Raw genomic sequence first — 531,729 nt, forward strand, 5'->3', positions numbered from 1 at the left:
TAAAAGATGTAGAATAGTAGGCAACAGGACAAAGTTGGCACAAAGACATCTAAATGTTTGGTTAAAATGGACAATAATACACTTAAAACAGAAAGTACTACTAACTATCAATTTTATCATTTATATATGATAAAATAGATATAGATATATGTATATATGCAAAATAATAAACTACATATCTTTAAATTATATAGCCAAGATTCCTGTACAATATGACAAGAAGACCTGTGCTTTGTTCAGTGTCCACCCAGAAATCCGCATCACCGGAAACGAGTCATAAGTGTAAAGCGGAAGTCATAAAGGGTGGTGTAGCTCAGTCTGGAAAGCAAAGTGTCTTATTTTACGACTTGAACGTAACGGGTGAAAGGTGAGTGTATTTTAAGTTTAAACATGTAACATAAAACTTTATTTTACAAGTTAGTAATTACCTCGAGTCTGCGGGGGGTAACATAAAGTTTAGGTGTCTTGCATTCGCCTGGATGCTAACCAACTAGCCAACCAAGAAAAACATTCACGGATAGAGTGAATATTTAAAGCGGCGTTTTTGATAAATAAACGTTTAAGTATTTTGACCATGAACCTGTATAATCCACTAAGTACACAATCGTCTGGCGTTGTAATTTGATTGTGTTTGTTTATATAAGAGGGGGGTGGCTAAAGCGCTAAATGTCATTAGCTCTTTGTTACTAAGCAACCAGGTATTCGGAAAATGTGATTATAAACAATTGTCGTGATTGCGGACGCTAATAGAGTTTGGTTTTATAAATGCCACATGTATTTCTGCATTTACATCACATGTATTTAATGAGGGACATTGCGTTCAAACCTTAAATTAGAGTAACCAAATCTAATTGGTGATGTTTAATTGCTTGTAAATAAGTTATGTGATATTAGTTAACGCGAATTTACTGCATGGTAAATTGTTCAGCTGAACTTTTAACAAGTCAAAACAACTGCAACAACTCGGCAACATGAAATTCAATAAGTAGATCAGGAGTGGAGAGCTGGCATCACCTTGGCTGTATTGAATTTTAAAACCCAGCGGGGTGTATGGAATGTCCTGATATACTGTTTCCCTGCCGTCGTTTTTATGACATGGACATTTTTCCTTTTTGGTGTGGTCAGATGCGGCGTTCTAAACGGATGCGGTCGCCGGATGGCTGGATCGCGGAGTACAGCTGGGAAGAGAGAGTGGAAGTGCACAAGAGACCGAAGCGTAGCTCACGTAGCGGGGAAAGAGAGCGGCAGCCCGGGCGAACTCATCACTATAAGACATACGAAAGGTAAGTAAGACCTAATCCACTTTTAAGTTGTAAAATTGCATTTTTATTATTATTATTATTTTAGATTATTTTAGATTATTATTTAGATTATTTTAGATTATTTTTAGTTCGAGTGGTCTTGGATTGTTAGACGTGTTGGCAGTGAGCCCTGTCAGCATGTCCTGCGTGTTTGCCAGCATGTCCTGCGTGTTTGCAGTGCCTTAAAATGATATAGTGTAGCATGTTCTTGGATTCAGAAACAAACAGTCAGGGTGACAACAAGTGCTGTAATCTGGCCTGTCAGAGAGTCCTGGTCAGTGCTTGCAATTCAGAGAATCCCACTGATGTAAAAATCCTTCTGACATTAAATTGCCAGTGTTAACTTGTTCCAAAATTTTTGTAATGTTAGTGAGATTATTAAGTTTTCAATATCTGTAAATATTTCAATATCTGCTGCCACAGTTGTGGTGGTGTTGTTTTTCTTTTTTCTTTTTTCTTTTCTTTTTTTTTTTTGTTAACAGTCATTTCATTAGTTTTCATTTGACCCTCCCAGGCATTTTGAAATGCAAACTGAGAGCTTGTAAAGATCTGTTCACTCCAAGAATGAGAATTTTATTAGTTCACACCAAGAAAGGTAACTATTTTTATAAGTGTGTGTTGCAGTTATATCTTCCTACCTTTTAGAGTTGCGATGCAATGAAATTCCATTTCAAAATAATCTTTTATCTTATTGTGAATCATTCACTCATCCATGTTTTCTTTTTATTTGTACAGTTTTGTTTGACCTTGTTGTTTTTGAGTGCAACATCTTAAAGGGATAGTTCACCCAAAAATTAAAATTGAGATGCTTTTGATGAAATCCTAGAGCACTGTGACCCTCCATAGATAGCAAGGGCCTACCAAGCAGTGTTGGGCACGTTACTTTAAATTAAAAGTAATTAGTTACTAACCAAGTTACATCATTATAAAATCAACTGATTACCAGGAAAAAATAACTATTGTGTTTAAAAAAAAAAAGTTTAGAATATGAGCGTGATATGATAAAAAGCTGATATGAAAGTGATGAATATGATTTAAAAAAAATAATAAAGTTCAAATATGTCAAATAACTTGGATGCCCCCAATATTAAATATGGTAAATGAATAAAACATTGTTCACAAATCTACACTATTTTAATGTTGCTGTGGGACAGTGTGAGAGACAGAAGCTGAATATCACACGTTATTGGGGTCGTTTCAGTATGCAGGCATGAAAAACATCCTGATGGGTCATTACTGAAAAAAAGTAATACCGTTAGTAACGCTGTTCATTTATAACGCTGTTATTCCCATAACTGCTGCCAAGGCACAGAAATGTAGTAAGGATGTCATTTATATAGCCCATGGAACATCAGTGCTTCAACCTCAATTTTATGAAGCTACGAGAATAATTGTGCGCAAAGAAAACAAAAATAACTTTATTCAACAATTTTTCACTTGTGTGGTGCTGCAGACATAGACGAGCTGTGCCTTGTTTACGAGCAGAGGAATGCACACAGATGCATCGTGGTACTCTCGATAATGGCAGCGGACTGTCCCGGGAGATAAGAAAACGTTGAATAAAATCTTTTTTTTTTTTTTTTTCTTTATGCACAAAAAGTACTCTCATAGCTTCATAAAATTCAGGTTGAACCACTAATGTCACATGGACTATTTTAACGACATTCTTACTATCTTTCTGTGGCTTGACCATGGTAGGAACCTTGCTGTCTATGGAGGGTTAGTGAGCTCTCAGATTTCTTCAAAAATATCTTAATTTGTGTTCTGAAAGTAAAAAGGTTTTGCGTGTTTGGAACGACATGAGGGTTAGTAATTAATTTGTGGATAAACTATCCCTTTTTCGGAAAACTATCCCTAAGATCCAACAACAGATAAACTGAACAAAATTGCATTTTTTCCAGTAAGCTGTTACACTTGTATGTATGACAAAACACTGAAAAAAGCTTTAAAAGCTCAATCTCTTTGAAGTTGGGTAGATTCAAATTGGTGATCAGTGTTTTTAGCATTCATCATATGGTGAAAAAAAAATTCCATATGCCTTAACTCTGCTGTGTAAAGATGCCTATAGTTAACTTTAAATCTGCATTTATTTTTCTAAAGTGGAAACTATGCTGAGTGCATCTGATTTAAAGTTGATTTGTCGTAATATGAATCAGGATGGTTTCCAGTTGCCGCAATACAGAATGTTCTGATTCTGTAATATAGGCTGACAGCTGGAATTTAAACACAACGCTCCAGCATCTTCATAACAGATTTACTGCTGCAACATTGACAGGTTAAAGCATCACTTTCACACATAACCGCTCTCTCAGAGCTTGTTTCTGTGGCTCTTTCTAAGAATAGCTTGCTCGTGGACACTTCCCTTTCGAGAAGACACTTGATGCTTTCAGCACCCAGGAGATCACGATTCAGCATTCCCTATCCCCTGCTGAAAGGGTTGATAAATTGCAGCAAAGTGAAAGCCACCTATAAATTTAACTGTCAAAGCTTTCATTGTCATCATATGCACAAGTGTGCCGTCTTCCTCAGTGTCTGATGTGTCTTATTGACAGGTGTCACATTAGCTCAAAGAGGCTGGAGTGCCGAGAGCGCAGGGCCAGAGAGGCCAGTGTGGAACATGGCGGGTATAAGGGTCGGGTGGACCCGGTCCGGGAGACGGAGAAGGAGAAAGACAGGAACCATTACAGCCAGTCGTCTGCACATAGAGAACGTAGTCGACGCAGCAGCAGAGAGCGTCAGCGTTCACGCCACCGGAGTCCCTGCTCAGACTCGGTAAACGATTTGTCAATATGTTGATTTTTACTTGAACTGATGTATTTGGTAATGTCCAGATTTACCATAGAAACCATCCGCTGTAAACTTGCAGTAAGGTGGTCAAGGGATCAGTTGACTGATTTACTTGAACTTCACTCATTGGTTGCAGAAATGGCTATTTGTTGATTGGTTGAGGGTCTTGAACAGAATTAGCTGTTCTTAAGTGCACTTCAAAAAAAGTTGTTTCCTGTCTGAAAATGTGTTGCCATGTCTTTCTTCTGTAACACACACTATGGTGGCCCTGTGCCGTTGTTGGCGATGAATTTGAATTTGCTGCTGCCGCCGTGGCCTGGCGCGGGGGTCCGAATCACTCCCTCCCCTTCATCAACCCCCCCTCGCTGAATGAATGAATGATGCGTACGGGCCTGATTCTGACTGGTGTTTGATGGTGGTGATGATGGTGATGATGATTCCCCCTACTCCAGAGAAGTCATCGCAGGAAAAGAACCAAGAGTATTGAGGATGATGAGGAGGGTCACCTGGTCTATCACAATGGAGACATGCTAAGAGCAAGATGTATAGAACACAAACCTTTCTCTATATAACTGTCTGTTCTGTGTCTATTAGTGGGACAATTCTGCCTACACTTGGGGGATATAAGGGGACCTTTGAAGACTTCTAATTTTAACCACTTTGAATTTAATGATTATGTTTGAAACTTTAATTTGGCACAAAATTTATATTCTATGAATATGATTTAAATGGAATGAACTTGTCAAGTCCCCTTTAGTACTGTAAAATATGTGCTTTTGTATGTTTTGTTCTGTCACAAAGCTTTACTTATGGCAGCCTCTTTGTCCCATTTATAGATGAGATTATAGGGACTCTTGGCGAGGGAGCCTTTGGAAAAGTGGTGGAGTGCCTCGACCATTCAAAGTAAGCCAGGTTTTGTGACTTCTTTGTCAAACAGGAAATGTTTATTGTGTTTCTTCTAGGGATCATTCACCCAAAAAGGAAAATTCTGTCATTAATTACTCACCGTCACGTCATTCCAAACAAGACGCAGCGAATCAGATTCTATGTCAGAATGCTGGGTCCTGCATCAGCAGCACCAGCACACATATTCGTGGTACTGTAGTGTTCCTGTTGCGTTGAAGACTGGTAAGGGAAGAGAAGAAATTAAAATCATTAGGGCCCGAGCACGGCTGGTGGAACATACTCAAACGTATGAAACTTTCCACACATGCCTAAAGTTGTGAAGGGTGTGGGTTTTCTTTGAAGGGTGTGTCCATGGCAGCGTGACAAAGTTTGATGTTTTGCCATGGGAATAGAAGCTGTTGCAAGCCATACAGTGTCCAATCTGCCCCAAACTTCACACGTTCAATTACAGTCCTGGCTTGAACACATCTGAAGGCCAATATTTTGTTATAATCATAGTGCCACCTGCTGGCAACAGGAAATGACTTGTTTTACACCAACTTAAACATGCAATGTCCAATCTGCACCAAACTTTACATATTTGATAAAAGTCCTGGCCTGAAGACATCTACATGCCAATATTCAGTTATAATCATAGCACCACCAGCTGGAAGAAGGAAGTTTGGCACATATAAATGACTGTGTGTATTCCTCCTATTATTTTCTTTTTGTTTGCGCACAAAAAGTATTCTTGTAGCGTCATAAAGTTAAGGTTGAACCACTGTCATCTGGACTATTTTAATGATGATCTTACTACATTTCTGAATATGGTAGTTCTGTTGCTGTCTATGCAAGGTCATTTGGATTTCATCCAAAATATCTTAATTTGTGTTCTGAAGAAGAATGAAGGTCTTATGGATTTGGAATGACAATAGGGTGAGTAATTAATGACAGAATTTTCATTTTTGAGTGAACTATCCCTTTTAAATCTTACAAACTGGCTAGAATAGACTAAATATGGCCAAAATATAGCCAAAAATGACAGTTACACTTTTGGTAGCTTGGTGGTTTTCTCCAGTTCTGAACACAACAATTGGGCAATGTTTATGTGCCGAAGTTTTGTTTGGAACACATAAATATGCATTTAAATAAAAACGTGAATTGGAAAATGTAATGCATAGGGTTCATGAAAGAGAACAATCAGAATCTGAAATTGGATTGTGTTGTATTCATTCGAATTGATGTAAACATACCTAGTGTGATTTTGTCTGCAGAAGTAATGTAAGAGTGGCGCTGAAGATCATCAAAAATATTGAGCGCTACCGTGAGGCAGCCATGTCAGAAGTTGACGTGCTTGAGCGGATAAACTCGCTTGATGAGGATAAGAGATTGTGAGTGTTTGACTTCAATGAAGAAATACACTGTAAATACACTTGTAAAGGCTTTTGGCTGTAATAAGTTACCTCAATGTCTTTGCAGTGCTTGTGTCCGAATGCTAGACTGGTTTGATCACCATGGCCACATCTGTATAGTGTTTGAGCTGCTGGGACTGAGCACATATGACTTCCTAAAGGAGAATGGATTCATGCCCTTCTCACTGAACCAGATCAGATGCATGGCAGACCAGATATTTAGAGCTGTGTACTGTGAGTATAGATGTATAAACTGTTACTAAGAAAGCAGCAATGCTACAGATCGCTGTTCTAAATATAGATAAATCCCTTTTTTGCCACCAGTTTTACATCGTAATAAGTTGACGCACACCGATCTTAAGCCTGAAAACATTCTGTTTGTGGACTCCAAGTACGACATGAAATACAACTCCAAGATGGTAAGAAAGAGCATAATGAAATGTCATAAACTGTAGTTCAAAAAGTTTGGGGTCAGTAAGATGAATGAAGAATGAATACTATAAGCAAGGAGGCATTAAAAATGATAAAATATATATTTGTAGATGTATGTATGTGTGTGTGTGTGTGTGTGTGTATATATATATATATATATATATATATATATATATATATATATATATATATATATATATATATATATATATATATATTACAAAAGCTTTATATTTCAAAATTATTATTATTATTTTTAAATTCTCATTTGTTTTTTTTTTTATTCAGGGAATCCTAAAAAAACATTCTGATTTCCACACGTATCAAGCAACATCGACCCCAAACCGTTGAACAGTAGTATATGTCTGTAAAAACAGAAGATGATGACAATTAATGTTTAATATATTACAGAAGCGAGATGAGAGGACCTTGAAGAGGTTGGATGTTAAAGTTGTGGACTTTGGCAATGCTACCTATGACCACGAGCATCACACCTCCGTGGTGTCAACCCGCCACTACAGAGCTCCGGAAGTTATATTAGGTGAACTATTTTCACTATTATTTATGCTGTTGTTTAATCCACTAAAATGTAGTCATGATTCTGAACATTGCATGTTGATCTCTGCTGGCAGAACTGGGCTGGAACCAGTCATGTGATGTGTGGAGTTTGGGCTGTATCCTGATTGAGTTCTACCTGGGGTTAACATTATTTCAGGTGCGAAGTCATGTGTACAGGCTTTATTATTCTACTGAATGTCTTGAGGCTTTATTTTAAATTTAAAATACTTACAGAAACTCCCTCTTTTCAGACTCACGACAGTAAGGAGCATCTGGCAATGATGGAGAGGGTTTTAGGCCCCATACCTGCACACCTACTCCAGAAAACCAGGTGCAGTATTATAACTTGAGACTAGGAGTTTGTGTCGGTTGCTTATAAATACAAGTTTCTTACATGATCAAAGATTATGTTCAGCAGAGACGTTTTTGGATTATTCATGATCTGTCTTTGACTGAAATATGACTGTGTTTCATTGTCAGGAAACGCCGTTATGTGCATCATGACAAATTGGACTGGGATGAGCACAGCTCTGCAGGGCGATATGTGAGGAAACACTGTAAACCTCTAAAGGTAAATATTATGATAAACTGATGGCTAAACATTGAACTACTTGTTTCCAAGTCCCCAAATCTTTATTACATTATGCTGCTCCTATTGCCTAAGAGTTGTTTTGATCACTTTGTACCATTTATGTGCACAAGTACAGAATGTTAAAGATTTGTAATGAAAACACTGAATGTTTTTCTCTAAAATGATGGTTGTTTTCTGGTTATAAATTCCAGTGGTCTTTTATTTTGCCTTCAGTAACTGCTTTGTATGTTTAATTCTTAAATTAAAAGTCTTGTGAACTACTACTTTTGGACATGTACTGATGCCAGTATGTTACTGAGACATACTGTTTGGATTGCCTAGATGAAAATAATATAGTTGAATTTTTGCTCCTTACTCAGCAATACATGTCCTCTAAAACCCCGGAGCATGAGCTGCTTTTTGACCTGCTGCAGAAGATGATGGAGTATGATTCATCCAAACGAATCACCCTGGAGCAGGCCATTGGGCATCCCTTTTTCAATCCGTTAAGAAAATAAAGAAAGTGACTTGGAGGCGACACAAAATGAACATTACTGCTCCCAGGGAGACTTCTGCTGACTGTATCAGTCTGCTTTAAGACTGCCTGTTTCATTACCTCTGTCCATATTTATTGTCAATTTGATTATATGGGAAAAAATTCCTCTGTACTTTTGACTAATTAAACTTGAATGCTTTGAATGCACACCATTTATGGCTTTTTGTCATTATTTTTAATAACAGTGAACTGACATTCAGAGAAATTAGTGTATCCACCTTATTTTTCCTGTAAGAGCAGGCGCAACCATTTGTAAATTTTGTGCGAGGCTTCCAGTCTCATCCGCTTCCAACTACTTTTAGCTGTACAAAACAGCTCATTTGCTGTTTGATATTGCAAACTGGTGTGTCTTACCATATTGATGCATTATCTTAATTATGAACACAGTGGTTTGTAGTACAATCAAAATTTTTACCGTTTACTGCACTTTTCGTATTTCGTATTTCCCTATGGCGGCTAATGAACCGGTGGTCTTGCACATTCACAGAAGACGGTTTGCTTCCTGCATTCCACTATTTGTGGATAGCAGATAGTGGAATGCAGAATTTTAGTCTTTTTTTTTTTCTCTTTAATTACTGCTATTACAGTATATGTCCTACAGATGGCACCAAAAGGCCTGTTCTTCACAAATGCTCTTCTAGAGCTGTAGTCGTCTTTGGTTCTGATGACTCCTTTTTTTTTTTTTTTTTTTTTTTTTTTTTTTTACAGACCACATGGACATCATGTGAAGAAAGTCTTGAGATTTTGCAGGATCGATGAAATAATCTTTGATGTAACTAAATTATGTGTGTTTTATTACAGGCAGACACAAACATTTCCTGTAATAAAGCACTAATAATAAGACACTCGGAGGATTATGTAATGTACATTGCACAAAAAAGTCATCCTTGGCCCCTAAGTGAGTTTAATGGGAGTTTATTTTGGACACACCATGTTCAATTTGCGCAATCCAAATTGTATTTTGTCGCAAATAGTGCAGCGCGGTTAAACAACAGTTATCTTTTGGACATCTAGTGGTTAAAGCATGAAACTACAAATTACTTGCAAAGGATCAATTGGTTTGGCATTTACTTGAGTTTGGTTTGGCTACATTTTTGCGTGACATCACAAACAAACAAATAGAGAAAAATTAAAGGGAAGGGGAAAAACATGTTCTCTCAACCAAGCCTTCTCCTTCCCATACGTCCCCTATCGTAGGCGAGTCTTTCATTTGCAATGCATCAAAATATGTGACACTGGACCACAAAACTGGTGATAAGGGTCAGTTTTTAAAATAGAGATGTATACATCATCTGAACGCTGAATAAATAAGCTTTCCACTGATGCATGGTTTGTTAGGATATAGGGCAATATTTGGTTGAGATACCACTATATAAAAATCTGTAATCTGAGGGTGCCAAAAAAAACAAAAAAACAAAATATCGCCTTTAAAATTGTTCAAATGAAGTTCTTAGCAATGTTACTAATCAAAAATTAAGTTTTTATATATTTACGGTAGGAAATTTACTAAATGTATTCATTGAATATGATATTTAATTAAAATCCTAATGATTTTGGCATAAAATAAAAATCGATCATTTTGACCCATACAATATATTTTTGGCTATTGCTACAAATATGCCCGTGTTACTCAAGTCTGGTTTTGTGGTCCAGGGTCACATATTAAATTATACTGTGTATTTCTGTGTATGATTAATAAAAATGTAGTCTTACCTTCTTTATTTGCGGAAATGATGTAAAGTCTTAAGGCAAGTATGCAGTTCTGTATGCAAATCCGTCACGACAGTTTATAGAGAATAATGGTATAGGAAACACTCTGGTTTTTGATGTGCTCACTCATTTATGAAATTTTGTTTAACAACAAAAGTTTTGTTTGTGTTTTTGTTTATATTTATAATGTGTATAATAATAAAGTGAAAGCACTAGAAACAGCTGTACTTAATTTCAGACGCGCAACTTTTGTTCATTAGTCTGTCCTAGTATCTCATGTGTTTACTAACGTTTGAAAACTCTGTTGAAACATACAGTAAGAGAACAGATACTCTTAAGACCCCCGTCAACCTTTTGTTTTTACTTTTGACCTTTGGGTCGAGAATTGGGGAAGACTGCGCGCACACACACAAATTCACACACTGTCGTTTACATAGTTTTGTTGACGGCGGTTCAGCAGCGAAAAAAGGGGGCAGACTGGATTCTCTGAAACACTTCAGAGGGAAACAATTTAACCTGCGTTCGAGACGCAGAGAGGCGCGCGACCGTCAGCTTGTCTCACGCAACAGACTTTCAGTAGTACACGCTCTCTTGTAGTGTGCGTCACATCGTTGCGTCTCCCGTCAGCCGCAGTTACGCTGAAGCCACAAACGCCGCTTTACCGAAATAAAGGTCTACCTGAGTCTCAAAAGAGGATTCAAGGAAAAGAGGATAATATTTTAACCATAATGCCAAAAATGGTTTCGACTGGGGATTCAAAAGATGTGTCAAAGACATCACGGTGCAGTGGACATCACACATCACAAATATTCCATTGTTTAACAACCCTCGTTTGTTTTATGCTGTCGGCGTCTTCGGTGGCAGTTTGTCTGTTTATGAACGTCAAAACATCTCATCTTGAGCGTAAAATTGAACTTCTGGAGATGGAGCGACTGTCTGTGATTCAACCTGTGCACTCCACACTGGATGCGCACTCGACTCTTCGGGATGCGATAGACAAACTTGTGCAAGAGGTGAGGTGTCTCTATTTTCAGTATTTCTTTGCTACTTTTATAAACATGAATACTAAATATTAGTCAGTTGATCTGGCTTTCAGTTTGGTTGTGTGTTGCTTATATAAAACATTTGTTATATTAACGTATTTATTATGTAACTTACAGTTGCAGAATAACTGTTCGTACTGTAGAGTATGAAATAATAATTCTCCGTACTGATTTTTCGTAGATGTTTCCCCTGTATTTTGAATTACGCTTTGCATTGTGTACTGTTTTAACATCCTCGAACTTAATAAAACATATTCTGGCGAAAATTGTACGGTTTTCTCCGGTTCCCCCTTACAGTATAATATTAAAGCACCAATGTGTGTGTGTATGTATCTATATATATATTATATAAATATATTCTGTTTTCTCAGAGACTTAAAGAGGGGGTGTCGAAAATTCGCACAGCTCGAGAAGCAGCGCAAGAGTGCTCGTGTCCTCCAGGTTTGTTCCTCTGCATGAGTCTGAGATGTTTTTATCTTCTCTTCCCTCCTAAAACTATCAGCTGAGGCATATTCACTGTATTTTTATCCCAAAATCTAAACTATGCCTTAAATTGGGTCAATAAATGATACAGGGGGTGACATGTTAGCATGTGATGTTGATAAGAATGTTCAGCTCAATAGGGACTTGTCTTGTGAAGCTATTGCATTTTATCCCACCAAAGCATTTTGTGTAGCCTATAATTTTATATTTAGTGAGGATTCTGAAAGACTTTTTCAATTAAGCTCTTGGAAAGATGGAATTAATCGTGGTTGCATCCCATCATTGCAAAGTCTTTCAAACGTAAGTTTAATGCCAAAGTTATAACCTGAAATATGAATTCCAGATGAAAAGAAAACTCGTAAAATCGAGACAAAGCGACAGAAATGATTATGACAAGGTAAATAGATGGACACAGAGAAGTTGTAATGATGAAAACAATTTTTTTACAGCCTGGATAAGTGACAGTCTTCTGACAAGTCAGTGTGACCACATGCAGAACCACAGCTTATATACTTCATGCTGAATTAAATAACTCACATGTGGAAGTTATAAAGATGAGAGTGGTGCTCCTCTGTCCGCAGAGGCCGGTGGATGCCACAGATTTATTGTGTAAGCTCAGCTACGAGACATTAAAATTCATTGCCAGCTATCGGTGCAAAGTAGGGGATAGACAGAGCATACTTAACCTTGCATGAATTTGTTGTTCTGTTCGTATGTTTTACTCCTTGGAAATTTGGCTTTTGCCTGAGAGAAAATGACAGGTTTACTCCTGCTCTGTTAAAGAGACATACCCTCTCAGGGCATTGTGGAATTATGCATGGAGAAATTTACTAGCCTATGAAGATTTCATGGTAGTGGTGCCTACCAAAAGAGGGCCTCCCATATACCCTCTGATGTTGTTGCTAAAATGTGGGTATAATTTAACTTGTAGCCCTGTCCCATAGGACACTACAGTTTCAATTAAACTCAACTCAACTCTAAAGCTCTTTTATCTTTTTACTCTGTATTCTTTTTCAAAGACTGGTTTCGCATCTATTCATATATAACCTTATCATGCACATTGTTCCTTTCCATGCTTAAAACTTTGCCATGAGCAAAGAGTGTATTAGAAATTCAGTTTATAGAGTTTTACTTCTCATACTGTTATCCTGAGGTGCTGTAGCTAGAAATGAAATCCAGTATTTTCCATCCCTGATATTGAAATATCAAAGAGGATAAAAGAATAGAAGAAAGAACAGGAAAGGCATCAAAAGTCATCTTGTAAGATCAGTAAACCTTGATAACATAAAAATGTACATTATATCATATCTGAATCTAAGATATCGTTTTAGCTCCTATGGCAGACTTTTTGAAGAAACATAAGATGTACACTGCTAGTCAAAAGTTTTTGTCAAAGATATTTTGTTTTTTTAAAGACATCTCTTCTGCTCACCAAGCCTGCATTTATTTGATCCAAAGTACAGAAAAACAGTACCATTTTGAAACATTTTTACTATTTAAAATAACTGTTTTCTATTTGAATATATTTCAAAATGTAATTTATTCCTGTGATTTCAGAGCTAAATTTTTAACATCATTACTCCAGTCACATGATCCTTCTGAAATCATTCTAATATTCTGATTTGCTGCTCAAAAAAAAAAAAAAAAAAATTATTATTATTATTATTATGTTCAAAACAGCTGAGTAGTTTTTTTTTTTTTTTTCAAATTTCTTTGATGAATAGAAAGTTTAAACAGCATTTATCTGAAAAAGAAGTGCTTTGTTACATTCTAAATGTCTTTATCATCTATTGTGTTCAATTTAAAGCATCCTTGCTAAATAAAAGTGTTAATTTCTGTAACTGTCTTAATTTTTTTTTTTTTTTTTACAGCAAATCAGCATATTAGAATGATTTCTAAAGGATCATGTGACACTGAAGACTGTAGTAATGATGCTGAAAATTTAGCTTTGATCACAGGAATAAATTACATTTTAAAATATATTTAAATAGAAAAAAGTTACTTTAAATAGTAAAAATATTTCAAAAATTTACTGCTTTTGCTGTATTTTGGATCAAATAAATACAGGCTTGGTGAGCAGAAGAGAAGTCTTTAAAAATTAAAAATCTTTTGACTGGTAGTGTATTTAAGGTAAATATGTTTTACTGGCTTTGTCAGCATTACTTTCGGATTGTTGCTTATCAATTTGTTTTTAGAGGAACCATTTCTCCATGAGTTTTGTGTATTTCACATTAACATCTCAGATACCTGATACTAGTTGATACTAATAAAGGCAACCATCAAAATATGATTTACACCTGGACAGTTATATCACAGGCAGTGAGCTTTATGATATTTTTGTGCTTGAGCTTTATGATGTCTTTAATAGTTAACATTTGATCATTTATATTTGATAATTTACTGTTTTACATCAAAATAGTAAATAGTGCTATATAAGTAAAATGCAGGCCTTTTTATGATGCTCATGGGAGTTTTTTATTGGCAGTCTCACAAATTATTTAATGAAAAATCATTTACAGGCTGGCTACTAGTATAATATGAACATTTAAGCATGTTATTTACTGTGATAAAATGCTATTCTGCTCTAAATATACTTTTTTAGTTGAGTGGTATTTGTTATCATCGTAATAAAAGGTAAGAGGCTTGTAAACAAAACATGCGTTGACTTTATTTTAAAGAGTGTAATTGAAGTTTGTTGGAAATAAGAATTGTGTCTTGGAAGTAAGACGTGTTTCTTAGTTCTTTACAGTGAATAGACCTTTTGTCTTTCTCACTTATGTTGCGCTTCCTGTCTCCAATTGAAGGCTCAGGTGCTTTTAGTGAATTGGACTGTTTTCTTGAGCTGAATGGTAAACCTGAGTCATCCATCTGTACAATTTGCTGTTCCTTCCTTTGCTTTTAATAGGCTTCCTTTCAAGGCTGACATCAGAAAACACACTTGAACCACAGACACAAAAGGACCAAAACCTGCAGACCATGAACTAATGAGCTCAACAAAGCAGTTAATTGATTCATGCCTTGTCAAAGCTGAAGTCTCTTAGACTTTGGCTTCCTCTGAACCTGAAATGACAACACACTGGTCACTTAGGGCTCAAATTGAAGGAGATACTGAAACAATTAGCTGCTCAGACACTTCCCTATGACATTTGAATTCAGCCTTTCTGCGAATCTAAGCAGAAATACATTTAAATAACTTTCATGATTCACAAATTATACCACTGAAGCACACAAGCATTAATAATGGGGCTTTCAGAGCAGTGCCACTGAAGAACTGTCCACTCTGTTTTTTCCAGTGTAAAGAACATTTAAATAATAACCCTTTTTCCAATAAAAAGTGAACCTTTTGTGAAATGGAAAGCTTCCAAGGATGTTAAAGGTTCTTCTTGGAAACACAGATGCCAGTAAACTTTTATTTTCAAGAGTGTACTTAAATGCAAGTTTTCAGTCTCTTCTATACAGTGGCATGCGAACGTTCGGGAATCCCTTGCAGAATCTATGAAAATGTGACTAATTTTAACAAAATAAGAGAGATCATGCAAAATGCATGTTATTTTTTATTTAGTACTGTCCTGAGTAAGCTATTTTACATAAAAGATTTTTACATAAAAAAAAAAAAATAGCTGAAATTATTAAAATAACCCCCTTCAAAAATTTGGGAACCCTAGGTTCTTAATACTGTGTGTGTTCACTTGGATGATCTACAACTGTTTGTTTTGTTTTGTAATGGTTGTTGATGAGTTCCTTGTTTGTTCTGAACCATTACACTGAGCACTGTTCTTTAGAAAAATCCTCCAGGTCTCGCAGATTCTTTAGGTTTCCAGCGTCTTTTGCATATTTAAGCCCTTTCCAGCAGTGCTTGTATGATTTTGAGATCCATCTTTTCACACTGAGGACAACTGAGGGACTCAAACACAAGTATTAAAAAAGGTTCAAATATTCACTGATGCTCCAAAATGAAACACGATGCATTAAGAGCAGAATGAAACAGAATGGAACAGAATGGAAATGTCCAAATTTGTCTTAGTTTGTTGAAATATATTTTTTTCCATTTAGTACTGTCCTTTGGAAGCAACTGAAGATCCTTGCATGTTTCCCCGGAAGACAAATTAAGTTCAATTTACCTTGATCTTTAAATTGAAAAAGTTTTCAACCCCTGGCTCTTAATGCATCGTGTTTCCTTCTGGAGCATCAGTAAATGTTTGAACCCTTTTTAATAGTTGTGTCTGACCCCCTTAATTGTCTGTGAAAAGATGTAAGGGGTTCCCAAACTTTTGCATACCACTGTATGTATATATAGTTTCAAACCCTCCTCTTTTGGTTGCACATGAATCTCTGTGATGCTGAAAGCAGTTGACATTCATCTCTAGCATTTGTGACCTTGTCGTAATCGTTATTGGTGCCTTTTTTGTCCTATTGTCTTAAGGTTGGAAAATAGCAAATTGTCATTTTAAAGCGCCATACTCTACATATTGCAACAGAGCAGAATCCCAGCCAGATCAGCAGAATACAGATGTTTGCATTCATTGTGAGTCTCTATTGATACCACATTCATAACAGATTTCAATAATACAGCTGCGTTTGTTTCACAAGTAAGCCTACGGCTATACTAGCCAGTGCTCAGAAAACCTGTTACTGCCACTACGGACAAACACATTATTTTAAAACCGAAATCTGAGCGTGACTGTGAAAAACGACAGTAGGAAAAATCCAAATGTTTCACATAACTCTGTGACCCCATACCCGAGCCTCAGGGTGATGTAGATCCCAACCTGTCACGGATCCGGACACCTTGTCTCCTCTCTCAGGTTGGGAGGTTGTTCTGGAAACGGCGCGACGTGCTTGGATAAACGTGCCTCTTAAGAATGTAATCCGCCCTTGTTTTATTGGCCTACCCATTGAGAAGGCTGTAAGCTTTAATGCTTCCTCCAAAAGCCGTCTAGGGCTCTAAGGGTTTCGCTGTGGGTGAGATGGAGGGGTACAGATTATCTGTTGGCCTCTGTGTTGGTTTTGAACTTTTTCATGTCTGATCTACGTTAAGCTTTCCCCTCTGTGCATAAGTGTAGTCATATGCTATACCTTCATGTTGATTTAAGTAGGCATGAAGCAGGGTAACGTGAAAATCTAGCCCTTTCCGTGCACACTGGGTGCTTATGTGTTTCTCCACACCAAGGTTTTTTACTTTGCTGAGAAAAAGCGGATCTCTCAAAATCTGCGGCTGAGGAGATGCACTGGAAAATGAATAAATATTTTTCTCCAGAAATAACTGGCTAACTTTAGCGATCGAATCTCCAGCACACATATTGTGTTGCTTTCTCAGGGCGACTTGAAAAATAATATTGCAGATATTTTTTTAAAAGGACAGTTCAAAATTCTTGTCATAATTTGTTGTTTCCAATAACTTTTTATCTGTGGAACATACTTTTTTCATCCATATAATGGAAGTCAATGGTAACAGTTTGGCAACCAATATTTTTCAAAATATCTTCTTTAATGTTCCACAGAAGAAAGAAAGTCATACAGGTTTGAAATGACATGAGGGTGATAAAATAATTTTCATTTTTGGGTGAACAATCCTTTGTGGGTAAGTGCAGCCTGCGAGCACATACGCGGCACAAACTTTTCTTATTACTTTCAATTGACATGAGTCTGTAGCTGCATGGCTTTGCGAAATAGGCGGTCAGAATGTATCTCCATCAGGATCTAGCTAAATAAATACAAAATAAAGGCAATAGCGGTATGGGTTCTGTACTCTGCTTATTAAAAGCATCTGTCTGTAGTTTGTGGGAGGGCATTCTGGCATACTCTCAACATCACTGTAAAAACTCCCTCCCTGTTTGGCTGCAACATTTCCCAATTTCATTTGAATGAAATGGGAGGCCATGTACCCGCTGAAAATAGAGAGTAGATATGGAAGCAATTATGGTATGTTAGGTCTGATTATCAGAAAAAATAGGTGATTTGTTGATCATATGGTAGGCTTGCACTTTTTCTCTCCCTCTCATCTCACACCTCACAAGAATTTATACATTTGGAGAACATTTATACCTTCTTGCTCAATCCTAGATGGTTTTAAACATCTCCAATTACAGTAAAATAAAACCAGGGTTCTTTTCTAACTATTTGATAACTGCAATGAAAACACGTTCTGCATTTTTCATCTTTGTCAGATGTAATCATCATAATCTTTTCTCTTTAATCTCAAAGTTGATGTCAATTTATAAACGATAAGAGCGTTGTTGCACAGCCCTTATTTTTATGCATGTGAAGACCTCTTTTTTTAGTGGTTAAAAGTTGTTCTTACTCATCCGATCTTGGCTCAGCCTTTTGTTTGTTTCGGTCTGCATGCATGGAAAAGTTGGCAGGGCTGTTGCTGTTTTAATTTGTTTCCTAATTCCTTAAACAAGTGTTAAAATGCTCGTTAAGCACTTGTGGTTGACAGAACATGGTCGTTCTCAGACTATTTGAAATACAAGTACGCCATTAATTGAGTGTTCTCATAACAGCTTACTGGAACCTGTCATTGTTCATTCATCTTCACGTCGGCCCAAATCTGTATCATATAAATCAGATTCTTGAACAAATGGCTCTTGTGAACCGGTTCTCTTTGAACCAAAAACAGCAGTAGTTCAATTCTCGAAACAAATGACTCATTCAAGCTTGTTCTATAAATAGACAAGTTTCTAATTTCAGTAACTTTGAAACACTGCCATGTACACTACCAGTCAAAAGTTTTTGAACTACTAGTGTCAGGTATCTGAGAAATGTTAACGTAAAATACAGCTCATGGAGAAATGGTTCCTCTAAAGACAAATTGATAAGCAACACTCTGAAAATAATGCTGACATAGCCAGTAAAACATATTTACCTTAAATACACTGCCAGTCAAATGTTTTTGAACAGTAATTTTTTTTAACCACTTCTCTTCTGCTCACAAGCCTGATTTTTTATATCCAAAATACCTCAAAAACAGCACAATTTTGAAATATTTTTACTATTTAAAATAACATTTTTCTATTTGAATATATTTTAAAATGTAATTTATTCCTATGATCAAAGCAAAATTTTCAGCATCATTACCCCAGTCTTCAGTGTCACAAGATCCTTCAGAAATCATTCTAATATGCTGATTTGCTGTTACAGAAAAAATTATTATTGTTATTATTATTCTTATTATTACTATTATTATTATTATTAATATTAGTATTAGTATTATTATTATTATCAATATTTAAAACAGTTGAGTACATTTTTTGATTCTTTGATGAATATAAAGATCCAAAGATCAGGAAAAAGTTATAGAAATTAATACTTTTATTTAGCAAGGATGCTTTAAATTGATCAAAAGTGATGATAAACACATTTATAATGTTATGACATATGACATATGATGATAATGATGTTTTCTATTTCAGATAAATGATGTTCTTCTAAACCTTCTATTCATCAAAGAAACCTGAAAAAAAAAATCTACTTAGCTGTTTTCAACATTATAATAATATTAAATGTTTTTTGAGCAGCAAATCAGAATTTTAGAATGATTTCTGAGGGATCATGTGACTGAAGTAATGATGCTAAAAATTAATTAAATTACATTTTAAAATACATCAAAATAGAAATCAGTTATTTTAAGTATTAAAAATATTTCCGAATTTTTCTGTTTTTGCTGTACTTCGGATCAAAAAAAAAAAAAAAAAAACACAGAAAAGAAGAATTCTTTAATATGTAAGAAAAATGGACAGTGAAATGTAGCTAAATGATATGAATGTAATCAAATTGAACCAAGAGCTTGTGAATCAGAATCGAATTGAGAAATTTGTATGGCTTGAAATCCGCTCTTTATTTTGCTTTAGTCTCTCCACTGAACCTTTCATTATAAGCTCATTCACATATCCATTTCCCATCAGTCATTCCTGTTCTTTCAATTGGGTCTCGTAGCCGGTTGAGTTGCACATGCCGGACATCATGCTGTCTGTTTGCATGATTATGTGTATTGAAAGAGCCTGATTCTTGTCCTTGCGTTGTCAGGCCTAATCTTAATTGCAAATCTCCCAAATGCCTCCAGCAAGCCAGAGAATTTATTTTCTCCCTCTGTTGTATCCCCCATCTGTGTGGCAGCATGCCACGTCTTTTCACATTATAAACTTCTCCCCTAACTGTACTTTTGGGTTGCATGGTCCATGGCAGATCCTTGGAGCTGTGGAGCCTTGTTTCCTAGACTGAGATTTTGAACAGGGTTGCACTTTTTTTTGGTGCCACGGGGAGATCTTGCTGCAACATTTTTCACTGTCAAGCTGTGAGGTTTGTTTTGCATCGTTTTCACCTCAGGCTTTTCTGGAAACTGGTCTTGAGTGATTAAAAAAAGAAAAAAGAATTCCTAACCGCTTTCAGCTTGGACTATTTAGACTTGATGTTGCTTAACTCAATGTCAAACCATGGAAAGACAGTAACGGTTCCTCATCATTCCCAGCCTGGTAGTAACTCAAACTAGATTTTTATCGGAATGTTGAAATATCCAGTTATTCACTGTCAATTATTAGATGTCTCTTGATTTGTCCTTTCAAAATCTGTATGTTTAATTACAACTGAAATACCATGGCAGCCTACAAATCAAAAAGGTTGAGAAACGCTGCTGAAGTGAATCTTGAGTGACACGTGCTGCTTCTTAGTAGTACATGTGGACCTCCGTTGATTCGTCATGCTCACTCAGTTCTGTACACTGCTGATTCATTTTTGGGCGTCTTATGAACAAACCTCAAGCGGGTTGGCCTTTGAGCAGCTGCGTTCAGTTATCTAAAAAGAAAGAATTCAAATCCGTGTGAAGACTATTTTGCAGACTAAGTCAGAGTTGCGTGCAGTTGGTTTCGGACGATTGTAATCTCCTAATTATGTGTGTTATTGTAGCCTGTTTTGATTGGCTGAGAGATAAGATGCCTTCCTTCTTCAACCAGGCTCTATTGAAGAGCAATTCAACAGATGTCACTTATACTGTTTTACTCTAGGAAAGAAAAAACACCCTCCATATTTTACAAGTGTACTGTGCTGACCTGTTGAAATTTAGGATAAATTCTCCCAGGATAGACAGATGCTTGTTTGGGAAAGTTTTTCCTGTATTTTCTATTAAGCGTACACAGCTTGTTTATATGTGTGTTTTGGCTCTGACAGGCTGTGTGTTTATATGTGTGTTTGTGGTTTTTGAGTCTGAGTGAATGTGTAGGCCTCCAGCACTTGGTGGGGGGTTGTGTACTGAACGTCTGGCAACCCTCTGATAGTTTAAGTCAGACTTTGTCCACTGCTAGCAAGCTTCAGCTGTGCCAGATAAACATTTTCCTGCTTTGGACAACAAGTGTTGATTACACACAGTGGTAAAGTAGATTTTAAACATTCTATTAAACAAATAATGTGTTTAAGTGCTAATAAATTGCATTGTGGCATCTTAAAATAAATCAATTCAGTACACTGTAAAAAATAAACAACACAATTTGTTGAGTCAGTTTAAAATAATTTGTTACCCTGCTGCCTTAAAATGTTAAATTCAGTCAACTAAAATAAGTTTATTCAACTTGAAATGTTAAGTTGTACTAAGTAACAACTTAGATATTTGTGTTTGCTAAATTTAACAGATGGGTAAGTAACCCAGCTGCCTTAAAATTTTAAGTTGATTCAACACAAATATCTAAGTTGTCAGTTAGTATAATTTAACATTTCAAGTTGAATAAACTGTTTTTGAGTTGACTGAACTTAAAATTTTAAGGCAGCCAGATTACAAATTATTTTGACTCAACTAATTGTTTTTTACAGTGTATACACTTAAATATTTTCAGTATCTTTAATGTTTTTGAAAAAGTATGGTAATATTGTGACATAATTTAAAATTCTGTTTGAATATGTTTTAAAATGTAATTTTGTAAATTTCCTGTGATGGCAAAGCTGAATTTTCAAATAATGGTAATTTTAGAATGGTCTTTTCTGGATATATTTTATTACAAACCCCTTTATAACCCTTTCCTTTTTTTCATATTTTGCCATAAACCATCTTAAATATTCAGACAGGCACCTGCAATTCTGGCCAAAAAAAAAAAAAAATAGTAATTGTCTCTCATTGGCTTGATTAGCTAAGCCCTCAGAGCACTTCTTATTTAGTGATACTGCATGATTTGTAGATTATATGTAATAGTTTACACTTTTTAAAAGGTAAATTACATTCTTAAGGACTCTACGCTTACATTTCTAGCAGTAGTGCTCCTACTTAAAAAAAAAAAAAAAAATAGGAACATGGTTGATCTGATCAATGACAGAAATTAACCTTATAGGGCGATGTTTGACTCCTTAAAGGGTTTTTTAAACCTTTGTAATGCTATTGTTGTTTATTAAACTTTATTAAATGTATGTCATTTTTTTGTACCAAAAAAGTTAGATTTATAAAGCTTTATCAAAAATGTAATTAATCAATAAATTCAGTTAAAATAATAAGACACAATCAAGAAGACAGAAGAAGTCAAATGAAATCAGCATCAACAATTCATCCTTGCATGGCACAGAATTTCATAGCATTTCATAATAACAATTTCATGAGATTAATGTTTTAAATAATGAAGTTTTGAATTTAGAAATTTAAATGATTTAAATGACTCGATTTATACTTAAGTTAGATTAGGTTATCAAGACATCTGGGTGTGCGCTTTAAAAATTATAAGTGTTTATTGTGATATAACTTGCTATATTTATGTACCAAAAAATGCAGATGAGTTGAAGGCCACTGTCAAAGAAACCTGGGCTTCCATACCACCTCACACCATACCACACAAACGTTTTTAGTGAATAGTTTGCCTTCTGGAAAGTATGTTCATTTACTGTATATGTACTCAATACTTGGTAGGGGCTCCTTTTGCTTTAATTACTGCCTCAATTCGGCATGGCATGGAGGTGATCAGTCTGTGGCACTGCTGAGGTGGTATGGAAGCCCAGCTTTCTTTGACAGTGGCCTTCAGCTCATCTGCATTTTTTGGTCTCTCGTTTCTCATTTTCCTTTTGACAATACCCCATAGATAGAGAATCTATAGGGTTCAGGTCTGGTGAGTTTGCTGGCCAGTCAAGCACACCAACACCATGGTCATTTAACCAACTTTTGGTGCCTTTGGCAGTGTGGGCAGATGCCAGATCCTGCTGGAAAATGAAATCAGCATCTTTAAAAAGCTGAAGCAGAAGGAAGCATGAAGTGCTCTAAAATTTCTTGGTAAACAGGTGCAGTGACTTTGGTTTTCAAAAAACACAGTGGACCAACACCAGCAGATGACATTGCACCCCAAATCATCACAGACTGTGGAAACTTAACACTGGACTTCAAGCAACTTGGGCTATGAGCTTCTCCACCCTTCCTCCAGACTCTAGGACCTTGGTTTCCAAATGAAATACAAAACTTGCTCTCATCTGAAAAGAGAACTTTGGCAACAGTCCATTTCTTCTTCTCCTTAACCTAGGTAAGACGCCTCTGACGTTGTCTGTGGTTTAGGAGTGGCTTAGCAAGAGGAGTACGACAACTGTAGCCAAATTCCTTGACACGTCTGTGTGTGGTGGCTCTTGATGCCTTGACCCCAGCCTCAGTCCATTCCATTCCTTGTGAAGTTCACCCAAATTCTTGAATCGATTTGGCTTGACAAGCCTCTCAAGACTGCGGTTCTCTCGGTTGGTTGTGCATCTTTTTCTTCCACACTTTTTCCTTCCACTCAACTTTCTGTTAACATGCTTGGATACAGCACTCTGTGAACAGCCAGCTTCTTTGGCAATGAATGTTTGTGGCTTACCCTCCTTGTGTAGGGTGTCAAATGATTGTCTTCTGGACAACTGTCGGATCAGCAGTCTTCCCCATGATTGTGTAGCCTAGTGAACCAAACTAAGAGACCATTTTGAAGGCTGAGGAAATTTGTTTTAAATTGATTAGCTGATTGGCATGTGACCATATTCTAATTTGTTGAGGTAGTAAATTGGTGGGTTTTGTTAAATGTGAGCCAAAATCATCACAATTAAAAGAACCAAAGACTTAAACTACATCAGTCTGTGCGCATTGAATTTATTTAATACGCAAGTTTCACAATTTGAGTTGAAGTGCTGAAATAAATGAACTTTTCCATGACATTGTAATTTATTGAGGTGCACCTGTAGAAGCACATGGATGAAACACTAGAAGTTAGGTTCTCTCTCTTTCCCCTAATATTGGTTAAAAAACCAAGCGAACCTGTGTCAAGAGAGTAATAACTGTCAACAGTGTTACACAAGTATTAGTGCTGCACATTTTAACAACAATTGAACTAAAACGTATGTTTTGTTTATGAATATATATTTCTAAACATAGCATGTGCTCAGTAGTTCTAGGCTTCCATGTTGACTATAGGCCCAAAACTCTAAAAGTGTCAACTAAGTTACCTGTCAACTACAGGGTGGGCCATTTATATGGATACACCTTAATAAAATGGGAATGGTTGGTGATATTAACGTCCTGTTTGTGGCACATTAGTATATGTAAGGGGGCAAACTTTTCAAGATGGGTGGTGACCATGGTGGCCATTTTGAAGTCGGCCATCTTGGATCCAACTTTTGTTTTTTCAATAGGAAGAGGGTCATGTAACACATCAAACTTATTGGGAATTTCACAAGAAAAACAATGGTGTGCTTGGTTTTAACTTAACTTTATTCTTTCATGAGTTATTTACAAGTTTCTGACCACTTATAAAATGTGTTCAATGTGCTGCCCATTGTGTTGGATTGTCAATGCAACCCTCTTCTCCCACTCTTCACACACTGATAGCAACACCGCAGGAGAAATGCCAGCACAGGCTTCCAGTATCCATAGTTTCAGGTGCTGCACATCTCGTATCTTCACACCATAGACAATTGCCTTCAGATGACCCCAAAGATAAAAGTCTAAGGGGGTCAGATCGGGAGACCTTGGGGGTCCCAAGGCTCCCAAATCATCCTCGTTGAGATGCTGCAGTAGCTGGAGTTTGTAAGGGTGCCATTTGTGAGTAGCTAATATCCGCCGAAGGGATGTTCGACTAATGCCACTCTCCAGTGACATGCGGCGAGTGCTACGCTGTGGGCTCTTGCTGAATGAAGCTAGGACAGCCACTGATGTTTCTTCATTAGTGACGGTTTTCATGCGTCCACATTTTGGCAAATCCAACACTGAACCAGTTTCACGAAACTTAGCAAGCAGTTTGCTAACTGTAGCATGGGAGATGGGTGGTCTCGTAGGGTGTCTTGCATTGAAATCTGCTGCAATGACCCGGTTACTGCGTTCACCAGATATCAACACAGTTTTGATCCGCTCCTCACGTGTTAACCTCTTCGACATGTCAATGGCTGTGAACAAAGAGAAACTTGTAAATAACTCATGAAAGAATAAAGTTAAGTTAAAACCAAGCACACCATTGTTTTTCTTGTGAAATTCCCAATAAGTTTGATGTGTCACATGACCCTCTTCCTATTGAAAAAACAAAAGTTGGATCCAAGATGGCCGACTTCAAAATGGCCACCATGGTCACCACCCATCTTGAAAAGTTTGCCCCCTCACATATACTAATGTGCCACAAACAGGACGTTAATATCACCAACCATTCCCATTTTATTAAGGTGTATCCATATAAATGGCCCACCCTGTATGTTAACCAGTAAAGGTAACATGGTGGACAGTAGCAAACATAGATGGTATTTTATGCACATATTCCCACAGATCACCTTTGTTTATAGCACTTTATACAATATAGATTGTTTCAAAGCAGCTATGGAAGGACATGTTTGAGTTATTGGGAAAAAGGGAAAACTTTTTTCTTCACATTGTCAAATGCTAAAAAATTCAAAATTCACTCGAAATTCACTTTTATTTAAACAAAACATGTATATGAGAATTTCTGGGTCCTGATTATGTTTAAACATTCATATGCAGAATCTTCTTGTTAAGGCTGTATTTTCATTTAAGTGTAAGTAGTTAATGCAGTGTCCTGTGCATGTTTGTGTTTTTATATCTATGTAGACATAGACATATACAGTGACTCATATCACAGACTGTCTGAATCCCTCTCATCCTTCACTGAGAAAAACGAACTTCCGGAATTTCCCCCTAGCGTTCACGTCCTGGTGAGAGTGTGTCAGTGTGTGTTAGAGAACAGTGGTGGGTCTGTTTCTCCCACCTACTTAGAAAATGTAAGCGCTCGTTATTGTTTTCCTCTGTTTGTTTATGTTACTCTATTGTGGAACAACAAGACAGATTACGCAAAACTGAGAAATGAGCCGGAATAAATACCACCTCATTTTTTCCACTTTCTCGCACATGGCATTTGTCGAACATTAAAAATGTTGAGGTCTGGTTTATAGAAGAACATCCCGTGCTTGAGAGGTCATTGAAGTGTTAGGATGGATTAGAGGTTTGCCTAAACAATGTGAGTCTGGTTTTCTGTCATGGCCTGGAATGAGCACTTTAAGTGAGTGATGGAAATCAATAGGTTAAGCATAACAATGTGAAGGGAGTAATGTTTATTACACTGTGTTAAACCAGGATAGCTTGTGTCAATGAGACCGTCGACTGTTATCTAGACCGACCACTCCCCTGTCAGCCTGGACACAGTCCACACCAAGTCAACTGAAGGTCAGAAAACAACCAAAAGAATGTGATGTCATCCAAACAACATGTAGTAGTGGGATGCACTTTAATTTTTTCCAGAATTTTATTTTTATTTTATTTTATTTTATTTTATTTTATTTTATTTTATTTTATTTTATTTTATTTTATTTCATTTTACTTTACTTTATTTTATTTTATTATTATTATTTTTTAAATAATTAATTAATGTATCAGTGGGATGGATTTCCATTTTTTGCAATTACAGAATTGTTTTATTTGTTTTATGTTATTTTTAAAATAATTCATTAATTTTTTTTTTTTTTTTTTATTATTATTTTTTTTTAAATTCATTAATGTATGAGTGGGAAGCATTTCCATTTTTGCAATTTCTGAATTTTATTTTATTTTATTTTTAAAATAATTAATTAATGCATCAGTGGGATGCATTTACATTCTTTGTAATTACATATTACATTATTTTATTTTTTTATTTTATTTTATTTTATTTTATTTTTAAAGTAATTTATTAATGTATCAGTGGGATGCGTTTACATTCTTCGCAGTTCCTTTATTTTATTTTATTTTATTTTATTTTATTTGTAAAATAATTAATAATTGTGTGAGTGGAATGCATTTACATTCTTTGAAGATACATTATTTTATTTTATTTCATTTTTTAAAAATTAATTTATTTAAATTAATTTTATTTAAATATTTAAATTATTAAAATATTTAATTTTATTTTATTTTATTTTAAAAAATAATTCATTATTGTTTCAGTGGGATGGATTTCCATTCTTTGCTATTACAGAATTATTTTATTTTATTTCATTGCATTCAATTGCATTGCATTGCAGTTTTACAACCTAAAACTAGATGAGCATGTAATAAAGGTATGCCAAAAAGAAATTAATGTTGGCTAAAGAATGATGTTTTTAAAAATATTTTGAGTGTTAAAAATCCAACCTTTTATCAGTGTGTACAGATAGTCTGTATAAATTGTCTGCTGCTTCCATTTGCTCACAGGGCACAGATATTATAGTGCTTACTGGCAGGTAAGAGAAAAATGGTTATGAATATACAGTATTATTATTATTTTTTTTTTCTTTATGTGTGCCCTGGTTTTATTGATCTCTGAGGTATGACATCAGTTTGACATCAATTCTTGCCATTCACTCGATAGCACATCTGCTTCTGTCAGTACACACACACACACACACACACACACACACAACCACACATTACATACCAGACAGAGATAGTGACTCATCTGCAACTAAACACACAAACTGTCTGTTAATCCACTGCCCAGGAAATGATTCTTGCTGAACCTGCTTTCACTTTTGATTATTCTGTCTTCTCTACTCAGTAATACAGCGCATCTGTCCTAGTTTGGCTCAGCTTTCTATTAATGCTCATCCAAGACCGGCAGCATTTAATTTAGCCATCTGCAGATGTGATTATAGTAATTCCAGTGAATCTTCATTGAGTTTACTGAGCCTTATTTTATATTACTTCTGTGGAAGCTAAAGTTCAGTTAACCGTATCTGATCTGCATCAGTTATATCATGGAACTCTAAAGTTCACGACATTGAACAGTTGCAAAATTAGGCAATATGACATGAGAGAGTGCTGTTGTACTTAATTTCAGCATGACTGTAATTTGGCTGTAAACTGTGAAATGTTCAGTATAATCAGAGATACTTAACAATAAGCTAAAAGTTGAAATTTAAGTTAAAATGTACAGACTTTTTCATTATTGCTGTTTTATTCTGCCTTCTAAAGCCTGGCTGGAAATCATGAGATTGATTCTAATTATTTTATTTAAGTTTATAGTCATAGGTTTATGTTTTTCTTTATGTTTATACATCTAACAGTAATGGTGGGTAGAAAAAAAGATATGTAAATAATATTTTATTATAGCTTTTTATTCTGTTTTTTTTTTTTTTTTTTTTTTTTTTAATAATTAATGAATGTATCAGTGGGATGCATTTTATTTCTATGCAATTCCTTTTTTATTTTATTTTATTTTATTTTTTATTTTATTTTTTAAATAATGTATCAGAAGGATGCGTTTACATTCTTTGCAGTTCCAGAATTATTTATTTTATTTTATTTTATTATTTATTTAGTTATTTTATTTTATTTTATTTTATTTGTAAAATAAGTAATAGTAATTATTAATTAGGAATTAACTAAGCTGCTTAGTTAAGTTAAAAGTTGAAATTTAAGTTCAAATATACATTTTTTATATATGGTTATACATATAACAGTAATGGTGGTAGAAAAAAAATATATAATTAATATTTTATTGTACCTTTTTATTTTATTTTTGAAAATAATTAATTAATGTATCAGTAGGTTGCATTTCCATTCTTTGCAACTCCAGAATTATTTATTTTATTAAAATAAGTAATTATAAATATTAATTAGATATTCATTCAAGCTGCTTAACAATAAGTTAAAAATTTTAAGTTAAAATGTATAGACTTTTCATTACTACTGTTTCATTCTGCTTTCTAAAGCCTGGTTAGAAATCATGAGATCATTATTTTAATCAGTTTATAGTCACATTTTTGTTTTTCTTTATGTTTATACATCTAACAATAATGGTGGGTAGAAAAAAATAATTTTGTATTGTAGCTTTTTATTTTTAAAATAATTATTTAATGTATCTTTTTGTTTTAGTTATAAATGTATTGTTTATATATTTTTTAATCATTTGTAAAGCTAGTTAAAACAAAGTTCAGCTAAATATTTTTTCTCTCCCACATTAAAAAGTATTAAATGAAACAATGTAATGTCAAATTGATGTAATGTCAAATATCCATCTGTCCATCCATCCATCCATCTATCCATCCATCCATCCATCCATCCATTTTCCAATCTGCTTGTCCTGTTTTGGGCCACAGGCAGTTTAAAATGAATTGCTTGTTTATATAAGCATCATTGAGACAATGTAAGCATCACAACAAAGTATGTAAATGCATGTTTTAAAAAAAATGTCCCTGATCTATCTGTTTATCCAGTAAGGAGCCGTTGGCCTGAAAAAGGTTGAAGACCCCTGGTTCAAATGTAAGAGATTTTAAATATATATGTCTTGTGTTTGGGTTTGCTTGGCGCATGAGAACCGAGCGTAGCCCCGTAAGCGTTGCTCCTCTGTGTATTATTATTCCTTCTTGTTTGCAACAGCCTGTTAGGATGACCGACCTCTTTAAAAGGGTTGAAGGCTTGTATTCACCATTAATCTAAACAGATACTTAGCACCCAGCTTTCCCAGAGCCTCAAAGATCACTGGCAGTGCAGGTGTACAGCAGTAGCAAAGCTCTTCTGATGAAATATAGTCCAGACTTCAGACCTGTGTTTCTCATTACCACGCGTCAAGATTTAAGCTTTCTGGAGTGGCGTCTTCCCTCCCTCGCTTCTAATGGAAAGAGTGTGAGATCTGGGCACAGCAGAGATACAGGAGGAAACTTAGGAGACCGACGAGGCTTCTGGCCTACATATGTTAATGTCATTACTCCGTTCAGTTAACGAGGACAGACTGGGAGAACAGGTAGTAAAAGTAAACCCAGTAGAACCGAATCCTTCCTGTGTGTTTTACGTTGAACCTTAACATCAGGTGGAGCTGGACACGCTCCATTAGCAGCTCTGGCCCACCTTTGAAGATCAGGTCAGGGATATTGACACTCATTGATCCGTTGTCAGTGTGTTTCTTTTTATAATAGACACCTGCCCTGAACCCCACACAAGATGAACTGGCATCACCTTTAAAATCTTGAGGGTTTTAAAGGCTTCTGTTGCAAGTTGTAATTTAGCTCAGACTAACTTTTTGAGTCTGCTTTACATTGTATAAATTGTTTGACATATTTATAGACTTTAGAGTAAACATCATATTTAAAGGCTGAGAAATTTGACGGGGAAACATTTGAAGTACTCAAAAAACTCAAAGTAGTTTGTGAAATTAGATGTGACCTATGACTTTAAAGTCAACATGACACAGTAGCCCCTTATTTTACCTCCACAGTAGTTATAAGTTAAAAGTTCAACAAGATTTTCAGTGAGGTAAAAATGTAGGACTGAGTTTCTGCACAATACAACCAGGAACATGTACTGTGCCTTGCAAAAGTATTCATACCCCTTCATTTTTTGCATGTTTTATGTTGCAGCCGTATGTTAAACTGCTTTAAATTAAATTTAAATAAATTTCCACATCATTCTACACTCCATACACCATAATGACAAAGCACAAAACAGATTTGTGACAACTTTGCAAATTTATTAGAAATAAACCATTGCATAAGTATTCATACCCTTAACTCAGTACTTAGTTGAAGCACCTTTACAGCCTCAAGTCTTTTTGGGTATGATGTAACAAGTTTTGCATCTGCATTTGGCAGCTATCTGCCATTCTTCACCTCATCTCTTCACCTCTCAAGCTCTGTCAGCTTGGATGGAGGCTGGCAGACATTTTCAGGTTTCTCCATAAATGTTTAATTGTGTTCAAGCCCAGACTGTGGCTGGGCCACTCAGGGACATTCAGTTGTCTATAAGCCACTCTTGCTGTGTGCTTAGCGTTATTGCCCTGTTGAAATGTAAATCTTCTGTCCAGTCTGAGGTTCTGAATGCTATGGACTGGGTTTTAATTAAGGTTAAATCATTTTTTTGGTGCATTGAGCCTTCCTTCTCCACTGACGAGTCATTCAGTCCCTGCGTCTATAAAAAAAAAAAAAAAAAAAAAAAGCCCCACAGCATGAGACTGATACCACCACACTTTACTTTTGGGATGGTACTTTGCAGGTGATGAGCGGTGCCTGGTTTCCTCCATACATGATGCTTGGAATAGAGGTTCATCAGACTGGAGAATCTTGTTTCTTCAGGCGCTTTGTTGCAAATTCTAAGGCCACACCACCATAAAGACCAGATTGGTGCAGTGTTGCAGTGATGTTTGTTTTTTTGTAGATTTCTCCCATCTGCATACATGATCATGGAGCTCAACTAGAGCGACCATCAGCTTCTTGGTCACCACTCTAACCAAGGCTCTTCTCCATCAATTGCTCAGTTTGGCCAGGAGTCCAGCTCTAGGAAGAGTCCTACTTGCTCCAAACTTCTTCCATTATGGATACTGGAGGCTACATGATTCTGTGAACCTTCAATGCAGCATTTTTTTTTTCTGAACTCCTCGCTAGATCTTTGCCTTGACGCAAGCCTGTTACTGAGCTAACTACATGCTGTTCTTTTGACCTCAGGGCTTGGTTTTTGCTCTGATATGCATTTTCAGCGGTTAGACCTTTTATTGAGAGGTGTGTGTCTTTCCAAATCATATTCATATAAATGAAGCTGTCACAGGTTAACTTCACTCGAAGTGTAGTAAAGTCTACAAGCAATATGAATGCTTAGATCTCAATTTCAAGTTTCCCAGGTATGAATACTTATGCAATGGAATCATTTCAATTTTTTATTTCTAATAAATTTGCGAAGTTGTTACAAACCTGTTTTGTGCTTTGTCATTGTGGTGTATAGAGTGTAGATTGATGTGGAAAAATAAGTAATATAAAGCATTTTAACATAAGGCTGCAACACAACTAAATGTGAAAAAAGATGAATTAATACTTTGAATACTTTAGGCAGTGTATTAAAAGGATGGTAAATTATGACAACATAATTGATGGATATTGATACAGATTTCCAGATTTGATTCAATTCTGACTCACAGAGTCTTTAATTGATTACAGGTTTGATTAAGTTTGATTTGATTCTGATTCATTCGAACTCCCAACTCCATTTCAAATCTGTTCTCACAGAAATATCAGCATATCTTTATTGAAGGATCATGTGAAACTAAAGACTGGAGTAATAATAGTAACTGTTTTTAATTTAAAACAGTTGCTTTTGAGCTAATTTGACACTACACTATTTCAGAGCTGTGTTACAGCAGAATCTGAGCTGTCTCCATAGTTAAGTTTCCATAACTGATTCTGTGAATTTCTTGTTTATCTCAGTGAAGCTGCTTTAAATACACAATCTGTATTTAATAAATTAATATAGAAATAAAGAAGACCTGACTTACTTAAAACTGTAATATAATATAATAATAATAATATTTCACAACATTACTGTTTACTGCATTTTTAATCAAATAACTACAGCTTTGGTGAGCATATAGAGATTTCTATAACACTTAACAATAACATTCCATTCGTTAATCAGTTATAATAAACTAACAATGAAAAATACTTGTAAAACATTTATTAATCTTGGTTCGTGTTAACTGCAACATTTACTAATACATTATTAAAATCCAAAATTTTATCTTTTAATATTAATTAATGGGCCTGAGCTAACAACTATGAAATAACAATGAACAGTTGTATTTTTATTGATTAGTGGTAACAAAGATTAATAAATACTGTAACAGTTGTATTGTTTATTGTTAGTTAATATTAATTAATGCATTAATTGATGTTAACTAATGAACCTTATTGTAAAGTGTTACCAAGATTTAAAAAAAAAAAAAAAAAAAAAAAAACTACATCAAACATTTGGTTGGTATTGTATTTAAATTCCAAAATATTTTGATTAAAATATAACCGAAAGTCATGATAACTTGAAGATGTTGACTCATTAATTGATCTGACTGACATATTGAATGGATTCACTTGTGAAAGATTCATCAGACTGTTTCAAACAATGAGTTTGTAACTACTCATTTTGTAACTATTGAGTCTTTTTGAATGATTCATGATGTAGACCGACTCATAAGAGTCATTTGATCATCAATCAAACTGCACTGCTGTGCTGTCAATTAGACAGTACTATAAAAAGTCTTGTTTTTTTTGGTTGTCTGCTGTGTTGCACTCCTTAAAAGGAACTTACTCACTGAGTAATTGCAACATAGATTTAAAAAGCATCAATGGAAAGTAGTCTTCTATAGCTTTTGCCTGTGTCCGCTGTTTTAGGTTTCACGGTAAAGAATTCAATTCCAGTTAAAGAGCACAAGCGCCTGTAAGCTGAGTCCAGAAATGCATGATGGCTTGAAGACAGAGCGTAGAAGAGAAGAATTGTCACCCTTTGAGTGATGGCTTAGATGAGTGGTCTGGTTACGCCACCCCGCTGACAGAGGTTGGTCCGGTGTCGGCGCCCCTGATGTGAGGAGTGCGTCAAACTGGGGTGGAAGAGGACCTTGTATTTGTAATGTATACAGGGATAGGCACATGGAACATGGTTGCAGACAGGACACTTAAATTAGCTTTAAATATGCCGAAGTCAGTCACGGTCACACACACCTCAGCTACACACTTCATGTAACGTACATAATCTGTCATTGTGAATGTGAATAACTCCTCCTGTACATCACATTCAAGAGCAGTGACAGCTGTGTGAAAGCACGCACATGTTTCAGTCTGAGTTTTTGAAGTTTAGTAGACTCTCACTTCATAAAGCTGAAGCAATTAGATGCAATGATTGCTGTCTTCCTGCAGATAGTCTTTATAAGTATGCTGTGTCTAAGTGCCATTTCATAATTATTTTAACTTTAAAATGACAGCATCAATTTAGAATATGTATTTATTTTTCATGTCAAAAAGAAGGTGAAAAGACAGCAGAATAGTGTGTTGTAAGCGTGAAAGGAGATTTACTGTTAGAAGGTTTTGTTGGTTTTTATAGATGCTAGTGATCTTGGGATGTGTTCCTGACACAACTCATACACTTAGCATGATTTACTCAAGAAGGACATGTTCCTAGATCAACATCTTTGTTGTTCTTTACATACCATTCCTATCATCCAGTCAGTCCAACCAATTTTAGAAGTATGATAAGTATTAAGTTTAGGGGCCTGAGTAACATTCTTACTGACTATAATTTCCATCTGATTTTAACAGTATGTTAAAGGTTTTTTTTTTTTATTTGATAGGAATCAAGGATAGGTCATCTCAGATGTATTTATTTATGTATTTATTTATTTATTAATTTAATGACTGTGTTTAAAGAGAAACTTAGTTTAGAAACTTAGTTTTATTATCAGATTCGAACTGGGGTTTGCTGAAAATTATACTGGTTGGATATCATGAGATCTTGATTATTTTATTCTGTTGCATCCCTAGTTAGTCATCCCTAGTTTATTGACATTACTTACATACTCAAGTATTTGTTTGAAACCGGTCCAACCCATGTCCCAACTTTCCAAATGTAGTTATTACAACAAAGAGTTAAATATATTTATGTTTTGCAGCTTGAAATACTTGTGTGGTGATTATTATTAAAATGGTCATTGCTTTACATTTTACTGGCTTAATTTAATGGCATACTGGCATATGTAAACTACCAGTTAAAAGTTTTTTAATGTTTTTTTTTTTTAAAGTCTTTTATTTGATCCGAAAACAGCAAGAGCAGTAATATTGAAAAAAAAATATTTTAACTGTTTAAAATAACTGCTTTCTATTTAATTATATATTAAAATGTAATTTATTCCTGTAATCAAAGCTAAATTTTCAGCATCGTTACTCCAGTCTTCAGTGTTACACAATCCTTCAGAAATCATTCTAATATGCTGATTTGCTGCTCAAGAAATATGTATTATTATTATTATTATTATTATTATTATTATTATTATTAGCTATTATAAATATTTAGCAGCTGAGTACATTTTTTTCAGGATTCTTTGATTGGCATTTATCTGAAATAAAAAGCTTTTGTAACAGTATACACTTTACCATTTAAAAGCTTGGAGTCAGTATAAATTATTTATTTATTTATTTATGTATGTATGTATGTATGTATTATTATTATTTTTTAAAGAAATTATAAATATTAATACTTTTATTTATCAGGGTGATTATTGATCGAAAGTGATAAAGACATTTACAATGACATTTACAAAAGATTTTTGTTTCAGATAAATGCTGTTCTTCTGAGCTTTCTATTGATCAATGAAACCTGAAATTAATCTATTCAGCTGTTTTCAACATAATAGTAATAAATGTTTTTTGATCAGCGAATCAGAATATTAGAATGTTTTTTTTTTGAATGATCAAGTGACAGGAGTAATGATGCTAAAAATTCAGCTTTGAAATCGCAGGAATAAATTACATTTTAAAATATATACAAATAGAAAACAGTTATTTTAAATAGTTAAAATCCTACTGTTCAAAAACTTTTGACTGATAGTGTATTTGTGCATCTTATTGCATCTTTGGGGCTTAATATATTTATTTATCAGGGTAATGTGACAAGACATTTTTGCATGCGGTACATTTGCTTTAGTGCAAACATGTTTTTTCACAGTATAAAGTTTTCTACAGCATAAAGGTTTTTTTGTTTTTGTTTTTGTTTTTTTGCAGCAGGATCATCCTTTTTAAGGGTCCTTGGCATAACAAAGTTTGAAATCCTCTAAGTGGTACTGTCAGCACACTAAAACCCTCTCCAGAAAGTTACGTCTCTAATTTCATTCCCTTGAAAGCACCATTGCTACAGCCATCAAAGCAGCACTTTTCTAACAAATCCACTGCCTCAGCAATCAATTTCAAGACAATTACTGTCAGACTTCAAATCGTCCTTCAAATGTTCCTGTTATTACATGTAATCCATAGGTCACCATTTTTGTAGAAGGACTATGATAGTTCTGTGCAATCAGCAGTTAGTTATTTCGAATATTTTTTGGTGAATATGTGTCATAGATCCTAAAGCTGCACAAAACATGCGTCTAATCCAGTCTAGTGGACGTGAGCCGAAAACCAACCCAATTATATAGGATTTGAAATTGCAATTCCAGTTTTGAAGTAAATGTTAGAAGAGAGAAGTGCCGTGACCTTTCCTGAAGAAATAGAGAATGAAGGAGGAATGCGGCCCTCCACCTGCATGACGAAAGCCAAACCTACCAACCGCAGTATGTCTGGAATGTAGGCCGTTTGCTTTGGACAGCTGCAACTGGGCAGTTTAGGTATGAAGTCCTGGCATGGCCAATAGATCATCGCCCCGCCCAATTTAATGTTTTCCTTCACTGCAGGAGAGCAACGCAGCACCTGCTGCACCATCACTACATTGCTAGGGGCGCAACATTAAAGAATCTCGCTCTCACTTTCTCACTCTGAATCTCCAAGCAAAACAAATGACCTTAACTGCACAAATAAAAATAATTAGAGAGTTTTAATTGCTGTAAACGTCCCAAAATACCTTCAAACATGATGATGCCATTAAGTCATTTTAAGAAGCTGTTTGTTTCTCATTTCCTGATGGTAAATGTAATTCATGAATTTTTTTTTGCCCACAAAGTGCACATGGTTTAGATGAGAAACACCTGTTATCCATTAGGCAGCATCGGTGAACTGTTTTTGCATATATTTTGGTAGCACCGAATATGAATTCAGTACTAATTTGGATTGTTCTATTTTAGAGTGATAATCTGATAATCATTTTATAAAACTGACCAGATCTGTTGCACATCTGTTGTGTTCAGCTTCTCCACTTCGCTTGGAAGATGTAACCTACTGAGAATGTCAGTTTGTATGATGATCTTAGGGCCATGTTTAATACAGATCTTGTGTAATTCTCTCTTTGAGGCTTTGTGGGACTTTGGTCTTCAAGCTTTTGAGTCTAGAGGATCTTTTTTTGTATTAAACACAGTGCTTCCTGGGAAATACTGACACATAAATAGATATTGTTGCACAGCTGGGACATAGACTGATCCTTTTGTTCTCATCTGTTTGGCAAATTACAAAAGACAGAACAAAGCTTCTTAGAGAATAAAAAAAAAATAGGCATTTTAAATGCGTGGAGTGCAGGAACTGCAGTGTCTTGCATCTCAGATATGTCCTTGGATTGGTGAGGTGTCCAAATCACAACAGCTAGCTAATGGGGTGCCTCAGGGCTCAGTTCTTGGACCACTTCTCTTCTCTGTCTATATGGCATTACTAGGTTCTGTCATTCATAAACATGGCTTTTCATATCACTGCTATGCTGATGACACTCAACTCTACCTCTCATTCCATGCTGATGATCTGACGATAGCTGCTCACATCTCAGCATGTCAAACAGGCATTTCTTGCTGGATAAAGGACCTTCACCTTTAGCTCATCTGTTTGTGGTTTCAGCAAACCCATCACTCCATCACAATTTCTTCATCCAGCTAGGTGCTTTAACCATAACTCCTTCAAAGACAGCCAGGAACTTTGGAGTTGTGATTGATGATCAGCTGAATTTCACAGACCACATTGCTTAAACTGCCTGGTCCTACGGATTTATACAACATAATAAAGCTCTTTCTATCAGAACATGTTATACAACCTTTACAGTTCCAGAATGTGGCTGCAAGATTAGTCTTTATCAAGCCATAAAGACTGCATGGTCATCAGTTTGCAGTGGCTACCAATAGCTGCTCATATAAAACTGAAGGCGTTGATGTTTGCCTACAAAACAACCACTGGCTCTGCACCTCTTTACCTAAATTCACTATTTCAGACTTATGTGCCCTCCAGACGCTTGCATTCTGCAAATGAACGGCGCATTGTAGTGCCATCCCAAAGGGGCACAGAATCACTTTTACTGTTCCCTCGTGGTGGAATGACCCGCCCAACTCAATCCGAGCAGTCCTGAGGCATCTACAAGAAACGGATAAAAACACAACTCTTCCATCTACACTTGACCCTCTAACATTAGCACTCTTTATTTTATTTCCATCTTTATTTGACCTATTATGCCCCTTTTCACTAGATAAGTCTCTGATGTCCCCAGAATATGTATGTAAAGTTTTAGCTCAAATTACCTGACAGATAATATCTTTTTAAAATTGCCACTTCTGGGGTTTGAGCCAAAATGCGCCGTTTTTGTGTTTGTCCCTTTAAATGCAGATGAGCTGGTCCTCCCAGCCTCCTTTTCAGAAGAGCGAGCAAAAATAAAACAAATCAGAAAATCTCAGTAGCGGTGTTCGGCCTTGTATGCGTGAACCGGAATCGGTTTAAAAGTCAGTCGTCTCATTGTACTGTGCAAAAAAAATAACGACATTGCTGGTCTCATGTTGCCATCTTGTGCTATCACAAGTTTTATAAGTCCCACTTGTGATTATGATCTCAACAAATTCAAGCGGTCGACTTCACATTGCTTTCAATGCAATTTTTAACTACCACATTCCTATTTACGATCATTCTGATAGCATGTGAAGAGTGCATCAGTGAAAACAGGCAGAGACAATGGTAGCTTTAGCAATATTAGCCTTACAAAGTGACAAGAAGCACTTTTAGAAAGGCAATTTGGAAAACAAACGTGTGTTACTTACTTTGTCTGGAGCTGATTGATCCCTAAACATATAGGGGACTTTACTGATTTTGTCTGGGACATTTTCTTTAAAAATTAAATTTAACCACAGTGTCCTCAGCAGATCAGATGAATGGAGTCTATGGACACTTCTGTGCTCGTTGGTGCACACTGTTATGTTGCGTAATGCCTCTTTGGCACTGACATTGTATGTCTCCAGCAGCTACAGCAAGAAACAGTAATGGCGGACTGCTGCGTCTCACGACGATGTGTATGTAGGGAGAAATCTGGAATGGCTTGTTCTGAGAGACTGCTTATAATTTATTGGGATTATAAAAAAAATGAGTGGGTGGATTTTTACCAGAATAGTCTGGTTGTTTTCACACACTGCAGCCACACAACTATGTTTAAACACCTTATAAAAGTGGTTTTTGTTTAATAGGTCCCCTTTAAACAAGTCAAAATACTTTTTATTAGAAAAAAAAACAGGGTAAAATATAATTGTATATTTCCCGTGAAGTTGGTTTGAGCTGAATTGTTATTAATGGCATCAGGGGAACATCATGGGTCACGGTTTGGACCCCTTCCTGCCTCAGAACAGGGCACTGAACCCTCTGACCTCAGCCGTCCCCCAGCCTGGCTTGCCCAATTGGATCAAAGCATTTAGCAGCACTCTCTCTGAATCATTACCACTGCTGATTACTCCACAAAGACTTTAAGGTCCAAGTCCACTGAGTTTACTTGTGTTTATACGCAACGCGTGTCCAGTTTCCGTCTTTGGTTGCAAAAGATCTAAATAAGACAGCTGTGGTGGGGAATAAACACAATTTCATTACTGAGTGGGCTTTTCAGCAGCTGCACACTCTTGCTAGCGTTCATTAATTAGCACTCATTCATTGTGATTACAGAGGCGAATGATGCTGGTGGAGTCGGGTTGGGAAGTACAGCACAATTATGGGAAGCATTTCCTCCGTGTCTAATGGGACTCTAATAGCTGTGGATTACCGTAGGTTTGGAACTGGTAAAACGGCAGTGGTTTTCTAACACGGCCCCAGAGGGACGTCTGCCTGGGCACACAGGGCTCGGCCCAGCCTTAAGAGGCGGTCGGAAGGTTACCTCACAATCTACTGATGCTGATTGGTCATTCTTGAGAAGGTGGGATGGACTTAGGATTCTGAAAGTGGTGGCTCAGGATTTACGGTGCACTGCGTTTGCGCTGACCTTCGCTGTAATGGATTTTCACTCTGTGTTTAGGAAGCATTAGGAGACAACAGATGCAAAAAATCCTGACGAAGAGCCTCAATTTGAGTTCCGGCCTTATTTCGGTGTTGATCGTGTGTGTGTGCTATCCTGTATGCGTCTGTGCCTCATTATAGACATCCACACCCACAGCAGCCACAGCCCAAATGTTTTCTTTGTTAAGAGAACTCAGGCAAAATAAACATTAACACAGTGGCTTTCTGCCCATCAGAGGATAAAGAGAAAGAAAGAAAACAAATAACTATCGCCATATGCGCCCTTCCCGCACATATCCACCATAAACCCTCGCTGAGAAGGTTAAATGTTTAACTGAGCAATGGAAGCCAACAAACCCATAAGATATTCATAATGAGTGTAAACAGCATACAAACCTTGAATAAACAAACCAAAATACATACTTTATTATATAAAAAAGCAGGAAATTTTATTTCTCAAGTATGCTACATATTTTCATTTCTGAGCAATTCTTTTGCAGTTCTTTTTGAAAAAGAAGTACCTCCGTTTTTTTATTATTATTATTATTGTTTGGCTCATTGTTTCATTGTTTTGAAAAACTTTTAAAGGCCTACTATTTACAAGAAAGTTTAATTTTAATGATTTAAAATATAATGTAGTATAAATGTCACCTTATTTTCCTTATGACTTGAATGCATTTGAGTGTACACATATTATGTGTCGTTTTTTTTAGTTTTCTTAAGTTAAAGTTAAAAGTTTAAAAAATTTCATTTTGGTAACACTTTACAATAAGGTGTAATTTGTTAACATTAGTTAAAGGAGAAGTCCATTTCCAAAACAAAGATTCACATATAATGTACTCACCCCCTTGTCATCCAAGATGTTCATGTCTTTCTTTCTTCAGTCATAAAGAAATTATGTTTTTTGGAGGAAAATATTTCAGGATTTTTCTCCATATAATGGACTGATATGGTGCCCCGATTTTGAATCTCCAAAATGCAGTTTAAATGTGCCTTCAAACGATCCCAGCCGAGAAAGAAGGGTCTTATCTAGCAAACCGATATGTATTTTCATAAAAATAATACAATTTCTATACTTTTTAATGTCAAACGCTCGTCTTGTCTTACTCTCCCATCTCATGTTCACCCTCAACTTCGAAATCGTCCTATATCGCTGTTTTACCTTTTTTGTTAAGGGTGTTTGATCTTCTTTGCATGTTCACTTCGCAGACTGGGTCGGTACTTCTGCAGCGATGTGGGATGATTTTAAAATGATTTTTGAAGTTGAGGGAGAAAATACGATTGGAGTTTTTCGACATACCCTAACTGTCTTGAGCCAGAATACACAAAGTTCAGGGAGAGCAAGTTTTTTAATGACAATAACCAGTTGTTTTGCTAGATAAGACCCTTCTTCCTCGGCTGGACTAGTTTACAGCCGCATTTGGGATCGTTTGAAGCCACATTTAATCTGCATTTTGGAAGTTCAAAATCAGGGTATCAAATCAGGAGATATGGAGAAAAATCCTGTAATGTTTTCCTCAAAAAACATAATTTCTTTACGACTGAAGAAAGAAAGACGAACATCTTAGATCACAAGGGGGTGAGTACATTATATGTGAATCTTTGTTTTGGAAGTGGACTTCTTCTTTAATGTATTTACATACATGAAGAACACATTTATTACACTATTTATTAATCTTAGTTAATGTTATTTAATAAAAATACAGTCAATCATTGTTTGTTCATGTTAGTACACAAGTGCATTAACAAACACAACTTGTGATTTTAGTAATGCATTTGTAAATGCTGAAATTAACATTAAGATAAATGCTGTAGAAGTATTGTTCATTCTTAGTTAAGTAATATTAACTAATGAACCTTATTGTAAAGTGTTATCTTTATGTTTTTGTAGCGTAGTTACAAAAAAATGGTGACCTATATATTCAGAACTTTTTTTTTGTTATTTTGTTTTGTTGTTTCACTGACACTTTTGCTTTATATTATGCATTTTAATATACAAATAAAAACATTATAAAAGAGGTGTATTTAGTTTTGCATTTTTAATAAGTTTTATTTAATAATAAAACAAAAAGAGCTTTACATCATTTCAGCACTGTATGAATTTAATTTGACTTCCCTCCTGATTCCTGCATGGATGCTCAGTGGAGCATGTGTTTTTAATTTATTCTCTTACAGGTCAGGGCTATATCTGTCCTCAGGGTTAATCAGGTATGATTTGAGTATGTTTTGTGTGTGTGTGCGTGTGTGTGTGTGATTGGATTAAAGAACAATTTACACATTGCATCTCAGAATCATTGTAGTGCATATCTCTCATTCACATGCATGAAGAAGGAAATAGGAAGAGTGTGAAGGATGACAAGACTGTCTATCTAAGAGAGAGATGTAGACAGACAGATAGGAATGCCCCTCGCTGTGTTAGTGATGCAGAATTGTCTATACTTTTCAGGTGAAGTCTATAGTGTCCATTCATATATCACTGGATATGGCAGCATCAGTCCAGATGGATGTGATTAGACGTCTGTAAAACTTCTGACCTTTCACATTTCTTGACAGGTCACAGAAGGGGGAAAAGGTGAAATGAGGTGTTGTCATCTGAGAAGGAATTTGAAAAATTATGGCACTTTTTGTAATGTGCTTTTAGTTTTAGTGCTTTTAGTTTTTAAACAATTCTACATGCAATACTTATTGTTTTTAATTAGCTCTGCATTCAAAGCTACACTGAAGGCATTTCACTTGTGCACAAATTTTGCGAAGCAACATAATTCATCTTTTTGAAGTGTCAGTTACATATATAAACTTGGCAGGAGACCAGACTTTTATCTGCGTTTGACATGTCAAATAGAGATGTCCGACATTGAAAAGTTGGAGGGCAGAAGGTCCCGTAGATGCTAACTCTTATCCTCCACTGCTGTCTTTTCCCTGGGAGACATGTGGTAAGAATCAGTGTGAGAGGAAACAAAGCGGTATGATGCACTAGGGGTCCTTGTCTGTAATAATTCAAAACTTATAAAAGATCATGGGTAAAGCATTGATTGCATGGGAAAGGCAGGAGGACGGACTATTAGCATGGCTTGGATCTTCTTTGAAGCTCAGCAGATTGTTTTTAGTTTTAGTCTTGAGGGTAAATATCAAAGCATAAAGAGGATTGCTTTCTACCCGTCAAAACCAAAAGTCATTTTTGACCGCAACTTTAATTGTGAAAATATTTACCACCAGATTTGTCAGTGGAGAACTTTAAGGCATTAAAGAGGGCTTTCAAAAAAGGATTTAACCAGTCAGGTCTGATGTCAAGGTAGGGCCTACATTTTTAACATTTCTAAACAAAAGGGTCTCAGTAAAATCCTTCACAATGATAACATATATATAAAATACATATATTTAATACATATATAAAAATACATATGTTTAATGTTTTTTTATTTTTTTATTTAACACTCATTAGATGATTTATCCATTTTACACTATATTTATAGGGGTCATCGGATGCAAAGTTCACTTTTACATGTTGTTTGAACATAAATGTGTGTTGGCAGTGTGTGTACACAACCACCCTATAATGATACAACTCCATCCAGTGATATTTTTAATTCCTATTATTTTAATTAAATAATATCCCCGTCTATTCTCTGATTCTTGGCTATTTAATGTGACACAGACCAAGGCTGATCCCATGATAGTTGATTGACACAACTGTCTTACCTTAGAACCATCCTGAGTGAGCTGTAAACTGTTCGACCTCCATTGTTTCGGCGCTGGAGCAGGGACTTTCGTCTATTTCGTCATAAATGCGTTTGTTCGTGCGACTCATTCGTGATCCAGCTTCACCTACAGCAGAAGTGAACATAAGGGTTTTTTATGCATCTTTCTAAATCACCTTTCCTAATAATGTGCTAGTTATTAAGTTTCGTGGCTAAATGCGGTTAAAGTAAACAGGGTGGGTCAGGGTAAGCAGAGCTCATTAGCATTTAAAGCAACATGCAACATGTGAAACGAGCTAATTTTGTCAAGGTAAAAAGGGTGTTGTTTTACACTACCACTGAGAAATTATAACCGAAGTATGTTATAGAGTTTCATTAAGATCCTAAAGAATCGTATCGAAAATGGGCATCCGATGAGCCCTTAAAAAGGACATGTTCAAACATGTTGTTTGAACATTAATGTGTGTTGGCAGTGTATGTAAACATCTACCCTATAATGATAAAAATCCATGCAGTGGTTTTTAATTAATCTGTAAAAATAATATCCCCTTTTTCAAATCGAGCCATTCTCAGATGCCTGTCGGTGTGGCGTCAGACCGACAGAGGCCACTCCCACGATAGTTGATTGACATGAGCGTCTTACCTTAGACCAGCCCTAAATCAGCTGTAACAGTCCAACCTCTATTGTTTCGATGCTGGAGCAGGGATGTAAATTAGACAAGAATATCTCCGATTGAGGTGTTGTGTTGCTGGATGTAATAATGAACATAGTGGTCGTCATTTACTCCCGACATCTGAACCGCTGAAGATGCAGTTGATTACGTTTGTTTGTGAAGGGAATGCGCCTCCCAATCTACATAAACGTGTCTATGTTTGCGCAAATCATTTGCGATTCAGCTTCACTTACAGCAGAAGTGAGTGTAAGGTTTTTGTTTAATGAATCTCTGCAATCACCTTTCCTAATAACATGCTAGTTAGCAAGTAAACAAACTCTCAGGGCACAGCTCGTCACTCCACAGAGAGAAGAGAGAGAGGTGGCGAGCAGAGCTCATTTGCATTTAAAGGAGCAATCCATCAGAATGGGTTGATTTTTGCAGAGGTCATTTGACAAGGTAAAAAGGGTGTTGTTTTGTACTAACATTGAGAATTTTTTACCAAAGTATATTATAGACTTTTCATTAAGACCCTAAAGAATTATATCAACTTGTGGAAAATGGGCATCCGATGACCCCTTTAAGCTGTTAAATGTATAAATGGTTTTGGTGCATTTTTTTAAAATACCAAATTCATTCTAATATGCCAATTTGGTGTTTAAGAAACATTTCTTCTTATTATTTATATTGAAAACAGTTTTGCTGCCTAATACAGGATTCATGGATGAATAAAAAAGTTCAAAAGAACAGCATTTATTTGAAACAGAAATAACAATATAAAAGTCTTATCTGTCACTTTTGATCACTTAAAGGGATAGTTCACCAAAAAATGACAATTCTGTCATTAATTATTCACCCTCATGTCGTTCCAAAGCTGTAAGACTTTCGTTCATTTTAAGAACACAAATTAAGATATTTTTGATGAAATCCAAAATCTTTCTGATCCTGCATAGACAGCGTGTTGCTTACATGCAGAGGAAGATGCATGCTGCACATAAAACTCTCTTCGTACACATATCCAAAGATTTCGACAGAGTGGATGACTTGGAATTTTTTGCCCAGCCTTACTGTACTTATTTGAACCAGAATTTACAGACAGTGAACTAAGAGAGATGTACGTTCTACATCAGAACGCCGGCTCCTGTATCAGCTGCATGACACACATGCATTGTGGTACTCGTCATACGGGCTTGGAATGATATGAGGGTGAGTAATTATTGACAATTTTCATTTTTGGGTAAACTATTCCTTTACATGCATCCTTGTAGAATAAAACTATTAATTTCTTTAAAAAAATCATACTGACCTCAAACATTGGAACAGTAGTGTATATATTACACTCTACTGAGTGTGGTTGAACCAAAATTACAGGTTACTTGTGGAGGGACATTGTTTGGGTCCATTTGTTGTAAGGAAATTACACTTATAATTGTTTTTATAGGCAGAAACATGGACAGCTTCTCTTGTTGTGATAAAAAATGTACCTTTAACAGAACGTTAATAACCAGAAAGTCAGTCGGTACATGTTTGTGTCTCTACGTTCACAACACATTAAACGGCCCATGAATGTTGTCATAGTCAGCGCAAACATGTCGTTCTGGTCATATTTCATTTGCTTTTAGGAAAACAGTTTGGCAGGGATGTTACAACATGGCCTTGATCTTGTTCTAATTAATCACACATCCTGTCACAGAGCGTCAGTGAGTCAAACAACACTTTTATTTAGGAGATGGCTTCTTGGCTCGACTTGCTAAACAAGGGCATACCTAAATAAGAGCAGCGCTCCATCTGTGAAAGTTCCTCTTTAAATGATGTCACTGCACACTGTGGGAAAGTATCTGATGAGAAGACACACCAGAGGCTTTTACTGTCCCCCTCTAGCACCAGCTAGTGCTGCTGACTAACAGCATACTGTGGAATAAAATCATTTTTATTAGCAAGTAATTGGTACTTGACATTGGACATTGTTGGGGTGCAGACTAAATATGTTTATTTCTCCAAATATCCAAACAGTTTCTTGATACTTTCTCCATAACTCATTTTAGCAGGCATATCCTTTTTTTCATGCTTTTCAAGGCTGAACATATGCTTTTGTTGTTCAGTGCTTTGTTTTATGAATTTCCTTAGAAATAAGTCAGTGTAGTTTAGCTGAGTTTTCTGACCATTTATGAAGGCGTTCACATACACAGCTGATATTTTTTCCCTATCAGAAAAGCAATAATGTGTAAAAATGTGTGAGAAATGTATTTTCAAGCATCAAGTCATGATTACCTTATTTATTATATTTAGTGGTGGAAACATGCTTCTATAGAAAACAGTTATTCTACTGTAGTAATATTTCACAATATTACTGTTTTTATTTTTGATTAAATTAGACTTATTTTAAAAAAAAAAGCTATAGAGTTCACTCACACAAACTGATCTTCTACACCCTTGTTTGTATAAACAGTGAACTGTAGAAAATATTGACTAATGCATACACAAGAAGGTCATCCCAGTTAGAAACATTTATGTGAGAAAATCTCAATGGAGAGCCTGTATTAACACAACATTCAACACTCCATTACACATAATGACCATTGTTGACAATCAATGTCTAAACAGTACTTAGGTTATCCAACGGCTCATAGGAGATGAAAAATGATACACTAAACAGAGTGGAGAAGTGTGCTGAGACTACACTGGAAATGAATTGCCCACTAAACAGCCTGATCGTGCATGCACCACATTGAAGCTCTGAAGAAACTCAGTAGTTTGACCCTAAAGTTTACAAAAGATACACTACAACACTAAAACAGTTTGGTTTAGATTAAACTGTCTTTGCTTTAGACTGATCTTACAATGGATATTAATACATACCAGTAAGCTAATAAATATTTTCATGTTCTGCCTAGCTATAAATGGCTGATATTAAAGTTCCACTAACAATATATATGTATGTATATATATATATATATATATATATATATATTAACATTATTGAATAGTTCAGGTTATTAAAAAATGAAAAGATTAACTTGTTAAGTGTGTGAGGTTTGTGTGATATTTGTGTGATAAGTGTGTGATGTTTATAAGTGATGACTGCATATTATATATAATGGGATGATTGGTGTATATATATAGTGCCCTCCACTAATATTGGCACCCTTGGTAAATATCAGCAAATGTGGCTGTGAAATTAAATCTGAATTGTTTACCTTTTTAATCTTTCATTCAAAAAATGTACAAAATTCTTGAAGTATCATTGAATCACTGAAGTAAAACAATTGAAATTGGCAGGAAACTCACATTATGAAATAAATGTTTTTCTCCAACATTGGTCACAATTATTGGCACCCCTAGAAATAATTATGAGTAAAATATATCTAAAGTATATTTAGATTCATATTTCCATTTTTTAGCACATCAGGGTGACTAGGAGCATGACATTATCCAGCCATTACTTCCTGTTCCACAGGATTATAACCAAAGAATATAGCTCTTATGTGCAGAACAAGATCGTTGAGCTTCACAAAATGGAAAGTGGCTGTAAGAAAATAGCTAAACCATTGAAAATTTCCAACATCAGAGTAATAATTAAGAAGTTCCGATTAACTAAAGATGTTACAAATCTGCTTGGAAGAGAATGTGTGTCTATATCATCCTAGTGTACAATGAGGAGGAAAGTTTGAGTGTGCAAAGCCTCTCCAAGGATCACAGCTGGAAAATTGCAGAGATTAGTTAAGGTCCTGAGGTCAGAAAGAAAAATAAAAAAACAAACAAACAAACAAACAAACAAAAACAACAACCCTATATCACTACATGTTGTTCGAGAGGGTTTAAAGAAAAATTCTCCTCACTCATCCAGAAACTCCAGCATATTCAGTTGTCAGACACATCTGGAACTTCAAACAGCACAGGCTTTAATGGTCAGATGAAACTAAAAAAGAGCTTTTTGACAGCAAACCCATCTGCCGGGGATAAAAAGTACCCCATGCCCATGGTTAAATATACTGTTGCATCTTTATTGTTGTGGGCCTATTTTTTCTGCCAGAGACCATGGGCATCTTGTTCAGATACATGGCATCATGGATTCTATCAAAAACCAACAGATAAAAAAACTAAACCTGACTGTCTCTGTTAGAAATGTTACAATGGCCTGTGGTTGGGTCTTCCATCAGGACACTGATTCAACATTAAAATCACAAAAATGTGTCACAGCACAAAATGAAACTTCTGCCATGGCCATCCTAGTTCCATGACCTGAACCCTATAGAAAAAGAGTGGGGTGAACTGAATGATGGTGAATCATAATGAATAATGAACCCATAATGAAGTGGGGTGAATCATAATGAATCTCTAATATTTGATGACAACCAATGTGATACTGAGCAAAATATTACAATGTTCACTTAAGAAAATGCGTTAACAACAGCAGAACTGTAATTTACCAGCCTCACACTTGAACAACCTCAACTCAACAACTAAAGACATAGGACACATTTTCTCAGAACTCCAAGACATATTTGGTGTTGCAACCTACCAGTGCAATAGATTACAGTATGAGGTTGTATTTTCTGTTGTGAATAACTTCACAGGAAATGCTAGTGCTTGAGCCATGATCTAGGACTGTATGTTGTATATAATAACATTAAACCTTGTTCTTGTGAAACTGAGAATGTCCTGTACTTCATCTCTCCACAGTTTCCCAATGCACAGAAGTGTTCTCTGCTGTGATGTAAATGGAGAAAGGAGAGAGTAAGCACACGACAGATAAAAACGAGTCAGAGGTCACAAACCAGGGCCAAGCACTGTGTAATCCTTGAGATTTATAGCCCTGTCCTGTTGTATTTGGTGTAAAAAGTCTGTTTTTATGGGAAAGAAGGCAGGACAAACATGATCAAACATCAACTCCGACAATCCTCACGGTTTACGTGATAAGACACATTACATGAGAAAACAGGTGACCCGGGGAGCCAATGTCAGCTGAGCTGACTGATGTGGAAAGCTTCATTTATACACTGTCATGTCCATTTTTCATATAGCGTGTTTTTCCAACTGGAAGGCTGTGACACGGCTCTTCTCCAGGACTCCTGGAGACTGAGCGTGAGTTAATCTCACAGGGATTCACTGTAATTTCCTCCACGGACCCCGTGGCATCAGGCCTGGCTGCTTTCTCTGTCAACATTGACTTGGTCTAGTGGGAAATCAAGAAATCCACAATAAAAAAGACAATCCTTTATTACATGTCCAAACCAGTAAGCGAGGCTCTTCCTTTTTCCCGGCCTGTCGAGGATGAGAGATGATATCTGGCATGCCTCTTGACCGAATGAGTGATAAGGGTTACTTAGTCTTTTTCCCATTAGATCTCATTCCAGTGAAGACGGGATACACACGGCCATTACTTAAAACAGCTCATGTGTTATTGCTATACAAAAATATGCAAGCTGTTTTTTAAGAAGAATGGATCCCCTGAGGTGCAGCCGTTGAATGAGGAGTTGATGCTTACAGTTGTTGGTCCACAGCCATTCATCGAGAGGGGAGAACATTGTTTTCCTGACTTCTGACTCCTCTTCCCCTTTTGAGACTCGGTGGAGTGCGGTCGAGAGCAAACACTGAGTCCCCGTGGTCTCTTAACCGAACTGGAACTGCGAAACATGGGTCATAGCACGAGCATGAATTCTCGATCGTCGCACCCATTAAAAGAAGCCTCATCCAGGCTTCAAATGCTTCCTGAGCTAGTAAAAGAAACAGGTTTTATCTGAATTATGAGCTGGAAGTCCAGAATGAATGTGATGAGATACCCTGAAACAAAACGGAAGAAAACAGTGACCTTCTTAATCGGCCTAACAACTCAATAAACACTCTTAAAAATAAGTTTGGTAACACTTTAGTATAGGGAACAATTCTCACTATTAACTAGTTGCTTATTAGCATGCCTATTCATAACATATTGGCTATTTATTAGTATTTATAAAGCACATGTTCTGCATGACCATATTTTACATCCATAATCCTACCCCATACCTAAACTCAACAACTACCTTATTAACTACTAATAAGCAGAAAATTAGTAGTTTATTGTGGCAAAAGTCATAGTTAATTGTTTGTTAATAGCAGGAATTGGACCTTAAAATAAAGTGTGACCAAATGTTCTATTGGCGTTAATAATTCCAGAACTTTTAACATCTGTGGAACCTTTCCGTTCCACAAAATGTTCTTTATAGTTCTTTTTAGATTATTAAAATGTGACCCTGGACCACAAAACCAGTCTTAAGTAGCACGGGTATATTTGTAGCAATAGCCAAAAATACATTGTATGGGTCAAAATTATATTTTTTTCTTTTATAGCAAAAAACATTAGGATACTAAGTAAAGATCATGTTCAATGAAAATATTTTATAAATTTCATACTGTAAATATATCAAAAATTAATTTTAAATAGTAATATGCATTGCCAAAAACTTCATTTGGACAACTTTAAAGGCGACTATTTAGATTTTTTTCACCCTCAGATTCCAGATTTTCAAATAGTTGTATCTCGACCAATTATTGTCATATCCTAACAAAAAAATGGACTCTTATGACTGGTTTGTGGTCCAGGGTCTCAAATATTCTTCAAACTTAGAACAAAAATGGTTCTTTTAAGAAATGATCACTGAAACCAAAAATGTTTCTTCTGTGGCATTGTTGCAAAACCCCTTTAAAACCTTTATTTTTAAGAATGAGTCAGCCAGAGTGCTAAAAAATGAGAGATTCCCCAATTTGGTTCTGATTTAGAAGCTTTCAGTTCAGTTAGATTTGATTCTCTTCCATTTTATTTTGATTCAATTAATTTATGTAAAATGTAGTTGTAATGCCCATTTTGCTAACATATAAAATTGATTCTCTCTCTGCTAATTCTGTAGTGTTTCTGACCTGATTTAAACCTCTGATAAACACCTTTAAATGCGGAAATTTTCATGTGTCCATTGTGTTTTGTCAATAGTGTTGCAATGTATGATGCACACCTCATGCAAAAGTCACTTTTAAAACAAGCAAATTTCTGTTTGTCACTGTGGCAAATCCAAATGACCAACTTGAACCCGTTGCGAAATCTGTGTAGGAAAATCTTTTGCGCGCACGCGACATTCCCATTTGCGTGTATTGCTTTAAAAAAGACTTGTTTTCACCCACACACATTTGCTGAACAACGTAATTGTCACCGTACCTTAACTCATCTTTTTGAACTAGCCATTAGAAGAACTGACTCATAAAAGTCATTTGGTTCAGGAATCAGGCCACACTGGTCGCTTTGTATGTTTTTGATTCACCCAAAAACAACTGTTTCATAAGAGTCATTTATGCATAAATCGGACCATATGCCTGCCTTTGTTTTTGCTTACTTTAAGGACTATTACTTTTATATTTAATAAACAAACATGCAAAGGGCAAAGGATTTGTAGAATTGAATGACTTACAGGAGTTTGCTGAGGTTTTTGCAATCGCACACTCCATGTGGGGTCTATTCATGACTCACTTCTTTGCAGAGATCAAGCCAGCATCTATTATATCCATTACAACTATGAGTTCTAACCACTACACCACATTGTCTGTTTGATATCAGACTCATTGTATGGTTTCTTTCTCTTACTTAGAGTGACTTGTACGAAACACTCAGGCTTTTTTAGAAACTTTGACCTTTTCAGAAAGCAACATGAAAAATAGCAGTGAAGAATGCATCTATTATTGCCTGGCCAAACTCTTTATAGCTTTCCTCTCTCACTGCAGTCAACCCCAAATGATGAACGCTCGAAGATAAATATATGCTGTTAGTCACAAAGACTTATTATTTTCAATGGTTTTTTACCAGTAAGTCGCCTTGTCAGGATTCATCACTGACCACAGGCACCACAAGAGTCATCTCTTCTAATAGTCTGACCATGGGCTTATGTAATAATGATATGCTGTAAAGAAAAATGCGCCCTGCTTTCTGTTATGATAAGCAATCTGGGGAACAGACCGTTTTAGTTGTGATCTCCAATTCAATGGACTCTGAGAAACCAAACAAATCTATTTTTAATCTTGAATTCCCCACTTCAGAATGTGCTGATTTTTCTCCCCGTGTTTGAGACCCTGCTGGAGCCCAGCACAATCTGGCTAGTTGGGGAATGTGTGTGAAAGTGCACTTTCTGCTAATGGCGAAGCATCATAGATGAGCATGCAGTGTCTCATGTGTGGCCGGCTGTTAGGGTGGTGAGTAAAGCCAGTGGAGCGTTTTTTGGGCTGGAGGTAGAACTAGAGAGCAGAGGTCAGCCATGAATGACCCTGATGAAGACCAGCACTGAACGTTTTGCTACTAAATTCTGGCCGTATAAATCACCTGCACTTTCTGGACACTTAATGTCACTGAAGATGGCAGGCCTGGGTTTCACCCCTGACATGAATATTTACGGGAAAGTTTTGAGGAGGGAAACTAACTTACTGTACAAAGACTTGTTTTTAGTTTGACTCAACTCAAGTTTTAGTGAATGCCTTGTTGATAAATGTGACTTTATATTGCGTACCTATTTAGTACATTATGTGTTAAACTAGAGGTAATAAATATTAAAATTAGGAATAATTAATATTAACATCAGGGATATTAAATATTACATTTTTGCTGATAATTATTGTTATGATTAATGGTAAAGTATATTAAAATTGTCTATATCTATTATGTTACAATCACTTATTAATTGGTACAAGTCACAACATTATAATATACACAACTGATCGAAAGTTTGGGGTCAGTACGATTTTCTTTTTTTTTAAAGAAATTGGTATTTTTATTCAACAAGGAGGCATTATATTGAAATAAAATGAAGACAGTAATGAATTTATAAAATGTTCTGCTTTCTACTTTCTACTCATCAAAGAATACTGGAAAAAAAATGGATCACGTTTTCCACAAAAATATTAAGCAGCACAGCTGTTTTCAGCATTGATAGTATTAAAAAATGTTTCTTCCACATATTACAATGATTTCTGAAGGATCATGTGACACTGAATATCGTATGTATGTGGGAAAAAACTGGGCTACGTACAACCGTTTACGTTTACCCGTTAACCTTGAAAAATGCAATATCGCACCCCAGTGGCCGATTTCTTTCAAATTTCTCCCTGAGTTTTGGTGCCATAATTAGAACAGGCCCACCAAATTTTGTTCTGATCGGCTTCCGTTAACCTTGTCTAACAGGTGCTCAAATTTCGTAGGCCAATGAGGGCCATGTTTTTTGAGATATGTAAATGTCCTTATAGTCACTTGTGGCACTTTGGACCAAGACTGTGCACGCCGATTTCCATGACGATTTTTATGTTTCTTATTTCATTGTTATGTTTCTTCACTCTTATATTGCCACCAAGTGGCCAAGCTCTGCGATTTTTTTCGTGTGACCTCAGATTGGGCTCTTATACAAGTGTTCTGAGTTTGGCATAGATATCTCATTCTGTTCAACAGTTATAGTCATTATACTAAAAGTGGCCTACCCCTTTCGTTTTGGCGATGATGAGTCAAAAGTTCAACTTTTTTTTGATAAGAATTGATATTCACCCTCTAGAGAATCTTTCTGCACTGGTTTGGTTCCCATTGGGCGAAAAACCTAAGACTAATTCGCAAAATGAGTTTTGCAAAATACTCGAAAATTTCGCCAGGCTCCTGCCAGGCAGGCATTTTGTCTGCCGAGAGCCAAGGATTCCAACATAAGACACTTTAGCCTGTGACTAACGGTTTAGGAGTGTTAGGAGTTTAGGAGTGTTCACTGTAGCACTCCAGTTAGGCCAACTGGGACGAGCCTTGGTCATGTTGTAGGTGGTGTGCGTACTACGCTCCCTCAAAGTTTCATGTCTCTGCGACTTACGGTTTGGTTTGCACAATCAGTTTTACGTGGAGATCGCTGATCTGATCTGTCCATTCTAACAATTACAATAGGGTTTCAGCGCTACACGCTTGAACCCCTAAAAGCAGGGGAAATCAGCATGATCAACTGGCTAATAACCAATATACATATAGTATATATGCACATTTATGACATCAAATAGATATAGGCACTGCTTTGAATGATTTGCTATGGCTTGTTAGTGGAGCACCAGTGATCTTATTGCTCTCCCAAGCAGCTTCTCTGTCATTCAACCTCAGATCTCCGGTCAGGAGGTACAGAGGTCATGACCCTGCCAGGAATGGATGCTGGGAGAAGGTCTTTGTGTCGACAGAGGTGAGAGGATATCAGAGCCGTTGACTGACAGACTTATCCAGAGCCTTACAGCTCTGACACGTACAAATACAAACAGGAAGAGCTTGATGTATATTCACAGAAGTAAGTTGTAACTAATTAGAAGAAGACCTAAGATAATAGTACTGCACATTTTGACATATTACCAACATAAAAAGGCATAGACACAGATGATTTGTCTTTTATTGTATAAATTATTAAAAAGTGTTGAATATTTAATTCTTTGTGTCATTCAAATGCAAGCATATTGTATGCACATGTCCTCAGAGCCATTTAAAGAGGGTTGGAAATCAGATACATAATTGCTGGTAATTCTCAGAGGAATCTGTTCATTTTAGCCACACTGAGTCCTGCTTTGACACAATCTGCTCTCAATTACTCTGCCCAGAGTTTAATAGACGCTTCAAAAACTCTCCCCTCTCAGCTTGTTAACATCTACCACAACATCTTTGGTTCAGAAAGAAGGGGCAAACCAATGAGGATTTTTTGTTTGAATAATGTGAAGTTCATTCTATGACTTTTATGCAGTGTCAGACATTATCACTGAATCTATATTTGCATTAATTTAAAGAGGCCCTTAGTGTGGAATGTTGCTGTTTAAGCATACAAAAGATCTGAAAGGTTACAAAGCTCAAAGGTAAACTAAAATACACTTTGATTTCTGTCACATATTTGTAATGTCACATTTGTAATGAAGTTGAAATTCAGTACATTTAAATTCAATCAAATTTAAGTGTAATACTGAATAACAGACTACAGTTAATATTATAACCAAGGACTTTAGTTAAAATGTACTTTAAAGTAAAAATTAGGATTAGTTCACTTCCAGAATAAAAATTTCCTGATAATTTACACACCCCCATGTCATCCAAGATGTTCATGTCTTTCTTTTTTTTCAGTTGAAAAGAAATTAAAGGAGAAGTCCACTTCCAGAACAAAAATTTACAGATAATTGACTCACCCCCTTGTCATCCAAGATGTTCGTGTCTTTCTTTCTTCAGTCATAAAGAAATTATGTTTCTTGAGGAAAACATTCCTGAATTTTTCTCCATATAGTGGACTTCAGTGGTGCCCCAAGTTTGAACTTCCAAAATGAAGTTTAAATGAAGCTTCAAATGGCTGTAAATTGTCAATTGATTTACTTTTTAACCTCAAACGTTTGTCTTGTCTCGTCTCTGCAATGCGCATGCGTAGTCTGTGTAATCCTGGTCAATATAGTTAAGGTATGTCGAAAAACTCCCGTCTCGTTTTCTTCTTCAACGTTAAAATAGTCCTACATCACTGTTTTACCTTTTTTTGTAAAGGGTGTTTGATTTTCTCGGCATGTTCACTTTGTAAACACTGGGTTGGTACTTTGCAGCAATGTAGGACAATTTTGAAGTTGGGAAAGAAAACGAGATGGGAGTTTTTCTACATACCCTAACTGTATTGACTGTATTAAACTTGAAAAAAAAAAAAAAAAAAACAGTTCACACAGACTTAGACGAGCGTTTAAGGTTAAAAGTATATACATTGTCAATTTAAGACCCTTCCTCCTTGTAAGACCCTTTCTCCTTGTAATTTAAAAAAATACACAATAAATAAACAAAAAAACAAATAAATAAAAATGTATGTACTTTACAAATGCTCATCTTGCACTAGCTCTGTGATGCGCATGTCCAACTTGATGCATTACGTAATCACGTTGGAAACGTCATGCGCAGTTAGTTCTTCATCTGTGTACTTTGGTTCAAAAAGGTCAGGTAGGGCGAAAAAAAACTTCTCGTTTTCTCCTCCAACTTCAAAAACTATGTTTTACCCTTTTTTCGGAAAGGGCATTTGACTTTCTTTGCACGTTAGCAGTGTTGTAAACACTGGGTCGGTACTTCCGCTTACGTCACGAATGACCTTGGGCTGGTGCAAGATGAGCATTTGTGGAATTCTGTAACTCAAAAACCTTAATTTCTTTTCAACTGAAGAAAAAAAAATCTGAACTGTCAACTAAAGCAAATGTAGACCAGATCGTTGTGTTACGTGGTCAGACTGCAGTGGGTCGAATACATGCTGTTGACATACAGTCAGATGGAAGGGCTGCAGGCAGAGTGTTCATGACCTACTTGTAAAGTCTTCCTGGATTAAAGCTGGATAAAAGGGCTGTAAGAGCTGTTTTCGGGTGATTTATTTGCACAAGCTGGTGCAGGTTATTCAGTTACGATGCTGTTAGCAGTGTTATATCAGTGTAGGCTGGAATGTATACAGTTCACTGGTGCTACAGCACATCTGCACAGAGATCCCATGGAGCCGTAAGGCTTTACCACTGTGAGTAGAGCACAAAGATAAATAAGAGGCTTTCGCACAAATGCTTACTTACTAAGGGGTAAGTCAAAAGAGCCCACCCCGAAAGCTCTATGATATTCTGTTTCCTACACTGTGAAAAATATCATATTAAATTTATAGTAAAAACTAGCTGCTGTGAATACCAGAATGTCACTCTAAATATTTGGTGACAGTGATTCATTTTCATTTAGTCAGTTTTTTTACAAATACACTACCAGTCAAAAGTTTTTGAATAGTAAGATTTTTTTTTTTTTTTATGTTTTTAAAGAAGTCTCTTCTGCTCACAAAGCCTGCATTTATTTGATCCAAAGTACAACAAAAACAGTAACATCTTAAAGTATTTTTACTATTTAAAATAACTGTTTTCTATTTGAATATATTTTAAAATGAAATTTATTATTAAGCTGAATTTTTAGCATCATTACTCAAGTCGCACGATCCTTCCGAAATCATTCTAATAGAGTATTCTGATTTGCTGCTCAAAAAAACATTTATTATAGTTATTATGTTAAAAACAGCTGAGCATTTTTTTTTAGGTTTCTTTGATAAATAGAAGAACAGAATTTAAAGCAAAATGTAACAAAAATGTTGCAAAAGCTTTTTATTTCAGATAAATGCTAATCTTTGGATCTTTCTATTCATCAAAGAATCCTGAAAAAAATTACTGAGCTGTTTTAAATATTGAAGATAATAATAATAATAATAATAATAATAATAATAATAAATGTTTCTTGAACAGAAAATCTGCATATTAGAATGATTTCTGAAGGATCATGTGACTGGAGTAATGATGCTGAAAATTTAGCTTTGATCACGGGAATACATTACATTTTAAAATATATTCGAACAGAAAACAGTTATTTTAAATATTAAAAATATTTCAAAATCGTACTGTTTTTTCTGTACTTTAAAACAAATAAATGCAGGCTTGGTGAGCAAGAGACTTCTTAAAAAAACATTTAAAAACGGTTCAAAAACTTGTTTTACGAAAGAGATTTCATGCAATTATAATGCAATATATATTTTTTTTTTCACTGTATATGGTAGGGTAACTTAGAGTTCACAATTTACATGTTTTTACTTACAGTAAAAAAAATTTACAGTATAAATATGTTTTGGATTCCTCCGCCAGTGTAAGTCAGTGTCCTGTTGCCAAACCAACATTATTACTTATCATGTAGAAAAGTAGTAGCACATCTCCTCAACAAGCCACATGATTTGAGGAATTATTCATAGCATTAGAGTTTTTCTGATTCTTGTCATTTGTTTTCCAAAAGTTTTATTGATTTACTGCACCTCCTGACCTTCCACTTGGCCTGTATGGAAGTATCTACCAGAATTACGCCTCTAAAGCATTCTCTAGAGTATCTTACCATAATCAGCCACAGATATGAGCAATTTTATATGGATCATAGCAGCATTCGCAGAGCTCCACTCACAGCGATAAAGCCTTGACTCTGGAGAGCTTTATCACAGAGAGAAAATTACCACAGGACCTGCGTGGTTGGACCGGCTCAGCATTTCACAGATATTTTGTAAGCAGAGTGATGGATGCATGTTGTTTTCATTTCAATATTTCCATATTAAAGTGCTTCTCAGATGTAGCCCATCAAATGGATCATCAAACACATGTTTTTCATCTTTTAGTCGATCATTTCGACTCAATTGGAATGGTTAGATTGTCTTAATCCACACAGATCCCCATGTGAGTTAGTAAACTACTTTTCTGACCGCATCATTATCGCTACAGTAAGCACAAAATGCTGTTCCTTGTTACACCAGCGGAGATCTGCCGCACCCCTTGCTGAGCTGAACCATGGGCTTCCTCCATGCTGCGTTTCCTCTCAAGTTGTGTGAATGATACTGGAGCCCAGTAGGCTGGGGTGATGACTGCTCTGTTAGCCAGTGACCAGGTGAAGACAGATGCTTATTAAAAACCTGTGCGCTCTCTTACTGAGAGAGTCAACCTGGGCCACCCTCGTGAGAATTGTCGAAATCAGAAAACTCAATGATCAGAGAAAGACTTACACTATTGTGACATACTGTTAATAGGGCTAGTTTTAAAGGAATGTTACGGGTTACTGCATAAAGTATTTTGACTCGTGTCTTTTATGGTGGCCAGTATGTCCAAAACATTCAATCTAGACCTCGGTGAGAAGTGCCATTAGATGTCAGTTCAAAGATGGTGGCAATTAACAAGCATAGACATTAGATAGGATAGACGCCATACTGAATTTAATGCAGATGAAAACAGGTTTGTGAGGGATTGACTTACTGGCACTCACTTTATAAAGGTCCTAGATCACATATTTTTTACAAACTTTCAGAGCTGTTTTATGGAGTTTTGTCTTCTAATTTTTTTTTTGTTTTTAAACATTTTGTCAGCTGAACAATCCATACACAGCATACGTACAAACCATTGAATGCACTGTTATTCTATCCATCCCAGCCTCGTTTGCATTTATGTCAAAAATGAAATACAGCACTAGCCTGACGAAGGTCTATAGCGTGACATTAAGTTTATAATTGTGGAATTGTTTGTTTTACGATGCTGTTTTTAATGTGAACGCGCTTGTTTATGTTTTTTGGTAATTGGCTTAAGAACACAAAATGAGTCTTGATGGCATTTTGTGGTACACGTGTGTACAAATGCAAGATTCACCGGAGCATACTAAAGTCAGAAATTGTAAATTCAATTCTAATTCCTTAGACTTAGAAGTATTTCTATATTATGGTAGTCTCAACCTCAGACATCACACCCTTGGAACGTTGGCTAAATGTCTGATGCATTAGGCACACTTGACTGGAAACACTTAAGGAGTTTCGAAGTCATCATCGGATTGCTTAGATTATACAGGATTTCCGGGAGACGTGTGTCGCTTTTTTTAACGTTCTGCCGTGGCAACAAACCCCTTCACGAACACAATGAGTACTTATCAGGACCAACTAAATGCTGGATTTTCAAAATTATGTGAAAATATTAAAGTTTGCGGCATAGAATCTTAAAAATAGGTCTATTTTACTGTTATTGTGGCAATATTTCCACCCCCTTAAACATGACACGGCACAAAACAAAACGTGATTGGTTCCTGTACCTGTCAATCATATGGCCTCTTGGGCGGACGTTGGCCATTTAAAGTGGCCAAAGTTCCCGGACCTTCTGCCGTCAGTCTGAAGATCTGGCTACGCGGGACTACACTGTAAAAAATGCTGTGCCCATTTTACTCAATAAAATTGAGGCAACTGTTTGCATCAGACTTTTACGTACTTTTAGCTTATTTTATTCTTATTTGTTCTATAAAAAAACTCTTAAGTAATGGCAACTCAATTTTTTCAATTGGCAACAGTTTACAAAATATAGTTGTAAGTTCGTAAATTAAGCCATATTTTTGTATTTTATAGATGTATTCAATTTGTATTTAAATATTTCTAAATTTTTCCGCAATAGTGTAATGAAACAGTAAACAGGCATCTCAAAACAAACCATTTATTTACTTTACAATGTTACAACAGTGCAAAAATGCAAATTACAGAGCATCATTAACACTACTGGTAACACTTTAGTTTAGAGACCAACTCTCACTAATAACTTGCTTATTAGCATGCATATTCCTTACATTTTGACTGTTTATCAGTACTTATAAAGCACATATTAATGAATCAACACTTTAATTCTAAAGTGTTACCACACATTCTTTTCAGATGAATGCATTCACATAATATTATAATATTATGGTAACAGTATACAGCAGTGCTGCAGAGTTTAGTTCCTTTACACACCTGTCTGTGATTTCCAAGTAATCCTAATGTCTTTGGGTCCAGTTGCATAAACATAGCTAAACATGTTAAGAACTATTTTGACTTAGCAGTCAGCCAAGTCTCGATCAGTTTTACTTATGGAATTCAAACTAGATCAATCTACCTTTTTATGTAACTGACTTTAAGTTATGACCAGACTTGAAGAAGCAGTTTATGCAACCGGCCCCTGATTAGTTGATTCAGGTGTGTTTGATTAAGGTTGGAGTTAAATTCACAGAACAGCAGCCCTCAAGGGCCAGAGTTAAATAGCCCTGATATACAGCATTCCTCTAGTTTGGTATATCTATATTTTTCTTATTTATCATGAACAAAGACAGTTCTAATCAACATTCATTCATTCATCCATTCCCCCAAACACTTATCCTCTGTATGGTTGAAGGTATCATCAACATGTGATGAGACCTGCTGTCATTCCACCCAGACTAGATGTTAGTTTGTAAAAAGAAGCGAAATGTGTTGCCAATTATGCACTTACAATGGAAGTCTATGGTGCAAATCATTCTATAAACACTTTTTTGTTTGCCTTTACAAGCTGAGGTGAACATTTCTGCTGTAATCAATGGCATGTCACAGATTTGTGTTAAACACATAATATTGCTCTAAACAGTAGTAGAGTGTATTATAGTTTAAAATAAACATGTTTATCTTTACACATCATCCAGCACCCAAATCTAAGTGTGTCTGGATTGTATTAAGTTTAATTCTGTTGCTATAGCATAGCTGATTATAATTTGACTTCTGGGAAATCCACTTAGTAGTCTCGTGCTATTCTGTTTACCCATTTTCTTTCTTTGGGGACCATTTTTCTTTGCTCACTGATGAGGGCAGAACTTCTGGACTGATTTTTCTACTTGTATCTACATTTTTTGGTCACAACCTGTTGTTCCTCACAAGAAGGTTTCTTTGTCAGGTCAATTTTAGAGTAACAAGGAGTAATGAGTTTTAATTAATCATTTGCAATGGCTATATGTTTCATTTCCGGTTACTTCCTGAATATATCATGTTGATATAGTAATTCTGGAAGCAATTCATTGTGCCACAATATACGCAAGTTGCCCCTCTGATCAGCCTTACAGGCTCAGTATGGTTAAAGTTAGGAACAGATTTGTGATTAGGCTTATATGTCAGTCTGGCAGGGACAGAGTGGGACAACTTCCAGGAATGTGCATGTTACATTTACAACATACACATTTTACTTCATATCTGTAACAAATCAATGTTTGTGCTCTACTATGAAAAAGATGCTTGTTTCATATTTATTTTGGATGATGTTCGTCCTCACCCTGCCTCTGTTCTTTTGGTCTTGGATCTCTTAAGTTTTGCCAGAAAGCAGTCCTTTATTCTTGTGAAGTATGTTGTTTTTCCCAAAAGCTAACTACAAGTGCTTTAAATGTTTTGATTGTCAGATTATCTGTAAGATGGATCTGTTGGATCACAGATGTTGTCCAGTTGTGTAAAATACTAAATCATTAAACAAACAGTTTCTTTTTGTATTCATGTTTACTATCTTAATTCTGGCCCTTATCTGGGCAGGTAAATCTTTGGATTTCAGGAAGAATGTCTTCTTGGGTGTGAAAACTACACTTAGAAAACTGACAAACATGTCAAAAAGTTTTTGTTGAGTCACTATTTGACTATTTGCGAAATACAGTTGAGGTCAAAAGTTTACATACACCTTGCAAAATCTGCAAAATCTGCAAAATGTTAATTATTTAACCAAAACAAGAGGGATCATACAAAATGCATGCTATTTTTTATTTAGTACTGACCTGAATAAGCTATACCTTCACCAATAGTCCACCAGAGAAAATAATAGTTGAATTTATAAAAATTGCCCCATTCACAAGTTTACATACACTTGATTCTTTACAGTGTTGTTACCTGAATGATCCACCGCTGTGTTTTCTGTTTAGTCATAGTTGTTCATGAGTCCCTTGTTTGTCCTGAACAGTTAAACTGCCCGCTGTTCTTCAGAAAAATCCTTCAGGTCTCACAAATTCAAACAAACAAACAATCAAAAAACAGTTGTGGATCATTCAGGTAACAACAGTAATAAGAATCAAGCGTATGTAAACTTTTGAATGGGATCATTTTTATAAATTCAACTATTATTTTCTTATTTTGTGGACTATATTTAAACATATTTTATGTGAAATATCTTATTCAGGTCAGTACTAATTAAAAAATAATATGCATTTTGTATGATCCCTCCTATTCTGGTAAAATAATTAACATTTTACAGATTCCGCAAGGTGTATGTAAACTTTTGATTAACTGTATCTTCTGTTCATGAGAAAATATGTCCTTCATCCTCCAAATTATTCATATTTTAGTCTTTGACAAGACACAATAAAGGTTTTATTTTTTTACCTGACTTTTTGTTTTTCTAAGTGTTGATTTTTGGCACATTGTGATCACTACGCCGTGGCGACCCCTGATCAAGGGAGCAAGCCGAAGGGGAGAGAGAGAGAGAGAGATTTTTGGCAAATTGTATGAAAACCAATGGAGTTCATTTAGATTCCTTACACCATCATAGTCACAGAATTTGTACATGATTTCCAAAACACATTTATGTGTCAAAGCTTTACAATCATGACCATAAATAGAAAAAAGTCACAAAAGAAGAGAAGTGTTTAACCAGTGTTCCAAGCAGTTTAAATATGGATCAAATTAACCCGAACACAAAAGGAACAGTTACCCAAACATGAAAATTGCACTTTGTGTGAGGAATAGACTGAAATTAAAATTGTTGCTTTTATTGCTTTAAAATATTTGAAATATAATACACACTGACTACTTTACGGTGCTTTTTAGTTCGTTCTGTGACTTGACTGCTTCTGGTCACTATGAACTATTGTTGTATGGCAAGAATGGAATGAATGGGAGTGACTGAATGACAGAAATCACCCCCATAACAACACTTTTTTTTCTCTCATGTGAAATTAAAACGTTTGTTTGCTAGCATATCTACAATACTGAGTGCTGTGGTCTTCTGAATGGTTCAGATGTTTGTTCTCTTTGCACTGGTCTGTCATACCTACCGCAGACACTCACATACTAAACAGGTGGATGAATCATTTCACACGCACGGCTACCACACTGAACTTTCAGGGTGTATATTTTAGGTTCTGCAATTATGCAATTAAAAATAAACCAATGGTAAGATTGATAGCACAAACTGCGGCAATAAGATCCTACTCTCATAACTCGAATGTGTGTAATTTCTGCTGTAGTGTGTGTATTACATATTTTTGTTGGTCCATCTGGAGTCCAGAATAGCTTCCCTTTTACAGGGGCCTCTTCATAGCAATTCTGTTGATGCCACAGTCATCGACAGTCAGTTCAAAGCCTGCTATATTTTCAAAAGTATTTTCTGTACAATTTCAGACTGGATTTGTCTGATGTTATCAGTGCACATGGACCGTCTTCTTTTGATATGCATGTAAATACCCCAGTCGCTCTAAACCCTTCAGTCTGATGAAGGAGTCGACTTTACAGCCCATCATTTCTCCAGAACAGTTTGATGCGAACCAATGATAGGTGCAGACCCCATTGTCCCCCATCTGGAAGCACAGAGGACTGAAATCAATTATGTGCTCATAGACGAAAACATACTTTACAATTATACGCAGTATTCTCAAGTATGTTTTTGAGGACACAATAGATGGCATTGTTCAGAAAGATAAACATACCTCTAAAACTTCATTATGTGGCTTCATTCATGCTTTGCTGGATGTCAGAGATCCAAATAAATCAAAAGACGGAGAAAACGCTTGGGTCTTTTATGGGGCGTTCAGTATTTGTTGTTGAATTATAAAGCCTGTCATTTCTTAGCGGGGAGTCTGAAAGAGACAGGAAGATCAGATGGCCGTCTTGGAATCTGTGGACAACTCATCCCAGATCTAGTTTGCATATGGTCAGACATATTTTTCCACTGCTGTATTTGTGTTTGTGTGCACAAGAAAGAGAGTGAGAAAGAAAAGAAAAGAGGTACTAGCTAATCCAAAGAAAACATTGTTGTGGTATATAGCAAATTTCCTGTGTAGTACCGCTTTACAGAAAACATCACACTATTTACTGTATGTCGTCATATTCTCCACAAGACGTGATGGTGCATTTTGATGTGTCTTGGCAGCTTATGTGAATCCTGATATACTTAAGTCTTTTTATTTCAAGCCTCTACCTAAAAAAAGACAAAGGCCTCTTCACAGTTTCATATGTTGTGTCAGTAGATTTGTGGGTTTTCCATCCGTATGACCTCACTTAAACAGGTCATACCACGAGGAATCAAGTTTTCATTGATTTTCTTTTAGATAAAAGAGTTCATTGTACAATGAAAATGGTTCCTTGCCATACTCAAAACCCCCTCAGTAACAAAAGACCATTTATTTTAAAAAGCCTTCTTGTTCTGCACTTCTCCAACAATCTGACGCCAGACAGATATCAATACATAACTGCCCACAATTACATGTCATCATTTTAACCCCCTTCCATTAAAATGGCAAATCATACTCAATTACAGTTATCTGAGGCAGTGTGAGACAGTGGGAAAAGTTTCTAGCATAAAAATATTAGAATCATTGGGAAAAGTGTCACGCTTTCCACAAAAATATTAAAGGGGTCATGACATGGATTTTTTTAAATTATTATTTTAATATGTTCTTTGAGTTTTACTCAGAATGTTAAGAAAGTTTTTTTGCACAAACAACAAAAAAAAATGGAAAATGATTATTTTTAACCCTCATTCTGACCGTCTGCCTGAAACGACCTGTTTTTAAGGGAGGTGTCCTTTAAAGGAACGCTCCACTTTTTTTGAAAATAGGCTCATTTTCCAACTCCTCTAGAGTTAAACGTAGAGTTTTATTGTTTTCGAATCCATTCAGCGGATCTCCGGGTCTGGCAGTAGCTCCGGGTCTGGCAGTAGTACTTTTAGCATAGCTTAGCATAGATCATTGAATCTGATTAGGCCGTTAGCATCTCACTCAGAAATGACCAAAGAGTTTTGATATTTTTCCTGTTTAAAACTTGAGTCTTACATTGTGTACTAAGACCGACGGAAAAAGAAAAGTTGCGATTTTCTAGGCCGATATTCTGGGCCTATTCTAAAAATAGTCTGAAAATAGTCTCCCTGTGCAAGCAGGTGGTCACGTTGGTTATGTAGATGGAAGTTAGCCTATTTTTAGGTGCTACGTAATGTCATTGCTCCTGCTTCACCTATTGTGCGGCAGCAAAGTTCCTTGATTATTACGCCGAAATGAGAGTATAGTTCTTGGCCATATCGGCCTAGAAAATCCAACTTTTCATTTTCCGTCGGTCTTAGTACATGGTGTAACTCCTAAGAGTCGAGTTTTAAATAGGAAAAATATCGAAACTCTTTGGTAATTTTTGAGCGAGATGCTAACTGTCTAATCCAATTCAATGATCTATGCTAAGCTATGCTAAAAGTGCTACCGCCAGACCCGGAGATTGGCTAAATGGATTTGAAAACGGTAAAACTCAACTGTTTAACTCTAGGGGACTTGGAAAATGAGCCTATTTTCAAAAAAAGTGGAGTGTTCCTTTAAGTTTTCTTAGTAATCGGCCACTAATATGTTTGGCTAACGTCACTGGATAGGAAACAATATCAACGTCCCTTCGCTATTGAATGTGAGTGTTTTGACAACATGATAAAAAAACTGTCATTTCCAGACAAAGCATTACGAAATAATTTACTGTTTGTGATGCAGCTGCAGTTAGATCTAGTACGATGACACTGCCTCATTTACAAAACAAAATGCTCCGATCAATCCTCAGACATGATCCAGGATGCCATTAAAATAAACTATGCACTTGTTCCTTATGATGGGATCCTTCTGATATCTGTAAAAATATGCGAGTGAGCTGTTTAAACCAAACACGTCAAAGTAATAATTCTTTCACTCCATTTATTCTATTGACAACAGACTCAAGCGTGCAGACTGTGTCAGAAGGCGAACGCACATCTGTATACTGCATCCAGAGTAGACAAGATAGCATCAGTAAAAGTAATTTCTATTTGCTTTTGATGCAATGCGACACTCACATTCAGAGTGTCAGCCGTTAAGTGAATGAACGCCAGTGGCCGGGGCCTATGGTGAGAAGATGATTATTTGTCAATGTGTTGCTCTGAAGTCAGTGTTTATGCAAATGATTGTGCCTGGTTGATATCACTTTGCACACCAGAAACAAAAGAGACATTTTTGGAGCTCGATTAAATAAATACTTTGTTTCTAATAAGGAGAACATTTTAAACTATGAAACATGCAGGATGATGTAATGGTACAAAAGACCTCTTATATGCCAAAAGATCAAGGCAAATTTGATTTCTCACATCATTACCCCTTTAAGCAGCACAAATGTTTCTTGAGCACCAATTCAGCATATTAGAATGATTTCTGAAGGATCATGTGACACTGAAAACTTACAGGTTTAAAATATGTTTTAATATACATTAAAATATAAAACAGTTGTTTTCGATTGTAACAATATGTCAGAATAGTTACCTTTTTTTTTCAGTATTTCACAATACCTTTTTTATCTGGCCTTAACTTTCCTTCTAAATAAAAAACAATAATAATAATAAAAAAAATAAATCAAATCTGTAGTTCAATATCAGTCCCAGAATCATTTTTAAGTATACAGCACAAGTATACAGGAAAGATGCCAACACCCCATGCCTTTATTAACTGAGTAACTCATACAGATCAAATTTTTCTCTAATACTATAATGATGCACTTCCAAACTTAACTGTGCTCTATCATGCCAAAGGAAACATGCTGCGGTACATGGCCAAACACAGGAGAAGAGAATAAGAACACTTCTATTGAAAGTGGCTGTTTTACTGTTGACTAATAGAAGGGTGCTCTCACTTACTGTTTGAGTTACTTTCTGATGGCTGACGTGCTTGAACAAAATGTTCTTAAAACAGAGATGAATCACAAACATGGATTTTATTAAAAACAGAGCAGCATAAATTATGTGAATGGGGTTTAGGTTTAAGAAAAGTCTTTTTTTTTTTTAATATACAAGAAGTAAATATATCTAAATATCCTTAAATAAATGTATTGAGAATGAAAACTGCACAAGTTATTACATTTTATTTTCAGATAATATACAGGTGCATCTCAATAAATTAGAATGTCGTGGAAAAGTTCATTTATTTCAGTAATTCAACTCAAGTTGTGAAACTCATGTATTAAATAAATTCATTGCACACAGACTGAAGTAGTTTAAGTCTTTGGTTCTTTTAATTGTGATGATTTTGGCTCACATTTAACAAAAACCCACCAATTCACTCTCTCAACAAATTAGAATACTTCATAAGACCAATAAAAAAAAAAAACATTTTTATTGAATTGTTGGCCTTCTGGAAAGTATGTTCATTTACTGTATATGTACTCAGTACTTGGTAGGGGCTCCTTTTGCTTTAATTACTGCCTCAATTCGGCGTGGCATGGAGGTGATCAGTCTGTGGCACTGCTGAGGTGGTATGGAAGCCCAGGTTTCTTTGACAGTGGCCTTCAGCTCATCTGCATTTTTTTTTTGGTCTCTTGTTTCTTATTTTCCTCTTGACAATACCCCATAGATTCTCTATGGGGTTCAGGTCTGGTGAGTTTGCTGGCCAGTCAAGCACACCAACACCATGGTCATTTAACCAACTTTTAGTGCTTTTGGCAGTGGGGGCAGGTGCCAAATTCTTCTGGAAAATGAAATCAACATCTTTAAAAAGCTGGTCAGCAGAAGGAAGCATGAAGTGCTCTAAAATGTCTTGGTAAACAGGTACAGTGACTTTGGTTTTCAAAAAACACAGTGGACCAACACCAGCAGATGACATTGCACCCCAAATCATCACAGACTGTGGAAACTTAACACTGGACTTCAAGCAACTTGGGCTATGAGCTTCTCCCTTCCTCCAGACTCTAGGACCTTGGTTTCCAAATTAAATACAAAACTTGCTCTCATCTGAAAAGAGGACTTTGGACCACTGGGCAACAGTCCATTTCTTCTTCTCCTTAGCCCAGGTAAGACGCCTCTGACGCTGTCTGTGGTTCAGGAGTGGCTTAACAAGAGGAATACAACAACTGTAGCCAAATTCCTTGACACGTCTGTGTGTGGTGGCTTTTGATGCCTTGACCCCAGCCTCAGTCCATTCCTTGTGAAGTTCACCCAAATTCTTGAATCGATTTTGCTTGACAAACCTCTCAAGGCTGCGGTTCTCTCGGTTGGTTGTGCATCTTTTTCTTCTACAGTTTTCCTTCCACTTAACTTTCTGTTAACATGCTTGGATACAGCACTCTGTGAACAGTCAGCTTTTTTGGCAATGAATGTTTGTGGCTTACCCTCCTTGTGAAGGGTGTCAATGATTGTCTTCTGGACAACTGTCAGATCAGCAGTCTTCCCCATGATTGTGTAGCCTAGTGAACCAAACTGAGAGACCATTTTGAAGGCTCAGGAAACCTTTGCAGGTGTTTTGAGTTGATTAGCTGATTGGCATGTCACCATATTCTAATTTGTTGAGAAAGTGAATTGGTGGGTTTTTGTTAAATGTGAGCCAAAATTATCACAATTAAAAGAACCAAAGACTTAAACTACTTCAGTCTGTGTGTATTGAATTTATTTAATACACAAGTTTCACAATTTGAGTTGAATTACTAAAATAAATGAACTTTTCCACGACGTTCTAATTTATTGAGATGCACCTGTGTATGTGTTGTACAATACAGTTATCTCCAAGACTATTAAATACAGTTGTGCTCTAATTAGGGATGCAACAATAGTATTACTCAGAGTGATAATATTATGGCCAATAACTGATTAAAATTGTATAAATAATTAGTAATGCAGGTTTGAAATGACATGAACGTGAGTGAATGATCTATTTCTGCTTATTTCTATATTATTTTATAAGTTGCTCAAATGTTTATGTTTCCTTTATATCCTTTCGTCCTCCTGTTGCTTAATATCATCTTCATTTAAAGATTTATAACCTTGTCATATACAAACCCTCTTTATAGTGCCATAACAATAACAATCTTTCATTCCTAATGGAAGGGGAAGAAATATTGAGCTGTCAGCGGGTATTATTCTCAAAGTTATGAGCACTTGGGTTCTTTTGACCTCTTAAGGACAGTCTTTGAAAACACAAAACATATGCCCACATCGCATAAGATATTTATGTGTGCACATTCACTTCCCTGCATGCATCAAACACACAAGAAGCCGTATACTATAACCTTCTTCTATACTGTATATCATCATGTGTCCACTTGAAATAATCCACAGAAGAAGAAGTATTTATATGACATGTATCGCGTGGAGTCTCGATATTGTCTAGAACTCTAGGGGTGCTAAGGCAGAAGACCACAGAAACAGGATATGTAGCTTTAATTTTCCTCTGTGGGCCAGAGATCTGTCTTCACCGGCTCATTCTCCACCGTCTTCGCTCTTCTAAACAATGACACCCTCCCTGCTGAGATCCCCTCTGGGCAGCTTTCATATCAGCGTTAGCTGTGTCTGTTCAGCTGGGTGACAGAAATGTCTCAGACTCTGGGGCCGTCCAATGGGAGTGCTGTTTACAGCCTGTGAAAACACCAGGTCGCCACATCTGGAGCCATCTGGAACCTCCCAACCTGGAGATCTCCCCCAGTCTGTCTACATATGCACAGCGTCTGTCTTCTCTAGAGGTCAGGAGGATACACGCAGACCTTACAGTTGTTCCCCAACCTTTTTTGTCTTATGTACTCCCACAGTCCTATCAGTTAGCATTTAAAGGGATAGTTCACCCACAATTAAACTTCTGTCATCATGAACTCAGCCTCATGTCGCCTGGATGACTTGGATTCTTTTGTGGAACACAAAAGAAGTTTCTAATCCAATGAAAATGCAGTTTTGTTTTGGACCCTGTAGCGATGATCCAATGGTCAAAGGAAATTATTTTGAACGAGGTGGACAGCGGTTAACTGAATCCCATTAGGTGGTTTATTAAAGTGAAAAAAAAAATTACAGGGTCAAATCCAAAGTTTAAATAAACAAAAACTGTACTGTATGGACAAAAACAGTTAAAAACATTCTTTAAAATATCTTCTTTTGTGCTTCTTTTGCATGAAACAACTTAAGGGTGAGTAATCGATGACTTTTCCTCTTTCAGTGAACTGTCCCTTTAGCAACATCAAAGTGACCATTTTGAGAGTTAGGGCCAATCATAAGGTTTTTGAGGAAAACATTCCAGGATTTTTCTCCATATAATGGACATTGATGGGGATCAGCAGGCTGAAGATCCAAATTGCAGTTTCAGTGCAGCTTCAAATGGTTTTACACGATCCTAGACGAGGAATAAGACTCTTATCTAGCGAAACAACTGTCATTTTCTAAAAACAAACAAACAAAAAAAAAATGTTATATACTTTATAACCACAAATGCTCTTCATGCACTAGCTCTGCATCCACAACTTCATGCATTATGTAACCACATTGAAAAGGTCACTTGTGACGTAGGCAGAAGTACCGACCCAATGTTTACAAAGCGAATGTGAAAAGAAAGTCAAACGCCCTTAACAAAAAAAGGTAAAACAACATTAGATTATTTTGAGGTTGGAGGAGAAAATGAGATGGGAGTTTTTCTCCCTACTCGACCATTTTGAACCGAAGGACAAAGACAAGGAACTGTGTGTGACCTTTCCAACCTGATGCGTGAAGTTGTAGACACACATCGCAGAGCTAGTGCAAGATGTGTATTTGTGGTTAAAAAGCATATAATTTTTTTTTAAAAATTACCGATTGTTTCACTAGACAAGACCTTATTCCTCGGATGGGACTGTGTAGAGCTCTTTGAAGCGGCACTGAAACTGCAATTTTGACCTTCAACCCACTGATCCCCACTGAAGTGCACTTTATGGAGAAAAATCCTGGAATGTTTTCCTCAAAAACCTTAATTTCCTTCTGATTGAAAAAAGAAAGATATGAACATCTTGGGTGACACCTTTCAGCCAGTAAATTACAAGTCTGTCATGCTTTATTCTGCAGTAACAACCAGTTGGATGTACATTATCCACTACAGTACATAACCAGTTTATTGGTTAATAAAGCAAATTTAAATTCTATCCAAATACTCCCATTAATCTGCTTTGAGACTCACTGGTTTAGGTGAGCAGAGGCCTGATGTTGTCGTCTTTCTTTTTCCTCTTCAAGCTTGGAGCCCAGGGTTGCAGGAAAGCCTTTCGGCCGGTGGCCAGCATAATGAACAGAGGGAATGTTTTTACAACTGGTGTGCATTTTCCCTTCACTAGAGGTTTTCTTATATACAATAGCATTATTTTCAGAATAACAAGCCGCCTCCAAGGACCTCATGAACCACGTTAGTAAATACAAACGCTGTCGGTGCATTTCCTCGGCTCTGTCATTTCCCGTTTCTTGTGCCGTTAAAGCTGGCTTTTAGAAAGAATGCAGCCTTTATGGAGGACTAGAAACGATTGGTAAGATAAAGGCTATACGATATCATGTTCAGCGTCTTTACGGTGTCATGCTGCAGGGGACTGAATTGTTAAGAAAAAGCAGAGAACTGTGGGAGATTTACAGGGTAGTCAAACAAAAAGAGGTCCTTATGATAATGAACAGATAAATCAGGTGGGAGTATGGGGTACCAGCATGCAGTTGCCACTGGTATAGGATACTAACCATCTTTTCTAACTGCTGTTGGCCTCTCGATGAATTGCATTTCATTCTTAAAGGGATACTGCTTAGTATAACATGTGATAACATGATACATTGGTTTATTCTTGTAGCTCAAACAGATGCTTTTATCCAAAACAACTTCCATTTTATTTAAGATATCTTTATCATTTTATAAATAAAAATCAAACCCATGGTATTGCTAGCACATATGTTTGAGCTAAAGTAATTCTACAAGACACAGCACTAGCAATGGTAAAGTCATGGGTTCAGTTCCCAGGCAATACATGAACTGATAAACCGAGTTGCTTCAGATAAAAACGTCTGCCAAATCCATAAATGTTAATGGTGTGTTAACATTCATTGATTCCCTCATTAATTAGCTCATTAGTGACAGGAGAGGCCAGAGGTAAATATTATTACTCCATATATAAACTCAGTGGATTTGCCTCCCGTATGTGCGTCTGTATAAATTTATGAGAACATTTGGCCAAGCTGTGCTCGTTCATCATAGGTCTGCTTTTCATGATATCAAGCTCAACAAAAGTTTGCACTCTCCTGTTCAAAAGATGTGCCGTTCGTAATTTATTTAAGGGTATGATCCTCTGTCTCACAGAAGAAAAAGGGGTGAAAAAGAGCAGTATATTTTCCCCCACTTATATCTCTCTCATTTTATTTGACAGCTTGTTTTGATGCCTTCAGCCAATAAGCCAAAAAACTGCAAGCCAAAAAAGACTTGGAGTTTCATTAGTGAACTTCTGAAATATAATTTGATGCATAATGACTTATCAGACTTTCCAGTAAATGTATCCATAATAAGGAAAAAAAAATTGGCTTATTCTCTAATTGTAAACCCTACAGCTGTGGATATATCTACTATACAAACCTGCACATTCACTAAAAGACCACAAAATATGCCTTTGATTTAAATAATCTCAAAGTATACCAATGCTGTCATGGATTGCTTTTGTAAATGGATATTACATATAATTTTCTCAAAGGCCTAGGTCATGCTTTTCTCAGAAGTCTAATTATTACCTCCTTTGGTTTGAATCTAAATAACGAAACAATCAATTCAGTGTGCACTGACTTCAACCTCTTTCCAATGCAGTGCATTTAATTATATTTTGCACATCTGTTCACCTGTTGATCTCAAACTTGTTTTCCCTTATTGTAGTTCACTCTTGATCCATAATGGAGTTTTCACCCCATCAGAGCTTCATGGTCACTAAATCAAGAGCATTTACTGTAAACCCAGAGCCACTCATACCTTCCTACTCAACCTTTGCAGGGGCTCTTTGAAGTGAAACACCAGGGTGTCAAAATCAAATCCTGTTGCTCATCAGCTCAAATGAGCTGTTTATTCCAATCCAATGCCATAAAGCTTAATTTGTATCCAACCTTGGTCCAAATCAGTTATTATAGCCAAACATAATGTATTCTGTAATACAGATACCATTGTGCAGTTTTGGCAATGTATTATAAACAGACTCTGTGCCAGGAACTGACACATTTCAGTGCGTGCCGTACACATTACTAAGTACTTTGACACTCAGGTTACATTATTAGTACTAAAGTAAGGCCAGACTTGTAAATATCGAAGCAGATTTTGTGGTATGATCCTGTCTGTGGATGATTATTTTATATCAGACGTCATATTCCGTCTGTGAGTTGCAAAGCAAACATCTTTTTACACAGAATAAGTCAGGTTGTTTGTTCCAGCCTGTAATTAGAATTTTCTAGCAAAGCGTGACTCAAAAGATCAGGCTATAAAACCGCTTGCCGCTCACCTCTTGAGGCCATACGCTAACGATTATGATAAGATTATAGCAACCCGGACTCGTTCCAAACACACTGGTTATTTGAAACAATGAGCAGAGAATAAAAGCATGCTGTTTTTCTGTAGCTGGATATTCTGCACTGCAATTTATCTAGGTTTAACTAAGACAGCTATTGTTAGAGACAGCTGTTAAGGATGAGGCAGCCTGCGTCCATTTTTTTATGATAAATTGCTTCGAAATAATGCGGTTTTTGGAAAGAAAACTGATATGAAGTATTGTTTTTTGTGTGTTTTACATAGGCTGGTGAAGACTGTAGACTTGTGCTAGCATTCTAATGTATAATCTTTATAAGACAAACTATAAAAAAAAGAAAAGAAAGTACAAGCCAGACACTTGGGCCCTTTTGACTAGAAAACAAAAAGGTGCCACAGCTGTTAGATGTTCACAGACAAGTGCAACTGACAATGTCTTTATAACATGCATAAATCTAGCGGTGAACCTAATTGAGCTTGATTAGATTTGCTTGGAGTTGTTTAAAAGTATCAGTTCATCTGTTCTGCGGTTTGTTTCTTCATATGTTCTTAAAGGAGCTCAAGAAAGACTGCGCACTATAATCGCTTGACTGATTCATTGTTGCAGTTCTTTAACCACGTGTAACTGCAGCTGAAAAGCTTATATGGATCATATTAAATCAAAATCAGGACCATGGCTGTTTTGTTATAATGGTTCTCTAGAACGTGCTTCATGCAAAATGTCGGAGCATTTGATATCCATTTATAACATCCATAAATAAGAGTCTAGACAGAGACTTGATTTATTGTCTTTTATCTATCGTGAGAGATGCCTGTAGACAGTAGCAGGAAGAGAGGGCCGTGGAGACAGATATCTGCACTAAAGTACTTCCAAGGAGAGAGATACATTAGATCACTGGGGTACAGGGGTTCAACATGAGGTTAAAGGTTTCAAGATCACTTCAGAAATGCATCATAACAGCTTTAGCTAATGCAGCACATCACAGTCAGTATTTTTTCTTAGTGCCAAAACCAACATTTTTGTTTCTGTAACAAATATTTCACTGTTTTTTTCTTAATTCCCATATTGAGCTTGATAAGACCATTATAAGTGTAAACAATGACATACTGATAAAGACAGTATAATCAAAATATCTGGTCAAATATGTCAGAAAGATTATTTTTAGAGAACTTTATTTTTAAAGGGTAAAATGTCAGGTTTTATAGAAAAACACTGAATGCAGGATATTTTGTAAGTAGGTCCTTTGGTGGTTAATGAACGAGGCATGCACACTAAATAATATTCTAATGAAATACATTACAAATAAAACAAAAAAATATATATATTTAAAAAAAAAAATTCTAGTTAATGCAAATTTGTGAAACAGAAAGGTTATTCAGATGTTAAAGATTCATTATGGAACCATTTAGACAAAAAAAGATTCTTCTATGGCATCGTGAAGCATCTTTATTTTTTTTTAAGAGTGTATTTCCAATTAAAAACCAAACCACACTCACTATTTCAGGGGTGTACAAACCTGTTCCTGGAGAGCCACTGTCCTGTAGAGTTTATCTCCAACCATTAACACACTTGAACCAACTAATCAAGATCTTCAGACTCATTAGAAAGTTCCGAAGCGCGTTGGAGCTAAACTCTACAGGACACTGGCCCTACAGGAACAGCTTTGGACACCCCTGCTCTATATATTCCATAGGCAGGTCTTCTGAAAGAGGTGCTTTGAACATCTGCCATCACTGTTGTATAAATCTTAAGTCTTCTATTCTTTGCAGATAGGCCTAACGGGTTAATTTAGTCATGGTTTTCATCAGTCTTTGATCTTTGTTTAACTTTATTTTTTTTAACAGTATGCTTTATGAATCATATGCTGTGATCTTTATTCCCAGTAGAACAAGCATAGAATGTTTTGAAAAGCGTATTACCAATATGCTACCACTGGTGCACTCTCACTCACAAATACTTATAATTTCCCTTATTGTAAACTCCATTATGGATCAAGAGTGAAATTCTTCATTAAATAGTAAAAAATAGTTTCATATTCAGTAGTTAAAAGTACAAATGTGGTTCAAGGAGAGAACATATTCTGTTGTTGCAATTGAGACAGTTGGTTGGTGTTGGCGGCAGTGGTCTGCAGCGGAGCCTTGATATCTTAAGATGTGGATCAGCCGTCTTCATCTCAGTCTGGTCTGAATTTGATCTTGGGTGGGTGGGTGGATAACGAGGGGCAATTAACGGCTTTTCCTCCCTCTTTTCACACCCTTACTGCCAAATGAGCCTGTTCTCTGGTGTTAAAAATTAACGTCTTAACATATAACACCTGTTCAATTAATGCCCAAGGAATTCAGAATAAAAGACCCCATTAATTACACACTCTAAGGCCGCTCCTAATACAACACTGATGGAAGGCCGAAGCCCTTATCCAAGCACCTGACAATACTTTGCAATCAAAGTGTTAAGGAATTAATTAACGTTAAGTCTTTTTGAAAGCTAGGTGTAAATGTTATCAAGGGCTGGTTCCTTTTTAAGTACACTCATGTTGGTCTCAAAGCATTTGCGAAGGAAATGTCTTGCATGAACGTGCCGGATTTCATTAACTTGCTTTATTTAAAGTTACTGGCTGCAGCTGCAGGATATGTGAATGAACAAATTCTTGAATATGTGTTTCAATTTCTTTTAATGAAACAGATTTAGCTTTAAATTTTTTCTATCGTTTTACATTGTTGCGCTACTAGGTGGCTGTCTTTGAGTCAGTGATTTCTTCAAAAAACTGATTCATTTAGAACAAACCACTTTCATGAGTGAGTCTTTGAATCATTCACTCAACCAAAGAAGAAACAATAAACCATCTTTATGAGTGAGTCTTTAGATATATTGAAAATTTTGACCCTTACACACCCACTAATATAGTCTACCAGATAAGTGAATGAAAACGAGAGTGAAACAAAGTGCACTGGAGGTACTGGGGATGCCATCTTCTGATGAGATGCAGAATTCATTTGATGCAGTGCTCACAGTGAATAGTGAGTATTTACTAGTGCAAGAGTTTTCAAACCTGTTCTGGAGGTCCTCCAACTCTGGACATTTTGTATGTCTCCCTCATCTAACACACCTGATTTATATCATCAGTTCATCAGTATGAGACATATGAGACTGCCTTGGTAAAGAAGACCAGAACTAGGTGTGTCTCATAAGGGATACAAAACATGCAGTGCTGGGGGGCCTCCAGGACAGATTTGAAAACCTCTGCACTAGCGGATAGTTGTTATGTGTACATCATTGTACACTTGTTATCCACCTTATTTTTCCCATTTGAGCGGACACTGTTGTTTGTAAATGTAATGTCTGGCTTCTGTTGTCATTCATTTCCAACTACTTTTAGCTATACAAAACAGCTCATTTTACTGCTTGATATTGCAAGCTTGTGTTTCTTACCATACTATTTTAATGTATTGCCTTAATTATTAACGCAGCTAGCACACGTACGTCTGCAAGATGTCTGTTAAAGATCACTTGATATGGAAAGCAACTGCTGTGTACAAACATCTAACAGATGTCTGTAAGATGTCAGTTTTACATACATTCTAAATCGTAAACATCTTAAAGTCATCTAATAGACGTCTGTTTGACACCTGATAGGAAATGTCTTATAAATATGTCTTGCAGATGTAAATGCAGACGTCAAATATTTGACATCTGTTTGACGTCTATTTGTATTTTTCAGTGTTTGTTCATCTGCAATATGTCTAGGACGTTTTCTATCAGATGTCAAATAGACATCTATTAGATGTCTTTAAGATGTTTAGGATTTAGAATGTATGTAAAAGTAATATCTGAAAGACGTCTTTCAGACGTTTGCAGATCAAGTGACATCTTTCAGATGTTTCCAGATCAAGTGACCTTTAACAGACATCTTGCAGACGTACATGTGCTATCTGGGTCTTCTCTACCGTGCCTAATGAAACGTAAGTCTCGCACATTTACAGAAAACAGCTTACTTTTGCAAACAGAGTCTTTGAGTCATTTACTCAACCAATTTACTCAACCGACAAGAGATTCTGCTTTGTTTGGACTGCTTTTGCTGGCGAAGCAAAAACAGACCTGATTATATTTGAGTATAAAATGTAAATATCTTAATATTTATTTCTTTGTTTGTTGAAATGTTTTATAAAAGCACTATAATCGTTCATGCTGCTGGTATCAGTTTGTAACATCTGCACGCACTATGCGTGTTATTGCTTAGATAAAAGTGCAGAAGAGCACACAATTAAGTCTGGATTTTGATGTAGCCTTTGATTAGATAAAGCACCACTAGTTGCTAATATAGGGGCCTTAGCGATTGCGAAACCTGTCACACAGACACAAGTTTATGTTTGTGACTGATGCATAAGGAGGCTTTTTTCAGAAGCATGCTGGAGGTTAGAGGATGAACCAGCGCATTTGTAGTTCATCTCTGAAGAGCTGTTAATAGTATCAAAAGGGCTTAACAGACAGTCTTTTGGATCAGACATCAGGGTTTACACTAAAATCTCTCTTCCATTTTTTCTTGTACTAAAAGAATTATTTTGTATACTTTTATTGATGCAGTTCTTTACATAAGAGTGTACTACAAATGATCAAGCACAAGTGCACTGGATTAGAGTAAGCTATAATTGTCCACAACCATGTTTATTCATCATTGCTTAATTGTTTATTTTGAGAAGTTTAAATTCTTCCTTTGTTTTGTAGACCAGCATGTTTTGGTCAATGGAGTTTGGGTTTTAATCTAAACTTGTTGATAAGCATTATTGTGGTTGCAATTAGGAGAACAGGAAGTTAGCTCTACCTCCAAGCATATTTGGCAAGGGTAATTTCAACAGTTAAAGATGCATAAGCTAAAAAACGCCTGACCCAGCTTTTCCCTGTGATAAATCTCCCACGCCCAGCTCATGCCCTGTGGAGGGGAGCCGGTCTTTATGCGAGACATTATAAGGGTGTTGGTATAGATTACCACAGATCATAGAGCAGAGTGTGCGAAATGTCTTCCATATGACACTCACATATTCAAAACCAGACATTACGGCTGTCAGTCATTCAGTTCATGAAGCATATTCACACAGACCGTCATTTCCATTTTCGTGTGAATCACCACTAAATATTTTGTTTGCAATAGTTTGCATGATATGATGACAAATATCTTACTCACCATGGCTGCAAACCTTGAGACTTCATAATATATTCAAGGTTTAGTTGAGTAATAAAATATATAAACTAATCTCATATGCCTCACCTTTTAACACAGGGCCTACAAAGGTTTGGTGTCGAGGTATGACTTTTTCCTACAAATAAAAGCTTGTGTGCATTAGAATGATTTAATTTCATCAAAGGAACAATGTGTACAGTATTATCTAAGGGAAAAACATCTTTATTGCACCCAGTTGTTTGGCAAATTGAGAAATGCCGTACTTTACTTACCAACAACTTGATCAATTTAATGCATAACATCCCAGTGGAGAAAATGAATCCAGAAGGTCTCAAGAGCTCTGCTCGTATAGATGAGACACAGAGCATCTATGAAAATGTCAGAAACAACTCACACACAGCTGAAAAATGAACACTTTTGGTCCACTATAGTTTATAGTTTGTCCATACTGTATGCTGCAAAGAAATGGAAAATACATGTGTTATCTTTAGGTCAGTGTACACCTAAATGTTGGGAGAAAAAAAAAAACTGTTCTTGGAGCATCACTGAAAGCAGAATTTAGCTCCAACCCTAATTAAACACAATTAAACCATCTAATAAAGGTCTTCAGACTCGCTAGTAACTTCCAGGCAAATGTGTTGGAGCTGGTTGAGACAAACTTCTCAGGATGTTGGCCTTCCAGGAGCTGGATTGGAGACCCTGGTCTAAACCTTTTAGAATTCAAATTGTAGTTCAATTATTCCAATGCACACAACCTTTGTAGCATTTTCCTGTAGCTCAAACAGTAGAGCATGGTCCAAATGCCTAAGTGTAATTCAACTTTTCTCAAAGCTTCCTTTTTTAGGATCTGCTAAATCCAGCCTTCCTCTGTTTTCTCTTGTTTCTGTTACTCTACTTTGTGAGAAGTCATTGTGTTTGTTTGGCTGGACCTATATGATGTCATTCTTGGCTACTATTATGCTGCAGAAAGGGGACTGCAAAGATTGTCTTTCCTCGTGTCTATCACAAGGCGTCTTTTCCCAGCTTTCTTATCTGGGAGGTGGATGCTCCCGGGGAAGTTTCCACCAGAACTATCAACCCAGCTTGTGGAAAAGGATGTGTTCCTCTCACATTAAGGAAGGGATCAGTGATAACTGCACAACCTGTTGCTAAAGACAAGAGTTTATATCACATACACAACTTAATAGGTCATATTTACCACTGCATGAAGGATTTTCAGAGTTCCCCACACAGATTTCGCTCATGTTCAAGTTGGTTAGATGCTTGGTTTGACAGTGGCCTCTGTGTATTGACAATAGATGGATGGATTTTCTTGCATGTGAAATTTCACTGAAATTTCTATCATTTGACCACAGCTGTAGTGGTAATCGACCAATCAAAATCAGGAAGTATTATTAAATATATACAATTCACACTCTGACCTCTGTTCACAGGTCCTCCAGGAAAACGGGGAAGAAAAGGCAACCCTGGTGAGTACCTGTACACGACAAACACATTTATACACATCCCAGAGTTAAAAAATGACCTGGGCCTAAATTACAGCAAAACAAATGCAAAGTGATTTTTAGCTGTTCTCCAGGATAAAGACTAAAGACTGTCTCTCATGTGTTCCAGACCTTTTATTTTTCATGTCATGTTTGATTTGTGTTTCTTTGAGGAGCTATTGCACAGATGGAAATGTCCGTTTACATTATGCGGTTGGGAAAAGCCTTTTCTCCGTGGTAGACACGTGGTGACGTTTCTATCACATTGATCAGGGGGGGGTTGAATAGAGGTGTTCTCCTTGTCTTCAGTCATTTTCCCAGCATGCTGTTTGTTTTACTGCTGATCTTCTAACCTCAGAAACCTGAGAGAGCTTTGAAGTTGACGACATCATGATCCAACAGGCAAAAATGATCAGAATTATGATGTAGCTGCATAAGTAGAGTGCTTAACCCAGACAGAATCAATGCCTCAGAAGTCATTTTAAGGGAGATGTACTTTGTCCACTCGCATTTGTGGACATATTATGCACTGCACATCATCTTATTGTACATTCTGTAGCTCATTTGAGTATTAGTATAGGCAAGGCCTTGCCCCCTGTGCCAAACTTGCCAGACAGAATTTTTTATATTTGACTAAAGTATTTTAAATCAACGCTGTTCTTGTACAGAGATTACCCACATTTGCAGTGGACACGGGTTCTGATTTATTTCTTCCATAGACATTTATAAAATAAATTATAAGTTTTAGACATTGAAACAAGCCAACAAGCTGTGTCTTCCCAGAAGTATTATCATATGCAGCAAATTTCACCTTGTCATTGAAAATAAATTGTAGTCTAGTGAGTATGTTTTCTGTGCAGCTTTCCCTATTTGGCTTTTTGTCTTGTGGAAAAATAAGTGGTCTGCCCACGATAATGGAACTATAAAATCAGATGCAGTTCCACACTATATATAATGTACTGTGCAAAAGTCTTAGGCCATTAGTATTTTCACCACCAAAAAATGGTCCATCTGGGATGACATGAAGAAATAGAAAAAACTGAGACTGATTAAATCCAGAAGAACTGTGGCAACGACTCCAAGACACTTAAAGAAACCTTCCTACAAAGCTACAGTACTGTGAACAGTTTTAGGCATTTGTGTAAAAATGCTGTAAAATAAGGATGCTTTTAAAAAAAATGTCATAAATAGATTTTATCTATTAACTTTTATTAGCTTTTGTCCTCGGTACACTTGCGCATACTTTATCATGTAGCTTTGTAGGTTGGTTTCTTCAAGCTTCTTGGAGATGTTGCCACATTTCTTCTGGATTAGTCTGTTTGTGTTATATACAGTATATAACGCAAATATCTAATCAGCCAATCGCTCAATGCATTTAAGCATGTAGACTTGGTCAAGACAATCTGCTGAAGCCTAACCGAGCATCAGAATGGAGAAGAAAGGTGATTTAGGTGACTTTGAACGTGGCATGTTTATTGGTGCCAGATTGGGAAAATGCCTGGTCTAATGAGTCAATATTTCTGCTGTGACATTTGAATAGTGGAGTCATAATTTAGTATAAACAACATGAAAGCATGGATACATCCTGTCTTGTATCAACGGTTTAGACTACACAGCCTACCTGAGTATATCCTTCCCTTTTTGACCACGATGTACCCATCTTGTGATGGCTACTTCCAGTAGGATAACATGTCACAAAGCGCAGATCATGTCATACTGGTTTCTCGAACATGACAATGAGTTCACTATACTCAAATGGCCTCCACATTCTCCAGATCTCAATCCAGTAGACCACCTTTGGTGGAATGGGAGATTTGCATCATGCAAAATCTATGAGGAATGTTTCCAAGTTTACCTTTCTGAATCTATGCCACGAGAAATGAAGGTTCTGAAGGCAAAAGGGGATTCGACCTGGTAGTAGCACATACCTAATAAAATAGTTTGTTATTAGACTGGTGCCTTATCTAATATAATATGTCCTCTTACGTAATATATTTATCCTATCTGTGAAATCTATTTTAAGAATATCTTCACCCATTTGAATACTTCTTGTCAGCTATGCCCGCGCTCATACCCCCGTCCTTAATGATCAGCCACTGCTTAAAGAAGTCAATTACTTTACGTACCTCAGCAGTGTCATAGACTCTGAATACCTTAGATAAGAACATCTCGTGTCAGACTGGAAAAGCATCTGCAACGATGCGATGGCTAATACCCATCTGGAGGTCAACGACCATCACTTTGCACAAGAATATCCGCCTCCTAAACTCAATTGCTATCCCGACAACCATCTACGCTAGTGAGACAAGGAAGTCATCTGCAAGGATCACTACACGGCTGAATGTTTTCAAAAAAGATGCTATTGTCGGATCTTAAAAATGTAATATCATGACTGAATCTCCAAGGAAGATGTTCATCACCTCATCACCATGTGGCCTTTGGCCGACACCGTCACCGGACGCCGCTTCTATTCGTAGGACCATCACGGGACTGCTTACTAAAGGACATCATACTATGTTGGCCTATCATGGGACGAAGCAGAAGCTGCGGCTGCCAATCAAGTCTGTTGGAAAACGCTTTGCGCCAATGCTCCAGCCAGCATGACAGAATCTCCAAAGAAGATGTTCATCACCTCCCCGCCATGTGGCCTTTGGTTTGCAGGACCATCACCGGACCACATACTAAAGACCACCACCATACTATCATTGATTCTATTGATGATCTACGGGCCTATCATGGGACGAAGCAGAACATGCAGCTGCCAATCAAGTCTGTTGAACATCCCTTGGCACCAATGTTGCAGCCAGCACAGGAGGAACTAAGTGCTAAGTATCACACATTAGTAGTATTAGTAGCAGTAGTATTCCCTGTAAACAAGCCTGCCCTGGCCCATTACGGGCCCACTTAAAACTAGCCTAAGGGTCCCCAGCAGGCTGCCAGCACAGGGCCACTGAGACTTTGCTCACTGCCTCACTTAGCCGCCAGGAAGCCCTCACTAGGCCCACACAGGGCCCACACTATTAATCTACAACAATAAATCTGTTTCACTATAAATAATTTTCAGCTACTATGACTTACGTCTTTGGGAAAAACAGTTATTATACATCTGAAATAGATGCAGTCACCACATAACTACTGTCTGTAATGTCAAAAATGTACAGTAGTCAAAGGGATTTCAAATCAATGGATTTATGAAAAACATGCATTCAGCTCAATACTGCTAATTTAACACTCTGAAAGGGGCTAGAAATTATCATAAAAATATAAAAAATAAAACAAATTAACATAAAAATAAAAAATACCAAATTATTACATTGACCTCTGCTGAAAATATGTTTTGGTGTGCTAAAGTATTCATTGGCAAAGCTCACTTCTTCCCCAAGGTCTCTCAACTAGTCAGCAGAAGGTGGTAGCGGTCCTTCGTCACCCCAGCTCACTTGCGCAACCACACCTTTATCTTACGCACAACTTCAGAATCACTTGGCTGAAACGAGCATTTTCAATCAGCTTCTGAAAAGCAAATAGGCCTATATCAGGGATCCTCATGAGATCCACTTTCCTGCAAAGTTTAGCTCCAGCTTTGATCAAACTCACCCACCTGTGATTTTCTAATGATCCTGAAGACATTGATTAGCATGCTCAGGTGTGTTTGATTAAGGTTAGAACTAAACTCTGCAGGAAAGTGGATCTCGCAAGCCAGATTTGAGGATCTCTAGCCTATAAGAAACAACAGATTTTGAAAAGGTCCCTTTTGGTTTGAACCATTCCAGTTCAATTGAGTGGCTAAAGAATGGCCAGTCAGTGTTGTTAGTATTTTCCTAGTTGCCTACACAAAACCTGCATGAGAACAAAGGTACAAAAGTTGCTCTGGGCTCGAACAGGCTGGCCCACACTGAGCCATCATGAGATTAATGTAGGCAGTCCGCTAGTGTTGGCTGCTCACAGAGAGCCCACGGTGAGCCTGTGGGCCTGTTTAGGTTTGGTGTGGGCTGGCCCTAGCCCACTGTGTCCACAAAAAGCCAGCATGGGCCTTGCAGTAAGATGTTTGCAGGGTTGTTGCATGCTACCTGCTAGGCAAAAGAACTGCCTTGTTAAAATTATATGGGGCTAGTTTATCTACTTCAAAGATATATAACCAGTCTTGTTTTATGAAATAGGCAAGCAGGGCCTAAAATTAACACTCACCAAGCGCCAAATGCGAGTAAAAATCGGAGCTGGTGAGTGTAACGGGGTCAGTGGCCAGTTGGTGGGTAAAACTTTTACGAAATATAACAATGCAAGGTAGTGACAACAGTCAGTTTTTAAAGAGATTCGCTGTTTCTGACGTAAGCGAATAACATAATCTTTTCCAAACACAAGATCATTGTGATTAGCTGTTCTGTGATAAGCGACAAGAGCGAATCAAATAATGGAATACAAACGGGCTGATAAGGTCAGAGCAGTGTGATGGCCAGCCTGTCCCTAGCCACGGTTCTAATAACTTTTACCTGAGAAAATATTGTTGCTTCTTTTTGGAGGATTAACTTTTTCCTTCTTTATTCTGTATTACCCGAGAATGTGGTGGCACAGTAGTAAAAACTGCCTGTTTTTGCAAAAAGAGTTTCATCGCCGGTAAAAACTAAATTTGGCTGGTAAACTTTATCACGTCACCGGCCATTGGCAGGTGTGGCAAAAAGTTAGTTTTAGGCCCTGTAGGCAAGTATGAACAGCCATCCAAGAACAGCTTCCCAACAGCTTCCTAAAGTTCTTTCCTTCTGGGAGGTCCATCTCTGCTTTTACCTGGAGTTGTGAACATATCATCATATTCAGAACATGTAATTGTCTTGCAAACCAGGCTTGAATGCAATCTTTTACACTTGCAAAATGTATTGTGCAGCTCTGTTTACTGACATCTCTGGTCTATTAAACCGCTTTTATAGTCCCTCTGATGCAATATAAAGTGGATTGTTCTGTATCTGGAAACCTTATGCGTAACGCAACAGCCTATTTCTGATTAATTATTGGGTGGGTGGTGGCAGTAAATAAGGGAGATGTTTTTCTCTGCCATAGAGCTGCTGCTCTGGTGGTCTAGTACATTCAGTGGCAGACTCACTATATTCATCTTCAGATTTACTGTCGTGTTCATGCATTTTATCATGCAAGATAAGTACTAATGGACCAAATTCATCAAATCATGCTCGGCATGCAGAGACTGGAAGTAATCCCAAAGCAGATATGACGCGCTAACTGCATGACAACAAGAACAGACTCCATGTACGCTCTATATATACACCGATTTTCAAACACATTGTCAGAATAGAAAAACTGTCTTTGTTCTGTGTGTGATGACTTTGGCTGGTTAATCGGAGGACTGACAACCTCCAAAACACACAGTCTGCTGTCCATAAAAAGCTACTCTCCTGCCACAGGGCTCTGGGTGACCTGAACTTGACACAGTGGGAACCTCCTTTCCTCTATTCACCATGACAGAGATGGATCAAATCTCCCTCATGGATGTGTGATTGACAAAAATGCACTCTTATCACCACAGCCATTTGTAGGAGTATCACTTTTTTATTTGGCTCTCTGATCCTGGACGGGGAAGATCTGGATCCTCCCAGCACCGCTTGTGTCTCCAGATCCATTCAATGTCACATTCCACTCCTACTATAACATCCCTTAGGCATCAGTACGGAAAGACGGAAATGGCTGTCTTGTGCATTAGGTTCATTGCGCTGATCAAGAGCTGTGTGGCACAGGAAATAACAACCCAGATGTCTACTTGTGATGCTTTTGACACTCCATAAAGGCTTACTGTAGAAGCTTGACCTTACCATGAACTTCTGCGTTTTCCATCAAGAGCACGATTCGGCTTTGTCAGTATATACCGCATGGTTTTGTATAGCAGAAATCACTTGCCAGTAAATCAAAACTGATCATGGTAGATTGCAGACCACCACATAAATAAGAGCAACTTATTTCACAAGAATGTTCTTTTGGACACCAGCATCGTTCCCACACTACTGAAATGTTTTGGATTTCACTCTTGCTTGAATTCATTAAGGATTCTCTAGATTCACAGACTGTTGAATCTGTTGAGTCAGCACCAAATAAGCTTGTTAAGATGTATTTCTGTAGAGTTTGTAAACATTTTGGCCTTCTAAGTGCAAATATCTTCAACACAGAGCCTCCCACTATGTGTAAAGCTCAACTAGAGAACACACTGTTGTTATTTTTATAACTCAGAAGACTTAAAGGGATAGTCCACCCAAAAATTAAAATGACCCCCTGATTTACTTACCCTTAAGCCATCCTAGGTTTTTACGACTTCCTTGTTTTAGACGAATCCAGTTGGAGTTACATTAAAAATGGCAGTAGATTTTGGTTGAGATTTTTAAGTAAAATGAAGTGCATCCATCCATCATAGAAAGCTCAGGGGGGTTAATAAAGGCCTTCTAAAGCAAAGTGATGCATTTAAGTAAGAAAAATATCCATGCTTCAAATTTTATAAACTGCTAGCTTCAGCTAACTGTCATATGTGTGTTCATGAGAGAATGGCGTTCCTGTGGATGGTGTAGGATGTAGGCGTGGCATAAGCTAAACACGGAAGCACAAACGGAGAGAGCAAAACAAATCACCAGTTACGAATTAGAACTACAAAACAAGGATTTGTAACGGAAATTGTTGGAGGATTTTCGATATAAGCCAAGACAAGACTTATATATTATTCTCACTGCCTGCGTTCTGTCATCCACTGGAACGCCACTCTCTTGTGAATGTGTGTATAACAGTTACAGTGCCTTGCAAAAAGTATTCATACCCCTTCATTTTTTTTCACACTTCGTTATATTGCTGCCTTATGTTAAACTGCTTCAAATTACTTTTTTCCGCACCAGTCTACACTCCATACACCGTTATAACAAAGCAAAATCAGATTTGTCACAACTTCTGAAATAAGTATACGTTTTCACACCCTTAACTCAGTACTTAGCTGAGGCATCTTTACAGTCTCAAGTCTTTTTTGGGTATGATGCGACAAGCTTCATACTTCTGCATTTGGCAATTATCTGCTATTCTTCTCCTTACCTCTTCACCTCGCCCTGTCAGCTTGAATGGGGGCAGACACACATTTTCAGGTTTCTCCAGGAATTTTTTTATTGGGTTCAAGTCCAGGCTGTGGCTGGGCAACTCAGAGACATTCACAGAGTTGTCTATAAGCCACTCTTGCTGTGTGCTTAGGGTCATTGTCCTATTGGAAGGTGAACCTTCTGAGCTTTCCATTAAAGTCCCTCAGTCCCTGTCGCTGTAAAAACAGGATGAGGCTGCTACCAGCACACTTTACTTTTGGGATGGTACTTTCCAGGTGATGAGCAGTGCCTGGTTTACTTCATACAAAATGTTTGGAATTAAGGTTCATCAGACCAGAAAATCTTGCTTCTCATTTTTTTTTTTTTTTTTTTTGCAAATTCCAAGTGTATTTTCATGTCTTCACAGGGGAGAGGATTGAGTCTTGCCACACCATCATAAAGCCCAGATGGAGTGTTGTAGTGATATTTGTCCTTCTGTAGGTTTCTATTTCCATATATGATCATGGAGCTCAATTAGTGACTATCAGGATCTTTTTCACTACTCTAACCAAAGCCCTTCTCCATCAATTGCTCAGTTTGTCCAGGAGGCCAGCTTTAGAAAGAGTCCTGGTTGTTTCAAACTTCTATTAAGGGTAACAGAAACTACATGGTTCTGTGAACCTACAATGCAGCGGATTTTTTTCTGAACTCCTCCTCAGATCTGTGCCTTGACACAATCCTGTCTCTGAGTGCTACAGGCACTTTCTTTTTTCCTCAGGGCTTGGTTTTTGCCACAAGTTAACTTCACTCGAAGTGTAGTAACATCTACCAGCAATATGAACGCTCCTAAGCTAAATTTCAACTGTCCCAGATAAGGGTATGAATACTTATGCGATGGAATCTTAAATTTGCAAACATGTTAAAAACCTGTTTTTTGCTTTGCCATTATGGTGTATGGAGTGTAGATTGATGTGGGACAAAAAAAAAAAATTAAAGCAGTTTAACATAAGGCAGCAATGTAACAAAATGGGATATGAATACTTTCCCAAGTCACTGTAGCTCTCGTTTCATATATTTTAAAATTTTAATGGAATTTTCAAAGCTAAATTTTCATGATCCTTCAGAAATCATTGTCATATGTAGTTTTGGTGTTTAGGAACTTATCATTTTCAATGTTGAAAACAGATGTGATGCTTTATATTTTTGTGCAAAACATGATACATTTTAACAATATATATGTCTTTACTGTAATTTTTGATCAGTTTTTGCATCCACGTTTTTTCCTGATGCCTTTTTGGGTCAAGGCAAGTAAATATCTGAACTGCTGATCCATTCAAATACCTAAAATTAATCCCTGCACTTCTGGTTGTTCATTCCAGTTGGCGCTGCTCGGAGGTGTTCCACCTATTCACTTCTTTTAATCACACACAGACCTTTGCCAAATCTGGAAAAGTAGAAAAGTAAAAAAGTGGAAAAGAAACAAGGGTCAAAAAGAAAGTAGAAAGTAGAAAAGAAACAAGGCTCCATTTTAATCTGTGCTGCCATCTTTTGATTGAGCAATACTATGAGCCAGAACCAGGTTTCTTCTTGTGCAGATACAGCATAGAATGCTGTTTATATGTACACACTGACCTCATCAATTCTGGCATCTAAACAGATATGCATGGACATGATTTTACTTCATGTTAACAGACAGTAATGAGACTGCAGATTAATCATTGTATTATTTATTATTATATCATTAATGTCTTGCACATGATTACTCTTCAGTGCAACAAATAGTTGTGACTGTTACATACAATTGTTTGTTTTTCTTTGTGTTTCAGGAATTCCAGTAAGTGCTCCGTTATCACTAAGGCTTTAATTCAGAACAAATGTGAGTTGGTCTGGAGGTGGGCAGATACAGCATGGCATGAATCCGTGTTGGCTTTGCAACCTTGATATAGACGGCAAAATGAGGTGAGATAAGAAGGAATGGAGGATATATGCTCCAGGAGACAGTTTCTGAATTGATCGCACTCCATTTTTCACTGTCTGGCATCCACCCTGACCGCCTGTATCCTAATAACCAGGCATGCCTTTAAAAAAAATCCAGCAGCTGATTCAAATCTCTTCGTGCCTTCACACAGAATGCATAGTAAACACAAGTACATGTTGAAATGTATGTGTACAATCCTCCTTATCATAGTAACAACGCAGCAGCAAAACAGCTTTAATTGCTGTGGTTGCGTAACATTTCTAAACATGAGCAGAAAGCCACAATAATAAAGGAGAAGAGTGTGTAAACATGTATGGTTGCCCCAAACACGTTCCATTTTTATGAGCTGTTTGTCTTTTAAGCCGTGTTTATCTATTGCAAATGTTTTTATGTTTTGTACTGTTGTAATGTTTGTTTTTTTTTCTTTATTAAATCCTAACAGGGCACTCCAGGACGAGATGGCTACCCGGTAATTGTCACTCCAGTTATACACTCACTAATCAACTGATCACATCTGCTCTAACATCAAGCTCACACAGGACTTGGGGTCTCATGTAGACCTCAGCTGATAGGCAGTGTTAAGTGTCATAGTGCGCCACCTGCTGGAAATATTAGAAATTATAATTAAAAAATTAAATAACCAAACAAGGTTTTTGGGTTTAAAGAACAATAGCATTAAGTCAACTGACATTAAAACTCATTTAATTTATTCATAAACCTGCTGATGCCATTTGGATTAGGCTTAAACTACCAGATGAGACCTTGGGTGAAAGTACCGTTAGCCAACTATGGTTGCAAGTTACCAACATCGTTCAACGATTTGGCATTTCCTGAAATAGTTCCAACAAACATTTGCAGACAGCATCGCAAATTTGTGTGGTTGGATGCTGTGCTTAAGCAAAATAAGTAAGCTAACATGTAGTACAATCTATATACTTCATTCCATACATATGCAATATATATAATACATATATTAGTTTAAGAGAATTACAGTAATATGACATTTTAATTCATCAGATGCCCATTTTCCATAAGCTGGTATGATTCTATAGCAGTGGTTCCCAACCACGTTCCTGGAGGCCCCCTAACACTGCATATTTTGTATCTCTCCTTTGTCTGACACACCCATTTCAGGTTATGGAGTCTCTACTAATGAGCTGATGATCTGAATCAGGTGTGTTTGATTAAGGAGACATGGAAAACATGCAGTGTTGGGGGGCCTCCAGGAACATGGTTGGGAACCACTGTTCTATAGGGTATTCATGAAATGTCTGTTTACTTTGGGTAAAAGGAAACAAAGGGGAACGCCTGGGTGAGATAAGCAAACCTGCAAAATAGCAGAATATAGCAAATGAGTCCTCAGATGTTATGTTTGTTATTTACAGCAATAATCTATCTTTAACAGTATTTCTAACCCATGGTGTATGAATGCCGGATGTGCAACAAAGCAGTAACTTGGTAGTTTGTTTCTCCAATGCTACATTGTACTATAGTGGTTAATTAGCAAGTTACATTGTTGTATGGGAAACACAATCCAGATCTCTTATTTCTTTTAATCAAGCTTGTCTTTTACTTTGTGCTTAAAGTTTGAGTAAATCAAGTGTTAAACTGATTCTGTTGAGGTTAGACAGGTCAAGATCCATCAATATAATTTTTTCCCACAAAGGTTTTCATATGGTATATACACCGATCAGGCATAGCATTATGACCACTGACAGGTGAAATGAATAGCATTGATTATCTCTTCATCACAGCACCTGTTAGTGGGTGGGATACATTAGGCAGCAAGTAAACATTTTGTCCTCAAAAGTGATGCGTTAGGCTTTAAGCGTAAGGATTTGAGCAAGTTTGACAAGGGCCAAATTGTTATGGCTAGACGACTGGGTAAGAGTATCTCCAAAACTGCAGCTCTCGTGGGGTGTTCCCAGTCTGCGATGGTCAGTATCTATCAAAAGTGTTCCAAGGAAGGAACAGTGGTGAACCAGCAACAGGGTCATGGCTCATTGTTGGGAAGTGAAGGCTAGTCCGTTTTGTCTGAGCTAATGTAGCTCAAATTACTCAAGAAGTTGCTCAAGAAGTTAATGCTGGTTCTGATGGAAAGATGTCAGAATACACAGTGCATCACAGTTTGTTGTGTATGAGGCTGCATAGTCACAGATCAGTCTGGGTGCCCATGCTGACCCCTGTCCAGTGCAGAAAGTGCCAACAGTGGGCACGTGAGCATCAGAACTTGACCACGGACCAATGGAAGAAGGTTGCTTGGTCTGATGAATCACGTTTTCTTTTACATCACGTGGATGGCCGGGTGCGTGTGCGTCGCTTACCTGGGAAACACATGGCACCAGGATGCACTATGGGGAGAAGGCAATCTGGCGAAGACAGTGTGATGGTTTGGGCAATGTTCTCCTGGGAAACCTTGGGTCCTGGCATCCATGTGGATGTTACTTTGACACGTACCAGCTTCCTAAGCATTGTTGCAGACCATGTACACCCTTTCATGAAAACAGTATTCCTTGGTGGCTTTGGCCTCTTTCAGCAGTATAATGCGGCCTGTCACAAAGCAAAAGTGGTTCAGGAATGGTTTGAGGAGCACCACAACGAGTTTGAGGTGTTGCTTCCAAATTCCCCAGATCTCAGTCCAGTCAAGCATCTTTGGGATGTGTTGATCAAACAAGTATAATCCATGGAGGCCCCACCTCACACGACTGCACACATACCTTCACACTTTCAGGGGTCTAGTGGAGTCCATGCCTCCTGTTTTGGCAGCAAAAGGGGGACCAACAGAATATTATGAAGGTGGTCATAATGTTATGCCTGGTCGGTGTATGATGGGACATATAATTGTATGCATATATAATGTATTACACAGGTATCTGTATGCATATCCTATTTATTAAACCTCAAACCTCAGATTAGCTCAACGTAGATAAGTTAATCACATCAAATCTTCTTGTAAATAGAGTTATATTCTCATTTGTTTTTAAAAACAATAGTTATTCTCAACATTTTTAACCTCTACACCTACACAGCTCTTACAGAACAGAGAGTTATTGTTCTTTCCAATAGCTTTGCTTTTAAAAGAGGCATTAGTTGCGTGAAGCCTCCCTGACAGGCCATTGCGATCCAGATGCGATCAGTTGCATGCGTTGGCAGCCTCCGCTCCGCATAAAGATCAACTGGGAAATATAGCCCTGTGTGAAGTCTCTCCAAGCATAACAAGAGTGCTGTTCCAAACTGAACCGTGTGCTGGACTGCACCACATGTGGCTCTTACCGGATTTCCAACTGCACTCAGAACCATCACCATACAAGTCATCCATTTCATCTACATCATGCTGAATAGACTGACATGTGCAGCCCCTGCAAGCTCTCCTGTCACTTGTCCATTATGAAAGTACAAGCACACCATACCAGACTAAGACAGACAGCTCTATAGTCTGCATTTTCTGACTGTGTTGGTTTTATATTGCGTAATTTTTTTTTAGATCTACACTGTTTTTCATTTATTATGACCTTTTGGTCTAAAGGTTTTCCAATTAGAAAGCGTTCACATTTTTTTATTTTAGTTAAGTACACTGGCTTATATTTTTCACAGGTCAGCGACTTCAAGTGCACAGACCCCTTTCAGCACCTTCAGTGCTGTGGACAGCGACTTCCTGTCCTTTAGTCTGAGCTTACTGAAGCCAGTGATGACAGACTAAACTTTTTCTGCAGGGGTCCACTAATTAATATTACAGAAATATAATATTTTAAGAATCCATCAAAGCTATTTTCATCAAAACGTCTAAACTCAATCTTACAGTGACATGACAGACTTCTCTCTGGTGTTGTATGCCAGACATCTCTAGTCATTTAGTCTGCTTAAACTCCGCTCCCCTTCTTCTGTCACAATGTACAAGCATATGATTGTCCTGAAATAACCATTAAAACTCTTTTTCTGTCTCCTTTAGGGTCCAATGGGTATGGATGGTAAGCCTGTAAGTACAACACCAATCGTTTAATTCTAGTCATTTGTAGGGATGTATATTTATTGCTGCGCAGCAACACGCTGCTCACTCTAATTTCTCTTTTTTTATAGGGACCTCCAGGTCCAAACGGCAGTCAGGTAGGTTTTTTCCATCACTTCAGTCTGAAAGAGACTGTATTATTGTGTTTTGTGTAATTCTGTCATGAACTCATAGGCCAGTTTGTAATAAATCTTAGATTTTAAACAAAGCCATAACTGAAACATCTGGTATAAACCAACCCAACTCCTGGTTTGAACAACACAGGTAAACTTCAGTCCATCACCTCATTCATAAGAGAGTGATGCTGGAAAGTAGTGTTTAGATCTTATTCCTCGGGTTACTTCAGGGGCCAGTTGCGCAAGCTGTGCGCAAGATAAAAAGCATAGCTGTGGTGCAGTCGGTGCCAAGTTACAATTTATGCACTACTAAATAATACATTTAGCTGAAATGTAACTCTATGTATAAAATAATCATTTACAAAAACCACATTAAAGATTTCAACTTTCATTATAAAATGTTTTCATGTTAGTATTTATTATTTATTTATTACATATACAGATTACATAGTTAAAGACACAAATCAATGTATTTCATAATTATGTATTGTTTTTTAAGTATTTATTACTATTAAAAATTACAACAATAACAAGAAAGGCTTAAATGCATAGCACTGTATGCAAATTTGAAGGCTGCTCATTGGATTAATGAAGGTAAACATATTTTTATTTTAATCATATAATACTACATATTACAAAGAACTTGCAACTTACTAGGGTTCTGCCTTAAGAATAAATGGTACAACCAAAATCAAAGGGATACTTCACCCAAAAATGAAAATTGTCATCATTTACTCACCCTCATGTTGTTCCAAACCAGTATGGTGAACTTTAAAAGACTTGTTAAACCAAACAAGATGGAAACTATTGACTTCAAATGTATTTAACTCCTTCCCCACCATTAACAGAATTTTCTGTCATTTATGAGACAAGACTTCCCCGCTAATTAACAGAATTTTCTGGCTTTGCATCTTTTCATTGGTGTACGGTAGGACTATTATGCATCTTCTGAAAGAATATTAAAAGTCTGGATCAAAACACGACGAAGAAGCAGAAACAAGCAATATGTAAAACGTAAAATAACGTGATCATCAAGCATTAAACAGTATATAAATCAAATCTGCCCATTGTTAACAAATGAAATGTTGATCTAGGAAGTTGTATAGGACCATGCAAGCTTTGGAAGTGTTGATGGAAGCAATCTATTCCATCAATGTTTTGATCATTGTTCTGTAACTGATTTAAACATAGTCATTTACAAAAACACAAATTTCTCAGCTTTTTGTTCAAAATGTTGCCTTTTTCATGAAACTTACCCACATTTAAGTGTTTTTAAAAAAAGACTGCATGAAGGAATTTTGTTAAAGTGGTCATATGATGCGATTTCATGTTTTCCTTTGTCTTTGGAGTTTTACAAGCTGTTCATGCATATATAAGGTCTGTAAAGTTGCAAAGATTAAAGTCTCAAACCCAAAGAGATATTCTTTATAAAAGTTAAGACTCAGCCACACCCTCCTAAAACGGTTCATTCAAACACACCCCCACATGTCTACATCACAGTGTGGGAAGATTTGCATAACACCGCCCAAATGTATACGCAAACAAAGAAGGCATAACGTTTATTCTGGCTGCAGTATTGTTGCAGCCGTCGCCATGTTGTGGAGACGCTGTGCGTTTCGTTGAGAAAGCGAAAGTAACTTTGTTTGGCATTCCAAATGAGTACACAACTAGAAATCAGTGGTTAAGTTACATTAACAACACTGTTCCAGAACAGTACAACGCAAATATTCAAGTAGGTGCAGCGCAATTTACGAAGTACTGTTTCCTGAACCTGGGAGAGTAGCCTACAATGCCCGCTGTGCACACTATAAAGTGGGGCAATGCCAACTTTGCAAAAACAGTCTGGCGCTTCTGACTCACAGCCTGTAAGTACATTTTCATATTTAAAGAATTTGCTACTGGCTATTCAAACCCGAGTTTTGAGCAGTGCTTGTTTGTTGTTTTTGCGATCACAAATCCAGACATGGTGTTATGTTTACACAGCGCTACACAACACAACGCGTAAAAAGACATTTTGCGTCATTATATTCAGTAATTATGTCTTCACTGGTTGCAACAAATGCCTTATTTATAATGGGTTTTGTTGTTTTTGTCTTGTTGTGCTGGGACACAGCATCACAACATGGTTAGGGGCGTAACATTTCCGTCACATGATTGGAGGTATTCGGCCAATCACAACGCACTGAATAACTGGCTAATCAGAGCATGCAGCACTTTTCAGAACGATGAGCTTTGTAAAAATTGACGTATTTTCTGAAAGGTGGGGCAGAGAGGAGCAACAATAATGTTCAGTAGTACATGGAAAACAATGTGTTTTTTGAACCTCAAACTGTGTAAACACATTGTATTACACAAAATAATGTTCTTTTTAGCAACATCATATGACACCTTTAAACTTCTGTGAAAATGCTCAAATATGCTGTTTGGAACAACATGAAGATAAACAAAATGATGAGATAATTTTAATTTTTGGTTTTAGTTTGAGTTGGTTACAAACTTACTAGCAGTTACTAAAAACTCTGCACTATGGCTGGTGCAACCCTATCCATGTCTTTGGCCCTCCTCTTATACCCGTGTATGTGTTTACATGGGGGAGGCCAGCAGGGCCTCAGTGTCACTGTGTGGGACAAATGAAGTGGTCAATGCCTCTTTTAAAACCCATTTGAAGGGTAAACATTGGAGCAATTAATTGCTCAGAACTGCACACGAGTCGGGAGAAGCACATCATCGAAAGACCAACAGCTTTTGCCAATTACGTTAAAGTTTAGAGTCACTGGTTGTTTTCTTGCTGAAAGTGGAAGGGCACTTAAGTTGAGTGTTTACTTGAAGGACCACTGGAGATTAAAGAAAGAGGGGCGAGTTTTTGACTGGGCACAGATGAAACAAGAAGATCTGCATAAACAACTTTACATAACAGGAGAGATGTACATCTCAACTTTATGTAAATGTTCTCCATCTGTGTGTTGAAATCAGTATCATCTAATGTAGCTTCTCCATCACAATCAATGCATCAGAGGATGAAATCAAATGATTGGGTCCAACAATAACACCCTCCAATCTATTCCATATTTTACGGCATACCGTGGCAATCTATAACAATAAAACTCCAATCCGCCTTTGAAATATAAACATGACAAAAACTCGTCCAAGATTCCTGCTATACTGTAACATTTTGTTATACCCACAAATCCATGTTTTGATCTCAAGTCAACATTAAGTGCACTTGGGGAAAGACTCTCATGTTTAACATACTTTAAAAAATACCACAACTCCACTGTACTGCTTTCGGTGATGAAGCTCACACTTATGAAACAGCACACAAAATTACAGCGTTTGAAAAGCTGCAGTGAACACAACACCGCAGAGTACGATGGAACTGTGATAATCAGAATGTGTCTTGTTGCTTTTGCGGTCTTAAGCGAAGTTTCCTGCATGGACAGCAGAGCTGAGTAAAACCAGAATAATATGATCTGTTCCCTCAAACCAGCTGTCCACTCATGAAATAAGAGCTCTTGTGTAAAATTATATGCAGGAATCTTTGTTGTCGTCAGGAATGGAATGTCATAACATTGTTTTATCTTTATTTTTCTATATCTTTCTTTTCTTATTTTGTGATATATTGGTTTTCATTTACTCAACCATTCATTCAAACACTCAGATTTAACCACTAAAACATCTGCCAGTCATTTTTGAGGGTGTAAGAGGTGTGACTTGTGGTTTGAAATGGAAATAGCATGGGTTGTTAAGAACAATTTTTAATCTGTCACTTTGAATCTCTCTCTTCTTCTGCCAGGGAATGCCAGGGCTGAAAGGAGATAAGGTATATTCGCCCCACAATACATTCCAACATGATAAATGTGCAATTTCTGAAGCCATCAAGGCATAAGAATGATAGTTTTGCTCTAACAGAAGCATGCCAAGCTTGTTACTCTATTAGATTCAAAGAATCTTATTCATAAGTAAGAGCTAAGAGTTGCTTTCTCCACAGGGTGACCAGGGAGACATGGGTCCCAGGGTGAGTGTCACAAATATCTAAAATAGTACTTAGTCTCTACAGAAGTCTTGCATTGATCTGAGGATGCCCCTTGACCTAGAAGTCAATTAAAGCCATTTCCTTCCAGATGGCAGGGCTTGGTTGCTAGCAGTTTTACATTTCGCTGTTAATAGAAGTAAAATCTTTATCTGTTAAACTAATTCAAATTACAATCTCAATGTGGTATCCATCACTGTACCCCTGCCTCCACCAAGCCTGTTTTCTCCTCATCCACGGGGAAAAACCGTGAGCCTTGACAAATCAGGAATCCGCCAGCGAAGATCGCACCACTTTTCTATCTATATCTACTTGAACTATCATTTAAATCATTTGGCTCCCTATGCTTCTTTTCCACCATACCTCATGACCATTCAGCACAATTAGAAACATGTGCTTTGGCTGCTCTCTTTCTTTATGTTAAGAACATGTGTTGTATGCGCTACACTGTTTTTGCTTTACGCCATCAGTCTGACAGTAGAAAAATGAACCAAATCACTGAGAGTGGTGACATGAGCAGTCAGGAAAAGGAAAACAGCCTCTCCCATGGGCCGTGTTCCTCTTTTCGTGTGGATGTAAGAGCCAAATTAGCGCTTTTTCAACTGCAGTTAAGCAGGAGGACTATGACCCCTTGGAATCCATTAAAGCTCTCGTGGGACAAGGGCCCCTTGACCTGGAAGTCGATTAAAGCTGTGTTTCCTTCCAGATGGCATGACTTGGGTTTGTAGTGCAGGTGGATAGTTGACCTTACGCTTACTCCTGACTTGTGACTTTTGCCCTTTGCCCAGACACAGAAGAGGCAGATCAGACTCACAAAGTAGTCTTTGTGGCATCTGAGAAGAATATTTTGCAAAGTCCTGTGCAGAGTTGTGCCCAGTTCAGAATTTAATTGCGAATGCTGTTTAAATTCCAGTTTGATTCCTGATTTTGGATTGAAGAATTTTGGCAAGAGAAACTTTGAAAGTTGACTTGACAAAGTCTTGTGTAAAGTTCTGGGAAAACACCAGAACAGCAAACTAAAAAATAGCATGGCAATATCTTAGGAACCATGAAGAGCCGTTTTCTGCTGACGAGGCAGAAATGTAGCTTAACCATTCTGTGGTTGTTGTCTGCGGGATTTCAGTACAGTCCCTGCAGAGCAAGTTTTTGTGCACAAACACATAAAACCCTTGACAATCTGTGAGAAAGGAAAATCGTGAAAAATTTTCTCTTGGGAGAAAGTAGCCTTTCTCTGTGAATCCGTTGCAGACCTATCTAACCACAACTCTAAACATAAACCTCATCTCCATGTGCTCCCATTGAAAGTTAATCATATCCAGAAGGTGTATTTGGGCTTGGTTTCTTAAAACAGAAGAATAGCCAGAATAATTCAAACAGGATTCGATTTCAAGTTAAAGTTCAGTTCTGCACAGAAGTACAATATAAGATGTCATCACCCTCCATATGTATGGTAACAGTGTCATTCTCCGAATCATCTCCTCTTTCTCCCTTATGTCATTTCCTGCCTCCGTTTTTCTTCTTTATGACCTCTGACCTCCCAGGGACCACCGGCCTACGCTGCCTCTGCAGGCCTGCTCAGTAATCAGATTCTCACGGTTAAGGTTTGTCCTTCCCAGCCTATCATCCCTTGTCCATGTTCACAAACATCTGTGGCTTCATACCTTACTTCATTTCACTTGGTTTTTTCCACGTCTGGTTTGTTCCCACAACCCTTTGCGCTGAGGGAAGATGCTGAGTATCTGTTTCTCCAGCTGTGATCACTGGCATCCCTGCTTTCTTTCTTATTCACTCTGTTCATCTTTCTCATTATCTGTTCTCTGCTGTCAGATGGTCTTCCCTCGCTATGAGCATGGCTTTCTCTCAGCTACAGCTGACCACTACACTTTTCACAGGCGCCTTCTAAAGGTAGAGCCGAACTTGTGCATGCCTTGCTGGTTTTCTCATTTTCTCCATTTCTTCTGTGTGTCTCCATTAGCTCATCTGGCAGTTTACAATGTTGTGTTGCTTGCCTGTTTTAAATTTCAAAGAAAGGATAATTGTTGTGTTTATTGACAAAAAAGACAAAAACATGTTTGCCAGACCACAGCAAATAATCAAGCCAAAATAACTTATGCCTTTTTTGGCCGTGTCTTGAATTTTCTTAGTATGTTAATCGAGAATCGTTTTTTGTGAGGAACAGGCATTTCTACATAGATAGCTAATCCCTGAAGCTGTGGCCCTAGAAGAATTTTAGCATTTGCCACAACCAAATCTGAGATCAGAAGCAACAGTAAGACTCTTTTCAAGGACAATATTCAAAAACTTATTTTCTCTCTGTCTGTAGGGTGATCAAGGTCAGGCTGGGCCCCCGGGTCCCCCAGGACCTCCAGGAACACCTGGTCCCAGAGGGCCTCCAGGAAACACAGGCAGAGATGGGCCGCAGGGCCACCCAGGAGAGCCGGTGAGACACTCACTGTCTATCTCACATGGTCTCTTGTGCCTGTGTCTGTACTGAGCTCACTCACTCTACAGCTGTTGTGACTCATACATGAGTCACACTGTGCTGAAGACCCCACTCAGAAGACCAGGTGCAGCTTCTCACTGAGCTGAACCCTGTGCTCCGTGTTGGGTTCAGACATACTGCATTTGTTTCTACATTTGCATTCTTGGCAGATGCCCCCATATCACAGTCGCTAAGGTGTATTGAGTAGTGCTTTAGTGCATTGCTTTATAGTGGTGTTCTTCTAGGGTGAAAAGGCTGTGAAACACCAAGCCAGCGGTAAGCCTTCACCTAATATTGATGCTGTTTTTTCATTTGATCCGCACCGCTGGCACTAGTTGGACCACTGCTGGCAGCTCTTCGGCTGATTGAGCGTGTTGAATTGGCAAGGAAAACAACTCTGATTGGCTGTTCAGATTAGCAAACAAGTACACAAGAAAGAAAGTGGTGAAAACAAGCAAACAACAAAGTAAAGAGGGCACATACAGAAGGCTCTTCTAATTTTATATCATCTTATCTTAGCATTCCAATACACACATGTTTTCACGATTACGTGACTGTCTACTTCAGGGGTGTCCAAAGTCAGTCCTGGATGGCCAGTGTCCTGCAGAGTTTAGCTCCAACCCTAATTAAACACACCTGAACCAGCTAATCAGATCTTACTAGGCATACTTGAAACTTCCAGGCAGGTGTGTTGAAACTCTGCAGGACACCAGCCCTCCAGGACTGAGTTTGGACACCCCGGTCTAGTTTGTTGCTGTCTTCTTGGTGTGTCATGACCAAAGTCCAAAAAGCTTATCTCCAAGTTTCTTTGACATTCCTTAGAGTAGGGATAGGCAACGTCTTGGCAGATGCTTTCATATCACAGTCGCTAAGGTGTATTGAGTAGGGTTTTAGTGCATTGCTTTATAGTGGTGTTCTTCTAGGGTGAAAAAGCTGTGAAGCACCAAGCCGGCAGTTAGGCTTCAGCTAATACTGACGCTGTTTTTTCATTTGATCTGCACTGCTGGCACTAGTTGGACCACTGCTGGCAGCTCTTTGGCTGATTGAGCGTGTTGAATTGGCAAGAAAAACAACTCTGATTGGCTGTTCAGATTAGCAAACGAGTACACAAGAAAGAAAGTGGTGAAAACAAGCAAACAACAAAGTAAAAAGGGCACATACAGAAGGCTCTTCTAATTTTACATCATCTTATCTTAGCATTCCAATACACAAATGTTTTCATAATTACATGACTGTCTAGTTCAGGGGTGTCCAAAGTCTGTCCTGGATGGCCAGTGTCCTGCAGAGTTTAGCTCCAATCCTAATTAAACACACCTAAACCAGGTAATCAAGGTCTTACTAGGCATACTAGAAACTTCCAGGCAGGTGTGTTTAGGCAAGTTAGAGCTAAACTCTGCAGGACCAAAGTCCAAAAAGCTCATCTCCAAGTTTCTTTGGCATTCCTTAGAGCAGGGATAGGCAATGTCGGTCCTGGAATGCCACTGTCCTCGTGCAGGGTTTAGCTCCAACCCTAATCAAACACACCTGAACAAGCTAATCAAGGTCTTCAGAATTACCAGGACTACAGGCAGATGAGTTTTTTTTTTTCAGGGTGGAGCTAAACTCTGCAGGACATCGGCACTCCAGGACTGACATTGCCTATGCCTGCCTTAGAGCCTAGTCTGGATTTCCAGTTACGGCCACCTTAAACTCCTCATCTTTGAATAGGCTTGCTTTAATAATATAGATTTAAAATTGTTTCACCTTCAATAACCTCAAAAATCATACGAAGCTTCAACATGCTGTTGTCAGTAATGCATTATATAACAGTCCGTGAGGTGGGATAATTGAACTTCCAGAGCTCCAGAGTATGTAACTCTGATGGTTTATGCATTTGTTGTAACTTCCTAATGTTTACTTTAGCCAGTTTATCCCGACATATGTTCTGCACTTTATTTCCTTTTCAGGCTCCCATCTAAACCAAACAAAGAATGGTGCAATGATGAAGGGCAAAAATTCTCACCCTGCTCTTTCCCTCATATTGGGAGCAGATGTTCTGGGGTCAAGAAGCTCAAAGGCCATTTCCTGTTATTGTATCCCAAATTGTGTTTATATATGCCTAAGTGAAACCACCTCATTAGGCCTGATGCCTTGCCTTTGTCCTTCTCAGAAGTGCAGAGGAACATGACAAACAGACACGGCACTGCGGTACATATCAAGGCAGTAGATGTTTCCGTTGTGTGTCTGTAGGAATACACAAAGATGTAGAAATTAATTTGATTTTAGGAAAGTGTTACGCAGTATTTCTTCAGTGTTGAATCCATAGCTGGCTTGAATACATTCTTGGAAGCTTACAGGACGTCTGCCAGAACAGTCTGAAATAGATGTTTAAATGGCCATTGTGTGGTTGTTTACTGTTGTTGTGGTGTGTTCCAAAGTTACACTCCCATCAGCTGAATTACGTTGTCTGTGTTTAGAGAAAGAACCTGCCTGAATTCAAAGAATTTAGACACATTTGGATCACTGGATTTGATTGATAAAATATAAATGGTATAAATAAAAGATTAGATTTAAGTAGTTACATCACAGATCTAAAAAGGTCTGGCATTTAGTGGACGGTCAACTGTTCCTTTAAATGGGACTAATTTCTTGTATTTTCTCTCTAACAGGGTCCTCCTGGAAAAGATGGAAATGAGGTAGAACTTTATACATATATTTTCATGTTGACTTTTTATATGAACTCATTTTATTATTGATCTACAACTTGAATGAGAGTGACTTGTGTCATATCTTAATTACATACTGGCTTATGTAAAATACAATTTCTCCTACAGGGGCCGAGAGGGCCACCTGGCATGCAGGTAATATATAATGTCTATATGTGTGTCTACGACCATATGTGAATCCCAAACGGTGGTATCTGTATTTAAACACTGAAGTCAAAATTAAAAAAAAAATGCATGAATGTTGCATTAATATCGAAACAACATAATATCAAACTAAGTGGTATTTGCAAGATAGTACAATTAACTGCAAAGCAAAACACAAAATAGAAGTTTCTTTCAAATACTAAAATGACAAATATGTCATTCAAAAATAAGAAAAAAATATTTTGGAACATCAAATCACCTTTGCCAGTTTGATGAATGTAGATATAGTCAACAGTAGTAAATGTAGTAAAGAAAAAAAAAAACAAAAGGAAAGAATTTTAATTGTTCATCTCAGGACTAGCAATATGTGCTAACAAAGTAAATAATGTCAATTTTGATATCATGCAGATTTAAGTATTCAGAATTGTCCAAACACTGCATGCATTTTTCATTACATAATATTTGCCAACAAAATTAATTTCCATTGTTTTCTAATTAAGGGTATGAATGGTGTCAATGGCATGCCTGGCCCACAGGGCCCTGTTGGGCAAAAGGTTAGATTTTTCACCTTTTTTCTGTTTTCATACATTTAAAGACAGCCTTAATGCAATTTTTTTTATGCAACTGTTTGGCATATAGGGCGATAAGGGCGCTCCAGGTACTGAGGGGAAGAGAGGGATTGATGGATCCCCAGGCATGAAGGTGAGCTATCTGTAAAAAGCCGGTAATTAGACATAGTTATAGTGTTTATGAGATGTAATTGCATTCTGAGTAAGTGCACATACTGAAACAATACAATAATCCTGATTCCTTAGGGTGAAAAGGGGGATGTTGGAGATCCAGGACCCCAGGTTAATATTTAACACAGTCTTTACTTCATTGTATATTTCTTTTTGAACATATTAGATGCTTAACAGTCATTTCCATCTTTCTCTCTCAGGGTTTGCCTGGAGAGAAAGGAGCTACTGACTTTACAGAAAATGCTGATCTGGCTGTTAGACTCAAAACTCTACAGGTACATTTGAGTTAGAAAATTGGTAATTGCGTAAAGACCCGTCTGTTATCTCCAGTAATTACTTTTTGTGTTAATATCTTCTTTGTACCAATAGGGGCCTCCAGGCCCTCCAGGACCTCCAGGGGAGCAAGGGCCAAAAGTGAGTAATATATTTGTATTGAACTGCATTGTAATGCAGCAGTTACAATTGTTGGGATGTTCAGATATATCTCAAATATGTTTGTGCAACAGGGAGAAATGGGCTTACATGGACCACCAGGACCTGAAGGAAAGCAGGTATGTTCATACCTGATTAAGTCTGATTATACTTATTATACGCAAGTGTAAATAGCTTGATGTCTCATTCAGGGCCATAAGGGAGAGAGAGGTGATACAGGAGAGCCTGGAGCAGCAGGAGCAAAAGGGGAAAAGGGGGACATTGGGCTGACAGGGCCTTCAGTGAGTATTACCAACATACAGTGTAACATACGGTTTACTGCAACTTTGTAGGATTGTGATATATGTTGATTTGTCATGGAATTTTAGGGGGAAACAGGGCAAAAGGGCGATAAAGGAGACTCTAGGCTTGAGGACAATCTGGTGAGTTTAAAGCACACACTTATATGAAGATCCTATGTAATCCAGATGTGACTTAATTTGATTCATCTTGATAACTTGCTTGTAGGCACAGATTATCTCTTTGCCTGGCCCACCAGGGCCACCTGGACCCCCTGGACCTGCAGTAAGGAATACAGTTTAATACTTCCTAATTTGATTTTTGATCAGATAAAAAAAGCTCAGAAGCTTTTTGTTAAAGAAAGCTAAGCATACTTTTTCCCCCCTAATTCATTTCTTTCAGGGATTTCATGGATTGCCTGGACACAAGGTGAGACTGTGAAGCACTGTTGAAATGTTCATGGGAGATGAAATATTTAACGTAAATCTAACATAAATTGAAACATAACACAGGGAGAGCCTGGTGAGGCAGTCAAAGGCGAAAAAGGTGAAGCTGGAGAGAAAGGTCCACCTGGGCAGCGGGTAAGTTTTGCTGCAAAAACCAATATGCCGTAACCAAGAGTTGTAGAGATGTGAAAAGATTGGTTTGATGCAATTCTGCTTGTTGTGCTTAGGGTCTTCAAGGCTTTCCAGGGTCAAATGGCTTGGTAGGCTTGCCAGGTGCAAAAGGTGAAAAGGTCAGTGTTTTGTACACTTTTAAAAGACAGAACAACTAAAACAACAAGGCCTACAAATAACCTTTTACTGTTGTTTCTTTTGCCATTTGTTGTTTGTTTTCAAGGGGAAACAAGGTGAACCAGGTTTAGATGTAAGTAACTATTATGCTGTTAGTTATGCAAGTATATGAAGTCATTTCTTACTGAACATGGCTCTCCTGTTATAGGGTTTCCCAGGGCTTCAAGGAGAAAAGGGGGACAGAGGAGACAAGGGGGAGAAGGTTAATGATTTTTTTCCAGTGATAACTTTTTTGTATGTGTGTAACAGTAGATGTGTGGTATTGGGGCTGTCAAGATGCCTCGATTAAATTTGAGTACTCGATTACAAAAAATCCTCAGTTTAATTTTGCCCATATTGATTAATCGACAAAATACCAGAAGTGGCGCATTCCACAGACAAGAACAAATGAAATGCTTTATTAGACCTTTTTTTTTCCCAGGCTGAACGAAATATTAAAACCATTCGAAAATCATAATAAAGCATAGTGCTATTGTGAATTCACAAAGGCTGCAATTCAGTTAAATATATGCAGGTTTAATATGCACTTGCCTTTGAACCAATTATTATTACCTCATTGCTATTATGTATGTATTTTAAGTCATTTTAAAATCTATTGTTTGCTTAGGTCTCTTTCAAACACCACAAAGAACTAAACAAAACAAAAAAAAAGATCTGATTACTCAATCATCAGAATAATCTTCTGATTACTCGATTACCAAAATAATCATTAGTGACAGCCCTATATAGTATATTATTTTAAAATCAATTCTTAATGCTGAGTACAGTCTGACCACCTTTATTCAAAACAGTTTCCTTTTTACCATACCTCTCCTTTACGCTCTTCTTTACTTCTACATGCAGGGTGAGAGAGGCACAATAGGAAAAAAAGGTCTGAAAGGACAGAAGGGAGAGCAGGGACCTCCAGGGCTTGATCAGCCTTGTCCTGTGGTATGTCATGAAACCATGTCAATGTTTTTGCAATGTTCTCTTTTTTTTTAATATCTTCAATGCAAGTGTATGGTAAAGTTAGCTCCTCAGTCAACGTGTACTGAAAGAATTCACTACAGATAAAATATGACATGGATGGGTTTCACTAACAGGACACCAATGGGTTTAGAGAACATGGTGGGGAGGCTCCATCAGATGCCCCCTGCCCTTTGGTACAGTATTTGTTTTTTATTGTGTGTGTGCCCACATTATTTTGATGTTTCCATCCTGGTGTTTGGGTTCTCTTATCCACAACCATGAGATCTGACTCTCAGTATGGCTTGGCATAGACCAGAACTTCTGAAATTCTTTATGTTTGTAATTTATAACAATGTGAAGATTAGCCCCATACACAAATGAATGCTAACCAGGGACATGCATCATATTTTAAAAACTGTGCTAAGGAAGCATGTTGTTAACCAGACACCAATTCAACAAAAAAAGGTGATCACTGTTTACAAAGAGCTAATTGGTCTATTTACCAATCACATGACACACCAAGGAAGAGGCTATTACAAGTGGTGCTGGTTTTGTTTTTGAGTTATGCTGCATTTACACCATGTCGTAATTCCGCGATGAAAACATGTGAAATTCTACCTGAGCTGAATTGTGTTTCAATGGCAAAACTATCAACAGCAAAGCTCTCACACGCTCCTGAACTCGTAATTACAACTTGTAAACTTGGAATGTTCTGAGAGTTACGACTTGGACCAGTGACAGCTGTACCACGTGATGGCCGTCAGGTTCTTTTTGGCCCAGTTAGGCGCTACCTATGAGATTGAGAACATGGAAAGCTATGACTAAAATGTCATGTGTTGTCATCTCGGAATTACGGTAATTACGCAGCATTATTTTGGTCTTTTCCCCACACCTTGCTGGTTTCATGAATTTGCAGACATGGGTCAGTATTACCATAGAGTGCCTTTCAACCCTCACAATACTCAAAATTTTGGTATTAATTTCCCATTCGCTTTATGTCATGTCATAAATAGTAGACACTCAAGTACTACAGAAACATATTAGCTGAGCTCACACACATTTTTTTTTGATAATTCTGGGCCATTATTCAAAGCATAAACCATAAGATATGTCCACCCTGTCATAGATATATATATTACTGTTAAATATGTTTTCACAGCAATATTAAGATGCAAATGATATTTTCTGAAAGATATAATGTCCCTTTCCTAAACAGAGTTATTTGTTTGCTTTCAAATGATAAATACATAAAAGATTATGTAAACCATGTGTTTCTAAAGGAACTCATACAATTAGCACATGTATTTTTTCTTATTTGCAAAAAACTGTTATATTTGGATGCAGTTTTTTGTTTGCATGTTATTGCCCCCACACCTAGCTATAAAATATTATTTTAAAATATTAAGATGATAGGGTGGACCAGCACATGACGGGGTGGACACATAAAGAACACACAACGCATGACAAAATATGACAATGAAACGTATTCAACTTCAATAAAAATAATATTATAATAAATAATATAATTACATTCTCAATCACATTTATATACCCCCCCTCCCCCATTCATTTTAGTTTTTAGCAATATTAACTACAAATAAATGCTATGTCCACCGTGTCATGTGTATGTCCACCCTATCAAGTCTAAGTGGCCGACGGGGTGGACATTTTGGAACAACGACAGGGTTGACATTTTGAGCATATTAGCTTACAACAAACTGTGACTAGCTAAATAGTTAGTCTGGTTGTTGAAGAGAATTCGATATATTTAAATTTACATTTTGAAAATACTGTATTCTAATAATGTCCAGCATATTTTATACCGACAGGGTGGACATGTTAAAGGAGAGCTCCACTTCCAGAACAACAATTTACAAATAATTTACTCACCCCCTTGTCGTCCAAGATGTTTACGTCTTTCTGTCTTCAGTCGTAAAGAAATTATGGTTTTTGAGGAAAGCATTTCAGGATTTTTCTCTATATAGTGGATTTCATTGGTGTCCCAATTTTGAACGTCCAAAATGTAGTTTAAATGCAGTTTCAAAGGGCTCTAAACGATCCCGGCCGAGGAAGAAGGGTCTTATCTAGCGAAACGATCTGTCATTTTTTTCAGTAAATAACAATTTGTATACTTTGTAAGCACAAAAGCTTGTGTAGCACACTCTCTGGGATGCGCGTCCACGATGCTACGAATTACGAATGGGTCGTTCTTGAACGATTCTTTCATTTTGAACAAATCTTTAATGTGACTCGGGAAGAACGAGTTGTCTTGGAGAGTGATTCATTCAGTCATGCATGCGCAACATCCTATTAGGTTCTGTACTGAAATTAGTTCAAATGTTTCGGGTCTTCGGGTTTTTCGAGTCGTTCGTTCATCTTATGGGGCTGTCACGTGATGAACGAATGACTCAAACCCAAAAAACTTGTCAGATAAGAGGTGAGGTGAGCTAATCATAGACTAAAAACCCAGGTAAACACTGAATTAATATTTTCTGTTTCTTATAGCATTATAGTTTTGTCTTGTTTGTAGTGTGATCAGAGTTTGTGTAAGCAGTAGATGTGTTAGGGAAGTAACACGTAACATTTTCATTATATTTTGCTAAAATGAACGAAATGACTCGAAAAAAGATTTGTTCATTTTGCTGAACGAGACTCAAAGGTCTGAGTTGGTAAAATGATCCGAACTTCCCATCACTACTACGAATCACGTGTAAGTTCATCGTCTGTGTACTGAGTATGGCAAAAAACTCCATCTTATTTTCTCCTACAACTTGAGAAGAGGACATAGTGGTACCTTTTTGTTTGTAAACAGCGTTTACAAACTTACTTGCACTTTCTTAGTCTCTGCAGTTCGCTTTGTAAACACTGGGTCTGGTTCCGCATGACCTTTCGACGTGATTCAATAGTATGTAGCATTGTGAATGCACATCCTAGAGCCTGTGCTACACAAGCTTTTGTGCTTAAAAAGTATCAAAAATTTTATTTTCTAAAAAAAATGGCCAATCGTTTCGCTTGATAAGACCCTTCTTCCTCGGCTGGGATCGTTTAGAGTCCTTTGAAGCTGCATTTAAACTACATTTTGGAAGTTCAAATTCGGAGCACCAATGAAGTCCATTATATGGAGAAAAATCCTGAAATGCTTTCCTCAAAAACCATAATTTCTTCATGACTGAAGACAGAAAGACATGGACATCTTGAGTAAATTATTTGTGAATTGTTGTTCTGGAAGTGGACTTCTCCTTTAAGCTTAGGAAAAGCAAGAGACTCATGCGAAGAAAATTTGTCAGTTTAAAAGTCACCAACTTACTCACCTCAGCCGTTGAAATTCCGGCCACTGAAGAACAAAAAAAATCTGTTGTCCAGATGTCACTAAAGGGGATGGCCTTTTCTTAAAGGGGCGGATTCCCCAGTACGACAGGGTGGACAACCAGTTAGAGGACATTAACAAACTCTTCTTTTTTATTAAATAAAAATATTGTTTTTAATACCAAATGGTCAGTACACTCAAGTTGAGTAGTCTCTTATTTAAAAAAATATTAATAAGGGAACAAAATTTAAAAATGTTATGATTTGACTATATTTTACTCTGTCAAATTTAATGAGCAGTGCATGGGACATAGCAAAATAACATTCATCCTCCTACCCAATACTTAAAAAAATCTAGAAAATGTATCTAAAGAGCCAAGTAATGTGTTTGTTATGAATATAAAAACTTAGCCTAATATAACACACCCTTTCATAGTCATTTTTATGTTATCATGGCAAATGAGTTATTTAGTTATTTAGTGATACTGACCAACATAAATCCTGAATTACGACGAAAAAAAGTAATATAAAAACATTAATAGTTGTATTAATACTAATTGTAACAATAATTTGAATTGCCTTAATCTCACCACTTTGTCCTAAATGTTAAAGAATAAAATCAAGATAAACAGATTTTTCTACAGAAGCCCTAAGGGGCCATTGATTATTATTATTTTTTTATTCTTGTTTTCTTGTGATCACGACTTAATTAATATTCTCATTAGCATGACTTAAATTTATTGTTATCTCAACATAACAAAAGTTGTTTTCTAAGTTACACACCTGCACCAACAGGTGGCAGTATTGAACTGTTGGTTCATATTGGCCCAGATTACATGCATTTGGTAAAAGAGTGAAGACCTTATGTCTTCAGTAGACTCCAGGTGCATTGTTTCAGAATCAAACAATGAATGTAAAAAAAAACAAACAAACAAAAAAGGTCGAAATCATGAGAAAATTAATATGTAATCACAAAAAAGAAAAAAATAATCAATAATCATTAATCACCAACTAGTTGGTTCATTGACAACTAGTTGACCATCCAGAAAACATACAATCCCTTATTCAATCTATGCCTTGCCCAATGAGAATATAGGTCACATGAAAAAAATAATCATACCCACCTGGCTTTGTGATCTTGTTCCTCTGAGCTATAGTGATAATGTGAACGTGTGTGCTGCGGTTCACATTTAGACTTGCTGCTAAAGGTGTTCCTCTGTGGGTTAAGCCCAATGTATACTTCGGTTTTACACATACAGTGGGCGTGAAGCAATGTTCTTTACCAGAATAGAACAAAAGTACTGGACACACACCACACAATTTTTGTAACCATGTGTGCTATGGTCGCACATGCCCACTGAATTTGTTTTGCACTAATCAGTTAAGCCGTTAGTTTACAGTAGAAAGCAAAACAATAACAAAATACAGGAGACCACAACAACAACAGGCACCAGCACTGACAAGCGCTTGTTTGAGAGTTATGACATAGTTGCAACTTTAGTTTAAAAGAGCACAAAAATGCTTTTATGGGTAATAACTACTTTGAAATGCTATGCATTTAACTGCATGTATACGCTAGTATACACATACAAAAATGAAGTATACTTTGGGCTTTAGTGTTCTTCTTTTAGTCTCACATAATCATTGGTGGCAGGTTTCATGTGTCATCCTCTCATTTATCCCCACTTCATCAGTAAAAGCTGTTTGAAATCATGGATTTCCTTCTCTTTATTTACAGGGGCGCGATGGGCTGCCCATACCAGGATGCTGGCATAAGGTATAATTATATATGTGATGTGGAGAAACTATGAATCCCGCGAAGTTTCCCACCGTAATAGTGAGGATAATGCATTATGACTGCAGTGAGCGCTTCCTTTTTGTCTTCTAACAGTTTTCTCCTATTGCTCTCTTGCAGTAATGACTAACCTGGAGCATGGAGTTTGTACATATTGATATATATTTTGCAAGTAACATTTGCTTTATCTCCCAATTTTTTTATCATCTCTTATTTAATAAATTGGGTTTTCATATGGGAACCCCTGCAAAAATAATGTCTGTATCGCTGCATTAACAAATGAGAGAGGCTCTCCACTGCCACAATAACAAGTGTAGAAAAGCAATGAAGCGAGCGTCGTAGGTGCTAAGACTGTACTGATATTGAGAAGAGACATGAACTCAATGCTTGTGGATGCACAGAGAATGCTGCTGCTGCTGTCCTTAAGGAAAGAACATAACCCTGAACTTTCTAACAGACTGACCAATGTGTCTGCAAATGATTGCTACTTCACTGGCTGTCTATCTTTCCTGGGCTCCATTTGAAACAAGCAACCCCATCCATTCTTCAATATATGTTTGCTTTGAAAGGAAGAGGCTTCAGGGCAGGGTGACAAAGCCAAGCACCCATCTCAGCCCTAAAGGACACTGAATGCGCTACATGGAGGGAGTATGCTTTGCCAGTTCAACTGGATGTTTTTAATGAAAGGGCTCACCTGTACTACAGGGAGGAACGCAATGTGGACGTTGCACTGGATTTGTACTGGTGTACATATGGACAAATCTGTACTCAGGAAACTCTTTCACTTGGTCAATAAGAAACGTCTTTCTGTCTTTTGTTCCATTTCTTACCAGTGGAGTGGTGGAAAAAGGTAACTGATATCATGTAAAATTGTTGTAAGTCTTGTCTGTTTATAAGATTCCTCATAAACTAAAACAACGTTGGTATTTTATTCATTGTTTTTGTGAAGGGTTGTCTGCATCCTCAATGAGCATTATATGAAGTTTGTGTAAATAAAATTGATCATTTTTACTTTTAAAGGCTAGTATGACTTATTGTCTGAATAACTCTGTACCGTTTTATGTTCAGCTATGTTTTGTTTAATTTGGCAAAAGATGGAAATGTTTAATTACAGCAGTTTGTTTCGGAGAAAGATTTATCACTCTCGTGCTCTAAATATACTGTAAGTGTATCAATGCAAATATTTCTGGGTACACCAGTCATTTTCATGTGTTAAACAAATATTTGAAGGTAACTCTACCGCCCTCTTGAGTACTGAGGTGTGTTGAACAAATATTTGAAGGTAACTATACTGCCCCCTTGAGTACTGAAGGGTGTTACTGCCACAAAAACGCACATTAAGTATGCTAAGATGTCAAACATTACTAATGGAGTTAAGCTATATAGCCAGATATTCCCAATTGTATTCACATGTAAAGTATCTTTATGGCCTTAGTGTGATAAATTCCCAGTAGAATGGATATTAGTTCTATTTATATCAGTTCTTACTATAATACTAACACTCAATTACGTGCAGCTACAAATCAAAATACACAAGCAAATTAGTTTTTTCCTTATTAGAAGTAATACTGAATAATATGCTGTAGTTCATTCTCACCTATGAATATCAGACCACATGCAAGCCAACATACGCATGTAGTTTCCGTAGTGTAGTGGTTATCACGTTCGCCTCACACGCGAAAGGTCCCCGGTTCGAAACCGGGCGGAAACAACTTTTTCTTTTTCTCAGAATAAAGCATATTGACATGTTTTGACTACATTTTTGTTTTACTGTCTACCTTTACTGATATATTTCATAGTACATTACCTGTCAAAAGTTTGAAAACATTATGACCTAGAAATGTTTGTAATTAAGTCTCTTATGTGGACCAAGGTTGCTTTTGTGTACTCAAAAATACAGAAACTTCAAATAAATGTTTACTATTGTAATACATTTTAATATACAATTTATTCCTGTGATGCAAAGCTGAATATTCAGCAGTCATTACTCCTTCTTTGTCTTTGGTGTCACGTGATTCTTCAGAAATCATTCTATTGCTGCCATTGTTATTATTTTTAAGCTGCATTTTTAAGAAACATTTCTTATTATTACCAATGTTACTATTTATGCAGAAACCATGACATATTATCATTCAAATGTTTGGGTTATGTGTCTGTGTGTTTTTTAATATAAATGAATGCTTTTATTCAGCAAATATGCATTAAACCGAACAATAGTCTCAGTAAAACATTCATATACTTACGAAAGATTCTATTTGAAATAAATGCTGTTTTTTGGAACGTTTGAGCCATTTTAGAATTCTGAAAATATTGTTTCCACAAAATATAAAAGAAGGAATAAGACCAAACAAAATGTGCAGAACTCCGCGCAACTTTCCAAGCGGTAAAGCATAATTGGATGAAATAGTGTACTACAGTGTATTGCTATATAGATTTGTTGGACCGGTGTTCTGACAATTTGTGCTACCCTGTCAGATTTTGCTACCTCCCATTAAATCAGATGGTAGCATAATTCGACAGCGAAAAATGCTACCTATCAGATTTTGCTTCCAGCATGATATTAATACTGTGTGAGGCTTTATTAACGTGTACACCTACCCCAACCCTAAACATAACATTACAGTATGAAAAACACAGTGCTGGTAGCACAATCTGACAGGTAGCATTATTTGTTAAAACACCGGACACTCAGAAAACAAACATTACCGAAAACCCCAACGTAGGGTTTCCGTAGTGTAGTGGTTATCACGTTCGCCTAACACGCGAAAGGTCCCCGGTTCGAAACCGGGCGGAAACAGCTTTTTTTTTTTCTTTCCCCCTTCTCATAATAACAATCACACTAAGAAAGCCCAGTTAAATACACGGGCAAGACACATCTTATCATGCAAACATAACGTAAACCAGTATAACAGTAACACCAGTAACAGTATTTGTTACCCCTTCCCACCCTATCCCTAACAAAGCAACAAACAAACAAACAAAAAACTACGAAAAAGTAAATATCAATTTGTGTTAATGACTTAATTTAACTACGATAACATCAAGTCTTCTCTTCAAAAGAAACAACAACAACAACAAAAAAAAAAAAGAATATAAATAAATAAATACAAATTGGGACTTCTTTATTATCACGGACCAAGACTTTTATTCTGAAATCACCACTGTAGCTGCAGAACAAGGACTTGAAATAACATTTCATGCTAAAGGCTTTACTCTACACCTGCATATAATCCAAATATGCCTGGTTTTAACTACGGGGATGATCAGGTAAATTTTAAACGGATTTAAATGGCATTTGTGTGATTAAATGTAGCCTCAGTATAGCCTATGTTCTTCAGAGATTTCAGCTACGTCTCTGTTTAAAGCTAATAAAGCAGTTAATTATATTCTTTGGTAAATGGTTTATTCAAACAACGTTTATATTATAGAAATCTGCGTTTCAGAGTGAAAACGAAATATGGAGGATTTTAGGCTGTTTGGAAATGTTTCATGGCTATTAGCTTTGTATAAGCTTTTGGTCTATTTTGAGGAACTCATTTTCATTCTGCCGTTAATCTATTTTAAAGTTTTACTCCTATAGAGTGTTTCAGTATTTCGTCATTCCTATTTAATATTCGCTTGCGAATATGCAGACATATGATACTGATGACACTCTTATATACTGGAAGACTTCAGCAGATAAAACAGCTGACGTGAACTAAAGCGAAACTCACCCGCATAAGAACTGCGCAAAACTGCGCAGCTATGATGCGCTGGAACACTTGTCTTTGTTTTGTTCAAAAGCTGCTGTTTACACTGCAAGGATGGCATAGAGATCCACTAATCTGCAGAACATAAACAGACGTCAGCGTTACGTGTGTATGTTCTATAGATCACACCGGACGCGGGCCTAATTTGACAGCACGATCCAGCCGTTCCAAGAGGGTTTAAGGATTGAGTGGCGCATTACAAATAGAGGTCTCTCCTCCAGGATATGATAACTGTAGCCACACTGAAATGAGTATCAGAGATAAAGAGCTTAAAATACATTTCAAACCCGGGCACGTTGAGCTTGTTCAGGTAAGAGTGTTGCTCCATTTCTACGGAAGCACCTCCATGGTATACAAGCCAATGCAACTTTATTTCAAAATGAATGCCTTATAATCAAAGGCGACCCATTTTGTAAAAATGTCTTGTTTAATACGAAAAGAAATACAAAATCGCTTGTTAGTATGGCATAGTTTAGTTACAGTTGTGACGGAAGAGCAGATGAACGCAACTGATCATGTTTGAATTGATTACCAGTACTTTAAACTAATATGAATATGAAATGCTACCTGAAAAATTAGACAGATAGTGATTATTATGATATTTTTCATTTTTGGCATATTAAAACTACTGTGTGATACAGATAGGTATGCAGTGCAATTCAAACCCTCTGTATGTTAACTCCATTAGCCAGTTTCCTTTTAAAGTGTCTACGTGCAAGTCGCTTGATTTCGAGTTGCAGTACAATGTGCTTGGGAGCAGATATAAAGCAATGGAAAACCAAATTTCATGTCTACAAATTCAACTTAAAGTCAGTAAAATGTAATTAAAAATATTAAGACCAAATATATCAACTACGCCAATGACGTGTAAATGGACTGTGAACATCTATAATGAGAGAACTTTCTACAACCAAACAACCAAAATCCAACCCAGCTGTAGTTCCACTAAATGTCCTGAGGGTGACGCAGCGCTTCAGCGACTAATAAACACCTGAGCCCTACAGCTTCAGCATCCACTGCACAACAGCATCGAGAAATTTCTAGTGTCAGCTTGTGAGGCTGCAGCTTTCAAACGTTTGCAAATCATATAATTAATAAATGTAAAAAAGGTGGTTTCCTGTTTGTTTTAGAGGGTTAGCTGGCTGAGGAAGGCCAGGGGCGTGTGCTCACGCATGAGGCCGAAAGCGATGCTAGTTTAACACCAATGTAATGTAATTTTCCTAGGCAGTTTCCAAGTGTTTATATCACCATACGCGCAGGGAATAACTATTTAACAATAGTTAGTACTGTAACTATCGTATAATACAAACGAAAGATCCTCACTGTTGCAAATATAAATCCCTTAATGTACATCCACTACTTGGACTGAAAAGTGGAATTTCTTCTAACAATAACAACCAAAACGGCTAATTTCAATTACCAAAGTCTTTAAAAATTAAAATATTACGTTTATATTACCTCACACAATAAAACAAATGACTATTCCAACATCTGAGGTAAATAATGTCGTCCAGTGTCACGTACTCCACTCCTAAACTTTACCTTCAGTAGTACAGTTCATCAACACGACGATAACTAGGTAACTCTAAACTTATCAGGAACCTTGTAATATCTTACCTTTCTTCACTCGTCATGCTGTTTGAAGAAGAGTCACAATATACAATTACACAGAATTACTCATCGACATCAGTTGACATTAGACCCCGCAAATTGATATCATCGGCCAATGATATTGTAGGGAATGTCCAGATTCTGTGAGGAACGACTCTCATTGGTTCTTGGATTGTCAATCACATTTCGGACTTGATATCGTTATATTCAGTATTTAAAGTAAATAAAATAAAATAACGTATTTCATAGACACAACGATTGTGTATTAACGATTGTGACTTTTCCAACGATTATCAATTATTAATAAAAAACATCACCCAGATTGCATCTGTTATCTGCCACAAACATCTAACAGATACAGGAACCACGTGTTATAAAATGTGTTTCATGGATTGATTTATCCAACAATTTAACATTAAGAAACATGTCACTCACCCAGTTTGCTTCATCTGAGAAGCATCTGTTTGTGTATTACAAACATTTAATAAACATCTTTTTGCATAGATTCTGAACCATAAACATTTTAAAGACTTTACCCGAAAATGTGCACAACATATCTCAGCTACACATGCATACTATTAGGGTATATTTACTTGGTTCTGTCATTTAGGATGAAGTCTACACTCCATACCGGCGTGTGCTTGTGACTGGTGCAACAGGGCTACTGGGCCGTGCTGTTTACAAAGAGTTCAAGAACAATGACTGGGATACTTTAGGAAGTGGCTACAACCGTGCCCGACCTAGTTTCCTGAAGTGTAATCTCCTGGATGAAGATGCAGTGCGAGGAGTCATTCATGAGTTTCAGGTAACTTGTTACCATAAGATCACTCACTACTATTCTCCTATAACCAACACATGTTCTTTTGTTCACAGTACATGTTTAATGTGTCAAAAGTATCTTTATTTATTTTGTGAATGTTAGCCTCATGTCATTGTGCACTGTGCTGCTGAGAGGAGGCCAGATGTGGTGGAGCGTCATACTGAAGCAGCCATGAACCTGAATGTGCATGCATGCTCTACCTTGGCCAAAGAAGCAGGTTAGTAAAGTGACAAATCTGTGTTAGATATGGTTAAAATAAATGCAAAATTGCTCAAAGTTAATCATTTCCCACAGGTGGCATCTTCCTCATCTACATCAGCACAGATTATGTTTTTGATGGACGTAATCCTCCCTATGGAGAAAACGATGCCCCCAATCCTTTGAATTTGTATGGGAAGTCCAAGCTAGAGGGTGAAAGGGAGATTCTCAGACACTGCCCAGGTATGTTGTTTTTCAATAACATCTGGAAAAAAAAAAATATATATATATATATATATATATATATATATATATATATATTTTATTTTATTTTATTTTATTTTTTTTTTCTGGGGGAAAAAAAACAAAACAAAAAAAAATTATATATATATATATATATATATATATATATATATATAAATAAATGTAACCATGTAAAGCCTGACATATAAATTAATAGTAAGAAAACTATTTTTAAGGTTTATACAAAACATTAAAAAAAAAGTTTGCTTATGTATTTTTATATATATTATGATATAAAACAATGCAAAGCTGATACTTGAGGAAAAATGCCTTAATTTTATTCAGAGGTCCAAACAAAAGTATGCGGTTTTGTGCAGATATTATTTATATGACCAAAAAGTGAGATGGAATTCTTATAGCTTGTAATGTAAATCAGAGTGATCTTTATAACAGCATAACTGACTACTTGGATATCATTGCATATCAGTTGTCACTCTGTGTATGATAATATTTACATTTTGACAGCAGCTATCTGCACCTCAGTATTGTAGTACACCTACCCTAACCCTACCCAATAGTTTATTTTTAACTTTTTGATAAAGTCCTTAATTTTTATTAAAAATAAATGTGTCAAGAATAACTACGCCACACATTTTACCATCTACACCACTGGTACTGTTGTTGAGCTCTCGTCTTTTGTAGTGTTGACTAACCCAATCACACGTTGGTGGGCGGAGTTAGTATAAAAAGCCTCTGCCAACAAGGCACACTATTTGCACTTAGTGTAAATAGACACTCCATTAAATTTTTTGTTTTATGATCAAATCTCTTTAGTTTTTATTGTCGGGACAAAACGTAATGCAATGCAATACAAATATGATTGAGAGATATACAAATAAACATTTCTCGGTAGCCTTTTGGTGAATGGATATGTATAGATAATCAAGTAAACTATTTCTAACAATATAAAAGAATTCTTACATTCACTTTATATATAGTAAAGATTTCACACCAGAAAGACACATGTACTACAACCTAAGGGGGACATTTATTAGAATTATACTAAAACGCCCTTTACTTTCAAAAAAGCATAAACAATCAATCAGACGACAAAGGGCATGAAGTAGATTGTGTACAACAGGTTTTTCAGTGACGTTTTGATTATGTTGATCATTTAGAGGCCTTAGAAATTTGCAAATCAAATAAGATACAGTATAGGCTTTATTTTTATTTATAGAGGCAAGCCTGCTAATTTACAGTAGTCAACATTTGAAGTGGATCAAAAAAGTTACGGGTATTGTTTTGGTTTTAGGACAAATTTGATTTGATTAGGACAACTTTTGATCCGCTTCAAATTTTGACTACTGTATTATTAGGAGAGCATAAAAACAAATTTCTGTTCTTTGTCAGGCGCAGCTGTACTACGAGTGCCCATTTTGTTTGGAGAGGTGGAGAAGGTTGAAGAGAGCGCAGTGACTGTGCTGTGGGACCGTGTTCAGGAGGGAGCCGAGAGCTGCACCATAGACCACTGTCAGCAACGCTTCCCCACTTACACTAATGATGTGGCACGTGTCTGTCGGAACATGGCTGAGAGAGCCCTTCAGGTGTGCCGCTTGTTGTATACTTCATAGCAAGCTCAGTTTAGGTCAAGAGCTGGATTAAACTTTGTCGTCCCTGTGTAGAAAATGCATGCACTTTATATGATCTACTGGAGCTGTTAAACCATTCATTTCAATACAGCATATTTCTGTTGCCCTCAGGACCCGTCACTGCGTGGAATCTTCCATTATTCTGCTAAAGAGCAGATGACCAAATATGAAATAGCCTGTGCAATTGCAGATGCTTTCAACCTGCCCAGCAGTCATCTAATACCAGTGAGTAAACAAAAAGCTGAAAAGTCCTTCCTACAGTCTGTATTTACAGTGCCTAAAACCACATGCATATTATAGCTATGCAGAATGTGGTCTGTTCATGTGAAAATGCTTTCTGGTTGAATAAATCTTTTCTCCCTACTTTGGTTTTGCTATGATTCATTTTGATATGTTTATATGCGTAGATGACAGAGCAGCCTGCTGGAGCAGGGGCCCAAAGGCCGCAAAACGCCCAGTTAGAATGCTCACGTTTGGAGCTCCTCGGCCTGAGTGTAGAAGCCACCCCTTTCAAGACTGCCATACGGGACAGCCTCTGGCCCTTCCAGCATGATAAACGATGGAGGCAGACTGTCTTTCATTAAGGCAACAACTATATCCCAAACTCCAGAAGAAGTCAGAGTTTTATGTGTTCAGCATTTTAATATTTCACAGTCCTGAAACAGATCCATGCTTTTTACCAGTCCAGCCGCTTTGTTTGATGTAGAAGTATACATTTATTATAGCCAACAGGTATTTCACCTTTGTGTTTTTGTGCGAATTGCACTGCGGGTTACTGAGTCTGGCCTTGACTTTGTGTTTCTTTCCTAAAGTATTACTTTATGTAAATGACAAGTTGAAGACATTAATGTTTGATAAAGGAATAGATGATATCCCCAGTGTCTGCTGTTCTCTCTTTTTCCTGTTAAGAAAATAAATAACTCACATTTATTTGAGGATGAAAGAATGCGATATGAATATGACAGGAAGTTTGCGAAAATCTTTTTTTTATTATTACAGTTTTTACTGTTATATAATAAACTGGAAACTTTATATAAGTGTCATTTAAGGATAGATAAGGATACAAACACTTGGAGACAAAGCAGCTGTTATAACATTATATTACTTTGTTCCACAAGCACAGAGTCAAGATATTGTGGTTTAAACGGTATGTAATGTTAATGTTAACGGTTGTTTTGTTCCTCTTAAATTTAATCATCACAAATGATGAAATGAATAAATTTCCCTCAGTCCTGCTGGTTTTTGTAAGATTCCTTTACCTAACAAAAACAGTTCCTTAATTAAAACCAGTTATCCTTTTTTTTAATTACTACCAAATACAGATTATACATTCTGTAAGGTTTTGTTTATTACTTGGTTTATCACATATTTGTTTATTACATAAAATTACAGTAATAGGTAATTAAAATGTGAAAAGATGTTTAAAAACATGTTAATTACCTTGCCACTGTGTAATCAAGGTAAAATGAGTAACGTTTAAGTGCCTGAGAGTAACCAGAGCAATTCTGAAAGTCGGGCATATTATCTTATCCTATATTATCATTAGTAATAGAGGAAACGGTCTGTTAGCAAACCTCGTGACAACCAAATGACCATGCTATTTCTTGTGTGGTAGTGACGCATGCTTACAGAGGCGGGGTCACTTGGTTCCGCTCCACGCTTTGCTGTATAGCAGTCAGCTGATCCGCGCACCGCTGTCGACGTGACATCACCGCGTTCGTTCTGACCTAATCGAGAAGCGTTATTTTGTTCGTGGTTGCGGCTTCAGCTGTTTACGGCCGACATTGGCGAGGAAATAATAAAACAACAAAACACTGAAATACAAACGAGGAAGTATCAGAGAAATTCGCTGAAAAGAATCTCCTTTTTCTTTCAAAGGTAAAAAAGAACAATTTCTCTGGCTTTTCTTGTGAAAATGTACGTTAGCTAATTAATTATTTAATTCTTTCTTTCTATGTATTATTTAGTCTCTTTGCTAGCGAATATATTTGTTTGTTGGTCCTGTGAAACATTGACTACTAAATGGTAGGGTTGGTCTTCAGGGTCTTATCGCCCCTCCATTTCCTCTAAACATAGTATGGCGCACCAAAATTGAAATGTTTTTTTTTGTCTTTATCCATTATGATATGATGTTGTTCTATTATTGTGAGTCGTGGAAGATTAAACGTATTTCATGATTACTGAAGTTTTGTGTTTGTAGTGTAAACTACTGTTTTCTCATAATGTGTCGCACATTTATTCGCGTCGGCGAATAAGATCCTGACCTTTGTTTGGTAGCAGGTGAACAATGTCTTCTTGTTGTGAATGAGTCCGATCCAGAGCAGTCCCCTGATTCTCATTATTACTGCAGTTTCTGTAACACTACTGCATTCACTGTCATAGACAAGTGAGGTTTGTAAATGTATAACTTGCATGTATACGTCAAAAACAATGTATTGGAGTTTTTCCTCTTTTTTTAAAATCATTAGTTCAGTTCTTCTGTCAGAGTCACCTGATTTCAGTTGGTGTCTCTTAGTTATCAGAGTGTACTGTGACGATATTTTGATTAGTCATTTGCCCTTTAATTATCAGAGGGTGTTAGTGCAATGTTTTGAATAACTTTATACTCACGAAATTGTGTGAATAATTCATTTATTTATAAAAACATCAGTCTGCTATGTGTTGGACCCATGGCCTCTATTCTGGAGGTACCTAAAACATACTTTAATATTTACTTAAGTGTAATACATGTAAGTGAATATGTCCCTGTTAAATTTTACTTTTTTGCGATTTCAGAGCATAATTAATGAATTATGATTCTCTGAAAATATTGTCCAGATTAACGCCAATCATTTTTTTAAGAAAGCACGCACTGTTTAAAATCAGTTTGCTCAGTGTGTATCAGTCATTTCATTCATCATTGTCTCAGTGTTGTTTGAGCAATGCATTGCCAGTTTGTTCCATTAAGAGCCATTAAGTTAATAATTTACCATCGCTGAGTCAAGAGAGCCCTGTTTGACTTCAGCTCGATCAAATACTCTCATTTCACTCACTGCTGTTGTAAGTGTTGAAGCCATTTCCGTTGACAGAATATTCCTGTTCATGAGGCTTGATATTCACTGATCATATATAATGAGGTGTTTTTGGCCCATATACTACTAGGTGATGTTTACAAATGATGACAATATGATGCATCCACTGATTCAGATCAATGTATCATATTGAATCTAGTAAAGAGACTGCCTCTTTTTTCCAACATTGTTTTTTCTCTAAATGCAATTCTTAATTTGATGTGAATGAAGTATCTGTATGACTGTACTATATTCATTGTATTCTGTCAAACTGAATCATGCCGTTCAGGTCTACTTGTTAAAATGTTTATTTCTTGAAAACTGCATATCAATACTGTTTAGAAAGAGAAACAGTGTTGGGAAGGTTACTTTGGAAGTGTAATAGGTTACAGATTACAAGTTACTCTATTTAAAATGTAATAAGTAGTGTAACTTTTCAATTACTTTAAGTATTGTAACTTATTTAACTTATGTAACTTACTTTTGATTACTTTTCTAAATTTCTAATATTTTCAACTGTTAATCATTTTAAAACATTTAAACCAGGCAGAGTTAACCTTACAGTAGCACTCAACACTGATTACTGTCAAACTTTATCACTTGAATTAAGATTATAATAAGTAAGGGATAATATACATCTTTATTTTGCAATAACAACTGGCTGGATGTATTACACAGCTGCTTGCCGCAAAAGTAAATAATTAGACAAAAAACACTGATCTGAGTTGAAATATTTGAACACAAAGCTTCCATGAAGAAATCAGTTGCTAGCAAGTGGCAGGGTGACAGAATTAAGAAATTGTACACATAATATTGAATTGAGTTTCAGTATTTTATTAGCTAACCAAACGCAAAGTTTCCATCAAGAAAAACTATCAAGCGTATAACGCCGACTTAAGTTGCCCGGTTGAGTCTGTGTTATTAGCTTTTACCAGTTGTTATTGGGGAATAACATACCTTGGAATGTCATGACTGACCAATCAGAATCAAGCATTGCACAGAGCCGTGTAATAATTTAATTTGAAGCACAGCCACACAAATTCAGAACACCTCTTATTTACTTTGAGATCATTCTGAGGTTAAATACGGATTTGAAATCATAACACAAAATAGTTAAATAGCTATGATACTGGTTTTGAAATCAAATGCTTGCATAGTTATGACAGGAAACACTGGCATCTAACAATGCCTTGGAAACCCAAATAGGAAATAAAACAGTTAAGAACAGGCATCTGTCCTATTCTGTGTCCTAAACTCCTGAAACATTGGTGTCTCATTTTAGAGCAATCAATGCAGTTTTGGAAAAGTCAATTAAATCTGTATGTTGGTGTGTGTGAAAAAAAAAAAATCAACCCCCTTTGTAATCATTAACATTTAACTGTAATTTAATTACACATTTTTCTGTAACTAATTACAGTTACATTTATTTCCTAATTAAATTACGTAATTCTGTTACATGTAACTAGTTACTTCCCAACACTGAAAGCTCATTAAAAAAATAAAATAAAATAGCTGCTTACTATTTGAATATATTTTAAAATGTAATTTATTCCTGTGATCAAAGTTAAATTTTCAGCATCATTACTCCAGTCTTCAGAAATCATTCTAATGTGCTGATTTTCTGTTCAAGAATCATGAAAACAGAGAAACAGTTGAGTACATTAGTTCAGGACTCTTTAGTGAATAGAAAGATCCAAAGATCAGCTTTATCTGAAATAAAAAGCTTTTGTAACATTATACACTATACCATCCAAAAGCTTGGAGTCAGTCTAATGGAGTCAGGGAAGAAATGATAGAAATTAATACTTTTAATTAGTGAGGATGCTTTAAATTGATCAGAAGTGATGATAAAGACATTTATAATGTTCTATATTTTCTATTTCAGATAAATGCTGTTCTTCTGGAATTTGTATTCATCAAAGAAACCTGAAATATTCTACTATAGAATTATAAATGATACTATATAGAATACTGTATAGAATTATAAATAATAATAATAATAATAATAATCATCATCATAAATGTTTTTTGAGCAGCAAATCTGAATATTAGAATGATTTCAGAAGGATCATGTGACTGGAGTAATGATGCTAAAAAGTCAGCTTTGAAATCACAGGAATAAATTACATTTTAAAATACATTCAAATAGACAACAGTTCTTTTAAATAGTAAAAATATTTAAAAAATGTTACTGTTGTTGCTGTATTTTGGATCAAATAAATGCAGGCTTGGTGAGCAGAAGAGATATCTTAAAAAAATACTAAAAAAAATTGAATGAGTGCACTTTTGAATTAACTTTTCTTAATTCATTTTAAAGATTTTGTAATAACTCTTAACTGCTAAGTAATATATTTTGTAAGTTTAAAAATGTGCACTTGACTTGGCACTTGATACGTCTTAAACATGTTGTATATTTTATTTTTTTTCATTGCTCTCATCCAGTAGCCCCTCATCTGCAGTGTGCAGATGAATTACGAGCAGCCTCCCCCCTACACAGGGCCTGGTCCCACCGCTCCAGGATACCCACCTCCCACCGCTCCTGGATACCCTCCTCAAGGATATCCTCCTCAGGGATACCCTGCACAGCCATACCAAGGATATCCAGTCCAAACTGACCAACCCAACCCTGGTTACCCAAACTACCCTCCTGGCCCCCCTGGGTCATACCCAGTCCAGCCTGGATACCAGGGGTACCCACAACCACAGTATGGAGGCCCAGCGTATGGGGAACCGCCTAAAAACACTGGTAAGATCATTTACACATTATCTTAACCTAGTCTAACTTCCTCATAAACATCCTCATTTGTCACAGTGAGGTCAACAGATTTACACAACACAGCTAGCATAGTTAGTGGAAATGTTTGTTGCTCATAGTTTCTGCGACAGTTAGTTGTACGTACGTTATTGTCTTTCTTGGTGTTCTTCATTTTAAAAAGTTTAATAAGAGGTTAACACAAGTCAGAAGATTACAGTACATTATGTTTTTAGCTGTTTAAATTACATAATTAAATTGTTTAGCTTCTGTGACCTGCTTGGTTTTTAAATTACATGTTAATTAAATATTCAGCTAGATTTTAATTAGGTGTAAATGAAAAGTCTAATGAACATTAGCATACAGCGAAAACCCTCTGAGACCAATTTGAAAACATGTAATTTATAATCTGCTTTGCAATAAACTTGCAAAGTTCATACTGCTGCAGTGTTTTTCTCCATCTCTGCGTTTTTTCTTTAGTGTACGTCGTGGAGCAGGGAAGGCGGGATGATTCTGGAGAGCAGGCATGTCTAACTGCATGCTGGACGGCTCTGTGTTGCTGCTGTCTTTGGGACATGTTGACCTAGAATAATGAGGAAACCACTGTGAGCCACTCCTTTATCTGTAAAGATCTTTCACTCCATGTTTCAATCCTAATTTGTCTCACTACTGAAAAAGTAATTGAGAAACAAATAGAGCAATGTTTTTGTTGTAGCGTCCATTTCCACTAGTCCAGCTTGGAGCACCTCTTTTTATTCCTTCAATGGCGCACGATACGCACTGAGAGACTGATTACATGCTTTGATCTTATTTGTAGAGGCATATTAAACAGAATGTTTTTATTATTTGTCTTTTGAAAATAATACAGATGTCATCTTTATTAATGAATGCAAAAATTTACATTTTGCTTGTTTATAGATTTGATAATCATATATGGCCTTGAATGTTCGATCTGTCTTAATATGAGTCAGTCACAGAAAAAGTTTGTTTCTATTAAATAAAAATAATGGAAATAAGACATGGCATCACTTTTGTTTACTCAAAATGTGCTTTCCGTGTAGTTTCTGCTCTAATAACGCACACCAAAAGGGTGTCCCAAAATAATAATGACTTTGCAAACTAATTTTCTGGACAGTCCTCAAGTGATGTGTTGAGTCAGTGTGGCTCAACGTGATGGTTTGGGTGCTCAAATAAAATAATGTTTTGAAAGCACTACAGAGCCACAGTGTTTACACTTTTTGAGGAAACCAACTTATAGTTTCAGCATATTAAACTGATAGGAAGCTGTATTACTTTTTTACAAACACAAACAAAATGTAACATTTAACGAAAAATGTTATCTCTTACGTCCCTTTGAAGCATTTGGTAAAAATCCCACTCTGAAAATGTAATTGCACATCTTGTGAACATTTTAAACACAATATGAGGCAACAGACCTGAACCTTTGCTGCAAAGTATAAAATATTCAACTGATTATTGGCCAATTTATTATCTGCCCTTTTTGTATTCCAGGTAATGTGGAATTGCAACTAAATGAGATGGTATTGACTGAGAATCCTTTAAGGAATTGTTTGCTGAGCTGCAAATGCATTATTAATGATCACACCTCGCTGGCTTTTCATTGTGCTCTGCTAAAGCTCTCCACCCCTCAAATACTACAGATGACATGCTTTTGTCTACTAATATTTCAGCAAGACAAAAATCATCACTAGATTGGAATCTAGGATAGGTTGCTGTATGCATGTTCATAAATAATGAACCTCTAAAGATCTGAAATAATGCAAACCCTGTTGAAATAAACAGCATATGCTGGTTAGGTATGTTTTGAAGCAGATGCTGGTTTGAGCTGGTTAAAGCTGGTCCTTAGCTGGTCATGTGCTTGTCCTAAGCTGGTCCTAAGCAACTAGCTTAGGACTTTAAAATCTCCAACTTTAAAATCGTCCTACATCGCTGTTTTACCCTTTTTTGTACCTTTCTTTGCATGGTCACTTTGTAAACACTGGGTCGGTACAAAGTGAGATGGGAGTTTTCAACATACCCTAACTGTCATGAACCGAAATACAAAGACTTCACGCAGAGCTAGTCTAGGGTGACCACCTGCCAATATATCTGTTGCAGGACAATAGATGTGATTTTGCGGGACAATGCCGGACATGTGTGAGACAGATACATTTACTACTCTTATGCTATGTAAATACAGATTTACATCCGTTGTCATATACAATTATTTATGTTTTTGAGCGCGCATAATTAAGCGATAGAAAGCACGTCCATTTTGTGTGAGAGTGAAGAGAATCCACCTGCAAGAGAAGAGATTTGTGTTCGTGCATTTTGACAAGCAGGGATAATTTTGAATCATTTTGATGTACCCTCGCATTACAATAATGCACTCTGGACATTTGTCATTAACATTACACCACAAAAACCGCCTCAAACAAACTATTAAAATAAGAAAAATATTTTGTATATTTTTGTATAAAATATATTGTGTCTGAAAGCTGCATTTTTTTTTTTTTTTTTAATTGGTTAAAGGAGAAGTTCACTTCCAGAACAAAAAATTACAGATAATGTACTCACCCCCCGTCATCCAAGATATTCATGTCTTTCTTTCTTCAGTCGTAAAGAAATAGTTTTTTTGAGGAAGACATTTCAGGGTTTTTCTTCATATACAGTAGTCAACATTTGAAGTGGATCAAAACCTTTCATCAAAGTTGTCCAAAAACAACCAAAACAATACCCATTCTTGTCTTAGGACAACTTTGATGAACTTTTTTGATCCACTTCAAATGTTGACTACTGTAGTGGACTTCAATGGTGCCCCGAGGTTGAACTTCCAAAATGTAGTTTAAATGCGGCTTCAAACGATCCCAAATGTGTTTGTAAATGATCCCAGCCAAGGAAGAAGTGTCTTATCTAGCGAAACGATCGGTTACAATTTCTATACTTTATAATGTCAAACTTTTATCATCCTACATCACTGTTTTACCTTTTTTGTTAAGGGTGTTTGATCTTCTTTGCACGTTTACTTTGCAAAAACTGGGTCGGTACTTACTACAGTGATGTAGGATGATTTTGAAATGATTTCTGAAGTTGAGGGAGAAAATACCCCTAACTGTCTTGATCCAGAATACATAGAGTTCAGGCAGAGCAAGACAAGACAAGCGTTTGAGGTTAAAAAGTATTTAAATTGTATTTTTTAAAATGAAATTAACCGATCGTTTCGCTAGATAAGACTCGGCTGGGATCGTTTACAACCGCATTTCGGATCGTTTGAAGCCGCATTTTAACTGCATTTTGGAAGTTCAAACTCGGGGCACTATAGAAGTCCATTATATGGAGAAAAATCCTGAAATGTCTTTATGAGACTGAAGAAAGAAAGACATTAACATCTTGGATGACAAGGGGCTGAGTACATTATCTGTACATTTTTTTTTTTTTTTTTTTTTTGCAGCCATGCTTCCAAAACATACCTAACCAGCGCATGCTGGATTTTTCAACAGGGAATTTGGTGTTTCAGATACATTAACCACTTGGCTTTGCTGGAGTTTTTTTTTTTTATTATTTATTTATTTTTTTACTTATGTAGGTGTGTGTTGAAATACACCAGGCTACCAAATGTCAAGACACAACAAGTTCCTTGTAAGCAGCTTTTATGAACTGATGACAACCCTTGTTTGTTTTGAGTTTTTCAACATGTACTTAGCAGATTCTCGAGAGAAAAGTGCAACACTCTTGAGTGAGCCCTTCCCCCAGCACCAGTGTGCATCAGTTCACTGGAAGTGGTTCCCATGAGTGTCAACTTAACACCTGCACTGCAACAGGCTATTTAAAGCAAAGCTGTGTTCACCATTTTCACACTGACAGAAGTGACAGCTACAGCCAGTCTGATCATTGGCCATTCAGTCTGAAACCTCACTGAAATAACCGCAAAACTGTTACTGTGTTTTCAATTCATTCGTAGAAATGTTTACAAAAGTTCATAATTTGGAAACTTTATGTCAGTCCTTGTCGTCCACAGAAATCTTCACAAAACACTTTCTGATGTTCTCAACTGACTGTCATGCCACTGCTCTAGCCACAGACAATCAGAGTTTTGACTTCTAGTTCTCTGGCATTTAAACCATTCTGGATAAGGGAATAACAGGACAAGTCGTTGTTCTCTGCATTCACAATGTAGCAGTGTTATGGAACTGCTGAGTTTAGTAAATTACTATATAGACTTAATTGTAGAGCATTATGCTAGTATTTTTAGACTGAGAATTATCTGTTAGACAGAAAAATACAGTTTTCATGAAACTCCAGACTCTATGTTGGCTCATCTTTAAATGAGAAGTTCACTTCCAGGACAAAAATTTACAGGTAGTATACTCAGCCCCTTATCATCTAAGATATTCATGTCTTTCTTTCTTCAGTCCTGAAGAAATTATGTTTTTTGAGGAAAACCATATAGTGGACTTAAGTGGTGCCCATGAGTTTGAACTTCCAAAATGCAGTTTAAATGCAGCTTCAAATGGCTCTAATGGTCTTATCTAGTGAAACGGTCGGTTATTTTCTAATAAAATAGACAATCTATATACTTTTTAACCTCAAATGCTTTTCTCGTCTAGCTCTGCGTGAACTCCGTATTCCGGTTCAAGACTGTTAGGGTAGGTTGAAAATTTCATTTTCTTTTTCAACTTCAAAATCGTCCTACATCACTGTTTTACCTTTTTTTTTGTAAAGGGTGTTTGACCTTCTTCGCACGTTCACTTTGTAAACACTGGGTCTGTACTTACACAGCGATGTAGGATGATTTTGAGGTTGGAGGAGAAAATGAGATGGGAGTTTTTCGACAAACCCTAACTGTCTTGAACCAGAATACACAGTATTCATGCAGAGCTAGACAAGACTAGCATTTGTGGTTGAAAAGTAGATAAATTATCAATTTTTTAAAAAAAAAAAAATAACTGATCGTTTTGCTAGATAAGACCCTTCTTCCTTGGCTGGGATCATTTAGAGCCCTATGAAGCTGCATTTAAACTGCATTTCGGAAGTTCAAACTCACAAGCACCAAATAAGGCCACAATATGGAGAGAAATCCTGAAATGTTTTCCTTAAAAAACATAATTTCTTTATGACAGAAAAAAGAAAGATATGAACATCTTGGTTGACAAGGGGGTGAGTAAATTATCTGTATATTTTGGTTCTGGAAGTGAACTTCTCCTTTAAGTCACAAGTACAAACAAAAACAGAACAAGTCACAAAAAAGTTTTCCCAAAACAAAAAATGAATCAACAACACTTCAGTAACCTTTTTTCTGTTGGACAGAAAGATCTGTTGGGATTGAGTTTGGCCTACTGACTAGATGTTTAGAAGTTAGACATTTACCTGTAAACAGTGAAAGAACTTCAAAAAGTAATTCAAACTCAAAAAGTACAAATGCAAATGTTTTATTTTCATAGACTTTCCGACGAACCTCCTTCCACAGGTGTCTGAGTGTGTCTTTGCTAGTTGAAGCTCACATCCACACTGACTTACCAAAGTCAGAAGAGTTTCTACACCACGAAAAAGGTCAACGGCTGCATTAGCTTTCATAATATTCAAAGAAAACGACCTCTGCGATGAGTCTTGCAATGGATTTTCACACAACGTATTGATGAAACCACTTCCTTGAAGAAATGTTCTTGATTTGATACACCCAAACGGTTGAGTCAATGAGAATATTTTACATGTGTAGTATGTTTCACAGTTTTAAAAGACTTAAAAAAACAATATATATTACGCTTTCATCTGTTATCACTTGCCAAGTTGAATTTAAATTAATAAAATAATAATAAAAAACCCAGACAATCAATAATCTCTTACATATTATACAAAACGGTTGGCTCATGTACAGTTTATCGATCGATGGATCAGCCCCTGTGATTGTCATATATTGCAAACAGAAGAGGACAGACGGTGTGAGCTGATGATTAACACATCCAACGAAGGCCAATCAGAAAGCTCAGCCTCACACGGCGCGATTAAAATCTTAATACCGAACACTGCGTTGACGTATACCGAGAAAATTCATGAGGAACAAGACTGAAAGTGTCGAGATGCTGACGTTCCTTTTGAATATGTTCCAGTGTAGTTTCACAAACACGTATGGGAGCAGGTTTTATTGAGTACTGCGGCATGACAGTGCGGTGAACTGATTGTGATTTTCTGTGATGGTTTGATATGCGGTCATGAAAAACCAAAGCAGTGAGCCATCACACTATCATCACGTAAATGTCCGCCACTCACAACCAGTCCGAAATGACTAAAAAATATTTACCACTTTCTATAAAGTCAAAGGATCACTACAAAATCATTGTTCACAAGTGCTTTTTTCCAATATTGGGTCATAGTGTTCTTGCTGCTGGCTGTTGGTTCTCCACTTTTGGGAAACGTCTCTGCAGCGCTCTGTTGTTTCTCTCCGTAGGAGATGATGTGGCATCAGCAACTGTAACTCTGTTACCTCCTGCCCATCTCATTCTGTTTGAGAAACTGGATGTTAGCACTGCTGTCCGCCAGTTCAGGATACTGCTCTACCGGGAGCACGTAGTAGCCCTCGTAGCCCGCGACCTTCCCCATGGCTAACAGTTGCTGCTTCTCATTTTCAGCCCACACGCGTCCTCCTTCCCTGCCCTCGCGCACCTGCTGTTGCTCCCTAGCCCAGGCTCCGGACAGCGCCCTCTGGTGGGCTTGTTCAAGCAGCCGGCTCCGCTCTTTTTCCAGAACCTCCGCTGACAACCCGTACCGGACGCTGTATGTGAGTTTGGCGGAGTGAATTTCTAGAGTGACGCCCCGGCGGGAGCGTCCGCTGACTGTTACGTTGATTCCGCTCTCCAGTGTCTTGTGCCCACTGCTGATACCCAGCGCCAACAGGTCGCTGTCAGCTAGTCCGAGCTTCACGAAGAAGTGGCAGTCCCGTCCATCGATGGTGTAATGAGTGCCGTCCAGGTAGATGGCGTTGCTGAGGATCTGTGATATTTTGCGACTGTCTTCGCTAGCTGAGCTGGACAGGTCTGTTAATACGTGGCCATCCCTGATAGCAAGCATCATGCCTTTGCCTACGATGGGTGTGGTGGTTCCAAACCAGTAGCCGGGCTTGTCGCGCTTGATGCGCCGCTGTTTGTTGAGCCGCCTCCCCTCAAGGACCATGAAGGCCTGGTTGTGTCTGTCCACTGAATGCTGAACTCCAGTGAATAGCTGTTGAATGGATGTGCAGTTAGTGACATCTGAGAGCACTTCATGCAGTTTGACAGACACTGACCAGTATAATGTTTACACTAAAAATGTTACATTTGTTGATTTTTTAATCCATTTTGTCCAGTAGTTTTTTTTTGTCATGTAAGTACACTGTAGTTACAAATACAGGATAATGTTATTTAACTGGCTAACATAAAAGTGGTTTTGTCAAAATTGCAAACATAACTTTAAATTTCTTAAAACAATTACTGCTGTTCAAAAGTTTAAGGTTGGTGAGGCTATTTTTTAAAAATGTTGGTGAGGCTATTTTTGAAAGTGTTGATGAGGTCTTCACCAGGGCTGCATTTATTTGGTCAAAATGCAGTGAAACTGTAATGAAATATAATCCTTTTTTATTATTTTTTAAAATTATTTTAGTCAAAGCTGAATCAAAGCCATTAGTCCAGTCTTCAGTGTCAAGTGATGGTTTAGAAATTATTCTAATATGCTAATTTGGTGCTCAAGAAACGTACCTTCTTATTATCACAGTTGCACATGCTTAAAGGAACCGTATGTAGGATTGTGGCCAAAACTGGTACTGCAATCACTTTCAAAATACTGTAGAACGGCGTATCCCCTCCCCCTCCCCCCCTGACTCGAGGTTGCCAGCTAAGCTGCAGGATTCCGCAGGAACTTAGGCTGCTACAAGGAGCTTCCAATGGCAAGTGACCAGTCCTACACAATAAGTTTTTTTTTCTTCTGTTACTTATGTTTATACTTCACGAGAGATGTTTTGCGAAGTAATTATGTGTCGCAAAAATTTACTAAAGGCGATTAGCCAAATATTTCGTAAAGATGTACTGTAATACCACATTTCAGTCGGAACATAGATTGTTTTCATACCGTGCTAGTGGTGCGATATAAAGCTTTTTATGAACGCATTTAGCACGGGCGACCGTGGAAAATCCACTGTGTACGGAAGCACGGGGCTTTTAGCCTATACCAACAAACATTACCTGTCCAGGAGAAAATTAGCAACGTTGGCATCTGTCTTAACACTAGAATCGCCACGGGGTCAATATCCTACCTGTTATTCAAATGTACATACCTTAATTTCCATAAAACACTCAACCCTCCCAGTCACTGACTTTTACTGGGTCAAATTTACCCACTATATAATGCGTGTATTTTCGCACTGTCATAATCTTGCCGGTTATGTTTTTACAGTGTACATTGCTAGGCAGCGCCTTTTACTCACTGAATTAGTGGTTATCAGTTTCACAAATAAAGTCAATATGAGTAAAAGAAGGCAGTTTATTGATGCCGAAGAGGTATTAGAAGCACTAAATACATGATTATTGGAGAGTCTGTTATGCGTCCTGGGTCGCTCGGCGTCTGACGGCTCATCTGACAGCGATCTTATATTTAGATGTTTTAGCCTAACGTTACACATATTGTTAAAACTTTGAATTGTTTATTTAATTTTTGTTTTGCAATTTCTATTGTTTTTTGTTCGCTACTGTGTTGCTATTTATTCTAGTCTGTCCGTTTCCTGAAAAAAAATCCGATCTGTGTAATGAATACCTTTCTTTTTTTCTTTCTTTTTTTTTGATTACCCTAAGTTTATTTGTGTTGTTCTCTTATTCAAATTATAAATGATATAAGTAAACAAATTAATCATTCCTTAGGTGAAGCTGTGCACTTGAATTTGACATCGCATCATCCTATGCAGTGTGCGCGAGTTATTATTACACGTTGTCTATGGGCTATTTTAGTAATTTAAATAACATGAATTCTCTTAATTTATTGAATAATGACAACGAATTCTTATATTGTACCACACAATTATGTAGTTACTTCCTTTTAATTCCCTTTGTCAGAGCAGTCTTGTTTATGTTAAATTGACTATTATGAAAACGGACTGTAGCCTGCACAAAAATCTATAAACAAAAAAAAACAGGGCAAAAATATAAGTTGATGACTAGACAATCATTTTTTTATGACACTAGACACTTCTTTATCAAGACAGTGGCATAATACAGTGAAATAAAATCTTCTTTAGCCATATCAAAACACTTGTTTGTGCGTGGGTAAAATTTACCCGCATGGCGGTTTTAGGTATACAGCGACCTCTGGCGGTTCTAGTGTTAAAATTCTTCTCCGTTTTCAGCCGTCTCCATCTGTCAAAGGCATCTCCTATACAAATCCTTGTTTTATTTCGGACTTTGTCATAACGAGGTCTTTTAGGTTTCGTAACTTTATACATGTTTTATCCGACACGTTTGTAGCTGCAGCTGTAACTACAGCAGAGCTGGCAACCGGATGACGAAACTCTACTGACTTCGTGATTGGTAGATAGCTGGAGGGTGGCGCCTCAGACCAAAACACAACATGACAACATCAACATCAGTTGAGGGCTGCAACTTTCACTTTTAAATGACAATATCCTGGCCGGACCACTGTTGTCAGTGATATTAGTATTTGAAATGAACATGATTTCTTAATGTCTAGTGACATGTCAGGGCCATTTTATGATTAACTGAAATAAATTTCTTACGTACGGTTCCTTTAATATTTTTTATGTAAACCACTTTTTTTTTTTTTTTGGAGTAGAAACAGCAGTTTTGAACAGTAGTGAACAGAAAGTTTTGAAAAGTAGTAAACATATTTGTAATAAAAACATTTTGCAAATTGTCTTCAGAAATTTGCGTAAAAACTATTTTTGTGAAGAATTTTTTATTTTTTTGTAAAGAAAACATTAAATGAAAAATATAAATACTGATAGCATATACACAACCAGTCAAAAGTTTCTGAACAGTAAGAATTTTCATGTATATTAGAATGATTTTTCAATCAGCATATTAGAATGATTTCTGAAGGATCATGTGACTGAAGACTGGAGTAATGATGCTAAAAAAATCAGCTTTGTAATCACAGGAATACAATTTAAACTATTTTCAAATAGAAAACAGTTATTTTAAATAGTAAGATTATTTTAAAATGTTGTTTCTGCTGTACTTTGGATCAAATAAATACAGACCTGATGAGCAGAAGAGACTTCTTTAAAAAAACATGAAAAATTTTACTGTTCAAAAACTTTTGACTGGTAGTGTATCTATAAAAAATACATGGAATATAATCAGATAATTCTAAACACTGTGGTCAGTGAAAATATTGGGCCTCATTCATGAAAAACGAGCAGAACAAATTTTTGTGTATATCGTTCGGAAAGCCGCCATGACATAAACTTTCGAATTAATGGAAATATCTGTATTTTCAAAATGTTAGTTGGTACGAAAGAAATTAGTCACTTTTTACCCCGCCGTCCAATCAGTGGAGAAGGGGCGAGACAAATACTACATCGACCAACCATACTACTTGTACAATGACTGAAAAACAATGAAAAACATAATATTGCTGGTTACTACACTATTATATTCAGAAGGCTCTTCAAAAATGAGATACGAGTAAAATGTTTTCGCTGCCCTGGATATTCTAAATTATGGCAACTAAAGTGTCTCAGCTGGAAAAACAAGGTGCCACCAAAGCGTTCTCAAGCACCACCAGCTGGCTGTTTTTAGAAGAGCCTCTGGCATTTGTGAATGAAACGAACCATTTGTGAATCCAGAGGAAATTTTTCAGAAATGTCTGTTTTATGTGCAAATTACTCTGAATTCAGCCATATCTTTATGCAAATTTTATGAATGAGGCCCATTGAAGGTAAAATGATTTAAAAAAAAAAAAAACATTTGCTTGGCAAATGCTGACAAATGATTTTAATTAAAAAAAAGATCGCCAAACCAAACTGACCTGAATGTTATCAGAGTCCTGACTGGCAAGTATCTCATAAGGAGGGTCAACAAAATAAAGTGAGTGTCTAGGAAACCCGGGAATGATGTTGCTGAGCTGGAAGCCAAACATAACCAGCCAACTTTTCACATCTGCAAGACAAAACAGAGAAAAAATGTCATGTTTTTTACAAGCTGTCATAGTAATCAGTTACAGTCCTTTATACATGACTTCTGAGCTCAGCCCATAAATACAAAGCAGAACATTTTATCACCCTCTCACCTGTCACATAGTTTTTTACATCAATCATATCACTGAGTGGATTATTGTTCTTGAACATATACAGGTTGAACGGAGCTGGCTCTTTGCCTATCTTCGGCCACAAAGTATGGTCAGGTGCAATCCATCTTCCTGCCAGCACGTCATAGTCTCTCTGGGCAAAGTGCACTAGCTTTGTGAGAGGATCATAAAGCCCTCCATGAAAGCCCAATATGAGCTGGAAATCTGGGTTGGAATCATGGTAGATCTCTCCGTATGCCGTGTACTGCATCTGCTTGACCATCTGCCCATTGCTACTGAAGATGGCCAGTGGAGTGCCTACGTTGTCAGAGGCGATGTAATATTCCTCGCCACCACTGACCTCCATAGCAAACAGATGACCCTGCAGGTCATAGTAGAAGGAAGTGATTTCAGCTCTTGAGTGGTTGTAAACATGGGTGACCCGAGTGGGATAGTTCAAATCGGCATAGAAGTACTGCTGATGCTCGCCTTCGCTAGTTCTGCGGGAGACACGACGACCCAAGCCATCATAGCGGTAACGGACACTCCAACCTCCTGTTGTGCGGCTGTAGGCTCGCTCGAGAAGACCTTTGGAATTGTACTCAAAGATGTCTGAGCCCCTCTGTGCAAGCACACCATCCTCATCAAGCTGATACTGCATATCGCCGAGCCTTGTGATTCGGTCGCGGAGATCGTAGCGTAGTGGCAGCAGACGGGCGCTGTTACCGGGGTTAAGCAAATGGAGATTTCCATTTAGGTCATAGCTGTAGCGCCAAGTGGACCAGTCGTCAACCTTGACACCAACAAGCTGGCCGTCACCGTCATATTCGTAGCGGTACTGTGTGGTATTAGCATATGGACCGATCTTCAGTTCACGTTTAATTACACGGCCCATACTGTCATACTGCACCGTCATCCAATACATCAACGAGCGGAAGATCTCATACTGGACTTCCTTGATGCGGCCATGTGCGTCAAAATGCTTACTAAGCGTCATCACAGCCGTAGTGATGATTTGGTTGATGTCGTAGTATATGATGCCAAACTTGCCGAAGTGTTCAACCTTACCGGAAATCTCATCGTAGCGGTACAGGTCCACAGGAAGTGGGGTTTCCCCTATTACTGGCTTTATACTGGCCACCCTGAAGCTGTTGTCATGATAAGTGTAGTCAAAACGAGCATTGACCATTCCTTCCTCTGAGAAGCGGTACATCTGTTTGTCCACTAGGGGGCCGAGCTTACGATAGCGAATGGTGCAAGAGAAGCCTCCGCTTTGTAAGTTGACCATTTTAAGCACTCCAGTCGTCTCATCGTAGCCAAAGGTGACCGCAGTGGCGTCATACAGCACCTCTGAGAGCTTTCCAAGCTTTCCGTACTTGTAGAGCACACGCCGACCCGTTCCGAGGTAGAACGTAGCGCGTGGGCGCCCATCCTCGCTGAAGTCGTGGATTATGGTGGCATTGCTCTCAGGGGGGTTGTAGGTGTTACGAATGTAACCAACAGACACGTGGGTGGCCATAGTGTGTCTGGCCATGCTCGGCATAGTGACCGCCGTGAGCCGGCCCGCTGTGTCAAAATCAAAGACGTACTGTTTCTGACTCTGCTGAAGGAGCAACACCATGGACTGCAGAGTGAAAAATGAAAAGGTAAACAAAATCAGTTCACACATGAACACTTTAGAAAAAAACAAAGCCCTAAGTGTGGTTCAAAAGAGTCAACTCACTTTGTCCATGTAGCTGAAGCTCCAAATTTTCCCATCGACAAAGGTTCTAGACAGGATGCGTCCAAATGTGTCAAACTCACTTTTCTCGCTCATGCTTCCTCTCTGCAAACCCACCAATCGGCCGGTGGGTGAGTAAGACACATTGACCAGAGCTAAGCTGCTGCTGGGGAGCCAGGTGGCCGGTCGACCCTGGGCATCGTAGATGATGCGCAAAGTGAACTTGCGGTGGTCATCGTAGATCTTCTCTGTTCTGGTGTTACGGTCATAGTCAATGGACAGAAGGTTTCTGCTGTGGACCTGCGGGAAAACATTTAAGGTTTTTAGAAGTTCTAAACTTTAAATTCAAACATGTAGGCCTGGTTTCACAGACAGGGTTTAGACTAAGCCAGTATTAGACCATATTTCAGACCAAAAACATTACTGGTGTGCATCTTGAGACAAAACAAAACAAAGCTGCTTTGAAAAGTGCTATGCAAATAAAATTGACTTTACTAGACTTCAGAACTAACTTCAGTGGCAAAAAGAAAAGCTTACGCGCAACTTCCTGCCAAACACTGTGACCTTGCCCTTGGTCAGCTCTTTTCTCATGCGCCATTCGATAGAGTTGAGTCCGCTGTCAGTGGGTAGGGTGATGTTGCGTCTCCCAATGGTCGGACTCACTGATCCTGCAATAATGTGCGGTTCAGTGTGAAAGCTGATGCCCATCCCATTAGCATAGGACACTCGCAGTGTGCCGTTGTGGTACAACTGATAGGTATTCCTCACTTGGTCTGTGAAAAGGCAAAAAGAATATAGTTTGGCAAGGATTATATAATCAGATTGTATTCAAACAGTACATTATGAACAAACATGTAATATTTCACACATCATTATGAATGTACACATATACATATATAAGTGAATTTCTCCTTTAAAATAGTTGTTTAATATTTTAAAAAATGATGCAAAGCATTCTAATATGCTGATTTGGTGCCTAATAAACATATTATCAATGTTAAAACATGTTCTGCTGTTGAATTTTTTTTTGTGGAAGTGTGATACATTTTTTTTTTTTTTTAAATCAACTTAATGCATCCACTTCATCTTCAAAAAAGTGACTGACTACAAGCTTTTGAATGGTTTAAATAGTCAAATAAGATGTTAAAGTAAAACAGAATCCATCAGTCAATCCTAACGTCCAGATGGATAAAATCATGCTGACACCAAACTGGTAGTGAAATGCATATGGAAATATATAAATACCGTTTCGTGGCATTTATGTACACTAACTATTATTTATCTATAAATTATTTAATGCTCGTGTTAAGGCGAGTAATATGTGTTCCCTAAAACCATCCACATTTAATTTACTATTAAGCATTAGTTCTGATCTGACAGTCTATTGTGCATTAGGGGAAACGCAGCACTGTGGGACGCACGTGTATAATGCAGCTTTTGGTTATAAAGAAGAATTAGCTCTGGCTAAAAGCAGCACAAACATCTTCAGTTCCATTTACAAGCTATAATTGGATCAGACGCTGCTTTCCACAGAAATGTACCTGGGAAACACAATCATGTACAATTTCAAAGTCATAAAAAAAATCCAAGTGCATTTTGGTACACTGCTAACAAGCAGAAGGCACCCAAAGGGTTGGTTTTCATGTAATTTGTCTTGAGTAAACAGCAAAAGCATACTCTTTACAGGAAGTAACAAGTAAGTTGCTTGAGAGAATCCATCAACACATAATCCGCTGGATATAAAGAGAAGAGTTTAAGCCTTCAAGCTTTTGCCTTCTGAAAGAACCCCTAAAGGCAGCCTATGGTAAATTGTAAAATGATGATTTCTCTGCTCTGCTGGACTCCACACATTCAAACAATGTGGCCTCCCTGTAGGTAGTAAAGAGAAACATCAGTCTACCTGCCTGCTCTGTGTTGTGGTCTTAATGGATGTGATTTAGAGGGGAAACGGGGGGCATCAGCATGGGATCTGGACAGAGATATGTTCTTTGTGTGTTGTGGGCGTCTACCTTGAACCACAGTGTAAGACGCCTCTACAGACGATAGATTAGTGATGACCGTGACATCATCATCTCTATTTGAGCTCTCCATGTCAATATTGATGGTCTCCTCCATCTCACGGTGCAGACTGGTCACCACACCAGTGGGATATGTGACGTTGGTTAGACGACCCTCACTGTCATAGCTGAGAAGAAGAGATGCAAGACAAAACTCAATTATATTAATATAATAAATAGCCAGTAGTGTCTGCAGAAATATGTTTAATGAATTTGTAATGTTTTTGTAGTACTATTTATATACTATTCTATTTTAATCTTTTTTATTTTAGTTTAGGTTTTAGTAATTGATGTTTTTGTTTATGTGCATTTTTTAGTTTTTTATATTTCTATATAGGTTTTTTTATTTCAGTTTAATTTCAGTAATTGTAGTATTTCAGCTATTCAACAAGGCAGATTTTTAAATTTTACGTTTTTCATTTAATATTTTTATGTCAGCTTTTTTCAGTTGAAAAATTGAAACTGAAAAATTCAAATATATAAAAAATGCTAAAATATTAATATTATTTTAAAAATACAATATTAAAATATTAATAATAAAATATAAAAATTCTAGTTTTAGATAACAACTAAACACTGTTTGAAACAACCACAACTGTTTATCTATTTAAATGTCTAGAGCAGTTCTAGCATACAGACACTAGATGGCTGCAGGACCAAAGCAGTGCTATGAAAACCTCTGCTCTGTCACTAGATGAAGATACCAGTCAGAAAATAACCAATATTTATTGTCTATAAAACATCCATGAGACACTAGGGGGCAAATTTTGAACAGTACCACTTTTGCACTCAAAATTTCAGCACAAAATCCTTTATTATATTCTCTATGAAGCTTAACAAAATTAAATGAGGTAAATATCAATCACTTTCTGTGCAAACAAGCCACGTTTAATGTAAATTAGGCTTAATGTAGATTACCTTATTAACATTGCCCAATAAACATTGTGTTATTACTACCCACGGAAAGCAGATGTAAACAGAATTTCACTGAAAAGAGATTTTACTGCATATTGCAGCAGTTATTCATCAGACGATAACCAAACACGTCTAGAGATGCAGTGCAGTTATTAGCCTTTTTGGCTTTTTAAAAAGTAAGTTATTCTCATTGATTTCCGCCTGAAACTTTTTGACTTGTGAGTGTAAATTATTTTCTTTACGATGTCCAGGTTTGCCATTATCTCAATGTTCTATTGTCACACTGCACATTTCATACTCACTTGTAAAAGTTTGTCCATCCGGTCTCATCTGACTTGGAGGCTAAAAGTTCTGTGTTCGTGTAATAACTGAGCTGTGCCACTTCCTGGCTGAGGGCGGAGACTGAGCGAAGGCTGCCGGCTGGGTCCATTCCCAATGTAACCACCTGGTTCTCTGGCAACAGCACAAGCCTGATAGAGCCAGACGCCTCCCTCCTCACCCGAAGTGTATTGTTAGAGGCATCGGTAACTGCTGCCAATTCTCCGTCCAGCCCGTAGGTAAAGTTATACAGGGCCAAGCCTGTAATCAGGCTAACCGTTTGCCTGTGAAGGCCGTCAGGACCAAACACATACAGCTCCTGCTCCAGAGATGAACCCACTTCATATTGCCCGGTTGCTGTGGCGTTGGGGCGGTTGCTGCGGACTGAACGTACACGGATATTGTTCAGGTCAGCGATGTACAGGGTACCATCTGGTGACACAGCCAGCGAAGCGGGACAATTGAGGTTGGCGTCCGCAGCATATCCCTCATCTCCTGAGAAACAGTTGCAGTTGACGTCATTCTTGCAGTCGCATTCGGAGGCAGCGCCGGCAAGCAGGGAGATCTCACCGCTGGTGCTGACTTGCCGTATACGGTTGATGCGCTTCTCGTCGGTTTCGGCAATATAGAGCACACCTGTGTGGGAGATGGCGATGGCTGTGGCGCTCTCCAAGGCAGAATGGATGGCTAGTTTGCTGAGCGAGTAATCAATGCCAGGGACCTGGCAGTGCATGGGCCGTCCTGCAATAATGCTGACCTGGTGGTTCTCAGAGATACGCAGGATAACGTTATTCTCCAGCACGTACAGAGAGTTGTCCATAGGGTTGATGGCTAGGTCAGTAGGCCACTCCAGACGTACCTAACACAAAAAAGGACAATAATTGGGCATGTTGAGCAGCTGTGGTCTGTGAGTTTAAATTCATCTTTGGCCAATGGGTTTTCCCTGCCTCTGCTTTTGATATCCCTTTCTGTTCATTTGATTCTCCAGAGGGGATATGTTTTATCCTTGCTCCTGGTCAAACTGAATGCATTTCCCATTTCTGACAGTAGATTTCCTGCTGGCATTTTAAAAAGTAATGTGTTACAGATTCCTCCGAGTGGAACGAATCAGCAGGCCTATGAATTTATTACAGTGATAGACAAATGACGACAGCTGCTTGATTGATAATCCAGTTCCATTGTTTGTCACTGTCATTGTCAAACAGTAATACCCAAGGAGACACTCTGACAAGCCAATATTGGCTAGCGCAAGCTCGAAGGCTTGCAAGGATGAAACATGAAGAAAAACGTATTTCACTGCGCAAACTGAAATAAATGGGCTAAAATGTGTTTACACAACTGTTTGACAGTTTATTTAAATAATCTGGAATGCTTTAATGACTGTAAATTGTTTGAAAAATTAGTAGTCAGTAAGTAACTAGTTTAAACAGCTATTTTTTTTTGTCTTTGTATGTTTTTTTTTTATAAATAAACTGTATTTTCTTAGGCATTGTCAAAACATCTACATTTTAAATCTCATTAAAACATCAAGGGCCAGATTTACTAAACAGGGCATATTAGTGTTAGAGCGCAATTGATCCCTTTGCAAAAACCTGCCCTCCTTAGTTACTGTTGCTATGACAAACAATGCCACTCTCACACTACACATCATGTTTTTATGGTGCATTCACAAGGGGCGAATGTCATAGTGACAACAGCCAATCACATTACTTTTCTGGTGTTGCATGAATGTGTTTGGTTAGCATCTGGACAAGTATATTTGAATAAGCCGATCTGATTGGCTGATGCCCGTATTGCCGTTTGAAAAGTTGAAAAGTGTTCAACTTCTGCTGTGAGCAACGCCAGTGATGCGACTCAGCGGGCCTTGGCAATGCTTCCCTGATAGCACACATACATCATGGAGACGTCTATTTGACATTGCTTTTACATCTGCAAGACATATTTTTTTAGAGTGTTCGCTCATCTACAATACATATGTAGGACATTTCCTATCAGATGTCAAACAGACGTAGATTAGATGTCTTTAAGATGTTTATGATTTAGAATGTATGTAAAACTGAACGTATGTAAAAAGACGTCTGTTAAATGTCTGTACACAGCAGATGCTTTCCAGATCAAGCGATCATTAACAAGCATCTTGTAGACGTATGTGTGCTATCTGTGTTGATGTCACTCCATTCAAAGTAAATGAGAGGTGATGACGCCCCGTGTGAATGCACCGTAATGGTACATTCACACGAGGCGTCGGAGTCAGCGCTTGACGGAAGGCATGGCTGAAGCTTGGTGCTGACGTCATTGTGACCTCGGCAACGCTTGACATCACTTCATTCAAAGTAAAGAGTAAGAGGCGCTGACGCCCCGTGTTAAAACATCGGAAATATTGAAAAATACATCGCAGAGCAAAGAGGAAACTGACAACACACCAACAGACAAGACAAAGCAGGTTACTACTGGTATGAAACTAGGTCTCAGCTTTAACATGCTGTCATTTTTAAGAAATTCAAACAATAAATTCTATTACATACATACACACACACATATATATATATATATATATATATATATGAAGAGTTCAAAACCAGCTAAAAGCCATCTCAGTCAAAAATGAGATAATGACACTGAGTGAATGCTCCTGACACATATTATACGCTCATCAAATACTTCAAACTCGCTAAATTCCAGTCTCAGCCCAATCAGAAGTACAAAGTAGCCAGAAAGAAATGCTAATTTTAAAGAAATACATCTGATGGATGTAGAGGCTTTTGCATTTGAACTCTTCATATATATATATATATACACATCCATAAATTAATCCACATTATTAAAATAAATCCACCAAAGTTTATCGACTCCTTGTCTGATTTGTTTGTTTGACAGAATGGCGGATTCGGCATTATGGCTGGTCAAGATTGCCTGTCAACCAAGCTGTTTGCGAAGGGTCAAATCCATAAAAGTGCCAATGGGAGGGGAAAAATCTGTGTATGATTTACTGACAATGACTTTTTTTGGGGCGTTAAATAATGGTGCAAATACCAGTAAATTGACAAGTGCAAACGTTAGTAAATCACATTGTGTGATTCATTTTAATACTCTCTTCCCATAAATTTTGCATCTGAAAAGGAAACTCCTACAAATGCATATTCATTAAGGTCAGGTGCAAAAATAAGCCTTTTCAGGCTAATTTCAGTGAAGAATTTCAGGCTAATTCTTCACTGCGCATCTTTAGTAAATTCTATTTTAACGCCAAAAGATGGTTTGTGCTGGTGCAAGCCATTAGTAAATCTGGACCTAAAACATCTATACACATTATAGGGCATCTGAATTACACACATTAGTACAGATTTCAGGAACTGTTAATTTATTTTTAGGAGCCTGAACCTCTCTTGATAGACCGACGACTGAGTGCAAGTGCAAGAGAGTTGAGGAAAGTAATTACAACCTGGCTGACATCCATGCTGGAGTCACAGCTGAGGGGCCTGACTGCAGTTAGGTCATTGGTCTTTATCAGAGTGGAGATAATGCCATTCTGATCCACTTTTCGTATCATGGTAGCATCCACAAAGTACATCAGGACCGTTCTTGTCCAATGCAACCCCTATATAAAAGAACCGACAGTGAACAATGATGATGGCAACAATGTAGAAAACATTCATCTGGTATTAAAAGAACAGCTGAGTTGGAATTATCTATTGTCTAATAATTAAGGTAAGTTTCTTCTTAAACTTCTTGTTAATGTCACTGCAGACTCTCCTAAAGAATTTCACTGTTCCACAAGTATCTGATTGATTTCCTTCCCATTCCGATATTCCAGAGAGCAAAGGTGTTTTTAAAGGCAAAATAATTAGTAGTCTGTGCGTGTAGGTGCAATGACCTGGAAAAGAGTCGGGCGCTGTGCCGCTCGACTGCTACAGTTTGATTCACGCTGTCACGGTGATCATGTCAGAGTGCGTTTTATTCTGAGATAAGAAGGCAGAGTCGGTCTCTGAGTGCAGTCTGCTAACCTTACGGTCTCTCTTTACTTTCTGTGTCATTTATTTTCCTCACATCAGTGGCCATGCTGGGCTTTAAGGATGATGTCTGGAGTCTAGAGAATTACAGGTTACCAAGGTTTGTGATAGCATAGAAAATGACAGCACCTGGTAACTGTCTAAGGGATTAAATGTTGATGCTTTCTAGGTTCATGGAAAATAAAAATGTGTCTCAGTCGTAATTGTAAAGCATCACCACGTTGAAATGCTGCCTTGTCTTGTGTAAAAGCTGAAGAAGTTCAGGATGTAGTGTATGGTACAGTGTAGTATTGTGTGTGTCATTTCTGCCCCTCCCAACTTACAAAATGGAATATTTCTTTAAAAACATCACCTCTTGGGCTCATTAGTGTGGCTTCCACTGCCTTGCCTCCATCACCACAGCGAGCCTCATCGAACGGGACGCACTGCTCTCCTGTCCCTGCCACTACCTGAGCATTATCCAGCAGCGGTCGTGCCCCATTCAGAGAGCGAACGCGGTAGATCTGCCGGGAGTTGGTGTCTGACAGGAATAAAGAACCCGACACCGGATCCACTGCCAAGTAGTACTTATGGCTTGGACTGTTGCTATGGAAATAGGGCAAATGGGAGAATGTCTCTTAATAAAATCCTCTGACAAACAGCATGGTTACCTTGGTGAACATGATGAAATGTGAATAGTTCATTGCTGGTAAAGTAATTGGAGCTCAAAAAAGAAACCACTTTGATAGAAGAGGAAAAAAGAGTGAAATTCTGCTACATAAAATGAACTGCAGAAAAAGAGTAGGGCTCAAGTACAAAAAATGAGTTTTCAGACAAATTAGCATGCTATTTAGACATGCACATGATGAATATTTTTACATTATGCATTTATTTTAATTACCTGTGTCTCAAATCTTTATTTCTTCATGGAGCAGGGGAAGAGAAGAGAACAATAAAGCAACAGTTAAAATTAATGCTGTCAATTGATGTACGTTGTAAAATGTACATTTTTTCAAATTAATTACAATTAATCCCACTTTTAAATAAACTTTCATGTTGCAATAATTTCACATTCAATCTTCAAATTAATGTAGAAACAACATAAAGACACATACAGCTGAGGTAAAATGTTTACATCCCCCTTTCAGAATCTGCAAAATGTTAATTATTTTTCCAAAATAAGATGGATCATACAAAATGCATGTTACTGTTTATTTAGTACTGACCTGAATAAGATATTCACATAAAAGACATTCACATATAGTCCACAAGACAAAATTATAGTTGAATTAAAAATGACCCTGTTCACAATTTTACATCCCCTTAATTCTAAATACTGTGTTGTTAAATGAATGATCCACATCTCTGTTTTTTGTTAAGTGCATTATTTTGGTAAAACAATGAACATCTGCAGATTCTGAAAAGGGGGGATGTAAACTTTTGACAGCATTAGTTAGAATAAAATCTATTATTGTAAAAGTTATTCCAGTTGTTAAAAACAGCAGTACATCAAAACTTATTTCCATAATATAAGTACTTGGTGTAGTAGTGCATGATTCATCAATGCATGTCAAGTGTTTATTATTGTCTTTCATCAAACTGCAATAACTGTTGACTTTGTGGTCAGTGCAAGAGCTCTGACATATTGAGCTGTGGTGCTCATGGGATACCCTTGATTTCACAGAACAATATCAAATGACAAGTTTGAATTATTGTTTATCTTCTTCTGACAGCCTTTCCTGTCAGTGGCTCATGGAATTTAAGCTTCATTCATTTTTTATTGAAAAAAAAATGTACTTTATAATGTCTTACAATGCTGTTTTTATGTTGTCAGATGTGCATCCTATCAACTTTACCTGAGCTCTAGTACAGCTGTGGTATTGAGGGACGGATAGACTCTCCGCACAAAGTTAAGGTCGCCCACATACAGGTTTCCTTCTCCGTCACAGGCTACGGCCATCGGCGCCAGCAGCTTGTTGCCCTCAGCCATCCCACTGCAGCTGGGGCACGAGATGCTGCGTCTTCGGCCGTTACCCATAATGCTGTTGATGATGGGTGGCTGCTGCTGGGAGAGGAAGATATTCTCGCCGCTGCCCTTATGAAGAATGCCTGTGTGAAATAAATCAAACACTGTCACTAAGCGCAACTGAGTGAGATTTCAAACATGGCATATTTCTAATGATCTTTACACGCACAAATGTGATGCTTAAATGAAAGCATCAATTTCTACACTGTGACATATTTATTGCATTTCATGATCAATAGTGTGAAACCAGCAGTCATTAAAGACCTCATAATCATCAATAACGACCAAAAAAATGTGCTGGTCCCTCAAACACACAGAATTTTACCCTAATAAAGTGATGAAATTATGAGCACTGACAAATGTGCATAAAAACAGCAATATTAGGCAGAGTGCAAGTTAGTTTATAGTCTGGCATGCTCTCCATCGCAGTGTCCTTATTTGACTTTCCACTGCCCGATCTCCAATCACAACAAATTGTTTTTCTTTTAACACGAACCTCCCTATCTCCTAAAGCAGGGGAATAAGTCTTCGGGAAGGAGAAATTTAGTTGCTGCAAAGGCCTGCAGATAAACAGGTGTGAAAAAGCATGCAGTATCTTCTGTTCTATAATAGTGCTTAAAACCAACACATTTCACAGTGTGAATCAGTAATGGACATTTTGTCTTAGAGAAGCTTGTTTAACCATCAGCTGCTGGGATGACCTGTCCCCTCTGCACTGTCAAGTGTATTTCATAAAACAAGTGCCTCATAGGAAATACATCTTGGCTCATTGTAATTAGAATGATTGAGGCTGGTTTATCCATTTCCCAATTCAGTGATGGCCAATTCTGGTCTTTGAAGACCACTGGACTGCAGAATTTAGCTACATCCATATTTAGAATCAGAATATGTCTCCAGGATTACTTCAAACTTACAAAAAGGTGTGTTTGAATAGAGATGGAGCTAAAATCTAGAAGAACAGAGCTTCTAGTCCCATAACAAATCCAACATGAACAGGTGTTTCTATAGCATACCGCTGCGGACGTTTAGCATGTGGTGTTTGTCTAGAGACCAGCCCCCCAAGTTTGAGGGGTTGAGCTCGTATCCCTGCAGCACAGCTGTCCTCTTCTCCCACAGGATCTGACTGGGACACGTCTCATACTCGTACCCCACAGAAACTATACAGAAAGATTGACAGATGGAAAGAGAGATAGGAAAGAAATGTGAGGAATGAAGGAAAAAATGACAGAGAGAGAAGACACTTAGTGGAAGAGCAAAGCTGTGCTATCTTAATTAAACACTCCATCACCGAGCAGGGACATAACAATTCATTAGCTCACAGGAGGAAGTTGCCGTTGGCACACACCATAATGGATGAGAGACAGACAGTCTCATTAAACTACGAAACTATCTGTGTTTTGGAGCTCAAATTAAGAGAAGACACTGGGAAACAGACAATAGCATAGACAAGAAACAAGATAACAGTTAAAATACACCTGTTTCGTGACTCCACATCCCACTTACCCAAAGCCTCGGTCAGGCCGTGGACCCTCTGCCTGTAAGCATCAGTCTTGTCCCAGATATAAGAGTAAGCCAGGTTAGGAGATGCATGGAACCATTTCTGAAGGAGATGACCCTCTACGGCCACCATCAGGTGCACTTTGGCCAGGCTGAGAGGCACTAGAGCTGGGGTCATGATCACCTTGAGCAGTGAGAGGTAGCCTGAGGTCCTGGAGCTCAAATAGCAGAGTTTAAGACTGGTGCCGGGAATCTCCACCTGCTCGTGAAGCACCTGGACAGTGAGTGGAAGTGAAAAGTGGGTTAATGGCTTCTCAAAGTGCTAAAAATCAGCTGCTGTCAGTCTTTAAAAACTACCTTGAAGAGGAGATAAAAGAGATGAATTGTGAGCAGCACAGAGAAACCGTGATTGCGAGAAGGTATAAGGATGTGAATGAGTCAAAAGCAGTTCAAGAGCGAAAATGAAGATTAACAACAAAAGATCAGCCAAGAGTGAAGAAGGAGCGTAATAGAGCATATAAATCGCAAATAAAAAGCCAACGGAAGAGTGGAATGACCTACGTGAACATGAATGAAATGAGAGTTAGTGGTTGAATGTGGCACCTGGCTCTCAGGGAGGATGTGTTTCTCTGAAGGGTTAGAGCTGAAGAAGGAGGACAGTGGGGAGGGAAGAACCACAGGATCAGGCCTGACAAAACCGCTCAGGTCACATCTGGCCATGGTTTTCTCCTCCGTTTGTAGCACCACAGTGTCCATGGCGTAGAAACGGTTCCAGGGCAGCCACACGGTTCGATCCTGACTCAGAAACGGAGCCCGCTCAAACCGCAAAGTCAGGGAGCCTCCTCCATTGGCCACCAGATCAAAACTAGGGAGAACCAGCACAGGAGATATACTTCATTACACTCTTAAAAATAAATGCTCCAAAGGGTTGTTTTTGCAGTGATGCCACAGAACAGTGGTTCTCAACTCCAGTCCTCGAGGCCCACTGCTCTGCACATTTTGTATGTCTCTCTCATTTAACCCACCTGATTCAGATGGTTACGAGAAAGATCCATAAACTGAACTGAGTGTGTCAGATTCAGAAACATACAAAATGTGCAGAGCAGTGGTCCCCAAGGATTGGAGTTAAGAATCACTGCCATAGAAGAACCCTTTTTGGTTCGCCAAAGAACCTTTCAGTGAACGGTTCTTAAAAGAACATTTTAAAAAAATATATAAAGAACCTTTTCTGCATTTTAAAGGTTCCATGGATGTTTAATAAATGCCACTGATGCCAAAAGAACCTTTTATTTTTAAGAGTGTACTTGCATGTGGAGGTATTAAAAGGGTTTAAATAATGTGAAGTTACTCACGTGCCATCCTGGCGGGTCATGGTGTGACCAAAGTGAGGGTACTTCACAAATGTCACGTTGACACCCACCAAAGGAGTGCCGTCTGTGGTCAAAACCTGACCTCGAATCAGAGATGCCAGGCTGCACACATGCAAAAATACAATATTAGAATATGATAAATTTAGTAATTTATTCCATCACAGCACAGGGCAGATGGCAGAGGTACCTAGCATTGAACGGGTTGATTCCTGGGATGATGTGAGTGCTGTCTTTTCCCACAAGCATCTTGATTCTGTCATAAAAGGAAGGGACTTTCTGGACCTCTGATTGGCTCTGCTGAATGACTTGGAGTGGGTCACGTGATCCACGACACAGAGGATTGGTCACACAAGAGCTCTGCGTGCAGCAGTCCGGATCCATGCAGTCAACCAGACCATCTGAGTGGAAAAGATGTCACCACATGTCATAAGCTTTAGGTCTGTAACATGCATTAGCAATGTGACACATGAATTTTGTATGAAAGTAAACCCACACTAGGGTTGTCACGATACCAAAAATTTAGTACTTGATGATAGAAATGCCAGGGTGTATCTAATATATCCCACTGAACATACTAATTTATTTTACATAAAATATTTAAATATTTATACAAACATTTAAAAATAAATATTAGGAATGGAATAAATCCTTCATATATTTCTCAGTCCTTTTTAACAGCAATTTTAAGTAATTTTTAAAAATTAATTAATGTTTTTATTCAGCAGAATAGATTAATTAAATTAAATTAAAAATGTTTTGAAATGAATAAATGCTGTTTTTTCGAACTTCTATTCATTAAAGAATCTTAAAATCAACGTTGTTCATTAATAATATTTCTTGAGCAGCAAATCAACATATTAAAATGTTTTCTGATTATGTGACACCGAAGACTAGAGTAATGGCTGCTGAAAATTCAGCTTTCCCATCACAGGAATACATTAAATTTTCAAATATATATAAAAATTAGTTTAAATTGTAATATCTCACAATATCACTGCTTTTACACTATTTTGATCTTTTGAATGAACATGAGACACTTTTTTTCAAAACAATAAAAAAACATTACTGACCCCCAAATCTTTGAACAGTATATATTTAGTATATATATAAGTATGGATATTTTGATATTTATGTCATATTAACCTTGCATGTTATAATTTACATTTATTTTTTCATGTTTTTAGCTGTATTTTACTAAAGTACTGACCTAAGAAATTTTATCAATACTATACAAAGTGATTTTTATTTTTTTTTTTTTGGTATTGTTTGGTTTCAGAAGTACCAGCACATTTGACATCCCTAACACACACAGATTCATGGTTTCAGAGTGACAGATGGTTTAAAGAGACTTCTGAAGTCTCTCTGTTCATCTGCCATTTTATTCTCAGAATGTGCACTTTTGATGAACCCTTCTCAGCTCAAACCCCTGCGCTGCTTTGATGTCAAGAGAGAGAGAGACAAATAATATGATTAAAAAACCCCATAATAAGCTCAAATGTAGAACTTCTCATCATTATGGAAATGAAAATGAACAAATCAATTTATTTATCCCCATTGGGGTAATGAGCTCAACTGATGGAAGTGATCACTGAATTGAATGATGCTCTAGTTTCTCTCTCATTCTCTCTCTCTTGATTTCACTTTTAGAGAACTTACATCAAAGTCACGGAGGGCATCGCTCACACCCCTGAGAGGTTCCCTTTCTTTTTCATCTTTCTCTCTCTCTTCCCGTCTCTCATTTTGCTGCGTATCGCAGTTCACTGTACATGCACACCCTTTCAACCATTCTCCCTAAATGGGTCTTTCTTGATCCGGAACAAACTCACAACAAGCGCCTGTTGCTAGAGACTTTTGCTCCATGTTGTTTTGCTTGGTGCTCTCTGATCTCTGAGCTTTCTGTGAAGTAACCCCCCAAACGAAGAGTAAACAAAAGTGAGAGAGAAGAAAGAAGCAAGAAGTTGTGTATGTCTGGGGAACACTTGTTTGTGTGGGTCAGGTTGAGCAGTAAGTTCAAACGCCTGCTTTAACAAGCATTTTGCGATCATCCTTCAAATTTAATCCACAAGAAGTATAATTAAGATAAGCAAATTGAGATCACTTCCCAATCCCCTTTACCCTTCTATATATAATTTCCTGTCCTCTCTGTATTCTAATGATAAACATTCTAAAGAAGGGTTTGAAAAACTTTGAACTACTAATTTTGGCAACAGTTTATTTTACAGTTTCTTAACTAGCCGTTATTAGCATGCATATTACTAGAATATTAACCATTTAATACACTGTTAAAAATAAAAAACACAATTTGTTGAGTCAGCTTAAAATAATTTGTTAACCTGCTGCCTTAAAATTTTAAGTTCAGTCAACTAAAATAAGTTTAGTCAACTTGAAATGTTAAGTTGTACTAAGTAACAACTTAGATATTTGTGTTTGCTAAACTTAACAGATGGGTAAGTAACCCAGCTGCCTTAAAATTTTAAGTTGATTCAAATCAAATATCTAAGTTGTCACTTAGTATAATTTAACATTTCAAGTTGAATAAACTTTTTTTGAGTTGACTGAACTTAAAATTGTAAGGCAGCCAGGTTACAAATTATTTTAAGTTGACTCAACAAATTGTTTTTTACAGTGTAGTACTAATTAAGCACATATTAATGCATTATTCTACATGACCTTATTCTACATCCCTAATCCCACCAAATACTTAAAATGAACAAATACCTTACTAAGCACCTTACTAAACTATTAGTAAGCAGCAAATTAGGAATTTATTGAAAAAAAAAAAAAAAAAAAAAAAAAAAAAAAAAACTAACACTAATACTACTAGTACTACTAATAATACTAATAAATATAGCTGCAAGCAGCAATAACCAGGGTTCAAGCATTTTAAAGCATTCAAGCACATAAAAAAAGACATTTTTTGGCAAATACAGGTAATTTACCATAGAATTTTTTAAACGTTTTAAATGTTTTTAAATGTTTTTTAAACGTTTATGACTGTTATAGCACCATACAGATCTCCCTAAAACTTTGCATGCTAGTTTAGAATCACCTGTTGCATATGCTCGCCAGGTTTTGTGAAGTTTTCGTTCAGGCTTTATAGGCTTCTGGGTATATTTGGACAGGCCCTTTTTTAAACAACCCTGTTACAGATTCCCAAAGGGGAAATTTCAATTTTTTTTTGATCATTATTGACCTAGACAGACCAGAGAATTGCACTGCAGTGTGTGTGTGTGTGTGTGTTTTATTACCCAGACTAGGACCAGATTAGAACTTAGGACTAGTTTGCAAAAGTAGGTTTTTTATATTTTCTCAATCATTTAACAAATGGTTTGACTGACAGCAATGTTTCTAGAGGCAAAGTTGTTCGGAATGAGGAGGTCAAAAAAGAAAAAAAAATCATGCAATCGTGCAATATACAATTGTTTACACCCTTGAAAAATGCAATATTGCCCCCCAGTGGGCAATTTCTTTCAAATGTCTCACAGACCTTTAAGGCCATGAGTCAAACATGCCCACCAAGTTTCATTCAGACCCTTGTCTAATAGGTGTTCAAAGTTCATCGACCTATGGTGGCCATTTTTTTTTAGATACGCGAATGTCCTTATAGCCGAGTGTGCGACTTCCATGTCGATAGGACAAACAGTTGCGTCGTTATGGCCATTTTTATGTTTTTTTTTTCTCTTATAGTGCTTCATGTGACCTCAGATTCAGCTGTTACATATGCGTTGTGAGTTTGACGAAGATATCTCATTTCGTTCAAAAGTTATAGTTGTTTTAGTTGCTGCCCTGCCTCTTTCAAACATTTTGGTGTCCCTTTGTGATGCAGAGTCAAAAGTAATTTTTTTTTTATTGATATTCACTCTTCTGCACAGGTTTGGTTCCAATCTGGCGAAAAATCTTGGACCACTTTGCAAAAGTAGGTTTTTTCAAAAAATGCAAAATACCCAAAAACGTCAGGGCGATTGGGGCGAGCCTTGGTGATGTTGTAGACAGTGTGAGTACTACCATCACTCCAAGTTTCAAATCTCTACGACTTACGGTTTGGTCTGCCTGATCAGTTTTACGTGAAGATTGTTGATCCTTGGCCATTCTAACAATTACAATAGGGTTTCAGCACTACGTGCTTGAACCTCTAATAATAATTCTCTCTACTTTTAAACTTCCTACAGTAGATGAGATAACTTCAGTTATTCTGAAATCTAAATCAGTCACCTGTCAAGTAGACCCACTTCCAACTCAATTAGTTGTCTGTCTGTCAGTACTTTCGCCTTTTATCACTGATATCATTCATTCTTCTCTTACTTCTGGCACTGCTCCCTATTCATCCCTGTTCCTGTATTCAAGAAGCCACGTGCAGATCCAAATAACTTTGATAATTTCCGTCCAATTTCCAATTTGACATTTTTATCTAAAATCCTTCAAAAGGCTGTTGCAGCTCAGGTACACGATCATCTCTTAGTGAAAAATCTATATGAACAATTTAAATAAGGTTTTCATTCCTATCGTAGTACTAAGAATGCCCTTGTCAAAATTTCTGAATGATTTATTGGTTGCGGGTGACTCAGGACTCTTATCTATATTAATTATTCTTGATTTAACTTCAGTGTTCAACACAATTTCCCATAAAATTTTATTAGACAAACTTTGGTCCATTGTAGGTACTTCTCTGGCTTGGTCGACATCTTATCTCTCGGGTCATACTCAGTTTGTTCATTTAGGCCAGTTTAAATCTAGGTCAACACGTATTACTAGAGGCGTCCCACAGGGTTTAGTTCTGGGACCTTTGTTATTTATCATTTATGTACTGCCACTTGGAAGCATTTTCAGGGAATATGGTATTCATTTCGACTGTTAAGCCGATAACACCCAGCTCTATCTGTCTTCAAAACTTACTTACTTACTGTTTGCCTGAAGTTAAAGTTTGGTTTTCAAGCAATTTTCTTAAACTTAACAGTAGTAAAACAGAAATACTTCTAGGTCCAAAAATAATTTGTCAAAGACCAGTGTGTATTGACGGTTCTACAATTGCAGGTTAAGATCTTGGGTGTTATGGTTGACAATACTTTTGAAGCACATAATAACAAGGTTACTCAGGCAGCTTATTATCACATACGTAACATTAACTGCCTCTGCCCAACCCTCTCAATGGGGAGCATTGCCATTATGGTTCATGCTCTTGTTACTTCACATATTGACCACTGTAATGCTCTTTTTTATGGCCTTCCTCTTAAAATTTTACACAATTACATTTACAGTGCAGTATGAATAATTAGAACTCCTACTATGGAACACATATCTCCTGTTCTGCAACTGATGCACTGGCTTCCTGTTAAACAGCATATTGAATTCAGAATTTTGCTTCTTGTTTACAAGGTATTACATAGCCTAGCTTCTTCTTATTTAGCTGACCTACTTTTAATACATACTCCCTCAAACTCAGCATTTCTCAAATTATCGTCTACATTTCTATAGGATCTCAACATTTTATCTTTATTTGCATGCAAGGTGTCCTTGAGTGTCACGCTGGTCCTCTTAGCAGCAAGAAAAACAAAACTTTTACTCAAATTCTGAATGGATTATATGTAGCCTAGAAAGCATGCAAATAGCGCTTCCTTTACAATCACTAAAAAGCTGTCACTCACTTCAGTTCATTGTGATCTCACAATGTTCCATTATATATAAATTAAGACTGCAGTAAGTGAATTCTGACTAACATGAACAGAATACCCAATCAGAGGTGTTCTAAAAATCAACTGTGATTGGCTACATTGCTCAATAAAAGAGTGTCTGAGTACAGTCAATTATCAGTCTCATGCTGAATGCGTGAGAGCTGGCAGCCGTGCATCTAAACATCACAGATTAACCACATTGTTATATTGAAACGACACAAAATTTAAATTTCTATGGTTTGCATGGTTTTACATCACAGGACCTAAAGTATTTTTCTTACAATACTCTGTGAAAAGCCTGGTCTTGTATATAACAGAGTGAGAAACCACAAAAGAGAAGACAAAGTGGGGAAAATGAAAACATTTTAAAACGAGATAAAACCAATAGTTTTTTCTAAAAGCCTCTCTGTGCTCTTTACTGGTCTAGGGGAGACGCTCAGTGCTTAGGGCTGACTCTAAACATCCACCAGTTACATAATCATTCTGCCTTGGGGTACTTTCAAATCCCTCACTCTGCCAGCCAACAGACACATCACCTTTTCATACAGATGACTGGAGCTGCTCTATTCATCCGTTTATATGGGCAAATCTCAATCTTTAAATGCCTAAAAACAATTTATAGTTTTTATTGAATAACATATCCAATGTGTAAGTAAGCCTATGGGTGAGAATTTCCAGTTCACTATCTGCTATAGGGAAATAATGAGAAGAATAACAGCATGCAGTAAACGGTAAAACTGTTTGCTCTACAAACCAGTGTGCTCATAATTAGGATAATACATTGCAATAATATGGTTAGACACACCTATTTGCAATATCAAGCAGCAAAACAAGCTGTTTTGTACAGCTAGATGGGATGAGACCAGAAGCCAGACCCATACGCCCATTCTTACAGGAAGAAAAAGGTGGATAGGTTCTTCAACTTCTGGGATTGCAAAATTAATTGTGGTTAATTTGAAAATAAGAAAGAAAAAGAAAGAAAGAAATTACACAGTTATCCCTTACCAAAAAGAAGTATACTTCAAGTTTGTTTTATTAAGTATACTTTATGTAGCAAATATACAAATATCAGTGTACTAGTAGTATACTTTTAAGTGTACTATTTCAGTACTCCTTGGAAATAAACTGGCCCACTTTCTAGTATACTTTTAAGTATACTTTAAGTATAACAGTAGTAAACTTTGAGTACACAACTAGTTAACATCTGTGTTTTTAGTTTGTATTGCAACTAACTCCGAAAAACAGTCAGTATCTGGTGTGACCACCATTTGCCTCACGCAGTGCAACACATCTCCTTCACATAGTTGATCAGGTTGTTGATTGTGGCCTGTGGAATGTTGGTCAACTCCTCTTCAATGGCTGTGCGAAGTTGCTGGATATTGGCAGGAACTGGAACACGCTGTCATATACACCGATCCAGAGCATCCCAAACATGCTCAATAGGAGACATGTCCTGGGATGTTTTCAGCTTCCAGGAATTGTGTACAGATCCTTGCAACAAGGGGCCGTGCAATATCATGCTGCAACATGAGGTGATGGTCGTGGATAAATGGCACAACAATGGGCCTCAGGATCTCGTCACGGTATCTCTGTGCATTCAAAATGCCATCAATAAAATGCGGCTGTGTTCATTGCCCATACCATAACCCCACCGCCACCATGGGCCACTCGACCCACAATGCTGACATCAGCAAACCGCTCACCCACACAATGCCATACATGCTGTCTGCCATCTCCCGTGTACAGTGAAAACCGGGATTCATCTGTGAAGAGAACATCTCTCCAAAGTGCCAGACGCCATCGAATGTGAGCATTTGCCCACTCAAATCGGTTACAGCGATGAACTACAGTCAGGTCGAGACCCCAATGAGGACGACGAGCATGCAGATGAGGCTCCCTGAGACGGTTTCTAACAGTTTGTGCAGAAATTCTTTGGATATTCAAACCGATTGTTGCAGCAGCTGTCTGGGTGGCTGGTCTCAGATGATCTTGGAGATGAAGATGCTGGATGTGGAGGTCCTGGGCTGGTGTGGTTACACGTGGTCTGTGGTTGTGAGGCCGGTTGGATGTACTGCCAAATTCTCTGAAACACCTTTGGAGACGACTTATGGTAGAGAAATGAACATTCAATTCACGGGCAACAGCTCTGGTGGACGTTCCTGCAGTCAGCATGACAACTGCACACTCTCTCAAAACTTGCGACATCCGTGGCATTGTGCTGTGTGATAAAACTGCACATTTTAAAGTGGCCTTGTATTGTGGCCAGCCTAAGGCACACCTGTGCAATAATCATGCTGTCTAATCAGCATCTTGATATGCCACACCTGTGAGGTGGATGGATTATCTCAGCAAAGGAGAAGTGCTCACTAACACAGATTTAGACAGATTTGTAAACAATATTTGAGAGAAATAGGCCTTTTGTGTACATAGAAAAAGTCAAATTTTTGAGTTCAGCTCATGAAAAATGGGGGCAAAAACTAAAAGTGTTGCATTTATAATTTTGGTCAGTGTATGTCCCTATTTAGGTATTAATTTGTATATATTTTGTTATATGAATATCTGAACATGTACAGCATCAAAAGAAAGCACAAGGGTATCTGCTTGTAAACAAAAACATTTTATGCTAGCTCCATGCATTCTTTTTTTGTAATTCATAAATTCAAAAAAGTTTCATAAATAAGGGAAAAAAAGCAATATTTTGAACAAAAAGCTGAAAAAAGATTGGATCCAGAGTGATAATCACAACAAAGATGGGGTCGATCAATACTCTAAAGCTTGATAGACATTATTACCTCTTCATGGGTCGACATTTTATTCCACAACGTTACAAAGTTTTGATGCTGTTTTATGTCTGATGATCCTGTTAGATTACATGTTGTTTCGGTTTCTTCTTCGCTTGTGTTTTGGAAATTCTGTACAGAAGATGTGTAATAGCACCCCCTACCGTACAACAATGAAAACATGAATTCTCGGAGCACAAGACTAGCTCAAATAGTTTTTCAAGTATATTTCTAAGAAGTACATAAAGCTCATTTCTGAGAAGTGCATAAAAAGTAGACTGAAAGTATACTTTCCTATTTTTTTAGTTTAAAACTAGTATAGTAATAGCACACTTGAATAAACTTCTCTTTCAAAAGGATCGATTTTTGCATGCGCTTCAACCCGATCTCATGGCAATTCATACATATTTACAAAGTGGCTAATTTGTATGAATTCATACAACTTTGAAAAAGCGTACACATTTCATGAGGTAGGATTTGTAGGAATTCATACAAAGGACCACCCCTAAACCTACCCCTCACACGAATCATACAAAATCATTCAACTGAATTTGTACGAATTTGTACAAATTAGCCACCTCGTAAAATACCTACAAACTGGTCATGAGATACCGTTGACTCGTCAGTTTAGACCAAAGTATAAAACAAAATGGTAATGAGATTAAAACACCTCTCTGTATATAAAACCGGTCACAATCGTTTATCGCACCAAATATTAATTTTCGTGTAGCCTTAACAAACAGCTATCCTAACCAAAAGTTCTGCATCTCATCAGTTTAGCTTGTTTTTCAAGACTGGACAGATGTGAGGCATACAAGGCCAAAGGGGACAGAAACATTTTTGCATTCAACAAGCGTTTCTCACCTCCTTCATTGTCCTTGTTGTCATTGCAGGAGGTCTCCATGGCAACACTGCAGCCCGGCCCTCTCCAGCCAGTGTGGCACTCACAGTGCCAGCTGTTCTGACCCATGATGCATTGCCCGTTCCCATTACACAGCCCCGGACAGCCATCTGCAAGAGAGGAGGGAGAGATTGATCAACTGTGTGATTATTTTGGATTTAGTTTGGTGCTCATACGAAATTCAAGGAGAAATGTTATTCGCCACTTAAATCTCTAACTGCATGCATGTCATAGACCACTAAGAAAACCTGTCAGACAAACTCTTGATGGACATCTATTATCAGTGAACCCAAACGAAACCATTATGGATGACTTTTGGTTGACTGCTGCATTCAGCGTTAAGAAGTGTTGTGTGCAGAATCCATCAGCTGTAATTGTCTGAAAACAATGATGTGAAAACAGTGGTGGAGAGGGAGAATTGTACTCATTAGCATTAAAACAAGCATCCTAACACATGCAACCAAAGCAGCATCTATTAGTATTCCTCTTCCAGCTGGACTCCAGAGCTCAAAAAGTCATTTAATATTCTTATAGATGCGGATCACACAGTGAAGACCATGTCCTTTGCTCTGAATGTGATTATAAAATAATGACAACACACACAAATATGCACATCCACACAAATATGTTTTTGTACTTCATGTGTGCTGATGCAAACAGGAGCAAATCAATCTAGACCAAACAACAAAACAGAAGTCTTTGAAAAGCATTGGTGTAAAAGAAGTCACAGAACCGAGGGAAATGCCTTTGACTAGCTCAAAGCTTCAAAGCAGGATAGGAGCATGTGTGTTTGTGTGTGTGTGTGTTTACCGATGGTGCAGTGTTCGCCGTTCCAGCCCTGTTCACACTGGCACTTGCCGTCCCTGCAGGTCCCATGTTTCACACACTGTGGGTTACACAGTCTCTGGTCACAGCTTGTGCCTGTCCAGCCCTCCTCACAGTGGCAAACGCCCCCGACACACACGCCATGGCTCCCACAATCTGCTGAACACACCTCTGGAGAAAGAGAGCGAGAGAGTTGCTTTTACTCTTATTTCTTTTGTTCAAAATCAAATATATCTTTATTTTATTCTCCTTAACTACTTTATGTTTCTTTTTAATATGTTATTATTGTTTCTTTTTATTCTGTTATTTACCTAAATGCTATCTGCCTTTGCACTGTTTTAATGATTTATCTGCAGCAAAGCTGTAAAAGCTTTGGTAATGTAAATAATTACATTTCTAAAAAATAATACTAATTATTGTACCGCATTTTGTTTGTTATGCCATTCTCAGTAGCACACTAAAATATCTGTATTATCTACATTACTTTTCAAAAGAAATTTATCCAGCAAGGATGCATTAAATAAATCAAAAGTGGCAGTAAAGACTTTTACATTCTTAAAAAAGATTTCTGTCACATCAATGCAGCTCCTTTGAACAATGAATTAACTGAATATACCCAAAAAAAAAGTAAAATGACATAAAACATATTAAATAAAAATGTTTAATTTCACAATATTATAAATATTACATCAAATCTTATTCACTAATCACCCACAATCCATTTTAATTAAGTCACTGTCATTATTTTTAGTTCAAACCGGTCTCCTAAATTGTATTTTTTTTTAAATATATATATTTAGATTATTATTATAATATTTTATTTATGAAGATTATTTTGGCTTGCACCTTATCTGCCGAAGTTGTAACCGTGTCCACTAAATTTTCCAGGGTGTGTTTGTGCCGTTACCTGATTTGCATATGAATCGGGTGCTAAAACAGCACATGCAGCGAGTGCAAATAAACAACGCTATCAGCGGGCGCAATTCATGCTTAGTGAATCCCCCCGAGAGTGTAGATGGATGAAAATGAAAGATTAGAATATATTGCAGCACAGCTTGAGAAGACAGCAAGTGAGAAGGTGAAAATGGCTGATGGGAACACACCCGTGGAGCAGTCGGGGCCCATCCAGTTTGGGTCACAGCTGCAGAGGCCCGTGTCAGGGCTGTAGGCTCCGTGACCGTTGCACTGATCTGGGCACTGGGCTCTGGACATGTCACATAGAGGCCCGGACCAACCTGGCTTACAGTGGCACTGACCGGACACGCAGCTGCCATGTCCTGAACACGTGGGGTCAAGACAATCCACTGGAGAGAGAGACAGAAACAAGACTTTTTCATTCTATTTCATTTCTTTTTCCTCCTCATCTTTCACCTCTCTCTCTTAAACTCACCTCTGGGATCTCTCCACTTTCAAAAACCAGCTGCAGCTCATATGAACATGCGCTCAGAGACTCCATTTCTGGGCAATTTCTTAAAAGCCAGATCAATAGACTGAATTTCATCACTTTAATAAAGTTTATTATGCTTGTACCGGCATGCTTTTATAGCAGACATTTGAAAACCGAGATTCTCAGAGGAAGAGGTTTTTCGGAGTTGTGAAAAGAGTTTTGAAAATGAGACGGCTGGAAAAGCCTTCATTACCTTCCTCGCAGGACTCGCCACGATAACCTGCTTCGCAGGTGCAGCTGCCCTGGGTGCAGGTCCCGTGACCGCCACAGATGGGGTCGATGCACTGGCCCTGCGGCACGTCGCACTCCAGTCCCTTCCAGCCGCTGTAGCACATGCACACACCCTTGCTGTACTGTCCGTTCCCACTGCACAGCACGGGACAAGCCACTGCAACGGAGACGGAACGAAAGGATGCAGGAGGGAAAACAAATGAGGGAGTGAGGGAAGGACAGAAGACGAGGATGTTTGAGAGGAATTAGTGAAAACCAGCTTCTTTGAGAGAAGTTCAGGTATGAAATGTAAGATAAGATAAGAGAAAAATGAAGCACAGAGTTAATCCAAACAAATACACTGAACTGTACGAAATCACCTCAAACTGTGTGTCAAGGGAATCAGAGTAATTAACTAAAACTTTCTTTTTAGCTGTTTTCAGACAGTGTAACTACATCACAATTATTTTATGTCCTTGTGCTCTCGCAATAATCAAATGTGCCCTCATTAACTGTTCTGTCATATACAGTATTTAGCTTTGGAATGTCTGACATGTTTTAGCAAACTGGTTAATTTGGATGAACCAGATAAAAAGTTACAGTCTCTGCTTATAATTATCTCTTTGGTGAAATGTTACATCTTTCATATCAAAATAGAAATACATAAACTTTTTCTCTTCAAGTTTAACCCTCGATTAAAAACCCTCATTGTTTTTACTGTTATGATTAAATGATGAATTACATAATCTAAATACAGTGGTTCTCAACTCCAGTCCTCGGGTCCCACCTCATTTAACGCACCTGATTCAGATCATCAGCTCATTGGAAGAAAGATGCATGAACTGAACTGAGTGTGTCAGATTCAGAAACATACAAAATGTGTAGAACCACTGACTTAATACAGTACATACATTGCACTGCCGTTTAAATGTTTTTAAATCTTACATTAAATATATTCTGCAATTCTGCAAAACTGAAAAAAAAAAAAAACGTACCTATATGTACGAATCACTGCAGTTTCCAGTTGAAATGAACACTAGAGGCAGTTAAACTGACAACCATTATTCCTTTTTGCACAAAGTGTGATTTACATACAGTTTTGATTAATAAAGCCTAATTTTCACACAGTTACTTGCAGAATATTATATTATGGCTTCAAAACAATTTTAACATCCTGCACGGTTTGAAAACTGATACTTCTGAATGTTGTTGGCATATATACAGCTTCATATGCATGAGTTTTGTAATTCAGTAGGTTTGCGTTGCACTTGAGTGATGAAGAGCTCCGATATGAACCCTGTGAAACTATGGTTTGACAAAACAGCTCAAATTCACATAAGAAAGTAAAAGTAGTACGGCTGCATCAACAAATGTGTTTTTATATCACTTTTGCATTTGTTAACACTGTTGGTTAGGTTTAGGGTTGGGTTTGGTCCAACACGATAGAGCATTAATCTTTAGTGACACTCCCCGGATATTTAAATTCTGAACAGCCGCCATACGTACCTCAAGCAGGGTAATAAAAACGCAGCAATACGTGCCTGTACAAACGTAATAAAAACATGCCATGGTCACGTATTGAATGTGTGTTTTAGCGTCACTCTCTGGACATTTCACTTTAAAACCGCTGCGATACGTGCAGTAAGGGAAGTAATTACGGTGTTGAAGAAATATATACAGGGGCACATATTTCCAATGAGCCTTGGTTTGTTTTTAAGTCATTTATGCTAACCAAGCTGCATTTATTTGATTAAAAATACAGTAAAACTGTCATTTACAGTAAAAAATATTACAATTTAAAATAAACATTTTCTATTTTAATGTTTTGAAATGTAATTTATTCCTATAAGCAGAAGTTACTTCAGTCACCAGTGTCACATGATCCTTCGGAAAGAAATATGTTGATTTGGTGCTCAAGAACTATTAATTTCTTAAATAATATTAATAATAAATAATAATAATAGAAATCTTACTGACACCAAAGTACACATGTGTCTGATTGTTGTAGTAAATATGTTTATTTGAGTGAACCAGAAGCTATTTACCACTTCTAGTCTCAGTGTAGAATAAACTGTGGTGGAATTTTGTATTAAAAAAAAAAATAAATAAAAAAAAAATAAATAAATAAACTTTTTTTTTTTAATTAATCCCGATTAATCGTGATTAATCCCTCCTGACATTAAAGTTTTTAAATATACTATTACAATAATTTCACATTCAATCTTGAAACAACATAAAGACAATACATTTTTAATATCTGTTAAATGGCATCTTTTTTATGACTGAAGGCCAGTATTACTGACACCATCCATTGACTATAGCCCTTTAACATTACAGTATAATATCAATTTTAATTAGATTTAAATTTAATTTATTAGATGTTAAAAAAAAATAACTTCTAATTTAAGTGAACTTAAAACAATCTTCACATAAACCCACTATAATAAATGACATATTTAGCTACCTGTGCCCTTAAGCAGAAATATACATAAAATTGAATAAAGTTATCAAATACTAGATTCTAAATCCTTAAAGCTATAAAAGTTCCTTTTTTTTTTTTCTTTTGTTCTTTGATTAACAGACATCACAGCAGCTGGGTTATTAGGTTATTTGGCTGCTGTTACTTTAAAAGCAGCTGCTGCCCCTGTGTTAATTGCGTTAAATATTTTTAACGTGTTAATTTGAAAAAATGAATCACCTGTGTTAACTCGCTATTTTGGACACCACTAATAAAAATCTAAAAGTTTAATCTCATCCTAATCAAGAGTCATATATTTAAAAACCCTCGTTGTTTTTAAGCTAAAATTTACAGTTTTTGATGAAAAGTCTAGAAAATGCCTAGAATGAATGAATAAATGTAGGAAAAGAAGAAAAGAATCATATCTCACATTTTTCCAGTAGAGTGTTCGCTATTCAGCCTCAAAGGCAGCATAAACACTGCCAAAGCTCTCTGAATATGGCGATAAAGCAGACTATGCCTTGTGTAATTAAGGTAAGAGATTCAGAGGCAATATCAACGGCGCTCTCTGCTACTCACAGGAGACGCCATTCGACAGTAATAAACTAGCTGTCTATAGCCTCAGGTGAGCTCACACACACACACATATTTCTCTTACGAAGCCTCCACTGAGAGCATTTCATCACTCAAAAAGATTGGTCTGGCACAGTAAAGCCAACAAACCCATCAGACATTTTGGCATAACTGAGATGGGATTAATCAGTGACGCTGTATTTCATCCGTCTGGATCTCAGAGTGATGTGACAGTGTCATAGAGCCGCCACGACGAATGGCCAGAGCTTATGTACACTGATGATCTGATGACAAATGCCGAGCTTGCGGGCAAATTCTGACATATGCTTCACACATCTATAATGCAGTAAGTCAACTATAAAACTTACAGCAAATTATAAATAAAAACTACTTAAAATAAATCCACTGGCTCACAAAGTTTATTTGTAAGTCACAGTAAATAAAATTAAATATAAAACTACATAAATTACTTGAAATCAATTACTGATTTTAATTAGCTTACAAAAATGACAGCATGACAGGTCATGTTCATCTTTATATAAATGAATTATTAGTTATTGTATAGCAATTTAACTGGGTGGATGTGTTTGTTTTCACCACAGAATAAAAAAAACATTTTAATAAATGAGAAAAAAAGGCAGAACTGCAAGATGTAAAGTCGCAATTGCAAGAAAATATGTTAGAATTGTGAGATAAAACCTTAAAAATTACCTTTTTTTGTACATATTTTTTTAGAATTGCTATATATGTTTATATCTGGCAATTTTGACTTCATTTCTCCGAATTGTGGGTTTATATCTCACAATTCTGACTTTATAATTCGCAATTGCAAGTTTATATCTCACAGTTGAGAAAAAAAGTCAGAATTGTGAGATAAAAACTTGAAATGAGCTTTTTCATATATTTTTTTAGATTGGCTAGATTATCTTGCAATTTTGACTTTATTTTTCAGAATTGAGGTTACATCTCACAAGTCTGACTTTATTTCTCAGAATTGCAAGTTTATATCTCACAGTTCTAAATGTATAACTCGTAATTGCAAGTTTATATCTCACAATTCTGACTTAATAATTCGTAATTGCAAGTTTATATCTCACAGTTGAGAAAAAAAGTCTGAATTGCAAGATGTAAACTCACAATTTTGTTAGTTTTTGCTTAAAACAAGGTAGCACTTTATTTTACAGTCCTGTTCATCATGTACAAACTATGTAATTACAATAACTGGGTAATAACTAGGTACTAATCCTGAACCTACCCCTAAACCTAAACTTACCATGTAGTTACTTTATCTTACCGGAACTTTCTTATGGAAGGTACATTGTAAGTATATAACTCTTTGTTTTGCTTTTGAATTGTTGAATAATTATTTTTGACTATTTGTGAGAAGAATCACAAAAAAAAAAAAAAATCCAGCAAGATGCAGGTAAATCTCTTTGCAATTAGAAATGTGAAATTGAGGAGTTATGATTTAGTGAGCAAAATGTTCTTATACAGCACAGATATTTTGTATGACTGTTTTGACAAATGCTGCAAAGTGTAACGTCATTTTATAACGTAAACATTCTGGCAGTGTGACAGTAAACGGTACCTTTGGAGCAGTCCGTGCCGTGGAACCCTGGGAAGCAATGACATGCTCCTGACATGCACTCTCCGTTGCCATGGCAATTCTGGGGGCACTCTTCCACCGAGTCTGAGACGACACATAAGAGACACATTCATTTCACAACCCTCAGTTATTAATGGGGGACAGTGGAATGTAACGTTCACAAATGCAGAAGACCTTTAAACACTGCTGTCTGACAAAAACAAGTCATAGCGCTATGAATTGTCTTGCATTTTGTGAAATAATCTGCGAACTTTCAGCCAGCGTTATTGATTCAGTGACAAAGTGTGAATTACTGTGACACATTTCAAAGCCTTATGGGAAATATAACACTATGACTGTGGTAAATGCTAAAATACACAGTGCTTTTTAAATCAACAGTAGCCATTAACCAAATAAGATCCATTCATACAGATACTGTATGTGATCAGATTTAAGAGGCCCAAAGAGCACAATGTGTGAGAGTGTGCAACTAAATCGTTAATCATACATAGCGTTAAGAAATTAGTGGACAGAAAATATCTGGACACACTTAAGCTACACTTAAATATGTATCAGTGCCGTTGCATTAGATAAATATCAAAGTGGTATCTGCAAACAACTATTGCTAGAGCTCTCTAAACCAATTTCACTTTTCTAAATCATTTTTGCAGTGAATTGCGAACAACTGATGTCAAGGTGATTTTGAGTGGATGTATAAAACTGGTTCTTCTCAAGTTCACACAGGTGTTCTATGAGAGCAACTGCAGGTGCATTTCTTCAAATGTTCGACTGATGCTTGACAACCAGAAAATGTGCAAATACATGGAACTCTTTTTTATTTTTTAAATTAAACACACTTCTTTTGTGAAATGTTTTGAAAAGCGTGCTTGTGCTGTCTTTCTTTAAAATAAATGCCACTTGGTTTGATACTCTGTTATCTATTGCAATGACATTCATTCATTTTAAGTGGCTTGAGTGCCCAAACATTTTGTAGCACTTGATCTCTATGGATTTATTCAGGCAGCAGACAGGCAGCAAAAATCCATTTTTGTGACATATGCTACTCGAATAGTTTAGCTGTTTGTAGTCTCAACAGCCAAAAAAACTAAACCAAACCAAAACAAATAAAAAAAAAACATAGAGTTTAAAACTTTAAAAAAAAAAGTTTCTTGTGCTCACCAAAGCTGCATTTATTTGAACAAAAATACAATAAAAAATAACTATTTATAACAATTGTTATCTACTTCAATATATTAAATTAATAGCATATTAAAATATATGTTAATATACAAAAGTAATTTATTCTTGTTAAAGCACAGATGAATGCCTTACTACATTTTTGTTTAATTGTTACATAATTTTTAACAATATCAATGTTGAAAGCAGTTGTTTTGTTTTAATTGTTTAAGAAACTGACACATCTTTTCTTTTTAGAATTCATAGATTAATAGAAAGTTTAAAAACAGCATTTAACTGAATAGAATTTGTCTTTAATAATGTAAAAGTCTTAATTGTTTCATTTGATCATTTACAATCATTTAATTGTTGTCTATGAAATGTCTAAATATGTATTTACAAACCTAATTCAAACCATATTTGTGACCCTGGACCACAAAACCAGTCATAAGTGTAATTTTTGAGATTTATACATCATCTCTAAATAGGTTTTTCTGGTGTATAGTTTGTTAGGACAGACAATATTTGGCCGAGATACAATTATTTGAAAATCTGGTATCTGAGGGTGCAAAAAAATCTAAATATTGAGAAAATTTTCTTTAAAGTTGTCCAAATGAAGTTCTTAGCAATGCATATTACTAATCAAGAATTAAAATGTGATATATTTACGGTAGGAAATTTACAAAATATCTTCATAGAACATGATCTTTACTTATTATCCTAATGATTTTTGGCATAAAAGAAAAATCAATCATTTTGACCAATACAATGTGTTTTTGGCTATTGCTACTAATATCCCCTTGCTACCGAAAGGGGTCATCGGATGCCTATTTTCCACAAGTTGATATGATTCTTTAGGGTCTTAATAAAAAGTCTACAATATACTTTGGTTAAAAATTCTCAATGGATGTGTAAAACAACACCCTTTTACCTTGCCAAAACCAGCTCTGCAAAAATCATCCTGTTCTCGTCAAGGCTGCTTTAAATGTTAATGAGCTCTGCTCGCCCCACCCCTCTCTTCTCTCTGTGGAGTGACGAGCCTGTTTACTTTAGCCGCATTTAGCCGTGTTTAGCCATTAAACTCGCTACCTAGGATGTTATTAGGAAAGGTGATTGCAGAGATTCATAAAAAAACCCTTATACTCACTTCTGCTGTAAGTGGAGCTGGATCACGAATGATTTGCGCGAACATAGACACATTTATGTAGATCGGGAGGCGCATTCCCTTCACAACCAAACGTAATCCACTGCATCTTCAGCGGCTCAGATGTCGGGACGACTGCTATACACATTATTACATCCAGCAACACAACACCTCCATCGGAGATATTCTTGTCTAACTTACATCCCTGCTCCAGCATCAAAACAATGGAGGTCTGACTGTGACAGCTGATCTGAGGTAAGACGCTCATGTCAATCAACTATTGTGGGAGCGGCCTCTGTCGGTGTGACACCACATTATTTTTACAGATTAATTAAAAACCACAGCATGGATTTTTATCATTATAGGGTAGATGTGTACATACACTGCCAACACACATTAATGTTCAAACAACATCTTGCATCCGATGACTCCTTTAAGACTGGTTTTGTGGTCCAGGGTCACATTTGTATTTGGTTTTAAATCTGAGTTTATAAATATATAAAATTTCTATGTTTTGTACTCATTCTTAGTTCATAAACTGAAGTATATGCTAGTTGCTACAGTATGTTCTCAATATTGAATGAGTGAACAAGTGAGCGGTTTTTGCATGTATATTTAAACACGCAACATATAAAGTACTTGAACATGTAAAATACAACAAGGCCTCCCATATGCTTCATAAGTTCTGCGTCACTGCCTGATGTCATGACAGACATGAAGGCAAATTTCCACTTTTCCATCCCTCACTGACAGCTCTTCTCAAATGTTGTAGAAGAAAGTCCCCAAGGTGGCACTGTGCTTGTGTTAAGTCATCACTATAGCAACCGTTGTAGAGAAACTGCCTGAACAAACATATTTTGGTGTTTACTTTTATTTTATAAATCCAGCTATTCCTTCTGTGACCTAAAGAGTAAGTGAAAGCAATAACAACAGCTCCCCCAGTTCAACTGCTCACATTCAAACTGAAATATAAAATGAGGTTAAGGGGAGATCAGATGTACAGTGTAAGCTGCTTGCAGAGAAACACATCTTCTAAACAGCAGGTCTCCAAACAACCAAGTTTCTATTTTACCATCCTCCTTTTAAATATTGACCTTAGTGTGTAAATAAAAGCTGGAGGTGTCTACCTAGAGCCACAGTACTGAATGAGACGGGTTCTTTCTCTTTGCCGTCATTGTAGAAGGCCAGATGCCAGGTGCCAGGGTCCAGATACTGCACGAAGATCGCCTCGTTCTGGACAACGGTCTGAATACTGCGCCGCTCGCGAGGAGACTCGATAACGCTCCACTTCTCTTTGCCGTCTAGCCTTTCCATGTAGTCATACTGAAGAGACACGGAGAGAAAGAGAGGTGAGGATAGAGGGAGAAAACAATCAGCTGCGGGACATCATCTTCACTAAAAACAGTAATGACAATCAAAATAGTCAAATTAAATCAAAATGTAGACGAGATAACAACTCTGGAATGTGACAAGACAAGTGTAAGAATTCTGCAGACAAATATGCAGTGATAATTTGGAAATCATTTACAATTCATTAAAAAAAGTTGCAAACAAAAAAGCCAGTCTGCACAGATGGTCTCTGCATGGTAATTAACAAAAACCTGTCTTTTTAAGGGGGGAACATCATAGAGAACCAGATTTCCTTGCTCTATAAAGGCTAGCTCCCATACTGTCCCAACAAATGGCAACCAGCCCCCATTTTTAAAGGGTGTTGTGGTTTGTCAGATCAGTGTGTTGACCATGTTGGCATTTGCCTGGTTAGTCTGAACATAACGGTGTCAATCACTAGATTTAGATATCAACATAGTCATGAAAAACAAATTAGGACTACACTGTAGAAAAAAAACATTCCTTAGAAAGACAGATAATGTCCTGGCAGCAAATTACCAGTACCTTTTGCGTTAAGTTTGCAGACATTTCCTTCAACCCTAAAACTTAACATAATGCAACTTCCTAATATTGACATGGAACATTGGGCTGTATTTTCACAGTCAATTCTTAGAATCTATTTAAGCCACAAACAATAATGACTTACATTAATAAGAATGGAAATCATCAGGATTTTAATGTTTCTGATTTAGATTCCGATTCCTTAAAAAGTCCATTAAGAACAGTACTTAGGAGGATGCACCAAATGAGTGATTCTTCCTGTATTATACAATTTACTCCTATTTATTTAAATATTTTGACAAAAATGTTAGCATAATGACAAATAATAAATCATGCTCAACAGCTCTGTCATAATGAAAGTATGTCAGTAACTAGAAGTCAGGTCAAACACAGTAACAGTTAAAAAATAAAAAATACTGACTACTGAAGGTATCAATTCAGTAACCAACTGACTCATTCAGTGAGTAAGCTGTGACAAATGAGCTGGCTCATAAGAGTCATTCAATTTAAATGTAAAGCTTATGAGCATTAAAAGGATAGTTCATTCCAAAATGAAAATTTTGTCAACATTTACTCACCCTCATGTCGATGCAAACCCATATTTTTTAGAACAAAAATGAAGATATCTTTAATGAAACCTGAGAAATTTCCTACCTGGTCTCATGGCAGAAACATACCTGGAGGAAGTACATATCACTCCAGTTTCCAAAAGAAATGAACACTAGAGGCGTTAAAACAGCGAGCACTTGTAATCATTTCCGTACACAGTTATGATTACAGCTCCATATGTTTAGCTTTCTGATGTTCTGACAAATAATGCTACCTATCAGATTATGCTACCAACACTGTATTTTTATACAGTAAGGATAGGTTTAGGGTTGTGTAGGTGTACACGACAGCACAAATGGACACACGGATCATGGATCCATCATGAACATGGATAGCAACAAGTTTGCTCGGTAGCTCAGGTGGCACGGAGTTGGAGCGGTATGTGGAGGAATTCTTCGAGCTTGGGCCAGGCCAGGATTCCTAACGAGTGAAGTTTGGCTGAGCTACAACATCTTCCATTCCCATGGCGAAACATCAAACATTAATCATCATAAGATCATCTTAAAAGACTTTGTTGCAGCATGGAATTGAACTGCCAGAGGAGAAAGATGGAGTTTTGGTTCCTTCAACACTCAGTTTGCCAGTTTAACACTGTAAAGCTGCTTTGACACAGTTTGCATTGTAAAAAGCGCTATATAAATAATGGTGACTTGACTTGACAAGTCTTACAGTTTTAGAACAACATAAGGGTGAGTAAATGATAACAGAATTTTCATTTTTTTGTGAAGTAGCCCCCCAAAAAAAAAAAAAAAAAAAAAAAAAACTGAAAGTCATTCAGAATCATGCTTTTTAGTATTTAAAAACTGGATTCTAAATCCTAATTATAAGTGAACCTGGCTCCTTTAAAAAAAGAAACAAGACATAGGCGATTTGCTCACCTGAGCATGTGAAGGAGGCAGGCCTTTCCGCATGTAGACCCCAAACAGCGCGTCCTTGCCGAGGGAGATGTTGAACTTGAGGAAGTGTGGCTGACGCAGGTGAAGCAGAGACCTCCAGAAGACGCCTGGAGGAACATCCTGACTGACACGCTGACCCAGCTCCAGCTCCCCGCTGTTTATACTGCTGTTCTTCAACACCCACGGCCCTGAGATGGACGCCAAGAGAAGAAACAAGATTTGTTTGAGGGGAAAGAACACATAAAAAAAGAAAATCTTTCAAAGACATGGAGAACGGGGAATATCCTCCGCTCCGTGTGAAAATATTTGCAGTGTGTACAAAGAAAAATCAACATACATTATTCCACTGAGACACAGCTCTGTGCTAATGAGTGTGCGGTGTGGGCTGCCAAAGTCATCAACCCTAAATCAAACCCTGTCTTCTCCCATGAGATCATAATACCTCTGGATGACAGCACTGGCCACACATGCACACTTCCCTTCCCAAAACACCTGCTAAGTCCTGTCCTCTAGAGAGAAAACTGTTGCGGTGTTGACAGCGCAGATAGATCGCAGCAACTCCAATCAGAAAATAACCCAGTAAACGGGCCTTGATAGTATCAGAAGCAACACACACACACAAACACACTCTTTTGTGTCTGAGGGGCCGGTGCAACACGAGTGGGCTTAGTGTTAGCTGTCAGTCTAGTCTGCTTTCTCGATGTTTGATGTGCCCTGATAAGCAGAGACAATCTGTTTCCCTGCCTGCTAAAACCTCTGGCTGCATTTAAACGAGTTATGGAGAGAGAGGAATTGAATTGAGCAAGCACGAACGAGCTCTTTTCCTAAAAGGAGAACATGTACACGCACACGCAGTGTCAGGTCTGAGTGACAGGTCGGTTAAAGCGGCCCGGGCTGGTAACCAGTGGGAGTCCACACCATCCTCCCTCATTAACACGGAGCATGGATGGATGGCTCTGCGCTGAACGAGAGCACCACACTGAGAGAGCAAGAGAGAGAGATGGAAAAAGTGAGAGAGAAATTGGGAAGCAGAAAAAAGCAGGAGAGAAAGTACCCTGGAGAGAGTGCATGAGAAGAGTCTTGTACTCAGGAGCTGAAGTTCACACTCCTCACGCTCTCAACCAGCCAGAACTACTAACATCAGAGCCACTGAAAAAGGCACTTTTCCCTCATGAACGAACACTCACACGCAAGTCTTGGTATAGATATATAGTTATATATTAGTTTTGATACGAGGTCAGTCACCACAGATCCTGTACTTTATAAACCTACATTAAGACTTATGAATTTCTAAAATAACATAATACATCATAACCTAGCCTACAGAAAATGACTGACTGTGGCCATTTTTACACTAGGATGTTTTGATTTTATCCACCTTTTTCTTCTTGTAAGAGCGGGTGCGGCCTTTCGCAAATTTTATGGGTCCGGCTTCTGGTCTTATCCACGTCCAGCTATTTTTAGCTATACAAAACAGCTTGTTTTGCTGCTTGATATTGCAAAATGGAGTGTCTTACAATATATTTAATGTATTATCTGGTTTGTAGTGCAAACTGTTTAAAAGTATACTGCACATTGTTATTCTTCGTTATTTCCCTATAGCAGCTAATGTACGGGAAGTTTCGACCATAGGCTTAATTCCAAGTTAAAGAAAAAGGTGGATACAACTGAAAACACATGTCACATGACCATTTATAATGAGCACAGCTAATGTGGGCAGCCATTCTATTGTTTTCAAAAGTCTCCGCTTTGGTCAGTTTACACAGAATCCCATTTTCAAACTAAAACAAGGGCTGCAGCGTTTTCAAAAGTCTTCGTTTTCGAGAGTCGAAAATGCCAGAGTAAACGGCAGGCGTAACCGCAGTAAAGGTTATGCATTTTAAAACAAAAACACACTAGTGTACACACTAGTTGAAAATTACCCCATGAATTATTTACCCTCAAGCTATCCTAGGTGTATACGACTTTCTTCTTTCAGATTAATACAGTCGGAGTTACATGAAAGAATTGTTACAAAATAAGGATTTGTAAAGAAAAATTTCTTTGGATTTCAATATAAGCCAAGAGGAGACTGGTTTTCCTTTTTTGCAATAAACAAAACTTCTTGCAAGACTAGCATATTCTTGCCAGAGCTAACACTACGCCTACATCCTACGTCATCCGCTGGAATGCCACTCTCTCATGAACACGTGTGAAATTATGGTTTATACAGTTTTAAATATGGATATTTTTCTTTCACAAATGCTTCGCTTTATACCCACCGGAGCCCTGTGAAGTACTTTTTATGATAGATGGATGCATTTTATTTTGCTTCAAAATCTCAACACCCATTCACTGGCATTATAAAGCTTGGTAGAGGCATAACATCTTACAAAATAAAGTAATATTCACCTAGGATGGCTTGAGGGGTAAATCATGGGGTAATTTTATATTTTTGGGTGAACGATCCCTTTAAAGGGTTAATTCACCCCAAAATGAAAATTAGCCCATAATTTACTCACCCTTCAGACATGCTAGGTGTATATGACTTCCTTCTTTCAGACAAATCCAATTGGAGTTACATTAAAAATTATCCATGCAGCTTTATCATTGCATGGGCGGGTGTTTCTTTTCATCAGTCCTTTTATGGATGCGGTCTGTAGAGCATTATAACCAATCACACACGTTTCTGTTGAGTTTATGAATGCAATATCCAATCAGAGGCGTTTTGATTCGTCACCGCGGAGAACTCCAGAGTTGTTCAGTGTGCGCTCACTGACTGAATTCTGATAAGTATACTTTCGAAAATCAGCATAAACAACAAACTGCCACTGCATGACTGCAGCTTTAACCTTTAATGAGTTAAATGAGTTAAGGTGTTTATAAAATTGCCTTCAAGAAATGAAGAAATGCCCCTGTGGAAATCAGTTAATTTCTGATGCTGATTTATATATCCAAAGGAACTAACTTGCTACTTGAGTAGATTTTTTTAGTGGATACTTTTTTTACTCTTACTCAAGTAACTATTAGGATTGTTACTTTTACTCTTACTTGAGTAATTATTTATATAAGTAAGTAGTTTTTGGATACTCTACCCACCTCTGCCCATTAAAATATAAGCACCCAATTAGGTCTACTTCAATTAAATAGGTCTAACTAAATTAAAATAGAATTGTAACATTTTAATTAGTCAGTAAAATATTTCATTTTAAAGAGTCTTTAAAACAGTCACAGTGGAGTTGAATGGAAATCCCCATATCGACGCCTGAGGAACAAATACTCTGAAAACTTCCTGTGGAGTGTGCAGCATGTAACTGTATAAAAGCCATATAAAGATGACAGCCACAGAGAATTATATAGGTAAGGTCAAAGGTAATCAATTTTTTTGCATGTAGCATCACATCCTGAATTATTAAATTGACTTTTATTGGATGACATCTATAAAAGTGTTAAATGTAGCATAAATAACTCCATGATTTTCACTAAAAGTCCTTATGAAGCTAATTCTAGTATGTAATGTCCACTTTTCACAATCCAATTGATTCCCAAAGTAATGCACTATATTTTTTAGCTCAATAACTTGTTTCACTCACAAGTATGTCACATTACAGAAGTCAAATGGCCTGCAAATGTTGCTTCATGTAGAAAACGTAGGTGAAAAATCAATCACCTCAAAGCAAGCGCATAGGCTTAGCAGCATCAAAGGTCCCTCTAGGTTTCAGCCATGTATTTTTTCAGTCATGAGCTCAAATACATGTTAGCTCTCTTGCTTGCTTTCAATATTTTCTATGTCAAGCTATATACATACATAAAACTGGTGTTCTGTGATGCTATCAGAAGCTCTTTTCATGTGAAGGTCAAAAAGCAACTTATGCCTGTGTTAAGAGGTTCGCTGAAGTCCTGGCATGAATCATGTGAAAGGGCCTTGTAGATCCACATAACAACCACATTCAAACAGAGAACGGTGTGAGTCTAGAATCAAGCTTCTCCTCCCCCACTGACAGCACACTATAACACACATGTCTGTGCGCCTGTGTGTCTGTAGGACAGCTAGCTTTTCTTCAAAAACTCTCTATCAAAGTGAAGGGGAAAAACACTTCAGAAAAATAGAGAAAGAGATAGAGTGAGAGAGCAAATGCAGTCTAAAACCTTTGCACACGATGTTCTTCCTTTCACATTTTGTCCATCCAGTATCAGACAGTGGCCCTTTCAAAGACTCAATGGAAAAATGTGCCTGTTGTGACATTTCTGCAAAATGATATTACGTTGCTTATTGCACATTTCGCAACATTTAAAAGTAAAATATACAGTGAGTGATTCTGAAAGTGAGTACAGTTTTATCTGAAACAGATGCATGTGTCATTGCTTTATTACATTGGTTTCTGTACATAGGCTATGTTCGAAAAATTAAATGTCTGGTCAGTGGTGCCAAATCTCATTTGAAAATATTGTACCACCTACAAACAATGCAAATGCTGAATTTCTTTTATTCAGCATTGCGACTCCTGTTTCACAGGACTCGTTCTCTAAGTACATACCAGGTGAGGTACCAAGCAAGTTTACTACATCATAAAAGCCATGCATATGGAGCTGGTAAAGTGATGCAAATGCAAAAATGTATTAGGAAAATGTGTTTTGAGTTCATAACATTGAATTCTGCAAATTATCTGCAGTGAATTGTATGTATATGTATGTTTTGGAGTTTTGGAGGTATGTTTTTTCCAGTGAGCCTATGTTGTCTATTACACTCCAAAACAAATAGGATTGTGCACACACTAGTTAAACCCATATTTGCACCTATGTGTCCTCTCCCATAAAGACCCACTCTTTTAGACCCATCTGAAGCAAGAAGAAGCTGTACTGTGTGTGTAGAACGTCAATACGGGCACTCTTTAAAGGTCAGCGGCAGTCGTTATCATCTGAACGTGTTGACACTGATAATGATAAATCATTTGAGGTGAACGCACAACAAACGGGGAGATTCTTTGTGTCGGAGCCACTGAGAGTTAGCCAGTGCTTTGAACCATTAACTAAAGTCCACTGAGATCCAAAACGTCTAATCTAAATAACCTTCTTTATCAAAGATTGCTGTGAGAAAAAAGACTGTGATTTCACACTAATGTACTCTCTCAATATACAGTACAGGACAATCATTGGTTGGGCTCAGATGATTCTTGCAAAGCCTCAGGCTGACAGAGACTAACATGTGTTATAACAAGCCAGCAGTGACTAAATCTAGTCATCATTTAAAATGAATGCATTAGCATTTCTCATGCAGAACTGCAGAAGAAGCATTGAAAAGAGTTGAAGACAGCAAACACAACACATTTAACTTTCATGATTGTGACATATTTCTAACTAAAATAAAACATTCTTCTTAAAAAAATGGGTTAGACTTAGTAAACGTATGATGTTGCTGTTAGGTTATTACAAAACTAAATCTCTTTTCAAAGAGGGAAAACATACCTAGCGGCAAAAATGTAGGGTGGGAGTTAACAAGAATAGTCTAGAATGTAATTGATTAATTTATTACAGTTTTATTATTCTGTTATTACACAGTTATTACATTACAAACCTAAAATTGTAATTTTTAATTATTTAATAATAATTTTTACGTTATTAATATATTACTTTGCAGTGTCAGAAATTAATGAAGACTTGTGGCAAAAATGCCACCAAAATGAACCTTAATACCCCATAAATTCAAGAAAAAGGGGCAAAAAATGCCCCTGCACAATTAAACAAAGTATTATGGCTGTCACAATTAAAATTAAATGTGAAAATGAAAAGTGTCAGTTCGCAGAATTACATTTAGATTCGTTCCCACTACATTAGATTCCTTTTATGCACTGCTTTGTGCAGTGTTGAGCCTTATAACCAATCAAACGCATTTCTGTTGAACTTAGGAATGCATTGGCCAATCAGAGATGCTTAGATTAGTCAGTGCTGAAAATGCGCCAATCAGAGACAATCAGAGAAAATGAAAAGTGTCAATTCGCGGAATTACATTTAGATTTGCTCCCACTACATCAGATTGCTTTTATGCGCTGTTTTGTGCAGCATTGAGCCTAATAACCAATCAAACGCATTTCTGTTACTTAGGAATGCATTGGCCAATCAGAGACGCTTAGATTAGTCAGTGCTGAAAATGCGCCAATCAGAGACAATCAGTGAAAATGAAAAGTGTCAATTCGCGGAATTACACTTAGATTCGCTCACACTACATCAGATTGTTTTTATGCGCTGTTTTGTGCAGCATTGAGCCTTAAAACCAATCAAACGCATTTCTGATAAAGTTAGGAATGCATTGGCCAATCAGAGACACTTAGATAAGTCAGTGCTGAAAACACCGGAGCTGTTGATGAGTGCGCAAGCTCATGAATTCCCTCATAATTTCGTAGTGATTATAACGGGAGTTTTTGCATAACTTGTGCTAGACTTGGCTAACGTCATGGACCAACATTTTCATCTATGAAGCCAGAATGTGATGTGCCTAAAGCGAGACAAAAACATTTTATATTGTTATATTATATTGTTATCTTTTTGTTTATATTATTTTATATCGATATTAATAATCATTATTACAATATAAAGATCAATAATCTACAATAATGATTTTTGTCATAATATTGCAGCCCTATGAGCTTCTGTTTTAACATGTATAATTTAGAAACAATTTTAAACAGTCTATTGTTATTGTCAACAGTGAAATTATTGTGTAAAGTATTTGGGTAAATTTAAGTATTTGACATTTGACAACATATTTTTATAATAATAAGGTGATTTCACAAATGTAAAAACTCCCACATATTGTCCCTTAATGGAAAAGTTAATTTCTGACCCTGTTACATAGTTATTAAAACTTCTCCCACTAGAATAACATGCGCTCATGAATTGTGCATAATAAAATGACTGACAGGTGTAAACATAAGGCAGTTTGGGTTTTATGTCATCAGGGGGTTTGCATTTCATGTCATCAGGTCATTTGGATTTCATGTTGATCATATTTCAGGGTTTTTTGGCACGGGTTTTTTGCTTTTACCTCTGCCTCCGGAGGGCACTGTTGCCACGTCGCCAATGCCAGGAATACTCATGCTGAGGCCAGTGTTCACTAGATGCCCTTCAGTGGGCTTCAGTCGCCAATTCAAGCCAAGCAGATTAAGAGCTGTGAGGGAGAGAAAGCGAGAATTAAAAAAATAGAACATGACACTACATTACACCTCCCAACCACTTTATGTATACACGGATGACACGTCCTGACAGCTGAAAGCCTGCGACACCCATGCAACTATAACTCTTGCTGACAGAGGAGACTTTAGCATACAAATACACTCATTATAGCCAATGACACTTTGACTACAGTCTGTGCTTTGTTTGGGCTCCGTGCCCAGACAGGTTTAGTTGGACCAGGTTTAATCCAAACTGCTACAGGAATACTAAACTTGCCATAGATATGAATATGTCATACAGAAGCTGGTGGCAACACAAAATGTCAAATACAACACATTTGCAACGGTGTCAGGAAGTAAGTGAAACTTGTCTTGATATTGCAAAGTGAGAGGACAAGAAAATTGTCTTGGAAAAAAATAAACTGAAGACAGTTTAAAGTTGGTGACAGATGCCAAATATTCGCAACACTTTCTTGTTTTTGTGTGTGTGTGCTAGAGAAATTTTTGGCTAGCCGCCCGCTTCTCTCTGCACCCCATATGTACTATAATCAGTGCTTCAGCGCTTCCAAGACTTTGTAGAGACTGATTAGCTCCACTGGAGATCACTCGATATGCAATATTCAAATATGTCAAGTCGTGTTTAAGAAATATGATAATGATCAGAGAAAGTTAGTTTTGTGATGTGCTGGTCTAAATTACGAACGAGATGCCCCAAGGGAAAATATGTGGAGTCATACACGCACACAAAATCTTGCGGGAAACCGCTGACGTTCGCAGTATCAACCATAACACCTCACCTCCGCCCCCTAGTTCTTCTATCCCTCCTTCAATCTCATTCACGCAAAATCAATGCCAGCTCAGTCTTTCCCTAACTCCTGACTGTACATCTAAGGGCGCGTTATCACTCTCGTGTAGAAGGGTCAAAAGAAAATGCTGACTCCTCAGGCTGTCAGCTGCTCTGATGTCATCTAGTCATTGTCCCACACGCATTATTCCTCATCTTATCTCTCTATACTCTAATCAGCCTTATCTCTCGCTCATTCATTGTTCTTTTCACCTTTCTTGTGTCCTCCATCCCTCCTGCTTTCTCTTTGTTCATTTCATTGCAGCACTCAAAGACAAAGATGACCTGATTTTTTTTTCTCTGCATGCTACTTATTGCATCCAAAGGTGATATTGCAACACTAAAGATCATGTTTCCAACTTAAAGTTAAAAAAAAAGTAATAAAAAGTTACAGTCATACAATTCCAAGATTGTTGGAGTATGTTTTACAAGAAAATACTGTTTAAGTCTACATCACATGTAAAATTGAGGTCAAAAGTTTACATCCTCCTTTCAGAACCATTAAAAATGTTAATTAAATGTTAATTGTTTTACCAAAATAAAAAGGATCATACAAAATGCATGCTATTGTTTATTTAGTACTGACCTGAATAAAATATTTCACATAAAAAAATGTTTACATATAGTCCACAAGAGAAAATGATAGCTGAATTTATAAAAACGACCCGGTTCAAAAGTTTACAATCCCTTAATACTTAATACTGTGTTCTTACCTAAATGATCCACAACTGTGTTTTTTTGTTTAGTGATAGTTGTTCATGAGTCCCTTGTTTGTCCTGAACAGTTAAACTGCCTGCTGTTCTTCAGAAAAATCCTTCAGGTCCCACAGTTTTTTTTTCTTCCTTTTTTTTTTTTTTTTTCCAGCATTTTTGTGTATTTGAACCCTTTCCAACAATTACTGAATGATTTTGTGGACAGCTGTGGATTATTCAGGTATTAGGAATCAAGGGGATGTAAACTTTTGAACCGGGTCATTTTTTTTTAAATTCAACTATTATTTTCTATTTTGGACTATATGTAAACATCTTTCATGTGAAATATCTTATTCAGGTCAGTATTAAATAAACAATAACATGCATTTGCATGATCCTGCTAATTTTGGTAAAATAATGAACATTTTTAATGATTCTGAAAGGGGGACCTTTTGACCTCAACTGTAATTCAATGTGCTACTTGTTATTTCTTCATTATAGTTTGTGAAATGTACTAGCAAACATTCAGAATCAGATCAGATTCTGTGTGACTTCGTGAACAAGAATTGTCTAGAATGTAATTGATTACTTTATTACACTGTTATTATACTGTTATTACATAGTTATTACATCAAATAAAATGTTTATTTTTATTTAGCAAAATGTTCAGCTAGAAAAAATATGTGGGGTGGGACTTCAACTGTGATTTTTTTTATGTTATTAATATGTAATAACAACAAAAAGTTGTTTCAAAGGCAATCGTTTACCATTGTTTTCAATGTAATTAAAATGAAATATAAATAATAAAATAAAATAACAGGTGACTTTTCTCTATTACAATACTGCCATGTGACTACATCTCAAAATATTACTTTATATTCTTCAGTGACTTCGTATCTCACGACTTGACTTTGTGACTTTCATGTAAAACAGATGTATGTTTTCCCTCATAACACAAAGTTTTCAGTCATATGGCATTCATGGCTCACATAATCTGCCATGAAAATATGTTTCTGGAGTTATTTTTAAGAAAGATGCCCATGTCCGTACACTTACAGGGCGGCAAGTACAGGTGAGCAACAGTCATTGAAATGAAATGAAAGGCTAATGGATTGCCCTGCTCACATTTATTAATCCTTTCTGAATTCAATCACAAAAAAAAAAAAAGCGCTCAACCTTTAAATATCACTGAATAGCATTTTAGCATCGTTTTTCTTTTAGTGGAGCACATATGGCCAACATAAAGAGATTAAAGCACTGTTTCAATACAAAATGGGAAAAGGAAGCGAAAAAAACAAACATTAAAATCCATATTTTAGTTCAGATTAACTACTCTTCAAATCTCTGATCTAATTAGTTTCAAAGGTATTGAACAATATGTTACAAATGAATTCATGTAAGGTATGACACTACCTCATAAATTTAAATATGTTTAGCCATTTCAACAGCATGTTTACAAGTTTTCATTTGCTGCAAATGTGTTAACAAGGCAACTATTTGTCAACAGAGGATATTCAATTAACAGTAACAACAGTAACCACAGTAACAGTGGAATAAATAAATACAATTAAAATAATTAAAACATTAATTTACATATTGTAGATTCATTCAGCATCCATCTGGAGAATAACACTCTGACAGCACAGGACCTTGATATTTTGTGGAAGAACAGTATGGTTGTGGGTCAGGTAAGGGCTGCACACTGGTCTCATGACTGGCTGCATTAGCATTACCATTAGTGTCAGTTTGCACTTTTTTTTGCTAATCAAATCTGGAGGAGATCTTCAACAAACTCATTTTCGGTCTGTGCAATAAGCATTAATTATTAAGAGGAAATGTGTTAGATGTGAAATTCATGAGATGCTGCATCTGACTTTATGTAATCTCTATGTATAATTCACCTCTTCAAAGTGATGAATAATATTACCTATCTAAAGCATGGAGAGAGAAACAGGAAGAAAGAGAAAGGGTGAGAGAACAGACTGGGATACAGATGACAAAAGTATTCCCCTGTCTTGCCTCCGAAGTCTTCGTCTTCAGACTGGAGTTCTTCTCGGATTTAAAAGCACACTGAGAAAATGAAAACTATAAGCGACATGAGCTGCAAAACTTATTTCACTGAGCTGTACCAGCTGAGTTGGTGCTGACAGCAGCACTGCAAAAGTGGAACTCTTTCTTCAGCAATCCATTTTGAAAATAGAACCGAAATGCATTTTTGACCTAATGCCGATAAGCATCACATGTTCAGTTTAGGGTTAGAGATGTGGCTTTAATCTGACTCTGTCTTTCAAAATTATTGAAAAACCTTTGTTGTTTAACATATTTTAAAAAAAAATATCTAAAAATGTTTTTTAATTTAAGCAAAATGATAAATTTATGCACAAAAATGGATTTTAAGATTCGTCAAAGTTGATACACCCCAGAGAATCAGCCTGGTCTCATTGTTTATACGTAGGTATTTATATGTAACATTTAGAGACACAAAACATACATTATTAATGCTAAAATGTACAGTTTAGATGTATTTTCAACAAGTACAAATTGCTACGTATTTTTAGCTAAAAAACGTAAAATATTTACGAATCTTTTATGTAATTATAATATTCGTATCAATGCAATTTTTAGCTTTTTATTAACAAGCGATTTAGATTTTTAGCCCCCTTAACCTACCCCCAAACCTAAACCTACCCATTTTATAGCGAATATGCATTGTTATCATTTTATCATTTTGTTTTATAGCGAATATAAAAGGATATAAAATGTAACTGACCAAAATATGCAGGGAAATTACTATTTTAGTAACAATATAGAATAAAAACATTTTTTATAGTCGCTAATCCCACTCCTACCTCTAAACCTAACCATAACTCTCTCTGTACAGTAATAAAGAAAAACATGACAGAAAAATAAGTGCATTCGCTCATTTATTTATTGCAAAAATGTCAAACGCAGTACCAAAATGACGTTACGTTGCAGCCGCAGTCCTCTCTGTTTTGTGTGAGGTGAAGAAGTTGTTAATCGCTAAAAATATTATCCAGATTATTTTCCCAATCCACTCCGTGAAGGCGCGTGCATCATTCAAAACACACCTCACCAGAAACACGGCATGTCGTAATCTGTGACGAATGCTGGCGAGAGCTAATGAACGTTCGATTTTCCTGCCGTAAAACCTGTCGTTTCTTGATGCGGCACTATTTGAATTTGTAAAATGCACTTCAGCGCGGGTTTATTTCTGTTGCTGCTGGACTCGTTGCTTGGGATGGAGATGAAGATCACCAGATAAAGGCTTGAATTTGGGTCAGTTCCTCGCAATCATATGGATTCTCAAGATCTGGATTACAGCGCACAAATAAAATAGCTTCATTTTGTAATGATGTTTGTTCGGTGTATTTTATGGTTCTATTGTTAGTCACAGCATCTCAGAGAAAACGCCTTTTGTGTCCCATCACGTTAATATTACAGGAATGGTTAAACAATTGCAGAAATGTTATTTATTTTAAGGGTTTAAAGTGTAGTCCTGTTTAGCATTATATGATGTTTTATTAACAAGGTTCGGGAGGAGCGCGTCAGATACCTAGCCTAATTAACACAACAGGAGTCCACTCAAGTCAATCAACGCTATGCATTCAAATACAGCTGACTTACCTCTATCCTTTTGACGGTTTATCAGCATCCCTCCACCACCCCATCTCCTCACTCCGAGTTCTCACTACACCTAAGGGGGGTTCTCTGGGTTCGGGCCATTCCCGAGCTCGGAGCCCTTCCCCGGACAGCACGCCAAACATGCATTACTATACTCCGGCTAATTATATGTAAGCGTGAACTCGTGAAGTAGGCCTATTCTTAGAAACGAGCGGGCAGCAGAAATCACACAGAACAGAATGAAATGTTATAATTTCATATTAAATAAACGAATAACAATTTAATAATGCATTTGAAAACATAAGGCCATTGGTATGACAAATAAAAATAACACTAATGAAATTAATGCCGTGATTTCAATAATCATAAGGATTCGTTTTTAGGTGTCATCAATACGTCAGTATTGTACCTTTAAATACTGAAAATATGTAAGTATTTGTACGTTTAGATGCTGTAAAAACATCAGTATTGTACATTTTAGTGTCTGGAAAAATGTAAGTAAAAGTAGGTTTTGTAGAACCACATTTTATGTTAAATGCATATGAATTATCATGAGATCACATTGGCAAAAATGATAACCTTCCATTACACTCTTAAAAATAAAGGTTCTTTATTGGCATTGATGGTTCCACAAAGAACCTTAAACATTCATTGAATCTTTTTAAGTGCAGAAAAGGTTCTTTAGATTTTTAAATGTTCTTTAAAAATGGTTCAGTAACTGCTCACTGCATGCTTCTTTGGGAAACCAAAAATGGTTCTTCTATGGCATCACTGCAAAAACACTACTTTGGAACCTTTATTATTTTCTCATTACACAAACACATCCCAACCCATAATTAAGTGCTTTTACAAGATATGTGTGCTGTTTAAAACCAATGGCGGTCCATGAGTGGCCTTTCAGAGATCTGGTGCGTGTACAGTATATGAAGGTGCTGCTGATGTGATGCACGAGAAGCGCTGACCTCAGGCACGGCCCTGAACATCAAGCCACGAGTAAGTCAGCTGATCTGCTTCGTGAGCTCACGCTTGCAGAATGACTGCAGAAGAGAGCTGACTCACCTCTGACAGCATGAGAGATGCTTGGAAATTGAGGACGACACTAAACAGATAGTGCTGTCAGCTTTATGAAACAACCATACGTGGCCGATGAGCTGCTGAGGTGCTCTGCTGAAAGTCTCTGGAGGCTTCATGGCATGTGTGAAAGTCTGTTTGACTGCATTACTGTATTATGATTTTACACAGACTATTTGATGCTGCATAGAGGCTAAAAGTATTTACACAGAATACAAATCGATGGAGACAGTAGATCATGTGCTTGAATGGTAATAATTGGTCAAGTGCACAAGATACAGAAAACATGATGACATGACATAACTGACATGATGAAGCAGCTGTCCGTCACCTCTCTTACACTAATGTGAAGGAAGGTTTGTAGACAAGAGCTCCATTCTGGAATAAGTTACAGTGAAATGTTTACTGCATAGATTCAAATTTATACCTCCATCACTAATCTACTACTGCTACTAATTAAGGCTGGGTGATGAAACGATAATGGTAATTAACGCAATAAAATTTTCCTTTAATCATAAGAGTTGAAAAATGTTCACTAAATGTTTATGTGGCGAAGGTGCAGACCATTTATCAACTCGGCTCAAAGTTTAAATGGCAGTGCGGTGCAAGCTTACTAGAGCAGATGCATTCACTCGCTGATTTACTGTAGTAACACTAACCGCACCATGGCATTGTGTCAAAAATGTGGGTATTCGGATTGAATGAATTGAAGGAGTAATAGAATATAATTACAGTATTTCTGTGATTAAGCTATAGCGTTTATGCATTTATACTAAATGTATTTAGACTACTATTTTGCATACAAATACCTAGAAATCATATTACACTTTTACTATGGTATTTAGGTGCTATATTTGTAGTTTTAACTGTGGTTATCATGATCTAAATGTATGCTACATTGAAAGACCAATGATGAAGACCAATGAAGACCAATGAAAAAAAACAACAAAACAAAACAAAAACAAAACATCAAATAGTCAGAATAATTCAGTTTCACCATATAAAAATTAGGTTGCTACAATTTTTCCAGATATTACTGATTTTGATAATGAACTTAAATTTACACAAAAAAAGAAAAGAAAAAAAAAGTAATATTGTTATTAACATTATCAGGCAACACAAACCTGTTCTTGATTTGAAACAACATTACTCATTAATACATGCACAACTAAGAAATTATTTTTTCTATTAAGATGATTTTTTTGTTAAAGGATTAGTTCACTTCCACATCAAAAATGTACAGATAATGTTCTCACCCCGTTGTCATCCAAGATGTTCATGCTTTTCTTTCTTCAGTCGTAAAGAAATTATGTTTTTTTGAGGAAAACATTTCAGGAATTATCTCCATATAGTGGACTTCAATGGTGCCTGTGAGTTTGAACGTCCAACATGCAGTTTAAATGCAGCTTCAAATGGCTCTAAACGATCCCGGCCGAGGAACAAGGGTCTTATCTAGCGAAACGATCGGTTATTTTCTTTAAAAAAAATAAAAAAATAAAAAACTTTTTAACCTCAAATGCTTGTCTAGCTCTGCCATGTGCATAGATATTCTGTGTAATCCAGGTCAATACAGTTAGGGTATGTTGAAAAACTCCCATCTCATTTTCTCCTCCAACTTTAAAATAGTCCCATATCGCTGCAGAAGCACCGACCCAGTGTTTACAAAGTGAAAATGCAAAGAAGGTCAAACAGCCTTTACAAAAAAAGGTAAAACAGCGATGTAGGATGATTTTGAAGTTGGAGGAGAAAATGAGATGGGAGATTTCCGACCTACCCTAACTGTACTGACCCAGAGTACACAAGAGTACACATGCACATCGCAGAGCTAGACGAGACGAGCATTTAACGTTAAAAAGTATATACATTTATATTTTGTTTAGAAAATGACCGATCGTTTCGCTAGATAAGACCCTTCTTCCACGGCTGGGATCATTTAGAGCACTCTGAAGCTGCATTTAAACTGCATTTTGGATGTTCAGGCTCACGGGCACCATTGAAGTCCACTACATGGAAATAATTCCCGAAATGTTTTCCTCAAGAAACCTAATTAAAACATAATTAAACCAGAATTAACCATCTGGTTTCTACAACTTTCACTTTGGAGCAAAAATCTTTTGGAGCAAACTTGAAAGAAATAAAAATTTGACATTTACTGTTATAATTAACATTAGGGTTGGGTACTGTATGGTAAAATTCTCATGAAGTGACACTCATGAGAAGTTTATGTGTTCATGTCGTCATATAGTGAGACCGAAAATCGCAGAGACCGAAAATCACTGCGAGTGTCACACATGCTTCAGTATTTGTGTAGTAAACAAAACCGTGTCTCCACCATTTATACATACAGTAGCAAACGGAACATGCAGGATTAATTTTTAAATCGTCTTTTTACCTTTTAATATTCACAGACACTTAGTCCATATCGTGAGTCGATATGTGTTGATATGTCACAGGCCTTCAGGTCTTATTCATCCAAAAATTGTTTTATTCTGAGTCTATCTATCATTCAGTTTTTTTCTTGCTTTGTGTAATAACAAAAACCCCTCCCCACCTCTATTTTAAATAGGACTTAGGTAGAGACTTTAAAAAGTTTTTATAAAATCTTTTTAACTTTGCTCTTCAGGGTTAAAACAACAGAAAAAAAAACAACTATGTGTCCCTGAATTATCAAAGTTGGCAGTACATGCAATGTTTTTTTTTTTAACCTTGAGTAATAAAGGAAAGAAATCCTCCTGAAAAGTAACTGTAAAATATGAAAAATGAAGGAAGGCACTGTGCCTGTGGAAGAAGAACAAGCTAAACAAACAAATATCTCTATCAGCAATACTGTTCCACCCCCAAAACAAATGCTTGTGTGGGTAATTCAGGAGACACCAGGATATGTGGTCAACCAATGCTTCAAAAAGTCAAAAACACACTTGTCCATTTTACACAGCCAGCAAATTCAAATCAGAAACGACTGATAGTTGCCCACCGTTCTATTATTTATTAAGCCTTGTGTTGCGTTTATACCCATGAGAGATATGTATGGAGGAAACAGGCTTCTCCCTATGGGCACCATTCCTGCAAAAAGCAAATAAACCGCACAATCAGAAGCAGCTTTGAAGTCCAGCTACAAAGGATTGGGAGGCCCAGAAAACAGTAAGACGGTCAGTGAGGTTAGTGAGAGGAAAGCTCACCAGAGGGTAAGAACCCCCAGAGCTTCATCGTTCCCTCTCTTTGTCCGGGAACAGTTGCTACCTGAATGAGCTGTGTGAATGAAAACAGTCATGTAAGTAAGTCCCCAGGGAGCTCACCTGCATGCACACACACAGTTGTACCTCAATCAACCTGACGCAACTCATCCTGACTTCACAGCAATCTTCACCTGTTGTTACAGAAGGCTTGTTTAATGTCTACACAAGGGCTGCACAATTAATTACAATACAATTAAAATCACATTGCAAGGTAGTGCAGTTTAATTAAGCAAATCTATAGTCAGCATGAATTATGTGCTTTAAATTGAAAGGGCAGAACTCTGTTCTGTCTGTCGTGTACTACGCACTACCAACATGCATGAAGCTCATGTGTCTTTAGAGCCACTGTGAGTTTGTGACATCTCCAAACAAGTGGTTTGTCTGGGAGTCAACCAACAAAATGTGGCAAGAAAGGTAGAAAGGTAAACAAACAAACAAACAAACATACAGATCATATAAAAAAATCAAATATTATATAATATTAACAAAATAAGTAATTAAATAATCTGAAAATGTAGTATTCAATACAATAATAATAATAATAATAATAATAATAATGTATATAAAAAAATCATAGCAATAGAAATGCTGATGATAATGATTATTATTATTATTATTATTATATAAGTGGTTTGTTAGAAAAAAATATAAAGACTTAGATGTTCAACTGAAGTGGTGTGGCATGTAAGTAAAAAATATTTAGCAGTAATTAATAGTAATAATAATAATAATAATGACAAAAATATATGATATTATTATTATTATTATTACTATTTTTATTATTATCATCACCATACAAGTGGTCTGAAAAAAATATATAAACAAACATATAAATCATATAAAAAAATCAAATATTATATAATATAAACAAAACAAGTAGTGAGATAATCTGAAAATGTAGTATTCAGTATAATAATAATAATAATAATAATAATAATGTATATAAAATAATCATAGCAATAGAAATGTATGATGATGATGATGATGTTGATGGTGATTATTATTATTATAATTATTAATATTATTATTATACAAGTGGTTTGTTAGAAAAACTTTAAAGATAATAGAAGTTCAACCAAAGCTGTGTGGCATTAAAAAGTAAAGAATATTTAATAATAATAATAATAATAATAATAATAATGATGATGATGATGATGATGCATATGATTATTATTATTATACAAGTGGTTTGTAAGATAAAAATATAAAGACGTAGAGATTTAACCAAAAAGGGTGTGGCATGAAAGGATATTTAATAAGAAGAATATATATAAAATAATAATAATAATAATAATAATAACAATAATATTATTATTATTATTGTTATTATTATTATTATTAAGTGAGAGCGGATTGCTGAGTTCGACACATGCACAGTACAATTGTTTGGACACTTACGTGCACCATCCGCGTGGTCTCAAAAAACTGCACACGGACAACCCTCCTGATGGCGAAAATTATATAATGCAGATGGTGCACGGATGCAGACAGCTGAAGTACACTTTGGCCTTAAGAGTAAATGTAACAAAAAATTGAGTTTGTTTAAATAGTGTAGAAGCAGTTCTGATTAGGTGGAATGGTATATTCGCAGGTGGTATGAATCCAAATCAATTTTACTTGTCATTTTTGCACCCCGAGACAATTCCTATAATTCACTGCTGCAAAATAACTATAAAATGATTTGTCACTGTAGTCCTATGCTCCGCCTGTCTTCCTAAAAACTGACCAAGAAAGAAGCAAAATCACCCCCCAGCCTCGCATATCACCTTTAAAACCAGACACACACACACACAATCAGCCTCTGGTTGAAGGTGAAACTGTTGTTTTCATTCCTGCTGATCTCCTTGGAGTGTGTGTGTTTGATGTGTGTTTTGATTCGAGGTGCACGAGTCCTGCTGCTATGAATATAAATGAAAGGCTACAGTGAACCGCCACACCCCGAGGACCCGCTCCATCTGATTACATCAGCTCACTCAGTCTTGACTGTTGACCAAAAAACTCTCAAAGCACCCTGGGAAAACTTCAAATCCCTAGATAAAACTAGTCCCAAAATGCCACACACACATATGTGCTCAAAAAATAAAAAAAATAAAACAAAAATCAAGAATATTGCTTCAGGCATGCAAGGTCTATGAGTTTACCACACACACCTCCCTGAACCTCCTGCGTGGGCATGACGAGATGGATCCAATCTATTCCACTCGGCTTGTCAAATACTCAGAGCACAACAATCACTCCCCACGGTATAAACGCACACACACGCGCAAGCAAATTCACCTCTTCTCCCTCTCTCAGTCCTATGCGCGAGCGGAAAGCCTGATGCTTTGACTGACAGCATTTTTTATCGCAGGTATAGAATGACGATGGGGATCCCACGATCTCCGTCCCGCGATCCGAGCGCATACGCACGCGAAGCTCTAATCAAACTATTTCGCTCTCCTGTCACTCAGTGGCTTTAATATTAAGCAGATGTCAGAAAAAACATGGAATAAAGGAGAAAGTAAATATAACAGTGAAAGTAAAAAATGAAAAGTGTCATTTTAATCAGCTTCGGGCATGTACGCTGGAGTGTGTCAGTTTGAGTCAGGCAGACGGCACAGGGCTGCGAGTTAGAGATTGGATGGCGAACATATTATCTCTACGAGACAGAATCTCCAACATCTCAGGGTGTGTAGGTGTGTGACTGATTGTTGTGTTTGTTTGCGGGCCCGTATGGGCAGAGGAGCGCGCCACGAGGGTGCCAGGGTGCGCGTGAGGACAAATATAAAATGGGCAGGTGACAGTATAAGTCCCTGCTGACAGAGAGTGCTGGTAAGTGGACACATAATGACTCATTCTGACTGACATACAGCATGTTACCGTAGACCTGACGGTGACTTGACCTGTTTTCATAAACAAGTCGCTGTTTTATTGGCAGGAGCTGGAACGGTGAGTCATTACCCTTCCTGCTCACGTCGCTCTGGAACTCAACAGATGATTAAGAGTCAACATGAAATCAAAGCTAAGTACTTTATTAATTCACAATCCTGATCTTAATATACATGATTCATCAGTAGGCATGGGAATCTTTAGGCTCCTCACAAGTGATTCTGATTCAGAGAATCACGATTCTGGAACGATTTTTAAATCATCTAAATTATTCGGCAATAGCCTAGGGGCACAAGTCTTTACTGACTTAAAATGCACGAAAACCACACTAAAATATGATTTTGATAAATATGCAGTGCCAGTCAAAAGTTTTTGAACAGCAATATAAGTTTTTTTTAAATAAGCCCTCACCAAGCCTGCATTTATTTGATCCAAAGTACATCAAAAACAGTACAATCTTAAAATATCATTACAATTTAAAATAACTGTTTTCCATTTGAATGTATTTTAAAATATCATTTATTCCTGTGATTTCAAAGCTGAATTTTTAGCATCACTACTCCAGTCACATGATCCTTCAGAAATCATTCTAATAGTCTGATTTGCTGCTAAAAAAACAAAACAAAACAAAACAAAAAAAAAAACAAACAAACAAAAACGGCAATTTTCATCATTATGTTGAAAACAGCCGAGTGGAAAAAAGAATAAAATGATATCAAATGAAAATGAATAAAATGTACTCAACTGTTTTAAGTACTGATACTACTACTAATAAAAAAAATTTCTTGAACAGCAAATCAGCACAATAGAATGATTTCTGAAGAATCATGTGACACTGAAGACTGAAGTAATGATGCTGAAATTTTAGCTTTGATCTAAATTACTTTGAATAAATTACATAAATTACATTTTAAAAAAAAAAAATATATATATATATATACAGTACTGTGCAAAAGTCTTAGGCCACTAGTATTTTCATCAGCTAAAAAATGGTTTAAAGTCAAAGTCGGTCTTTTGCTGTAGTGTGTCAGTAGGAAATATCAGATTACATTTCCAAACATTCATTTTGTTATTAATCGTAATAATCCAGTGAGATTTTTGTTTGCACAAGGAGTCTGACAACAGCGAGTGCTCTGCACAGAGATCTGATCTCATCATCATCCAGTCTGTCTGGAATGACATGAAGAAACAGAACAAACTCAGACAGACTAAATCCAGAAGAACTGTGACAAAGTCTCCAGGATGCTTCAAGAAACCTACCTGCAAAGCTGCAGCACTGTTAAAAGTTTTAGGCACTTGTGTAAAAATGCTGTAAAATGAGGATGCTGTCATTTACCTTCTATTAACTAAATGAAATCAACATTGGTGTGACCATTCTTTGCTTTTACAGCAGCTTTTGCCCTAGGTGCATTTGCGCAAAATTTTTCAGGTAGCTTTGCAGGTAGGTCTCTTGAAGCATCTTGGAGACATTGCCACAGTTCTTCTGGATTTACTCTGTTTCAGTTTGTTCTGTGTTTTCATGTCATTCCGGGAAGACTGGATGATGATGAGATTAGATCAGTGTGGAGCACTGGCTGTTGTCAGACTCCTTGTGCAAACAAAAATCTCACTAGATTATTACAATTAATGGCAAACAGAATGTTTGGAAATGTAAACCGATATTTTTTACTGACACACTACAGCAAAAGATAGAAATAACTTACTTTAAACCATTTTTTAGCTGGTGAAAATACTAGTGGCCTAAAACTTTTGCACAGTACTGTGTATATATATATATATATATATATATATATATATATTCAAATAGATAGCAGTTTTTTTAAACAGTAAAAATATTTCAAAATCGTACTGTTTTTGCTGTATTTTGGATCAAATAAATGTAGGTTTGGTGAGCACAAGAGAATTCTTTAAAACACATTACAAATCTGTTCAAAAAATGACCCAAAACTTTGGCATTGTCAATCAGTTTATTTTCTGTAGATGTGAAAACGTCAATGTACTGGTCCATTATCCATTAATTTTACAGACATTCCGTTCAACCTAAAACACAACGCAATGAAGTGTAAAATTCAACATACGAGTAAAACACCTGTTAAAAATCAGTACTGAATTCCTTCATATTAATACAAACATTGCGCCCTTTTAACGATTTTTCCTTACAGAGCATGGCCTATTTATGGAAAATAAATTATTATAAAGTATATGTTATAAAGTAAATAAACAAATAAATTAAATAAAATAGTTGTTTGGTACAATACTGTGGACTTACAGAAATTAATTACAGATGCGTTTTCATGCAAGTTTTCCATTAAAGTAGGTGCACTGTATGAAATGATTAGCATATAGTGGTTAAAGACACCTAATAAAAAGTGAGTATTTTGTTTTCTTTAAAGGGATAGTTCACCCAAAATTGAAAATTCTATCTTTAATTACTCACCCTCATGTTGTTCCAAAGCTGTTAGACCTTTGATCATTTTCTGAACACAAATTAAGATATTTCGGATTAAATACGAGAGCTTTCTGACCCGAGACAGCAATGCAACTTACACGTTCAAGGCTCAGAAAGGTAGTAAGGACATAGACAAAATAGTTCATGTGACATCAGTGGTTCAACCTTAATTTTATGAAGTTACAACAAATACTTTTTGTGCACAAAGAAAACAAAACTTTATTCAACATGGAACAGAAAAACGGAAGAGAAGAAATTGTTCAATAAAGTAATTGTTTTTGTTTTCAGTGCACACACAAAGTATTCTTGTAGCTTTGTAACATTATGGTTGAAGCACTGATGTCACATGGACTATTTTAAAAATGTCCTTATTACATTTCTGGGTCTTGAATGTGTTAGTTGACTTGCTGTTTATGCAGCATCAGAAAGCTCTTGGATTTCATCCAAAAATATCTTAATTTGCGTTCCAAAGATGAGCGAAGGTATTGCAGGTTTGGAACGACATTAGAGTGAGTAATTAATGAGAGAATTTTCATTTTTGGGTGAACTATCACTTTAAATGTAGAGGTCATGATTCAGAATGTTGCTTGATCCATTATAAACTAAAACATAAATAATTAATTTAGATTATTAGATTATTAATATTAACCTGGTGGCCTTATGGTAGTACCGATACTAACAGTAAATCCAAAAAGAAAAAAAAAATCCACTAGATAAATCCATGCCTCACCTACATCATTTCCCTTTTAACATTTACTTTCACTCAAAAACAGAAATGCATTGTGAATGTCATTTCATATTGTCCTTAAGTGTTTCTAACCAAGCGGTCAGATCCCTCACTATCTCCTGAGGGATCCAGGTCATCCAGACCGCGGCTCTCACTTAACTCTTCATTACGACTGATGTTCGTATGCACAGAACACAACACACTCTATCCGCCGCATCAACGTTAGCGAGGAGGTGGTGGGGGGCAGAATACTTCACTTAGCCTTTAGACATCCATCATTTATCTCTCCTTCTTTCATCTGCTTCTTTCATCATCTTTCACCAATTAGTCCAGATTAGTCACAGTGGCCTTATGGCAGCCAGACGCGGCCGCCGTGCCCCGTGCTGAACCCCACCTCCCCACTCCCTCCTGCATCAGGACCGCAACACCTGTCTCCTAGCAACCTGCATCCAGATCTCAGGCAAGGGATGCTGCCTCTGACACAAGAATGACAAGACAAACATTCTCTGGAACAGCCAGCCAAAAGATTGACGATGTAATGATGCCTCGGGTGAGCAGAGGACAAAGCACTGGAATGCTGGATGTTTAATAGGAGCGCACTTGGAATTTTGGGACTGGATGCTATGCTCAAAAGTGCATGTCACTTCTATTAATAATGCAAATGTGTTTTGAAGCTAGCTCATATTAATGACAAAGGCAATTGTGAATGGAATAAGTCTCTGCCAACTGCTAGTTGGTCAGTATATGAGGGTTCAGAATAAATAAAAGGAAAAATATTTTATGTATTTTATGTAGTTTAAAATGTACATTCTTAAAAATAAAAAGTTTTCATGTGGTTTGGAAAATCCTTTATGAAATATTTTTAACCAGTAATTATTATTATTATTATTTATTTATTTATTTATTTTAAAGAAAGTAATACATTTTTTAATCAATAATGCAATAAATTGATCAAAAGGGACAGAAATTTGCATTGTGAATATAAATGAATATAATGATGTAAATGAATATATCATTACAAATATACTTACTATTTCTATTTTGTTACTTTTAGAAACTCTTAAAAAGTATCATGGTTTACACAAAAATAATAAAATATGAATTATTATATACTATTAATTATATACATTGCTGTTCAAAAGTTTGGGAAAAGTCTCGTATGCTCATCAAAGTTCCATTTATTGGATCAAAAATTAAAATTGAAAATAACGCAAATTAAAATAACTGTTTTCAATTTTAATATACTTTATAATATAATTTATTTCTGTGATGCAAAGCTGAATTTTCATCAGCCATTACTCCGGTCTTCAGTGTCACATCCTTCAAAAATCATTGTAATATGCAAATTTATTATCAATGTTTAAAACAGTTGTGTTGCTTAATATATTTTTGGAACCTGTGATAGTTTTTTCAGGATTCTTTGATGAATAAAAAGTTAAAAAGACTGCATTTATTATTCTTTTTTTTAAATCAATTTAACACATCCTTGCTGAATAAAAGTATTAATTTATTTCAAATACATAAATAAATAAATCAATCAATTCTATTTAAAATTAAATTAAAATAGAAAAACATTTTAATTTGCAATAATATTTCACAACTGTAATTTTAATCAAATAAAAACAGCACTGACGAGCAGACTTATTAAAAAAACCTTAAAAATCTTACTGATCCCAAACTTTGAATGGCAGTGTATATATATTAAATATATAAATATTACCTGTTTCTAACATTGTTGATTTCTGAAGGATCATGTAAAATTGAAGACTGGAGTACTGGATATTTACAATATACTAAGATTAAATATATTAAGATTAACTGACTTTATAATATTTCTGTTTTTGTAATTTTGAATTAAGTAAATGCAGCCTTGGTAAGCATTAAAAAAAATCGTACAGACCCCAGACTTCTATTATAAACATTTCTTTTGAAAGTGGCAACATTAATTAACAAACCTGTGGAAAAAAAGGTGTGTTCAAATCTAAAATGCTGTGTGAAGTGCGGTGAAAACTTTTTAAGAACCTGTGCGATTCAGGCAATAAACAGTGTTGCTCAGTGGGTGGTTACAGCTCAGTGGACCAGCCACACATATGCATTAAGAGTCCCATTGTACCGGCAAAAAGTCCCGGAGGTTTTGGAATAGTTTACAGAACACTTTACAGGCCACTGCACACAAGACACACACAAATACAGTCTCATTTAAAAACACACTCACATCAAAAGTACCTTGAGCACATACTGAGAGTGTTTGTATTGTGTGTGTATTTTTAAAAGTCTGACGGCATTGAGGCAAAAACTGGCTCTGCAATGAGCACAAAAACTAAAAATAAGACAGAAGCCAAGTACGCCTGAAAAAATAAACAAAGAAAAACAAATGAGATAGTGAAATTGTAAATGCGCGGATTATTCGAGCAGAAAAGACAGTCTGTTGTTTTTCTCACTGCTTTGTAAAGGTGCAACTCTCTCGCAGACTGGCGCAGACTCGAGGTGCTTGGTGACATTTACCGTCTACGGTGTTTCTGGAAGGGATCCGACTCTTATCGGACTCTACATGCAGTCTCTCTCGCTTTCAGTGCCACCTTTTCTTACCATTCAAGTGCAACTCTCAGCCACGAAAATACACCAAAACGAAAATTCACTTGAGGATGTATCAGAAGAGCTTTACAACTTTTTGCTACTCAGTTACTAAGAACTAAACCTAATTTTTTTAAAAAAAACAAAGAACTTCAGATTTTGAAACTAAGCAGCACTCCCTGCAGAGAGGCGCCTTGATAAGACCAAACGCTCCTTCCCAAATACACCCGAATCACAGCCCATATCAAACGGCAGATGAATCACACGTTGCCGTCTGAAGTAAACGTCCACACGCTGAGGCTCCTTCCGCCCCTCTGCGTGGGTATTTGCTTTGCTGCAATTGTGCCACAACAATAACACACATCAATGGTTTATCAAAGACGCTTTGAAGCTCTTCGTTCTTCGTGATAAATGTCATTCTTCTGAGTGACTCATCTCAGGGTCATTCTTTGAGCTTTGAAAGGCCATGACGTGCTAGAGGACACTGAACGCTGCCCGGCAAACCCTCTGCTAACTACACTAACTCATGCTCATGACATTTAAGGAGCGTCTAATTCAATTAATTGATTTATCATGCCGTGGTTGTTGACTTATTGTTTAGACAGCAATAAATGATCCATCAAGGATCCATGAATTCAGTTCAGGACCTAATTATGCATGACTGAATTAGTAAATGTGAATTAAATATCACAGTTTGCATCATGATAAATTGCCTAAAAGTTTCTTTTATGCTTTCAAGGTTTTCTTTTGGCCTCAAGGACATCACAGCGCAAAGATTATGGACACACATTTAATACACATTTGTGCTCAGCAAAACAAATTCAATGCCAGATTCACTGTAAAACGTTTTTTTTACCAGTATCAACTTAAAAACTTACGTTTAGCAGCTGCCTTAAAATTTTAAGTTAAATCAACTTAAAAGTACAAGTCATTTCAACTTATTTCATTGTAGTGAGTTGAAATGACTTGTACTTTTAAGTTGATTTAACTACATTTTAAGGCAGCTGCTGAACTTTCACAGTGTTGCAATCCAAAATATCTACCAATGAAATGAACTACTGGAGCTTCCGCTGTACACTCTTAAAAATAAAGGTGCTTTAAAAAGTTCTTCAGAGCAATGCCATAGAAGAACCATTCAGTCAAGGGTTCTTTAAAGAACCACCTCTTTCTTACCATTTTATAACCTGAAGAACCTCCTTTCGCCGCAAAGAACATTTTGTGAAACAGAAACAGTTCGTCAGATGTTAAAGGTTCTTTATGGAACCATTTAAGCAAAAAGGGTTCTTCTAAATTGTGAAGCACCTTTATTTTTAAGACTGTAGCAGATCCCAGTTGGATATTATTTGGCAATGAATCCATCCATGGCAACAATGATGGCGGTGATTTGAAAAACATACCTATGACATAAGAGAGCAGGATGGCCAGCAGCACAGCGGCTGCGATCGCAGACACGGCAGCGCATTTCCAGCTGCAGTACTTGGAGGGCTTCTTCAGCTTGAAGGAGCTCCTGGAGAATGTGTTTCTGGGTAAGAGCCGGGGTGGTGGGGAGTAGACGGTACCGCCGGTCAAGGGATAACCTGGTGAAGAGCTGCTGAACAGAGGAGTGCTCCCAGATGGTGTCTTGAAAAGAAAGTGCCTACAAGCACAAAGAAAAAAGAAAGATAACACAGCACTCGTCAACACCTTTTAACCAACAGAAGAAAAATCTTTCTTATCTTATCTCCAGACTAAACATTCTGAAATTTGTCAATATGCCCACGGCTTTGATAAATCTCATAAAAATCTTCTTTAATGAGCTGAACGACTACAAAAAGCCTGTTTAAGCTTATTTAATGGCTAACTCTGGGGAGTAGGCTATTTGTTTCATTCACATTTTTCAGAAGCCAAGTTGTTCATTTTGTTCTCATGCTGTAGTTTTTCTAACAACCAGTTCAATTTGTACAATAATGGCTTTAAATGAGGCTCATTTAACACAGCTCTGGTCATTTAAAAAGTATTAGGCATTAGACTTCTACTTTGTGTACTAGCAGTGAAGACTGAATGCATCATAAAGACAACTCCAATCGAATGGTCAGCAGAGAGAATTGATTTTTGTTGTTGTTAAATCTCTGTGCTTGCTAAGACTCAGTAGGACACTGAATAACAATTCTAAGCACCCTGGACCGCATCAAACCTTTATAACTCAAAATATTACCACCATTAGACATAACATTAAAGGTCATGGTGATGATAAAGTGGTCAACACAGTACCAGTTTGCTGTGATGTGGAGGGCAATGTTATTGCAAATAATGCCAGTATCCATGGTGCACAGAGTCAAAGGTGGGCTAAAAGGGGGAACGGGTGTGTGCGTGTTTGGGGATGGGGGCAGATGGGAAGGGGATGAAAGCAGACGACAGTTGACCAGGAAGCTTTGATGAGCACTAGGTTTGGCTCAGGCTGAGGTCCTATGCTAAACCAGTCTCAGATCTTTGTCCATGTGTCTTGTTCGGGACAGGCGGTCCACTCTGACTCCAACAGGCCACTCTGTCGCCCCCCTGCTAGGCATCCAACTGCTCCCTGCTGCCCACAGCCAGAACAACCCATGAGCACTGGCCAGAAACTCTACTACAAATCTATAGCTAGCATGCAGATCTGAAATTAACTTGCTTGAAGGAGTAGTTCACTTCCAGAGCAAAAATTTACAGATAATGTACTCACCCCCTTGTCGTCCAAGATGTTCATGTCTTTCTATCTTCTATCGTAAAGAAATTATGTTTTTTTGAGGAAAACATCAGGATTTTTCTCCATATAATGGATATCTATGGTGCCCCCGAGGTTGAATTTCCAAAATGCAGTTTAAATTCAGCTTCACAGGGCTCTAAACAATCCCAGCCGCAAATGCTCATCTTGGTCTAGCTCTGCATGAACTGTGTGTATTCCTGTTTATGACAGTTAGGGTATGTCGAAAAACTACTATCTTATTTTCTTCTTCAACTTCAAAATCATCCTACATCGCTGTTTTACCTTTTTTTTTGTAAAGGGCGTTTGATCTTCTTTACATGTTCACTTTGTAAACAATGGGTCGGTACTTCTGCAGCGATGCAGGATGATTTTGAAGTACCCTAACTGTCATGAACAGGAATACAGAGTTCATGCAGAGCTAGACCAAGACTAGCATTTGCGGTAAAAAGTATATAAATTGTCATTTTTTTCTAGAAAATAACCAATTGTTTCGCTAAGTGAGACCCTTCTTCCTCAGCTGAGATCGTTTAGAGCCCTTTGAAGCTGCATTTAAACTGCATTTTGGAAGCACAAACTCATGGGCACCATAAAAGTCCATTATATGGAAAGAAATCCTGAAATGTTTTCCTCAAAAAACATAATTTCTTTACGAATGAAGAAGTAGAGTAAAAAACAGTAATCCTTTTATTGGAACCCAAAAGTTTAAAGATTTAACTGATGGGCTTTCAAGCATAGCTCACTTTAAATATACTATGAAAGTTCTAAAATTTTATTAATTAATTATTCTCAAATCAATATATTAATTGCACTGGTTCTTGCGTGCCACATGACCAACTGGCAGTGGAAATGATGTGATTTGGAAGTGTGAATGAGATTTGACAGCTACTGAGAATTTCTAACCATTTCTCGCACAAATCTATTGTATGGATTCAAAAGATTGTAGATTATTGTATTTCAAAAGTGTATTTTTTTCTTTTCTTTGTTTAAGTTTATCAGGCCCTGGTTCTTTATATGTAGGGGGAAAAATCCAACTTTTGAACTGTTCTTTGGAACTTCTTTTCAGTTCCAAAGAAGAAAGAAAGCCTTTAGAGTTTGGAAAAACATGATGGTGAGAAAAATGATAGAATTTTCGTTTTAGTTTGAATTGTTCTCTTTTCTGCGTTTGGTTGCTGCTGCTCATTTCAGCGCTGGAGAGGAGTAACAGGTTGTGAAATGGCACTGTCAGGTTCCTGCACAGCTGTGGGTCAAATTCACAGCAGAATAAGTGGGTGAGTTTGAACTGTGGTTTTTATACGAACTGGATGAGAGCAGTGAAGTGGGTAGAGAGAAAATCTGTCATTCCCTACTCCGCTGCCTTTACTTTGTGCGTGTGGCCTCGCACTAAACAGTGCAATCTTGCTGTGCAGTCACGGTCATCTATGGACAAGCTCTGGCTCAAGGTAACTCATTCAAGCCTTTACCATTCGTCTGAAAGCAGACAGACAATCTTTTTTTTTCATTCTAGCATAACACAAAGCACAGAATATGAAACATTGTTTTTCCATATGGTTGCAAGCTATGTCTCATCATAATAGTATACAAGAAGAAACCCTAAAAATAAATAATGCAGTTCAAAATCTATATTTAAAGAGCAGATAATATCCGGGAAATGCTTTAAAGTCCAAACATATTTCATCATATGGCTTGACAGACGTGTTAGATAAATCAACTTAAGAGATGCGTTAAAGCCAGACATCGGGGGCCATGTGAATAATCGACCCTCTAGGCCAAATTACATTACACTGAAGAGGAGAGATGTGTGAAAGGGAGACGGGGATGGATAAATGGAGAAAGTCTGAAAAGGAAGGAGAACTAAGCGGCCCATAAAAGCGTTAGAGTAGCAATATATTCATACTGTGACCCACAGTCATTAACCCCAGAGCTACATCTACAAGGTAATGGAAACAACACTTAGGTTCAGTTTACACACATACACACAGTGATTAATGAGCACACATACAAAGACAGACAGGACAGACCCTGTGGCTATCAGGCGTGTGACTCAAAGCTGCATCATATCTGACGGACACTAATTGCAAAATGGCATGCAGAAGGAAAATTAATTGATACTCCATCTTATTCTTTCTTAGTGTTACTGTGCTTTTCACAAGAAGGGTTAAAGATCATATAGCACTAAAGAGACAGACAGACAGATAGACGGATAGACAGATAGATAGATAGATAGATGGTCTTCCCATTAACACCATTATATTGTTCATTTAGACTGATTTGTGCATGTGGAATGCGTACGAACACAAGAGGTGGGATTTATCACATAAACCAATCACAGCCGAACATAACCAGTCATATCCAATCATATCGCGATGGAGGCATTGCCTCCTTTTATATGAATTTCCCCCATTTTTTCTCAATTATTGGTGCTGTTTTTTCTAGTGCAATGAATTTTTGCTCATCTAATATTTTGAGGAGTATATTTTAAACTTGCGAAAGTATTCATACCTCTACATTTTTTCATGTTTTATGTTGCTGCCTTATGTTAAACAGCTTGAAATTACTTTTCCCCACATCAATCTACACTGCATATACCATAATGGCAAAGCAAAAAAACAAAACAAAACAAAACAAAAACCACTGAAATAAATACATTGCATAAGTATTCATACCCTTAACTCAGTACTTAGCTGAAGCACTTGTAAACCTTCAAGTCTTTTTGGGTATGATGTGGCAAATCTTGCACATCAGCATTTGACAGTTATCTCACATTCCTTTCCTCTCCTCTTCACCTCTCAAGCTCTGTCAGCTTGGATGGGGCCAGACACACATTTTCAGGTTTCTCCAGAAATGTTTGATTGTGTTCATGCACAGGCTATTGCTGGGCCACTCAAGGACATTCACAGAGTTTATAAGCCACTCTTGCGGTGTGCTTAGGGTTATGGTCCTGTTGGAAGGTGAACCTTCTGCCCAGTCTGAGATTCTGAATGCTCTGGACTGGGTTTTCATTAAGGCTATTTCAATATTTTGCATTAAGATTTTTTTCTTCTCTGATGAGTCCTTTAGTCTCTGCTACTGAAAAACAGCCCCACAGCATAAGGCTGCTACCAGCACACTTCACTGTTGGGATGGTACTCTGCAGGTGATGAGCAGTGCCTGGTTTCCTTTAAACATGATGCTTGGAATAGAGGTTCATCAGACCAAAGACTCTTGTTTCTCTCGGTTTGAGGGTCCTTTAGGTGTTGTTTTTTTTTTTTTTTTCAAATTCCAAGTGTGTTTTCATGTGTATTTACTGAGTAGAGAATTGAGTTTGGCCACAACGCCATAAAGTCCAGACTGGTGGAGTGTTGCAGTGATGTTTGTCCTTCTGTAGGTTTCTCCTATCTCCATATATGATTGTGGAGCTCAGCTAGAGTGGCCATCACGTTCTTTGTCATCAGTCCAACCAAAGCCCTTCTCCATCAATTGCTCAGTTTGGCCAGGAGGCCAGCTCTAGGAAGAATTCTGGTTATTTCAAACTTCTACCTTTAAGGGTAACGGAAAACTACATGCTTCTGTGAACCTTCAATGCAATAGATTTTTTTTCTTAACTCTTCCCCAGACATGTGATGTCATGACTTGATGCAATCCTTTTTTTTTTTTTTTTGACATCAGGGCTTGGTTTTTGCTCTGATATGCATTTTCAGCTGTTAGACCTTTTATTAAGATGTGTGTGTCTTTCCAAATCATACTTATTCAAATGAATTTGTCACAGGTTAACTCCACTCGAAGTATAGTAACATCTACAATAAAAATGTTCCTGAGCTAAATGATCAAGAACAAGAACTTTCCTGTAATAAATGTTCACTTTTTTTTGTTTGTTTGTTTTGTTTTGCCATTATGGTATATGAAGTGTAGATTGATAGTAATAGTAATTTAAAGTAATTTAACATAGGGCAGCAACATAATAAAACTAAGGGGTATGAATACTTTTGCAAGGCACTGTATATCACTAAGTTTAAGGTGGTGTACACAATTTCTATCAAAGCTGCTTTGTGCTTTTTTCAACTTCTACTGTAAAAATCAAAATAATTCCTCAAGATGATAACCGTATGTTTGTTTATCACAGTTTATGCCAGAATATGAATTAGTAGAGCTTCTTCATCACAGTGAATTTAAATTTTGAAACATCCCTGTTGCATGTACTGTATGGTGCTTCTAATCTCTTTTGAAAATGGTTTTGTACATTTTTATTTGTTAAAAAAATTGATAACTTGTCTTAGCAAATAAACAGCAGCAAACCAATCAGAAAATGCTCACCCTACTGGGACATCTCACCAGCAAGCCATCCACACCATCCAGCGCAAACAGAGCACGACCGAGAAAAATGGCAATAAGCAAAAACAAGGCAAAGCCGCAAAAAATCTCACTTTCACAGTAAACACCTTTTCTCTCCTCCTGTGGGAGAGGCGTAAAGGTCCAGAGCAATTAACAAGCAAACATGAGATTTAACAGAGAATGCAAACACAAACATCTCTCAAGGTGAATTAGTATTCTGCACAAATATATAAACAGTCCGAACTGTCCAAAACATTCAGCCTAATTGGGATTTCCGATTCGTAACAAAGCCTCTGGTTTGGTGTTCAACATCGTTTACAGGGCCAAGGTCCTTTGCTGTTTGCATGTAATGACCAAAATATATGGTCACTTCATAGATGCAAGTCTGCTGTTTATTTCCACAAACTCAAAATATGATAAATGTCCACAGGAAGCCCAGCCAACCAAAAATGGTTTTATGTTGAGGTCCATTGATAGGGCTCACTAGAGACTTTCTCTCTTTCTCATACAGCACATCGATCTACTGCCGTCCTCAATATAAGACGCAGTGGCAGCATTCAGAAACCTCAAACTGAGCCTGTTACATTCTGTCCACTTTATTCTCATCCGTCTCCAGCTAGTGAAGTGTCTAGATAAGAGCTATTCTCATCCACTTAAGAAAATAATGTCGCACAACATGTCTCCATTTTGTACCATCTGGGAATTGAAGCATCCACACTTTGGCCATTGAGAGTGAGGAAAAAAACAGCAGTTCAAGTGAGTCTAAAAATGCATTCTGAATACTCAACAATGTCAAAAAATACATACTCCGCTAAGTTCAGATGAAATGTAAACCCATGTAAATGTAAATAATGCATGCACAGAGGTATTAAAAGATCAGTATATTTTACAGTATAATTGCCTGATTTATAAACATTATAGTCAGACCTATATATAGCAGGATCTGCGCAAGCTGAAATCTTAAAGTGAGGTAATATTTTAAGTTCAGATTTTTACTTGTCTATAAATGTAAATATATTTTAAAAAAGTACAAAATTTACAAACAATGTACTCACCTCTTTGTCATCTAAGATGTTCATGTCTTTCTTTCTTCGGTCGTAAAGAAATTATGTTTTTTGAGTAAAACTTATTTATAAAACTTATATATCAGGATTTCTCTCCATATAATGGACTTCCATGGTGCCCCCGAGTTTGAACTTCCAAAATGCAGTTTAAATGCAGCTTCAAAGGGCTCTAAATGATCCCAGCTGAGGAGGAAGGGTCTTATCTAGCAAAACGATTAGTTATTTTCTAAAAGAATGTACAATTTATATACTTTTTAACCTCAAACGCTCGTCTTGTATATAGTAGCTCTGCGTGAACTCTTGTGTATTCCGGTTCATTACAGTTAAGGTATTTCGGAAAAAAAAAAATAAATAAATAAAATTTAATTTAGTTTTCTCCTCCAACTTCAACATTGTCCTACATCGCTGCTAGATAAGACCCTTCTTCCTCAGCTGGGATCATTTAGAATCCTTTGAAACTGCATTTTGGAAGTTCAAACTCGGGGGCACCATAGAAGTCCATTATATATAGAGAAATCTGAAATATTTTCCTCAAAAAACATAATTTCTTTACGACTGAAGAAAGAAAGACATGAACATTTTTACAGGTCAGAAAGAAAATTACCTTTTTAATTTAACATATTAACAGAAAAATAATAATAAAAAATGTTTTGGTAAAATCATTTTTAAAGAAATTGATGTATTTATTTATCAAGGATGCATTTTTATGTGACAGTAAAACATGTTTAGTACTACAGATTTCCATTTCAAATAAATGCAATTCTTTTAAACTTTACATTCATGAGATGACCCTGAAAAAAGGGCTTGCATAAATATATTAAGCAGCACAACAGTTTTCAACTATAATAACAATAAAAAATATAGCGGACTTCAGTCGGTATCAGAAGGTTGACGATCCAAATTGTAGTTTCAGTGGAGCTTCAAAGTGCTGATCCCAGCCGAGGAATAAGGGTCTTGTCTAACAAAATGATCAGTCATTTTCTAAAAAAAAAAAAAAAAAGTGTAATTCAGGACAAAACGGTAGGGTAGGCAAAAAAGCCTTTCTCACTTTCTTCTTCAACTTCAAAATCACCTTTTTTTGCAAAGAGCGTTTGACTTTCTTTGCATGTTCGCTTTGTAAACATTGCCACACACGGCCTTTCCAATGTTACTATATTTAATGTGCAACGCCATAGATGCAGAGTTAGTGCAAGATGAGCATTTCTGGTTAAAAAGTATATAAATTTGTATATATATTTTTAGAAAATGACAGATCGTTTCACTAGATAAGAGCTATATTCCTCAGCTGGGATCATGTAGAGCTCTTTGAAGCTGTGTTGAAACTGCAGTTTGGACCTTCAACCCGTTGGTCCCCATTGATATCCACTATATAGAGAAAAATCCTGGACTGTTTTCCTCAAAAACCTCAATTCCTTTTCAACCGAAGAAAGACACATCTTGGATGACATAGGGGTGAGTATATTATGAGGAAATTTTAATTCTGGAGTGAACTAATCCTTTAAATTACCACAAATATTCAAAAATATTTAAAAATCATTCCGACCTTTGAACAGGTCTTTGAACACTTTTGAACAGTGTATATAGTTTCCACTTCTACTGAACTTGTTGTACTCTCAGCTTAACACATTTTACCATGTTTGATCCTTTCCACAGATTTCCCCCCTAAAGTCTGTGCATGAAAGTGTGCAGATTCCACCTGGGCCATTTATATATCTGGCGACGAACAAAAGCAGTTAGCGATAGCTGCGATTCAGAGCAAGAATGGCAAGTATTTCTTCTCTGTATTTTTCTGCGGTGAAGTTAGAGGCCTGTTAGGGAATGACAAGTCATGTGCAGAACAAGTGAGAGAAATGACACCGGTGTTTCAAACAAGCCCACGGGGAGAGCGATAGAAGGGAAAACGAAAAGAAAAAGACAGCAGGCAGACACACAAGCTCTTCCCTGACGCCTAATAGAGAATCTTCTCCCATTTCCGTCCACTAAGATGGAGCACACCGTCATTAGCTCCAGCTCAGGGGGGCACTGCAGGAGTTTTAGCCCAAGTAAACCACCTCTAATTGGGCTCCATCTCTATGGCAGTGGATAAATACAGTTTCCTGAACGAGAGGCTGAAAACTCACGACAGTGGAGGAGAGCTCCCAAAGCTCAAGTGTTCAGCGCACTCTGATACTGCGCTATTACCACACACTCATGCTAACACTCTGTTGAGATTTTGATGGTGGTGTGACGTCCCGGAGGAAAACAGTTTGAATAAAAAAAGTTTCTTCTCTCTGCTGCTCCTCAGAACTGGGCCATTTCTTATGCACTGACGGGAGATAACGATGGAGATCATATTTCATAAGATAATTAGTCTTGCATAGCTAGACACTGTAAGCCTGCATTTTTTCAAACCTTCGAGCATCTGGAGTTTCCCTCTCTGCGGCAGAAACTCAGCAGTTAAAGCACTGAACAAGTCTGTTCATGTAGACCAGTAAGCTTGGGAAAATGTGCCTATTAAGGTTCACTTGTGACAATGGCCAGAACAACGAAATGGTTTATTTTTATCTGTCACCAAGAGATTTAAGATATAATTACAACAAAAATCCTAGCAACTAAATTAAACTACATCTAAAAGAAGTGATGCTTCTAATCTAACTAGCATTTTTTTAGTCCAGTAGTTTTTGCTTGACAGTAGTTCAGCTGTTTTCAAACCAGAAAACAGCTTTTCCAGAAGCTACTTTTTTCATCAAGTGATGGCATAGCATGACAACCGATGCTGCAGTATGAGTAATGAAACACGCTCTCCTATCTATCTGTAATATGGTTGGGAAATCTAATATTTGTTTTATTGAATCAGTTCATTCCCATGGCTTATTGAATAGCCCCTCCTCAATAATATGATCACAAAAATACAATTTATTTTATTTTATTATATATATACTTTTTGATGAATAAATATATAAATACTGCTGTTTAGTAGATATTACGCAACAAATAGTTACATACCTTGTTTGTCCTGAACAGTTAAACTGCCCGCTGTTCGTCAGAAAAATCCTTCAGGTCCCACAAATTCTTTGGCTTTTCAGCAATTTTGTGTATTTGAACCCTTTCCAGCAAAGACTGTATGGTTTTGAGATCCATCTTTTCACAACAGGACAACTGAGGGACTCATACGCAACTGTTACAAAAGATTCAAATGGTCACTGATGCTCCAGAAGAAAACAAACGATGCATTAAGAGCCAGGGGTGTAAACTTTTGAACAGAATGAAGATGTATACTTTTTTCCTATTTTACCTATTTTTTATATATATTTTTCATTTAGGACTGCCCTTCAGAAGCTGCAGAAAATACTTACATGTTTCCCAGAAGACTAAATGAGCAAAATTTACCCCGATCTTCAAATTCAAAAAGCTTTCACCCCCCAGCTCTTAATGCACTGTTTCTCTTTCTGGAGCATCAGAGAGCATTTGAACCTTCTGTAATAGTTGCATATGAGTTCCTCAGTTGTCCTCAGTGCGAAAAGATGGATCTCAAATCATACAGTCTTTGTTGGAAAAGGTTCAAATACACAAAAATGCTGAAAAACCGAAGAATTTGTGGGAGTTTTTTTCTGAAAAACAGCAGAAAGTTTAACTGTTCAGGACAAACAAGGGACTCATGAACAACTATCACTAAGCAAACAAACAAACAAAAACCTCTTATTTTGGTCAAATAATTGACATTTTGCAGATTCTGCAAGGTGTGTGTAAACTTTTGACTTCAACAGTAAATGCAGTTCAGTGAATAAAATCCCTGTTAAAAAAGTAATATATTTAAAATAAATGTATTTCATACTAAGCATAGTTCAAATCTATTAACATATTTGCTGACATATCACTCAAGACTTACTGATATAAAAATGATAATTAAACTTGGAGTTTAGAGTACTTGCACACAATGCACATTTCTTAATATTAAGTCTAAAATGTGTTTTAATGTCACTACTGATGAGAATTGTATGATCTTTGAATAATATTGGTCTTTAAATGCAAAATATTTAAAGTATACTTGCAATAGATACACTTTAACACAATAAAATATACTTCAGTACATCTTTAGTTGGACTTCAGCACTACTTTCACACAATTAAAGTGCTTTAAATACAAAATTAGTTGTTCCAGTTTAGCATACTTTAGGTATACCAGTTTAGTATACTAAAAGTACAATTGCAGGGTATTTTTAGTTGTATTAAGTACATAGATATGTTAATGTATTTGTAGTATACTTAGGATGAAATTTATTTTTCAGAAGTGTTTTTAGTAGTTAGTGTTTTCAAGTATTTTTTATTTTATTTTAATATTTTAGTTTATACATGATGCTACCACCCTAAACATTCTTTCTAAACCAAATATTTCAGATGAAAAAAATATATAAATGTTACATTTTTATATATTTTATATATATTTTTTAAAACATTTTTGATCATTTGATAACTTTCTATACAAAAGATTAGATTCACACGTTCTAATAGCCACAGGCCTGACAGCCGTATCAAATAGTGGGTCAAATCACCCCACCGACCCCACTACAAAAACACGGCAGAGCTGAGAGTAGCTGTAAATTGCCTCTGTAAATACCCGATGGTATTTATCTCACGAAAACGTCGTGAGAAGTGCTGGGTTTGCACTTTGTGGCAGACCGGGCTGTCTAACAGACAAAGCAATATGAAGTAGAGGGTGTTTAAGGTCATGTCCATATGCCCTGAAAGAAGTCATTCTAATCTGCCAGCCAAGGGTAGAGCTTTGAAGTGTCAGGGGATTGTGGGTAGTCCGTCCAGCGTCTGGAGGCAGCTTGATACGTTTGAAGGATCTGAGAGTGCATTTGCGTGCGAGTGCGTAGAGAATATTGAAGAAGCAAACCTGCGGCCGCTCAAAACCGGGATGCAGCTGCGTTCGCCGGTGGTAAAAACTCCCTCCGAACTCCTGCCTGCTCCACCTGCGGTCCCCTCGGCTCCAGACTCCCGACCACTGAGACACTTCATCTAATGTGACAGCTGCACATTCCTCACTTTCTGCGACTCTCAACCAATCTGTCACCATATGGCCCTATTCCTCTCTTGCTAGTACTCCAGCATTCAAAGCAGAACTTTTCGTATCCCGTGCACGCCGTTGCAGCCCTGCTTTGCATGCGTGCCATCGCATGACCTATTTTTCAGGCGGCGCTTGCTTCATCTGAAAGTGAGTGTCAATTTTTTTATCGGAGAGAGCGACGGAGACACAGAAAGAGAGGGGAAGGGATCTGTGTGGAGATGGATGGTGACTGGCGCTGATGGACGTGAAGTGTGTGTGAATGTTTATGCGTGTGTGGCCTGGCTCTTCATGGATTCTGCGGCATGACGTATGTGTCGACACGGTATTGGACTCGCGGCATGGTGCTGGGTGGGGTGGTAAAGGAACTGGTTGTGGTGTGTATCGGAGAACCTGGTGAATAAAACATCTGAACGATAGGGGGATGGGAACCAAAGAGAGAGAGAGAGAGAGAGAGAGAGAAAGAGAACAAGAAATAGACACAAAAAGAGCGTGTGTCTCATAAATAGTGCATACGGCAATAGAGGACAGTATTGTTGAGTCAAGGGGAGCAACCCTCCAGTCCTGCAAGAAGAGATACACTATACTAGACAATAAACAAACAAAAAATACAACCCACAGAGACCCAGCAGACACAATCCAGTGTGTGTGAGTGTGACAGGCTGTGACTAAGTATTTGGTGAGGGTCTCTGGGTGGGTGGGTGATATGGGTTTGTGTCTTTTGTGTCTGTGCACAGTAGACTGGGGTATAATTAGATGCAGCGACTGCCAAAATTCAAAATAATAATATATTTATATAAATACTCAAGTATATATACATATACACTGCCATTCAAAAGTCTGGGATAAGTAAGATTTGTATTGTTTGTTTTTTTTTAAGTCTCTTGTGCTCACCAAGGCTGTTTATTTGATCAAAAACGGCAATACTGTGAAATGTTATTACAATTTAAAATAATTTATTTATTCTATTTTAATATATTTTAAAATATAATTTATTCCTGTGATGCAAAGCCTGATTTTCAGCATCATTACTACGGTGTTACATGATCCTTCAGAAATCATTCTAATATGCTCATTATGATCACAATGATGTTGGAAACTTTTGTGCTGCTTAATATTTTTTGGAACCTGTGACACCTTTTTCAGGATTCTTTGATGAATAAAAAAATCTAAAAGAATAGCATTTATTCAAAAAAGTATAACAATGTAACAATGTAAGTCTTTGCTATCACTTTTTTTTTAAAATCAATTTAACATCCTTGCTGAATAAAAATATTAATTTCTTTAAAAAAATAAATAAATAAATACTGACCCCATAATTTTGCACAGTAGTGTATTGTTGCAAAACATTTCTATTTCTGATAAATGCTGTTCTTTGTAACTTTTTATTTATTTTATTAACCATGAAAAATGTATCACAGATTCCAAAAAATAATAAAATAAAATAAATAAATAAATAAATTTAGTACAACAGTTTCTGACAAAAAAATTATTCAGTAGAAGAGTTTTCAACATTGATAATAAATTAGCATATTAGAATGATTTCTAAAGGATCATATGACATTGAAGACTGAAGTAATGATGCTGAAAATTCAGCTTTGTATCATAAATTATAGTTTAAAATATATTAAAATAGAAAACCGTTATTTTAAATTTTACAAGTGTTTTCAGTTTTTTTGATCAAATAAATGCAAAAACATTAAAAATCTTACTGACCCAAACATTTGAATGGCATATAAACCAATAATTTAGTAAATAAAAGTCTGGAAGTGTTCGCTTTTAGTTTACTTTGTTCCATATATATTTATAGATATGTATCTAGAGATTTGAAATTTTATAATTTTATTTAGAACAATTACTGTATAATTACTCACAAAACATATATATATTATATTATTTTATATAATAAAATCTGAATATAACTGAATGACATTTAAATGAAAATTAATAATGCAATACAAATATAAGATATAAAAACATACATTATATACTGTAAAACAATTTTTATAGTATAATTAGTCATCAAACAAATAGATGATATTATTTTATGAAATAATTATTAATATTGTAATGCAATATGAATAAAATTAATTAATTCATTTTAATAATTAACATGATTTCGTATTTAGGCTCTTTCACGAAACTCTTTGAATTACTATGATCTGACAATACAGTCCCTTTTATTAGGACATAACACAAGGATCATTAAAAGATCATTAATGCTTATAATATCAAGGAGAATGTATGTTTATTGACGTCCCACACCATAATATGCAGTCCATAAAAATATACAATAGCACTATAATTTTCCAAAAAAGAAATCTGCAGCCCTAGCAGGTGCCTTTTGGTGTGTTTGTGAAACTTACCGTGTCTCCAGCGGGACACTGCTGTTAAGAGCCCAACTGTCCTGGAGCTGGACGGATTCAGGGGTGGAGGGTCCATCTGGCGGGGCGGCAGTAGGTGCGTGGCTCTGCGGGTTCCGCCGGCTGGCCTGGTTGCTGCGATTGAGGGAATTAGCCGATGACTGGTGGTGGTTGTGCGGGGGAGGCAAAGGAGGTCGAAGGGAGGTCTGACTGTGATGACTGGACGCACCTGAAAGAGAGAGGGAAAAAGGAGACTAAACACAGAACATCTCTTCCTTTATGTTCCCTTATAGGATGCTGTCAGTAAAATGTTTTTTAGACCACAAATTCAGAACATCAAGTTGTTCAGGTTACTTTAATTCAATGGAGCTGTAATCTGTTTACTGTTCAGTAGTCATGCGTGAAATGCTTGCAACTAAAAGGAGTAGAGGTAAAATGCTAGACATTTTGCAACAGAAAGAGGGATCAATTATGGATAATAAGATCTGAGCAGACACAAAAAGAAGACTGTGATAAAATCTATTGCTAGGTGGAGAAATAAAACATGGCTGGATTTTAGATTAGACTGAAGTCTCTATAAGTATGAAAACAAAATTAAAGTTGTATTGCCTTCTAGCTCCTGACATGCTTGCTACATCTCGAAAAGTCATCAAACATTTGTATTACTTGCATTGAAAATTTTTTTTAAGAAACAGGTGTAATATAATATAATATAATATAATATAATAGACTAAATGAAGTCTGTATGAGTATAAAAAAGTAATCAAACAATTGTATTACTTACATTGAAAAAACGATTATACTAAAGTTAATTTTCAAAAAAAACAAACAAAAAAAAACTGGTGAAAATAATCAATATATATAAATAATCAATAATCAATTTTATATAAATGTAAAAATATAACAATCTTTAAGTATAATAATATAATATAATACAATGTAAATATAATATAATATAGCATAATATAATATAATAGACTGAATGAAATCTGAATGAGTATAAAAAAGTCATCAAACAATTGTATTACTTGCACTGAAAAAAATAATATACTAAAGTTAATTTTCAAGAAACAAGTGAAATCAATATAATTTTTAAAACTATATTTTATATAAAACAAAAATACATTTGTATCACCTTCTAGCTATATATATATCGAAAATAATTGTAAAAGAAACCCAAAAACGTAATTTTCAAGAAACAGGTGAAACTATCAATATCATTTTTAAAACAATATTTTATATAAACTTAAAAATAGAAATATAACAATGTTTTAATATAATAACATAATATAATATAATTTAATATAGTATATAAATTCATAATTCTATTACATTCTAATATATCATATGAATTCTAAATATAATATAATATAATATAATATAATATAATATAATATAATATAATATAATATAATATAATATAATATAATATAATAAACAAAACCTTCATAATTTTGAAAATGTGCAATAATAAGAGAAATAACCCAGTTCTAGTCCTAGTGTTTAATGTTCATTTTATAAACTTTCAATGACAGCATCTAGTGTTTTATTGTTCGATCATCTCTGAGATGCATAGGAACTAGGTACTGTTTTTTACAGCACATAATAAAGGAAAATATTTGCCCCACCTGACGGTCTCTGAACAAATAGTGTTTTCAAGCATGTCTAGAGGTTTAACAGATGTGTCTACGTTCCTGAGTGTCTAATGTAAAAATTCAATTATCCACACGAACTAGCACAAAGGCCTAGGTTTATTTCTGTCATATATTCCACCTTTTATTAGTTTTTCTTCAACGTAGCGGTTGCAAACAACCCAGCGAATATGATAATACACGTTTCACACCCTCCGCCGCACCTCCCAACATCGGCGCATGAGGTCAAACGGAAGCAAATTCTTCCAGGAGCCTGTGAAAAGAGGTAAAAGCAAGGGATTCAAAAGTGCCTTTGTGTCCCTTAAGAAGAGGTTCCGAGATGAAAGAGGATTTCAGACCAACGGGAGATCGGCTACGGTCTGAGGGCCAGGGCTGTGTAATCTCTCTACATGCAGTGTGTCAGAGCGCTCTAAAAACGGAGCGCGACAAAACCCGGCCGGGCACAAAGCCCTGCTCTCTCAGCTTACAGCGCCAGAGGAACTCTGGAGGAACTCTTCGGCTCCAACAATGGTGCTCAAAACACTGGATTATCGCCCAATGACATGCCCATCAAAACCAGCCCGGCCATTTTCCACATTCTGGAACAAAGGCAGGGAGGAACTTGTGCTTTTAAGGGTTTAAAGCGCTGCCACGGCCGAGGCGTCGTCTTTGTTTTTTCAAGGGGACCTGGCGTAGTCGGCCGAAATTGATGCGACAGGCGCAGAAGAAGCGTCTACTGAATGGGCTGCTGTGACAGTGGCCTTCAATGGACGAATAAAGGATGGCGCTTGTGGGATTCTCTTCTCGTTCGCATGCGAGAACGGCACGCCAGGGGTCTCAGTGTGAAGCGCTGGAATCACAGAGGGACAATGGGCCGCTCCTGCGCTTCCATTATACGGGACGTGGAGCTCACAGCCAGAGAACGGAGCTAAAGTCAGTACAGTAATGCAGAGATTACAGGCGACTACTGTTACTAGCACAGAGTTACGTGAAAGAGACTAAATACGAAATCTCTCACTGTAATGTGCACATCTTACCCAAGCAGGAGGTAGAAGACAGGGGGTCATTTAAGACGCCTGTGGAAAGAGATATTGATTGCCAGGGTGTGTAGCTATGAATCTGCTGTCTGGAACATTCCTCCGACGGATGATACGGCAACTTAATTCAACAGAAAAGAGTGGACTAAAGGTCAACCAATAGTGGATTTTGCCACTATTTTTTTTGCCAATAACAATAACTAAGAAGAGGAAATAGGCTGATAACAGATTAATCTGATTTTAAAATTAATATAAAGTTTTCCATTCAATATAAAATAGTTTTTTATTCTTTATAACTATTGACAAACTAAAAAACTGTAATATTTTATTGTCATACGGCATATATAAATGATGCACAAGAATACATATAAATAGTAAAAAAGTAATAGATTTAAAATACATTTATTTTATTCGAAGTATAGTTCAAGTCTATCAACATATTTGCTGACATATCGCTGGAGACTTACTGGTTTAAAAATTGTAAATAAACTTTATTTGGAGTACTACTTGTACACAATGAACATTTCTTAATATTAAGACTAAAATATATTTTAATGTCATTATTGATGAAAATTGTATGATCGTTAAATAATATTGGTCTTTAAATGAAAAATATTTAAAGTATACTTGCAGTAGTTCCACTTTTAAAGCACACTAAACATAAAGATGCTTCACGGTGCCATAGAAGAACCTTTTTTGTCTAAATGGTTCCATTAAACAACTTTAACATCTGAAGAACCTTTTTGTTTCAAAAAAGGTTCTTTGTGGCGAAAGAAGGTTCTTCAGATTATTAAAAGGTAAGAAAGAGTTGGTTCTTTAAAGAATCTTTGAATGAATAATTTTTGTGGAACCAAAAATGGTTCTTCTATGGCATCGCTGAGAAGAACTGTTTAAAGCACCTTTATTTTTAAGTGTGTATATCTTTAGTTGGACTTCAGCACTAAAGTACATAATACGTAAATGAATTTGTACTACTTAGCATGCATTTGCACTTAGCATGAAATAAATGTATTTAAATACATTTCAGTATATTTATTTTTCACTAGGACAGCTTTTTAAACATTATTGTAAATCGCATTGTGTATATTATATAAAGTTATACCATACTCATGGTTAAGATTCATATAATTTATCATGCTTATGCTATTTTGAAATATAAAAATATAGTCAAAAGGTGTGTGTTGTGCTTTCTTTTTGAAATTGTTGTTATACTGTAAAACCCTTAAATGCACAGAAAAACATGGCAGTTTAAAAATAAAAATAAAATAAAATAAAATAAAATAAAATAAAATAAAAATAAAATAAAACAAAAAAATAAAATAAAAAAAAACAAAACAAAACAAAACAAAACAAAAAAATAAAATAAAATGCTCTTTTGAACTTTATTAATCAAATGTATCTCAGTTTCAGAATATTATTAAGCAGAACTGATTTCAGCAATGACAATACTAACAAACCAGCATTGTAAAATGATTTCTGAAGGATCATGTGACAGTAAATAAAAATTAAAATAAAATAAAATAAAATAAAATAAAATAAAATAAATATAAAACAAATCTGTTCTTTTGAACTTGTTTTTTCATCAAATTTATCTCAGTTTCAGCATAACGTTAAGCAGAACAACTGATTTCAACATTGACGATAATAACACACCAGCACTGTACAATGATTTCTGAAGTATCATGTTACATTGAAGACAAACAAATAAATAAAATAAAATAAAATAAAATAAAATAAAATAAAATAAAATAAAATAAAAAATAAAATAAAATAAAATAAAATAAAATAAAATAAAATAAATAACATTGGTTCTTTTGAACTTTTATTCATCAAATGTATCTCAGTTTCATCATAATACTAACAGCTGAGTTCAACACTTATAAGAACAAACCAGCACTGTACAATGATTTCTAAAGGATCATGTGACAGTGAATAAAATAAAATAAAATAAAATAAAATAAAATAAAATAAGCATAATCAGAAACTGCCATCACTCATTTTTGCACATAAAAATAGTTCTTGTAAGTGCCAATTATTATTATTATTTTTAGAATTGATACATCAGCCTACCCTACAGGGTAAAAAATCAAATAATAAATAAACTGTAAAAGCCACAACAGAAGGACATTCAGAATCCTAGACAGTACTACACAAAAGCAGCCAAGGTGGGTGTTCTTCACTTGCAATACAGACAATAACAAAATTTCACCCTGGTGTGGTTTATGATCGAGTTCTGTAAAACGAACTAAAGACGCTTTATTTTGTGCAGGGAAAGAAACTCTTTCATGACACAAGGTCACAGATTGTGCGCTCCTGCAGCTCGTTCCCTCTCCAAACTTCCGCTTACAAAACGGGCTTCATAACGCTCGATTTATTGGGACACGAAACAGCTGTGAAGCTATTCTGTCCTCCGTTACTGACATTCATTTATTTCCCACCAGCCTCCATCACTTTCTCTTTTCACAAGGCTGTGTTTCTTTCTCCCTCAGCTTTCCGTTCTTCACCATTTAGCAGTGTTTATGAATAATTGAGTTTTGATTCAGCGAGCGAGCGGCGGAGGCAGACAAAATAGTCGACAAGCAACACAGGGAAAGCGACACTATGTGGGTTCAGAAAAGGCCTTTTTGCCTAAATCGAAACTTCCTGCTCTTCCTGCCAGCATGTCCTTCGTAAAAAATCAAAACAAAAAGACACACTTACATAAAGACATATCAATGAGAAACTGCTGTAAAGATATAGTGGAAGATATCATTTATTCGGCTTCCTCTGTCTGGTTACACAACCAACAGAGGAAGCCGCGAGCATGCATATATCAAAAGGAATAACGTAGAAGGTGTGTCTCTTGCCCCGCCCCCATACACACACACACACACACACAGATTATCCAGTTATTTTCGGTTACTTTTACATTAAAGTAAATAAATACATAAATTACATTGTAACAATCAGATTTAGACCATTTTCAAAATAGTTTTGGGTCTGCTATTGTTTATTTTATTATTTTATTTAGTTTATTATTATCATTTATTTGCCCACAATTTATTATTATTTTTATTATAATTTTTATTTATTTATTTATTTATTATTTTAATTTATATTTTATATTTGGGATGCACCAAAATGAAAATTCTGGGCCAAAATTGGAACCGAAAATTCTGGATGCACCAAAATCGAAAATGATTTTAATAATTATTGTTATTTTAATAATATAAAATCATTTTTGTGAAACGTCTTAACTCTAATTAAATAATTTTAATAATACTACATTTAAAAAATACAAGCCAATAAAAAAACCACACTTTTACTAAAAGTCAACCATAAAATTGGACAGAAAATATATTAATATTAAATATCAATATATTATTTTTATTTAATTCAATTATATTTTATCCAGCGTTGACTGTGCAGTTAAAAAAATACACCAGCTTTAACTCAAGCTACAGTATTAGTAAAAATAATGTAAAATAGAAACAGAAAGAGCAAAACAAATACGACAAAGAGTGCATTAAGTACACAATTAGTTGTTCCAGTTTAGCAGACTTTAAATATACCAGTTAAGTATACTAAAAGTACAATTGCAGGGTATTTTTAAGAACATAATATGTAAATGTAAATATTGTGCATGAAATAAATGTATTTAAATGCATTTTCGTATATGCATTTTGCACTAGGGCAGCTTTTTAAACATTTTTTTAAATAGTATTGTGTATATTATAGAAAGATATACCATACTCATGTTTTAGATTCATATAATTTACCATGTTTATGGTTTTTAAAATATACAGATATAGTCAAAAGGTGTACAGAACCAGGAACAAAAGAAATATCTACATAATCTGCAAATTATATTGTAACAATCAGATCTTTTTAAACTTGTTTTTTAAGTAGCACTGTGTATATTATAGAAAGATATACCATACTCATGTCTGAGATTCATATAATTTACCAGGCTTATGTTTATATATATATATATATATATATATATATACAAATACATTCAAAAGTAAAAAGCCACAATTAAATTAAATTAAATTAAAAAATTAAAATAAAATAAAATAAAATAAAATAAAATAAAATAAAATAAAATAAAATAAAATCTATCAGCAACTGCCATCACTTGTTTTTGCAAATAAAAACAGTTCCTGTAAGAGACAATTTTTTTTTTTTTTAGAACTGATATATCAATCTACCCTAGAGGGTAAAAAAAATCAAATAATAAATACATTGTACAAGCCACAATAGCAGAACATTCAGAATCCTAATCTCAAAGAACTAGGACAAAAGCAGCCAAGGTGGGTCTTTTTTGCTTGCAATACAGACAATAAGTTGAACAGTTACACCAGCTTTAACTTGAGCTACATTATTAGTAAAAATAGTGTAAAATAGGAAAAGAAAGACAGATGCGACAAAGAGTGAATGGGCCAGAAAAAATGAGCTGGTGCTGGTGAGACAGGCGGAGGAATGGAGGAAGAGACGTGGGACAACAGCTCTGCGTGGCGGCTTCTTGTTTCCAGCGCATGGCAATGGTGAAATTACTGCAGCCAAGCTTTGCTAGGCTATAGGCCATGCCATGACAGGGATTAAAATAAATTGCCCAACATGAGCGGTGGGAACGGTGGAAAAACAATAGGAGTAAAAGCATAAATGTCAATTTGGAATGATAAAAGACACAATCTAAATGTGGCAGGAGGAGCCTGGAGACAGAGCGGGGGTAATTGAGCTCCGTGCTATAGAGTTGAGTGTTTACAGAAAGAGAGGGAAAGAGAAAGAGAAGAAGAGAGCAATGAGGTGTCATGATTGGTGGCCAAACACCTTCTGTCTTTCATCCATCCTCAGACTAATTCTTCACACACCAACCGCCATTTTTTTTTTTTCTTTTCTGCCTCGCTCGACAGATCTGGCTAGACGTATATGACAACCAACAATATTTCAGAGCTTCACTGAGTGGGAGTTTGGGAACCTTGTCAACAACATGTTCACACTGTCATGCGAAGGTATGAACACAGAACACGTGACCACAGAGCATATTCAAAAATATCTGAAAGTAATTAAAAAAACACATAAAAATGTGCAACCGCAATGCAAAGTTATGAGACACACTGCTTTCAGAGCTGAGCCAGAAACATTGCCCAACGGGTGGGCAGTACAACCAAAATTTTACAGCATGTCATGATATGAGTAATGAATTTCCTGGAAATTCAACCACAAATGGTTTATACACTAAACTCGCTTGTGGTCAGTAAGGTTTTCTTTTTTTTCTAAAAGGACGCGTTAAACTGATCAGATGTGACAGTTTATAATGTTACAAAAGATTTCTGTTTCAAATAAATGTTGTTCTTTTGAACTTTCTAGTCATCAAAGAATCCAAAAACGTATTAAAAATATTATGTTGATAATAATAAGACTTCAGAACACTGAAGACTCAGCTTTGCCATCACAGGAATAAATTACATTTTAAAATATAATCACAAAGGAAAGTACAGATACCTTTACATATTTTATGTACTTCATAAAAATACCCTGCAATTGTACTTTTATTATACTAAACTGTTATATTTAACATCTGCTAAATTGGAATAACTAATTTTGTACTTAATGCACTTTAATTGTGCGGAAGTAGTGCTGAAGTCCAACTAAAGATGTGCTTAAGTATATTTGATTGTGCTAAAATGAAACGACTGCAAGTATACTTTAGGTACACTTTAAATGCTATGCGTTTAAAAAGCAATATTATTTAAAATCATGCAATCCTCATCCATAGTGACATTAAAACATATTTTAGACTTAATATTAAGAAATGTGCATTGGGCATAGGTAGTACTTTAAATAAATTTTAATTACAATTTTAATATCAGTAAGTCTTGGGTGATATGTCAGTAAATACGTTAATAGATTTGAACTATATTTAGAATGAAATAAATGCATTTTCAATCTATTACTTTTTTACTAGGGCAGCTTTGCCGTCACAGGAATCACATTACATCTTAAATAATAAAATAACAGTTCTTTTTCATTTTAATTATAATAGTATTTCACAATATTACAGGTAACAGAGTATTTTTTATTAAATAAATGCAGCCTTGGTGAGCTTAAGATGTTAAAATGTCAAAAACAATTAAAAAAAAAGCTTTTGAATGTTACTGTGTATTATCATGTGGTAATGCTTCTGTTCTTTTCTTTTTTCTTTTCTTTCTTTTTTTTTGACTGGAACATGATCACATTTAATTATTTTTCTTTCTATATTTGGAACTCAATGAACATCAGTGGCATCAGTGCAAAACAGAACGTTCAATTATTGAACACAACTAAAGTAAAACTGTAAAACTACTAGTTATGGTGATAAATTGTGACTCGATAAGCCTTACAGGCTTATTATTATAGACACAAACACATACACACATGACGTACATCAGTTTGGCAAGCACTAACAGCTATTCTGATATTGTGCTTATTAACACCCTTTGATAACAACTTCTCAAGCTTTCACATGTTAAGTGTAACGTCATTCCCTACTGTAGCCGGGTTCCCACACTTTCTGACCAATTAATTTCACTGTTTTTTTCCACCTTTTTTATTGTTTGTGATAGCTTAATAAGTTTTCTTCATTTTTTAACAGAACAAACTCACTAAGAGTATTTCAAAATTAAAACTAAGAAAATAGTAATTATTTTTCCTGAAATCACACTTTTAAAGTAAATTTTTCTAAGACAGCAAGAACCACAACGCAGTACAAACTGCATAGCAAAATTGCAAAATGAAAACGAAATGACACACAGTGAAACCACGCATCCATATTTCCTACAATAGAGTGCCTTGACATATGAAGCGGTTTTATTCTCAGTAAAAGTCAGATCTGCATGCCGAGAGATACAGTGAGATCAGCTGACGTCTTCCTCCTGTGCTATTGAAGAACTGAAGATCCAGAATAGACAAAAATAGCTCAGTGCTGGACACCAGCTGGCCTTTCCTTCTTCTTCATCTTAGTTCTAGGACTTAAAGCTGAAGTGTGTCATATTTAAACATGTTTTCCTATTCCAGTTTTATATATCAGATAATATACAACATACAGTCAAACCAAAAATTATTCAGACGCCAGATATTTTTTATTATTAATATTATTAATATATTTTTTTTTACTAGTGGGTGCAGGACACTATAGTTCATTTATCTAAGTGAGGATAGCAAAATAAACGGTGATATATTCGACCTAAAAATTCTTCATACAGTGGACTACCAGTAAAATCGATAAAAATTTGAGACCAAAAATTATTCAGACTCTTTGACCTGACCTTGTTTTGCTTAAGTGTTTTTTCTTGAGTTGCTAATGAACCTTTCTACACCACAGACGGACAAAATTAAGCATTGCTTGGTAATTGGTCAACAAAGCATTGATAGTTGTGTAAATATTTTCATACTAACAGTTGTCTGAATTTTTGGTTGATTGTAATTCATTACAATCCTTTTTTTTATCAAAGTTATCTGACATTATCAAGAAGATTTTGAGTTTTTGTCATATTTTATTACCATTTTCTAACCTATAGCGAATAAACAGTGATAATGTGAGAAATGTTGAAGGTGTCTAAATCAATTTTGGTTTGACTGCATACTTTGTAGATTTAAAAGATCGTTCACTTAAACATTACAATTTTGCCCACACTTAGTCGTTTTAAATCTTTATGGATTTCTTTCTTGTGTGGAACATAAAAGAAAATATTTTGAGAAACAAATTGTGTCCCAACACAATTTGTTCAGTTACCAACATTCTTCAAAATATCTTTATTTATCTTTATTTTTGGGTAAACTGTCCTTCTGAAAACTGTTATATTCATTATCGCCATCCAAACGACTCTAACAACTGCAGTTCAGCCAATGGTGTGAGTTTGGGGCGGGGTTATCTATCAGCCTGACCAATGGCTGATGGGGGAACTGTCATTCTTTTTACTAATTTGTAAAATATGCTATATTATAAAAGTGAGTGAAAAATAAAACCTTCATCGATATTCGGAACACACAGTTTGGTCAGTCACTTGCCTCCACTAATTAGAGAGTAATGACATCCTACTCTGATTACAGATGCCACCCAAACAATTCACAAATCACAATTACATTCATTAGACTGCTAATGTTTAGGTCGCCTAATATATCATTTATTCAGACACTTGACTGACACAAATGAAACCATTTTATTCGCCTCACGGCTGAAAACATAGAGCTCAAACATTCAAGGCATAACACAAACTTCCACCGATTTCCTTATTACCATTTTTTTCCCACAGTCAAGACAGAAATAGCGAAAAGAACAACACAGAAACTAGATATGAATAATTTATCTGCGGCATTAGCACGCTAAGAGCGAAGCTCTTTCCAGGAGCGGTGTGCGTCGAGCCGCACAGAGGGCTGAAAACTGGGTGAACAGGATGACTCGACAGGGAGAGGATGACAGAGGAAGGAGGGACGGAGAGGAAAGTACGAAAGCACCACTGAAACTCTGATGGGAAGGGCGATTGAGGGAATGGCTGAGGGAGAGAGGGACGGGAAAAAGAGCGAGTGAACTGACAAGACAGGTCTCCCAGACGCACGTTAAGCTCTGGTTCCCGAGCACACCTCGCCTGCGTGGATGACACCTCTGAGACTGAGAGGCTCGAGCACGACCCGTCTCACTGCAGAATAATCACACACACATGCACGCCGAGGAGAAGAACATCAGTGCATACCAATTACTCTCGCTTCAGGGGTGGGAGGAACGGGCCGCAGTGAGCATTGCTGCCACCTCAGACCTGTGATGTATGTTGAACAGCTTGTCTGTTATAGCCATGTTTATAACATATCAGTATCAACTATTATTATCATTATTACTATTATTATTATTTCAGTATTAGTAAGAGAATTTCATAGCTTATAATATGTATTTATGTATGCATTTTTCAGTGTTTTTTACAGTGATTTTCAGTATAAAAATTACAATATGTTTAATCACAATCGCATGTTATGCATCATAATAGAGATTTTGGCAGATACGACAGCTGATCTTATTTTAAAGTGTTAGCCATAACTGTTTATGTTTCAAACTTTTTTTTTCATGCATGCCTTCAAGCAAATATATAAAATATAGGCATGATTCAAATTCCTTTAATGTTTTTTTAATATATATATATATATATATATAAATGTTGTCCAAATGAAGTTCTGTAATGCATCTGAAGTTCTGTAATGAATGTTCTGTTAGCAATGCATATTACTAATAAAAACATTAAGTTATGACATATTCACGGTAGGAAATGTACACAATATTTTCATGGAACATGATCTTTATTTAATATCCTAATGATTTTTAGCATAAAAGAAAAAATGGATCATTTTGACCCATACAACGTATTGTTGGCTATTGCTACAAATATACCCGTGCTACCTAAGACTGATTTTGTGGTCCAGGGTCACGTATATAATTACACATATTTGTTTTGAGTTTCATTTATACATAAAAAGTTGTTTTAATGTGCAGCCATCATTTTAGCTGATATTAATAATTACATAATAATAAACAGCTATTGTGTTTGCAGAAACATACAAGAATTGTGATTTTTAATTTTTTTTCATACTCCTAGACATCATCTAAAACAATAAAATAATAATAATAATCAGCTATCATATCTGCCTAATTATGAGCATTAAGCATGAACAGCCTGCGCAGGGATGATGCTGTTGATACTGATGGCGAACCATGATAATTCACGCATGCTTAGAGCTGACCGTGAAATAAATTTTCAAAGGAATAACAGTTCTGCATGATCACCCGTATATTAAATATCTGCAAGTGTTTCACATGCACAGAGGAGTAATATGACTGCCTGGTGTCATGTAATAAACCTTCATTATGACAGGATTACTCAATATAAAAGGCAAACATCGCGGTATATAATCATGTCTTTCTTAAACAAAGATAGGCCTATAATTCCACTTCTTTAAAATTATGACCCATTTCACAAAGGAACAGCACATGCTGTATGACTCGTCTTATATCTGCTATGCTGACTGATAAAAACACGGCTGGTGTAAATATCAAAGGTTTTTCTCATTCTGCATGTTTTCAAAGAGTGTTGAAAGACTCCTAGTTAATTAACACTCTTAACTTAAAAAGGTGTCGGAGCTTAATGTTAACATATTTTAACTGGAATCACCACAGCCTTCATAATTTAACTAAACAGACTGTTTGTGTGGTAGGTTGTGCAAAGCACAATATATCGTTCCCATGATCCTAAACAAGAGAAAGCAGTGTTTTTTTTTTTGTTTTTTTTTAATAGTATACAATAAAGTATACTAATAATAAATTATTTTCTGTGTAGAAATAAATAAAAAATGGCCTAGCATTATCATATTCATGTGGTAAATAATTACAATCTCAAGCTCTTTGATTAATTGCCCAGTTGTAACAATGATTTGAATATAATTATAAAGAACTATTCTAAAAATCCAGTTGCTCCAGCCGTGCCAGTGAAGCATCTACTTAAAGTATTACAACAGATTAGCATACACTTGATTAAGCACACACAAAAACGTTTTACGTTTTGAACGTAAAATATGTATATGCTGCTAAAACCGAGCAAAAAGCATATTTAATCAAAACTCATAAGTTACAAACACACACATAGACAGAAATTAAATACATTTGTTAATGACACCTATGTCATATAAGAATATAAAAATACATGTATGTATATATGCACTAAAAATATAAAATATGGCATATGAATATAAAAAAAAATGTAAAACAACAAGATTGACTGCATTAGTGTGAAATGATGTGCCATTTCTCACACATGCATGCACAAAAAACACTGGGTTTAAAAACACTGGGTTTTACAACCAGGTTTTACAAGACAAAAAGCTTCAGAAAACTACAATACTAAATCTATTCTTGGTGTCTTTAAAGTGTGAATTACGTTGTATTATATTCTAAACTAATTACTTTTCACAGGCAAATAAGAAAAATATAATTATGATACTCTGAACTATAGAATTGTATTGGGAAAAAAACAGCAGATAGATTGAAAAATTAGTCTTGTCAATCACGCTCTGTTTACATACACGCACAAATGAAAAAATTAATTTACCATCCAATCCAATTTACACTAAATAAAATAAGCGTGATTATATATATTTCACATAATACCTATGATGTACAAGGGTATCAACATATCTTTTTTAAGCATTTAAGTGGTGCAAAGTAAAAGCTTTCAGATTTAATTTAAAAAAACATATTTTACATTTTCCACACAAAGCTAGTAACAAAAAGATAATTTAGATTAACAGCAACAACACTAAGTTTTTATAATAATAATAATGAGCACATATTAATACAAGAGGGAGTATTTTAGGTAAAAAAGGTTATCGGTGTAATCAATAGGATCTGTTTCATCTAAGTTTAACAGTAGAAGCAGCATTACATTTAGTTCAAAACGGTTATGGAGAACAGGAGTCTGTCAATGCAAGCGTAAGGAGAGAAAGAAAGAGTGCGCAAGAGAGACAGACGGGGGGAAGCACACAAAAAGCGCAGCGGCGGGCCGAGGGTGTCAGGCTGGAATCGTCTCAGATCTCTTTCCCGTGACAGACTATTAACTGCACACAAACTCAACACCCACCCAAACAGTCATTTTTATAATATAGCACCTTTTTACAAAATTTCAAATCTTGACGTATTTATGATTTACATTTTTAAAGCTGTCGAGTGGGTGCAATTAATGATATTAACTGAGCGCTTAAATATTTGTGATCAAAGTCAGCAAAAAGTTCACTTAGGCGTGGTTCTCAGCTAAATAAAGGGTTGCGATCAGGGGAAAACAATGCTGAATGCAAATGCAAATGCAAACACAGACAGGTTGTATGACATGCCCTTATGCTTACAAAAAAAAGCAAAAATTATGTAAAGTTAGAAAAGAAACGACCCAGACTTTACTTAAAACGAGAATAAACATTGTGCTGAACACAACGTGTTTGTGCAATTAATTATCCACTGAATGGAGAATGAAATCGTTAAAATGAAAGAAAACATTTTACAAAATGTATTTGTAAAATTGTGAAAAAAAAAAAAAAAAAAAACATCAAGACTTGGTCATATTAATCATTTTGTGCACAGCAATTTTATTTTATTTTGTTATTTTAGTTTAGTTTAGTTTAGTTTAGTTTAGAAAAAAAAAAAAAAAAAAAAATTGATACTGTGTTGGGTTCCCACATGGCTTCCAATCTGTAAGCACAGAAATTTAGAAATTTATACCATTTAATTAATACATCCAATATGCTGGACTCTCACTAAATAAACGAAAAGTAAATAAATACTGGATGCTATTTTTCCAACTACCAAAATATTCAATGCATATAATTTGTCTAATTCAAAGGTGGAAAATACATAAAATTGCTTGTTGCAACACAAGAAATCCTAAATTGAACTTATGTTTTTTAAACATAAAGGCTGTGCATGATTAATCATTTTATTTTAAAAGGAAAATATTTTTCATATTTTCCCAACCTTTAAAATGACTGCTTTTATGTAACCAAAATTAATATTAAGCAATAATATAATTGTTCGCTTTTCATGATCCAATACAATCCCTTTAAATAAATTCATTTTTTTTTTTAATTGGAAATTCATCCCATAATAGTTGCTAAAAGTATTATGAACAGTTTTATGCAATTTTCAAAGAAAATCTAATCTAATTTACATCTTATTCCTAAAATCTAGGTTATGGCGACGGGACAGCGCGCACATGCAGGACAGACGGTTCAGTGTTGGTGAAGGGAGGGGCTGAGAGAGATGACGGCAGGGTGCTGGTTATGATGGAGAATGCGGCAGTTCAGTGAGACGCTCTTACCGGTGGTGGGGGGCTGTGCGCGGAGCAGGTAGGAGTTGGGGGAGAACTCGTCGTCGGGAGGGGGGTCCAGTATGGCATGGGATGAGCCGCTGTCCAAAAGGGGCATCTGACACTCCCTGATGGAGGTGGCGGCCTGGTGCAGGGGGGCGGAAGGGGGAGGAGGGGCTGGGGGGAGCAGACTGGATGAAGGCGTGGGAGGGAGGGGGCGACCTGAAGGACACACACATACAAACACACACACACACACACACACAGTGGGAAAAGTGTTACTTTATGGAGTGAAACCGTGATGAAATTCCAACAAACTAAAGTGAATCACAACCATCGTATTCAGTTCACAGTTGCTCATACATTCTCTTTATAGAATCTGTAAGATGGTTAGCATTTATATTCTGCAAGACAAAATAATTCAGTTTACACAAATGATCCTGTTCAAAAATACTCTTGATACCTTGCAGCCTTTTGTAACAGCTTAGTATGAGTATTGCTGCAAGATGTTGCAGTCACAGATATGCGATTTGAATGCGATTTTTATGATTCCTCTTGTATTATTATTATTATTTAAAAGGGGGTGGGGGTGTATGAGAGCTAATGAACAGTATTGTATGAGCAGCTGTAGCATAAACCCGCAGCACTTATTTTAACAGACGGCAACACCCTCTGCCTCCGAACTATGTTTGTCACCAAAGACACTTTCTTTCACATCTGTTTGTGTTCTGGATTTTCAATCTCTGCACAAAGTAAACTCTGACATGAGTCGTACAAAAGCGAGACGAGCACACAAAAGAAAACATAAATGAAAACTCAGAAATGGAGCATTGAAATACAAGGTAGAGATACATCGAAACCAGAAGCTTGTAGAATAAATACCACATTGAAAAGAGAAAAATGTGAAGCTTTGAGATGCTCTAAAAACCTTCAACTCTAAAAGCCGTGGCTGAAAAGAGGTCAGCTTTGATGTGGCTTTCAAATTAATGAATAGGCTATGTATAGATAGAATATACTGACAGTCTATATGCAGCAGGTATGCATTGTAGTGTGAGAAACAATATTCTATATCTTGAAATATACCTCAGTTTATGTGTGCTATTCAACAGCATTTTAACCAAACAAGCATTATAGATAAGTAGTTGTTACATGTGATAATACATTAGTTAAAGGAGAAGTCCACTTCCAAAAGATTCACATGTAATGTACTCACCCCCTTGTCATTCAAGATGATCATGTCTTTCTTTCTTCAGTCGTAAAGAAATTATATTTTTTGAGGAAAACATTTCTGTATTTTTCTCCATATAATGGACTAATATGGTGCCCGAGTTTGAACTTCCAAAATGCAGTTTAAATGTGGCTTGAAACAATCCCAGATGCGGTTGTAAACGATCCCAGTTGTGGAAGAAGGGTCTTACCTAGCAAAATGATTGGTTATTTTCATTCATTTAAATACTTTTTAATCTCAGACACTCGTCTTGCCTTGCTCTCATTGAACTCTGTGTATTCTGGTTCAAGACAGTTAGGGTATGTCGAAAAAACTCCAATCATATTTTCTATCTTAACTTCAAAAATCATTTCAAAATCATCCCACATCGCTGCAGAAGTACCGACCCAGTCTTTGCAAAGTGAACATGCAAAGAAGATCAAACACCCTTAACAAAAAAGGTAAAACAGCGATATGACGATTTCGAAGTTGAGAAAGAACATGAGATGGGAGTTTTTTGACATACCCTAACTGTCATGAACCGTAACAAAACAGTCCAGGCCGAGTAAGACAAGATGAGCGTTTGGCATTAAAAATTGTATATAAATTAAAAATTTAAATATATATATATATATATATATATATATAAAAATTGTATTATTTTTATTAAAATAACCGATCGTTACACTAAATAAGACCCTTCTTTCTTGGCTGGGATTGTTTACAACCGCATCTGGGATCATTTGAAGCCGCACCTAAACTGCATTTTGGAAGTTCAAAATCGGGGCACCATTGACGTCCATTATATGGAGAAAAATGCTGAATTGTTTTCCTCAAAAAACATAATTTCTTTACGACTGAAGAAAGGAAGACATGAAAATCTTGGATGACAAGGGGGTGAGCACATTATTTGTAAATTGTTGTTCTGGAAGTGGACTTTTCCTTTAAAAATATGTTTAAAAAAGTAAAATGCCAAGACTTTGCACATTTTCTAGCACTAAATGAACACAAAAATCTTTATTTAATCATTTCAATATTTCAGTATAATAAATATATAATATAAATATTTTCCACTGATGAAGCTAACACTGTTTTCACCAATGACGTTTAAAGCTGAGATGTTATTAATATCCATCTCATCTAGACTGTGAAACTAGACTACACTAAGTTTACTACAAAATAAAAGCCCTATAAACTATAAAATCATCATGAAATTGAAGATTTTGTTAATTTTATATAGCTAGTGATGTCATTGTTTATATATTATGAATATAATGTATACAACATCGAGCTGCAGTGTTTTTCTCTTCATTTGGCTGACCGTGGTGATGACACAACAAGCAGAGAAAGGGATTCAGATACATGATCAACCTATCAAGCACATGCTGGGTTTGTGATTGGGAGCAAGGCCAGCTGATATATTCTGGACATTTTACCACCCCATGCCATCCGCACTCGTGTGCAGCCAACAGTCAAAGGAACTGCTGTGCCGGAGTGGAACTGTGTCATCGGGGCTCTCCATGTCATGTCTACAGTGACTAATTTAATCAATTCCTCTTTCTGTGTCTATGATACCATCCAGCCCTGCTATGTAAAACACACACACATATACACACATACACACACATACACTCCAGATGTAATGGCTCTCTTTCACTAATTATTATGAACAAGTGCTCATTCTTACAGCTGGGTAAAATGTCCTCAAACAGGCACATTTATTCATATCCTCTTTTTAATAATGATGAATGTTAATTGCTTAAAATTCAAGGATAAGCCTAAAACATTTTCTTGAAGTACGACATGAGAATTCAAAATTTATTTGAATAATTTAACAGCACCTTCGCATGTTCATTGCTTTGTTTCCAGTTAATTTTCAGTCACATGACATGCTGGGAAACAAATATTTAATCTTTTTTTAGTAAGTGCTTTATTTTGATGTGTAAGTATTTATTTTAATTTTATATTGTTAAATTATCTTTTCATCAACTGTGAACCCGAATTTGGGAAAGCCTGGCTTTACAAGACTTTCATTCTGTAATGAGGATTTTTCTTCATAATATCAGAACAGTTAAATCAACCTGACATTTTGACTTTCTTATTATCTTTTCATCAACTGTGGACCTGAATATGCCTGGTTTAATAAAAAAAATATTTTTGAGAAATAATAATAAACAATTATGTCAAACTACATTATCATGTTTTCTTTTCAAGAATTTCATTCTTTAATAAGGATGTTTTTTTTTTTCTTCTTCATAATGTCAGAGCAATTAAATAATCCTGACATTTTTGACTTTCTTATTATGTTTTCACCAACTGCGAACTTAAATTTGGAAAGGCCTGGTTTAATAAAAATTAAATATTTTTGAGAAATAATAATAAGCAATTATGTCAAACTACACAATCATGTTGTCTTTTCAAGAATTTCATTCTTGTAATAAGGATGTTTTTTTTTTCTTCATAATGTCAGAGCATTTAAAGAAACCTGACATTTTTGACTTTCTTATTATGTTTTCACCAACTGCGAACCTGAATTTGGAAAGGCCTGGTTTAATAAAAATGAAATATTTTTGAGAAATAATAATAAGCAATTATGTCAAACTACACAATTATGTTGTCTTTTCAGGAATTTCATTCTTGTAATAAGGTTTTTCTTCATAATATCAAAACCGTTGAATCAATCTGACATTTTTGACTTTATCCCCACAAAAATTTTAAAGTAATTAAAATAATTCAAACATTCTCTTAAATTACTCTACCAGTCAAAAGTTTTTGAACAGTAAGATTTGTAAATTTTTTTAAAGAAGTATTTTCTGCTCACCAAGCCTGCATTTATTAGATCCAAAATACAGCAAAAGCAGTAATATTGTGAAATATTTTTACTATTTAAAGTAACTACTTTATATTTGAATATATTTTAAAAAAAAATGTAATTTACTCCAGTCATCAAAGCTAAATTTTTTGAATCATTACTCCAGTCTTCAGTGTCACATGATCCTTCAGAAATCATTCTAATATGCTGATTCGCTGTTCGGTAAGCGTTTATTATTATTATTATTATTATTATTATTATTATTATTATTATTATTTAAAACAGTTGAGTACATTTTCAGGATTCTTTGATAAATAAAAAGATCCAAAGATCAGCATTTATCTGATATAAAAAGCTCTTTGTAACATTATACACTATACCATTCAAAAGCCAGTATAAGTATAATTTTCTATTTATCAAAGAAACCTGAAAAAAAAAATCTACTAATCTGTTTCCAACATAATAATAATAAATGGTTTTGAGCAGCAAATCAGAATATTGGAATGATTTCTGAAGGATCATGTGACTGGAGTAATGATCCTAAAAATTTAGCTTCGTAATCACAGGAAAAAATTAAATGTTAAAATATATTCAAATAGAAAACGGTTATTTTAAATAGTAAACATATTTCAAATTTTTACTGTTTTTGCTGTACTTAATCAATAAATGCAGGCTTGGTGAATTATATTATATTATATTATATTATATTATATTATATTATATTATATTATATTATATTATAATATATTATATTATCATGGAACCATAATAGAGTTATATTTAAGCAATGGTGCGTATAAATGGCATTATTCTATGTATATTTAAATGAACAGATGCAGACAAAAAAAAATGACAAGTGTTAACAAGTGTTAGCTCAGTCATGAATCATGATTTCTGTGAGAAAACGTTTTAACACGCACAAATATATGCACGCACACAGCTACTCATACTGCGATTATGATTTCACATCCTTTTTCAGATGAGTGAATGAGAAAGAGAAAATCTGCAGTGGCACTTTATTGTCCACCATCAAAGGTGGAAAGACGGGAGAGGACGCAGTCAGACTGTGGGAAAAAGAGTGACAAATCACCCCGTAACAAGCGCAATTTATCACTCACCACACTCGCCCTTTCTCCTTTATCTGCCGTGTACACAGAGCAGACACCTGTGGCAGGCCAGCAGACAAGAGCGCACACAAACAAGAACTGCAAACCACACACTCACACGCACAAGCGATCCTGTTGCCTTTCTCTGTCCTCTGCGAGTGCGAGTTGGCAGGTCTTCGGGCTGGAGGGCAGCAGTTAGCTCTGTTTCAGGACTGATCCACTCAGGCAAACAGTGCAACTCCTGCACAATCCCTCATTCAAGCTCCTCTCACTCATTCTCATTTTTCATCTTTCTTTCTACTCATCCCTTTCCTCTGTTACGCTCTCTCTCATCTTCCCTCTTGATCTCCTGCATCTGCGTTCACAATGGGTTGGTCAGTGACATTTGCGAAGATTTATCATATCGGTGTCCAACATAACAAACAAAGCAAAGGAGGGTTGTGAGCACAGAAGGGGGGAGACAGTGAGCGGGGAAAATGGGGGAATCATAAGTCACACATCATCCGAGCGACACACAAGGCCGCCAAACAAAACAAAAGTTATTTCCAAGATCTTCAAAGCCTTCAAACTTCCAAAATAACTGCAATAATCAACTCTAGCATGATGAACCACATTGTTGTGTTTAATCGCTCAGGTTAAATAACCTCAGTAAAGCCATTTTGCTTATAGACTTTAACTGCAGCTCCAAATTTGCAGAAAGAAACAGTTACGAGTTATGGAGGAAAAGGTTGCTGTTTTTTTTTTAGCTCAAAATGCTTAATTGAATTCTCCTTTATGTTTCATTTAAGCAAATGTGTAAATGTGTAGAGATAAAAAATCTGATCTTGAGAGAATTTGAGAAATTTGAGTTCATATTGGAATCTTAGATGTTTGATTGTAGACTTGATGGTGTCTTGATCAAACTAAACAGTTAAGATCTCTTGTGAAACTCTAGAGGAGACAACTGTGAAATTACTAGTAGAGACAGAATATTTAGCTTGAATATTTGTGTAGCAGTGGTGGTTTAAAGGGAATTTTGGAGACATCTTCTTGGAGTGGATTTTAGCATGCTGTGCTTTAGTGTGCAGTACTCTCAGCGTGGCAAGGCCCCTGTCTGAGAAGTTGTGTCTCTAAATTCATCCCTTTTAAACCACCACCGCTACAGCCATCAAGTCACAGCTTGTTGGGCTGCAACTAATGATTATTTTGATAATAGATTAAATGAAGATTAGATTAAATATTATATATAAGACTTCGCAAACAGAATAAATTGTCAGACCCCATCTGAACATCCCTTGAGGCTTGACACACAGTGATAATTTACTAACACAAAACGCCGAAAGCCTATTGGTTGCTAATACACTTATTATATATACAAATTTTTTATTTATTTTTTTTAAAGAAGTCTCTTCTGCTCACCAAGCCTGCATTTATTTGATTCAAAGTACAGCAAAAACAGTAAAAATGTGAAATATTTTTACTATTTAAAATAACAGTTTTCTATTCGTATATATTTTAAAATGTCATTTATTCCTGTGATTTCAAAGCTGAATTTTTAGCATCATCTAAAAATACTCCAGGCACATGATCCTTGAGAAATCATTGTAATATTCTGATTTGCTGCTCAAAAAAACATTTATTATTATAATTATGTTGAAAACAGCTGAGTAGAATTTTTTCAGGTTTCTTTGACGGGTTCAGAAGAACAGCATTTATCTGAAATAGACATCTTTTGTAACATTATAAATGTCTTTATCTTCACTTTTAATCTTTTATTTAGCATCCTTGCTAAATAAAAGTATTAATTTCTATAAAAAAAAAAATATATATATATATATATAAAATAAAATAAATAATAATAATAATTACACTGATTCCATGCTTTCGAATAGTGTATAATGTGTGTAAAAAGCTTTTTTATTTCAGATAAATGCTGATCTCTGGATCTATTCATCAAAGAATCCTGAAAAAAAATATTCACCTGTTTTGAAAATTGATAATAAAAATAATAAAAATGCTTCTTGAACAGCAAATCGGCATATTAGAATGATTTCAAATGTGACACTGAAGACTGGAGTAATGATACTGAAAATTTAGTTTTGATCATAGGAATAAATTACATTTTAAAATATATTCAAATATAAAACAGTTATTTTAAATAGTAAAAATATTTCACAATTTTACTGCTTTTGCTGTATTTTGGATTAAATAAATGCAGGCTTGGTGAGCAGAAGAGATGTCTTTAAAAAAAATATTAAAAATCTTAATGTTCAAAAACTTTTGACTGGTATAGTTAAAAGCTATAGTCATATAACTTGTCATAGACTGGTATAGTCATATCGACACACACGCTGTGTGAAAGCATTCCTTCTTATCAGAATATGTAAACAAATTCATCTTACAAATACAATTTCCATTGCAACACGTTAGAGCCATAACTAACGAAAGGAGGTTTTCTGATTTTTTTCTGAAATATGTATGTGTAAGTTTAATATTAAATATTAAAATATTTTTGAATTCGAAGATGAAAGAATGGGGTTTGATATTAGTCTTGTGACCGTTTCTTAAAACCATATTGAATTTGAAGCTTGGAAAAGTTGTTCTGGTGGACCAAGTCTCTTAAAAAAGAATAGTTCATCCAAAAATAAAAATTCTATCTTCGTTTACTCACCCTCATGTGTTCCAAAGATGAAAGAAAGTCAAGTATAGAGCAACCTTTTCTTTTTAGGTGAACTATCCTTTTGAAACTGACTTGTTGCTGAAACTTTCAGAAAACTCAATGACTATTGGATTTTGAACATCTCTATAAATGAATAGGCTGTCTTTCTCAGGTGAGGTGAAAAATATGAGCAAAAGTCTGAAGAAAAGTCTTTATTTGCTCTCCATTTAATCTCACATTGCTGTCTAGGCAAATCAGTTGAGACGCTCTATTAAACGATCTAATTTCTGATTTTTTATGTAGGAGAGCTATAAAGAGCAAGTGGAATTGCATGGTGAAGGAGCACATGGGAATTATGGTGGAAAGCAAATTTGGCCTTGAGCGTACACAAAGACAGTGATTGAGCACCAAAACTATAAGCGTTAAAATAACGCAGGTAACGCAGAAGAACACATGCTGTGAGTCCTCTCAAAATCTCTATGAGAGTGACCATCTGAAAGTCAGTAGTAGCAAGCACACACCGGCCAGCTGGAGAATCACAGTCGGCTGGGTTTTCAGCTGGACTGAATCATTTTTGGGTAACCTCTTTAGAAGTGCAGTAGTTCCCATGGTGACTGGGCACCTGTGGTTTGCAGATAAATCGGAGCGAAATGGAGTGGGCCGCAGTACGTTCCCTTGATAACACCTGTAAGCGATAAGTTCAAAGCAGCGCGCTGCTTCAGCCTCCTGGATCGCTTTGTGAAGTTGCGTGTGGGGGTAATTATGGAGTCGTTAAACTTGAAGAATATCTAGGGAAAAATGAACTGCTTATGCCAAACGCATGCAGGAAAATATCAAGAGCCGTGCAGGTGTATGTGAGGATTTCTCTTCTCTTTTCTTGTCTAGCTTGGTGAAAAACAGGTGTGGGAGCTACCTTTTCATCTCACCGTCTGTCTCGGCCCATCTGTGTGTTTCCTCGTCTCTCTCTCAGTCTGTTTGCTTACAGCGAGTCTCCATTTCAGTGTCGTGAGATGCGGTACAGCTCTTGACTGCCCAGTGTCTGTTTTCTGTAATAAATCTCAGCCTTGAACAATACCTGAGTATGTGCTGTTGAAATGGCTCGTTTGTATGGTAACCTTAGCATTACTAAACCCCTGGACATCCATAAAAGACTCTTATCAATCAACAGTCAAATCAAAGTCTTAAACTGTCCATCTTAAACTGATCAAATATGACAAATGATTTAAAATGTCAAAACAAATGCTCAGGTCTAAAAGTCAGGCCCAACTCTTTCTGTCTTTCTTTGCTTTCTTTCTTTTCATTTCAGTGATGAAAGAAGTAAAATATAAACTTCTTTAAAAAAGCCGGATTCAAACTCTGGTCTTCACATTAACACTGCACAATATGTCTCTGCTTGTGCATGACCCACCAAGCTACATCTCCGACGGTTCTTTGCTTCTTACGAGATCTAATGCACTCTAACAGGACGCGTTAGTTGGCAATAATGTGATATGACACTGGTGTCACTGAGATTTGACCCTTTCTTTTTAAAGCCCCTGGGGGAAGTTTGCTGCATGGGATGAGCTCGCTATTTTTGGGAAAAGCGCAACAGTTTGGGGGCACAGGAATATGACATTATGGCTCTGTTCCAAAACCTAGAGAGCTGCCTACAGAGGCAATATTTTAAGACATCATAGCCAAGAACTCTTGTTCTTGTTTATTTTTTGTTGTGTTGAGGACATTAGGGTATGGTGCTCTCACTTTACCCAACCACTTGCAGACTACACTACCTTTCAAAAGTTTGGGGTCTTTAATATTTTTCCACCCATCCATTGTAATTGTTTTACGTTTTTACAAAGTTTCATTCAAAAAAACTAAACAAAACAAAACTAAACAAAACAAAAAACAGCAACATTGTGAAATATTAAAATTTGAAAACACTTTTTTGCTATGTGATTACAGTTGAGGTCAAAAGTTTACATCCCCCTTTCTGAATCCGCAAAATGTGATTTTAACAAAATAAAAGACATCATACAAAATGCATGTTATTGTTTATTTAGTACTGACCTGAATACAATATTTCACATAAAATATGTTTACATATAGTCCATAAGATAAAATTATAGACATAGTTGCATTTCTAAAAATGACCCTGTGATTGTGATAGTTGTTCAAGTCCCTTGTTTGTCCTGAACAGTTAAACTGCCTGCTGTTCTTCAGAAAAATCCTTCAGGTCCCACAAATTCTTTGGTTTTACAGCATTTTTGTGCATTTGAACTCTTTCCAACAATGACTGTATGATTTTGACTTCCATCTTTTCACATTGAGGACAACTGAGGGACTCATATGCAACTATTACAGAAGGTTCAAACACTCACTGATGCTTTACAAGAAACAAAAACAATGCCTTAAGAGCTGGGGGTGAAAACTTTTGAACAGAAAGGAGATGTGTACATTTTTCTTATTTTGCCTAAATATCATATTTTTTAAATTTAGTACTGCCCTTCAGAGGCTACAGAAAATACTTACATGTTTCCCAGAAGACAAAATAAGTTAAAATTACCCTGATCTTTAAATTCAAAAAGTTTTTACCCTGGCACTTAATGCATTAGTTTTTCCCTTTTGGAGCATCAGTGAGTGTTTGAACCTTTTGTAACAGTTGCATATGAGTCCCTCAGTTGTCCTCAATGGGCAGTTTAACTGTTCAGGATAAACAAGGGACTCATGAACAACTATCACTAAACAAAAAAACAGCTGTGGATCATTCAGGTAACAACTCAGTATTAAGAATCAAGGGGATGTACATTTTTGAATGGGGTTATTTTTATAAATTCAACTACAATTTTCTCTTGTGGACTATATTTAAACATTTTTTTTTATGTGAAATATCTCATTCAGGTCAGTACTAAATAAACAATAACATGCATTTTGTATGATCCCTTTTATTTTGGTAAAATAATTAACATTTTGCAGATTCTGAAAGAGGGATGTAAACTTTTGACCTTCTAAATATCTAAATATTTAAATATTCTAAATATCAACTGTATATTTTAGAATGTAATTTATTCCTGTAACAGCAGAGCTGAATTTTTAGTTGAAATGACTGTTTTAAAAGTCATTTCAACTGAAAATGTCTTTATGACTGCTGAAAACAGTTGTGCTGATTAATATTTTGGTAAAAACCGTGACACATTTCATGATTCAGGATTCAACAAACAGCATAGCTTGTTGTTTATGCACTTATCATCAAAAAGATTATTAAAAATATGGATAAGATAGTGTTTGGGGAAACACGCTTTGATTTTGGTTTAGTTCCCTTTTGCCATTACTCCATCTTCATCTTTTACTTTTTCCTCTCACATTTTTATTGGCTGCCATTCATCGTTGCTCTCCAGTTTATTTGAGGTGCTCACCTGAAGGCAGGTCAATTAGATTTCAAGCATATCAAACTGACTGAGATCCGGGGCTTTGCATCTATATGCGGTCTTCGTCTCTTGGTGAGACTAGTCGCAAACATGAAAGAACGATGAGTCAAATCAAGTTCATTTGTATAACGCAATACGGTGCTTCAAAGCACCTTTACAGAAAACCATTCCCTTGAGAAAGCCAAAGGAGACTGTGGCAAGGAAAAACGGTTTAATAAAACAGCCCATTCTCCTCTCTCAAAGTACATATTTTACTGCAAATGCACATATGACAAACATTATCAAATTGCATGGTATGTGTAATACTTTGATGAATAAATTATTGTATATGTTAGCAAGACAAATGTTTACATAGTAAGGACACTGGCTGATTTATAGTCTAAGTCAATCCTATAAAGCAGAATTATTCAGTGAATCATCCTTCACTGTCTGGCTGGTACAGTCTGTATTTGTCAGAAGATGTCGCTCCCTATAATAATTTATAGTCTTTGATATCCATTCTAAAATGACTGGAGGAGATGGCTGTGTAATGGCTGTAGCTGGAACGGTATGGCCAATTTTAAAATACTACATTGTAGTGTCTAAATAAATAAAAAATGAAACACTAAAAATTAAAATCAATCATTGTATGCGCTACCAGTGAATTTAGGCATCCCAACAATATGAAAAAGTTTTTAAGATTAACTTTGAGTTAAAAGTGAGTGTTAGATAACGGTAAAGGTCATCTAAATGGAAAAATAACAATGTCAGCCAATACTGACGAATTTTTAAAAAATCTTTAAATGTCAGCCACAAATAACCAAAACAGGTACTAAATTGTTTTTGATTGTCCATCATTAGATATTCGTAAACTCATATCCCAAGGTAGAAGCAGGCTTCTTTCTTGTCGTCAAAGCGAAGCTTTCAAGTATGTTTCTCTGATTATATTCCTCTAGCTACAATATTAAAATGCATGGTAATATCAGTACTTATCCTTCAATCTGGATGGGTTTATCATAAAAGAGAGTCTGCTTGTGAACTGCTGAGTCTGCTCTCATATAACACAAAGCAGCACTTAGGACTTCTCTTCTGTCATCAGCTTTTGGCTCTTCTACGAGGGCATGAATTACTCACTGCACCAACCCACCGACTGCAGCTGCCTTTGACGGCTGCTACAACGAACAGACGATATTCTTAACTGGTGTCGTGAACAGAACAAAAGTGGCCTACTTTTTTTCACCCTCTCCTCCATTTTTTCCTTCTTTCTCTAAAGCTTCCTCCCCTCTCCTCCATACAACATCCTCCCACCGATGCGCCTTCCCATGTCTCAAATCTTGAGAACTCCGCAGCCTTGCCAGGGATCAAAGAGGGATGAGTTTCATCCAATGAGAATGCACCTCTCTGCATGACAACACTTGGAGCCGATTGGAATCGGCTCGCGCCATTTTTCCTACTGTCTGTCTGTCTGTCTGTCTGTCTGAATCACTGGCATAACAAAACGCGATTTATTAGTCTGCGCTCTCACATTGTCTCAAATGTTAACAAGGACGTGTTGTTTTTTCCTCTTGAGCAGTTTATTTTCTGAGCATCGCAGACGGTGCGCCACTTCTAATCCATAAGTAGGGATTACTAAATTTAACTGAAGCCTTTGAAGTTTGTGCACTAGATTTGGTCACAGACACACCATATTGCCCAGAGTTTTGCGCAGCAGGTCTCAGCGGTAATGAGTTTATGAAACGCTGGCCTCGCAGGATGAGATTATCAGCAACATCTTCATTAATATTTGTCTCTAAAAACAGAGAATATTGTCAACATATTGTGTAAATCAGCAACAGAGACTCACACACTCAGTGGACAAGCCTAAACTTCTGCTGCTAGAACTGGAGAAGTAAGTGCTGTCTAAGTGATGAATTATTGAAATAAGCTGTGCCTAATCTAATAGAGATCAGGGTTGTTCAAGTGCTGGGAGGCAGATGTCAGTCAGAGCTGACACATGTGACAGCAGTGTGCGTCAGTGTCCAGAGGCGATGAGAAGAGCCCAAGGGAACAACTGTCTTGGGTCATTAGTGAGGAGAGGGCTAGTAGGCAGGGTGGTCGGCCCTGCATCAGGCTGGACAAAGTGGGCCTGTGACGGACAACACGTGGGGCGGACAAACCCTCGATGAGGAACGCTGCACTGAGGCAAACTCGGCAATGCTTTGCATCATCAGACCCCGAGGAGAAGAGCAGCGGCTGTTGTTCAGCACAGCTCCCCCTATAGAGTATCAGTGCTGGGAGTGATGCAACTTTTGTACAGCTAGGGAGCTATTACAACATGCACATGCACTTAAAAAGAATAAAAGCAAAACAAACAGAAAATAACAAAGCAAAAAGCATGCTTTTCTGATGCATATTATATTAATATATTAATTTAGCTCTGCCCACTTTAGTTATACTCCGACAATTTTCATAGCACATCCAATGTATGATCTGAATGAACTGGAGAGTGTGATTTTCAGTAAATGTTTTCATAAAGTGGATAAAATGGATTAGCTTTTATTCTTGTGTGGGCTTGAATGAATCGAGCACTTCAAAGTATTTTTATCTGCCATGTTTCTTTGAAATAAATTGCTGAATTACACAGTAACATCCAGATCTGAATCAAGGTAAACACTTCTTACAGTCAAATGAAAAGAAAATGCTTCATTTAAAAGCAATTAAAAGCGAAAACATTGCTGTCACTACTGCGGCTCTTCAGTTACAATCAACACTGCGAAGTGACATTAAGTTAGTAACATTAATTTATCTTGAAACTGAAAAAAAAAGCTTTTCATTCTGACATCGCTAGTAATTTTCACAAATAATGATTAAAATCTGGCAAATAACAGTGAACTAAATGAGAAATTTTGAAAGATTGAAATGGAATTTTCTTGTCAAACTTACGTCAAAAATCTTTTAACATCTTCAAAATATATAGATGATATATGCATGTATATGTGTGTATATATATATATATATATATATATATATATATACAGTGTGTAGGTGTTTTGCTTTTTCTAATGTCATAGTTAATCCACAACATGAACATCTGAAGATTTATTTAAAGAAAAAAAAAACATAATAGCTCTCTGGGTATACAGTGTTTCACTATTATTAGTAACCTGGCAACAACATTTACCATATTTTTGGATAACGTCCATAAAACAGCATTAAAACAAGCCAAACGCACAGATGCTTCATACACTTACACGAGAAAAGAGAAAAGGCCTGTTTAAGAAAATGGCGGATGGAAAGAGTTACTAAGCTATGACTGACAAACTCAGGTTTAGCGATGGGCCAGTTGATGGATAAGCAACACAATGCACAAGTGCACAACAGAATGAAGTCTTTAAACAGAGCAAAACACATTCTATTGCTGTTTGGGGAACGCTGAAGTGTGAGCAAGAAAAACTGTGCCCTGAAAACAGTGTGCATTGAAGTCTAAATGAAAATGGCTTTATAAATATTAATATTGTAATAAGTCATGTTTTACTTTCCAGATGAAAAAATCTTGCTCTGTAAGACGCTTAATTAAAATGATTGTTGGAACGTTGTACATTAGCATGACAATGATAAGTGCTACAAAACCATCTGTCTTTATTCTACATATAAAGCTCCATACATTCAACAGAGACCAAAAAAGAAAAAACACATAGCTGTAATTAACATGAAGAAAAGACTGGGGATTTAACCGCAAACACTAATTCCATATGACCTACTTATTTAAAAAAGATTTCCGGGCTTCCTCCAGTTATAGCTATACTGGATAGATCAAAACAGCAAGTTCAGATGCAACCAACACCATTGGTTTTCCAATCATACTTTCATTCAAATTTCTCAATGAGGACCGAACCTAAAACTTATACAACAACGCGTGAAAGGAGAAACCACGGCAGACGGACTAAACTTAGTCCAGACTAAACTCCTGTCCATTAGTAATGATGGAGTGGGCCTTTGAGACACAGGCCATTAGGCTGGAGGAGTGTGTGTGGAAAATGGGCACCATCTCTCATGCACTTCCTCTTCGACAGCAACAGTGATGATACTCAAAGCAGGGGCAGGAGCGAGGGAGTCAGGGATGAGTGGAGGATGAGAAAGATGAGTGTGTCCCTGGAAGACTGAGGATACTGGACAACAGTGATGGGAGAGGGAGTCTTCCCTTGTCTCTAAGTCTGAATGTTGAAATGTAGGCCAGGGAAGAGAGGAAGGAAAATGAGGGGCCGCAGAGGTAATGGCTCTGTGACTTTCCATAAATCATGAAATATGGCAGCACAACATCTAAGGCACAAATGTTTGCTATAATTGTGAGTTTCATCTTGATAAACAAAAATAAAGCAACAAAACAAGCTCCAAAAATGTCAGTTACTAAGCTGCCTGAGATATCCTGATAATTACAGTATCAGAGATGCAAACTTTGATTGCAATCAGGATGCCACAAGTCAAACTTTACATATGGGTGTGTCTCCTGACATAATCAAAACTCGACGAATATAAATGAGCCCTATCATACATCTCAGACTCATCAGACAACAATAATTACATTTAACAGACGAACAATGTCAGTCTGGGAAGAAATACGCTGGCAACTTACTGTGGAGGCAGCGATTATTCTCGCGACACTAATGCTTAGTCAAGGTGAACTGTAATTTGATTATAATGAGTAGCGTTTAACTTGAGTCATTTCTTGGTGAGCTGAAAAGGATTTCGTTGTCTAATTCAGTCGTGTACATAATATGCGCGCTCACAAAATAACTACTAAATAATTCAGGGAGATGTTTACGCTGTCGTGAAGATTAACACATTTCCGTTATGAGTCCCAGACGCTTGCGTGAATAAACCCAATTAAAACTGTTCTTCCTATGTTTATGTCTACACGAGTTATCTCAGCATAATTATTACGAAACCAAAAATCATGCCTTTCTGCATAGTGTCCGAATAGCGTAGCATCCTTCTGGGCAGACGCGTCCGCATTTATCACTGAACTTAAATGTCTCTCCTCAGGAAAAGAAGAAAACGCCGCTTAAACTCAAACTCTCTGTGTCAGGGAGCCGTAAATGCATCTAACACTGACAAAATTAGAGTCTTCTGTCACATTAGAATGTCTTACCTTTCCTTTTATCCATTCTGCGAGCACAGCGTCCTCTCACTCTCACTCAGTCATTGTGCCAGTACAAGAGTTCTGCTGGGCACAAGCGCTTTTTCCTCACCGGCGCGAATTTTGAATCCCTGTGTTGTATTCGTGTCGTTGTGTTTGTCAGTCAGGCGGCGGACGGACTGTTAGGTGTGTTGGGTGCTGAAACCGAGCGCTGAGGGTTCCACGGAGAGATGCGCCACAGCGAGCGGTTCAGAGACGCGGCGGGCGAATGAGCGAGCGTTAGGTTGGTGAGGTGAGCTCATAGTGTGTAATAGTCACTGAGCTGATTTGAATCAGGGCTCCTCCTGCGCGCCCCTCACGGCAATTCTCCTCCCAAAAAATATATGCGCTCATGTTCTGCGCTCCGGTGTCGAGACATGTGCCTCAGGAAACCAAAACTGATCGCATCGGATACGCGGTGTTGTTTTGTCGATACTTCAACACTGACACCGTTTCCAAAGATCGATATTCATTAATCAGGTGCTGAAAGATTCATATTTGACATTCCTGCTGCCTTCAAGCCAGAATAAGGTCTAAGCATGTAAATGCCTTGCTGCAACTGTCATTATTGACAAGCCTCAGTGGGCAAAATGTAATTCAGAGACGAGAATTCGCAATCCGGTTTATGCCGAATTCTGACCCCCGCCAGATTACTACCCCCCTAGTATTGGTAGGTTTAGGGTTAGGTACAATATATTAGGGGTGGGGTTACATTAGGCAATCAGGTAGATTTCAAAGGGGGTCATATTTTAAAATCGGCACAACACCGGTTCATGCATTATTCTCTCAGGGCATTATACAATATATTCCCTTTTACATGTAGGCTAGTAGTTTAATTCATATTTAAAACTGTCTACACTTTTGCTTAATCTCTCATAAAGGGATAGTTCTGTCACTTACATTCATTTGTTTCTTTCTTCTGTGGAACATAAAACGATATTCTAAAGGATTTTTGGAAAACAAGACATTTTGGTAAACACTGACATTCACTGTATAGAAAACAAATAGACATTTCTTAAAATATCTTCGTTTAGGTTCCACAAAGGACAAAAAATGATACAGATTTGGAACAACATAAGGGTGGTAGAATGATGAACTAAAGTTTGGGTGAACTATCCCACATCTTCTTTTAGGTTCTACAGAGCCCTGTTAAAAAAAAAAAAAAAAAATCTTTAAAAAATTAAAAATGGTGCTAGAATGACTAACACATGTTTATTCTTTAGCCTTAAAGTGATAAATCACCCAAACTATTCCATCATTCTACCATTCTACAGACCATTCTACCCAAACTAGTCCATCATTGTACAGTTTTGTCGTTCCAAAACTGTATCAGTTTTTGTCTTCCTTGTTGAAAAAACAGCATATGCTGGTTAGGTAAGATTTGATGCTGGGATGATGCTGATTTTAGCTGGTTTTAGCTGGTTTATGCTGGTCCTTTGCTGGTTTTTGCTGGTCCTTAACTGGTTTATGCTGGTCCTTTGCTGGTTTATGCTGGTCATTAGCTGGCCATGTGCCAGTCCAGGACCAGCTTAAATCAACTAAGGACCAACTAAAACCAGCATTCCACCATCAAAACCTACCTAACCAGCATATGCTGTTTTTTCAACAAGGAAGACAAAAACTGATACAGTTTTGGAACGACAAAACTGTACAATGATGGAATAGTTTGGGTGATTTATCACTTTAAGGCTAAAGAATAAACATGTGTTAGTCATTCTAGCACCATTTTTAATTTTTTAAAGAAATGACAAAGCAAAACTTTGCAGAGACAGACCCACAGTGTGTTCAATGCACTGTACAATTGTATGTATAAATACTGTACAATTGTAATATTGAAAGTTTTGAAAGTATGGTATAGGAAGTTTATAAAGTGTGTATAAAGTCTGAATTTCAGCTGATTAAATAAAAAAAAACAGTTTTGAAAGTTGTAAGCTGTGAAAGTTACATGGTCTAGGAAGTTTATAAAGTGTGTAAAAAGTGTGAAAAGACTAAGTTTTTATCCGTGTTAAATACTATATTGCATCTAACCTGACTAAGGTATGTTTTGAACATTGAGGAATATCTAATTGCATGCTTAAACTGTCTAAAATGTTTCTAGTTTCATCACATTCAACTATTAATGCAATGAATCATGTAAACTATAGCCTGTATTTTCAAATACAAATTCAAAACGGTGAAATTTAACTACAACTGAAGTGTATTGCTGAAATTCATGGATTCTGTGAACGGCAAAGCCCGCCTTCTTTGATTTGATTGGTCATCCCAGTCATTTTAAGATTTACGAACACTGTTAGACCACTCAGACCAACTTAAAAATGGGAACATATGTGACCCTGGACCACAATTTTTTTTTTAAATTGAGATTTATGCATTATCTGAAAGCTGAATAAATAAACTTTCCATTGATGCATGGAAAATCAGCTTAAAAGTTGTCCAAATGAAGTTCTTAGGAATGCATTACTAATCAAAAATCAAGTTTTTATATTATAGGGAATTAACAAAATGTCTTTATGGAACATGATCTTTATTTAATGTCTTTATTAAAAGATTTTTGGTATAAAAGAAAAATCTATAATTTTGACCCATACAATGTATTGTTGGCTATTGCTACTTAAGACTGGTTTTGTGGTCCAGAGTCACATATTAGCCAAATCTTTCTCAAACAGTTCGGAAACAAACAGTGGTGGCAGATGGAACAGGACTGGATGAATAGGTCAGTTGAGATAATAAACTAAAGTTAAAAGATCGGATTCTTATTAACTACCATCACGTAAATGCAGTCGTCCTTATTGATGTCTGTTTTAAACTCACTTAAATGAATCAAGAGTATAAAAAACCATAAGGTCTGTTTGCTGTCACACTATGACAACAAAATCAATTTCCCTGGGATGTTCCCAGAGATTTCCGGGATGTCACAGTGCCCTCCCTGTTGGCTTGTCAGCTTTGCGCTCTTAATGGTATGGATTCAGTCATGTCACGGGATATTATGATAATACATTACGTGCAAGTTAGACATTATTAGAAGCACAAAACATTATCCATGCAGCACCTCTAGCACTGCCAGGTGGTGTCACTTTCCTCCAAGACAAATTTGAAGGCACACCCTCCCTTTTAGAGACACTGGCTGCAAACACAAAAAGTGATCTCATTAGAGCTTAATTCAGAGACAAACTGTCTCGCCTAAAACTGACGTTCTTTTGGCGTGGGGATCTATTTGCTGTGTTGCGGTGCTGCGCCTCGACCGTTTCCAAGAACCTTCGCATTGTGCGGTGAGACACTACAAAGCAGCCGGCTCTTCCCACGCGCGGGCATCCGTCCTCATTACCCCAGCACGGGCCCTGCTGCCAGCGCTCACAAAGAAGCCAACCGCCCAGAGACAACGCAAGTACTGCTGCTCTAGCACTATGACAAACAAGAGAGAGAGAGATGGAGGAAGAGAAGAACAATGGAGGAGAGAGCAAGACTCTCGGAGAGACGGTGCACTGTGGATTTAAAAGAGCACAAGAGGAGGCCAAGCTTAACTTTGCGCATACAATCGCCATAAACCCACTTAAAAACTAGTGGGAGATGTGTCGGCACTGCTGTGGTGTGTAGCTCCTCTAAGAAACCCTTGGCTTCAATGGTTGGTGGTGACATACTGTATATTTTGTGTATTGTTCTGGAGGTATGCCCACCCTGTCATTCTTAACACAAGGGAAATTGACAGTGGTGGGTGAATACCTGCCAAAATGGTTGCAATATTGTCTTGCATAAAGAACAACAATGGCATTGTTCAGTTTGTATGGCAAAATGAAACTTACTCTGTCTTGCTAACAAGGGAAAAGGTATTGATGACACACACAAACACACACACACATAGAAAGAGAGCTCAGAAATACTTAGTGCCCTTGGTGGTTCTGTTTCGCTGAGATAGTGTATGACTCCCTAAACTCCTGAGTCTCCATTAGGGGGAGAGAAAGTAAGTCTTTGCTGATAACAATGCACAGAAACATCTTCATACACTCGTGAAAACCTACACATAGATATCTAACTTAAATTAGCAAATTTGCACAGAATACTTTTATAAACAGCATCACAAATTAAACAAATAAACTGTCAGACCTTGGCCCAAGAGTAAGACAAATGTGAAACTTATCCGCACAAACTAATTATGTTAAAAGGATCGACATCAGTTTAAAATGACATCACCGGCTATGAATGACATCACTGACTATTACCCTCATCTTTTATTGATGTCTAAATGCAATTCACATTTCTATTTAATGACAGCTGGTGGTTCCTCAATGGCAAAATGGTGTTCCTGCCAGACCTTTATAATGTCATTTCATATCGTTGACCTCTGTTACAGGCATCAGCACACAACAGATGAAGAGTTACTTAAGTTACAAGCATATTTGTGTCATTCACTGTGGTGAATCAATCTAGTCTCACTCTTCCATATTATCCTACTCAAACCTACTCAAAAGTTAGTCAGGCTTTTTTAAGCAAAAAAAAAAAAAAAGTCCATTTATGATGCCAATAAATAAATGAATACAGTTAATCAGATGATCTGAATTAATTTGGAGTGTCCACATGTAATATATATAGACAGATAGACAGATAGATAGATAGATAGATAGATAGATCGATAGATAGATACTCCAAACTCTGTTGAGACTGCAGAAACAAAGAAAAAATGAGAACCCCTCACATGCATTTGTTCTATGAAAATTGTTCACGCTACATGCATGAGCAACCGAGTGCCTCTGAACATTCATAAAAACAGCCAATCAGACATGCACACTCACAGCCTTTGTTTCATCTGTTCATCAAAACACAATCAAATTTGTTTTTTCGGGCACGTCTTTGCATCTAAGCAACAGGATTTCTTGTCAAATGTCAGTACGGTGTCTTACATGCTGCCTGCCACCAAGGGTGGTAGATGAGCAAAATTACCCCCCACTACACAAAAAGCACCAGCATTTGGCTGATGGTGGGTTTAAACTCCATACTCCATACTCGCTTCAGTCCGTCCTCGATTTATGAACTGCAGGACAAGTTTGTCCTCAAGTTGTGCGGGAAAGTCACAGGCGGATCTAATGCGGCGTGGGCAGAATCTTCCTGAGCTCAAACACAGAGAGTAGAACCAGAACATTAAGCACTCTAATGAGCCACTCAGGTGTTCTGAACTGACCAGAATGCTGAGGAAGATCAGCCTTCGTTCTGCCCACGAAACACTCACTCTAATAACCTGCTGTCTGTCCAAGCCTGAAACGCAGAAACCGAAGGTATGATAAACCGTTTTTGACCTCATTTAGCTCTAGGTAAAGTTGAACTAATCATGATGTTAATTTCATCATGATGCTGCATTGGTTATTTACAATAGCCTCCCACAGACAATAGAAAATGAAATGAAATCATTAGCTCCAATGAAATCTTTAAACAACTTCCTGGAGTTCTACAAGGTACAGGTTTATAATGAGCACATCTGAGGAGAAACTAATCACAGCAGCACAACATGTATGCGTATGCATGTATGGAACTCTGGTGAATGCACACTGAAGACTCACACGGATGAAAATTGTTATTTTTGTATTATTTGCACAAAAAAAGTATTCTCATAGATTCAGAAAATTAAGGTTTAACCACTGATGTCATTATTTTTTTTACTACCTTCATGGGCCTTGAACATTGCTGTCTATGCAGGGTCAGAAAGCTTTCAGATTTCATCAAAAATATCTTAATTTGCGTTTTAAAGGTGAACAAAGGTATTACGAGTTTGGAACGAATTTCTTTCTGACCCTGCATAGACAGCAACACTACTGACACGTTCATGGCCCAGATAGGTAGTAAGGTAGTAACATCATTAGAATAAAGCCCGTTTCCACTGCAGGAACTTTCCTCAGCAGCTAGTGGCTTTGACGCGGTACTCGGTGCGTTTCTACCGCAGAAACAAGCATCTAAATAAAGTTTTGCTGAATAAAAATTTGCCCCCCCAGAAAGTCCCTGCTCGCGAGGTAGTACTTTTTCAAAGGTCTAGAACTTTCGGAGGTGGGACTTGGGATGCAGCAATGTATTTCAATCACCACTTATTCACATCATTTTCAAAATATTACTGTTATTGTGTCATGAAATGTAGTTTTAAGAGTATTTCAAGCAAGAATGTTGTTTAAAACTCAAATTTGCGGTTTAGTTATAAAGACAGTGCATATTTAAAAATTTGCGGAGATGTGAGCTCCAGGCGATCTCTAGGCGCTCAGTACTCATGCATTCTGCAGAGAGCACCTCACCTCGGCTAGTCCTTTTGACATTTACCGCTGGCTCTGATGTCTCTGTAGTAGTTAAACATTAGATAAAATTAGTTATGGGTAATCTTAGGTGTCATGAATGTATTATTTGTGTCATGTCGTTTTGGCTGGCTTTCATAACTTTACATATAAATTTATATATATTTATATTAACAACTTTATTAAAAATTAAAATGTTTGCTATGTAACCCTGGACCACAAAAGGGTAAAATTTTTGAAATAGAGATTTATCTGAAAGCTGAATAAATAAATGTATGGTTTGATAGGGTTAAATTAAGTTTTGATATTTTTACAGTAGAAAATTACCAACAAAATACCTTCATGGAACATGATCTATACTTAATATCCTAATGATTTTTGGCATAATCAATAATTTTGACCCATACAATGTATTTTTTTGCTATTGCTACAAATACACCAGTGCTACTTAAGACTGGTTTTGTGGTCCAGGGTCATATATTATTTTGTGATGTTTAATATCATTTCATTTTATTGTAATGTGTGTGTACGCATTGCATGAACCACATTTTTGTGGGTATTAATATGTTTAAATGAAAACGAAAAGAGGCAGTAGTGTTTGATATCATATTTCGTCTTATTGTAAATCCAGTGAGGAAAATTACAGTAGCCAAGCTGTTTGACATTATCAAGTACGCTGTTCCGTTTGCAGAATTACCAGACTTGCATCGTCCCGTTATTGGGAGTTCCCGAGTCAAAGTTGCAAAGTCCAAACTACCAAGAACGCAAGTGTCACCGAACTATTTGCCTAACCTCCACGGTACTTTAGACTGCAATGAAAACGCAGACAGCAACAGGTCTGGGGAAAAGATATTCCTGGGACAAATTGTTCCTGGTAATTTCAGTGGAAAAGCAGCAGTGACACACATACATTACGGTACTCTTGTGAATGCGCAGGAAAGGCTGACACGGAAGAGAGGAAATTGTTAAATAATGTCATTATAGTTTTCATTGGCACAAAAAGTATTACTGTGTCTTGATAACATTGCAGTTGAAACACTGATGTCACATGGAATATTTTAATGATGTCCTTACCGCCTTTCTGGGCCTTGAATGTGTCAGTTGCGTTGCTGTCTATGCAGGGTCACAAAGCTCTCAGATTTCATCAAAAATATCTTATTTTGTGTTCTGAAGACAAAGGTCTTACAGGTTTGGAATGACATGAGATTGAAAGGGATAGCTCACACAAAAATGAAAATTGTGTCATCATTTATATGCCCTCATGTCATTCCAAACCTATGAGGTTTTCTTTCTTCTGGAAAACAAAATAAGATATTGAAAAATGTCCATACAAGTCACGTCCATTGTTGTTTTGGACTCAAATGATGTCACTATGTGAAGTTGTATACTGAAACAGCATTCTTTTTAGTTCCACAGAAGAAAGGAAGTCATTTAGGTTTGAATGACTTGAGGGTAAATAAATGATGACAGACTTTTCATATTTTATTGAACTGTCCCTAGCAAAGTGGACCGGACTGTACCCATTTACTCTGATTGGAATGATTTGTTGTTGTTGAAACTATACTGCATCAGCGACCTGTGTAGTACAAATCTACACACAAGTTCATTGTTCATTTGTACAAAGAAGCTACATCTGACGGTCTTATCTTTAGCTGTTTTGGCTTTGATGAGAAGATCATCACACTAATAAAGGTTGAGTCTGGCTGTCCTTCCCTTCTCTGCCTGCCATCTCTCCGCACACACCGCGCTCTCCGCAGGGATACCGAGGCTTCTCCTCAAGCTTCTGATCCTGGCAGTGGGCCTATTGTGTGGCAGCATCCTCTCGTCTCCTCTCGTCTCGTATGAGTCTTAAACACATTCACATTCCAGGAGCAGTCTCTGTCAAAATGGCATCAATGGCTATATGGCACAGAGCGGTCTTTGAAAGCACCTCAGCCTCTATTACCTCCCATAATCGAAAGAGACGAGAAAGAGGCAGAGGAAAGAAAAAAGAGAGAGAGAGGGAAAGTCACTGTGGTGTCAACGACTGGTTTGTTAAAAGTGTCTTTCCCCAAAGGTGCACCAGTCTCTGTTTAAATTCACTTTATCTGCCTCGAGTCTTTTCTTTTACTGTGCAGCGCATTCTTTTCGTTTCGTTCTGTTTCTTCCTTCCCAAGATTCGTTTGTTTCTGCTTGGCCCGTTTACGTGAAGTAATTTCTCCTTTTTGTCCTCCCCTGCCATGTCAAAGCTCCCATGCTGGGAACCACTCCCCTATAAAAAAAAATGGCTCTGGAAAACCTCATTTTTTTCCTAAATGGAATCTTTCCACACTGCTGGGCGTCAGATAAACAGATCCAATTTGGCCTCTTGCTGGTCGTCCCATAATGAAGTCAAAATGCAATTATCAGTAATGTTTTAGAAAAGAGCAGATATAGAGGAACGGGGTGCCGCGCACATACAAAGCACACACACGTACGCACAAGCTCTGGGATTCAGTACTGAGACTTCTAGAACTGATGATATAAACAAATAGAGGGGAACACAATAGACCAATAGCTTGTGTTCCACGGGAGACATTTTCAAGCAACATCATATAGTTTTTCATTCAGAGCAGCAAGATTTGCCGTGTGTAACAGTTCTTTTGTGATGACAGTGAGCAGAAAGCAATTACGCCAGCGTTGTTTGAATAAACCACGCGCCTGAACCGAATTTGCAAGCTGCCAGGTGCTGTAGACTTTTGCAAGCCTTTGTGCCATCCAAGCTAATAAAATGCTGTTATTATTCTCTATGCACCCATTTTTATTTTATTTTTTTGCTGAATGCAAATAGATCTCTCATTCTTGTTTTTTTAAACAATTAAACTGCTTTGTGCACGGGTCCAGAGCAGCAATGAAAGCTCAATAATTTTCCAAATTTGACGCACTTGGGAGAGCTTGAGGTTGTGAGTGCCTATGAATTTTATTATGAGCAACAAAGCAAGCTTTGTGCAGGAAACCTTGAATTTAGAGGGGGTGTTCAACCAAAAATTAAAATCGTCATTATTTACTCACCCTCATATAGGTCCAAACATTTATGAATACAAACGAGACATTTAAGAAAAAAATTTTGGTAATTTTTTGGTTTGTACAGTCAGAGTCAGTGGAGTCCAATGTTGACTTTCATTTTATAGACAGAAATGCTTCAAGCATTATATAAAATATCTCAGGATACGCTTATTGGAAAACCATACCTCTACCTACATATGGTAAACCTGCTAGGTAGCTATATAAGGGCTCTGATTACAGTCCCAAGAAACACAAGTCGCAATAAAAGCTGAAAGACTTGTAGAAGTGAGCTAAAATGGCACAAATGCTTCAGAAAATGCCTTTTATCTCACGTTTGCTTTTGTTAACACTATCGGTTAGGTTTAGGGTAAGGTTTAGTGGTACAGTAGATGGTACGTTATTTTCAAATGTGATTTCAAAGCACATTTTCCAATGAGCCTGGGTTAGATGTAGGATAGGTGATTTCAGAGAGGCTAGCAATAGCAAGCTAGCTTTGAAAGCAAGATACAACACTCTCTGTGTAATCACTCTCCAAAGCTACGCCTGCTCCAAAACATATGAACGCACACAGGCAGACCAAAGGTTACCAGCGACATGGTGAAAGACGGCATTGGTGGAAGTATGAATGCAACGCTTTCAGATTACCTCGTGTCTCATTCAAAGAGTATAATATTACAATAATAGCACCTTCCATTCTTGCTTGGTATGCAATAGCATAATAGAAATTATGACGTATTATGTCTGCGCAAACAGGGTGCGTAGAGGTGTCAAAATACATGTTGACAGGCAGGTAGGACAGCCTATCGCAGCCCTCGGACCGAGGGAAATGATTTGATGAACATTTTATGGTCCTACGTCTTCCACAGATGATATAAATACATATACAGTGCGTTGCGAAAGTATTCAAACCCCTTTCACGTTTTGTTGTTACTGCCTTACGTTTAACTGCTATAAAATACTTTTTTTTTCCCCACATCAATCTACACTCCATACACCACAATGACAGCAAAAACAGAATAGCCACAACTTAGTTAAAAAAAAAAAAATGTAACACTTTAGTATAGGGATCATTTCTCACCGTTAAGTAGTTGCTTATTTGCATGCTTATTATAAAAATATTGGCTGTTTATTAGTACTTACAAAACACATATTCTGCATTAACATATTCTACATCCCTAATCCTACCCAATACATGAACTTAACAGTTGCCTTACCAATTGTTAATAAGCAGTAAACTAAGACTGAAGCAAAAGTCATAGTTAATAGTGAGAATTGGATCTTAAAATAAAGTGTGACCAAAAAAAAAAAAAAAAAACCCTGAAATAAGTACATTGCATAAGTATTCAACTCAGCACTTAGCTGAAGCACCATTTACAGCCTTAGATCTTTTTGGTATGGTGCTGCAAGCTTTGCACATTAGCATTTGGCAATTATCTGCCATTCTTCTCATCTCTTCACCACTCAAGCTCTGCCAGGTTGGTTAGGCACGTTTGGGCACAGATGCACCTTTTCAGGTTTCTCCAGACAGTTATCTATCAGCCACTCTTGCTATGTGCTTAGGGTCATTGTCCGGTTGGAAGGTGAACCTTCTGCCCAGTCTGAGGTTCTGAATGCTCTAGACTTGTTTTCATTTCAAGGTTATTTCAATATTTTGGTGCATTGAGCTTTTCTTCTACTCTGATGAAAAATCCCCACAGCATGTAGCTGCTACCAGCACACTTTACTTTTGAGATAGTACTCTACAGGTGATGAGCAGTGCCTGGTTTCCTTCATACATGAGGTAGGAGGTGTTTCAGACCAAAGAATCTTGTTCTACACAGTCTGAGAGTCCTTCAGGTGCCTTTTTTGCAAATTCTAAATGTGTTTTCATGTGTCTTCACTGAGGTGAGGATTGAGTTTGGCCACGACGCCATAAAGGCCAGATTGGTGGAGTGCTGCTGTGATGTTTGTCCTTCTGTAGGTTTCTCCTATCTCCACATATGAGCTCAACTAGAGTGACTATCAGCTTCTTGGTCACCACTCTAATCAAGGCCCTTCTCCATCGAGTGCTCGGTTTGGCCAGGAGGCCAGCTGTAGGAAGAGTCCTGGTTGTTCCAAACCTCTTCCATTAAGGGTAACGAAGGCTACATTCTTCTGTGAACCTTCAATGTATACAATTTTTTCTGAACTCTTCCCCAGATGTGTGGCTTAATGCAAACCTATTTCTGAGCTCTGCAGGCAGTTTTTTTTTTTTTTAACCTCAGAGCTTGATTTTTGCTCTAATATGCATTTTTAGCTGTTAGACCTTTTATTAAGACGTGTGTGGCTTTCCAAATAATACCCATTCAACTGAATTTGCCACAGGTTAACTCCACTCAACTTGTAGTAACATATATAAGCAATATGAATGAATATGAATATGAAACTAAATTTCAACTGTCCTAGAGAAGGGTTTGAATACATATGAAATGGAATCATTTAAGTTTTTTTTTTTTTTTTTTTTTATAAATTTGCAAAGATGTTAATAATCTGTTTTTTGCTTTGCCATTATGGTATATAAAGTGTAGACTGATGTGGGGAAAAAACAATTTAAAGCAGTTTAACATCAGGCAGCAACATAACAAAACATGAAAAAAACACTTAAGGGGTTTTAAATACTTTAGCAAGGCACTTTATATACATTTAGACCACTTAACTGGGATGTGAAGAGACTTTTAACCAATATATCAAAAAAAGTTTTTGAACCAAATCACCTACCCTACCTTTAAAATATCTTCCCTAGTGTTCTACAGAAGAAAGTACAGGTAAGTCATACAGGTTTGGAACGACATGATCCCTTTAATATAGACCACTCGAGAGATATCAGCCAATATAATTGCTATCCCTAGCCTTTAAAAAAGATTTACAAAAGAATTACCAGTGTAAAATTTTTGAAAAACTGAGCTCAGGTAATAACCTACATCTTTCAACTACATCTTCAAAACCTTATGTGCACACTCAGACGTCATTACAGGAGCAGTGCTGTTACATTTTGTAACTCTAATTGAAGGTGCCGTACATTCCCACTCCGTTTGTCCTCAGGGAGTGTGTCAGAGAACATTGAGTCAAAAAGCCACTTTCCATTTCTTCTATGTTGTACGCCCCTGGAGCCCTCACTCCCAGTCCAGATTCCTGCTCATAAAGTGGATGTCCCCGCTCATTAAATTTCACTTAGCTGTGGAACACAAGCCTGGATGCCGGCACCAAGTCGAGCCGTCCCCTCTGAAAAAGGAGGGGACAGAGAGGGACCAGCGGGACTGTGCTTCCCTGAGCACTCTGCCAGGCTGCTTCTACGTCTCCTGACTTATTAAAGGAGAAAGAGAGAGTAATACTGAATGAGCCTGAATGCTGGACAAAGAAACAGGCCAACAAAAAAAAGCCCCAGAGATGGAAATGTGTACAGGAGAGCAAATGTGCACGTGTGAGTGAGCGACCCGCTGAGAATTCAGTAAGGTAGGTGTGTGTAGTGCCTGCTAGGCTGCGGAGGAGATTATAGAACAGGTGGTGCTCTCTGTAGAAGAGGACACAATGGAGACCAGATAGTGTAAAGTTAAACACACACCATAAAAGGCCGTTCTCAGAAGGCTAGCCGATGGCAAGAGAGGCAGCGGGGAAAAAACAACAACCTGAACCTCACCTGGTTCTGCACGTTGGATGCAGGCATCAGTTTGCACTAAGAATTCCAGTAGTCAATAATCATACAAGAAAAAAGATGTAGACCTATTTCCAGCCTGCCTTTTCCAGGGCATAATTATTGGAAAGTTTTCTGGAGTGCATTTGAATAGAAAAGAGACATTCTGAATAATCCATAGTACTTGAAGTGAACCAAAAAAGGATATGAGACCAAACACCATCTAAAAAAAGTGTACCATCCTGGTTCATCTGGACTGACAAGCTGCTTTGGGACAAAATTAATTGAATTTGTGTGCCTTAAAAGTAGGTTTACTCATTTATCTTTCCATCCATCAATCAATTCTCAGAACTGCTTTTTGTTCTGTCTCGATTTTACCTATAATGTGGAATAAATCCACACTAAAACAGGCAGTACATCACTCTCAGGAAAAAAAAAAGGTACAAAAGCTGTCAGCGGGGCAGTAACTTTTCAAAAGGCTCACTTTTGTATCTTTTAGGTGCTAAAATGTACACTTAAGGTAATAATATGTACCCTAAAGGTACCAATATGGACCCTTCAGGTACAAAGGTACCACCCCAGTGACAGCTTTTGAACCTTTTTTTTTCTGAGAATGTGCAAACTCCATAAATAAAGGCCTCCTGGCTCAACTGGGACCTTCTTGCTGTGAAGCAAATGCTACCCAGCAAGCCACTTATGCCATTCCAGTACTTGCACTTACCAATATAGTACAATGCACTTTGTGGAATTTTTTTAGGCATAGTTGTTGATACTAGTCTTCTCTGACACTATGATCTATCGTTTTAGATAATGCTAATTTTCTGAACGCAGTGATCACTTGTTTGTGCAGCAAGGTGATAAGAGTCATAACTTACTAATGCTTAATTAAAATGCATTACTAACACTAGAGAGAAATGGCAGATGTTAGCATAAGCTGATATGAGTTGAATATTAAATTAAAGATTCATTTTCATGTTACAGTTTAGACTATAATACATTTTGAGAAGCACAAATATTCTTCATACAGGCTATGAGAACCTGACCAAAAACATGTCTTACACTGCCTTGCTAGACTTGACAAAACGTATACAGACTCCTTTATCCTTGTGACGCAGTTATGGAGGAATCCGGAGACGTTGGATCCATCTGCAACAACTTTATTTTACACACAAACGATATCGGCAGGCAATGGTCAACAACAGCAGACTGGTGTAGTGAAGGCAGAGCAAACGGGGTAGTCAGAGTCCATGCAAAAGGTCGGGGCAGGCGGCGATCAAAGGGAATAGTCCGAGGAGATAGCGAGGGTCGATGAAGGGCAGGCAGCAGAGATTCACATACACGATAAACAGTCCGGTTGGCAACGGGTAAGCAGTCCGATAGGTAAACGCTCGGGATTGATAGCATAACTAACAAAACTTCGCAGAGAACTGGCGGGCGCGACGCTCTAAAATGGCCGACAAACAAGAGTGAACCGGAGGGACCCGGAACCGGAAGTGGAGCCCCAGGCACGGGATTGTGGGAAATGTAGTGACTAGAACTCCGGAGAGGGCTCCCGCTGGCGGGGAGAAGAGGGAGCCACAGAGACCGTTCTTGTAACAGAGCCCCCCCCCCCCTGCGAGTGCCTCCTGGCACGAGGAGGTAACCGGCGCCGGGGTCTACCCCTTCCGCGGGGTCCCGGTCGATCTGGGTGTGATGCGTGGAAGTCCGTGGTGAGAGAAGGGTCGAGGATATCTTCGGCAGGTACCCAGGACCTCTCCTCGGGGCCAAAGTCCTCCCAGTCGACCAGGTACTGAAGACGACCCCTCCGGCGCCGGGAGTCCAGAATGGTGTTCACTCGATAGACCTCCTCGCCATCGATGATCAGGGGGGTAGGTCCCTGCGGAGCGGTCCCCTCTAGGTTCTCCACTCCCTCCGGGCGGCCAGCGGGCTTTAACAGAGACATATGAAAGGTGGGTGAGATACGGTATTCTGGTGGGAGTTCTAGTCTAAATGATACTGGGGTTATCTGACGACTGATTCGGAAAGGACCCACGTACCTGGGGCTTAGTTTTTTGCTGGGTAGACGTAGGCGTAGATCCCGGGTGGAGAGCCAGACCCATTGTCCTGGTTCGTAGGAAGGCCCGGGGCGGCGTCTCCGATCGGCCTGTGTCCGAGCTCGACGGACGGCCCGTTGTAGATGAACATGGGCCCGGTTCCAAGTCTCCTCGCTCCGTTGGAACCAGGAGTTGACTGCAGGTAGATCAGAAGGCTCCCCGGACCAAGGGAACAGGGGGGGGGCTGGTATCCTAGAATACACTGAAACGGAGTGAGGTTAGTGGAGGGTTTGCGTATGGAGTTCTGGGCGTATTCTGCCCATAGGAGGAAACGGCTCCAGTCCTCCTGGTGGTCTTGACAGTATGAGCGTAGGAACCTGGTCAACTCCTGGTTCAGCCTCTCGACTTGTCCATTGGCCTGAGGGTGGTAGCCCGAGGTAAGGCTTACATTGACCCCCAATAGGTGGAAGAAGCTGGACCATAACCTCGAGGTGAACTGGGGGCCTCGATCGGATACAATGTCCTCTGGGAGACCATAAAAACGAAAGACGGAGTTGCACAAGGCTTCTGCGGTCTCCATAGCGGTGGGGAGCTTGGGAAAGGGGATGAGCCGACAACCCTTGGAGAAACGATCAATGACTGAGAGGATGGTGGTCTGACCGTGGGAGGAGGGAAGATCAGTGATGAAGTCTACGGCAATGTGGGACCAAGGGCGGTTAGGGACCGGGAGAGGCTGCAGAAGGCCGGCAGGAAGTTGATGAGGGGTCTTGGAGGTGTTGCATACAGAACAGCTTTTAACAAAAGTGATGGTGTCAGCACGAAGGGATCGCCACCAGAAACGGTTGCGTAGCAGCTCGATGGTGGCTTCTATCCCAGGGTGGCCGGAGCTGGGAGTACAATGAACCTCTGATAGGACTCGAGGACGCAGATGAACCGGGACGTAGGTCAAATCAGCGGGGCAGTCGACTGGAGGAGGGTCCTGAGCCTGTCCCTCAGTGATCTCAGTCATTATATCCCAGGTTACAGGGGCCAGAATGACAGACGTGGGCAGAATGGTCTCTGGTGGCGTGGTGGTGTGGTCGGGTTCGTGGATGCGCGAGAGGGCGTCCGCCTTGGTGTTCTGCGAACCGGGTCGATACGTTATTTCGAAGTGGAAGCGGGTGAAGAACAGCGCCCATCTGGCCTGACGGTGATTGAGAACCTTGGCGGAGCGAATATATTCAAGGTTTCTGTGATCGGTTAGGATGGTAAATGGATGTCGTGCACCCTCCAGCCAGTGCCGCCACTCTTCCAGGGCGAGTTTGATGGCCAACAACTCCCTGTTGCCGACGTCGTAGTTTCGTTCTGCGGGGCTGAGCTTGTGAGAGAAGTAAGCGCAGGGAAAGGTCTTGGGGGGTTGACCCTGTCGTTGAGAGAGCACAGCCCCCACGCCGGTACTGGAAGCGTCTACCTCGACGAGGAAGGGCAGGTTGGGATCTGGGTGGTGTAGAATGGGTGCGGTGGTGAACCTCTGGCGAAGCTCGTCGTAGGCCTGGATGGCAGAAGGGGTCCAGGTGAGACGAGTCTTACCCTGTTTCAGCATAGACGAGAGCGGAGCTGCCACGGTGCTAAAGTTACGGATGAACCGGCGGTAGAAGTTTGAGAAGCCTAGGAAGCGCTGCAGTTCCTTGATGGTTCTGGGGCGTGGCCAGTTGCGAACCGCATTCACCTTGGTCTCATCCATGGCGACCCCCTCTGGGCTAATGACGTAGCCGAGGAAGGATATGCTCTGCTGATGGAACTCGCACTTCTCCTCCTTAGCATACAGTTGGTGTTCTATGAGGCGCTGAAGAACGGCCCGGACATGTTGAACGTGATCAGAGTAGGAGTTCGAATAAATCAAGATGTCGTCAATGTAAATGATGACCCATCGGTTCAGCATGTCCCGAAACACGTCGTTGACGAAGGCCTGGAAATAAGAAGGACTATTGGCCAGGCCGAAGGGCATTACCTGGTACTCATAGTGCCCAGTGGTTGTGGAGAAGGCTGTCTTCCACTCGTCCCCCTCACGGATTCTGATGAGGTTGTATGCAGATCGTAGGTCCAATTTGGTGTAGATCTTGGCCGAGCGTAGCTGTTCCAAGGCTGGGGGTACCAGCGGGAGTGGATAGCGGTACTTTATGGTGATGTCGTTGAGAGCGCGATAGTCGATGCACGGGCGCAGTCCACCATCCTTCTTCTTCACGAAGAAGAACCCAGCTGAAGCAGGAGAGGTTGAGGGACGGATGAAACCCTTGGCAAGCTCCTCCTTGATGTACCGATTCATGGCCTCCGATTCTGGCTGCGAAAGAGGGAAGATGCGTCCCTTGGGAGGGACGGCCCCGGGAAGGAGATCTATGGCGCAGTCCCCCGGGCGGTGAGGAGGTAGCTGGGTCGCCTTGGTGGTGCTGAAGGCCTCAAGGAGATCCTGGTACTCGGCTGGTATGGGATCTTTGAGTTCGGTGGAGGTTGGCGTGGAGTTAGCTTGGTGGATAGGCTGAAGACAATGTTGCTTGCAGTGAGGGGACCAATGAGCGATGGTGCCTGCTGACCATGAGATGATGGGCTCGTGGTGGTTAAGCCATGGAAATCCGAGGATGATTGGTGTGCGGGGGGAAGAAATAATGAAAAACCGGATGGTTTCTTGGTGATGCGGCTCTAAGCAGAGGATGAGGTCATCGGTGGTGTGTTCAACTCTGCCGGTCCCTAACGGTCTCCCGTCAAGGGCGGCCACTGCCACAGGTGGAGCACAAGAGAGAATAGGCAGACGGTTAGTGTTGACAAAGTCCCTGTCTATGAAGTTTCCGGCGGCACCGGAGTCTATTAGTGCTGTAGTCTTCACAGAAATGTCCCTGGTCTTGAGAATTACAGGTACTTCACATTGACTAAGATGAAGATTACCAGAACTCACCGAGGTTGGTGGACGAGGTGGTCGGGTGGGGCAGGTGGCTCGGAGATGACCCGGCTGTCCACAGTACAGACAGAGATGATTCCTGATTCGTCGCTCCCTCTCCTCCACGGTCAGTTTAGTTGCTCCCAGCTGCATGGGTTCCGGTACGGTCGCGATGGGTGGTTGGGTCGGGGTTGGGAGGTAAAGGTTCGGCCAGGTTTGCGGGCGCGCATCACGTTGTCGATCCGGATCGAGAGGTCGATATACTGGCTGAGCGTTAGCCCCTCGTCACGGCATGCTAGCTCCACCTGGAGGTCCTGGTTGAGTCCCTTACGGTAATGTAGTTTGAGGGGGCCATCATTCCAACCACTCTGGGCCGCCAGCGTACGGAAATCTAGCGCGTAATCGGCAGCTGTACGTCGTCCCTGCTTCAAAGCCACAATTTGCTCCCCCGCCTCGCTGCTCTCTGGCTTGGGCTGAAATACCTCCTTAAAGCTCTGTAGAAATGTAGCAAACGAGGGAAAAGCGGGCCGTCCCACATCCCAGACCGCGGTGGCCCACTCTAAAGCTCTACCAGTGAGAAGGGAACAAACGAAAGCAATCTTACCCTCATCAGTAGGATATAGATGCGGCTGCTGGCTGACAAACAGGGTGCATTGGAGAAGAAACCCCTTGCATTTGGATGGCGCACCGTCGAATTTCTCCGGGAACGCTAGCCGGGGGCTCGCGGTGATGGGCGCGGCCGCCGCGGGTGGAATGGCGGCCGGAGGTGGAGCGGGAGGGGTCGCGACCTGCAACCCCCGTATGGCCTGAACAAGCTGCTCGGTGAGTGCGGAGAGGTGATCCAATTGTTGCTGGTGACGCGTCAGAACAGAGGCTTGAGCGGATACTTCTGACGCGATCTGGCTCGTTGTCGCTGGATCCGTTGGTGGCGAAGTTTTCTGTGACGCAGTTATGGAGGAATCCGGAGACGTTGGATCCATCTGCAACAACTTTATTTTACACACAAACGATATCGGCAGGCAATGGTCAACAACAGCAGACTGGTGTAGTGAAGGCAGAGCAAACGGGGTAGTCAGAGTCCATGCAAAAGGTCGGGGCAGGCGGCGATCAAAGGGAATAGTCCGAGGAGATAGCGAGGGTCGATGAAGGGCAGGCAGCAGAGATTCACATACACGATAAACAGTCCGGTTGGCAACGGGTAAGCAGTCCGATAGGTAAACGCTCGGGATTGATAGCATAACTAACAAAACTTCGCAGAGAACTGGCGGGCGCGACGCTCTAAAATGGCCGACAAACAAGAGTGAACCGGAGGGACCCGGAACCGGAAGTGGAGCCCCAGGCACGGGATTGTGGGAAATGTAGTGACTAGAACTCCGGAGAGGGCTCCCGCTGGCGGGGGAGAAGAGGGAGCCACAGAGACCGTTCTTGTAACAATCCTATTTGTGCACTTTTTTGTGCACATACACTGTGCACAAAAGACTGAGGTCAGTAAGATTTATTTATTTTATTTTATTTTATTTGAAAGAAATGAACAGAAAGTTTTGGGGGAAAAATCTGAACTTTCTATTGAACAAATAATACTGGAAAAATATATCATGGTTATATATCAAAAAAAAAAAATTAAGAGGCACAACTATCTTCAACTGAGATAAAATTTATTTTTTGAGCAACAAATCAGCATATTACACTGTAATAAACAATTTGTTGAGTCAACTTAAAATAATTAACCTGCTGCCTTAAAATTTTAAGTTCAGTCAACTCAAAAAAGTTTTGTCAACTTGAAATGTTAAGTTGTACTAAGTGACAACTTAGATATTTGAGCTGATTCAACTTAACATTTTAAGGCAGCTACACTGTAAAAAACAAACAAACAAACAAAAAAAACCAAAGTTGTTTCAACTTTAAAAAAGTAAGTGTTCATGCTGCCTTAAAATTTTGAGTTTACTCTACTCAAATATCAATGTTTTCATGTAGTACAACTTAATGTAGGTAACAAACCCAGCTTTCAAGTTTAACAAACCAAATTTTTAGTTTAGCCAACTCAAATATCTAAGTTGTCAATTAGTACAACATTTCAAATTAACTAAACTTATTTGAGTTGACTGAACTTAAATTTTAAGGCAGCAAACAACAACAGGTAACAAATTATTTTAAGTTGACTCAACAAATTGTGTTTTATTGTTATTTACAGTGTAGAATTATTTCTGAAGGACTGTGTAACAATGAAGACTTAAATAATGGCTGTCAAAAAATCATCTTTGCCATCACAGGAATAAATTACATTTTAAAATATATTAAAATAAAAAACATATATTTTAGTAATATTCATTTTTTTTATCCAAATAAATATGGTCTCAATGGGCAGACTTTATTTAAAAATATTTTTTTAAAAATTACCGACCCCAAATTTTTAAACACCAGTGTATAATTTGTCATTTATGTTAATAGAGACCATAATCAACATGAATTTTCATATTATTCTTATTTATTCATTTTATCTGTTCATAATTAATAGTAATAATAATAATAATAATAATAACTTCCTATAATTTCATGCAATTTTTTTTTTTCAGCTATATATGCTTCTGTATTTCTTTATACAAAACCGAAAAATTGGCTTTCCAGTTCATTCTAAATAAAAACTATATATAAAGTACTAAATTACAGTTAATAATCCAAAACATTCCTCACCAGCAACACCTATCCAGCAGGAGAGGCAACACCTAAGGGTAGAATTGGGTACCAACCGTCCCTGTGTGAATTTGAAAAAAAAAAGCCTGTAGGTCATTAGTCTGATGTAATCTAATGCCTCCTATTGAGACTCTGCATTCAATTAGACCATTAATTGGACAGAGAGTCACCTCACCTTTCCAAGTTAAAAGAAAAATAACTAACAAACAAACAGAAAAAACGCTGATAGCGTTCCTTTGACTTCACCCTAATTAATTACCGTGGCACCTGGGGAACACGAGAACAACATTGCAGACCTGCAGTCATATCTTCCCCCTTGTTAAGGTTACGCATTAGTGAATATGAAGCCATATGTCATGTGGTGATATTTTCTATGAGACGAACTATGAGTAACATGCATTTTGAGGAAGTGCTGTACAAATAAAATTGAAAAATGTTTTGTTATGATGCAAATTAGAGGTGCTTGTGAAGATCTACCTGCCTGCAGAGTTTAGTTATATCCCTGTGGCAGAACAAGAGCAAGGCTTTCCAATTCATTCTTCATGCACAGGGAACTGTGGGATTGGCAATGTGAGAGCATCAAAAAGTTGTGAAATGCTAAACTTTATGCAAATGAGAGGCAAATAACCCTGAACAACAGCCAATATCTGTGAAACGAAGGCAAGCCAAGGTTGTAACACTGCTGTCAACAGTGCTGAAATTTTGCTATATTTATATACATATCAATATATTTGGTTGGTCGGTCGGTTGGTACGTGTTTAAATGCGATGCCAGCTTCCTTGAGTATTTTCATGGTGAGTAAGACGTTAAAAAAAGTATAAAAGAGCTATTTAAAAACCTATAAATCATACACTCTAAAATGGATTCTGGGTTGACTTTGTTAAAAATTTCTTTGAAAGTATTGCTAAGTAATGTAATTTCCCAAGAGTAACCAGCACAATTTAATAAAATCTGTTTAATAGATACTGGACTACATGAGGTGCATAGTGGTGAATATTGAGAACCTGTGTGTGATTCTGGAATGTCCTATTCAGCATTTTGAATACAGTATATGATCTGATCCCAGTGATTATTGAAAATAAAGATGTGCCTTTTACCGAAAGTAGGTTTCATTTAATACAGTTGTCCTATTCAATTTACCATTTGTACAAAGAAGTAAGATACTATAGTAGTATTAGGTTCTGAGGGCATCTTTTAATATCTGTGGAAGGTACTTCTAGCAGCATATACTTCTTTTGCTAGGTTTTCACAATGTCCAGATACCCAACAAAAATAGATATTCAAGACTTCACCTGCCCATCCAGTCCTGATGGGTACTGGTAAACAAAACTGGCTTGCTGTCCTCAATGGAGACTTGATCCCGAGGCTCGGCTTGAATTCCACTTTTATGTTGATTACTGATTAGTACAGCTGATCTGTGTTCTCCAGACTCAAATGTTTTTGAACAGTAAGATTTTTAATGTTTTTTAAAGAAGTGTCTTCTGTTCACCAAGCCTGCATTTATTTGATCCAAAGTACAGCAAGAACAGTAACATTTTGAAATATTTTTGCTAGATTTCTTTTTTAATGTATTTTAAATTTTAATTTATTCCTGACATTTCAAAGCTAAATTTTTAGCATCATTACTCCAGTCACATGATCCTTCAGAAATCATTCTAATATTCTAATCTGCTTCTCAAAAAACATTTATTATTATTATTATTATTATATTGAAAACAACTGAGTATATTTTTTTTCAGGTTTCTTGATGAATAGAAAGCTCAGAAGAGCAGAATTTATCTGAAATAAAAAATCTTTTGTAACAGTATAAATGTTTTTCACCGCTTTTGATCAACTTAAAGCATCCTTGCTAAATAAAAGTATTCATTCAATTTCTTCCAAAGCTTTTAATTTCAGATAAGTGCTGATCTTTGGATCTTTCTATTCATCAAAGAATCTTGAAAAAAAAAAATTACTGAACTTTTTTTAAATACTATATTTAATGTAATGTAATAATGTATTTAAATACTTATTATATAATAATAATAATAATTAAAAATGTTTCTTGAACAGAAAAATCAGCATGTTAGAATGATTTCTGAAGGATCATGTGGCACTGAAGACTGTAGTAATGATGCTGAAAATTTACCTTTGATCACAGGAATAAATTACATTATAAAATATATGTAAATAGAAGCCTGTTATTTTAAATAGTAAAAATATTTCACAATATTACTGCTTTTGCTGTATTTCCTCGGCTGGGATCATTTACAACCACATTTGGGATCGTTTGAAGCTGCATTTAAGCTGCATGCTGGAAGTTCAAAATCGAGGCACCATATCAGTCCATTATATGAAGAAAAATGCTGAAATTTCTTTACGACTGAAGAAAGAAAGACATGAACATCTTGGATGACAAGGGGGTGAGTACATTATATATGAATCTTTGTTTTAGAAGTGGACTTCTCCTTTAAATACAGACATTTGATAAAAAAAAAATGGCATTTTCGATCTTTGTCATGTGTATGTGGACTTTTTCAAATTTGCATTGAAAGTGTTCAGACACACCTCCAAATCAGCAAAGTGAATTTCATTCACACTGTGGACTCATTCGCCAACACACCTGACTGTAATTTTCAAATGAACCCGGGGACCTCGATAAGCCCCCGACCTTGACATCAGGTGTGTTTGATCGAGTTGCAACTAAACTCTGCAGGAAATTAGATCTCCAAGAGTGAGACTAAGCATCCAAGGTAAATGGAAAATCACATGCCTGCTTCAGTAATGGATGGTAATGTAGTCGCAAGCTACGTAGTGTCACAGTGATCCTAATTCTGTTGGTACACACCCTGAGAAGTACAGAAGCCTGGCTCAGATCTGTGAAACAATCAGTAGAAGCACAGTGAAGAGAATCTGATTAGCCCCACTCGAGAGTCCAGTCCAGCTCCACCATTATCCCATTACTGCAGTGTGTCCTCTCTCTGCTGCAATTAAGACAAACCTTCAGAGACATAAGAGCTCCATCTCTTTACGGCAAATGCTATCCATCAAACATTTAGCTTCATATCAAGGGAGAGAGCGGTTGAGGATCTTTATCGGTATGTCCGTTCACTCCAGAGCTGGTATGAAATCACAGCGGCGAAGCTCTGGGCATCTCTGCGGCGAATCAGCCAGGCTGATGCGTCCTACGGGGCTCTGTGGGGGTCGAGAGGCTGGACTGATGAGATAGGATCTGATGTGTCCTTGCCAGCTGTGGAAGTTTAATTAAAACCTGCAGACACGCCACCGTGGGAAGTGCGAGTGTGAGGCAAGAGACAAAGCCAGAGCGTGCGAGACTTGTTGTCCAAAACAAGCAGATCAAGATGAGGATGGCTTCAATGGGCCCTGTGCTTTGCGAGGGATGTCATGGATATTGCAAGAAACTGGGCATGAAGGAATGGTGATTTAAAATACTTCTAGCTAGTGGATGAGTGGGGATGTAAATGAAGGTTGTGAAGGGTCTTGTTAGTGGGTAACAAGCCTTGGCACTGATGCCGCTCCTCAGACTAAGATAAGAGGCGGAGAGGAGACAGGTAGAGGCTCTCGAATTCAAGCGTGATATATGGCAGCTGGATCTGACTGCAAGACTCAATGGTTTGTTCCATCTGCATGCACTAAAGCTCAGCAAAACACTAACTACAGGTGATCTTCTCAGTTCAGAGCGACATTTTTGAAAAGTATAGTCAATACTACGATTTGGTTTTAATGTTCTGATATTCAGGCTCAGTTAGTTTTGTTTCCAAACTACAGCTTGACATTGTGGGGAAGAAGTTGACATTTGCCTCTCTTTTTAGTCATAAAAGTGGAAAATGACAAGAAGTTGCAGAGAAGAATGAGTGGGAAAACATGTAAGTGCATTTCACACTGAGCGTGAGGTGAAAAAGCGAGGACCAACTCGCTGCGAATGCTCAGTGTGAATAGCCCCATAGGGATCTATTATTTCACATCAAAAGTATCATCATGCCGAACATTTGTGCCGAATTTTTGCATTTGGTGTGAAAAGGCCTTTAGGAGCAGCACAGCTGGACTTGAACCAGGGTTATTAACTAAGGGGGCATTTACACAACTCAATTTTTAACCAACAACAGACTTTTTTTATGCATTTTTGGCATTTCAAAACAAAAGCGTTTTGGGGGCCTGATAAAAGCTAACTTTTGAAACCAGTCTTAACCCTCTGGGTTTGTTCTGGGGTCTTGGGAACCAAAAATACTCAGTCATTTTTAATAGTACAGATAAGAATAAGGTATAGTTTGAAACTGAAAGTATGTACTTTTATTTGTGTATAGTCATAGTAACAACAAAACAACGTGCTTTTGTAAAAAATCTCATTACTTGCTGCACTGTTTGCTTGTTCATAACTGTCTGTTGTTCATATTCTGATTGAAAATATATTTCTCTGAAAAAAAAAACTTTATTTATTTATTTTTTATATTGTATATTGTATATTTTGATTATACTGTGTTGTAAATAAAATACAAATTAACAAAACTCAATATATTGTTTTCTGTGATTGAGTGAACAAGATGATCACTTTGTGGCAAAAACACAAGTTTGCAACATCCTGTTCTCAACAGTCTTGTGAACAAATGTTCTGTATGTGTTTCATGGTCTTATTTCAGTGACTTAAAAAAAATGTTTTTCACTACCCACGCATAAACATTGTTTTCTCAGTAACACAAACATATACATTCATGCTGCTCACATATTATTGTGGCTCAGTTTGTGCTGATTACAGTGTAATGAGACTTTAGACATTAATACATTTTTAAGACACAAATGTCAAGGCATGCTATAAGTTTTCCAGGACCCCAAAACCCCTCAGACCCCAGAGGGTTAAAGGTGCAAGTCTTTGAAAATAATACCATTATCATCTCTACATTATCTGTAAACTACAAAAAAGCAAAATGTGCATACGTTCCTGAATGGGGTTTGTTTTGACAAGGTTGTCATCTGTACACTAAACTTAAAAAAAAAATGCAAAAGAAAAACATTTTTAGCTTTTAGTACACTGTTGGGTATATGTACCCTAAAACTAAAACCATAAAAGAAAAAAAAATGTTACTTGAAATAAAATAAACTGAAGTATTTATAAACTAAAGACACATTAAAAAAAAACATATTCAAAAAAAAAAAAAATATATATATATATATATATATAAAAAACACTATAACAATATCTCAAAATAACACTGACTTGAACCTATATTACCCACACAGGAACCAAAGCTCAATCTATCAGAAGCATGTGCGCAAGCTGCTGAACCAAGGCTCCGACGTCAACACTGATTATAAATAAGAAAACTACAAACAACTCCAAAGTCATAGGTTTACCCTTAAACAAGGTATTAAGCTGGAAATAAATAGTTCCAGTGAATTTCTAACACCTACTTATGAGTAAAATCCTTCCCTACCTGGAAATAATTCTCAGTTATTGTTATCATGCACAAAAAGATTGTGACAGGATGGAAACTAGGGAATATGATGAGATATTTTGCACAAACAAAACACATTACCTGTGTTGTTGTCACTGTCATTCTCATGCAGTGACACCCTCCTACTTCCTTTCAGGATGGATGAGGGGAGAGAAGAATGGCAGAGATTGTGTTTTAGGAGGCAAAGGCAAATGGCGCATTTGGAAAACAGCAGGAAACAAAAACGCGACATTCAAAAAGAAGAAGGAGCGAGACAAAAGTAGCTTGTGAGACAAACACTGAAGAACTTTTGGAGGTAAAACAATAGGGAAAGAGGAAAGCAGACAAGAAAACAAGCTGTAGAGCGCACGCTCTTGCTTACTTGTGAAAGGCTAAAGCAAACGTCCAGAAATAAATACCCGCTCTAATGAGAGAGGTGACCTATCGATTGTCTGGAAGGGAGGTGAGAGGGCTGACAGAGAGCTGGGAAGAGGATGATAGAGGCTTCTGTGAGACAGATTGAGGAAAGAGACTGTGGAACCATAACAAAGGCCTGATCCTGTCCAAATGAGAGCAGTCAGAAATAATCCCAAAAGAGCGCCTCTGATTTATGATCTGACAATATCCGCCTGCAACGCTTCTCTCTCAAACACCGTGCCCCAGTCACCATTTACAGGCAAACCAGACAGAAAAAGACACACTGCAGAGAGGAAAAAGATGGCTAGCACACATTAATTACCTGCAGCAGCAGGGTAAACGGTAAGTGGGGAGAAAGATTAAATACTACATTACAAGTGAACATTTTCCCTAACACTGACCAGGTTTGTTTCACAGATATTCACAGCTAACTGCCACTTGTCTAGATTATGCAACTTCACGTAATTGAAGTAAACTGAGGTGAGCAGAGGACAAATGTTGGCCATGTTGGCAGTTGAACACTCCAGTTGTGAACATCTAATTATTATTACTTACAGGAATATTTGCAGGATTGACACCTACTTTTGACAACAACATTAAATCTATTTAGTGTGTACACAACTGTACAACAGTTCTGTGGGTGGCAAAGTAAATAAAATAAAATAATAAATAAAAAAAAAACCCTCTGGTTTAAAAAATAGCAAAAATAATCTGAGAATGAAAATGAAAAAGATATGTTAAAAAAAAAATTAATTTACAATAAGGTTCCATATGTTAACATTAGCTAGTTTATATTAGTAAAAATAAAAATATTTCTAAAGAATATCTTAATCTTAGCTAATATTAAAAATTAAAAGCTGTGTCTGGTAATACTAATGAACCTGTGCTGCCATGAACTAACAATGCCAAGTTGTATTTTTATTACCTGTACTGTAAAAATAAATAAAGAAGAAAGAAAGAAAGAAAGAAAGAAAGAAAGAGAAAGAAAAGAAAACATATTAAAATGAATATTAATACAGTATATTGTGTTCTATTTTAATGAATTATTATATTATATTATATTATATTATATTATATTATATTATATTATATCATATTATATTATATTATATTACATGTGACCCTGCACCACAAAACCAGTTATAAGGGGCAATTTTTTGAAATTGAGATTTGTACATCATCTGAAAGCTAAATAAATAAACTTTTACACTGATGTATGGTTTGTTAGGATGGGACAATATTTGGCCGAGATACAACTATTTGAAAATCTGTAATCTGAGGGTGCAAAAAAAAAAAAAAAATCAAAATATTAAATATCATAAAATAGAAAATTGCAGTTGTCCAAATGAAGTTCTAATGCATATTACTAATCAAAAATTAAGCTTTGATATATTTACTGTAGGAAATGTACAAAATATCTTCATGGAACATGATCTGTACTTAATATCCTAATGATTTTTGGCATAAAAGAAAAATCGATCATTTTGACCCATACAATGTATTTTTGGCTATTGCTACAAATATACCCGTGCTACTGAAGGTTTTGGGTTCAGGGTCACATTTTATATTATATTATATTATATTATATTAACCTTATTGTAAAGCATATGCATAAAATATGAGAAAGAAAATGTAAAATGTGTAATATAAAAGTAGTATTCAAATATAAATATTAAAAATATTTGTAAAAAACTGATTTAAAAAATGAAAAATTTTGAAACAGATGAAAAACAGACTGTTAGAAATCAGATTGAAAAATAAGAAAAAAATCCAATTAAAAGACAAAAAGGAAGATAATTACCTCCCACACTGTCACAACATTTTGCAAAGTGTAACAAGCTTTCCATTTTTACCTTTATATAAGATAATATCGCATTTTCAGAGAGCTAGGATTTATTTTTCACCTAAAGTATTGGTCGAAACAGTTTCTAAAACATTCACTAGATTTTTCTGAGAGACAGTATTTGACTTCACACAGTCAGAGACTACAAAATCAACAAAAGTCAATGCATCTCATTTCAAAGTATTGTTCTGTATATCAAAGGACAGATTTCCGTTTTCATCACCTTATAAACCTGGAGCTTTTAAAGCTTTTAAAGCTATTGAAGCTTTTACCACATACAACATGACAGCCACTTCAAAAATCATCCCTACATGGCCGACACACGAAAAGCCAATGGGACCAATTCCAAATAACAAGCAGCACAGCTATTTCTGCAGAGTAGTTTATGTGCCAACAACACTGCCATAGCACCGTCAGAGAGTGAAATAATTCATTTGCTGAGGTTTAAGTGGGGCTTTACCACAGGGATCCCTCACTCACTCGTGTTTCTTGGGCAGCTGAGTGAAGAAGTGTGACATGGGTGAAGCTGAATGATCTGACAGCACCGTGTGCTCTCTGCTAAATTTAATCATCTCTGTGTTTGGCCTCATCAAATATGAATTTAAAGTTTTTACTTTTCAAAAGAGTGAAAAAAGAGACGGCGCTACATCTTAGACAAACTGGCGGCAATTTTACTGCAGTGTAATGAAAGTAAACAAAAAAACATATACATCGCTTGGGGGAAAAATCCAATAAAAACACAAAAGAAAATCTGATAAAAGTAAAAAGCCCAAAAATAAAAAGAGGAGGGAAAAGTCTATTCTGATGAGCAACACTTTAGTCACTTAGTGAACAGCCTCAGTAAAAGTTCACCTTCGTATCTGTGTTAGCATCTTTGATTAAGCCATATGCTAGCTGACTGCGTAGCACTGCAACCCAATGCTTCTCTCATGAGTTTCCGTGAACTACTTGATGCTTAAAGCCAAAGATCAAAGAGAGTGAGATTATTTGATGGTGCTACCACTGCGACAGTGCTGCCCGCTCTAGGTCTATTTGAAGGGAATGGGGTGGCTTACCGAGCAGTGTGGGAATTGTCAGTTGGCCCTTGAGGAGTTTTTGCGGAAGAAAAACCAGCATGGCTGAAGATGGCAATTGGGGAGTTTGAGCTCTTACACTAAAGTAGCCTTTGATGACTTATATCGATTTGTTTAATTACTTTTTAATGGTTATCATTTTTATGTCATTATCATGAATTTTTTATGTTTTGTTCTACTTGCTAATATATAATTCCTTTGTGAACTGAATTGATTTTTACAAATAATTTATTAAATATATAACAGATATTTGCACAGTTATATTATATAATTTATTAAATGAAATACGTAATATAGTTGAGGTCAAAAGTTTACATACACCTTGGAGAATCTGCAAAATGTTCATTATTTTACCAAAATAAGATAGATCATACAAAATGCATGTTATTTTTTTATTTAGTACTGACCTGAATATGATATTTCACATAAAAGTCCACAAGAGAAAATAATAGTTAAATTTATAAAAATGACTTTTTTCAAAAGTTTACATACGCTTGATTCTTAATACTGTGTTGTTACCTGAATGATCCACAGCTGTGTTTCGTTTGTTGTGTTTGTTTTTTTGTTTAGTAATAGTTGTTCATGAGTCCCTTGTTTGTCCTGAACAGTTAAACATCCTGCTGTTCTTCAGAAAAATTCTTCAGGACCCACAAATTTGATTTTTCAGCACTTTTGTGTATTTGAACCCTTTCCAGCAATGACTGTATGATTTTGAAATCCATCTTTTCACACTGAGAACAACTGAGGGACTCATATGCAACTATTACAGAAGGTTCAAATGCTCAGTGATGCTGCAGAAGGAAAAAGAATGCATTAAGAGCAGGGGGTGAAAACTTTTGGACAGAATGAAGATGTGTACATTTTTCTTATTTTGCCTAAATATCAAAGTTTTTTTCCTTTAGTACTGCCTTTCTGAAGCTACAGAAGATACTTACATGTTTCTCATAAGACAAAATAAGTTAAATTTAACCTGTTCTTCAAATTTAAAAAGTTTTAACCTCTGGCTCTCAATGCAGTGTTTTTCTTTTTGAAGCATCAGTGAGCATTTAAACCTTCTGTAATAGTTGCATATGAGTCCCTCAGTTGTCCTCAGTGTGAAAAGATGGATCTCAAAATCATACAGTCATTGTTGGAAAACACAAAAATGCTGAAAAACCAACTATTATTTTCTCTAGTAGACTATATGTGTCACGGTACGTGCTGGATAGATGAGTCGAGAGACGAGATACGATACAAATAACAATTTAATATAACTCTTAGTAGGAACAGGCAGGAACAGGCAGGAACAGGCAGGAACAGAACGATAATCCACACACATCCAAATAACGTCAAGGACCGACAGCAAACTCAAATCACAAGCAGACTTATAAAGGGTGGTGATTAAGACACAGACAGGTGTAGTAAATAAACTAATCAGGACAAAATGAGGACAGGAAGAACCAAATATGGGCACAATGGGAAAAACAAACATAAACAGTCCAAATGGCACACAGAACTCTGACATTACTCCCCCCTCCCGGAAGGCGCGACCTCGCGGCGTGGAAAGGGAGTGAAAATAATAAAGTCATTGTGGGAGGAGGCTCTGGTGGCGGACGGTCTTCCGGGAGGAGGACAATAAACAAAGTCCAGGGTGGTGACGACGGAGGGAGGAGCCAGGGAGAACTCAGGAGGGACCCGGAGCAGGAGGAGCCATGCGAGACCCAGACCACAGCCATCATGACGACCCACGGTGGAGCCGACGGAGGGAGGAGCCATGGTGGAGAAAAGGCTGACGACTCCAGGGGGGCGACCGACGGAGGCGGAGCCGCTGGCGGAGGAGCTGGCGGAGGAGCCCGAGGCGGAGACGGAGAGCCGAAGATCCAGGGCGACACCGAGGATCCGGAGGGCCAAGGCGGAGCCCTAGGCTCTGGCGACCGAGGCGTAGGCGGAGATCCGAAGGTCCGCGGCGGAGCCGGAGCGACAGAGGATGGAGGCTGTGCCAGAAGGAGGAAGGAGGTCCACAGAGCCGGTGGGACGGAGTGACCAGGCGCAGCCGTAGGAACAGAGTCCTGAGGTGATGAAGGGCCGACGACCGACCAGGGCGGAGCCGGAAAGACGAGGGAGCCCAGTGGAGCTGGTGGACCGATGGGCGACGATGGAGACGAGGGCGCTGAGAGCCGTGGTGAAGCCGCAGGGTCAAGGGCTGAGGCGGAGTTCTGGACTCTGAGGCTGGAGGCGGAGATGAGGGATCCTCCAGCCCTGACGCCGATGGAAGCTGGCAGACCCGCGGCGCACCCACTGCACAGGTGGTGGGCTGAGGGTGAGCAGAGGGGCTGTCAGGGGACAGCGGTGAGCAGACAGATGTTGACATAGGCAGAAGAGGGAGGGTGGGTGGGGATTCCATACAGGCAGGCATAACGAGACAGGTAGATACTTCTGTAAAGAAGTCTATTAAATCCCCAGAGTTATTCTCTAGATCTTCCGTAGAAAAGTCAATCAAGTCCCCAGAGTTATCCTCTAGATCTTCCGTAGAAAAGTCAATCAAGTCCCCAGAGTTATCATCCAGCTCACCCCCAGCAGTGGTGCAGTGGGCAGGGCTCTCCATAGCCCTCACTTGCTCCATCTTGCACTCCCCCGTCATGGTAGATGTAGCCGGCTCTCGCACCTGATCGGATGTGTAGGGCTCTGGCTCTGTGGCGATCTTTAGCTCTGTCGCTCGTGGCTCTGGCTCGTCATCCGCGGTGGGCTCGGGCTCAAACTCCGCGTGTCGGGGTGCTGGTTGGCTGGGCTCTGGGTCTTGAGTGGGGCTGGTGTCATCCTCCGCGGTCAACGAAGATCTACAGGACACCAGCACCCACTCCATGTAGTCGGCGAAGCTCTCTCGTGCTCCAGGAGAAGGAGGAGGACAGCAGGGTTATCCATAACGAAAAACAAAAAAACAAACACTGAGAAAAAAAAAAAAACGGAAAAAATAAAGCAGGGAAACGCCGGGGATAAACTGTAGGGTCGGTCCTTCTGTCACGGTACGTGCTGGATAGATGAGTCGAGAGACGAGATACGATACAAATAACAATTTAATATAACTTCTAGGAACAGGCAGGAACAGGCAGGAACAGGCAGGAACAGGCAGGAACAGGCAGGAACAGGCAGGAACAGGCAGGAACAGGCAGGAACAGGCAGGAACAGGCAGGAACAGGCAGGAACAGGCAGGAACAGGCAGGAACAGGCAGGAACAGGCAGGAACAGAACGATAATCCACACACATCCAAATAACGTCAAGGACCGACAGCAAACTCAAATCACAAGCAGACTTATAAAGGGTGGTGATTAAGACACAGACAGGTGTAGTAAATAAACTAATCAGGACAAAATGAGGACAGGAAGAACCAAATATGGGCACAATGGGAAAAACAAACATAAACAGTCCAAATGGCACACAGAACTCTGACAATATGTAAGTGTCTTTTGTGTAAGTGTGAAATATTTGATTCAGGTCAGTACTAAATAAAAAAACAACAATATGCATTTTGTATGATCCCTCTTATTTTGGTAAAATAATTAACATTTTGCAGATTGTGCATGGTGTATGTAAACTTTTGACCTCAACTGTATTATTTGTGTTAAAGGCAATATTTTAATAATATTCAATGCTTGCTTTGTTAACCACATTGGCGACCTTTTTGTGTTTCAAGCACATTCTTTTACCTTTTAAATGAATGCAAATTAGAAAAGCCTTGTGCAGAAATTCATTTTACTACCATATTTCTAAATCTTGCTTTGAAAAATAAGAAAAGAATGAATAAGAATGAAGGCCAAAATGATATTTGAAATCAGTCATGCCGTGCCATTAATGAATACTTATAAAATACAGAAACACACAGTGGATCCGTGCCTTTTGACAATTTTTTTAGTGTAAAACGTGCGACCCCACATTCGAGTTAATCACTGAACGTCCTAATGTGATGGCGCAGGGTTCTATCTTGTAATATCTGGCACCCATTTACCCGCCCTGACGGGTGCACCTACACTCAAAGCCATATCATTCCTTTCAGTTCCCTGACCTCCTCGAGCTCCTATTCTTTCCCCTCTTCTATCCCACTGCCTCATCACAGACAGGCATTGTGAGGACGTGCCCGGCAATTAAAGCCAGCCTGGCGCCGGGGCTAATGAGATTCCAGAGCCACACTCTCTCTCTCTAACACCTCGCCAAGGTTATCGGCTAGCAAGCTCGCCCCACACACCGCTCCCAGCGGACCCCGGCAGAGAAGCTCTCTACTGAGGCAGAGCTACAGAAAAAGCCAAGATAATGTTAACTCCTGAAATTCATTTGCTCTGCGAAGGAAAGCGAGAGAGAGACGGCGGGAAAAGAAGAGGAAAAGGAAGGGAACGAGAGAGAGCGAAAGCGAGAGACCGAGCTGCCTCATTAGTGTTTCAGTCACAGCATCACTTTCTGCTCACGCCAGGCTTACATACTGAGGAGAAAAGCTGCAGTGGAAAATCACCTCACCTCTGACAAGTGCTGTTCACCAGGCAGACACAGAACAATAACGGTGTCTTACAGCGAGGCCTCCACCTCGCTCCCGCTTTCCATCTCTCCCCCCTTCTTTCCTTCAGCATGCTGTTTTCTCTTTTATCAATAATGGATATGGTTTGAGAAGCTGTAGATTTAAAAATCCAAATAATACAATATATAGAACAATCAATTTTTTTTACATTAAATTATTAAAACGTGTCTATAATGGATTTTTGCACCAACAGTGTGGTGTTTTAAAATTAAAAAAAGATTTAAAATACATTATACAATAACATAATTAATCAAATTTCTTAAATAATTATTATAGTTTTTACAAAATTCTATTAGATTGCAATTATTTTTATAGTAATTTTTGTGAGCTCACAATAATTTACATGATATTTGCACTTTCAAACGTTCATTTGCCACACCACAGGACATATTTTAAATTTAACTAGAGAAGAAAAAAAGTCCTTTTATAGGTGACCTTTTATAGGACTTATAACATGTATAACTAAGGGAAAAAAATGTATGTCATGATGTTGAACAAAAAAGATCTGAATAATCATGAAACTTTCAACCTTCTCTCTGACCCTGAGAATTAAACAGACCTTTTTCGTCTTCAAGGCAACACTATTAAAAATAAAAGTTTCAATGATGCCATAAAAGAACTGTTTTTAGCAATTACAATTCTTAAAAGAACCCGTTTTCTTAGTGTAAAAAACATTTAGGAACATTAATATTAAACTATAGGGAATCCTTCGTAGAATGAAAAGGTTCTGTGGATGTTAAAGGTTCTTAATGGAATCATAGAAGCCGATAAAGAACCTTTATTTTTAAGAGTATATATGGGCCATTCTACAGAATTGGTCCTAAGTCAGAGTTACAAAAAAATTGCATGTATGAAAATTGTATAATGTCCAAGGTATATATTTCTAGTAACTGTGCAGTTAATTCTCATAATGTTTTTTTTTAGAAAGTTTTGGAATATTTGTCCTCTCCCCAAATTTGTCACTAGCGAAACACAGTTATATATAATTTAATAAGAAGAGTTATATTGACCTATTAAGATTTTGCTTACATCTACATTGCAAATATATATATTTTTGCTATTCTATTAACATTTTTCAGAGTTACATCAATAATAACATTTTTAACAATATTTCAAGTGTAATTTATGAGATTTGTTGTATTTTGAATACAATTTTTTTTTAAAGGCAAAAAGTTGATCATACTGATTTCAAAGTTAAGGATTCATTAGTTTGAATATACATTGAACCTAAAACTATCATAACATTTTTGATAATTTAGTTCATTTTATTTTTGACAAAACACCCCATGTTTCGGTAGTGACAGTACCAAAGCATGGTAGTGACCACATCACATAACTTACATACCAAAACACTACTAAAACATACTAAAATACCAAAAATTGCATAAATGTACTCAAATTTTGTTTATTTCCCCCAAATATGAGGATTATGTTTTCCTTTTTTTGCTATAAGAGAGAGGGACGCATGAATATTTCCTGTTCATAAATGTAGGGGTGTAGTTCAAATCAGTCTCAGCCAGTAGACTAAAACACAGCCACCTCCCAATTGAAAATACCCAATAAATAATGATTTTCTATATATTAAGCTTACTAATATTTTAAATATTATTATTGGTTTCAATACATAATAGAAGGATCTTAGTAAACATCTAAGCCTTGAATTCTTAAATGCTTTTTAAATGTGTTTTTGGTTGTGGGACAGTAGTTTGGACCATATATAACAGGATTGTTTTGATTGGTTAATCACTGGAATAGCTCCCCCTCATGGTTATGATGTCAAAACCATAACGGTTTCTAAATGAATCTTTATGATTATGTACAGCTTAGTTTTGTGTGGTGTGGACTGACTAGAAAAGGAGCTTTGTGCCAAACGTAATCAAAGTCTCATATTTCAAAAGAGTAATGTTTGATACTATGTTTCAACCTAAATATGCTGACTTAAAATTGAGAGCAGATAGACACTAACTCGCTTGTCCATTCTAGAGCCAAAACAGAGGGAAATATACTGTACAGTATTGGATTATCCTCTGTAAACATAAAAATGTAGCAGGGGATGAGAAAACAAACACTGCTAGCTTCCCAAAAGGAGTTGAGGGCTATTCTTCACAGCACAGAGAGCAGCTGGGGGTGGAAAGCCCTAGTCTCACCAGATTTACTGTTGTGAGTCACATCAAAAGCAGAAAAATATCCACTATAAATAACTTCAGTGGCTAGCGCTCAAACCCGTGTTTTTCAGTTTAGAAGAGGCTCTTCATGTAGGGAGAGTGGGATGCTGTGGGGCCGGCTGTGAAGAGGAGCTGCTCAATGCCAGTTTGTGTCAGTCAGTGCAGACGAAACACCCTTACGGACAAATTCTAAACAAGACCTACTGAGAATTGCAGAAAAAACAAAAGCTGCCAGAGGTTCCTTTAACATAAGCTTGAATTTCTGGGTCAGATTTGATCACAACACGGCGGTCAGATGTTTAAGCGATCTGGTGACTCTGCTTCAGCAAGGCCTATGAATAAATCAAAAGTGGACTCTAAAATGACATAGCGACATTGAACATTTAAAGGGGCAGTTCACTTAAAATCATCACTTATTTACTCGCATGGTGTTTCAAACTCATATGACATAGAACATTAAAAAAAAATGTCCTGGATGCTCTTTTGAACACAAATAATCTCACACAAATTCATCTTTGGGTACAAGAGTACCACGACATATGCTATAAATTTAATTGTGAGATATTAAGTCGCAAATGCCTTATTTATAGAGATGCATCGATTGCAATTTTCTTGGCCGATTCCGTTTTTTTGTGTGACTTGCTGATTCTGATTTTCTCTCTAAGAAATATAATTGACAGCATATACAAAAAAATTTACATAATAAAAAATAATTAAACATTACACTTCCCTCACATTTCAAATGCATAAATAGTTTTATAAAATTAATGTTTTAAATATTTTTTAAACATACAAATAAGAAATGTTGTGAAAAATGCAATGATACTTTTAAATATGAAACCAAACCACCAGTAGGTGGCGGCAAAAGACTGTAATAATGAGTGAGTCATTTAATCTTTATGAATGGATTTCTGAATCATTCAAACACGTGGATTCATGAACAAAACCAGTGCTGCCAAGTCCACGATTTTCCTGCAGAATTGGGCTACTTTTACACTGTTCCCGCGGGTGGTTTTCGATTTCCGCGGGTTGAAGCGACCCCAATAATGTTGTATTTAGGGGAACCCAGACAAAAAAAAAGTGTATTTTATCCACTGGAAAGCGATTTTTAATGACGGATGCCCCTCGAAGCACTATTGGGCTAGTTTTAAGTTGCAGTTGGGTGGGTTTTGGTGTAAAAAACCTGGCAACCCTGAATGAAACACTGCTGTGTTGCAACGAAATTGAGCATAAATATTCAATATTGAGTTAAGCAATATAAGTCGCTTAATTTAAACTTCTTGTTTATTGAACTACTTATTGTATAAAATCAGTGTCACATTGCAGTCGTGTTTAAATTTAGTACCTAAATCATATTATAAATATATTTTGCAGTATGCACCTGTAACTTTCTTTGAGTGCTGTTGCGCTCATTTGTTTTGATTTCTGCACTAGTCTCTCTCACATACTAATTTTAAGCTGCGCAAGCTTCATCTGTCAGGACATAAATATATTATCAGTTGCCGTGGAAAACCGGCTAATTCAGAATCCTGGCTGATCGATCGGTGCATCTCTACTTATTTATTTTATTGCTATTACTTTATCATTTTAACATCCTCTTCCTTTCTTTACCCTTGTCTGAATGTGGCCAACACTAGGTCTGTTCTCCTCAGGGACACATTGCCATTATAGGAAGTGTCCCCTGGCAGCTCAATGCATCAGACAGTCTCAAAGAGGGAAATCCAGTGGGCATCAAAGGTGACGGCTACTCCGACTACCTGACAGCCAACTTCCTTCAACCATGGCATCTGTCGGAAAAAGCGTCTAGCACTGGAATCCATTGGGATTCAAATGCTCTTTGTATCCACAGGACATTCTGAGAGCATCTTACAAACAGCGCATTATTCTTAATGCGGCTCAAGTTTCATTAGCATGAGGCTATTCACGCTGGGATGTAGCAAGTAAGCATGCTATTGCTTTGAGATGTTGTCGCTATTGTCACCATAGCAGGCGGCGGCTGTAACTTAACGTGACGTGATTTAAGAGTATTAGGAGAGGCGGTGATTACAACTCAGACTCGCAGATGTGAAGGAGCCCGTCGCTCGGCGTAGTTAGCATGCAAAGTTTAGCATGCAAATTCAGCGGTTCAATGGGGCGACAAACATGCACATTAGCATCGCCGACACTCAAAACAAATCTTCTCGCCCTGCTCTCAACGTGACACGTTCCACCAGCCAAAACCCCCTGCAAACAATTAGGCCACAAGGCTTTTAAGTTCACTCATCTTTCGTTTTAGTCACAATTGTGAACAATTGTGTGTTCTTACCGATAAGCCTGATGGAAAGCTTTATTATGCTATTTAACAAAGGAATGAATCGGCCCCTTTTTCTCCCGCGCCGAGTGGCATACAAAGCACTCGACAAAAGAACGCTCTGGCCTGACAGGCTCGGCTCACCTTCATTGTGGCTCATTTGAATATTCCCATCATGCTTCATTTCAGGGTTCAGCCAGGTGGCGAAATGGGGTAAACCAAACACTTCCAAATGAGAGGCTTTCTAATGCGCGTTAAGAGACCTCTCTTATTTTCATATTTCAGACCGACCTGTGACTTTGTGTCTGTAATTTGCATGAAACACAATTGTTCATCTAATACAGACGGGGCCTGATTGAATCTTTCCTTTTCATTTAATCAAAAAGAGGACAATTACTGTATTTTTTTTTCTCAGGAGCATTGCAGCCGTACCTTCGGCCCAAAATGAGATTGCAGTGATTGTTGCGAAAGAGTTTTGGGTGTTATTTCATTAATTTGTCTACTTATATTCATAAATCCTTTATTTACCATTTCATATCAGTATCTAGGAGTTTTCCTTCCCTTGTGAGACTGGTTTGTAATTGAGATTGCTCCAGAAGACCACAGCCTTCTGATCCTGTCACATTCATTTCCTGCTTCTGCCTCACAGGAGAATTCCAATTACACCTGCCGTCTATTTGGTAGCCTTAGTGCTCCGTGCCGCTCGCTGTTTGTGCTGGAAAAGTGTTTGCATCGTGGAAAAAAGGAGGCTTTAATCAAGAAGAGGATGCAAAAAGTGATTGCCAGGAGGGAAGATTGCTGAACTCATCAATGACATGCTCATCAATAGTGAAGTTAGTGGCCAGGCTGCAAATCGATGGAGACTAAAGGGAATAGTGGAGAATCCTCTTGTGAAATACCTAGTTGTAAGAATGTGTCATTTCATATGTGTTATAAAATTTAAAATATGGGAATATTTGCTGAGGAAAGTCACAATGTATATAACTTCTGACATTTTGTGACAAAAACATTAAAAACATGGCTTTAGAACATAATTCCACGCTATATCAACTCCCATGCAATCCAGTTTTCTATTGAATTCCATTCTTGTTTCTGGTGCAAACTCAAATCTCTTTGTCATTTGAGATCGGTCTGTTCAGTTTCTTGGTCTGAAAAAGTGTTTTTCACTTTCAACTGAAGTAATCATTGTAATATGCTGATTTGGTGCTCAAGAAACATCCATTATCATTGCTGAAAACAGTTGTGCTTTACTCTTTATGTGTGGAAACTGTTCCACAAAAATAGCATTTATTTGAAATAGAATTTTTTAGTGTCAAATCATTTTACTAAATTTAATATAGCATATTAATTTCCTTAAAAACTGTCTTATGGTAGTATATAGCATTATATATGAATTATCACACTTAATTAATGTTACTTTCACTGTCCTTGTCAAAGCATTCTTGTCATTCTAACAAAGAACAGTTATATCTCAGTTACTGTGTCTCACTTCTCTCAAGACGAGCTTCAGTTAATGTGCTCAGTAACAGCCTACAGTGGGTACAGTTCACAACCATCAAACTCAATAAAACCCACATCAATCATCACATATTTGGCCCTGCACAACACTACAGTTGCGAAGTGAAATCGCTCCGGCTATTTACAATCTATTTTAATCTTTTGGATCAGTCTGTGGGTTGTGCTTTGGGAATCTGGGGGTACTAACTGGCAGCTAAGTACTCTTTGATGGAGCGACTCCTCCTCCTGTCTCGTTGTCATGCATGAGTGTGCGTGTAGGACTCTTATGCGTGTGGCAGAGGCAGCAGACTGTGAAACAAGCCTTCTTCACTCAAACTGAGAGCTAATTGGGTGTGGCTGAAACAATATGGCTTCCTACGGCTCAGTAGAGACGAATGGGCCCACACCCGAAGATGCCAAACTTTGCTCTTCCAGGGCATCCGATCGGCTTAGACAATCAACAAACATCGGGAGGATCCGTTGTAAATCTCGCTTTGACAGGCCATTGAAATGAGAGATTTTACTCAAAACCACAATAACTGTCAAATAGAAATAGGATTAGGATTTCTGTGTTGGAGGCTCGCATTGCACATCGTGAGTGAGAGATGTCATCATGACTGCGCTTTCGCTGTTTGAATTGAGTGATTTTTCAGGTTGAGTGAAGAAACCCTAATGTTATTTAAGATCGGAGTAATGCTGGAATTCATCTAACGACGGCATGAATGATTCGTACACATTATCAGCAATTGTTTTCAGCAATGAAAAAGGGTAAACAAAGACAGCTGATGGGCTAGGAGAATATTCTCCCACACCGCTCTCACATACATTTGTCCTCTCTTGTCCTCCATGTAATATCCCAGTGTCTATCTTTGAATGAATCACCCATATCACTCTGGAGCACATGCAATAAGCTTGAACACAAATTGAAAGCTAGTATCTTTAACCTTATATTATGTTCAGTTGAAATTCTCTTTATGCTGTGCATGATTGGGGTTCTGTGATGGACTGGCCATCCATGCATGGATGTGTCCACGGTCTGAGACACTGTGATAGGCTCTGGCATCCCCACAATCCTACATGGGACAAGCGGTTTGGATGGGTGGGTGGATGAAAAAATGAACATGAATGGATGGATGGACGGACGGAAAGATAGATTGATAAATGAACACGAATGAATGTATGGACGGACAGATAGATAGATCGATAAATGAACACAAAGGAACACAAATAAATGGATGATGGATGGAGGGCTAGATAGATAGATCGATAAATGAACACGAATGAATGGATAGATGGATGGATGGATGGATGGATAGATAGATAGATCGATAAATGAACACGAATCAATAGATGGATGGATGGACGGATAGATAGATTGATAAATAAACACAAATGAATGGACAGATGGATGTATAGATAGATGGATGTATAGATAGAAAGATAGATAGATAGATGGATGGGTGGATAAATAAACATGAATGAATATTTGGATGGATGGATGGATGGATGGATGGAAGGATGGATGGATTGATGGATAGATAGATAAATGACCATGAATGAGTAGATGGATGGATGGATGCATGAAGATGAACTGATGGATGAACACAGAAGGATGGATGGATTGATGGATAGATGGATAAATGACCATGAATGAGTAGATGGATGGATGGATGGATGGATGCATGAAGATAAACTGATGGATGAACACAGCAGGATGGATGGATTGATGGATAGATGGATAAATGACCATGAATGAATAGATGGATGGATGGATGGATGGATGCATGAAGATGAACTGATGGATGAACACAGAAGGATGGATGGATTGATGGATAGATAGATAAATGACCATGAATGAGTAGATGGATGGATGGATGGATGGATGGATACATGAAGATAAATCGATGAATGAACACAGAAGGATGGATTGATGGATAGATGGATAAATTAGCATGAATGTATAGATGGATGGATGGAGGGATGAATACATGAACATAAATGGATGCAGGTGGATGAATGGATGGATGGAGATGGATATTTTGAAAATGAAAGTTGAACTAATGGCCTTTAAAATGAGTAGCCATGCACCTTTTATTCACACATTCATTTTTATCCAATAGTTTATGTTTGCAGTCAACTATGGAAGTCCTGAGAGGCCATGGATTATTATTATTTTTCTTTCTTGTTTTCTCATGGTTACTACTTAATTTTTGTTCATATTTTAATAGGGATGTCAGTCAATTATTATTCTTTTTTTTTTTTATCTAATTAATCGCAAATCACAAGTGGCTGTGAAACTACCCCAAAATATTATTAAATGTGTTAAATGAGATGTTAAATAAGTGTTAAATGAGAAAGTATTTAGTAGACATTACAAATAGTAGCTTTAGAAAGAAACCTTGTATTTGATTCAGCAAAAAATGTATTAGACATAAAGTCATTCAGGTCTGAGTAAATAATGACACAATTTTTTTTTTTGTGTTAACTGTCCCTATAAAGATCCAAACTAAAACTGCCAGCAAGCGGCAGTAAATGCATTTCATTCGATTTGTTCCAACAGCTGATTCATTCAGGAATTCAGTAAACGGCTCACTTTATGAATGGGCCTTTGAATCACTGATTCACACGATTAATTCAAAATTTGGATTTATTCAGTAACTAAACATCGCTGTGTTGCTCATAGACACACAACAGTCCTGCTGTGGCTTTATGGGTATGTGATGTTGCTTATTATATGATATAAATATGAGACAAACTCATACATATTTTTGCAAATATTTTAATCACGTTTTTTTTTTCATAACTAATTAATTTAATTTTTAATTTTTATTTGTAATCATTAAATGTCACTCTTCTCAGCATCCCATTTAACATTATTTTGGCTTTCATTTTATCCACAAAAACATTGAGACATCAAAATATCTTTTATGTTTTCAGAGAAGAAAGAAAGCCACATACAGTACATTTGGGAGAACATGTGGGTGAGAAAATGATGACAGAATTTTTCATTTTAAGGTGAACTATCCCTTTAAGCCAACATTTGTTTTGTTGAACCCTGAAATAGCATAGTCTTTTTTGTTACATTACATTACACTAACCATTACATTAGTTATTTAGCTAAATCAGCTCTGTGTACTGGATTCTGTGTCTGTAGAGCTCTGCGTGACATGAATTAGTGAATCACAGCAAGGATTAAGATATAGTAGGCACACACACACACACACACATATAATCCCAAAAACGACTTGTTGCAGTTTAATGGCACCACACCGTAAAAGCCAATAAGTACTAACATTTGCAGTCAGCTACAAACCACAGCCTGGGTCTTCAGTCTCCAGCTCAGATCTTATCGGCGTCCTGTGCAGAAGCAAGACCTAACTTATCTAAATTTGCCATGGACTCAGCTAGAGAAATCAATATCGCACCATCTTTGTGCACAGCAACACACAAACTGGGACCAAAGGAAAACACACTTTACAATCTCTTGAATCTTCACCCTACACCTCTTCTACAAACACTAAATATCAAGCAAAGACAACAAGGAGGATGTACTTGTTTATCTTAGCTGCCTAAAGCAATGCACAATATACTTTGTGCTATTTGTGTTGCTATGTTGTTGTGTTTTAATTAGCATTTTATGTCCAATACAATAATTTATTGTCCCCACTAGATGTTATGTGGTCATAATGCCTTAAAGAAATAGTTCACTTAGAAATTAAGTCTCTGTCATTATTTACTAATTTGTAAAACAAACTAAGATGTTTTAATGAAATCTTCAGAGATTTATGATCCTCCCCACTGCAACTCCATTTCACCAAAACGATATGAAACAAGCAGTTTAATCCAAGTCTTCTGAAAAGACAAACACATATTTTTACAATGTTTTTTATGAAATTTTGAAGCATCAAAGTTTTTAGTGCAATGGTTTTCAAAGTAGGGGCATAAATCTTTCAGGTTTCATTAAAAGCAGCTTCATTTATGTTTTGAAGACGAATGAAAGTCTTAAGGGTTTGAAACAACATGAGGGTGAATAATAGATGACAGAATTTTGTAGTTTGGGGTGAGCCCTTTAATGCTAATCAAAAATGATTTTTTACTGAACATAAAATGAAAATTCTACCATTCACAAAAGCAATCTAATTTGCCTTTATTGCTTAAATTTCAGTGTTTTTTTTCAAATAAAGCTACTAAACGATTTAGGACATTTGGAGTACCTTTATAAGTTATTTAGAATTCCTGTTGTTGAAGGCTTTGTGGTTATCATTGTGTTGTAACAAGCTTGTGAGCTTGTTAATTTTACTTAAAGGAGAAGTTGTTTCAGAATAACCCCCCATGAAACCCAGAAACTCACTCCCATGTCATCCAAGATGTTTATGTCTTTCTTTCTTCAGTCACAAAGAAATTAAGCTTTCTGATGAAAACTTTATAGGAATTTTCTCCATATAATGGATTTTAATAGTGGCCAATGGGTTCAAGGTTTCAATGCAGCTTCAAAGGGTCTTATCTAGCAAAATGATTGGTCATTTTCTTTGGGAACCCCTTGCAGAATCTGTGAATATGTAAATAATTTTAACAAAATAAGAGAGATCATACAAAATGCATGTTATTTTTTACTCAGTACTGTCCTGAGTAAGATATTTTGCATAAAAGATGTTTACATATAGTCCACAAGACAAAAAAATTGAAAATTGCACAAAAAAAAAAATTGCTGCAATTATTAAAATACCCCCCTTCAAAAGTTTGGGAACCATTGGTTCTTAATACTATGTGTGGCTATCTGGATGAGCTACGACTGTTTTTTTGTTTTGTGATGGTTGTTCATGAGTCCATTGTTTGTTCTGAACAGTAAAACAGTGCAATTCTTCAGAAAAAGCATTTAGGTCCTGCAGATTCTTCAGTTTTCCAGCATCTTTTGCATATTTGAACCCTTTCCAGCAGTGATCGTATGATTTTGAGATCCATGTTTTCACACTGAGGACAACTGAGGGACTCAAACACAACTATTAAAAAGGTTCAAACATTCACTGATGCTCCATGCCGGGGGTGAAAACTTTTGAACAGGATGAAGATGTCCAAATTTTTCTTATTTTGTTGAAATGTATATTTTTTTCCATTTAGTACTGCCATTCGGAAGCAACAGAAGATACTTGCATGTTTCCAAGAAGACAAATTAAGTACAATTTTACATATTTTTATGTAAAATATCTTGCTCAGGAAAGTACTAAATAAAAAATAACATGCATTTTGTATAATCTCTTTTATTTTGTAACATTATTTACATTTTCACAGATTCTGCAAGAGGATCCCAAACTTTTGCATGTATACTTTTTAACCACAAATGCTCATCTTGCACTAGATCATGCATCCTCATGCATGCTCCTCAAACTTCAAAACTGTCCGACATTGTTGTTTTACCTTTTTCTGGTAAAGGGCGTTTGACTTTCTTTGCATGTTCCCTCTGTAAACACTAGGTTGGTACTTTATCTTTCCTAGAAAATGGACGCTCGTTTCACTAGATAAAACCCTTATTGTGTAGAGCTCTTTGAAACTGCATTGAAACTGTAAATTATCAGGAAATTCTCATTCTGGAAGTAACCTTTCAGTTAAGTGAATTTACATAATCCTGTCTGTGAAAAGTGCCAAAACTTGCAAAAGAAAAAACTTTTTTTTTTTCTTCAGAGTATGCCATTAGGACAGAAAGCTGAATTAATAAAGTCATATTATCTTGTAAAATGTTTATGGCGATGTTTACTCATCTAATTTGATATGACTCTCAGGCACCAGAAATAACACTGCTGGTCAGGCAATAACGGGCCATAATATCAAACATCAGACCCTCTTCTAACTCCTGCGTGGAGAGGCAGTAAACAGGATATGTGCTGCAATTACAAGTGTGCATTTTTAATCAGAGCAGGGCCTTTGAGTCAAGGATAAGCATGTGACTCAGACTCACATATGCTTTATTATATCTCAGAACCCAAAAGAGGTCTCACATGTCAGTGTATATACATTACATCAGTTTTCATACATATGTTCTGAAATCAGAGCCACAAGAGGATGCACAAATGAGTGGCTGGATCAATTAGTAGTGCACTGCGAGCATTTGGAGAGCCTAACCTACACTGGCAGAAACCCATAAAGACATATACAAAGAGGCAGACGGGCTGGAGTACATATAGCTGTATCCCCATGAGGGCAGTTAGGAAAAACAGGGCAGACAAAGCAGCTCAGGTAATTAAACTCCATTCATGCTGTTAGTGAGGATCAATACCGCCAGTTAAACCACACACACTGTGCACAACGAAAGGCTAGAGGAGCTGGAATATTAAAAAGATGTCTTTTTATATTTCAAAAAGGCATGCGATCCCACAGATCCCAAATCTCACCCCGTGGGAAAATTATCGTGTGTGTGTGGCAAAATCCACCTTTGCTTGGATGTCAAATGCAGATTACAGTGATTGTGTCACACGCTTCCCTCAGGGCTAAGCAGTTCTAAATGCACTTCAGAGACGGGGAGAGAAGAAAGCAGTGGCCGGGACCCCTGCTTGCGCCTGTTCCTGGACCCGGGCAGGGGGCGACGTGGGCAGCGTGTTCACCGCTGCAGGGTGCCCAAAGACAAAGGGGCACAAACCGCATGCCTACTGCTCACTGCGTACACCGCTCGGTTTCTCGGGACGACTCGGATGTTTAGGCATTTACCAGAAAAAAACGTCTGCTTTATCAACAAAGTGTAGCGTCTCTGTAAAGACCGCAGAGACATACAGCAAACGTTAAAACTAAGACGCATCACGAAGACCACAGGGAAAGGAAGGGTTCAATCATAATTAAGAGAAACCCCCTACATTTCCGCTAATGAGATCCGTACCCTGTTGGCATGGAAACGTGACAGCACATGCCCCCCATCACCACAAGCCTCTGGCAGGAACTGCCGTCTCGTCAAAGCAACAACCTACAAAATGAAAAGGCAAGGATAACATTTAAATCCGTGATATCATAGACGTGTTAAGATGGATGTATTTGTGCATGAGTGTGCGTGTGTTGACAGCGCACCTGTTGGAGGCGTGGAAGCGTGTCAGTAATCATTAAGTTAATGACAGGAACAATTATCCAGCTACATGAATGACAGTCTATGCGCCTCTCATCCATCATCCGTCATTTTGACTGACATGTGTTCAGGCTGCTTTTCTTAACCCTTACATTACTGCTTAACACCATTATAGTATCACAAGGCAAAAGAGAACTGGACAACTAAATGATGTAATTTATAAGCAATAACTCATATGCTGCATTTCAAATCAAAAGGTCCATACTGAGTGTTCACTGCTCACTACGCACTTATGAATTTTACATTGACAAAATGTGTTTATATGGAATACCGTGAAACACATTACATTTATATTATAATATATTAACAATATCATTGCTTATACTGTATTTAATCAAGTGTTATCTATATAGCATAAATGTAAATATAAATACATAAACACATAGCTAGGTAGTAACTGATTACATGTAATCTAGTTAGTACTGTACTTGTAATTTGAGTATATCACCTTTTTTTAATGTTCATAATCAGATTACAGTTACTATGGACTAGCTGATTACATATTATTCACACAATGGCAAATGTAAATACATTTTCAAACCATGCTGCTGAATTTGGGTGAAAAAAAGCATCTCTCAAGCTATTAGACCATGTATGAAATAAATAATTATGCAAGTTACTAGCTGGTGATGTATAGTATAGAAACACTATGGGCCTCATTTATGAAATGAATGTATGACATAAAAATAGCCCATACGGTCATTTCTACAAAAAACTTTTTTTCAGATTTATCATTATGAACGTGAGCGGTGGCTGAGATCAAATCTCACATCAGGTCTCAGCTCGTGTAATGTTTTTGAGTTAGCCTAAACTTACATGTGGCATAGTAAATCTGACAGAGAACTGTATGAGGACAGAACTTTGTTCATTAAGACTATTTCCTGATTGACAACCAAAGCTCTTTAGCCGATCATTACTCAGTAAGATTAGATTTTGTTTCAGGGCTTTAGCTTTATATGTGCAAATAGCAGCATAAACAACAGGCCATGAAGATTCACACGTTCTATCCAGTGTTGGGTACAAAGTAATTAGTTACTGCAATTTAATTACCGTTAAAAAATAATTAAAGTAAGGGATTACTCTTATTTTTTCTGTAATTTAATTAGTTACTTCTTATGTAATTGAACTTAATACTGGGTATAGACTGTAGACCATTTATATACAATACAATAGTGAATTTAACATCAAAATAAAATCTAACCTTAAAATGCATGCTTTTATGTACCAGTCTCACTTTAAATACTACTGGTAACACTTTAGTGTCCAATTCTCAATATTAACTGGCTGGTAATTAGCATTAATATTTCTGGGATATAACTACTGGCTGCTTATTATTACTTAAAAAAAAAATCCTTAATCCTACTCAATTCCTACCCTGTTCTTAAATTTAAGAAATTAAATTTAACAATTATTTTACTAAGTATTAATAAGCAGTAATTAGTTAACAGGCAAAAATCATAGTTAATAGTTAGTAAATAGTGAGAATTGGCCTAATATAAAGTGTGACCAAAATAATTTATGTACTTACTTATCTATTATTTATCTGAAAGAATTAAAAGAACCATTTCATGTCTATCCTTGTATCATTAACTTGTCGAGGTTGATATAGTATTTAGAAGGTAATTAGTAATAAGTAATTAAATACTTTCTGGAGAGAGTAATTTGTACAGTAATCTAATTACACTGTTGAAGATGTAATTAGTAACTAGTAATTCATTAGTAATTAACCCAACACTGGTTGTATCATGCACTTACAGTATCATACACCTACCTTAAATTATTAAAAAGATTACAAAAAAAAAAAACTGCATCAAGTATGGGCTTTGCTCATTTTTTAAGTTCTCTTAATGCATTTTTGTATTCTTTATATCTTCTTTATTTTATTAAAACTGATCATGCAGGCGCCTCACATGCGCACATACAACATATCAGTTCTAGCGCTGCTAACTTGATATTTCAGCCATTCATCATCGAACTAAAATGCAGTCATAAAAAGCAAACATAGAGTTATATTGCTCGACTTAAAAGGTCTGCTGTGCCCAAACAAACACATTTTTTTTTTGCGCATGTGAAAGATTTCTGTTCCTCATATCCACATTTTACATGGATTTGGATTCTTGTCAGATGAGAGTGGCTGTGAGCACAATGCTGTTTCAGTTTTGCATTCAAAAAATTAATTTTAGCTTGACGTTTGTATGTTTTTTATAACGAATGCCACTACAGCCTAATTTGTGTTTTATTTTATAGTTTAATATATAATTATATAGCCCCTTATTTTTTCATTCTTGTTCTGTTCTGAATGCCATTAAATTTAAAGGACTTGTTGTTGAGTGAGGGGAACTAAAAAAGGCTATGTGGGCCATTCTATGGAAATGTCCATTTTTCTGTCCCAGAAATATTATACTTGAAAAACACTTTAGGGTTGCAATTTCTTTATGTTTTAAAATGAAACAATATGTTATTTGAACAATTACACCTTCTTGAGCTATCAGCAATATTTGTTTTTTAATTAATTATTTTGAATTCCAAGCACCACAAAACTGCTCGTCCCCACAGCGATGTATGGAGGGAAAATACTTTATTTTGAGGTCAAAAACAGGTTTTTCTACCATTTAAAATACAATAATAAATTCGTAATCATCAAATATATGATGTAAATGACATAAAAAGAAACAAAATTATAAATAAATATAAAATATATAATGAAAGTAGTGGTCCCTTGGAAAAAAAAATGAAATAAAAATCACACTGATGACATCACTTGACTTCCTTCTTCCTATTTCCTAAAGATCCATGAAGAAAGGTCCATGTTAAGTCCACTGTCTCTTTTCAGTTATCAAAAATTTTTCTCATTTATCTCATGATTTCATATAAAGCCTTTAGATGTAGTCACTGGAATGACCTACTTTAGTGTTAGGGAATTGTGGAGAAAAAAAACAAATGGATTAAGCTATGTAATTAAGTAAATATACCATGACTGACAACATTTGGTTTGATACCTTGCAGCAGCCATTTTGTAAAATGCATTTTTCATGAAAATTGTCACTTTTGTTACTGTCACTGGTATTACCTTCCTTATGGGTAATTTGAAAAACTTTGGGCATGTAATGTCATAGCTGTTTCAATGTTTATTAATGTTTGTTCATGTAATGCAGAGATTCCCAAACGTTTAGTCAGTCAAAACCCTTGAGATATTTTAGTTAATATTTCAATAATTTAACTAAACATTTGCATGTTTACAGTTCTCTGATGTTCATCAATGGCATGCAGGTAAACAAATTCACTATTTAGTGTTTAAGTGTAATTTATTTTTATTTGTATAATTTAATTAATTAGTAGTTTTTTTTAATCAACTCATAAACCCACTGCAGTTCTTTAAACTCACTGGTTTAATCTAATTTTATAATGTTGATATAAAAAAATAGAATATATTTTCATACTCTTTGCTTTTTTTTTCTATCAGTATGGTACATTTAATCTATATTATTGTAAGATTTAAATAAACCATTTGACATATGCAACACCCTTATATTTAGTGTTTAAGTCTAATTTCATGCACTTCTTGGGTAATGCGCAAGGAGTGGTAGGTTAAATTTCCTCTCCACCATCTGAAGTGATGTATTTGCTCTGTGCAATTTGGAATCTCACTTAAGATGGCCGAACACCCTCTAAGCAGGGCTGAGTAATTGGAACGCACCCATAGACATCACCTTGTGTAATGTTCTATTTTTGATGCCCAGTTAGCGTCATGAACAGACAGTATGCAGTGTGACACAAAGAGAAATGCTTTTGGAGTCCCACAGACTCATGAGTCTACACTTCTAACTATCAGACAGATTTTCCTGAGAAATGACACCCGGCACTGATGCTCTGAAGTCTGCGTGGAAGCAGACGCTCTGGGCTCTTCTCCTATGTGGGAAGAAGAGAAAATGCAACACGGTTTGACTCTAAACCCCAGACGTGAGCTGTCATCCGACATAATGACAGATATCATAAGATTCACTCCTCCCCGTCTCTGTCTCACTTCTCACTTTCTCTTCATTGATCTGTTTGAAATCCAAACCACATGCACCTTTCATCAACAAACCAAGTCACTTCTAGAAAAATAGAAATGGAGTGACAAAAGGTAGACATGACACATAGGTATTTTCTACCATATTATTTATATATTATTATTTTTGAAAAAAAAGTGATTCATTCTTACTAAGGCTGCATTAATTTCGTCAAAAACACAGTAAAACAATAACATTGTTAAATATGAAAATAGACTCATTTTCCAACTCCCCTAGAGTTAAACAGTTAAGTTTTGCCATTTTTTAATCCATTCAGCCAATCGCCAGGTCTGGCGGTAGCACTTTTAGCATAGCTTAGCATAGGTCATTGAATCTGATTAGACCACATCTCGTTCAAAAATGACCATTTTCAGGCGCTGCGTAATATCATTGCTCCTGCTGCACCCATAATACGTCAGCAAAGTTTCTTGATTAATATGCCAGAATGTGAGTATAGTTCCTAGCCATATCAGCCTAGAAAATCGCAACTTTTTATTTTCTGTCAGTCTTAGTACACGATGTAACTGCAAAAGAGTCAAGTTTTAAATAGGAAAAACATCGAGACTCTTTGGTTATTTTTGAGCAAGATGCTAACAGTCTAATCTGATTCAATGATCTATGCTAAGCTATGCTAAAAGTGCTACCACCAGACCCGAAGTTCGGCTGAATGGATTCGAAAATGGTAAAACTCAACTGTTTAAATCTAGGGGGAGTTGGAAAATGAGCCTATTTTTTTAAAAAAGTGGAGTGTTCCATTAAAGGAGAAGTCCAATTTCAGAACAACAATTTACAAATAATGTACTGATCCAAGATGTTTTTGTCTTTCCTTCTTCAGTCATAAGAAAATTATGTATTTTGAGGAAAACATTTCAGGATTTTTCTTTATATAATGGACTGCTATGGTGCCCTGATTTTGAACTTCCAAAATGCAGTTTAAATGCGGCTTCAAACAATCCCAAATGCAGTTGTAAACGATCCCAGCAGAGAAAGAAGGGTCTTGTCTAGCAAAACGATTAGTTATTTTCATAAAAATAATACAATTTATATACTTTTTAATGTCAAACGCTCGTCTTGTCTTACTCTCCCCCGAACTCTGTGTATTCTAGCTCAAGACAGTTAGGGTATGTCGAAAAACTCAGAACGTTTTTTTCTCCCTCAACTTTAAAATCGTCCTATATCGCTGTTTTACCCTTTTTGTTAAGGGTGTTTGATATTCTTTGCATGTTCACTTTGCAGAGACTGGGTCAGAACTTCTGCAGCGATGTAGGATGATTTTGAAATGATTTTTGAAGTTAAGAGAGAAAATACGTTTGGAGTTTGAGCTAGAATACACAGAGTTCAGGGACAGTAAGACAAGACGAGCGTTTGATATTAAAAAGTATATAAATTGTATTATTTTTTATGAAAATAACCGATTGTTTCGCTAGATAAGACCCTTCTTCCTCAGCTGGGATCGTTTGAAGCTGCATTTAAACTGCATTTTGAAAGTTCAAACTCAGGGCACCATATCAGTCCATTATATGAAGAAAAATCCTGAAATGTTTTCCTCAAAAAACACAATTTCTTTGCGACTGAAGAAAGAAAGACATGAACATCTTGGATGACAAGGGGGTGAATACCTTATCTGTAAACTGTTGTTTACAATTTAATGACACGTAATGTCACGTAATCCAATTTCAATATGCTGATTTGTTACTCAATAAACAGTTAATAAATTTATCAAATAAATACAATTATTAATTTCCTTTTTTTTAATTAACCTCTTTTTTTATAAAATAAACAATTACAAACACGTACATATTGTATTCATTTCTTTCAAAGAAACAAACAAACAAAAAAACATACGGACCCCAAAGTATGAGACTGATATACACACACGTTATATAAGCATCATTTGAGGCATATGCACGTACAAACTCCAGCTTGTACTAAAAAAGAGCACAGAGGAGCCTGATGAAGGTCAAATGTCAGTCTCCATCACTGTGACAAACGAACGAGACAGAGGGAGAAGCGATGTAAACAACTTTTCTCCCAAAGGTGACGTTGCTGTTTTGTTCAAGAATCTGAGTGTTTCTGTGTGTGCGTGAGTGTGTGTGTGTGCGAGAGTGAGAGAAAGAGAGCGAGTGCTTGTTTGTGTGTGTGAGTAGGTCAGTGATGGATGAGGAGGGCACTCGTCTCTCCCCCAACCCTCACCCCCCCAACGAAGTTTACCGCTGCTTATTTGTCATTGCCATCAGTGGGCCAGAGCTCTCACCACAGGATCAAGCCCCACTTTATCTCTGTCTTACAAAACAAGATGGTACCACTAAAACTACACAAAATATCATTCAGCCACCGAATCCTCTCTTCTATGCAGTGATCGTTCACTGCCAGAGCTGGATGGAAAATCTGCAAATTAATGTTCTCTTTGATCCATGTTGTTCGTTGTGCTGCCCTGAGCCTTTGTGGTATATAATATCTCACTATCACTGGCGTCCACCTGCCCTTACAGTGATATTTACTTCAGATATTAAACTGCACATGGTAATATCTGTTCATCCATAAACAGTACTTTACATTCATGCTCATACGATGCTGTCCTCTGGCAAATCCAGAGCAGAATCCCAACAAGTAGGAACACAACCATATGAACATTAAGGAAAAGAACATGCACTGACATGATCACATATCATTTTCACCTCTGCTCTCACCTGTGTGATTGAGAGGCGCTAATGGGAACGAAGAAAAAGCTTAAGTGATTAACATGGTAATAAGAGAAAGGAAGAGAGAGGACAAAACAAGAAAGAGACAGAATTAGACGAAAAATGATGAAACCAGAAGTTAAAGGTAGAAAAAGGAATAAATTAGAAGGAAAAAGCGAAAAGACATGAGACAAGAAGTAGAGCAAAGAAAGGATGAAATGATATGAGGCGAAACACCAGTCACGATAAAAAAAGGAAAAAATACAGAAGATGAATAGAAAAGAGAGGGAAAAATTGATTAGGTGAATACAAGAATAACGAAATAAAGAAAAAAGAAAAGAGCCAAAATGAGAAGAGTAGAAAACGGTGTAGAAAGGACTGATGAGACGAGACGAGAAGAGTGACAATGAGAAGAAAAATGGTGAAAGGTAAGACTAGAAAAAGAAGACAACAAGACAACAGAAAATAACCAAAAAAAAAGAAAAAAAGAAAAGAAAATAAGCTTCAAGCAGCGGGTTCAAGCACATGTGGAAAAAGACAATATTTAGCAGGCTTGTAACCAATGATTTAAAAAGCATTTTTGGTAAAAACCAGGTAATTTACTATAAATATTACGTTTTTAACTGTTATGACTGTTATAGCACCAGGTGTGGTCCGATCCCCTTAAAACTTTGCGTGCTTGTTTAGAATCACCTGTCACATGTGCCTAGCAGGTTTGCAAAAGTAGGTTTTTCACATCTTCTCAATCATTTAACAAACGGAATGAGGAGTTGCTATGTATGATATGAATATTGCATATGTGCGAAAAATGGAAATCGTTTGGACCCTTGAAAAATGCAATATCGCGCCCCCGAGGCTTACCGAGTTTTGCCTCCATTAACCTTGTCTAACAGGTGCTCAAATTTTGTTGGCCAATGCCTGCCATGTTTTTCACGATACACAAATGTTCTTGTAGACAATTGTGGCACTTCCGGCGAAGACCATGCACAACGATTTTCATGCTGATAGGACAAATGGCTGTGCAGTTATAGCCATTTTTTATGTTTTAATTTCCCGAGTGGCCAAGCTCCACAATTTTTTTTTTCCCTGTGACCTCAGGTTGAGCTCTTACTTAAACGTTCTGAGATATCTCATTCTACTCAAGAGTTACAGGCATTTTTCTAAAAGTGGCCCTGCCCCTTTCGAATATTTTGGCACCCCTTTGCGATGGTGAGCTGAAAGTTATACTTTTTTGATAACTATTAATATTCACTCTCCAGAGAAGATTTCTGCACTGGTTTGGTTACGATAAGGTGAAAAACCTAGGACTAGTTCGAAAAAGTAGTTTTTTCAAAAAATGCGAAATACCCGGCTCACAAGGATTCCAACGACAGGCGCTATGCGCTTGAACCCCTAATGAGAAGAAGACCACAGAAAGGATGAGATGAGACATAACAACACATGAAGAAAAGTAAAAAGGAGAAGAGATGAGACGAGGCAAGACAAGATGAAGGGCAAAGGGAAACAAGATGAAGGGAAGAGCGACAAAATGAGAAAACGAGAAAAGGGAAAGAAATACAGTGAAGCAAAAAATAGCAGAGGAAACAAGACAAGAAAAGAAGAGATGAGACAAGACGAGATGAGATGACGAGGTTTCAGCAGAAACTCTCTAAATGCAAAAAAAAGTGAGCTCCTGGCCCTTCACACTACACAGAAAGACAACATGGGTGGCAGAGACTGATCATACAGGGCAGACTGGACCATGTTTCATGTGACACTGCATCTGTGCCCTTCAGCACGTAAAGGTCCCAAAGGAATGGCAGCCGTGTAACGCTCTTCTACATCTCCATCCCAGACTCTACAAGGACGTGAGCGCACACACCTATACACACAAACACGACATCAATTCATCACGCCATAACAGCTCTCCAGCCCTTATCATTTTCTTCTCTCTCCTCTTACTGTCTCTGACCCTCTCCAGTCTGACCCTGCAACAGTGGCCGTAATGTGCGAGTTTAACACATTAAGTGCTCAGAGCACCGTGGATTCACACTCTTTATAGCTCCAGCCTGCTCTCACACAACAACTCCACATATCCACTTTCCCACGGTTCTGGTGTCATTTCTTGCCTCAGTGAATCAATAGTGTCACCTCATGACTTCTCATCATATTTCTCAGTGTCCAACAGGCATTGCGTTGACATCTGATAATGACGTACAACTTTGTTAAAGTGTTAAAATGCACAAAAAAACACTGAGTCAGGACAACAGATCCATCAATAAACCCTAAATAATCTATTAGATATTCCATTGTTCCAGATTAATTTGAGGGTTTGCCAAATGACCGATCAAATAAATCAATGGCGATGCCGCAGTGAGCCCTTAATCTGCGTGTTAATTAAGACCAGCCGTGGGACTGATGAACTTGGCACTCGTTTCCCACCGAGAGTAGCAGAGGTGCAGGTGAGCACATCAATGCCCACGCATACACACTGTGGTCTGCTGCTTTAATTAAAAATAATAATAATAAAAAGAATTAGAGCTGCACAATTAATCGAAAGAAGAACACGATTACGGCTGCCAAGATTAAAGCATTGTATAAAACACATCCACTGCATACAATAAATGCAGTGGTCAATCAAATGTGTTTAAATGAATCCATAAGGCTATCAATACGGATGCACAACATGTCAGTGGCATAATCTGTATTGACCAAACGGCCATTATACAAAAGATAGAAAATTACAGGCAAATGCTTATGGAACTACACATAATTTATAGTTGGCCTACCTATTGCATTTACGTAAATTAACATACTTTTGTTATGATCAGTGTTTTTTGTTTTGTTTTGTATTTTTGTAATTCTTGTAGATTTATATCTAATATTCATACTGGTTTATCAATACCTATCAGTAACACCAATCACTGCTAATGAGCGAGGTTAAAGCAGTATCATTTTTTTTATATATATCTGGAGGCAATGGCCCACAAAATGAAAACCGAAGAAACATCACCTGGCACTCAAAAACAAGCATTAACCTATGTGTCCACTGGCGCAGTAGAAATCTGCTCAAAACAGCAGCGTTTCAGCACGAGCTGTGTATATACGTGTTTCTATCAGTGCAGTGTTTATTGCAGCTATCCAAAACACTTTAAGCTGCTCCCAATGTGCCTATTCCATTAAGTTGATATTGATGAAAAATTGCAGTTACACTTAAGACCCTGTAAATTAGCAAACTGTTGGCTTATTAAAACAATAATAGATTTTCCTGTGTTGCTCAATTTCCTTCGCCTCTAATGAGATGCCAGCAAGTGGCCCTTGCCTGCAAGGTTAATGGATTCCATATTTTTCAATTTAAAAATTGGGTTCTTCTAGCTCAAGAACCAATGCAAAAGTACTGCTAATTAGACATCGACGGCTCAAAAGAGCTTAAGGAGACTGTCGAAAACAGGCAGGCAGCTTGCTGCTCCACATCCACTTCTGGGGCTTTTTTTTTTCTGGAGATTTACTGATCTAGGATTTGTTTTTCCCCTCAAACTCTACATATCTTACCCCACCATGTGTTTAAAGCGCAGCTGCTTGTGTTGCTTTGTGAATACACACTGTAAAACAGGAACACTGATGCTATAGCCATGGCTTTCTCTAGCAGGGGTGTGTGAATGAGGCTGGATCAGGTCTTTGAACGCCGCAGTGTCTTTCTGTACGAGACAGAGGTGGATGGAGGTGAAGTCGAGGGGTGATTGCCCACTGAGCTCTGAATTGATAGAGACAGGCGGTGAAGGGGAGGGTGGAACTGCCTGCCATTGATCACACATTCTGGACAGGAGGCTTTTCAATCACCCCCTCTTCTCTCTCCGTCTCCTGCATCTGTGGGCTAAGAGGCCTGGGCTGAGGTAAATTGCTTCATGCCAGTCTAATTTTAAGAAGCTCGTAAAAGCAGAGATATGCCGCTCTCGCTCACATTCTCTCCCTGGCTCCCCAAAGTGCACAGCTACGCTCTCGTACAGAGATGAAGAAGAAGGATCTCATTCTCTGCAGGAGATGGCATGCTTTTACCACACACGTGCACACGCACACATACGCTGACCAAAGCGTCTACTGGACTTGTCTTGGCAGAGACCATTTAATTTCAGTTTGGACCTCTGGGCAATTTATCCAGCCGTCTTCTCCGTGTGTGGCCTCTCCATCATACCGCTAAATATGAGTGAATCCATCTCACCGCCATTGGGTTTGCTTTGCAAGCGTTTATAATCAATGTGCACTGTAGCTCACATAAAAATGTAACTGTGCTTCGTAATGCTCATCGCTTGGGATGCGTTGCGGCATATAAAACACTGTGAAAAGCTAATTTTCCCATCTCCCAAACATTAATCAAAATGAAAGTTTAAAATGGCTCAATGTGACACATTATTAACTATATTGTTTCTTGGCCACTGTTCACAGCATGTGGATGAATCATACTAATGCTGATAAAACAAAGACAAAATGAAAAGAAAACACAGTTGGGAACTTCATTGCTTAGTCATGGTAATTAGGCATAAGTAGGCTACAGCCTACTCAAATCATTCACTTCATTGTCTTAAAGCAAAAGCTTTATAACTTTTTAACTAACAACTTTTTTTCCACTAGTCTTTTTTTTTTTTTTTGTATGTTATTTCTTACGTCAAACGTGTACTGTTTTTATATAAAAGTAGGTGAATGGTGATCTTTTCATACAAAAGGGAAAACATAGAAGTTCAACAGGTTGTTGTTCACTGTATAATTTACAGCAGGCCTACAGTATCAAATACACTTTCATTGTACATAGTTTGAGGTACAGCTCAAACGTTCTGCCCAACACCTCATGTTGTGTTTCATAGAATAATGAAAATAATATGAGGTCAACATGAGAGTAATTACAATAAATAATTGGTGGGTGAACTATTCTTGTCTTATTTTGAATAAAAACCGTTAACAATATAAGCCAAGTGTCAACAAATCAACCAATTAAAGATTATGGTGCCATAAATCACTGGTCAGTGTGTTCTGAAACTGTACAGAACGATGAAAAAGAAAATGTTCATTTGTGGATAGGCTATTGTCTTTACAAAAACAAAACAAAAATACAAATACTAAACTAACTAAATTTTAAAGCTCTCCAATAAAGCACGATACAGCCTTCTAGTTCACTTAAAAGCTTCTCAACGGAGTTTGTTTGACGGTATACGCGGGATTTTTACCGCTCTAATCAAGTGTATGTTTGCGTTTAGTCAGTTATTTAGTCGCAAAATATATCTGAAGAAAGAAATATACGTGGAATATATGTTAGTTATATTTACAGAGAGATATATCAATTTACCCATGACAAGGAAAGTCCGCCGTCGTCTCACCTGGGCGCGCGCGCTTTGCCAGTGGCGCTTTCGCGCCCATCTCACGAGACTGTCTTTGCTGACAGTTAGCGCGCTGATGTCAGTGAAGGAGTGAATCGGCTGTTCTTACCTGGATCGTGGTGGAGAGCTTTCGCCCTGTGTATGCCCGGGTGGTGCATCTCTCCCCGGCTTTTCGCAATGCCGCTGCTACCGGCTGTGAAGTCAGTCAGAAATCCTTGACAGGTAAAAACGGGTCCTAAAACTTCGCAGGTTTGTAAGTCTATTTGCACACAGAGCTACTTAACGATATATTGAATCTCCCCACAGCAACTGCGTTCTGTTGACAGCTCTACACGCCACTTGCATTCATCTCCGTTTCTTTTATTTTGCTTCGTTCTTGTGATAAACGTTCAGAAAGTTACATGAATGAAAAGGCAGAAGAGCAGAGAGAATTCCTGAAACAAAAGAGTGTAGTTGTGGAGAGACAGAGCGGAGCTGTGCCTGCTCTTTACTCCACACAAAGCAGATGCTTGCAGCTCAGATTGGAAGGGAGGGGTGGGATGTGGCCGGGAATGTTCATGAAGGCGAGAGTGAGATAGCTTGACTCACATTAGTCAAATATTACGATTATTTTTCATTTAACTCCTACATGGATGATAGAGGCATATGAGACAGACACTCAGTCAGTCATGATTGTATATCGTTACCATTTTAACCCATATGGGCTACAGATAATTTTGGCATACAGTACCTATTTGAAGAAGTTATCTTATAGGAAGAAAACGTTCATCTTATATTTGACCCATAAAATGTGTGTAAGCTGCCTAAACCATTCAGACTGAATCATGAACAAATTTAAATAATGCATCTGTATGATTTAAATAATGTAAATAATGTCTTTGTAAGGTCTATAGTATAAAACTTTGTAACAAACAAAAAAAACTTAATTAAAAATTCTCTCTTTATGCGTCTAAAATTGTAGTGAGTAGCAAAAAGTACATACAATTTACATGCACTGAATTTGATACAAATTCAACATTTTCCCTGAAAATGTTAATAATTTGCTACCTTCGGTACAACATAAAAGCTAATTGCTCATGTATAAATTGGTGTTTATAAATAATAATAAAAAATGTATATTTAGCTGTTTTTACATTTTTGGAGGGGGTCCCTCACAAAATGATCATCATCATATGCGAGGGTCTCTGGCATCTAGAAGTTTGACAACCTCTTACTTAGTCTACAGTAAACACCAAGTGTTGTAGTAGCGTTTGAAGCCCATGTGATCCAAAGGATCATGTCTTGTTCAGGTGGTAATCGTAAGGGCATAACTAACCATTAGATGTCCAATGCTCCTGTGAAGCTTCAAGCTGCCACATTGTTGCCCTGTGCCTGCTGGGTTTCTCATAGCCAAGCTTGGCCTGCTGCTCTCCATCCTCTCCCATATGGGTCAGCTTCCTGTTCCTGCTGGGCAAAAACCTACTACAGAACCTATCCTTTCATGCTGACCTATGAGCAGCTCTGCTCACCTAAATCCCATCCTGACTCTGAGCCACTTCAGTAAAGCTGCTCTCTGACCAGTGCCCATGAACGTCCAGAGGAACAGGCAGATACCAATCCCATGCCTAGAGTCTAAGTTTGGAGAATACCAGCTAACAGCTTCTAGTGCTGGCACTTCACTTCTACTATGGTCTATAACTAGAATACAGGATTGGTTCATGAATACGTGTGGGATCTATGAGAGCTGTCCAATTTCCAAACCAATAGAGAGCACTTAGGGTAGTAGAATTATTCACTGGATCCAAGTGGTGGTACTTACAGAGGCTAGTGCCTTTGTCCAGCATGTATGCGAGTAGAAGATGGAATAACATGGCTTCTCTTAGCTTTTTGCCAGATATATTTGGACACTGTAGGTCACCTACAGAGGTAAGGGGTCAATGATATTATATTTTTGGGTCCACATATATCCATTTATTTAAAATCACAATGACACGAATATTCTATTATGAGCACGTTTTTCATTTCTGAATTGAAATTCATTTTAATATTATTTAGGGGCCATAAAGTAAAAAAAATGTCAGGGTGATAAAACTGTCCTGATAGCATAATGAAGAAGAAAAAAATCATTACATTTTTGAAAAGAAATCCTTATTAACTGTGGCATAGTCTGTTATTATTATTTAGGAAAAAAATGCTTTATTCCTTAAATTAAAAAAAGCAGCCAAATCAGTCATGTGGTCCAATATGATCAAATGATCAACTCTGCATACCCTCATTAACATCTAAGTGTTAATTTTTCTTGAAAATGGTTTATATGGTTATTTTCAAAACCACATGATGCTAACATGAATACAAAGTATACATTTCTAAAACCATTTAAAACATGCATTTGCCCCATTTTACACATAGAGCCTTTACTGGTAAATTACCGTTAATATATCATGTGTAAACCTTTTAAAAAATACTGGCAATTTAGTTTTAAAAGTTGTCACATACCAGTAAAGTACGCTGTGTGAACACTGAATGAGATTAGCAGTATGACCACGTACGTATTGAGAACGCGCTGACATAAACGTCTACTCTGGACCAATCATAACATTCTGACAAAGATGGCGCATTTACTCTGCACTGTTTACGGAAGTCAAAGAAATGTCTTAAGTCGTCTAATACAATATCTCTGGGCCAAAAAGCAGGTGCATGAATGTGAATGTTTGACACAAAAATGAAAACATCAACAAAAACACAACACCAAAAGGCACAGCCGTTTAGAAGTCATTTCGGGTTAATGATGTCACAGAATCAACCGGTATTTTTAAACTGATGTGTTAATGGTACTTTACCAGTGAAAAGACAGAACATCATTGCCTGTTAGGGTTCTGCCGATGACGAAAGTATTGTGTATCGATGGTAGTCAGAGATATCGCCTGTTGCTGATGCCTTTGACAATAGCAAGATGATTATTATGATTATCCGTCAAACTCATTTTGGGGAACAGCCCCCCATTGCGGTGCAGACGTGTGTAGTGTAAATAAGGGATAAGAAATTTATTCATCTTACAGTGATGTAACTCTTGTATTCACTTATGGTACCAGGAGTGTTTTTTAAAGTGCATAAACTCGCGCTAGACTACGCTAGACTAGTCAGCGATGATGTTCTTTGATAACGTAAATGTTCTTTGCTCGTTTTCTGCTTTTTGAATAACTAAGGAAATGTAAGCATTAGTAACATAATGTTTCTATGAAACTGTTATCATGTTAAACACAAATTAAGTCATGTTGAAAACATTAGGCTGCTTTTAGCCTTATGTTGGTGTTGGTTCATGTCGGCAATGTAACAAAGTAAATGATTAAATAAATTAGCACGATAATATAGTGTATCGGCAATCTCACAGGCTGACGATAGGACAATATGAAAATTGAGCATATCGCCCAACACTAGTTTGCAGTTGTGGTAATTTTAAGGCAGTTTACTGGTATTACTGTGTGGAAGGGGCTATTATAAATTAGATTTTTCAGTGCTGTTGTCTTTACACGTGACTGACGCTTGACACCTGAACCTACTGAATTGCCCCATATGTAATCTTTCCTCCATTCAAGATTGTAAACATTGCATATGATGTAAACAGTGCCTCTTTTTGTCTCAACATCCACACATAAACGGTATATCTAACACTGGAATGTTTTTTTTCTGTTTTTTTTTTTTTTTTTTTGTATGCAAGGCTTTGATCAGGTAGACACAATTGGGTCAGCAATTCATCTCTTTTTTTATGGGATAAATTTCAGGTGAAGGAGGAGAAATACAGACAAAGGACTAAAAAACAACAGAAAATAGCACATGAATTATGAAATGAACAATGATTTCTAGAATTTTCCTTCCATGTTACAGACACGAGAGCAATATATTGATGGGAGATTTTCAAAATAATGAATATTTAATATTTCAGAGGAAAGCAGAGAAAGTAATATTAGTAATGTGAATTATAATGATAATGTTTATTGATGAGGGTCAGAAATAAGCACAAGCACACAATGCAAATGTACTTTGCACATAGAAAATACTCTCCAACACGAAAAAAAAAAAAAATCTACCAAGGGAAAACTGACGTCTCTTGAGACGCAGCGACTCATTCTCTCGTGCATCTCTGTTTTTACTCTGCAGGCTGTCATGGGTTTGGGCTAATCACTGCACAGGTGTCTGCCTGTGGCTGTCACTCATCTAGCTCGCTACAATATGCAAATGATCTTAAATGCCTTTGCCTCTGCTGGATGAATCGTCCAATCCAATGTCATTTTGCATGGATGGATTTGTGCCAACAGCATCAGTTATAACCTCCCACTCCTCCCCAAGCTCAAAGCCAATCAGACAGACTCATCAACCACCATTAATTTTTTTTTTTTTTAAAGATTTCCTCCAGCGCTGTGCCTAACTGCCGAGGTCCCCAATTAAGCACAAAACAGAACGCAGACGCTCACCTTCCCTGCCATGCCGTGAAGCCAACGGCTATCAGTAAAACTGCTTACACAGAAGCTGCTCTTGGCTATGTCGCACTAAAACGCCGCTAGCCATGCACTTGACAGTCCTTGCGTATTGCAAATTACTTCCAACATATCAACAGTTAGACTGAACTAGTGCCATAATTACACACTATTCATGCCCAAGTCATATTAGTGAATTCAGAGTGGGCAGAAAGTGTTTCAAATTTTTTAGTGACTCACAAATGCTGGTGTCGTATCACTGAGCAACAGTACAACAGTCATCCAAATATTTTACGAAAGTAAAATTATATCAGAGGCTTTTACTGACAAACTTGAGATTACTTGAGAAATGAGCAATATTAAAAAAATGCTGTCCAGTTTTTCCAACCAGACATCTTTCTCTTAATAATCACATTGAGGTTTGGAAGGCGATAACTAATTATAGCACAAATTTTAGTTTCATAAGGCTGATGGTAAAATGAATGTGGTTCAGAGAGGTGGCGCTGATCAAATATTCCCTTTCAGCAGAGGAAGAACAAAGGCTATCAATGGTGGAAGGATTACTTATGCCCTTTTCCCTCGTTTCGTGTCCAGTTCTCGCATTCTCTTTTACATGAGAAGCAGCTTTCATTGTGTAGATAAAAGCAAAAGCGGTTTGATTAGAATAACCTTCTGTACACCTGCATGCATGTGAAGTTCTGCTTAAGAAATTAAATATTTACTAGAGATAGTGTCGCTCTATGACCAAGATTTTACACTGGACATCAAGCAGTAACCCAAGTAACCTGTTTTTAATAAAGTATGTGTCTTTTTTTTTGTTTGTTTGTTTGTTTGTTTTTACTTTGGATAGTTTTTTTAATGATTTTCAAGGATGAAGCCATGCTATGCAAACTGTCTATATTTGCAATGGCTTCATTTGCCAGCTTCTTTCAATATACATGGGAATTAAGGCTTGTATGGCTTAATATAAAGTAAATTATGTCTCTTACTGAAATATGTAGTAGAAAACCCATGAAAGATTTATGTTATTTAAAAATCCACATTTTTTATACATATTTTGGACTGGTTGGGGTGGCGCCATTATTTCAATGATGTGAAATGGCTGTACTCGTGAGCTACTGGTGCTACCTGTTGCTATTTTTTTACTGCAACATAACTCAGAATACACAACAGAAAAGAATGGGAAGATGCTTGTGGACGAATAAAATTTCTGTGTCTTTGTTCTCTCCACTTTAGCCCTGATGCTTTTCAGGCTTTTAGGGTGTACTCACACTAGGCACGGTTTCCTTGAACCGGGCCCAAGCGCGACTGTCCCCCCTTCCCCACTCCCCTGCACTTTACGTTCTGGGCCGGAGCACGCTCTATTCAACCTTCAAGTGCTATCGGAACTATCATAAATATAAGTTTTCTAATCAAAAATTGGACATGAACTGCTGTCTTTGTTTGTTTTCACTTTTTTCTTTTTTTGACAACAATCATCCTGTCTTGTCAAAGTAGTGCCTTTTTATATGTATGAACAATAATTTTAAGCACATTGTATATATTACAGTCATGGCCAAAAATATTGGCACCCTTACAATTCTCTCAGAAAATTATTCCAGTTGCAAATGTTTTGGTATTCACATGCTTATTGTTTTTGTTTGCACTGCAACAACACAAAAAAAAAAAAAAAACTGAGAAGAAAAGTCAAACTTGATAAAATTTCAAACAGAAATCAAAAATGGACTGGACAAAATTATTGGCACCTTGTCAAAATTGTAAGAAATAATTGTTTTTCAAGCATGTGATGCTCCTGTAATTTGTACTTAGACACACCTATGGCAAGTAACAGGTCAATCTCATGGCTTCAAGTTCATCTCCAGAGATCTTAATTTTCCTTTGCCCACTGTGCGCAATATCATCAAGAGGTTTGCAGCCCATGGCTTTGTAGCTAACCTCGCTGGACGTGGATGGAAGAGCAAAATTAATTAAAAAATTACAATGAAGGATCGTTTGAATGGCAGATAAGAACCCAGGTGAACAAATTCAAGCTGATCTGCAGACACAGGGTACAACACTGTCAGCTCGCACCATCTAAATGAAAAGGGACGCTATGGAGGACCCAAGAGGACACCACTGCATAAAAAAGCAAGACTGGAGCTTGTCAAAACTTATGTGACAAAACCACAATCCTTCTGAGAGAACGTACTGTGGACAGAGGAGACAAAAGTAGAGCTTTTTGGTAAAGGACATCATGACACTGTTTACAGAAAAAGAAATGAGGCCAACAAAGAAAAGAACAGTCTCTACAGTCAAACATGGTGGAGGTTCAAAGATGTTTTGGGGTTGCTTTGCTGCTTCTGGCACTGGATGCCTTGACTGTGTGAACAGTATCAAGAAATCTGATGATTACTAAATAATTTTGGGGCACAACGTAGTGGCCAGTGTCAGAAAGCTGGGTCTCCACCAGAGATCATGGGTCTTCCAGCAGGACAATGACCTGAAACACACTTCAAAAAGCACTCAGAAATGGTTACAAACAAAGTGTTGGAGAGTTCTGAAATGGCCAGCAATGGGTCCAGATCTGAATCCTATAGAACACCTGTGGAGAGATCTAAAAAAAGCAGTTGGAAGAAGGCCTTCAAATCTGAATGACCTGGAGCAGTTTGCAAAAGAAGAGTGGTCCAAAATTCCAGTAGAGAGGTGTAAGAAACTCATTCATGGTTACAGGAAGCGATTGATTTCTGATATTTATTCCAAAGGGGGTGCTACCAAATATTAAGTTAAGGGTGCCAATAATTTTGTCCAGTGCATTTTTTGGGTTCTGTGCAGAATTTGTATTTGACTTTTCTTTTCTGCTTTTTTATGTTGTTCCAATGCAAACAAACAAAATTAACATGTGAGTACCGAAAAATTTGCAACTGCAACAATTTTCTGAGAGAAGGGTTGCATTTTCCGACAGAATTGCAAGGATGCCAATATTTTTGGCCATGTCTGTATAACCAATAAGCATGTATTTGACCGAAATGCGAGAATCGTCAGCAAGCTTAATATATAGCGCAGTGAATGTTTATGGTTATCAGTTAGTAAACTGGGCTACTTTTACACTGTTGCCGTGGGTAGTTTTTGATGTCCGCAGGTTGAAGCGACCCCAGTAACGTTATATTTAGCCCCTGAAATGTGAATTTACCAGGGGAACCCTGACACAACGCGATTTTTAACATGATTTAACTAGTTTTGGGCTAGTTTTGAGTAGCAATTGGGCGGGTTTTGTTGTGAAAACCTGCCAACCCTGTTATCAACGAATGGAATATTACATTTTATTTTTTTCTGAAATATGAAGTTTCCGATAACACATGAAAGCAGCATCAGTCATTATGATGTGACTGTTTTGAAGTAACCAGGAAGAGAAGCGCTCTCACGGACAATGGAGTCTGTTGTTTTGTTAACTTTGTGGTTTATTATTTATTATTATTTTGTGGTTTATTACTTAACAGATCTATTGCTTTTGCCGCTCAGAAATATTCACGCATTTGTGCTGCACATATCAAAAGTTGACAAAACAGACCAATGCTTGCCATGACGTTACAACCACACAAGTTTTTCTCATTGTAAATCACTTTGGATAAAAGTGCCTGGCAGACACCTGAATGTAAATGTAATATTAGCATAACTTTAATTAGCATCTATTTATGGGTTGTAAATGACCAGTTAAGAACCATTACATCAGCGTCTCGGGATACTAATTTGTTTGGGATTATAAAACAAAGCTTGCTGTCTTATAAATGTTATCAAGATGCTTTAATATTCGTGAGACTTGTGATACAGAACGCTAAAGGAAAGCTAAGAAAGCTAAAGGCAGGATGCATCTGTCAGCCTCACCTTTAACCTCACTGACTAAAGAACGTTTATGAACATCAGCAGCCATTACGGCTCATTCCATTCCATTTGTTTGTGTTTTGGCAAGGAGCAGCTCCGCAACTATCTTTGTCACATCACATCGTCTCATCGGTAAAACCCCCCAGCCGTCTCTCCCAAGAGTGATTAATCTTCTAACACTAATTAGATATTTGCTAATTAGCATCTGACATGTGAGGGGAGGAAGAGAAACATTTGCATTTGGACACGGATGGCTACAAATGCTCGGCTCAAACGTGCCGAAGCGCCATCAGTGGAGTCAGGTACGCGGCGCAGCTCGCGGAGCAGGATGTGCTGATGTCAGAACGCCTGCTGGGTGATCTACCTGCATATAAGAGAATGTCAACGTCCAGGGGCTCAGGCATTATTTTATTCATTTTCAAATGAAGTCACCCCCTACGTTTCAAATGAGCACCGTCTAGATTTTAATGACCATCGTGGTGGAAACCTGGAGCTGAAAGGACATTAATCTGGATATTGCCAATTTAGCAGGAAGCCTGGTGGGAGAAAATCAGCAGGATTTTGGTGCTCTGTCTTCGCCTACACAGTCTCCTTCTGTCCATATCCAACTCATTTTATATGCCCTCATCAATTAATGACGACAGCTTATTATCATTTCATCGTGAGGGTTAAAAGATCTGTAGCAGATGGAGAAATGCTACCTGTGAACATGATAAAGCTGAGCCATAATCAGACTTGTAGATTATAGTGGAGTAAGAACGACTGCACTGAACCTGCTTCGGGTGTCTGGGGTGTGTGATATACAGTATATCTTCTGCGATAATATGGTAAGTGTTGTTGTAATGATGTGCGATCTAACATTATCAAGTAGGCTATTGATTTATTCCAGGCATTCAAAATTCCAGGCATTCTAAATTGTAGAAGCAAAAATGCTTCTGTATGCTTTTTATAATTTAAAATAGTTAACTTAATCTATATCACACAAAGAGTACTGTTTTTCTGTAGGTATCTGCATGATAATATTCATTTTATTCAGTAAAGCAATAAGTGACTTACATTTTAGATTAAACAAAATGAAAATAGTTCCAAACAAAGACCACAGCACTGTTTTGCAACTCTGAGCAATGGAATGTGTTTACTTATTGAATGAATCAGTTTTTGAACAAATCAGTTGATAAAAATGATTCAGTGATTCACCTATTAACACAGTCAAATGCTTTGTTCCTGAATGCATGGGCTGTTTGAATGAATCGGGTGAATCTCAATGACTCACTCATTAACAGTCACTTGCTGCCACCTACTGGTGGTTTTAATTTCATATTTCAACAATTTTTTCATGTCTTCAGTTGTTTAAAATATTAGTATTTAATGTTTTATGTTAAAAACAAAACATTAGGCCTATTTTTGCATCTGTAACTGCAGTTGAAATGGATCCATCAGATACATTAAACTGTGTAAATACATCTAAATGCTATTTCAGATGCAGATTCCAGAAATGTTTTCTTATGCTGGAATGAAAGACACCAGATGAAGTGCTTCTTATTCTTTCTTAAAAATAAAAAATGGAAGAAAGATTTAAAACTGAACACAATCTTGCTACTCAAGTTATGGACATTTTATATATATTTGTTTGCTTCTTTTCCATTTTGCATTTACTTGTACTTTTACTTTCAATACTTAAGTACGTTTAAGATTAAAAAATATTTTTTGTACTTTCTTTACTTTTACTTAAGTATGGCTTTCAGGTACTGTATACACCACTGGATGGGATTCGTAAATAATTGAAAAGTTCTGGTTACTTAATGATTTAATTAACAATTTTTTGTTGTCGTTGCAAAATGATGAGTTTCAATCATAAATACACTACAGTACAATTTTTACAGAAGGATATATTAAATTGATCAAAAGTGTCAATTAAGACTGTTTCATGGTTACAAAAAATATTTTTCAAAAAAATTGTGTTCTCTCAAACTTGAAGAATCCTGAAAAAAAAAAATTAAGCAGCACAGCTGTTTTCAACAATGATAACACTGAACACTAGAGTAATGGCTGCTTCTCCATCGCATTACTTCAAAAGTATATTAAAATATATTACATATTAACATTAAAAAAGCTATAAAATTTCACATATTACAGTCCCTGTTTTGAATGATAGTGTACATGTAAAACAGATCTTTCAAAAGATGTGCTTACATGTTATAAAGACTTTTTAATGACTTTTTTGGTGGTGGCATAAATCTCAGCATATTGTATTTTAGTAAACTAAAACTAATGTTAAACCAAAATGAATGGAACATTTACTTTACAAAGTGTGTCTGGTTGGTAAAGGCCTCTCTCACAATCTGCTGTGCCTGGCTTCTCTTCATTGCTAAATCATCACAATTGGAGCACTATCAGGTTGGCACGATTTTTTCAAAAAAAGTTATGTCAAGAGTAATTACTTCTCTTTGTCCTTTGCAACAGCATGTCTGCGAAAAAAATAAATAAATAAATAAAAATACCTTGCTGCATACCGTAGAACAAATTAGAAAGGAATGACACTTATTCCAGAACCCTTATGTCTCGATACTAATATCACAGTCTCGTCTTTGAGATAAAATGACAGATGTACCATCTGCGAGTCTATAAAATGAGGGTGATTCTGACAAGCTATCCGTTACACGACTTTAGGCTGACCGTGGCAAACACGGGCCTGCAATTCAGCTTTTGAGAGCCTCTCGATGCGCTTCTAACGATTTTCACGTGTCGCAGGATTTCACAGGGTAATTAAACGCCTAACTAGTGGCAACTTCAGGGGGAAAGCGCCACTGTCACAAGGGGGTGGTTAGCTGGATGCGTTTGACTTGGTGAAATATGTGATTTCACAGGGAAATCGGCTCACAGATGTCTCATTAACTTCATGTCATTTGCACCCACTTTTCTACGTCATTATGGAAATTTGCATATACGAGAAAGTTTGTACTGTAGAAAGTTCTGTCTGTGATTTGTCAGGTTCATTAGCATTTCCGGGAACAGGATCTAACACAGTAAATCACTGCGCTTGTATACAAAACCATTTATCTGGCGCGATGTAAAACAAATCCATTGACCAAATGAGGAATTTTTCATTGCACAAACAACTGCAAACCATTTCAACAAGGAAAACTGACCCTGGTGTGCAATATGTGCAAAAGCTCAAGCAAACGAGCCTCACGGTAATGATCTGGTGTGTGTGTGTTTTATTCATGCACTTTAAGCTTCATATTGCAGATGATTTCCATCCAAATTCCCCATCAGGGATCAATAAAGTCTGTCCGTCTGTCTGCCTGTCTATCTATCACACGTGCTTTTGCCGACTCCAGCTATAGCATAATGTGCCACTGCTGTGTGTTTTGTAAACAGGAAGAGCTCCTGCTGACCAAATAAGATTATTCAGAGGACACGTTGTTTTTTTTGCTTACAGCTCAAACTGTGAACATAATCAGCCAGATTCCTCTTCCCCCTCTTCACAATCACTCTGAAACACATCAAGGTCAAGTGGCTGAAGACACTGTCATTACAGCACTGCTAAAAAAGAGATCAAATTCACAAGTGTTATTTAACAGAACAATGAAAGATCAGGAGAGCATTCATGCAAGCTGTAGTTATGCATTACAGAAACAAAATGTGGTCTTTAAATGTTTCAAACGGATCAGATATACAAATTTCACTTGGCAGATGATAAAACAGATGAGTTTTGCTGGACAAATTGATCATGAAATCTCATATTTTAATACTAGTATAAAAATATTGATTTATTTGTGAAATATTAATCATTTTATTACTTATTTAACATTAAATATCTGAATGTGCACCATAAGCTTCAACATTAAAAGTAAACTTTGCTAGTAAATTATATAGGATAGCAACTATTTTGTTCATTCTAAGCAGGAATGCTGAAAACCCAAAGTGGTCACAACCAGCAATCAGTGACAGGAAAAAAAAAAAAAAAAGTTAAGGCCAATTCACACTAAGGACATTAACTATAAAGTTTTAATGATCATTCTAATTCTATGAGAATAGAGAGAGGTCCATACTATAGCGATACCACCACGGAGGAATTTTTCAGCTGATAAACAAAAATGTTAACAGTCAATCTGAATCCACCCAAGCAATGTACTGTAATTCGAACATGCACCTAACGGTACTGTCTTTTTATATTACGCTAATATAATTACCATTACGTTACATAGATATAAACTTGCAATTCTGAGAAATGAAGTCAAAATTGTGTGATATAAACTTGCAATTTAGACATTTTTTCTCAGAACTGCATGATATAAACTCTAAATGGCAAGAAAAAAAGTGTGATAAATACTCGCAATTCTGACCTTTATTTCTCGCAAATGCGAGTTTGTATCTTGCAATTCTTACTTTTTTTTAAATTCTGACTTTTTTTCCTCAGAATTGTGAGATATAAACTCGCAACTGCGAGTTTTAAAGTCCAATTCTGGGGGAAAAAAGAACTGATATGTTCTATGCTTACAATTCTGACTTCTATGCTTACAATTCTGACTCTGAATTTGTCAGAATTGTGAGGTATAAAAGTTTTTAAAGACTTTATTTCTCAGAATTGTGACTTTATTTGTAAGTTTAAATTGTAAGTTTAAATCACACAATACTGACTATAACTTACAACTGCAAGTTTATATCACGCAAGTCTGAGATCAAATGTCAGAACTGCAAAATTATATCTGAGCTTTTTATTTCTCGTAATTCGGAGGGTTTTTTCTTACAGTTGTATGTTTATATCTCGCAATTCTGAGAAAAAAATTGAATTGTGCGATAAAATCTCAAAATAACCTTTTTTAAATTTTTTATTCAGTGGCAGAAACGGCTTCCATACGGCTTCCAACTTTAAAGAGATGAAAAATTTAAAGCAGCAGACAAGCAGCTTATAATAAACCAATTATTATTGTCTGTTAGAGTGGAAACAAATTTAGTAATACAGTAATATTTACAGTTATTGTTCTTGGTGTGAACAGTCCCAAGTTTCACGATAATACAATAATAATAACATATGCTTTTTTTTTTTTTGTGCATGAGGTTGATAAAATTTTAACTTCATAAACTGTTGAATGAATGATCATGCTCTACAACTGACAATGATAAGTGATAATTTGCAGTTTTGACCTATTTAATATTAATAATGGCTTTTTAATATCTGTAATTACCCATTTTGTCCCTAGAATGGGCTTTTATTATTTTACAAAAAAAAAAGGACTTGGTATTGTCTATTACCACCACTCATATTTTCTTGATAAAATGGAAAAATCAAGTTTTATTCAACACTACGTGTTTAAAAATATGTCTACAGACACCCCCCCCCTAAACAAACATAAAGAATGATATAAATAGTGCATGCTAAATGAGCCATAATTTACAGTAAAATATCTCATACATGCTTATTGTACTTTGAAATGGACTGTCACAATATTTGGCTGTTGAAGTGTGTGCTGTAGGTGTCAATCTTAAAACTAACTCTGCATATCCAAGCGGCCAATTAGTGTGTGAGGCAGGCAGGCGTCCACATGGAAAACTATGCGTATGTGTGTGTGCGTGAGAGGGAAAGAGAGAAAGTCAATGAATTCAAACGACACTTGCTGAGAGCAAGTAACTTCTTTTGGGTTCCCTGTAGTGGACGGTTGCAAACATCTCAGATAAAGCAGAGAAGTAGCCTTGCAGAAAATCAATAATTCATAGGTGACGATCAGATTCCTTCTCTGCCCGTCGTCAAGGTGAGAGCACGCCGAGCACCAGGCTGAGCCAGCTTTTTGCAGCGGCCTGGAAAATGACAGCAGACTTGTCAGGAAGAAATGCCTGCTATCGACGCCTGCCTGCGTAATGATGTGCATGCCACTGCGCGCTCGTGCAAGCGTGCGTGTTCGTCCTCGCGGTATTGCTGACTGACAGGGCATCTCTCTCGCCATGACACTAAGAGCTCCACGGGCTGAAGTTCCACACACTTTCAGACCAGAACCTTACGGAGATCTGGCCACAGTTCTGCCGTGCTTTTCACCGGCACAAATATTTCAGGAAGATTCAAACCACCAGGCCATTACCGAGACCTCTGGCTCTGTCTGTCAAAGCGTTTCCATTTGACTTTGCGTCTCGGTGATTGATAGAGAGCGGGAGTTTTCGCAACTGGCTCTGTATCAGATCCAGAGATTTGATGAGATGTGACAGGCAGCCATGAAGCTCCTCAGAGACCCCTGAGGAGAACTCGACTCATTCTCGCATCCACGGTTCCTCAAGCGCGAGCAGCGGACCACAGCCAGATGGCAGAGCGGCAAGGACAACCCACCCAGCACAGGGCACGGCCAATCGGGTGTAACGAGCAGAACTCTGTAACGGTATCCATGGAAACGCCGGTTTTCTTGGCCTATGGCACGCGAGTGACAGGGAACTCAGGTATAAGATCTCGCAGCGGTCATCAATCACTTCAAAGCAGAGGCTGCTACACCTCCGCAGTGCGGTGAACTTTAAACAGAGAACAACAAAGAGACGGGCTTTCAATCAATCATAATGACACGCTTCTCCACGGCCCTGTTCAACCAGCAAACCTACTCGCAGTCAAGCACACATCACTCTTCATTGAGCACTTAACGACCAACCCGTCTACTAAAGCATTAATGTAGCTCGCCCTCTTAGATGCAGACAACATTTAAACTTCAGATATGAAGGTGGTGGGAATGTTATGGAGAGAGCAAAACAAGACTAGATTTGCAAGCTCAAAAGCAAGCTTCAATGCTTCAAGCTAAAGATGTTTTGAAATTAATTTGTCTTTTCAAAACTGCTGCATGATGTGACAATATTGGTTAATCAGAGTATGTTTGATGTTTCATATAGGCCTACATTTACATAGGAGCAATTTTGGGCCAATGAGACTTCACAGTGGGCGGGGCTACCAAGTGCATCCCCATCACTGTATAAATATCGTATCCACCTAATTTTTCCGGTAAGAGCAGGTGCGGCAATTTGTAAATCTTATGCGTCTGGCTTCCGGTCTCATCCGCATCCAGCTATGTCCCTACCAATATCCAGCGACTGCCAAACTTTCCCTAGCAATACTTTTGATCAAACAATTAAATATATATATATATATATATATATATATATATATATTATTTAAGAAGTTAAAGTAAATAGGCAATGTTAGAAAACTGCACTTTCATGGACACACATTTAATACATGGGTGGAATGTAGTCACACACTGGCTGAGAAGCATAGCGCCGCCTTTAAAACAACTCACAGGTATTGCACCCAATTCAAGACAGCAGTCCAAAACAGTTAAAGGGGTCATCGGATGCAAAGTTCACTTTTACATGTTGTTTGAACATTAATGTGTGTTGGCAGTGTATCTACACATCTACCCTATAATGATAAAAATCCATGCAGTGGTTTTTAATTAATCTGTAAAAATAATATCCCCTTTTTCAAATCGAGCCATTCTCAGATGCCTGTCGGTCTGGCATCACACCGACAGAGGCCGCTCCCACGATAGTTGTTTGACATGAGCGTCTTACCTCAGAACCACCTTAAATCAGCTGTAAAAGTTCGACCTCAGTTGTTTCGATGCCGGAGCAGGGATGAAAGTTAGACGAGAATATCTCCAAATGAGTTATTGAGGTGTTGTGTTGCTGGATGTAATAATGAAAATAGTAGCTGTCATTTATTCCCGACATCTGAGCCGCTGAAGATGCAGTGGATTACGTTTGTTTGTGAAGGGAATGTGCCTCCCCATCTATATATATCTGTCTATGTTCACGCGAATCATTCATGATCCAGCTTCACTTACAGCAGAAGAGAGTATAAGGGTTTTTTTAATGAATCTTTGCAATCACCTTTCCTAATAACGTGCTAGTTAGCAAGTTTACCGGCTAAATGCGGCTACATGTGGCTAAAGTAAACAGGCTCGTCACTCCACTCATTAATATTTAAAGCAACCTCGACCAGAACAGGATGATTTTTGCAGAGCTGATTTTGGCAAGGTAAAAAGGTTGTTGTTTTACACTACCATTGAGAATATTTAACCAAAGTATATTATAGACTTTCATTAAGACCCTAAAGAATCATATTAACTTGTGGAAAATGGGCATCCGATGACCCCTTTAATATAGAAGTTCACTTCAAGAATTAACAAAGTTGCATTAATAAGTTTGAAGTACGGTGTTTGATAAAGAGTAAACGGAAAGAGAAAGTGCTATTATTAGCTCCCTATATGAAGCATACAGATATATTGTTTGTTGGCTGATTTGTTTTTTGTTTTTTTGTAACAGACTAACACTTGCTTAAAGTTAATAGTCAAATTAAAACAATCAACTAATATCAAGTATACAAACATTAAAATTGAAATTAAATTGGTAACACTCCGTTGTTTTAAATCAGTGGGAGGTTTTCAAAATTGATTTTTAAATTCATCAAAGATGTGTCTTTCTTTCTTCAGTCAAAAAGAAATGAAGGTTTTTTGAGGAAAAAAATTCCATGATTTTTCTCCATATAGTGGACTTTAATGACGGCCAACAGGCTGAAGGTCCAAATTGCAGTTTCAATGCAGCTTCAAAGGGCTCTACACAATCCCAGCCGTGGAATAAGTGTCTTGGTTTAAATTTAATTTATATACTTTTTAACCACAAATGCTCTTCTTGCACTAGCTCTGCCATGTGCGTAAGTGACTTGACACATTACGTAATCATGATGGAAAGGTCACATGTGGTTATATTCTTCATGTGTGTAGAGTAGGGCGAATTTTCTCCTCCAACTTCAAAATCATCCGACATTGTTGATTTACCTTTTTTTGTAAAGAGCGTTTGACTTTCTTTGCATGTTGGCTGTCGGTCGATACTTCCGTGTATGTCACACGTAACCTTTCCAATGTAACTATACAATGCATGAGGTCGCATTTGTGGTTAAAAAGTACATACATTTTTATTCTTCTTAGAAAATGATTAATCGCTTCGTTATATAAGACCCTTGGTCCTCGACTGGGAGCCCTATGAAGTTGCACTGAAACTGCAATTTGGACATTTAACCTGATGGACCCCATTGAAGTCCACTATATGGAGCAATCTTGAAATGTTTTCCCCAGAAACCTTAATTTCTTTTCGACTGAAAAAATCTTGGTTAATCAGAGTATGTTTGATGTTTCATATAGGCCTACATTTACATAGGACCAATTTTGGGCCAATGAGATTTCACAATGGGCGAGGCTACCAAGTGCATCCGCATCACTTTATAAATATTGTATCCACCTTATTTTTCCGTTGGGTCCCACTGAAGTCCGCTATATGGAACAATCCTGAAATGTTTTCCTTAGAAACTTTTGACTGAGGAAAGAAAGACATGAACATCTTGGATAACATGGGGGTGAGTAAATTATCAGGACATTTTTTTTCTGGACGTGAACTAATTGTTTGGTAACTGTTAGGTAAATAATTAATTTGGTAAATAACTTTAATATTCATGAGAAGTGGTCTGTTCATGTACGAACTTTGGTCCAATGGGATTTCACGGTAGGTGGGGCTTCCCAATATGATTGCTGGGAATAGAAACTAACATGGAAGAGATAATAACTTTTCGCTTTGTCTTTATGCCTTGTTAAACATGGTGTAAGACTGAAATTACAAAAAGAATATACAAAACAAAATGTGAATGACAGAAAATTGCCAAGAAACAGAGGAAAAAATAGTAGGAGGAATTTCAATGCAGTTTTAAAAAAGAACATTCTCAGAAATGAATGCTTCTAAATCAGTTATTTAAAGCGCTTCAGTAAAATGTTCAAACCTAATAATGGCTCACTGTGTACTTCTTTCTGTAGCGCACTGTTTTAACATGTCAGTACATATTCACAAGACTCTAAAAGGCACAATCATTTACAGCGGCAAGTCGCAGTTGTTGGGTTTTGCATCTGAATGCAAAACAGTATGAGTGATGAAGAATAAAAACAACCTTTTGCTCAAAAAGCGACTAAAATTAGATTGAGACTGACAAAAAAACAAAACATCAACGGGGTAAAAAAGCCTTTCTAGAGCTTGGCGAGACTTTGAGGCGGCTGGCAAGGCTTAATTATGCTTGTTGAAGCAGTTGTTTGCAACACACCTTTCTGTCTCCCACTGCCTCTTTACCAGCGATCCCTGTGATTTCTGAGAGAATGCGGTTGTGCGTTTTGGCAGATGTATCAAGCGGCATGAGAAAGAATACAGCCATAAAAAGGTATTGAGGAAAAAAGAAGAGAGATGGAAAGAGAGAGAAAAGAGACAAAGATAAGGCTACAAGCACACAGCTGGTTTGATATGGCTGCACTCAACACTGAAGCTGTGCCAGCGCTATCTTCAATGGTACACATTGGCAATGGGGTGTGAATCGTGAGATGCTCCCCAGGCAAGAGCGCGTTTGTTGAGGCCGCTCTTATAATGCTTTGAATGCTCCTGTGGATCTCTGTGTCTCCTCACTGGGCTGATTGAACAGCAGATCTGGGCCACTGCAGGGTCATAGCCTTCTGTGTCCCACACCGAGTGGGTGAGGTAGGGTTACGCACCACATCACTTATGGATCAGCAGGCCCACACGGAATCTGTAGAAAACGTCCTTTTCTGTCTGTCCTTCGCATAAAGCCATATAGGGAATGAGTCATATCAAATACTTTTATAGTACTACTTTTTTTGTCCAGTTACAACTCACTTTCGTTATACAGAAAAGAAAGCCAGAAAACCTTGGAAAAAAAAAAAAAAACAACTAACCTTTTGTTTTTCAATGACGAAAGTCAAACAGGTATGAAATGACAGGGTAAAAAAGCAGTTTGTCCAAAATTAAATACAATACATGTAATAAATATAATGCATTTATTACACTATTAACAAGTTTCAGGACAGTAAATGTTTATTATTTCTTTATTTATTATTAAATGGAACTTAAGACTGGACTAATGGCTAAAAATTCAGCTTTAATCATAGAAAAAAAAAATACATTTTAAATTATATTAAAATAGAAAACAGTTGTTTTAAACTGAAATAATATTTTACAATATTACTATTTTTGCTGTATTTTTGATCAAATAAATGCAGGCTTAACAGGCCCAAGTTACTTCTTACTTTTAAAACTTCTTTAAAAAAATCTTTATGACCCCAAATGGTAGTGCACATTTTTATAACTTTGGGCAAACATCTTATTTAACACATTAAACATATTCCATAAAATTCCACAGATTTGTCACAAAAATCAGCAGAGGAAATGCAGAAAATCCGCATGCAAAGTCCATATGGGCCTGTGAATTGGGACCCAAAGGCAAACAGGCGAGTTAAACAAGCTTGTTTGGAATATTTCAGGGTTTGTGAGGACTTCATGACAGATGTTAAGAGAAGGAAACAGTAAACAGTGTCTAAATGATCCTCGTATGATCTTCCGCTCAAATTGTGCTTGCGGGGAAAGAAGGTTGATTATGTAACCACAGCTCTTCCGCATCATGAGTAATCCTGAGTATATTTTTTCTGTCTTGGCCCTGCTGCCAAGCAAAATGTTGCTGGAACGCTCCATCAACTCAATCATAGCAGCAAGGGGAAAATTTGTACATTACACTGCACAAATCTTGCTGTCTCCTTACACTGTGACCTAATGCGACACATTTTTAGCGACAAACAATTTTTTTGTGCACACTGAACACAAAAACACGACCCAAGCCAATCAGAAGATGTTTATGTTTAATTATACAGTTATGTGGAGCGGAATTATGGACCAATGAAATTTCACAGTGGGTGGAGCTAAACAGTGCAGTCAAGTGATTAACAGTATGTACCTTTAGGGCAGTGGTTTTCAAACCAGTCCTGGAAGCACCCCTGCCCTGCACATTTTGAATGTCTCCCTCATCTTACACACCTGACTCACCTCATCAGCTCGTTAGAGGCTGCACAACATGAATTGGGTGTGTCTGATAAGGGGTTGCTTCTAGGACAGGTTTGAAAACCACTGCTTGTTGCACTGTCTGCCCTGGAATTATTGCCTGTCTTGGATTATCCTTTTGTCGTGCTGTTTCAGACTTTGTTTTGCACCACGTCTGGACTCTTGCCTGTTTGTTGGACTACCTTTTTGCCTCTCCCTCTCCACTAATCTTGTGTCTTGCCCTCAATATTCCTGTTTGCCAAGTCTGATAATGTGTGATGAGGCACAATCACAGCTGATCATAAAGTACTGTATTTGTATAGGGAGTGACGACAACATTACAAAACATTACATTCTGAGTTGGGCGGTTTTTGCCAACACATTCAGGGCTTCAGTTACTCTAACAATGAACTGAGAAAATAGTTTGGACTTGAAACAAAGAAGCATGGACTTTAAGCATGCTTGAACCGGGCACTTGAACAAAGGGGCGAAATGAATATTTTTATGGTTTATGTAAAAAAGTGAGTTGTTTAAGACTTTATATGGTTATAACATGCTTTAGACATGTAAATCATCCACTTTTCACATGATTACTGAGTGGAATCCATGGAAAGAAGCAGCAAACACTTTGAAAATATCAGGTATAGTTTACTTGTTTCAACAGTAGAACAGGATCTATTTTTTATAAGTGGAACAAAGGTGCATGACTGTGCAAATCTCTGGGACAATAATGCGTCTTTGAACTTCATTACGTAGATTTTGATTATACTGTGCTGTAGATAAAATACAAAAAATCAAACTCCCATTATTTTACTCTCCTCACATTTTTTTTACCTGACAGTCACAGTGGTGGTCCATTGGGGGAGGGCTGTTTGTCTCTCAGGTGTGAATCACTAACTATTCATGTCCATTGTCACTCCCTCGTACACGGCCTTTCTAACACAAAAAGTCTTACAGAAGTAAAATCAATATATAGTTTTCCGTGAATGAGTGAAGGGGATGATTTTCATCATAATTTCTACATCTACATCAAAAAAAAAAAAAAAAAAAAACTGTAGTCTGCCACATCCAGTTTTCAAACGTTTTGTGAACAAATATTCTGTATATGTTTTATGGCCTTATTTCAACCATGCATTCTCAAAAACACAAACATGTACATTCATGCTGCTCACATATTATTGTAGCACAGTTTGTGCTGATTAAACTGTAATCAGACTTTAGCCATTAATATGTTTTTAAGATGTGCCAGGGCATGTCAAAACTTCTCCAGAGCCCCAACAGAACCGGTTACATTTTAGAACTGGTTCCACATTTCCAAGAATGGGGTATTTGATAAGACACGTGCATTTTGATTCTGCTTAATGATTCCTGCGTTTGCATTTTAATGTGATTTTAAACATGCTTCTTTCACATTTACCAACTAATATGCACAAAAATACATTGGTACATTATCAGAAACACCGTCGTTTTTGGCCTTAAGTGAATGTAAATAGAATCGTTAAGAATGAGAATCGATAAGCAGAATCGCAATCGGAATCGGATACTCTACAATACCCAACCCTAGACACCAGAGGGTTAATAATATATTTGCATATACGTTATGTCATTGCATAATTACGTATCAGTTATTTAAACTAAAAGATCCAGATTGCAGAAACTAATCAGGCTTCCCCGTTTGCCTGAGGCTATGGAATATAGCTAATAATGTTGCAAATAATGTTCAGATTCTTGCACAAACTGATTGTTTCGCTTCATAAGACCACAGAATATCACCAGGATATTTTTTTACTTTCAATTCACATTTATGCATTTATTTCCTCTTAAAGTAACAAGTTGCCATTGACTTGCATTTTATGAATCACTAAAAAGTCACTTACATCTTGAATGACCTGTGTAAATTAACAGCAAATTTTCATTTTTAGGTGAACTATCTCTTTAACATTTTTTTAAATCTAAATGTTTAAAAATATTGTTTATATATATATATATATATATATATATATTAGGGTTGTCAAACGATTAATCACGATTAATCGCATACAAAAAAAAGCTTGAGTTTGCCTAATATATGTGTGTGTACTGTGTGTAATTATTATGTTTATATAAATACAAGCACATTTGTGTATATATTTAAGAAATATTTACAAGTATGTGTATTTATCATAAATTTTATATCATTTATATTATATATAAATAAAAATATTTTGTACATAAATGACATATTTCTGTTAAATATATACATTAATTTGTGTGCATTTATATATACATAATAATTACACACAGTACACACACGTTTGTTAGGCAAACTCAGACTCTTTGTTTTGTATGCGATTAATCGCGATTAATCTTTTGACAGCCCTAATATATATATACATATATATATATATATATGTGTGTGTGTGTGTGTGTGTGTGTAATATAAATTTAACAGCATTTACTCAACCTCATGTCATTCTGACCCTGTATGAAATACTTTGTTCTGCAGAACAGAAAAGATTTTTCAGAGAATGATGGTAACCAAACAGGTTGGTGAACACTGACTTCCACTGTATAAACAAACAAACAAAAAAACAATACAAGACATTTCTCAAAATATCTTCTTTTATGTTCCAAAAATCCGAAGTAATACTTAAAGCATATATATGGTCAAAAGTTTGGATTATGTTTCTGAAAGAAACATATGCTCATCAAGGCTGTCTTCAAAAATATGGCAACAACAGTATTATTGTGAAATATTATTACAAATTAAAAGACCTGTTTTCTATTTTAATACATTTTAAAATGTAAATGTTTTTAAAATGCAGCTTTTTCCACAGTTACTGGTAGTGAGACTTGACCTATTCTGAAATGGAGGTTTTCATGACATTTAATACAACAGCTATATGAAGGAAGCTTCTGAACCAATGAGATTTCACAGTGGGCGGGTCTACCCTGCACAACGCTGCAGAAATAGAAACCAAACAGTCGACAATATATCCTGCCGCTTATCACTCTTTCACTAATGCCGTTGAAGGAATGTGTCTACTATGGCCTTCATCTCCTTCTGCTCTCGGGGAAACACTTATCGCTCTGCAGATGCCGGGCCAGGAAGAGCACGAGCGAGGCCCGAACTGCCCCCTCCGGCTCTTATCAGGCCATTGCAATTGGGTGGCCGCTTGTACAAGGCAAAAAACGCAGCACCAGCGCAGCCCATGGAGTCATCGCTCAGGTGAAGGAAGAGGTGATAAGTCTTCACACGCATGCTGATACAGCAGACACACACGTTCTTGCGCAGATTAGCATACATGGCGTAGGAATGAGAGCTGCATACTACTGCATTCTATAACATGAACTTATTTAACGTCCGAGTCCATTTCTAAATTTCGCCAGTTAATCTTTCACAAGCTTCTCCATTTCCATAATAATTGCCGTCAAATTGTGCCAGGCTTTATTTGGCCTCACACAATGCCGGAGACTCGCAGGAAGCCGCTGACCCGCTCAGGATGGCCTCTCCGTGGGGTACGAGAGAGCGCGCCTGTTTGTCTGTGTGTGTATATCTTCTCCGCAGAAAGCCTGTTAAGTCTCTCTCTCTCTCCTGCCCCCTCAGCCCCATAAACAGGCCAGTGGACAGAATCATTATGCTACAGTTTTCCAATTTATTCAGTGCCTTCAACTTCTCATTAGTTTCTGCCTCCTCCATAAAGAGGGCACATTATCAGAAGCTGTCAGCAAAGAGCTCACAGGAGCTTCATCATCCATTTGGACTCTGGGAGAGGAGACGCTTCTGACCACAGGGCATTGCTGTGTAGAGACTTCCTCTGCCGAGTCAACTCATTCTGTTCACTGAAGCTAAGTGAGTCAGATGCAATATGCAAGATGCTGATTTTGATGTAGAGCTGATATGTTATATATTAAAAGCGTGTTTTTAAATAGTTTAAAATCAAATGAATATATTCAATTAATATAGAAATGGTATAAGAAAGGATAAAATAGAAATAAAAAAGGACATGTTTTTAATAGCTTAATTAAGAAATGAAGTCACACTGTCAGTAATGTGACAGTAGCGATATAAAGTCACTGTGAAATATAAAATCACATTATAACACCCTGACAGATATAAAGTCACAATAATGAGAAAAAAAAGTTGCAGCTGTGAGATATAGAGGTTGTTTCACATGAATCGCACCGTGGCTTTAAAGCACCTCTGAACACGAGCGGCAGGTATTTGTGCTCCTCATTTGTGAATCGCTTTGGATAAAAGCATCTGCTAAATGATTAAATGTAAATGTGCTGCGAAACCTTGACCTCCACACAAACAGCAGTGCAGAGAGCGTCACGGAAGGATGATTTTACGAGGTTGCCAGGAAGCAAGACAGCAGGAAGTGTACAGAGTAAACAGTGAAAATATTGAAGGCAAACAAAAGAGTATTGGAGTTCAAGATGGGAAAAAAGGCAGCTTGTGAATTTTTATGCTGGTTTAGGATGGCTTATTATGGAGCTAGAAAAATAAAATACAGGAATTTTAGAAGGTTTATATATAAGGTTGGTGACTTTGTTACCAAATCAGTGTTTTGAACAGTTGAAAAAAAAATTAGAAATTGCTTTTTTGTGGCATATTTCACAGTCATTTTAAAATGTAGATTTCACAAAAACTGTCAAGTACCATAGTAAAAACAATAGTATATGGGTTGTTGATATGAAATGGCATTTTCACTGTCCCACAAGATGAAAATGAATATAGTTATTGTTGTCGTTGTTTAAAATGCTGTAAATCATTAAACATTTTGTTGTTGTACATGTAACTGTTGTTATTTGTTGTTATTTATTAACTGTTGTTATTTATTTTTAGCCAAATTGTCCTATGGTGTGACTGTCTCAAGCATGGTTCAGTAAATCACAACTTTTATAAATGAAAAAGAAAAGCATAAAAATGTTAATAAATACCTCCGGCATAATTGTACTAATTGTAATAGTCAAAAGTGACTATTTTAGTAAATGGAAATCATTTTTCTCATCCATAAATTTTGAAAGATACATCTTGTCTCTGAAAACCATGTCCTATGGTGACACCATATTCTGATTTTAAATTGGCCGATTCCAGAAGAAAAAAAAAAAAAAATGGAGATGTGGAAGAGAGAGGATGTGGAAATATAGACAGAAATTTAACAAGGATCCACCAGAAGGGAGATCCTAAGAGAACGATGCAGAAAGTAAATAGAATCAAAATCATGCATTAAAAAGAGTAGCTATATAGTTTTAAAAAATCATTCACATCTTAATGAATATAGTTTCAATGACATATCAATAATATTTAGATGTATCATAAATATCAATCATATTTAGCTGTGCCGTACATGCAGCAGGTGGGCTAGAAAAGTTTCACTAACATACTGATTGACTATGAGACAGAATTTTGTTGATGAAAATTATTTTGTTTTGTTAAAAAAAAAAAAAAAAAATGTTGATATTATGTGGATATTAAACTTTTTTCTAACAGAAATACTTTAATAACTACCATTTCTGTCTTTTAGTGTAACATAATGTCCTATGGTGTGACACACATACAAGAGCCACACATTTGTTTTTGTCTCAAAATATCTTATAAAAAAAAACAGTTGAGTATAGAAATATATAGAAATATTTCTTATCTTAAAATGGTTTAATTTTTAGCAGTTTTGAACAGATGAGAGCAAAGTTTGTCTTGTTGTCAAAGTTTGTCTTGAAATTGTCCAACAAGTTATAAGGAAAAAAATATGTTAATTATAATTTCATATTAAATAAATAACACTATATGAAAAGTGAAGTGTCTAACAGTGAAGACAAATCTCTCTCATGCTATTTATATATTATTAAGAGGTTTTTTTTATATTTGCTATGTCACACTATAGGACAAATTTATGGTACAGTTCAGTAAAAAAATCAATGAAAGAATTGACGTGTTCATTTGAAGTTAGGGACCCTTTATATTTCATAAGATCAGACTTAACACTACATAAATATATGCATTTCTTCTTCAGAAATGGTCTTTTACAAAAAAAGCATTTTTTACTGAATTGTCATTGATGTGAGACGTGAAAGGATCATAACAACAAACGAAAAATCACATGAGGAAGGCATTGTCTTGCTAGCACCCTGATTGGCTGGTTATCCTGTCAATACGTCGGCCTATCATTGAAGACAAAGTGGCATTGATCTTTGAGAGCCCTTCACCAAATGACAGTGGTGCTTGTCAGTCATTCTCATTATCTTCCATCAAATCCATTGTCTTCTATTTATTTCCCACTATAATCATCAACACACTTCCTTTATTTTTCTTTTTTACTTTCTAACCGTTTCTTTGATTGAGCAGAACAAATGAAATGTGTGCCAAGGATGTAGGCGTGAAGAGTGAGACTCCATGCTCTCTGTGGTGCTGAGCTCTGGGAATTGAATTAATGGATAAATTTCCCCTCAGAAAACAAGCTCTTTAAGAACAAGGCAGCAGCATTGTTCTCTGTCTGGTGGCTGACGCTGATAAATAGCCGGACACACCTGTAGAACTGTGGGTCGATCAGGTGGATGTCTAAACTGATATTTTTCTACACAACAACCTATATGATAGCAAATCTGGTGAATAACTGTGCTGCTTCTTCTACTGGTGTCTGGTGAGCTGATACAGAGTATAACAAGCGAGGACAATAAAATTTTACCATATATTTTGTTGTTTTGGATGGTATTGTTCATTTGGTGCTACTGAGAAGAATAGCATGAAAGATGTACATCATATGTATCACTTAATTCTCACTTAACACAAGGCAAATTTTATGTAGCTACTAACTTTCATTATCAGTCACATTCCTTTCAGACTTTCAGTCATCAAATCCACTGTAAACACACCAGATGTCAAGAAGGTTGCAGGCGCACAGATATATCTTTTAATTTAATAGAGATGAGCAGTTGCTAAAAACCAGCTCACTCACAGAGCATTTTACATATTTTATCATTTTCATCATAACATCATTACACAATAAGTTAATTCCGATTCAGATGTGACTAGAAGTGGTGATCTCCAAGTGGGTGAGTGCAATTTAGCAACGGACCTATCTATTTTTACCAGATTGAACTATTTAGCCCCATTTTGATTAAATTTGGACAAGCTGTGGACATTTATTGATTCCTCTCACATCATTTTTCATCTGTATTTTGTCATTTCGCCCTCAGATTCACACCACGTTTAACCGTCTGGAGTCTGAGGTGGTTTTTGGGAAGAAATGGAGATATTTTGACATACCCTGACATTTATTTCAGGTACTTGAATAAAAATGTTTTAGGTTTTTAATGGCTAAAGTCTGATTACACTATATTTAAAAACAGTGCTACAATAAATTGTGAGCAACATGTATGTACAAAACATGTTAAGATTGTTTGAGAAAATCAAGTATATGCATGTTTAGTGCAAAAAAAAGCTGTCACAGAAGACACGGAAGAAAAGAAATTGTTGAATGAAGTAGTTATTTGTATTTATTTATTTATTTCTTAGCACACAAAAGGTATTATCATAGCTTCATGAAATTACGGTTAAACCATTGATGTCACATGGACTATTTTATCCTTTTTGACCTCTTAAACGTGGTAATAACATTCCTGTCTATGCACGGTCAGAAAGCTCTCAGACTTTAGATTTTCAAAAATATCTTAAAGGGGTCATCGGATGCCCATTTTCCACAAGTTGATGTGATTCTTTAGGGTCCTAATGAAAAGTCTATAACATGCTTTCATCATCCTGCTCTGGTCGAGGTTGCTTTAAATGTTAATGAGCTCTGCTCACCCCGCCCCTCTCTTTTCTCTGTGGAGTGACGAGCCTGTTTACTTTAGCCACATTTAGCTGTGTTTAGCCGCTAAACTTGCTAACTAGCATGTTATTAGGAAAGGTGATCGCAAAGATTCATAAAAGAACCCTTATACTCACTTTTGCTGTAAGTGAATCTGGATCATGAATAATTTGCGCGAACATAGACGGATATTATGTAGATCGGGAGGCGCATTCCCTTTACAAACAAACGTAATCCACTGCATCTTCAGTGGCTCAGATGTCGGGAGTAAATGACGACCACTATGTTCATTATTACATCCAGCAACACAACATCTCAGAGATATTCTTGTCTAACTTACATACCTGCTCCGGCATCGAAACAATGGAGGTCAGGCTGTTACAGCTGACAGGTCTAAGGTCAATCAACTATGGTATCTCTTTAATCCACTTTCAAAATTCTTTAAACAATGTTTTCTCATAAATGGACATTATTTAAGCCACTTCTTCCTCTACAGCCTGCACTCCAACCACATAAAAAGTCAGTGACTATCAAAATAAACCCACTAAGCTTCTCACTACAAACAGCCCTACTGACAGCTGATTTCATATTTGGCACAGAGCAAGTGGGTTAAAAGAAAAGCCTTGACGTCTTTTGCATTTCATTTATGACACATTGAGGTGTCATCATCCACGCATGATGTTGCAATGTTTTATCCTCCCTTTAAGTGTGGAAGCAACGGTGGCGAATGCGCAAATATCAAAATAGAATATTTAGACATTACGTAACCTTCTACAGATTTAAACCCACAAATGAATGTTTTCTCTGGCTTGGAGTCAGATGGATGCAGTTGTGGCCCATGTGCAGCTCCAGAGCTGCCCAAACGCCCCTTTAATGTGCTGCCAGGGCAATAATGCTGGGGTAGAATGAACTCCAAATGCATGTCACACAAGCCCAGCTTTTATCATTTCATATGACCTTCGGACTTGAATACACTGAAGATGTGAGCTCAAAAGAAGGATGGTAACTGAGCAACATAGAAAATATTTCATATACAAAACAGTATTAAGAAGATACAATCAAGGAGTGAATCACATGGCACATTAGTCAGTAAAGAAACTCTTCATTGACCCTTACAAATCCAATCACAGCTCTGGTGGGCATTTTGTAGCATGCCTTCTATCATTATCTTTCATAAATCTCTCTGGCAATTCATAATGAACAAGATTGCCTGCAGCTGCATTTCTTCATAGCTTTTTCAACATACTAGTAAGGTTGAACTAGTTGGTTGAAATTTCTAGAGAATTCTAAAATGATAATGGTTGGTGAAGTATTGTGTGCTCATATACAGATTGTTTGGTTCTTGCAGCTCTCAGTTCATTTCCCATATTTCTCAGCACAAACATGTATCACGTCTTCGCACGTCGCAAGTGTCATCATTCCAGACGGCATATTTCCTTCTAGTAAATGATGGCTGTCGGAAACTGACAAGGGCATTCTGTAAGTTAACTTAATATGGTTTCAAGGAAATTGCTGGTTTGACAATGCAAGCAGCAGGTGTGTCTTTAAATTTTTTTGAGAAGCCACTTCACTTCTGTGCCTATACAATTTCACTGTGCAAAGGGTGATAATGAGACTATCGCTTCATAATTGAGTGCTAAACATGGACGCCATTATGGACGGATATTACTCCTGACCTCATTCACACTCATTTTGAAACTCATTATGTTGATATTGAGGACAAATGTGAAGTTTGTTCAAATGTGAGAAAACGAAGATTCAATTCAAAATGAGAAAAGGGAATTTTATGAATACGAGAACCGGTAGGCATGTGTGTTCTCAAAGGCAAACATATATATTTGTTTTCACAAAAACTATGACGCGCACACACACACACACATGATCTACTGGGATTTGTAAACTAGGACTTTTGAATGTTGCCTAAAAAGAGTCACTTTTTTAAAGACAGTTGCTCATGTTATTGAGAGAAATGGACTGAAGAGCCTGGCTTTATGCCATGTGAGCCTAATTGGCCTTGGGTTTGTTTAAGGCATTGTGATTAATGAAGTTTCTAATGAGAGCTTTATGATGAAGGCAGCAATCTGTCAGCCGGTGACTGCAGCTCTCAACAGGGATAGAAATGAACAGTTAAGAGGTGATTTGAAGAAGCGAATTCTCCTGACACAAAAACACCATTTTTAAACAAAAGCTTTCTTAAAAAGCGGCCTCCATCCAATTTGTAGCGTTCCCGCTAATAGCTTAAAAGTCTGCAAATTCATTAAAAGAAATCTGTGGCTTATTATCAGATTTGGAGGCCAAATAAAAGATGTTTTAGTGATTCCCACTACACACAAAAAACACGAATACACATACAAACATACACACCAAACACATGAAAACATTAAACATATGTTAAACAAACTTACTGAAATAGTAATCACCAAACAGATCTTCATCCTCATCATCAAAGTATGCTTGTAATAAAAAATGAAATCAAATTAAAGGAAAAGCAAATCATAAAAACAACAAACGCAGTGAACACAAACACGTGAGAATAAACTAAAATATAAAACACCTTGAGAATCAAAGAACTAACAAGATACAGAAATCCCAGATGTTCTTTTTTTTCTGAACAATCTGACGCTGTGAGATCAATGCTCATAAAAACCCTCCTCAAGTCTTGTGCTCGTATTTCTGGGGAATGTTAAGGATGTCCATATTGAGGTAACATTTGAAGAGGCAAGCATATTGCTTTGGATTTATTTCAGTTCAGTGTGCTTCTGTACAAACAAAGCATCTGTTGACTGCGCCAGAAACATAATTTATGCAACAACAACAACAACAAAAAGGTAATTTATGTGTAGACTAAAGCACAGAAATTGTAATTACAGTGTGTCTATGCATGAGGCAACCTGACGACTGCAACATGCAAACAGATCAACAGAGCACTGCATCACCAGCACATATTATTTACTCATTCTGTTATTGCATGACCTGAGATTCATTTTTCTTTCTGTAACTGGCTTTTGACAGAGCCAATTCAATTTTAATGTCTGTCTACTTCAATAATCAACAAATGTTGACCTTAATAATCAACAGAATTAGTTAATGGTATTTCAACCACAAGAACTCTCTGAATAGTGTTAGAATGTTAATGTATATGACAATGTTAATGTATTTGGACTTGGCAGATTAGATCTGCAATTCAGGCTGCTACTGCAGAGCAAGTATTAGCTGGCTATTACCAATAGATTCACTGACATACTGTAGTCAGTATGTAAAATAAGTTGCAATTCCATCAATACTATCAATCCCATAGCAGATCTAGACAGGTGGAGCTGGAGGAGGTGGAGGGTTGAATCTGTCTAGAGTGTTATGGCTGAAGTAGGTATTAAATCAAATAACAAATTATAATGGTTCATAACAAAAAAAAAAAACACACTGGAATTTGCCTTCCTTCCCAAATACACACAGTATGCCAAAAGCAGTATTCCAAATAAGTAGGAAGTTCAGATACAGTTTCTGTTTCTGTATAGGGTAACCAAAAGAGTCAGATTTTTTTTTTTCTACTTTTTTTTCACTTTTTAATGCCAATGACTCTTAAATATGATGAATGGTTTGCAAGAGACCTGTTAGTAGAATATAAAACCAGTACTGTATTGTCATGTATAAACAACCATTTACAGTATATTGTGTGAGAAAAATGCTGTGGTATTATAAAGCAACTGAATGAAATAATTATATTTAATTTGATCTTAATATTACATAAAAATAAGCTTTTATATTGTCATTGGAAAGAAAATATTATGTGGTGGAAAAATTTTATTTCATATGTACAAAAACTGTAGAAAAGCTCAATTTTATTATTAGGTTTTTTCCATAAAACTCCTTCATCCGCAGTTTTTTTTTTTTTTTTAAACTACTAAAATTGGTGCTGTTAATATGCAGTTAAAGCAATCAATATAATTCTTCAGAAAGTAGACTGAAATAGTACCAAAATCAAAATGCCCAATTTGAATAATGTAAATGTTAAAATCACTTTTTATATTTCGTACAGAAGATTTCAGATTTTCAAATAGTTGTATCTCAGCCAAATACAAACCATACATCAATGGAAAGCTTATTTATTCAGTTTTCAGATGATGTATAAACCTCAATTTTGAAAAATTGACCCTTATGAATGGTTTTGTGGTCCAGGGTCACATATCTGTCAAAAGTATGCATCTCCACATTTATTAAAAAACTGTTAGAGCACCTTTTACATGTTGCAGGCACAGGAAATGTACTCAGGCGTTAGTATCATCAGCTTTTGCTGCAGTTGTTGAGACTGTGCAGCAAACTGGAACTAAGAAACTTCCCTCTAACAAAGCGAACGCTCTGAGGTGACAAAAGCGAGAACAGATTAAACCACAGTAACGTGCCCCGTACAATGACTCAGATGCGGACGACACCTCTGAACACTGTCCCTTTATTACCACTTCTCACACCGTCGGTTCGTCTTGTGCAAAGGACAAGGGCAGACCCCATTAAGTGGCAAATTGCCGTCTCACGGCTTAATCAGGCGGCATCAGCATTCTGTAGGGAACATATGAAAAGCCATTATGGTCAAATCAATTCTCAATTACCTCTTTGCCGCCACCATCGACACGTTAAATAAACGTTCAGCGCTGTCACAGCTATTTCTCCTTGTGAGGGGACGATGGAATAGCTGCGCAGGCGTTATTTGAGAGCCACGCGAATGCTAATGGATTGTAAACAATCATGAAATAACAGCATGATGTGAAAGTGGGACAGATAAGCATCGGAAGAAACAAGCAGCATTAAGAGATTCATTAGAAGCGGTCACACTCAGACCAGAATAACGGCTCGCCGGACATTTGTCATGGCATGCCACGCACAAACACAGAAACATAGGTACATAATGACACAAAGATGCTAGCATACAAGACAACATCCTTTTAGCCACCAGTAGTATTAGCAAAAATAGGGCACTCAAAACCAACTGGGCAGTAACTAGTTACTAGTATCGCATTTTAGTAATAATGTTACTTTCCCTGCACTCTAAAAAAATGCTGGGTTAAAAATAACCCAACTTGGGTTATTTGGCAACACAGCGCTGGGTAAATATTGGACAGAACACATGCTTGGTTATTTTGACCCAGCTGATTGGGTTAAATGATTTTACCAAACATGCTGGGTTATTTTATTTAAGTAAACTATTGTTTAAAAATTATTATATTGCTGGCTTAAAATGGACTGGAACTTAAAACACACACAGAATTACTAGAGGCAACAGTAATAATCACAAGATTATTATTAAGCAAGAGAACATGGACAAAATACAAGACAAATTGAATTTATTTGGGTGAATACAGCATAGTTTGCCATATTACATATATTTAAACTCGTTTAACAAGCATTTTAGACATAAAAATTTTAACATTTAAAAACATTTTAAATTTAAGTGTTTAACCTTTCTCTGCAATTGCTTTTTACCGAAATAGCACTAATACTCGTGCCAGTGTGACGCCGAAATCTGAGCCAGTGAAGGGCTGCTGTTCGCCGGGGTAACTGCGAACTCACTGCCTCGCGTTTCACTCGTAGCTGAAAGATGAAATGAAAGTGACTGACTCCATAACCTGCCCATAAACAAACTGTACTGACATTAAAGAACATATTTTAACATCAAATTAAATTAAACTCAGCACTATAACAAATAAAATCTATTTATTTTATGCAAGGCAAAAGGCATTTCCATCATACGAAGTGACAGCTGCTGACGCAGCTGATGACATCTCGTCCTTATGTTGCGTTGAATAAAATTATACAATTTATAGCACAGTAGAGATGTTATAAATGAAATAAGATGTATACAAACCTATAATTCGCTGAAGAAGTGCACCAAATCAGCGATCCTAGAGAGGACTCAAAAAGCCCATGCTCTCACTGTAACTCAGCAGCTCAGTGGTTGGGTAGAAAAAAATAACCCAGCATTAAAAATGACCAAGCAACTTAGTTACAGAAAAACTACCCAGCACCTGGGTGAAAGTTATAAAAAATAACCCAGTAAAATGACCCAACAAGTTGAACCCAGCATTTGGGTTAAAAAAAATAACCCAACACCTGGTTAACAATATTAAACACAACCCAATAAAATGACCCAACAGGCTGAACCCAGCATTTGGGTTAAAAAATAACCCAGCATTTTTTACCGAAGTGTTGGGTCATCAGCCTGCTGGGTCCTTTTATTGGGTTGTTTTTAATATTTTTACCCAGGTGCTGTGTAGTTTTTTTGCACTCTAATAATTCTGGGTTATTTTTTTTACCCAAATGCTGGGTTCAGCTTGTTGGCTCATTTTATTGGGTTATTTTTAATATTTATTACCCATGTGCTGGGTAGTTTTTCTTAAAATAAGGTGCTGGGTCATTTTTAATTGCTTATTATTATTGTTATTTTTTCTACCCAACTACTGGGAATTTTTTTCTACCCAGCTGCTGGGTTGAGCTGCTGAGTTACAGTCAGAGCGCAAGCTTTTTGCATCCTTTACAAGAGAGAGCGGTTCTCAGTGCCACCAATTTGGCGCACTTCTTCAGCAAAATAAAGGTTTGTATACATTTTATTTAATTTATAAAGTCTTTACTGTGCTGTAAAGTATATTATTTTACACAACGCAACATACAAGGACATGATGCCAGCAACAGTCATTCCGCATGATGGAAATGCCTTTTGCCTTGCATAACATGAATTGATTTTATTCATTATAATAGTTAATTTAATTTGATGTTAAAATGTTATCTAATCTCAGTACTGTTTGTTTATTGGCAGGTTATGGAGTCAGTCACGGCATCGTTCAGGTATGAGGTTCATAGTTCCCCCGCTGAACAGTATTTTAGCATCATTAGCATCATTTCAGAGAAAAAAAAGTTTTTGCAGAGAACGGTTAAATACACCTAAATTATGCTACTTTTAAATGTTAACATTTTTATACTTCAAAAATACTTACTAAATGACTTTAACTGTATGTAATATTGTTAACTATGCTGTACTGATTTACATAAATTCAGTTTGTCTTATATTTTTGTCCATGGGTGTTCTTGCTTAATTATTGCTGTTGCCTCTATAATTCTGTGTCTGATTTTTAATTTCCAGTCAATTTTAAGCCACCAATATAATAATTTTAAACAATAGTTGATTTAGAACAACTCAGCATTTTGGGTAAAAACATTTAACCCAACCAGCTGGGTCAAAATAAGCCAGCATGTGTTCTGTCCAATATTTACACAGCGCTGGGTTGCCAAATAGCCCAAGTTGGGTTGTTTTTAACCCAGCATTTTTTAGAATGTTGCAGTGTAATTACTTATAAAATGTAAGTAACAATATTACAGTTACCATCCAAAAAAATGACTACTTACTAATTACAGTACTTGTTTTTTTTTTTTTGTTACAATCGCTAATGAACTGAAGTTAAAAAATTCAGTCATTCAAAATCAGTTTTCATACCCAATGCAGCAAGCTGGCTTCGTCAGAAGGTGAAGAAGCCCACATCATATCATCATGGCTGGAAATACAGCCATTATTTTAATTTTGTAGGAAGAAAGGATGACAAAAACATAAATGTCACATGTAAATTGTGTAGTGGTACTAAAACTTTGTCTACTGCGAATGCCAATATGTTTGGTTGGTTCTACTTGCTTGAGCCCTGATGCAGATTTTACTATTTTGCTGCTTAATTAAATAACATAAGTCATTTTAAAATATTGTGGCTTGTCATCAGTTTGGGCCAGTTGTACTCTTGATTTATCTATAACTTTCAGTGATTCACAGGTTGTGGATAATGTAACTAGTAGTGTAACTAGTAACAAGCCCAACACTGCTCAAAACAAATCTGTAAGCAAATGAGGGAAATTAGAAATTCCCTTTTTTTTGTGCATTATACTGTACATTCATGCTTTGAATGTTTCAAATATCTGAGGAGGACATGCTCTTGTGCTACAACATGCTACATTTTTCTTAAATTGCTGTCTTTTTCACTTTCCTGTGTATTTGAAACCACATCTTATTTAGAAGTTAATATGATAACATGAGGTGGCATCTTAGCAGTGTTTTTTATTTGGAAACTTCAAACGCATGTGTATATTGATTCAGCTGAGTGTCAGGCTGAAAGACGTTTACAACAAGTATGATGTTTAGAGAACAAAGATGATGTTTAGAGGCCTCAAGGATTTATGCAGACATAAAATGACTATTTAAAATGCTGAAACTCCATTTAACTACAATGTGCATCTGGATATATGTTTGTTTAAAAGCACTTCTCCATCATTTGATTAATTACTGCTACTTATTAACTGCGGTCCACAGAGGACTGTAACGCAAAAGATATCAGTAGGTGCTATTCACACAGAATGATGTGATGCGGGCAGTGGAGTGGAAAAAGCAAGGTTATGAGATGCTAATTGAACTACCTTTAACTACTTTTACCAGACGCTGCAAGAAACGTGAGTGCAACGGTCAAACATGTCCATGTTTACATAGAAAAACAATGTTTCGTTACATTTTTAAGTTGACTATATATAGTTTTAAGTTTTTTATATATATATATATATATATATATATCAAGGAAAGATATAGGCTAATCAAAACCAGTGTGACAGATGGCAGATCAATTTCAAATGTCAACCCTGCCAGGTCTGGATAGACTAAACTGTCCACCACACACTGAAAGAATTAGAATTGTAGTCATGAGTGAAAGAATGATATGCTTGGTAAATATTTTCTGGTTCATTAATTTTGTATATATTGGATTCATTTAAATTGTGTGCTTTTCCGGATCATTATACCCATAGCAGCCCATGTGACCTTTACACACAACAACACTAACAAACAGTTTGTATTTTTGGAAATAGAATATTAATTTTTAAACCCCAAGGTCAGAATCTCTGAATAATTACAGCTAAAAAAACAAAAACATTACAAATGATCCCCAAAACATACAAACGCACTTTCGCACACAACTCAGACACAGCACATACTCACCGCTGACCTCCCTACAGAAATACTCCTCCATTTGGTTTCACCTGTTGTCATGGAAACCAAAGATCTTCGATAGGTCTTTAAAACCTCTAGTTGTCGAAATACCTGTTACTAGACATATTTGGACTGGGGCGTATATTAAAAAACTAACTGTCTTCAGTTTTAGTACTCACTTCCTTTTCCACTTTAAGAAACAACGGGTTGGACATCCACAGCAAAATAGTGTTATTTCTGCCACCAACATGAAAATGAACAGAAAATGAGAAAATCTTGCAGATTACCTAGTTTTCATAATTGTAGATAATCTTCATGCTCTTTATTCAGACACTTTAATTACATGCGTGCCAGAAATCTACTGGAAATTAGCAGATGTTCCTCTTCGCCTAATGAATTCAGCACTAATTTTCGGTTTTAACAGTATGTCTCTACTACAGTGGACAGATCTTTAAAAAAGATTTGATGTAATTATTCTGATTTCTTTATTTTCCACTTTGTAGATTTATGGCAACATAATTCCAGTATGGCTGATGGTTATGGTTGGTTGTTTTTTTTTTTTTTCAGAAGATCTAGACATTTATATATATATATATATATATATATATATATATATATATATATATTTTTTTTTTTTTTTTTTTTTTTTTACCCCCATCCCAAACTCTTGAGGAAACATTTCAGGAATTATCTCAATATAGTGGACTTCAATGGTGCCCCCAAGTTTAAACTTTCAAAATGCAGTTTAAATGCAGCTTCAAAGGGCTCTAAACAATCCCAGCCGAGGAAGAAGGGTCTTATCTAGATCTTTCATTTTTTAAACAAACTGACAATTTATGTACTTTTTAAACTCAAACGCTCGTCTTGTCTAGGTCTGCGTGAACTGCATGTTTTTTTCCCAGTTCAAGACAGTTAAGGCATGTCGAAAAACTCCTATCTCGTTTTCTTCCCCAACTTCAAAATCGCCCTACATTGTTGCAGAAGTACTGACCCAGTGTTTACAAAGTGATCATGCAAAGAAGACCAAACACCTTTTACCCCCCAAAAAAGGGTAAAACAGCGATGTAGGACGATTTTGAAGTTGAAAAAGAAAATGAGAAAGGAGTTTTTCTGTATTTACCCAGATTACACAGACTATGCATCGCAGAGACGAGACGAGCGTTTGAGGTTACAAAGTATATAAATTGTCAATTTGTTTTGAAAATAACTTATCCTTTCGCTAGATAAGATCCTTCTTCCTCAGCTGGGATCGTTTAGAGCCCTTTGAAGCTGCATTTAAACTGCATTTTGGAAGTTCAAACTTGGGGGCACCATTGAAGTCCACTATATGGAGATGATTCTTGAAATGTTTTCCTCAAGAAACATAATTTATTTACGAATGAAGATGAACATCTTGGATGACAAAAGAGTGAGTAAATTATCTGTAAATTTTTGTTCTGAAAGTGAACTAATCATTTAACTAACATGAACAAACAATGAACAGTACATTTATTACACTATTTAATATTTTTTCTTCATGTTAGTTTAAAAAAAATGGTAACACGTTACAATAAGGTGTTATTAATAAACTCTGTTCATTAATCTTTGTTCATGTTAGTTAATAAACAGTACATTAAATAATGTTAACAAACGCAACTTGTGCTTTTAATAATGCATTGGTAAATAGTAAATAATTAATAAATAATAAATTAATAAATGCTGTAGAAGTACTGTTCATTCTTAGCTCATGCTGACTAATATAGTTGACTAATATTAACTAATGAACCTTGTAAATCGTTACCAAAAAATAGTTGTTCATTGTTCATGTTGCTTCACAGTGCATTAACTAGTGCATTAATAACTAATGTTAACAAACACAACTTGTCTTTTTAATAATGTACTAGTAAATGCTGAAATTAACATTAATTAAGAACGCTTTAACTATTGTTAACTAATTAACCTTTTTTATAAAGTGTTACGGTAACACCTTAGTTTAGCGACCAATTCTCACCATTAACTAGTTGTTTATTAGCATGCATTTTACTAGCATATTTGACTAGTACTTTTAGTACTTTATTAATACCATATTTGAGGAGTTCAGATGCAAAACCAGCTAAAAGCCATCTCGGTCAAAAATGAGATAATGATACTGAGTGAATGCTCTCGACACATATTATACGTCCATCAAATACTTTTTCTTCAAACTCGCTAAAATACAAGCTTCAGCACGATCAGAAGCACCGGTACTTACAAAGAAACCTATACATCTGAGCCTGATAAAAATGCATTTTTTAAAGAAAGACGTCAGATGGATTTAGCTGGTTTTGCATCTGAACTCTTCATTTAGATCTCTTAATCCTACCGTATACCTAAACTTAACAAGTACCTCATTAAGTATTAATTAGTAGTCAAAAGTTTTAGTTAATACTTTAGTAATAGTAAGAATTGGTCCTCAAACTAAAGTGTGACGTTAAGTTGTGTAAAGTATGTGTTAAGTTATATTTACAACTGTCCTTGCAAAGTTGGAATTGCCCCACTTTATAGTGTACACAGCCGGCATTGTAGGCTACTCTCCCAGGTTCAGGAAACAGTCCTCCATAAAATGCACTGCACATACTCGAATATTTGCGTTTTACACTCTCAGAAAAAAAGGTACAGTTCTGTTGCTGGGGTGGTACCCTAAGGTACAAAATGAAAAGGTACAAATATGTACTTTTAAAGTACTAATATGTACCTTTAAGGTATCAATATGTACCTTTAAGGTACCAATATATACTTTCAAAGTACTAAAATGTACCTTTAAGGTACTAAGATGTACAGTTTAGGGGTAGGTAAGGTACAAAGATGTACCTTTTCACTTTTGTACCTTAGGGTACTGCCCCAGCGACAGAACTGTACCGTTTTTCTGAGAGTGTAAAATGCAAATATTCGAGTATGTGCAGTGCATTTTACGGAGGACTGTGTCCTGAACCTGGGAGAGTAGCCTACAATGCCAGCTATGCACACTATAAAGTGGGGCAATTCCAACTTTGCAAGGACAGTCTGGCTCACAGCCTGTAAGTACGTTTTCATATGTAAAGAATTTACTACTTGCTATCCAAACTTGAGTTTTGAGCAGTGTAGAGTAGTGCTTGTTTTTTGTCGTTTCTACGATCACAAATGCAGACGTGGTGTTATGTTTATGCGACACAATGCAATGCAATGCAATGCAATGCAATGCAATGCAATGCAACGCAACGCATAAAAGGCAGTATGAGTCATTATAATCAGTAATTATGTCCTCACCGCATCAACAAATGCCTATAATGGGTTTTATTGTTTTTGTCTTGTCGTGCCGGGACATGGCATTGCAACATGGTAAGGGGCGTAACATTTCCGTTACACACTTGAGGTATTCGGTCAATCACAACGCACTAAATAGCTTGCTAATCAGAGCACACAGCGCTTTTCAGAACAATGAGCTTTGTAAAAATTGATGCGTTTCAGAAAGGCGGAGCACAGAGGAGCAACATTAATGTACAGTATGTCGAAAATAATGTTTTTTTTTTTTTTTTTTTTTAACTCAAAACCATGTAAACACAGTAAATTACACCAAAGACACAAAATAATGTTCTTTTTAGAAACATCATACAACACCTTTAACAAATGGAACCTTATTGTAGGTTCAAATGGAACCTTAACTTATTGTTACCAAAATTTCTAAGGAATACTTTCAATAAGTAATTACTAATATTTTTTTTACATTTAAATTGTAAATATTTAATATATAATGATGCTATTTATTTTAGGATATTTTGATTAAATAATATTATGCATAATTTGAATAATATTTTAAACACTCATGCTTAGATTGTGTAGAAATTGGGTTACAAATTATTTCACTGTGTCCTTGTCACAGTGTGATTGTACATTTAGGCCTAATTACTGAGTAATATTAATAACCAACATGTTCTTACTTTAAAGTTAGTTATATATAATTATGCATAATTTACTGTTATTACGATAATAAGTACAATGGTAGTAGTAACAAGGACACTGTAAATTGAAGTGTTACTAAATAGTTTAACAAAGAAGTAATACAAACAAAAAAAAAAGTGCGAATGATTATATTCTGTTTTAAATTAAACAGTAACCTTTTTGCTTTTGTGATACTTCATGCATCAGAAGGTTAATTTGCACACTCATATTACGCAAGCATCTTTGGCCAAACTTTGTTTTCACATTTCACAGTTGATTTTGCTACAACTTCTCATAACACAGGCAATGACTCCCAAGAGCTGAAGTTTGTGTCCTTAGACTAGTTAATGGCCTCAGTACAAGCTGTGTGACAGTACACCACGAAAACTTAAAAGAGTGCGAACAGCACCACGAGCAAACTGTGGCATTTTAATGAGCACTCCTACTCTAATCATTTAGCTGTAATCTGCAAGGGACACGAACCCACTGTCTGTAAAAGTAACCAAGGCTCAGCGAACAACAGAAGACGGGCAGATCTGAGCAAGGAGACTTGGGGAAAGGGAGCCTGGGAACGTCGTCCAGGCATTTCTTTGAGGCTGAGAGTTGACCCGTGAATGCCAACAAAAGCGAGTGGTAATGAGTGTAAGTGTTGCCTGAAGGTGCCGTCTTTATCATATCATCATGCCATGCTCTTCACGCACACGGTGGCTGAACACGGCGCCTCAGGACTTACTTCTGCGCTAGTCACCCAGCATTCTCTTGATCAAATCCAGCTCGCGCCATCCCTTTTAATTAGCTCCCACGGTGGAAATCCATTAGTGGTCGGAGTCCTGCTGCGTTTGCGTTTATTTCAATGTACACAAATACACACACTTTTTTTCGTAAACGTTGGTGCATTAAAGTAACCCAAACAGACTTGATGTGAACTTCAGTCTCGGTAGGCAGAAGAAAGGGTGGAGTTTAGGACAGAGGGATTCAATTTCTGCCTGTGGCTTTGAAAGGGAAGTTCAGAGCTGAGAAGAGAAAAACAAAGATCAGTGGGCTGCCACAAGGGTGTTTGACGACTGCTCAGAGCAGCGGTGGAAACAATGTGAATGATTCTTCCGTGAACATCACGCTGCTCCCAGTGTGCAAACACGACAATGCCACGGTGAATGTCTGTCACAGTGGCAACACGGCCATCGATGCCGCCCACAGGCCAAATGTGCATCAAACTAAACTTCTACTTTTTTTGAAAGCACACTGTGACTCAGGTGTCCATTACCCGAGTGAAGAACCCATGTCTCCAAGAATGTGAGATGGCAGGTGGCTACGAAAGCACGTTATTTTGGTGCTTGTGCGCTAATTACAAACACAGCTGGACACAAAGCAGATGCTCATATATGGATGAAGATTATTCATAGAAACAGCCATCAAAGTGAGTGTGGACCACAGAGAAAAGATGTAATTAAGACAGTAAAAGAAGTTTGACTGAGTGGGAAATCGTGTGATTCATTCTTTGTGGAAGGCAAGATGCAAAAAGTTTGGGGTCAGTAAGACTTTTTAATGGTTTTGAAAGAAGTGCTCACTAAGGCCGGATTTATTTGATCAGAAATGCAGTAAAAGTAGTAGGGAACAACAGGGCTAAAAGGCACCTCCTAAAAAAAATGTGCTTTTCACTGCGCAAAGTGTATGATTGCAGAAAAATACATATGTTTGTATGCAACATTTATGGAGCAACACATTTTGTGTGCACATAAATCATACAAGTCGTTTATTTGGTCTAAAAATCTCATGTATGAGGTGGCAAGGGGGGCCTTTTACCCCACACAAAGGGTAAAAGGCTTGCCAGCATGGGGTAAAAAGCACACAATACTGATATAAATACTTTAGCTAAAATAATGTTTATATATATTAGGGTTGTTAAATGATTAATCACAATTAATCGCATACAAAATAAAAGTTTGAGTTTGCCTAATATATGTGTGTGTACTGTGTGTATTTATTATGTATATATAAATACACACAAATTCATGTATATATTTAAGAGAAATATGTTATTTATGTAAATACATATACTTGTAAATATTTCTTAAATATATACATGAATGTGCTTGTATTTATACATAATAATTACGCACAGTACATACACATATATTAGGCAAACTCAAACTTTTATTTTGTATGCGAAACATACAACATTTTTAAAAACATCGAAAATTAGATCAAGTAAGCATGGGGGCTGCCTGTGATTGCATCAAGGATCAGCCAAATTTGCACGTGTATGTTGAAAAGCGGATGTTTTGGAAAGAGCTACGTCATGTGTTTTTCTGCCATCAAGTGGTTTAGAGGAAAATAATATCAAAGTCGTGTTTTACCCCAGGCACCTTTAGTCCCATTATACCCTAATACTGTGGAATATTCTAACAATTAAAACAAGCTGTTTTCTATTCTAATGGATTTTAAAACGTAATTTATTTTTATGATGGCAAAGCTGAATTTTTAATTATTATCAATGTTAAAAACAGTTTTGCTGCATGGCATTTTTGTGGAAACCATGATACAGTTTTTCAGGATTCTTTGAGGAACCGAAAGTTGTGAATTTTGTAACATTATAAATGTCTTAACTGTCACTTTTAATGAGTTTAAAGGCACAATATGTAAGTTTTTTTTGTTGTTGTTTTTTTTTTTGTTTTATTAAAATATCCAATAACCACTAGAGCAGTGTTATATATTTTGCTGACTTGTTTAATTACATTATCCCAAATGTTTCCTAGAATGTTTAAATCCAAAAAAATAAGCAATTTTAACTAGTGTATGTGTCCCTGTGTCCCCTGCCACTGACAAGGTCATGCAACCTCAATATTCTGGTTTTATTTTGTAGAAAACATGGAAACCCCAATATGTTATGCAGTTTATAAGACAGGTGACAAATGCACAGAGTAGTACTATAGAAGAAATTTCAGCACACTCAAATGTATCTAGTATGAAAAAACAGCGCTGTCTTACCTCACATACGCAGGACTGGAAGGAGCGGAAGCGCTCGACTGTGGCATAATAAACATTTTTGAGCCATGTATCATGCTTGTCCTTCATTAGCAATCGCTACAGCGTCCTCGTTTCGCTTCCATGACTTTCAGCCCCACCCTGCTTCATACTACAGTGACCTTAGCAAGCATTTAATACATTAGCTCATCCATGAACATGATTTCTGCCTGAGTCCCAACGGATTGCATTGGCTGTGGGGATGAAGACAACAACTCCCCTGATTCCACACACAATCACGGCATCATCAAACTACGCCTTTGGTTCTTTGTTTGTTTTGAATATGTGCCCTCTAGCAGCGAAAACGTACATATTGTGCCTTTAATGCCTTCTTACTGAAGATGCTTATGTGTGAATAAACACTACTTATTGAGAAAAGATTTAATTATGGAAGCAAAATAAGTTTGAGTGGGAAATTGTGTATGTGGCGATTCATTCTTTGAGGAAGGCGAAGACGAGAGTAAAAGACTTCACCTAAGTGATAATTACTGTTAAACATACATAAATTCATCCAGATTTTTTTTACTCCCTATTTCTGTTGCACAAATAGCTGTCATTCTCAAAACTGTTTTCTGTTCTGGAAACTGTCCACATTGTTCATATGCTTACACTCACTTGAAAGAAATGGCAAAAGCGATGGAGGAGTCGATCTTGTCAAATAAGGCACTGCTGCAGAAGTATTGCTTTTTACTGTTTTTAATGTCTGCAGGGCTTGAGTCTGTCTCGAGAGGTTTTCAGTGGCAGTGTCATCAACCAGCATTCCAAACAAAAAGGCTCAAAGTCCCTTCCTTCAAAGACACACCAAAGATCCTATGAAAAGTCCCTAGGGGCATAGCAGCCATTGGCAATTTCCACAAAAAAATGGTACAGGGTTTCTAATTTAATGAAGTCAAAAAGTTCTTTTTTAACAAAGGGTGTTATTAATTGTCAGAAAGTCAATCTGTGTAAAAATAACCATTTGTCAGAAAAATCATTCAGGTCCCATAAATTCTTTGGTTTTTCAGCATTTTTTCCAGCAAGGTCTGTATGATTTTGAGATCCATCTTTTCACACTGAGGACAACTGAGGGACTCATATGCAACTATTACAGAAGGTTCATATGCTCACTGATGCTGCAGATGGAAAAATTATGCATTAAGAGCCAGGGGGTGAAAACTTTTGAACAAATAAAGATGTGTACATTTTTCTTATTTTGCCTAAATATTATATATATTTTTTCATTTAGTACTGCACTTCAGAAGCTACAGAAGATACTTACATGTTTCCCAGAAGACAAAATAAGTTAAATTTACCCTGATCTTCAAATTCAAAAAGTTTTCATCCCCCGGCTCTTCATGGATTGTGTTTCCTTCTGAAGCATCACTGAGTGTTTGAGGCTTCTGTGATATGAGTCTCTCAGTTTTCCTCAGTGTGAAAAGATGGACCTCAAAATCATACAGTCATTGTTGGAAAGGGTTCAAATACACAAAAATGCTGAAACACCAAAAGAACAGTGGACAGTTTAACGGTTCAGGAAAAACAAGGGACTCATGAACAACTATCACTAAACAAAGACAAAAACAAAACAAAAACAGTTGTGGATCATTCAGGTAACAACACATTATTAAGAATCACGTGTATGCAAACTTTTGAACGGGGTCGTTTTTTATACGTTTAACTATTATTTTCTCTTGTGAACATCTTTTATGTAAAATATCTCATTCAGGACAGTACTAAATAAAAAATAACATGCATTTTGTATGATCCCCCAATTTAGGTAAAATAATTTACATTTTGCAGATTCTGCAAGGTATATGTAAACTTTTGACTTTAACTGTATCAGTCTGCTGCCCAGCTGTATCTGTTTTGCCCTCAGCCAAAACTACTTGCTCTGGAACAAATAATAGATAAATGAGACCAAGACTGCCCGTAAGATTTACCCAAAACGAATTATAGCTCATGTTTAACTACTATAGAGACATCAGAGCCAGCAGCAAATTCCAGAATAACTGTCCAAGGTGAGGCTGCTCTTGGCGGGCTCATGAGCGGTCAACGGCCACTGGCACTCTGTAGCTCACATCGTTGAAAATGTTGAAGCAAATTTTCAAATAGACATTATTTTTATTATCTGTAGTCTAAGCCATCACATTCTTGCCGAAAAAACTGTTAAAAATACATTCTGTGACACAAAAACAGTATTATTTATAAAACTATAGGATTTGGGCACCCACTGTGACAAATACTGTGAGAAATACTGCAAGCAGAGTGATACAAACAGTGATTTGGTTAGAGTTCTGTTATCACTAGAATATTGCACCACTGGAAAAGGCTCTCAGCCAATCAAATTCGAAGATCAGAAAGAATTGTTGTATAATTTGATTGGTTGAACTTTACAAATACACTATTACTGTGTAAACAGCAACGTTTAGTGTTATTTTAATTTTGCCAGTTGAGTACTTCAGTTTAAACCCTATTAGTGAAAAGTGGCAACTTCTTAAATCCTCAGACTGTGTGAGAGGTAATCAATACCCACTGCCCAATACCCAGTTCCTCTTATCAACACCACCATCATCTTCCTGTCCCTCACACCAAGGCTCACAATAGGAGAACGTCACTAGAAGAAGGCGAACAAAACTGGAACACTGCTGGCAGTGCGCGATGAGACGCACCTGGTGCTTATTGCATCTCGCCGCAGGTATCATAAATCCCGCATTGTGCCTTTCCTTTGCACAACCTGCTTCCATTAATGCATGTGGTGGCCTTGATGTCCAGGAATGGAGCAGCATAGTTGGGTTGGCTTTGAACGATGACTGCCTGTATTCAGACCTATAGATCTACTTCCCCTTTGTGCACACACACTCACCTCAACAAGGAAATCTTGCTCCTTTTCTGTTAGCACCCCCTGGAGTTTCACATCTCCTCCCTAAACACTTTGCTCTGTTCACTTCCTCTTCTTTTTTCCTTTCTACATGCAATAAAAGCCTTTCAGTCGTGTGCAACCTCTAATCTCAACATTTTGAAGAACTTAAAGTGCTTTTTTACAAACACTAACAAAAAAGGTTGCTTTTTGGTTTGATTTCACCCAACTTTGACTCAATATGACAATAATAATTTCACTTAAAAGAAGAAAAATGTTCAAACATACTCATAAATTTCATTAAAACAATCCAATCCATAATATGTTGTTCCTCTCTTCAGTTCCAAAAGCTGCAACAGTTCACTCAAACCCATTCAATATTAATGTGGATTAATCAGTTGTATCCTTAATTAAATTTATGTTTGCACAAACAGTGAAGCAAATGCACAGGTGAAATTCAGTAATATGCCAATATGTGAATAAACCACTGCAAGCACTCCAATGTTCTACATCTAATGCAATGAAAAAAGTAAAATGAAAATGGGCTATAATAATTGAAAAAAAATTTCCAATATATGAAGTACCTACTGTATAAATAATAGCTAATACTAGTACACTTTTCATATGCTATTATTTCAGTACATGTCTTCACAAGTACACTATTCAGAAAATGGGGTCAGTAAGAATTTTAAATTTTTTTCAAAGATTTCTCCTATGCTCACCTAGGCTGCATGTATACAAAAATACAGTAAAAGTAGAACGTGAAAAAATATTCAAATAATTTAAATATTATAACTTTTTTTTTTTATTGTAATAAATAAATAAACTGTTGTGTTGAAGTTTTGCAGAAATTGTGCTATATCTTTTTCAGGGTTCTTTATTGACTAGAAAGTTCAAAGTAACAGTACTTATTTAGTTTCTTAATATTGTAACTGTCTTTACTGTCAATTCTGATAAATTGAATGTGTCCTTGCTGAATAAAATTAACAATTACTTAAAAAAACAGTAGTGTGTTTAATAAATGTTTAATAAAAAGGCACATTATTGTCATTTTGCACATTATTTCTAACTAAACTATTATTTTTATCAACTACAATTATGGAATTTCAGTCCATGTATAATGGACAAAAATTAATTGACTAATGTAATTTAATGGACATTTCCATCAAAAGACAAAAACTATAACTAGGCCCTGAAACGAAATGTGTAATATGAAGAATGATCTTAAGATAAGCTTTTTAATGAGACTAGTGTCTAGTTACTACGTTTCAATTATTTTTTCAGATGAAACTGATAACAGAAGTACAACTGTAGCTTCACCAACATTAAATCCTCACAGATGCCTCTAAATTTACATGCTTATGTCTGGTGCTTGTTTTGTCAAAGGAAGAAACAGTTTAACAGACAGCAAAGAGCATCTTAAAAATATGACCTGATAACCAGATAAATGCATAATGCGGTACTTGACATTGGCAAGTTAGATGGGCTGGTTTGTTGCAATAAAGTCTCGTTATATCAAAGAGAAACGCCACTTGAGATTGCAGGCATTGAGATGATTCCTCTTTGGTTTGTATATCGCTTTGATCTCTGCAGCGCGGTGAATGCAGTCTTCAGAAAATGCTGCGGCTTTATAAATATTGACGCCTAAGTGTTGGGAATCATATAAATAGTTTTTATTCAATGATTCAGTATGCTCAATTTCACCCCAAAAAAGGCTGAAGGCCTTTGGGGAAATGAGAACATTTTATTTAGATGTCTCATTACACCGGCGTTCCTTGTTGGAACTAATGTCTTACCAAATTACAGATTTTCCACTTAATTTAGATGCACTACCCTTCTGATAAATCTCCAATCACCAGTGTCTTTTCATTTGTCTCTCCATTTCTTTCACACCCAAGTGTTTTTCTCTCTCTCCTACCTGATTCTTCATCAGTCTTGTGTTCGTTTTCAGAGTCGGTGAGAGTGAGAACCGAGTGGTCGGGGCTGGACAGGCAAGAGCTGCGGCGGGACTTCAGGGGCTGTCCGCTCCACAGCTGGACGGCACGCTCTGGGGTCATGACCCCCTCGGGGTCCGAGTCAGCGTCGGATCCGGCGTTCAGACCATATCTGTCCTGCAGCAGGCTTATATCGGAACAATATACCGTGGATGATGGAGGGGGCTCACACATGCCCAGATCAGCCAATGCGAAGCTCCCTGTAATGAGAATACAAGTATTAATGCATTAGGGCATCCCAGACTCTTTAAAAAGCTGGATGACTCTTAGAACTGGCTTTGCTAAATTACATAATGACAACACAGTCTTCATTCTAGCAAGTCTTCATTTTAGAGTGTAAATTAATTTAAGCTCTGTATTGTCCTAGTCATCAGCATTCAGAAAAGCAGTGAAAGGAATGAATATAAATCATGTTACAATGGGATAAAAGGGCAATTCACACCGCAACAACAGATGCCGAAATACTGCAACAGACACATTTGTCTGGTTTTGTCTGATCAGTGTGTAACCCCCTTTTTTTTGTTGGTTGGCACTTGTTTTTGCCGACTGAACATGCTGAGGTCTGAGAACAGTGTAAACCCTTTGCAAATGCTTTCACTTCTAAAGTAACATTTTTGGGCGAAAAATTACAAACAGTAAATCTAACTGGAAAAACAGTGAATCTAACTGCAGATTCACCACATAAACACATTACTACAGTAATTGTTTAATTATTAATATTACTTATTATTTTTTCATATTTTATATCAAACTATATAATGCTATTAAACTATTTTATACTATTTTACTGCTAGTTGCTAATAAACAAAAAATGCAGTGTTAATATTTAATATTTAAAAAATGTAAATATTTAATATTTAAAAAAAAAATACATACAGGTACACAAAATTATATATATGTGCCACTGGACCACAAAACCTTAAGTCTTAAGTAGCACGGGCATATTTGTAGCAATAGCCAAAAATACATTGTATCAGTCAAAATTATCGATTTTTTCATTAGGATATTAAGTAAAGATCATGTTCCATGAAAATATTTTGTAAATTTCCTACCATAAATATATAAAAACATAATTTATGATTAATAATATGCATTGCTAAGAACTTCATTTGGACAAATTTAAAGGCGATTTTCTCAGTATTTTAATTTATTTTTTTTTGTGTATCTCTGAAAAATATTGTCCTATCCTAACAGACTATACATCAGCTTTATTCAGCTTTCAGATGATGTATAAATCTCAATTTTAAAAAAATAAATAAATAAAAAATGACCGTTATGACTGGTTTTGTGGTCCAGGGTCACATATAATTTTATATATTTTTTAAAATATAAACTTTGAATTGTATAATACAAGTTAATTAAACTAAAGTCAAATTGTATTTATATAATTAAATAGGAACGCTTCACAATAAAGTGTTATTTGTTAAAAAGTTAATGTATTAACTAACATGAACACACAATGAACTACACATTTATTACACTATTTATTAATCTTCGTTAATGTTAATTAATAAAAAAAATCATTCACTGCTTTTTCATGTTAGTTCACAATGCAGTAACTAATGTTAACAAATAAAACATGATTTTAATAATGCATTAGTAAATGCTGAAATTAACATTTACTAAGATTAATAAATTAATAAAGTATTGGTCATTCTTAGTTCAACTAATTTTAACTAATGAACCTTATTGTAAAGTTTTACCTTTTGATTTTAGTATTGTAAAGAAATGCTTATATAGACACTATTTGTTTATTTGTTTATTTAATATTAACTGATTTCATGCATTTAAGCTAAGCTTTGATGAAAAGGTTTTTAAGATCATAAAAAATATTTATTCAGTCCAATGGGTTGTAATATATATTAATTTATCTTGTAGTATATATTAATTTTACAACCGTTACGAGTCTCTGTCATCTTAGATATATGAATTCAGTTAATTTACATATGAATTAATAAGGGAACGAGTATGAATTAATGAGGTAAACATTAAAAAGACAAGCTTATTCGTGAATGAAGAAGATACATAAATCTGTGCACTGCATAAAACCACAGCAATTAATGACTTCAAAATAATGACTCACTATTACATTAGAACGATGCAAAGCAGGAAACCACCAATATTTAATAATAATTTCATAAGCAGCTAAAAACATTATGCTAAATGTGCTTTGCAGTCAACTACTCAGCAGGTTGGAGGAGAATTTTGCAAGAACAACCTATTGAACAATTGTATTCTGCACAAATATATGGGAAAAGAACAGTGCACATCCACATAATATGTTTGCACAACACAATAGTTAATGAGGGAGAAGAGAATAGAGGGCACATAAGGATTTAAATAGGAGCAGGAGGTGTTGAGGGACGGGGGTCTCATCCTGCACCGAGACACATACCTACGCAGTGCATACCTGACATGTAGTAACGAACTGCAACCGGGGCCAGCTCCACGTAAGCTGTGAGTAAGAACAGAATGTTCCTCCATCATCTAATAACAACACGTGCAACACAATGCAAAAGTTGCACCGCGCAGTACAAACTTGTTCCATATAACAGAAGCTCCCTGGCTGTTTTTATGTGTGGAAAAGTCATGCGGAGCACTCTGCATCCCTGCTGTTGTGTGTGTACTCCAAAGGGAAAATCTTCCAAGGTGTAAATTTGAGATAGTGTCTAACTGAACAGCCAGAAGGCATTCTAGAAAAAAAAAAAAAAATTCCCAAAAGGACCTACTTTATATAAAAAGGCCAAGAGCGCCTTGTCTGTTTAGACACAATTTCCACCCCCCTCCCACCCCTTTTGCTCAGACACCTTGGACATTAAAGTGAATATCCTTTTTTCACCAGGTGCTAAAATCTGAGAGGGTAGCAAGGTCATTTGTTGAGGGAGGGGTTACCATGGTAACACAGCATTTTTCACATGCCATCAGGTACAGTGAAGCGTTTCGGAAAAAAATGCATGAAAATCTCCACTCACTTCAATGATCTCTTTTCAGGTCTCAGACACGCCCTGATTGACAAAGAGCCCCGCTGTGCCAGAGATGCAAATGTTAACACAGCCCGCTAAAAGTGTGAGGTCCCATCAAAACATTTCAGGATAGGAAAAACAGGATACATGCTGTTTTAAAACCCCAATGGTTTGATGTGCTCACATCTTCATGTTCACAGAGCAAAGAGGATGGGTCCTCCTCAAGTCCTAAGTGTATGATGCAAACTATCAACACATATCAATTGTTCTTGCAGGGTGAACTTTTTTCTGGTTATATTTAGATGAGACAGAAAGATTTGGCAGAACATAATCTACAGCCAAAATAGTTTTTAGTAAAAAACAAAACAAAACAAACAAACAAAAAAACAAAACAAACAAACAAAAAAAAAAAACAGAGGTTAGACTTATTGAATCAACAAAATAATGAACAAACAAACAAACATGTATAGACAATTGTCCCTGATTTTTATACAATTATAATTTACTAAATATACTACTAAATATACTATAATTATAATAAATAAATAAATAAATAAATAAATAGGCAATATACAACTAGGCAGGTAGAGTTAGTGAAACAATCTAATTTATGTTTTTAGCCAAAACAGCAGAAGACATGCCTTAATGAAATGAAAATTAAATGAAAGGCTGACTGACTGACTGACTGACTGAATGAATGAATGAATGAATGAATGAAAGACTAAATGAACAAATGAATGAATTGATGAACAGGAATGAATGAATTAATGAACAAATGAATGAATGAACGAACAAATGAATGAACGAATGAACAAATGAAAGACTGAATGAATGAATAAACGAATGAACGAACGAACGAATGAACGAACGAACGAATGAATGAAAGAATGAATGAACACATGAATGAACAAATGAATAAATAAATGAATGAATGAACAAACAAAAGAGACTGAACAAATGAATGAATGAATGAATGAATGAACAAATTAACAAATTAACAAATGAAAGACTGAATTAACGAATGAATGAAAAACTGACAGAATGAATGAAAGACTGAATGAATAAATGAAAGACTGACAGAATGAATGAATGAACAAATTAAATTAAAGATTGAATGAATGAATGAATGAAAGACTGACTGAATGAATGAATGACTGAAAGAATGAAAGACTGAATGAATGAATGAATGAATTATAGTTTGACAGAATGAATGAATGAATAAATGAATGAATGAATGAATGAAATCACATTTTTTTCATTATTTATTTAAACTTAAAAAAAAAAAAAAAAAAACATACAAAGAACAATGCATTTAACTGAATAAAAGTGAGCAATACAATTAAGCAGAAATAATCTACTTTTTACCCAAAACACCAGAAGACAGGCTTTAATAAAATAAAATAAAATAAAATAAAATAAAACAAAACTTTTAAATATTTTTTTATAAAATTCTTATAACTGTAATCAGAAAGAAAGAAAGAAAGAAACAAACAAACAAAGTACAAGCAAGCAAATAAATACATAAATAAATTTCACACTTGCACACTGCTGTACTGAATACCAGTATGCATGTATAGCCAGGCCTCTCATGGATGGCCCTTTTTCTCATGTCCTGCTAGAGAAACAAATCTCTCTCAAGTCAAACAGTCATGGTGTAAACGATGCCTTCTAAAAAGGCTAGACCTTCACAAAAAAGCCTATATTACTTCATAAATGTCAGCCTATTTCAATAAATCCTCCGACCTTTCTGAATTCCATCCCAGATGCTTTGGTCTTCGAGCATTATTGTCTATGTTGCACTTCTTTCTTTTTTGTGAAGCCAAGCAGTTGTGCTTTCCATCTACAGAGATCAATACCATCAGGGTACAGAGGATGCAGTCAGCATGCCCTGAATAATGCCGGCCCGCTTGACTGAACTGCTGGAGAAAATAGCTGCTGTGGAAAAGAGAGCTTCCCTGATTCCTCTAGCTGCAGCACGGGCCATTTGGGTCATTTTGTTGTGTATTGCTCAGTGCTCGAGTTGACTGTCTAACGGCTGTTTCCTCGTCTGGGTCTCTTATTCATGAAAGCTCCTCTGTCTGGCTCTCATCTTTAAACGCCTGTGTGACATCAGCGCATCACATCCCTTTATTATTTATCCTTCGGCTTTCTTAAGTTTGCCTTTTATTCGCAAAGCAACTGTTAAGACAGCAGCTGCTGTGTGTGTGTGGAATGAAGCATGTTCATGCTGACAACAAGAGCATGTTGCAGAGGTATGTGTTCAACAGCATGGTGAAACTATGACAGAACAGGTCAGATAGTACCTTGCAAATGTTTTAATGAATATGGCAATAGTACTTGAAGTGTTTGCTCTCGCTACTACAGTGTGAGTATTTAGGACATACTGTTCCTGCATAAGTAGCATTTATATAACCCATAGCAGATCTATACAGGTGGAGCTGGGGAAGGTGGAGGGTTTTAGAGTACTCTGAAAGCGTGCTGTGAAATGCTGTAGTGGGAATATGGACAAACCCAGTGATTGGGTTGTTTAGACCCACAGCTGGGTTAAATTTTTTAACCCAGCTGCCGGAGTAGTTTTATTTAACGCAAAATTACTGTATTTCTTGCTTAAAATGAACCCAAAAACATTGGAAGTTAACATTGCTCAATAAATGAACATTTATTAATACTTTGAATAAATAAGTATTAAATAATAAACATTTTTTTTAATTGTTTATTAATAAGTGCTCACCTTTTGATTATTGCTGATCCCTCAAGTAACTATGTGTCTGATTTTTAATTACAACCTATTTTGGGTTCATTTTAAGCCAGCTATATAGTAATTTTTAAACAACAGCTAAGGTTAGGCTAAATAAATCTACCCAGAAGGCTGGGTTAAATATTTAACCCAACTGCTGGATCAAAATAACCCAAGCTTTGGGTTTGTTCATATTTAACCCAGCATATTTTAGAGTATAGCATTTATAACTTTTTAAATGTATTACTTTTAGTTATTTTGTTTTAGTTATTTTAATACTTAAACCAAACGCATTTTTGTATATTTAATTAAATTTTTTTATTTAATTTATTTCATGTAACAAAAATGTTTTATGGTTTTAGTTTATATTTTTTAATTTTAGTTAATAATAAACCAGACTTGACCAACTATTTTTAAACATTTTATTAATGTAACTTTATAAGTATACTACTGTTCACTGTTCATTCATAATAATTAATGTAATTCAGAAAATCTATATGCTAGAAAAGTTAAATATGAAATTTGAAAAATGTATATATAAAAATGAACATTGTGTAACATAAGTGTTGTCATCACCGGTTCAAGATGTCTAATGCTAATGTTAACTAATTAAACCTGGTTGCAAAGTGGTAACAAATCCAAGATGGCAGACAATAAGATGCCTTATGATGTTACAATGATGGTTAGGATGCTCCCTTAAGAAAGTTCACTAGGTTCACTCTATTTTGAGTTTCTTCTATGTAACAAAAAATGGAGTTTTAAAGGATCTTTTCCATATTGTTAATGGAGACAGGTGACATAAAACCACTATAGATAAAAAACACTTCTGCAATATATCCTGAGCTTTCCAAAAGGAAACGTCACTACTCACAGATAATCTTGCCCTCGAATTAAATATAGCACATGTAGATGCATCGCATCAGGTTTGACATTATTCTGAAGGTAATGGCATCAAAGCTACTGCATCATTACTTAAAAAAAAAAAGTAAAACGGGGTGTGTGGGGAGGTGCACAATAACTTTTCCTTCACATGCATGAAGATAATCAGGTTTTCAAGAGGCTTATTTTAGACAAGTTATAAGGCACCATTTTTTTTCCTCATAAAAGAGCCAATTTTCATTTCCAGGCTAATTTGCAAGGCTTATGAACCCCTGGATACTTGCATTAGAGTCCATTAGGGTCTGGAGGGGGCGAGAAATTAGGGTTCACTCCACTGGCTTACCATTTGCCTTGTGCAAATGAGCCAACTTTAAAACTCTAAGAGCCCAGGTGCTGGGTGTGAGTAAGAGTCTAATAGGATACCTTGAGTGCAAGGAGAAAAGTTAAATGCCAAAGCCCTTTCTCTGAAGAAAAAACACTTTTTTTTTTCTTACCCAACAGCAAACTTTCAAACTTTTAATCCTCAGAAGATAGTGAATTTAAAAAATTAACTAAATTAAATAAAATTGTCCACACAGTGTTGAAGCACGTAGTGGTGAAACCCTATTGTAATTATTAGAATGATTACGGATCAGCGATTTCCACGTAAAACTGATCGTGCAGACCAAACTGTAAGTCGTACAGACTTGAAACTTGGAGGGATTGTAGTACTCTTACTGCCTACAACGTAATCAAGACTCACCTCAATCGGCCTGACGGGGGCACTACAGCGATCAAAAGTACATATTCGCTCAAAACTCCTAAACCGTCAGTCGCAGGCTCAAGTGTCTTACGTTGTTGGAATCCTTGGCTCACAGACAAAATGCATGTCTCAAGCAAAATTTTCAGGTATTTTGCATTTTTTTAAAAAACCTAGTCCTATGTTTTTCACCTGATCGAAACCAAACCAGTGCACAAAGAGAGTAAATATCAATAATCAAAAAAAGCTGAACTTTCGACTTGCCATCACAAGTCGAAAAGGACCAAAATGCACTGGGCCACTTTTAGTAAAAATGCCTATAACTTCTAAATGAAATGAGATAAATGAGATATCTGTGCCAAACTGCCCAAAAAAATCATGAAGCCTATAGGGGAAAACATACAAATGGCTATAACTCCGCAACAATTTGTCCTATCAACATGAAAACTGGTGTGCATGGTCTTGGTCCGAAGTGCCACAAGGGTCTACAAGGACTAGGGATGTGCAGTATACCCTGTGAGCGCCAGTGCTTCCCAAATAGTTAAATGTGAGAACAACGCAATGGATCATCAAACAGATGAAACTCCATCAACGCGCTCGAAATTAGTAAATAAAGACAACAGTAGAAGTGAAATATGGCATTATTTTGTATACAAAACAGATGATAAAGCTGACTTTACTACACCTGTATGCAAGTTTTGCTATAGGCGGCAACACATCAAATCTTGTCAAACATTTGTCACTTGCTCATCCTGATCTTTAATGCGAATTTAGAAATCAACAAGTGAGTGCATCATTCTTCATTCATAATTTCAGTTTTTATTAACTTTTATTCACAACTGATCAAAGCACACACTTAAGATGTAAATACGAAAGTAAATATGAAAGCTCAATTGTAAATACGAAGTAAATGCGAAAGCTTAAATGTGCGTGACACGCTAGAACCAGTTTAGTTTTGGTCACATAATATTTGCACTTGCATTTCAAACAATCAGCTGTGAATTGAATTTGAATGAAGCAAGAGTTTTGCTATATTAATTTTAATATTAATAATATGTAGGGAACGTTTCTGCCACACCACCAACTGCTAAAATGAAGCAGCCGAGAGAGCGCAAGAGAGATTTATATTTAATGCTTTTTCTTTGGCTATCTGAGTCTGAAATCTGAAAACAATCAGAGAGAGAGATAATAACGTGATTTTGAATACTTTGACTGTTAGAATAACACTTTACATTAAAGCAAACTTTGTTAAAATTAATTAAGTAAGCTGACCTAACAGTATTACAGCACTTATTCATCTAGGTCAATAATAAGTTATAAATGATTAATGAACTAATACATGTTTAGTATGTCAACATTACTTACTAAATTGTTTTCAGTTCACTTATCTTTTGAGGCTGGTTATTTGTCACCTATGGTATCAATTTAGTATCGATACCGAGGTATCACATTCTGGTATCGTAAAGCCAAAACTATGGTATCGAGCTATCCCTAAAAAGGACATTTGCAAATCTAAAAAAACATGGCCGCCATTGGGCAATGAAATTTCAGCACCTGTTAGACGAGGTTAATGGAGGGTGATCAGAATGAAACTCGGTGGGCCTGTTTAACTCACTGCCCCAAAGGTCTGGGGATATTTGAAAGAAATCGGCCACTGGGGGTTGATATCACGTTTTTTAAGGTCGTAAACAATTGTACGTTGTGTGTTTTTTTGCATGTATCATACAGTAGAACTGCTCATTCTGGACACTTTTGCCTCTAGAATCTCTGCTGCCAATCAAATCCTTTGTTAAATGATTGAGAAGATGTAAAAAACCTACTTTTGCAAACTAGTTCTAGGTTTTTCGTTCAGTCTGGAAAATAAAACACTGCAGTGCAATTCTCTGGACTCTTTAAGCCAATAATTATCAAAAAAAAAAAAAATGTTGAAATTTACCCTTTGGGAAACTACAATGGGTGTTCCAAATTTACCTCAAATCATATAAAGCCTAAAGGATAATTCATAACTTCAAAAAACCTGCTAAGCACATGCAACAGGTGATTCTAAACCTGGATTTGCCAAAAATGCCTTTTTTAATCATTGATTTAGGTGGGTACAGCCTTGCTAAATAATATGTAATGTCATATGTATTTTTTCCTTATATGCTTAAATGCCTCAAGCGCTTGAACCCCGGTAATAGCTGCTTTTTGAAAACAATGTCCGACACTAAATTAAAGACACCACTGACCTTGGTGGTATTAAAGACCAAGTATTAAATCTCTGCAAGATGGGCTGAGAAGAGGCGAGATGCTCTCTGGCATAGTTTGTAGCAGACCTGCCCTTGAGCCTACGCTTCACTAGATAACCATATCAAAGCCACACACTGAGAGGGGAGAGATAAACGGCAGGACTTTGAAACAAGAAAAAAGAGGTCTTTTTCTTTTTCCTATAGAGGACAGTGAGGAGTTCCTCAGGGAACAGTTTTGGGTCCCCTTTAGATGTATATTTAAAAAAAAAACAAAAAAACACTATGACAGATTATCACAAGATAAGCATTCAAGGTTATGTCAGGAAGACATATCCTACATCCGCATAGGGTATCCTAACATTTCACAAATAAGTTAAAGGACATTACAGTATAGTACTGTATTGTAAGCATTTATTTAATGCACACTACATTATTTCCAGTCTAATGTTGAGTTGTGACCAGGCCATATGAATGAGCAAATTCTTTTCATAATTCATGTCTTTCCCAGGCTTTAGTTTGCAGTTCACTGATTCATTTGTGGCTAATTGTTTGCTTTGCTGCAAATTTAGCACCTTCAGTCCACAGCTGCTAACAATATCCCTGTGTTCTCATATTTAGCGAACATAAGGCTAAATCATTTTTATCATCTTACAAAATGGCATTTTCCTTCTATAATATATTCATATATTAAAGAGCTATAATCTTTACGCATTATGTTTCAAACATGTCTCGTTTCTTGACAACGACATGGAACATAACCCAACAGACACACGCAGTGACATGCAAACAACAAATTATGTAGTTGCATAATTTTCTTAAAAAATTAAACTGCCTGCAGAAAAGAAGAACAGATGAGTAATTAGCACTGTACTTCTGGCAAATTAAATGTTGACATGATGTTTAAGTGCACCGTTCAGTCCTCGTTTCATTTTTTTTATATAATATAACCAAACAAAAACAACGTTGGCAATACTCAACAACAAAAGAGCAAAAATGTGTAAAACATTCTAAGGCGAATTCACTAACTGCTGTGCGCACACACATAATCATGAACTACAGTAGGCTACAGGGACAATCCCTCTGGAATAACCTGAGGTTAAGCGGCTTGCTGCTCAAACGCAGCTCAAGAATTGCCCTTTGTGTGGTTCGAACCAACAACATTGACGTTTACAGACCTTCGACCATTTTGCCTGCAAGGTGCATTCACAATGACTGCCACACATTAGTTTGACAGTTCTCAATTTAGTTTAAAAGTCAATATGAATTACTGTTTACAATTTTACTTCTGTATACTGAAATATTTACGACTGACACTGAATACTGTACTTAAGACTTGATTATACTATAAAAAGTGGTGTTAAGGTGCAGTGCACTCTTTTGCAAATTTTTAGCAGACAAAATTCAGTCTTTTTAAAAGGAATCCACATAACTGGGATTTTGTTTGAGGGTGAAATATTTCCTCACACAGACTTCATAATGGGTTCAAGTTAGTCACATGGATTCACTGCACTGACTGAAAGAAAGCTGCTTGGTTTGAAATTGACTTCTGTATGAGCTGTTCTTCATACATCGCTACACTATTGACAATAGATAATGGACCTTTTTTGTTTGCGAAATTTCACTGAGCTTTCACTATTGTGACCAGCCCCTAACATACCAGATTGGAGCCAGAATAAATGCGAAAACTGCCTGGCTATTAGTTAATATTATCCAATAGCCCACATGTCCTAACTGACATTAGAGAAAAGCATTTTTGCTTTGAAATAACATGAACTGTTGAATCATTTACAGGAAACACATAAAAAGCAAAGCAGTGTCAATTTTAAAAGGAATCATGACATGAAAAATCAAATTAGCCTTAATATTTTGGCATATACGAGATCTCTGTACCATTAAAACAGTCCAGAGAATTGTACTGCAGTTGTTTTTATCAGATTGAGCAAAAAAACCTGATGTGCAAAAGTGATGAGTTCTATGCGATAATATGCGATATCCGATTTCTTTCAAATTTCTCTCAGAACTTTTGGGCTGTGAGTCAAACAAGCCCACCGTTAACCCTGCCTAAAAAGAGATCAAAACCGTCAGCCAATGGTGGCCATGTTTTTTTTGAGATATACGCAAATGTCCTTGTAGACACATGTGGCACTTTGGACCAAGACCGTGCATACCAATTTTCATGCTGATAAGACAAATATTTGCTTATTTATAGCCATTTTTATGTATTTCCCCTGTTATAGTGCCACCACTACCACACTTCATGTGACCTCAGATTAAGCTTTTACACAAGTGTTCTGAGTTTGGTGAAGATTTCTCATAAACTCACAAACTGTAAGAAAATGTTTCATAATGCTTTGTCCAGAAATGACACTGAAACTGTGTCCTATGCAATGACGTTAGCCAATCCAGTGGTGAATTACTGATTGAAGTCTTAAAAGACCCACCCTTAAAACAGGTCATTTTAGAGAGCGGGTCAGAATGAGAGTTGAAAATAATCATTTTTCCACATTTTGTGTGTGTGCGTGCAGAAAAAAAGCTTTATTAACATTATAAGTAAACTTCAATGAACATGTTAAAATAATTTTCAAAACATATGTTGTGGCCCTTTAACTTCATGTTGATTTGAATTCTAAAGATTTCATTGCACTGGTCATATAACTGCACTGTTGAAATTATAAGAGAGAGATTGAGAGAGAAACAGAGAGATGACATGAGACAGTCAAGGCCATCCAGTAAATTCAATCCATTGTATCAACCATTTTTGAAATTATCCATATGCCACAGTGCACAAACACACCGCCACTTGCTGCACAAGGTCAACATGTCCATGAATAGAAAAACCAGCAGCCATCAAGATCTGTTTATGTGTTTATACACCAGCTAACTCATCCTCACCATTTTAGCTTCTCATTCTCAGTGCATTCTCATTCTTATTCCACTACAGTCTCCAGTAAGAGCTCTCCCATCAATATTACATCTCAAGCACTGCCCATTACACACCACTCTGTAACAGAGGCCTAATGTCCCTCTTCAACATGGAAATGATCTCTAATTGCAATGGAGACTCACCTGGACCCCCAATACTTCAAAGCTCCTGTATCAGGCAGTGGGTGTAGGAAAACGTTACCACAGCATTAAAATATAATCTGCTTTTCATTGTCAGTTAAAGACCGTGAGTGTTGCTATACTGTTGCAACCTCCCTCTGTTGGCTTTGATGGCCACCGGCTATAATATGGATGAAAATCCTATCAAGAGCTTGTTAAACTACCTACTCTTACTCCAAACAAATCGAAAGCTGAAAGCGATGCAGTCACATTGGTATTGATCTTCAGCGACAAGTCCATATGATGCAGGTCTAAAATTAGCCATCATGTGGGAGAGCAAAATTCAAAAAGGAAAAGCGCAGACTAGTTATTCCTTTCACTATAGAGTGCTTTAAGCACTGCAGCACACAAACTTAAGGTCCTGTTTATACCTGATATTAAATTGTTTGCTTATAACGAAAATGGTCACTATTTACTCAACCTCTGTCCTTTCATCCCTCTATGCTGTTATTTTTTTTCCATGAAAGTGAAAAAAAGAGTTTTACAAGAGTTCCTCATGAAGATCCATGGAACTAATCAAGCTAATTTGAAGCTAATCAAGCTCATTTGGAGCTAATCAAGAAAAAAAGCACAAAAGTATCATAAAAGTGTTGCTATTCCAAATCTTTTGAAGCAATATGACAAGGTTGTGTGAGAAACAGGCCAAAAATAATGTTATTTTTTACTAAACATTTTACCTTTGCTACTATCAAATCAAATATGGTGCAGGTTTGATGTCATTGTGTTTGATTACGAGACACACAAAAACCATAGAGGTTTGATGTTATTGGAGTTCAACTTGCACCATATACATTTGAGAGCTACAGTGAAGGTGAAGATTACCAGTGAAAAATGACGTTAGGGATGCACAAGTCCTCATTGAATTTGCTTGATACACCAAGGACAACATGGACCACCTACTCATATAACACAATTGCAACACTAAAACAAGGGTTTGAAACAAAGAAATTTCTGCCTATATAAATTACCATAGTAATTCAAACTAATTTTGCAATAATAGTAATAATAATAATAATAATAATAATGATAATAATAATAGATGCTCTTTGTATAATAATAATTATTATTATTTTAAATGATACATTTCTTATTTTTATTTAGCCTTACTTGATATGCTAAAATGACTAAAACTTAATTTAAATATTAATAAAGACAATATCGCATAAATAAATAAATAAATAAAAATGACTAAAACACACCAAAATCATTAAACAACTTATATTACAATGAAAATATAAAAATAAAATCTAATTCAAAATATTAATAAAAAAGCATAATACTTTCTCAATTATATTAAAACAACACTGATAACATATAATAGAATAGAATAGAATAGAATAGAATAGAATAGATGACAATAACCTGTTTTTTCCCCAGTGTAATTATTATTTATAGTTGAAAAGCAGAAATACAATTGTAATTCAAATACTGCATATCAGTTATCAGAACTAATGCTATAAAATTATAGCTATTAATAAAATAATAAAACTAAAAAAACAATAAATAATAAACAAAAACAAATAATTAATAAAAACTGTAATAGTATCTCAATAATACTAAAACAACACTGATAACAGACAAATAGAATAGAATAGAATAGAATAGAATAGAAAATATAATATAATATAATATAATATAATATAATATAATATAATATAATATAATATAATATAATATAACCTATGTTTTTCCCACTGTAATTACTATTTATGGTTGAAAAACAGACATTTAAAAAGTGTCATAGATAAAAATAACTAAAATAATAAAACTAAAATAAATAAATAAATAAATATAATAAAAACTAAAATAAAAAATGTAAATAATACAAATATTACAGTTTTTCTCGATTGCTAAAACACTATAACCAGTCTTTTGAACTAAAATTTCAAAACCATAATGCCATTTTTCAAAAAGCACACCCATTTCTACTATAAACACTATTCCCCTGCTTTAACACATGAGTCAGATTTGGTGAACTGTTACTGCAAAACTCTACACACAAATCCCGACATTTCTCAGTGCTTACACCATGTGGTCATTTAGAAAGCACTAGCATTCAATATTGTTCACTCAAGTCTGCAAAGTTTGAGCTCAATTAGCACACAATTACCCAAGTGGAAACACTAGGAGTCAAAATTTATCACACACCAATCAGAACCTTCGATGGAGATAAAAGTGCTAAAGTCAGCTTATAGTTTGGTGCATTTCTCAAATCAGAAATGAAATTCTCAAACCTACTTGTTCAACCTCCACATCATCTAGTCACTTGTGCACATCATAAAATGTTTCTAATTTTTTTTTAACAAGTTGCGTTTGCTTTGGTACATTCATGCAACTGATTATGCAACTGATTTGTCTGCTGTTTCCTACATTATCAGTTCCTATTGTCATGTTGCAATTTTGAAGGCAAAGAGTAGGAGGTGAAAGAGGAGGAGAAGGAGGACGATGACGACAACAACATGGAAGAGAAATAGGAAGGGCAAGGGCAAGAAAACAAGCAGTCTTCTATATTTTAGCTGATGCGTGCCAGGGTTATAACCAATTAGTCTGTGATGTTGAGGAGGTTGTTTGGCCTGTTGCAGACCAAAGACAGGATGCTGGGGCAGAATAATTATTTTTGTTGTTGTTTGCTGTTTTGTGCTGTACTCTACAGTACAAGAAATGAAGGAGTAAAACACTTGCAAATGCATAAATTTGTTGTATTCATCATGTGAATTTTTTTTTCCAAGCAACACTTATTACCTGTTTTCGTAGTATTGTTTTGAATTGATCTCATCAGTGTGTAAAACTGTGTTGTAGTGTGGGTGTTTTTGAGGGTTTGTGTGTCATGTCTGAAAGCAAAGTTTGTTTTTTTCAGCAAGATTGAGTTGTTTTCGCAAAAGCGAGGCATAATTTCAAGAAATGTGTTTAAGCAATTGAGAAAAACTGTAATAAAAACAACAATAGTATCTAAATAATATTACAGTTTTTCTCGATTGCTAAAACACTATAACCAATCTTTTGAACTAAAATTTCAAAACCATAATGCCATTTTTCAAAAAGCACACCCATTTCCCTGAACTATAAACACTATTCCCCTGCTTTAACACATGAGTCAGATTTGGTGAACTGTTACTGCAAAACTCTACACACAAATCCCTACATTTCTCAGTGCTTACACCATGTGATCATTTAGAAAGCACTAGCATTCAATATTGTTCACTCGAGTCTGCAAAGTTTGAGCTCAATTAGCACACAATTAACCAAGTGGAAACACTAGGAGTCAAAATCTATCACACACCAATCAGAACTTTTGATGGAGATAAAAGTGCCAAAGTCAGCTTAGTTTGGTGCATTTCTCAGATCAGAAATGAAATTCTCAAAACTACTTGTTCAACCTCCACATCATCTAGTCACTTGTGCACATTGTGCAATTTTTTTTTAACAAGTTGCGTTTGCTTTGGTATATTCATGCAGCTGATTATGCAACTGATTTGTCTGCGGTTTTCTTACATTATCAGTTCCTATTGTCATGTTGCTATAGTCTTACCCCTCAAAACATCAAGTCATTAGCTCATTGTATATGTCTTTGCAGTAAATGCTACATTTTTGATCTAGCTGTCAAGCATATTCTACACATTTCTATTAGACTTTTTGTAAATTTGCCATGAATTGTTCAAGTGAATACTGACTTTCACTAATGTAGAGACTACAGATCAACCGATGATAAAGCAGTTCTCTGTAATAGCTCAAAGGTACATCTCAACATCTCATGAACCTTCAGTTGGGAAGCATATATAGACAGAGGACAACACAAGAGTTACAAATTCTGGACTTTCTAATTTATATTTCGGCCTTTGCCCATATTTCTCTTTTCTATTTCACAATGACTTTGTAATGTATTTATATTTTATTTCATTTTTTTATGTTGATTTTTTTTTTTTGTCAGACCACTAGTAAAAGTGTAACTGTGTATCCTATCTGGTCTTTTTCAATCAATATCCCGCATACAGTAATATGCAATTTCGAAGACAAAGAATAGGAGGTGAAAGAGGAAGAGGAGGAGAAGAAGGAGGAGGACGACGACAACAACATGGAAGAGAAATGGGAAGTGCAAGGGCAAAAAAACAAGCAGTCTTCTATATTTTAGCTGATGCGTGCCAGGGTTATAACCAATTAGAGTGTGATGTTGAGGAGGTTGTTTGGCCTGTCCCAGACCAAAGACAGGATGCTGGGGTAGAATAATTATTTTTGTTGTTGTTTGCTGTTTTGTGCTGTACTCTACAGTACAATAAATTAAGGATTAAAACACTTGCAAATGCATACATTTGTTGTATTCATCATTTTTTTTCCCCAAGCAACAGTTATTACCAGTTTTCGTAGTATTGTTTTCAATTGATCTCATCAGTGTGTAAAACTGTGTTGTAGTGTGTGTGTTTTTGAGGGTTTGTGTGTCATGTCTAAGAGAAAAGTTTGTTTTTTTCAGCAAGATTGAGTTGTTTTGAGTGGAGAGCTTCATTTTGACCTAAATATAGTAAGTTCGGAGAATTGAGTTAGAAGTTACGGATTTGTGTTTAGAGTTTCGCAAAAGCGAGGCATAATTTCAAGAAATGTGTTTAAGCAATTGAGAAAAACTGTAAAGCAACACTGATAAAATACAACAATAAAAATATAATATAATATAATATAATATAATAATAACTGTAATAGTATCTCAAAGATAAAAAATAACACTGATAACATACAACAATATAATATAATATAATAACCTATGTTTTTGCCCCAAGTGTAATGATCATTTATAGTTAAAAAGCAGAAATAAAATTATAATTCAAATTCTGCATATCAGTTATCAGAGATCAAAATAACTTGTATGGTATCAGCCATAAAAAAAGACAATATCAGTACAGGACATGCTGGTTTAATGCGTGCGGTCGTGAAATCAGAGACGATTCACTTGACGAAATCCGATCAGAAGTGGTCACCAACCATGCATTTGACACGCGACATGTCAATACCAAGTATAAACTGTAATCCCTCTTGTCTGATCACTTCTGATTGGATCATCCTGGAGCTGGATGTTAATCCCAGGTGTAAACAGGGTCATAGAGATGGATATAGTTGCTGCTTTCCTCCTAATTCACTCTCCTCTATCATCATCTCTCCCGCATCCCCTTTCACCCACATTACCCATACTGTAATCTCAACGTTCTGCTATGTTTGGAGCAGCTCTGCTTAGTAAGAGCTCGAATGGAGGACGATAAGCACATGCTACCAGATGTTGTGCTGGAAAAAAAGTGCACTAAAGGGACCATAAGAGGGTTCTGGGCTGCCTAAGAGGCAGAGCACTCCTTTCCACAAATGTCCATAACGAGTGCTCCCGTATTTCCGAAGCTCCCTCGCCATATGGCCTTTACTGAGGCAAAGCTGCCTGCGGAGCCCTGTTCACTCACTACGGCCATGGACCACCAGCTTGGAGCGTCCTACAACCAAAAACTCCTCCCTCGACCATATGAGCATATCCATGGCAAGTTTGTTCAGATGTAATGTGGAGCAGACTACAGCTGGCAGGTAAAAAAAATAAAAAAATAAAATGCTACTGCAGGCTACTGAAAGCTAGAGTCTGCTACTCTTGGTTCTGTGTCTATCATTTTCTCTCTGTAAGTCTCAGTCTGTCTGATCCACTCTGAAGATGGTCTCAGTGGTTTGGACTATTTTTACAGCACACGGTGAAGGAGAAAAGTGACGACAAGGTCACCTCTTGCTTTAGGTAGATGAAACTTTGCTATAATGAGATGTGGACACTGCTAGTGGAGCACATCTCATCTCAGAGTATTAAAGATTTTCTGTTTCGTTCCATTTTTGATCTACACCTGAGCCAGCATCTATGGAAAACAGAAGCCTGTGGAAAGAAAAAAAAAAAAAAAACCTACAATGAATGACAGGCAGCATCCCTCTCCTGGACATTCCCGAATCAAAACCTGACAAAAAACGCTTCAGGCTGTATTGTGAGTTTGGCTGAGTCTCCGCAGAAATACTGTGCTGGTGGAATTCAGACAAAATAACCGTATGGTGATTCTGGATGCAATACGGACAGAGAACCGAGTGGAAAATGCAAAACATAATCATTATAATAAAGTGTAGTTGATTGAATAATATGTGCATGAGTTTGTTGTTGTTAAACATCAAGATTTCAGGTTAGAAACTGTAATAAATAAATAATTCACTTCATCCTTTTTGCTATCTATCTATCTATCTATCTATCTATCTATCTATCTATCTACAGTACCATGTAGTATTTCAATTAGTATAAGCTCATAAAACTGTTTGTATGATGCAGGCTTTTGCAACTGCCAGCTACTCTAAAATCTAACAATTCACAGTTTTTTTAGACAAAATTTAAAATGTGAGAAATAGGACCGTTTGAGCAGATATTGAAAGGATGAAGGTTCCTACTTCAATACTGCAGCTCACCTCTATTATCTCTCTGATATCTTATATTGACAAACCTGGCTAAAGGTGTGTTTGTAAGGACAGCTTTCAACATGGCACAAAGCCTTTCATTTTCACTATCTATTTTCTGTGCAACAACTGAATAAGGTCAGTTGGTCGAACAATAATTATAACTGGTTAACACTTCATAACACGATCAATTTGAGCAAAACAAAACCTGGTCACACAACTGGTGGATTGGGCTTGTTTGGTCCTTGGGAAAAACAGTCTTTCAGAAAAAGAACATGTTTTAAGGAAGATGTGTAAAGGATGATTAAAAGAACATTTATTTATTTATTTATTTATTTACAGTTTTTCTCAGTTGCTTTGGTGCATATCTCAAATCTGAAATGAAATTCTCAAAACTACTTTTTCAACCTCCACATCATCTAGTCATCATAATAGTAGTTTCTCATTCTTTTGAACAAGTTGCGATTGCTTTGGTACATTCATGCAACTGATTATGTACATTTGTCTGCGTTTTCCTACATTATCAGTTGCTATTGCCATGTTGCTCAAAATGTATTATATAGTTCTCTGTGCAACAGTCTTACTCCTCAAAACATTCAGTCATTAGTTCATCGTATAAGTCATTATATGCAAAATGGTTGATATAGTTGTCAACTGTCAAGTATATTTTCTACACATTCCTGTTAGTCTATTTGTAAATTTGCCATGCACTGTGCAGGTGAATCTTGACTTTCACTATAGTTTTTTTTCAGTTGCTATCCTTTTGTCCAATCTCTAGTCACATTTTCAAAACTCTAAACACAATTAGCACAACATCCGTCTGTTATGTCCATACTGTTAACACAATTTGTGTTGTTTTCATACAATATGCAATCAATTATCATGTTTCTAAAATGCTTACATTTTCTTTTCATACAAGCTTACCCAAAACCAAAATCATGGATCTTTTTAGTCTTATTTACAAATGCTTAAACACAGCATGTCAGAAATGAAGACCTAATGTTCCAAACCTTAAATATAGTATTAAGCTTCTACTTCTGCAGCAACAACAGCTCAAAAGTATTGAAAAAAATTCTCTCTATATAAAATACTGTAACAACTGATTAGCACCTTTAAGTAACAAGATCACTGAAATATTTAGAAAAGCTGATTCCATTCTCAGTTTGAGGAATAGTCAGGTGTTGAAGCTCTTTCCATTACATCAACAACATAGAGTAAAAAAGACCTCTTTGATTTGGTTTTGTGGATGCAGAACAACACAAAAAATCAGAGAGAGAAAAAAAATAATGCCTGGCAGAGGGGGAGGAGTAGTTCAGAAAAACAGGAGAAGAGTTGGGAGAAAGGAGTAAGAATGTGTTGGACTGTGCATTTTTATGTTTGTTTGTTTGTTTCTGAATTGTGAGATCAAAAGATTACTGTTTTTATTTTATTTTTCTTATACTGTGACGGAAACAAGTTTGCCATGACCAAAGGCCATGTATGTATTTCATGTATTTTCTCTTGTACATTCTATAAAGTGATTCATTGACTTATTGAGTTGTATGTTGCCACGAACAAACACATTCAACACTTAAAAATGTTAAATGGGTTTCAGTTGAAGGTAAACTGAAAGATAAATTACAGAAAAAAATATTAATTTTTATATTGTCTGTTATATGCAGGTAGAACTGAAACATGACAAGCAATGCAGTTTTTGTAAAGCCATCAATTGTTAGTATTTTGACAGTCACTGTGCTATGATTGACTATATGTTTCTGTTGGATAGAAACTAGTGACAATGTTTTGACTGCATGACTCTATTTTGAATCAGGTTTGCTGTGTTTTGAAATAATTAGTATATGTAGAAAAGGGTATTCAGCATTTTGACATGTAGAGTTTGTAATCATTTAACAAAATGTGGTTTTGGCCACAAAATGAACTATTTGGCTAATTGTGTGATGTAGGTGTGTTGCTGTGTTAAGAGTTTAGAAAAAGTACTTTAAGTATTGGTAAATGCTTGTTAGCAATTGAAAAAAACTGTAATAAGGGAATGTAGATTAACCAATAACAAACCAGTTCTCTGAAATTCCTCATACAGTGCTGTATGCAAAAGCAAAGTTCTGCCTAAGGGGTGATTCCTGTGTTTGCCTTTCTAATTTTGTATTTTCGCTTTTGTGCATCTGCCATGTACAAACATCTGACAGACATCTGTAAGATGTCAGTTTTACAAGTACTCTAAATCATAAACATCTTACAGTAAAGACATCTAATAAAAGTCTATCTGACACCTGGTAGGAAACGTGCAGATGAGCGAACACTCTAAAAAATAAATCTTGCAGATGTAAATGTAGACGTAAAATAGACATCTTAGTGATGTACATGTACTATCAGGGATATTTCTTTTTCTTGTCTATAACAATTACTCTGAAATGTGTTTTTTTCCTTTTTTTTTTTTTTTTTTTTTTTTTTTTTTTGTCCTATCCAGTCTCTTTCGATCAATATCTCACATACAGTAATATGTACGTTTGTACTTTTGAAATGGATATATGGCATACATAAGAATTGCAGCCTTCTGCATTTCAATACAGTAACTGGCATGCAAACTATTGCTATAGTTTACATCAGTTTACATCAGGTAATGCTAATAGAGTACACTGTTTGATTGACAACATGACTAAGCATTTTGACTATCTTGTTTGTGAACAATGACACAAGGACTTTTCATTCTGATGGCACTGATATGTTTATTGACATGCATACTTACTTTTGATAGATGAACTAAAGATTTTGAGTAAGTTACAGGCTTTTGCAGGTAATCCATTGTGTTGTGCTGTTTGTACGAATTGTTTTGAGAAATGCACATACTTCTTTGCAAATGTTAAGGATGATTTGAGAAATGCACCAAAGCGACTGAAAAAAACTGTAACAACAAGAATATTTCCTCTGTGAACTGACCCTAAACAACAAATAAAGTTATGACTAAATACCATACAAAACCACTATGGAAGCTGAATAATAATAATAAAAAAAGGTAATTCTAACTTTTTTCCTCACAATTGCAAGTTTACATTTTGCAATTCTGACTTTTTTTTCTCAGAATTATGAGATATAACGTCAGAATTGTGGGGTATAAACGAGTTACAAAGAAAAAAATCTGAATTGCAAGTTAATAATTCTGAATTATGAGATATAAACTCACTAAAAAAAGTCAGAATTACAAAAAAAAAAAATCTCAATTGCGAGTTTATATCATGAAATTCTAAATAAAAAAGTCAGAATTGCCAGTTTATATCTTACAATTGTGACTTCGTATAGTAACTCGCAATTGCGAGTTTATATCATGCAATTCTGAGAAAAAAAATGAGAGAATTACCAGATTATACCTTGCAATTCTGACTTTATTCCTAACAATTACAAGTTTAAATCTCACAATTCTGAGTAAAAAAAGTCAGAATTGCCAGTTTATATCTTGTAATTCTGACTTTGTATAGTAACTTGCAATTGCGAGTTTATATCATGCAATTCTGAGGGGAAAGAAGTCAGAATTACCAGATTATATCTTGCAATTCTGACTTTATTACTCATAATTACGAGTTTAAATCTCACAATTCTGAGAAAAAAGTCAGAATTGACCGTTTATATCTTGTAATTCTGACTTTGTATAGTAACTTGCAATTGCGCGTTTATATCTTGCAATTCCGACTTTATTACTTATAATTACGAGTTTAAATCTCACAATTCTTAGAAAAAAATCAGAATTGACAGTTTATATCTTGCATTTCTGACTTTGTATAGTAATTTGTAATTGCAAGTTTATATCATGCAATTCTGAGAAAAAAAAAGTCAGAATTACCATATTATATCTTGCAAATCTGACTCTATTACAATTACAAGTTTAAATCTCACAATTCTAAGAAAAAAAAGTCAGAATTGACAGTTTATATCTTGCAGTTCTGACTTTGTATAGTAACTTGCAATTGCAAGTTTATCATGCAATTCCAAGGGGAAAAAAAGTCAGAATTACCATATTATATCTTGCAAATCTGACTCTATTACTCACAATTGTGAGTTTATATCATGCAATTCTGAGGGGAAAAAAGTCAGAATTGCCAGTTTATATCTTGCAATTCAGACTTTATACAGTTACTCACAATTGCAAGTTTATATCATGCAATTCTGAGAAAAAAAATGAGAGAATTACCAGATTATACCTTGCAATTCTGACTTTATTCCTAACAATTACAAGTTTAAATCTCACAATTCTGAGTAAAAAAAGTCAAAGTAGCTAGATATAAAATCGTAATTGCGAGAAAAAAAATGTCAGAATTGTGTGATAAGTCACAATTACCTTTTTTTTTATTCAGTGGTGAAAGCGGGCTTCCATAGAGCACAGCTTTTGTCAAATAGAAAAATCTCTGTAAAAATTCTTGATTGTGATTAAAATGAATACACACATCAACTGAAAGTGTTCAATGATATTCGTATGGAAATCATTGAAATCACTCCTGATATGTCCATTCTCATTGTAAAAATGAAACGGCATATAATTTGATATGTTACAGTTTTTTTCAATTGCTAACAAGCATTTACCAATACTTAAAGTACTTCTAAACTCTAAACACAGCAACACACCTACATCAGACATTTAACCAAATAGTTCATTTTGTGGCCAAAACCACATTTTGTTAAATGATTACAAACTCTACATTTCAAAATGCTGAATACCCTTTTCTACATATACTAACTCATTCAAAACACAGCAAACCTGATTCAAAATAGAGTCATTCAGTCAAAACATTACCACTAGTTTCTATCCAACAGAAACATATAGTCAGTCATAGCACAGTGACTGTCAAAATACTAACAACTGATGGCTTTACAGAAACTGCATTGCTTGTCATGTTTCAGTTCTACCTGCATATACAGTTTTTTCAATTGCTAACAAGCATTTACCAATACTTGAAGTACTTTTTCTAAACTCTTAACAAAGCAACACACCTACATCACACAATTGGCCAAATTGTTAATTTTCTGGCCAAAACCACATTTTGTTAAATAAATACAAACTCCACATTTCAAAATGCTGAATACCTTTTTCTACATATACCAAGTCTATCAAAACACAGCAAACCCGATTCCAAAACGAGTCATTTGGTCAAAACATTACCACTAGTTTCTATCCAACAGAAACATATAGTCAATCATAGCACAGTGACTGTCAAAATACTAACAGTTGATGGCTTTACAAAAGCTGCATTGATTGTCATGTTTCAGTTCTACCCAAATATAACAGGCAAAATCTATTGCTGTTTTTTTGTTTGTTTTGTTTTGTTTTTGTTTTTTTTGTAATTTGATTTTACCCTAAACTGAAACCCATTTTACATTTTTAGGTGTTTAATGTGTTCTTTCTTGGCAATACACTAAAACTGAATGAATATAATCTAAAACTGAATGAGTCATAATTACTTTATAGAATGTACAATAGAAAAAGATAGGGTCCTCTATGCAGAAATTCAATTGGATCATTGATTGCAATTGCTTTCCAGTGGGTCGGGGTTGGATGTGGATGGTGCCCTATGATAGCTGATGCCAGTGATCAACAGAAATTCCAACATACATGGCCTTTGGTTACTATGCAAGCTTGTTTCCGTCACAGAAAAAAAAAAAAAAGAAAATACGATAATTGTGACCATTTTTATCTCACAATTCGGACGTATATTCTTAGAATTCCAAGTTTACATCTCGCAATTCAGACTTTATCAGAATTGTGAGATAAAAAAAGTCACAATTACCCTGTACCCTTTATATTCCATGGCAGACATAAGCCTTCGTAGGTTCCACATGTGTAAGAGGAAAAAAACAAACATAAAAATGCACAGTCCAGCACACATTCTTACTCCTCTACCTCCTACAACTATTTCTCTCCCTCTCCCAGGCATTATTTTTTCTCTTCTTGATTCTTTGTGTTGTTCTGCATCCACAAAACCAATTCAAAGAGGTCTTTTTATGTTGATGTAATGGAAAGAGCTTCAACACCTGTTTATTCCTCTAAATGAGAATGGAATCAGCTATTTCTAAATATTTCATTGATCTGTTACTTAAAAGTGCTTATTAGTTGTTAAAATATTTTATATAGAAATGTTTTTCAATACTTTTGAGCTGCTGTTGTTGCAGAAGTAGAAGCTTTATACTGTATTTAAGGTTTGGAACATTAGATCTTCATTTCATGCTGTGTTTAAGCATTTGCAAATAAGACTAAAAAGATCCATGATTTTGGTTTTGGGTAAGCTTGTATGAAAAGAAAATGTAACCATTTTAGAAACACTGGCTTAATTGCATATTGTGTGAAAACAACACAAATTGTGTCAATGGTATGGTCACAACAGACGGATGTTGCGCTAATTGTGTTTACAGTTTTGAAAATGTGACTAGAGATTGGACAAAAGGATGTTAGCAACTGAAAAAAACTGTAATAGACAATATAAAAATTAATATTTTTTTCTGTAATTTAGCCTTCAGTTTACCTTCAACTGAAACCCGTTTAACATTTTTAAGTGTTGAATGTGTTTGTTCTTACATGGCCTTTGGTTACTATGCAAACTTGTTTCCGTCACACTAGTTGAAAAATAAAATAAAAACAATAATCTTTTGATCTCACAATTCAGACTTCTACTAGAATTGTGAGTTTACATCTTGCAATTCAGACTTTATCAGAATTTTGAGATACTGTATTTTTATTGCATAATTGCAAAAAAAAAAAAAAAAAAAAAAATCAGAATTGTGAGATACAAAAGTCAAATTACCCTTTATATTCTATGGCAGAAATAAGCTTTCATAGGTTTCACACGTGTAAAGAGGGAAAAAAACAAACAAACAAACAAACATAAAAATGCACAGTCCAACACATTCTTGCTCCTTTCTCCTAACTCTTCTCCTGTTTTTCTGAACTAACCCTCTCCCTCTGCCAGGCATTATTTTTTTCTCTTTCTGATTTTTTGTGTTGTTCTGCATCCACAAAACCAAATCAAAGAGGTCTTTTTTATTCTGTACTGTTGATGTAACGGAAAGAGCTTCAACACCTGACTATTCCTCAAACTGAGAATGGAATCAGCTTTTCTAAATATTTCAGTGATCTTGTTACTTAAAGGTGCTAATCAGTTGTTACAGTATTTTATATAGAGAGAATTTTTTTCAATACTTTTGAGCTGTTGTTGTTGTTGCAGAAGTAGAAGCTTAATACTATATTTAAGGTTTGGAACATTAGGTCTTCATTTCTGACATGCTGTGTTTAAGCATTTGTAAATAAGACTAAAAAGATCCATAATTTTGGTTTTGGGTAAGCATTGTATGAAAAGAAAATGTAAGCATTTTAGAAACATGATAATTGATTGCATATTGTGTGAAAACATCACAAATTGTGTTAATGGTATGGTCACAAAAGACGGATGTTGTGCTAATTGCGTTTAGAGTTTTGAAAATGTGACTAGAGATTGGACAAAAGGATGTTAGCAACTGAAAAAAACTGTAATAACAATCAAATTGTATATTAATGCTTTTGTGTAATTCAAAGACAAAAAATAAATAAATAAATAAATAAAAGTTAATTCAGTAATATTAAATGAATCCTTTCACGTATCTTTAATTAGTGATTTGATTTAGATTTAGGTACCACATGAATCACACTTTTTCAGAATGACTAATCTAATCGGTTTGTGATTACCAGTGTCACTTGAATGACAGGAACAATAACTTTTAACAAATATTTGTTGTGAAACTAAGACACAGTATGTACAAACAGATCCAAAGTTTTAATAGTTGCAAATTAAAACCACATAAAATCATCTTCTCTGTTTTTATTAGAGGGGGATTATGTGGGTTAAAATGGATAACATTCATCCATGATGGCATTTGTATTAAAGCCCAAACTAATGAGAAAACTCTGACCTAAAGACTACTGTTTCCAACATACACTTAAGAACTGCACATACATTTGTGTAATTTGACTATTTGCTTTAAACCTTAATATATGATGTTATATTAGATGGGAGTGAAAAGACTAACACAAAAACATCAAATAAATTGTGCTTAGTTCAAATTACAAAAATTGGATTTTTCAGGCTGGTTAAGCTTAACTATAATAATGCGGTCACTTTTACTTATGTTCAGCTAATTTTCACCAGCAATCCAGTTATTTTAACAGAAATCCACATACCCTTACTAAAAAAGAACTATACTTCAAGTTTATTTTATTAAGAATACTTAAGTAAAGTTTAAGTATATTTTTAAGTATACTTTATGTAGTAAGTATACAAATATCAGCGTACTTGTAGTATACTTTTCAGTGTACTACTTTAATACTCCTTGGGACTAAATTGGTCCACTTTCTACTATATAAAAGTATACTTTTAAGTATACTTTAAGTATAACAGTAGTAAACTTTGAGTACACAACTAGTTTACATCTATGTTTTCAGTTTGTACTGCAACTATACTAAAAGTGAACTTATAGGTATACTAATAGTTTACTAATTAAATACTTTTATATGCATTTTAGTACACTTTGAAGTATAGTCTCAGTAAACTACTAGATTAGTAGCTTTATACTGCAAGTATACTCGTAAGTTTTCTTTAAGTGAACTTTATATGATAATTGAAGTATAGTACTATGTCCCTATTTAGGTATTAATTTGATTATATTTTGTTGTATGAATATCTGAATACACAAAACATTACAAATAACTTAACCTAATATGTACACAACGTTGTCTTTGTTCGTCAAGCATTTTACAAGATTAAGACATTGTCACAAGGTCGGTCTCTGTGGCTCCCTCCGTTCCCAGCCAGCGGGAACCCTCACCTGAGTTCTAGTCACTACATTTCCCACAATCCCGTACCTGGGGCTACTTCCGGTTCCGGGTCCCTCCGGTTCACTTCCTGTTTGTCGGCCATTTCAGCGCGCTGCGCTGGCTATTCCCCGCGAAGTTTTGTTAGTCATGCTATCAATCCTGAGCGTTTATCTATCGGACTGCTTACCCGTTGCCAACCGGACTTCTTACCGTGTGTGTGAATCTTTGCTGCCTGCCTTTCATCGACCCCCGCTATTCTATCGGACTAACCCCTTTGATCGCCGCCAGCCCCGACCTATTGCATGGACTCTGACTACCCCTTTTGCTTTGCCTACACCACACCTGTCCGCTGTTGTTGACCTAAGCCTGCCGATTACGTTTGTGTCTAAAATAAAGTTGTTGCAAATGGATCCCACGTCTCCGGATTCTTCCATGACTGCGTCACAGAAAACTTCGCCAGCTACGGATCCAGCGACAACAAGTCAGATCGCGTCAGAGGTTTCCGCTCAAGCATCTGTGCTCACTCGACACCAGCAACAAGTCAACAAGCCACGCCTCCCGTCTCACCGCCGGCTTCCAACCCGCCTGCAGCGGCCGCGGCAGTTACCGCGAGCCCTTGACTAGCGTTTCCAGAGAAATTTGACGGCACGCCATCCAAGTGTAAGGGATTCCTCCTCCAGTGCACCCTGTTCGTTAACCAACAACCAAACCTGTACCCGACGGATGAGAGTAAGATCTCCTTTATCTGTTCTCTTCTTACCGGGAGGGCATTAGAGTGGGCTACTGCTGTTTGGGATTTGGGACGGCCCGTTTTCCCCTCGTTTGCTACATTTCTTCAAAGTTTCAAGGCCGTATTTCAACCCAACCCAGAGAGCAGCGAGGCTGGAGAGCTGATTGTGGCATTAAAACAGGGCCGGCGCACGGCTGCCGACTACGCATTGGATTTTCGCACATTGGCGGCACAGAGTGGCTGGAATGATGGACCCCTCAAACTCCATTATCGAAAGGGACTTAATCCAGACCTCCAGGTAGAGCTCGCCTGTCGTGATGAAAACCTATCACTTAATCAGTACATCGACCTCTCAATCCGCGTTGACAACGTCATGCGCGCCCGAAAGCCTGCTCGAACCTACATACCCTTGCCCCTGTCTCAACCGTCCACCATGACCACCCCCGAACCCATGCAGCTAGGAGCAACCAAGCTCACCGTGGAGGAAAGAGAGCGTCGAATCAAGAACAATCTCTGCTTATACTGCGGACAACCAGGTCATCTCCGAGCCACCTGTCCCACTCGACCACCTCGTCCATCCACCTCGGTGAGTTCTGACCATGTCTCTCTCAACCAATGTGAAGTTCCTGTGATTCTTAAAACCAAAGACATTTCGATTAATACCACAGCACTAATTGACTCCGGCGCTGCAGGAAACTTCATCGACAGAGACTTTGTTGCAACTAACTGCCTGCCTGTTCTTTCTTGCGTTTCGCCCGTAGCAGTGGCCGCCCTCGATGGGAGACCATTAGGAACAGGAAGAGTCGAGCACACCACCGACGACCTCACTCTCTGCCTCGAACCCCATCATCAAGAGTCCATCCGTTTCTTCATAATCACCTCCCCCCGGACACCACTCATCCTAGGATACCCATGGCTCAACCAACACGAGCCCGTTATCTCCTGGTCTTCAGGAACCATCGCTCACTGGTCTCCACGTTGTACGCAGCACCTTCACCAGCCGAACCTCCAAGTAGCTCCCACACCAGAGCCAACCAGACTCAGGGAATCCATACCGGCCGAATATCACGATCTCCTTGAGGCCTTCAATACCACTAAAGCCACCCAACTACCACCTCACCGGCCAGGGGATTGCGCCATTGACCTACTTCCAGGATCTATCCCTCCCCGAGGACGCATCTTCCCTCTCTCTCAGCCCGAATCGGAGGCCATGAGTCAATACATCAAGGAGGAGCTCGCCAAGGGCTTCATTCGACCATCAACCTCTCCAGCCTCGGCTGGATTCTTCTTCGTTAAGAAGAAAGAGGGAGGACTGCGCCCATGTATTGATTACCGTGCCCTTAACGACATCACGGTCAAATACCGCTATCCTTTACCGCTAGTCCCTCCAGCCCTAGAACAACTCCGTGCCGCCAAGATCTACACCAAGCTCGATTTACGATCTGCATACAACCTCATCAGAATCCGGGAGGGGGATGAATGGAAGACGGCCTTTTCCACAACTACTGGGCACTACGAGTACCGGGTAATGCCCTTCGGCCTGGCCAATAGTCCTTCCTACTTTCAGGCCTTCGTCAATGACGTCTTCAGAGACATGTTGAACCGTTGGGTCATCGTCTATATAGATGATATACTGATCTTCTCCAACTCGTACTCAGAGCACGTCCAGCACGTCCGGGCGGTCCTTCAACGCCTCATAAAGCATCAACTGTACGCTAAGGAAGAAAAATGTGAGTTCCATCAAGAACGAATCACCTTCCTCGGCTACGTGATCAGCCCGGAGGGGGTCGCCATGGATGAGACCAAGGTAAACGCAGTTCGTAACTGGCCACGCCCTAAAACCCTTAAGGAATTACAGCGCTTTCTGGGCTTCTCAAACTTCTATCGCCGGTTTATCCGTAACTTCAGCACTGTGGCAGCTCCACTCTCCTCCATGATCAAGCAAGGCAACACGCGCCTCACCTGGACACCCCTCGCCACTCAGGCCTACGACGAACTCCGACAGAGATTCACCACTGCACCTATCCTGCACCACCCAGACCCCAACCTTCCCTTCCTCGTCGAGGTGGATGCTTCCAGTACCGGTGTGGGGGCAGTACTCTCCCAGCGTCAGGGTCAGCCCCTCAAGACCTTCCCTTGTGCTTATTTCTCCCACAAGCTCAGCCCAGCAGAACGGAACTACGATGTAGGCAACAGGGAGCTTTTGGCAATCAAGCTCGCTCTGGAGGAGTGGCGGCACTGGCTAGAGGGCGCACGACATCCCTTCACAATTCTAACCGATCACAGGAATCTGGAATATATCCGCACTGCCAGGGTTCTCAACCACCGTCAGGCCAGATGGGCATTATTCTTTACCAGGTTCCACTTCGACATAACGTATCGGCCTGGCTCACAGAACACGAAGGCGGACGCTCTGTCACGAATTCATGAGCCCGAACACTCTGCAGCTCCACCAGAAACCATCATTCCCACTTCCGTCATCCTGGCCCCTGTCGCTTGGGACATAATGACTGAGATCACGGAGAGTCATGCCCAGGACCCTCCTCCAGGTGATTGCCCAGCGAACCTAACTTATGTTCCGGCACATCTACGCACCCGAGTCCTTTCGGAGGTCCACTCCAACCCCAGCTCCGGTCACCCTGGGATTGAGGCCACCATCGACCTGCTCCGCAACCGCTTTTGGTGGCAATCCTTACGCCCTGACACTATCGCATTCATTAAAAGTTGTTCTGTGTGCAATACCTCCAAGGTCCCTCGTCAATTGCCTGCTGGCCTTCTGCAGCCTCTCCCAGTACCTAACCGCCCGTGGTCACACATAGCTGTGGACTTCATCACCGATCTCCCCGCCTCCAACGGTCTGACTACCATCCTCTCGGTTGTGGATAGATTCTCCAAGGGTTGTCGATTTATCCCATTTCCCAAGCTGCCCACCGCCATGGAGACCGCCGAAGCCCTCTGCAACTCCGTCTTTCGTTTCTACGGACTTCCGGAAGACATTGTATCAGACCGAGGCCCCCAGTTCACCTCTCGTTTATGGACCAGTTTCTTCCGCCTGTTGGGGGTAAATGTGAGTCTTACTTCAGGATATCACCCACAGGCCAATGGGCAGGTCGAAAGGCTAAATCAGGAGTTGACCAGGTTTCTACGCTCTTACTGTCAGGACCACCAGGAAGACTGGAGTCGCTTCCTCCTATGGGCCGAATATGCCCAGAATTCCATACGGAAACCATCCACCAACCTAACACCCTTTCAGTGCACTCTCGGATACCAGCCTCCACTGTTTCCTTGGTCCGGGGAACCCTCTGATCTACCTGCCGTCAACTCCTGGTTTCAGTGGAGCGAGGAGACCTGGAACCGAGCCCATGTCCACCTGCAACGGGCCGTGCGTCGTACACAGACTCAAGCTGACCGACGACGCCGGGTTGGGCCCTCCTACGAGCCAGGCCAGTGGGTGTGGCTCTCCACCCGGGACCTGCGCCTTCGTCTTCCCTGCAAGAAACTCAGTCCCAGGTACGTGGGTCCTTTCAAAATCATCCGCCAAATAACTCCTGTGTCATTCAAACTTGAACTCCCACCTGAATACCGTATCTCACCCACCTTTCATATGTCTTTGTTAAAGCCCGCTGGTCGCCCGGAAGGAGGGGAGAGCCTAGAGGGGACCGCTCCGCAGGGACCTGCCCCCCCTGATCATCGACGGCGAGGAGGTCTATCGAGTCAGCACCATTCTGGACTCCCGGCGCCGGAGGGGTCGTCTGCAATACTTGGTCGACTGGGAGGACTACGGCCCCGAGGAGAGGTCATGGGTGCCCGCTGAGGACATCCTCGATCCTGCTCTCACCGCCGACTTTCATGCATCGCACCCAGCTCGACCAGCACCCCGCGGAAGGGGTAGACCCCGGCGCCGGTTACCTCCTCGTGCCAGGAGGCACTCGCAGGGGGGGGGCTCTGTCACAAGGTCGGTCTCTGTGGCTCCCTCCGTTCCCAGCCAGCGGGAACCCTCACCTGAGTTCTAGTCACTACATTTCCCACAATCCCGTACCTGGGGCTACTTCCGGTTCCGGGTCCCTCCGGTTCACTTCCTGTTTGTCGGCCATTTCAGCGCGCTGCGCTGGCTATTCCCCGCGAAGTTTTGTTAGTCATGCTATCAATCCTGAGCGTTTATCTATCGGACTGCTTACCCGTTGCCAACCGGACTTCTTACCGTGTGTGTGAATCTTTGCTGCCTGCCTTTCATCGACCCCCGCTATTCTATCGGACTAACCCCTTTGATCGCCGCCAGCCCCGACCTATTGCATGGACTCTGACTACCCCTTTTGCTTTGCCTACACCACACCTGTCCGCTGTTGTTGACCTAAGCCTGCCGATTACGTTTGTGTCTAAAATAAAGTTGTTGCAAATGGATCCCACGTCTCCGGATTCTTCCATGACTGCGTCACAGACATCAAGGGAATAGATATAAGTGGTTGAAAGTATCTAGGCTTCAAAACTAGACACACAATCCTCAAGAACGGTGGCAATCAGCAAATATTAAAAAGATGAGATCTTTACATCACAGTACAACAAATAACTAACAATAATGACAAAAAAGCAACAAAAAGGTTTAAATGAAGTCAGCAAACAGCAAAACAATAATCCTATAACAGTAACTGAATAATTTATTCATGCTGCAAAGTGTGATGGAAACTTACAAAGCCTTAAAATTTCAACAATATGCAATTCTTTGCTCAGACAACTGTGTTTGACTAGTTGGGACAACATTTGCGTAATTTTGTTAGTCTGACAAGGGTTTTTAGTTTCAAGAAAATAGCATTTTTTTAGTATTTGAGACTCAAAATTTTTCATAAAATGGAAAATATGTACTTTTTTACAGCGTGAAAGCATCTGTTTTGGTTTCATCGCTTGTGTTTTGGAAATTCTGTTCAGAAGATGTGTAATAGCATCTCTCATGTATAACAATGAAAACACGGATTCTCAGAGCACAAGTATAGCTCAAATATATTTAGACTTTTTCTAAGTATAAGTCAAGTATACTTAAATGTAATTTGAAGTATATTTCTGAGAAGTATATAAAGCACATTTCTGAGAAGTACATAAAAAGTAGACCGAAAGTGTATACTTTCCTATTTTTAGTTTAAAAGAAGTATACTAATAGCACACTTGAATTAACTTCTTTTTCGTAAGGATAATTGGGAATGACGTCAAAAGATTTCCCCATGCCAGTTTGACAAGTTGGTCATGAAAATTCGCCATGTTGACCAACAGAAAGCTGCTTGGTTTGAAAGTGACTTATGTATGAGCTGTGCTTTATACTCTACATTGCTAGAAAATTCACATTAGAGAATGGACATTTTTTGTCCGAGAATTTGTGCTGATATTTTGCTAATGTGACTGTATTTATAACACAGCTGCCATATTTATCATTACGAATTAGTCCATTCATATATTAATTAAGGTAAGAATCTCACCTTGTCTGACATACTCTTCAGTCTCCTGATGCACCAGCTCCGCAACACATCCTCCATAGCGCAGGTGTCCATCCTGTTGATAGGCCTTCAGCATCTTGCTGGAACTGTATGATTTCTGTGACACTATATGGCAGTTCTCACTGTCCAAAGAAGATGTGGCGTAGTGCAGATCCTTTCCGCACCGACCCTGTGTAAGAGAGCGTTGCCGTCTGTCCTTCAGATCCATCACTGCAGGAGCTAACGGACAATTATGTCGATTACCTGCAGAAGAAGAAATGGAAGACATCAGAGTTCAGATTGTTTAGCGAAAGAAAAAAATAAAAAATAATATAAAACTTGGCTTTGCAATATGTACATAAGTCTTAAAGTGGGCAGGATAATATAAGAGACATTTTGGACAGACATCTTGGATCACACAATGTCTTTTGTTTTAAAGACAATGTGTTCAAAGTAGTTCAACTGGGTTTGATTCAGTTCAGTGTGTCTGAGGATATATCATCCTGATCTCATGATGAAAATGTACCTCAAGAGATGCAAAATACACACCAATAAGTACATATCACTGCAGTTTCTCACAGAAATGTCCGCTGAGTGGTGCTAAAAAAGTGTTGGGTTTTTTATCCCGGAACAGATGAACGTACATATGGTGCATTTTATGTGACGTTGGTTTTGTACGTGTCACCACAGTTCCGACTTGAAATGTCCATTGATTAGCACTATAACACTAAGGCTCTGTGACATTTTAAAATAACGCACAATCTGCACTATACCTGAACCTACCCAATAATATGAACAAAAGCGAACGTGATATAAAAACGCAATTGCAAACATGCTATTTTAGCTTGTTTTTCTAACTTTCAGCAGTTTTTCACAGGATTCATTCCCAAAGATTTTGCATCCTAAATCCAATTTTGTGGATTTACCGAGTGGCTGTTATGTCCGATGTGGTGTCCATTTTTGATACCCTACCAAATTAGTACCCCCTCTCGTTGAAATCACTACATGATTGGCGAATCCTAACCCCTCTACCACACTAACCCTAAACCTAATGCGGTTGTAAACAATCCCAGCCAAGGAAGAACGGTCTTATCTAGCTAAACGATCGGTTATTTTCATAAAAATAATACAATTTATATACTTTTTAATGTCAATCGCTTGTCTTGTCTTGCTCTTCCTGACCTCTGTTTTTTTCCGGTTCATGACGGTTAGGGTATGTCAAAAAACTCCCATCTCATGTTTTCCCTCAACTTCAAAATCGCCCTATATCGCTGTTTTACCTTTTTTTTGTTAAGGGTGTTTGATCTTCTTTGCATGTTCACTTTGCAAAGACTGGGTCTGTACTTCTGCAGCAATGTAGGATGATTTTGAAATGATTTTTGAAGTTAAGGGAGAAAATACGATTGTTTTTTTATGAGTTTTTTTTTTTTTTTGTCTTCAGCCAGAATACACAGAGTTCAGGGAGAGCAAGACAAGATGAGCATTTGAGATTAAATAGTATTTAAATTGTATGTTTTAAATGAAAATAACCAATCGTTTCGCTAGATAAGACCCTTCTTCCTTGGCTGGGATCGTTCACAACCGCATTTGGGATCGTTTGAAGACGCATTTAAACTGCATTTTGGAAGTTCAAACTCGGGGCACCATATCAGTCCATTATATGGAGAAAATAATGTTTTCCTCAAAAAACACAATTTCTTCACGACTGAAGAAAGAAAGACATGAATATCTTGGATGACAAGGGGGTGAGTACATTATCTGTAAATTGTTGTTCTGGAAGTGGACTTCTCCTTTAATATACTTATATATATATATATATATATATATTTGTATATAGCTGTGTGAAAAAAAAAAATGACCAGGGATTTGCTATAAAGTATATGTTACTTTACCTGAGTGTACTGTGTGTATGCAAATAATAATGGATAAAATATATATTCAACATCATATGTATATATATATTAAAAAGGTATGTTTTGAACCAATGCTTCAAAATATAGCTAACCAGCATCTGCAGTTTTTTTTTTAACAGGGTAGAGCTTTGCAATTATACAGTTCACATTTTTGTGATATATACAATCATACTGCCAAGATTTGCTACATAGTATATATGAGTCCTCTGAATTATCATTTAAAACATTTTAAGAACAATTTCCCCCAAAATAGTTACATTTGCAAGATAACTGTTCTTTAACTCACTTTTTTTCAGTTAAAATGTTGTCACGATGATTCTGTGATTTTCTGCTCAAGTTGCACTTTTGTAAAAGCTTCCATAGGGCGAATTATGGATGCCAACTTGATAAACAGAAAAACATGTCTATCTGTACCTGTTAAAACCAACAGTTGCTTCTCTATTAGCAAAATTCCCAATCCGCATTCTACCGAATACCTCCCTATCAGCTGTAGATCAAGCCGATAACCACCCGTGAAAACTCTGTAAGCAGATCAACGCAGGATGTCATATTGCAGGAAAAATACATACCCTAAACATCACAACAACGTATCAAGCCTCCCAAACAGAATGTGCTATCTTCAGCTCGAGACAGACGTATCCTCATGATGTCTTATTATCAGGTAGAGACACAGAGACTCTATCACACCCTCCCACTCTACATCTGTGTCGGTGTGCTGAGTTAGCCAGGCATGGGAGCCACCAGAGGATCCAATCAAAACATTGAGTCTTTGGCAGAAAGCCTGTTGTTTAGGACTTTTACATCATTTAGTCATGAAAAATAGCACTCGAAATGTTACATATGGGGAAACAGAGGCAATGAATAAGATACTACACCTTTGTAAATTACCGTCGGGTCTTTTAGGACATGTTACTCTCATACAAAAAACTATACAGCGAAAGGCCAATATTTTCACCTCAATCTTTAAAATGTAAGCCCAGGGAGACGTTGCTTTTACCGTCAATTTCACCCAGGAGATTAATAAAGTACCGTCCCACGCTATCCCATCCACTTACCGTAAATTAACACTTGGTTTCACTTACAATAGCGAAAGTGGCAGTTGGCAGAGAACTACTAGAGTTCGAATCAAGTACATCCTGAGTATGTAAATGAAGAGGTGAACTCATTTTGTCCGTTTTTATTAGAGAAAGTTTTATGTTTCACAAATACACCCACCAAAATAAGGAAATATGGGCTGGTAAAACCTTTAGATCTAATTTAAATGGACTTTAGCGTGTGTCCTGACTTGGTCTTATGACCTTTTTTTAAAAAGAAATCACTCGTGCTCACCAAGACTGATTTATTTGATTGAATTTTGATTATAAACAGTACTATTGTGAAATATCCTGTATTTGAATGTATCTAAAGTGTAATTTATTCCTGTGGTGGCAAAGCTGAATTTTCAGCAGCCATTGCTCCAGTCAACTGATCCTTCAAAAATCATTCAAATATGCTGATTTGGTGCTGAAGAAACATTTCTTCTTTTTATTAATCATTATGAATATTTTGTGGAAACTAAACAATATTGTTTTCAGGATTCTTTCATGAATAGAAAATTCAAAAGCATTTATTTATTAGAAATATACATTGTGGCAATATAAATGTTTTTAATGATCAATGTGTCCTTTCTGAATAAAAATATGAATTTCTTTAAAACAAACATAACTTACTGACCCCAAACTTTTAGATACATAAAATATCAAAATTTGTGCTGGCAGACATTTATTTTACTACCACAATCATTAGTTAGTTAACTTCAAGTATATGGCTAGACAATTTGACCCTAAAATAGTAAAATGCCTTTGATAAAGAGGTTCTTTGGTAGAAAACATTAAATCAACAGTGCTAAAACACAAACTGGGAACTTCAAAGAGAATCAATTTGAGAGCAAGGCAGCAGGAAACAGTTCTGTAATTGTTCAGGTTGGACACGGCACTGCGCTGTCAATATGTTCAATGAGGACAGTGTTTACATATGGGGAGGCGCTCTGGTTATGTTTATTGATTGTCAGTTGGTATTTACGTTAATAAATGTTTCATTGGCTGGCGGGACATGCAGGCAATGTGAATCATTTGTTTTGTGGTACAGTAAGAATAATAAATATATATTACGGTTTCATACTTTACGATTTTCAAATAAATACATGTTTGATGTCGCCCTTGCCATTGATCTGGCCTTTGATAAAGAAAAATGAGAGCTAACCAAGCGAAAGCATTGACATAATCATGTGCATTACAGACATGGTGGTTGTGATGTCACAAAAGGGTAAATGCTTATGAATATTAAATAGTGTATGCACTAATCATTTAACATAAGCTTTTGTTTTTTAGATAAATCAAGAGGCTATGTGATCTATTGATTTAGAGGTAAGGTCTGTAGTTTAGTATTCATTAGTCAAAACTGACATTTAAACAATAACATTATGATTAGAAGTGCCAAAAATCATTTAAGCAAAAATCTCAGTTGAGGTGCTGAGTGAAAACATTGAATTTCTATTATTTAACATAAAATTAAAGGAAGATCTCAAACTTGCTGTCTAATTCAAGTGCCCAAATGAACTGTGATGTTCAATAATTTTACTCCCATGTCACTTTTGGTCCTGGATATCAGAGGATAGTGATTAAATCAGGGTTTTTATTGTTAACTACGGCTACAATTTAAATCAGAACTAAAAACAAAAACATACATAAATAAATAAACAAACTAACAAACTTTAACAAAATACAACAAAAACATAAAAATCTTAAACTTATTCTATTTCAGGTAGTTGCCAAGGCATAATTTCTCATTTTATTTTAGTTTAACCTGAAGTACTAAAATAATAAACAAGCAAACATACAAACAAACAAACAATAAATAAATAAAATTACAAACATGCCAAAGTTACCACAAAAAAAGCTAAATTTAACATGAAAATGAAAAATGAATATTAATTTGTTAAAATATGTATTTAAATGTAAAAAAAGAAGAAGAAGAAGAAGAAGAAGAAGAAGAAGAAGAAAAACTATAGTATATCAATGCCACTTTTTTTTCAGGAAAATCAATCTAATATATTTTTGTTCAATAATATTTTTTATTATTATTTAGATTTGGGGAGATTTTTATGATACTATGCAATATTTATACAATTTTTATTCCAAAATTACCAAAATTTATTCCAAAATTAACAAAAATTGCAACTAAATTTAAAATGAAAATGGAAAAACACAAACTCATTAAAACTTACATAACATTTTTTTAAACACTTTTTTTCTGGAAAATTAATCTAATATATTTTGTTCAATAATCAATTAAAATCAATATTAATAATTTTATTATTATTTAGAATTGGGGAGATTTTATGATATTATGCAATATTTATACAATTTTTATTAGATAATTATCCATTATTATATTATATTATATTATATTATATTATATTATATTATATTATATTATATTATATTATTAGGATTTATTTATTTATTTATTTGTTATTTATTTTCAAATTTATTTATTTATTTTTTTCATATTTACCATTAATTTCAATTAATTGACTCTAACATATGCAAACAATGTCCATGATTTCTTTTTTTGTGTGTTTTTTTCATATAGCTAATGCGACAAAAGAAAGTCACCAAGTGTCATCTAATTTCAATTAAGGAAAAAGTTATACAAAAAAATAAATAAATAAATAAAATAATATGCATCAAACATTATGGAAAGTGGATATTTATTTTTACATTATTTAAACATTACATTTAGGAGGAAAAGCGGAGGAGATCTACTGGCAGTAGGCAATGTACTACAGTAATTGCCTGTAGTAGATTTTTTTTTTTTTTTTCTTTTTTTTTTTTTTTCAGCTGAAATTGACACACATAAACAAGCATAATGACTGTATCATATATCACCCAATAGTCAAAATAGAACTTGATGGCTAAAGGCCAGCCATTAGCTTTCAGACATGTTCAGAGTGCAACTGCAGCTACTTTAGAACATTTTTAAAGGACAGGTCAAGTGTGCAGCATTGGAGGTGTTCCACACAGTAACCGCTCCAACAGCAATCCATACGAAAACTCAGCTGAATGTCAATAATTGATGCAACCTCTCTATCTGTTCGGGAATCTCAGTGGCACCGTAAGGCAGGCCGTATCGGGCTACTCTATTAAAGTTAATCCACCAAAATCCATCTTGGGCAGAGCAGTGTCTTAATCAGTCTAGAAACAAAAGGCCACGGTAACCGCCACGCTGAGACTGACTGGTGCTCGCACCCAGCACAGGGTGACCAACTGTTAACTGTGACTGTTCAATTAGAAATGCTTAGATCAAGACGGCAGGGAGGGGAATGATAATTATAACAGGAAATGAGTGGGGAGAAGCTGCTGGAGAGCGCAGAGAGATTTATAACGATGTGAGAAGGTGGTGGTGTGATGAGGAAGAATGAGAAATGAGGAACGCACCTGATGGCTTCAATTTAAGGAAAAGGAATAATTCACCTAAAAATGAATTTCTGTCATCATTTACTCACCTTCATGTGTTTTCAAACCCATATGTCTTTCATCCTTCCTTCCGTTTCAATGAATAATGAGTTAAATTTCAGTCAGTTTCTCACACTAAGCTTCAAAAGACATGGAATATAGCAGCTGGGCTACTGTATATGAACTGCTTTTATGATCTTTTACCATGCTTTTGTAAATGTAATGTTATTTATTTAAGTTTAGTTTCTTTTAATTTCATTTAAATTTATTTTATTTTATTTTATTTCATTCTTTATTTTATTTTATTTTATTTTATTTCATTCTTTATTTTATTTTATTTTATTAAGTTAATTAAGTATATTTTATTTCTTGTTCTTTTTATGACTCCCTGGTCCCAATTTACCTTTTATTGCATGTAAAAGAGCAGCATAAACATTCTACAAAACATTTTCTTTTGTGTTCCACAAAAAAAAAAAAAAAAACATATGGGTTTGAAATGAAGTTATAGTGAATAAATTACTATTTTTAACAAAAAAAAAAAAAAAAAAGATTGATCAATGCCAATACCGATTATTATCAAGTAGACCGATAACTGATATTTTGAATCGATATATATGTCTGTTGTAAAAATGAAAATTCATGTAAAAATTAAGAATAACAAGGGCTCTGACAAAAAATGTTCTTTAATTTTAAATTATTTTATCAGCAAATCGGTTTTAAAAATGACAATAATTAAATCTATAAAAATGCGCAATATTGGTGCCGATAATCAGTCACTGATTTTTTTGTCCTTTAAATGGCTTTGAATGCCTGGTCCTCATTCATTTATAGTAAGAAAAAGAGCAGCATTAACATTCTGCAAAACACCTTCTTTCGTGTTTCACATAAGAAAGTTAAGTCATATCGGTTTGGAATTAATTGAGGGTGAAATAATGATGCCTGTTTTCATTTTAAGATTATTTATTTAATTAAAAGCGAAATGATGTGACATGGTCCCATATGTGTTTTATCAGGGCTGATGCCAATGATGATTATTACAGATCAAGTAGACCGATAACCGATATTTTTAACTGATATACCGATACCAATAACTATAAAAATGCTTAATGTCGGTGCCGATAATCGGTCAACCACTAATTTCCAGCCATGGTTTACTTGTATTTTAAAATGAACTATTTAATTATAAGTGAAATTACGTGTTATGGTCCCATATGTGTTTTTCAGGGCCGATGCTGAATATTACAGATCAAGTAGATAACCAATATTTTAAACTGATATATATGTGTGGTGTAAAAAATGAAAATGAATGTCAAAATTAAGAATAACAAAAAACTTTCTTTAAACGCATTTATTGACAAATTGGTTTTGAAAATGACCAATAACCATTAAAATGTTTAATATTGGTGCAGATAACTGGCCAGGGCAATAATCAACCAGGCCAATAATTGATCAACCCCTAATTTCCAGTCATCATTCTTTTTATGTTTTTTTTTTTTTATATAGTGCCTGGTCCCCATTTACTTTTACTGTATGGAGAAGAACAGCATGAACATTCTGCAAAACATCTTTTGTGTTTCACATTAAAGTCATATGGGGTTGGAATGAAGTGAGGGCGACTAAGTTCTAACTATTTAAGATGAACTATAACATGAAACAACGTGTCAAGAGGCATGGTGCATTACAGTAAAGGGTTTTAAAACAGTTGGAAACAAACAATAGTCATGCTGCTTGAAAAAAAAAAAGGACACTGCTTCGTAGATATTTTTGGTCCCACGTTATATTAGGTGGCCTTAATATGCACTTATATTGAAATTAGTAATTTGATACAATGCACTTCTTTTGTACATACATATTTTTTTACATTGTACTTATATTTAAAAAAAAAAAAAAAAACACCTGCATGTAATTACATCTGTAATTAATTTAATTACATTTATAGTTACACAGTTGACCCATCGTATACACCTTAACCCACCTTTAAACCTACCCATACCTCCCTAACCTTACCCGTATCCCACCTCAATAGCAGCAAAAGCATTTTGCAATACAGCATGAACACATTAAGTACATTGTACAAATTTTTTGAAGTACATAGTAGTATAAAGTGTGATCATATTTTTCATAGACACAACTGACGAAGCCTAACTGAGTAGCAATTCTCAAACAAAACCATTTCAGAATGCTAAAAAAAGATGTATGCAAGCATCTGTGGTTACGGGATCGGAGATACACAACAGGAAGGAAATGCAAATTGTGATGAAAATAGAATTTTCGACAGAAAATGTCAAAATTGTAGGAACTGCTATGATATTAGCCAGAACCGAGAATGTAGTACATCTCGCTGCTCTCCCAGTGCTGGAATCACACCTCCATGCTCTGAAGAACTTTCCAGCAGAAGAACAGCGTCTATTTTCGACATAGCAAACTCAATGTCAAAATCTCCTCCCACTCTACGGGCACCGGAGGCAATGTTGAGTTCTTTTGTGCGGTTCTGAAGTCTTTGAAGGTAAAGTACCGCGGTACTGAGCATGCAGCCAGAGTGCAGTACACCCTAAAGCGAGCACAGAACAATTTTGCTTTACCTAAAGCCCTGGGGCGGCTATGCACACTGTCTCTCGGGCTGGGATAGATCAGGAGAGGGACGCTGGGGTTTTATCCATTTATTTTTACAAGAATCTCTAGTGGATGGTTTGCCACATGAATAAGAAAGAAACAAACAGCTATAAAAACCCAAAGAGATGGGCAAAAGGCCTTGACTGCGCCATGGAAACAAGCACAGAAAAACAAGTGGAGAACAGCTTAGCTTGTGTTTACAGCTTATCTAATGACCACCACTTATACTTTGTTTCTCAGCAGTCTCCTTTACACCTTCTTTTCTTTCTCGCTCGGTGCTCATTATTTATTACTTAGAAACATACTCCCTGAGATTTTTTTGTAGAGTTCAGACCCATAAGCACCTGCTGGTAGATGTCACAACTATGCTATTCTCATCCCATGACGCATCTTTGCCCACTGATGAACATTTTAAGTAGCTATATATTCTAAAGAAATAAAAATATGACACTTGAACATTTACTATATTTCACAATAAATCTAATGAACAATCTGAATATTAAATTATAACAGATAATAAAATAATCTATAATAAAAATACGAATAGCTAATATTATAGTACAGAATGCATTTAACAAAAATATAATTCAGAATAAAAATAGAATTTGCTAATACTTAATTATAATATGGAACAGCTATAAAAATAACATTAATATTTAAGTATATTTTAGGATACAAATATAATTCTCTAATATTTATCATAGAATAAAAAATATGAATGTTAATGTTAATGTTAAATTATAATATAGAACAGATACAAATATAAATTTCTAATATTTAATTAGAATTCAAAACAGATAATAAAAATATTAATTAATGCAAACATTATGCATTAATTATTAAGTATATTTCAGAATAAACTATATTTTGCTTAAAAATGTAATTATATTACAGAACAAATACAATAAATAAATAATAACAATAATAATGAATAATTAATATTAAATTGAATGTAAAACAGACAATGGTATAGCTAATACGAATAGCTCATATGAATATAGCTAATATAAATAATATGATATGAATAGCTATTATTTAATTATGATATAATATAATAATAAAAAAGTATAATAAATTGTTATTTAAGTAACAATTATAATTAAGTAAGCAATAATTAAAGTATATTTTAGAAAACATACGATCACTAATATTCAGTTATATTATAGAAAAATTAAATTATGTTAAATTATGACATGGAACAGATACAAATATAAATATCTAATAGTTAATTATAATTTTGAATGGCTATAATAAAAATATAATGCATGAATTATTAAGTATTTTTAGAATATAATACATTTAGCTTAAAAATGTAATTATGTTACAGAATAAATATAATGAAAATTAGTTATTAATATTAAATTGAATCTAAAACAGACAATAAGGATATAGCTAATATGAATAATATGAATAGCTATTATTTTTATTATAATATTATAATTAAATAATAATAAGTGTATTAAATTAATATTTAAGCATATTTTTAAATACAAATACAATCACTAATATTCGATTATATTATAGAACAAAAATAATACTAAATATGAATCACTAATGTTAAATTTTGATATAGAACAGATACACATAAATATACAATGGTTAATTATAATTAACTTAATTAATAATTATAATTTTGAATAGCTATAATACAATATAATGCATTAATTATTAAGTATATTTTAGAATAAAATATTTTGTGCTTAAAAATGTAATTACATAACAGAATAAATACAATAAAATAATCAATTATTAAACTGAATATAAAACAGACAATAATGATATAGCTAATATGAATAGCTCATACAAATAATATAATATGAACAGCTATATTTTAATTATATAATAGCTATTATATTAATTAATTCAATATTATAATGAAATAATAATAAAAGTATAATAAATTCATATTTAAGTATATTTTAAAATACAAATACAACCTAAATTAATAAAACTACAAATCACTGATATTAAGTTATAATTTATAATACACACAAATATGAATAGCTAATATTTAACACAGCATTTATATTAATTCAATTGATATTTAAATATTTATTAAATTGATGAACACCTAACATTCAGTTAGAATATAGGATGGCTATAATAAATTAAATTTGTAAGTATATTTTAGAATAAAATAAGTCATATTTAATTACATCGTAGAATTTCTATGATAACATTTATGGTTCAAGTGAATGGCTTAAAGAAAATAAATAAAGATCTGTGGCCATAACTAACAAGAAAGCAGGAAGACGGGTATTTCTCCTGTCTGCTTAAAATACAATAACTTTTAGAGAAACATTTCAATAACATCTATTTTTCACATAATTACACCAAAGTGTGCTGGATACCTCAGTTTCCCCTTCAGTCGTTTCACTACGACATTACATATGGGAACTCGCTTGAGAGTCCAATCATCTCCAAGCCTTATTCAAAAGGCCAATGAACATTCATGAACATTGGCGAGTGGTATTTGCATGCCGAGCCACTCCCCCCGTACATACGGGTATATAAGATGGCGGCGTGCAACCACTCATTCAGACTTTTGCTTTTGGAGCCTCGTCTCTGAGCCGAAGAAAGATAAAAAAAAAAAAAAAAAGAGTTCCTGAGTTCGCACTCTCTCTGCTGGCGTGCTGCCGAACTTCTAAAAGAGCTTATACTAAAAGAGCGTTCGGCAGCCGCCAGCATAATCCTGCGGGCTGCCGTTTTCACGGCATCAACGCCTCCCGCACTCCAGCGAGCGCCCCGTCTGAGTGCACGGTTGTGCCGCGGTTCCTCCCTGGGCGGACCGGGATTTCAAAAAAGAGTGAATTTCTCGCGGCTGTCGAGGACATCTTCCCGGTATGTCTCTCCGGCCGTGCGCTTCCGGGTGCGGTAGTTTCCTCGCCTCTTTGGACGGACATGATCGCTGTCTCACGTGTCTGGGCCGAGAGCACGCTGAGGCAACGTTCACGGATGGTACGTGCGTTCATTGCGAACGTATGTCCATGGCTGCGTTAAAGTCCCGCCGCTCATTCATGAGTAGGCACCCCTTGTTGTCTTCCCGCGGTAAGTCGTTGAGCCGTCAAGGTTTTTCGGCTGCCGCGGTGAGGCACTTGGGGGACATTCAGGTGACTGTGCAGAATGTTCCGTCGGCCCCCAAAGCCCCGCGGACTTCTGCGTCACCGCGCAGTCCCGTTGAGCTGCCAGAGCAGTATACCTCCCCGTACAGCGGGCTGGGTATCTCCTTTGGCGCTCCCCAGGAGATCGAGATGTCTGCTGCAGCATCAGAGGGAGAGTCTGACGATGAGGCTGACGATGAGGCGGGTCGGTACCCCTCTGTGGTTGCCGCCCCGTCTGAGACGGATGCTGAACTGTCGGCTATGCTCCTCCGAGCCGCCAAGGAGATCGGTCTGGAGATGCCCAAAACACCTCCGGCCGATCCCTCTAGGCTGGATGATTGGTTTCTGGGGAGGGCTCCCGCGGCACCGCCGTGCTCTCCCCCAGTGCCTTTCTTCCCGGAGGTGCTTGGCGAGCCCCGCACTCTTCTCGTCCACGTCCCAGCTCCTCTCCCCTCGCCTCTCTCAACGGCGGTGCAGCCCGGGGTTATGAGGCTGTCCCTCAGGTCGAGCACGCTGTCGCGGTGCATCTATGCCCGCCCGGCGCTGCCACCTGGCGGGATCGGCCCCATCTCCCCTCCAGGGCATGTGAGTTCTCGTCCGCTCTCGCGGGCCGGACTTACCACGCCGCTGGACAGGCTGCCACCACCTTGCACGCCATGGCCACCTTACAGGTGTACCAGGCCAAGGTGTTGAAACACCTGCACGAGAGGGGTTCTGACCAGGGTGCAATGGAGGAACTCCGTGCTGCCACCGACTTCGCCCTCCGGGCTACGAAGGTGACGGCGCGTTCCCTTGGTCAGGTGATGTCCACCATAGTGGTCCAGGAGCGACATCTATGGCTGACCCTGGCCCAGATGGCAGATGTCGACAAATCACGGTTTCTCGACGCTCCTATCTCCCAGGGCGGCCTATTCGGCGACACCGTCGAGGACTTTGCCCAGCAGTTCTCAGCGGTTCAAAAGCGGACAGAGGCGATTAAACACATCCACGTCCCTTTGATACCCCTGGCAACCAGGCTGGGAGTCCTTTCCACTTCTGTCCATTCGGACACACATGCCACTGTGCTTCGTGCGGAGGTTGCAGTCCTACTGGCGAAGGACGCAATCGAGCCTGTCCCTCCAGCCGAGATGAAGTCAGGGTTTTACAGTCCTTACTTCATCGTGCCCAAAAAGAGCGGTGGGTTAAGACCCATCCTGGATCTTTGAGCCCTGAATCGGTCCCTTCTCAGGCTGCCGTTCAAGATGCTCACGACGAAGCGCATGCTAACATGCATTCGTCCCCAGGATTGGTTCGCAGCCATCGACTTGAAGGACGCGTACTTTCACGTCTCGATCCTGCCTCGACACAGACCCTTCCTACGGTTTGCTTTCGAGGGTCGAGCGTATCAGTACAAAGTGCTTCCATTTGGCCTCTCCCTCTCTCCCCGCATCTTTACGAAAGTCACGGAGACTCCCCTGTCCCCTCTTTGGCAGACGGGCATTCGCATCCTCAACTATCTCGACGACTGGCTTCTCATAGCTCACCTGCGAGATCTGTTGTGCGGACAGAGGGACTTGGTGCTCCGGCACCTCAGCCATCTGGGCCTTCAGGTCAACCGAGAGAAGAGCAAACTCTCCCCAGTGCAGAGGATCTCTTTTCTCGGCGTGGAGCTGGACTCGGTCAGTATGACAGCCCGCCTCATCAACGAGTGCGCGCAGTCAGTGTTTGGAGTCATTCAGACACAAAACAGCGGTCCCTCTCAAAACATTTCAGAGGCTCCTGGGGCATATGGCAGCCGCAGCCGCAGTGACGCCGCTCGGCCTGCTTCATATGAGACCGCTTCAGCGCTGGTTACACGATCGAGTCCCGAGATGGGCATGGCACCGTGGCACACTCCGGATTGGCGTTTCCCCACAGTGTCGCCGCCTGTTCAGCCCGTGGTCAGACCCGGCCTTCCTTCAGGCCAGAGTCCCCCTGGGACAAGTCTCCAGGCATCTTGTGGTATACACGGATGCCTCTTCCACGGGTTGGGGTGCTGTATGCAATGGGCAAGCAGCATCGGGCTCCTGGACAGGACCTCGACTGCAATGGCATATCAATTGCCTAGAGTTGTTGGCTGTGCTTCTGGCCCTTCGTCGCTTCCGACCGACGTTGCGTCACAAGCACGTGCTTGTTCGCACCGACAGCACAGCGACTGTAGCCTACATCAACCGTCAGGGTGGTCTACGCTCCCGTCGCATGTCACAACTCGCCCGCCATCTGCTCCTATTGAGTCAAACGTGGCTGAAATCGCTACGTGCCGTTCACATTCCAGGAGAACTCAACCGTGCAGCCGACCAGCTCTCACGGCAGTCCACCCATCCTGGAGAATGGCGACTCCATCCCGAGACAGTCCAGCTGATTTGGAGCCATTTCGGGGGAGGCCCAGATAGATCTGTTTGCTTCCCCCAAATCCTCCCACTGCCAGCGGTTCTACTCCCTCAACGAGGCTCCCAACAGCCTCGGCAGGGACGCACTGGCACACAGCTGGCCTCCGGGGCCCAAGTACGCCTTTCCCCCCCAGTGAGCCTCCTTGCACAGACACTGTGCAAGATCAGGGAGGACGAGGAGCAGGTTCTGCTGGTTGCGCCATACTGGCCCACCCGGACCTGGTTTCCAGAACTCATTTCCCTCGCGGCAGCCCCTCCCTGGAAAATCCCCTTGAGGAGAGACCTTCTTTCTCAGGGGATGGGCACAATTTGGCACCCGCGCCCCGACCTGTGGAACCTGCACGTCTGGTTCCTGGACGGGACGCGTCAGACCTCTCCGGCCTTCCACAGGCCGTGATAGAAACTATCACTCAGTCCAGAGCCCCCTCCACAAGGCAGGCTTATGCGCTGAGATGGGGTCTGTTCGTCGACTGGTGTTCCTCTCGTGGTAAGGACCCACAGAGATGTACGATTGCAGTAGTGCTTTCCTTCCTGCAGGAAAAGTTGGAGCGCAGGCTGTCCCCTTCAACTCTCAAAGTGTACGTTGCTGCCATTGCAGCGTACCACGATGCAGTGGATGGAACATCCCTAGGTAAGCACCAACTCATCGTGAGGTTCCTGAGGGGTGCGAGAAGGGTTAATCCCCCCCAGGCCGCACCCCATACCCTCTTGGGACCTCTCCGTCGCCCTCCAGGGTCTGCGGGAGGCCCCATTTGAGCCACTTGCGTCAGTTGAGCTAAAATATCTGTCACTCAAGACAGCGCTCCTGACCGCACTGGCCTCCATCAAGAGGGTAGGGGACCTACAAGCTTTCTGTCGATGAAGCGTGCCTAGAATTCGGGCCCGGCGATTCTCACGTCATCCTGAGACCCCGGCCTGGTTATGTGCCCAAGGTTCCCACCACGCCTTTCCGCGATCAGGTGGTGAACCTGCAAGCTCTGCCCCTGGAGGAGGCAGACCCAGCCTCTGCGCTGCTGTGTCCAGTTCGCGCTCTGCGTATATACGTGGACCACACTCGGCACTTCAGACGCACCGAGCAGCTCTTCGTCTGCTTTGGAGGTCAGCAGAAAGGGAATGCTGTCTCCAAACAGAGGTTGGCCCATTGGGTGGTAGATGCCATCTCCCTGTCGTACCAAAACCAGGGAGAGCCATGCCCCTTAGGTGTTCGTGCCCACTCCACACGGAGTGTTGCCTCATCCTATGCGTTGGCTCATGGCGCCTCACTAGCAGATATCTGTAGAGCTGCGGGTTGGGCGACACCTAATACCTTCGCCAGGTTCTACAACCTTCGCGTAGAGGCCGTGTCCTCCCGTGTCTTAACATAGACATCACAGGCAAGCAGGAGTCCGGCTGGTGTCGGCTTGCTGCGCCATTCCTAATGGATCCGTGCGCTATTTCCCTCAGTTGTTCCCTCCGGTGAACCTGGGTCCTCCATGCCCCGCAGTCAGGCCTAGTGCGGAGTAGTGCTTGTCTGTGCTCCGGTTGGGTCTCCTTCGCCCAGCAGGTTGTGGCAACATGTTTCAGTATTTTTCCACGGTCAGCCAGAAGGCCGATGTTTCCCTCATATATCCCTAAAATCTATGGATATATTGAATTTCTTGTGTTCCACATGTAGAGATTTCATGTGCTCCGCCCCCCCAACTCCTGCTTCAGTACAACTGGCATCCCTGTGGGGCCTCCTATTGGCCCCCAGGGCGTGGGGAAGGTTACGCTCATATCCGTCTGCTGACACGTCCGCCTGTCGGCACGCGATGTGTTGCGTAACGCGACGTCTGGTTCGTGGCCTGTTCCATGGGTCTGTTCCCATATGTAACGTCGTAGTAAAACAACTGAAGGGGAACGTTACATCCCCTGCCACGACCTGACGTCATGCTGACGCCGGGCTGCAGCTCGGCTCCTCAGCAAAAGCCTGAATGAGTGGTTGCACGCCGCCATCTTATATACCCGTATGTACGGGGGGAGTGGCTCGGCATGCAAATACCACTCGCCAATGTTCATGAATGTTCATTGGCCTTTTGAATAAGGCTTGGAGATGATTGGACTCTCAAGCGAGTTCCCATATGTAATGTCTCTGTTCCCTCCTTCAGGGAACGAGGGTTACGTACGTAACCTAGACGTTGTCTCTTTCTCTGTCACTCATCACAGCCCTCTATTATCTCATCCAGTGTAACTCAGCATTTAGCTCTCCTGTGAAAAACAAATGACACTTCAGTCCTGTTTCAGCAGTGCCAATATAAACGTCTGAGCGTGATGAAACCTGATTTTACAAGAACACACACTCACATACACTTGTACGTTGTAATAGTTTTAACACTATGTTTCACAAATGTGGAATTAAACAGAGATCAGGGAAAAACGAGATGCTCTTCGGAGGTGTTCGCTCGCTGGTTGGCTTTCACTCGACCACAGCGTGAGTGGCTGTTACGAGGAGCGACGCTAATAAAGACAGAAACAGCACACACACACACACACACACAAGTAGACCTGCAGTGCTGTCTAAGGGCTGCTCCACTGGCCACTTCAGCCTCCTTCCCCCCAGGCCTGGATAATAGGGCTGCTCTCAAAACACATTATATTCCATGGCAGGCGGGCAGCACAAGTGGCCAGAGAGGCCTGTAGTCTGTACTCCCAAGTGCCATAAAATTAGAATGCAGACACGACACGGTGCTTCAGCACACACTCACTGAACATCTCTTGCTTTTACACAATCTCATTATTTGGCCTGTTCACAATATGGAAGTGTATTTTTCACTCCAGCTTTTTAAAAATGAGTACGGACAGAGCTTTTTCTCTCTGCTTTTCCCATAATGTTCCTCTCACTTTTTTGTGGAATTATTTGACCATTATAAAAACATGGACAAAGTGAGCCAAAGAACACAGTGTCCTGGTACAGTCCACTGAAAGCCAGCCTAATTAAACATTTTTTTTTTTTTTTTAAATATACAAATTAATACTTTTATTCAGAAAGGCCACACTGAATTGATCAAAAACGACAGTAAAGACATTTATTCAGTAAGGACTGAATTAAAAGTTTCAATTTACGCAAAAATATTAATCAACACAACTGATTTTAACATTAATAACTGATATTAATAACAATCATGTGACACCAAAGACTAGATTAATAGATGTTAAAAATTCAGCTTTGCCATCACAGGAATACAGTAAGATTCATTATACAACATATATTAAAATATAAAAACATTTTATATTGTAATAATATTTCACAATATCACTGTTTTTGAAAATATGAAGAGTTCAAATGCAAAATCAGCTAAAAGCCATCTCGGTCAAACATGAGATAATGATACTGAGTGAATAAATTAGATATATTTATCTAATTATATATATATATACATGTATTTAGCAACAGAATATTAACTGCATTTTTAAACATTAATTACTTTATTTATTTATCTGTCAATTTAATCTATAATTTAAGTCATTTACTTTCTCACTTGTTTTATTTTTGCATTAATACTTGGTTTGACCATTTTATTGTTAAATGGCACTTCTAGGCCAATATAAAATAAAAATAAATACGTAATATTTTTTTATTCTTTCTTTCTTTCTTTCTTTCTTAATTTATTTATTTGCAAATAAATAGATGGGTCATTGACGTGTTAGGGTTTTCAGCAGGCCAATTTTAAAATACAAAAAAACAATAATATTTGTTGAATTGTTCAAACATTAAGAATGTTGTGTACACATAATTTCATGTTCAAATTTAAAAGTAAGTGATTTTAGTGTTTTTTCATCTCAATGAATTGGCCATAGCCTTAAAAAATTTCATGTGGTGCGAACATGATTTATATTAAAATTAATTCATATCCTTAATATGTTCTCAGTGTTTAGAAACAGTATTTATTTTGATTTATTTATTTATTTATTTATTTTTATTTTTTTTTTGTAAATAATGATCTCATATTTTTGTTTTATAATTTCAGTTGCTTTCTTAAATGTAGTCAGCAGACTTATTTTTCCTGTAAATTGCATAAAATGACATTAACTTACGCATGCTGTAGCAGTGATTCATATTTCAACCATGGACATTTTTACCAATTGTTAACTTAAAAAAATGCAATAAAATGTAGACATCATGTTATTGACCCAGATGTATTAAACAACAGGATAAAGAAAAGCATTATAAATGTAAAAATGAATATAAATACATTCTGAAAATGTTTAATATATTAACTGCAATTTTTACACATCTTTACTGTACATCTTTACTGTACATTTATATATATATATATATAGTGACCCTGGACGACAAAACCAGTCATAAGGGTCAATTTTTCGAAATTGAGCTTTATACATAATCTGAAAACTGAATAAATAAGCTTTCCATTGATGTATGGTTTGTTGGGATAGGACTGTATTTGGCTGAGATACGACAATTTGAATATCTGGAATCTGAGTGTGCAAAAAAATCTAAAATCACCTTTAAAGTTGTCAAATGAGGCTCTTACTAATGCATATTAATAATCAAAAATTAAGTTTTGATATATTTACAGTAGGAATTTTACTAAATATCTTCATGGAACATGATCTTTACTTAATTTCCTAATGATTTTTGGCATAAAAGAAAAATCAACAAATTTGACCCATACAATGTATTTTTGGCTATTGCTACAAATATACCCCAGCGACTTAAGACTGGTTTTGTGGTCCAGGGTCACATATATGTATATATATATATATATATGTGTGTGTGTGTGTGTGTGTGTGTGTAAACACACTGTGAACTAACATGAACAAACAATGAACGACTGTATTTTTATAAAATATAATTTAATCTAGAATTTAAGTAATTTACTTAAGTGATTCGACCATTTTCTTTTTAAATGGCACTTCTAGACCATCATAAAATAAATATAATATAGGTTTTAATACATATCATATAATGTAATTTTGATTGTCTTAACATTTCCGTTCAGTACATAATTGTCACATTTCAATTTGTGTCAATTCATAATTTTGTAGATTTTTACCCTCATTCCAAAATGTCAAAAACAGCGATAATAAAGAATGAGTAGGTGTCGAAACGTTTGATTAGTTGTGCATATGTAAATAAATTCTCTCTGGCGCTGCGTAGCAATTACCACCCATCCACCACAGAAGGTACAGCAGATCACAGAGATTTACTTGTGTAGAATTACACCCAATTACTGCCTCTGCAAAACACAAAAATGCCGGTTGTTTGCCACTAAATTAACAGATTTATCTGCGGGAACTGTTTTGGTTAATTACCATTTAACAGATACTTTTCATCCAAGCAACTAAAGGCAACGTCCCACTAGCTGACTCCAACAACTACAGATTTTTGTAGCGAAGTCACACCTACCGACTGTTTTCACTGAAATCTCACCCTTTTTATTTGGAGGTCTTTCCAAATCCCTCACGTACTGCAACAGCCTATTTTGGCAGCAAATCAATGTAAAGATAAGAACAGGCGCACCATGCGAACATAAACTACAGTAATAGACTGAATTAGGATATGGATGCGTATTTGTCCCTTTGGGGCTGTTAGAAGTCCATGCGCCGCTTCGGCAAGAAAAAGATGTATATTCAATAAACACAGACTGCTCTGCCTCCGCTTTCTTTTTTATTAGTCATTTAAGTGTAGGAGAACAGCAGGGAAAAAGATGGTTATGCAAGCGGAGTACTGTATGTGATATGTGCTGAGGAAAAAGTTTGGATCAGATCTGAGCAGCACGATGCCTTGTCAGTTCTCCGTGGTCACTTCCAAGGCCAAGAGACTCCGTCCCAGCTACTGCCTTTGATGATATCAAGCATTCTAGATGTTGCGATATAGTCACAAGGCCATTAACTCAGCAGGGAATTGAGACACTGAGGCTGTTAAGGCTCCCCCGCTGAGAGAAGCTTCCTCTAATTCTCGAACGGCTATTTAAATGAAGCTTCCAACTGAAAATTGGCTCGCAGGACACCAGCCTTAGAGTATACTAATTGTAGGACAGTCCCTTTGGAGCAACTTGGGGTTAAGTGGCTTCCTTGAACTGTCCAGTTGTTACTTCACCTAAACTTGAAATTATTCTACTACCTAGTGTTAGCAAGTCCAACCATCACTGAAACAAACTGTGTTTTAAAATGTAGAATCAAGCAATTATAGTTACAGTTCACCCTTTTACGAATTAGTTCACCCAAAAACGAAAATTCTGTCATTAATTTCTCACCCTTATGTCGTTTCAAAACCGTAAGACCTTCATTCATCTTCGAAACACAAATTAAGATATTTTTGATGAAATTCGTGAGCTTTCTGACCCTGCATAGACAGTAATGCAACTACCACATTCAAGGCCCAGAAAGGTAGTAAGGACATCATTAAAATAGTCCATGTGACATCAGCATCATATGAAGCTACGAGAATACTTTTTGTGCGCAATAAATAAATAAATATATAAATACAATAACAACTTTATTTGTTGTGGTACTCTCATGAGCACGAGTCGAAGACTAGCAGAGAAGAAATTATTGAATAAAGTTGTTATTTTTACTTTCTTTGCGCACAAATAATATTCTTGTAGCTTCATAAAATTAAGGTTGAACCACTGATGTCACACAGACTATTTTAATGATATTCTTTTCTGTGCCTTGAATTAACGTGTCAGTTGTGTTGTTGTCTATGCAGGGTCAGAAAACTCTCAGATTTTATTAAAAATATCGTAATTTGTGCTCTGAATATGAACAAAGATCTTACAGGTTTGGAACAACATGAGGGTGCGTAATTAATTAGATTGTAGAACTAACACAACAGATGTTTAAGTGTTAAAGGGTGATTTTTTGTTTTACCTCAAAAATCTAAAGAAAACTAAAGAAATAATATGTATGAATTAGTGGAAAATAAAACCCTCTATTAGGACCTAAAGGATTTTTTGCACTGACATTATTTTCAAAGCAATTAAGTTAATTTGCCCCACAGTTCTCGTTACTACATACAAAATATTATGTATACAATTGAATCTATTTATACATAATCAGAATTATTTGCCACTTGTTCCTGCCTTTAAAATATAACTGATTTTAGTAATTACAAAACAATAATTTTATTGTAATAAAAAATGGCTATATTGCTGTATCCTCCTTATTTGTCCCATAAGAGCGGGCATGGCAATTTGTTAATTTTATGTGTCTGGCTTCCTGTTTTTAGCTGTACTTGATAATGCAAATTGGTGTGTCTTACCATATTGTTAATGTATTATCTTAATTATGAACACACCGGCTTGTAGTGCAAAAGATTTACTGTTTACTGCACATTGTTATTCTTCTCGTTATTTCCCTATAGTGGCTAATGAGCCAGAATTATAGCCCATATAGGCTTACTTCCGTGTTAAACAATAAGGTGGATAAAGAAATTAAAGGATAAAGATTTGATTGATTAATTGATTGTTTGTTTGATTGATTGATTGATTGATTGACTGATTGATTAAATGATTGAGGGGGAACATGTGACCTTTTAAGACTTTAGACATTTTAAATAAAGTTAACTGTTTAACCAAGTTCAAGGGTGAGGATTCTAAAAAGTTTAAAATAAAATAACATTTTTTTAACATTTTTAATTTTCATAATTCACAACTTTTAGGATCAAATAAATGTCGCATTTGTTTACAGCAACTACAAGTCAAGCTGCAATACCAAACAGGACCACATAGAGATGACAAAAGACCACTATACCAGTCGCCTTAACCTGACTGTATATAAATATGGATCCATTCAGAATTATTAAACAGAGCAAAACACAAATTTTAAAAAGCAAATTTAAACATGTCGGTGCCCATATGTGTGAGGTCAGAAACAAGTGGAATTTGAATGCGATTCGACATGATTAAAGGAGTCCACTTCCAGAACAAAAATGTACAGATAATGTACTTGTCATCCGAGATGTTCATAAAGAAATTTCGTAAAGAAATTAATTTTTTTGAGGAAAACATTCAGGATTTGTCTCCATATAGTGGACTTCTATGGTGCCCCGAGTTTGAACTACCAAAATGCAGCTTAAATGCGGCTTCAAACGATCCCAAATGCAGTTGTAAACGATCCCAGCCGAGGAAGAAGGGCTTTATCTAGTGAAACGATCGGTTATTTTCATAAAAATAATACAATTTATATACTTTTTAATGTCAAATGCTCATCTTGTCTTACTCTGCCTGAACTTTTTTCCGGTTCATGACAGTTAGGGTATGTTGAAGAATTCCCATCTCATGTTTTCCCTCAACTTCTGTTTTACCTTTTTTGTTAAGGGTGTTTGATTTACCAACAGCATTTGGTATTAAAAAGTATTTAAATTGTACTTTCTAATGAAAATAACCAATCGTTTTGCCAGATAAGACCATTCTTCCTCAGCTGGGATCGTTTACAACCGCATTTGGGATCATTTGAAGCCGCATTTAAACTACATTTTGAAAGTTCAAAATCGGGACACCATAGCAGTCCATTATATGGAGAAAAATGCTGAAATGTTTTCCTCAAAAAACACAATTTCTTTACGACTGAAGAAAGAAAGACATGAACATCTTGGATGACAGGGGGGTGAGTACATTTTCTTTAAATTTTTCTTCTGGAATTGGAGTTCTTTAAATGACACAAGAATTCAGAGCGATGATTAGCTGTTTCTGACTTTGATTCCTATGAGTCGTTCTTCTGTGTGGTGATGTGAACAAACTGAAAGAAACGAAAGGAAGAGGCGAGAGCACATGGCGAGTCCACGCTGAGAAATATTGCGTTCAAGGGATGAATGCTGCGGTTTAAAAGAGTAGCAGCATTTTTTTTAATGTCTGTTTGCACGTTTCTTCTCTTAAATGGACTACCTGATGACGGATATGAATAAAAGCACATTAATGATTAATCAACCTGAGATGCTGATAAGATAAGATTAAGAGCATTTAATTTTGAATTGTACTTGATTGATGCCATGTTGTGTTAAGTGGAGATGGTTTGGACTTTGAAACACTTACATTATACATGATAATGTTGTATTAGCTGTAGTAATGTGTGTGTATTTTGCAAATGCATATTATTAGTATAATGAAGACACATATTGTGTATAACTGTTTATTGCACAAGTTTATAATACTTTGTTCTGCTTCATTCTATTTTTTTTTTTTCTTAAAGGTTATCGACCTAACTGAGGCTAACAGAAGCTAACTGAAACTAACTGAAGCTAACTAAAACTGTGAGGCTTTCTAGTCTGTCTGAGCTTAAGCGGTTGAAAATTCACTGCAATCAAGAATGTTTCAAGTTTATGTGAACTGCATCTGTTGGCTAAAGGGTGTTTATTATCACTGCAATCAAGAATGTATCAAGCATTTTGAAGACCGAAGCCAGTAAAAGCTTTTGGAGTTGATCTCTGCGTCTGTGGTTGACTAAGCCCTTTTCGAGATTGAGGCAGTTTTATGTGCAAACCTGAAGTAGCTCGACAATATGTAGGCCTATATAAACATCACTGAGTCTGACCACAGCAAACGCCTATAAAAACACGCCACTTCAGTGAGTGTCTCTTGCAAATGAAATGTGCTCGTGCCAAAAGCTAACGATCAGATAACGGACTTGCACGTGTCTTATAATGTATGACTCCTGAATGTCACTTTAATCGTCTTACCTCCATTACAATCATCATCCATCAAAACTCTAGGAGGATACTAGCCATAGTCCTGAATTCAGCTTAAAGATAATTAATAGAGGTATGTTTGTTCCCACCAATCGTTGCACAAATTAAGTTTACATATGATGATAAAAAGCATATGCTAGCCCTCCCGAAACTGATTGCACTGCAGTCGCTTCAGCTAGAAAAAAATGTATACGGAAGTCTATAAAAACACTCAGGGCGATTCTTAGCCAGAGCGAAATCGCCCAAAAAGGGGTGGTACTCCACATAATGTGACTTCATGCTGGACAGAACAAAAAGTTTAGAACAGTGACAGCTAGCGTAACACTGTAGTTGAATGAGAAAAATTGTCCCTTTCACATCGCCCTAATGGAGAAACCGCCCCTTGTAGCTATAGACACCTATAAAAGGAATGTCTTACCAAAAAATAAAAAAATAAAAAATACTGAAAATGTAATCACCCTCAGCACATCCAAGATGGATGTAGATGTGTTTCTTTATTGGAAAAAAATTTGCATTACATCACTTGCTCACCAAGGGATCCTCTGCAGTGAATGGGTGCCGTCAGAATGTCCAAACAGCTGATGAAAACACCAAAATAATCCACAAGTAATCCACACGACTCCAGCCCGTCACTTACTGTCTTGTGAAGTAGAAAGCTGCATTTTTGTAATCGCCACCCATTCACTTTTATGTGATGAAATCTTTGATGATACGTTACGTGAGAGTAAGTTTATTTTGGCTCTTGTAAGGCTTTTTTCATTATGAAATTACCTCAGAGACAACCATTTGTCAACACCAAACAATAACCTTGTTTTCTTTAAGCAGTTGTTCAGGACAGAGCTGTGGTATGAGGTGTTTGCAGCATTTTTGGTTCAGGGAGAGCCTTTAGATTCTCTGTGTGAGATAAAAGGCACGTGCTGCTCCCTCCTCTCTTTAAATGCACGTCTTTTTTCTTGACCTCTCATTTTAGTCAGGGTCCTCTTTACCTCTTCCAGGAGTCCTAATTATCTCAAAACAATTAGCGCCAATTTGCCGCCGCGCCACTGAGAGATGAAAAGGAAGCTCTTCTTCCTGTTTTGTGTGAGATTCAGAAAGGCTGAGAGGGGAAGTTGAGGTCAGGAAATGACAAAAGAGCTAATTACAGAAGTGTACAGCTATTTCAGTCCTGTTCATATTTTCAGGGATGTTAGAACAAAAAAAGTGAAGCGCTGCAGAAGACATCAAAAGGGTCAAAGTCACAAAGATTCTGCCATTCAGGCTGATGAACTTCCTATGAGGTTTTACTTTTTGCAGCCCACATTTATGTGACATTTTTTACAAAAGGATTTGTCGTCAATGTCACAGTTCATGCGTGATCTTTTTCGGCAGATGGCTGGAGGAGGTGGAAGATATGAGTTTTACTGGCAAATATGTGCCACCATGTGGGTGATTTTTTTTTCAGAGAATCACTCTATTGTATTGAAGTGGTGTTGTTTCACCATGCAGTAAGCAGTAAGCACTGAGATATCCTGTAGAGAATTTCCAAGATGTCATCTGTCCCAGAGAGTTCCTGTACTAAGACGCTGAGGACGTATGGGCAGATCAAACTCAGCTCATGTCACCGGGCGCAACATTACTCAGCCACTGAACTGGTTACAGGTGAGCAGATGCTTACACAGAGTGGCTGTAATGAACCAAGTAAGTGAACAGGAAGTTCTCAGCTGCCACGCACAATTTAGCAACTAACCAGCTAGTCCAGTACAGGAAGAAGCACTTTAAGATGTTTAAAGATGTTGAAGGAATGTTGTTGATGTGCTCAGCTAATGGATTGTGAAAATCTGTGAAGCAGCTAGATTCACCCATATCACTTTTAAAACGCTTGACATGATAGTCACGTGTCCATATCCTGATATCCTGCTTCAAGAATGACAAATTATTTCATATTTGGGTCATTCTATAATTAGTGGTACATTTAAAATTTGGCAATGTGAAGAAGAGTTTTTCCTTTTTCCCCAAAACCCAAACATGACCTTACATAGCTGCTTTGAAACAATCTATATTGTATAAAGTGCTATACAAATAAAGGTGATCTGTAGGAATATGTGCATAAAATACCATCTTTGTTTGCTACTGTCCACCATGTTACCTTTACTGGGTAGCACAGTTGACAGGTAATTTAGTTGACATTTTTTAGTGTTTTGGACCTATACTCAACATGGAAGCCTAGAACTACTAAGCAAATGGTATGTTTGGATATATAATTTTATAAACAAAACATAAGTTTTAGTCTTGTTAAAATTTGCAGCAATAATACTTGTGTAACACTGTTGACAGTCAATTAATCCACTCTTGACACAGTTTTGCTATTTTAACCAATATTAGGGGAAAGAGAGAGAACATGACTTCTAGTGTTTCATCCATGTGCTTCTAGATGAAATATCATCATACTGTGCAAATTATGCGAGAATGGGACAAACCATTCCATTCTGAGAGGGGGTTTTCTAATGGGTAACTTAGTTGACAATGGTTTTCCAGACACAAATAAAACAATATCACAATAAACACTAATTATTTTTAAAGCACACACTCAAATGTTATAATAACCTAATCTAACTGAAAGCAAAACCATGAAATTAATTTATATTTGAGATAATACGCATGCTTAAATGCAGAGTAGAATGAACAAATTCACAAAATCGGACAACTGAATACAAGGGTTGTATGTGATATAAACATCATTTTTTAACAAAAGATAAGGCTTTTTCAACATATAGTAGTGTGAAAATATAATTGTGTACTAGAAAATTAAGCATCAGGGCTTTACGTTGATTAAAATATATTAAAAATATATTTCATGGACATGAGATGTACCCACAATTATAGAATGACCCATTTCAATATTGATAGACTGGTACTGACATCAGATGGACCGTTAAGTCTGAATGATGGAGAGACTCTGAAGTTCTTACATTAATTAAATAATTTAATAAAAAGACAATTACGTTTTTTTAAATAAAAAATACTGTAAACTCTTTCCCTGCCCTGAATAAAATATGACTCTGAAATCATGCTGTACAACATGACAACGAAAATCAATTTCGGTTTCAGTTTGAGAGTTAAAATTGACACCTTGAAGGATTATTTCACTGCTGAAAGACAATTTCCTGATAAATTACTCACCCTCATGTCATCCAAGATGTTTATGTCTTTCTTTCTTCAGTTTAAAAGAAATTAAGGTTTTTGAGGAAAACATTCCAGGATTTTTCTCCATATAGCGGACTTCAAGATCCAAACTGCAGTTTCAGTCCAGCTTCAATTGGCTCTACAAGATCCCAGGCAATGAATAAGAGTCTTACCTAGCAAAACGATCTGCCATTTTCAAAAAAAAAAACAAAAAAAACAAATAAAAATGTATATACTTTTTATCCAAAAATGCTTGTCTTGCACCAGCTCTAAAATGTGCATTCACACATTGCGTTATCACGTTGGAAAGGTCACACTAGTTTTTCGTCTGTGTACTTCGGTTCAAAAAGGTAGGGTACGGACAAAAAACTCCATCTCATTTTCTCCTCCAACTTCAAAATTGTCCAGCATTGCTGTTTTACCTTTTTTTTGCAAAGGGTGTTTGACTTTCTTTGCACTTTCGCTTTGTAAACTGAGTTGGTACTTCCGTCTACGTCACATGTGACCTTTCCAACATGATTACATAATGTGTTAAGTCTTGGACGCAGAGCTAGTGCAAGACAAGCATTTGTGGTTAAACTTTTCACTAAATAAGACACTTATTCTTCAGCTGGGATCGTGTGGTGCCCTTTGAAGTTGCATTGATACTGTCATTTGACCTTCAACCCGCTAATCCTCATTAAAGTCCACTATATGGAGAAAAATCTTTGAAGTTTTCCCCAAAAATCTTAATTTCTTTTTGACTGAAGAAAGAAAGACATAACCATCTTGGATAACACAGGGGTGAGTGAATTATCAGGAAATGTTAATTCTGGAGTGAACTAATCCTTTAAAACAGATGCAGCGATTACTAGGAAAAGTTGTTTATGTGACCTTTACATCATGACTGCCACTGACAAAGACATCTAATATGTTTTTACCTTCTTTCTCTCTCACTCTCGGTCCATTCTAATGGACTCTCCCAGCATCTGAAGAGCAGGGCTGACAGTAATCAGATTTGTCTGTCCTATAAAAGTGCTTGAAGATAAAAGCGTCTGAAGCTTTCCACACTTTGACCAATTACAAGGCAGGAAGGAAAGAGAGAAGAGAGAAAGGGAGAGAGAGAGAGAGTGACCTGTCCACTTTATCATTATCACAATGTCAGTCTCAGTGCAGTGACCAAATGGAAATAAAGTGAAGATCGCTCTCTGTGCCTCTCTGAGAAGCTGGTATTATCAGGCAGGTGCATTTGATGTTGGACACAGCAGGTAGAGCACTTCCATTAAATAGCATCTGTCAGCAACCCCAACAAAAGAAGTCAAGCAGTGTCATCTAATGAAAACCCACTGAGCAAAAACTTCATTAAAATGTTAATAACCGTTCCGCCGAAACATTGTTTTCCTACCGACAACAGCTCCAAATTTGCCTGATTGATTGAAAACAGGGGTTTCAGACAGTCAACGACCAATTCGCCACTTGAAAATTTATTATGCTAATCACTGCCTTTTCAACATTGTTTAAAATCAATTCCGTGTTGCAATTTAATTTACATAGTGAAATGTGTCAACAAATAACAACTAGATTTGTTCAAACCAGTGAAATGACTTTTTTTAACGATTTTTACATTTATGTTGACACGTGTAGAATATTAATACACACTGGCCAAAAGTGTTCAACCACACAAATCGAATGAAAATTAATCTTAGAGGGGACATATCATGAAAATCTGACTTTTTCCATGTCCCCGGTGCATCTACCAACCCAGAAAACTAATGTTGTTGTGAAAAAGGACAACCCAGTAACTTTGGTAAGCCTTTCTCTGCAAGCATGTGAAAAAAACAAGCCACTCAGATTTAACTTCCCTAGTGATGCAGAAAGGGGATCTTATTATAATATTACCGCCCCTTAATCTGCAAGTTTCCACCCATGGTGCCATCTTTTTGTTTTTGCAAATTCGTTACCAGCTGCTTACCTTCACTGACATAACCAACTGTGTTTTTAGATCATAAACTTGTGTGTATTTGACAGTTTAAGCGCTATAAGACATGAAAGAGAACTTAGTTTAGTACTCATGTCATGTGACAGACACTTTCTGTGCTCCAATGTGTGTGCTCAAAAAAACGTATATAAGAAGTTTAAACCAGCTTTAAAACACATGATTTAAGTGTGATCGACATGCTAATCAAAACCAAAGCTATTCTTGAAAAGGGGGCAGGGAGCTGCAGCTAATTTGCATTTAAAGATACATGCATGAAAACAGCATGTTTCTGCTTCCACTCAAAATAATAATAATGATATACTGCAATATATACTGCAAGTGTTTAGAATCACCTGTCACATGTGCTTGGCAGGTTTTGTGAACTTTTGAGTTTTCCTTTAGGCTTTATATGATTTTGGGTATATTTGGACAGGCCCCTTTTCTAAATGACCCCATTACAGCTTTTTGTTTTGTTTTTTTGTTTTTTTTTTCAAGATTGAGCAAAAAGCTAGGACAAGTTCACAAAAGTAGGTTTTTCACATATTCTCAATCATTTAACAAAGGATTTGATTGACAGCAGTGTTTCTAGAGGCAGTGTTTCTGAGAGTTCTATCATAAGGTATGAACTTTGTGCGTATGTGCGAAAAACCACAATGTACAATAGATTACGACCTTGAAAAATGCAATATCGCTCCTGAGGGGCCAATTTCTTTCAAATTTCTCGCAGACCTTTGGGGCCGACAGATGAATAGGCCCACCGAGTTTCATTCCGATTGAACTGTTAAGCTTGTCTAACAGGTGCTCAAACTTCATCAGACAATGGCGGCCATGTTTTTTGAGATACGCAGATGTCCTTGTAATGATACTGACACTTGTGGCACTTCAGACCAAGACCGTGCATGGTTGTGTTGAAAAATGGTTGCGCAGTTGTAGCCATTTTCAATTTTCCCTCTTATAGCGTCACCAAGTGGCCAAGCTCTGTGATTTTTTTTTTGTGTGTGTGTGTGTGACCTCAGAATGATCTCTTACATAAGTGTTCTGAGTTTGGTAAAGATATCTCATTCTATTTAGGAGTATTTAGGCATTTTACTAAAAGTGGCCGTGCCCCTTTTTAACATTTTGGCATCTCTTTGCAATGATGAGTCAAAAGTTCAACTTTTTTTGATAATTATTGGTATTCACTCTCTAGAGAATCTTTCAGAATCAAGATCAGGCGAAAACCTTGGACTAGTTCGCAAAAGCAGGTTTTTCAAAAAAATGCAACTATTGTTTGTTATGCAAATATACTGTAGCTACAAAATCCACATCTCCTATCTATTTGAATAACATATTTCTAATCAGCAAAATCTGTCCAGATCTAAGCCTCTACTAAGTACTTTAGGGATGAAATGAAAGAGTGAGCAACATCCCATCACTAATATTTATATACTATTTTATATAAGCTTTAATTTAATTAACGAAAGTGATTTTTTAATAATTAACAGTAACAACACTGATTGAAATTTAGCAGAAGATGCTGTTTAAGACAAGAAACTCAACATTAAAGAAATATATATATACATATATATATATATATATATATATATGGGTGTGATATTTGGATATCCCTGTACGTTTGTCTGTATATTGTATAAATAAATACATATAAACACTTCCATCTTTATTTGATCCTCTAACTGTAGCACTTAGTTCTGTTCTTTATATTTAAAAAAAAAAAAAAAAAAAAACGCTTTGCGCTTTTAGACTTATACTTATTTACTTACTACTTGTTTTCTTTAATAAAAAAAAATTCAAAAAAATAAAATCTTGCCATGTGTACTGCGTTAGGCTAACTGAGACTTGTAATAACACTTGGATGGTATTGTTCTGTTGTTGATTTTGATTGCTTCCATTGTCCTTTTTTGTAAGTCGCTTTGGATAAAAGCGTCTGCTAAATGTCTAATTGTAAATATAAAATGTAAATAAATATATTCAGTAAACCTATAATTCAGTGGTCAGTAAAGAATGAGAAGACCTCACCCATTTCCATTTGGAAATGTAAACAATTGCTTCACACAGGTCCAAAAAAACCCTTCTGGAAGCACAGAAAGAAGTGGAGGATTAGCAGTGAGACCTTTATTATTGACGCAACCCAGAGACAAGACATTGATGGATGGAATCTGGATCAATTATTTAGATAGAGCTTGATATGAGAACGGCAGAAAATCCTGAGCTTCTAAAGGGCAAACCAGAGCGCAGTATAAAAGGGCATGATCAGTGATTATAGAGTTACGAGAGATGTGGATTAAAAGCATGTGAGAACAATAAATTGTGCAATAAAAGCTATTCTCAACAATTACCTAACCGTCTCTAGAATTTCGGAATTTGATACCCGGCGTTCCATTGATCTTAAAATAATCATCGGCCGTTTTCATCCACTTCATTTCCATGGAAATGTCTACATATTTCTGATAATCAAAAATTCATTAGAGTCAAAGAGGAAAAAAAAAAAAGAAACCCTCTTGAGGAATCCTCTTTCAATTTCCATCCTTTCAACCATCCTCCAAACTCCTTACACTCTTTCCTCATAAATATTTAAGCACGGAACCGGGACGCTGGTATTGTGCCACAGGAGGTACAGAAGTGCGGTTCTTCGGCATCGATCAAATAGGTTCAGGCTAAATAATTAAAAGCTCACACTCCCCGGACAAACGAGGGAGGCTGCTGGCGGCTCTCTCTTCTCCACCGTGCTAACAATGGTCAGGGCCCAATTACATGTGCACATGTGCTTTTTGACCTTTTCATGTTTGTAATGGAGCCTCTAATGGTAAAAATAACCCTGAACAAATCCCCAGACCGAGGCAGCCTAAGGAGACGCGAGGCAGATAAGGAAGGCGGGGTTCCACGGGCCTCGCAAACGAGAGGAGGAGAAGAGGAGGCCAATTCTGCGCTCCGCTGGTTCTTGCAGTTGGCGATTTGTTTTGGTAAGCACAGAGCGCGCTAGACGCCACGGCCAACATGCTCTTAGTTTTAATCAGAGAGGAAAAAGACTTGCCTCAGTACACTAATGAAATGGGGAGCAGCTGTGCTCAGGAAAGCGCAGTAACCACACATTTAGTTTGGCAGAACGTCTGCCAAAGGCAACTGTATATTTTCGGGCGGCAGAGGGAACACGTGAGGGCATTACAAGGACGCCTCGGCGGACATGAACCTATTTTCTAATAGTTATACATCTGAGGGAATGGTAAAACATCCTCAAATTATTAATTATAGTAATATACATTTACTTGTGAAGTAAAAGTAGTCAAGTGTGATGTTTCTTAAACGCTGTTTAGTATGACCCACAAATTCATGAAATGAATGACCATGAAGTCTATGATTTTATACTTCAGTTAAGAACATAATAACTTCCAATGCACAATAGTAACATTTCGGCACTTATCTGCAGATTTCTATGACGACTATAAATTATTTGGCTCTATAAATGGAGCTACTTTGCTTCTAAGTATAATGAGTATTGCATGTGTTTTCTCACACTTACAGCAACACCTACACTCTGACATGAATAGGAATAATTGAGACCATTAGAACACATTAATGAATTCTCATGAAGTCACCTCATGGGTCTTAATCAAACGGATTGCCATCCAGTTGGGTTGAAAGTCCCATTTATACTTCGCCACTTGCACTGTGTGCAAGTTAAGTCAACTTTAGTGCTTTATACAATACAGATTTGTTTCAAAGCACACAAAAAATGCCCTGAAGATGGTAACATCTAAATTAACTGGTTTCATTCAAGCCAAAAATTGTATTTATCATTACTGAATTAACCTACTGTTAATACATTCATTTATACCAACAAAATTCATTTTTATCAGTTAAATCAAGTAGAAATAGCTCTTTAAGGTAACAGGTTCCCACTTTTTACAGTGCAAGGCAGTAACAGAATCAATGATGCAAACATCATCAAATTTAAATTCTGCTGTAAAGCAGCTCTAAAAAGACAATAGTGTCATTATTTAGTTCAAATCCGTTCATTGTGGATTCATCTCAATTACTGTGTAAAGTTCATGAATTATAAAAGGAGTTCAATTCAGCCATAAGCAGCTCTGCAGAAGGCAATATTGTCATTGTTCAGCTTGAGTCAGTTCAGTGTTGATTCAATTCAGTTCAGTAACAGTGCCAATGCTGCAAAATTCATCAGTTATGAAACAAATTTGATTCAGCTATGAAGCAGCTTCACAATAGTGTCATCATCCAGCTCAATTCAATTCAAGTTTTGTTCTTATCTAATAGTGTCAGCACAGTCAAACTGATAATATTAATGCCAAGTTCTGTCATGAAATTCTAAATGGTGCAGGCTGATGGGTCATTAAAGCAAACTGATGATATTCACAGCATTAAACTACTTGGCACAAGCTGATTGGTTCATGTTGTTACGCAGCCAATGAGCTTGCTGTTTTACATTTAAATGGCTGGTTAGCATTCAGGGTTGAACAGTTTGATCAGGGTTGGACCTGAACTCTGCAGGAAGGTAGATCTCCAGGAACAGGGTTGAGCACCCCTGCACTAGAGCATTTTGCATTGCGCTTTCAGAGTACCTCTAAAACCCTCCACCTCCCCAGCTCCTACTGTATAGATCTCCTTTGGGTTATTATATACAGTATGCTACTTGTGCAGCAGCAGTTTGTCTTTAAATTACTCACAGCACCATATCAGCAAATGTATTGGCAACAAGTTTATGTACTTGCTTTGCAGCAGCAACAGTGTTGGGGAAAGTTACTTTTAAAAGTAATGCATTACAATATAAGATACTTATGAAAAAGTAACTTGCGGCGTTACTTAGTTACTTTTTATGGAAAACGTTACGTTACTTTTTTCACCTGAAAAAAAAAATGCTTACTTATTTGTTTTTTAATAACACACACACACAAAATAAAGTTAGATTTGTGGCAACTGTAAAGGTTGCCCTTTCACATCAAAAGTGTAACTGAATAAGCCTCAGACTGAAGGAAGTGTCTCTGGAAGACTTACGGTCCTTGAACACATATGTGTTTTTTCGTATTAGTCAAAATTCCTCACACTCAGAACATAAAGGTGTCAAAACACCTCTTAAAATGCTTGCTACAAATGCGTAAATGCAGCAAATTTAAACCAATCCTATTTTTTTTTTTTTTTTTTTATTATGGATGAAAGTTTCTGAGGCAGTGTGTAAACATGACTGACACAACATGGGGTCGTATAAATTTTTTAATGTGTGAAAATTCGGATGAGAATTTCAGACTCAGCATGCAATGACGTTCGTTCCAGATTTCTTACAACACGGGATCGGAGAGATAAATGGGAAATAGCATATAAATGGGAAAACAAAGTAATTGGCGTTACTTATTTGAAAAAGTAACTCAGATATTTTCTTGTAAATTTAAAAGTAATGCATTACTTTACTAGTTACTCAAAAGTAATCTGATAATAACTTGTTTTACTTGTAATGCATTACCCCCACACAGAGCAGCAATAATTTACAACTACAGCAACAACCAACAGCAGCAGCAATTCAACAGTGTAGCAGATCTATTCCACCAAGACAAAATACATTAACATTGTCATATCCATTACCATGCTAAAATCTTCCGAGGGTCGTCATGATAGAACTGAATCTTAAGTGTTTTTTAAACCCCAACTAAGCAAGCCAAAGGCAAGAGGAACCTAAACTCCATCATAACAGAAATTAAGAAAAAAACGGCGGAAACCAGGCTCAGTTAGGGGACCAGTTCTCCTCTGGCCTAAGTGAATGAGCTTGGGATAATTTATTTATGCAAGTGTAAGTTTGGGGGATATGGAAGAGTAACACTGGTTATGCTGCAAACTTTCAAATTTAAAGCTGTATCAGCATCCTCAAGCTACAGAGTGACACCCACAGTGCATCCTGCTCAAGTCGTAACTCACCAAGCTTCTGAAAATCAATGTAATCACGTAGATGTTTGAATGTGGTATGCAGGTGCATATGGGCCTGCCAAGCTGAGGGAGAACTTTTAATTGAAACGAGGGAACGAATAGAGCCCTGCACAAGCCCAGCTCTGGCCCGAGACACTCAGGCCCTTGACCAACAGCTTATCAGAATTCTTGGCCCGAGTCCGACTGGAGCCCGTGTCTATTACACAGTTTTGGTTTTTAATGGCAAAGTGGCTATGTTTCTTTTCGTTTCTTTATTAAAGAAGTCCTATTATGATCTTTTACAAAGTCCTGATTTTGTTTTGGGGGTGTACTAGAACATGATTTCATGCTTGGTGGTTTTATTTTTCATGTAATTTACATTATTACAACACCTTTCTCCCCGGCCTGACACAAATGGCTTGATTAGTTCTGGGTTTGATGAAGGCCCACCTTCCGAAAAATGAAATGTGTTGTGATTGAGCTGTCCCAGTGCGTTGTGATTGGCGAACAGCTTAGACGGTGTTTCAATATTCAATATTGCCACACCCCTTGCCAAAGCAGCAAGTTCCGTGTACAACTGTTAGCACAAGCTGGATTAAAGTGATTCTTAGGTTTTAAATATGGATATTTTTCTTACAAAAATGCATCAATACACTACAGGAGGCCTTTATTGACCCCACAGAGCCACGTGAGGCACATTTTATCATGGATGGATGTACTTTATTGGACTTGTTTTAGACTGATGAAGAGAAACACCCATCTATGCCGTTCTAAAGCTTGGGAGTGCCAGGATAATTTTTAATATAACTCTGATTGCATTCATCTGAAAGAAGGAAGTCACATACACCTAGGATGCATGGACGGTGAGTAAATAATACACTACAGTAATGCTGGGTCCTATCGTCAGCCTGCGAGATCACTGATACATGATATTTTCGTGCTAATTTATTTAATTATTTACATACTTAGTTTCATTGCCCCAAACCAGCTCCAGCATAAGGTTAAAAGCAGCCTAATGTTTTAATATGACTTAATTTGTATTTAACATGACAACAGTTGAATAAAAGCATTGTAAGTTACAAATTATAATTCCTACACTTCCTTAGTTATTCAAAAAACAGCAACAGAAAACGAGCAAAGAACATCATCACTGATTAGCCTAGCCTAGTCTAGTACAAGTTTATGCATTTAAAAAAAACACTTACGTTATAAGTGAAGCTATCTACACTGTATGATGGAAAAATCTCTTACAACACACTGCACACGTCTACGGTGCAGCTCTGACACGCCACCGGAGATGATCGTGGTCACTCTAGTCAATGCTTGTGTTTACATCAGCCGCACATCCGCATGAGTTTTGACCCCCTATACTGCACACAACTACAGTGAGGCTCCAACACGGCCACTGGAGCTGATCGCAGTCACTCTAGTCAATGCTTATGTTTATACCCACCGCACCATGGCTCGTTGCAGCATCCCAGAAGTGACTCTCCGCACTGCATCGCTAAAGTTAGGTTAATCCCCTACCTTGTCCCTACCTACCCTCCAACCATTCAAATGTCCGTAGGCGGGATTTCTTTTATTCATATTCTAATGGGCAGCGTTGTGACATCATAACATCCAGAAAATAAACACTGTAGTCCAAAGGGTATTCATTGTAGTTCATGAAAAGGGATTTTTAAAAAAACCGAATCTCCCTTTGGAGTGGACTTTGAGATTTGAAACTTTGTAGATCTTTTTTATGCCCAAAGATACACACTACACACTGATTAAAATTCAAAAAGTGAAAAAGCATAATAGGACCCCTTAAAGTTCATTTAGAAATATGTTTGGAACATTTTATGTTTGTTAAATTCAAGTTTTTGTTTTAACAACCAAGCAGCCAGCAGTGAGTTGTGAGTTGAGCATATGCTTGATTAATTTAGCCTTCTCAAATCAACACGACTTGCCTAAAATAAAATCTACAGACATAAAACACTTCATGCATTTCAAAATAACAATTTAAACATTAAACCTAGATAAATGTGCACTGTTATAGGTGCATATCCAATTGTTTGCGCTGAGAGTGTAAGTTAAAGCGCGCTTTGCAGGACATGGAAGCAATTACTTGCATTTTTTTTCTTAATAACAGTGGAAACTTAAAATACACCATCATTTTTGCTCATAAAGGTAAGAGCCTACATCATTTGGCATTGCAAAGGGTCTACTTATATTTGTGTGTACTCACAATATCAACAAAATGTTGTGCTTTTGTAAAATAAAGAAAACAAACAGGATGCGCTTTTCTTGGTCTTGAGCAGAAGCGCTTCACAGAAATTATCCAAAACTCAGCAATAGAATGCTTTAAATTACTACTTTAAAACTAAAGATTTCAGTTAAAAAAATAATGTTGTATTGCATAAAGTTTATGTGAAAATTCTGTAAGCTGTTTTATTGATATTTTAAAACTCTGATTGACTGATTTCATGAGACATTCGTTTTTATTACTTTTTTGTTTTCAAAATGCATTCAAAGATTTTTTCATGTTTATTTTGTGCTGCAGATATTAAAGAGGAAATGATCATTGATTCACATGCCACTTGATCTGAGGCAAATACTGTTATCTCATTACAAATTAAAGAGTGTAAAAACACATTTATTGTTTGTATTTCATCATAAAATTGATATAATTTATAGGCTGAGACTTACGTGCAGCAAATAATTAATAGACTTGGAATGTTAAACATTATTTCCAAGCATTCCAAGCACGGTAAATAAAACAGCTTGTGAATAGTGACAATGTTATTTACTTAAGAAAAATCAACAATAAGTTAAGTTAACCGTGTTGAAGCCCATAATTATTGGGGGGACCCATACAAATCTTTTGCATATGGGCCCGGGGCTGACTTGCTACGCCACTGGTGGTATACATAGTCACAGAATGCAGAATGTTTGTGTAATGCCACATGAAGACTTAATTCAAGAAAAGTTTCTGTTGCCTTAGGTAAATTCAACTTTTTATTAAGAATAAAAACAAAACAATTTGTAAACTTGTATAAAGGAGTCCAACTGTGCTCTCATTAGCATCTAGAGGAACAAAAAAAACAGATCTTGTTCATTCTTATGGGACTGCACTCAGACCAAACACTTGCCAGACCCCAGCCAAGCAAACTGTTTTCCAACAAGCAGTGGGCAGAGAAAGAGAGAAGGTCAGTGCTCCCTCTCCAAACAGCACTTTTGTCAGGAGACAGGCATGAGCAGATGCAGATATACATGCTGGCTAGGCTTCCCCCGATTAAACAGGTCAGGCTTGTTCTGCGGCGAAGGGAGAGAGTGAATTAGAGCTGCAGGAAAAGTGCTATCTGCCAGGCCTGATATTGATGGAGTCCCTCAGTAAAAAGCCACTGGCGTGCATCCAGCTCTCGGCACTATCCTCACGTTCAGTAACAGATGATTGACTGGATATGGTCCAAACTTGGCTCTTGACACAAAGCCCAGCTAATCCACAGCCCAGGCCATGGCACTTTTCACTCCAATTAGGTCTTTAATCGAATAAGCACTATAGATTGTTCACAAGGATGTCAGAAATATTGTACACCATTAGGAACACGGGTTCGAGGAGGTTTTGTCCGAGAGTGTAGCCAGAGTGAATCCCACAGTGGGAAGTAAAAGGCAACACTTGATCTTTCTTCATTCAACTGAACATTTTTTATGAAAAGCAAGGATACACATTTAGGTCAAAAAAGAAGAAGAGTTCGTCTGGCCATCCATTCCTGATGGTTATTGGTAAACAAACTTGACTCATTGCTGTCCTTGGCAGAGGCTTGACCCCAAAACTTGAGCTCCCCCTATTATGCTACAACATACAAGGAGAATAACAGAAATAAAGGAGGAGATGGGGAGTTGGAGGGTTGCTGGGAGAATCATCAATGAATCCGTGTCATAACTGATAGGACTGAATGTTTAGGCTCCTCCCAAACCTATGTTTGGAACTTCATTTTATTTATATAGCGCCCTTTTAAAACAGTTAACAAAGTGATTTAGAAGTGTGATTCAATGTTTTTATACAACACTGTAAAAAATAATCGTGAATTTAACGGTAAAAATGCTACAGTAAAAATGGTTAATTGTAAGTTTCTCTACTATATATGGTATGTATTGGACATTAAATATAATTTTACAGTAGTATACCGTTTTTGTAAAATTTACAGAGAAATACCGTAAATTGACATCCCCAGAATGCCCTGCATTACATTTTTTAATTTGATGTTTTTTGTAGTTTTTTTCTTATCAGTTTTGTACATTAGGGTTGTATGTTACACCTAATGTTGTTAAATTAATGTTTTTTGCATTATTTCAGTTTCATGTGTGTTACCATAATGGTGTTTAGTGTTTGTGTGAATGACACTGTGCTCAGTATATGTTAATATTTAAAACCTGCTTGTTTTGGGCTTTGGTTTATCATGTGACTTTCTCATCACCACCTCCTTTTGGTGGTCATCAGTGTATTACAAAGGTAAACAGATTTCAGTACTTGGTACATTAACATTCTATCAGTTTAAATTATGGTATTTAAATGTAAATTTAAGTTAAAACCGTTAAACCTAAAATGTCGCAACCATATTTTTTACGGTAAAATTCTGGCAACCACAGCTTCTGTTTTTGACTGTAAATTTTACAATTTTTTTTTATAGTTTACTTTGTCCATTTTTTCTTTGTCAATTAAAATTGGTCAAAATCAACCCAGAGAAAAAAAAAGAGTTGCATCTTAGAGCAAATGCACAGTAGTTTTAGTTTTAGTTTGTTTTGTGTTGTTTTTAACAAATCAAGTGACTCACTAATAAAGACTTGTTTCACTTGATTGAATCTGTGTTTTGAACGAATCAATTGAGTGAATAATTCAGTGACTCATAAAAAGCCACTTGTGTTTCTGAATGAATTGTTTAGTGAATGATTCATGACTCAAGCATAAATATGGTCGCTTGTTTCATTTATGAATAAATCAATGTTTTTGAATGAATCACTGAGTGAATGATTCATTGACTCAATCAAAAAGACAGTCATTGTTTTGTTCCTGAATAAATGAACATTAAACAAATTGGTTACATGTTGGTTAAATAAATCATTTAGTCACTTGCCATCCACCGCAGTAACTACATAACCTGCAGAAAGAGTCTCTGAAAAATCCCACTGACAGTCTGTCTAGAATACGCAAACAAAGACAATAAACATTCACATATGAAAGGAGAAAATACGGTCAGAGAAAGCAGCACCATAAACGCATATAAAAATGAATAAGTGGATTTTGAAATCAATTCTTTAAGTACCATCAACCAAGTAAATCAAATAAGTACTAGATCAAGATTTTGACACTGTTGCTAGTTACACATATTGTTAGCACATTTCATCTGTCTCTACTTATTACTGTCTGTGGCATCCCTCGCTTTTACCCAAAGGACAAAAATGAGTCATAGCACAAATGCACACAAACAGCCGGCTCATCAAACACCTCATCAATCTACTGAGTAAATCCGAAAAGGAAATCAAAGGAAAGCTTGTCCTTGAGCTACAATGTGCGTCTAAAATATGTGATGAGTTAGACAACAGTTTTGGTACAGAGTTTCAGCATTTTCATCTCACTTCTACCATTTTCGTGCGGTTATTTGTAAGAAGTGTTGAAGGCTTCAAGACGTCCTATTACCATAGCAACAAGTGTTGAACCAACGTCTCTCTGCCACAACATTCAACCTATTCTCTTGATCCAGTTCAAAAAGATAAAGCTATAAAAGCACCTTAGACATGTAGTGATGTAGATAAAACTGACAGTTAGTTTTGTTATAAAAACAGTGTAGTGACAATGAGTCATGCCGCCTACTTCAGGCAACGACTACACGAATCTTATAAAATATATCTCAAAGAAAAACTTCTAGCTTTACAGAAAACAACGTATTTACCCAATATATATAGAGAGTGCAATGACAAAACACTTTGATTTGTGTAATTCAAGCCTGACAACAGAGTTAGGAGAAAACACATTTCACACTCTCGTTCTGACTTAGGCTAATTGAAATGGCACATCTTGATCGTTTGCAATTGACTTGATTCATACTTGTGAAATGAAGACCTATACTTAACTTAACTAATTAACTTTTTAATTATGTTGTGTTCTAAAAATGTGGAAATGATGAATGGTGTTAATGAAGTTATTCTTTTATGACAATACATTTAACATTCGACAATCTTCTGTGACGTTGAGCTCGATACATTTAATTACACTTCTCCAAATAGAGGATTGAAGGATCTTGAGAGTGAAATTCATTCACAATACTTTACAAAAGCCATCTTTATTCTTCTTTTTAACTTCTGACAGCTTAAAATCCAAAAGTATGTGTGCAGGCTCATGATGTCTCATTAGAGTGCTCATGTGTAGCGAGTTTCTTCTCAAAGGGCTCTGAACTCTAAAAGAAGCCACAGTCTTGCACCAAGTGGATGACACCAGCAACTTGAGGAAAAACAGCAGGCACTTTAATTTCATTTGGCTTCAGCTCAAATGGAGTTTAAAAACGCTATAAAATCACTGGCCCTAAATAATACAATATGTAAACAAACAGTGTTGGGGCTATGTAATCAGATTACTTTTTCAGGTAACTAGTAATGTAACATGTTACTTTTAAATTTACAAGAAAATATAACTTTTTCAAACAAGTAACACAAGTTAGTTTGTTTTCCCATTTATTCATTGAAACCTCTTCTGTCCTCATGTTGAGAGAAATTGGGAGTGAGATGCAGAGGCACTTAATTAGTTACTTTTTTATGGACTACCACAATATCGTAATGCATTACTTTTAAAAGTAACTTTCCCCAAGCAAATACACCAAATTAACTAAACTAATAAATGCCACCTAATAAATGAACCATGGTATATATTCAGCTTCAGATTCTCTGTTTCTCCACGTGAAAGAAATGCAAAATTTATTTTCAACCTGGTCTCATGGCGAAAACGTACCTGTGGAAACTTCGCGAGTAGCACACCAATTCGTACTAGGGCTGGGCGATATATAAAAAATCTCAATATTGTCAAAATTTGTACAATATTCGATATATATCTCAATATGTTTGCAGTTGCTATTAAATGTTAAAAAAAACACAAACAGCTATTGTTACAAAGTATATTATAACAGTAAAATTCCTAATAGTAATTCCAAATTGTTATAGCCTATGTTTCTCTATTCAAACATTAGCGGTTGAGTAAGTGCTTTTATTCAGCCATCACAGAGGCAAACAATACAGTCGAGATCTCATGACAGAACACAGACTGGTTGAGTGACACTTCCATTTTGATCGCTAAACTCCAGCTTGTTTGTCGGTGTTTTCAGATCATCGTCAGCGCTTCCGCTATGAAGAGCGAGCTTGTGCACATGGTTGCCATGGTTGCTTAAAATAAGCAAAACACTGGGTAAAAAATGTATCCTTGTAACAGCGAAGCTCTGATTCAGGATTGATATCTGGCAACTGCACTCATGAAAGCTTGCATAGTAGAGGCATGTAAAGCACCTTCCCTCACATCTCTTACGTAAGAAGATGTTTTGTTGGACGTTCGGCGCATTCTTTTGGGAAAGTATGCTTGAATTTGAAATATTCAATATTCATATAGTATTCGATATATCGCCCAGCCCTAATGTGTACCAATAAGTACATATCACTGCAGTTTCCAACAGAAATGTCTATTGAGTGGCGCAAAAGATTGTTTGGTTTCTCCGGAACAGATGAACGTGGGTCATTCTATAATTGTGGGTACATCTCATGTCTGTTAAGAATATTTTTAATATATTTTCATAAAGCCCCGATGCTTAATTTTCTAATACACAATTATATTTTTCCCAGTCACACTACTATATGTCGAAAAAGCCATATCTTTTGTTTGAAAATGTTCCTACAACCCTGGCATTCAGCTGTCTGATTTTGTAAAGTTGTTCATTCTACTCTGCATTTAAGCATGGAATATTACTTCAAATATAAATTAACTTCATAGTTTTGCCATCAGTTAGATTATATTATGAAGACATTTGGGTGTGCGCTTCAAAAATAATAAGTGTTTACTGTGATAACTGATAACTTGTTTTATTTCTGTCTGAAAAATCATTGTCAACTAAGTTACCTGCTAGAAAACCCCTCTTGAAAAGGAATGGTTTGTCCCATCCTCGCATAATTTGCACAGTATGATGATATTTTATCTAGAAGCACATGGATACACACTAGAAGTTATGATCTCTCTTTTTCACCTATATTGGTTAAACTAGCAAACCTGTGTCAAGAGTGGATTAATTGACTGTCAACAGTGTTACACAAGTATTATTGCTTAAACTTTTAACAAGACAATTTAACTAAAACTTATGTTTTGTTTATGAAAATATATTTCTAAACATACTATATGCTTAGTAGTTCTAGGCTTCCATGTTGACTATAGACCCAAAACACTAAAAATGTCAACTAAGTTACCTGTCAACTATGTTACCCAGTAAAGCTAACGGTGGACAGTAGCAAACATAGATGGTATTTTATGCACATATTTCTACAGATCACCTTTATTTATATAGCACTTTATGCAATATAGATTGTTTTAAAGCAGCTATGTTAGGTCATGCTCGGGTTTGTGGGAAACAGGAAAACATTTTTCTTCACATTGTCAAATTCTAAATGTACCACTAAGAATAGAGTGACCCACGTACGTGGGTACGTTTTTATAGATGGTATTGAGATGCAACTACTGGGCATTCGCACATTAATATAGCGTAATTTTTGTCAAACTGTACAACAATAATAGGGTTGGGGTAGGTATAGACAATAATAAAAACAATCTAATAGGTAGAAAATGTAATTTATTGTTAGTTTCAGGCCGCAGCTGTATTTATGTGATGCTGGTTTTGTACGTGTCACCGCAGTTCTGACTTGAATGCTCTGTGACGTTTTAAAATAACATAACATTTGCACTATACCTAAATCTACCCGTTAGTATGAACAAAAGTGAGCATGACGTAAAAACGCAATTCCAAACATGCCATTTTAGCTTGATTTTTGATCTCTCATTTTTCTAATTTTTCAGGATTCGTACCCAAGGATTCCACATCTCAAGTCCAATTCCGTGCAATCTGAGCTACTGAGCAAGCTTGTTACATTGGGAAAGTGAAGCATATGGAGCTGTCAATCATAATTGCACGAAAACGATTACAAGTGCTCGCTGTTTTACCACCTCTAGTGTTCATTTCTGTTGGAAACTGCAGTGATATGTACTTATTTGTACATATTTCGCATCTTGCAAAAAAGATCCCACAGGTACGTTTTCGTCATGAGACCAGGTTGGAGAAATCATTCATTGCCCATCTCAGGTCTGGATCTAGGTCTACATGCACATCAATTTTATTTTTCTTCTACCTGATATTGTTACATGTGTACATATGACAAGAACATGTTAAGGTAGGCAGGAGAACATTACACATTTGGGTTTGAAGTGCCAGGGGACTCTTTTTATCGCTGGTACAGAGCTGGGACATAATTCATTTCATAAGACTCAATTTACAGAGCAATCAGGGATTAATGTTCATCCCGGTCTATAAATCAGCATTTTTATCAGGCCTGAGACCCTCTCAGCATGCTAATGGCCAGCATGAGAGCAGCTGTGTTTGAGAGCTGGAAGGAACAAGCTCGTGGCAGTAATTGGAACGGTCACCCCCACAGGCCACAAAAAAAAGGGGAATGACTGAGGGCAAGAGTGGATAGTGTAAATATAGTTTTGGGAGGGAAGAAGATGCCATTTGCTGCGACAGCAATCAATCATATCTCCAGCATACTACAGAGACTTAATGAAGGACAACATTTTCAGTGAATAATGGCATACATTTGGGTGTGTTCCTCATACTACGACGAAGCTACATCATGGGATTGAAGATTTTAATGCATATTGTATGTATGAGTTTGTTTCTACTGTTGAATATAGAAGAAGATATTTCTGTCATAACTCTGTGAGAGTTTAGCATAGTAATATGCAGCTGAGGTCAAAAGTTTACATACACCTTGCAGAATCTGCAAAATGTTGATTATTTTAGCAAAATAGGAGGGATCATACGAAATGCGTGTAATTTTTTATTTAGTACTGACCTGAATAAGATATTTCACATAAAAGATATTTACATATAGTCCACAAGAGAAAATAATAGTTGAATTTATAAAAATTACCCTGTTCAAAAGTTTATATATGCTTAACTCTTAATACTGTGATCTTACCTGAAAGATCCACAGCTTTTTTTTTTTTTTAATCATAGCTTTTTAGGTCATTTTTGAACATTTTTGAACAGAATGAAGATGTGTACATTTTTTATTTTATTTTGACTAAATATATATTTTTTTAATTTAACACTGCCCTTCAGAAGCTTTCGCAGAAGACAAAATAACTTAAATTTACCCTGATCTTTAAATTCTAAAAGTTTCCACGCCCCAGCTCTTAATGCATTGTGTTTCCTTCTGAAGCATCAGTGAGCGTTGGAACCTTCTGTAATAGTTGCATATGAGTCCCTCAGGTGTCCTAAGTGTCAAAATATGGATCTCAAAATCATACACTCGTTGGAAAGCATTCAAATACACAAAAAACACTGAAAAACCACAAATACGCAAAAATACTGAAATAATTTATGAGACCTGAATGATTTTCTGAAGAACAGTGGGCAATTGAACTGTTCAGGACCAACAGGACATGAACAACTATCACTAAAAAAACAGTTGTGAACATTTTGCAGATTCTGCAAGTTGTATGTAAACATTTGACCTCAACTGTACATAGCAATGTTAATTTGTTTGGTCTTGGTGGAAGAGATCTGCTACAGTTTCATTTTTCCATATTATGCAAGTTAATTGGAAACAACAACTGTTTGGCTACCCACATTCTTCCAAATATCTTCTTCTATACTCAAAAGAAGATAGATATTCATACAGGTCTGAAACAAGCTGAGAGTGAGTAATGATGATATGAATAAATTTTATTCATTTTTAAGTAAACTACCCCTTTAACACACCAAGCTATGCTCACTATGAAATGCCTCCCACATTATGACAAATATACATCTTATCCTTTCATCCACAGTATCTTCCTCCGGCTTAGTGCAGGTAGAATCCATCTCAGATTTATCCACTTACAACCAATTACTGTAATACTTACACTGGCCAACTTCATTCATTTAAATGTCATGATTACATTTGTCTAGTGAGGTAAAGGGTGGAATGAGACTACTAAAGTGAGAGAGAGTGAGAAATAGATAGGAACAAAAGAAAGATAGGCCTCTGCACCATTATTTGGAAGATTGCCCTGGAGAGCAGTAAGATACATCCTACTGAAGTGATCAGATACTACTCAAGTAATGAAGCAGTCAGCCATTTTAATGCCTTGGAAATTACAGAAGAGAAAATGGCTATTTAAATGCAGTACTTGACCATGCTGAAAAATGACTTACTCTCTCCATTACCCAGCCTGGCTCCCACATTAAGCAAAAGTTACTGACATGGGGTTCATATCTATCACCTTAGCTACATTCATGGTAAATGACAAATTAAAACTGCCAGTAGATTGAACAATTGAATGGACAAAAAAAGCTGATACATACATGGTTTAAACTCAGAAACGCAAGACTATCTCCAAATGTCTCAATTCACTCATTTTCACTCTCTCTGTGCATCCTGGGCAGAGCTATAGTCTCTTTTCCTGAACGTGTCTGAAGAAAATATTAATCTGTAAATTCCAATACAAGAGATTACAGGACACCTGGAACGACTTACTATGGACCTCTTCATCGTCTATACATGAAAATCTAACAATTTTATATTCAACATCACAGCACAAATGCACTCAGCATGCCACAGTGCACACAAAGATCTACTGTAGATTAATTTAAGAAAAAGACATCTGTGTTATGAACCTATTATACTGCGGAGCATTAACCTCATGCTGTTAAATGAAAGATCTTTCACACTCATAAACATTTGCAGCAACATTTGCTGGGCATTTAAAACTATGTGAAATGTTTTAGAGATTCTAGTTACACAAAAGAGATATTAAAACCTCTGTTTTAGGGAGTTTTCCATGACCTAGCGAAGAGTGATCACTGGAATACTTTGGCTCATACACACTCATTCTGTGTTTGTGAAGGACAACCGTATTTATTAAAAGGTGTGACTCTTAAATCACCCTATTTATATATCATATATATATATATATATTATATATTCAGTGCAGTCTGTATGAACAAATAACAAAAGTCAACCGTTTTTAAATCCCTTGCAATAGCCAAAATACACACCTCTCATATCACCATTTCTGTGAGTTACAAGAACCAGTTTTAAAATCATGTGAAGCCAAGTGTAGAAATATACCAAAAAAAAAAAAAAAAAAAAACAGTGACATTAAACAAGAAATTATATAAAAAAATGTTTTTGAAAGAGGTTTCATGCTTGCCAAAAATGCATTTATTTAATCGGCAGAGGAAACTGGAGGAGGTTCTGGAGGAGGATGACAAACAGAGTCCAGGGCGGATGATCGCCAGAGATGTAGATAGGGATCCAAAGGCCAGAGGGCAAGCTGGAGTGACTGAGGAAGGAGGCAGAGCCTGAGGGAGGGCGGAGCTTGCCGGAACCAAAGAGGTGGAAGGCCGAAGAGCAGCAGACCCAAGTGAAGCTAACTGACTGAAATACTCCAGCAAGGCCGAATAGCCGATGGTCCACACCGGAATGGTCCACACCCGGAGACTGGAATGATGGGATGAGGTGGAGCGGAGGCATCCAAGGCCAGAGGTGCAGGCATGGGCTCCTCAGGTCCAGAAGGCCTGAGATAGAGCCCCACCACTGAGAGGTGGTGACATGGAGGGATAGACAGAGGATGAAGATGACTGAACAGCCGGAGTGGCTGAGGACTGAGGATAAAGAAATGTACAAAATCCAATCCAAAATAAAAAAGTCTCTTAATGCAGTTTGGAGGGAAGGTGGGAGAGGGAGGTTGGGCAGGCCCAGCGAATCAGACTGATGAAGAGAATCAGGCAGGCTTAAGTGAAGCAAAGTCTCTAATTCTCTGTTTATTCTCTGAAAAACACAGTCACAGTCCAACAAACAGGCTTACGTCCATCCCCCCGTATTCCACGAAGACTCCCTCCAGCATGTGTGGTATTGCCGGCTCACACACCTGTTCAAACATTTCCAATGGCTCAGGCTCCAGGGCGATGGCAGGTTCAGTCGCTTCTCCTTGCGATGGCACATCCGTCTCGGTGGGCTCAGGCAGACACTCCGTGCAGCGGGGTGGTGACTAGCTGGGCACTGGGCAAGGAGTGGGGCTGGTGTCATCGTCAGCTGGTCAATGGCAATCCACAGGATACCATCACTCACTCTCCACTCCCTCAAAGTCCCTCCCCTGACAACTGCACTCTGATAGCGGTGTTCAGGCCGGTGTGCAGAAATGTACAGAGGCAGTCTTCCAGGAAGGTGGTCTGATTTGCAAGACCGAAGAATTCCTCTAGGTGTTCCTTGAGTGAGTGATCTCCTTGCTCAAGACAGAGCAGGTGGACAGCAGTAAAGTGATGGCAAAATACAAACAAAAAATACTGACAGACCAATGCTATCTCACGACCAATTCATACCTATTTAACGAGGTGGCTATTTCGTTCGAATTTGTACTACCTCTCTTGTACGATTTTGTACGATTTGTCTAGATCCCAGTGATGGGTAGGTTTTAGGGGCAGGGCTAGGGGTAGGTCATTTGTACAAATTCATACAAATTGGGGAACTTGTAAAACGCATACGATTTAGCATATGAGTGTATGAGTGAGGTCGTATGAATTAGCCACCTTGTAAAATATGTACAAATTGTCATGAGATCGGGTTGGAAAAACTGTAAAAATAAGCAGGGTAAATCACACTGCTTAATATCACATTGTGGGCCGGGTCTTCTACCATGCTGCTGTGTTGATAAACACACACAAACGAGATGATGAAGATAAGCAGTCTTTAATAAAGACAACAGAAGGCAAATCCACACAGAGCGAAGGCTTGAAACACACGTAACATTGAAGAGACCCGAAAACAATTAACAGAAAGCAAGCAAACTTGTGTCGGAAAGTCCATGTGGTTGTGACACTGTACATTTTTCAGGACTCTTCGATCATTTAAAAATACATTTAAAAGAATTTTTTTTAAATGTATTTTATTATTATTATTGTTTTTTTTTTTTTTTTTTAGCAATGTAAAAGTCTTCACTGTCACTTCTGATCAATTTAATGCATCCTTTTTGAATAAAATTATCAATTTCTTTATCAAAAATGTATCTTAAATTTTTCAAAAATGTAATAATTTTACCAATCCCATAATTTTGTGCCTGGATTGTAGTTTTTCTTCTAAACTGTCCGAAAAATATGTTACTTGATGGTCATAACACATGATATTTTTTAGAATTATTCCAATTAAACTTTTCTTGAAGATGGTATGAAAGTTTTGCCAAATAATCTGAAACCAACATGGCTACAAAGAGTATTTCTAAGAACTTGACACCTGTTTTAAACTAAATTTTAATTTTCTTTATCATGGACACTCGCATATGTGACCCCGGACCACAAAACCAGTCATAAAGGTAACATTTTTAAAACTAACTTGTCTGAAAGCTGAATAAATAAGCTTTCCATTGATGTATGGTTTGTTGGGATAGGCCGAGACACAACTATTTGAAAATTTGGAATCTGAGGGTGCAAAAAAATCTAAATATTGAGAGAATCACCTTTAAAGTTGTCCAAATGAAGTTCAATTCATTTTGACCCATACAATGTATTTTTGGCTATTGCTACAAATATGCCCCTGCTACTTTAGACTGGTTTTGGTTTTCACAAGTAAAACTGCTGGTTTGTCAACATCCTCACCAATATCACTCATTTACATGTATGTCTTCTTTTTCGGCACCAGACTCATACTGGCACTATTTAATGACTGAGGTAATCCAAAAACTCCATTTAAACTTAATTCTACTAGTGTAATTGTTAAGCCTCAAGGGCTCATTAGACATCTACATCTACGCCACTATTAAAAACAAACAACTCCTTGCCTCAGTAGTCTAGAGTCTCTCATAGGCCTTAGAATGCACATATGAAACTTGCTCGGTGGACGGTAAGTGGCTTGACAGATCACTAAAGGTCCTGCTTGCCATATGGAGCCTCAGCTCAGAGAGTTTCAGAGTTGAATGGAACTTCTGAAGTAGTCAGGGGAAAAAAAGGAGCCATGATCTGATCACCCTCTGGCATGTGCTTCTTCATCCCTTCTGTTTTACAATAATTCTCCATTTCAGTGGCAGCGAGCTGCCAAGCGAGCCAGACCCAGGCCCACCACCAGCTGGTCCTCCGACCTGCAGTTTTATGTTGTAGGAATGGGTTTTCAATTAAAAAGTCTATTCAAGCAAGTTTTTTTTTTTTTTTTTACCCCATGAAATGGTGGAACTCATTAAAACCCTGAAACGTAGTACATCAAGTGAAGTGTGAAAGTTTTCTTGTTTTTATTTATGTGGTGATTTATTATAAGTAAATTAATAATTCGATAATGTGAAAAAAGCAATGACGCACCATTAGAGGCTGATGAAATGAACCATGCTCTGTTGCTTTCAAGCTGAAACAGGAAAAGAGTCAAGGCTAGTACAAACAAATGCACAAACAGATGTATATACGCACACACAAACAAACTTGCTCTTATTTTTTATTTACTGCTTGTTGAACACTTGCTTTCCGCTCTTAAATGTCTTATATTTGCACTTGTGTGTGTGTTTGTGTGTGTGTGTGTGTGTGTGTGTGTATGTGTGTGCACCCAGTCTATTTTCGCAAACCCAACCATTTAACATTGGATAGTTTGCCGGTTGACAGAACACTCGCCCGCTTAGGAATCCATAAAACCGCTGAAACATGCCACAGCTTCGCCTGAACAGATCTGTCCACAAGCGTGCAGAATAAATACATAAACAAGCAAAACTTTTAAATAAACGCACACATACCTAAGCAACCCTTACCCACTGCCTCTGAAGCAAGGAAATGACTGTGGAGATGAGGTCCACTAAATGGACAGGGCCATTAGAGCTGGGCAAACAGCAGTCCTCTCAGGCCACCGATGGCTAAACTACCGCAACATGTTGGTGACGTCCGTGCGCTGCAGACAGCAGGGCTAAACAGACAGGGAAAATGTTTAGGGACTTTGGGAGGCAGCTGTGAGCCTAACAATGGCTTTCGTTTGACATGGGAACTATTAAGGCAGACTGTCGCAGGGCAAACGCATTTAGTGTAACCTACAAATTTAGTTGTTAAGGAATAGAAGAGATAGAGAAAGGGAAAAAAGATAAATGAATAATGAAGAGATGGAAAAAAGAAGGTCTGCATGCCTGGAGAAAGCATGAAAAATAAAATAAAATAAAATAAAATGTTGGGTACATTTAATTGCCATTATTAGGAACAGGAAAAAAAAAACACAAAAAACACACACACACACTGTAATGCCTGAAAAATTAGAAAGAAATAAAATAAATAAAATAAAATTATATTATATTAAATAAAAAATACAATGCAAATACAATAAAATGTAATAAAATGTAATAAAAATAATATAAATGAAATGTAATAAAATAAAATAAAAATGTTGGGTACATTTAACTTGCCATCAATGAAGAAAAAGGATTTTGCATTAGTGTTATGGTTCCTCTGAAACAGGAAAAAAGTCAAAGCTATTACAAACACACATACTCACACACACACAAACAAAGATAAGAGATAAAAGATTAATGAGAAATGTAATATATTATTAATATATTCTTGATGTAAATAAAAAATAATATAAAATGAACATATTTCCTAGAATTTTTCTTCAGTAGAGAAACAGGATTTTTATAGTATTTATAAATATTTCTATTTATTGTATTCCCATTTATCTTTTATTTATAATGAAGAGATGGAAAAAATGAGGTATGTATGCCTGGAGAAAGCATGAAAAATAAAATAAAATAAAATAAAATAAAATAAAATAAAATAAAATAAAATAAAATAAAATGTTGGGTACATTTAATTGCCATCATTGAAGAAAAATGATTTTGCATTGGGGTTACAGTCCTTCTGAAACAGGAAAAAAACAAAAAAAACAAAGCTATTACAAACCCACACACACACACACGCACGCACACACACACACGCATGCACACACACACTGTAATGCCTGAAAAATAAAATAAAATAAAATAATAAAATTTTATTTTATTTTATTTTTTTACTCAACTTTGACTTATTTTAAGTTAGTTGTCAATGCAACTTTTCTCATTTTTATTTATTTTTTTATTTATTTGCAACATTTAAGTGTTTTATCTAATATCTAAATTCTATTTTATTACATCTTCATTTTAAATTTTCATTTTATTTCTCCATGCACAGTGGTTTACTTTATTTATCTATTTATTTTTCCTGGCCAAAAAAAAAAAAAAAAAACATTCATATACTGATGTCTCTTTACAGTGCTCTATTCACAATGAGTTTGTCACTGATGATTAATTTATTAGACAACCAAGTGTCTAATAATAGTGGGTTACTGAGATAACATGCAATGATAACAATAATGAAGCTGCATCAACTCTTAAATAAAGCTGTCAAGCAGACAAAACATTGGAGGAAGCCAAACATATGAAGAGGAGCCCTCATTCAGAAGACCAATAAACTGGGGCCTAACCTTGTTTGGAGAAGAACTGGAGCAAAGCAACTGGGCAGCAGAACAAGACCTCTGCCAGCATCCATAGAGCTCAACCGTCTGGGTGAGGGATTAAATAAGAGAGCATTATACAAAATAGTGGTTCCATTCTGTTCAGGGATCAGGTCTGTAGGCCATGCAGATGTGTGCTGTAATGCTCTAATAGGATTGACTGAATGCAGCAGGAAATGCTGGGCCTCAGCACCTCTGGCCAGGTCTTTGTGATGGGACAGAAAATGACAGCTGTAATGGGGTTATGTCTCTCAAGCTGCCATGTAGCTGTTTTCTAGGCAATTATTTTTTTGGGGTGTTCAGGAAGAAAAAAACTGAAATGCTTCCTCTGCATGTTGGCTGTCAGTGTTGTTAGCTGTCACCTCGGTTTAGGTTTTCTAACAATCTCCCTGGTATAAACACTGGTATATCCACACGAGGACCTGTAAGAACTTGAACTTTTCCTCCCTTTAATAGATCTGAGTGCTTTTCACGTCAAAGTTTGTTCCAATTTTTCGGTGCGCAACAACGAGTTTGGCGTTGATGTAAAAGCATTCCAGCTAAGTTTCACACATTTAGTTTAAATAATGCTCTATGATTTCCGTGATGCAGAAAACACGAACAGAATCACAGAATCCAGACATAAAAATGAATTTACTGTATAACGTGGAATGTCACAGAATTAGCCAAATTTTGGATGAATAAATCAGAAGTAGGTCAGTACACTTGAATCAAAACGTGACGTGGACTTGTGTCTGCAAATATTAAGCCGCAAAAAGACTATTTAAATATGAATCCTGAATGTTCTGCATTTTCTCCATGAATGATGGAGACGCGCAGTTTTGTTTGCTACGCACATACTGAAGCGCATGTGACGCAGTGTTTTCAGCCTCTAACCCCTCAGTATACATAAATGCATAAATAATCTCCAGAACTGCTTTAATAGTCACTTAATGAACATTTGAGAAAAACTCTCATCATATCATATACAAACAGAAACTTAAAGGTCTTCACAGCAACCCATCAAAATAAAAGTTTGGTTTAACATGAAGAAACTGACAGAAATATATTACTTCATTTAATAATAGTACTACTGCTAACCCAGGTGGAAAAAAGTGCACTTACATAATGTACTTAATGTACTTAATATACTAAAAATTATTCGTTAGTACTTCTTAAGATAAACTTAAGATCATCTAAGTGTACTCAACTGTGCTATTTTGAGACACCATGAACCATGAATATGAACTAAAATGTGCTTTTGAAATACTATTAAAAAAATGTATTTAGTTACCACTTGTAGTACACTTGAGTGTACTAGCGTATGAAAGATGTTTCAAGTGTACTAAAAGTGGTAACTAAATACGTTTTTATAATATGTTAAAAGCACATTTTAGCTCATGTTCAAGATGTCCCAAAATAGCACAGTTGAGTACACATAAATGTCTTTAGTTTATCTTAAGAAGTACTAAAGAATAATTTTTAGCATATTTAGGTTCAAAATTAGTGTGCGAAAATAGAGCATTTTGAGGTATATTGTGAAAGTGTACTTTTTTCACCTGGGAATAAAGTTATTTTTTTAAGGAATGTTTACCAGAATGTATTTACCAGAAAAATGTAAATACACAACACAGTATAAAAAAAAAGTAAATAAATAAAATAATAATAAATGTATTTGTTATAAAATCAGTGAATCAGATATGCTTTTAATTATTAAAATTGTTATTAAAACATTATTTTTTAAGGAATGTTTACCAGAAAAAAAAAAAATTACCAGAATGAATTTAACAGAAAAATGTAAAAACACAGTATTATTGAAAAAAATTAGACATGCTTTTAATTATTAAAATTTAATGAAAACATCCAAATGGAATCCAGACAATGAATAAAAAAACATAGAATTTGGTAAAAACAAAACTTGAATTTGACAGAAAAAGTAAAAAAAGATTTCATAGGGCCTTAAAAATGTAAAGTTTGTGAAATTTTAATTAAATTGCAGTTAAATTGTGTAAGTTTCATAATTTGAATTAATTAGACGTGCTTTTGATTAATATTTTTAAATTGAACCATTAAAACTGAGTGTAGAAAAATTAAAATGGAAAAAAAGGAATCCAGAAAAATCTACACACAAACAACAAAAAAAAAAAAAAAACAGAAATTGGGAAAAAATGAGAACAGATTTCATTAGGCCCTAAAAAATTTATATCAAGACTTGAAATTTTAATTGTTTAATTCTGTGGATCAGATCAAACTGTCTGCTTCAAATAAAAAATCTCTGTATGGAAATTATTAATATATTAAAATGTTACTATTGTCACATTTATGTCTGTTTGTGTCTTTTGGTTTCTCCCATTGTCTCCCCCCGTCGATCTGTCTGTTTTGGTTTAACCCTCATTACTGTCATCCCCTACACCTGTGTTTGTAATTAGTCTCTCCCTTTATAAGTCTGCTTGTGTTTTGAGTTTGTTGTTGGTCCTTGACGTTATTTGGAAGTGTGTGGATGTCTCGTTCTGTTCCTGCCTGTTCCTACAAAGATTTATATTAAATTGTTATTTGTTTGTATCGTATCTCGTCTCTCGTCTCGTCTGTCCAGCACTACACCGTAACAGAAGGACCGACCGAAACAGTTTATCCCTGGCATTTCCCTGCTTTATTTTTTCTGTTTTTTTTCTCAGTGTTTGGTTTTTTTTTGTTTGTTTTTCGTTATGGATAACCCCGCCGTCCTCCTCCTTCTCCTGGAGCAGGGGAATCGCTCTGTCGTGGACCACACTAGAGACTTTGTCCACCTCGTACCACTCACACACTACCCGGACAGCAGCCTTTGCACATTTTACCGTGCAGGACTGAACATCGCCACGAAAGCGCAGCTGTCCGGGGAGGGTCCACAAGAGAGCTTCGCCGTCTACATCGAGTGGGTGCTGGTGTCCTGTAGATCTTTGTTGACCGCGGAGGATGACACCAGCCCCACTCAAGACCCAGAGCCCAGCCAACCAGCACCCCGACACGCGGAGTTTGAGCCCGAGCCCACCGCGGATGACGAGCCAGAGCCACGAGCGACAGAGCTAAAGATCACCACAGAGCCAGAGCCCTACACGTCCGATCAGGTGCGAGAGCCGGTTACAGCTACTGTGACGGGGGAGTGCAACATGGAGCAAGTGAGGGCTATGGAGAGCCCCACCGGGCTCCCTCGTCTTTCCGGCTCCGCACTGGTTGGTCGTCGTCCCTTCGTCACCTCAGGACTCTGTTCCTCCGGCTGCGCCTCGTCACTCCGTCCCACCGGCTCCTAAGGACTCCTCCCTCCCTCTGGCACAGCCTCCATCCTCTGTCGCTTCGGCTCCGCTGCGGACCTCCGGATCTCCGCCTACGCCTTGGTCGCCAGAGCCTAGGGCTCCGCCTTGGCCCTCCGGATCCTCGGTGTCGCCCTGGATCTTCGGCTCTCCGTCTCCGCCTCGGGCTCCTCCGCCAGCGGCTCCGCCTCCGTCGGTCGGCCCCCTGGAGTCGTCAGCCTCTCCTCCACCACGGCTCCTCCCTCCGTCGGCTCCACTGTGGGTCATCATCATGGCTGCGGTCTGGGTCTCCCTCTGCTTCTCCTGCTCCGGGTCCCTCCTGTTTCCTCCTTGGCTCTTTCCACCTTCGTCACCCCCCTGGACTATGTTATGTTTATTTGAACTGTCTGTCCGGCCATGGCCTCCTGAACCGCCCACCTACTCGTTATTTTTTTTGTTTTTTTTTGTATGTTGTACGGCGCGAGACGCGCCTATTCGGAGGGGGGCGTAATGTCACATTTATGTCTGTTTATGTCTTTTGGTTTCTCCCATTGTCTCCCCCCGTCGATCTGTCTGTTTTGGTTTAACCCTCATTACTGTCATCCCCTACACCTGTGTTTGTAATTAGTCTCTCCCTTTATAAGTCTGCTTGTGTTTTGAGTTTGTTGTTGGTCCTTGACGTTATTTGGAAGTGTGTGGATGTCTCGTTCTGTTCCTGCCTGTTCCTACAAAGATTTATATTAAATTGTTATTTGTTTGTATCGTATCTCGTCTCTCGTCTCGTCTGTCCAGCACTACACCGTAACAGAAGGACCGACCGAAACAGTTTATCCCTGGCATTTCCCTGCTTTATTTTTTCTGTTTTTTTTCTCAGTGTTTGGTTTTTTTTTGTTTGTTTTTCGTTATGGATAACCCCGCCGTCCTCCTCCTTCTCCTGGAGCAGGGGAATCGCTCTGTCGTGGACCACACTAGAGACTTTGTCCACCTCGTACCACTCACACACTACCCGGACAGCAGCCTTTGCACATTTTACCGTGCAGGACTGAACATCGCCACGAAAGCGCAGCTGTCCGGGGAGGGTCCACAAGAGAGCTTCGCCGTCTACATCGAGTGGGTGCTGGTGTCCTGTAGATCTTTGTTGACCGCGGAGGATGACACCAGCCCCACTCAAGACCCAGAGCCCAGCCAACCAGCACCCCGACACGCGGAGTTTGAGCCCGAGCCCACCGCGGATGACGAGCCAGAGCCACGAGCGACAGAGCTAAAGATCACCACAGAGCCAGAGCCCTACACGTCCGATCAGGTGCGAGAGCCGGTTACAGCTACTGTGACGGGGGAGTGCAACATGGAGCAAGTGAGGGCTATGGAGAGCCCCACCGGGCTCCCTCGTCTTTCCGGCTCCGCACTGGTTGGTCGTCGACCCTTCGTCACCTCAGGACTCTGTTCCTCCGGCTGCGCCTCGTCACTCCGTCCCACCGGCTCCTAAGGACTCCTCCCTCCCTCTGGCACAGCCTCCATCCTCTGTCGCTTCGGCTCCGCTGCGGACCTCCGGATCTCCGCCTACGCCTTGGTCGCCAGAGCCTAGGGCTCCGCCTTGGCCCTCCGGATCCTCGGTGTCGCCCTGGATCTTCGGCTCTCCGTCTCCGCCTCGGGCTCCTCCGCCAGCGGCTCCGCCTCCGTCGGTCGGCCCCCTGGAGTCGTCAGCCTCTCCTCCACCACGGCTCCTCCCTCCGTCGGCTCCACTGTGGGTCATCATCATGGCTGCGGTCTGGGTCTCCCTCTGCTTCTCCTGCTCCGGGTCCCTCCTGTTTCCTCCTTGGCTCTTTCCACCTTCGTCACCCCCCTGGACTATGTTATGTTTATTTGAACTGTCTGTCCGGCCATGGCCTCCTGAACCGCCCACCTACTTGTTATTTTTTTTGTTTTTTTTTGTATGTTGTACGGCGCGAGACGCGCCTATTCGGAGGGGGGCGTAATGTCACATTTATGTCTGTTTATGTCTTTTGGTTTCTCCCATTGTCTCCCCCCGTCGATCTGTCTGTTTTGGTTTAACCCTCATTACTGTCATCCCCTACACCTGTGTTTGTAATTAGTCTCTCCCTTTATAAGTCTGCTTGTGTTTTGAGTTTGCTGTCGGTCCTTGACGTTATTTGAAAGTGTGTGGATGTCTCGTTCTGTTCCTGCCTGTTCCTACGAAGATTTATATTAAATTGTTATTTGTTTGTATCGTGTCTCGTCCGTCCAGCACTACACTGTAACAACTATATATTAAATAATATATTAATGTATTAAAATGCTATATTACAATGTTTATTATATAAATAATAATTTTCATTTTATTTTGTTTTTTTACACACACACACAAGCAATACAACTGTGGAGGAGCTACAAAGAACAATGTAAATCATGAGCACTTAAAGCTTCAAGAGTTCATTATCAAGCTACTTGCAAAACAAATCCATTAGTGCCACAAAGTCAAGCTGTCAGATTGTATGTATATTTCCAGCGAGATCGTAATATGCTGAGACTGATTTGAAATGCAACAGTTTGACTTTAATGAAAAATACTGAGAATGTCTTGAATATTAAGGTGTTCTGTAAGATGAATGCATAATGAACAGAATTTACTCACGGAGCTTTACGCCTCTTTCCTTGTCTGTGAAAGACTATGAACCTTCACAATGTTAAACCATGACGCAATGACTGACAAGCTGCCACATTAGACATCCCTACAGCCAATTTCCACCCTCACAAAACACCTTTCATTCAGTAGTCACTCAAAGCGAACAAATGAGTCAGTCTGAATCACAAGAATGACAAGGGTATTAACCAAAGTGATTCCATAGTTTACTTTGTTGTCAACAGTATTTTGCCACTATTCATTACTTGGTTACAGCAAGATCCAACACCTGGCCCACAGTGCACAATGCATGTCACTCTCCTGACAAATATAATAATCATAAAGCTGCTAATGGCCTAAAAACAAAGCACAGCGAATCTGCTCTCATCATCCTAATTACAAGGACTGTCTATCATACGACACTTTTCTTAATTCAACACTAATGCACTGTAATTAAGTCGTATCTCTACAACAACTGCCCACAATGAAACATTTTGCCATTCTTGACTTTTTACTGCTGCATACTTAACTTAATTAACCTTTATTATTAACCTCTTTACATTGTATGCAAAATCTTCTTACATTGTGCCAAACGAAACTGTTATATTTAAGAGATATAAACATGAAATGGTGCCAACACAGACATGCATGTATTTGCTAATTATTATTTAGTCTCAAAATCTGAAATATTTAAGTCTTTCTGGCTGGTGATATAGCTTATGTTGTCACAGGCTTTTCAAATCATACTTTTTTAAAAAAAAATACAGCTAATCAATTAAAAATACCACGCGTAGCTTTGGCAAGAAGGGCGAGAAAGGGGCAGAAAAAAGATATAAAAGCAGAAAATGAGAACAAAAGTCAATCAAATGGACATGTACCAAATGAAAAAAACTATCCACAGAGCTGTAATGTAATGAATCCATTATGAGCAGTCACCTAATTCTCTTTTTCACAGGTGAAATATTACAAATCTCAGAATTTTTAGCAACCCTCTTTCTTTAAATGAGGTTTCAATGATGTCTTTATGACTAAGAGCAAGAAAAAGAGGAAATCGCTGTTCTTTTCAGTAGTTATTTTCAACTTACAGCCAGCACGAATAATTGATTGCATGCTTTTATTAACTTAGACAATATTCCATTACCTCTAAGGCAGAGCTCCTTGTCGGTTCCTAGGGATAAGTTGATTTAAAAGGATCGTTATGAAGCCTCTTGAGATGGAAGCACTAATTGTACAAATGATAAAACAAGTCTGCTATTATCTCACAGGTGACGGAGCGTTTAAGATGAGCTGAAACGATGTTTAAAATCTATTACATGAGAGACAGGGATCCAGTTTAAGGTTCTAGCACATTAGTAATATTCCTCTATCTCTGAGCAACTTGCAGCCTGCTCGTAGATAGTCACTCTGCAATTTTTTTTTCTTTTGGATTTTAACAGTTAAATAAATGGATGTTGCAAACGAATGACTCTGGAGTTTGGACTGTGTTGATTTAATCTCAATTACGCTTAAGAAAACATCACGAAAACAGAACCCTGTTTCCATGGCGAACGCCTTCCAAACAAACTCCAATCTGGAAGCGAACGGTGCATCATCAAATTTTCTATTGTTTGAGTATCATGCTGTATTTGATTTTGTCCTTTGTCTGAAGAGATCTCAGTCTCACTCCTTAGAAACAATGCAAATGAGAAAAGCAATCAGTGCATCGGCTCAGAAATTTAAGCTCACTGGCTACTTCATTTAGTTCAAAGGTTCATTTAGTACAAAGGATTGAATAAGAGCGTGAAATCAAATGAAAACCCAGCATTACAGTCTGGCATTCAAGGCTAGAAGTAAGCCAGTCTTAATTCAAAAACCTGTTCCCAGCTCTAATGAGTGCTTAACAAATTAAGCCGAATGGGTTTCTTGATTTGCAAGCCAACACAACACAGTCAAACCAAACTTTGAAACGAATGTATAGAGGAGACCGGGGCTAGTTGTCACAGAGGCTTGTTTGCCCAGCAAACAATGGTTTAATATGCTCTAATTTTTACGTTTTTGATGTTTCATTAATTATTTAGTTTCATAGTTGTTTTAAAATACCATATGGAAATGTAACATACGACATATATTGCCCTGTGTCAAGTATGATATTGCCTATTATATGTCAAATACGATATCACTTTCTCTGGGTAGATGAATATAAACATTTAGAACACACTTAGAGCATAAATGTCAACACTATATATATATATATATATATACACTGACCAAAATTCTAAACACTCTTGTTTTTGCCACCATTTTTCATGAGCTGAACTCAAAGATCTAAGACTTTTTCTATGTACACAAAAGGCCTATTTCTCTCAAATATTGTTCACAAATCTGTCTAAATCTGTGTTAGTGAGCACTTCTCCTTTGCCGAGATAATCCATCCACCTCACAGGTGTGGCATATCAAGATGCTGATTAGACAGCATGATTATTGCACAGGTGTGCCTTAGGCTGGCCACAGTAAAAGGCCACTCTAAAATGTGCAGTTTTATCACACAGTGCCACAGATATCACAAGTTTTGAGGGAGCGTGCAATTAGCATGCTGACTGCAGGAATGTCCACCAGAGCTGTTGCCCGTGAACTGAATGTTCATTTCTCTACCATAAGCCATCTCCAAAGGCGTTTCAGAGAATTTAGCAATACATCCAACCAGCCTCACAACCACAGACCACGTGTAACCACACCAGCCCAGGACCTCCACATCCAGCATCTTCACCTCCAAGATTGTCTGAGACCAGCCACCCAGACAGCTGCTGCAACAATCGATTTGCATAACCAAAGAATTTCTGCACAAACTGTCAGAAACCATCTCAGGAAAGCTCATCTGCATGCTCGTCGTCCTCATCAGGGTCTCGACCTGACTGCAATTCGTCGTCGTAATCGACTTGAGTGGGCAAATGCTCACATTCGATGGTATCTGGCACTTTGGAGATGTGTTCTCTTCATGGATGAATCCCGGTTTTCACTGTACAGGGCAGATGGCAGACAGTGTGTATGGCATAGTGTGGGTGAGCGGTTTGCTGATGTCAACATTGTGGATCGAGTGGCCCATGGTGGCGGTGGGGTTATGGTATGGGCAGGCGTATGTTATGGACAACGAACACAGGTGCATTTTATTGATGCCATTTTAAATGTGTTCCGGTTCCTGCCAATATCCAGCAACTTCGCACAACCATTGAAGAGGAGTGGACCAGCATTCCACAGGCCACAATCAACAACCTGATCAACTCTATGTGAAGGAGATGTGTTGCACTATGTGAGGCAAATGGTGGTCACACCAGATACAGGTTATCAGACTATTTATTTAAAATAGAAATCTTTTGTAACTATATACAAAATACTATTTAAAAGTCTGTGGTCAGTCATTTTTTATTCTTAATATGTTTTAAAGAAATTAATACTTATTCAGCAAGGATGTGTTAAATTGATAAAGAGTGATAACAAAGACATATATTGTTAGAAAAGATTTCTATTTTGACGCTGTTCTTTTTAACTTCCTAAGAATCCTGAAAAAAAGAATCACAAGTTCCAAAAGTAAGTAAATGTAAGTAAAAGCACCCGTGATGAGCATAAGAGACTTCTTAAAAAAAAAAAAAAAAAAACATTACAAATTTTGCTGATCCCAAACTTTTGAACGGCAGTGTACATATATTACATATGCACATGTTAGCTGAAAATGCAAACGTGTTCAGTAAATTGTATTTCTTGTAAAATGTCCATAGCTTTTAAGTATTGTAGGTATAGTATGTGCCGATTTAAGAAATAATCGAATTGAAATCGGTGTAGAAAATGTGACAACCGGCCCTGGTCTTCCTGTTATAGCTTTTGTTTTGACTGCTTCACTGTAGTATATTCAAATAACACAGCAAGGTTACCACAGACAAATAAGTGGGTCAGTCAACAAAAGTACAAAATAAAGCCACAGGCATGGAGGTCAGTCATCACAGACCAACGGCTGGTCATGAACGTCTCTTGGCACATTAGAGAGCAGCACGCCGTACGCTTTCCACTGGTGTCTGTGTTACTGCTGAGGCATTATGGATATTGCATAAACTCTAGGCTATATCTCTTAATCCTCTAATCTGCAGAGCACAGGGAATAGCTGGCTACATCTGTAAGACCCTGGAATGCCAGGGCAATGCTCTTAACATAAAAATGTCATATTCACTTCCCTCGGCAGAAATATGTTTACACAAGTCGCCCACACTCATGCATTGTAATTTGATGTAAGCTGTTCAGTTGATAGGGTGGCGTTCTAAAACATGGCTGTATGAGTTTCCCAGGTGAGCTGATGATGACAGGCTGCACAAGGCTGCTGATGACGGTGCACGAAGACTATGAGTCTCTCAGCTATTGAATATATTGCAGCAAGTAAATAGTTAAGAAGTGGTAATAAAATTATTATCATCTGTGAAGTCACTCTACAGCAGTCAATGCATTTGAAACTTGGACTGAATAAACTGACTGAATTATTAATAATTTTTATTGTCAGGCATTGAATTTGGGTTTAAAATGACCATACATAATTGACGTATCAGTAAGCCCCACCCCCTTAGTTACTGTTGCTCACTCAGACAAACAAATGGAGTTGCTAACTGCCTTAAAATGACAGCTGTCAGTGTATAAAACCTTGTCCCAAGATGTTTTTGATCAATTTCGGACACAGAAGGCCCACCTTTGTTGAGGAGCATTCAAGTGGGACTTGAAGGAGGAGTTCACTTCCAGAACATGGGGGTGAGTACATTACATGTAAATTTTTGTTCTGGAAGTGAACTTGTCCTTTAAATATGCCATGGTATATAAAAGATTTTTAAAAGTAACAAGATTTATCTGGAAGCGAGGGTTTACAGATCACAATACAAGAAGCCTCATGTTACGGTCATCACAATCACAGATGGCAACATCCAGGATCAACACTGTTTATGTACTGCTGTGTACGATTAAATTAATTCACAATTAACCAATGTGTAACCAATGTGTTTAATATGTAGAGGCACTGAAATGTAGACCTTAATTTATGTGTTTTTGACCTACACTGTACAGTGTCTTAGTTTGCTCACTGTATTAGATAAGAACTCCAAATATGATGTGGAATGTTTTTTTTTTTTATTATTATAATTTTACTCTTTTTCAATTAAATACAGATTATAATAATGAATTGATTAAAGGCTGCGTATGTGATTTGGTTCAAAAACATTTTTTTTTTTTTTTGTTCTGCTGGTTAAAAATCTTTTCACATCCCAATAGCAATCACTAAGTTAAGTGGTCTAAATTTATTTATATGTATTTATATCATCTGTGGAAAGCACTGGACAATAAAATATCCCTGTGTCCGTCCAATCATATCCCTCGGTCTGAGGATTACGATAGGTTGTCCTATCTGCATGTCAACATATGCATTTGCATACCTCCGTGCACATGTTTCGCACAGATATGATACATCATCAGCATGTTCTATTACGCTATTTCAGACCGAGCGAAAATGGAAGGCGTTATTATCGTAATATTATGTGCTTTGTACTATAATGTTTTCTCACCGGTGAATGAGACATGAGGTAATCTGACAGTGTTGCATTCAACGCTCCACCAATGCCATATATCATTGTGTCGCTGGTTAGCCTCTAGTCTGCCTGTGTACATTCATCTGTTTTGAAGGAGGCGTGGCTTTGGAGAGTGATTTGCAGGTAGGGTGGGTTTAAATTTGTCTTTAAAATTGGCCCTTTTTATTAAAATTCTATATGCAACATGCAAAAAAGGAGACATTTGTTTTTATCATGTAAATATTTGTAACCTCTTTAAATGCATACATACAGTGGAGATCAAAATTAGGGAACAATTTCCTTCATTTCAAGGTCACTACCCCTTAGTCCTATTTGAAGTTATCCTAACAGGAGTAGAAGGGCAGTTTTTTAGCATATTTAATAAATGAATTGCATTCTGAAGCACAGTATAAAAAACTTAAATTAGATATTTGAAAAAACTGATCAAAATTAGAGAACACTTACAAATACCCCCAAGTTTTTGGTGTGACATTTAACTGGCAGCATTCCTAAATTTTCACTGAGATTGCAAGATGGTAGGCCGCTCTAAGGTGACTGAAAACCTCCGACAGCCAATGCAAGAGAAGTTGGTCATTCCAAATCTGTTTTCTCAAATATTGCAAGTTTACAATGACACTAATTCATTCCAGTCCACCAAAAAGGCTGGTCGTCCACGTAAGACAAATGCACGAGTAGACAGGATAATGCAGACACTCTCAGTGGGGAATTGGTTCAACACTGCAGCTGGAATTGCTTGCCAGTTCAGCACTGAACAAGGATCTGTCTCGACATGTTTAAGAGAAGTCGGATTAAAAGCACACTCTGCAGTGACCAAACCTCTTATCAGCAGATAGAATTAAAAGGCTAAGCTCACCTTTGCTGAGGAGCATGTTGTATGGAGAAATAAGAAGAGAACTGGTCCAAAGTTCAATTTAGTGATGAGAGCATGTTTAATTTATTTGGGTCTGATGGGAAACATTTTGTTTGACGTCGACACCGGGAAAAACAGAAGCCTAAGTGCGTAAAGAAATCAGTGAAAGATGGTGAAGGAGGAGGAAGTGTCATGGTTTGGGGCAAGTTTTCTGCAGCAGGAGTTGGGCATTGTATACAACAACATGGCAAGGTGAATGCAAATGTTTATCAGCCACAGATGTGCTGCAGTCATTCAAAGCAAGGGTTTCTACACTTTCCACTAATTTCTGACAGCTGTAACCCTCCAAGATTTTAGTTGTAATCTTCTTTTGTGCTACAGTGGTTACTGTTCTCTAATTTTGATCACTGTGTTTTCCATAAAATAAAGGTTTAAATGCCTTGGTTATTTGTCAGATATGTTAGTAAAACAGCCAGCTAATATTCCTTAAAATTTTAAGCAATGAAGATTAACAACCTTTCAGAAATTTATATTTCTAAATATATATATTAGTAGTATAAGTATATATTTATAGATTGTTCTCTAATTTTGATCTCCACTGAATAGCCTGAATTTGCACACTGTATTGAATAAGAACTCCATGCATGATGTGGAATGTTTTTTTTTTGTTTGTTTGTTTTTTCAGTAAAATACAGAGAATAATCATCAGATTAATTAGTTTTCAAAATAGTGATTAGCTGCAGCCCTAGTTGTATATATTGTACGTACAACTAACACTACATCTTAAGGAACAGTTGCTATTAGTCAGGACCCCGATGTGCAAACAAGACAAACAGTATGAATCATTTGTCCACCTGCTTTGCTGGGTTGTTTTGCAGCGCAATCAGATACAGCCTCATTTTAAGCCTTCATTTGCTGCAGTTGTGAGGCTTTTCAAAGAAGTGTAATTAAGGTGACAACTCAAAGACAGGAAAATGGAGCCACTTTTTCGCATGTGTATCTGATGGGTGGTTAGCGATTGTTTAAAATGTCGAAAGACTGACGCTAATCTACTTTCTGTTTTGAATATACTGTGGATAAGCACCTTCTATTGCTGTAATCTTCCACACAGAATGCCTAAAAAGATGCCAAATCTGTTTATTTTGTTAGAGGGCAATCTGTATGAGCAAGACCACCTTAAACTACAAACTACAGAGACAGATAATCAGACAGAAAACAGGAATGAGGCAATACACTTTTAAAAATAAAGGTTATTTATTAGCATCGACGGTCTCATGGAGAACCTTGAACATCCATTGAAACTTTCAGATGCAGAAAAGGTTCTTTATAGTGGAAAAAGGATCTTTAGATTTTTTTAAAAATGTTCTTCAAAAGGGTTCTTTTAAGAACTGTTCACTGAAAGGTTCTTTGGGGAACCAAAAATGGTTTTTCTATGGCATCACTGCAAAAACACCCTTTTGGAACCTTTATTTTTAAGAGCGTATGTGTAGAGTTTTGGGGGGCAATTTGAAGGCTATGAAAACAAATATAGTCAATGCATTATGTGCAAAGAAAGGGTTAAAATATAAGCATTGCACATTAAGCCCCTTTAAAAACAGCTGCTGATTGGTAACCATTGTAAAGCAGAAGTTCAAATTCACTTAAGTAAAACTGGAAGTTGAAATATTAAAACATTTTGTTAATTAAAATATATCTGAAATAAAATATACATATTAAATTAAAAAAAAACTTATTTCAGTTCTATTTTTTATTTAGTTTAATTTGAAGGTCTAAAATTATTAACTGAAAATAAAATAAATACAAACTAAATCTAAAATAAAATAAATTAAACCTAACTAGTCATATTTATAAAATAAATAAATAAAACTAATAAAATGACAAAAGCATAAATTACTAAAAATTTAACATAAAATCATAAACATAAAAGCCAATTCAAAATAATAATACAAAATAACAAACATACTCACTTGTGTAACATGTAGAATTTTAAAACATGTATTTAATGTCTAATAACCTACATTTAATGTATAACATTTTAGCAAAATGTATGTCAGGACAAGCCTTAATGCAAAATGGAAATACACTGACAGTATTATAGATAGATAAGGATATAACCATAAAATGAACATGTGGGAAATATCCCACCAGTGCATTCTTCAAAATGTCTTGTTTAGTCTTTTTCCAAAGGAGGAACATCGTACAGGTTTGGAATGGCATTGAGGTGTGTAAATAATGACAGAATTTTAATGTGAACTGTCCCTTTAAGAAACAGCACTTTCCCAAGAGAGGCTCCAACATGATGGATGTGTCAAAGGTGGTGATAAATGAAGCTTTTACCGAGGCAACTGACCACCAGAGATTTAAACACAAAAATAAGCAGCCTAAAGCTGCTATTCTTCACAACTAATTCCATCAAAAAGCTAATGTGGATATTAACTGAGATCAATCAGAAATGGTTATCACACAATCAACTTCAGATCCTCACATTACAACCATGACTAATACATGCAAAACAGTAGCCTACTTAGTATCATAACGCAGAAGAGAACACATTTAATATTTAAACTGTCAAAATGAGAACGAAAGAGATTAACGTACTTCATCTCAACGAGAAAAACACTTACAAATGTGGAAAACACTTAGTTGCAGCTTTACCTAAGCCTCATTTAGCATTTATTCTATAAAGTCTGCACTGAAGTTGAGTAAATATTAAAACAGGTGTAAATTATTGTTATTTAGGCCCTTAAATGCGTTATTATGTGCCGTCAGTTCACTGCAGCATGTTAGTTAGTATGCGAGCTCCGCTACTGCGGATGAGATAACACGCAGCCGTACTGATACAGCGATGTGTGAAGGAATTTAAACTGACAGTTAGAAAAATAAAATATATAAAGAATATTTACCTGTCAAGACGGATTGTTATCTTACAAGCACATATTTTCTCTCTCTCTTCTTCAAAAGTTTTAGTCCTCGCTCACGTCGGAGTGTTTGCTCTCGCACTGTTTCTGCGTTCCAGTCAGATACTTATTTCATTCTGTCTGCTGTAACGATACAGAACGAACCCGCACTGGCGTCGGTCGAGGATCTAGAAAACTAAAACTAACAACCCATTCCGGTATGGATGTCCATGGTGTCTCGCACGAAGCGAATGGTTTGGTAGTAGAGCAAGCACATGTGTAAATGTTGTCATTCGTGCAGCTGTAATCTTCAGAGGGAGGGTTGAGGAGATGTTTGCCTCAGAAAGACGCTCCGAGTGTTGTCGGTGCTCAGTGAAGGTACCAAGGTGAGAGATTTTATGTACCATCGTAAACTAACCAATATTGTATACTGTTTTAGACATTTTTCGTACTTGAAGCTCTTAACTGCAAGGGGTGAATGCAAACACAAATTAAAATGTCGAAGTGCCTTTTTTTAATCTATATTAAAATTATTTTATATTGTTATATTGTTGTATTGTTATTTTATCCACTTGTTTGCGCGTTTTTATTTTTGTAGTTTTATTTTTATCCATATATATATATATATATATTTTTTTTTTCATTTGGTATTTTTAAATCTTTATTTATTTGTTTGTTTGTATTAAAAAAAAAAAAAAAAAAAAAAAAAACTTTTAGCTTGCTGGATTACTGTACATTTACCATGCGGTGGCAACTCTGGCCACAAGGAGTGCTAACAGAAAAATAGGCATTGGGGGCAAGTGTGCACTTGATAATATCATTTCAGACACCACTACAAACATCCACTCAAATAGAGGGTTTTCACGACGCATCATCAGCTGGTGATATTGGCGGCACTCAGTGTAAACAGTGCCATTGAACCGAATGAAACTCGCGTATTTTGCTGATTATTGCTGCTGAAAATGGTCAATTTTAATGTCATGTTTTGGTCTGTACTAAACGGTCAGACTGGGAAAGACTGAAGACTGAAGACTGTCAAAAGTTATAACAAATCAAGGAAAAGATTGCAAAATCTGTCTGGAGAACAAAAGGCATTTGTGGTTGGCAAAACTGAACCAGGATTCGTGTTTGTTCTTATCATTTCCTGTCAGGTAGGTGAAATATTAGGCTAATATCTTAATTAATACCACCTGTTAACTTTAGTTTGTCAAAATATTGCACCTTTCCTGCTTACTAGGTCCTTCTCCATATGATTTAGCAGCTTCCACACATTTTTTCCGTATTTTAGACAGCATAAATTATCAGAACAACGTATGCAGTATTACATTAACTGTACAATCCATGCTGTTGTTTACATCTGAGTATCTCCAATATGGCCATGCATCCGGGTAACTGAACAAACCGTGACATAAGGGTATGGGGGCGATTTTTGACACAGACAATGTCTGTGGCTTGAAAATGATCATGTGGCTGCAACTTCCTGCCACTGGGAGATTCAGTAGTAAAATATCTTTCAGTAATTTACATCAACAAATGAGCAGCGATGCAACAACTACCAATAGTGATCCGTTGCCTGATACGTTTGAATACACTGACACAAACCAGTCGTGTAATCACTGTCAGTGAGGGGCTTAAGCATGAAATCTTATACATGTATAGAATATGTATTCAATATGTATATATGACAACAAAATTGCTATATATGACTGAGTAAATGCTCATTTTTGGGTGAGCCATCCTTTTAAATGTTTAAGGTAACACTTTTATAAGCTGTAAATTTAGTGCAAGATGATATATTCATAAATAGCTATCAAAATCATGCACCAATGGAAGTGTTTCTTATTATCTGGCACTGATAAAAAATGTCTATATGCCTTTTGTAAAAATCCACTTTTGCCATTTGTGAGACAAGCCCATCCACAGAAATCAACCCAGGATAAATGATTTAAATTCTCTTTCTTTTGGTTATGTAACTGTCTGCCCAGTGTCTACATAACTGATGAAAATCAATTGACTGAACCTCTGCCCACGGATGTCAAGCTGGATTTGGGGAGGAAGTAATCACACATTTCTGCCTGGAATAACTGACTGCGGTATGATACAAACATGTTTTTCTCCACAACACTACTGGAAAATATGGTCAGTGCCCCTCTTGATAATGACATATTGCATTCATTTAGCCCTGCGAAAGAGACTCCCCTTCAGAAAAATACAGCTAATGGATATGAAGGCCAGAGATCAGAGAGGCCACACAAATACACCACTGATCTAACACAGTTATTAATTATTATGCCAAATAATACCTGCTTCAGAAAAAAATGGATTTTGAAAACAGGACATACAGTGTAAGTGCAAGTTTCTTTTATGCAAGTAATAATGATCTTTTAATTATTATCCTGTTTAATAACAAATTAAAATCTGTCTGTGGAGGCCAAACATTCTAAGATAACCTGCAAGACTTTACAATAAGGTCCCATCGGTTAAAGGGATAGTTCAACTAAAAATGCTAATTTTGTTATTAATTACTCACCCATATGTCGTTCCAAACTCTTAAGAAATCCAAGAGCTTTCAGACCATGCATAGACAGCAATGCATCTGACATGTTCAAGGCCCAGAAAGGTAGTAAGAACATTGATATAACAGTCCATGTGACATCAGTGGTTCAACCTTAATTCTTGTAAACACACATCGATAAAACTGACATGGCAGAGACGAAAATGTATAATAAAGTCATTATTTTTGATTTCTTTGCGCACTGAAAGTATTCACATAACTTCATAACAATGGTTGAGCCACTGATGTTTACTGATGTTCTCTATTTTACCGATTTTCTTACTACTTTTCTGGGCCATGAGCATGTCAGTTGTGTTACTGTCTATGCAAAGTCAGAAAGCTCACGGATTTCATCAAAAATATCTTCATTTGTTTTCTGAAGATGAACGAAGGCTTTACAGGTTTGGAATGACATGAGGAAACACTAAATTAGGTAAAGGATTTTAAGCACAACACATAGGTTAAGACTAATAAATGCATCAGAAGTATTTTCCATTGTTAGCTCATGTTAACTAATGCAGTTAACAAATGGAACCTTATTGTAAGGTGTAACCAGATAATAAAACAATTCACCTTTACAGGCACTTTGTGAATTGCAAGCCTTTATCTTGGATGGGGTACAAAGCACCAGAGGCTAAATAGTACAGACCTAATGTCTCTACACTCCAGCTGTTCTAAAGGTGGCCCTATCCAAATGTATTTTTGGAGAAACATCTTGACGATACGATGGAGATGGTGTGAGCTCGGGAGGTGGTTGACTCCTGTGGTGAAATGCTTGGAGCATTTTGAGTCAGTATGTGGTAAGGAGGTGTGGGGAGCAAGGCGCAGTGTGTCGCTAATCGCTGTGTTTTTTGCATCCTGTGGAGATATGTTCACGCGGGGCTACGACACAAAGCCACAACACAGTTTCCAAAGCAACAGTACCAGCCACATATAGAAGATGCAGAAGGAAAACTGTTTTCCCAGGTGCCATTGATTGGCTGTCATAATAATAGTGCCATTTGTTTATTTTTGGCTTGATAAGGACAGAGAAATCCAAGAACGTGGTTGTTCTTGGAAGGAAAATTAACCAAACTCATGTTTTTTCCGAATATACTTCAGAATTAATGTTAATGAACATTCACTATCAAAAAGTAATTGCTACTATAAACGTATGGACATGTTTTTAAACTGGAATGACCTGCTCGTTTTCATAACGCTGTGGTTTTACTGCTATCCCATTAGATTTGGCTTCAGGCCAACTGGACACATTGAGCAGCGTCACTCATTCCAGCTTCTAATTGAAACTGTGACAATGAGATAATCAATAGGCAGGAACTGCCTACTGTTACGTTCTTCAATTAAAGCTATGTCAGAGATGGCGCTTGATGGAAACTGATATTCACCAGTGCAGTTTTGCTATTTAGCATGATGCAGCTATCAGACCCTGCTGGAAGATGCTGTAAACACAGCAATTTGTGGGCAAAAGTTTGGGTTTATTGAAAGAAGTCTCTTATGCTCACTAAGGCTACATTTATTTGATAAAAAAAAACCAGAAATATTACAAATAAATAAACAAATAAACAGCTGTTTCTGATTTTGATATATTTTAAAATGTAAAGCAGGTTCTAGCTGGATGAAAGGAAAGAGTTAACAGGCCAGTGGATTGATATTCCCCTTGAGATGCAACTCGCCTCGAAAAGATGTTTTTGATGTTACGCTCACCTTTATCTCTTTCACGCTCTTCAGTCATTGCCTTTTGTGGCGTACTGAGGCCAAATCTGTTGACTGGACAGGTTTCTCAGAGACAACATTGAAAGTGCTTATTAAAATTTCTTCGCTGTCTTCCGTGTCTCTGAGATAATGGAGATACCGAAATCATTCATTCTGTCCTACTGCATTTGTGACACAAGGTTATCTACCGTTCACTCATACCAGAAGTGTGTTAGCCTCAAAGTTTTGGAGGCAAAATTTCCACTACAGTGACTAACATCTTTTGTTATTGTTGTTGTTTTGTTTTGTGTTAATTATCTGACAGTTTTAAGTATTTGTTTCCCCTGAGGTCTACTTAAAACTTGTCATATTGTAGTTTTCATAAACATTTACGTCCCTCTCTTTGAACCTTATAGTTAAAAAAGTTTGTTTATTTTACTTTGTCTTTAAAATATTATATTTTTATACCCTGCATATAAATGCTTTAGTGCTCACACACCAACCAGTGAATTTGCTGTCAAGTCAAATGTGACCCTGGACTACAAAACTAGTCTTAAGCAGCACAGTTGGTTGCACTTTATTTTGACTTTAGACATTCTACTAACTATAAGTAACTTTGCAACTACATGTCTACTAACTCTCAGAGCAGACTGTTAGGTTTAGGTTAGGGTTAGTAGAATAAGTTGACATATACTTGCAAAGTTTACAAGAGTGTTAGAAGATATTAAGCAGACAGTCTACTAATACACTAATGACTAGTTGACATGCAGTTGCAAAGTTACTTACTGTTAGTAGAATGTCTAAAATGGACTATCGGAATAAAGTATTACCGCACAGTTATATTTGTAGCAATAGCCAAAAATACATTGTATGGGTAAGAATTATCGATTTCTCTTTTAGGCCAAAAATCATTAGGATATTAAGTAAGGATCATGTTCCATGAATATATTTTATAAATTTATTACCGTAAATATATCTGGAGTTTTCCATCAAAATAAAAGCTCTATTGTTGTTTCCGTCAAAATAAAAGCTAAGAGGAGAACTCCACTTCCAGAACAACACTTTACAAATAATTTACTCACCCCCTTGTCATCCACGATGTTCATGTCTTTCTTTCTTCAGTCGTAAAGAAATTATGTTTTTTGAGGAAGACATTTCAGCATGTTTTCCCATATAATGGACTGATATGGTGCCCCAATTTAGAACGTCCACAAGTGTAGTGTACAGCAAAAATAATATACCTATGAAATATTCATTTTCATTTATTTTACAGTGCAATTGTTTTACAATATATGGCTATAACTGTCATAGGAATAACAATAATATAAAATGTTGTTATTATTATTATATTCTAATTTGTTTGGCTTCCTAAAACACAAGTGTGAATGTCATTTAGACTGAAAGAGTACACCACAAATAAAAAGAGGGTTGAGTCCCCTTTAAACTTAAAATACAAGTCAAAAAAAAGTTACACGTTTTTTTTTTGTGTTTTTTTTTTTATTTAAAGGAGAAGTTCACTTCCAAAACAATGATTCACATATAATGTACTCACCCCCTGTCATCCAAGATGTTCATGTCTTTCTTTCTTCAGTCGTAAAGAAATTGTGTTTTTTGAGGAAAACATTTCTGCATTTTTCTCCATATAATGGACTGGTATGGTGCCCTGATTTTTAACTTCCAAAAGGCCGTTTAAATGCAGCTTCAAACGATCCCAAACGTTGAGGAAGAAGGGTCTTATCTAGTAAAACGATTGGTTATTTTCATTTAAAAATACAATTTAAATACTTTTTAATCTTAAACACTCGCCTTGCCTTTCGCTCCCTGAACTCAGTGTATTCTGACTGAAGACAGTTAGGGTATGTCGAAAAGCTCCAATCGTTCAAACTTCAAAAATTAACTTTAAAAATCATTTCAAAATCAATCCTCATCGCTGCAGAAGTACCGACACAGTCTTTGCAAAGTGAACATGCAAAGTAGATCAAACACCCTTAACAAAAAAGGTAAAACAGCGAGATAGGACGATTTCGAAGTTTAGGGAGAACATAAAATGGGATTTAAAATCCCAATAAATATTGTATTGAGGACTTCATATCGTGTTATTATTGTATCGTGAGATTTTGATATTGTTATATCCCTACTATTTAGTGTAGGATTTACTTCTATCTTTCATTCTATCATTAATTTTCTCAAACTTCAAGGCTTAAAATAATTACAAAGAAATGACAAGTATATTGTATTTTATATAGTATTTTTTTTATTTCTCTGCCTTCAAGACTTAAACTGTTTCAAAACTTTCAAAGAAGGCTTTGTCAAGCCAACATTCAGAGTTTCTGTTTATTTATTGTAATTAATTAGAAAGTGTAAGTTACACAAATAATTACAAAGAAACAAGTAAGAATTCAATGTGAAATTTTAAAGTAATCATTTTGACAGTGTGTTGATGGATTCACACCACAAAGTTTTGAAGATTGATCAAACAAAACTTAAAGGGATAGTTCACTCAAAAATGAAAATTACCCCATGATTTACTCACTCTCAAGCCATAGGTGTATATGACATTCTTCTTTCAGACGTATTTGTCAAAAATAACATTATTTGTACAAATAACATTAATCAGAGTTATATTAAAAACTTTTTATAATGCATTTCTACAGTTTATTTTGCTTCAAAATTTTGACCACTATTCACTGCCATTAAAAAGCTTGGAAAATCCATGATATATATATATATATATATATATAAACTCTGATTGTATTTGTCTGAAAAAAAAGTCATATACACCTGACTCGAGGGTGAGTAAATCATGGGGTAATTTTCATTTTTGGGCAAACTGTCCCTTTAACATGATAATGTATGCTTGTGTATAGAGTAAAAACTCATCTGCATAATACACAGTTCTTGAAATCCTTTTTTTTTTTTTTTTTGGCAATGGTTAATTGGTAGTTCTTGAGAGATAACACTTAAACCTAAGGTGTGGCGTCTGCAGCTGGCCAGCTGTTCAGCGTATCATCCAAATAGCAACACAACACATTGCAACACATTACCTGAAAGCTTCAGCTTGAAAATAGAACCGAGTACACTGCAAGTGCTGTCAGATGGTATTCACGATGGTTCAATCTATAAAGTCCCCCCCGCCCCCTTTGTCTTTTAACTATTGCCATTTGCAGATTGCATTTCATAAATGGAAATATCAACAGAAGAGAGTACAAACACTTAAAATGGTATTCCTCCTCAGACATGAACTCTTCTTACATAAGAGACTGCATTAGTAAAAATTCACTGTTCTCTCAGCCAGGAGAAGCGCTTTGAAATGAAGCTTTATAGAAAGATCAAAAAGAGAAAGTCAATCAGCTTCATATTTGTGGTGGCTGATAGCGGCACAGTTGTTATGACAACACGTTTTTAAAAGCTCCGTAATGATAGATTAGAGGAAACGTGACTCGGGTTTGCAGAAGGCTCCTGTGATCGACAAGCAGCCACAAGCACATCAAAAGCGGTTCTTCAAACTCATTAGCATTTCGCATTAATCTGTGTTTGTGGAGACACGTTCAGTTATCCATAAAACACCATGTGTGTTCATTATTTGTATTCATACGCAGTGTGAACTATAGCTGTTATATGAGCATTTAAGAGGTAGATACAATCATAAATTAAATACTGATAGTTCATTATGAGGAAGTCCGTTGAGGCTGAACCGAGACTTACCATATTTAGACAAATCTCATCAAACTTCATTTCATATTTGCACACATAATGCCCCATTAGCATTTGTACAGTTTAAATGTGTCAGAACTTGATATTTAATGAGATAGAGCTGTCTAAAAATCTCAATTAAAATATGCTTTCAATTATTTCATGATTTAAACTAGGCACTAAAAGTAGTGTCAGTAGTTTTCTACTGTTTTTGTTAATGGGTTCCAAAATAGCATTTGGATTTGTATGGGGGGAAAAAAAGGAGTAAATGATTTTGGTAACACTTTACAATACGCTTCCTTAACCTTGGTTAACTAGATTAGTTAACATGAACTAACTGTGAAAATGTCTTCCTAAGCATTATTAGTTCATATACATTTTAATCTGTACTATATATATATATATATATATATATATATAGTTTATTTAAAACTGTTAATATTATTAAGGCACACATCACAATAAACTTTGTTAACCTTGGTTAACTACATTAGTTATCATGAATTAACAATGACAAATCTTCTAACACATTAATCTTAGTTAATCTAAATTTGAATCTGTACTAATACATGTTTTTAATCAAAACTGTTAATATTATTTAGGTAACAGTTTACAATAAACTTCCTTAGTTAACCTTAATTAACTACATTAGTTAACATGAACTAACAATGAAAAATCACTAATAAAGCACTAATTAATCTTAGTTAATGTAAATTTTAACTTTTACTAATATTTGTTTTCTAAATCAAAACTGTTAATATTATTTAGGTGACACTTCACAATAAACTTACTTAGTTACCTTAGTTAACTACATTCGTTAACATGAAAAAAGAAAAAATCTTCTAAAGTATTAACTAATCTTAGTTCATGTAAATTTCAACCTATGCTAATACATGTTTGAAATCAAAACTGTTTATATTATTTAAGTAACACTTTATGATAAACATCCTTAGTTAAACTTAGTTAACTACATAAGTTAACATTAACTAACAATGAAAAATTCTTCTAAAACAGTAATTAATCTTAGTTAATGTAAATTTAAATCTGTACTAATAAATGTTTTGAATCAAAACTGTTAATATTATTTAGGTAACACTTTACAATAAACTTCCTTACTTAACCTTAATTAACTAGTTAACATGAACTAACAATGAAAATTCCTCTAAAGCATGAATTAATCTTAGTTAATTTAATTTTCAACCTGTACTAATATATACTTTTTTCTAAATCAAAACTTAATATTATTTAGTTAACACTTTACAATAAACTTCTTAGTAAATTTTAGTTAACTACATTAGTTAACATGAACAATGAAACATTCTTGTAAAGTATTAATTAATCTTAGTTAATGTAAATTCAATCTGTACTAATACATTTTTGAAATCAATTTTTGAAACTGTTAATATTATTTAGGTAACACTGTACAATAAACATTAGTTAACTACATTAGTTATTATAAACTAACCATGAAAAATTATTCTAATACATTAATTAGTCTTAGTTAATATAAATTTCAACCTGTACTAATACATTTTTAAAAACAAAACCGTTAATATTGTTTAGATAGCACTTTATAATAAACTTCCTTAGTTAACCTTAGTTAACTAGTTAATATGAGCTAACAATGAAAATTATTCTAAAGCATTAATTAATCTTAATGTAAATTTCCACCTGTACTAATACATTTTAAAAATCAAAACTGTTAAGATTATTTAGATACACTTTACAATAATCTTCATTACTTAACCTTAGTTAACTACACTAGTTAACATGAACTAACAATAAAACATCCTTCTAAAGCATTAATTAATCTTAGTTAAGATAAATTTTAATCTGTAGTAATAAATGTTTTGAATCGAAACTGCTAATATTATTTAGGTAACACTTACAATAAACTTTCTTAGTTAACCTTGATTAACTACATTAGTTAACATAAACTAACAATGAAGATTCCTCTAAAGCATGAATTTATCTTAGTTCATCTAAATTTCAACCTGCACTAATACATTTTTAAAAACAAAACTGTTAATATTATTTAGATAGCACTTTATAATAAACTTCCTTAGTTAACCTTAAGTTAACATGAACGAACAATGAAAAATTCTTCTAAAGCATTAATTCATCTTAGTTAATGTAAATTGCTAATACATTTTTTTTAAATCAAAGCTGTTAATATTATTTTATGAAGCTAACATGAATTAACAATGAACAGGTGTATTTTTATTAACTAACATAACAAAGATTCATAAATACTGTAACAAATGAATTACTCATTAATGCTAAGGTGAACTAAGGAAGATTATTGTAAAGTTTTACCATGATTTTGTTTTTATTTTAAGGTGAACTTTCACTTTAAAATGCTCATACTTTGATTGACTACAATAGTAATCAAATGATTTCTGCAAAAGCTTCATGTCAGGTTGTTTATTCTGGGCGAGGTATGTTTGGCAAACACAGATGGGATTTTTTTCTCTCTCTGTCTTACTCGCTCATCCCATCGCAGTCACGTCCACACCGTCTTTTGCTTCTTCCTGGCTGCGTCTCAGACCTGTGTTTGCTCATCTTACGCTCTGTTTGCTGTGGAGCCCCATGAGGAGGCCTCTGTATCAGAGGTCAGAGTGTATATGTGTGTGTGTGTGTGTGTCTCCACACATCCATCCATCCACCACACTGGCCACATTGACAAGATATGGCACTTCGATGTGCAAGATAAATTGATTTATTCCACTCAGCTAACACGTTTTGCACAAAGATGAGATTATTTTGTGACTATCGCCTGCCATAAAGGTTAGCTCAAAAGATGTGCTCTGGGTGGGTTTGTTCAGTGCGTTGTAGCGACACGAATGGATCCCGCAACATCAACACTGTTATTTATAGTGACCTTTGTGCTAAGGTGCAGCATATGACATTTTGAGTCTGGTATCATAATGTTTCCTTGGAGACGGTGGTAAGAAGAGAAGCTCATTAATGTTGCACAGGATTTTATGGCTAAATTTTTCAGTTTAGAACGTGATACACTTACAGTGATGGCGGGTATCGCTTGAAAGCAGTCGCTGAACGGTCTGTGCTGTTAATGCTGACTCTAATGTATTGATTTGGTTTCTCTGTCATCTCAGTTGCTTAACAAAAACAGTGCAGCATTAATTCAGGTATGTGGCTCTGGACATAGTAACAATTTAAAAAAGCAGGAAGCAAGATTTAAATTGATTTAATGGCAAATTAACATGCATGAGAAAATCTAGTTTAATCTAGTTTAAAAATCTAGTTTAAAACATGTTGTTAAGTTTTACAAAATACTGTAAAAAAAAAAGGAATCATTTCTTTAAAGAGCTATTTCTACCTGATTTAACACAGAAATATTTTTGTTTATATAAATTAATGTATTTAGGCTGATAGTTTATTTATTCATTTTTTGTTACAATTTTTCCAGTGTAACAATCAAGCAAAACGTAATTTCAAAAGGTATTTTAAAAGTTTAAAAAAAAAATCATGAATTCATGAACATTCAAAATCATTACGTTTTCTTGCAATTAATACATCTGACAATCTGAATCTTCTTTGCCATGCAATAAAAAGGTCAAATTATTCAAATTACCTGATATTTCTAAAATAAAGTCTACAAGGACACAGTCATTTCTATTATATAATTTCCTATTTTATGCTTTTCTGAACAAAATGACTTCCTGCATATACCACTATAGTGGACAGGATATTTAAAAAAAAAAAAAAAAAAATATATATATATATATATATATTATAAATTAAATAATAATACACATATTAATATTAATTCTATACATCATATATGTAAAGTATATAGTATAAATGCATATTCTGAGCAAAAAATAATAATTTCAGGTTAACTAATAAAATATTTAGGAAGGCATATAATTACTGCCATAATGTACCTCCAGCAATGCATGTATACTAGTACCGAACACATCATGTAAATGCACTGAGGAAAATACATTGTATTCATTCTCTGAGGGTGTATATGTGAATCTAATGTCTGCCAACAGATTTCTATTTGGCTGAACTTCAGGCCCAATGAGTCAGCCATCAGTGAACTCCTCCTGATTGCCTCTAAACTTCTCATGATCGTGGGGAGCCTGTGGGTTGAAGGCAGAGCTGTGGACCTCCACGTACATTATGTTCCCTTACTGACTTCTGAACATGACAGACAGCTCATAGTTTAGGAGTTTAGTTCACTGAAAGTGACAGGGTAGTGACTGATTGATTTATTGTTCTTACTAAAAGCAGGCTTAGAGGAGAGAGGAGAGGAGACAGTACTGGTACTATTTCTCCAGTAGAGTAGTACATAGTACGTAAAGCCTGTTGTGCACAGTATGCAAATTTTCTGCATGCACAGAGCACACGTATGACCTACTACATTTGTCACCATGTGCAGTATATTATATAACCAGAGCACTCTGTGTGGAATACTTCATCATATAATGCAATGCGTTCAACTTGACCTTCTATTCCCAAAGTGACGAATGAACCGGATGTTCATCAGCCATGATTTTTATCTTCACTTTAAAGAGTGCTGCAGGAATGACATATTTTTATAGGTCAAAACCTGAAAATAAGTGTAGCATTTCAGCACTTCTAGGCGTCTTAAAGTCAGTGTTTTTTTTTTAATAGGTTTGTGGTTAAATGCCTGAAATAAGTTCTGTAGTTAAGACAAGCTCAAGATATTTTCATTGTTTCTTCCATGTCATAAAATATATCAGTATTACCAAACAGGTAAATGCCCTATTAACATTTTGTTTATAGACTTTATATGAAACCATACGAAATGCATGTTAAATGCATGTTAAATTAAACATGCAATATGACAAAGTAGCATACTACTGTTTTTCTAGAATTGCATAACATTATATATATATTATACTTCTTATATCTATGTGAGATACTCTTAAAGGAATAGTTCATCCAAAACTGAAAATTACCCCATGATTTACTTACCCTCAAGCCATCCTAGGTGTATATGACTTTCTTCTTTCAGATAAATACAATCATTATATTTATATTTAAAAAAAAATGTTCTGGCTCTTCCAAGCTTTACAATAGCAGTGAATGGCTGTTGATTTTTTTAAGTCCAATTATATACATCCACCCATCATAAAAAGTACTCCACACAGCTTAATAAAGGCCTTCTGAAGCAAAGCGATGCGTTTGTGTAAAAAAAAATATACAAATTTGAAATTTAAAAAGCTTCTGCTTGTCATGCTACAGTGGTGGAGCTGGAGCGACAGAGGGCCCAAGTGGAGCTGGATAAATGAGGGAGCCCAGCAGAGATAGTGGACTGACGGACCAAGGTAGAGAAGAGGGAGCTAGGAGTCATGGTGGAGCCACTGTGTCAACGGGCTGAGGTGGGACTTAGAGAGTGGAGGCGGAGACAAGGGATCCTCCAGCCATGATGCCGATGGAGACTGGCAGACCTGCAGTGATCCCACCACACAGATGATAGGCTGAGGGTGAGCAGAGGGGCTGCTAGGAGCCAGCAGTGGCGATGGTGAGGACTGGTGCAGAGGTGGTGGGAGAGGGAGGCTAGGTGGGAGTTCGGGATTATCAGGGGCTTCGAAACGGTGTGTGCTGCCCACACACACCACAAGACCACCTCCGTGGTCATTGTCATACAGGCAGACGCAGAACCTGATTTTACCAAGTACGACACGTTTCTGGATCAACATCGTTGTTGATCCTGGAACAACACTGTGATTAACCAATCAGATTTGAAAAAATAGTTTATATTTTTTGTGAAGTTTAGGCTTACAATCAGTGTTTGGTGCTTGTACATCAGTGTCATTCATCTATCATTTCCTCTGATTTTAGGGATTACTCATGGGTAAGGTTAGGTTTAGGTGTAGGGATGTGGTCAAGATTAAATTTTTGGATTAAAATGTTGTTCCAGGGTCAACAAAATATGTTGACCCAGGAACACATCTAACTCCAAAATCAGGACGTGCCAGGCAGACAGTTCGTGGCAGATAGGCAGTTTACAAATGGCCTGAATGGCCAAAACAGGACAGACAGAGAGTTCAGTGCAGACAGATGATGATGGGGAAGAACTGTATATCCATAGTCCACTGAGCTCTGCTCACCCTCAGCCATGGTGCAGTGGGTGGAGCTTCCCTGCACATTTTCGCTGTCCATAGTGATCTCCCTCATGGCGAGCGCTGTTGCCAGCTCACACACCTGATTAGAGGGAGGTTCGGGCTCCAGGGCGATCTCCAGCTCTGTCGCTCTCCTCAGCAATCGATCATTGATTGCGGTGGGCATAGGTTCTCCGTCTGTGGTGGGCTTGGGCTTTGGCTCCATGCAACGGCGTGATTGTGGGCTGGGCTCTGGGTCTGGCAGTGTTCTGGATTGGGGGTAGATGCTTTCCAGATACCGGATGATGACCTCCCTCCAACTCAGTCCGGGAGGTCTGGGAGGTCGATAGTGCAATTGTATTTAGCCCCAATCCAGAACAGAGACTTGAGTGTGGCGTTGTCAAACACCATGTGAACAGTGAGTCCAAAGCTGTGACAGTGCTAACTGTCTTACACACATTCATGAGAGAGTGGCGTTCCAGCGAATGACACAGGACGTACGCAAATGCAGTGATGAACTTGGAAGTGACGAACGCGGGAGAGCAGAGGAGAAAGCAAAACAAAACCAATCAAAAATGTCGGAGGATTTCGATGTAAGCCAAGAGGAGACTGGTTTTCCTTTTCTTTAAACAAAACTTGGTTTTAGCTAAACTAGCATATTCTCACCGGAGCTTATGCTAAGCCTATGACCTACGTCATCCACTGGAACGCCACTCTCTCGTGAATGTGTGTACAACAGTTTGAGGAAGCTAGAGATTATGGTTTATAAAGTTTTAAATATAGACGTTTTTCTTACACAGATGCAGCAATTCACTACAGAAGTCCTTTATTAACCCCCCAGAGCGGTGTGGAGAACTTTTTATGATGGATGGATCCACAGCCATTCACTGCCATTATAAAGCTTGGAAGAGCCAGGACATTTCTTAATGTAACTCTGATTATTTGTCTAAAAGAAAAAAGTCATATATACCTAGGATGGCCTGAGGGTAAATCATGGGGTAATTTACATTTTTGGGTGAACTATCCCTTCAAATCTCAAAAACGTAAGCCATGCTGCATCAACTATCAATTTACTGTGCGTTTCTCAAGTATCCTATTCTAATCATTTCCCATGATACTGAGTGGCATAGCCAGATGTTATAGTTGATCTTTCATTAATATGCTCTCCCCATTCGTTCAAGGGGAATCCGCATCAACGCCTGTATCTAAATAACTGTTAGATTACATGTCTAATGGTTAAGTAAACCACCAATCAGTCAGCTCACAGATCTCATCTCACTTTCTCATCTCATTGCTGTGTGAACATGTACTGTAACTGATGCTGCAGTTTTTGAGAGCATCATAGTGGACACCTCCACTTGGCAGCTCAGAGTAGATTCGGTGAAATGAGGAGATATGAAAGTCCAGTTCCAGTGTTAATCCCTCCGCTGCAGACATGGAAAGCTGGCCTACATTAAGACTGAGTGTGTGAGTATGTGTGTGTGTCCAGAGGGTTACATAAACAACACAGCCAGATGGCATGGCTAGAGGAGAGACTTTGAACTGAGCCGCTCAAAGGAAATAGAATTTGTGGAAGAAAAAAATAACGCGGGATAAATTCACTCAATAAACACACTGGTCCATTCAGTCATAATCTATGGAGGTAAACAGTAATATCCATAAATACTCAGTAGTTTACGTGATTAAAGCAGATCAGGATGGATTTAGATCCAGAGGAGAACACGTGAGATGACGAGGTGGAGGGAGCGTGGATCAGTGCTTCAGCCAGAGGGAATTTTCATGACCTCAAACAGCTCGAACATCATGACGTGCCTGTTAGGAGACCAAGAAACGGGCTTTGCAAATGCACAGGCGTCCACGTCTGCTCTGCCTTTTCTGTTCTGACCTAGTTCACGAATGCTAAACTAGCATGTGAATGTATGAGCCATGGTGATGCATGAGAATCGTGCTGGGCCACATTTATCATACAGACACATCTTGCAGTCTGACATCTCGTCCACGTTATGCTTTCCCATGAGTCTCGAGTCCCTACACGGAAAACACGCACACTGTGAGCAAAACCCAATGCTTTCTCTGCTGGGGCGACAGGTCTTAAAATAAATAAATAAACTTCTCCCTTGCTTTCACATTTTTCTTTATTTGTTTCTGATTCTGTCTGTCTGCAGATTCTGTCTGCGAAACATTTGTTCAGTTTGAAAATACTTCTTGACTTCATTTCCATATACATTTCCAAGCTATTTGTACTTTTATTATCTCTCTTTCTCTGGATGTACATTATTTACATATGTATATTTTCTGTGATTTTCACTGTATAGCCTATTTGTTTCTGTTTCGAGTAGTAGATAAAGGATGCCAAGTTAAGCATGTATGGGAAGATCAACCAATGTGTTAAGGGAAATGAATAGAAACATTTGCTAATTTAGTTTTTAATTTTAATATTTTTTTACTCCACAAATCTAAAAACATGAATGTTTTTTGACAATAATTCACAAACTGTTTATTAACAGACAAAACATGACTTACAAGCGAGCTTTGAGTGACGCAATCACATGACATATGTAAGTAAAACGTAAACAGCATGAAAGATGTTGTGCATGACCGTGTATTTATAAACAGGGAAAATAGAAGTAATTTTCACTTAAAAATGACCGGTAATTATATGTTTTTTGTAGTTTGTCGACTGATTTAAACAACGGTTCAATGGCGCGGTTCCTCTGCCTATATTTTAATAGTTTTCTTGTCTATGTAAACACGTAGATGGTCTGTTGCGCCATGCTGCTTTTTCAGCCTCTCGCCCATGAGAGGCGTATTTTAATACTCGTAATATATCCTAAAAACGCGTCTTGGGATCATATTTCAGTTCTGTTGTGCTGCGTCTTACGTTTTATTACATGAAATGGCATGTTTCTTAAAGCCGTGAATCAGCACTTATAGTTATATAGTGTTACTTGCAATGTTCATGCTGTGTGTATGATATATGCAGGTTTTCATCTTGCTCAAAATGGAGCCAGAGGAAGAGTACGGGAGAAGAAACTTCACTTCTACAGTAACTCTCTGTTCATCCTTATTTATTCTGTTGGATATCCTGCTGTTGATTTAATGAATTGAATTTCTTTCATTTATTCCTATTTGAAGATGTGCATTCGGTTTGAGCGAGGCCATTGCAATACACCATCAAGACTTCAGGCTTCAAAGGCCTTTTTTCCATCTTATGGCAACAGTTTGAAGTTCTCTATAACTTAAAAGTGAATATGGAAGTAATGCAGCACGGATGGCCCGGTGAGTGCTCACCGTAATCTATCAATCAGACATTAAATTTTTCAATGACAAACCTCATTGTCTAACCGTGCCGAAAAGCAAAAATAAATCAAAGACCTTCGAACCTGAAGAAATATGAGAGTTTGAAATTCTGTTTAAGTGTGTGCCTGCACTAATATGACCTCACTAGTATCTGTATTCATGCGCCGGCCCAACAGTAAGCCTCTCAAGGATAGAGGTTTGGGATGGCTTAAGGGCTTTGAATTGAAAAAAGAAAAGGGAATAAAGACAAAAGCGAGAGATGAAAATCTAGGGAGTATAGTCAAATCAGTCCTCGGTAAAACTGTATGTGAACTCCAGGTTGGCAAGCACTGATGTTCATTATGACAGATGTGATAGGCACAGGTTTTATTATAATCAGATTAAAGCATTGTCATGGTTTAATCCAACGAATGTGGCGTGATGTTATCTTTATTTGGACCTACTGCTGAAACCACGTATAGTGTTGGGTGCAAGTACCTTATTTACTGTAGAAAAAGGGACAGAATTTAATTTGATATGGGCATTTTAATTACTCTGAATTACTGTGAAAATAATTATTGCCTGTCTGATTTTAGTTCATAGGCTAGTGCTTTTTAAATGAGGAATGTTAAGTAGTAATAGAAGGCAGATCTAATTTTCAGGACTATGGACAGCTCCACCACAACCTCAGCATGAAAATGTGGAACATTTAATTCTTGAAGTCTTGAAAAGTGAAGGTCATTGAATTTCAGTACAAGATCTTTGACCATAGCATATCTCTCTGTATTTGTACTTTGATCCACAGCAGGTTTGTCTGTTCACTGGAGCTGGTTCAGTGTGTCTGGATGCTGTCCAGTCATCCATGAAAAATTATGCTAGAGTCTAGGTATGTGTGTGTGTTTGTCTGTGTCTCTGCGTGTAAATGTGTGTTTAAAAAATGCTTTAAAATGGTTTAGTTTCAGTTCAGGAATTGGAATTTGAATTTACTTGGCCACAACCAAACAATGTTGAATTGTAATAATAATACTAAAAAAATATAAAATATACACTGCCGTTCAAGTGCATTTACTTAAAAAAAAAAAAAAAAAGTAATATTATGAAATATTATTGCAATTTAAAATAAGAGTTTTCTTTTCAGTATACTTTAAAATATAATTTATTTCTGTGATGAAAAGCTGAATTTTCATCAGCCATTACTCCAGTCTTCAGTGTCACACAATCCTTCAGAAATCATTCTTATATGCGAATTTATTATAAATCTTTTCTAACAATACAAGTCTTTACTATCACTTTTTATCAATTTAACACATCATTGCTGAATAAAAGTATTACTTTCTTTCAAAGAAAAGTATGTTGTTACAAAAGATTTCTAATTTATATAAATGCTGCTTTTTTAACATTTTATTCATCAAAGAATTCTGAAAAAAAATAATCACAGGTTCCAAAAAAATATTAAGCAGCACAACTGTTTCCAACATTGATAATAAATCAGCATATTAAAGTGATTTCTGAAGGATCATGTAATCAAGTAATGATGCTGAAAATTCAGCATTGCATTAGAGGAATAAATTATATTTTTAAGTATATTAAAACAGAAAACAACTATTTTAAATTGCAATAATATTTCACAATATTTATATTTTTTCTGTATTTTTAAATAAATTAAATAAACACAGCCTCTATGAGCAGAAAACACTTCTTTAAAAACATCATAAATCTTACTGATCCCAAAATTTTAAACAGCAGTGCATTTTCTATAAATTACTAAATTATTAAATATTCTGTGAAATTAAATGAACATGGTTCATAAAATTAAATTTAACTGGTAACATTTTACAATAAAGTTCCATTTTTTGACATTAGTTAACATGAAACTAGTGAAACATTTAGAAATCTTAGTTAATTTCAGCATTTACTAATACATGATTAAACCAAAAATTGTATCCATTAATAACAGACTTGAACTAACATTAACTAACTGTGAACAGTTGTATTTTTATTAACTAATGTTAATAAAGATTAATAAATACTGCAGCAAATGTATTGCACATTGTTAATGTTAGCTAATTAACTAACATTAACTAATGAACCTTATTGTAAAGCATTAGCAGTTCATTTGTGAAATATATTGTGATTATTGATACACAGGTTTTCTTAAAATCCATTCCATATAATTCTATTTCCTTGAAGTAAAAAACAGGATCATGTTCAAATAATTTCAGATTAAGAAAGAGAATTAAATTTTCATTCTCCTGAATGGTTCACACCCCTGGCATACAAGCGTACAAGGTTTAGAAAACCCCCTATACTTGCATTGATTGAGATACACGCTGATTCATATCCATGTCCACATCTGTAATCTAACAATATCTCTTCTGATGCCGCTTGTGTGAGGGGACTTAAGTAGCCGGATCATTGCTGGAGATAACGAGCGCTGATTTCCATCATTCTAATGCATAAAATCTGACTATTTCAGTAAATTCTTCTCTGTGATGTATGCATTAAGGATAACTGGCTACTCTCATATCCACATCTATGAATATGCAATTGAGATGAGAAATCACATTGCTTATATTGCAAAAGTACACATCCAAAGACAAAAAAAAAAAGAAAGAAAAAAGAAAGTGAGAGAGGACAAACTACTAAAACACTGGAAACCAAATATGCACGACGTTTGAAGATATAAAAAGTAAAGTCAACATGAAACAGAAGTTGCTTGGATTTTTGATCGTTGTTGTTTGCTATTGCTGCAATTTCATGCAATTTTCAGGTTCTGCTCTTGTGTTGGTAAATGTCATCAGAGAAGGGACGATGTTGCATCTGTTTTTCAAAAAGATTTGATTTTTTTTTATCAGCTGAGATTCAGATTTTAGTTTTAATAAGCTTAACAGTGCTTAATAATATATAAATATTATTTTTTTAAGTCTGTATAATTTACAAACTTAGTTACAATTTTACAAAATTCCCAAAATAACTGGTAATCTACCTCATTGCATCACTACAGCTAAAAGGATTACATGCGCATGAGAAAATACCGTATTTAGGCTGACATCAAGCTCTGTGGCTTAGAGAAAGGCTCATGAAAAAAACCCAAATGCTTAACAATATTTTAAGATTTCCTGTTTTAGGATTTTCAAAGATCTTTTGCTTCTTTCATCATAATATTATCTGTTTTTTTCTTCTTGAAATAACTTCTGTCTAATAATGAAACTCAAACCTACCACAGCCACAAGAGGGTGTATATTCCTCCATTTAAGAGTAAGAGTTTTGTAATATTTCCTATATGCACAAAAACTAGTGCACAAAATGTTCATTATTGATGAGAATAGGAATGCCTCATCTGTGCAGAATATCTGAAAGTCAAAGCAACATAATAGTATTCATACATATTCATACACTTCACTTTTATTTCATAAATGGATTTATTGATGGAAAAAAAATGTGAACTGTTCCATTTAATAACCAGTGAAACTTTCTTTGAGCCGGTGTCCTTAACCAAGAGTTTCTTAAGCTGTTTATTGACATTCACACAAGTTTTATATGTATGTGTGCAGTGCTATTCAGATCTTGAGGTCAGCATTTCAATAAGTCTGAGACATTTCACAAAGAAGTTGTCTCTTGTATTTTTCATCTCAGATCTTTTGGATCATTGTCATGTCACGTGACCCAGCTCCTATGGGTTTTGGATCAGACAGAAGCTCTGACATTCTGCTGCACAATTTCTGGATATGACTTGGATTTCGTCGGTCCCTCAGTGACTGTAAGCCATACAGGCCCTGAGGCGGCACGGCAAATTTTTATAAGTAATTATCACTTTTCTTTTTTTCCTGTGACTCTATAATGAGAACAGTTGGTCTTAATCGTCCTCATCACACACAGAGCATTCTGGGAGTGTAACGGTGTTACTGGGGTTGGATGGGAACACTTGTGAGAGTTCTCCATGTGTCAGAGTTCATCTGCATGCGGCCCATCTGCTCTGAGAGTTAACACGCCATCAAATCTGACTCAGGAGTCAAAGAAGAAGATCTCAATGCTCACAGGGTTCTCCTAATGGTATTTCACACCCTAAATCGTTTAATTTGTTGAAAACCGCATTTAAAGCCTTGTTTAATCTCAGTTCAGTGCTGTTATTTGTATTCACATTCTATTTGTCATATAGCCAACCCAAGCTCAAGAAAATATATGTCTCTCTCTCTCTCTCTCTCTCTCTCTCTCTCTATATATATATATATATATATATATATATATATATTTCTGCAACACTGAAATTATGTACCTTACTGCACATTTCGCATTTCGCAAGTGAAATGTCCAGAGAGCGATGCTAAAACACACGTTCAATATGTGACCGTGGCACGTTTTTATTACTGTGGTACAGGCACGTATTGCTGCCACGTACCCAAATGCGGTTGTAAACGATCTTAGCCAAGGAAGAACTGTCTTATCTAGCGAAAAAGGTTATCTAGGTTATTTTCATTTAAAAAAAATTTTAATTTATATACTTTTTAATCTCAAACGCTTGTCTCGTTTTACGCCGCCTGGGTTTTTTTCTGGTTCATGACAGTTAGGGTGTGTCAAAAAACTCCCATCTCATGTTCTCCCTCAACTTCAAAATCATCCTATATCACTGTTTTACCTTTTTTGTTAAGGGTGTTTGATCTTCTTTGCATGTTCACTTTGCAAAGACTGGGTCGGTACTTCAGCAGCGATGTAGTATGATTTTGAAATGATTTTTGAAGTTGAGGGATAAAATACGAGTTCAGGCAGAGCAAGACAAGACAGGCATTTGAGATTAAAAAGTATTTGAATTGTATTGTTTAAATAAAACATAAACCTGCAATTGCGAGTTATAAACTCGACTAATATAAAACAAGACCATGTTCTTAGAATTGTGAGTTTGTATCTCTCAGTTTTCTGACTTTATTTCTCATGTCTTGCAATTCTGACTTTTATTCTTTTTATTCAATTCTGTGTTGAGTAATAATTTTGTAGAAACTGCAATATTTTTGTGACATTGTCAATTTAATGCATCCTTCCCCCTAAAAACAATCTTACTAACCCCAATGTTTTGAATGACCGTGTGTGAATAAATATGTACAAATTTATTTAATATATTTAATTTACATTTATAATTATATGACTGACTTTTGATATTTTGCAGCTATTATCTTGCTCCAGATGTCAGGTTTGACAATAGAAATTTGAATTCAGCTTTTAATGACAGATGACAGTGGCATCTGTCAACATCTGCACATTTTAAAAGTTAACCAGAGCAATCAAGATGAATAATAAGCCCCCTGAATGTGTTTTGTATGCATTGCCATATAAAATGATGTGCCAAGCCAAATGTTCTATTCACGCTTAGATTTGTTACATTTTTAACACTCGGGAAGTGAAAAAGAGCGGGGTGCATTCAAAGCATGCAATTTCTCACTCCTTCATTGCAAGGAAAAACCAATCAAACCAATATGACGTCAATCAGATCTCTTTCATCTCCTGAAATCGTTCCTTTTGGCAAAATCCACTCGTGTGGCACGCTTTGAATCCAAAGCGATGTAATTCAACACTAAGATACAATAAATAATCATCTTATCTACAAAAAGATGAAATAGGTTTAGCTGATGAAATGCTTGCAACAGATGTAACGGTTTGTACATGTTGCTTCAGGTGATCCTGTGCTAAAAAGTCACTGTATGCTTGTTTTATATAATCGCTTTGAAGAATTTTTAGAATATTATGACTGGTATTGCTAAACAATAAAGGGGCTTGACTGATTTGTACAATCGTTCATTTTCCTTTATTAAACTGTTTTAAAATTCAACACCGAGTGCTAGTTTAAGGTCAGGCTTTATTAAGTGGACAGGTTCTTGGTTCTCAGAAGTGAGAGAATGTGAGTCTATAAGAGAGAGATAGATAAAAGGGAGAAGACTGGGTGTCTTTGAAGGTCTTCCTTTGCAGAAGAGCATGTTTGATGTATCGACAGCATGTGTTCAGTGAAGCAACAGATGCTAGTTTTATAACGGAGGGAACAGCAATGCAACGCAGCCACATTTAACCTTGTTCGCTTCAAAGAAAAAAGCCACAGGGTGAAGTGATATCGCTTTTGCTTTTGGATCCAGCGTCCAGACCTACTATTACATGAAGTAACACAGGAAATCGTCATATCATACATCTCAAACATCATACATCTCAGTGGTTTTCGAAGTGTGGGGCTTGATGGTGGTATTGACATGAATTATGTGTCTGTTCTTCACACAGAGCTATCATATGGCATCAGAAGACTTGGATTGTATTATAAAAATCATATATGGACTAGCTTTATGGTATTTTTATGTTTTTATGTGAAGCTTGACTGTATCCTCTCATCCAGATACCATCCTCTCATCCCTTATCAGTGTTCTTTTAAATTCCACAGAAGAAAAAACAATGATAGAACAATGATACTCAGTGTTAATTTCGCCAATGTCATTTTTTTAACCAACGAAAATGAGACAATAAAGAAATAGAATTCTGAAAATCTATAAAAACGAGATTAAAATGTTAAGGAGGGAGGATTTGGAAAGAGATTCATTTAAAGCATATCTGCTATGTGGTTAGGAGGTTATGTATACATCTGAACTGTAACATAGCCTATTGATTGAGCCTATTGATGGCTTATTGATTGACATAAGCTTGCATATACTTCCTGCACATCTCATAAAACGTTAAAAAATGTTAATATCTGAGAGTAAGAGAAGCCCAGACATGGTTTTCTGAGCGCACAGAATGAAGTATGTGGTAAACAAGTTGTTAAAATGAATGCATAATTAGCCTAAATATTTAATTAAAAAGAAGACCATGTTCTTGTTTCTTTATGAGAAGTGGTTTTAATTGTAATGTAAAGGCATGTTGTGTGTTACATCAGTTAAATATGTTTCTATCCTGATAAAACCTTAATATAAAACCTTACAATAAGTTTGGAAATTTTTGAGAAATGCTTAATAAATGCATTACACTGTAACTAAACCCATTTAAATTTTACTAATTTTTCAATAACTTTTCAAGCAATGATCACTTTTATATCAGGGGACCGATTTGGTAAATGTGAGGTTTTGCTCTTTAGATTAGCTCTAAAATACATGTTTCTGTATACGTAGTGTTTGTCCAAAATAATCATTAAATTATGAGAAAGGTGTTATAAAAATATTTTCCTCATGCATCTACACTAAATTATCAATTTTGTGTATTTTGTGTAATCAGTGTCAACTGTGTTACTCCTTCCAAAGTCACATGTTCGACATCACATGATATAATTTCCTTTTTTGGAGGGAAATTTGAAGACAGCGTAGTACATTATAATTTCTCCTCTTTAGTATTTTATCTATATTATTGTCTGCGCATGGAGTAGATTAATTGACCGTCAACTGTGTTACCAACATGTTCTGGTGAACTTGTGTCACATATTTATACATATTTAGTGAAAGAATATAAAGAAATAAGTTAATCAAGGTCATGTACTTGTGTTTCCCCAATTATCCTTTGTATTTAAGTTCCTGTGTGTTCAGTTCTCCCGTCGGGTCTACAAGTTATGTACGTGTGTTTGTGCCTGCTCTTGTTGTGGATGTACCCCTGTATTTGATTATTAAAGACTGTTTACGTTTAGTCGTCCCTTCTGCGTGCTTCCTGCAACAACGTTAGTGACAGAAGACCTGACCGACAACAGTTAATTTTGTGTCTACCCTCCATTTTTGTTTTTCATTTTTGCTCAGTTTTTTGTTTCTGTAGTGTTCCCCACATGGATCCCCTCTTTCGCCCGGGAATACCTCCTTCTCCTCTTGCTGGAGCAGGGGGAGAGTTCACTTGAGGGCCACACCAGACTGTTCGTAGTCCTCGCCAACCTCTCCAGCTACACAGACGGCGTGCTTTGTGTGTTTTACTATACCAGTTTAAACCCCACGTACAAAGCGCTGTCGTCCGAGGAAGGCCCTCGAGCGAATTTTGCCACCTTTGTGGAGTGGACACTCCGGACCCAACATATGACGTCAGTACAGGTGTGTGAGCCAGCTACAATGCTTATCACGACTAAAGCCGAGGCCAGTGTGATCGCTGGAGAGGAGCTCCACCCACTACAACATGGCTGAGGGTGAGCTTTCTATGAACCTGGGTATAAAGACTGTGGAGGAGGATCTTATAGACTGGACTGCTGACATGCCCCCTCTACTCCCTCCCTCTTCAGACCCCTCTGTCACCCCTGTTCCCAGAGTGGGCTGCGGTTCCCACGTCCTGCCCAGAGAGGTTTTCTGGTTTCCACATCCAGAGGCGGCTCCCGTTCCTGAGTTTACCACAGAAAGAGCTCCTGTTCCCAAGTTAAGCCCAGAGAGGACTCCTGTTTCCAAGTCCAACCTAAAGAGAGACTCTGTTCCTAAGCCCTGTCAAGAGAAGGTTTCTGTTCACGAAGGCAGCCCCGAGAACCCGGTTTCTCACAAATGCCTGCCCTCCCACCCGCTTCTGCCTCTTCCTCCTCCTCCTCCGCTGTCTGGCAGCCCCTCTGCTCACCCTCAGCCCACTATCTGTGTGGTGGGCTCAACACAGGTCTGCCAGTCTCCATCGACATTACGGCTGGAGGATCCCCTGTCTCCGCATCCAGCCTCAGAGCCCAGGACTCTGCCTCGGCCCATCAATCCAGCGGCTCTACCATGGCTCCTAGCTCCCTACTCTCCACCGTGGCCTGGCAGTCCACTGGCTCCACTGGGCTCCCTCGTCCCTCCAGTTTTGCCTCAGGCTCCTCCGCCACCGTTGGTCGGCCAACTGGAGTCGTCAACCCTTTCTCCTCCATGGCTCCTCCCTCCGTCGGCTCCACCGTGAGTTTTCATAACAGCTGTGGCCTTGGTCCCACCTAGCTCTTCCTGCTCCAAGTCCCTCCTGTCATCTCCTCATGTACTCCTGTTTCCATCTTGGCTCCTCCCTCCGTCGTCTCCATCTAGAACTCTGTTCGTCATCCTCCTCCAATGCCTCTCCCCAAGTTTCCACTCATGCCTCTCTTTGTTGTTGTCTACGGCACGATGACGTACCTTCCGGGAGGGGGGTGATATGTTAGGATCATGGACCTGTTTTGTCTTGTTTTGCCCCTGTCTCTGTTCCTGTTTTCCCTTATTTGGTCATGTTCCTGTCCTCGTTTAGTTTGATTATTATCCCATGCACCTGTGTTTCCCCAATTATCCTTTGTATTTAAGTTCCTGTCTGTTCAGTTCTCCTGTCAGGTCGACAAGTTACGTACTTGTGTTTGTGCCTGCTCTTGTTGTGTTTGATTATTAAAGACTGTTTACGTTTAGTCGTGCTTCCTGCATGCTTACTGCAACAACGTTGACGTGACAATGACTTTATTTCAGTTTCAGTTTTAATTATTGTAGTACATAAAGTTAAACTAAATGAAAATGAGAAGTTGACCTGAAATAAGGTTTTTATTTGTGTGTGTGTGTTTCATTTCAGTTAACATTTACAAGTATTTTTCTTTTTACATTTTAGTTTAAATGAACTTTTATTACTCTGTTTTGGAATGACATGAGTGTAAGTAAATATTGAGTGTAAGACAAAATATTTTTGGTTAAACTTATTTCATATTGTTCCTGCAAAAGAGTATTGTGTTTATTTTCATTTATTAATTAGCATTTTCAAAAACTAATTTTTATTATAAAAATGCTTTATGCATTTTTTTCTTATTCATTTTTGGTTGAACTCCCCATTTCATATTGTCCCTGCAAATGAATACTGTGGGGTTTTTTTATGTATTAATGTATTCATTTGCATTTTCAAAAGCCATTTTTTTGTATGCACAAGTCTATCAGTCTCTACAGTTTTATAAGTTTGTATTCTTTTGTTATTATTTTTATACTTATTTTTTCAATAAATATATTTGTCATTCAACAATAACATCAAAACAAATAACTCAATAAATGTTTTTTTTTATTCAGCTAAATTAGATTCCAGAATTAAGTTTTATTTTCAATAAACTGTGAAATAATAATGCTTCTTCATTTTAAATCGCTTGTGTTTTTATTCATTTTAAACTGTTTTTTTTTTAAGCATCTGCTAAAGTAATAAATAGGCATATAATTGTTTTATTTATTAATCAACATTAAATGCCAAGATTTAGCAACAATGTTTAAAATCAGATTAGATTACAAAGTCTCCCATGGTTCAATATTAGTTTTTCTTTAATTGTTCAAACAACTCATAATATAAGAAGTGTCGTGAAATTGCATTGATGAAGTGACCTTTGGGTTTTTGATATCCTACTGCTTCGTTTCCACTCACAGAGGAGGCCAAGAATACAACCGCGCACAACAATTAACTGATCTTGTCGCACTACGTGAAGCTATTCAAACAATTCCCCTCAGAGGACAAATAGTAATTAAGAAACTGCTAAACTGTAGCAAGTGCCTCCAAGGCTATGTGAAACAATCTGGCAGATCTGTTAATTGATGTTTACTTGTGACAGTGGGCATCTTCCCCAGCTCAACACAAGAAGAAGTAGGTTAACTGAATTTTAGGAAATAATTCCTCTTGGAATGCGGTAAGCCAGATGATTCAATGCCATATTCCTCCTTTGATTTGCACAGCCCACACCATGTCTCTTGTAAAGCAGGGTAACGTCACCAGCTGTGAGCAGTTTAGTCAGTTCAGTCAGGAGTCTTAATCCTGTAGCTTTTTTCATAAAAAGTCACACAGGCCGTACTGATCTTCACATTGCAAATGGTGCCCAGGACTCCCTCTGTATAGTGGCATCTCCCAATCCAACATCTATTATGTATGACTCATTGAGAGGAGGTCAAACAGCTGCTCCCGCAGATTAATGTGCACATAAATATTAATAAAATGTGCTCCTAGGGCTATGCTCCTGTAATCTGCAAAACAATTTGAAATCCTGGGCAGCTCTGTAAGACAGGGAAATCACACTTTGAGACTCATCCTTCCAGAAATGTCTGCAATTTCATGAGAGTAGCTTAATCCAACTCATACATTTATTAAACAAAAAGAAGACCCATTTATTTCCTTACTTTTAAGAATACACTCATTAGTGTTGAATCATACAGTATAGACATACATTGCTTGGGTATTTTCTAAAATGTATAAAATATTGTAATTACAGAAAATAGATTTTAAAATATATTTTGTTTAAAAATTAAAACTGCAATTCAAAATAAAGCATCATATATAATATACAGTGTTGGGAAGCAACTAATTAGATGCAATGGAATTACATAATTACATTACAAAATAAATGTAACATAATCAGCTACAGTTACTGAGAAAAATATGTGTAATTAAATTACAGTTACTTATGAAAATATTAACAAATTCAAAGTGGATTACATCTGAATATTTTCAGACACAAAGATTTGATTGATGTCTTTCCTAAATTGCAATGACTGTTTTAAAATATGAGACACCAACCTTTCAGGACACAGTATAGGGCACATGCTTATTTGACAAATGTTTTATTTCCTACTTGGATGTATGTACATGCTTTATTTTTTAGGAAAACCTTTTTTTTTTCAAGACATTGTTAGATGCTAGCGTTTCCTGACAAAGATTGGATTCAAAAAACAGGATCATTAAACTATATCTTGTGATTTTAAATCTGCATTTAACCTATTTAACCTTAATCTCAAAGTAAAAAAAAATGTGTTAAAGTTTGATTTTGTGGTGGCTGGGCTTTAAAATAACATTTTTATAATCTTAATTCAACTGATAAAGATTTTGAGAAGTCTAAAAGTTGGAAGAAAAAAGTAATCAAAAAGTATTAGAAAAGTAATCAAAAAGTAATCAAATGTAATCAGTTACATTAATAAAGTAATTGAAAGAGTTACACTATTTATTACATTTAAATAGGGTAAATTGTAATCTGTAACAATTACATTTCCAAAGTAACCTTCCCAACACTAATAATAGATTGCCATTTAAAAGATTTTTTAATGGTTTCTTCACATTAAAAAGTCTCTTATGTTCAACAAGGCTGTTTATTTGATCAAAATACATTACAAACTGTAATATTTTGGAATATTATTACAATTTTGTTAACTGTTTTCAATTTAATATATTTTACAATGTAATTTACTCTGCACTGTCACATCATCATTCTACAATGCTGGTTTGGTGCTCAAAAAACATTTCTTATTATTATCAGTGTTGAAAACAGTTCTTCTGCTTAATATTTTGCAGAAACTGTGATATATTTGATGAATAAAGTTCAAAAGAACACAATTTATTTGAAACCGAAATCTTTTTTTAATCAGTTCTAATCAGTTTTTAGTAATTTAATGCATTCTTGCTGAATAAAAGTATTAATTTCTTTCAAAATCAATCAATCAGCTCACCAGTAAATAAATAAATGGATACATCTTACTGACCCCAAACTGTTAGTGTGTCTGTATTAAAATCCCCTATTATGCCTTTTTCGAATATTGCCTTTCATGCAGTGTGTAATATAGCTGTATGTGAATGGATCTGCAAAGTTGTAAAGCCAAAAGTGCACAATAATAAAGTTATTGGGTAACACTTTATTTTAAGGTGTCCATAATACAGAGTAATTACCTAATTAAGCACTTAGTAGTAGCCATTGTACTTACATGTAACTAAGTTATGGAACAGCCTGTAATTACAGTGTGTAATTATGTAGATGTAATAGGCAGCTACTGTTACACATATGTAACAGGCTCTACTTGTACACTTAAGTACAGTCTTGATACACTTTATTTTAAGTAGCTTATGCCTGTGTACTTACATTTTGAATTATTTTGTATAAAGTGTGCAACACATATGTAACAGTCTTTTGGTTACATAAGTAACTGTGTAACATACTCGGTCTGTTACATATGTGTAATAGTAGCTGCCTTTTACATCTACATAATTACAAACTGTAATTACAGGCTGTTCCATAACTTAGTTACATGGTAAATACATTTTGTTTTATGTAAGTACAACGGCTACTACTAAGTACTTAATTTGTAACGAGGTGAATGAGACGAGATGCGAGCGGATCCATATGCGAGCTTTTATTAAAGGGACGTGACAAAGACATGGTCAGGAAGACAGGGTAAATCAATGGCAGACAGGTGTATGGACGGCGAGACAAGAATAATCCTTAAACAGGCGAGGGTCAAATCAGCGGCGAACGTTATCCGAGAGGGGCTAGGCAAGAGAGTGGTCAGACAAGCGAGAGATCAAAACAACGAGGTAAACAAGGAAACTAGACACGGGGAAAACTAGGAGAAACGCTTTGTAAGAATGAGAAACAATTCAATACTCGGCGAGGAGTGACAGGAAGACCGGGGTATTTATACAGTCTCTGATTGGACGGGGGAAGTGCAATGGCTGATGGGGAGTGTAGTCCGGGGTGTAGTGTGGCAGTCCGTGCGTTACAAAAACGCAAGAGCGACGTCTGGTGGTGAGCGGTCCGCAGCTCACTGACCAGATCATAACATAGCCCCCCCCCAAAGAGCGGCTTCCAGACGCTCCAAACAAACCACAGTCCAAGGGAGCGGTGGGGCGGGGGTTAGACAGAGCAAGGGCCGGAGGGCCAGGTCCCTGCGGAGGACCCGGTGATTGAGGCAGGACCGGCAGAGCAGGAACCCTCCAGGGCGGAGCCGGAGGCGGGACGGGCGACACAAGAGCCCTCCAGGGTGGAGCCGGAGGCGGGACGGGCGACACAAGAGCCCTCCAGGGTGGAGCCGGAGGCAGAGCGTGAGGCGCAGGCACCCTCCAGGGCGGAGCCGGAGGCAGAGCAGGAAGCAGAGCAGAAGGCGCAGGAGCCCTCCAGGGCGGAGCCGGAGGCAGAGCAGGGGGTGCAGGAGCCCTCCAGGGCGGAGCCGGAGGCGCAGGAGCCCTCCAGGGCGGAGCCGGAGGGAGAGCAGGAGGCGCAGGAGCCCTCCAGGGCGGAACCGGAGGCGGGACAGGCGACGCCCGAGCCCTCCGAGGCGGAACAGGAGGCGGGGCGATCCTCCAGGGCGGAACAGGAGGCGCAGCGGCCCTCCGGGCGGAACAGGAGGCGCAGCGGCCCTCCGGGGGCGGAACAGGAGCGCAGCGGCCCTCCGGGCGGAACAGGACCCCGCTTTACGATCTGGGACCTGGGGAAAGCAGAGACAGAGGAGACAAACAGAGAAGGGAGAGAAGCAGAGAGCTTGTAGGGGGACGCCACCTCCACGGGAGGATCCACAGCCGAAGCTGACACCTCAGGAGGCATTGGCGCGGCCTCTCCAACTGGCGGGGGCTCTGGAGTAGGCTTGTGCTTGGACAGGAGTTCTGGAGCAGGCTTGGGAGCAGACGTGACCCCAGAAGCACAATGTGCAGCCCACACACACCAGATGGCAATAGCCATTAAGGGTAGAGCAGCAGCGGGAGGTTGTGGTGGGTCCAGGGCGCTGGCTATCCCGATAGGCTGTGGTCTTGGGATGTCAGACGAGATGTGACTTGACTTGGGGTCTGGTGTGACTTGACTTGGGGACTGGGCATGACCTGACTCTGGGCCGTCAGACGGGTCATGGTAAGGCTCTGGGTGGCCAGACGAGACGTGGCTTGAGTCTGGGCCGTCAGGCGGGGCGTGGCTTGAGTCTGGGCCGTCAGGCGGGGCGTGGCTTGAGTCTGGGCCGTCAGGCGGGGCGTGGCTTGAGTCTGGGCCGTCAGGCGGGGCGTGGCTTGAGTCTGGGCCGTCAGGCGGGGCGTGGCTTGACTCTGGAACAGCCGCCTTGACATTGCTCGACTTGGAAGCTTGACTGGACTTGGAAGCTTGACTGGACTTGGAAGCTTGACTGGACTTGGAAGCTTGACTGGACTTGGGAGCTTGACTGGACTTGGGAGCTTGACTGGACTTGGGAGCTTGACTGGACTTGGGAGCTTGACTGGACTTGGGAGCTTGACTGGACTTGGGAGCTTGACTGGACTTGGGAGCTTGACTGGACGCTGAAGCTTGACGGGACGCTGAAGCTTGACGGGACGCTGAAGCTTGACTGGAGACGGAAGCTGCATTATGACAGGACCTGACAACTAGGCTTGACTCACGAGGATCTGCAGAGGCCTGGCTTGCTTCAGGAATAACAGCTGTAACGTGACTTGGCTCAGGGACGACAGCTGTGACGTGACTTGGCTCAGGGACGACAGCTGTAACGTGACTTAACTCATGAGGAACAGCTGTGACTTGGCTTGACTCGTGGAGAACAAGAGCTTTGGTTTGACTTGACTCTGTTGTTTGACCGGACTTGGAAGCTTGACTTGACCCTGGGGTAGCAGCCGTGACGTGAAGGAGCGCCATTTTAGCTGCCCGTACAGCCATCAGGGGTGAATCCAGCACATGTGCCATCATGATAGGCCGCGATCTTGGGATGTCAGGCGGGACGTGACTTGACTCAGGAACCACGGCTGTGACTTTGCTTGACTCGGGAACCGCTTCAGGGAGGGCGGCCATGATGGGTGTAGACTCAGGAGCAGAAGACATGGCGTGAACAGGCTGTGACTTGACGGAGATGTCCTGAGCAGGCTGTGGTTTGGCTGACGTGGCGTTAGCGGGCGCCGGCCTGACTGACGGGGCTTTAGCGGGCGGAGGCTTTGGCGTGGCAGCCATTTTGTGCAGTGGCTCTGGCGTGGCAGCTGTGACATGAAGGAGCTCTGTTTTCGCCTCCATCTTGTGAACGGGCTCTGCAGTCACCGCCATTGTGTGGACGCGTTCCGACGCGGCCGCCATTTTGTGAACGGGCACCGCTGTCGCCGCTACAGCGTTAACGCGCTCCGGCGCGGCCGCCATCTTGTGCGCGGGCTCTGCTGACGCCGCCATAGCATGAGCGCGCTCCGACACGGCCGCCATTTCTCGAGCGATCCAGGCGGCAAACTTGTTTGTGGCGTCGTGATCCGGCAAGACCGCTAGTTTGCGAGTGGGACGCGCGGTCGCCATTTCCGCGTTGTCGCGTTCCCTCTCCGCGACCCCCACAGTGCACAGCGAACCCACACACAATAATGCAAAGTTCAGGAACGCCTCCAACGACGAGCGCGGACCCTGGCGTCTCAGTCGCGCACGGAGGGGCTGGTTCACGCCGTCACAAAACACCTCAATCTTTATACAGTCCGGGAGAGTGGAATAATTCGAAATTGCAATAAACTCACGGATATACTGTTCGAGTGTGTGTGTCTTCTGTTTGATCCGGGAGAGAATTCTGTCTGTGTCCGTATCGGCTGATTGTCCGGGGGTGAAGCTGCTGGATCCTGTGTTGGCCGAGTATTCTGTAACGAGGTGAATGAGACGAGATGCGAGCGGATCCATATGCGAGCTTTTATTAAAGGGACGTGACAAAGACATGGTCAGGAAGACAGGGTAAATCAATGGCAGACAGGTGTATGGACGGCGAGACAAGAATCCTTAAACAGGCGAGGGTCAAATCAGCGGCGAACGTTATCCGAGAGGGGCTAGGCAAGAGAGTGGTCAGACAAGCGAGAGATCAAAACAACGAGGTAAACAAGGAAACTAGACACGGGGAAAACTAGGAGAAACGCTTTGTAAGAATGAGAAACAATTCAATACTCGGCGAGGAGTGACAGGAAGACCGGGGTATTTATACAGTCTCTGATTGGACGGGGGGGAAGTGCAATGGCTGATGGGGAGTGTAGTCCGGGGTGTAGTGTGGCAGTCCGTGCGTTACAAAAACGCAAGAGCGACGTCTGGTGGTGAGCGGTCCGCAGCTCACTGACCAGATCATAACATAATTAGGTAATTAATCTGTATTATGGACACCTTAAAATAAAGTGTTACCAGTTATTGTCTCCCAAAAAAAAGAATCAACTCTGACCAGCCTGAATGAGTCATTAGTACTTCGAATCCCACTTCCATGATGGCTACACATAATGGTGTGATACATTTGCATAATTCTTGCCTATGTTCTATACATTGGCCAGCCGTGAACAACTTGACCCATTCTCAAACACGTCATTTTACTGACGACTGCTTCTTTAATCTCTGAGTTTAATGTAGGATTCACGATAATCTTGCTCTTGAAAGATGGCTCAGTACCCAGTTTATTTGGACCAGCTGGTTCACTGAATCACAACATGCAAGTATGAGAAATAATAGATGTTTATATTTTTCATTAAGTGTTCACGGAACTATGACAATGGGCGTATTGTTTCTGACACGCGCTATAGATGGTTTAATTTGATGCTCACGCCTGGCCCGAAGTTAACTTCCTTTTTTTTAATGGTCTGGCTAGTTATCGGGAAGCCTTAAAATCATGCCGCTTCCAAAGCACCCCTTGCTGGCAAAGAATGAATTAGCATTTTCAGTCAGCCCATCTAACACGCAGAGCAGAGTTGTAAATTTAAACCAGTACACTTACATATTTCCTGATTTGTAAGTCTGCCAGAAGAGTTAAGTTTGGGCCACAAAAGCGTGCATGCACAGTAATATTTGTTTATGTTGTTGCCATTGAAACCGTCTATATGCGGTAGACTGATCGCAACAGACTGGGCCATCTGACCAATCAGAGCAGAGTAGGCTCACTGAAAGGAGGGGTTTAGAGAGACTGAATATTTAAACTGCTTCGAACTAATAGTTTGAGAATTATTTTAAATGCATATTTTGAGAAAACAAAAGTGTTGTTTGACCTTGCATGTATCTAAATCTAAGGAAACTCCCAAAACAATATTAGGATAAAGATAGGGGCACTTTAATGTGGGAGCATGACATATGCAATTTAAATGTGCATGACATTCTGGTTATCATTTATCTTTGAATTAGGGTTGAGATTAGGGCATTTGGATTCGTATAAGCATTAGGAGCAAAGAAGTGTTTCAGTATCATCTGAAACCTTATTAGGCCCTGGCAGTCGTTAGTCTCTGGACTCGCCGTATTTTAAAGGCCAGATTCAAAGTTAGCAGTGGGCTTTTGTAGTTCGCCCACTTCCCAACTCATTCGTCACAAACCCAGGACCTTTCTCAAACTCACACTTCACTGTGATATTCCCCTGCCTAATATTTTTCTTGTTAATGGCTTTGCTGCAAAAACAAGACATCAGTGTGCGTTCATCAAATCTCCCGCTAACCCATCATTGCTGCGTTCGTACAATCTATTTGTTATGCCCGCTGGTATTTGTGCCATTCTTAAAGTGCAACAGTTCTCCCATTATGCTAATGCCGGAATGTTCCACGGAACATGGAGCTAAATTGAGAAGCAGAGAATGGCAGATGGGAGAACAGGGCCACTGCTAATGAAATGCGAAACAGTGTGATGCAAAACTGTGCTTATTAAAATATTTCACTAAAAGCCGAGGCCTGAAACACCAGTGTAATTATCAGGTCCGCTCTCCAGCAGAATGGTGGTAAATTGATGTTACGGCATACACTCAACCCTCATTAAATTGGCTACAGTCCACAACAATGAGTTGCAGGAAAACAGTGTTAATTCTCATTGCATTATCCATTCATGAACAATTCACACAACAGCGTTGCAGCTTTGAAGCTGAAGTTAAGTGCGCAATTGAAAAAGAGCCGGACTGAACCATTAAAGTGATGCTATCTCTGTGAGCCGTGATTGGATAAAAGCACATTTGGACACCTTTCTATTGCCTATTCACAGATTCTCCAAATTAATATGAGGAAGTCATGAGATATGACTTTTAATTATTCCCCTGAAACACCCATTTTACAAACGGTCACCTGAGGAGAAACGTTTTAATTGAGGTTGAGGTTCACAATATGTTGATTGTTAGAAAAAGCTAATAATTATAACTGTCATTTTCAGATAAGATGTTTTTGCCATTTAAATGTGGAAGAGAATTGCTCCTGAAGTACAAAAGACCAAAAAGAAAAGTCATTTTGAGGCTATTGTAGGCTGCTGCAACCAGCATGCAACAACACCGTATAATACTGAAAGCATGATATCAAAAGATTGTGACAGCTCTGTTGCTAAACTGATTCTGAGAGATGTTATTTTCAGTACTGCAGAGCATCAGAAGTTATAAAACTGATACAAATGTCTGAAACATGTCTATTTTGAAGCTACGCATTTATTTTTTAGCACAGATGTCTTTCTTAAAATAAAAATGAAAAAAAAAATGAATAGCTTTCAGACTGATATAGGTTGAAAGCATCAGTCTTAATCTGGTTAAATTACAATGCAAGCTCAGGTGCTTCATATCACCCACAGCTGTATATAAATATAAAAGCATAACACAACAACGTTTACCTTTATATAACAGATAAATAATCAAGAAAAGGCTATTAAGTAAAGGTCCTACTACACTGAGTCCAAAATGTTTGTATGTTTTTTTCATCAAAAATTCGTCACGCACAGAATCTCACGGTGGCTCGTGTAGATATTAGTACGTAACGTTTACGACCACAAATTGTACATTTTTTTACATTTTTATTGATGCTGAAATGTACAATTTGGACGTTTAACGTTTAAAACAAAAATGGCTACATATTTTTTGCTAAAACGTAAAATATTCACAAATCTTTTATATCATTAGGATATTTGTATCAGTGCATTTTTATAATTTTTATGGATAAGCGATTGAAATTTTTAGACCCCGTAACCTACTCCCAAACCCATTTTATAGTGAATATAAAAATACATGAAACGTAAAAGACCAAAATATGCAGGGAAATTACAATTTTAGTAAAAATATAGCATTAAAAAGATGGGAGGGGGGTTGGGAGTTTATATGCGCTAATCCCACTCCTACCTCTAAATCTAACAATAAATGTTTCTGTAAAATATGTACAATCATATGGATTCTTAAGATTTGGATTACAGCACATGAATAAAATTGAATCTTTTGTAATTATGTTGCGTTTCTTGGTAGAAACTAAAAAGTTGATTCCGCAATTTAAATTCATTTGTAAGATGTCGTCAATACATCAGTATATACATTAAAATGCTGAAAATACGTCATTGTTGTATGTGTTAGTGACTAAAACGTAAGTAAATGTTTTGTAGAACCCTATTTTACGTAAAATACATACAAATTCTAATGAGATCACATTGGAAAAAAACAGAAAATTTAACACAGTCCAAAAAATTTTAATGACGAAAATGAAAGTTTCGGAGGCAGTGTGTAAACGTGATTTACACAACGTGAGGTATTTATTTGAAAATTAAAACACTGTAATGATGGATTATTTTCTTGTAAACACAAAGCTTTTCACTTCACAAGACGGTAATGGAATAGACTTGTGTGGATTACTTGTGGATTATTGTGATGTTTTTATCAGCTGTTTGAACTCTCATTCTGACGGCACCCATTCACTGCAAAGGATCAGTTGGTGAGTCGCTCCTTTTCGCAGTCTGAAGTCATTTTTGTTATAAGAGGCCTTTTGGACCCATGCAGTACACAGTACATGTCAGGCATTAAGCACCCCCTGCTGGCCGGAATAAAATTTCAAGCAAACTAGTTTTCCTCAACAGGTCTCCCATCAGTGTACTGACAAGGCTCAAGCCTGCTTAGCTTCAGTGAGGAACCAGACTCTGCCTACTGCATGGAACAGCTATAATAAATCTGAACATGTCATCAGGATGTGCCACCATCTCAATAAATTTTTGCCAGAAGGTGAGGACGCTCCTTTTACAGGGGTTTAAAAAAAGTCATTCCTTTTTGCAAAACTGTGACTTTGGACCAATACAGTACATGTCAGGGAATGAGGCTGGCCAGACTAAAGGACCTCCAGCAGCAAACTAGTTACCTTTCAATACTAGTGAGACTCATCTCTCTGCTCGGCTGACCAGCCCCCATGTGCCTCACCCTCTCCACAATAAGATCCCGTTTCCTTTCTCCTGGTCCTCTTTGCCTGCAGCTGCCCAGCCCCCATGTGATCTGGTCTCCTTGCCTGCAGCTGCGAGTGATCTGGTCTCCTTCGGCGGGAGCGAGGATGACATGCTGGACAGCATGTCACTGGCTGCTTCAGAGACAGAGGAGTTGTCAGGCACCAGCGGTCCCAGGACTGGAACTGGCATGGACGCCAAACTTTTCCGCGTCCTGACCAGAGCTGTGGATGAGCTGGGTCTGGAGTGGGCTCCTCCTGAGGAGCCCTCATGCAGCCGCCTGGATGAGTGGTTCCTGCCGGGGCACCGTCAGGCCCCTCGCCAACAGGCCTCCCCATTCTTTCAGAGGTCCACGAGGAAGTCACCAGGTCATGGCGCGCCCCCTACTCGGCACGCCTATGTACTTTATCTTCCTCCGCCCTCACGTCTGTCGACGGAAGGTTACGAAAAGCTGCCTCCCTTGCCCGCCCAGTGCCATTGGATGGAAGGCTAAATCTTCACACCCATCCAAGCTGTGCAGGACAACTTCGGCCCTCGCCGGACCCGCCGATGCGTCGGCTAGACAGGCTGCCTCAGCGCTACACTCCATGGCGGTCCTACAAGTATTCCTCCTCGTTGGAAGGCGAAGCGCAACGGACCTGGCCCTGCACGCTACCAAGGCCACAGCCCAGACAATAGGCAGGTCCATGGCCAGTTTGGTTGTGCTTGAGTGCCACCTATGGCTCACACTGACGGAGATCAAGGATGCGGTTATGGTCCCCTTCCTTGACACCCTAGTCTCCCCCATGGGCCTGTTTGGACCTGCTGTTGAAGGTTTCACCGAGCGCTTCTCTGCGGCTCAGAAAACTTCCCAAGCCATGCGACACTTCCTGCCGAAACGCTCCAGCTCTGCAGCTGTTTCCGGCCGCCCCAAGTCCGCACTGCCTCAGCAGCCTGTGAAACCTGCTCCAGCCGCCGCCACTGCTTCGGCTCAGCCAGCCAAAGCCTGAGTCTAGACAGCTCTTCAATCTAGTGGAGGGCCTTCTGGAGTGGGCTCAGCTCAACCTTTGTTCACTGAGGGCAACGCACATACCAGGCAGACTGAACCGAATATGCTATCACAAAGCAACGTCCCCTCTAGGGAGTGGAAGCTTCAACCTCTTCGCCTCAGAAGACATCTCTCATTGCCCAATGTGCTATTCGAAGGACAGGGACAAATTGGCCCACGATTGACCCAACCTCCTCCTTTATGCTTTTCCCCCGACGTCCTTGATCCCTCAAGTACTCAAGCGAGTCAGGAAACACAAGCTCCTTCTGGCGGCCCCTCTCTGGAGAAACCAGCATTGGTTCTCGGAGCTGTGCCAGCTGCTCATTGCAGCCCCCTGATCCATTCCCCTGAGACAAGACCTCCTCTCTCAGGCGAACGAGACAATATGGCACCCCCAGCCCAAGCTGTGGGCCCTGCACCTCTGGTGTCTGGACTGGAGTCTATGAACCTCTCGGGGAGTGTTCTGAACACTATCTCTCAAGCTAGAGCTCCGTCTACAAGACGTCTCTACGCTCTTAAGTGGTCTGTCTTTTCTGCCTGGTGCTCAACCCGCGGCAAAGACCCAGCCTCCTGTGACATTTCGGTGATATTGTCTTTTCTACAAGAGCTATTGGATAAGGGACGCTCCCCTTTCACGCTTAAGTTCTATGTGGCTGCTATAACGGCTTCTCATGCCCCGATAGCAGGCCAGTCAGTACGCAGGAACAACTTGGTTGTTCGATTCTTGAAGGGATCCAGGAGGTTGAACCCTCCTCATCCCCTCACTATTCCTACTTGGGACCTCTCTACGGTCTTGAGGGCACTGAAGGGCCCTCCTTTCGAACGATTACTGATGTTTAAAGCTGCTCTGCTGCTGGCTTTAGCATCAGTCAAGCGTATGGGAGATTTACAAGCACTCTCTGTAAACCCCTCCTGTCTTGAGTTCGGACCAGGCGACTCTAAAGTCATCCTGAGACCGAGACATGGATATGTACCTAAAGTGCCCTCTACTCCTTTTCGGGCACAGGTAATTATGCTTTCTGCACTCCCTTCCTCAGAGGAGGATCAGGAGTTGAATTTACTCTGCCCGGTTAGGGCATTAAAGATGTATATTGAGTGGTCCGCCTCCTTTAGGCAGTCGGAACAGCTCTTTATTTGCTTCGGTGGCCGCAATAAAGGACATCCGGTCATGAAGCAGAGACTTTCTAGATGGATAGTCGACACTATTACGCTAGCTTACTCCTCTTTGAGTTTGCGATGTCCCATCGAAGTACGTCCCACTCCACCAGAGGCATGGCCGCTGGGCGTGGTCTAGCGGTGTATCCATTGCAGAAATTTGTGCGGCGGCCGGCTGGGCCTCGCCGTCCACCTGCACTAGGTTCTACAACCTTCATGTCCCCGCCCTACAGGCGAGAGTCCTTTCTGCGTAATGGAGCTAGTCCTATGCATGGGTGAGTTAGCATGTCGGACTAAGCCATGGGAGCGACTTCAGGCTACGCCTGCAAGCTGTATTGATTTTCGCTGTACTCTAGGCCCCCAAGGGGTGCCTGGGCAGAAGTCTATTAGTCGTTCCTCTACCATGGCACGGCGTGTATGGAACGGTTCCCATAGTGTCTAGCGACGCAGTACGAGTGTAGTATCGAAAGGGAACGTACTCGGTTGCTGTCGTAACCTCGGTTCCCTGAGATACAGGAACAAGTACTGCATTACTGGCCATGCCATGTCGCTGCACAACTTAGTCATCGCTTCAGTCTAATTAACCTGAGGATCCTATGGCAAAATGGCAGCTTATATAGCCGTATATAGCCTTTCTGGCGGGCTTTGGCGGGCTCGTCGCCATAGGCTCGTGCAGCACCGCTGCTGAGTCATTGATTCGTTTCTTTCTCTGCACAATCCAATGTCCGTGCAGTTTTTACTGCGTTATTAAAAAAGGCTTCAGTCAAGGAGAAAAAAGGACTTTATCCCATAGCGTCTAGCGACGCAGGCTTCATCAAAAAGTTGCTCCTTCTCACAGGCCGGACTAAAATTACCTCCAGAAGCAAACTAGTTTACCTCAACAGGTCTCCCATCACTGTACTGACCAGGCTCAGGTCTTGCTTAGCTTCAGTGTGGAACCAGACTCTGGCTACTGCATGGAACAGCTGAACATGTTCTTTGTGCCATAATAAATCTGCTCTAATAGAGGGGTAGCACATCCTGACAGGCTCTACACGGCCATCAGGATGCACTACCATCTCAATAAATGAGACAGGAAATTAATGACCACAGAATGTCAGGAGGCCAGTTTAATGCCTCATCCGAAGGACATTCCTTTTTACAGGGTCTGGTTTAGGGCTTCATCCAAAAATCGCTCCTCTTTTGCAGTTCAAATTCGTTTTTGTTAAACTAGGTCTTTTGGAACCTTACAGTACACATCAGAGAAAGAGCACCCCCTTCTGGCCGGACTAAAACTAACTCCAGCAGCAAATTAGTTTTCCTCAACAGGCTCAATACGGCCAGCAGAATGCGCTACCATCTCAATAAATGCTTCCTTTTTATACGGTCCGGTTTAAGGCTTCATCAAACAGTCGCTTCTTTATACAGGGTCCGGTTTAAGGCTTCATCAAAAAGTCAATCCTTTTTACAGGGTTCAGTTTAAGGCTTCATCAATAGGTTGCTGCTTTTTACAGGGTCTGGTTTAAGACTTCATCAAAGAGTCACTCCTTTTTACAATCCGAAGTCGTTTTTGTTATAATAGACCTTTTGCACCCATACAGTACATGTCAGTCATTCAGCACCCCCTGCTGGCCTGGCTAAAATTATCTCCAGAAGCAATCTAGTTTTCCTCAACAAGTCTCCCATCAGTGTACTGACCAGGCTCAGGCCTGCTTAGCTTCAGTGAGGAACCAGACTCCAAATACTCCATGGAACAGCTAAACGTTTTTTTGAGCCATAATAAATCTGTGGCACATGCTGACAGGCTCAATATGGCCATCAGGATGCACTACCATCTCAATAAATGAGGCAGGGAATTAATGAACACAGAAGGTCAGGAGGCCAGTTTAATGCCTCATTACATTCCATTTTAAAGAGTTCGGTTTAAGGCTTCATCCAGAAGTCGCTTCTTTTCGCAGTCTGAAGCCGTTTTTTTAATAGGCCTTTTGAACCCATACAGTACATGTCAGGTATTGAGCACCCCTTACTGGTCAGACTAAAATGACCTCCAGAAGCAAAGTAGGTCTTTTGGAACCTTACAGTACATGTCAGAGAATGAGCACCCCCTGCTGGTCGGACTAAAACTAACTCCAGCAGCAAACTAGTTTTCCTCAACAGGCTCAATACGGCCAGCAGAATGCGCTACAATCTCAATAAATGAGGTCCTTTTTACAGGGTCCGGTTTAAGGATTCATCAATAAATGCTTCATCCAAAAGTTACTCCTTCTCACAGGTCAAAGTCGTTTTCATTATAATAAGCCTTGTGGACCCATACAGTACATGTCAGGCATTGAGCACCCCCTGCTGGCTGGACTAAAATTACCTCCAGAAGCAAACTAGTTTTCCTCAACAGGTCTCCCATCAGTGTACTGACCAGGCTCAGGCCTGCTTCGCTTCAGTGAGGAACCAGACTCCAGCTACTGCGTGGAACAGCTGAACATGTTTATTATGCTATAATAAATCTGCTCTAACAGAGGGGTAGCGCATCCTGAAAGGCTCAACACGGCCATCAGGATGCGCTACCATCTCAATAAATGAGGTCAAATTCATAATTAACGTGGGGAATTAATGACCACAGAAGGTCAGGAGGCCAGTTTAATGCCTCATACGAAGGATGCTCCTTTTTACAGGGTCTGGTTTAAGGCTTCATGAAGAAGTCGCTCCTTTTTGCAATCCTGATGTGGTTTTCGTTATACTGTGACTTTGGACCCATACAGTACATGTCAGAGCACCCCCTGCTGGCTGGACTAAAACTACCTCCAGCAGCAAACTAGTTTTCCTCAACAGGCTCAATACGGCTAGCAGAATGCACTACCATCTCAACAAATGAGGTCCTTTTTACAGGGTCCGGTTTAAGGCTTCATCAAAAAGTTGCTCCTTTTTACAGGACGAAGTCGTTTTCGTTATAATAGGCCTTGTGGACCCATACAGTACATGTCAGGCATTGAGCACCCCCTGCTGGCCATACTAAAATTACCTCCAGAAGCAAACTAGCTTTCTTACTGCATGGAATGGCTGAACATATTTTTTGTGCCATAATAAATCTGCTCTAATAGAGGGGTAGCGCATCCTGACAGGCTCAACACAACAATAAGGATGTGCTACCATCTCAATATATGAGGTCAAATTCAGAATTAAGGTGGGGAATTAATGACCACAGAAGGTCAGGAAGCCAGTTTAGTGCCTCATCTGAAGGACGTTCCTTTTTACAGGGTCCGGTTTAAGGCTTCATCAAAAAGTCGTTCCTTTTCACAGGCCAAAGTCATTTTCGTTATGATAGCCTTTTGGAACCATACAGTACATGTCATGCATTGAGCACTCCCTGCTGGCCGGAATAAAATTACAAGCAAACTAGCACTCTTCAACAGGTCTCCCATCAGTGTACTGACCCAGGCTCAAGCCTGCTTAGCTTCAGTGAGGAACCAGACTCTGGCTACTGCATGGAACAGCTGAACATGTTTTTTGTGCCATAATAAATCTGCTCTAATAGAGGGGTAGCACATCCTGACAGGCTCAACACGGCCATCAGGATGTGCTACCATCTCAATAAATGAGGCGGAGAATTAATGAACATAGAAGGTCAGGAGACCAGTTTAATGCCTCAAACAAAGGACGCTCCTTTTTACAGGGTCCGGTTTAAGGCTTCATCAAAAAGCTGCTCCTTTTCACAGTCCGAAGTCATTCTTGTTATACTAGGTCTTTTGGAACCATACAGTACACGTCAGAGAATAAGCACCCCCTGCTGGCCGGACTAAAACTAACTCCAGCAGCAAACTAGTTTTCCTCAACAGGGTCAATACGGCCTGCAGAATGCGCTACCATCTCTACAAATGAGGTCCTTTTTACAGGGTCCGGTCATAAAGTCACTCCTTTTAACAGGGAGTGGTTTAAGGCTTCATCAAAAAGTTACTCCTTTTCACAGGCCGAAGTCGTTTTCGTTATAATAGGCTTTGTGGACCCATACAGTACATGTTAGGCATTGAGCACCCCCTGCTGGCTGGACTAAAATTACCTCCAGAAGCAAACTAGCTTTCCTCAAAAGGTTTCCCATCAGTGTACCAACCAGGCTCAAGCCTGCTTAGCTTCAGTGAGGAACCAGACTCTGGCTACTGCATGAAACAGCTGAACGTGTTTTTTTCACCATAATAAATATGCTCTAATAGAGGGGTAGCGAATCCTGACAGGCTCAACACGGCCATCAGGATGCGCTACCATCTCAATAAATGAGGTCAAATTCATAATTAAGGTGGGGAATTAATGACCACAGAAGGTCAGGAGGCCAGTTAAGTGCCTCATCCAAAGGACGCTCCTTTTTACAGGGTCTGGTTTAAGGCTTCATCAAAAATTCGCACCTTTTTGCAGTCCTGATGTGGTTTTCATTATACTATGCCTTTTGGACCCATACAGTAAATGTCAGGGAATAAGCACCCCCTGCTGTCCGGACTAAAACACCAGCAAACTAGTTTTCCTCAACAGGCTCTACATGGCCAGCAGAATGTGCTACCATTTCAACAAATTAGGTCCTTTTTATCACGGTTTAATTTCTCCAAATCTGTTCCAATGTAGAAACAAACTCATCATCCACATCTTGGATGCCCTGAACGTGAGTAAATTTTCATAAAATGATTATTTTTGGTTGAATAATTCCTTTTTAGTGCAGTCACAGTGCAGGAAATTTCTGTGTTGTTCAGGGCGGAAGGGTTCCTCAAGCCAATCACGCAAATTCACCATGTTGACTAACATAAAGTGGCTTGGTTTAAAAGTGAGCTGTGATTTTTACATCACCGATTTGCCTACAGTTTCATCAAAACCTCACTATGTGTGACCCCACTTTTACTCCTGTTTTTGCTCCACCACCAAAAATAGTTCCAAATGAAGCCAATACAGAATCAACAGTTGCCTTTCCTGTGATTCTGAATACATCAGTTCAAGAAATTATTCATTGTTTCACTCTTAAAGTTCCTGAATAATTCAGTGTTTCAAACCAATGCAAACCAGTAGCGTAGCCAGAAAAGAGACTCTGGGTGTGTATCAGAAAAACCGGGTGTGCCACATTTATTGTCAGATTGATGTGCAAAAAATCAGACTTTTATTACTAACATTACAGATAGTTACATATGAAAATGACCAGAGATGTTGTAGCCTAGTTTTCTTGTGCGGCACGTGCCCCTTCACTGACAGAATTTCATGTGAAATGTTCACGCCTACCATTACTTGTAAAAATTACATTGTAAACTGTAAAAGTGTAAAAAGTCCCATTCCTGTTTAACTTATCAGTGCTCTTAAAAACATTGCTCAGCCAATCAAACCACTGTTGCTTAATGAAATTGAATAATTGCTCATTTAAATCTGGAAACTTACTTGCTTCATTATTTACAATTCCAACTATGACACTGAATATATGAAGAATCTGTTTCGCCATATGTAGTCAACCTTCTCTTTTAGCCTCGGAGACTTGGCAGGTTTAGTTATTAGCGCTACCTGTCGTGCAGCAGACTAGCTGCTCCAGTCCTGTCCGTGTCAGCCAGGTCGTCAGCGGTCCAGACAGTGCCCCGGGGCTCCGTGGCAGCTTTAAGTTACACACGCTGACACACATACTGTCACGCACAGGCAGACACAGATGCAGACACGCACCTACTATTTCTACCTCTTTCTCGTTTCCCTCTCTCATACAAACACTCACTTATGTTCACACAAACACGCACACACATGTACAGATGTGCTGTTTAAATTATGCTAATATGTGCAAGATCACCATCTGTGTATTTACTTATTAAGCATTATTGATCTGATATTATTTGCAATTCAAAATCTCCCATTTCCAGACCTGACCAATGGAACTGTGCACAGATGCATTGTTATTAGCTTGATTTTTTCTCCTCACATAATGGCTACTCGGTTGGTCCTGAGGGTGCTTTTGCCCTGGCAGACATTTTATATTGTAATTCACATGCGTAATGGTGTCCGTAGGCACAATTTGCAACTGATGCAGACGTACTTAAAGTTTCCTCTAAGATGTCTTTATGACAGCCACTACAGGTGTGCATATTGATGTGCATGGATATTTTTGGCATGCAACTTCTGCTTCATTACTCACACCTCTAATTTTTCTAAAATAAATGAACCATCAACAGAAATTCAACAAAGATAATTAAATTGCCAGAGGAACTTGGAGGCCGACAAGAAATATGAAATACGATTCGGTTTGTTGTCAGAGGGCAAATTGCTAAATGATGTACCATACAAATGAACCATCCTCCTCATCTGTCAGCTCACTGGAATGATGGCTCTCTCATGGTGTTTGGCTCTGGAGAAAATATATTCCCCCTCCAACCCATTAACAGTTCTCTCTCCTCTGCAAACCTCTTCTGGTTTTTCATGTCATATGCATCTCTAATATTGCAATATTAATAACCATTTCAGAGGGTTTGTCCCAAAAACATAGCTCTAAAAGGGCGAAAGCTTAAGGTGCACACATGTAATGTTTATGCTTCGCTATGCGTGGTTGATTTTTACAAGCATCATTTGGAGATGCAAATGTAGGGTCACACATGATAGCACTAGCGTAGAGAAAACCGTCATGTCCACTCAAGTTGCTGTCATCGGCTCGGAGATTCAGCTGCTTTAACACCGTTGGATTAGGAGTTTGGGCAGCTGTGCTTAGGTGATCAAAAGCCAGGATTTATCCTTGTATGGTTTTCTTGGATTTTGCATGGATCAACTAAACCATCTGAGAAGGTTCCTTGAATTTCAATTTCTGCTAAGCAGCAGGCTGGAAATGTAAAACACATTAAGGGGATCTTCTGATTCTTAAGGACTCACAGACCATGAACCTCAAAATGAAACATCCTAAATATTCCACCAATAACATATTCAGGGTCATGAAATCGACGCGGCTGGAGAGTTGCCTGTGTTTAGGCATAAAAGTAATGTTCATGCTTCATTTTAGATAACGTTGGTCTATGAAGCAGTTTGAAGGAAGTAGTTACAGAAACTGACACTCTTGGATGCATTTTGCTTAATAATGCTAATTTCAGAATAAATTAATTATACCATTAAGCCCTAGCAACCACCCCAAAGCACTGAGATGGTGAGCACTACTCTAATTTCCTTCAAAAAAATACAAAAATATAGTTTGATATACTGAGTTATTTTTGGAATTTAAGTAAGTTTTATAGTACAGTGTTAGGTTTAATACTAATACTAACAGTTAGACTGTCCCGTCTGTTGTAAATTACACGAGTGTTTCAAGCCCCAAGAAATGTTTAAAAAGCACCATAAAAGTCATTTGAACTCTTGGAATAACTTTGTGTGAGGAACAGGTCAGAATGTACATTTACAAGTGATTACGTTCTACTCTTCTGTTTCTGTGTCAAGTTACACATGCATGACTTTTCTTTTTTTTCATTCAAAATAGACATGGAATGCTCAGTGTAAGAAGAAGGGAGGAGAAGTAGCTATGATTACACCATACAAAATGGCCATTGCATTTATCGTCGTCATTAGAAATTTGAATATGCAAAAACTAATAACAAACAGCTGTGATAACTGAATTAGTGTTCATGGAAACAGATAGTGGCAGGAAACTAAGACAAAGGAAAAAAGAAGTTGACCATGAACTAACTAAAAGTCCAGGAAACTGAAACCAAAAAAAGACTGAACTAAACATAACTGTGACAGAACGCCCCCCTCCGGGTGCAGCCTCATGCCGTAGAATCACTGAATCGGTACAGGAGGTAGATGAGGGGCTCGTGAAGAGTAGGAAACTGGCAGGAGGAACTAGTGTGAAGCAGATGGTGGCAGAAACCAGGGATGAGCTGATGGTGGCAGGATCTGAGGAGGAACCAAAGGTGGCAGGATCAAAGATAGAGTGGTTAGGAGGAGTAGCCAACCAGGGATCCAGAGCCCAGCCAGAATGACAGCACACAGTGGAGTTGATGGAGGAAGGAGCCATGCTAAAGGCTTGGCCGAAGGGACCATGGCGATGATGGACAGAGATGGAGCCAGCGGCAGAGGGGACCAGGGCGCAGACGGAGAGCTGAAGTTGCAGAACGACACAGATGATATTGGAGGCCATGGCAGAGCCGCCATGATGGAGGTGGAACCAGGGAGCCTGAGGACTGCAGTGCCAACATGGAGACTGGGGACAGAGGTAGAGCCTGAGGGAATGAGGAGTGCAGTGAAGCCATAGGGGTGGGGGGACTAAGCATAGCTGATGGCCCAGAAGTCTGTGGCAAAGATGGAGTGACGATTGACCTAGAAGAGGGAGAAGGACAATGGATTTACGTGCAAACAACAGAGAGAGGAGCCAAGGTGGAGCTGATGGTTCGTCTGGCCGAGGTAAAGTGAATGGCCCAGAACCTCTAGCCTGGATGGAGCTGGCGACTTGAGGACCCAAGGCAGATCTGCACACTTAAGTGGGGAAACTGGAGATGTCAAGGGACTGAAGGGAGCCAGGAGAGGCAGGGCTGAAGAAGTGGCTGGATTGTGAAGAGGAGGTGGGAGAGGGAGGCCAGGTAGGTGCTCTGCAGACTCAGGATTCTCTGAGCTGTGCAGGACCAGTGATGATGAAGACACAGGCAATAGTGAGCTGAGTGGGATTATCAATGAAGACACAGGCTATTCTGATCTTAGCATAATCAGTGATGACGAAGACCCATATAATTCTGAACTAGGTGAACTCAGTGATGACAAAGACACAGGTATCTCAGTACTGGGCGGGATCAGTGGCGGCGGGAAGAAAAAGGAGATGTCCTCCTCTAAACATTCCAAAATACTCCATTCCAGCTCACCCTCAGTGGTGGGAAAGTGGGTAATGTCCTTCTCTGTACCCTCATACTCCACCAAGCATCCCACCATCCCACAGCAATACACTGTGGTGCAGGCTCACACACCAGGTCAGATTTCTTTTGGAGCTCAGGGCCAAATGAGGCCATGACCGGCTCTGTCCTCTTAGGCTCTGGCTCTCTCATCACAGCAAGCGTGAGCTCCTCGTCTGCAGTGGGCTCTGGCTGTATTTCCGTGTGTGCGAGTGATGGCTGGCTGGGCACTGAAATTGTTGATGTAGTGATGGGACAGAATACCAGACCAAAGATTAAACTAAGACAAAGGAAAAAGGAAAATGACTATGAACAAACTTAAAATCCAGGAAACTGAAACCAAAAGAGGCTGTACTAAGCATAACTGTGACAGAACGCCCCCCTCCGGGAAGGTGCGGCATTATGCCGTAGAATAACTGAGGTGGTACGAGAGGTAGACAAGGGGCTGGTGAAGGGTAGGAAACAAGCAGAAGGGAGGAATCAAGGAGGAGCTGATGGTGGCAGGATCCAAGGAGAAACCGAAGGTGGCAGGACTTAATGGAGGAAGAATCCATTCTGAAGACAAGTGATGGAGGTGGAGCCAGGGAGCCTGAGGACTGCTGTGACATCATGGTAACTGGGAACAGAGGTGGAGCCTGAGGGAATAAGGAGCGTAGTGAAGCCATAGAGGTAACAGGACTAAGTGTAGCTGATGGCCCAGAAGTCTGTGGCGAAGATGGAGCAACGATTGACCAGTGAGGCCTCCCTGGGGAGGCAGAAGGACGATGGTTCCAGGTGGAACCAAGGTGAAGCTGGGGGTTCTACTGGCCGAGGTAAAGTGAATGGCCCAGAAGCCAAAACCAGAGCTATAGGAACCTCTAGCCTGGATGGAGCTGGCAACTGGAGGACCCAAGGCAGATCTGCACACTTGAGTGTGGTAACTGGAGTTGTTGATGGACTGGAGGGAGCCAGCAGAGCAGGGCTGAAGAACTGGCTGAATTATGAAAAGGAGGTGGGAGAGGGAGGTTGGATAGGTGCTCTGCAGACTCAGGTTTCTCTGAGCTGGACAGGACCAGCGATGACGAAGACACAGGCAATTGTGAGATGAGTGGGATCAGCAATGAAGACACAGGCAATTCTGAGATGACACATGTAATTCTGGTGAACTCCATGATGATGAAGACACAGGTATCTGGATACTGGATCAGTGGCAGCAGAAGGAAAAAGGAGACTTTCTCCACTAAACATTCAAAAGTACTCCATTCCAGCTCACCCTCAGTGGTGGGAAAGTGGGTGGGATCTATCTCCGTACCCATTGAGGTCCTGTCCTGTCCTCTCAAGCACTCACTCTCTCATCACAGCCGACTTGAGCTCCTCGTCTGGCTTTGGCTGTATTTCCATGTGTGCGGGTGATGGCTGGTTGCACACTGGAATTTGTGACGTGGCGATGGGACAGAATACTAAACCAAAGATGAAACTAATACAAAGGAAAAATGAAACTGACTATGAACAAACTAAAAGTCCAAATGGAACTGAAACCAAAAGAGACTGAACTAAGCATACCTGTGAAACTATAATAGAATGAAACAGACAAGTTCTGGAAGTAAAATTTTCTCCACAGGGGAATTTAACAATACCTTATAAACCTTTAAAGACAGACCTGCTGTGAGCTACAAGATTGTTACTCAGATATGCTTTTGGTGAAGCTATCAGGCTGTATTATTTAAGCTTATTTTTAAAACCATCTAACAGTGGAATTGCTGGTGAAAATGTACATTACCCATAAAGAAAAAAAGGTCTAACAAAACAAGAAAATTGCACCAAAAGAACATTTTAAATCCCACTCCATTGAAGCACTGCAAATGAGGTGATACAGTCAGGCTGTATCCGAAAAAACACTAATTAGAGGGCAAAAACCAGTATGTGAAAAGAGTATTATGTCCAAACTTACAGAATTCATAAAACAGTAGGCGGAAAGTACATAGATGATTTTCCAGTGATATTCTGAAGTGTGCATCTGATGGACCACATGACGGACATAGTATGTCCAGATTTCATTAATTCTACACATATTCATACTATAGAATCTTCACTTTTGGATGCAACTTCAGTGTCCCTTCACTATCAAACTATTCAAATATTTGAACATACAGTGCCCTCCACTAATATTGGCACCCTTGGTAAATATGAGCAAAGGTGGCTGTGAGAATAAATCTGCATTTTTTTTTTTTTAATATATTTAATTTAAAAAAATCACAATATTCTAACCTATCATTTAAGTAAAACTGTGGAAATCAGGGGGAAAATCTTATTATGAAATAAATGTTTTTGTTTAGTTCATGTTGACCACAATTATTGGCACCCAATTATTGCAACGTCCTTTATTCAGGATGACAGCTCTGAGTTTTCTCCTTTAATGCCTGAAGAGTTTGGAGAACACCTGACAAGAGATCAGAGACTATTCCTTCATACAGAAACTCTTCAGATCCTTTAGTTTCCCAGCTCCATGCTGGTGCTTCTTCTCTTCAGTTCACCTCACGCATTTTCTATAGGGTTGAGGTTAGGCAATTGGGAGGGCCATGGCAAAAGCTTCATTTTATGCTCAGTGACACATTTTTGTGTTGATTCTGATGTTTGATTTGGATCACTGTCCTGATGGAAGATCCAACCACAGCTCATTATAGAACTTCTAACAGATGCAGTCAGGTTTACATTTTTTATCTGTTGGTATTTGCTAGAATCCATGATGCCATGTATCTGAACAAGATGTCCAGGACCTCTGGCAGGAAAATAAGCCCACAACATTAAAGATCCAGCAGTATATTTAACCGTGAACATGGGGTACTTTTTGTACCAAACCTATCTTGAGTGTTTGCTGCCAGAAAGCTCTTTTTTTTTTTTTTGTTTCATCTGACCACAGAAGCCAGTCCCGTTTGAAATTCAAGTTGTGTCTGACAACTGAATATGCTGGAATTTTTTTTTTTGGATGAGCAAGGAGGATTTTTCTTGAAACCCTCCTGAACAACATTTGGTGACGTAGGGGCTGTTTGAATTTTTTTTTTTAGTCTTTTGACCCCAAGACTCAGCTTATCTCTGCAATTCTCCTACTGTGATCCTTGGAGAGTCTTTGGACACTTAAACTCTCCTCCTCACCATGCATTAGGATGATATAGACACACATCCTTTTCCAGGCAGATTTGTAACATCTTTAGATGACTGGAATTCTTAATTATTGTCCTAATGATGGAAATTGGGATTTTCAATGCTTTAGCTCTTTTCTTACAGCCATTTTCTATTTTGTGAAGCTCAACAATCTTGTTCTGCACATCAGAACTATATTATTTGGTTTTATTCCTTGTGATGGATGATTAAGGAAATTTGGCCTTTGTGCTCCTCATATTTATAATCCTTATAATTGCTGGACAATATCATTCTAGTGTGCTATATAAATGCAAATATGAATGGGAATACACTTCAGAGATATTTTATTCATTATAATTTCTTAGGGTGCCAATAATTGTGCCCAACATGCATATGAGAAAAACATTTATTTCATAACGTAAGTTTCCCCCCACTTTTAATTGTTTTACTTCAATGAAAGGTTAGCCTTTTGTGAATTTTTTGAATGTAAGATCATAAAGATAAACAAAACAGATTTATTTTCATAGCCGTCTTTGCTCATATTTACCAAGGGTGCCAATATTAGTGGAGGGCACTGTATGTGCATATTTTGCAATAAATGTTAAATACACTGTTTCTATACACATAATCAACCTATTTGTTACTTGCAGTATTTCATGGGATTGTAGTTCTTTCTCTCATTGAACCTGAAGTACACAGTCTTGTCTTTTTTTCTCCAATTTTCAAATACTTCTTGCTTCAAAACTAAGTTTGTAATGCTGTTATTCACCTCATAGCTGGTTGGTCTGGCCTATAAAAGACTTTTAAAAAATACTTCTGGAACAAAAAATGCTGTTGCGCTCTATTAGAATTGAACATTTATCATGGATGAAATACCTAGGGAAGGATTCAGGTATGAAGATAATGCATACAACTTGCAAAAGTCAAATTTGTGTTACTAATGGTTGTGCTAGTTGTCAGTATTTTAAATTCCTATTTTCTAGGAGCTAGGAAGACATCAACTGCATTATTTGTAGTATTATGGTTACAGGTGAGACAAGCAAAGCTGAGAGTGACATGTACATGCCTGAAGTTTGAGAAATAAGGTTTTCAGCTTTCAGCTGACATTGAACACCAGTGATGTGAAAACCGCCTACATGGTTGTGAAGAGTAAAACCCCCAATGAAATACAATAGGGAGTTATGCAGGGATTTCTGGTACATTAATTTATACTTGTTATAAGGCAACTGTCTGAATCGTTTTTCAGCAAGAAGAACCATAGATAAAAATACCACTGAGTATTAAATAGGACATCTGATATTCCCCACTTTAAGATAATCAGCTCAATTACCTCCCCTCAAATCTACGCTTGTAATCTTGTGTTCCTATACTGCGAGGAGATCTCATTGGAATAGCAAGCCCATTTCTCCATGAAGTGATGACAAGCAGACAATGGTTTTTAAAATGCCAGTGCGGTAGAAATTAACGTTAAGCACTTTCACAGGCCGATTCCCTTCTGACCACAACTTGACAGCATTTCATTGTACACAATTTGAGTCAGTGATCAAAGTGACAGTGATGTAAAAACCCCATTCAACAGAAAACAGTTCAGCTCTCTAGTGTTCTTGCGAAATCACCTCTAATTAGGTCAAGACCTGATCCATCGGCAAACATGAGTGGAATCAAAATCGAAAAAATGGGGGAAAATGGACGGCTGTGTCTATTTACCCTCTGAAATATTATGGGAAACATCAGGCTGTCAAACTATCTCAAGATCGGATGTGGCAGGGGTAGCGTTGATGAGATCCTACCCAAGAATTAACTGTGACGTGCACTGAAGCTTAAGGCTGAAATCAGCTCTGTGTTAATATGCGAAATTAACTGTATAAATCACACAAAATTACTTATTTAAAATATGTAATTAAAGAAAAAGTATGAGATGAGGAACTGCACAAAGCAGGGACCGTAGGGCCCAATATACTTATGGTGATGTTTTTTAAATATCATAAATCATATCATATGTTTACTTTGAAGTAAAAAGATGCTAAAAAAATACCTGAGCAGCGGTGTAATGTTAGCGCTCATCCCGGCGCTGCCTACACAGCGGAGTGTGGCTTTAGATGATAATGTAAATACAGTACAGTATGTGCTGCAAGTTTTACAGTATTAAACATGGTTCTCAATTAGAATTACCTTCAAACTGCAACTTCAATAGAGCAACAGTCCAGTGTGTTTACTTGATTGACTAAACATAAGCTATTAATCAGAGCTATTAATTATTTCCACGTAAAAAGGGTTAGTTCACCTAAAAATGAAAATTCTATTATTAATTACTCACCCTCATGTCGTTCCAAACCTGTAAGACCTTTATTCATCTTCAGAACACAAATTATGATATTTTTGATAAAATCCAAGAGCTTTCTGACCCTGTATAGACATCAACACACCCACCATGTTCAATGCCCAGAAGGCAGTAAGGACATCATTAAAATAGTCCATGCGACAATGCGCGACAATATTTTTGCTTCAAATCTCATTAGGGAAAAATCTGGGCAAAATCAGGGTAAAAATTCTGTAGTGTGAGCCCAGCTTTAAGGGTTTGGAATGACATTAAGGTGAGTAATTACAAAATTTTCATTTTTGGCTGAACTATCCCTTTAAAGATTGCATCGCAAAGTTGTGTGGTTGGAATGACAGCTCTCACCTTGTGATTATAAGCATAGTTTCATGTTTGTATGACATGTGGTCTTAAAGGGGTCTTAAAGGAAACTGAGAAATCAAAATTCTTGTGATCTTTCGACACGTAAGAGCTCATTGTACTATAAAAACATCCTGTACGTTTCAGAACTTTCATCTGCCAAAATGACAGATTATGGAATGTGCCACTTTATGACGTAATATTGTGGCTAAACGCCGCCTCTGCAGAAGAAGATCAGCACCTGCTTCTACATCAATGCCTGTTTAGCCCCACCCACTGATTTGTGCATGTAGTGGGTAAAAAACAAGCAAACACTGGTCTCAGCAGAAATTAAACATAAAAATGGCTCAGACGACAGGTGTGCAGTGCCAAGCTGTGGAAAAACACAGTCTTTGCAATGCCTTCCTTCTAATCCCAACATTAGGAAAGAGTGGATGAGCTTTATATTTAATGAAGATCCATATTGCATCGCTTAATTTTACCATTGATTCATGTACAAACAAGGGACAATTCGACACAGGATTTTTAGAAAGACTGAAACTACAAGCCGATGCTGTGCGACTATATTGGATCCGACAGCAATGTCGCAATGTGAGTAACGGTTTTTATTATGTGGTCTCTATTGCTTTGTCTGTCATTACAGATTGTATTCTTGCGTTTTAACCTAAATAACAGCAGCATCTATCTATGTAGGGTGTCCAACATACACAACTGTTAGCCAATCATAGCATTGGCCATTTACTTCCAAGCAGGACCTAAAATTAACACTCGCCAAGTATATGTAACAGTGTCAGTCGCCAGTTGGCGGGTAAAACTTTTACGAAATATAACAATGGAATGTAGTGAAAACAGCAGACAGTTTTTAAAGAGACTTGCTGTTTCTGACGTAAGCACATAAAACAATATTTCCGAACATAAGATCATCGTGATTAGCTGTTCTGTCATAAGCGACAAGCGAATCAAAACCCAGATAGCACACGTACGTCTGCAAGATGTCTGTTAAAGATCTCTTGATCTGGAAAGCATCTGCTGTGTACAAACTTTTGGCAGATGTCTGTAAGATGTCAGTTTTCCATACATTCTAAATCGTAAACATCTTAAATACATCTAATAGATACCTATTTGACATCTGATTGGAAATGTCCAACGGACGTATTGCATATGAGCAAACTACATAAAAAATATGTCTTGCAGATGTAAATGCAGACGTCAAATAGACGTCTCCGAGATGTACGTGTGCTATCAGGGAATGGAATGCAAACGGCTGATAAGGTCAGAGCAGTGATGGCCAGCTTGTCCCTAGACATAGTTCTAATAAATTTTACCTGATAAGATATTGCTGCTTCATTTCGGAAGAATAACTTTTCCCTTCTTTATTCTTCATAACCCGAGAATGTGGCGACACATACCTGGGGTTACGGCGCATAGACGGTGAAGTATAATTTGAAAGTCTGCACGTTCGCCTGTGCGCATGCGCTGAGACGCTTCAGACAGCGCTGCAACAGACAAAAACACACACAATTATGTCACAATGTGCGAGTTATCTCGTAAACGTATTCTAAAATGAGTTACAAAGTATTAAATGACAGTAAAGAGTTTGGAGAAAATCGCATATGTGCCAGATCTGCGTCATGTGCATCAGGTTTTAAAGAGGCTGTGCTGCTTTTAAAGTGAAACCTGCTGAAGTCTGTCATTGATGTAAAACGAAGAAAAAGAGAAATCATCACTTCACTGCTCTAGTCACTGATGAACTTTTGTAGCTTGAATAAAGATTAATCTGTATAGTTTATGCATATACAATTTATAGTTTATGTGAAGATTGTTTTAAAATCACTTTTAACATTAAAAGTTGTTATATATTTCCTAAAAGCCTAAAAATAAGAAATAATAGCTTTCAACTATACTGTAATGTTGAATGGCTATAATTAATAGGTAAAACTGAGGGAAAATGCATTTAATGGAGACACCAGTAGTCATTTAGTCATCGTAGTAGAAATAACTGCCTGTTTTAGCAAAAAGTGTTTCATGGCCGGTGAAAAAAAAATTGGCAGGTAAATTTTATCACATCACCGGCCATTGGCAGGTGTGGCAAAAAGTTAATTTTAGGCCCTGCTTCTAAGTCTACAATCCGCCATGCCTATTCAAACAGAGCGGTCCGATGAGGGGGATCAAAACAGCACAGAAAATAGCCTCTTCTAATTTTTTTTTATTTAAAAATCTTGATAACATTATAAGTGGATCACAGAGAACATTTCAAGGTCCCTTTAAACAGCTTAATTAAAAGTTATTAGCCTACTTTACCAACTGCATGACATGATTAACCAACATGGCTGAACGACAAATATGCCACAGTATTGTTTCATGAAAAACTCAGGACTAGCTAGTTGATTTCTTCAGTGACCCTGGTGAAAAAAACAGCATATGCTGGTAGGTATGTTTTGATGCTGGGATGCTGGTTTGGTAGGTTTTGATGCTGGTTTAAGCTGGTCAAGGACCAGCATAAACCAGCATCAAAACCTAACCAGCATATGCTGGTTTCTTCACCAGGGGACGCATCATACTATGCAAGTTAAGCAGCAAGTTACGTTGTTGTACAGGACATGCACCCCAGCTCAATTTAGTTTTTTTCTCGGTAACACTTTAAAATACAGTTCGGTCATTAGTGGAACAATAGTGTCATCATCTCATCTGATTATGTCAGTCAATGCTGTCAGTCATTTTGATAAATTACTGAAAGTTCATTAGTTGGTTGCTTTCTGCAACAATACATCGTACTGTTGTAGTTAATTCACAAAGTATGTCACTGAATGGGAAACACACTCCAGAGCGAACTTTTCATGAAAGTTTGTTCTGGCAAGCTGTTTCAAATTCCTGAAACAAACTCCAAATGAGCTTCATTTTGGCCTAGTTTTGTTCACTCTTCAATTTTGCTTGATATACACAGGGCCTTTCGACCTCTGAGATACGTTCACATGAGGCACGCTGCCGATATCTGGACTTCAAAAGTCAACCTGTAGGACTCTGAGGAATGAAGCAATTACAGAGAACACATGGCACAGTGTCAAACGCATTAGGAAGTCAAACATACTAATCATTGAAGACCTCTCTACAGAGGGTGAAATGCCTTTAGCTATGGATTTTTTGGGTATTGAAAGACAAACTCCTCGATGTCCGTGGCGATGCGCCAGCCTATGAAACACAGGCACCGAGAGGCCATCCAATTAGCAGGTGATTTTACGAAACAGTGACACTTCTCCCTGTCTGAATAGCCTGAGATCTATAGCTACGGCTGTCTAGACACCAACAGACAAATTTAGGTGCTCTGGGGAGTTTTGTCTTTTTGCAACATGCCTGTTTTTAGAGAAAACATCCAATTTAGAGGATGTCACATGGCAAAATGGCATTCAATAAAAGGCAGCATGGAATAGTGAGATAAAGGCCGTAACTGTATGGTTTTATTGCTTTAACGAGGTTGTATTAGTCTCAGGTGTGTAGAATTAGCAGGAGAGCACATGCTTATAGTATTAAAGAGACAACACAATATACATCATAACAAACAAGCAGCATTTTATAATCCTTTTCATGTCTTTGAAGTTGAATTTACAGACTAGCACCGTCAAATAGAGCACACAGGAGAGCTGGTAAAAAATAAATCACAGTTATTTATTAAGAGAAACAGTGGTTTAATGGAATATTTGTGGCATAGTTATGTGAAAATTTTTTAATAGACTTAACCGAATGATTAATTAACTGCAGACCACCAACTGTTAAGAGAACCAGTGACAAAGAACAGTGTGATAAATAAAAACAAAAACAAAAAAATCTCATGAAAAAACATGTGCCGAGTCTTAGAAATATATTAATTGTATTCATATTCATTTTAACTGAATAAATTGTTTACATTTTTAAAAAGTTTACAAAGTTTATAAAATAGTTTTTTAATATGTTTTTCAAAAGAGAATATTTTAAGACATTGTGAATTAATAATGTTTACATATGTTATATTATTATTTTACTTTATAAAGAGAGAGAGAGAGATAGATAGATAGATAGATAGATAGATAGATAGATAGATAGATAGATAGATAGATATGCACATGATAATTTACAACCAAAACTAACCTTGTCTTGTCATAAAAAAAAAAGTCAAATTATTTTGATATTTTAGTTGACTTATTGGTCCTATGATATAGTTGACTTATTTAGTTGACTTATTTAGGGTCCTATGATATAATTTCTTTGTTTTGCACCTGCACTTTGGTTGCACCACATGACTTTGAGTTTGCAGAAAGTTGTATCACTCAAATGTCCAAAAATACTAAAAAAAAATAAAACCATAAATGCATTTAAGTCATGCACTGCATTTTTAATGTATGGGTCAATGACGGGATGCCTAAATTTTCTGTCCAATTGCATTTTTTCAGTGAAAAATTGGTTTAAATGCATAAAAAGTTGCCATATATATGAAGTACCTCTCCCATGTATGGACCCACTTTAACTTTTCAAAAAGGATTAGTTATTTGTAATTTTACTGTTATTCAAAGTGTCAAAATATAATGTGGTGTGGATTCAAGCCAAAGTGTTTTTTTCTTTAATCATAAATTTATTCAGATTAATTTTCTGCACTATTTGGCATGATTTCCAAAGTGTTTTGTAATCATAAAATTGTGAAGCATTTGTATTTATATTTATATGATTTCCATTTTATGAAATATCATGTGGTGCGACCATCAACAAACTGTCATTTTGAGACTTTTATGTTGAAATCCATTCAAAGATAGGACTTTGCATCATATACCAATTTGCCAATGACCCATGGAAGCATCAAGCAGGTTTGTAACTCTTTCAATTTTGGAAAAAAAAAAACCTTTTTAACAGCTGGCATGTAGTTAGCACATTTGGATATTGTGGTATGACCTCAAAAAACTATTAAAAAAAAAATACTAACTTATTTTTACAAGTATTTATGTTTATTATAAATTTCATAGCTAGCTTGTTTTGTTTAGGTGGCCAATTCTGTGCTTGTAAATTTTGACTGAATTTGAAATATCATGTGGTGCGACCAAATATTATGTGGTGCGACCACTGCAGGGTGTTTTCCATTATAGATACATGTCCCAGATTGGCATGATGGTTTTTGTGCTTTTAAATTCAACTGATGGTTTTATATAAAGTACTTTATTTTAGTATCATTTAGAATAATTTTTATGCAATTTGGGTCATTTCAGATGGTTTATGTTTAATCCTTATACAATATGAGAAAAATGAATAAATAAATAAATTAGAGCTCATAATTTTAGTTTGGTAATTATGCATTTGTAATTAATTATTTGTTTATTGATAACTATTTTAATCTATTTTACCAGATTTCACTGCCAAGCAAAGTAAAATAAATACTTGCCATAGGCAACATATTAATTCTGACACTGCAGTCAAGCACAGACTTTTACTGTAAAGAAAGATGTTTATGCTGTCATCTCAGAAACTGAACCTCCCACTACTCTAAACAGATCCACCTTAGTTATTGTTTACTGACAAAACCCATCCATGCCTTGCAGTGAAAAATACATCACAGAACAAAGTAGACACTGACAACACACCGACATACAAGACAGAGCAGGTTACTTTTGGTATGAAACAAAGCCTCAGAGTTCTTTTTTTGTTTGTTTGTTTGTTTTTTAAGAAATTCAAACAACAAAAACTCTTTTGTGGCTCTTTAAATGTGTCCTGACAGATCACTGTAGCACCTGAAAGTGGCACATGAGCCGATCATCTCTTCATCTTTGCTAGTTATGGCACGAAATAACCATAAATGAACATTAGAAGGTATCTTGTTTCAAGCAAGAAAATATTTCAATGGGGTGTCCATTTCTCAAATCCACTGACTTTAATCTACTCTTCTGTCTGGTTTGTTTGTCAGACAAAACAGCATATTTGGCATTATGATTGGTCAGATCACCTGTTAATAAAACTCCCGACGAAGGGTCAGTGGGCTGCACTTTTCACACGTCTCTTTAAATAGATTTTTAATGATACAAGGACTTTGTCATTTGGTGTGACCACTCATAATGTGGTGCGACCGATAAGAGAAATAACTATATTAAATAAAAAAAAAAATCTAATTTCTGTGGTTAAAATATGAATCACTGCTATACAGTATGCTTAAGTGAATGGTATTTTTAAATCTTTTTTCTTTCAGTTTTATGCAATTTACAGGAAAAATACGTCTGCTAACTACAGTTCAGAAGGCAACTCTGAAATTATAGAACAAAAAAAATGAGATCATTACTTACAAATACTCAAAAGAACTGCAAATAGTTTCTATACATTTTAATTACTGAGAACATCTAAAAAATGTTACGCATTTTAACATTAATTAATTGTAATATAAATCATGGTCACACCACATGACATTTTTTAAGTCTACGACCAATTCATCTGGAAAATGAAAACACTTAAACCACTAAATTTGTGTGTGCACAACATTCTTAATGTTTGAAAAATCACAATAGATATTTTTTTTTTTTCTGTTTTAAAATTTGCCTCTTGAAAATCCTCATACGTCAACAATGACCCATTTTTTAAATTTTAACAAATTGTGTCTTGTCATAGATCCAAATGCAATGAAGCAAATGTGTCAAATATAAGAGAGGTAAAGCAGGTCCCGCTCCTGGATGACCTTGGAAATTGCTCTGGGATGCTCCACTGGCTCTGCGAAATCTCCAGACTACTCGTGTCATGTTAGTGCGTGTCGAGGGCCCATATGGACCAGTTAATATTTAAAGCGCTGAAGCACACGCGAATCTCAACAAAATTCATCTACGAGCATGGCCTGATATAGCCTCTCAACCTCTTTCAACATCCCACTATCAAATTTGACGAAAAACAACAGGGCGTTTCAGCAGGAATTGAAATGAAAACAGAAAGCTGAGGAAAAAGTAATGACCTGCCGTTGGGAAGGTCGATGCTTGGCTGCACAAAGAGATAGAAGGGGCAAACAGTGGCGGAGGGAAAGTAGGTCGGCAGCAGTGAGGGAATAGGTGCGCTTTAACCTTCCACTCTGCAGGAGTGGAGATGAGCACCCTCAGTGGGGTCACGGGCAAAACACGAGGGGAATGTTAAACACAAGTACCCTGCGGAGCACCGACCACGGCCAACAAGATCACACCACACATTCTGCTAATGTGCTGTGACCACTTTCTCGCTGATGAGGTGACTTCTGGGAGATGTGTTTGCCACGCGCAAATTTAATCACAGCGAAGAGTAAAAATTGTGACTTTAATTACGACTTTATTTCTTGTAATTGCAGTTTTATATCTCTTATACCTCTTTGTGATTGGTACGAATCAAAATTATTTTTTTTTTTTTTTTTTTTTTTTTTTTTTTTGATTAGTAATATACATTGCTAAGAACTTCATTTGGACAATTTTCTCAATTTTTAGATTTTTTTGCATCTTCAGATTCCAGATTTTCAAATAGTTGTATTTCAGCTAAATATTGTATAATAATAACAATACTCCATACATCAATGGAAAGCTTATTTATTCAGCTTTCAGATTATGTATACATCTCAATTAAAAAAAAACTGACCCTTTATGACTTTTTTGTGGTTTTGTTGCATATTACAATTCAAACAACTGTTTTCTATTTTCAGATATTTTAAAATTTCTGTGCACCTGAATTTAAGCAACCATGAAAGGCAGCCGTGGCCTAATGGTTAGGGAGTCAGGCTTGTAATCGAAAGGTTGCGGGTTCGAGTAAACTTCGAGTCAGACTGACCTCAAAGTTTATTTCTTGACTCTCTTTATTTGTCAGTATTGTGACTTTATATCAGTGTGACAGTGTGACTTTTCATAAGTGGAAATTATTTCATAATTGTGATTATATATGTCACTGTGTGACTTTTTTGCATTAAACTATTACACTTTTTACAACACTCAACTGTTTTTTTTTTACTCAGTTATTTTTCCTGCAGTACCTGCAGTATTGTCATTTTACGTGGATTGTTTACAGGCATGTGAGTTATGGAGATATTTAAAAATAAATAAATAACAATAATAATAGTGTTTATGCCATACAAAATAGGCGATAGGATACACTCTTACATGACCCATATGAACACAACGTCAAAATCAAATTAATGAAAAAAAATAACATGAGTAGTCCCAAAGAGAAAGAAAAGTACAGTCATAATTTCTGATACATTTGTGGTTTATACATAATATTATATATACACAAACATAACCCAGGTAAATATGCTTCAACCAAATGATTTTGTCCAAATCTTTTCAAAAATATGTAATTATAGGTTTCCAAGTTCTACAGAAGTTTTGGACAGATCCTTTTTTAGATATTTTGTCTAATTTTTAATATGATGTCAGGTCACAAATCCACATTGAAGGCAGATTCTTTGACTTCCATTCCAACATTATTCTTCCACTTGCTAATAAAGAGGCAAAGATGCTCCATGTTCTAGTACTCCAAAGACAGCAATTTCAACATAGGGCATTATATTCAAGTTAAAGGGTTAGTTCAAAAATGAAAATTAGCCCATGATTTACTCATCCTCAAGCAATCCTAGGTGTATACGACTTTCTTCTTTCAGACAAATACAATCACAGTTATATTAAAAAACATTCTGGCTCTTCCAAGCTTTATAAGCTTTCTTCCAAGCTTTATGGATGAGTGCTTTTGTTAACAGTCCAAAAGAAGTCCAATAAAGTACATACATCCATAATAAAAAAGTGTCTCACATGGCTCCAGGGGGTGAATAAAGGCCTCCTGTAGTGAATCGATGCGTTTTTGTAAGAAAATATCCATATTTAAAACATTTTGAAAAGTTTTCTCTAGCTTGTGCTAACTGTCACACACGCAAGCCATTCCAGGCGGGTAACATAGGACATCGGCATCATGCAAAAATTGAGCGTGATAAACAGAGAGCAAAACAAAACAACGATGTCACGATGTATGAAGTACAATCTGAGGATCTTTTATATACCCACCGGAGCCATGTGAAGAACTTTCTGTTATGGATGGATGGATGTGCTTTATTGGACTTCATTTGGACCGTTAAACAAAAACACCCAGCGACTGCTATTATAATAGCCAGGACATTTTTTAATATAACTCCGATTGGATTCTTCTGAAAAAAGAAAGTCATATACACCTAGGATATCTTGAGGGTGAGTAAATGGGCTAATTTTAATTTTTGGGTGAACTAATCCTTTAAACGCATTGTTTAGTGTTTTGAATATAAACGTCCAGTAGTTTCTCAGCTTTTGGCAGGACCAAAACATATGAATAAAGTCAGCCTCATCATTTTTGCATCAGTCACACCTGTCATCAACTTTAGGATAGACTTTAGAAAGTTTAAATTTTGTGTGATAGGCACAGTGAAGAATCCATTTACTCTGTTCAGGGCATCTTCCTATGCTTTATCAGTTACTTCAAATTCCAAGTTTTTTGTCCACTCTCCTCTAATTTTGTCAGTTAAAGTATTATTTAAGGACATGACCATATTATATAGTGCAGAAATGTGACCTTTAAGGGTTACAGGGGCCTGTAAAATTTGATCGAATAATGAGGTAGGGGGTAGGTTAGAAAAGGCTGAACTCTGGGTCTGAATAAAATGTTTAAAATAATGAAACCAGTTGGGACTGAGTCAACTGAAATTTTTCTGAGAGGTCACTAAAGCTAGAAAAAGTGTTATGTATTTGGCCAAACCCATACTCTGTCATTGTACATATGTATAATATATTTTACCAGCAGGAAACAGAGGGTTGTTACAGAAAGCACTTAACATGGAAAAGTCATTAAGTTTATTTGTTTGCTTAAATTGAGACCATATCTTAAGCGTAGAGCTTACAACTGAGATGGAAATATATTGAGAAGGCGAGAAGGGAAGCTTCATTGTTATTAAGGCAAAAAACAATATGGAAATACAAGTATTTGCCAATCAATCTCCATAAACTTGTACCAACTAATGATTTTTGAAGATTTGCAGCACAGTAATGACCCATAAAATTAGGTAAAGCTAAGCTTTGTTGTCTTTCTAGGAGGTCCTTATGGGTTCTTGAATTCTTCCCCTTGGGCTTGGCAAGTGCTTGTTTAAAAAAAAAAAAAAGACTTTTTTTTGGGGAGAAAGACTGAAATAAATATAAAAAGGTAAGACATTTATTTTTATACAATTACTCTACCTGCTAAAGATACATATAATCTGTCCAGTCTCCGAAAATCAGATTTGATTTAGTTTTTAACGAGTAAAAAATGACTTGCATATAAAACTGAAAAGGTTTCAGGAATATGTACTCCCAAATATTTAAAGCCGAACTGAGAAATGCAAAATGAAGGGAATTTTCACGCTTCTTTAATAACTTGCAAGCCATTTGCACACTTTATACTTCACACAAAGTTTAGGCAAAAATTATGCATGCATGAAAAGAGGTTTGCTCACATTTTCTAGAAAGTTTCCTTATCTCCATAGTTATAATTCAAATACTTTCATAGAGTTCATGAAATACATATTGTGACCTTCAACAAGTCGTATAACAGTGACATTCTCGAATTATGCACCGCTATTACTTTTCATTGCGGTGTTTTGCGTGTTGCTCTTTTGAAGGCCACGTGAAAGCACCTGTTGATGTGATAAAGGGGTGGAGAGCGAAGGTTAAGATGAGCACTTGCTTCTGATTTGATTGAGGGGGGTTCCAGTTCTTCACAGCAACTCCTCTTTAGCTCAGCCATGCAGGATCATCAAAGACTCTCCGCTTTGATCCGCTCTTCAAAAGCCTTCACTGGCCTCTTGTCAGTGTCTACTCTGCTGGTAGTTTAGGCTCTGTGCCACTGCTGTTAAAATGGCCCAATTAATTCACCACACTCTCCATATTGAGTTCATATTGTCAGTGGTTGAAAAAGAGAAAATTCCATAATGCAGATTTTTTTATAATGCAGAAAGTTTTTTGGGGAACTAAAAATGGTTCTGTTATGGCATTGCTGTGAAACTCCCCTTTTTGGAAACTATATTTTTAAGTGAGTAAGATACTCTAAATGTTTGAATTGTTTGATTTGAGTTGAGGTAAACGCTGCAGGAAAGTGGACCTCGATGGCCAGAGTGGAAAAAACGTACTATAAATGATCTATATAAATGATCTTATTTTGCAGAGTACTGAGCTTATGTGAAAAATGCAAAGTGATAGTACATTTACATTTATATTTCAAGCACTTGACAGACACTTTACACTTAAGGCCCAGGTATTGTTCATTTTCCGTGTTCCACTCCATCTCGTACACAGTTGAGCATGCAGGCCTTTATTTACTTACAGTACCTTGCGAAAGTATTCATACCCCCATCATTTTTTTTTCCACATTTTGTAGTTGCAGCCTAATGTTTACTACTTTATCAATCTACACTCCATACAGCATAATGACAAAGCACAAAACAGGTTTGTAACAAAAGCAAATTTATTAGGAATAAAAAACGGAAAAGTTGACAATGCGTAAGTATTCATGCTCTTTTCAGGGACCCTTGAAATTTAGCTCAGGAGCTCTCATATCGCTTGTAGATGTTACTACACTTCGAGTGGAGTTAAACTGTAGCAAATTCATTTGAACGAGTATGATTTGGAAAGGCACATGCCTCTCGGAAAAGGTCTAAAAGCTGATAATGCATATCAGAGCAAAAACCAAGCCCTGAGGTCAAAATACCTGCCTGTAGAGCTCAGAAACAGGCTTGCATCAAGCCACAGATCTGGGAAAGAGTTTAGAAAAAAAATCTGCTGCATTGAAGGTTCACAGAATCATGTAGACTCCATTATCCATAATGGAAGATGCTTGGAACAGCTAGGGCTGGCCTCCTGGCCAAACTGAGCAATTGATGGAGAAGGGCTTTGGTTATACTAGTGACCAAAAAGCTGATGGTCACTATAGTTGAGCTTCATGATCATATATGCAGATGGAAGAAACTTACAGAGGAACATACATCACTGCAACACTCCACCAGCTCTGCTCAGTGAAGACACATGTCTGATGAACCTCTATTCCAAGCATCATGTTTGAAGTAAACCAGGAACTGCTCATGACCTGCAGAGTACCACCCCAAAAGTAAGGTGTGGTGGTATCAGCCTCATGCTGTGGGGCTGTTTTCAGCACCAGGATCTGAGGGACTTGTCAGAATAAAAGAAAAGCTCAATGCACCAAAATATGAGAGATAGCCTTAATGAAAACACAGTCCAGAGCATTCAGATCCTCAGACTGGGCAGAAGGTTCACCTTCCAACAGGACAATGACCCTAAGTACACAGCAAGAGTGGCTTATAGACAACTCTGTGTCTTGGCTTGAACATAATTAAACATTTCTGGAGAAACCTGAAAATGTCGCCAGCCCCCATAAATGCTGACAGATCTTGAGAGATAAAGAGGTGAGATGAAGAATGGCAGATAGCTGCCAAATGCAGATGTGCAAAACTCGTCACATCATACCCAAAAATTGAGAATACTGAGTTAAGGGTATGAATATTTATGCAATATGTACTTAATTCTGTGTTTTATTTTTATTAAATGTGCAAAGTTGTCACAAATCTGTTTTTGCATTGTCATTATAATGTATGGACTGTAAATTGATGTGAGAAAAAAGTAAATTAAAGAAGTTTAACGTAAGGCTGCAACATAACAAAACGTGAAAAAAAAATGATGGGGTAAGAATACTTTCGTAAGGCACTGTACTTTGAATATCAAAGGATTACATTGTATTACCTTGAACGTCAAAGGATTTTGTTTGTTTTTAGTAAGTGATTTGTAAATACATGAATGTTTTTAATGTTTTAGTTTTTTTAATGCAAATTATAATTTAATGTTGTAATATTTAGCTATTTATTAAATAGCCATTAGAGTAAATGTAACTTTCAGATGTATCTCTTTCACTGAGATTTTGTTTTGTCTTTCATTGGTTAATTCAAGAGTTGTAAATATCAGACATGTGTGAGACGATTTAAGTTCGGGGATGCTCCATCTCGATCGGGAGCAGTTAAATAATCATAATGACACCACACAATAAAGGATTTTTTGGACAAAAGGTAATTTGTGACAAGCCTCAAATCGGGCCACACCACCCGATCGTTCGGGGGTGCAAATCAGGCTTAAAATCGGTCTTAAAGTCTTCTAGTGTGTGGCAAGCCTAAACTGGCAAAATTATTTTAATAGAATAATTGTAGTTTTTTACAAAATTACATAAATATTTATATATTATTGCATTATTTTTCATTATTTTTATGCAATAGTGATAAAAACAGCACAGACAAGCTGACATAAATGAAGAATTTTCAAAGATGGCAGGCACCAATATCTGAAATAAAAATTTTTTAAACCAAAATTCTAAAGTAAACTGGTGTAAAAAAATAAAAATCTATACATATTTTAATGGTAACTAAAAAACATTTCAGTTTAAAGAAATCATCATATCACATATTTTGCACTAAAACATTGAAATAATACATGTTATTATTTAATAAATGTTAGAATTATGTGTTTCATGAATATCTGACATCATGGCTGACATGTTTGTCACCAATATTTTATGTATTTTGAGCATGTCCCCTAGTCAAACCTGTAATCTTGGTGTTCTTAGAGCCATGCTTTACGTGTTTACATAACTCATCAGATCTATAAAAAGACTTATTCAAACTAAATCTCATATTCAGATTCAGACTAAGCACATCACTCGAATTCTGGCATGCATCCAGATGTTTTGAACACGTAATCCTGTGACTGGACAAACAGTCCCGCACACACTAATCAGACTGATACAAATCAATTTTTGCCCAGCTGCCAGCATTAGGTAAGTTTACGGCCTGTCCGAAACTGACCTAACACAATCTGGCTGGGGAAGAAGCAGGCGAGTGACACAGAAAGGCTCTTTATGGAGTCTGGGGAGTTGTCTTTCACTGTGCTTGACTGAAGATTTTGAAGTGTGTGATGCGGACAGGGATCCATTAGGGAGCCTGGCCTCTCCTCAGTAATGGAGAGTAAAGGAAAGAACTGAGTTCTTTCTTCATCAACTTTGTCTCTCTATATTACCCTCTCTTTGTTTCTCATTCTTTTGGTCTAACTGTAATTCTCTGTCGCATCAGGCAGCCTGTGAAGTTGCTACTCAAGGACGTTTGACAATTTTTGTGTGATTGAGGCTAATAAGGCAAATCTCTATCTCTCCTCAATTCAACAGTGTCTTAAGGGAGTTTCTCCTTTTATACAGAATATTACTGGGTTTCCACCACAGAAACTCCATCAAAATGCTTCATCATTTAGGTCAATTCCTGCAGGAAAATGGAATAAGAGGACCGGTAAGAATTCGTTTTTTTAAAAAGTCCTACATATATGGCATATTTTATTTCTCATGTGCCATGCTTTTAAAGTAAGACGGACATATTTGAGGAAAATACTCACTGCAGTACTGGTGTTTGTACATTCTGAAATGTTTTGAAAACGTAATATACACTTACTGGACACTTTATTAGGTACCCTGTTCAACTTCTTTATACTGCAAATATGTAATCAGCCAATTACATGGCAGCAGCTCAATACATTTAGGCATGTAAGCTTTGTCAAGACAATCTTCTAAGGCTCAAACTGAGCATCAGAATAGAGAGAAAAATGATTTAAATGACGTTGAATGTGGCATGGTTGTTGGTGCCAGATGAGCCAGTCTGAGTATTTTAGAAACTGTTGATCTACTGAGATTTTTCACACACAGCCATCTCTAGGGTTTACAGAAAATGGTCCAAAACAGAAAATATCAGTGAGTGGCAGTTCTGTGAGTGAAAATGCCTTGTTGATGCCAGAGGTCAGAGGAGAATGGCCAGACTGGTTTGAGCTAATAGAAAGGCAACAGTTACTCAAATAACCACTCGGTATGACTAAGGATTGAAGATGATCTCTGAAGATGATCTCTGTCTCAACACGTCAAACCTTGAAGCAGATGGGCTACAGCAGCAGAAGACTTCACCAGATACCACTCCTGTCAGCTAAGTACAGGAAACTAAGCCTATTTGTGCGGGCTCACCAAAATTGAACAATAGAAAATCGAAAAAAGGTCAGAATTTGGCGTAAACAACATGGAAGCATGGATTGATCCTGTCTTGTATCAACAGTTCAGGCTTCTACTGGTGGTGTAATAGTGTGCGGAATATGTTTTTGTACCCTTTGGGCCCCTTACTACAAAACTGAGGGGTTTTTTTCAAAAAGCTCAGCCTACCTAATTACTGTTGCTGACCATCTTGTGATGGCTATTTCCAGCATGATAACATCCATTTTACAAAACTCAAATCATCTCAAATTGGTTTCTTGAACATGACAATGAATTCCCTATGGACTCCACAGGCACCAGATCTCAATCCAGTAGAGCACCTTTGGTTGAAAGGAAGATTTGCATCATGATGTGCAGCCAACAAATCTGCAGCAACTACAGGGATGCTACTATGTCAGTATAGGCCAAAATATCTGAGGAATGGTTCCAGTATTTTGCTGAATCTATGCCATGAAGAATTAAGACAGTTCTGAAGGCAAGCTGTATCTAATAAAGTGGATTGTGTGTTTATGTACACAGTGTAATCTGCAAAAAGGGTTATATTGAACGAATCAGTGAACAAAGCTGAATCAGTCTTTTTGCTCAAGTGATGTCTAATGCTGATGTCAGGCTACATTGAAGTCAAGATGCAATGTAAGTAGAGACAGATGTTTTGTACTGTGAAATACATCCAAGTGCAATGAAATATAGATATTGCAAGTTATAAAGTCAAAATTTCTCACAATTACGAGTTTACATCTCACTTTTCTGACTGTTTTCTCAGAATTGTTAGATATAAATATAGATATTGTGAGTTATAAAGTCAGAACAGTAAGATTTACTCTTGCAATTGCAAGTTATGAAGTCACAATTGTGGATATAAAGTCATTCGTGAGATAAAAACTTGCAAATCTGGCTTTTTCTTAAAATTGGCAGTTTATTTCTCACAATTCTGATTTTTTTCTCACAATTGCGAGTTTACATCTCACTTTTCTGACTTTTTTCTCAGAATTGTTAGATACACTGACCAAAATTATAAACATAACACATTTGTTTTTACCCCCATTTTTCATGAGCTAAACTTAGATCTAAGACTTTTTGTACATAGAAGGCCGATTTCTCTCAAATATTGTTCACAAATCTGTCTAAATCTGTGTTAGTGAGCACTTCTCCTTTGCCGAGATAATCCATCCACCTCACAGGTGTGGCATATCAAGATGCTGATTAGACAGCATGATTATTGCACAGGTGTGCCTTAGGCTGGCCACAATAAAAGGCCACTCTAAAATGTGCAGTTTTATCACATAGCACAGTGCCACAGATGTCACAAACCACAGGAATGTCCATCAGAGCTGTTGATTGTGAATTGAATGTTCATTTCTCTACCATAAGCCGTCTCCAAAGGCATTTCAGAGAATTTGGCTGTACAACCAACCGGCCTCACAACCACGTGTAACCACACCAGCCCAGGACCTCCACATCCAGCATCTTCACCTCCAAGATTGTCTGAGACCAGCCACCCAGACAGCTGCTGCAACAATCGGTTTGCATAACTAAAGAATTTCTGCACAAACTGTCAGAAACCATCTCAGGAAAGCTCATCTACATGCTCATTGGGCAAATGCTCACATTCGATGGCGTCTGGCACTTTGGAGAGGTGTTCTCTTCACGGATGAACCCCAGTTTTCACTATACAGGGCAGATGGCAGACAGCGTGTATAGCATCGCGTGGGTGAGCGGTTTGCTGATGTCAACATTGTTCATCGAGTGGCCCATGGTGGCGATAGGGTTATGGTTTGGGCAGGCATATGTTATGGACAATGAACACAGGTGCATTTTATTGATGGCATTTTGAATGCACAGAGATACCGTGATGAAATCCTGAGGCCCATTGTTGTTCCATTTATCTATGACCATCACCTCATGTTGCAGCATGATAATGCACGGCACCATGTTGCAAGGATCTATACACAATTCCTGGAAGCTGAAAACATCCCAGTTCTTGCATGGCCAGCATACTCACTGGATATATCACCCATTGAGCATGTTTGGGATGCTCTGGAACGGCATATATGACAGCGTGCATCAACCTGATCAACTCTATGCGAAGGAGATGTGTTGCAAACGGTGGTCACACCAGATCACAACTACAAGTTTATATCTGACTTTTCTGACTTTTCTCAGAATTGTTGGATATAAATATTGCGACTTATAAAGTCTGAATTGCAGGACATAAACTCGCAACTGTGAGAAATTAAGTCAGAAATGAGAAAACAAAAACTGTCAAATCTGTCTTTTTCTCAGAATTGTGAATTTATATCTGCTAATGCTTCTTTTCTCGCAATTCTGACTTTTATCTCACAACTGCAAGTTTACATTTAACTTTTCTGACTTTTTTTCAGAATCGTTAGATAAAAGTATAGGTATTGCAAGTTGCAAGTCAGAATTGTGAGATATAACTTGTATCTCGCAATTCTGGCTTTTTTCTTTAGAATTGTGAGTTTAAATCTAGCAGTTCTGAGTTTTTCTTGCAATTGGGAGTTTATATCTATTATATTGTATATAATTTATATATTGTGAGATAAAACGTTGCAGTTATCTTTTTATATTTTTCATTCAGTGGTGGAAACAGGCTTCCATAGCTCAGGGACACTGCTCTATTTTCACAGAGCAAAAATAGATGAAATTACTGTCAATATGGTGTGTCTAAAACCCAAGTTACTTCTTGTTTATTGAACTGTGACAGCGATATCACACTCACAATGCTGCGGATACAAGGACAGGTCCATTTTAATGAGGTTTGTCCACTGAGAGACTTATTCTTCACTGCCAGTTTCTTAGAGAAACATCACGTATGCTTTAAAGACTGGCATATTTGATAAATACCTATTTAATTAACTTCTATGGATTGAGGTCTGAGTTTAGCAGACTGTATGACTTGCGTGTCACGGTGTCTGTACAGCTGGTGATGTGATTATGACTTGTTGTGATAACAGAGAAAACCGTGTTTTGACAGGGCTGTGAAACTGCGCCTGATAGGTTTGCATGCTATTACAGTCTGACAAACATCAGAAATGATGACATGAGAAGGAAACTCCACTGGCACTGAGAATGAACTAACATCAGATTTGAATAAATCTAACAGGCTAGTTGATATTCTAGATATATGCAGAAGGCCAATTATTTTAGTCACAAAATATAGAGTGCTTGCTATTGTACAATATGTTACAATAGATTTTTTCCTCTGCATATCCTATAATTCATTGCAAGAGTAAAGCCATGGTCATTTATACTGCATAGACTGCTTGTGCAAGTCAAGAGGAATAGAAAATTCAGAACAGAGAGGTAGATCTTGTTCCTAGTAGCACAGGGAATCAGAGAGACCACTTACAAGAAAATGGCCCACTTTTCTTAATGCAGTGGTTTTGCACAAAGCAAGCTCATAGCAACACACACTACCAATAAATATTCTTGTCAAGTGTGGTATCCTTGTGGATTGACAGCACTGTGTAAAATGATAATGTGATTTTGCTGAGGATGTTTTCTCCAAACAGCTTCACTGTCTCTCACAATCTCTTAATGATGCCACTTAAAGGCAATTATACCCAAGCAATGATGCAGAGGACCAAACACTGCAGCATTCATAGAACAGACTTTAAAATCCTCAAACTCCTCCTCAGACATAATGACACCCTATTATGTTTTTCAGGTGGGCTATTTGTATGTTATCTGCTGAAGCATTCCAGTCTATGTCAAGTCCCCCCCAAACAACAAGTAGCTTGATGTTCATGTATGTTTTTTTTTTAATAATATTTGGCAATGATTTAAAGGAGAATTATGGCTAACATGAATCCCCTAAACAGGTTGTGCTTCAAAACACAGACTTTACATAAATTATTCAATGTACTCTGAAATCAACAACAAATAATATCCTCTCATTTATAAATTAGTAACCAGAAACACAAATCTTTTAAATCAGTTGATTAAAAATATTTTCCAGATTTATTTATAATATTTTTTCAGTAACCCTTTTTGCAGTTACAAAGTGAAATGTCTTTTTGTGTATAATGAGTCATTAAATTATTAAACTGGAAAGAGTCAAATAAAATAAATCTTATTATTCTTCATTAAAATTTGTGTTTAAGAGATACCAGAGTTTTTTTAAGCATTCTCCCCACAAAAATAATACATTTTATCAAGCTATATAATTAAATTAAGAGTGTCAATAATGTCCTTATATTATTTTAATTGTGTATGGCCATCAATAATTCAGAATCATTCAACAGTTTTTGGTTCCAGAATTTTGGTTACTTTCTTATTTAGTTCCCACAAAATAACCAAATGGTAACCATATGGGAATGTTATGGGAACATTCTTTGTTTGCTGGGTATCGTCCTGTTGTACATGAGACTGACTTACATACAACATCTCCGTTATATGAACTAATATGATCAATCTGAATCTTATTCAGGTTCAAAACAGCGAGTCATTACGTGAAGTGACTATATTCGTTCCAAACAATAAAACTGCCATGTCATGGCCCACAGTCGATATCCACACTCAAAAGCTGTTCAGCATTTCAAAGGGGAGAATGATTTGTTCACTTAAAAGATTCATTACACGGACAAACTGATTCTTTTAGAAAAAAAAAAGAATAAATCTAGGCTGTAACTATTCGCTGATATGATCATCTGAGTTTGACACTTCCAGTTACTGGTTGTGAGGTTTAAAAAACCTGATTCATTTTATTCACTTTATTACAGTGTTCAAAAAAAGATTCATTTAAAAATACTGATTCTTTCAGTAATAAATGAAAAAATCTTGGCTGTAACTTGCTGCTAACATTATCTTATGAGTCTTACACCTCTAATTACTGTTTCTGAAGTTAGAAAGGCCCAGTTCAGACATCTTGTCTCTCTCCTTTATTCAGCCACAGTTGTTTAATTCACTTTATCACAGTTCAAAAAAAAGATTCATTTAAAAATACTGATTCTTTTAGTAACAAACGAACAAATCTAGGCTGTAACACTTCCAATTGCTGGTTCTGAAGATAGAAAGGCCCAGTTCAGACATCTTGTCTCTCTCCTTTAATCAGCCACAGTTGTTTTATTCATTTTATTACAGTGTTAAAAAAAAAAAGATTCATTCAAAAATACTGATTCTTTCAGTAATAAATGAAAAAATCTTGGCTGTAACTTGTTGCTAACATTATCTTATGAGTCTTACACCTCTAATTACTGTTTCTGAAGTTAGAAAGGCCCAGTTCAGACATCTTGTCTCTCTCCTTTAATCAGCCACAGTTGTTTTATTCACTTTATCACAGTTAAAAAAAAAAAAGATTCATATAAAAATACAGATTCTTTTAGTAACAAACTAACAAATCTAGGCTGTAACACTTCCAATTACTGGTGCTGAAGATAGAAAGGCCCAGTTCAGACATCTTGTCTCTCTCCTTTAATCAGCCACAGTTGTGTTATTCACTTTATCATAGTGTACAAAAAAAAAAGATTCATTCAAAAATACTGATTCTTTCAGTAATAAATGAAAAAATCTTGGCTGTAACTTGTTGCTAACATTATCTTATGAGTCTTACACCTCTAATTACTGTTTCTGAAGTTAGAAAGGCCCAGTTCAGACATCTTGTCTCTCTCCTTTAATCAGCCACAGTTGTTTTACTCACTTTATCACAGTGTTCAAAAAAAGATTCATTCAAAAATACTGATTCTTTCAGTAATAAATGAAAAAGAATCTCGGCTGTAACTTGTTGCTGACATGATCTTTTGAATCTGACACCTCCAATTACAGGTTCTGACGTTAGCAAGGCCTAGTTCAGATGTCTTGTCTCTCTCCTTTAATCAAGCATAGTTGTTTTATTCACTTTATCACAGTGTTCATTAAGAAGCTCTGGCTAATCCACCTTTGCCTTGTCTTAATTCAACTCTCTCATTTATTTCCAATCAGTTGCCGGTCTCAGAGCTGTCTTGCATTTAGTTAAATCTCAGCTAGCGGCATCCCTCACAATGAGACTCGTGGCCAGAGTCTATTAGAGCCTGACCTCCCCGTATCACTGTGGATGTTAATTACATCCACACACACACATACATACCCACTCCGGCTGTCCCTCATACGAAGGTATCGACTGTCCAGTCACTCAGAATGGTAAACATCCACAGATCT

The 531,729-nt window shown here is 37.3% G+C and overlaps 5 protein-coding genes and 2 non-coding genes across 10 annotated transcripts; 6 read left to right on the forward strand and 1 right to left on the reverse strand.

Annotated features, from left to right (window-relative positions):
• Positions 1 to 254: 254 nt before the first annotated feature.
• Positions 255 to 8,654, forward strand: clk4b (CDC-like kinase 4b). Of its 2 annotated transcripts, XM_051093753.1 has the most exons (13): positions 255 to 367; positions 1,126 to 1,283; positions 3,854 to 4,073; positions 4,541 to 4,631; positions 4,925 to 4,991; positions 6,248 to 6,364; positions 6,453 to 6,619; positions 6,710 to 6,804; positions 7,229 to 7,358; positions 7,450 to 7,532; positions 7,627 to 7,706; positions 7,856 to 7,946; positions 8,327 to 8,654. In XM_051093753.1, exons 2-13 carry the CDS (start codon positions 1,126 to 1,128, stop codon positions 8,462 to 8,464), a joined length of 1,437 nt encoding a protein of 478 aa, XP_050949710.1. In that variant the 5' UTR covers positions 255 to 367; the 3' UTR covers positions 8,465 to 8,654. The 2 variants fall into 2 exon arrangements, with proteins under 2 accessions (XP_050949710.1, XP_050949711.1); XM_051093754.1 differs by lacking the exons at positions 255 to 367; positions 1,126 to 1,283; positions 4,541 to 4,631 and having other exon boundaries at positions 3,933 to 4,073.
• Positions 8,655 to 10,642: 1,988 nt separating this feature from the next.
• Positions 10,643 to 113,442, forward strand: LOC127152642 (collagen alpha-1(XXIII) chain). Its single transcript, XM_051093425.1, has 30 exons — positions 10,643 to 11,225; positions 11,627 to 11,696; positions 80,658 to 80,693; positions 89,581 to 89,588; positions 90,175 to 90,201; positions 93,682 to 93,708; positions 93,810 to 93,836; positions 97,648 to 97,674; positions 97,843 to 97,869; positions 99,426 to 99,485; positions 100,208 to 100,324; positions 103,015 to 103,041; positions 103,180 to 103,206; positions 103,716 to 103,769; positions 103,855 to 103,917; positions 104,031 to 104,066; positions 104,156 to 104,230; positions 104,325 to 104,369; positions 104,462 to 104,506; positions 104,579 to 104,668; positions 104,756 to 104,809; positions 104,895 to 104,951; positions 105,069 to 105,095; positions 105,179 to 105,247; positions 105,340 to 105,402; positions 105,507 to 105,533; positions 105,609 to 105,662; positions 106,304 to 106,390; positions 111,453 to 111,491; positions 112,079 to 113,442. The coding sequence occupies exons 1-30, from the start codon at positions 10,941 to 10,943 to the stop codon at positions 112,127 to 112,129; spliced, it is 1,701 nt and encodes a 566-aa protein (XP_050949382.1). The 5' UTR covers positions 10,643 to 10,940; the 3' UTR covers positions 112,130 to 113,442.
• Positions 113,148 to 113,220, forward strand: trnav-cac (transfer RNA valine (anticodon CAC)). The gene has a single exon. It is a non-coding gene; the product is annotated as a tRNA-Val (tRNA).
• A 791-nt stretch (positions 113,443 to 114,233) lies between the features above and the next one.
• On the forward strand, positions 114,234 to 114,306 carry trnav-aac (transfer RNA valine (anticodon AAC)). Its single transcript has one exon. It is a non-coding gene; the product is annotated as a tRNA-Val (tRNA).
• Positions 114,307 to 114,650: 344 nt separating this feature from the next.
• mat2b (methionine adenosyltransferase II, beta) lies at positions 114,651 to 120,651 on the forward strand. Of its 2 annotated transcripts, none has more exons than XM_051093260.1 (7): positions 114,651 to 114,776; positions 117,480 to 117,674; positions 117,792 to 117,906; positions 117,984 to 118,130; positions 119,541 to 119,734; positions 119,891 to 120,004; positions 120,187 to 120,651. In XM_051093260.1, exons 1-7 carry the CDS (start codon positions 114,747 to 114,749, stop codon positions 120,361 to 120,363), a joined length of 972 nt encoding a protein of 323 aa, XP_050949217.1. In that variant the 5' UTR covers positions 114,651 to 114,746; the 3' UTR covers positions 120,364 to 120,651. The 2 variants fall into 2 exon arrangements, with proteins under 2 accessions (XP_050949217.1, XP_050949216.1); XM_051093259.1 differs by lacking the exon at positions 114,651 to 114,776 and adding an exon at positions 115,318 to 115,568.
• Positions 120,652 to 121,426: 775 nt separating this feature from the next.
• On the forward strand, positions 121,427 to 126,599 carry zgc:165573 (cysteine-rich and transmembrane domain-containing protein 1). 2 transcript variants are annotated; one of them, XM_051093262.1, is made up of 3 exons: positions 121,427 to 121,657; positions 125,275 to 125,575; positions 126,062 to 126,599. In XM_051093262.1, the coding sequence occupies exons 2-3, from the start codon at positions 125,296 to 125,298 to the stop codon at positions 126,166 to 126,168; spliced, it is 387 nt and encodes a 128-aa protein (XP_050949219.1). In that variant the 5' UTR covers positions 121,427 to 121,657; positions 125,275 to 125,295; the 3' UTR covers positions 126,169 to 126,599. The 2 variants fall into 2 exon arrangements, with proteins under 2 accessions (XP_050949219.1, XP_050949218.1); XM_051093261.1 differs by having other exon boundaries at positions 121,432 to 121,657; positions 125,272 to 125,575.
• A 4,395-nt stretch (positions 126,600 to 130,994) lies between these two features.
• tenm2b (teneurin transmembrane protein 2b) lies at positions 130,995 to 438,720 on the reverse strand. The gene is given in 31 exon segments (XM_051093879.1): positions 130,995 to 132,796; positions 136,586 to 136,716; positions 136,847 to 138,467; positions 138,567 to 138,863; positions 139,101 to 139,336; positions 140,573 to 140,748; positions 141,838 to 142,712; positions 145,293 to 145,424; positions 145,426 to 145,448; positions 146,213 to 146,445; positions 146,741 to 146,761; positions 147,696 to 147,948; positions 148,879 to 149,022; positions 149,369 to 149,636; positions 149,966 to 150,227; positions 150,715 to 150,834; positions 150,920 to 151,130; positions 160,046 to 160,192; positions 160,893 to 161,078; positions 162,011 to 162,211; positions 162,548 to 162,742; positions 167,184 to 167,285; positions 170,628 to 170,823; positions 172,878 to 173,083; positions 179,917 to 180,039; positions 199,544 to 199,782; positions 213,653 to 213,878; positions 229,184 to 229,393; positions 353,203 to 353,478; positions 387,387 to 387,647; positions 438,647 to 438,720. Coding segments are annotated over 30 exon segments (8,274 nt in total). The 5' UTR covers positions 387,613 to 387,647; positions 438,647 to 438,720; the 3' UTR covers positions 130,995 to 132,058.
• Positions 438,721 to 531,729: the final 93,009 nt, after the last annotated feature.

This window comes from Labeo rohita, chromosome 21 (genome assembly GCF_022985175.1).
Source record: "Labeo rohita strain BAU-BD-2019 chromosome 21, IGBB_LRoh.1.0, whole genome shotgun sequence".
Lineage (NCBI taxonomy): Eukaryota > Metazoa > Chordata > Actinopteri > Cypriniformes > Cyprinidae > Labeo > Labeo rohita.

Excerpts from the sequence above, each read along its gene's own strand:
- LOC127152642 (XM_051093425.1), top strand. The coding sequence starts at position 10,941 with ATGCCAAAAATGGTTTCGACTGGGGATTCAAAAGATGTGTCAAAGACA. Across the intron at positions 99,486-100,207 it reads ATCAGATTCTCACGGTTAAG|GGTGATCAAGGTCAGGCTGG; the intron begins GTTTGTCCTTCC and ends CTCTGTCTGTAG. Across the intron at positions 103,770-103,854 it reads AGGGCCCTGTTGGGCAAAAG|GGCGATAAGGGCGCTCCAGG; the intron begins GTTAGATTTTTC and ends TTTGGCATATAG.
- zgc:165573 (XM_051093262.1), top strand. The coding sequence starts at position 125,296 with ATGAATTACGAGCAGCCTCCCCCCTACACAGGGCCTGGTCCCACCGCT. Across the intron at positions 125,576-126,061 it reads GGAACCGCCTAAAAACACTG|TGTACGTCGTGGAGCAGGGA; the intron begins GTAAGATCATTT and ends TTTTTTCTTTAG.
- clk4b (XM_051093753.1), top strand. The coding sequence starts at position 1,126 with ATGCGGCGTTCTAAACGGATGCGGTCGCCGGATGGCTGGATCGCGGAG. Across the intron at positions 6,620-6,709 it reads GATATTTAGAGCTGTGTACT|TTTTACATCGTAATAAGTTG; the intron begins GTGAGTATAGAT and ends TTTTGCCACCAG. Across the intron at positions 7,533-7,626 it reads TGGGGTTAACATTATTTCAG|ACTCACGACAGTAAGGAGCA; the intron begins GTGCGAAGTCAT and ends CCCTCTTTTCAG.
- mat2b (XM_051093259.1), top strand. The coding sequence starts at position 115,506 with ATGAGTATCAGAGATAAAGAGCTTAAAATACATTTCAAACCCGGGCAC. Across the intron at positions 115,569-117,479 it reads GGCACGTTGAGCTTGTTCAG|GATGAAGTCTACACTCCATA; the intron begins GTAAGAGTGTTG and ends TCTGTCATTTAG. Across the intron at positions 117,907-117,983 it reads TACCTTGGCCAAAGAAGCAG|GTGGCATCTTCCTCATCTAC; the intron begins GTTAGTAAAGTG and ends CATTTCCCACAG.